This window comes from Doryrhamphus excisus, chromosome 4 (assembly GCF_030265055.1).
Source record: "Doryrhamphus excisus isolate RoL2022-K1 chromosome 4, RoL_Dexc_1.0, whole genome shotgun sequence".
NCBI classification, from domain to species: Eukaryota; Metazoa; Chordata; class Actinopteri; order Syngnathiformes; family Syngnathidae; genus Doryrhamphus; species Doryrhamphus excisus.
The window spans coordinates 5,984,851-6,537,904 of NC_080469.1; the positions used below are offsets into that span (position 1 = coordinate 5,984,851).

Here is a 553,054-nt window from a genome sequence, read left to right on the forward strand (position 1 = left end):
GGATGGTGTTAAGGATAGCTCATCACAACATGTCACTTGTAAGAGTCAAACATATGACCTTATTGTTTTGGGAGGGACATGTCTTCCCCGCCTGGTAACAGGGAGCCATAAAAGTCTCTTGTGTGTTGTGTGGTTGAGGTGATTATGAAGAGATCTATATAAGAATAGAAGGGACAGGACAAATCTTGCTTTATAAACCTTGCTAATGGCGCAGCGGCGCCATTAGGTGGAGGGTGTTATCACTTTGGACAGATGGCACGGGGACCATTTGGATCATGGCGTATCAACTAGTACAGCAACAGTTAAACTGTCACTTCACTTGACGACCATAATCCGTTTGCGTGTATTGCTTTCTTGAGGAAGCACTGAGGAAGGTGCGGCGCGCGTTTAAATGAAAGCAAAGCAGCAGCACAGTGGCACATGTGGTTGGTATGTCTGCCTCGCAGATAGTCGTTTGAATCTCAGCTTGTACTTGTATGTGTGTGTGTGTTGTTTGCAAGTTTTCCCTGTGCTCTAAATTGCCTATACTGAAGGTGTGAATGCCTGGTAATCTATAGCAGGGGTGTCCAAACCTTTTCCATGGGGGCTGCATACTAAAAAAATCACTGAATGTGGGGCCATTTTGATGTTTTTTTTATTTTGTAAACAAAATAAATCCAAAGTTGCGATACATGTTCCAGTACATGGACAGTTCCCTCCCCCCATTTTTATATCTGGCTGCACGGTGGACAAGTGGTTAGTGCGCAGGCCTCACAGTTAGGCCGTGCATGCGTGGGTTTTCTCCGGGTACTCCGGTTTCCTCCCACATTCCAAAAACATGCTAGGTTAATTGGTGACTCCAAGTTGTCCAAAAGTATGAATGTGAGTGTGAATGGTTGTTTGTCTATATGTGCCCTGTGATTGGCTGGCGACCAGTCCAGGGTGTACCCCGCCTCTCGCCCGAAGACAGCTGGGATAGGCTCCAACTCCCCCTGCGATCCTTGTGAGGATAAGCGGTAAAAAATGAATGAATTAATGTTTTTTTCGTCAAGCGCTGAGATTTCACACTTTGTTTGGCAGTCCTTGAATGTCCCATAGGTATGTTGCATCAACATTCAGTGTGGCCTCATAATTTGCGAGGTCAAAAAAAGTAAATTATTAATAACAGGTAAGCAGTATGCATTGTTTATATTTTGCTTGGAGCCTGATAGCCTCTAGTGCTAGCCTAATGACCAGGCTATAAGCTATACCCTGACATCTGTTCATCAATCATCTTACATTATCATTCATTAGTGCTGACTAAGTATATATTATATTAATAGTTTGAGGCATATTCCGAGCTTGTGTCATGAGGGAACAATGACAAGAAGAGAGGAGGATTTGAAGGGGGAGCACTTTTAAGGGCGTAACAATTACTCGGAAGACTTGATCTACTGTCATGTGATTTGTGAAAATTACACTTCCAACCTTCCATCTTGTTTTTTATGGACATGAGCACCAGTGTGTGATACTGACTCAAGACTCCTGAAAATGTAAAAAAAAAAGCTTTTCCAGACTTATTTACCTTACAAAATATGTGCATTTACACTAGTTCTGGAACATGTGCTCATGTGTCCTAAAATGGTCATTTGAAAAGTGATTCATATTTTCCAAGAGCTGCCAATCCATGCCTTTTTGTGCATGTCTAACTGCTTTGATTTATGCCACATTTAGATAATCATGCGCTGAGATTTTGTGGTATCATATGACCCATACTTCAACTTTCTGTCACCTCGACAGTGAATACTTGTCATGGAGGAAGGTGGTGACGGTGCTTGTGATGATGTGTGTGTGTGTGTGTGTGTGTGTGTGTGTGTGTGTGTGTGTGTGTGTGTGTGTGTGTGTGTGTGTGTATGAGCAAGAATGGGAGTGGTGACGTCAACCTGTTGTGCACTTTCATCTCCTGGCAAATGAAACCATTATCCGTGATACAGAGGACAAATGGTTTAGTGGAGCGTTACCACAACGTAGAATTACAGCTCATGAATATCATCCTGGCCAGCATCCAATCTTGGCTCACAAAAATGTCCAACATTAAGCGCTTTACTAATATAACGATGGATTTTCTCCACTGCATAATGGATTGTTGCTGTGAAGACCAACTATCTGCGGTTTGATCAGTGGCATTTGTTTTAGCAGTTTGTCTGATAATAGCTTATCAGTGCTAGCATTTTTTAAACCTTGTGGCCAACACTGCACATCGCCAATGTTTGGGTGATAAGGTCCTGGGTGGGAATCAAACCCTTCCTGTAGCATTAGACCACCTAGGTATATATATATATATATATATATATATATATATATATATATATATATATATATATCAAATCAAATCAACTTTATTTGTAGAGCACTTTTCCTGCAAGGACATGCAACATAAAGTGCTTTACAGAATTAAAAACAATTCAATTCATTCATTTTCTACCGCTTTTCCTCATGAGGGTCGCCAGCCAATCACAGGGCACATATAGACAAACAACCATTCCCACTCACATTCCTACCTATGGACAATTTGGAGTGGCCGATTAACCTAGCATGTTTTTGGAATGTGGGAGGAAACCGGAGTACCCGGAGAAAACCCACGCGTGCACGGGGAGAACATGCAAACTCAGAGGGTGGAATTGAACCCTGGTCTCCTAGCTGTGAAGTCTGCGCGCTAACCACTCGACCGCCGTGCCACCCCAATTCAATTCAATTAAAAAGAAAATTACAAAGAAAGCCCCTACCTCCCACCCTCCATACTAGACACACACACACAATCACACACAGTAGGGAGACATGGCATAGCACTGAGGATCAAGGAAACGCCACCTTTGGGGCCGCCCACACATGTTACCGCAGACCGTGCCATCGGGGGACCACCCGACTTCGACAGACGAGCGGACCCCCACATCAAAGAGAGGAACCCCCAGCCAGCCGTTTGTTCTCCCCGTGCATGTGTGGGTTTTCTCCGGGTACTCCGGTTTCCTCCCACATTCCAAAAACATGCTAGGTTAATTGGCCACTCCAAATTGTCCATAGGTATGAATGTGAGTGTGAATGGTTGTTTGTCTATATGTGCCCTGTGATTGGCTGGCGACCAGTCCAGGGTGTACCCCGCCTCTCGCTCGAAGACAGCTGGGATAGGCTCCAGCACCCCCGCGACCCTCGTGAGGAAAAAGCAGTAGAAAATGAATGAATGAATGAAGATGCCCACTTTATTCATGTGTTACATTCTACACCTACCTCTGATTTCAGATCAACATTTGCAAAAAAAACCCGACACTTGTAATGACAATATTAAATGCATTGTCATTGTTCACTGGTGACGAAAGCTAACAAGCTAAATGCACAATACAGGTTTAGAATAATGGAAAAATAAGCAATGTTTTCATATTCATATTTATATCCATTATTATTTTTCTAAAATGTGTATGCAAATGTTTTGCCCCAAGTGTGTGAACTCTGGTGGCCTCTGGAGGAAGAGATGACGAACAAAAACAGTATGTGTCTTTGTTTGTACCGTCCTCACTGGTTGTTGAGCCCTCTGTTTTGCACCGACAGCGGGTGCTCCTGTTTGTGAGAGGACCGTCTGTGTGACAAAGACTCAATACCCTGCTGGCTCTGTGAATCTGACTTGACAGAGGAGGTGAGCGTGGGGGCACAGACCTGTCAGTCACCATCGTCTACGTGGTGATACCCCCTTCCTTTCAACACGCTTTATATTTATCCGCTGCATCGCATTCATGATGCACGGAAATAGCATGGAGTAAAAATGCAGAAATTTCTTGTATGGTATGCTTTGATGTACTTCAGAGAAATTATCCTGATGCATGATGTCAATCAAAAACTTCCCTAGACTCATTTCTCAGACAATAGGAGACTCATCTGGGCTTTGTTGTCGCCGTGGCTGAATCCAAGATTGGGTATGCTTTGGTGTCAACGTTTTTTTCCTCCAGGGTGTGATGTTGCTAAACGTTTTCAAGATGGAGGACAAGTTTTAAAGACGTGTCTTAGTAACATAAGTAGCACTCAATAATGGGCTACACCCACAACCCTGAGATTAAGAGTTTCATGCTCATCCAGGTGTTAGTGGAGTTTTGGTAACAAATTCTCCCCCAGCAAGGTGTGTGTTGTCGTCCTTACAAAAAAAAAATGCCTACAGGTATGGCCCCACCTCTTTCCCACCAGATCAACTTTCTCAACTTTCTTCAGCACAAGACTGAGACAGACACCTCCTCCAGGCTCAGACACATAATCTGGGCCTATCATGGTCTTTATCAAACAAGATCAATGGCTGCGTTAGGCCTTTCTCCACAGTCCCCACAGGCAGCAGGATGCCTTCACTTGCATTCCTCCGACATCTCTGTTCACGAGTCGTATCATTTGTCTTTTATGGCAACTTGACTTGTGGGTGGGAGGTTGGGATACAGTTGCTTGTGTACATCCAGTATGTATGATGGTTCATCTTAGCTTCAGGATCCTTGCTGAGCTCCTTTTAGCTCCTCCAAGGTTGAAGGCCTTTGTGCAGCATATGGCCTGAGAAGAAAGGAAATGAACAAAGCAGCAGTGAACAGGACTGTAAGGATTGAGAGTGTGGAAAATAATCAATATTAATCGATGCGCATGCACGCGATCGGCTCATTCATTGGGTATGGATGCAATTGACGGGTGAAATCTAGATGCATCGCAATGCGTTTGTTGGTATCAGTAAAATCCGATGCAAGCGCTGATTTATTAATGTTCAACTTCACTCCATATGGTGAAAATTGTTTGTACATATTACTGTTTACGCTGTATATTGTTGGTCATATTTGATGTCATCGATTTATTCTCCACATTATTATTATTATTATTTATTATTTTCCTTCCTTTCTTCCTTTCTTCCTTCCTTCCTTCCTTCCTTGTATTGTATCGCATTGTATCGTGAAGAGGGTGTATTGTATCGCATTGTATCGTGAAGAGGGTGTATTGTATCACATCGTATCATGAAGAGGGTGTATCGCATCGCAACGTATCGTGAAGAGGGTGTATCGCATCGTATCGTGAAGAGGGTGTATCGTATCGCATCGTATTGTGAAGAGGGTGTATTGTATCGAATCGTATCGTGAAGCGGGTGTATTGTATCGCATCATACCATGAAGAGGGTGTATCGCATTGTATCGCCAAAAAATTTCATGTATTGTTAATGTATCGTATCGCTGGCAGTCGAGATGTGTATCGAATCATCCTCAGTGCTGACATTCCCAACCCTAGTAAGGCTATGACTCGCCAAAGTCTTTGTACTCTATTTAATTAAATATGAGCTACGATGAAAAAGCGTTGCAGCAACAATAGCAATTTGGGATAAGTTCCTGCCACCTTTATTTTTGCAGGATGACCAAGGTTTTAGGAAGTGATTGTACATTCTACTTGCATATTTGCAAGGCTCTAATGGATGATTAAATTCAGATTCCAGAAAGAAGAGACCTGTGCTAAGCCAACCTTGTCAAGACAAACACTTTCCTAATTGAATTTCGTGTTCTCCTGTGTGGCCATCAAGCAGTTGGTGGCCTTATGAAATTAATGTTTTAATGCTTTAGAATAATCCATTTATTTGTGCCCTTTGGTCCATCACTGTGTGCTATACTCCAGCTATTTGCCATACACACTGCAATCATGACTCCAAAACAACCTACTGTGTGTGTGTGTGGGTGTGTGGGTGTGTTTGTGTATGTACATGTCTGAGGTGTCGACACCTTTGTGACTCTTGTCTGAAACGCATTCCCTGAAGGTGTTGGGATTTTCCCTGGATTGGAGTAAAACAGATTTGGTCTTTCTTCTTGATTTGTTTTTCCTGTTTCCTGTACAGCCAGGAGGCCAAACCGTGAAAGAAACTGCAGTGAAAACAGACAGAGAGTTCTTTTCAGGCTTCTTGGCCCCGTAATCAGAATGGGATGTGGGTTTAAATCTGAGGAGAACACAGTGGGCGTTAAATTAGGCGGTGACGTGGAGAACCATTAATGATCTTTTAATTCATGATCGTACCTGTCAGACACAGGAAATGTTATGTACTGTATGTTTCTTACATAGACAACTCTTTATAGGTCGGAGGGCATAATGCTTGTACTCACACTTGTAGCCAGTTCCGGTCTACAGGGCTAAGCCTTCTGGGTAATGTAGTACAGTAGAAGATTCAATAAAACTGTCTATTTTTGCCATTGCTCACTCGCAACACAATCCGTGCATGTCTCATACTGTTATTAAAAACATTTTAAAGTATAAAATATATAGATACTCAATACTACTAAATAATCACGTAAGATGATCAATAAACAGAATTATTCATGTTTTCATGATATTTGAACATGCATCAAGTTACAATGGAATATATCACATAATTCAATAACAGTTCCACATGTCCAAAAGGAGTATGAAGAAGCAAAGCTTATAAAATCCTAAACCCCCATCTGGTTCTATTGCATCTGGAACATCTCAGCACCCTGGCTGTGCATGTAAATTCTGTTCATTAAAGTAATGAACAGAAAGGGCAGCCCTGGCGGAGTCCAACCTACTCTAGAAACATGTCTGACTTATTGCCAGCAGCCTGAATTAGAAGGTCCAGTACTCCATATTCCTGGAGTACCCATAGGTTTCATTGAGGAACACAGTCCATAAAACACATGTAGGTTGGGCAAACTCTCATATGACTTCAAGGACTCTGACAAAAGTGAAGAGATGGTCTACAGTTCCACGACCAGGATGAAAACCACACTGCTCCTCCTGAATCCGAAATTCAACTATCGGATGCTCCTCCAGGACCCCTGAATAGACCTTACTTGGAAGGCTGAGAAGTATGATACCACGATAGTTGGGATTCTTAAAAAGGTGGACCAAAGGGTTGTGTCAACCAAGACATCCCCACAGCCTCAAGGGCCTTAAGGAACTCAAAGCGGCTCTCATCTACCCCCTCAACAACCTCAGCCCCAGAGATAAGAAAGCCCACCGTCTAGTCCCAGGGTACTGCTTCATCATTGTAAGACAGGTATATATATATATAGACATATAACTAGATATAGATATAGAGAACATATTAACACCTTATTTCTAAAATCACAAATACTTAAACTTGCTGATATAGTTCATCTTCAAACAGCTAAAATAATGCATCTGGCTAAAAATAACCAATTACCTAAAAATGTCATCCAATACTTCTCTACAAGAGAGGAGAAATATGATCTCAGGGAAGAACTACATTTGAAACACTTATATGCTAGGACTACGTTAAAAAGCCATAGCATTTCAGTATGTGGAATCAAACTATGGAATGGATTGAGTAAGGAACTCAAACAATGCACAACGATGAGCCAATTCAAGAAACAATACAAGCAGTTGATGTTTGCTAAATACAAGGATGAAGAGTCTTGAACCAGTCATGGTGTGCTATATATATCACTATATTGACACTTACTTTGGTACCCATTATGTAATTGGATGGTCATATCACCTCGTACTTCGGTACGAGGTGCATTATTAAAAAAACAAAACAAAACAAACCTTAAACTGTATTATGGAAAGCAGGAAGTGAACAAATGTAACAGTAATAATTACTACTTGCTGTACCCAACTTACAAAAATCTCCTTACAGTCAAGAAACAGCAAACCCTTTGAACCGGCATACAAAAGAAAATAAACCATACAGGAAATAGCTTTCCCTAACTGTACAAGGCAACACCCATCATTTTGGAAGTGACATTTGAATTCCTTGTCTGTGTAAATACGATGTACATTACTGGGTGGCATAACACCAGTTAGTCTTGGGATAATTGCTGGTCCTGTGATTTGCATCAAATCAAAACAATCCTTCAAACTGTTGAGGCCGCTAAACACATTTTCCCCCAGTGTTGTAGTCTAATACTAAATACTTTATTCGGTTGATACATTGGGTTTTTGTTGTGTTTAGTTTTAAACCGTGTTGACTGCTGTGCCTTATGAGGATGATTGGGACAACAGAATCCTTGTGAAGAGAGGATGGTAATGCCTGGTACAGATCTCGACACTGGCATCCTGCTGCTTGGATGGACAGTTTTATGGACATCAGCGCCCTCTGGTGTCCTTACCGGAGTACTGACACTCAAATCAGTATAAAAAAATAATGACATTAATTTCTTACACCATTAATCCTGTTTTGTGTCGCGAGGAAATTTGAGACTTTTAGGCTCAGGACTGATCGATCACCTGTCAATCAATCACAAGGCTGACATGTACAGACCGAAATAGTGAATAATAGTATAAAAAATTGTAAAATTCTGCAAGGTGGCCGAGTGGTTAGCATAGGCCCACAAAATCAGGAACACCCAGTTTTGAAATGTGTCTTGGTGTGGAGTATGCGAGTGATGATTCCGCAGACTTCGGTTTCCTCCCACATTCCAAAAACATGCTAGGTTAATTGGTGACTCCAAATTGTCCATAGGTATGAATGTGAGTGTGAATGGTTGTTTGTCTATATGTGCCCTGTGATTGGCTGGCGACCAGTCCAGGGTGTACCCCGCTTCTCACCCGAAGTCAGCTGGGATAGGCTCCAGCATACCCCCGCAACCCTAAGGAAGGGAGGGAGGAAGGGAGGAAGGGAGGAAGGGAGGAAGGGAGAAGGGAAGGAAGGAAGGAAGGAAGGAAGGAAGGAAGGAAGGAAGGAAGGAAGGAAGGAAGGGAGGGAGGGAGGGAGGGAGGAAGGAAGGAAGGAAGGAGGAAGGAAGGAGGAAGGAAGGAGGAAGGAAAGAAGAAGGAAGAAGGAAGAAGGAAGGAAGGAAGGAAGGAGGAAGGAGGAAGGAGGAAGGAGGAAGGAGGGAGGGAGGGAGGGAGGGAGGGAGGGAGGGAGGAAGGAAGGAAGGACGGTCAGAAGGAAGGAAGGAAGCAAGGAGGAAGGAAGGAAGGAAGGGCGGACGGTCAGAAAGAAGGAAGGAAGGAGGAAGGAAGGAAGGAGGGAGGGAGGGAGGGAGGGAGGACGGACGGTCGGAAGGAAGGAAGGAAGGAAGGAGGAAGGAAGGAAGGAAGGAAGGAAGGAAGCAAGGAGGAAGGAAGGAAGGAAGGAAGGAAGGAAGGAAGGAAGGAGGAAGGAAGGAAGGAAGGAAGGAAGGAAGGAAGGAAGGAAGGAAGGAAGGAAGGAAGGAAGGAAGGAAGGATGGATGGATGGATGGATGGATGGATAGATATGCCTTTATCTGTCCCTCAGTGGGGAAATTTGCACTGCACAGCAGCAAGAGTACAGAGTTAGTTAAGCAGTACAAAATACGCAATATAAAAAAATAAACAATATAAACAACCCAAGTATTAACAAATCAACAATTTTACCCAGAGTTATATACAAATACAGTTTGCAGATAATATGAAATGAGATGAACTATAGATGAAATATATGACCAGTCTACACACTATGAGATTTTGCTAGTGAGTTAATATGAGGCATTATAGAAATACTTCACTAAGAACTTAATATATTGCATTCAGAACCTTAATATTAGATGTGGAGCTTGATCAGATTATTGCACAGTGAATGGAGTCTGGAGTAACTATACTGAATATAAAAACAGAAGTCTATTGGGAGCAGTGCTGGTTGTACAGTCTGACAGCTGCAGGAAGAAAGAACCTGCGATATCTCGCCTATTATGCCACAAAGTCATCAAATTTTAGATTTACATCATTATTTGAATAAGTCCATTTCTGTGGCGGAATGATACAAGAACCATCTTCAATTAAATGCAAATGTCTCTTGGTTTCACTTTGATGCCTTATGTGACCATTAACAATGTTCTGGCATAATTCTGTTTATATATTTATAAACTCTTTTTGGCAGAATTAGTAGAATTAGAATTAGTAGCGTCAATTAAAATGTTTTGCTTTTTGGCTCATAAGCATCCCTAGAATCAAATGATATTACTGCCATGCATATTAATAATGCTACTGTATTTTGCAGATTATAAGTCTCTTTTTTTGTGGTTGGTTGGTCCTGTGACTTACATGTGTTTTTTTTTAACTGATGTTTTTTTTTAACTCGTATCACTCTTGTACCACTAAAAATGTACAATGTAAACATCAACTTATAAAGGCAACCATGAAAGACGCAAATGCCATGATTCAGATAAACAAAATGACATAATTTTAATGTATTGCAGTTTTACTTGCAGATCTTAGCTGTGTGTCTGAGAGTGAGCGTAAATAATTCAGTGTAGTGGTCCTGTCCCAGTGCAAGAAAGCATCCTTTCTCGTCATCTGTCTCAGATCCGGTAAAGCTGCAGAAACACAGGAACCCCTCCTCTGTCCCTCTCCCTCACTCATCCCCTCTCTCTCAACTCTGCCCTCAGAGTTACTTCTGTGCTCGTCGTCTCGCTCTGTGCTCGTCGTCATCTACTCTGCCTTTTTCCTCCTGCTCGGGGAATGATGGAGCTTGGACTGAGATGGCTGAATCTGATCTACTTAGCGGCTCTGTGCCTCTCGCTCTCCCAGCCCGGACACTCAAACACAAAAAAGGCCTCCAAGATACCACGCTGTCCTGCGACCTGCTCGTGTACTAAAGACAGCGCCTTCTGTGTGGACACCAAGGCGATACCAAAAAGCTTCCCCCCTGGGATCATCTCTCTGTGAGTTGATATTGTTGCCAAGAGCATGAACCTGTATGAAGTCATAGTTGTATGCAGATGGATCAATGACGTCAATCCTTGCACAAGCTAAAAACTACAAATTAAAAGATAGAAAACAAGTCATATTAATATTGCCAATGTCATATTTCCATATGGTGAACTTAAAGAGCAGTGATAGCAGCTTGCTTCACTAGATGAGCTTTTTGCCTCTCCTCACTCAGTATAATGAAATGACCTTTAACCCTTGATGCAAAGGGATAATAGACAGGTTGAGATATGTTTCCATTTATATAACGTTGACCCTGCGGGGTGCACAGGAATTTTAAGAGAACAAGCCGACCTCGTTCCAGAAATGTAAAAAAAAATGACGTTACGTGTCCCAGAAAAGACTTAGCCCTCCTTGACATTCAAACTACAAGAACAAAAGAAGACATAGGATGGTTTAACAAGTTTAGAGTCATTATCAAGATTGAAACATTTTACCTTTTAATACAAACAATTATTGTAAGCATACCTAGAATCAAATGATATTACTGCCATGCATATTAATGATGCTACTGTATTTTGCAGACTATAAGTCTCTTTTTTTGTGGTTGGCTGGTCCTGTGACTTATACTCCGGAGCAACTTACATGTGTTTTTACAAAGGTTGTTTATTTGATACACACTATTTACACCTATAATTCTAACAGTCCACCTGAATTTACTTGTCTTATTTTAACTGTACTATACGTATATGATGTGTACAATATGAACTACTGTATGTATGATAAATAATTTACTATTAAAGAATATGTTAACGTCCTTCCTTTTTTACTTTTTACCCGGACAGTACAGTGGATAGATTGACTTGTGTGTGTTTGCCGCTGTGGGTGAAGTATAGTAGTTGTCTGGATGGCTGCATGTGGAAGGTATTTAAACCATCAAAAGTGTGTACTTTAGAATAGTACTTTAAATGCTTGGTCATAGTTTGTGTGACATCACACTTGTAATGTATGCATGTAGAGTTTCGAAATCTAATGTTGCATGAGATCACTTAGATATTTGTATTTTTGTAAAAAAGGATGCATGCTAGGTGAATTGGCGACTCCAAATTGTCCGTAGGTATGAATGTGAGTGTGAATGGTTGTTTGTCTATATGTGCCCTGTGATTGGGGATAAGCAGTATAGAAAATGGATGGATTAAAAAGTAATATATACTTAAAGATAAAACATTTTCCCTTTAAATTGTGCTGTTTTATTCAAGTTGTCCCATCTTTGCTGTTTTTTGGGGGCGGTTGATTATATGTTTCAATAAGGACCTCAAGTAAGGTAAGGATGAGCCAATTCAAGAAACAATACAAGCAGTTGATGTTTGCTATATATATCACTATTTTGAAACTTACTATGGTACTATGGTCATATCACCTCATACTTCGATATGTGACAAAAAAAAATTAAACTATATTAGGAAAGCAGGAAGTGAACAAATGTAACAGTTACTGATTTGTAAAAGTACCAGATGGAGGGGTAGGATTTAATAAGCTTTGCTTCTTCCTACTACTTTTGGACATGTGGAACTGTGAACTGATTATGTGATGCATTCAATTGTAATCTGATGCATGTTCAAATAAAATAAAACCATTACCATTACCAAAATAACAAATCGCGGGCTACACTTTGGACACCTTGACTTATGTTAACATGGTAACTTGTTTGACTGTGCAGGACGATGGTGAATGCAGCATTTACTACAATCCCACAGGGAGCTTTCTCACACCTTCACCTGCTCCAATTCCTGTGAGTGTTTTGACAACGACAAACAATGTTTGTTTATTAAGTCAAATAATGTACAAGTCAAGTTGAACGAATGCACTTGTACTGAATGACTGAAAGGAGTGATGACATAGCAGTAATATAATAGTCGTGTTTCTGTATCAGTGTCATCCCCAACTGACTCCCTCCGTTGTGCTCTGACAAAAGCGTGTTTGTCTGTCACATGCAATCACAAATGTCTGTGTTATCATTGTGTGCAAGTCTGCATTGGTTTGACGTTACTTCTAATTCAATTCATTCGGATATTTGTGGTATTGATCAATGACTTAAATGTGATTGCACTTTATAAAGCTGTACTTGAGTAGACTATATTTCATGGTAGAATTCATTTTCATTTTGTCTACAGGCTCTTGAACTCCAACACATTCACCACCATTTCTGATGGTGCATTTGAGGGTCTATCTCATCTGCAGTACCTGTGAGTAAATGAAGTACTTCAAATTATAGTAGGTCTGTATCCTGTAGTTGATGGGTCATTCTCGAACAATTGTATACAAAGACTGAGGCGACATGTAGAAAAATGTGTAATAGAGCTAAAAAACACAGAGTAGAAAATAACGGAAAGGTGATATAACTAAGGAAAACAAACTCACCATTGGAGGTGGAAACAAGAACACGCATGAAAAATAGATGAAAACATGAAATGCAGCATAGTGCATCTGCTCTAATGTGTTTTTGATTTTTACATTTTGATCTTCTGACTAATATAAGTCATTAAAAACCAACATGACGCGAGGATTCTACAGTAAATCACCAGCAGCATACAATAATAAGTCATTATAAATAATTATAATTATAAATAAATAATTATAAATCTGGGCGGCACGGTTAGCGCACAGACCTCACAGCTAGGAGACCAGGGTTCAATCCCACCCTCGGGCATCTCTGTGTGGAGTTTGCATGTTCTCCCCGTGCATGCGTGGGTTTTCTCTGGGTACTCCGGTTTCCTCCCACATTCCAAAAACATGCTAGGTTAATTGGCGACTCCAAATTGTCCATAGGTATGAATGTGAGTGTGAATGGTTGTTTGTCTATATGTGCCCTGTGATTGGCTGGCGACCAGTCTAGGGTGTACCCCGCCTTACGCCCGAAGACAGCTGGGATAGGCTCCAGCACCCCCCGCGACCCTCGTGAGGAAAAGCGGTAGAAAATGAATGAATGAATGAATGAATAATTATAAATCTGATGATACAGATGCATACAAGTTGATAAAGCTGAATATGCTGATGAAGCTTATTGTTTCCCCCTGCAGCCTGTAGTTTTACTGCCATCAGTATGTTTTTTTTTTGTTTTTTGTTTTTTTTCTTCTTCTTTATTTCGAACATGAAAAACATCCAAAGCACAACAAATCAACCAAAATCAATACAAATAAAAATACCTATGTATATATAAATGTACACATGTTCGAAAGGGACAATGTTGACACTGTTAATGAAATCACATGCAACCACTGGCGACTACAACTGGCTTTGCAGCACTCACACATATAACAATGCATCACCCTGGAAATATTAATTACAAAAATATACTTCTGCATTTCAGATGCTAATTTGGGGAAAACTGAGCGGTTGAATTTGAATCCTAAATACATCATGTTGACAGATTCATAATACTAGCCTCTAAATGCAACCTTTTGTCAAAGCTTTGTAATTTATATGAGTGATTTATTTTTTATTTGTATTGTTTTTTGTTTTTTTTTACCAGATTTATTGAGAATAATGACATCCAGACCCTCTCTCAGTATACTTTCAGAGGACTGAAATCTCTGACTCATTTGTGAGTATTACTTTTGTCTAACAAAAATCAAAATGCATGCACCATTATGTATTATTGACAGTATTTTTTATTTTGTGTATGTTTGCACAGTATACTGGTTGAGCTCTTTATGAGTGGTTATTTCTATAACTTCTCGACTTATTACTATTAAACCACACACATTAAAAAATACATTATAAAGAAACAAATGGACTTTTTCAGATCCCTCTCCAACAACAACCTGCAGCAGCTGCCCAGAGATTTATTTAAGCATCTTGATATCCTTACCGATTTGTAAGTGTCTGTTAACAATGTCATGGATCATTGTAGTACCTTTAAACCAACAGTACTGTAGATTCCATCTTCCATGGCTGCTTTCAGGGACCTCCGAGGAAACTCCCTGCGTTGTGACTGTAAAATCAAGTGGCTGATTGACTGGATAGAAAATACCAACACTTCCGTTCCTTCTATCTACTGTGCAAGCCCGTTTGAATTCCAGGGTCGCAGAGTCCATGATCTTGCCCCACGAGACTTTAACTGCATCAGTGCAGGTTTGAATTCTGTTATTTGAAAAATAACGACATGGCAAAATGTATATTTTGTAATTTGCTCTGATTTTTTGCCACTAGATTTTGCTGTTTATGAAATGTTCCCATTCCACTCCGTGTCAGTGGAGTCTTATGAGTTCAGTGGCGACCACTTTGTAACCTTTGCTCAACCTGATTCGGGTTTCTGCACTCTGTATGTGTGGGATCATGTGGAAATGACCTTTAGGACTTTCCATAACATTACCTGTAAGTCATTGCTGTAAATATGCATCGAGAGTGTTCTTCTATTTTGTGTGTCGTTTTTAAAATAGTCTTTGTTTGCCTTGTGCAGCTCGCTCAGCAGTGTACTGCAAACCAGTGGTGATAAACAATGTGCTGTACATGGTCGTGGCACAACTTTTTGGTGGTTCTCATATCTACAAGTAAGGTTTGCATCAATTATTAGTAGCATGGAAGCAAGTTTGTTATGTACACATTCTCCATATGTATAAAAATACTGCACATTGATGAAGTCAGTCAGTAATTAGGCCATCCATATTTTGCTTATAGCATATATCGGACATACTAGCATTTTAGTTGAATTCAATCCGTAGTGGTATTACATTTTTCTTCCGATTGCAGGTGGGAAGAGGACCCACAGCGTTTTGTGAAGATCCAAGACATTGACACAACTCGCGTGAGGAAGCCCAACTTCGTCGAGACCTTTCAGCTGGATGGTGAATGGTACTTTGTAGTCGCGGACAGCTCCAAGGCCGGTTCAACCAGCATTTACCGTTGGAACAGCAATGGTTTTTACTCCCATCAGTCCCTCCATCCTTGGCATCGCGACACCCACGTAGAGTTCCTCGATGTTGGAGGAAAGGCTCACCTCATCCTTTCCAGTGTCACTCAAACACCGTTGATTTATCAATGGAACCGAGGGCAGAAGCAGTTTGCTTTGTTCTCCCAAATCACAGAGCAAGCTGACGTTCAGATGGTTAAGCACTTTTGGATCAGGAAGGTTCTTTACCTTTGCCTCACTCGCTTCATAGGTGACTCAAAGATCCTCCGCTGGGAAGGGCAACGTTTCATCGAGATTCAGGCCCTTCCCTCTCGCGGCTCAATGGTAGTGTATCCTTTCACAGTGGGACTGCGTCACTATCTCATCCTTGGAAGCGATTTTTCTTTCTCCAGAGTGTACTTATGGGATGATCTCACTCAGCGCTTCCAGCCCTTCCAAGAACTCAACATGAGAGCACCAAGAGCCTTCAGCTTGGTGTCGGTAGACAACAAGGACATTATGTTGGCCGCCAGCTTCAAGGGCAACTCCGTGGCTTATCAGCACCTGCTAGTGGATCTCAGTGCCAAGTAGAAATATGACGGTCAAAAAGACAAGATGACATGTGCCAAAAAATGGTAGGAAAGTTTTTGGAAAATGTATTGTTGATGTTGTAAATGATTAATTTAACATTTTTTTGAGAAAATGTATTTTAGGACTTATCCCTGTGAATCTGAAATAAATCATGTTACAATTAAGTCTCAGTGCCCTGCTATGTGGTTGCTTCTGGATATATAGTATATATATATATATATATCTATATATATATATATATAGTGTGTATATATATATATATATATAGTATATATATATAGTATATAGTGTATATGTATGTATATATATATATGGTATATAGTATATATATATAGTATATAGTGTGTATATATATATATATATATAACACCGTTTCTTTTCTTTTTTCTGACAGGGCATTAAGTAATAATTAAGTAATTGTCATATACGTTTATTTAATATGGTTGTAGTTAGTTAAAGTTACATGTTATCGAATCGATAACAAGTAAATGTTTGTAGTATCGCCCAGCACTAGAGAACTGCGAATATGTATGCGCAAACCTTGCGCAGGTGCGATATTCTAGAGCAGTATTTGTAGTGCGCTTGTTTTGCTCATCGGGTTCTCTGTGTGGGTGGAATCAACATACATGCACATTAGGGCGGTTAGCTCCGCCTTCATCGGCGCGTGCGAGACGGTGTTGCTTTACTACCACAAAACAACAACCCATGTCAACCAACTGTCATGGTAGTTTTTTGTCAGTTTACATTCGAATTACGTTGAATTAATTTATTTTCATGGGTATTATTGCAGCGGCCCGTGTTTGTGTTGTGTTATTCCCCCCAGTTGAACTCTAGCTCGTTTTGAATATGGCTAGCTATCCACGAACAACCGATAGTTAGCTAGCTGAACCGACTGTCACAACACTGTGTACGTTATTTTGATCTCCCTTGGATTTGAGACGCAGGCTCCCAACATGTCGAGCTCCACCGAAGTCACCCTGCCACACGAATGGAACGACGATGAGCGGATGAATTTTCTCTTTTCGGACTTCAAAGAGAACCGCGAGGTGAACACGACGGACTGGGACAGTAAAATGGACTTCTGGACGGGTCTGGTCCTACAAAGCTGTAGAGAACGCCGATCCGTGTGTGTAAATCTGCAGGATCTTAACAAGACCTTCAGGAGGAAAGAAAGATCACCCCTGGGCTTGGCAACTGTCATTCAGTCCTTGTCTAGGTAAATACTACTGTCTAGTATTAGTATTACTATCAGTAGTGTTAGTAGTTTTTGTTAATTTGACATGTTGACATGCATTACACTTAATTTTGGTGGGTGGTAACACACATTGTTAAAATAAACTCCTGCACACTTTTACCCAGATCATCACCAAAAATGTACCAGGTTTAACCACCCCTCTGGATAGTCTAGCAAAATAAGGGCTGGCTTGACTGCAGTATGACTACTTAATGTAGATGTCATTGTCAGAACAATTTCTCTTCATGTAATCCAGATGTGGGAAGCTTCAGAGGGAGTCTGAGTTTGCTGCCAATGTGGATTGTGGCTGGTTGTCTTGGGGTGTTGGCCTTCTACTGGTGAAGCCTTTGAAATGGACCTTCTCCTCTCTACTGGGAAGGAACCGAGTACCTCTGGAGGAGTCTTATGTTGTCATTGAACTGGTGAAGGTACAGTACTAGCAGATTTTGGCTTTCTTAAGTGATGTTTTTTTTTAATACATAATGCCAAGGTGTGCTGTTCTTTCCAGGAGAAAGCAGCTGAAGTCCTCAGGATCTACCAGAGGAGTGAATTTGCAGGGCGCTCCGTCCTGTCATTTCAAGAGTTGTGTACGCTGACCTCCAGTGTGTGCGCTGATGAAAGCACCCTGTGCATGGCTCTCCTGCAGCTGCAGAGGGACAAACAAGTGATGGTCTCCTTGCACGAGGGTGAAAAGGTAAACCATAGGATGTTTTCCAAAGGACTGCAATTTATTTGTGGGGGGGCATGATTGTCTAGTTTGCATAATTGGCCAGGATGCAGTAGGAGACAGGAATAACGTAGTAGACAAGAAGTGAGTAAAAAACGAAAAGAAAAGCACAACAAATATGTCTAAAATTACTAATTAACTTTCTGCTGTTGCTTCTTTGACATTTAAAAAAATGTTGCAAACAAGACCGAGCTGACTATGATTGGTTTGAGGGAGCAATACAAAGTCTCTGTTAGAAAGCCCACAATTTTGACATGTTTGTCTTTGTTATATTACTAATGTTTAGGTCAAGCATTAAGATGTTTCACTTGGATCAGTCTTTGAACGCACCACAATTAGGTGCTATGATGCAAAAGTGAAACTTCTATATTGTATACCTTTCTCCTAAAAAATCCACCAAACGGGAGAAAAACTGCTGTGTTCTTTAACTTGAACACATACAATATACATCTGTACCTTTCTCACTCTAAACCAGTTAATTCCAGGAGGTCCCAGGCATCCCACTCTTTTGAGATTCTCTCAGTTTTAGCTTCCGTAGTCACTAGATTTGTTGCTACTCACTTTTAGAGCAGAGCAAATTGTTCAAATTCCATCCATACTCAACCCGAGCCGCCACAAATAAATGAATATAAGAAACACAGCCATAATTCATCATTCCACAAACCTTCACTCATTCAACACAATAAGAGGCATATTTATTTTCCATGCTCATTTTTTCTTCGTTGTAGATTGTAAAGTTTTGCCAGCCAGGGCAATGTCGTGTTGCCACGGTCAGTGACGTAGAGATTGGCATCTACCAGTTGCAGCGTAGTGAGAAGCTGCTGGAGGCAAGGCTGGAGAAACTGAGCTTGGAGGCTGATAAGTACATCAACTAATATCATTTTCATTTGCTTGAACATGCTGTGTCATGTTTAAATCTGTGAAGTCAATGTATCATATTTTGAACAATCATGTGTAGATAGTATGTTGTGGTCTAGTCTTCAATCAATTTCTTTCTTTGGTTTGCTGTAATACCATGAAACGTCAACATTCACACAATCTCAGAGGGAAATCATAATCCCTTGTTTTTTCTATGTGAACCGTGCTCAGGTCCAAAGAGGAAGCAAGAGTTCTGCTTCGAGAAGGGAAGAAAGTACAGGTGAATGTTGGCGAAAAAACACGTTTTAAAGACAACCACAGAAACCCATTGATTCACATTTTTTATTTGCTGTCCAACAGGCATTGAGGTGTTTGAGAGGGCGGAAAAGAGGAGAAAAGAGAGCAGATGGGTTGTTCTGCCAGCTTGAGTCTATCAGAGGAATCCTGGACAGAATAGCCCAGTCACAGACAGATGAAATGGTAAGTCCTTAGACACTAAAGAATACCAAACAACCTTCGAGGTTGCTTCAGTGCTGGAGGTGTGTCCTGTGTAGGTTTTACAAGCATACCAAGCAGGAGTGACCAGCCTAAGGTTCTCTCTCAAGGACGTGACGGTCGAACGTGCTGAAAGCCTTGTTGATCAAATCCAGGAGGTAAGTGTTAGTTTGAAACGTTTTATTCTGCAGTTATTCAAAGTAATAACAAATGTTCTGTCATTTTAACAGTTATGTGACAAACAAGATGATGTCAACCAAACTATTAGTGGAGCAGTGACCAGTGCAGGTTTGATGACCTTTCTTCACAGTACACTTTCAGACATAAACATCTACCATATTTGACAGTAAAACAGTAAGGCCTGCGGCGTCAGTTAAACACATCTAATCCAGCGGAGGCCATTATTTTCTATGCCACTTATCCTCATTATGGTCGCAGGGATAAGCTGTAGCCTATCCCAGCTGACTTTGAGCGAGAGGTGGGGTACACCTTGGACTGGTCTCCTACATTATTATTATTATTTTTTTTAGATGACGATATAGATGAGTTGGAGGAAGAACTGAAATCGTTATTGGATGAAACCAAGCCGAATCCTGAAGTTCCACCAGAGAACCTGCCAAACGTCCCAAGTGATGGCCTACTGGATTCGCTGCCCGACATCCCTCACAGTGACCTGACTTTTAGCACTAAGCATCTGGAGGAACAGCTGGAGCAACTCACTTTCTAAGATTCAGGTGTGTTTTGCTATTTTCCACCTGTTTTTCATGTGTTGAAGATATCACAACTTAATTATGTCCCATCTGTACAGGGTTCCAACACACGTGTTGCGCATGGCAACCTGGGATTTTTGCATTTTCACCTCCATGTAAGTTGTTAGTTACTTGCAGAAGTATAAGATGTTAGGAAGAAGACAGGTGTAAAATTGTACATGGAAACAGGGCACTTTACGTCCTTTAATCTAAACACTAAATGCCTTTGCTGTGATTGCATGCCAAAGAGGATTTTTTTAAATGAATAACCTTTTCATGAAGCAATATAGCATTATATCTTCATCTGAAGCCTCAAGTCAGAAATCAATATTTATGTATACAATATTCTCTTTGGTATGCCACCACTGGGAATGATTTTAATTTTGTGGTGACATAATAGTCTGTCCTTGAAGTGTATAGTTGTATGTAAATGTTATGTGTTGGGTGTCAAGTGGTCATTTACAGTATATGGATGTACATTTGCCAAATGAATCATATATAAACCACACGCCCAAGAAATCTAAAGAGAGTTTAATTTTCTTTCCTGCAAATAAAATGTATTTTAATGAAATGTAATGTTAGGGGATTATTTGTGCTGAGCACTCACTGCCTGCTCATTGTAGTTTTTGTTGTTTGTAGTTGTTGCAGTTTGTGCATCCACTTAAGATAAATAGCAATGACGGCATACAAAAGTGATCAACACACAGACAGTCATGTGATTTTGGTACATTGAAAAATCCTGTGGACTTGACATTTAAGTCTAAATCAATGATTTTTCTTTGATACTTGTTTCATACGGTGTGTAACAACATGAAGGCTGGTTTAAAGTTTATCAACCTAATAATGTAACAACCAAGCATATGCATAGGTTTGACCACCAGGGGTCATTAATGTGCACCTTAGAGTTAAAAAATATATTTTTACATTTATTTCACTAACACTATTTTTATCCTATTACACCTAAAACGGCTTTCACTCTTCTGGGGGAAAAAAATCTACAAGATATTGATATCGTATTTTCATGCAGTTCTGTTGCTTTACATTGTGAATTGTCAAAGTTGCTGGTTTGCGGCTCTGCTGATCGTTTCGGTGTGATTTGGGAAAGGCATTCATTCATTTTCTACCACTTATCCTCACGAGGGTCGCGGGAGGTGCTGGAGCCTATCCCAGCTGTCTTTGGGCGAGAGGCGGGGTACACCCTGGACTGGTTGCCAGCCAATCACAGGGCACATATAGACAAACAACCATTCACACTCACATTCATACCTATGGACAATTAACCTAGCATGTTTTTGGAATGTGGGATGAAAACTACCCGGAGAGAACATGCAAACTCCTAGCTGTGAGGTCTGCACGCTAACCACTTGCCCCCCGTGCAGGGCAAAGGCATTCAACTCAATTTAATTTAATGATAAATTCAGGGTCATGTGTGAGTTGGAGCCTATCCCAGCTGACTTTGACTTGGTCACCGGTGAATCACAGGACACATGTCATGGACACTCCTATTCACCCTCACGGACAGTCGCATACCTTTGGACTGTTTAGGTTTGAGGAAACCTATACAAGCATAGGGAGGTGCAGGCTTTAAGGGACACATGCAATCCATACACTGAATGACATACGTTATTACAGAAAGGGAGTAGGCAAACAAAAAAAGCATTGCTTTATTGTATGGATTATTGAAGGACAAGTGTTAACGTGAAAAGCAGGATATAAAGTGACAATAATTACCATCTGAGGTGTTGTATTGGCTAATAAATTAAAAAAGCAATCCCTTACAAATGTAGTCTTTATAAAGTACAATTATTATCACAAAATCTTATTGGAGCAGTGCTTTTAAAAATGCCCTTTTTTTTTAAATCCCAAATAACATGGAGATGGTTTTGCTGAAACTTCCATCTATGTTATCTCCCTTCTTTCCCTCCAGAAAGACACCCTTGCATGTACACACACTTAAGTGTGTTGATGACCTCCAGCTTGCATTGAATTGAAGCATAAATACATGTGCTGTTGCCAGTTCAGCAAAGAAAGCTAAAGGATGTCTCTTTCAACTTGATTATGCAACTTACAGTACTGTCATGTTATTAAACTGCTATTGCAAAGCGGGGCGGATGAAAGACATTCAGAAAGTATTAGTTGGAATGTCATCCGAAAGCGGCTGCAGACGCGTCGTTACAGTCAGTTGAAAAGACGATACGTAGAGATATTCTCCATGACTACACTACACAGCGTGTGCGTGTTTGCACCTAGCAGGCACTGATGCAGATATTTGGCTGAGGATTTGTTGAATGCGCCACACAGCACAGTATAATGTGTGTATAATACAACACTTATAAGAAACATTTGGCATGCTTCGCAGTAGTCCTTTTTCAAATGTGCCTGAAGATGAAATAAATGATGTCATTTTCTTTTCACATTGCAGTGTTGCGTATAAAGCAGGCTACACAGTGAGTCGGGCTGCTTTGTGCCCCTTGTTGTATATACGTGTGTGCATTCATGTGCAAGTGAAACAGTTTTAAACTGTCCTGTCGGCTCCGGAACGCTTTCTCACAACCTTTTCTTCGTTCACCTGGTCCACTGCTAGAGTCTCCAGCTCTGCCTGGGGTGGCGCCAAGGGAGGGGTTCCGTGGGGGATGCGGTGGGCCACTCCGACGTGAGCCCTGTGCTGGCGGTCCCGAGCTGGACTGTGACGAGGGCTGGCAGTCGCTCCCAGAGGAGGCACCGGGGGGCGTTCGGATGCAATTGGGGGGATAACAGCAGGTCTTTCACGCACTACCTGCAGCTCGGGAGACTCTTTCCCAGCCTGCAGGAAGGGAGTCGGGTCTGGCATGGCGTCCACAGTGTCTCGCAGGACCACTCGCTTACCGTCAGGGCCGAGGCGGTACACCTCTGTCAACTCGGGGTGAAGGGGCTGGGAGAGGCTCTTCCTCATGCGGCGCCGTGGGGTTTCAGGCTGCCTGTCTTTGGGTGGAGGAGGCGTGGGCTTGAACGACGTGACCGGGCTGACGTTTGGGCTTCCCTCTGAGGAGCTGCCTGCCAGCAGTTTTTTCTTCGTGGCATGTAGCTGTGATGTGAGGTAAGCGATGGTGCTCGCTCTCTGTTCCAACTCCCCTGACAAAACGGCCAGCTTGTGGCTCTTCATCTTCAGCTCCTCCAGGTACTTCTTCTCTCGCTCCTTGATGGTATTTTCCAGAACAAAGATCATTGCGTTCTTCTGCTCCAGATCCCTAAGCAGCTCTGTGTTCTCCTCCTCCTTCTTCTTCAGCTCTGCTTCCAGCTCCTCACACCTCCTTTGCAGCTCCCTGCATCGAACCTCACCGCTGTCTGCATGAGCGACATGAAGCAGGTAAGACAATGAATGTGACAATTTAGCAACACAAAAACACACATACAACTTGGTTTGTTTAATCCAACTCTAGTTTGCAGTTTTGATAACATTTGTTCTGTCAGCAGTGAACATGATGATTGAACCAAACTAACTGCGGCCATTTGGTTGTTATAAGAAAGCCATTTGACCCCTGACGTAAATATACTGCAACTAATATGTAAACGGATGGGACACAAAGTCTTTGGTTATACAACACTCTCTCTTCCGCAAACTCCCGTTGAATACAGTACAGGTGGTCCTTGGGTTATGAGAGGAAATAATTGAGAACCACTGCATTATAGATACAGTAGACATTGCTATGTATACCCAATGCACATTTGTACCACAACAACTTTCATTTAAAGTCTGTAGCCCTCATTAAACTGATTTTCTGGACTTTTTAGCCCGTCCTGCAAAATCTTGTCTATCATAGTAGGAACTAAAAATTGGTTAATTTTGGACTTAACACAAGTTAGAAGGTTTTCTTTATTTTTGTAAAGTTACATCACATCACCTTATGTCTTCCCTGAAGACAAGGTACGCCTCATATTTTGGAATTAGCTGCATGCCTTCTTTGCATGACAATTTGCTTGCTTTGATGTCCCCCTCTGGTAGGGGTGTCCAAAGTAAGACCTGGGGGCCACTTTCAGCTCATTTTTCATTAGTCATCGGTATATTGTAAGAATAAAATCCATGTGTTATTAAAGAGATATATTATTATCTATCCCACTTTCATTGTCACCTATAACAAAGCTAAGATGTGTATGTTTTATTAAGATAGCTTAGCAAATATGGTGATGGTAATGGTTTTATTTCTTTTGAACATGCATCAGATTACAATTGAATGCATCCCATAATCAGTTCACAGTTCCACATGTCCAAAAGGAGTAGGAAGAAGCAAAGCTTATTAAATCCTACCCCTCCATCTGGTACTTTTACAATCAGTAACTGTTACATTTGTTCACTTCCTGCTTTCCTAATATAGTTGAAGTTTTTTTTTAATTTTATTTTTGTCTCGTACCGAAGTACGAGGTGATATGACCATACAATGACATAATGGGTACCATAGTAAGTGTCAATATAGTGATATATATAGCACATCATGACTGGTTCAAGACTCGTCATCCTTGTATTTAGCAAACATCAACTGCTTGCATTGTTTCTTGAATTGGCTCATCGTTGTGCATTGTTTGAGTTCCTTACTCAATTCGTTCCATAGTTTGATTCCACATACTGAAATGCTATGGCTTTTTAATGTAGTCCTAGTATTTAGTTCTTCCCTGAGATCATATTTCTCCTCTCTTCTAGAGAAGTATTGGATGACATTTTTAGCTAATTGGTTATTTTTAGCCTTATGCATTATTTTAGCTGTTTGAAGATTAACTATATCAGTAAGTTTAAATATTTGTAATTTTAGAAATAAGGAGTTAGTATGTTCTCTGTAGGCGGCATTATGAATTATCCTTACTGACCTTTTTTGCAGTGCATTTAGCGAGTGAAGATTGCTTTTATAGTTATTATCCCATATTTCCACACAATAAGTAAGATATGGTAGAACCAGAGAGCAATAAAGAGTGTGGAGCGATTTCTGATTGACATACATAGGATTTCTTGGAGTAGCCAAGTAGATTATCCATATAAGCAAAGTTAACAAACCCATCAAGAGAAAGGAGAACTGTAGTGAAGGCAACCTAAGGTGAATAACATGTCATTATGTAACACATAATAAGTACACTGCTAGAGTACGGTTGCATGTAGACTAAAGTTCAATGTCCAGAAAGCTCCTGGCTCACATTACATCAAGAACATCGCTCTCTGATGACCTTCGCTGCAGCTTATTCAACAGGGCTCGGCCCCACCCAAGTACACTCTTTTGTAGCCATTACTGTTGCTTATATGTCAAATCCTAACCATAAAGTAATAAAGTGTTTTCATTTCAGTGTTTGAATCAGATTTTAAAGTGGAAAAAAAATCTATTTTACTGGAATGATGGGATGGCATCCATGTTTCTGAGTGAAGTGGTTTTCAGGCGAATTAAGAGCAGCATCGCGGTTGCACATTGCAGACTGTGCATTAGAGTTGCGACTGATAATCTCATTTCCTGCACTCTAACCTCTGGTGTCCCACATTGACATGATAGTGCCTCTCTCTACAGTCGGCCTATGTTATAAAGCCTAGAACATGTGGTGGGACGTGACATGTTTCCAGATGAGGCTGTACACAAATAAATATATACAGTACATAAAAAAATTGGAGTGCAGTAACCCTGGCTGTTTGACAACTGTACTGCCAGGCAGTATCAATGCTCAAGTCACATGGTGTCATGGCCATGGCAACGCGGGGGAGGGGTAGTTGGCAATGAACAGACAGATCTAATGAACAATGAGCAGTCCCACAATGCAAATGCTTCTTGGGTGGTGGTGATGTGCCACTGGGATACAGACGCCAGAGACGCCGCTTGCAGTCTTTCAGTCTTAGATACGATACGGCATGTAAACTATTTCATACCAGCAAAAAGAAGTACTGTAAAAGCTTAAATGATGGAAAAAAAATCCCGCCCTAAGAGTGTAGAGATGTAGAAATAGAGGAATGTGCTTACTGATGTTAGCTTACCTGAAGGATCAGAGCTTCGTGCAGTGAGCTCATATGTCAGATCTGTGAAGAAACACATTGACACAACAAATCAGTCCTTGCATCAGGTCACTCTTCATTTAGCAGAATTTAGCATGCAACATCTTAATACGACGGTCTCTCTTTAAAGTAGATCCTTCATCGTCTATTAGCAGTTTGGCATTTATGCCTGGCATATTCACAGATTAAAATTGTAAATAATTAGTGTTTTTCCATGGTAACTTAAATAGAAAGTGCTTTGATGGCACTATCTACAGGAGAAAAAGAACACTGCAGTTATGCATCCAGCAGAGGGTGCTGCCTCAAGCCAATTCACTCAATATTTTCCAGCAAGAAGATGCTTTGACAAGCTGTAGTACTCCATGTTTTGTAAGATCTTAGAATGATCAACTGTGCTGTATCTTTTAATAATGCTACTAATTGGTAAATACTACACATAGCTTAGCATTTGTTGACCTACATTAGATTGGTTGTAGCATCTTTAATGATTACATTTTTCTGTGTGCGATCCTCTGTGGGAAATGTTCAAATATCCGTTTTTTATGGAGATTTAGTATCATGAAAACGGACTGTTAGCAGATACAAGTCAAAACATTTCACACTAATAATCACTATTTTAAATAATATGCATTAATGGTTGGGCAACAACTCAAAAGTTCAGCTTACTGAACTTGATCAACAATCAACTTGCGTCATGTTTTTCATTTTATATCACTCTCACAGGAGACACGTTTGTTCTGGCTTTGGCACGCCTGTACAGTGTGAAAGTGGGCACCTCCAAGACACTACACTGCACATCGGGATTGCAAGAGTACCCGCCAGAGGTAATCGACTTTTGTGATTGCCGTTGAAAGGCATTTATGTCAATCACGTGCTATTCCATGGAAATTGGACAATATTAATTGGAGCATTTTCACACCAGAAACCCTTCCAAAAACACAACCCTCTCATTTATTCAGACTTGGAACTGGCATTGGGCATCTCCAATGGCTGAGTGTTCCATGACACAGAAGCTTGTAATATTACATTACTAGGCAGTTCTTACACTTTTAACACAGTCAAGTCAACCAGATTCCTGTACAGACTGAGTTTCCACTCTTTGTCCTTGATTCTCCATCCGTTTGCAGACATGCCGTGCAATCCCATGGGGCACCCGGGAGGCATGTTGCGACTAAAGGAGATTCCCAAAGGAAGGTGGAAAAGAAGAATCACCTGTGCATTGCTGTTGTAATCGGCGAATCTCTGCATGCAGCCCCTTCAGTGTGTTGGCGTGGTCCTGCTGCAGGAAGAGTAGGTTTTTCTGTGCACTTTGCAGCTGATTCTCCAGCGTAACGTTGGCTGATGCCATGGCTAAAGAGAGAGAAAGAGAGCATAAAAAAAACAAGATGAATGTCAAGAGCAATATAACCATTTCACATGCATATTTTGGGATATGGTGAAAGTCAAACTGAATGCTAACAATCCATTCAATCTTACCTGTGGTGGTATAGCAAATAAATGGATGGATACAATTATAGTTGATTATCAATCTGTTTTAGTTAATCAGAATAATGCTATGAGGTATGGTTGTAACCTAGTGGAGATATTTGCGTATGTAGATGATCTTCCCATAGCTGACATCCCTTAACAGAAGAGAACCTCTGCTAGCTGCAGCAAAGTTGTGTAATCCATTTTGCAAAATCAACAATCAATTAACCAAATTCTGGAAAAAAAAGCCTTTCCCGTCAATAAACACAAACAAAAGAAAAGCCCACTTAAAGAGACCAACATATTTCTTTTCCACCATCAGCCGCATTCACTGGATGTTCATGTCTCCAGAGCCAACCCAGAGAAGCACTCAGCCACAGCGTCATCCACGACACCAGAAAAACACAGCATTTTTATTGATCTCTTTAACAAGTCTCCTGAGAGCAACCGAAGCCTCTCTGTCTGCATACTTTGGGTGTGCTTGATCAAAACATCCCAAAGCCTTGCGTGTAATCTTACGTCGCAATAATCTGAATAACACACACGCCCTTACCGCTACACGTTTTACACATGTCTATACAATAAAGAGAAAAAGGGAATAATATACTAACAAAAAACACAAACAGAAAAAAGTGTATCCATAAAGGCTGAGTAGATCATCCATTATTGATGAGTAATGTGTAGTCCTTCCGGTAAAGGCTGCCAGTGCAAGCACCGCACTCATCCCAGCTCTTTCCTAGAATAGCTTGGATTGATTTCCATTTTTGCAAAGGCATGACCTCAGTCAGCGATAACATGAGTCATGCCATTACATGAAGGTGATCGGACTTAAAGAATTACTGTATATGTAGGACAGCGGCGCTCCAAGGGAATGTAGTGTGGGGATGAATGCAGAAACAGACAACATTTTTCCTGTTCAAAAAGCAACTTGTGTTGAACGTTCCAGATAAGACATAAATAATGGATGAACTGCAGCCGCATAAAATGTTAGCCAGTTGGTACCATCCCAGTCTTGGTACTCCCAGATGCTCCCGCAATGCATGCACATTCGCTCTCATTTAATGTACACACACTTTATTGTAAACATAGTGCTACAGTGTTGTAGGACTGCACACACAAAAATATATCTAATATCTTAGGATTTTCAAAATTTTACTGAATGAGCTGCATCACAAAAAGTGGTCGACACTTCCTCCCCACTCTCCCCCTCCCCCAGTGAGCCTCACTGCCCTGGGTGAGTTAGCTCCAATGCCCTGGCCAATGAGGCTCGCTGGGTAACATTAATCAGCCCATGGGCGAAGTGATGCCATAAACTTTTCTGCGGCCTTGTCTTGGTGACAATCATGAATGTACTGTGGAACGAGAGAGCGTGTCATGTTTTTGACTTGACGTACAAAACATTTCAAGCACGCCGCAAACACTCACTCATCACACGTCACACATCATTTAGAGTCCGACGCAGCCTCGCACACAACAAAAGTTCCTCCTGCACTAAAAATGCTGCATGCTTCCAAATCTGTACTGAGGCAGTACTCATCCCCAAATTTTGCCCACACTTGAAAGTACAGCAAGTTGGGACCGCCGGACGTTTAGCGGCTTCCTGACGGATGATCACATCGCAAGCCTCGAAAAGTCCCCACATCCTGCCAAGTGCTCACCCCCCAGATGCCGTGGCTTTTTAAAGCGCCACGCACGTTTTGCAGGGTGCAAAATTTATATCACGCTCACAAAGACAGGAGGTCCCACACTCAGCAGACATGCTTGTTCTGGAAGCTGCAGCGGGGACAGAGCTAATCGGCGGATGGCATCACTGATATCGGCCGATCCCAATCGGCGGCTGATTAATCAGAGCACCCCTACTTTTTTTGTACTCAATGCATTGCTAACTTGTAATACAATACAGGATTAGACCCTAAATACACCTAAAACATTTATTATATGCATTCTAACAATAACATGTATAAGTACTCACCACTAATGAATGATAATGTAAGATGATTGATGGATTTAGTCAGCTGTATGTAGTAGCGTTGGATCGTGTTATACAGTTGTCCCTCGCCACTTTGTGCCTCGAATTTCACGGCTTCACTCTACGGTTTTACAAAAATATAGAAATTAATAAATCATTTGGTTTTGTGGTCAAATACGGACTATTATTTGTCAAAATTATGCAGATTTAAGCCACTGTTACATATTTGTTGTTCTAAGTCAAGCATTTTCAACCATAAAATGGCTAAATTAACTTAAATACAAATATAAAGCATAAAAACATGGGCTACTGTTGCGGCTGTAACGCACATCAAACTGAGTTGCACAAGTCTTATTGATGTCTTGCATGGCTTATTTACTCTTAGAATGTTCTACTGCAGGGTGATTGAAATTTTTAAGTACTTGTTCTTTATTTTTGAACTAGAATTCTTCCAAGAAATGAACATGAGAGGAAAGTGTATTGCATGGAGTTTTATTTAAGCTTCCATATAGGCGCCAACATTTGCCACCAGTTTTTCAAGCTACCTGGAAACCGCATTAACCGATTTCACAAGGAACTCTTATGGGATGGAAGACATAATTTAACTCGTCTTCACCATACATTTCATTCATAGATTTAATTATAACATAGATTTAATTCCCATACATTATGGAACATACACAGAATTTAAGAAAAATATTACAACAAATGAATAATTTATAATTTTTTATTATATTATCACCCTGTACATTGGGTTATACGCATGTAAAAATGACTATGGGGTATTATTGCATGTCCAGAGGGCTCTAATAATGTTAAAAAAACAGATTATAAACAGGTTTTTCATGCTCAAACTACAAAAACATTAGCTTTGCTGCAATTCACTTATCACGGTTAAGTCTGGAATCAATCAATCATTATTACGTATGGAATTTGATAACTACGATAAATAAGTAATTACTGTATTTATGTTTCACTTTCACTATGCCTCACCCAACTGTGTGTTCAAGGATGGCAGAAACAATGTGCATCCCGCCGTTTGGTAGAAAAATATGATCAGGGAAGCATAAAGGCATAAATATGTATACAAAGTGTGGGCTGGTACATGCATGCTGTACATTTTACCTATATAATCATTCATTTATGAATCATTACTGACTTACAGTGACCACAGATTTTGAAAAACCAATGTAATTGTTGAGATGCTTTGCAGGCAGCCCGAATAAAGGTGGAGTCAATGTAAGATGTCTTAGGTTGTATCATTTAGATTTAGGTTGACTAAAATGTTGTAGATTAAAACAAAATCCATTTAGATCATGACAAACTAAAAGGCATTTTAGTCACAAAACAGCTAAACGAAATCGAAAACTGCTGTGAAAATCAACACCGAGGGACAGATTGGGTTCCATTACATCAAGTGTGCCTCATTGTGTGTGTAAACCAGGGTTTGGATGCTGCGTACTTCGAAGTGTACTTCCAGTTTCAGCACCTGCAATGCGGACAGCACCCAAGCCCACAAGTTGCAGCAGCGGTGCACATCCACAGAAGCGCACCACGGAGACCAGGTCCAAAACCACCAACAACAGCATCTTTACCGGTACTAAACTAAATACCAGCCCTGGTAAACAAAAGGCCTTCTTTGCACAGCTTAACCTACATTTGGAAAGATCGCTTCCTGCTTTTATTTGTCTGAGTTGACAAGGCACCAGCATCGCCTTAAATTATACATTTATATTTTTTTCTTCAATTAATGTTGCATTCAATTTATACCCATCATGAGGATTTAGTCACATACCACCGTGTTTTATTCAGTGATGAAGGGCATTTCTCAGCCATCATCACATCAGTGAAGAGAACGCGCTTGCATGTCAACACCGATCTTTAATACAAGCAACACTGAAATATAATAAGACGACATTATTTTAATAAAACAAGCTTGCCCTTAGAGGAGGGGGGATGCTCTGGTGACGCTTTGATTGTGCTAAGTGTAGCCGGACAGCTAAACGACAATGTAGCCCCGGGTACGTTCTGTCGTGTGCTTACCTTGTGGCTAAAAACAACACGGCCGTGGACAAGTTGACGAGAGACGGTAAAGCTGTCGTGGAACGGACAAAAGCCACAGGCGGCTCACTTTAAGGACGCTGCGCCTCGTCGAGCATGTCTGATGCTGCCAAAAGCTCGACTGGGCGGCTGTGTCAGGTTGCTATCATGTCCCTAAGCGACAAGGCTAAATAAAGTGATGCATCATGGGAAACCAACCGGAATTATCTCCGCGGATGAGAATGGGTCCAATTGGTTCTTCATATTTCTTATTTACTACCCACAACAAACGAATACATACATGGAAGTTAAACCACAAATTATATTGACTTTATTCACTGACCTGATTACGTTTAGCGTCGAGCAGCGTCATTGCCATGGTAACAGACACAGTCACCTGTTCACCAGTGATGACTTGACGTCATCTAGTGGCAGCATTGGATATTGCAAGTGAGCAAGATGGAGGTTTCACTTTCTTCTGACGTTTACTTCATTACATAAGGCGTGTTTTAGTGTCAGCATTACGTTTCTTTATTTGACAGTGCAGGGAAAAATGCACGGACTCGACTAGTTAGGAGCAGCATAATGTCCCGCTCCAGTCTATACATACAATTCTATTTTATGTCATTTTTGTCATCTCCTGTTATTGAAAAACAAAAATATTTGATATCGATCGGATACTGATTGCCAAGTGAAGAATACGTCATGGACAACTGGATTAATAACTTAACAGCAATCCTTCTTTTCCTGTGTCTTGTTTTACCTGGTAACAAGTAAGAGAAGCATTTCAAGTTCAAGAATCTGCACCTATTAATTTATTCTACCCACGGCCCGCCTCCAGGCACGCCCACTATGCTGTGATTGGTCACACTCCCAAGTGCTCAGAAGGACTTCCGTGTTGTGAAGCCAACTTTATAGGAGTTGCTAAACTGTATAGGGGTTGATAATAAACGGTGATTCATCTTTTTAAAATATCTGCTTTTAACAAACAACCTTATGTGTTGGATCCCGAGTCCAATCCAGAAGTAGAGACTGGACAGTCCGACGTTTCTCAAGAAAATAGGTTACTTCAAGACGTCTCTTAATTGGTAAGTAGCTTTAGCATTTTAGCTTTAAGTTTTTGTTTTCATTTATTCCATCCACGGCCCGCCTTTAGGCACGCCTACTATGCTGTGATTGGTCACACTCCCAAGTGCTCAGAAGGACTTCCGTGTTGTGAAGCAAACTTGTGTTGGATCCCGAGTCCAATCTAGAAGTAGAGACTGGGCAGTCCGAAGTTTCTCAAGAATAGGTTACTTAAAGACGTCTCTCAATGGTAAGTAGCTTTAGCATTTTAGCTTTAAGTTTTTGTTTTAATTTATTCCATCCACGGCCCGCCTTCAGGCACGCCCACTTTGCTGTGATTGGTCACACTCCAAAGTGCTCAGAAGGACTTCCGTGTTGTGAAGCCAACTTTAAAGGAGTTGCTTAACTGTATAGGGGTTGGTAATAAACGGCGATTCATCCTTTTAAAATGTCTGCTTTTAACAAATAACCTTATGTGTTGGATCCCGAGTCCAATCCAGAAGTAAATTCTTGAGAATTGAAAATAGGTTACTTCAAGATGTCTCTCAATGGTAAGTAGCTTTAGCATTTTAGCTTCAGCTTGTAATCACTCCCTGTATGAACACTCTATAATGTTACACAGACAAGTGCTTTTTCTCCACGACTTACACAGTTAGGACAGTGATATGTTGTTACGTACGTGCTTGCTTTTCTGACTCTTTTCTGACCAAGTAATGTTGGAAAGGTGTAGGGCTTCAGCAAGTTTGTCAGCTAGTCCAGCTGCATACAGTCCAGTGTGAAATGCCGTTTACAGATTAAAATGCATTTCTTTTGTTGGTAGGGAATCAGGAAGTCCAACCACTTGTGCCTGATGTTTTCCTTGTTAGGAATTGTAAACAAATGTAACTTTCCCTGACAACTAAAGAAACACTTTCTGTGAGACATTGCTAACACTGTAAACAGAGTAGCACAACTTGGGGGAGTGCAAAAAGCGTATCTGGCCTACAGCGCACACCCATATAAGGCCCGCCAATCTGTGACATCACAAATCACCAGCATTAGAACGGCCTCTGAAACCAAGCATTCGGTGTCATCCCAGATTTCTTTCACTTCCAAATGTGTAAACTGGAAGCTTTGGCATCATTTAACATGAGAATACATAAATATTATAACTACATGTATACATGTTCCCTTTAAGTTTCACTTCAGATGATGTCTGGGTCCAATCCAATGTTGCACAAAATAACAGTGATACTATGATCTATATTACCATAATAGTTTTCCAGAAACAGGTATTTTGTGACAGGTTTAGGTCATTGTCTGCAGAGGTGGGGATGGTGTGCATGGTCCTGAGGTCATTGGTGTGCACGTGTGAATGTGTAGATGTGTGTGGATGTGACATAATATTGAATCTACAACCAGTAAGTCACACGCTTAGCCTTTAAAAAAGTAAGACAATAATTAATTTCCCGGTAACTAATTACAGTACATTTATGGAGGAGTATTTCCTTCAGTTCAGTTAGTTTTGGGGGGGAAGTAACTGGTATGGCATCACTTACTTGATGACTGCTTCTAAATAGCTGCTATTGGTACAGTATACATGTATGCTATAATGAAACTAATTGACGGACAGTATGTACACTGATAATATAGGAATCACCAAAAGAAAGTGTCTATACGACTGAAAATAAGATTCTGTTTATGAAGATGTCAAGAAAATGCATTGATTGGTCTGGGTGGAAATAAGCTGACTTGCGGCTTTTTCTATTTTCATTGGAAATATTTTCCTTTTTGTCTAGTCAAAACATTTCAGCTCATTCCTCCATTTCCATTTCCTGTGCGTTTCCTTATCTAACATCTGACCACTGTTGGAGTAGAAGGGATCTTATTATATTGGATGTACTTACCAGTGCCGCTTTACTTAGGTCCACAATGTTTGTACAGTCACAAGCGTTTTTGTGGGTTTATTTGAAAGGAAAATGTATTATTTTTAAATGGTCAGTGGTCTGATCATAAGCCAATGAAATATGCTTTTCACTTGAAGACTAAAGTGAAGCCCACAAACAAGCAGGATGGGAAGCTCGCTGGAAAAGCAATTCCATCGAGGAAACAGACTTTGGTGATGTCCAAGAACATAACAGTAAACTGTATTATAAAACTGGAATTTTTGAAGTGCATATTGGCAGACATACGCAAGTGGCATGTTAGTAACCATGGATTGGTGGTGTGTTACCGGTGGTGTCCAAAGGCAGGGGACTCTAATGACAGAAGATGGTCTCTATAGGTTCTGGATTCTCTTTTTTCTTGAGTTTGAGACCCCTGATTTAGAGTCTCCTATTAACCGAGTATGCCTGTAGAATGGAAGAAGCCGGAGAAACCATCTACATCTAAGTGCCTGTGAGATCTCCAAGGTCTCGGGCTCTGTCTGGTCTAACTGGGTTAGTCATCCTTTAGTTCAAAATTTAATTCCAAATTAAACACAATAGCCACGGCAAACAAAACCAAATACATAATTATTTTCCATCTTGTGTGTCCAGACAAAATAAGAGGATATCATTTCAACCCTGAAGCTTTTCCAGGTTGATAAACTATAGATCAGTGAGATGGAGGGAAAAGTCCCATCAACACACTGTCAGGTCCTTCCGGAATGTGTCATCTTCCTTTGTAGGGGTCAGTGCAAAGCTCTTCTCCCAGCTGGAGAACTCTTTGACTTCAAGCTCTGTGCGCCACACCCCGTCTCAGCTGAGAACATTTGTTTTCCACCAGCGTCTTGTCTTTCATCGACACACCTCAACCATCTTGACACCATCTTGTGTTCCCACATTAGCTGAAGATCACAGGTGCTGTGTCCACAACAGGGACTTGAGGTGGTCGAGTCCTTAGGGCCTCATGGAGGGATTCAGCTGGACTATCCTCTTTCAAAAGAGGGCTGAAGAGGACCACAAAACACCATGGCCCAGCTGCTTGGATGGAAACTCAACACCATCTGCACAGGAAAGCCATGGATTATGACCTCCCCCGTCCGTCCTCAGCCATCTTCAGTGTGGCTGCTGACAAGGATCGCTAATATATGTGCTTATAATTCCATGCGATATTAAAACGTTCTCCTTTCTGCAATTTAGATGAAGAAGAAGTAACCGATACTACACAATGCAGCACATATTGTGCTGTTTAGTGGCAAATGGATTGAGTTTCTTGTCAGGAAATTCCTTCCATGCTGTATTTTCATTGAGGCAAGGGCACAGCTTTGCCTTGAAATTCTATTACGAGTCTACCCCAGTCCTGTGAGTGTGCAATGAAAAGAGCCTTTATCTGCCACTCACTCAAACCTAATACCATGAGTGACACTTTGCCAAAAACAGTTAAAGCGTCTATTAATCAAAGACAAACTGTAAAATATATATACAGTTAAGAGTAGGGTTCGGGTTGGATTGACAAAATAATAATAAATATTCCTTTAACTTTACTGTGCAATTGAAACCAATGAGGCATTAAATCAGTTGATAGTTCCATATGAATAATGGCGCAATGCTGCTTTCCAGGAGCAACACTATGGTTAAACCACCTTGACCAACCAATACTTATTTCCCACACGCTTTTAATATCCTTGAAACCACATCTCTGTAGTGCTCTGACTATTTGCAACAGGATTGGGCATTGAACTGGACTCTACAACTGGACCAGTAAAAGTCATGACTAAAACAAAGGCCCAAGTTTATGAGTGCAACCTGTAGCAAGTTACAGGGGTGTGCAATGAAGAAAATAGCACTCGGCAGGGTTGATTTGCACTGACTCATTTACACAAGCTTGACAGATGAAAATTTGGGAATTGGGGGTTGAGTAAACAAAGCTGCTCCCTCCTTGTTGACCCCGCCTTGCTGCTGAGAGGGCAGCTGGTGAGCTGTCATGGTGCAGTGAAGGGGCCATGAACAGCAACAACATCAGCAGCTTCTGCACTCAGAAGGGGTGACTGGGAGTTTGCATTGACCACCGTTACGGAATCAAGTAAGACTATTTACAAGAATTAGGGGTGTCAAAAATAACTAGTTAAAATGTATTTCAATATTTTCTGTGTGTAATTAATGCATGCATAGTAGGGCAGGCACACCTCTATTATGACGGCAGACGGAAGAACAGTTGAGCATCCTCACACAGTAACAACCAGTCTGATGCTCTTATTACTTCATTCTGACCTGAACACAGCAACAGCAGTACAATTCCAACACCATATACTGTATATATCGCCATCTTACACACGTCTTTAGTCTGTTCATCCTGGGAACAACACTTCCTCATTGTCATTATTGGAATGAAATGCATTCAGGGACACTCAGAACACCACAAAATGGCTTTATAATGTGTGTGTGTGTGTACACATGGTAAGATAAAAAAAAAATCGGATGTTCCGTTTGCTACATTTAAGTATGCTGGAAAATACACTAAAAAGTAAATTTATTTAATTATGTGATGTCTGAATGCAACCCCTCATTGCTCATAATAACACTGTTTAATGTGTGATTCAAATGTTCTGACATAGTTGCAAGTGGTGATGAATCCTTCATTCATTTTCTACCGCTTGTTAGGGTTGTGGGGGGTGCTGGAGCCTATCCCAGCTGTCTTGGGGCGAGAGGCGGGGTACACCCTGGACTGGTCACCAGCCAATCACAGGGCACATATAGACAAACAACCATTCACACTCACATTCATACCTATGGACAATTTGGAGTGGCCAATTAACCTAGCATGTTTTTGGAATGTGGGAGGAAACCAGAGTACCCGGAGAAAACCCACACATGCACATGCAAACTCCACACAGAGATGGCCGAGGGCTGGGAGGTCTGCGCGGTAAACACTCGACCGCATGATCAATTAATTAAAAACGCATTAATCTGATTAAATATTTTAGTCAATTGACAGCCCTACTGTTCATCAGTGCTCTTGTCAAACTTGATCAAAATGTAACCATCCACAGTACACATTTTGGACCAAAAATATGTATATCGAAGCAAATTTTACAGGTTTTGCCTGTGTTAAGCATTTTAAAGCAGGGAAATTGCAAAATCAAACAAAATACATGCATAAGACATTAAGGAGATGCATTCAAAGATGATATGTAGTATTCTACACTGGTCACTTGGTGACAGTAATGATACTTTCACTTACAGGAACATATTTGGAAGTTTTTCTGTGCTCCTATTACAAAATATTTCATATAGAAACTTGGTGGAAATTAATTCACCACGGTCGGGTGTGGAACCAGTTAACCAAGATAAACGAGGTTTAATGTAATGTGTAAAAAATTCAAATTTTAAACATTCATAACGGAAGCAAATGTTGGTTGTGGTGTAAATTAAGGTGCAGATGTGAGCAACTGCATTTGTTCACGTTCCTACAAACCACATCTCCTCCTGGCAGCTCGTGCCCGATAGCTCTCCCATCTCCACAAACTCATGTCTTGGGTTTCTCCAAATATTTTCTAATGCCACTGAAGAATGTTCTAATGTTGTTGAAATAGCAGTACTGTTGCTTTCTTCTTTCACAGGATACTTTATGAAGAGGCTTGACTGAAGTAGAAGTTGTACTTCTCCTTAGTATTTCCCTGTGAGGATTTGCGATGTAGTTTTATTTACATAACGCACACGCTGCGCACAATGAGGGTACGATTGTATAGCAAGCATGACTGTCATGATTTATTTATGTCACTGACAGAAATTATTTGCTACTGTATGAAAATGAAGGAGTGCATTTGGCTAAAAATAAAGCTGCGGTGTCATGGAGAGTTTCTTTGGACGGTCGAGTCAGGTCTGCAGGGCCTCTGTTCTTTTGCCCAGCCAACATATTCCAGTACTTTTCTTACATAAATAAACAGAAACCACCAAGTCTGGCCACACTGTGGAAGGGTTTGAGACTTAATGGCAGTAAACTTTGGCTAAATTTCTTCCTGTATTAAAAAAAGATTGAAAAACAGCATTAACACATACAATATATTCTTTTATAATAACGTAGCCCTTTGAGCCACATGGTGATTGCATTGTGAACTTTTTGGACACATTAAACATTTTGAAATCATCATGACAATATATTTTGAATTAACTAAACCAAACCGAGTTCCTTCCCAGTCATTTGTACTCGCATTTCACTTTTTCATTGAATTTGGAAAAATGTGTTGGAAAGTTTTAATTTATCCCTATCCTACATTTTCAGATTTACTGTAATTTCCGGTGTATAAGCTGCTACTTTTTTTCTCAGCGTATGAACGCTATAGCTTATTTATGTTCTGATCTTATGATATCTCCTTTACTTCAGCATGACTAATAATCATTTAAATACTCTTTCTTTTTATACTCATGGCAAGCTTATCAACCCATTGGAAATGACAGGAGGCCATTACTCAATATTACTCATTACTCAAATTACTCAATCAACAGTCTGAATCACGGTGCCATCTTACAAAGAATGCTAAAGTCATCACACAGCAACTTACCACTCAAAAGTTACCTCAGAAGTACCAATACAAGTTAAAAAAATTAAAAAGCAACTATTTCAATGTTTTGCATAGGAGAACTTAAGGACTTCCATGTGTAACAAGTTATGATGTAGCGATAAACGCTACTTAGTAGGCTATAGTTCCTCATTAAGTGTGTTTTTTTCCGTAAGATCAGTATATCTAAGCCAGCAATGGAATTTTTTTTTTTTTGCTTTCTGAAGAGCTAAAGACCTACCTCATACAGTCATGGTGCCTTTATTCTAACAACTTCACTGATAGTGGTTTTGCTAACAAAACAAAGTTCAAAACACTGGATTCTTCAATATTTTTCCAATGCTATCCAATATTCAGTTCTTCTTTAATTTTTGGTGACAACCAAAGGGGATGTGCCTCTATGCAACTCTGAGCAATGTTGGTTGTAGTGGTGGGGTCTAGAAACGACTCTCGACCCCCTGACCGATTTAGGGAGCATTAGGGGCATTCAAGATCATTTCATCTTTAACCAAAATGAATTAAGCACACAATGGACACACAACTGGATGGGTGCATCAACAATTAAAATGTGTCTATTGATTCAGCAATACCGGCCATCGGCATGAAATCGGGTCCCACGATGTAAAGCACATCCTCCGACTGGTTTTCCACATTCCCACAGTACTCAGCCACCGGAGGCGGAGACGACACATCTGCTGTAGCCGTTAAGACACAGAGCTGATGATTACCGCACGTGAACGCGCTTATTACCGCCGTGAAAATGAAGGGCTACGTCTGCCAACATGGACAACAATGTTTCAGCATGTGCACATGTCATGTTTTGATAGACACAAGGACAGCGTCTGTGGATGTACAGTATGTAACCTGCATAGGTTGATGTTATTTGTATTTACAGGTGGCACTTATTAAATATTTGTCTAATTTATGCTGTAATGAGATGACGACCTGTTGCTCTGGACTGTGTCAGGTGCAGCCTGGTTTATTTATTCTTTTTCTTCTGTGGGGCTAGGGAAACCAAAATTACAACACAGGTCTGTTTGTTCAGTAGCTGTTTGGTCAGGTGAGCCAGCCGTTTTCCTGATAACCCCGCCCTATCCAGTATATTCAACCCTGTTTCTCAGTCTTCCTTCTTATCCCATGAATTAGTTGCTCCAAAATAATAATAAAAAGGTCCCTAATGTACTTGAAGTCATAAACACTTTTAATTAACCACTTTATAAGACGTTCTCTAACCGCAATGACAGGGAATGGCGAGACTGAGCTGTGAGTGCAGCCTTTGGAAAAATCCAGTAGAAATAATAAAATAAAGGTTTATGAGAACAAGTAGATTCATAAGAAGCAAACTGTTGATGACATTTTCCACTCTATATTGAGCCAAGCAGGAAAGTTTAAAAACGCTGTTAAAATCCTGCAAAAATATATAAAAAGAGCAAAGTCTTAGACATTGATAGAAGAGAAATAATGTTTCCTTGAATCCAATTTTTTGAGATTTTTTAAGAACTTGTACTCCGAGTTAAAGCCATTGGATGAGTTTCTTTCTAATACTGTATAAAAAATGTTTGCACCAGTTTCTGAACCAAAGTGCTTATCGGCTGGATTCTCTTGTAATTTGTTTAGGTCAAACCCCAGTAGTTCCCACGCATTACCATCCATGCCAATTTTGAGGGACCTTGTTGAAAGACCCCAGAGATAAATGTGACCCTATCCCACTTTGACCCTATCCAGAACCACAGACTTGACTGTGCTGGTTTTCATCATTTGTAAAGTCTATTCCTGAGTGAGAGTCTGGGATTTTGGCTTTGACCCACTTAGCTTTTTAGTTTTATTCGGCATTGAAATATGCCATCCCACAAATATAAAAAGTATTATTATTTGACTTTTTGCAAAAATGTTTTATTCTTACATAAAATTGTTGTCCATTTGCTGCACAATGTATTTTTGAAAAATCAATGTGCAATACAATTGATTCAAAGATTTTGCCTAAATATTTCAATATTTTAAACATTCGTTCTCTGATTTTTAATGCGTTTGAAGTTGAATACATTAAAGCTGCTCTTTGTCACTGTCTCAAAAAACAGATGTTATGATGGTTGCTATATTCATATTGAACCAGTGAGTACGCTTTTCAAAACGTTTGTTGTGTACCTGTATAATGAGTGTATGTAGAGTGTCGCTTATATGGTCGGACCAGGAAGTGGGTGGGATATGATGCAAGCGTTTTCAAAACCCCTGCAAACAGCAGCTTTAACTTTGGTATGACATTAATATTCATTAGCTTTCAAAGTCTAACTATTGTGCCTTGGAGCCATCTACTGTTCTGTGTCATCCTATGGTAGGATGAAGATATAACCCCTGTTTTAGGGGTAAACCCTAGACTGGTCACCAGTCAATATACAGGGACATATAGACAGCTACTAGAATAACAGTCACACCCATGAACAATTAAGAGTCTATGTTTTGGGGATATTGGAAAGACTGGACAAAAACCCCTGCAAGCAAACGCTTTCTCCTTATTCCAACACAGACTCCATAAAAGTTCTTCAACTGGAATATTTCATTCATCGAGATCTGTGATTTAAGTGTTCCTTTTATTTGTTTTAAAGATTTTTCTCCAGTTTCACGGCTAGAATAAATTACTAGTGCATTGTGGTTTGCTTCCTCTCTTCTATAAGTTCTTCTAGGAACCTTTGGCTCAGAGAAAAATGTTCTGCATTCGTCAGCACGGAGACCTTTGACATAAAATAACACTCTGGTCCTTCTAGACAAGCATGCAATCACACACACCACAGTCCTTTGGCTGCGGTTAAACAACATTTATTGGTGAGTCACACAAACCTATAGGCTGTCAATTATACAACACAAAAAAATACATTGCTGAGGTTTTGGCAATAGTGATGCAGGAAAAGTGTTCCTCTTCTGACAGCAGTTTCCTCAGACTACACTACTACATTCAGTATACACAAATGACCACTACATTACACATGTAGGTTAGACATGTCAGGTCAAATAATATCATTTTTTTCTGATTTGCAGCTGGGTCTGTTGTATAAAACTGAACGTAAGTTATGATACAGAGAATTATTGGAGGATTCACTCGAAAAGGGTGTTGCCGTGGCTGCTTTTTTCTTCTGTATATTTGCACAGGTGCACGCATGATATACTATATCATAAAGCCACTGTGTGACAGAGCACGGATCCACTTGCTTTCGCTGCTGCCACCAACAAATAGTCCTTTGTCACCTTTCCTTAGTGTTACGTCACCCACAATTATAGGGGCCTGATCACCCCCGGTTGGGTCGCCTAGGTGAGGGTGTCTGAAGATCAAAGACCCGAAACACCCAATGACCCTAGGTCCTTCACTGAGGATGTGTCCAAGCCGCACCCTTGAGGTGTTTCATCAATCTAACCTGTCTGGCCTAGCCAGTGACTTCTAGGAAAGACTGGATGACAACCGTGAAAGTATGGTGACAACTGGAGAGCCAGTGGACAGCACGGAGAGACGGCAACCGGGGCAGTGAAGGCTAGCATCCTGAGCTGCAGCTCCCGTGAGGGAGCACCCACACTTTGCTACGGAAAGCCCTAAAGAAAGATACCCCCAGGGGTGCCCGAGAGGGGGGGAGGATGAGCACCCCAAACGGACGGATCTCCCGGCAGCAGACATACGCGACGGATTATCGACTACGACAGCAACCTGTTTTTGCGGCAAGGTCTGTAAGAACCTGAGAGGCCTGAGGATCCACCAGGCCAGGATGGGCTGCACAAGGAGGAAGCAAGTTGAGCAACGCACAGAGCCAGCACCCAGTACTGACTCTGGTGAGACGGAGGAGGAGCAGGAACCGGAGTCACCCCACAGTGTCCAGAACCTCCAAGCTCAACATGCTGCACCAAGCAAACCATCTGAACATCGCCGGGTCTTATGGCCATCCGCAAACAAGGAGACAGAGTGGCGCCAGTTTGACGAGGATGTTGATGCTACTCTAGAGTCATCATGCAGAGGGGAAGTAGACCAACGATTGCAGTTAATGAGCACAGTGATCATCAGCATTGGTGCTGAGAGATTTGGTACCAAACAACCAAAGACTCAGAACATCGCCAGACCAAACCGGCGCGAGACTAAGATGTCACAGCTCAGGAAAGAACTGAAGGCCCTAAGACATCAGTACAAGAGTGCAAGTGAGGAGGAAAGACCAGCCCTGGCAGAACTCAGGGACATCTTGAGGCAGAAGCTCATCTCCCTCCGACGAGCTGAGTGGCACAGGAGAAGGGGCAGAGAAAGGGCACGCAAGCGCACAGCCTTCATAGCTAATCCCTTTGGATTTACCAAGCAGCTGCTGGGGCAAAAACGGAGTGGGACCCTTACTTGCCCAGAAAAAGAGTTAAACCAGCACCTCAGTGACACATACAGTGATAACAGGAGAGAGGAGGATCTGCCCCCCTGCAGAGGAATAACCACACCACCAGAACCCTCCTTCCAGTTCAACAGCAAAGAGCCCTCCTTGGTAGAAGTCAGGAACATCGTCCGAGCAGCACGGACAAGCGCAGCCCCAGGCCCAAGTGGAGTGCCGTATAAAGTGTACAAGCACTGCCCAAGACTCCTGGAGAGGTTGTGGAGGCTCATCAAGGTGGTATGGCGGAGAGGGAAGGTCGCCAAGCAGTGGCGACATGCAGAGGGCGTCTGGATACCAAAGGAGGAAAATGCAAGCAACATCACGCAGTTCCGCACCATCTCCCTGCTCAGCGTGGAGGGCAAAATCTTTTTCAAAATTCTCGCCAACCGGCTAACTGAGTACCTCCTGAGGAATTCTTACATAGACACCACGGTGCAGAAGGGAGGAATTCCAGGCATGCCAGGCTGTTTGGAACACACAGGGGTGGTCACCCAGCTGATCCGGGAGGCAAGAGAAAGCAGAGGAAATCTGGCAGTCCTTTGGCTTGACCTCGCCAATGCCTACGGATCCATTCCACACAAACTGGTAACAACAGCTTTGACAACACACCACGTTCCAGAGAAGATCACTGAACTCATACAGGACTACTACAGCAGCTTCAGTCTGAGGTTCACCTCTGGGACAATAACATCGGCATGGCACCGCCTTGAGAAGGGCATCATCACTGGTTGCACCATATCAGTGACGCTCTTTGCACTGGCGATGAATATGCTTGTCAAGGCAGCAGAAGTGGAGTGTAGGGGCCCCCTGTCCAAATCCGGCATTCGCCAACCTCCGATCCGAGCCTTCATGGACGATCTGACGGTCACAGCAACATCAGTGACAGGGTGCAGGTGGCTTCTCCGGGGACTGGAAAGGAGCATCATTTGGGCGAGGATGATGTTCAAACCAGCCAAGTCCAGGTCCCTGGTCCTGAGGAAGGGGAAAGTTGAGGATAAACACCGCTTCAACTTGAATGGAGTCCCCATTCCATCAGTATCGGAGAAGCCTGTAAAGAGCCTGGGGAAGATCTTCGACAGCACTCTGAAAGACAAGGCAGCGGTGCAGTCAGCCAACGCAGAGTTGAAGACCTGGCTATCAGTAGTGGACAAGTCGGGCCTCCCGGGGAAGTTCAAGGCATGGATATACCAGCATGGTATCCTGCCGAGACTCCTGTGGCCACTACTGATTTATGAAGTCCCAGTATCCATTGTGGAGGGCTTCGAACGCAACATCAGCCAGTACCTGCGCAGGTGGCTAGGCTTGCCAAAGAGTCTAAGCAGCATCGCCCTGTATGGGAATACCAACAAGCTGCAACTCCCCTTTACTGGCCTGACCGAGGAGTTCAAAGTCACAAGAGCCAGAGAGGTGCTGCTGTACAGGGACTCAGCCGACACCAGAGTCTCCTCCGCAGGCATCACGGTCAGAACGGGGAGGAAGTGGCGGGCGCAAGAGGCAGTTGACCAAGCTGAAGCAAGACTAAGGCATGGCGTCTTAGTAGGGTCAGTGGCGGTTGGACGAGCTGGTCTTGGTAGCCACACAAGACCACGCTACGACAAGGCCCAGGGACGAGAGAGACGTCAGATGGTGCAGGGAGAGATCCGTGCAGAGGTGGAAGAGGAACGCCGAACCAGGACAGTGGCCATGCGCCAGCAAGGAGCATGGACCAATTGGGACCAGGCATCGGCACGGAAGATCACCTGGTCAGAACTTTGGAAGTCGGAACCAGCTAGACTCAAGTTCCTGATTCAGGCAGTGTACGATGTGCTCCCAAGTCCATCAAACCTTCATTGCTGGGGGCTAGCAGAAACCCCAGCATGCCCACTGTGCTCGGCATGGGGTTCCCTGGAGCACATCCTGAGCTGCTGCCCGAAAGCCCTGGGAGAGGGGAGATACACGTGGCGCCATGACCAGGTGCTGAAGGCAGTAGCAGACACCATCTGCACCGGGATTCAGCAGAGCAAGCACCAGCCCCCGGTTAGGCAAAACATCACTTTCGTCAGGGCTGGGGAGAAACACCCGGCAGGACATAAAGTCCCGACCGGACTGCTAGCCACAGCCCGTGACTGGAAGTTGCGAGTGGACCTCGGGATGCAACTTAAGTTTCCAGAGCACATAGCCAGGACGTCACTGAGGCCAGACCTGGTCTTAACATCGGACGCCACAAAACAAGCGGTGCTGCTGGAACTTACAGTCCCCTGGGAAGACCGGATGGAGGAGGCCCACGAGCGGAAGAAGGCCAAATACCTGGAGCTGGTGGAGTTGTGCAGAGAGAGTGGCTGGAGGGCCCGCTGTGAGCCAGTAGAAGTGGGCTGCAGAGGCTTTCTAGGGCAGTCGTTGCATCGAACACTCAAGCTCCTTGGCATCAGAGGGCTGCAAGAAAGAAGGGCCACCAAAAACATCAGCGAGGCGGCCGAAAAAGCCTCGAGGTGGCTGTGGATCAAGAGGGGAGACACATGGAGTAGCACGCTGCTTGGACACAAACCGGGGCCTGATCACCCCCGGTTGGGTCGCCTAGGTGAGGGTGTCTGAAGATCAAAGACCCGAAACACCCAATGACCCTAGGTCCTTCACTGAGGATGTGTCCAAGCCGCACCCTTGAGGTGTTTCATCAATCTCACATGCATACTATATGCATATACATGACGAATGAAAGATCCAAATTAACATTTACAGTTACTTTTACCTTCATTTAAGATGTGACTGTTCCCAAAGACACAATGTGGCAGCGAGATCAACAATTACCAACCTCAGGTTTTCAGTCACATCAAAAACCACATCTTCAATGAAGGTAAATAGAACCGTAAATGTTCATTTATCTTTTTAATTCATCACTTATATGCGTTTTGAATTGTTATCTGCATGTCAAACTATAATTGTAAACAACTGCAATCAAGCATTTGCGATAACTTGCAATGAGTCTCTTACAGCACTGTGGAGGAATTTTGCCCCACTCTTTGAATTATCTGCATGTCAAACTATAATTGTTAACAACTGCAATCAAGCGTTTGCGATAACTTGCAATGAGTCTCTTACAGCACTGTGGAGGAATTTTGCCCCACTCTTTGAATTGTTATCTGCATGTCAAACTATTATGTAAACAACTGCAATCAAGCATTTGCGATAACTTGCAATGAGTCTCTCACAGCACTGTGGAGAAATTTTGTCCCACTCTTTGAATTGTTATCTGCATGTCAAACTATAATTGTTAACAACTGCAATCAAGCGTTTGCGATAACTTGCAATGAGTCTCTTACAGCACTGTGGAGGAATTTTGCCCCACTCTTTGAATTGTTATCTGCATGTCAAACTATTATGTAAACAACTGCAATCAAGCGTTTGCGACAACTCGCAATGAATCTCTTACAGCACTGTGGAGGAATTTTTTGCCCCACTCTTTGAATTGTTATCTGCATGTCAAACTATAATTGTAAACAACTGCAATCAAGCGTTTGCGATAACTTGCAATGAGTCTCTTACAGCACTGTGGAGGAATTTTGCCCCACCCTTTGAATTGTTATCTGAATGTCAAACTATAATTGTAAACAACTGCAATCAAGCGTTTGCGATAACTTGCAATGAGTCTCTTACAGCACTGTGGAGGAATTTTGCCCCACTCATCTTTGCAGAATTGTTGTCATTTAGCAACATTGGAGATTTGAAGTCATGACTTTGATAGGCCACATTGTGTTTTTTTCAGCCATTCAGAGGTTGACTGACTGGTGTCCTGCTGCAGAACTCAAGTTGGTTTCAGTTTGAGGTCACAGATAGCCGGACATTGTCCTTCAGGATTTTTTGGTAGAATGCATAATTCATCGTTACATTTATTGCAGCACGTCTTCCAGGTCATGAAGCAGCAAAACAGGCCCAGACAATCACACTACCGCCACCATATTTTACTGTCAATATTATGTTCTTTTTCTGAAATGATGCATTACTTTTACACCAATTGTAATGAAACACACACCTTCCAAAAAGTACACATTTTGTCTTATTATTATTCGTAGTATTTTCCCAAAGGTCTTGGGAATCATCAAGATGTTTTTTCAGACAAAACTAGGATGACATGCAGGCCGTCTTTCTTACAGTGGAGTCATGAACACTGACCTTCACTGAGGCAAGTGAAGCCTACAGTTCTTTGGATGTTGTTGTGGGGTCTTTTGTGACCTCTTGGGTGAGTCGTCACTGCGCTCTTGAGGTCATTTTGAGGTTTTTTTGTGGATAATGGCTCTCACTGTGGTGCGCTGAAGTCCCAAAGATTTAGAAATTGATTTAGTAGAACCTTTATCAGACTGATATGCATGATATGCATTCAGTTGCTGTCAGTGGTCAGTGGTCAGTGGAGTCTACTCATACTCTACATAGAGGTGGTAACTCTGGCAATAGGTTGATACCTGAAATCTTGAGATGGTTGTAGCTGACTAATATTTACATTTGTTTGATGATCTGAAACATTTAAGTGTGGCAAAAATGTCTTTTACACACCACTGTGTATAATACTTTGTTAAAAGGTATTTTGTTTAAATAAAGGTCAAGGTGATGATTCCTGATTTGAATGTAGTTTTCTTGTTGAATGTTGTTTTTGGATTATTTTGTTGGGTATACCCTGCAGTGTAGGATTTCTTGTTGTTATGTCATTACCACACAATAACACCATTGTTGCTGTTGACCTTATAAATGAAGCTTACATGAAGAATTTAACAGCAGGGAGCTTAAAACAGGCAGGTAGAATTAATTAAGGGGGCTGAATCAACAACTGGGGAAAGGGGGTGCATGGTGTAATTATACTGTCTGTTGCTAACTGGGGCATTTAAAAACTGGAGCATCAACTGAGGAACAACATGCTGTGGTCCATCATCCTTGTCAGGCTATGCTTCCCTTACTGACATGTTCCACAGGCAAACGTCCACCACAGTTGGATCTAATCATATTTATTGCGGCTAAGAGCTAAGACATAGTCACAGTGTGCAGTTATGAATAACATTATTGTGCAATTTTTATTGGCAGGTCTTAACAGTTATGGCAAGTGAAGAGGAGAGTTTGGTTTTTGATGTTCAGTAATGAACATCATTTTCTCATCCCCTCATAAAACAAACCATATGATCTGCATACTGCATACATAAGCAGATCACTGGATCCATTCTTGCTCAGCCAGTTGTTTCGGAAATATGCACCACAACCTCAGCTTGACATAAAAAAAGATTGTTTTCTTCAATTCCCTCAGGTGTTTAACTTTCTTGGCTTTTTTCCATCATCTTTCCATCTTTCTGGGAAACAGCAAATGCTTTAATATTTTTCCAGCCTCACGATAATAGATACAATAGGGATGAATGCACCACACGTGAATTATAACAGCTATATGAACGGATGAAGGAGGTTTATGCGTCCACTTGGGACCTTGAAAGCAGATGGAAAACCATCCATACTGACATTCCAAAGCCTGATAGCCCTGGACTAGCTCATTCTTAATCTTTGATTCATAATAAACTGATACAAATGTGAGCAATTACTGTATTTTCTTCAGCAGCACTAAAATGCATTCCCAAGACACATCCACACTGCCACTAGGGGGCTCTTGTCACTGCTGTAATAATAAGTAGACTCTGGAGGCTCCAGTTCTGCCACATAACAACATACATGTGTCTTCTCCTGCTGCAAAACACTTATGCATATTAGACCAGCACAGCACATTATTATTAAATTATATTATTAAAGATAAAACAAATATAGACACCACTATTGCATATTACACTGTCACTATGTTTAACTGTATATGTAATGCTGCAAACCACACTACCCACACCAATTCACAATATATGCACAGGGAAAAGCAGGGTTTTATATACGTAGTTATTATATTATTAATGGTGACGATTAATGCATAAAGCATAAATTGCTATTTTAACAATGCTATAACAAGGGCGTCACTAGGTTCTGAGGACGGGGGGGGAGCTTAGCCCCCTGGAGATGCACAGGATATGAATGAATGTAGTAGACATTAGGAAATCTAAAAAAACAAATAACAAACAAGAATATAACAAGGATAGAACTTTCCCACTTTCTCTACCTTACACCATTAAATAAAGTGAAATGGACAGATTTATGATTATAAATTAATGACAGGTAATGTGAATATTTATTTTAACTCCTATTCTTGGCCTATTATATAAAATTTGTCAGAGAAATAAAATTATCAAATTATTTAAGGGAGCTTTAGAACATTTTAGGGGGACTGAAGCCTTCCTAAAATAGGCCTAATGACGCCACTGGCTATAAATATTTAAACAACATTTTTTTAAACAACATTTTTAGTATATTTATTGGATTAAAATCATAAAATACAAACAAACAGGGCTGCACATCTCACAGCTAGGAGACTTGAGTTTGATTCCAGACTCGGCCATCTCTGTGTGGAGTTTGCACATTCTCCCCGTGCATGCGTGGGTTTCCTCCCACATTCCAAAAACATGCTAGGTTAATTGGCGACTCCAAATTGTCCATAGGTATGAATGTGAGTGTGAATGGTTGTTTGTCTATATGTGCCCTGTGATTGGGGTGTACTCCAGCCTCTCGCTTTCCAGCTGGGATAGGCTCCAGCATCCCCGCGACCCTATTGAGGATAAGCAGTAGAAAAGGAATAAATGAATGAACAAACAAACAGACTAAGAAAATGTAAAAACAAGCAAGCTAGCAACTATTGCAGGACTCTGCCTCACTTAAACCTGAAATGAATGGATGCCTAATTAGTGTATGCAAAAACTAACACTAACACAGTAACACTAAGGGTGTGTGTCAAATTAAATACTTTGGTCAGTCCACTTCCAAATGTATGCCATGTGTGTAACGGATGCTAGCTGGTGCAGCTAAGCAAGAGTACATTGGGAAAAAAACTCACTCCCTGACAAGTCGCACTGAGAGTTCAGGCTTTTGGCTCGATGGCTAGCGCTCTTGACTCTCTTTCTGCTATAAAAGCCTGCTTTTCCCTGTGTATAGGAAGGGCTAGTAGATTGCAAACACTCGATGATTAGTGTAGCTTGGAAGTGTGTGAATTCAGACATTTTATTTTGTCAAAATTACTACTGTGAAAAAAGGTAATTAAAAGACGTGTTGACCCAATTCCTTCATGTATCATCATCATAACGTTTTCAGCCAACTCGTAGCTTTGTTTGATGGACCTTGTGTATTGAGTTGCAGTGCTGCAGCTCTCAGATGCCTGCATTCCATCCTAATGATCTAAATTGAAGCTGTATATTTGATGGCTGCCATGACAGAGGCGGCTTCCCAAACCTGAGAGCTGACTGGGCAGGAAGTCTAATTTGTGCTGGCAGAAGTCGGACCGCCGCTGCAGAACACGGAGCGATACTTTTGGCCTGAGTTGTGGAGCTATTACAGAGCACAACAGCCACTGTCACTCTCTCTCTCTCTCTCCCTCTTTCTGTTCTCTCTGGGCGGGGGCCAAGCATTTTGGATGTGTGCCTGTTTTCATTGCACTGAAAAGCAATAATCTGGCAAACTGGCATGCCTGTCCAAAAAACAAGCGACAGTTGAGCATTAAAGAGGGTTTGGCATGGTTTACGCTCTCAAGTTCGCTCGTTTTAAAATCAAACTGCACGCAGATGGGAATGCAGACCCAGTTTCGAGACAAGTAAAAGGGCAACGTGGGTTGATGGTGCTGAAAAGTGAGTAAGGTGTGTATCAAATGTGGCAGTAAAATCTAAATGCATAACTCGATTAAAAATAAAGTCTCCCATTACAGTTTTCACTTTGAAACTACGCATATCGTCTTTACAATCATGAAATATGAGCCCAAAAATGCGGATAGAAGTGTCTCTTTTAATGGCCTAGTGAACTATATAATGTGGTGTCAGACATTGACTGACTGTGTTGGTGTATTTTGAAGAAAGCTTAAAAAAATGGCACCGCATTGCTTGACTGTGTGTGGTTAGGAGGGTTAAAAACAGCTCAGCAGATGTGGCCTTAGTTCAATGCAAACAGACATAAAGTACATACTGGTTTTAACTCATATTGATTACAATATATATAAGATTTATTTTGAAATCAGGTGCAATCGCCTTGCTCATTGCAGTTAATTGGTTCCAGTAAGTGAATTTCCGCAAAGTAGGATTCATCATTTATAAATTGAATATTTTCATAGTAACATAGAATAATGTTTACAACCTTTTAAATGCTCTCTGTAAATATTAAATAACCAAAAAAATGTCAAATTTGTTGAAATGAAGTATATTTTTGGATTAATCACGGGCCATTTCAACTACAAAACTGATGATTTATTTATGAAAAACTATGACAAAGTGAAGCCAACGAGAGATGAGACTGTACATCTTTTTTTCTGCATGATTGTGTGCAGAGGAAAAGACTTGCTCCAGGCCGTTCCTGGAGTTGCACAGAAAGTGTTCCTTCCTGTCTGCTACAGGATGCGGGCATCCTGTCTGGCTGTAGCAAAGACAGGAGCTCAGCTTCAAAGGAACAGGAAAACGGTCAGGGAAGTAGAGAGGCACACAATCAGTCTTGAAATGATGCAAGCAAGAGACAGATTATACACTCTAACACATTTAGGTCGACATAAGTAACAGCTCTGCGATTAAGGGCAACCGGAGGAGAGCACAATCAATATTTATATAATAATATGACAAAAATATAAAAGCTTTGAAGTAAAATACATATGGGTGAGTCTCCTGAAAGTGGTACCGGGGGGTATATGCTACAACCATATAAAACTATACTGCAAACACATTGAAATAAATAATAGAATAATGGGGAAAAAGAAGGTATTTAGAAGGTCATAAACAGGTTTTCAGGTTCAATCATCACGGCCAGGTCTATTTATCTAATAATATGACTAAAATATAGAAGCTTTGAAGTAAAATACATATGGGTGAGTCTCCTCAAAGTGGTACCGGGGGGGAGGGGTCCTGTCGCGAGACATGATGCTAAAGTGATTTGATGCTACAACCATATAAAACTATACTGTAAACACATTGAAATAAATAATAAGGAAGAATAAGAAAATAAGAAAAATAAGGTATTTAGAAGGTCATGAACAGGTTTTCAGGTTCAATCATCACGGTCGGGTCTCGAAGCAATTAATTGCGATAAACAAGGGACGACTGTAATGTGCCTTATTTCATTGTCTGTTTGAAATCGTAATTAATTAGACAATTATTATAGCAGGGCTGCACGGTGATCGTGTGTATAGCGCGCAGACCTGAGACCCGAGTTCAATTCCACCCTCAGCCATCTCTGTGTGGAGTTTGCATGTTCTCCCGTGCATGCATGGGTTTTCTCCGGGTACTCCGAGTACTCTGGTTTCCTCCCACATTCCAAAAACATGCTAGGTTAATTGGCGACTCCAAATTGTCCATAGGTATGAATGTGAGTGTGAATGGTTGTTTGTCTATATGTGCCCTGTGATTGGCTGTCGACCAGTCCAGGGTGTACCCCGCCTCTCGCGCGACCCTCGTGAGGATAAGCGGTAGAAAATGAATGAATGAATTATTATAGCATAACAACGTTAGTAACAATGTTACTCCAAGCACTGCTTTTTTGTAAAAAGAATAATATGGTGGACCATGACATGATGAGTTAGTCGTCTTGAACATTTTAGACAATTACTGTTGCTAGTTACATAATAATTGTACGCAATAGTAGTGCTAAACTTGTGCACAGACAGATATTCTCTTAATAGTTAGCTATGTTTTATAGATGCTACTTTATGGCTGTCATTCCAAACAAAGGCATCTCTGATAGGCGAATCATGACTTTGAAAATATGTGCAGTTGGCAAAGAGCGACGCACCCTGCTCCGCTGGCATCTGAGTCATGTTCCATCCTGAGCTCAGTGTGCCAACAGCAAGGAGGCTGCACACACAATATGTAGTATGTAGCTTTTAAAGTCATCTATCATTTGATTCTTGCAGGCTCCCTCACATGTAAGGCACATGCTGAGAAAGTCAGTCTAGGAATCAAGTCATTATCACTTAAAAGAAGAAATGTCTTTGCTAGTCTTCACTGTAAATCCCTTTCCCCCCGCGCATGTGTTTGACATTAGCTGTCCTGTGCCCCACATTAGAATAGACATCCTACGATCATTAAAAGGGCCTGAAAGACAGCCTCAGGCACAAGAAAGTATATTTATACATCAGCACGGCCACAACAAGATAATTGGTACTCTTCATGTTAGAGCAGGAAATGCAGCGAAAGCAGACGTGCATATTTTTGTTTTTGTTGTCTTGAGCCAACAAGTGTGTCACACATGATGGACTTTCTATCTCTGTATTGTATTTTTTATTAACAATTGTCCTGAAATGACTTGATGGGACATATGCCAGCCTTGCATATATATACATATAAGTCAAGTGGAAAATAGTGTACATATTTAAACCACACCCACTTCTGGTTTATGCCCCACGCCCAACTAGTACGGATACGATTACAGATAATTTAGACGGCTGAACAGCACGACCACTACCATCCTTTTGTGTCAGGATCCTCTTATCCTCACTAGAGTCGCGGGTGTATGCTGGAGCCTATCCCAGCTGACTGCAGGCGAGAGGCGGGGTACACCCTGGACTGGTGGCCAGCCAATCACAGGGCACATATAGACAAACAACCATTCACACTCTATGGACAATTTGGAGTTGCCAATTAACCTAGCATGTTTTTGGAATGTGGGAAGAAACCGGAGTACCCGGAGAAAAACCATGCATGCACGGGGCATCACAGAGATGGCTGAGGGTGGAATTGAACTCGGGTCTCCTAGCTGTCTCTCCTAGCCTTCCAATTAATTGTATTAATTAATTCTCCAAAGTCTATTACACGACCATTAGCAGTATTTCCTCCATTTGGGGCCCAGATTAAAAAAATAATAATAATAAATAATAAAAAAAACATAATAAATAATTAGGGCTGTCAAAAATAATGAGTTAATGGCGGTAACTAATGTATTTCAATAAAAACATTACAATAAAAATACGGTAAAAATGGCCATATTTCAGACATAGCGAGACATGGTGATTAATCATGATTAATTAATTAAAAAACCGTGATTAAGTTGATTTAAAAGTGTAATCATTTGACAACCCACAACAAAATATCTGAATTTACTAAAATAATAATGTTGACTTTTCAGAGAAGCATTCATTTAACAATATTTTTGCTGTTGTTGACTTTAAAACTGTGCAGCATCATGCATGCACAACATTGTGCAAGTCATCGCAATCGCCTTCTTCAGTCTTTAGAAAAACACTTTTGAGTGTAAAATTGGTTTGCAGATGAGTGAACTTTCTTTGCACAATATCAGCTTTGATATATTGTTGTTTTTGTCAAGCACAGGCTGGGAATTATGCTCCGAGAAAAGTCCTTTAATTGGGACATTAAGACCTTTGATCAAAAACGTCTGTCTGTATCATCTCGTGTTACATGTGGTGACACTGAAAAAACGATTTCTCATTTGATCTGTCAGTGATGGGAGCGAGTATTTGTTGGATTAACTCAATGCTCTCTGTGCCAGAACGTCCTCATAGATTCTGCCTGTCGGGGTGTCAACATGCCCCACAAAAATGTGCTGAGCAGCACCCCGGTCAAGTGTCAATGTGTGTATCACCCGTGTGTGTATTTATCTGAGACAGTGAGTGTGTGTGTGGATGTGTGTGAGAGGAGCTTCGGGTGAGTCAGCTGGAGCAGCATGTGCATGTGAGGAGAAGTAGGAGATGTGAGATGAGGTTCTCATGTTATGGACTGTTTGCTGCTAAATGAGGTCAGGCGCTGATAATCAGTGACTAGTGTGGACGTTCTTACACTTTAAAAACCGGCTAATAGACACAACACAACTCTTAAAGTTAGAATGTTATTGTTGCCATAGCAGCAGGTGCCTTTTAAACTGCAGAACAATAAATCAATGTGATAAAGACATGCCTTTTTGATTATTTTCCATGGCAGTTGTTAGTCTGATTTGGCTTGAGGAACTGGAAGGCAGCACGCCCATTTTAGATGGAAAAAGCAGAAGACTCATTAAAAAGCATGCACTGAAATGTGTTGCCTGGAGAGAGGCTCGCTTGCTCATATCATAACTAAGGCACCAACTGCATATGCTGGAAATGCAACAATGCATGCACGGCTCCTTCAATTTCATATCTCTTACATGCTCAGTGCCACGGTCATGAGCAAATGAGACAGAAGAAGAAAGATTAATGAGTCTGTCCATTCTGGGTTGAAAAAATCTATTTTAACTGTCCACTTTCCTCTTCCTAGAGAGAACCGTGTGTATTGATTCCAAATCATTCGTCTCTCATCACTCATTTCTATGTTTGACAGGCACACGAGTTGCTTAGGACTGGAGTGAGTTTGTCCTGAATATTATTTTTAAGTAAGTTTTTAACGTAAGAAAATACTCTAAAACAGGGGTCTCAAACACGCGGCCCGCGGGCCAAATGTGGCCCGCAGGACACTAGTTTGAGGCCCCCGCCTTGATATGAAAGTTTAATGTTAGTGCAGCCCGCGCAAGTTTGATATGGATGCTGTATGGTATCATGTACCCAGAAAAAAATATTAAGTTTGATTAATGTTCATGTTAAAGGTTAAATAACTGTTAATAGTTATCCTCCCTATCCGTGTGGAAGTGGTAAGTTTTTGGCTATTTAAGTTGAAAGGAAATAACTTGAAGGCTACCGTTTAGGTCGCTAGCTCTCTAGTTTGCGAGTTAGCATGTGTCTCAAGACCCTGCAGTTGCGCAATATGTTGTAAATAAAAAGAGTATAAATGTGACTATAGTCGTGATTTGTCATGTCTACAGGGCTCTAATAATGCTTTGTTCATTTTAATCTGAAAAAAATAATTTGTCTACCCACCAACTATATGTGGTTTCTTAAGTTTTTATTATTTGCCGTTTTATTTTTATTATTATATTTATTTATTTATTACTGATTGATTGATTTTCTTTATTCTTTTGTTTATTTATTTTTCATCTTATTTTGTGTAGAAAAATAAAAAGTAAGATATTTGAGAACAGTGGAATGTTTTATCAGAGCTTTTCTTGTAGAAAATCGAAACCAAAGCAAAGTTTATTAATTTTTCTGTTTTTAATAAATGTTTTTAATAATTTTTTTTTTTTTTTGGAAAACCTGATGCGGCCCAGTCTCACCCAGACCCTAGCTCCAGTGACCCCCAAGTAAATTGAGTTTGAGACCCCTGCTCTAAAATATTATATAGAAAGCCTATTTCACTGATGTTTATCCAATGTAGGCGTGGAATTCCTCAGCAGAATTTTATTTTGAGCAGCTGTTGCAGAGCAGCAGTGGTTCATGTCTACTGGGGATGCCTCTGCAGGCTGAGTGGGCCCACACACAGTGGGGACGAGAAGTGTCATGGCCAGCTTACAATCCAAGCCCCCAATGCCTCCTGGGGATCAGTCACTGTCAGAGTGGGTAGGGGGGATCAGCGCAGGAATCTGTGGAGTCCCGACTTGTCTCCTTATTCTTGAGGTGTGTTAGCATACTCGTGGACCCATAAAGGGGTCAAAAGGCTTTCATTCAAGCAGGTTTTGTAATAAGGGGAAATACGCTAACTGCGGTGAAAGATGCAGGTCCACACAAAGACTGATTCACAGGCCTAGAAACATGTGTGCAACACATGCTGGAGTTTGAACACAACGAGAGCCAAAGGCTAGATGGCCCACAGAGACCAGCTAAACAACCACCACACATTACCTGCACACACACACACACATGCCCATATTGTTCCAAATTCTCATCTACCACAGAAAGAGGATGCATAATGGAATTGCATCATTTTCAAGGTAAAGCTCAATGTTTGTTGGCTTGTGTGTGGTGAGTGATATCCGGTGGAGTGCCAGTGTGTGGACGCGTCAAGGAACACCCAGAGCGCTCAGAGAGCTGATTAGAGCTAATTGCCAATGAAGCACAACAGCTGGAAGTGCATTTCTGCCATTCTAAGACACACACACACACACACACACACACACACACATACATGCAGACAGGACTCCCTGGTTTTCAGGATACTAAAATGAACTCTCTTCACACCGGGCCTGTCATTCCTCTGGACCTGATCTCTTGGCAGGACCACATTTGTGAAGAGGTCTGCTCGCTGGAACTGATATGAGCTCGTCAGGCCTCACACTGCTGCTTTCTTTCAAGTGGTGGGGTTTCCCTGCTTTGCTGGCCCGCAGTTGGAATCCTAAGGATACTTACAGCCAAGAGATAAGGGAGTCAGCGCAGTCGTCCGTATCGTAAATCCTCAAAAGCATGTGCTGTGTGATCATCAGTGATCCTCAGTGATCCTTATCCATCTAAAAATAAACATGTCCTGAGAAGGTGTCAAAGATGTCAGGTAGGCATATTTGTGAGGACAGATTCAACACTCCTCAATAGTTTGTTTGGGCTAATGTCAACAGAAATATACTTTTAGAGAAATAAAAGATATCTTCCGAGGTATGCCACTGAGGGAATACAATCAGACGTAATCCTTTTACCCTGACACTTGACCTTAATAAGGTTCATACCTTAACTTGTGGTTCCCTTGTAGTCCAATAAACTGGCTTATGGTGTGTATTAAGGTGTTATATTAATATTAACTGTTATAACGTCATTAAAAGGTTGTTTGTCTATATGTGCCCTGTGATTGGCTGGCGACCAGTACAGGTTGTACCCCAGGGTGTATGTAAGGTACATAAAAGATAAGGTAACATGGTTTTAAAAAAACTGCTTAAAATGCATAAATATATTTAGAGAATTTAAGAGTAGTAATAGTTCATGTCATACATATAAAATTCAGTTGTAACAGAAAAAAGACACCCTACTATTGTTTTTGTTTGTTTCTAAAATAACCAAATCTCCATTGTTGGCGTTTGGGTGTAATACCGCAACGTCCACTAGGGGGTGCTAGCACCGATGGAGTAGGTGACGAAATGACAGAGGAAGAATAAATCCTGAGGGTGAAAATACGTCAAGTCATCGTGGATTGTCTTCCTTATTCTTTACCACAGGTTAGTACAAAGTAGACATAATTTGTACTAACGGCTGTAAAGAGTTTAGAAAGTTGCTAGAGTAAACAGCTGACTGCAAAATGTTTGTTACAAAATGTGTTGTAGAGCATTTGAACATAAGCGAAATGGCTAATGCTAGCAAGCCTTAATGTACAGTTAATAGCCTGAAGCAGGCTAATTGAAATATGTGAAATGTGTCTGGAAACAAATTGATAATTGTTGATGTAATCATTTCATGACATCTGAAGTGTTGTTATTTTTGAGAGGAAGAATTAATCCTGAGGGTGAATATTCGTCAAGTCATCGTGGATTGTCTTCCTTATTCTGTACCACAGGATTTTCAACGCATACCCCTCTCCAGGTGATGGAGGGGCAACGTGTACCCTGCCTCTCACCCGAAGACACGACCCTCGTGAGGATGAGTGGTAGAAAATGAATGAATGAATGAACGTATGTTATGGACAACACACATAGGTGAATTTTATTGAAGGAAATATTTGAGAGAGACAGGCCTTTTGTATACAAGGAAAAGTTTTAGAGCTTCAAGTTCAGCTAATGAAAATGGGAGCAAAAACAAGTGTTGTGTTTATATATTTTTTAAATGCTATACGTGAGTTTATTCCAGCTGATTTTTAGGAGAAAAGTTCACCAGCGAATCACATAACACATTTACACTCTCACCATCACTGATTGAAATGGATGTCAGCCGAGTTCACCACTACACTATCGGTGACCTAACTGGTAAATAACAATCACATTCCTAAGGATATTTTTGCTTTTCCACACACGCCATCGCTGTTGTTTTTCTCCATTCACATTCTTTCTGCCTCATCTAGTTTTGCTTTTAGTCACCTTCCCTGCATGTCATCCTTCTGGTCTTTCTCGTGCTGACAGGAAGTGCGGCCTCCTCAGCGTTTGGGCCCATCAGCGAGGTGTTTATTGTGTTAGCTACATGGTTTAAGCACCACAGGCAAAGTCAAGGGCATCAGAGCCAGAGAAGGTTCATGGGGAGAGAGAGGAAACAAAGCGAGAGCCGACTGGCTTGTATATTTGTTTAGCGTGAAGCTGCCAACAGTCAATGTGTCGATCAGGGGTGAGAGGAAGGGGCAGGGGGATTGGACTTGGCCTTGACTCGTTTCTCTAATTGTGCCCTGTGAACCCTGTTAACCTGTTTGAGGCTGTTTTTGACAACACATGATGAAAATGGTCTGATTCTTGTTAGCCTTCCTTCAACTAAAAAAAAAAAAAAAAAAAAAAAGCCAAACATTTTTTCCTCGCTAAAATTCTTTCTTTAAATGGCTTCTTCAAAGTACTCGACCATATGTGTGAAAAGTCTGTGAACATGAACAGTGAACATGCTTGCAGATGGCACCTTTCTCTCCTGGCTACTTGGAGGCAGTAGAAGGGAAAGTTAACTACTGAAATGTGTGTTTTTAATTCATTTTCCCTTATTTTAGTGAAAATGTTCCTTATTAGTAAATGCAGATGTTGACAGGACTGGCCTTCTGCTGTGGTCAAAAAGCTGTATGTCCACAAAGTAAGTTTAAAAAATACATAGTAACTTATAAACTTATATAATAAACATTGTGTTTAAAATCAACATCATGCCATTGCCTGAAATGATATCTGCTCAACTCACAAGACGATGCACAAGATTGGTCCCATGAGAACCAGACAAGATATCCACATATTTACAAAACCGGGTCTACAAGAATGAGATGAGATGACATTTGAACTTTACTTTTAAGAAAAGTACACTGAAAAAAAACAGCGATAAAGCTGTGTTTGTGACGTATTCTCTCACGTGTGTCAAACATTTGCAGCATTTCTTCAAACTGGCTTTTCAAAGGAAGCATTTCTTTTGCAACTCTCTATGAATACACACAATTCTGTCCCGTTTCATTTGTATTTAATTTACTTTTCCATTCTAATTATCTATTACTACTACATTAAAGCTGGATGTTTACAGACATGATGTAGGATAGTTGCAAATATTTCAAAAGATTTCATAGCCTCTTTTTAGACCTTGAAAAATAGATATTAAGTTAATGCAAAAAAAAATACTGGTGGAATTGATTGAGAGGATTAAGAAATCATTCTTAGTATCGGAATGAAAAAAACATAAGTAAAAGTTGGTAACTTGTGCTTCAGACGGGAGTCATCAGTCATATTGACAGCTCCTCAGACTATACACGCCTGTGGTATGAAAATGAAATGACATGTATTTGCCGGTCTGCTTCCTGACTACTGCCAAGGTGAGACGGCAACTGTTCGATGCCTAAATAATGTTGCTTGTAACAGGCGCTTTCCCATTTGGGGACTAGGCAACAGTGGTTGTTAACACTCACATACATTTTAATAAAATCACGGTGGGCAATGGGCACAACTTTACAGGATGAATGAAGTAATTATTATAATAACAAGCACCCCCAAAACCACCAGCCAGCAAAGGTACAAGCAGCACTGTGATTATACTTACAGAGGAGGTGAGAGCACTAATATACATTTTTAATTTGTGTTAAATACACACTTTTAACTTCAATTACCTTCATCAAAAACATATGGAGGAGTTGTAAACGTGTGGAAGTTGTTGATTTACGCCACACAGAAAAAGTTTGAAAACAGAGAAACTTCTATAATGTTATGTAAACCAAATCAAAAGTCAATGACTCAAGCAGTTAAAGTTAATTCCCAATGTATGTGGTATTTCATAATGCCAAAAACTGGAACCCAAAGGTGGCCTATAAGAGAATGTAGCCACATTCAGCATGTGCCAAGAAATTATCTGTCTCATTAGGAAAGGAAAAGTGCTTCAGTTGGTGACCAAGTGTAATAAAAACTCCACAACCACCAAACTCCCCCTTGCTTGCAATTTCAGATCAACATTCGCAATAAAAGTGACTGTTGTAATTATTAGATTAAATTAATCACCAGAACCCTGCCCTTCTTTTTTCATCATGCCTCACACACGTATTAAACACAGTGGAAATTTTAAAATGTATACGTACGCTTATCCTCACTGGGGTCGCAGGTATGCTGGAGCCTATCCCAGCTGTCTTCAGGCGAGAAGCGGGGTACACGCTGGACTGGTCGACAGCCAATCACAGGGCTCATATAGACAAACAACCATTCATACTCACATTCATACCAGTGGGACAATTTGGATTCACCAATTAACCTAGCATGTTTTTCCTAGCCTGGATCTTTCCGATATCCTTGTGGCCTACATGCTAACCACTCGACTACCGTGTGGCCCTACATTAAGGGATATTTAAAAAATATTTTTGAACTGTTTCGCATTCGAACAAAGCACAGTTCCATGCCAGATTGTCCAATATTTGTCAACCCTAATATCCAATTTGTCTTTATTGTTTGCTAACCATTAGCACATAACTGAATAATCTTAAACCCTGGCCAATTGCAACAGAGTCAGCATAGTCAGGGCGGAGGCTGCAGAAGTAGGGAGTTTCAGCAAAGAGGAGAAGAAGGCATACATTTATCCAATTTGCAAAATGGAGTACTCTGTTTTAAAAAAAATTGCTATAGTGCCCCACTTTGATCCAATATCATTTAGAAAGCCACTGAAATGAGGATGATATGGCCCCTCCACTTCAGTAGGCTTAGAAGGTATTCTCAGGGGTTGAGTGAGTAGAGGTAACATTTCAACATTGGTAGAAACTTCTTTGAGGAGGATTAAAGTTGCAGTTGTTTTGCTGTTGGTCAGGGCCAAAGCTGGTTAAGCCATGCGTGACTAATCGTGTAGACGTAAACGATGGAAGACCACAAAGGTTGGGCTGCACAAGGGGCTGAAGGCCTGCTTCTCTAAAGGGGAGGAAAATGTCAGGCATGTCATCCGCTGGGCTCTTTGACACTAATCAGGCAAATCTCCCTGAAGAACAGAACTTTAGATGAAACCACAGAATGTCTGGAAGCAGTTGACTCCTAGGGGAAAAGTAAGGTAAGCTAAGGTATCCCGACTGTGCCTGGGCTTAATCTTTACTGTCCAAACGGTTATGAGGAATTACCCCAGATAGAGACACTGATTATTGCAAAGTGATGAATTAGCCTGCGTGAATGGGGAAAAAAGGATTAGAAGAAGACTGATGTGAGCACACAGGATGACTTTGAACCTGTGTGTGTGTGTGTTTATGTGTGTGTTTGTGTGTCCACTAGTTTTAGCCCAGCTGTCCTGCCACTCTGAAACCTCTGTAAATGTTGGCCTTTGGGCCGGCAAAGGAATGCTTTCTTATTCTTGCCCCAGAACCACAATGGAAGTATTAAAGCACTTAAAACATTTCTACAGTAAACCTCGGATATATCGGATTCAATTGTTCCCACTGGTTTTGTCCGATATAAGCAAAATCCGTTATATGCGTATACTGGAAAATGTCCGTTTTACGCATATATCGGATTTATATCCGGTATATGCGTAAATCGGATTTTATCCGTTATAAAAAGGCACTTCCTTGACTATATGTTTCCAATGTACCTGGACGCGCAGGCAACGCTGCAAACGCTGCAAATGACGTCGTATAGCGGCCTGTCACGATTCGGCGAATTGGAGCGCCACGATGCGGCCATCCGATATATGCGAGGGAAATTTAATTTAATGGAAATGCATTGGAACGGGACTGGAGATTTTGTCCGAAATAGGCGAAATCCGTTATAAAAAATCTGATATATGCAATGAATTTTTATTGGAAATGCATTACAGAAAAATCGGCTCTTTTTTATCTGTCCGTTGTGAGCGAATTTCCGATATATCCGAGTCCGATATATCCAAGGTTTACTGTATAATGTTTCCTATAATTCCTAATAATGGCCTATGTTCCTAATTAATGGCCATGGGGGAAATGAGAGACTGCACAGATGAGTCTCTGGGACACAAAGAGGAAAATGATGATTGAATAGGAAGATATGACACTGCTCTTACTATCATATGTTTTACGTAGGATCACAACAAAAACAAAAACTCCTGTGTTCAAAAATAATTTGCACTTCAGCGTGTTTTCAATGATTTGAAAAGCAAACACGAGTGAGTTTCCCTTGTGTTTACTTTCTACAATGGGACATAATATGTCTGTATACTACTTTTGACAGTAATTTTCTCAATCCCAGCAATATGCATGGGAATGATTAAAGGAAAAATATGCACCATGGTGGCCACAGTTAATCTGGCAATCAGTAGAAGGAAAATGCCGGGGAGGTTTTCTTTGACTGCATGGATGTTTTACTGCACCTGGGCTCATCCTGTTCCCTTTGGAAACATGCAGCACAATGTAATCATCTTCATACATGCATGTATGGTGGGCCCTTTCTTTTGGGAATCAAGACCTCCAGACAAGAAATACTTGGAACATTTTCCTACTCTGACAGCCATCATCTATTTAAATGATGTTCCCATACTTTGATTAAATCAGTCTTTCCAGTCTGGGGAAACATTTCAGCAGCATCAGGTAGCAAAGATAAAGTCTCCCTTTTTTAGCCCGGATCTTTTTTTTATTTTTTTGGCCCGGATCTTTAAATATTCCCGCACCATCTGTTTTGAACCTGCTGGAATCAATGTTTGCACAGCTGTCCTGCTTTCTCAATCTTTCTCCATTTCTCAGACACCCACTACAGGGGAACTACATGACAGAAGCCCCCAGGTAGCCAGGCCTCTGCTCTGTAGTGGAAGTCAAGTAAGCAAGCCTCCTCCATGACCACTGCCTGACTCGTCGATCGGATGTCTGCTCTCATGCTTGGACCGGATAATACTTGTTGACAGAGGAAGGTTGTTCTCACCAGGAGCTCCTACGATGTTTTAAAAATATAAAAGCAGCTCAAATTCAAAGAAAAGAAACAACACAGCGAGTTCCATCAGGAGGAGGTATTACGAAATATTGAAATGTGATTATGGAAGTACGAGGGCTGTCGCGAGAGCTCATGTCACTTTTACACTTGTATTACCCAATATTGCCTTCAGCATAAATCCAAGGATATACAGCTGCAAAATCTAAAAGGGTTTCTGTGTGCCGGTTATTGTGTGTAGCTGCTCTATAGGAAACCACAACTCAATACAAAAAACAGCATAATAGGTCCCCTTTAAAATCTCATCTTGTCTCGTTCTTGTGGGCCCAATCACGTGCATTGCCTCATTTTCATGACTTGGGCGTCTCATGGTGCCCCAGAAACTACTAATGTTTTGCTTATGTGTTTATTTCATTTTAGAAAACTCCTACATGCATTTCATGAGATGCAATACAAGAGCCACTTTAAAGGATATATTAAATATACTTTATGAAGATATTGCTCAATTTTGAATGAACCGGTCTTAGGTATTATAACAACATGTTTATTATTGTGGTTGTAGTTTGCAGTGGTGTAGAATTGCTGTCACAAGGTGACCAAAACACAGTAGTACAATTGTACCTCGGTTAACGTCCGCTACAGCTACAGTTAGCGTGTTTTGTTATTTTTTTTTGGTTAACATCCAAAATTTTTGATAAAATTTTTCCTTGGCTTGCGTTCGCCTGTTCTTTACCATGCACAAATGCTGCCCGGTCGCCATCTTGAATTACTCCTCCAGACGAAATACTTGCTGGAAGTAATATGTGCATGTAAAACTATAATTAAAGTATTGTGTTTTTAAGTAACATTTTTGGGTGTCTGGAAAAGATTAATTGGATTTACATTATTTTCTATGGAAAATTTTGTTAGAGTTGGACATTCTGGAATGGATTAATGACGTTAACCAAGACACCACTGTACCTTGGTTTTTGAACGTCCCAGTTTTTTCAATTAAATTTTCAGTTTAAAATATACCTTGAATTGTGTACACCATCTCGTATCGTATGGCCAAACATTGCACCTCATAAACCAGTCAGTTTGCCCATGTATCGTTTTGTAGAGTCAAGTGCCCAAACTAAGACTCAAAGAATGTATACCATAGGTGACTCAGTTTTATCGTGTTAATACTTGCCATGAGTCTAGCTGTGTTCGTAAAATGTCTTGTGTTAATATTTTTGAGTCATTTCAGTCCCCACATATGGGAATCAAACCAGTTTTGATTACACATTGGTTGCTATGTAAAACATGTCCATGTAGCAAAAATACATTCAAAAATTGGTTCTGCTCCGAGTAAAGTTGGCCTTAGTCCTCAGTTTACAATGCTTCATGGTTACGCATGCATACCCATAAATTAATTACAAATTTGGTCTGTCAACACAAGGCTCACTCGAGAAGTAGTTATATTAGAAAAATATGCTATGGGCCTGATTGAGCCAATCCAATCCAGCTGTATTTGTAAAACACTTTGAACACAACCACAGTGGACCCAAGTGCTCTACATAGTAATTTATAAAAAATACATAAAAGTACAAATTATATCTAAAACATGTAATATAAAATGAAAACACATAAGACTTCTGTACTTGAATAACAGCCACATTGTCATTGAGTGGTGATGGTGGGTCCGGCAGACAAACCAGTTGAGAATAATTTGTGTAGCTGACCAATGACTGCATGAGCGGTCACTGAAAAGTCAGCCTTTGACGATTGAGTAACAACAGCAGCGTGATGTGTTCAGTGCCCACCCAGGGACGGTGTGAATGTTAGTGTGAATGGTTGTCTGTCTGTCATGTCTACCAGCCCTAGGTACAGTCTATCCAAAGTCTGCTGGCATAGGCTCTGGCTCCCTGTGATACGGAACAGCATAAGTGGTAGAAAACGGATGTATGAATAAGCTCATTTGGAAAAGAAACTATTTGTTCCTTCAAATGCAAAAACACGAAAATCACTCATTCTTTCCCTGTTACTCATCTGCTGAACGGCGGAATGTTAATGTCAGAGATAAGATATGTGTAGGCACATTTGGATGAGTTTGTCTTGTTGCTTGATAAGAACTTTGGGATATGTAAACACAGTCTCACTCACTGCTTCAACTGAGACTATCCCGAGCACAGCAGTAAAAAAAAAAAAAAAGATTTACATAAGCAATAATTGTCATGTTTCTAAGAGTTTCTCATACATACAGTACCTCTGAGGGTTGGGAAATTGCTCAACTTGTTTACATAAATGAGAAGAACGCACAACCTGAGTCCACATTCACACCCACACAAACCCCATGCCAAATCGAGAAGGTTGCAGTCCCTCCCATAACAATAGTGTATTTTTGGATGGTGCCACCAGTCTCCTGGTTGGTGCAGCTCCAAAGTATTTATAGACAGGTGGTCCTTTTAGAATACGGTTTTACATTTGACATGGCATGTTCCTGTCTTATGCTCTGTACTTGTGAAGTCTCACCATCAGCCAGCAACAGCCTGGTTGGCAGCTGCTTCTTTGCTTTGGCTGCGAGCACAGAAAAGCATGTGTTTGAGAAGAAGGCAGCAGCACTGACAAGGAAGGGTGTGGTAATAAACGTTCAAAATTCAGGCTGGGCTTGGAGTTAAGTTTAGCCCTGTTGAGCCTGGCAACTCCCGGGGAGAATGGAAGGCAAAGCAAGCAGCAGAGGTGGCATAGTGTTGTCATCAAGTCTGTCACCAGTAACGATATATCACACTACCGTATCCCTGTCTCTTTCTCTTGCTGTTTATAACTGGACAATGTGACTAATATTTACCCTACTTGACTGTCTAGACACGCAAAATGAAACGTGTCTCCATGGGAATGCCATAGAAAATAAATGAAGCATTTGAAGTAAACAGTTTTAAGTTCCAAACATCTAACACTGTACATACTGTACATATTAACTCTGAATGCATACACATATTCTATACTACTCTGCCAGTATTATACTCCACAGTCTCCACTTTGCTGAAGCACTGACCTCAATCACCTCTCAAACAAAATACATCCTGACCATGAGACTTGCAGGGACATACAAGAGGACCCTCAGTTTCTATTTTTCTGACTGATTCAGAAACTGCTTCCGCACAGCTTGGTTATGTCACTTGTCACACAGAGCTGAACCTAATTGGTAATGTGCAGTGAAAAAGTGACAGATGTCCCCGATAAAGAAGTAGGTGCAATGGTAATGCCAATATTTGATTCAAAAACAATGTCACGAGATAATGCTTGTAATTTATATGTATATATATACTATATCATACATAATTATTCTTACCTATACCCAGCTCAACAATGGGAATGTTGCTCCAGGTGGTGAAGATGACTTAATGGAAGGCATGCACTGTCTGGACTCGACTTTCCTTGGTATCCATCCCTAAACGTTGTCAATTGGATTTAGATCAGGGAATATACCGGATATGAACTGTAGTGTTTTCCTGTTGAAAAAACCCAGTCATTACCAAACAGACGAGGGCCTTCAGTCATGAGGGATGCCCCCCTGAAAACATCTCCACCTAGCCATCTACCATTTGACACCCCTGCACAATCTTAAACTTCATGATTCCATTGAAGGAATAAGCAGATCATGATAGTGTGAGGGTCACCAGGTGGGATCTCCTTATCATTTTTCTCATCAGAGAATGAAAAACCTTTTGATGGAAGAAGTGTTTGGTGCTCTTGTCCAAATTCCAAATTTCCATCAGGAGTGTATAATTGCATATTTACTGTAATTGATAGCATATTATGACTTATTCTCATGCACTTATTGCCGAGATCTGTGGAGATTCAGGAACAGGTTGGGATAAGTCAGTTTGGAGTGGATTGTAGGGCTGTTATTGAAGCTTTGGGTTGCCACTTTGTCTGAACCAAAAATGAAAGACTGTCATTGAACCAAAGGTTGCACAGTAAAATGACAAACATGCATGGCATTGCACCACAATTGCACAGCTTTCATTACAAACCTTGATAAAATATCTCCAAAAAATGTTCTCTGCTTGGTTGATGATGTTGGTTATTTTTATAAGCACTTTTTTATTTTTTTATACAGCAGAGATTTTTTTTTAAAAAAGCTTCTGAAATATACTTTTAAAGCACACCATGTTGCAAACGTGGCGCAGACCAAAGACAGAACAGCAAAGTACACAATTACAAAAAATATTTAAAATAAAAAAATAAAAAAATAAAATATATATATAAATAATAATATATAATATAAAATAATAAATAGATAATACATAAATAATAAATAAATAAGATAATACATAAATAATAAATAAATAATAATATAAAAATATTTAAAATCATTGTCTTGCTGCTCCTTTCTTTCTCCCGAGAGCCACTGACATCCTGCCAGTTTGTATGTATGAACTTCTAGATGCTGTTATAAGACAATTCATTTTTCAAACTTTTTCCCACCACGAAAATACTGTCATATATTTAGGTTAATATGGTATAACAATAAAGATATTATTAAGACATATGTCTTAAGAATGATATGCATTATTCTTAAAAAACATACATTGGTGAAGGCTTCATTCCTCTTAGAAGCAAATGGTTTGTGAACGAGGGCCAGTTGCTGAGGTTTGTTTCTCAGCCACCAGTGGTGATGACGACTCTGATGAGAGACGTTGGTTCTCAGCATGAATAGCAACAGCAGGGGGTTTATAAAGTGTGAGCTTCTTTTTCTCTCCGTGTTTTCTTTTCAAGCCTCTCCATCACCTTCTTGGTACTCCTGGAGCTCTCTCTCTCTGGCCAGACAGTGTCATTGCATTGGCCTCTGCTTCCTTGTAGGTCCGGTTTGAAACCCAACACTGGCACCAGGAGTCACCTTCCAAATACCCGCAACCACCCCATGGCCTGTAGTGACAAGACTGAGGTGGGACAGGAGGTAATTCCTACAGGCATAACTGCTGTACTGACAGTCCTGGTCTGGTGTCCTTCTACAATATCAGAACCTGTAAGACCAGGAGTACCAGGTACAAGAACATATTACTGTCTTTCTGTTTGATGAGTCCACCGTGATCTGCCATAAACCTGGGTGACCTACTCAGAGAACCCTCCTGATCCCATTCTGAGGTTTCAGTAAGACCATACTGCGGATTCTTGTAATACACGCACCGGAAATCAGAGAAGTGACGAAGGGAACAGGCACGACTGCATCAGGTGATTCTGGAAAAGGAGAAGACACAAATAGAGAGATGATGTGCTTGTGAAGACAGCACACGAGTGACTTGGCCAGTCCTGCTAGTTGAGGCCCTCAGTAAGGTGATTGATAGACATGGTGGGTGTGGTCAGTGCTTGTTGGTCGGGAAGATCCCCTGGACTTTGCAGGTCAGCAGAAATGATACAGAGTCCTTTTCAGACCACCCACATGGGCCTGCCAAAATTATGACCAGAATTTGTATGTTTATAACAATAATCTACAGTATTTCTATCAAAGGTCTTCAATCTGGGCCCTTCGGGTCACTTTCATTGGCCCACCAAACACCACCCAAATGATAATTAAACCATTCTGTTTTGGGAGTTTGTATGTGTTTATGACATTTGCGGCAACTTTCTTTTACATTTGTTTCTAATCTTCATGAATCGATCACATAAACTGGCACAAACAGCAGGGTGTCCCAGACTTCAGCTTAAATTTGGTAAAAAAAAAAAATTATAGTCATCCTTCGCCACATTGCGATTTGAATTTTGAGGTTTTGTTTTATCCTGGGTTTTCAAAAATATACAAATTAATAATAAATAATTACATTTCCTGATTGAATATGTCCCATTAGTAAGAAAAACACATATATACGCATATTGACTACTATTATAGAGACTAGTGTTCGACAAATAGATTTTGACACTTGTGTGCAATCTTTTAGCTTGATTATAAATGTATAATGTATACAAATGTATATATTACCCTGTGCTCTTTCTCTTCATTAAATACAGTAAGCATCTACATAGTTCAGAAATAGTTTTTAATGGTGATTAATCATGATTAACTTGAAAACCCATCTGTGATTAATCAGATTAAAAGTTTGACTCATTGACAGCCCTATTATTTTTCCTAACATTTATTTTCCACTTGGCCTTAAACTACTCAACATGTTTATTTTACCCTAAAACTTTCATCACTTTAAGGAAAATTCCACTTGATTACAACTGGGCCTTTGAGTCATAAAGTCTATCGCGTGTTATTGTACATAGCGGAATAATTGCTCAGGTGGGAACTTGTCTTGCTACAGGGCAACAAGCACAACCTGGCTGTCAAGCAAGCCAGGAGGCAGAAAAAAAACAAAAAAAAAAACTCATACAGCAGCTCATTCATGCAATCAAATGTATTCGAATGTAAAAACCAGCATGCATATGATAGGGTTATTTTTTGCAATTTGATACTAACTGCAAAATGTATATATTTGTTTTCTTTTTACAATCTACATTGTTGCATATATTGTCTCTAAATTAGCTGTGAAGAATGTCCATTGCTAAAAACAGATGTGATACAACTGCCATTTTGAGGTTCTCCTAATGTTACATGGAGTAAACTGCCTTTAATATCAACAATCAGGCAACCTCAAGAGGCTAAATGACACAAAATAAACCACACGTTTGTGTAGTCAGTACACGGATATTCATGTAGTACGCAGCATTGATGGCATATTTACAATCAACCATTAAAACTGACATTCAAAATGTCAAATATCTCAGGCACCAAGGACTATACCATTGCTATCGATTCCAAATGTTGTCATTCTAACAGACGTGCCCAGCACTAACTGTCACAGCTACTAATTTGTTAATCTAAAAATGGTTCAGTCTCCTGATGGATGTGAGACCGGCCTAATACACGTGTCATCAGTATGCCAGTGTTATGTCTACATCCCACCTTTTTAGCTTCAAGTGGCTGAAGAAATCAATGTCTTCAAATAGCATCAACTTTACTCTTCAATGCAAATGTCAACACTCCTCACTCATCCAACTCCCGGAGCCACTGAGAATCAAAGAAAGTGCATTTGCAGACAATGATGCAGCAAAAGAAACCTTCTTTTAAAGCTGTGCCTCGTCGTCCAGCCCTGAGGGGGTGCCACTGTACTCACTGCAATACTCGCCCCCAAATGGTCCCTGATGTAAGCTCACATGAGTACATTCTTCCTGGTAACACAACGCTGAGCAGGAGCCTATTTCCTTGAACCCACCAGGAGTTATAAAAAGAGCAGAGAGCAAGCAAAAGGGCACTGCCCCCCACTCTGAGTCTTTGCTGGCCGCACCAACTCTCACTCATATCCTCACGTTCGCCATCACACTACCTGATGTCACTTTCCAATTGGTACTACAGTATATGTCACAATTTCAATAATACACACATGTATAGTAATAAAACAGGACTCAATACTAGACGAGTAAAACTGATATGTATACAAAAATCATAATGCTGAGTTTTGACTGACACTGTCACTAAACTAATTAACTAAATTAATTTTTATTAATTTTCATTAATTCAATTGCCCCATTACTATTTGTATTAGGAGATCCCACCTGAGATGTTACGGTAGAAAGGACGCTATCATGATCTCGGATGCTTTTTCCTTCAATGGAACAATGGAGCTTTGGGTTGTGCAGGGGCGTCAAACAGAAGATGGCTATGTTGAGATGTTGCAGATGTTGCATCCCTCATGACCGAAGGCTCTCAACTGTTCGGTAATGACTGGGTTTTTCAACAGGACAACACTGTAGTTCACAATACCCGCCTCTCCAATTGAGAGCATTTGGGGTTGGATGGCGAGTTCCTGACAGTGGATATCGTCTGTGATGCCATCTTCATCGCCATGGAAACACTGGCATTAAGCATTCATTCATTCATTTTCTACCGCTTATTCTCATGAGTAAAAAGTCAACATTTTTCTTTGTCATGGTATTGCCCCCCCCCCCGAAAAAATGTGTTTAAAAGCAAAATTATGCATGATGGGATGAGCAACTGAGCTATGCGGTCCTGTGTTGAGTTGTTGAAAACATATAGACAAACAACCATTCACACTCACATTCATACCTATGGACAATTTGGAGTCGCCAATTAACCTAGCATGTTTTTGGAATGTGGGAGGAAACCGGAGTACCCGGAGAAAACCCACGCATGCACGGGGAGAACATGCAAATTCCACATAGAGATGGCCGAGGGTGGGATTTAAACCCTGGTCTCCTAGCTGTGAGGTCTGCGTGCTAACCACTCATCTGCTGTGCAGCCCAACATGCAACATATATGCAACAAATAGACGAGAGCAGCAGTCTGTCCACAACTTCCAACTACTGTTCCCCCCACACCCTCTCACTTCCATGCCCTCTGTGGACACAATGCTTTAAAAGGCTTTCACACTGAGACTGGGGAAGGAAGTCCATACTTTAAAAGTTGTCAAATGTTGTCAGTCTATTTGTACGTTTGGATCCCCATCAAGTGAACGTGTAAACTCTTTAGAACTCCCACAGCACACTGTCAAGTACTTTGACACATAAAAATCCATTTCCATTGTAAAGCAGTGAAAGGAAGCCGATTCTGTGAAATGCCACGTCTTTAACAACAACAAAAAAAAAACTCATGGAAAGCCTTCACAAGGGCCACATTGTTCCTTCAGCCTGTTAAAAGGCACATGGAGAAGTTGGAGGGGGGAATACTGTTCCTGTGTAAGACCTTAAGCAGCTTATGGATAGTTATTTAAGTTATTCTTTCATTCAGGTGCGATATTCACTTTAATTTTATCAACCAATTTGCACCATTAATAAAAAAAAGATTGAAATTTCCGACATGAAATTGACATAACTGCCAAAAAAAGCCAGTGGAAAGAATCCACATGGAAGGTTTGTTTAGCATTAACTGCACATGAATTTCTTACATATTTTCTGCCCCATTCCGGTTCCATGTTAAAGCAACATCCCAGTTAAGTGAATGTCACACATTGCAGCCAAGCGAACAATAAAGAGCTCATGGAAGGTGCACGCAAAGAACTGCAACATTTCAGTCGCTCGTGTGGAAAGCTGCACCACAAGCCTAATGAGCGCAGAAACAGCACTGCTTTTTCTACGGTCTGCTGGTGATGGAGCTCTCATAAAACTCCAGCAAATTAAAGAGCCACCGCTGAGAGTCAAAATAGCCTCTAGCTCAGACTGCTTGATGGACTCTTTTGGAGTTTTGCAGTCTTTAATCTGACTGCTGCAGTAAAAACAAAACCCACCGGAAAATGTGGCATGTGAGGATTGCACATAAATGTCGGAGGTATGAAGTGATTATTTTGTGGGCATTGTACGTTATTTACAAATACTGCAGTTCTCCGCTGTGTTTGCAGTCATAGGGAGAAATATGCAAATGGGAATTATGGAAATTATGTTATAATTTCCAGAACTTATTAGATCAGTTTCCCTATTTAGTCTCTGGTGGGTATGTCCCCTGAGGGTGGTCGCAATAGAGATTATGTTGTTGTTGCCAGGCGTGGCTGGGGAAGACTGCCCTGCATAACAATAGCTTGTTTGCCTGCTTGGTAGAGAAACGTCCCTTTTGTGGCTACACTTTCGATGGAATGAAACAATATTTGGGGGACATATAAGCAGACAATAAGACACCTGTGTCAAACCAACGGTTTGTTGTCCTCAATGGAAATTCCCTTCTTTTATATACAAATTAAATGCTTAGTGCTTTTTTAGTGCATTTGTTTAATGGCTGCTTGGTCTTCCCGATGTAGAAATAATTTACGTGAAACTATAGTACAAAGTCCTACTCCAGACAGAGGAGTCTCATTCCACAGGAAATGTGGCCACTTCCCAGTAGGCAATGAACGGCCTATTGTCATACGGGGCGGCCATTGACCAGCCACGCAAGGTACTATTCCCAAGAGATTCCACATTTAAACTGCCTTTTGAATAAAAGATGGAAAGTCTTCAATAGAAAGAGTCCAGTTGCCTTGATTCAACCTTTGTTGATTACCATGACTTGGAAGACTGAGGATCTACATAGACCCAGAAAAACATAATTAATTATTTCAACCATTAATTAATTATTGTATAATTAAAATAATACATAATATAATATATATTATATAAAATAAAATATATTTTTTATATATATTTAATTTGACCCTGAAGTCCAAATCACAGTAAAGTCACAGTAAAATGATTTTTCAAATGTATTATTTTTCAAATAAAATAAATTCTTTTTTTTCATGAAAAAACATGATTGCTTTTTAAAGTAAGTTTTTATATTATAAAAAATTATAAAAATAATAATATATAAAAATACACAAAAAATATATTTTATTTTATGTTATATATATTATATTATGTATTATTTTTTTAAATTATAAAAATAATATATAAAAATACATATAAAAATTATATTTTATTTTATATTATTCATTCATTCATTTTCTACCGCTTTTTCCTCACGAGGGTCGCGAGGGGTTCTGGAGCCTATCCCAGCTGTCTTCGGGCGAGAAGTGGGGTACACCTCGGATTGGTCGCCAGCCAATCACAGGGCACATATAGACAAACAACCATTCACACTCACATTCATACCTATGGACAATTTGGAGTCACCAATTAACCTAGCATGTTTTTGGAATGTGGGAGGAAACCGAAGTACCCGGGAAAAACCCACACATGCACGGGGAGAACATGCAAACTCCACACAGAGATAGCCAAGGGTGGAATTGAACCCTGGTCTCCTAGCTGTGAGGTCTGCGCGCTAACCACTCGACCCGCCTATTTTATATCATATATATTATATTATGTATTATTTTTATAATTTTGTACAATATAAAAACTTACTTTATAAAAGCAATCATGTTCTTTTCATAAAAAAAATGAATTTATTTTATTTGAAAAATAATACATTTGAAAAAATCATTTTACTGTGATTTGGACTTCAGAGTCAAATTTGGGTACCAAATGAAGAGGTCTGAAGTTTACACCCAACGCAAGCCAGTCTGTGGGCTCAGAAAGGTTTTAGATGGTAGAACCAGAATAAGGAAAGTGTGTTTCCTACAAGCCTGAATCATCGGTATCTCTGTGGGTTGCGGCCAAGTAGTGCACTCCATTTTACCTCAACTGCTTCACAGATTTCCACACAGTCAACTCCTCAGTTATTTGATAATTGATTATGTGACCTTTACAAGAATACATTTGCAATTATTAGAACAGTCTATTGGTGTCACTATAATTCATTCTATGACTGTATGAGTCTTAGCCTTTAGGTAAAACTGTCCCATAATGACAAAAAGGCTCTTTATCATGACAGCTCATCAGAAAATTACAGTCTTTAACCTTACAAGTTCTTCCATGGCATGTTAGCTCTTTGGCATGCAGAGTCTGGCTCAGCAGTCCTGCTGTCATCAGCTCTGCCTCAAAGTAAGCAAGCAGCTATTCTCAGTTCTGCCTGCCCGAATCCCAAAAGAACTCACTGGAGTTACGCATCCACTCATACAATATGTTCAGGTAAGGACCCAAAGAAGCATTTTCTTTGGAGTAGTTCAAGACCTGATTCTAGAACTGATGAAACTAGCTGATGAAGCTTCTCTGTTTACTGCTGGGGAAAAAGCCCAAGGGGTGAGACGTGCCACTCAGTTCACCACCCCCAATCCAAACCATGATGGAGCAAACACAGAAACCACATCAAAGCGGACCCAGCGAGGCCGCAGTGCCCCCGTGTCCCACTTTGTTATTCTGCTGCAAAGGTTAATGACGGTCTTCCTTCAAAGGACTGCCTCTGCCATCTGCTAGGAGTTGGAGACTTCAAGTTGGGAGATTCCTGTCGGGCCAAAATAAAATATAAACACACCAATCAATCATTGCACTGCTAAGTCACCCCCCCCCCCCCCCCCCCCCCCCGTTGTGGTTTGAGGGGGGTAATTGCCAGTTAATGTTTTATTTTTAAAAAGGCACCTGACCGTGAAGCAGAGACTTGACGCTGTCTAATCCACTCTGTTGTACGTTTCATGTGAAGGGTGATGTGAGGGCATGCATCCAACACTTCAATCAAACTCAAAAGCAGCAGGATGACTAAGTGAGAATAATAAGAAGACAAAGGTGTACTAATACAAAACATGATACCGGTTCTTGGTGTCCATTGAAGAGCTGTTTGTGTTTGTGCAACTGAATCCTGAGCGTTTTATGACTGTTTATCATTGACGGAGTCTTGTTAACAGACTGCCGACCTACTAGATGTCAGGAGGAGTATCCACTGCACACAGATGGCTCAAATACCAGTTCAAAAACTTTGACCTCCAAAATATAAGCAGGTCCATCAAAGAGCATGGAATACCAAAACAATCAATGCGTGCTGTTGTAAACAAACAAACACACAAACAAACATCTAACATCTATTTCCCCCTGGCCATCAGACTGCTGAATGCCAAATAAGCCCCTCTACCTGCCCGCACGCACAACCAAAACTTTAAATTATTGTTATTTATTCTAAATTATTTAAATTATTTGTAAAAAAAAATTACTGTTTACGCTGTACATTGTTCATATTTGATGTAATCTATTATTTATTTATTTATTTATTTATTTATTTATTTATTTATTTATTTATTTATTTATTTATTTATTTATTTATTTATTTATTTATTTATTTATTTATTTATTTATTATTATTTATTATTATTATTATTATTTTTTACCCACACAAGAAAGGCCTGCGTCAAAATGGTGTGTGTCCGTTGCAGAGCAGCAAAGTCACACTCTTTCAAGTTTCCAGCTTGTTGTTTTATGTGTCTCGTGTTAAATGGAGCCACATGTCACATCGTCACATATGGAAGAAACATTCAAAAAGCTGAGGGTGTGTTTTTTTGGACACCAGGCTGAGGGTCATCAATACATGAATCCACAACACAAACCAGACAGACGATTTCATGTAGATAAGATGAGGGGAAGTCAGGAATCCTGTTCCAGAAAGAGAGGTAATTCAAACTCAGTCAGTTACTATGGCAACTTACTCTCTGAACCTAACCTGCTCACTGGTAGGTTTTTTCTAACAAACTCTCACTTTGTTCATGTCATGTTTTAATCTGACACCACTTGTTGTTAAATAAAAAAAAAATTCAAAACATCATTTTAGATATAGATATATATTATAAGGGTGCTGCAACCCTGCAGATAGTTTTTGCGATCAGCTTTGAAACGCATATGCATATTTTTTTTAAGGAAATACTGATTGGTGGCTGATTGGAGCATCCCTACAAATTTTAAATTTGCCTTGGATTTCTTGTTTTTTCATACTTAAATGAAAACAACTCCAAATTGTCCATAGGCATGAATGTGAGTGTGAATGGTTGTTTGTCTATATGTGCCCTGTGATTGGCTGGCGACCAGCTCCTGCACCCCTGCAATCCTCGTGAGGAAACACGGTAAAAAATGAATGAATGAATGAAATTAAAACAAAAGTATTATTTAGGTTCTTCATAATTGTACTAGGCTGCATGGTGAACGTGTGGTTTGCGCACAGGCCACACAGCTAGCAAACCCGAGTTCGATATCACCTTCGGCCATCTCTGTGTGGAATTTGCATGTTCTCCCCGTGCATGCGTGGGTTTTCTCCGAGTACTCTGGTTTCCTCCCACATTCCAAAAACATGCTAGGTTAATTAGCGACTCCAAATTGTCCATAGGTATGAATGTGAGTGTGAATGGTTGTTTGTCTATATGTGCCCTGTGATTGGCTGGCGACCAGTCTCACCTGAAGACAGCTGGGATAGGCTCCAGCACCCCCACGACCCTGGTGAGGATAAGCGGTCCAAAATGAATGAATGAATGTTATACTAACAGTTCTACACCATTGAGTCTACCTGGACTACTACTACCTGACAGTGTCAGCCAAAGTAAGTTTTGTTATTAACATATATATCCTTTATTGTTGACATAGCACCATTATATAAGAGATTGTTGAAACATTGTAAAAAACGAATGCACTAATCCAGTACATGTTTTACTTTATACAATGAATATGATGTATACAAGTAGCTACATGTTCTCTGTAGGCAGCTTGTCACTCATCACATTGTCATTTGAATATCCAAGCTGAGCAATACTGTAGTATATGAGAGAGGAAATATCAAGCTTGTTTGTGGAAGAGTGATGCCTTTAAGTACTCTACTTGGATTGTAAATCAATCATCATTATACAGAAGACAAATCCCCACCCTTTCCAGCGAACACGTCAGCTAAACATGTACATCTGATAAGGAAAATAAGTCAGTCTGAGTTGGCAACAAAATATAAGGAATTCTGTGTACATGTAGTTTGGCGTGGTATTCGATTGGAATGCCCTCATCAATCTTTGAACATGTGGGAAAGACAATCGCCACAGAGGATGTAAGTCAGCATGCAGACATGAAAAGCGCTGACTTGTCAGCTGAATAAATGGCAGTGGGAATGTGCCACTGACATAAACATATCATCTGAAAAGAAGAACAAGCACTGATTGAATCTCTCAATCTGTCATTGGGATCCCTGCAGCTACCTTCAGGTTCCAACCTCCATGCAATAATTCACCAGCCAGTACGTCACTTTGGACAGCAAGGTTTGGTACTGAGGGGAAAAGTTACTTTAAAAAATTCAATGATCCACTGTGGCGACTCCGTAATCAGGAAAAAGCTGAAAGAAACAAACAAAATGTAACTTTTCGGAGTGATAAATATATAATAATAGTATAAAGGTAAAGGTGCGGCTTCCTAAAAGCTCCACATGGCCAAATCTTCCCACGTGAGCCGTGCCCTGACTCATGCAGACATGGAGGGTGAATGAGGCATGTAGCAGCTGTGATTTGTGCTGCTGTTGGCTGCTCGTCATGGCGGGTCGCTCGGGGTCAGCGTGGTCGGGTGGGACAGTGGTTTGGAACGTGAGTTCGGTGCACCGCCACACAGCTGAACAGACACAAGTTCCAAAAAAGGACTGAAGCTCATTCTAGGCCCTACTAGGCTGTGTGAAAATATCCTACAGTCGTGTCGACATTTTAGGAACAACAAAGGATGGAGGTATAACCTAATTTCCACAATGTTTTATTTTATATAATTTATTTTACTACTAGCAGCAGATGGCTTCACACGGAATATAAAGTACTACTGAGTGGCCTGAAGTCCAAACGGTTTGTTCTTGATCACAAGTAAGGTGAGTCCATCTGGCTCATATTATAGCAGCAGAAAAAAAAGCAGTGTGTGAATACTGTATGTTTTTCCCCAGTGGATCTCAGGAGCTGTTCTCAGCAGCTGACCCGCTTTCAGGAAAGAACTCACTAAAGGCAAACATATCGTTTACTGGACCACAGTCTGCTTTCAGTCACCAGCCACCAAAATGATCTGAACTCAGCGTGGAAAATGAAGTACTCACAGTACTGGAGCAGTGACGTGTAGTCAGGAGGTTGAGGCATGAAAGTACATTCATTTGCTCAATTTGTACCGCGGGGAGTGCTGGAGCCTATCCCAGCTGTCTTCGGGCGAGAAGTGGGGTACACTCTGGATTGGTCGCCAGCCAATCACAGGCCACATATAGACAAACAACCATTCACACTCACATTCATATGTACTTATGGACAATTAACCTAGCATGTTTTTGGAATGTGGGAGGAAACCGGAGTACCCGGAGAAAACCCACGCATGCACGGGGAGAACATGCAAACTCCACACAGAGATGGCCGAGGGTGGAATTGAACCCGGGTCTCCTAGCTGTGAGGTCTGCGCGCTAACCACACAACTACCGTGCAGCGGCAAAAAACTACATGAACTACATTTCATTCGTAATCTGCCACGAGCATGCCTGAATACTGCACACTGCATTGCACTGAATGAGCTGGAAGGTGCTTTTCACTGCCGTTCTTCCATAGAGAAATCTTGGTTAATGTCTACCCTGGTTAGCATGTTTTTTTTTTGTTGTTGTTTTTTTTCATTTTTATTTGAGCAAATATATGAAACATTACAGTGCATTTCTTACATCAATCAAAATATAACTTTCCATTATTTACATATGTATTCAGCTTTCTGATCACAAGACCAAAAAGGAGTAGGCTGAAGCAAAAGCTTATAAATGCCTACCCCTTTTTGCAAGATATAATCATGTTCATGCCACTGTCTTGTTTTCCCGTTATCATTGTAATATTATTATTGTTATTATCATTTTGGTTTTCCGGTTAACTAAAATGTTTTGTAGAATTATGCCTTAGCTTGCGTTCACCTGTAAAGCTAATTTCTACAGAAAATTGTTCAATTTATGTTAAACATTATTGATGCAAAAATATGCAGGAATTGAGGAAACCCATGTCACAGTCATATATTTATATATGTATATCACACTGTTTGTTTTTATTCATTTTCATCCATTATCATGTTGATGCACATTGAATTGCATTGAGTAGACTGCTGAAAAAGTCAATGCTCGTTCTAATCTTCGGCAACTGTGTTAGACTCCATGTTTATTCAGTCCAACAAGTCATGGCATGAGTGTTGTGGTGGTGTGGCACCACAGACACACTCCATGTATTTGTTGCCTTTCCCAGCGTGTGCTAGCATGTTTATGTGTGCGTGCAGGTTGGGACAGTGGCATATAAACACAACTTGTTTATCTGCAGACGTGTGTGTGTGTGTGTGTGTGTGTGTGTGTGTGAATGAGTCAGTTGTGAAGGCTTAACTCCAGACAGCAGCAGTAGAAAACAAAAGCTACTGTCAGACTTTGATCATTTTGCATCAAGACAAACTTCTATTATTAGTTAATATGCTTATAAACTTATAAACAATCTGCATGGAGACAGTAGGTAATGTTTTTTTTCGCAAAGCTGAGATGCAGTTTGCAGGCTTGCAAAATTTTTTCAGTATGTGTCCCTAAGTGGAAAAGTTTGAGTCTGCAGACTCTGAGAGGAAGAATGAATAATCTGCATCCCATTTTGCATTAAGAGACAATAAAACCTCAGTATACAATTCAAGATACTCAGCCCAGATGCTTAACATGTTTCAAACATATGTCAGGCATCAAACTTGAAGAAAAAAACACTTGGAACTATAGTTTGCATGCATGGAAATCAGTCGAGCCAGATGTGGTTTCTTACCAGCGTGTGTAATTGTGAAAATCTGAGCTTTTGTGAGTGGCTCACATTCTCTTCTCTTCATAGATGAACCTATATCAACCCGTTTATTCTAATGGTATTGCAGTGGTTCAAATATACCAACTGGAAAATCAACCAGCTGTCACATTCTATAAATGTAAAACACATTTTAAGAAAATGTGCAAAAATTGGAACAAGATGGATTTCAACCCTGCTATATCCATCCTTAAATCAATTAACACAGTGCAAAACTCTCGGCAACTCTCGCAGTACAAGATGTACTTAGCTAACTAGCTTGTTATCAAGGAAATAATTGGAGTGTTGCAGGAAAGATTTTTTTTTTTGCATCGTAACTCTGCTCCAAATTCCTGTAAACGGCCATTAAAAGAGAAAGCAATGAAGTGTTTCTCTTGTCAAACATTTATTGTGTAATCAACAAGCACTCACAAGAGGCTTGCCGCCGGAGCGCACCTCCTTAATACGTGTATGCGCACCTCTGTGGAAGCCTACATCCAGCCTTTGCTTATAACAGGCCATTTAGTGATAGTGCTATGGAAACACAGCATGGACACACTCATTTGTTAACACTACCCCCTTCCTGTCAAATATGTAAAGCAGGGATGGTCAAACTGTGGTGCCCGCAGGCCATGAACAGCATATTGTGGAAAAACAAAATACAACTGGAAAATTTAAAGAAAAACGCATAAAGTAACTAAGATATGGGTATACCAAGTGGTTAGTATTTGTGTGGGTTTTCTCCGGGTACCCCGGTTTCCGCCCACATTCCAAAAACATGCTAGGTTACATACAGGCACTCTACCCAAATACACAGCTTTGACGCCCTAATACTCAACATCTGATTTTCTTCTCGTTTATCCCTCCCCTCCTAAAATGATAGGGTCTGTTCTCCTAGACCTGTTCTGCAGACAAAGGTCAGTAAGTGACCTGTATATCTGTAAGCATCATTTGGTGCACGGGACAATAATTGGTGCAAATGAAGCTGGTTACCGGTGCCGAGTGCAGTCTAATACTCTCTGAAAAAAGGACTTTAAGAACAAAAAATGTCTTCTGAGGCCTCTTCTTCTTCAATGGCACATAATTTGTTCATTTGAAATTGATATAAATAAATAAGGAGACTGCAGAAATTCAAGTACCTTGATTCGTAATGATAGCAAGATTCAACTTTGAATACGTGTATATTTGTAAAGAATACTACCGAATATTAGGTTTTTATATTCAGTATAGTAACTCCAGACTCCATTCACTGTGTAATATCTGATCAAGCTCCATGTGTAATAATAAGGCTCTAAGTGCAATATATTAAGTTCTAAGTGAAGTATTTCTATAATGCCTTATATTAACTCACTAGCAAGATAGTGTATAGACTGGTCATATATTTCAACTCATTTCATATTATCTGCAAACTGTATTTGTATATAACTCTGGGTAAAATTGGTGATTTGTTAATACCTGTGTTGTTTATATTGTTTATTTGCTGCTGTGCAATGCAAATTGCCCCACTGAGGTACGAATAAAGGCATATCTTATCTCATCTTATCTCTTTTAAAAAAATCAAGGTTTGAGGAAAACGCCTTTAAAAAAGTGTGCGTTTATACACACAGAGAGGAGCAAGGGGAATTCCTTTAATAACATTCAAACCAAAACAGACATGGGTGGTCCTTGCTTGTCATTATATTGCTGCAGGCGAGGAAGCAAACACAAAGCACCATGGGAAACTGTCCCTCATGGCAGAGTGCTTAAAGGTGCTGTCAGTCTGACAGAAGTCATGAACTTTCAATGAAAATAGGAGTTAAACGTGTGGTGCATCAGTTGGCTGAAGATCAAACAAGCTCATAAAGAAAAGCACTTTTATTACCTGGGGGGGGGTTACTTTATATGGTGACGTGAAATGGGAGAATATCGATGTCTCTACCAGTGGAGAAAACATCAGTTTAATAGTTATTCTGTACCTGTTGTATGTCTGAAGTCGCATCAAACTACCGTACTAAATACATCATAATATCGTGAAGTGAAGAGCAAAATTCCCAATAACAAAAACAGTAATATGGTGACTTTTAGCTTGGACAAATTTCCTTGAAAAAGTCCATACAGTCCTAAATTTACACAACAAACTTTTAATCAATATTAATATTTTGGTACTGGCATGCATAGTACAACATTTTAGGCTGGAGCCTATCCCAGCTGTCAGAGGCGGGGTACACCCTGGACTGGTGGCCAGCCAATCACAGGGCACATATAGACAAACAACCATTCACACTCACATTCATACCTATGGACAATTTGGAGTCGCTAATTAACCTAGCATTTTATTTGGAATGTGGGAGGAAACCAGAGTACCCGGAGAAAACCCACGCACATACTAACCACTTGGTATACCCGTAGTATCTAGTCATCTAAAATTCTCTTAGTTACTTTATGCGTTTTTCTTTCAGTTTTCCAGTTGTATTTTGTTTTTCCACAATATGCTTTCATGGCTTGCGGGCGCCACAGTTTGACCATCCCTGCTTTACATATTTGACAGGAAGGGGGTAGTGTTAACAAATGAGTGTGTCCATGCTGTGTTTCCATAGTACTATCACTAAATGGCCCGTTATAAGCAATGGCTGGATGTAGGCTTCCACAGAGGTGCGCATACACGTATTAAGGAGGTGCGCTCCGGCGGCAAGCCTCTTGTGACTGCTTGTTGATTACACAATAAATGTTTGACAAGAGAAACACTTCATTGCTTTGTCTTTTAATGGCCGTTTACAGGAATTTGGAGCAGAGTTACGATGCAAAAAAAAAAAAAAATCTTTCCTGCAACACTCCAATTATTTCCTTGATAACAAGCTAGTTAGCTAAGTCAGTTAGCTTCATACTCACACCTATGGACATTTTGGAGTTGCCAATTAACCTAGCATGTTTTTGGAATGTGGGAGGAAACCGGAGTACCCGGAGAAAACCCACGCCGAGGGTGGAATTGAACCCTGGTCTCCTAGCTGTGAGGTCTGCGTGCTAACCACTCGTCCGCCGTGCCGCCCTCTATCAAACATATTGAAAAAAATGTTCCTGTTTTTACTAGATTGCTGCGGTTTAATTGCAACCCAAAAGCAAGTCTTGTTTACACTTTAAAAGCACAGCGAATGAGGCAAAGAGCCTTTTCTCTCTACTGTCAAGACAAATGTGCTTGAAGAGAGATGAATGGGACAAGAAACATAAACAATTCTTATCTCTCTGTCCAGGACCCCCACTGTGACCTCTTCCTGTATTCACATTTACTCCTGTGTTGATCCACGCCTACCTGGTGGCCAGCATGGACATTGTTCACTCAAAAAATAACACCAAGAATGGACAAACCTGCACAAAGCAGTGATTCTATCTATAGGCTCAGGACACTCGGGAGACGTAGGTTCGATTCTGTGTGTTCCGTGTGTGGGTTTTCTCCGGGTTTCCTCTCAACTCTAAAGTATTTGTACTTTGACGAACTTTAATGCACAAGATAGACACATGCAATCCAAATAAAAATATATATTTTTTTAACTATAATGATGAAAATGGTAATATTAATGATGATTATAATGATGGTAATAATGATAAAGATTATAACAATAATGATAATGATAATAACAATAATAATATTACAATGACAATAATAACAAGGGAAAACAAGACAGTGGCATGAACATGATTATATCTTTATAAGCATTTATAAGCTTTTGCTTCAGCCTACTCCTTTTGGGCTTGTGATCAGATAGTTGAATACAGATGTAAATAATGGAGAGTTGTATTTTGATTGGTGTGGGAGATGCACTGTGGTGTTTCGTGCATTTGCCCAAATAAATGAAAAAAAATTAAAAAAATTATGGCTACTAGATCAGTAGGTGATGATAAAATATGAAGGATTTTAACTGTTCCTTAAAGGGGAACTGCACATTTTTGGGAATTTTGCCCATCGTTTTCACAATTCTTTTCCTTTTCTGCAACAAATGTATTGGGAAATACCTATTTTAATGCTTAAGCCCCCCCCCTCCCCCAAAAAAAAAACAGCAACCATGTTCCATTGACATAACTGACTTGTATATTAACCAGGCTACAGCTATATTATTATTGTGGAAGCGACGATGAAAAACGATTTTTATCTCTCAGACTAACACGACATATTGTTATCGCTTGTCTCGGAGTGGATACTGGTTTGTTGTTAGCATTTTTTACCCAAGGACTGGAGTGCACGTCTTGTGCTGGAAGACACAGCCATCCCAATGACAGCGGACATTCGTAAGTGTTGTTGCCCTGTTGTTGTTGTTGACAGAACAAGTATAAGTATGTGTATCAATACACCCCGACAATGTTTCAGTAGTGTTTTAAATCATCAAAATATGACAAGATACTGCAAATATTACATAATCAGTGTATGTGTTAATGCATGATCACAGTATGTATATTCAAACAAGCAAAAAAATTTTTAGAGGTTTTTTTTTTAGAAGGCTTCATAGTTGAAATAGGCGTATCCCAATTAACTAGTTTTCTTGTGTTATAATGCACAGTAAATGGATATAAATATGAATGATGGGCATAATAACTTTTGTAATAACTTTTTGTACTTTTATAGTGGGTATCATTTTTTGGTTGTAGCAGTCACTTTCATTAGCTTTGTGCCAATTACGGCTCGTACCAACCGCATCTAACCATGTGATTGACTTGACCGCACACAAAGTGGAATGCTGTGGTTACATATTGACCTAGTCAGATTACAAACACAAGGAAAGAGCCATGCTCTACTATTAATCGGTGCAGCCTCGCATGTCGGTAAATACAGTCAGATATCCTTGCTTACATATTAAACAAAATCAATTTCCATGTTTACCTATTGACTGTTCACACGGAGCTGAGAGGAAGTGAAATGTCAGAGGAAGTGCACGTCAAGAACTGTGTGAATGAGTCCTAAAACTGATTGGTAACTGCAAAATTGATGGTGTCAATACAAGGCGTTAGTATCAGTATTGGATCAATACTAGCATTGTGATACATTTTTCAGTTCTTGCCTTGTGGTTGTGTAAAATATACGGTCTGTGTGTTGTTTTAATAGTTTAACACTGTTGTTATTGTTCTATTTTTATGGGCATGCACTGCAATGCAGGTTAACACTGTTGTTATTGTTCTATTATTATGGGCATGCACTGCAATGCAGGTCCCCCACTGACTGCAGTCAATGGGGGCTCTACATAGCATAGCATGTTCCTCCCATTTAGCTATTATGTCTTAATCTTCCAGATTTTGTGCATGTAATGCGGCCCATGCTAATTGCTAGCATGTTAGCATTTAAGCTAATTTACTCATGTCTAAAGGCAAATGCATACATGGTATTATGCAGGGAGGTTATAGGACAGACTTGGCACTTTGGGGACTTGAGGCTCTCTTGCTAGGTGCTAGCATGATAACCGTTAACATGTTAGCATTGTAGCTAATTTACTCATGTCTAAAGGCAAATACACACATGGTATTATGCAGGGAGGTTATAGGACAGCCTTGGCACTCTTGCTAGGTGTCACCATGCTAACTGCATGTTGGAATTTTGGGTATTTTACTCCTGTTTATACATACACATACACACAGGCCTACGTACATTCACATGTCATGGTGTAGGAATGCTTTTTCTGCACTTTTGGTGCTAGCATGATATCTGTTAGCATGTTAACATTTTAGCTATAGTCGTCACATCTAAAGGCTAGTACAGACATGGTGTGATGCAGGGATATTGTCGGACCTACTTGACGCTTTCGCAATAGAATGCCATCTCGCTAGATGTTAGCATGCTAACAGTTAGCGTGTTTTTTTGCTAAATATGATTTCCAACTGAGGAGAAAGGCATTCCAATATGATCTTTAGGTCCTGACAGTCCGCACATAGTGTATTCTTCCACCGTAATTAGTTCTTGTGCTTAGTTCAACATGAGTCTCACGTTGACTGACAAACATTACGTTTTTTATGATTTTATTCACGGAATGCCTTAAACCAAAGCCTAAAATTAGTACTGTGTTTTATTGTGATGATTATCATGGCCAATAAATTAAAAGCAAAAATAGAAACGTTAAAGTATTGGAGTCTGCAGTACTGGCCCTGTGTTTACTTGCTATAGGATGGTATGGATACTAAAATATGCAGGTTTGGCCAATCCTAGTTTCTTTAAATAAGGTTTTTTAATAAGGCATACATCTCTTAACATACTGTCTTTGCAGTGAGACAGTAAGGAAGAAAATATTCTATGAATCAAACATCTTTGTTACTTGTGACCTTAAACATGTCTGCTCTCTAACTTGATTGAGAAGTATCTTCCATCCATTAAAACCAGATGCAGAGAAGGGATGTGTATTTACCATTCAGCTCTGAGGTTGTGGTATGGATTTGAATCCTGGCAGTGTCGTTCATCACAAACATGTTCACATCATCCAGAATCAGGAGTGTTCATACTTTTTCCAACTTATGGCCGCATTTAAAACAATTGAAAAGTGTGGGTGCCACTGTAATTTAGTTTGCAGGTGCCATTATATTGGATAGTAATGTTCTAATATGTTTACATTTATTTGGAGAGTATATTGAGGGTGGCAAACGGTGCCAGGCTGCACTTTGGACTGATGTGTCCAAACGAGGCTGCAGAGCAGAGTGGTGTGCAGCGACGTGAACGCACAGCAAACAAGTTTCCAGTGTTGACGTGTACATTGTGTGAAAAGCAAAGTGGAGAATGATCACGTATCTGTGAGATGTTGGGAAATATTGCCTGCGAGTCTGAAGAAGAGCGTTGTGTTTGGAAAACCACAGCTGACGTCCCTGGTTGACTCAAAAACAACCTCCCTGCCTGCCACGGCCCCTCTGTGGTTTGTTTACATTGGGAGTCATTACAGCCAGCACATGCACACCTTGAGAAAACACAAGGCGTGCACCTCGCTGTGCACAAAAAATTGGTCACCATGAAACGTTTATATTCATAAAAATAGTTTTATAGTAGTGTCAACACGTGAGTGATCATCCTTTAACTTCCGAGACCCAGAAAAATAAAAGTGAGTGAAAACAATTACACAAGTATAAAATGTATAGGTACAAATATGGCGTACTCAAGCACCACAGAAGTAAGTGCAAAATCCTAACGCTTGATAAAAAAAAAACATTTTCAGTGAAACATAAAGACTAGGGATGCTACAATCAGTGTTTTATGCTGCCAATCATCCATGTCTTCAATTTGGCTGATACCAATCAAATGAATTAATTAGAATTTTTCCATTTATTTATCATGATTTGGTTATTATTTATTATTTATTATTTATTATTTATTATTTATTATTTATTATTTATTATTTATTATTTATTATTTATTATTTATTATTTATTATTTATGATTTATGATTTATGATTTATGATTTATGATTTATTATTTATTATTTATTATTTATTATTTATATATAGGGGGAAATTCAGGACAATTCCATGGTCCCGGTCTACCATAAGGCCCCAAAAATACATAATTGCTAATAAAAATGAATCATTTATGTATTAAAAACGGGAAGGGTGTTCATGGGGCTTAAAACTCATGGCTTTATCATATGTAAAAATAACTTTCATTTATGCAAAACATATTTAACGTACTTTTTCAACATATATCACTGGTTAAATTTACAGAAGACAAGACACCTTCCCTTCATTAAGGACTTTTTGGATAAGAGAGTACATTGGTGGAGCTCTAGCAGGACTTCCGGGTGGGCTCCAAGTGAGATCCATCCATCCATTTTCTATACAGCTTATCCTCACTATGCTGGAGCCTATCCCAGCAGTCTTAGTTTCACACCCGTCTTAGTTACACACATGTTTTTATGCAATATCATCATAATTTTTATGAAGATGCAATTGTAGTAAGTCCTCAAGTTCACCACTGTATGTTAAAAGTTAGTTTACAAAAACTGAAATACACAAACAACACTGAAATACTACCTTAAAAAGCACAATAAGTGGATACAGTAGAAATATATTCTATATCATTGAATAAAACATTATTTTAGAGTGCTGTTAGATATTATTTTTACACTTACAAATTAAGTCTAATATTTCAGTGCATTTTCAGTCTAAAGCGTCGCGAAACTTTTTGCGACACTCACATAGCACAATCAGAGTTGCCCATCAGTTACCTCCGACTGAAGAAAAGATATTGGAAGAGGCAGGAACACAATAGATGCAATGTTTTGACATAAGCTTAACCCCCACTTTGACACAAGCTTGGGCTTGTTAAGGCTGTGCTTGTCCCTTCCAGAGGACAAAAATCCATTACTGGATCTTAGGAGCATAAAGAGGAAAGGTGCATGTCATGGGAGGCACCTATTTTTATGATAAAACCATATATTGAAAAAACAGTGTTCTATTTACACAACTGACCTGTATATTAAGCTATAGCAGTATCGTTATTGTAGCAGTTAGCACGAAAAACTGCACGAACACAACATCTCAGCGTCATTCACAAGGCCTCAAGCCACTGCAAGAGGAGTGGCGGAAGAGTGGATACGTAGCTCTCAATTTTTGCTACAAAGATGCCCGTTTGCTGTCAGCATTTTTTAACCTGACAAGTCTTGTGCTGGAAGACACGGCCATCGCAATGATAGCGGACATTGGAAGTGCTCTTTGTTTTTATGCTACTGTTGTTGACAGAACTATTAATGCACCTAGGAAAGACGTTTCAGTAATGTTTTCAATCATCAAAATGCAGAAAGATACTGTGAGTATTACATGTTATACATGTAAATACGTGTTTATGTTTCACATAAGGATTGTTAATAGTTGGTAAATAACAAAAATAAAAAATTGAATTTTTTTTTTTTTTAATTAAAAAAAGAATGAAGGACTCATGCCGACCCTCTCAATGTGAATAAAGCCAAAATATTATGGAAATAAAGTCATGATTACGAGAAGGAAATTTACAAGAATGAAAGTTGAACTGATTAGAAATATTTTTAAAAAATAAAGAGAATAAAGTCAAAATAAATAGAATAACATGGGAATTTTACAAGAATAAACTTAACTGAAAAAAGTTGAAATGTCATTTTAGTAGCATAGAGTTGTAATACAAAAAAAAGTCGTATTGTTTGCATTTTTTTTTTTTTTTTTAGAAATGATGTTATAATATTAAGAAAGTAGGGCTGCACGGCGGTCAAGTGGTTAGTATGCAGACCTCACAGCTAGGAGACCGGAGTAAAAAGAGAGAAAAAAATAAGAAGAAAAGAGGAATATAAAAAAGGCAAAGAAGAAAAAAAAAAGCAAGAAAAAAAAATAGTTGGTAAATAACAATCAGTATTTCCATCTCACAGTTAGAACCAAAAAGTTATGACATACCATTGGTGTCAAATATTTGTGTTAATTTTGACCAAAAAAGATCAGATATTATTTTGTTAGCTTTGCTACTATATTGACTAGACATGAAGAGAACCAGCATGTTTTGCAGAACCAGACTTTGAGAAACCCTGATTTAGGGTTAAAAAAAAGTGTTAGTGATGCACCGTCAATGTCTTTTCCCCTGCAAGATCCACAGACACACCCACGACACCCTCTGTATCCCAGTGTCTTATGGGTAATCTGTAGCTCAGCTCCACTCTAATTCCCCGAATGCCTGAAGGATCAACATGCTGGTCTTTTTAAGACACACATGATGGCCCCAAAAACACGCCTCACTCACTTCCTGCTGTGGATCCCAAACAAAAACAGAACTCAGCAAATGTGTCATTCGGTGTAGCGTCCACACATGTTATGAGAAGCGAACACACATAACTCACACATGAGCTGCTGGCAATGTTCCTCACCATGGAGAACTGCTGGACCATCACACAATATTTGGATTCTAATTAGTCTTTTGGCAGAGATGATGTTTTACCGAGTATGAAGAGAGAGGCCACACATTCTGTGTGTGTGTGTGCAATTCAGTAAACAGTGGATGCACGGTGTTCCCAACTGGTCCTTAAATACACCATCACAGACTAACACACGTGCTGCCCTTATGAAAAATATCTGTACTAATCCTTTAATAACCCACAGGGAGACTTAATGCTTTCTGGCTGGAAGTAAATTGGCTGTGAGTGTTTTTATACACTTGGTTATCCTAACTTCCCAAATGATGGGATGATGATGTCATGGTAACACTTTTGGATTAGAGCTAGGCGGTGAGCAGATTGAGCCAAATAGCGATCGTACGGATACCAAGAGTAGGAGCCGTATCGGACTCATACTAGTGTGATGAGATTGATATTTTCAATTTCATTTTATTTTCATTATTTTTTATGTTGTTGTTCATTGTTACATTATTTATATTGTTCTATTTACTTTTTTTCTTTCAGGGGTAGCTCTAAACTCAGCATCCTTCTACCAATATATTCACTAGCTCTCCTCTGGACATGTCTGAACCATCTCAGTCTGGCCTCTCTGACTTTATCTCCAAGGCCTCTAACATGTAATGTCCCGATTATGTACTCGTTCCTGATCCTATCCATCCTGGTCACTCCCAATTACCTACCTACCTCCAGTTCTGCTTTGTGTCTTTTCCTCAGTGGCACTGTCTCTAAAACCAAACAACATGGCTGGTCTCACCACAGTTGTGTACCTTTCCTTTCATTTTAGCTGAAACTCTTCCATTACACATCACACCTGACACTTTTCTCCACCTGTTCCATCCTGCCTGCAAGACGGCTGGGATAGACTCCAGCATACCTGCAAGCCTGGTGATGATAAGCTTCATAGAGAATAGATGGACAGGAAGGGAAAGGCAACAGTTGAAAAGCTTATAAAAGGTTACACATTTTGATGTAGTTTTAAACACGTTAATTAAGATTTAACAGTACTATGTACTTTAAAGTGAAGATAAACTATCACTTGCAAGCAAGGGTCTTGCATTCCTAGGCAACAAGGGTTTAAACCAGGGGTCTCAAACTCAATTTACTTGGGGGCCACTGGAGCTAGGGTGTGGGTGAGACTGGGCGGCATCAGGTTTTCCCAAAAAACGCATTTATTAAAAACAGAAAAATGAATAAACTTTGCTTTGGTTTCTACAATAAAAGCTCTGATAAAACATTCCACTGTTCTCAAATATCTTACTTTTTATTTTTCTGCACAAAATAAGATGAAAAATAAATAAACAAATCAAGAATAAAGAAAATCAATCAATCAGTAATAAATAAATATAATAATAATAATAAAACGGCAACTAATAAAAACTTAAGAAACCACATATAGTTGGTGGGTAGACAAATTATTTTTTTGAGATTAAAATGAACAAAGCATTATTAGAGCCCTGTAGACATGACAAAACACGACTATAGTCACATTTATACTCTTTTTATTTACAACATATTGCGCAACTGCAGGGTCTTGAGACACATGCTAACTCGCAAACTAGAGAGCTAGCGACCTAAACGGTAGCCTTCAAGTTATTTCCTTTAAACTTAAATAGCCAAAAACTTACCACTTCCACACGGATAGGGAGGATAACTATTAACAGTTATTTAACCTTTAACATGAACATTAATCAAACGTAATATTTTTTTCTGGGTACATGATACCATACAGCATCCATATCAAACTTGCGCGGGCCGCACTAACATTAAACTTTCATATCAAGGCGGGGGCCTCAAACTAGTGTCCTGCGGGCCGCGTGTTTGAGACCCCTGGTTTAAACAATATGTTTAACATTTCTAAAATATTTGCTTTAGTCAGATTATAAATTATAAAGTCAGATTATAAATCCAATGATATAAAATAGTTTTTAACTATTTGAACCAGAATCATCACAATGATGAGTTTGTAGTCCACGTTATTTTCATTATTACGTAGCAGACCTTTAAATTACGAAACATCGACTTGCGCGCCCTCTATTGGCTCTCTTATGGAGAGCTGGACTCGATCCAAGGATCCACGCACACATCAACACCATCACGCACAGGCAAACGCGTGCGCACACGTTGAGCGTGGCGGTGACGCGCCCAGCAGTGGAGCTTTCATCCTGCGGTGCGTCAGACTCACGTCCACTTCAATGTTGTTGTGCAGGGCTGTGTGACGTTCACTTGATCAACTACAGTATAAAACTCCGGAACTTCATTTATGCAACCCCGGATGAGTTTTTTTTAAACGGGAAAATATCAGCAGGTAAATGTAACTTTCTTTTTATGTTTTTTTATTCTAATTTTGAAAAAGATACATGCATTAATTCCTGTGTTTTTGCAGAAACCGTCTGGAAGTAATCGACCCAGGATTGTTTTAATTTCGACGCTGAAACTTCGACGAAGAAGACAAAAAGTCCTTTTCAGTGCGACTTTTACTGTTAGCGCTTTTTTTTTTTTTTTTTTTTACTCCGCAAAGGGTCCCAGAAATGGTGGGACACCTCCACTTACAAGCGATGGATGAAAGTCTCAAAGGAAAGAACCGGGAAGGGCTGCTTGACAGTCCGGATTCGGGGTTGCCACCCAGCCCCAGTCCGCCTTTCTGCTCCCTGTCTCCGGCTCTCATTGAGCCGCGCTCCGGCAGCTGCACGACGCCTGTGGAGAACCAGCAGGCAGCCTGGAAGAAGGACAGCAGCAAGGAGGGGAAACTGGTAAGATGGAGCTTCATCTTACATTGGAACTGTTTGTTCCATTGTTTTGCTCACATTGAACCGGACTAAAAACGCATCATGGAGAGGATGACACTAGCAAGTTAAATGCCTTGCTTTACTACATCAGATTAACTGGGTTTATGGGGACTCCAAAGTGGGTGTCACAGACCCACCCGCCCCAGTTTGGTCATATATTCGTCCAGTATCAGTTGCAAAAAGTGCAGCCATTATATTACCGCCTTGTGGCCAGTTGTCGTTCCAGTTGGAAGTGGGCCATGTCTGGGGGTCAAGTGTACTTTGTTGCTGTGTGGTCAATCAAAAACAAGTCAACACCGGAATTGAACAAAATATTAGAGGAATTCTGTAAGCCAGGAGTGGCTAAAAAATGATATATTTTCATTCATTTATGTAAATATTACCCCGCCTCTTACCCCAAAGTCAGCTGGGATAGGCTCCAGCATACCCCCACCACTCTAATGAGGCTAAGCGACATAGAAAAAGGATGGATGTATATGCAAATATTACATTATAATGCATCTAATCTGATAAGAATGTTGCAGACGGATCAAGAGGGATGAGTGTTGCCAACCTGGCAACTTTATTAGCATATATAGTGAGCATCCTGCCCCCCTCTAAAATGGGACACAAACTTTATAGACACATCTTCTGGATGCAGAGCAAAGTCCTTGACATTGCATCCTAACATCATCCACACTGAGCCGTCCAATCAGATTGCTGTCATAAGTCCAGTATTGTAGAGATGACTATGATAGGCTGTGATGTAATACCCGTGTAGTAATCTATTGTATTTCTTTGGCATTCTGGTTTAGCTAATTTGAACAAATAATAATCACTTTGCACAAATTTTTGGTATTAATTGATTTGAATGATTTGTTGGGACCAGTCCAGGGTGTACCCTGCCTCTCGTCCAAAAAACAGCTGGGATAGGCTCCAGCATAGCTGCCACATTAGTGAGGATAAACAGTATAGAAAATGGATGGAAGTGACTATCTGAACTATGTTGCCGGAAGAATGCATTTATAGCATATAACAGGAAATTAATGTTGTTTTATTTGAAATTTACATTATTGTTACAATTATTACAAATTTACATTTATAGTAGGCAGTTTATTGAGCTGAATGAAATGAGTCATGTCCAGAACTTTCCTAGTGTACTGTACAGCCTCGTGTGGGATCTGACTGTAGTGGTCAAATAAAACTAAATATATTAATGAAGGGGCTACACGGTGGACGAGTGATTAGCACGCAGGAGACTCGAGTTCGATTCCACCCTCTGGCATCTCTATGTGGAGTTTGCATGTTCTCCCCGTGCATGCGTGGGTTTTCTCCGGGTACTCCGGTTTCCTCCCACATTCCAAAAACATGCTAGGTTAATTGGCGACTCCAAATTGTCCATAGGTATGAATGTGAGTGTGAATGGTTGTTTGTCTATATGTGCCCTGTGATTGGCTGGCCACCAGTCCAGGGTGTACCCCGCTTCTCACCTGAAGACAGCTGTGGTAGGCTCCAGCAGCCCCGCAAACCTCGTGAGGATAAGCAGTAGAGAATGAATGAATGAATATTAATGAAAGTAAAACATGTATAGGCACTGCTGCTAATAAATGAGAATGTAAGATGATGGTGCTTATGGAGCCAAATTTTTGCTCCTCATCACACACACACTTATGGGGCGTTGAAGTCTCAATACTAAACTGTGCTCTTTACTGCCTACATTATCATTCATTCATTTTCAATCCAATCACAGGGCACATATAGACAAACAACCATTCACACTCACATTCATACCTATGGACAATTTGGAGTCGCCAATTAACCTAGCATGTTTTTGGAATGTGGGAGGAAACCGGAGTACCCGGAGAAAACCCACGCATGCACGGGGAGAACATGCAAACTCCACACAGGGGGGGGATTGAACCCTGGTCTCCTAGCTGTGAGGTCTGCACGCTAACCACTCGACCGCCATGCGATCATATATTTATAAATTGTTTGAGATGTTGGACCATTCATTCATTCATTTTCTACCGTTTATCCTCACAAGGGTCAAGGGCATGCTGGAACCTATCCCAGCCATGTAATAGCAGGAATACTGGATCACAAATGTGCGATAATCCACTGTAAATCCTGTGAGGTGTCTTCCTCACATTAGGTTTTTGGTGCACACTTCATATTTTTGCACATTTTCATTATTAGCATTAGCATTATTAGCATTAGCATTATTAGGTGTGATGCAAAAAGGAAAATCATTTCCAGGTTACTCTCATAGTCGGGGGAACGTGTCTGGACCGGTTGAGGTGGCTTTTAAAAGGTCTAATGGGTGCCACACACACAGACCCACTAATCCTTGGGCGGTCTGGACTTGTTGTCGTTTCCGTTTTTTAAGCTCATTCTGTGTCGTTGCTTTTGTAGCTTGTCTGCAGGCTAACGTGTAAAGGCCATTTTCCATCAGTGCCATTAGAGCCTGAGTGCACGTTTGAAGCAGGATGAAGGGGAGCTATATCTATCCCTTCCAATTCTATTTTTGTGTTGTTTTCTATGCCACCTAAGAACAATCCCCTAGCTCTATTTTGAGGTACAGGGTCCCGTTCGAGGCTGTTACATAAGTTTACATGGACAAAATGCTCAGACAGCCTGTCTGTTGTTAAATGGAGGACATGCATCAGACTTTATTTTGTCTCCTACCAAAAAATCCACTGACTGAGGCTTCTTCTAAGAAATGTTTGAGTTGGCTCCGCGTTGTTCTTTCTCAGCAGCAGACTGTTTTCCTAGGCACCAATGTGCTTCCAGGAGGACTTGAGTCTTTGTGTGCAAACCCGGGCCTCCTAACCTCCATTCAAGTGTTTGCATTGCACAAGATGAAATGAAGCGCTCGCACACATTGTAGAAATACCTGGAATGTTCTACTATAATGGCCACGAACATTATGGAAGCATGTTGCACATTGAAGATAGTGAGATGATAGCATAGGTAAGACGAGACCCCCATGCACTGATCTGCTGTGCCCTTGGCCTGCTCGCCAGGTCCTTGTCCTGGCATGTGCACTTAACCGCGTCCAAGCCACAGCATGTGACCGCCTCCCCGGTGTAATGTGAGAGGAGCTGGGGATGGGGCTCACCCAGGCTCACATGCATGGACGGCCATCAATCCTCACTGCAGCATCTGTCTGCTGCCGCTGCACAGGAGCCACGGCTCGGTGATCTAGCGGCTTGGCCCGCAGATTAAAAGTCAGTTAAGACGAGGGCAGACTGATAACCTCTTGTTACGTTTTATTCTCTAGTGGAGCGGGAGCACAAGAGGTTGTGTTAAGAAGCAAGAGTTATCATGACAGGAATTGTTAGAAGTTACAACAACAAGCTACAGACAGTCCTGTTATAATGTGTTTATTATTGAGGGTGAACAGGTAGTGCCAAATGTACCTGGCGGTCCAAATGTGTTTGTGGTGTACATATAAATAACTACCTACTTGAAAGCGGACGTATTATGCTCATCTTTCAGCCCTTTGTATTGCGTTGTGGACTAGATCAGCTACACATGATAACCAGAACAGAGAGCTTCCAGAATCTGCACCTATTCATCTGTATTTGGATTCATTTTAATGTATTCCATGTGTATTTTGGGATGACTAAACGGCTGTAAGCAACCCAATTTCCTGTATGCGTACTCTATAATGCTGACTTATACAAAATAAACAGTTAGGACAGAGTTCCACACAACTAATTAACATTGGAAAGACTTCATACTGGTCCATGTTCACAAAATCGTCCAGTGTGGCATCTTTAGGAATCGTAAACAAATGCTGCTGCGTTCCCGTTGGAGCTATTGCTAGCAACGTAAACAGAAGCAGAGCTTGGAGGAGGGCAGTGTATTGGGCCTACAGCCACGCCCATAAGGAAGGCTGCTCCTCTGACATCACAAAGGACCGAGCGTTTTGAACCAAAAGCGCAAACCTCATTAACTGAAACTTTGGCATCATTTAACAGGAGAATACTACATTTTAACTACTTTTATAGGTCAGAAAAGTTGAAAAAGCATAATTAGCCCCCCAGGTGTAGCCTGCTTCTCAAGTACTATCATTAAAGAGTGTAATAGAGTAACACATAATGTACTGAAATACATTGTAAAAAGTTGTCAGTTTTAACTAACATCCGCATTCAGGGATCATATTGTATATTTTGGAGGGGGCGGCACGGTGGGCGAGTGGTTGGCGTGCAGACCTCACAGCTAGGAGACCGGGGTTCAATTCCACCCTCGGCCATCTCTGTGTGGAGTTTGCATGTTCTTCCCGTGCATGCGTGGGTTTTCTCCGGGTACTCCGGTTTCCTCCCACATTCCAAAAAACCACGCGAGGTCAATTGGCCACTCCAAATTGTCCATAGGTATGAATGTGAGTGTGAATGGTTGTTTGTCTATATGTGCCCTGTGATTGTCTGGCCACCGGTCCAGGGTGTACCCCGCCTCTCGCCCAAAGACAGCTGGGATAGGCTCCAGCACCCCCGCGACCCTTGTCAGGAAAAGCGTTAGAAAATGAATGAATGAATATTTTGGAGGTGACAAAGCTAATTAGTGTAATGTGTAATCGGGCATCATGCTGAATCGGAATGAGCTAAAAATGGCCCACATGCTGCACTTTGAATGGCCCTAATGTAATGGTAAGGCAGCACTGAAAGAGAAAAATGAATAATAAATCTGTTTTCAGCTTCTCAACGTCTCCTTCAGCCTGCTTAGCAGCTGCTCTCAACATGAATGTCTTTATATTGTGTGTAGGTTGAACATCTGCAACACACTAGGAGCCTTTGTCCGTCTCAACTATACAAATGGTTACATTTGGCATGAAAAAGTTGTCTTTTCTTGACATGGTGGGGGTTGCAGTGCTTTTAATTGAAGTTGTTGGCTCTGCTTAAGCCCCCCCACAACCATGCTGGCATTTTTTTTTTATTCTTTGATCACGGGGACACGTTGGCAGGCTGGCCAGGATCTGTGATGTTTGTGACGTCGTGTTTCCTCTTCTCAGCTGCCTTATCTGCTGCTCAACAACACTGGGACGACGGACCCCAGGACTCGCATGTACCCTGTCTTCTATGGCGAGAGCATTGAAGTGGACCCCAAACCGGAGCAGGAAGTCAAGTAGGCATGAATGAAAGTCTTAGTTGTAAAGTGGAATAAAGTGGAACAAGATGCTACTTTGGTTTGTCGTGACTACGATGACACTTTTCCTCCAAGTGAAAACCGTTTTTCCGGTCTTCTAACTGATAAGGCTTGTGCAAAATTCAGAATTTTTTTTACTTTCAATTTAAAGAAATGGAATTTGAACTGGGGCTGCACGGCGGACAAGTGGTTAGCGCGCAGACCTCACAGCTAGGTTCAAGTCCACCCTCGGCCATCTCTGTGTGGAGTTTGGGGGTTTTCTCCGGGTACTCCGGTTTCCTCCCACATTCCAAAAACATGCTAGGTTAATTGACGACTCCAAATTGTCCATAGGTATGAATGTGAGTGTGAATGGTTGTTTGTCTATATGTGCCCTGTGATTGGCTGGCGACCAGTACAGGGTGTACCCCGCCTCTTGCCTGAAGACAGCTGGGATAGGCTCCAGCACCCCCGCAACCTTTGTGAGGATAAGCAGTAGAAAATGAATGAATGAATTTAAACTGAAATTGCTCCCCACAGAATGTACAATTAAATGTAGAATGAACTGGAATTCACAGGAAGTGGAATGAAAGAATTTGTCATGTTTAATAAAAAAACATACTTAACAAACACAAAGTACCCTCCAATTTATTGTATTCTCTGAAGTATTGTTCCACTGTTTTCCATATTTAAGTTATTATATTATATCTAATTATCTGTTTTTTGTAAGAGATGCCTTTATTGTAATTGAAAAATTGCTGTAATTGTACATAAGGTTCACAGTAATATTTCTATGAATTGTATAGTAAGTGTATAATGTAAAGTATGGCCTGCGGACCACAAAAATGGAAAAAAAACACCAGTAATTTCACAATAAAGTCAATATTTAGAGAAAAGTTGCATAGTATGTTAATATTATGAGGACAAAAAAAGTTTAGTAGCATAAAGTTGAAATATCAAATTAACAATATTTTAAGTAGAGGAAAGGTTGCTATGACAATAATGTCAAAATATTGTGGCAATAAAGTCATATTTATGAGGAAAAACAGAAGAAAAAATGTTGCAATGTTTAAATAAACAACATTTACAAGAATTAAGTCAAAATATTAAGAGAATGTGAGGAAAAATGTCCATCCATTTTCTATGCCGCTTATCCTCACGAGGGTTGCGGGGGTGCTGGAGCCTATCCCAGCTGTCTTTGGGTGAGAGGCGGGGCACACCCTATACTGGTCGCCAGCCACTGGTCACAGGGCACATATAGACAAACAACCATTCACACATTCATACCTATGGACAATTTGGAGTGGCTAATTAACCTAGCATGTTTTTGGAATGTGTTTGGAATTTGTAAAACGAACTAATTCATAGAAATGACCCCTATAGGTCTCAAATTTTCTGTCAACGTAATTAAAGAGTAGAACGACGGGTTGTCAACATAAGCGGGTACCACTGTATATGTTTCTCTACTTACGTCTTGCAATGTCGTCCTGCAGGTGTACTTCAGCGGTGCGCTACGACTCTGACAAGCATTACAGAGACCACGTCTACTGCGTCCCCGTCCCCACGGCCATGTCCTACAGCGAGACGGTGGTGGCGGTGCCCAACTGCACCTGGAGAAGATACAAGTCCCAAGTGTACCTGGAGCCGCGGCAAAAGGCCATTAGTTACCAGAGTACCACCATCGTGTACCCCAAAAACACCAAGAACATTTACCGCACCACCCTCTCCTACAAAACCATGGCCGCGCGCCGCTGGTTTGTCTCAAGAGTCCAGCTGGAGTCCAGTGAGGATTCTAGTCCCTGTATCATCTACACAGAGGACCTGTAGGCCGTCCTCCATGCTTTTTTTTTTTTTCCACAACTGGACGTCTAAAAACAGTTTTTCTTCTCACTCTGGAGAAAAAGCTTTTAATTTAACATTTGGAACTTTGTACTGATGCGGTCTTTAAAAGGGAGTTCCTGCACTGCATTGGCTAATGTCTTATTGAATGACACACATGCTCACCTTTGATTCTCGGTCCCCGCAGATTGGATGGACCTCAGTGAAGAGAGTGAGAGTGAATGAAAGGATCTGAGGATTTAATCCTGCGTGTGTTTGTGTTAGTATGGCCTTTGAATAGTTTGGACCAAAATTCTAACAGGTGTGTGAGACCTTTTTTTCCCACAGTAAAATAAAAATCTGGACTGTTTGCAGTTACTGAGGGTAACATTAGGGATGGGATTTGTGATTCTTTATAAAATGTACATATTTGAGTTCAGTACGAAATAAGCCGTGAAAGTTGTATCTCCGCAGTATGGTAATCGAGGGATAAAGAGTATGTTAAAGTAATGTCAAAGGGAAATGGTATGTGTCAAGTTTGAGGGAAATGTTACGTTATTGATGGTCAGTGAAGTGTCCTTGGAGTGATGAAAGAAAAGCTGTTTTGATGTGTTAAAATGTGGTTTGTTTTCCTAACACTTGATTTTTCTTACTGTAAAAATATTGTCCAGTTGTATATGTGGCATTGAGGCACTTCATAATTCTCTTATTTTTGTACGTCAGCCTTTGTTCCTGTTTTGATCTAATTTAAAGATGTATATTCTAAATTAATAAAAAATGTTAATAATTTCCAAGTGTATTGTGGATGTTTTTCCATGTGGTTTTGAAGTGGAGTTTGTGGCGCTATGGATTCATAAGCACTGGAAGCCATTGACAATTTAAGAGTGGATATTTACCGCCCCCTTGTGGTGGGTGATGTAAAATAAAGACTCCCGAGACTACAAATGGCAATAAGCGTTTTATTTAAACATTAAGGCAGTGTCTTATTTATCATTTGTACACTGCTATCAACAAAGCTTGCTGGTGGGCATGTAGAATTTAACCATGTGAATATTTTTTTTTGTATACCAACCTTCAAGCAAGCCACATAAATATTTACATCTATTCAGTTTTATATACAATCCTTGCTATTATACAGTGGGTTATAATAAAAAAAAAAAGAACAATGTTATACTGTTTGTCAACACCGCCCTCCCGCTTTTCCATGTAGGGACCACAGATATTCATGTAAATAAAATTGCTGTTGCACAAAACCGTGAGAGCAAAAGGCATATAGATGCATGTTAAAATTAATTTCAGTATACTTTTTTTTTTTTTAAACAATGTATTAGTCCATCATCAGCTAGATATGGCTTAGTCTGTTTACGGTCACATTCTTAAACTTCATCAGTGGATTAATGATAAACACATGGAGACTGATACACTGTAACAATGGTGGGTGGGTCAGGGGGGGGACGGAGGTAGTCCAATAACAGTCATACATGTACATCACTGTGATAACATGAAATGACGTTATTAAATGACACTTTACTCAGCAAAGTGTCTTTCACACAGACTGACCAAGAAGTGAGGGGGGTGCAGTGATGTAGACTCAGTCATGGGGATACATTAATAACAACTGATGCTGCGGTCTGTGATGTCATGCGTGACACTGTTGAAAGCTTGCACTGAGAAATGCAAAAAAGACAAAAAAAATTACAGAATTTCCAGCAAGGGGAGGGGCCGATAAGAAAAAAAAAATTGTGCGTCACTTGGTAACTTCAGTACTGTGCGTGTAAAATAAATGGCACTTAACACTAAGAATATATTATAATGTACAAAAGCTCCACAGATATAGAAGCTGACACTTAGCTCCTCAGACTGTCACAGAAGCTCCTGGATGGGATCCTGGCAGGCCAGCTGAAGACAACGCAAAAGACTGATGCTCTGATGTGAAGAACCTGCTTGAGTTTATCCTTCACTCACGTGTGATTGTCGCTTCTGTTGTTTGAAATCACCGGTGGCTGGACCGTAAGTAAAATGAGGAGCAGGTGGAGGACACCGGGCCCAAGACTACGCCATTGTGAACAGACCGACATCTAAGTGCTGCATATCCAAAAAGCATTTCAACAAACAGACATTGTTAATATAAAAACAGCAAGAAAGTGTCACTCGTCTCAGTGCCAACATCTCTGTGTGCCTGTCGTCAGCAGGCCTCGGCTGTTCCTATGGACCCTCCCTAATGTTTGATGACATCAGCATTGAACAGCATGTTTACCCTGTAAACCAATGATATGAACCTTCTGCACTGGAACCCTTCCCAACCCCCCAGTATGTCATTGAAGATAAGACAGCACACATATACAGTAACCATTTACCATTCAAATGTACTGCAGACGCTTTCCAATCACAAGACTGGATTGAGTGAATATAAAGAAGAAAAAGAAAAAAAACTTTTTGTCCTGTCCCTTGCATGCACTTATTATGTAGTGGTAGCAGTGCTGATATTGTAGCCAAAAATAAGAAGGTCCTCTTGTTGAGTGGGCTGCTGTGCTCAAGGCAGGTGCACAGTCGAGATGTGGAGCGTCCGCCATCCGACCAAACTATTCCATCCACATGTGAGCACATGACAGCAACGCCCATGTCGATAAGGCCAGTGAGGAGAATGATGGAGTTGTTCAGATAATCCTGGAGTGATGGTGTGGACTGAGTGGAATGGTGTGGAAGGTTTCACTAATGTGCACCTGGGTCTGTGTGTGATTGCACCGTGGGTCACTCGCTGTCAGACAGGGACTCGTACTGAGACATTAGCAGAGGCTTAGGCTCCTCCTCCCAGATGCGGCCTTGTCCCTGACCAGGAACATGGCCTACTGGTTGCCCGGATGAAGGGGATGGAACGGAAACCGTCCCACTGGGGAAACGCATGATCAAGGGATTACAAGGGAAGGGTGTTGGAGTTGAACCTGCAAAAGGGACAGACAATAATGAGGTGTTAAGAGTGTTTGCTGTCATTTCATCTCTAATCCGCTTCAAATGCTGCATACCGGTAGACCCCGGCCCTTGGCGTGCTATGATGTGTCGTGGTTACAAACCCCACTCACTTATAGAAAAACTATTTTGGTCTGTAAACATGAGATCGACTGAAGAACTAGTTAGAGCACTGCAACAATGCTACACCATAACATCACATATTAGTTAACTTTTGCATCGCATTATGTCTCCCATGTCCCTGCGGGCCACATTTGTTTGAGGCCCCCGCCTTGATATGAAAGTTTAATGTTAGTGAAGCCCACGCAAGTTTGATATGGATGCTGTATGGTATCATGTACCCAGAAAAAATTATTACGTTTGATTAATGTTCATGTTAAAGGTTAAATAACTGTTAATAGTTATCCTCCCTATCCGTGTGGAAGTGGTAAGTTTTTAGCTATTTAAGTTTAAAGGAAATAACTTGAAGGCTACCGTTTAGGTCGCTAGCTCTCTAGTTTGCGAGTTAGCATGTGTCTCAAGACCCTGCAGTTGCGCAATATGTTGTAAATAAAAAAAGTATAAATGTGACTATAGTCGTGTTTTGTCATGTCTACAGGGCTCTAATAATGCTTTGTTAATTTTAATCTGAAAAAATTAATTTGTCTACCCACCAACTATATGTGGTTTCTTAAGTTTTTATTATTTGCCGTTTTATTATTATTATATTTATTTATTACTGATTGATTGATTTTCTTTATTCTTGATTTGTTTGTTTATTTTTCATCTTATTTTGTGCAGAAAAATAAAAATTAAGATATTTGAGAACAGTGGAATGTTTTATCAGAGCTTATCTTGTAGAAAATCGGAACCAAAGCACTGAAAAAGTTTGTATATTTTTCTGTTTTTAATAAATGCGTTTTTTTTTTTTGGAAAACCTGATGCGGCCCAGCCTTGCCCAGACCCTAGCTCCAGTGGCCCCCAGGTAAATTGAGTTTGAGACCCATGGCCTAGAGGGGTCCAAAATGGAAAAGTACTGCAAGCATTATATCCTGCCTCTTCCTGCTTTGAATACATAAGCTACACCAACATGCACGTGTTGTCAGCAAATCTTAGATATTTGGCAAAGTTTAGCTGTCAACGGTGTTAGCTGTCAACAACAACATGACCACAGGGATAACAGTAACAAGTTGTATATTTATTTTATTGTTTCTTGTATTTAATTGTTTTATTGCTGTATTTTATATGTCCTTCCTGTGTTCCGTGTACAGTGTGAGTGACTTGGGAATTAATTTATGCAAAAGTTTTGACTTCATCACAATCTAGGAACAGAACTGATTCATAACCAGAGGACCACCTGCAATCGTTATATGTAGTTCGTCGGGTGTGTCGGTACCTGTTGAGGACGGCCGGTCCTCCCAGACTCGGCTGGTCAGGGGAGTTCTTCTGTTACAGTCGCCTTCTGAGTGGACTGAAGACACAGAGGATGGTCGCTCACCGCCCGACAGTCCGGGTCCTGGAGACTTGGCCTTGCGCCCGTTAGAGCGGCTGCTGCCCTTTGAGGGCTTCCCTCCACCTGAATGGAGAAGAAGGTGGAAGTTGAAGCTGTGTGTGACAGCACTTCCAGCTACTGCATAACAGTTTGTGCCAATTCATCTGTAGAGGCTCCTTGTCAGCACCATTTGGGATGCAGGGTCTCTTATTTCTTTTACTGATTACAGGAATGAAATAGAAGAAGCTTTGGTGTATAGTCGTTAAACACAACATCATTTGCATGAAACATGGTTTGCTAGTTGGGGCATGTAAGAGTTAGTGTAACTAACTCGAGAGTCAAACATGGATTTCCACATGCTGGAAGAAGTCATCACCTTGTGAGAAACAGTCCTCAGCACGTCCATCAGCTCCACTCATCGCAATCGGCAGGCTGGAAGCTAGTGGGTTAGCAGCATTGGCTGGAGAGCGTTCCTCAGGTTGATCATCATATTTGCCCATTAAGGCCTTTCGTATAATGGCCTCCAGACCAATGGAGTTCCCAGGTGCCTCTGGTGCTGGGTGGCTGCGAACACTCACAGGTCCTATTAAAAGAGACATATCCTGTTAGGGAGACTTTCAGGTGGTATTAAAAAAAAAAGGGGGAGAGAAAATCCACATGTCAGAAGATGATGGGTTTCACAGAACTGTAGCACTGTGTGATGAAAAGAAAGTTAGCAACAAGGCGAGAGATAGAACACAAGAGATGACAACAACATGATTAATGATTGTCAGGCAAAGGCAGAGTAATAGCAAATTGAAGATTTATACAGAGAGATATTTTTCAAGACCGGTGTGTTATGCGAGAAAGCATAAAAACATCTGCGTTGACGAAGGATTGAGAAGATTTGTGCAACAAATATTGTTTTTGATGGTTTAGTGATGACAAAGAAGGTGAAAAAAATCTCACCTGCAGTTGTTGATGCTGGCATATTGAAGATTTCGGTTCCAGGCTGACCAGCATCTAAAAGCGTGACCAAGGTTTATTTGTTAAAAGTCTGCACACTTTATGAAATCTCAGAGGTCACCTTGTTCTGAAGATGCTAAATGACTTAGAAGACTCACTGAAATCGTTGTCATTTCCAACCACTGTCATCTTTTTGATCATCTCCTGCTTCTTTGATTTTACAATAGCTGAGGTGCTCTCTGTCAGCTTGCTGAAGAAAGCCGGAGGCTGGGAGGCGTTTGGAGGTGAACGGGAACCCATTCTGTGGGAGGAAAAAAGTGCCTGGTCAACAAACCTGAGCCTGCTGGAGGACTGTGGAGATAAACACTCTTGGAAGGAGCTCTGCCAATGAGCTGCAAAAGCTGAAGGAAAACCGAGTAACCATGTAAATTCCCAAGCGTAAAGTCTTTCTCGCATCCAAAACCCACGGGCAGTTTTCACATGCTTCGTTTGAGGACAACAGTGTGGATCAGCCACTAAGACGTCAGATGTGGTTGCCACTGCTTGACAGAAATACAGCAGCATCTCCTAAGTCACCCAACACATTTGTGAAAAATATTTCCTCTAAAATTTCTTAAACATGCTTAAACATGTCACACAATACAGTAAATCTCCCTACTATTCACAGGGATTACATTCTAAGACCCACAGCCAGTTTTTCACATATATTCATCTATTTGTGGTGGAATGCCACAAATTCATTTGGGCCACCACAAACAGATGCCTATTCACTCTCCCTCTTATGGTGGAGTCATGAAAACCGAGCTTAACTGAGGCAAGTGAACACTGCAGTTCTTTGGATGTTTTTGTGGTGTCTTTTGTGACCTCTCTGATGAGTCGTTGCTGCACTCCTGGGGTAATTTTGGTTGCCCGGCCACTGTTCCATGTTTTTGCTATTTGTGGATAATGGCTCTCACTGTGGTTTGCTGGAGGCCCAAAACTACCCTTTGCAGACTAATAGATCTCAATTAATCTCAGTTAAGTTATGCTACAAAGGGGGTTGGGGTTTTTGTCTGTATAGCTCAGCTTTAACTTGTGAGCCTTGTGAGCTTCTATCATGATTTGAGTCTTGGGTCTGTTTTTTTTTCTAATTTATTTCTTTTTCAACCACATAAAGGGTACAAGTCATGGCAAAGTGTTGATGACAACCACAGAACCAGAAATGGAACATGTAAAGTGATGGAGCACTAGGACATACAATATTTGTGCAGAAATCAAAAGCAACATGAGGTCTTACCCCTGTTCCCCTTGTTCATTGGGATAGGACAGGCCCCCCTGCCCCTCAGGCTCAGAATTGGCTCCAGCAGGTGATACTGGTTCAATGCCGTCATTGGAAACGCTAATTGGGGATGTTTTGGGCTGAAGAGGAGACCTGCAGAGCACATACAGATAAGTGGTTACTCATCATCATCATCATCACAGTCTTTTTCACCAACGTCTCACTATCATGGTCTCATGTGTCTATGAAACACTAGTACTGGTAGTCTATTAATACAGACTTCAAAAATAGCAATACAGGCACTCCAGTCAGTTGATAATATTTACTGTTTGGGATCCCGCTGTGTAATTACTCTTACCGGTCTCTGTTACGGTCTCCCCCAAGACTCTCAGGATAGCGGGCCACCTGGGCGGACTCCTGGGAGGTGGGGGGCTGGGAGGCACTGGGAGGACGGGTCAAGTCCAGGATAGGAGAGCCATGGTAACCTTGCTGCTGCTGCTGACTCTGCCTGGTGTAGTCCTTAGTTATCACCTCCTGTTTAATGTAAAAAAAATATTTGTTTGATCGCAAAAATGTTTAGTTTTTGAATTGCCATTTGGAAGTTGGTGCACTTACACTGATGTGCTGAGCGAGGGTGACAACCCTTTGACTGCCTTTCACACAAGGGGAAGGTGGCTGCTGGCCTGGCGACAGCCTCTCCACAGACGGAGGACGGTACAGACCATGTGATTCTATCTTCTGTTGAGCTGTGAGTCAAACACATACAGGTTATTAAAAATGAAATATTCATAATTAAATGACAGTTGTTCCCTACATTAGACCAAAACTGAACTTTGGAAATGAAATTTGACTTTGATTGATGCAATTAAAAAAATTATGCTTGCACTGGATTAGTTCAACCTCCACTGCAGTTGATAATGAAAGAGTATCACTATGTTTTACATGCAGCCGATATTCGGATTGAGGTCAATATTCCGGGTTCTGAAACATTCGGAATAACCTGTTGCATGTGTGATGTGACAAAAACAAAACGAAAAAAATCAAAACAAAACAAAAATACAAAACGTCCCAATGCATGGAAACCTTCCTTTTGATCGGGATATTGCCCCAAGGTTTGGATTGGAAAAGGTGTAACCCAGTGGTAATATTCAGGTCTTTAAAAACTGGAATATGAGCATATTTCGTTTTTTTCAGAAGGGTTACTGGTGTTTACATGGCTGCTAATATTCAAGTTATGATAGGGTTATTTGACTGCATGTATTGTATTAACCATTCTTGCTGCTTGGCCGACAACACTTATTTTGTCATTCTTGTTATCGGCAAGAATTATTGTTATTGTAAGAGTTATTGTTGTTTCTTCCACACACTGACTACTGTATGAATGGAAGAGGAGGATGATGTAAGCTGTGCACAAGGGACAAGAATGATCCCTGAGAGGGCACATTCCGCCAAAGGGACAGGATGTTGCAGTTTGTCTGCCAGTGATGAAAGATGAGACGGTGTTTACCGAACTAATAACTTTTAACAGCCTGCCTTTTTCTCTAGACTTTCCTACTTGTCTGAAGACATAAACAACACCAATATGATGCTGGCATCCATGGTGATTTGCATGTTTATACTACTACCTGCTCAAAAATATAGATTTTATTATATTGCAGCCGGAACTAATCAATGCGCAATAACAGTCATTTTTATTGCTAATGTTGGAGTAGAGAGTGTTCATGAAGGTGAGATGTACTCTCTCTGAGTTGTATACACACAATGTTCTACAAGCTGACCAATCACAGCTCTTACGGTCCCTAAGGTGAGATGTCTTTGGAGGGGCACGTCACGCTCCGCTAAAAGAGTTTGCAGGGGGAAGGGCAAGCCGGTGTAACAGTTGCTGTCGCCTCAAAACAGGTGCATACATCAAGCTTTAGAGACCAAACTTGAAACGGAAAAAGGCGAAATTTAACAAAATGCACACTTGGAGAGCAGAATATTCAAGGGTCAAAATGAAGGCAGAGTACCAAAAATGCATACATGTTGGCAGGTCTGGTATTGTCAAATACAAAGGTCATTGAAACCTACTGTACAGACTCTGAATGGCTGTGTAAAAAGTGCTTACAGTGCTGCAAAAGGACAATAATATGTGAGCCCTACTTATAAGTTAAAACACAAAAATAAATCAAAAAATGCATGGAGGATAAACTGCGAGGAAACTGATCCATAGAGACAAATTGAGCATTTGGTGGTTGTGTGTGTGTGTGTGTGCGTGGGGTTGGTGGGGGGAGGAGCTCAGCATAAATTATGATGCCATAAAAAAGGAGCATGCAAAGATCTGGAGGGCAGGAAGGTGTAGTACCCCGTCTCCCTCTGAAAGGCTGAAAGTCTCCTGATTGACTCACAAGGTGTGACAACAGGAGACAACAGTTTGGTGGTTGGCACAGCTTTCAGCACATCCTTTTACTGTCACTGACTATGATTTAAAGTGATGGCATTTGATTCTAAGGACAAATCTATAGGGCTCTTTAGTCACATGTCGTTGTCTTTTTCCTGATTACCTGTTTACCATGTAAAATATGTTAACCCTTAACTGTAATAAGTACAAAACACATAAGTTGAAGTGACTTAAATATAGCCATTAGCACACATTAAATATTGCTAGATTGTGTTGAAAGTGAGCAGCCAAGAGGGAGGGAGGAGGGGTGCCACGTGTAAATTTTCAATAAATTTTTGACGCGAAGAAAATTAAAACAAATGAAGTGAAGCAATCACTTAATGTGTGATCGGCTATGTCGAGTGGAAATTAGATACCTTAAAGGACACCTGGGATATTGCTCTTCGTCAATGAAAATCAAATGTGTCAAATGTTTCTGTCTTTGTATCAGTTGTTATTCAAACTCCTCATTTCATCTTAGCCAAGTCAGTTGAGTATACATAGGCGAGTGGTCTGTTGTTTCTAGAGGGCACCCTTGGTGGTCTTTAAGTATTTAAACAAAAGAATTGAACAGAAATTACAGCAATTAAAGGAAAAAAAAATTAAATGAATTGGGCTGATTTGATAATGCCAACCACCACAGCGTGCAAGAGGCCACAGACGGACGGGGAGGGTCTGGGTGATAACAGGACCCTAGGATCCACAGCATCTTACCATCAGTGGTGCTGCTGGCAACAAGCGAGCCCGTCTCTGGCATCCCCGTTTCACAAGAAATTTGACGCATAATAATCGCGTTTATGAAGTTGGCCGCAGTCATGGTGGTCTTACCGAGTACTCTGAGCTCTTGTTCCTGAATGGACATCGGTTTGTTTTGAGTCTTTTCCCTACTAGGTGTACCACTCTCTCCACGGCCAGGGGGGTTATCCGACTGGGGAGGCAGCAGGTGTGGTGGCCGGCCTGAAACCGAGGAATAAGGCCCTGGGTATATTCCTCCTTGGCTGGGGCTGGAAAGCTTGGGGTCTGACTTGCTAGACAGCCCGTGCTGGTCTTGGACTTGCTTGGGTAGACCGCCCCTGTTTTTGCCTCCATCACGCTCTTTGGCTATGCTAGAGTCCAAGGCAGGTGCATAGGCCTCAGGGGGCAAACCAGTCCTTTGCAGATGACCATGGTAACCTTGGTAACGGGATGGTCCTGAGGATATGGCTCTGATCAGACCCAAAAAAAAAAAGAGTGCTTGTGAAAATTCTGTCCACCTTTACTACATTCCTGTAGAGAAGAATTAAACATCAGTTTACCGTAAGACAGATGAGCCGGAGTGTTCGGCAGAAAGGCTCTTGCTTCCGGTATTATGGAGGACACTTGGCCTCTGCTGCACATTCTCCTGGGTGCGAGGGGACACTGGGGAATGCTGGTGGCTGTATGGCTGGGAAGAAGGTCTCACACTACTACTACTTGCCAAGCTGTGCTCGGTACCTAAGGCACAAAAATGTAAATCACATTGGGTTCACCTGTATGTCTGTTCCAGATGTGAACCTAAGATCGGCTCCATACCTGGTCGCCAAATGGGGGCATGCTCAACATTTGCGCCACTCTTTTCTCTGTCGCGTTCTCTGTCACGGTCCCTTTCACGGTCTCTCTCTCGTTCTCTCTCCCGATCCCGTTCGCGCTCACGGTCTCTCTCCCGATCTCTGTCTCGATCACGTTCTCGTTCACGTTCTGAGGAGGAGGAAGTGCCTTGCATCTTGCTCATGTGTGAGGAGCCAACTGTGCAGAAAAAGCAGCATTGTAATGTCAACAATTTTATATTTTGTGTTTATTGGTAAAGCTCTCATCATACCGGGTGAGATTGGGGGAGTAGTGTAAGGCCTGCCAGGGAAGGTGTTGCTTCCCCCTGGGATGTAGGTGATGCGATCCATTGGGGAGCTGGTTGTCCCTGCAGAGGGAGGGACCAGGACAGGTAAGTGTGGCACCTGAGATAGATCGATGATTCCTATAGGGAAAAAAAGAGGAGGAGGGTAAAACAAATTCTAATGGTGAATAACCATGTAATTATATTGGATTTTAGCTGGATTAATTTGTGACAACAAGCTACAAATTCCTTATTATTTAAAATACTTGGTGAACAATAAGATAATTAAACCTGTGTGTCAATATGCGTGCTAAATCTGTAAAATCTCTGGAGGAGAATGTTTGTAATACCACATGTAGCACACATTCAGTATCTTATGAACACTTCTCTAGAGCTGCAAGTTCAAGCAGATGATACACCAAGAATGCGTGACATTAAGGCTTTTAATGATGCTTAACATGCATTCTTTCAAAAAAAGACAACTACAACTGATATAATGATAGTGGTCTCACCACGAGGGGCTGCAGAGTAAGGCAGAGGAAGGGGTTGGTCTCGTGGAGTAAGGCCCCTTAGCATGTCTGAGCGCTGGGCAGCCATTGCAGCCGCTGCAGGCCACTGGTGCATTTGCTGAGACGTTATGTAGTCATTGAGCAATGTCTGGCGGTTCTCGAGGGCTGCTGTGTCTGGAAAGCCCCGGATGAGGTAGGGATAGGGATGAGGGTATGCCGGGTTGGGGGCCAGATGGCGAGGCAAGTAATACGCTGTATGGAGGAGAGGAAAATGGAAGGGGTTTAATTTACTTTGAACATGCATACAAGTTGCATTGGAATACATCACATAGTACATTCCACAGTTCTTCTACATGTCCAAAAAGGAGTAGGAAGATACAAAGCTTATTTAATCCTACTGTTTCACATCAATTACGATATATTGGTTTACTTCTTGTACCAAATTTAAATACAAAGGAAACTGATACAGCTGTATAACAATGTTGTGGATCAGGAGTCAAGGTTTCTAATCACTTTAAATAAATAATGAAGTCATGACATAAATACATAAAATGCTCATCATACAGGTCTAAAAATCATAATTTCAACAATTGTGTATTATGCAAAATATTATCATCTCTTTGATGATGGGCAATCCCCCCCTACCTCCTCTGCCAACACACTCAGTTTAATAACAAATAGAACATTTCAACTGTTTTTGCGACTGTACCTGGATCAATGGGGATGCCACGGGACAAAGCTGTAGGATCAAAGGCTAAAGGAATTTGCCGATACACATCAGCTCCAAGGCCCTGCAAAAGACGCTCATAGGTCTGTTGATCAGGAACCCCCGGGAGAGGGGATTTGGTCGCACTCATCTCTCTCGGGGTTGGTGTGGCTTTACGCTCCTGAGGTTCTTTCTTACTGGATCCTGGAGACAAAAAAACAGACTTTATAATTGGTGTTGAACATTTAAAATTGTTATTCAACAAAAAATACGTTTGAGGATATAGCAGAAAATTTTAATATTAATCCATAATCAATACAATCTAACCATAAAAAAGTAAAACCCCCTTTCTCACAGTGTTAAATATAAAAAAAAAATACTACTGCATCTCAGTTTCTTGGATCTTCCTTTCTACCTTGGCCTATGCTCAACTCCTCCATAAGTGTTAACTTACATTGGGCAAAATAAGCATTTGATCGACTTTGATTGACTCTGAATCCTTGCAGGCATTTCAGGATCCCAACCCAATACCTATTTTCCCCAATGTAATTTTTGTGTAATACTTCATAAACACATCGATGAAAATATACCCAGAGAGATAAATGAAAGATAAAAAAACTACAAACTAACCATCATGTTGCCTCTGACTTGACTCCCTGGACAGAGGGGAGCCGCGATGTGACGGCCCAGGGTAAGGGGTCCTTAAAGTGCCTTTGTCCTCGTAGCCAACAGGGCTATGATGGGCCTTGCTTCCCTGTTCTGACCCAAGTGTAAGGGGAGAAGAACGGGATATTGGGCTAGTGGTGCTGACGACTGCACTGGGACGTCCTTTGGGTGCCTCTTCATAGCGTCCCCTCTCAGCCCGCATCTCCAGGTGAGGGGTTGTATTATGGAAGGAACGTGGTGAACTGGCGATGATGGAACGGACATCATGTCGTTTACCTGAGCCAGCAGCCTCCTGTTTCATGGGAGTTCCCTGAAGGAAATAAAACAGGAATATTTAAAACAGGCATTTGAAAAAAGACCAATAAGAATAAGAAAGCATGTTTGTACCGGTGTTATAATGCCCTCCTTGCCAGTCTGTCTGAGTTCCTCTCTTGGAATGAGGTGGATGGAGCGCCCAGCCTCCTTTACTGTGGGCACCATGGCCTCTCTGCCCTTCAGTGGGTCAGTCAGGGAACTGCCTCCACGTGGCGGAGAGCTCTCTCTTTTCATCTGCTTGGCCTCTCTCCTCAGATAGCTGTCCTGAGGGTCCAGATGCCGCGGTATACCTGACACCAGGAGGATATATGATTTGAAAAGCGAATATGTAGCCTGGGCAAAATATCACATTATTGTTCATTCATAAAAGAGCACAGTGATATTAAGCATTAACTAAAATTTGTCTGGACCTGCATGATGGCTTTTCTTGAGAACATGTTCAAATAGTAAAATAAGAGTGAATTGGTGGTTTGAGTTCCTATGTTTACTAATATTTTACCTTGTGAAATTGAGCCACGTATGTGATGAGAATCTTTATAAGGTGTGTGGTGTGGACTGTCCCGGTCATGAGGCATCGCTCGACCAATAAGACCTGAGATACAGGTTGGGGGAAATGCCAAAGTTATTTTTTATTAATACAGTAATTGTGGGGGGGGGGGGGGGGGGGGGGGGGGGGGCAAGATCAGATCTGGCAGCTACCTTCACAGTTGGAAGCAGACAAGGAATCCCTCATAGGCAGACCTCGGGAGATTCCTCCCTCCATGACATCATAAGGACGCTTTAGGCCAAGAATTTCACCAGAGCCTCTACCATCGTCTTTAGATGTTTGAGAAACTGGACCTGCACATTCCAAAGATAAATCACAATGTTATTTTTACATACTTACAACAATAAATCATATCATTTGCACAGCCATTGCTGGGCTTGTGCAAATTGACGAAATGTGACCTGACATACTCACGGTCATATGTGAGGATGTGCCCACTTATTCCCTCATAGACCACATGACCTTTGGATAGTGTGTCATCCCGCTCCCTCTCTGTCCGGCTCGCACTATCCTCTGTGATTAAACGGGTTATGGTTCCCTTATACAGCACGTCAGCCGGTGTCCCCTGCAGCCACAGTGACAAAGCATAAATAACATGAATCCACATGAAGGTACATCAAAAATAAACCCCACATTCTGGGGATTTCGCAGGCCAAGCACAAAGAGCAAGTTCTTGAGCCCCCTTCTGAATAACGTTGCTGGAGGAAGTACATTACGGAACTACAGCCATTCAAAACTTAGGAAGCCCCTCTTTCTAATGGTCACTGACTCATTGCATGAAGATGCTTGATAACCAAAGCAATGCGTCATAAAATTCGTTCATTCTTTTTGAACCCTGTTGATTTTTACACTGGTATCCATAACATTTTTGAAAAACATGAGGCTTAAGAGGACTGATTTGGCATTGTTCAGTTCTGTTCACATGCATCGCATTACCAATATTCCAAATTAAGGTCATATTTCTACAGAGCTTAGTGAACAGATCCACATAGGGATGGGTACACGGTTGTGCTTGAGATCAGGTTTCATGGTTTTTAATTACATCACCCAAGTTATGGATTCAGAGTTCAGGACTTATCAGCTTCCTCATATACTTTACACAGAAATCCATCTATGAAGCAAAGCAAACCATCTGCTGCACGAGAACAGATTATGCACCGCTCACCTTTCCTTTCTAATCTGTCTGCACAGAATGTAGCGTCTTTCAATACTCATTCGCTTTTATGGGCCAGTTGGCTATCATACTGTATTACAGTGGCTAGGTTAGAATTAATGGGACCAGGCAGAGCACACTGTGTACTTGTTGCTAGGGTGACTGGGGTCATCGGGGCTGTGGTTATGTCACAGCAACTGGGAAATCCAGTAGCCACAGCACTGGGTCTGCCTCATAACCTCTTCACTACACTTTCCTGTCCTCCATCCCGAGTACATAGGTGGTTTGTTGGAAAAGTTCCAGGACTTCCAATGTTGATCACATTTTATGATATGAGGGGTATCATCCACTGAGTTCTTGGCACAGGGCCAAATAATCAGACAGGGTTCTCTACAGAGAGATCCTGCAGCATTTGATTCGTTCAGTGCACTCGGAGAAGCGGTGGCAGGACAGCTTATGGCTGCTTCACCATAACAACACGCCTGCTCAAAATGCCTTAAGCATCTGACAGTTTTTGGCAGAGAAGAACATTGCCGCACTCGAGCAACCTCCCTACGCACCCAACCTGGCTCTGTGTGATTTTTTTCGTCTTTCCCCAAGCTCAAGGGAGTCATCAAAGGAAGGATCCAGAAACAATCCTTCCAAGAGTGTATTAAGGTGTGGCAGAGAGGCTGGGAAAGTGTGTTACACTCCGCAGGATACTTCCAAAGGGAAATTACAATTTTTGGATTTGGATTTAACATGTTAAAATCTTTTGTGACACTAGTCCCGGAACTGTCGCACACCATGGAAATCACAACCAACTAACACTAATGCTAATGTTGTTGGTTTTCAAGGCTTTGAAAGGAACGACAGAACAATCCTCCTGTTCATTAGTCTATACGTACAGTATATGTTGATGTCATGGTAATGCTTGTTGTATGTAAACTGTATACTGAATAGAGAACAATTCGAAGGACAACACAACCATTTTCTACGCTTACCTGAGTGATGGAACCCCCTCGGTAAGAGACAGAGGAATCGGGATGCATTCTGGTCCCTGGGATACCCTTAGTGATACTACCACCCTGGACAGCTAGAAAGTAAGGCAAGAAGCAAATACAGAACATCAGCCAAAGTAGAGTATAATTTGCCTTCATTCAATAATAATTATTTTAAATGGGACCTAATATGCTTTTTCCACTTTTCTGACCTATAAATGTTGTATTGTCGTGCTACACAAAGCCCACGTTTCAGATAATGAGGTTTGTTAATTTGGAAGTGAGCACTGGAAAAAGTTTGGGATGGCTCTGAACGCTTCGTTTCAGAGAGTTTTTTTTTCTAACACCAGCTGCCTCTGACGTCAAAGAGAACCGGACTTCCTGATGAGGGTGTGCCAGGATTTCATTCTCCTATCCGACAAAATTAGAAAGTGGGGCTTGGCAGTAGCCCGTAAGTAGTCCGTAACGCTTGAAAGTGTGACCAATCAACAGGTCGTTTTGGACATCCAAGGAAATACAGCTGGAATAGTTGCAGATTCTGGAAGATCTAGAAAGCTTTCTGTGCGGATTATCGTGTGTAGCTGCACTGTAGAAATCCATAACTCGATACAAAAGGGCAGAAAATGTGCATAATCGGTCGCCTTTAAGACAAACAATAGAGAAATGCCCATTGGCTACAAGCATCAGTATTTTATTGTGTATGTTGCATTAAAAAGAATAAAGGAATTGGGTCATTCAAAAAGATAGAAATATAAATGTCTACCACATACCTCTTCCAGTACCATCGTGAGCCGTGCCTTGGGTAGATGGGTTGTCAGCTTGTAAGGAAGAGCTGCGGGGTGATAACTGTTCTTGTTTCACCACAGGGAATGGACCGCCTGTAAAGTATTTGGGAGAATCACCAGAGAGTCATGAAGTCATGAAATTCAAATTTATTGTGGTCCAAAAAGTGGTCAGAGAGATCTGTTTAGACTAGGGGTCTGCAAACGTTACCATCAAGGGCCATTTTGTCTCCTCTTCAAATAAAGAAAAATATTCTGGAGCCGCAAAATATTACACAGCTTACAAACATTTTTTTTTATTGTACCTTTTCCAGTAACAGATTCAACTAACTAAGTGCAGAGGCCGACTTTAAAATAATTTAAACACTATAGGCCTTTTTGAGTCTTTCCTGTATTTGTGTAAAATTAAAACACCACAGCAAACTTTAACCTTAAAAAGCCCATTATAGTTCACATACCTGTAAATCACTGTGGTCTGCATGGCATTGTTTATATCACTTGACTCATCACAGGCAATTGAATATGCTTGCACTGAATTAATCAATCATCAATTTACCTACTGGTGATGTTTGTTGCCATTCTCTTGGTCCTATCCTTGACTGTCATCACAGAGAGATGTATAGTATTTAATTTATTTAGAATAATTTCCTGCTTATGTTTTAATTTGGAGAATAGATGCCCTGATATTTTTATGAACGACTCTTTCATGTATTTTCCATCTGTGAACGACTTCCCCAACCTCACGATCTCTTGTGAAACCATAGCAGCTGTAGTTGAGTTTGGAGCGTTTACCCACTTGTTGAAAGCATGTTTGCTCAGGGTGGAATTGATTAAAACAGACCGGAAATCCAAGGAAATACAGCTGCAGATTCTGGAAGATCTAGAAAGTTTTCTGTGCGAGTTATTGTATGCAGCAGGAGTCCACAATGTAATACAAAAGGCCGAAAAATTTGCACAATAGGTCCCCTTTAAATAAAATCCCCAAGCTCAACGAAGGTAGCCACAACAAGAAGACTCGTATGCGGCTATGTCTGTGGGTAGCTGGCCCCTGGTTTAAACAATCCTTATTTAAGGAGGAGATAACCCAGAGAGCAAAACCAAAACTGAATTAGATTGTCCAAATGTCCTCACCAACTTTCCTCTGATCCATCCAAGACAAGCTCATTTGAGCAGAAGGCATTTTCCCATGTTCGAATCCATGAGCTGGGCTGTGCAACTGTACCGGAGTCCCCTGGAGGAGCATTGATTTAATTGATAGTCTAGTCTGCCATACAATTCCAGAACTTCGACTTATCCTAATTGAATAAATCCTACACTTCAATGCTACCAAATGTGTTCTATTATACCTGTGTAATGGAACCGCCTGGCTTGGTTGAAGAAATAAGAGGGGGTGGTTCTGGCATAATGAGGGGTCTGACGGCTGCTTGCCTGCCACTATCCTGTGGCATACCAGGAAGTCCTGGGTGGCCAGATTGCTGAAACGCTGACAGGCAGAAGAAATTATGTGCCGATGACCGGAAATCACTATGACATGCAGTATAGTACAGTTAAGGGCATGGCAACTGCAATGCAACACAATACCGTGTATACGGCTTATAACACTAACCAAGAGGACTTAAAAGGATTGCCCTTACAGTTAAACTGGAGCAGGTGCTGGTCATGACTGATCTTGGTCATGTCTCGTGGGGACATGGGGAATGGGGACAGAGTTGGTCGACCCAAGTTGGAGGACCTCATGTCGTCTGGACCCAATGTGGGTCTCTTGACCTCACCATGTGAGGAGAAAGCCTGCAACTTGTCTGCAAAGGCAACACAACATATAAGCGATCCAGACCACAAGTTAGACATCAATCATGCATTGTTGTTTTCTGTAAAGATATTTTAAGACTCTCTTTTCTTAACATATAGCGAAGTTGGTGTATTGGAGCTTTTATTATTGGGCTTTGAACGACATGACTGCTCTATGTTACTCACATCCAACAACATCACAGTGATCTAATGTATTGTATCAGCCTATATTCTCTTCTGGGTCAGTGGGGATACCATATCATTTATCAGTTCTCTCTCCACCAGTGTCCCAGAAACACACATTGTACACTAAACACAGCCTCAAGGTCGGAAGCAAACTCTGGAAAATTAGTTCAAACACTATTAAAAACTGCTTAATAAGCCTATTAGATTTATGCCTGCTAATACTGACATCTCTTGCAAATTAGTCTGTCTTACAAAGAAATTCATTCATTTTCATTGTGTTCGGCAAAACACTACACACGGCTCAGCAACATAAAAGGAAAACATGAATTATCCAGTAGGCAATAAAAGAGTGGTGCGTACCATCCTTGTCACCGATGGAGGGGCTGCGTGGGCGGATGCGAGGGCTGCTGCTATGAGGAGCCTCCCTCTCTCTTTCTGTTTGTTGAGTGTAAGGCTGCTGCATGCCTGGCTGGCCTGAAAGTTGCTGCTGCTGCTGTTGTTGTCTGACCTCCTGAGACGACTCCCCATGAGCCATGGTGATCTGCTGCTGATACAGTGCCAGAGCGTGGGGGGGCAGCACAGCCTTGGCACCCCCACTCCGCTGACTGCCTTGGACTGATGCTTCTGGTACCTACACAGAGGATGAGAGAGAATAAAGTGGGTTATGTAATGAAGGCACTTTCGCAAAATATTTATTATATGCCTCCTTTAAATATTTTAAATGTTCTGATAACCATAGTGGTTTATTAATTGTTACACTTACACTTAAGAGTAGACTTTTAAAGCACAGTGCATTTTCCATTTTCTGTAGGGTTAACTGACTAGAAATGCTTACCTGTTTGATATCATGTGACAAGACAAATTTGAAATAGATATCGAGCACAAAAACAGGCAAGGGATTTAACTTTGGACTCACAATAGGCGGTATGGCCGCAGCACGCTGTTTGAGTTGTTTAAGGTCCATGGGCTTCTGCAAAGGGGATGCTATCACTCCATCATGGGCGTAGTTCAATAGGCTTGGACGGGGAGAAGTCATTCTACGAAAATATTAAAGGTTATTAAAAAGTCGAATGAGGAGAATGAGGACACATTTCATCCCAATTTAGTGCAATAGATGGAAAATCACAAATACGCTGAAAGCATTCTAAAAACCAAGTGTTTTCACCTGTTCTTTTCTGTGTTGTCTGTCTCTTCCACTTCATCAGCACTGCAAGTGGCACTGGAGTCACTGTCACCATGGGAGCATGCTTTGGTCCCATGGTCCTTCTTGGAGCTCTTTGGACAGTTTTTGACATCCTCAGTCTCTGCTGAAGAAGGTTTTTTGTCTGTGGCATCAGTGCTTGGTGATGGTTTGTTCTGCCCCTTGTCTGGCTCTCCTGTTTCAGTTTTTATCTCCTGCTTGATGGACACCTCTGCATCTTCTTTTACAGGAGGCTTCACATCCCCAGGCTGCCCTGTGTCTGATCCAGAGGTCTCTTTATCCCCTGCATTGGAGCTGGTCTTCGACTTCGATCCCTCTTCCTTGGCCTTTGTGTCGTCAGCTGAATGTGGTGACGGTAAGCTCTCTGTGTCTGAGCTGTTGTTGGCACCACCTATCAAAATGCAGAGCAAGACACTGGTCAGAGGGAGTCATATTGAATTTCTTCAAATAGTGGCCTCCATTCCAATTAATGACATGTTCTGATGTCCTCCAAGCAGCACACCTCAAACAGACACATACTTAAAAATAAAAATTAAAAAATAACAGGTAGTATACCACTAAATGCCTGTAATTAACATTTAGGGCTGTGTGGTATTTTTAAAGTATGGATATTAATTTTAAACACGATATCAAAAACAAGCACATTGTTCGTATCGATATAGACTGGATTTGATGCAGAGGTCTCATGTTTCAAGATGGCGCCGCTCTAGTGCAAACTAGTTACGGCATCTCCGTATTTTCTGCTGCGTTGTTAGTGTTTAATAGTGCTTTATTTTTTACTTGCGTATTGTTTTTTGTACTATATCAACCCCTTAAGCATGTATACGGCTATGGATGTTTTTACGTTTGCCGCTTGCCACTTGCTCCATTGTTTACACTCTGGAGCACCTACGCTGAGCGATCAGAGATTCCCGCGGAGATACGGAGGAGGAGAGGCTGCATAGTGGGAGTGAACAGCAAAAAAGAAAAATATATCGATATTCAACATAAATATATTGTGATATGTTTTGGTCCATATCGCCTAGCCCTATTTATTAACATTGCTATGAAATCCCATCCACACTTGTAGCTATAGATGTTGACGTACAAAGCCCACACAAGACATGGAATCTGTAAAGCTGAAAGAAAAAGTGCTACTGCAGAAGGGAACAAAAACTGCTAAAAGAAATCATCACAGAACCAAAAGAAGATTATGGAATGGAGTTAACAAAAGAAGCATCTGCTTCTGCAGACAAATAGAGAGCACAAAAAAAGCAGAGTGGAAAAATGAGTCAAGGTTAGCAAGCGCTTGGATAGGAAGCTTTTAATAAAGATTCAGTAAATGGCCATAAAATAATAATATATGTATAAGACAATATAGCATTATTATTTGAGGTTAGTGAGCCGTGTAGATTGCACTGTACCTTCACCATCTTCAGGTGCCTCTTCTTCATTGCCACTTGCCCCTGAGCCCTCAATCTCCTCCTCCTCTGCTGTGAACTGGGCAGTGGCTCCTTCATTTTGAAGTGCTTTGCCCCTGCGTCGAGCCTTTCGTTCCTTCTCCTAGGTTAATTACATAAAAAAAATATCAACATTTAGTGACACACACAAAGTAATAAAGTTACTTGTGATCGCCGAGAAAATGTCACACTTTTCTTGTGCTTACCGATTTCATTTTATGTTGCTGCAAAATTTCATCCAGTTTTTGCCTTTTCTTGTAGTTGAAATAGAAGTTCTTACACTGCGACACCGTTTTTGATCCCACCATCTTGGCAATGGCAGACCAGTTCCTACCATATTGGAGAAGACCTGAAATAAAAAAGATAGTGTTTTCATTGTAATGTAACGTCTGTCACCACTCTAACGGTTGGAAAAAGGTATTTCAAATTTCACTGTAAGCATATTGGACATTTAAATGTATGCATAGCTATACAACTCAAAGCAAAGCACCTTAAAAAATAATTTGCAATGAATTAACAGCGTAACATTTTTAACTCTAAGTGTCAGTCCTTGTATCACGACTGTAGGATAGCATGTGAGCTAAATCCACAGAGTAACAGACAACCTGGCAAGGAGGACTATTGGCAAGCTGCCATTATCTTCCTAAATACACACAACGATAGCATTGGTAAGGGGAGTGGTAACACAGTAGCCGAACTCTCCTTCACTGAGGTCACGCTGTTATATTCTGACTAACTTTGATGTGACCCAATTCCAAGAAACCATGGTCCTTTACCCAGTCAACCACATGATTGTGCCTTACACAAGAGTCGACATGCACCCAGCAGGCCAGAGAATGACACAAAAAAGGTCATGAAATTCACATACTGTGTGTAGGTAGTCGTCAGCATGTTTGTGCAAGAGAGAGCTTAAAGACAGATAGCGTAAAAATGACTGTGGTGGTTCCCCTTCAGAGTGTGCTGTTAGCTAAAAGCAGCTCATTAACAGTGTGTGCTGTAAGAGGCTTAACCTACACCGCCCACTTGTTTCCTGTGCCAGTATGACAGGTCCTGGCAGGGCGGCCTCTCTGAGGGTTGTGGGGGTTGTTATTAACAAGCATGGAGCCAACACTTTGTGGGATAACCTTGTACAAGAGTTCAGAGGTCACTGTATCTCATTATTTAATGGAAGCAGTTTAGACAACAAGCACACAGTTGTATTAAGTTGACCCTGATATCAGCTGAAAAGCACTGGGAAAGTACTATTCACAAGGAGCAGTTGTGATAAAAGCTGGCCCCGACAGCAGTTAACAAGATAGATGATGAGGACAAAAGTCACAAGAGTGTGTGCTAGGGCACACACGATCACAAGAAGAGGACTGCTATAACAGGATTGTACAGGTATGTATATGATGATGCAAAAATCAAGGTCACGCCACTCTTTGTAATTGCTTTGTTATGATCATAAATAATCTTGATGCTATAATATACTATATACTTGATATACTTTATAAAGACGTGCAACAAAAAACCTCTGCCACATGTAAAGCAGTGCATCACATTGCAAGTGCGAGGAGACTCGTAGTATTCGCTTTACCACTGATAATACCAGAGAATATGTTGGTGAGAGACAACCTACATAAGAAAGGACGCCTACTGGAAGACTGTCACCATACACACGCTACAAAAAACTACTTTGCAATGCATTCTAAGTATTATAAAAAATAATTATGTCACTCAGAAGTAAATGTTACTTAATTATGACAAATCTATTACTAGTCTAGTCCTTGTGTGCAACTGCACAAAGCACATTCCCAAGTAGCTGAAGTTGACTCCAAGCCTAAGAGGCAGAGGAAACACGTGGAACAAACACCCAATCAGCAGCAGCAATACTAAAGCAGGTGGTTGCCTCTCAGCCAACCAAGACCCAGGAAGGCTTTAGGCTCCACCCAGAGAAAGTCCAATCAACAGCTGGTGCAGCCAGAACGTGGTTGTCACTGTGTCACATGCCTGCTACTTCAGCCGTCGTCTTGTGGCCCTGCTGGATCACACGATCAGACTGTCTGATCTCTAGGGGGACAGCCGGAATTGTTCTTCAACACCGGGCCTTCCAATCCAGAGCGCAGATAAAAACAACTCAGTTCCTCCACTCTTGCTTCCAGCTGGCTGATATTTGAGCCGGGGTCAGGTTGACATGCTCCAAAACAACACATGCTCCTGGTCGCTCCCAGTCTCTCTCCTATTCCCTGTGCCTCAGTAAGTGCAGCTCCTCTTGTACTGCGCCTCTCCACAATGGCGGTCGTCTAGGAGGACTTCCACAGGAAAGTGGGACTAGGAGGCAGTGCTATGTGCACAGACTCACTCTCTCTCTCGCTCTCTCTCTCTCGCTCACTCACTCACTCACTCACTCACTCCCCTGATCTGATCTCTTCTCTATCTCTCTTTTCCCCCTCCCTCTCTCCGTCTGCCTCTCCCTCCCCCTCCTTCACTCTGCCAGCAGGCACCACCGACCAGTGCACACACTAATGCATGAGTGAGTACACACCAACTCAGGCCCTCACGCTCTCGCTTGCTCTCTCTCTCTCTCTCCTGTTAATACTTTAGCACACAGACACAAACATACTCAGGCAGTCCAAGTGTAAACATAGAGCACACAGAGAGAGGAGGAGAGAAACAATGGAGACTGGGTAGGGATAAAGAAGTGGACAGTAAGCAAAGAGAGACGATGGGGCGGGTGGAGGGGAGGCAACAGAGTTGATGTTGATACCATGAGAAAGCATAAAGGCTTTCACATTTTTCCTGACTGACCTGCTTTTCATCTTGAATGTGACCTCTCTCTCTCCAGTCTATAATAAAACAGAGTAAGGAGAGAGAGCTGAGTGAGGGGGAGGAGACCCCTCACTTGCCAAATCTTCCGCAGCTATTGCCAACTTGGACTTGTGCCATCTCCTGAACCGAGAAGTGGACAGGGAGAGCAGCAAAGACAGCACAACAGTGGAAAAGAAAGATGATATATGGCTTCTACCTGCAGCTCCTTTACGCGGATTGTTCCAGCGAGTATAGCAGGAGCCTTTATACAGGTGCAAAGCCTTGCAGATTAGTGCACTTGCTGTACATAAAGTGCCAGTCAAGAAGTGTGCACATGCTAACACGGAACCTGGGTCAAGAGTTTAAAAAGATCTTTCTTTACAAAACATACAGTATCTTACACGCAAGCCCACCCACAAAGTTAGAGCTATAAAACAACTCTCGTCTGAACTGCAGATCTTTCTGCAGCATGGACACTGAAATTATTGTGGCCAAAACTATCCTTGAAAGCAACAAAGTCAAATGACCTCCGACATAAATGCCATTATTCAGATCTGTTTAGCTAAAGGGGATGAAAACATTAAGTGTGAGGCCAAGTAAGCCTCTTTAAAATGTACACATGTCAAGCACCTGGAAAGGAGAGCACCTTGATGAACTTGTGACTACGCTCCTGGAAGGGAGTGTGAGCTCCTTTTTACAAGTGAGAAGTAGCTGTTAGAAGTGCTGAAAAACTGCAAGACCGGCTCCTCTTCAGCTCTGGCTACTGTCACTGGGGTTCTGTGGTTACATAAGCACTTCATAGAAGTCCTGCATCCACTGAGCTGCCAGGCTAATCCTCTGGGATGGAGCACCCCACTAATCCTGCCATAGGAGAATGGAACTGAAGACATTAACCAGGATTACTACACGGTGCTGTGTTCAAGCCACGGCAGTGCCAGATATTGAAAAATAACCTTTTAGCATACAAATATGCACACATACATAATCTGGACATTGCTGTGGCCACTACACTACACAAGTGGACAGCATTACAAACGCGCCAGGAAGAGGCTCAAGTGTCGTATTCAAGCAGCCGAAAGAGAAAAGGCACTTGATCTACTGTGATTAAAAGGAAGGGCAGACTGAATTATTCACAAGCAGGACTTAAGAGTCACACACAGCCGTGACATTATAAAAACAACACTAAGCCAACAATTAAGATTTTAATCTTTTCCAAAAAATCTGTATTTGTGTTTCATTTAAAATACCTATTCAGCATTTTATCAAGATTAGATATTCAAGCCAGTGTTAAACGTCTATGGGAAATCCCTATCTATAAAATTTGAGAAATTAGAACCCGCTGAAGGTGAGAAGCCCGTTCAATCATCAACTCAGCTTGAGAATCATGTACTGTACTGCGTGCAACAAACACAATCACACAGAGTACAAGTGTGAGGACGTTGGGCACAGAATCAGCGACCTCTGTGAATCAGCCATGGGCGGCTGGGTAATTTTCTGTCCGAGATAATAAACAGGCAGGTTAATGACTGCAGCGTTTGCAGAGGTTAACTGATAAGGGACAGACTTAACAGCCACCTTGATAAGAAGACAGGCTGCCTTGACCCAGAGAAGGGAAATGGCTGTGAAGAGCAGCAGCCCCAGTTCACATTGATACAACCAGACAATTTAGCAGCACGTGTCAATTGCTGCCTCACTAACAGGAAGTCACAGCCCCATCATTTGTCTGGTTTGCTTTTGAAGAAAAAAAAAATACTTGTTGTTTGAGTGACAGCTCTATTATGCACATTAATGTTGCAATGACGTTCGTGGAAAAAAGAAAGGTTCATTGTGTATTACCTTTTTTGGCAGTTTCCATCTCTTCTTCAGTCCAGCGAGAGCTCTCATTCATCTCCAGATTGGCTGTCTCACACAACACACACACACACACGCACGCAGACACACACCCGCGCACACACACGCACAAAAAATAAGAAGGGGGAGGAGGAGGGGTGGGCAGTTGTGACAAAGTCAGTTAGGGAGTGACTGACAAGAGGAAAGAAAAGAGAAATTAGAGAAGAAGAAAAAAACAATATGAGGGGGAAGGGTACTTAGTGCTGCTTGCCAAAGAGGCACTGCTGCCTAGGTCGCTAGGAACTGTTTGTTTTAGATGGAGGAAGCAGGAAATCCAAGGAGAGAAGTCAGTTAATGATTATAGCCATAACAACTGGCTTCTCTCTCTCTGCACTGGGAATAAGCCAGAGTGACGCTGGCCCTGGCCGACACAAAGAGAAGTTGGATCTTGTAGTTTTATGTCCTCTATGTCCTGTCAAGGGCAAACTAGCCAGCTAAGCACTGATCCGAGCACGGGATCAAACAGCAGTGGAGGGAGTTATTGTGGGATTTTGTGTGAATGAACTAACATGCAGCGTGCACACACCCCATCTGATACATAACTTATCAAATAGAAATAATTTTGCAAATAGCACAGCTTGTGCTGTGCAAGGACCCTTGTGGTTTTAGAGTGAATGGGAATTTATATACATGTCTAGCTCAGTAACCTAAGCTAACAACTAACTAGTGTATTCAGTGTCACTTTAGCACAAAACAGGGTATATATAAGCTTGAAGTGAATAACTGAAGCCAAAGAATGCATCAGTGCACTCTGGTGGTATGGGTCAAGAGATCAATTCAAAGAGCATGACCATTTCAGGTCACTGATGATATCATTGCACAGATACTGTATCTGTACCTTTAAATGTGCTGAAATGTGTTTCATACATATTTAGTAAAGAATTTTTTCAAAACATTGATAATAAACATCCTGAACCTGAGTTGTTAATTGTGAATGTACAGTATAAGGTGTTTTCAACTGTTATTTTTGCATGTTCCAAGTAAAATAAATACTTGTGTTGATGTTCAACCACAGGGACTGACCAAGCTCATTGTTGACAGGCGGTGCAGTTGTCTCCTCCACTTCGCTGGTCATAGAGCGGGTGATTCGGCCCTTTCGGCGCCCCTGGCTGTTGGCTGTGCGTCGACCCTTGACAGCCACGGCGGGCTCTTTGTCCTCTGCATCCTCTCCGGAAGTTTCATCTCTATAAATTAAAAAAATTACATTTTCAAATATTGCAACCCTGCACAGGACAAACAATAAGTAATGTATGGATCAATGATATATCACAATGACTGACAGTCTGAACCTTATTGTATTGATTTCAAAGGTGCCTGATAATGGACATATGACATTATAATGTCATATGTAATATGTGACCCTGGATCACTGCATGTGAGAAAAGTCCATCATGTTCCTCACCTTTTTACTGAACCTTTGCGTTCTAAGTTTCAATAACGTCATTCATTCATTTTCTACCACTTATCCTCACAAGGGTCGCGGGGGTGCTGGAGCCTATCCCAGCTGTCGGGCGAGAGGCGGGTACACCCTGGACTGGTCGTCAGCCAATCACAGGGCACATATAGACAAACAACCATTCACACTCACATTCATACCTATGGACAATTTGGAGTCTCAAATTAACCTAGCATGTTTTTGGAACATGGGAGGAAACCGGAGTCTCCAGAGAAAACTCACGCATGCACAGGGAGAACATGCAAACTCCACACAGAGATGCCCAAGGGTGGAATCAAACTCGGGTCTCCTAGTTGTGAGGCCTGCACGCGAACCACTCGTCCGCAGTGCAGCCCTCAATACCGCCATGAACAAAAAAATGATTAACATTATTTTGTTTTCAGCCCTTCTTGGAGCACAATAGATAGGCGTGGGCAAATACAGGCCATTAGCATTAAAGTGCTCATGACAACAAAACACATGTTAATCTTATTTTTGCTGTGGGGGAAAAAACAAACAAATATTGAAACACATATTTCCTGTCTTAGATGTCTGCTGCAATATTAAAATAGAGTGAGTGATATTTACACCAGAAGTAGCCATCCCCAAAGCTGACTGTCCACACCAATTCTACCCTGTTGTTATTATCCAGTTCTGCATGAATTTACGTTGTTAGTTATATATATTTTGTAGATTATGCCCACTCAATGTGTGAAGGCTTTTGCTGAAACACATGGGAAGATCAAACTAAGCTCGCTCACATTTCCAAAAAACACCATTCGCCTCGTCAGATGCGTTGGCAAACTTTGTGGGACAAATGTGTCAATACTGACTCACAGATAGAAACAAAAAGTCAAAAACCCACAGGACCTTGGACCATGGAAAGCGTGACAAGTTGGTAGTAAGTAAATCCACATTTCTTCTGCTAATATTGTCAATAGTAGTTAGCCTAGTGTTGGTGGCTAATGCAGTGCGGATTCATAACTGATGCACTAACTACTACTACTACTGTACTACCACTACACAGCTAATGTGTGATCTGTTGTAGCGTGCAACAATAAATCCAATGGGTCATCTTTGAATGCAGCATTACACCAAATCTTAGAATAATCAAATTGTTACAAAAGACAATAAATGTCTCTCGTCTTCAGCTCTGTGCATTGTGCAAAGAGCAAGCCGAGTTGCGGCTATCACAGTAAAACATAGTAAACAAAGTCAGGTGGTACACAACACAGTGAAATACACTATATCTTACTCATCACAACACAATATTAGTGAACGTTATTAGTGAATGAATGTCGCTTTCTTCGCGTGCATTCATTGCTGTGCTTGTTTGCATACGGTGTCACCCGTAAATATTGTAGACATGAATGGCTGGAAAAACATGGATTTCTAGCCTTTCTTGCACTCGATCATTCAATTTCAGTGAGTAAATCCATATTTTTAATGTAGAAAATAGGATGGGTTTCATTGAATTTTCACTCCTATTTCATAGTTGTTTTTTTTATCTATGACAGCGGTATGACAAAAATGTTTATTAAGTGAGTACAGTACTTTCATTATGTTTTTTTGGTGTCATGAGCACTTTAATGCTATAGACACACAAAACAGCATATTCACAGCAGGTCTTTCAAAAAGCATGTCTAAAGAATGAAAATTCAAGTATCAATGCAAGATTTGGGGCAACCGACTTACAATATAATCATATATAATAATTACAGTATAATCTTGGACCTTTAAGACATATTTTCACCAAGCGCTACAATTCCTTTCAGCTTGCAACTGCACTAAATGCAATGGTAAACCCTTATCTGGCTTATGCATCTACTGCAGAGTGTGTACTTTGGATGACGATAGCTGCATCAACTCCATAAATACTATGACCTCATACAGTGTGACAGAAACTGAAAATGAATGAATAAAGGTGCAGCTTTTGACCAATAAATGGACTGCAAGGTGTTAAGCTATATTCTTTAAGTACCACATAACGGCGGTAGCTACCCAAACAACAGGCTACCAAACACTAAAATGGTCCAGATCAGTTACATTCATCACTGACAATGGAATTGTCATTGGATTTGTCGGAAAATATAAATTAGTGGTCCTGTGGCCCAGGGCTTGCTCCGGGCGGCTGGCTTGCCCGGCTCGGTTGGCCGGTAGTGCGGGGTGGGCGTGTGTGGGGCCCCGATCCTCCCTGCTGCACTGCACCACCTCACATACATGTAGGACTTTGGGGGGTGGCCTGCAACTGGTTTTGCCGGGGGCGAAGGGTTTCCTTGCGGATGCCCTTTTGTCCTCGGCATTCCTCTGGCTGGTCACCCTTCAATTTTAACCGCACCTTAGACACTCAGTTCTGGGGGGGGTCTGGGCAGGCAGGGGACCCACCATTGCTCAGCTTCCTTCCACACACACACACACACATACACATACACCACACACATAGGTCAGCCCTATGGGACAGGCCTATTTTTAATTGCACTATCTACACAATACCATCTTCACACACACAGGTGTAGCGGGCTGGACCGGAGAGCCTACTGCCTACCCCCGCGATTGGCCCGCTGGCTGCTGGGGCTTGGCGGCTCGCTCGGGGTGCCCTGGGCTGCAGGATATTTTGGTCTGGTCTGCCTGGCCTTCCTGGGGGTCCCGCTGGAACCAGCTGACGCCGGGGCTTGCCCTGGTGTCATGGTTGGCGCTACCTCCCTGGATCTGTCCTGGGTCGCGGGCGCCAACGTGCCCTTGGGGGGGGCGTTCACCGGCCTCCAGGCAGTGGGGTCCGCGCTGCTGGTGGCCTGAAGTCTACGGTGGTGGCTTGGGGTTGTTGCGCTGTGGTGGCTGCTGCGGGGACCGGGCTGTGTGTTGGGAGGGGACCTGATCCTGCTCGTGGGTACGGGGGCCGGGGTGGCGTGTGGGGATGGGGAGCATGCTCCTCGGGGTGGGGCCTGCTGGGGGGGCGGTGCTCTTTCGGGCGTTTGGGTGTCTGCTGCCACTGGTCCTATGCTCTGCCGCATCGCTGTCCCTGTCTTTGCCCATCCCCAGTCTTGCCTTAGGGCTCGTCGGGGATGGTTCTCCGGTACGTGGGCGGAGCGCTGCTGGTTCTGGGGGCGGGGGGGGCTGGCCCTCCCGGTGGATGGTGGGGTCCTTCGGGGGCCTTGCGCTGGTCTTAACTCCTCGGCTCTGGTGCGTGGCCTCCCCGTGACTTGGAGCTATGGCTCTCCCTCACGGGGGTGAGCTGCCCGGTGGATGTCGGCCGGCGCAGTGGAGCGCCTCACCACTCGCCTGCTCGCCCCCTCCGCTTGCTCATGTGCGGGCCTCCTCCCCTCGCCCGCTCCTTTGTCTGCCACACTGCAGTAGCCCTGATGCCGTGGTCGAGGGGAGTCTGGGGGTGCTATGCCTTGGCGGTCCGTACCTCCCTGGGCTCGGGGCCTGGTTGTGGGTCTGGGACCCCTGGGTCCCCCACCCTGTGATGCCCCGGACGCCCCACCCGGGGACGTCCACAGCATGTGTGTGTATTGAGTGTATGGGGTGTGCATGTGTCTGAGTTTATTTTATGTATTTATTGTTTTAAATACTTAGATAATTAATGATTAGTTTTATTATAATTATATATATATGTATATATATATGTATATGTGTGGATGTGTATGTGGGTATATGGCCATGTAGATATACGGGGGGGGGGGGGGGGGGGGGGGGGGGGCTCTGCGGGGGTCTGGCGTAGGGTGTTCCATCTCAACCGCCCGGTCCTCCATGGGGCAGTGTGCCCGGGCCTCTTCTGTCCTGGCCGGGGCGGTCCTATGTCGGTGGTCGGGCCTGGGGTTACCTGGGGCGGGCCGGGTTCTGCTTCCTGGGGGTGTGTGGGGGGCGGGAGGCGGTGCCTCCGGCCGTGGACGGGCTCCCTTCCGGCCGGCAGGGGCGCCCCTGTGCCCACGGGTGTGTGGCCTTCGATGCCCTTCTGCCCTAGTAGGGTATGGTCTCCCGCTGGTCTCGGGGGTGCGGCTCTCCTCCGGCCTGCTGGCGCCCTGTTGCCGGTTGGGATTGCTCCTCCATGGCCTCTTGCTGGTCTCTTCGGGGAGTTGCTTCGGGGGCGGGTCTTGGGGAGTCGGCCCTGGCTTTGCCCACACCCACGGGGCCGGAGGATCTCTGGCGGTGGGGGCTTGACCTGGCTGCGCGGGGCGGGGTTTGCTGGGTGGTAGAAGGCAGTCTCTCTCCTTTTGTCATTCTCAGTGACAATTACACATTCACACACTCGCATTCACATACACAACACACCTCCATATGGGCACTCACAGCACATGGGTGCTTCTCTATACAATCTACTCTCTTATCCCTGATGTTTATATAGTATTGGTATGCTATTATTACAGTAATAATGATGTCAAGCAATGAGATTTTAATTACTGTAACTGTATGGTTGCAATTGTGTTTACTATCATGGGTCATGTCCTCATTGTTACTATTGCTATTGGTAAGTTGGACTGCTTCATTCCACTGATATCATCTCCAGTGTGACCCTTAGCCATCATTGACATTTAACTGTTCTGTTTGTCACTGTTGTTGTTTTGGGAATTCTTGTTGCTGCTGTTTTTGTCTCTCCCTCTACTGCCCCCCCCGACCCCACCTTTCTCTTCTCTCTTCTTCTTTTCTGTTCTTCTTCTTGCTCCGGTCCGGTCGTCCCAAATGGCATAACAAAGACATCAAATAACGGCAAATAAAATTTCATGGTACAGGGAAGTTGTAGCCAACACCTTTCCTGACACAGAGCAAATCTGTCTAGCATGTAAGGGCATTTAGATCAACAATACTATCTGCCCCAATGGCTGGACGGGACAAAAAAAAAAAAAAAAAAAAAAAAAAAAAAGGAAAATATAAATTAGTGATGTACATTACAATCAGTTGATGTTTTTGCGATACAATTTTTGACAATGTCGATTTCGTTTTTTGTTACATCAGTCAGAAACATAGAATTTGGATTCCTTTCTATTGTTTCATTCCTTTCCTCCCTTGTCCTTTGTTTCGGAATCCCTTCTTCCAGTTTGGGACCAATATTTACAAAGTAGTACTTTTTATCTGTCTCATCCATATCATCTTTATAGATGTTTCGTACCATTAAATAATTAGGGTAGTCTGTCTTCTTATTACTTTTCCTGATAATACCATTTAGAATGCCCCAGGTTGCTTGAATATTGTTTTTGTGCTCGTCTAATAGTTGGCTGTAATATTCCTTCTTACACGCTCTTAGGATTGTAGTCAACTTATTTTTATAAGTCTTGCTATGTTGTGCTGTGTCATTAGATAAACTCTTAGACGTGGTGCCTGTAAGTCAACATTCGGGGTACGGATGTTTTTTCCAAATATAGGTGAGCCTGAATGTGGTGGACCAACAGCAAGGATTGGGAGGGACGGAGTCATGTCTGAGCATAGACAGGAGGACATATGCTCATCCGCAGCTTCAAGTCTGGGTCATAAATGTATATTACATCTGCGGTATAAAGTACAACTTAAGATTAGATCATACAGTCAGTCCCTACTCAGAGAGATTGGATGTATTTTCAAATGATCGCATCCCTTGCTGTTTGAGAACACAGCACAAACCTACTCACCTACTCAAACACACATGTAATCATTTTACACGGTCACCAGAAAAAAACAGAATACAAGAATACAAACCCCTGAATGCGTTTCAAATCAGGAAAACATCTGTTTTGGTTCATGAAACTAGTTCAAGGTGTGATACAAACCCTGAAATTTTACAGAGATACACGATACGCAGTGACATTAAAAAAAAATATATACTCATATCTCACTCCCTACCCTCCGGTATGAAATTGAAAAAGTGGAAAAACCGAGGTGGTTCCTGCAGAGTCCTACAAGTAGGGGGTACTTCTCTATCTGTAACAAATATTTTTAAATAGTATAGCCGAAAGTTTATTTTTCCTGCTTTTTACAATGATTTGTTGGACTTCTGCTGTCAGTTTACTGCCACTCGTAGATCCCTGGTATTGTGCCTTGTTATGAATGTTAAATCGTCCAGGAAGTACTGTTAAATTATACCTCTGTGCCTGGCCACACTCCGTCCGCACCATTGAATCCCTGAATTTATGCTCTCTTAGCTAATTTAGTAGTTTCACTTACTTCATTCCATCCTCTTTGTCTTCAGCTTCAGTTTTATCCTCATCTCGCTCTCCCTCTGCCTTCTCTTTCTCCTCCTTGTCCTTGTCTTCCTGGCTGTTTCGGTTGACTTGCTGTTGCTGTTGCTGCTGCTGCTGCCCGTGCTACAGATGATGAAATGACAAGGAACAACAAGGCATCCCATTATAAGGATAAATTATAAAGATAAACTTGATTGATGGATACGCAGCACAGGTATTGGAGTCTCTTCTGTGACATATACACATGTGATACTCAAACCGTACACTGGTAGTTTCTAACAACCACAATGAAGACACAGGCCTCCTAACTCGAGTAGCTAACAAATTAAGCAAGTCTTGGTTCTACATTTACTGTTCACTTACATTATGTATTTCCCAATAATGGAACACAATGTCCTTTTGTTAAAGTTTACGTTCAAGCCCATTTAACACGACAAAACGAAATGCATTTCTAATAAACAGGAGTCAATTTATAGCTTTCTCATTAAATTACACCAACGGTATTTCATTGGTAAAACACTAACACACACAAACACTATGCTTTCATTGAAGTGCATACATTTTACTAAACTAAGCAAAGGTAAAACAAAACAGGATGTGAAAGTTCAGAAACCACAGAATTACTGTTCTTCTGTATAACTTTTTTTTTTTTTTTAAGCAAACAGTGCCACTTCCTCACCAGTATCTTGCATGTCTGGGCTTTTTGGGTTAGAGTTCAGTTAAGTACAAACATGTAGTCTGACCACCATGTGATGTATTTGACATTGCTGCCCTCAGGTTAAAGCAACACATTCGTTTAATGATGATATCGCCCCAGTATCTTGAATGTGTGAGACCGACAGAGAGCGAGAGAGAGAGAGCTGACAAGATGAACAAGAGTATTCCTTAATAGATTTGCCAAGTCAACTAAAAGATTACAATAGATTGTTTCCCCTACGTTTCCAGCTGTCAACATTTGCCTTTGTAAATAGGGGAAATGTTTTAGAATGTTTTTTTTTTCTGGGGTAAACAGAGAAAATAGGGGAAATCTTTCATAGAAGTTACAATCCAGGAAAAACTGGGAAACTATTAAAATGGGAGGGTGTCAGGTATGAGAGGACTGGCCTGACCAGGCAAGCATGCAACCACAAAGCAATTATTCCTCCGTGGTTGCATTTGACAAATAACAGAAAGAAATAAAAAGGCCTGTATTGAATTAATCAATTGATGGAGATAGCAGATTAAAAAATGTACGCACACTACCCTGCAGAAACAGAAATGACATGCAGTTGTATAAATAACATTCAGTGAATCACAAATTGCTATTTTGGTTGTTTAATAAAATAAGATAGACACCAGTTCTATCATCAAATATGTCCTTGAAGGGGAACTGCACTTTTTGTGGGAATGATTGAAAATCCTTATGTGAAACATGGACACAAATTTCTTTCCCTTTTCTGTGCATTATAACACAAGAAAACAAGTTAATTTCAGCTAGCTTACAATGCCGATACACCTATTTCGACTATGAAGCCCTCTAAAAAATAAACCTATAACAACATTGCACTGTTTGATATACATGCTGTGATCATGCATTAACACGTACACTGATGATACCATGTAATATTAGTATATAGAATATATACTATGTAATAGAAGTATTTTGATTATTTAAAAATGTGACTGAAACTTTTTTCCTCCGCACATTGATACTAACTTACTTTAACGTTAACGTTAATCGCTAGTCTCAGTGTCAGATCCCCTTTAAATTGCTTCTGTTGTGAGCTTGTGTGAAAATAAAAACTTCCTGGGGGTTGCAGGGCCCTCCCTTAATAGAATGGTTGGGGAATCACACTGATAGACAACTGTTTGTTTTGCACTATTACTTACTATTATTAGAAATACTATTTTTCAACACAACCCTACAATTGTAACAGATTGAGTCATCCTGCAAGACGTCCAAAAGGAAATTAGAGGAAAGGTTAGCATAGGTTGTTGTTGTCAGACTTGTTTCACCAAGTGACAGTGGCATTTTGCCCAGAGCATGAAGACCGCAACCTCAACAAATGTAATCAGTTTAAAGTATTACTGTCATTAAGACAAGACAGCTGACTTGTAAGCATACAGATCATGTGCTCTTTGGACAATCAGTAGACGTTATTAATTAGGAAAAGAATGAAAAGGCACAAAAGTTGACAATACCTGGCTTCTCCCCCGTCTTCTGTAGTTCCTTCGCACTATGTTCTTATAGTTCTCGTTCTTTTTGGTCAAATAATAAAAGAGCACACATTCCGCCACCGTCTGAAAAATGAGAGAAATGTGATTTGCCTGGAAACGTAATTTCCTGAGAAGACTGACAAATGAAGTCAAGGCCCATACCTTTCTTTCTAGAAAGGACGCGATCAGACCAAAGTTTTTAGGGTGCTGAATGAATCTGTAGGAGCAGAAGGGGAAAAAAATACAGTCTGAAAATATTAACAAAAAAACAAACAAAACAAGCACAAAAAGCAATAACTGAATGAAAGATTTATATTGCAGTAATACATCATGTATACAACACAAGTGAGTCTATATTATTTAGCATATAAAAGAAATGAACAGCATGTCATTTGGCTTGCTTCAAATGCCTTTCCCCGTTTGTAAAGAAAAATATTACTCTCTGGCTCCTTTAAATACTATTTTGCTCAGTTAACATTTGGCTAGCGCTGGAAGCTAAAATAACATTATATAAAGCATATTAAGTTTTTTTAACCAACATATATCAATTGAGTTTCAAAGACATATTTATGACAATCCACGGGCTTCGGGCTAACACAGCTCAAGAGTTATAGCGGCTGTAATTTGAAGTTACTGGTTTGACCCTGAGCTCCTTCAAGGACCCAGTTATGTATCCTTGAGCAAGACACTAAAAAGTCCATTTGCTCCTGACGTGATGGTTACCATCTTGCATGGAAGCCTCCACCATCAGTGTATGAATGTGTTAATGAGATGCAAAGCAATACTGTCAAGTGCTTCCCACAAAGGTGCTGCACAAAGTTGCTACATAAATGCAGAGCATTTAAAACCCGGACTATACTGAAAAGTTGACCTTACTTCTCTCTGAAAGTGTCCTTCTCTTGCTCACTCCACATGTTCATGACCTGCCGGTCCTTGTACACCTTCATGGGGTCATCCATCAATCCATTCATGTTGATGAACTTGATGCGTTGCTGTTCGGCATCAAACAGCATTGGAGGGATGACTGCTAGCTGGCGCATTTGCTTCTCTGTGTTCTGACATTCACACATGCCACACACAAGACACAAACACAAAACAACATCCTGGAAATGAGAATGCTGATTTTTGAGAGGGAAACTAAGTCATGAATCGGATGCAACCTTATGGTAGTGTCAAAGTACAAAGGTCATAGAGCAGGAGAGGAAGTGAAGCTTCCTCACTACTCGCAGTAGTCGGAGACACGTTCCACATCAAATGTGAACCCTGCACACTATTTCCATTTCCACTCATTCTGCCACTTGGTAACCTAACTCACAGTATGTGAAATAATGTAGAGAACGGCTCGGCCTTAGTGAATGAAAATGCTTTACATTTTTCTATAGAAGCACGGATTAAGTCAGATGTGCAGTGGTTAAACGCAGTCTACCCTGATCGAGGGCAGTAAGAGAGGAAACACGGCATAGGCTGTCTATTAACATCTGTCATGTTGTGATTAAGGACAGATTTCGACCAGGGAATCCTTTAATCATCTTTATTGTGTGTGTGTGTGTGTGTGGTTTATTTCTTCATAGAATGCACATGGGACAATGAACAACTCTTTATCAGTCTCCTTTCTTCCTCTCAATCACTGCACCGTGCGCTGATGAGGCATCCAAGTGCACTGTGTATTTCTGAGTGTTCTACAATTTTTTGATTTTTTGATTAAGAGGATTTATAATTTCATATGGTAAATATTTATTTGGCATCATTTTGGCACTTTTGAGCAGATTAATGACAAAAAAACAAGGCTTCACCGTACATTTTGGCTTGCTAGAATTGCTAGAATAGGAAACCTTGCTTCTTTCACTCTGTTGTCGGGCTGAGCGATATATTTTTAAAATATCAATATTTGCTCAAGCACAATATAAAACATCAACCATATCAATATAGACTGGATTTGTGGTGTATCTCCAGAGCAGAAGCCCAGAGGCTCTGTAGAAGCTAACAGGCCACCATGTCTGCGGTGGAATAAGCATGAATAAGCAGTAACTCAGTAATATGGTAGTATCCAGAGCATTAAAAAAAAATCATTTTCACCGCCTTAAAACTTGGGACAAACTCCAATATGAGGAATGTGTGTGATGCCTGCCGCACTCCTGCTGCGTTCCTCATGAAAGGAAAAGCGACCTAATCACATTCCATATACTGTATATGGTCCCTGTTGCAACACTGGAAAAAAAGGCTTTAAAAATCTGGTGGAAAGGATGGACTCGCCATGTCTAAGGAAGTTTTGAAATCACAATTATTTAGCACAAGCACTACCACACATGTACAAGGAAGCAAGACAGCTGCTAAGCCTGATGCAGTGGACACGGTGGAATTCATGGCAAAAATAAGGACATGCTTGTGTTAAAAAATACTACTGAGTTGCTGACATTTTAAAATGTCCTCTTAAAACAGGCATTTTTTTCCCATTTTGTTATTGGCCGAGGATTTGGTTCTAATATTGAATATTTATAAAAGAAAGCTTACCTCGTGTTCTGATATTCCGTCAATGATCTCAGAGACCTCATGTTCACTGCGAGCTGCAGAAGAAGTCAATCCACCTCCTCGCTGCCCAACACGGCTACAAAAACAATACAATAAAACATAAAGGGGGTAACCGCACAACTGATGTAACAATTCCACAATCTGTGCTTTAACAGATTTAAAAAAATGTCTGTCTCACCTCTGCATTCGTTCCTGCAACTCTCTTTGCTTACGGATCTCTGGGAACTGTTTCTCGTAGTACTCCCGCACCTTGCTCTCCTTGGCTCGGCGCCGTGGGTTATTTTCAATGCGCTCCACCTTCTTCTCCCAGGCTTCCATCAGTTGGTCATAGCGTTGACAGAACTTCTGTTCCTAAAATGCAACATGGAAAGGATCGTTTTTCAGAATACTGATCTGCACTAAATAAAAAAAAAACTACAAAGCAGTTCAATGCCAAGATCCAAGTTCCCCATCTCTTCTCTTATGGGCATTCTAGGATGTTGACATCATTGTCCATGAATCATTTCTTCACTACATTGGTGGTATGCTTTGGATCATTGTCTTGCAGATACTTCCAGTTGTGGCCGACCTGGAGCCCATCAAGGATCCTGATGTAATCCTCCTTTTTCATGGTTACTTGGAATCTACTGAGGTTCCCTGTGCCGCATGCCACATGTGGGCACTGTATTCTTCAAATTGCATGCTTCTTCTTTGTTCCTCCAGACATATTTAACATCCTTATGGCCAAATAACTCCAACTCTGTCTCATCAGACGGATGGTTGACCAAAAGCTGGGATCTTGCTTCAGATGACCTCTAGCAGATGTTTCTTCTTGAGCAGTGGTGCCCACAACCATCAAGACCTCCTCTGTGCAAGACTCGCTCGATGGTGAAGTCGGGATGGATAGGGTCCTTGCCTGTGATCAAGTGATCCTTGACGAAAATGTGAAGGAATCTACTCAGCCACAACTGGAGGTACCAGTAAGACAATGATACCACCAAGGTTGTAAAGAAATGGTTCAAGGACGATGATGTCAACGTCCGAGAATGGCCAAGTCAGACTCCTGACCTGAATTCAATCTAGACCTTGTGGAGAGACTTGACGGCAGGGTGATGGCTCGGAAACCAACCTGACCCAGCTTGAGGCTTTTGCCAAGGAAGAATGGGCCAAAGCCTTGGCTTGTGGCCACGTATAGCGGTCATATAGCGGTCGTATGAAGCGGTCATAAACAAAGGCTATACTACTATTAAAGAAAGAAATTGGGACCTAGGTTATTAATAAATTGACAAATCCATGAATAAAATACCCCTGATATTAAGAATTTATTAAATTGTGTATTGTTGCTATTCTTTCAATTGTTGGTCACATATAAATAAGCTTGACAAAATGCATTAATTTCATCCCAAAAATAAAACAAATCTCAAATATTAACAAGAGTATGAATAATTTTCAGCAGGTAAGCTAATTCTGTTAACTGGCAGATTTTACATTTTATTTTGAAAAAGCTGTTTTTCCTAAAAAATGTAAAAACTCTGCCTCTGTTCAAACAACATAGCATATTCCATTGATCACTGGCTCAGTTTAATGCCAGCATGGGTCTGAGAAAGAGCAATTCTCTATTTTAGTTTGTGACATAAAGTACCATTAAAAAACACATCTAGGTTGAAGGTATCCAGGGTTTTATTTTAAACGTTTTTTTAAAGAAGCAATTATCCCTCAGGATAATGTAAGTGCAGTGAAATAGATCATACCTTGAACCAAACTTATCTATGTCCACCTTAAAATGGCCGCTCACCACTTTAAGGAACTGCTGACCCAGTTCCACACTAGCTATCCATCACTGGGTGAGTCCCAGCAGACATTCAAAAATATTGAGTTCTCTACACTTACCCACTGCTTACGAGCATGGTTTCTTCTCTTGAAGTATAAGATGAGTTTTTTCCTCATCGCCTGGTTTCTAAGAAGGTTGCAAAACAAACAAACAGGCATTACTGGTTGGTTCGACAGCTTAGAAGAAAAAATATATAATTATAGGTTTTCACACATTTTTCACTTGATTTTTCAGTGCATGTAAACAGTGACTGAATATACACAGTGGTATGAAAACGTTTGATAATTTAAGATTTTCCTTTATAAATCACAATCACATTGTCAGTTAAACATATCATACAGCAGATGAACACAGTGATACATGAGGACTGAAATTAAATTTAGAGGATTTACAGAAAGTGTGCAATAATTATTTGAACAAAAGTAGGCCTAAATTTGGGCACCCTTGTTTTATTGATTTGAATACTTTTAGCACTAATTATTGGAACACGAAATTTGTTTGGTAAGTTCACTGACCCTTGACCTACATACACATGTGAAGCCAATCATGAGAAAGGGTATTTAAGGTGGCCAATTGTGTGTCCTTCTCCTCTTTGCATCTCCTCTGAAGAGCAGCACCATGGTAGCATCACAACAATTGTCAAAGATTGTTCAACATCATGGTTTAGGTGCAGGATAGAGGTCTGGTTCTCGATCAGAGATTTCAGCTGTCAGGTTCCACTCTGAGGAACATAGTTAGGAAATGGAAAACCACAGGCACAGTTCTAGTTAAGGCTCAGAGTGGCAGGTCAAGAACTACTAAATATTGATGTTATTTTTCTGTTGGGTTGCTCAAATTTAGGCACCTGCCTACTTTTGTTTAAATAATTATTGCACACTTTCTGTAAATCCTATAAACTTCATTTAACTTCTCATCTATCACTGTGTTTATCTGCTATATGATATATTCAACTAAAATGGCTGATCCCAACACCCAGTGATGTATAAAGGAATTTTTTTAATCTCTATGCATCTTCAGTGTAGTCAATACACTGTGTATTTCATGTGTATAGGGCAGTATGGGGAGCAAACGTATAAAGGTTGGAAGCGGCCAGCTACAGTTGTTCAAATAAAGGTCAGGGCCAGTAATCTCCTTAGGCAGTCGCTCAGTTTGTCTCTTTCTTTGCTGCAAGACAGAGTTTTATTCCTGACACTTAATCTGTCAGTTGTAAGGTCACATTCTCTTCTGATTAATGTAATCTTATTCTGCATTAGTCACTTCAACTGAGCGCCAGGGTCACATGCAAGGAGAAAAGACTACAAGGAATACTAGTGGTGTGAGTTTTATATCACACCTGCAAGACGACGTGATAAGATTTATTGGCTGAAGGAATAAACACACTGGATAATCTTCCCTCCATTCCCCAACACGTTATCTGCAATATAAACCCAAGTGAAATCCAAACAGTCCTAACCCCGAGCATACATAAACACTGACAAACAGTCCCAGACACCCACACACACACACACACACACACACACAATCTGAGCCAAACCATTGCCGCATCAAAGATAAACACTACGACAATTGAGCTAGATGCTGTGGATTTCTATAAATATAGTGACATACATTACATTTACTTTACAGGCAAATAAATTTGTTACATTGGTCGTCCTCCAACTCCAACATAAGAGCATAAAAATACGGGCCGATACTTATGAAGTTTGATATCATATACTCTAGGTTACCAAAGTGGGGTATACCAATTGTCACAGGTTGTATGTGAATAAAAATGAAAAACAATTAGCGCCTAACACTTACAATTATGAGTGCACCTGAACGCCTCACAGTGCAAGGAGAACGTAGCAAAAAGGAGACAGCGCATAAAGTTGGTTATTGCTTTGTGTGCATCATACGAATAATGATGTACATTTGATGAGTATTTTGTAAATTGAGAGTGTTTAATCTCCAATATTTCAATATATTGGTGTTCCAATCCTTACTGATATTTCAAGTTAAATAAGACAAAAGTGTGCAGGAGTAGGGGTACATTGAATCAAATGGTCAAATGTCTGAAGGGGCATGCAACGGTAAAATGTTCAGGAATCACTACGATAGAGAATATTTACATAATTACTCAGAGGGAAATTGGCAATAATAAAAAGGCTGATAAAAGAGGTATATATAAATGTGATATTTAGCTGCTTTAGTCATCTAAGGCAGATCAGGTATAGGCGCCACTGTTGGCATATGATTGTTGAATCAATGATAAACCATCTTCTGAGTCTATGAGAGGATATTTGATTGGTGCAACTGTTACTCTGTCAGTCAATAATCTTGTATATTCTTACAGATAGTAGCCAGCAGATGGCAGCAATCTCTTATTTCACAACCATACAAATTGAAAAGACTAGGTGTGCCCTGTAAAATATTTTTCCAACTTTTTCCACTTCCCCTACCGATATCGGCCGATATTGATCCGAAATCAACACAAATCATGCATACTATTATTATTTACTTTGTAGAGTGGAATGTTAGGAAAGGCTTGATCAAGTGATATTACTCACAAAAAAAATGGTTCACAATAGCATGTATGAGAAAAACTCACAAAGTTACTTCTTCACGTATCTGAGGTATAAAGTTTTATCCATAATGTACTAGCAGCTTAGCATAATATAGCAAGGTTCGAGGTACTCAGTGAAGTGTTTAAACCTGGGATTACTCAAGACTGACAGATGCTCACGCTTTTCTGTTATAGTTAATGATGTTTTGCCATCCTGTGGGAAATTCCCGTGAGATGCCACTTCATGTGCTTGATGAAGTTGGTTGTATTACAATTCCCCAGTTCTGTGCCACCACAGTAAACTTGTGCATGACAAGGTTTGCACTCAGCTGCAACGTCTTTACTGCCACACGGCTGACATCACTGATGCTCCTTGCTAATTTGTTAGTATGCGAGCAAACACTGTTTGTGATCAAGTGAGCTCTATCTGGTTGGTGCTAGACAGCCAAACCGCGGTGTAGTCTGGAATCAATTGCTTATATTGGAATGCAAATATCAGAGATTTGAGATGGAGGCCGATAAATATATAATATAATAATATAATTCGATTTTTTTTTTTGCTGATACCAGCCCGATATCCGTCATCCCTAGATATCCCTAGAAATGAGTGTCAATCCTGCCAACATTGTAACTATAATTTCAACAACACAATGCAAATAACAGTTAAATAAAGTCCAAGTCACATACCAAAAATTACAGCACAGCCAGCCAAGATTTGGGAGGACCTCATGGAGCCACCATTTCTCAAGCTCAATCATGCTCTTCTGATATTAATCCCTTCCCACTACTTCTGACCTACTCCCACATTCAAATACACACAGTCATGACTCAAACACTACACACAACTGCCAGATTGTTACAATGTCCTTGACAACATGAAAGGGTGTAATCCTATGAAAACAACAGTAGTAACTCAGCACTAGTGGTTTTGTATTAATGTACTTTAATAAGATAATCCAACCCCCAACCCACGGTAGCCACAAATAGATTGGAGCCCTGTGGCAACCATTGGGGAAGGTATATTATTAGGGAAGGTTGTTATGGCACAGACACAAATGTGTTTGATCACATTTCCCACAACACATTCTCTAGCTGTATTTGGCCCCATTCACCGTTGTAAGGTCACTTGTAGGATAGCTGCATAGAAGCATCAGTGAGAGACGGACATTTTCAGAAAATTTCTTTGAATTGTATAACTCCAAACATTGACTTGCAAATTAGAAGTTGAAGTCACAGAGCATCACAATAGCATGTCAACAAATGAAATGCAACTGCCTGATTCACTCCAGCAGAAAGCAAACATAGCAAAGCAAACATAGCAATTCTGCACCAGCAGAACAGCAGCAATGTGTGTTTATATTGTCATTTCTATTTGCCTATGATTAAAAAAAAAACTCTTCTTCTAATAACTTATCTGTTTAACCACTGAGCGACCAGCAGTGGTTTACTTCATCCATACTGGCTCGATCCTTCACCTCATACTGGACAAAGTAACGGGTACGTGGATTTGTTTGTGGAAAACCCGTGAAAAGTGAGTACAGCTGTGGGAAACCAAGTAGCTACTTTGTAGTGAGAAAGAAAAAAAGCACCCAGATTTTCGTAGCTCACATTAGGCTTCTCTGTTTAAGAGAAAACACTTAATTATTTTGTGATTGAGGTCACTGGATTTTGGGTTATTAATAATGCTGCTTGAAGCACTTAGATTTAACTCAAAAGTGAATTTTTAATCTATGTCTGTTGGTATGACCAAACCATGATTATGACTCAATTGCTAAGTAGGAATGGCTTGTTGTAAATATGTGCAGAACATCACATAAAAATAAACATTAAAAAAACGAAAAGGTCTTGGCCAGTCAAAATTCAACAGAGCTCTTGCCATCAATAAAATACTATGTTTTTACATCAATAATATCATACTTTTGTCACGAAAAAAAAAAGTGTGTCAGGATATGAACTTACATTTTGATGTTCTCATGGTACTGCTTGGTATCAGAAGGCTGATTGTATAGTGGCTGAAACAAGAGAGAGAACAATCACACCATATGCTCAGTTCCGTAGCTGCATGTAAACCACAGAGTATCAGGCTCAATCTGCTACCTTGTCATAGATGTACTGTATATGTGAGATTTCATTCATTTGCCAACAGTTCTTTCAACAGCACAATGCTATAAAGATTACATATTGCTGGTAGAAGTAACCTAGTTCATTGTTATTACACCAGACGGAACCAAATGATTAAAGTCACCATGTGTGCTCGACCAGAATAGATAGATGGTTGTATCATTGAATAAACAGTTGATGATAGATGCACGATAAAGTATATGTGTTGGGAAATAATGTTCAGAGTGATACCACTGAATCAGAGTGAGAAATGAGAGTTGTTCTATTTTTAAAATGTGCCATATAAACGATCATCTGCGGAGGTGTAATAGCCTTGTACTTCAATATAGCCATTTTACAACTGCTCGAAGCTTATGCCGGGAAGTCATGGTTCAGTTCAGCTATTATCATCATTCTCCGTTACTCATGCAAAATGGAAAATAAAACCCAAATTGACCAATGAACTAAATATGTATAAAAAGCTATTTAATGTCAAACGCAACTCACCAGTTCTACCCTGGGTCCAAGTCCTTCCAGTATCCTGTGAGCTTCTTCTGCCTTTTTCTGGACCAGAACACAAACAGAAGTACTAGATTAGCCGGCTGCCTGCACCTCTGTCATCACCATGACAACACAGTGAGCACACTCAGTTGAGCGCTTAGACTACACTACAGCCGGCTGGGTGACTGGATGTAACGATAGGGAGATGGATACATTGACTATTATTAGAGCTTTTAGCTCAAGCCGAGACACAGTTCCTTGCCTCAGCCCATCACTCCTCTGACAGGGGAAAAAAAAACCACTCACATCCCCTGAACAGAGAGACAGGTAAGAGAGGATAAGCAGGCAGAGAGAACTAGTGGGAGTTGAAAAAAAGTGGAGAAAGCAAAGGCAGCAGGTGGGGGTGGGTTGTTAAAGGGTGTAAAAGAATACAACTTTATTGTCACACTGTTACAGGAAACTGGCAGCACTAACGATAAAAACAAAAGATTAAAGAAAAAACTAAATTTTTTCCAAGTTGCAAGTCCAAGACCCGCAGGGGTCAGCAAACTGTCATAAGGGGTACTTGCAAAATAATTAAAAACAGCATGACTACATTGTTGTCTGAAAGCCCAACACTCTGAGTTACACAGTACGTTTGAAAGCCTCGCATCATATGGACAACACCTGCCTGGCACAGAGAGTACAGTGCAGAAGAAAGGAGACAGAGAAGGTGTTCATTTTCTGTGTGTTTTTAAGTTCACTGATAATGTGCATATAAGAGTGCTGAATCTTGAAGATTTCACTGAATTACATAAACCACACAAATATGGAAAAAAAATGTTTGGGGACCCTAAAATTTGCAATATTATCCATAATAACTGTATACTATATTATTTTTGGAATAAAATCTGAAAGTCTACTCTTTACTTCCTATTTTCAAGATAGTTTCAAGTGTCCAATGACATTATCGAAAGGAATCCCACTATGACTACAACTCAAAATGTCAGAAATTTCTAATGGACCAATGTAAACATGCCCTGTGTAGTGTTAAAATTTTTCAAGGAAAACTGCACCTTTTTGATCATTTGCAAACCTTATGTGAAACATGAACATCAGAATACAGCAAGATACTGTTATCATGAATGAACTTGTCAAGGCACGATCACAGCATGTATATCAAACGATTAAACGTTGTTAGAGGTTTCATAGTCGAAATAGGTACCTCCCATGATGGGCATTGTTAGCTGGCTCATACAAACTCGTTTTCTCTCATTAGAACGCACAGAAAAGAGAAATAAATGTGTGTTCATGTTTCACGTAAGGATTGTGGATGATGGTAAAATTTAAAAAAAATGGAGCACAAAAATTTGTGCAGTTTCCCTTTAAGTAAACCTATAAATACACAAATACTATACTAGTTGAAAAATGGCTAATATAATTCAGAGATTAAGGAGGAACTAAAGGGAGTTTGGGAGAGAAAGACGGGAGGCCAGAATACATCCTGGCAGGATAAAGGGGAAGTGGAAAGTGTTACAAAGGCCAGCATACTGTATATAATGGAGTAAGCTATGAGTCACTGTTGCAACTCCAGCTTTTCAGATAAGTCTTAAGCAATCTGTAATATCCTGTAGCTGCTTCTACTCATAAGTGCAATGATTTCAGGAAGTGTGGCCGCTAAGGGGCTGTGACTTTTGTAACCACTTCGGAGACTCCTATTATATTATCTATCCATCTATCCATCCATCTATATGTAAATAAATGCTTGATTATCTACAAAATTTAACCAATTGATCGTTCATATGAAAAAAGGGAGAAAAAAATACTCGCATAGGGTGCAAAACCAAGCTGTGCAAAAACAAAACAAAACAAACAAACAAAAACACCTGACCTGTAAAGGCCAGAAAACATGCATCAACATTGTCAAAAAGTTTATATCAGTCATCAGTATCAATTCATCAGATGCATGCAGATGTGCATGCATACGTCCAAAGACAAACACGTTGTTGTACATAATCACACACACTGAATAATGGAGCCCAATTTCTCCCTTTTGGTGTGAAGTAATGCGAGTTTAGGTGGAAAAATTGAATCTCTGGTGTGTATTCCACTGACCCTGTTCTCATCATAGATGATCTGCACCAAGCTGCGGTGCTTGGCCTCGCTGGGTGGTGGGGAAATGGGCCGCTCTGGCTCGTGAGGTTTTGCAGCCTCCTCCTCCAGCTGTTGCTGTAACACACACACACACACCAGAATGACTTAGTTAGCACTTAAAAATGGGGAATATGTATTTTAGAGGAAACATATTTCACTTGGTAGATTAGTGTTTATTACATGAATGCTTCCTCCTAAGTTCTCCAGCAGGAGCAAGGCTAAGTGTAATATCAATGAACTCCCAAGGGTAGTGGTTCCCAAACTTTTTTTTGCAGCGCCCCTCGTTTTAGAGATGAAATTATCTTCATGGAGACAGGAATCTGACCACTTCCGAGCCTCGTGACGTCATAATATCACAAACTTTGGGTCATAATGATGATTTTTCTCATTTACAGTATGCATTTATCTGTAACTATTTTCAGCATTTCAAATAGTAATATCAAAACTGAGCCACATTTGTTTACAATTCCTAAAGACGCCACCATCAGGCATTAAACCATTACCATAAGCTATATTTGCTAACAACATGAAAGCCCAGATGTGACTCATGGATAGGAAATCGCCACAGGTGATTTCGTACATTTCCATTAAATGCATTACGCTGTTATCGGGACCTTCTGTTATCGAGACGTCGATCAACGTCCTTTTTTTCCAAGGGAGCTACAGATGAAAGCCTTATGCATTTTGCGTGTGAATTTCAGACTTGTAGGCAATGTATTTCTGTCTCAGCAGGGGACTACAGATCTATTTTCCTTCGTATCGTCGGCAACAGCTTGGATATGAAGAAGGCAGAAGTTGATGAATTGCGCGCTGACAGAGGGAAATGCCGACGAATTCAGCAGAGACAAAAATATAGGCAGCTAACACTCGTACTGAGTTCGTCAGGCTGTGGATCTTCCACAATCGCAAAGGATAGGGGTGACGTTCGTGACGCCGTTGTTGTCCATCTATAAATAGTTTGCGCACACACACACACGTGCACACAAGTCTATAGTTTACACATGGCACACATCTGTAAATTATTCTATTATTTTATTTACTTTGTGAATCTGTGAATCGATGTACTATTTTTTTAGTCATCAAAATATTTGTTCCTGTGTTTCTGTTGTTTCATAGAAATAAACAACTGTTCAGATGTTGCTCTCTTGTCAGCATGAATACAAACATTATACTTATGGCTCAAAACATGAGTCGTTTGTTTATAGCTTTATTATTTTATAATATTTGTAATAATTATATTAATCGGATAATAAAGATGCAAGTTGCATCTCTCAAATGACACATAATTTAGACATCATAGTTAACTGTCAGAATATAACACAAAATAAACTGAACACATTCAAATTTATTTATTAAATGAATTTTTATCCACAAGGTTTTAGCAAGAATCGTTTGAGTATACTCGTATGTGTTCTCTAGCTTGTCCCTGTGTGTACAACAAACCTTAAATACAAACCTATCAACAAATGTTAAGACTTGAGTAATAAGCTCTTTAAATAGTAGGCTGACCACACCTGTGTGTAAGATCCAAACACCTATGACCGCACAGGTGGACACAGGCTTATTTGCTATTTAAACATGGGGATTAGGGAAACAAAATGACACCTGTGCCTAGTGGACTAATGCATCGTGGGGGCCTGAGCCCACCTTAATGCTGCTCTACCAAACGGAAGGTTGCCCAAAGGAAGACAGAGATGAAGGGAGTGGTTTAGCAGTCCCAAAACCTCAGCCATAATCCTCCTCCCTCGGGTAAACATTATTTATAACTGCAAGTATTTTTAACCTAATTTTCTTTGAAATTAAACGAGAAGGCAGAGGCAGAATAGACTGCAGCTGCTTGGAGGAATGCATTATTAGTATTATCTACAAGAAACAGTAACTTGGCCGCAGAGAAAAGGTTCATGAGGAGTTCAAAGCCACACTACGTAAGTCACATTGGAAAATCAAACATTAATATCGTACACATTTTGCAGTGTCAAATTGGAGCAACTTGATTGGGCTTTAAACCAATGTACACCTGACATTGGATCGATAAATAAATGTGCAAACCTGTTTCTTGCGAAGCTTGCAGATCTGCTGTTCCACCATAGTGATCTCCCTGTCTACGCGGTCCATGTTCTGGATCAGCTCTTCCTTGGAGAAGCGAGCTGGCACCAGATCCAAATCAGGGTCCATGTGGACCGGGCTCACTGGGGAGATTGGCTCCAGCTTCCCCATGGTACTTCCACGATCCTATAAAAAGTGACAGGGTTAGGAAGTTTGTAACAGTGATCATATTCATTGCCATTTTATCTAGTTACAATTATTAAAAAGTCAGAAAGTCAGTCACAAAATGCCATTTGCACCGTACCCAACTAAGGTGTGATTCCCGCTCCTGAACCCGAATGACCTGTGCAAACAGCATTTCTGCTTTGACCAGTTTGATTGTTCCATCACTTGTGCATCTGCATTTTTGTAGATTATTTTAGAATTGTATTTAGAGTTGCTTATTTCTGTTGTGTAAAGTGTCAGCTGTCATTTATAATTTGTAGGAGCAACGATGGCATTAATTAATTGACAGGTCTTTTTAGACACAAATGTTATTTTTGCCCTATGTATTTCTATTATGAAAGGTGGTTATCATTAATAAGAACTGGTTGTTCTGTCATTCAGTGACAAGGCTGTACCAATCGCAATCGTGGGCACAGTAAGTTTGTGTAAAATACAAGCAGCAGGAGAAAAATTGTTTGTACAATTTAAATTCAAAGGGAACATTAAAAGCACTTGGATATAGCCGCAAGGCAGTCCTTTATTCTGTGGTTATCCAGGTATGGGAACTGCGGAGAGCAAAACTCTAGGGAAAGGACCACATAGGTTCAAACATAGTCTGGCAGTGTTCTGTTCTGTCTTCAAGCACGTACATTGTATTCAGACTTTCAGGTGGATTAAAGAGCTGGATCGGTTTGTTGTTTCGAGCACCCCCCAAAACGTAAATGTTATCTGCTGACTATCCAAAGGCACAAAATTCCTGGCATTGGTTTGAAAGTGGTTTTAGAGTATATCCAACCGGTTCCCAGTGTTTCAATTGTTTTGATCAATTTTTCTATTCCCATCCCTACTCACAGTACAATGTAGTCTTTCATAAGAATTTTGGGGCCTTTCTGGGTCTTCTTTTTTCTTTTAATTATCCTTTCCCCGTTTCCCTGTACCCATCTACTCCAACACCCCGCACTGTGTCATATCTCACCCTCTATTTTCTGCACACTTGCCTTGTGCCGCACTTCTCCCGCAATCATTTGGTGCACTTCATGAAGTGATTGCACTTGACAAGACTTATGTAATGAGTTTACAGCCTGCATAGCTCTGAGAGCAATTACTGGCAATGCTAAACATTTCCCTAAAGAGCTCATGAATACATTTTTCTGGTAACTATCCGGTGTCTGGAATACTGCCAAATTATAATTCTACAGTGGAATGCAAGTACAATGTTTTCATCTGCGGTTACATATTCACCCTTGTGAAATCTAGGTCATCTTTATTTATTAATTATTGTTTCACGGCTCCCTTTGTCTTTAAACCTACTACAGTTTACATACTGTATGTCCATGTCAGTGTGGAGTCTCTATGATTTCTCTATGTCTGAGATTACAATCTGTTGTTTTGATGAAGACAACATGACAAAATGAAAAAAATATGAAGATGAAATCTAACATACGAATCCCACCTTGTTTGAGGAACTGAATTAATGGGTTAGAGCAACTCTTCAGTGCTTCACATCACCTGTTTACTTGCAGGTTTTTTTTTTAATACACCTGGGTATAAGCAGAGGCCAAGTTATGCATTTGCTTTTGGTGATGTAGCAACAGGCTATTGTGGCAAACTTAAGAGTTGGTAAGTAGACCTGTGATGATAATGGATATATCGATTTACCAAACGATAAAAAAGATGGTAATTATGAGCCCTTGATAAATGGACATATAAGCGTATCAGTTTTTCTCTGTGCTACGGCTGGATGACAAGAGGGTTCATGCCGGACGTGTATGTGTGAATTGGCTCCATATGAAATGAACACAAAAGCGAGTGATCTTCTCAGCTATTAAGCCTCTTTGTGCCAGTAACAGGGCCACACGAGTGCAAGCAGTTACCAAGCAGACGCGAATATGAATGAAGGCACAAAGGCGATAGTTTAGTGGCTGTGCAGCGCAGCCTTCCTCCCGACAGTCAACACTTACTGAGGGTTTTGATTGGCTGAGTAAATATTAAATGAAACAGTGCACAAAGGTGCATGTTGTGGTCCAGCTTGTCATACACAAGAAGCAGTGATGCACAGTGTTGCATTCAAGCACAGGGTGGATGGCTACCATCTAAACTCACGCAAGTCTTGCAGTCTGTCATATCCATTATTTTACATGGCGTAAATATGACCCACTACACAACCATGTGTGTATTTGGAAGATTTATTGACATGTTTGTTTTTATAAAACAAACAGTGCTTTGCTGTACAGTTATTATAAAAAAGGCTGTAAAACACATGGTTAGATCTCCCATAGTAGTTGGTTAATATTCTGCATTATACATTGGTAGTGTAGTGTCTGTTTTTATCCACCTATTGTGTTGCTGTGTGTGTGTGTGTGTGTAATACCATCTAGTGGCTCAAATACGACATTATACAATGATCTTTGAACAATAATTGAAATGATCGAATATTGGTCTATAATAAATAGCACAATTAGCGACCAGCTAAATTTGTTATTGGGACAGGCCCAGTGGTAGGTTAATTTGAAAATCAAGTCAAAATTGTTTGAGTGATAGAGGCTACTGACCTTAGCAAGATCCTCAGGCCCTCCGAGAGGCAATTGTGGCCGGTGAGATGAGGGTCTCATCAGAGAATCTGGACCTATCTCCAAACGAGGTCGTTTGATCTCTGCAAACTCCATCTCTGATTGGCTGCCAGGGTCTTGTAGGTAGATGTGCTCATAGCGGATATGCTGCTCTTGTCCTCTGTAACAAAAAAATATATATATTATTATTTTAACCATAAGAGAATGTGCTACTTAATCGTGCCTAAATGAATGTACACACATACACAAGGATATGTGCTAGGTCTGTGTAAAATTCGTTGGCTCATATGCGCATTATGTGGTGAGGTATACTGTGATCTTTATCCTCATTTGTTGTGGTTTGCAACAACATGGCAGCGACAATACAACTAATGTTAAACATAAACATAATAATTAGAAACCGTTATGAAATCAAATAAGAAAGAAATCAGGGAGGAAATTAAGTCAATACGAGGCTTATCGCTGACCTAAATGGCTATATGAGCTCAAATAGCATGAGATTATGCACCAAACTGATGCATGAGCACTCAGCATAGAACTAGAAACATTAACAATATTAAAGCTCAACTCTAAGCACAACATTAACATATGTGAACAGGGCAAGGTGACTGGAGAATATATAAAATACACATACACTCAAATCATACACATAAATCTCAATCTGCATCACACAACTATGTACCACCAAAATAGGTGGCCACAACTCCACACATTATTTGTCATTGCACCCAGTCAAGAAACACATTACTGGCTCATACAGCTCAGACAATGCACAAATTAGCCACAGCACCAGGATACCAGCTCTTGTTTGAGCACATTACATAAGTCTCTGTGTTAAGTCCTAATATCGTCGTGCTGATTTTAATTTATCTACCTCCTATAATATTTGGTGAGCACCGTTTGGGAACCTAAGCCATATAACAAAATAGCCCAGTGAAAAATGATACAATTTTTTGGAGCAATGTACAAAACTACACGGACCCCTGATAACGTGATCTCTCCTGGAATGCTAATAATTTCAGTGAACAGGATTACTGTAACATGATCTGGCTGCAATGCCCCATGTTGTCTGAATGTATTCATCTCATACAAAAAGGTACATTGGAGGGAAAAACATCCAACCAGGACCTAAAGTATCCCAGTTAAAGCAGATTAACTTTCAAGCTACTTAGATTTGGGGAAATTGGAATATCCCACAAGTAATACGTCTCTGTTCTGATGGAATGATCATCTCAAGTCTGCCCTACAGTTAGAGGCCAGAATGCCAGTAACTTTGCAGCCAATGTCAAATGGAAGTGGCTTCTGAAGAGCAGAGGGGGAAACAACCATAATTGCTGGTCTAGGCCCATGGTGGCCTGGTGTGTGGTTCTGTCTACATACCAAGAAGCATGAATCCTCGCTGTCTAGTAAGGTGTTAGTGGGGTGTTATAATCAAGAACTGAATCTGCTAAGGCTACAGATTGCAACAGAAGAGATGATTCAGTCCTGGCACTTAAATGTAATTGATTGTGGTGCCACAACAAAATAAAAGCAGCAACACCTTAAAAATTTGTTGTTTTTTTTTTCAACTTAAAAACAATCTTAACAACCATTTGTTGAATGCATAGATATATATGCTCTATTGATACATACATAGCTTATTATTTACGCACATATTGAACACAATTACTTTGTAAACGATTTAAAATATCATGCGTTTAGAGTTGCCAAACGTTTCACTGCACTTCACTTTGACAAACGCACATCGGAATTGCCTGTTTGCACTTGCACGGCACTCGTAGGTGTGAGCTGATAGACATTCACTTTGTTTCTTGAATGAGAAATAGTATTTTCTGACGCAGAGTTGATGGCGTGTTCATTGACGCTTCACATGTAGCGCCAGCATGGTCCAGCGAAGGCGGAGAAAACAGAGCAAACAACAAAACAACCCAAAAAAAATTAGCATGGCTGAAGGCGGAGGAGACAAAGAAATTGTTGGTAAACGTGGAGCTACCTCTGTAATATGGAAGTGGTTTGGTTTCGATAGAGCAGATGTAGTACAGACGTGGAGTAGCCGAGTGACTCAACCATATATTATCCTCACAGTCCACAACAGAACCAGCGACTGGACTTTGAAGTCATCCTGTCTCCAGACAAGGTTTTGTTTTTTGTTTTGTTTGGTGAATACATGGGAAGTGAGTTCAAGGAGTTTCTCCAGGAATGGGACTTACATGAACAGAAACAAGTGTGTGTGTAACTACAGACAGTGGTAATGGTAATGGTAATGGTGATGGTTTTATTTCATTTGAACATGCATCAGATTACATAATCAGTTCACAGTTCCACATGTCCAAAAGGAGTAGGAAGAAGCAAAGCTTATTAAATCCTACCCCTCCATCTGGTACTGTTAGAATTTGTTCACTTCCTGCTTTCCTAATATGGTTTAAGGTTAGTTATTTATTTTACATTTTTTTATCACGTACTGAAGTACGAGGTGATACAATGACATAATGGGTACCATAGTAATTGTCAATATAGTGATATATAAAGCACATCATGACTGGTTCAAGACTCTTCATCCTTATATTTAGCAAACATCAACTGCTTGTATTGACAGTGGATCTAATGTTGTCAAATTATAATTAAGCTACCCTCAACAACTGGCTTGCTTTGGATACCCACTACACAGTGCCATAGGCATGTTTACTTTTAATTCAATTATATGGGTTAAAGTTTGCAACCAGCTTTGAGGCGTATTGCCGCACCAAGCAAGTTGTTGTGTAGCCCTTGGTTACGAAGACGATACGGCAACCGGATCAGCGCGATCTTGTGGCAGAATTATCCGATCTTCAAAAATACAGCAGATAGGACATCCCTATTTCGTACTAGTCACTTAGTACCATTTGACTAAACAGGTCAGGTAACAAAAATACTTTCCGCAATTTTGCCATTCAATTAACAGTGCACTGTTCTCGGTTCATGTTCTGTTGGTTGTTGGAAAAAAAATCCTAGTGGAAAATCCTGTGGGTACATATGTCGAGGAAATAATATAATCTAATTACGGGACGTTATCTATGCTCATCTTGCCTGACTACTACAGTTTTTAGAAAATGGGCACCTGAAATTAATCGGCAGATGGTATAATGCAACTCCCCAAAACACATTTGCCCTGATTCACTCCTATTTTTTCATCTCCATAGATGGCTGGCACTTACATAATCACATCAAACCCGCGCCTACGCCCCCTCCCCCCAGCCCATCTCTGTGTCCCTCTTTTCTTTCTCCCTCTCGTGAGCGTGCAGAATAATCTGATCCCTGGGGAGGATTTGTCTGGAGGATGACAGAATGAGTTGTGTGTAAGGGTGGGGGAGGAGCGAGGGCAAAACAACATAAACACCAACACCCAACAAGTTACATTAGATTTGCGCTGGCTCAGTTCCCATCATGGCAAGAATAGAGATTGTGTGCTGATATCAGCCCATTACTGTGAAAGCACGACAATGTTTGTGTGCCTGCCAATGTCTTTACTACTCCAAAGAGGAACAGCTCCACAACTGCAGTTGGCACAGAGCCTGCTTCCAGAAAAGGCTACAATCAGGATGAATGAAACTGAGACGGTGCAAAGAGAAAGAGACACTTAATGGAGAGGAATACAAATATTACACCAAATAAACCCAGACCATAAAACATTTATGTATATTATGCCTTTGCATGTATGCTTCACGCCTACAGCTGGACATTGCTACATTAAAATTGATTGACAATAAAATGCAGGTCAGGCCGATTCCTCCCACAGAGAGACGGCCACTGTGAAATATGAGAACCAGGGACGTGCAGAGTGAAGGCCATTTGTGGACCGCATTTTCCTGGGCTCAAGAACGGCACATTTTACAAAAAATATATAAAACCTGAAAAAAAGAAAAACGAACATGTAGACTCACAGGGGTAAAAATTTACATTTTGCCCATAACTGACACCAGCAAAATGTACAAAATACACTTGCTGACTGTACGGCCAGACACAGCATTAGTAATGTACTGTAGATGTATATGATGTGATTTCAGCCATGTGATGTGACTGTATGTGTAGCTAGTCATATTATTACCATTACCACCCTTAACTCAGACATACAACGTGCCCGGTCATTAGCGTAATGCAAATGTGCAATATTTCACTGCCTCTGTTACTACCTCAAACATATTTATTTATTTAACAACCCAATACAATACACTCATATGTGACTTTACTCATCTGTATACACCAGTCATTATTTGCACTATGACCCATTTATCATTGCACTGAAGTTAATATATCTGCAATATGTCTGCTCCTGCATATGCTCCTGTGCAATACTATGTGTATATTTTTGATATCTTGTATATATCTTGTTAAATTGTCTTACTTTTGTATACTTTTTTTTAACTTGACTACTGCACTAAAAGGAGAAGCTGTCCAATCTTGTTGTACATCTTGTATAATGACAATAAAGCCATTCCATTATGGATCCGCCGCGGCGCACTGTCATACACTCGGCTTGTGTACTTATCATTTATACCAGTATAAGTCATCATTGCAAGAATCTATATCGGTATACTGGTATATAAAAAAGATCTCCCAGCCCTATTTGTATTTAGTAATACAATTGTGTTATTTAAGAAATGTCACTTTGCTCCTCCATTTTTTCCCATTTAGGAGCACCTGTGCTGCTGGAGAAAAATAGCAGCATGCAGGCACAAATTCTTCCCATGAAATAATGGGAATTTTTGGTACCCCTAGTAATTGTCCCAACCCCGCAAATTAATAAATAAACTGAAAAATCTCCCTCAAATGATAGTATCGGAATCATCAGGATAAAACCCTGAGCCCATTTAAGATCTAACATTTTTCCAGGTCGTTTTACAAGTATTCTGTCACTTTCACGTGTAGCCCGACAGATGGGAAGGGGCACAGTGACAAGCTTTTGCCTGGAGTAAACAAACATTAAGCACAGTGGCTCACCAATGATTACACTGCTGTGGTTTTCTGACCTGTTATTATAGTGAATTTGGAGTATTAGCACAACATAAATTCACCTTGTATTTAGTCCAACAACAAACCAGCCAAATATGGCCACAAAGATGCAGTATACAGTAGATCTCTGCACAATCATGATTCAGCATTTGTAACCCCAGAAATGTGTGTATATTTGGTAAAGAACTTGATTTTTGCCCCCCCACACACACACACAAACACACATCGCCTTCACCCCTAAGTGCAAGATAAGTTTCATACTTTGCACTTTGTTCTTATACAGATGTTTGTGCCACATAGAAATGCAAAGCTTTCTTAATTGTATTATTGCCAGTGTTAATTGACAGTGTGAATTTATTCAAAAGATTAACCTGTCGTAGAGAGTGTCCTCATTTTGGTTCCTGTCCACACAAATATGGATATTTTAATATTTTAATTGGCCTCTGCATACAGAGTTTTTTGCTTTTGAAAACAGAGCTTTTAGAAAACTCCAGCCAGGGTGAAGATCTTCAGTGTATTAGTGTGCTTGCCATTTACAGAAGATGAATTTAGGAAGGATGAACCATACCTCTCACTTCCAGGCTGGAATTCGGAAAGCAAGGAGGGACGGCGGCGATGAGGCTGAGCCAAATGGGAGCTGTAGTCTCTGGCATGATGAGAGTGGTAGTCCACCATTCCCACTTCCTAGAAAAGCAAATGCAACAAATGTTTAATAAATCATAAGGTGTATGAGTAGAGTCAGTCAAGAGAGGGTGCCGTCCTTTCGAGGGGGATTCTGCACAGACTGCAGTCAGTTGTAGCTACCACCCACTAAAATATACTGCCAACACTTGAAAACACAATAAACATGGGAAACAGTCTTGAATATTATATCGAGTCTGTGGTGTATAAAACACAATTTGGTGTCAATTTCCGCAATTTTGCTGCATCCAAAACATTTGGTACTTTGACCAAACTCCAACAAAACATGTATGTGTCACTATGGTAACCAGCATAGTCCGCACACAATGTAACTAAAATTGAACCGCGGAACGCTATGTACAAATGAGCCGACATCTGCGTTGCCACACAATGTGAACTTCAAAATTGATAATTACGAACGCGACACTGATTCAAAGTCAAAAATATGCCGTAATGTTAAGAATAGGGGTTACTTTATTGTAATGGTAATGGTTTAATTTGATTTCCACATGCATCATGTTACAAAGGAATACATAATTAAGTTCACATTTCCACATGTCCAAAAGGGGTAAGAGGAAGCAGATCTTATTTAATCCTACCCCCCATCCTTTCACATCTATCACACATCATTTATTCACTTAAATCACAGAGAATAGCAATCTTTCCTGCATCACTGCGGTATCCAACTGATGACATAGTCAGTTAGCTCTAAGTCAGAGAGTGTAGCTGCACAAGCCGTACAAGCTCAAACATCGTGGAGAGTCAACGCGGGTGTTGCCGATGTGAGCAAAGAAAATTTGTACGATTTGACTTGTAGATTTATAATCAGATGTGTGAAAATGTTACTCTAGTTTTGTTCACTTTGCATGGACTTATTTCAGGAGCAAAATGCCAATGAAAAAGTAGAAAAATGTACTCACGCTCTTATTTTTTTCACTCGCAGTCTAATTTCTCTGCACATGTGTGAGTGAATTAGTCGCAGTGTACAGGCCTGTTAATCCCTTCCATAATTTGATTCCACATACTGAAATGCTGTGGGTTATTAGCGTTGTTCTTGCATACAAGTGTTTCAAGTTTAGTTTTTCTTGAAGAAAAGTACTGTTACATTTGTAGTTAATAGGTCATTGTTACTTTTATGCATTATTTTAGCCTTTTCAAAATGTACTAATCAGCAAATATTTGTGATTTTAGAAATAAATTATCTGCACACGTCATTGCGGATTATCCTCATTGATCGTTTTTGCAGTACATTTAGAGAGTTGAAGATTGCTTTTATAGTTATTACCCCATATCGCTACACAATAATTTCGATATGGTGCAACCAGAGCACAATGAAGAGTATGGAGTGATTTTTGGACAACAAATTTTTATTTATTCAGTATTGAAGTATTCCTTGCCACCTTATGTTGTATATTTTATATAGGAGATTTCCAACAAATGTTTGAATCTATTGTAATATGCTGATTGGTTAGAAAATAACTGGATAATAACGCAATGAGACTAACACAATTTGGTGTAATATCCAGTTATTACTTCTTAATTTTGTTCACATAAACATGGCGACAGCAATAACATACTTTACTACTACTTCCTTCTGAAAAACAAAGATTTTGTCTGTGAACACACAGTTCATATACTGTATGTAACAATGTATGTGTGATACAGCCGACACCTTGCGAGCAAACACAATATCAAGATATAAGTCCAATGACGATAAAACTTTCAGTCCAGTGAACCTCTTTAAAAAGACATGCCTCTAATACAGAAGACATAATCTTGATAATTAGGAGGTGTGGGTGGAAACAGTCCACTGCACAATCACAACACGAACATCAAACAACTAATGAGGAAACCAAGTTATGTGCACAACATTGTGATTTGGAACTTTTGTAAAGTTAACATATCAGGGTAATGCCTTTTGCTAAATGTCAACCAAGAAGGCAGTATTAAAAGTACAATAACCAATAGCAATTTTATTGAAGCTCTGTATGAGAAACCACTAAATGCATTGTGTGGTAGGATGCTTACCGTGTGTGCCCGCTGGAGCTGCAATGGTAAGGCAGCCGGGTTTGGCAGGTGCCGCGTGTCCACAGTCCTCCGGCCCGGTGGCATAGACTGGGGATGAGAGGACATCCTGGCACAGCCTCTTCCTCTACAGATAGGAAGTGTGTGTGGTCCCGGAGCAGATGCGTTGCATTATTGGTCGTTTGTTTTTGCCAGCAAACTATAGGAGGGAAAGAAAGTAATTTAGTATCATCAAATAATAGAGCTCAATGTACCAAAGATAGCAGAAAATCAATCCTTTTCATAAATAAAAAAAGGCTGGTGTAACTGCAGCTGACACACAATTTAATATGAAAGTAATACACGACTTGAGGAGTAGAATGCCTAATAGCATGAGCAGTCATCCACAACAATCAATAAAATCTACTCCTTATGGTGCCAGAAACCCCACATGCTCTCCAACAGTAAAACCATCCACTCTGCCTACCAATCTGACTCCTTACACAAGAACATTTTTGATTAAAAGCTGGCTGTTTTGGCCGTACCTTTACACCTTTGCACTTGTTAATGTCACAGAGCTTTTCAGGATGCCCGCTGACTTCATGCAAGTTGTGTGTGAAATAAGGACAACAGCCAAGTTTCGTTAAAATTTAAACAATCTTATAGAAAAATAGTATATTCTCTTTTTCAAATAAATATAGAAAAAGTTAAATATGTATACTGTTCAATCTTCATTGCAATCATGCTACACTCCCAGCAGTCTCTCTATATCCGGGTTAGCCCAGTTAGCGCTTCCATCTCACGTTCTGCATGACAACAGACTGTAAACATGGTTGATGCCGTCTTTATACAGCAACCTTTATCCCGTCACCGGCACGCAGCAGCCCTCTCATGCAGCCTGCTACCACAGCTTCAAAAAAAATCCTGGGAGAAACCCTGGGTGGTCTACAATAATAAAAAAAAATACAAAAATTTGTTTTATCCACCCATTAAACATTTGGCCTGTCAAAATATTTCCGAGTTGGCTAATCAGATATTATGACAATTAGACAATGACGTCATTATGTAAAGTATCTGTAGACATTTGTTTGTTTTTTTCAGCTTTTTCCTGATTACGAGCAGAGCAGCGGAGCAGTGCTTGGGGGAGGGCAGGAGGCAGCAGAACTTGGGCCACGCCCATATAAGGAAGTTTGTCCTCTGTGATGCAACAAAGAGGCAGTTTTACCACGCCTTCTGAAACTGAGCATTTTTTTAGTCATCCCAAAATTCTTCTAGGGTTCACTTCCAAATGAGCAAACCACATTATCTGAAACTTTGGCATCGTTTAACACAAGAATGCAACATTCTAACTACATTTATAGAAGTAAAAGTGGGGAAAAGCATAATAGGTCCCCTTTAAACTATAGTTACAGTCTTTAAAATGTATTTTTGTTAATATTTTTGGATGAAAGAAAGGCTCTACAAACACAGGCTTGGTGCCATGAGATTGGAAAATACTCAAGGTCTTTGGTTAAGACTGTGCTTGTGCAGTCAACTCAACTGTGGCTTTAAATGTTGTAAAGAAACTACTGTATACTGATATCTGGGATAAGCTGATGTAATAGAATAATGGGATGTGGTAAAAACCTGGAATAACCTGGCTGTTGTTGAAATAGCACATGAGGAGAAACACATGATGTTAATAGAGCATGCTAATATATTAGACAGAAAGCAACAACAGGAGCAAGACAAAAAAAAAAAGAGGGTGAGATTAACCCACCACTGTTTGATGCATGCCCATTCCTCAGACATTCCCCAGAGAAGGACAAAAACCGAGTCTGGAGGACAAAAAACTTGAATCAAGGCAAGGGGGCCAACGCAATAAAAGAGCTCTGACATAAACTCTGAGGCGAATGGGGCCTTCCAGACGAGAGGCTAAACACATGCACTGGCACTGCTACAAACACCCACAGGCACATTGCTGGCTCAAAGCCAACAGTGTGGATGAACTCTGTCACCTCGCTCTCTCACTCTAGCGCACTTTACTTAGGCACTCCTTGGACAGCACTGCAAAGTAGAGAGGGCTTTAGCCTTCAGTAGTGCAAGTCAATACCTCATTGCACCCACCCCCACCCCCACTTGAATGAATGAATTGTGGAATGGCTGAGGAAATTCTAGCAGAGAACACAGGGACTGCTGCTTTCAGGGTTCCAAGGAAAGAAAGGCGCTTCCTTCAACAACAGTGTCTACTCACAGTACTGTACAAAAATATCAGGTCACCTTGAGAGGCTGTAGTGACAAACAAAGCAAGCTGGGTAAAGATAAAGTCCAATTTACACATCATCAATGAGCCGTCGGACCACCGTCCGATATTTGAATCAGAAACATTCCGTCAGTGTGGAACTTTTTCGGAGTGAATGTGAACAACAGACACAAGCCATCTGAAATCTACTTTTAGTCAAAGCTCTGTACCATATTGGCACCAGAACCAAAAAATAACTAGATTACAAGCAACTACAATTTTCTGGCCGATCACTTATCTTTAAAAAGCCTGACCTGCCAATTCTGATTTTGGTCTATACTAGGGTTGGGTGATATTTTTTTATATACACCGGTATAGATTCTTCCAATGATATGAAAATTACTTATACCGGTATAAATGACAATGTCATTTAAATAAATAAATCACAATGTCAGATGAAGATGTGCAGATTCTGAGTGAAAAAAAAAACACAAGAAGAGTGTTTATTTTGAACGCATCTCGACTTAGATGTAAATAGCACGGAACACACTCAGTCCTTCAAATTAAGAATGCCGTTTGCCTCATGTCTGCGTACACAAAACAAGATAGTATGTTCCATATGCAGTTGGAATTGCATGGATGACCTTAATGACAAGCACAGGTATTACAGTTGGTTGAAGATTTAGCAACAATGTGTGCAGAGGCTGACATCCCATTAAAAAAGTTAGCGTGTTTCTTACCAATAAATACATGTGCTTTACATTTTGAGGCAAGTGTATTTCATTATATGGCTTAAGGTTAAGACTCTATTTTTAAATTCTAAAATCGCTTTATATCGTCATATAGTGATACTTCCCAAAAATATTGTGATACACATACATATGTTAAGGTCCATATCGCCCAACTCAAGTCTCTACCATTTTTTAAAATAACTGACAGCAAACAGTTTCAATGTCCCAATCTTATTTTGTGAAAAACAATTGAACAATACCATTGAGCAATACCCGTGACACAATACAAACTTGTTATAAGCAGACATGGGGTAGTTCTCCCAAATAAAAATGACAAGTTTAGATGATTGTTGTCCAAACTATAATACTATATCAGTTCCTTCAGTCTTTTATTTTTCACATTTTAAAAATAAACCAAACAACAGGTGACACCGAAAGCCTGATTTGAGCCTCTTACCAAAAATCAAGTGCACAGCAAAAAGTTGCAGAAACCTGTCCCACTTTGGTCAACGATCCTTGAATCCGTCTAACTTTCCCCCCACACTGCACAAATAAACTACAACTATATTGTATTTTTCCCCTTTTCTTTCGCCTCATATTTGGTCCCAAATGCTGATAGTAGGTAGAAAAACATAAAGGTAAGATCTGCCTCCCAGTCTTAGTTATGGTATGAACACCCTCTTTACATCTATGTTCAGCAGACTTTCGTTAATCCTCCTGGAATGATGGCAAGATCTTAATTCATTTGCGTGATTTGGTTTTTCACAGTAGTGGACAGATGGCCGCAATATTGTAGCATACCGAAAGTATACCTACCGGAGGCGAGTGCGTACGCACTGTACATATTATGTAATGTTCTCCGACTGGTTAATCGTTTCCAGCATATGTACTGTACATATTACGTACTGTTCATGATTGGTTTATCGCTGCCAGCTTATGTACTGTACGCATTACATATTGTTCTCTGATTGGTTTACAGCTGCTATCGTACGTATTACATCCCTGTGTCAGCGGCAGTGCTTACAAAAAGCACAGCATTTTTACAGATTACAGATTATAAGGCGCAACAATGATTTTTTAGAAAATTAAAGGCTTTTAAGTGTGCCCCATAGCCCGGAAAGTATGGTATTATTGTGTATCAGCTGTGTTATGAAAGTCTACCTGCAATCCAAGCTAACAAGTAGAGTAGCAGGAAATAAAACTGAGGCGTGCACTTGTCTTCTGGGCTGACCTAGTTCCTCTTCATGCTACTTAATTATTCAGGAGCTTTGAAATGTTCTTCTGTGTGGAAGCATGCAACCCGAGTGGCTCTGTTTGCCCCTTGTGACAGCAGCTTCACTGTGATTCTATTTAAGCACACGTGTGCACAATGAGCTTGGAATACACACACACACACACACAATAAACATAAGAGTCAATCTTCATTTGATAGGTAGGTAGGTTTTGGGATCCTCTAAAACACAGCTTTAACATGTTATGACAGGAGTGAGCTCCCCAACCTGTAATTACACTGTACTAGTACTCCTACCTTTCACTGTGACATGTCACTGACATTTTCCAGTGCATGTCCCGGACTACCCTGAAACACATGTCCTTTCCTTCATTATGCCCAACAACAAGCAGAAAAGTCAGGCTCATCAAATAACAAATATAACGCTACTGCTACCCACAGCTGTGGCCTACGCACAAATGAGAATAACGTCCTGTAACATTCTGTCATCTGTGTTGCGCAACAGAGTCAAGTGAATCACTTACCAAAGAGCCATTTGTAATCCCTGTTAATGCGGGAGTCTGCATCTCCTAAAAAGGGGTGACTGGTTTTAACTGCAGCTGAAATTCTCAGGCAAGAACATCACAATAGAAAGCTTTGTGTGAAAGATAAATGAAACATTTGGGAACTAAATACCACTGCAATTTGAGTTTCATGTAAAAGTTGTACTTTGGTGAAATCAGCTACCTTCACTCTATCTTTCATTTATAAGGTCTAATGAAAGCTATTCGTATTGCAGAGTATTGCTGAAGTGTTGGGATGACACTTCCTTCAAATGTTTCTGAATAATGAAACAAGATTGTGGTTACGATTAAAAAAAACATTTAAAGGAGAAACATTTAATTTGGGAACACTAAAAATTTATTGGTATTTTTTCTTTTTTTTATGATTTCTTAGGGGAATGTGTATGCGGTTTTGGGTTGTAAAATACTCTGGTAACCATTTTTCAAGCCAAGAGCCGTTTCTTTGGGCCAGCAGAAAAAATAACTAGTTCAAGATTGATCACTCTCTTTGCACCAGCCCTTCTGCTGCCTTGGTAATAGACATTTCGAAGAAAAGGAGGCGAACAGAACAAAATTAGTGTTCAAAACTTTGAACCGCCTTGGTTTGAAAGGGATATATTTGAAATGTCGAATGGCACACAAATTTAAAGTTCGTCTTTATTTACATGAGCAGCATTTTGCTGAGCTGTCATAGAAATATGAAGATAGATATGTTTTTATTATCATCACTGTGACAGTTCTTCCACTGGGCTATCCCAAAAAAGGGAAACTGCTGAAATTCTGCAGATGAAAGTACAGTGGGATTGTGTTCCGTTTTTTTGATTGTGACTTAAGAAATACTAGACAGCTGCCGTTTCTCAGTCGCCGACAACGAAGAAGGCTGGGAGCAGGCTGTACTCCTGGGAGGCAGTTTCATGAAGTGCCTCATAGATCCTCCTTCAGTTTCTGCACTTTATGTTGGGGAATCATAATGTGCGCTGTGGCAAATTGGGCCATTTACCTTTTACAATTGTTTCTTGCGCTGCACTTTGCGGTTTAGTTGTGTGCATTGTGAAATGCTCATCAATGCAATGGACGGAAATAATAAGCTTACTGGATGTGCCTATATACTGTATATATGTCTGAACTGTTGTATTTATTTGCAAGGAATTGTTTCCTGATCCTACATTTCAAAGAACAATTTGAAAAGCTTGCACCTCATAATGTTTTTTCATTCTTGTTAAATTAGAAAAACAAAGACATGACAAATGTAAACAAAACAGTCCATAAAGCAACTGTATTAGACCTGTTTGTCATTTGAGTATCACAGCATCATCAAGATACAAGCTTCGAGAAGACTGATAGAAATGCAGTCTAAATGAATGCACTGATAGAAGGTTGCATGTGCATATACATAGCTAATTTAAGCATGAATGAGCTGCAGACAACTGTTCAACCTGTTTTGGTGTATTGTTTGGTAAATCTACTCACAGTGTGGATATGGGTTACTGGGAAGTAGACATGAATAAACAATGAAAATCAAAAATCCGATATAGGCATTAAATAGAAATTGGGCCTGCAGTGTAAGTTCATAGTGCTTGTATAAAATAATTGTGACTTCAGTTGTGGCCGGTTTATATGCAAATTTTTGCAGATGAGCCAGATAATTGTGCAGCCAACACAGATGATTCATGTTTTTGACAAAATACATACAGCAGGCAAAAAGGGAAAAAATAAGTATGCTTGTTTGACACATCATGCCAGTTAAATCAAATTATATGACAAAAATAAGTGGGGAAAAGTCAAAAGTAAAAACTCACTAACATGTCAGCCGTTGAATTGAGTGTGACCGTTGTGTAACATTATACTGCATAAAAATATCAACATCGGTCTCAGCTCACCCCTTCAAGGACGAGCACCTCACATGCCCACCCCCAACCCCACACAAACCAAGCGGGAAGGGACCGAGGACACACAACAGACCACCCACAACAGCAAAGAACCGGGCACCCAGTCTTACTCGCCCAACCCCCCCAAAAACTCTTTCCGCCAACAGTGCCCACAATGACACCCCCAAACCGCCACACACCATGGACCAGTCATGCACCCCGAGGCAACCACGACCGCCACCAAAGGACCACCGAGCAACCCGGAAAGTATCCACAATTTTTATGTACATTTAAATGAATGGCATATGATAAATGTTTTGGAAAAGAAGTAAGTGGAACAAAATAAAACAATATAACAATTAAACAGCCTGTCAAAAACCAATGATGTAATAAACAGAAAACCACAGCTCTTACTTAAGTTGCTGAGTATAAGGGCGCTTTTTTTTATAAAGGAAACAAAATATACTCGCTTGGTAGCAAAACCACGCTGTGCAAAAATTTAAATGAAAAAAAACCTGACCTGTAAAGGCCAGAGAACATGCATCAATATTTAATAGTCAAAAAGTTTGCCCACAAACAAGTTTTGAATAATTCCCACTTTACCTCAATATGGCAAAACGATCCTTATATGATATGATCATGATGATTATATGATGATTCACATTTCACACTGTTCATTCATTCAATAGCATTTCAACCAGATTACATAACAGCCATCATAAAAACTGCATGTTATCCGACTAGTAAGCATCGAGTTGAGCAACCATTTAAGTTACAATAAAAATATAAGCCAATGACACTACTAGTCATTTAGTCACGCAAATAAAAAAAAGTAAATAAAAAAAAATGATCAGTGCAAGCAAACACCCAAGTAACTTTTCCACCCAACCTACACAAGATAACGGATTCAAATACAATAGGTAGCGATTATGAAAGGTTTATGCATATTACTGCATAGTTGTTTATCCATCCAGAGGACTGCTATCGTGGTATGTAAGTTGCCGTTCCAACGTATACCCGTCACCGTGTTTGGCCGCATTTTCGTCATTTTTTTGTCATTGCCTTGTCACTTTCTCTAACCTCGCCAATCTCCCTGCGTCTTTAAACACTCACTTCCTTCTTCGTCCTTTGTGTGGGCGACACATGCGCGTTGGTGACGTAAACGATTCCTCGAAGTAGGTTTTCAAAATGGAATTGTTTAGTAGTGATGTCATGATATTTGATTAGGAAAAAATCCTCTGCTATATTTTGATTTGTGCTGATATTAGTTGGCTATCGGTATCAGTCCATACTCAAGGCAGGAAATGTGAAAAAAAATTGTGTGGAGACACCCTTCAACATTACAGCTTCTTGTTTCACTTTTAAGCAAGGTATGACTTCTGAATTGAAAGTAAATAATGTGACCTGACAAGGTTCTTCCCAAACATTTCAGTACAAGCTTACAAAATAAACTGTTGACATTTCAACCAGTTGTGTTTTTTTTTTTATCTTAGAATTCACTGCGGGGTATATAATTGGTGGCATGTTTGAATTGAATCAGCAGTGCATAAAAATGATCAACACAGATGAGAAGCAATCATCCCAAACAGCAATCACATCAGGATGTACCGTTAGCAGCTGGCTGAGCACAGTGCTGACTTGTGATCTATTGATGCCATCAACTAAAAACTGTATCATGTTAATGGCACATGAAAACAACTCGAGCCATGTTAATATTAACCTCGAAAACATAAAGCTCATGATGCAACACAATTTTCACTGAACTTTTAGGGATAATTCTTCAGACAGCAAAATGAGGAAGCCATCCTCCTTCTCGTTTCATTGTTTCAATATATGAGCAGAAATTGAACTAGCAGTGTAACAGTCTCCCTGAGGCACTACAGAAAGGGATTATCTCTGTACCGGTTAACCTTCTGGATAAAGCGGAGATGTCGCCTCATTCTTGTTTGCTGACACAACAATCCGCACAAGGAAGGCAAAGTCACTTCATAATACAGAGACAGTCACATAGTATTATAGAGAGTGAAGTATTCTTCATGTCAACAGTCATCTCTAAAGCAGGTGAATAACAACCATAGTTTAATTATTACATATATAAAATGGTGCTAATCTTCCAAGAGCCTGCTCACTGACAGAACCATTAAATAACAACTTAAGGTAAATGCACACAGTTGATGTTCAGTCAATAGCGCTGTAGTCCAATATATTTCATTAGGCCTACATGCACAATTAATCATTAACTCACAATGAATCATATTTTCTGTTACAGTCTGTTTTACTTAAAGATAAGATTAACAGGGCTTGTACACAGGCAATAAAGAAGTGGTATTTAATTATCATCAGCATGCCCGCTACCCTCGTGAGGATACGCGGTATACAAAATGGATGGATGGAATCGCTCCTCCACATGATACATCATAACCACCTAAAAGAAAAAATAATAGAAAAAAAACAATCAAAAATGATCCACAAGTGTCTCCCCTACCATTATATCAGGCCTTGCCCTCTAGCAGCTATATTCATGTACCTAATGACAACATTTCATTTCACTCATTCAATCCCAGCCATTTTTCGAAACCTGTCTGTCTCGGGACTGGCCATTTTTGATGGAAAAAATTATGAGACCACTTTGTTTCTTCAGTTTCTTGTTCATGTTAATGCCTGGTACAACTAAAGGTACATTTGTTTGGACAAATATAACAATGCCAACAAAAATAGCTCATAAGAGTACAATTGTTGGAATTGGAAATACAATGTTTATAGTTATTCATCAAAGAATATAAGCAATTTTGGAAAAATCAAGAAAACCATGGAAGTTGCTAGATATCAAAGTAAATCTTAAATCAAACTCTTAGTTATTTGTGTTATCATTATCTCTGTCTAAACAAATTCTTGTCCAAACAAATTCACTTCTCAACAAAAAAAGGGAGAAAAACAGATGTTTGTGGAAAGATACATTTCAATTATAACTTTCACTTTGACACTAAAATTTCCCCTCAATGCGCAATCTCTTCCATGCCTTTTCACTTACTGGTTGCTGTGCAGCGTGTATTTCTATGTGAAAGTTGCAGTCCGAGTTCTTATAAAAAGGCAGTTCTGCCATCTTGTGGCAGTTTTTCCCGCTTAAAACTGCCCCAAATGTGCTTGTCAACGGCTCTTTTTCACCTCTAGCACAAAAAAAGAAAACGTAAAAGACATAGAAATACATCTTTGGGAGAGAGCAGTCGGGTTGAAAAAAAAGTCTAAATACGTCTTTGGTAGCGAATGAGTTAATGTGATCACTCCCATGCAATTTATAAATCCATCCATCAATTTTCTATGCCGCTTATCCTCACTGGGGTCGAGGGTATGCTGGAGCCTATCCCGGGTGTCTTTAGGTGAGAGGTGGGTACACCCTGGACTGGTCGCCAGCCAATCACAGGGCACATATAGACAAACAACCATTCACACTCACATTTTGGAGTCTCCAATTAACCTAGCATGTTTTTGGAAATTGGGTGTGTGGGGTGAGGGGGGTTTACAGTGCTGACTGTGTGGCCATATGGTAACCCGCAATTTATGACAGCTGAAATAATACAATATATGGAAATAGAAATAAACAGAAATGACACTAATGCTTAAAGTGAGGAAAACTGCAGTAAAACAGGTGGCGTACAGTGAAATGATAACAAGCTAACAGACTGAAGCTCAAATAGAAAACACTGAGTGCAGTGTGCACGGCATACAAACTGTCGTACTACAGTGGTACCTCGGTTCACAACAACAGTAAATACCAAAATAACTGTTTATGTATATAAAAGAAAAAGATTTTGTAAAAGTACATTAACTTCCAAGTGTCATGTCAGGTCATGTTGTACTCATGTGAGCACTGAGATGCAGTGAGATATCAAAATACTACAATGAGACACAGTCAAATGCTTACTTTTTTTCAACAGGATGAAAAAACATGTTGACTGCTTATGGCTGTGCAATTAAAAATAATTACAAACATCCATCATTAGAATTGGGTATTTATGTTGATACAATACCTAGAAAGTGACCCTGAACGGGGAGCGCAGCAACACAATAAATAATTCAGTTTTGGTATGTTATTTATTTTAAATAAATATGTTTCACTTTCGTTTTGTTGTATTCCATGGTTTAAAAATTATGCTTCATTCGTTTTTCAGTACAGATATTTCATGGCAACACCTTTTACAGGTGTAATAATAACACTGTTAAACTGTGATTTATCTTTCCCTAAGGTTTCTATACCATCAGAATCTCATACTTTCCCATGCCTACTTCCAAGATTTTCAAATGGTTTAAAACACACTCCGATAATTGTCATTCATTTGCTCTTCAACTGAATCCTTGTGGCAATAAGGGGAGAAAATAAATAGTGTAGCTATGGATTGATAAGACCAAAGAAATGGTACTGGGAAGCACACACAGTGCCCCTATAAAGGTTCCAGTAACTCTATGGCACTGATTATGTGATAGTAGTTAAATCACATGGGTAAGATGTGTGATCACAGTAAGATGTTTTTCCCATCGTTCAACTGGCCTAGCATCAAACAAACACAGTGACATAATCCAGGAGAACACAACAAGACCTGCCTAATAATTCGGTCAAACTGTTAGATAACGTTGGAAACCACATTCGATGCAGTTATACAGTGCCAAATATGATTACATCAACTACTATCAAGCTGCAATCAACAAACAAACCACACGTTATCACATAGCACACACGACAGACTACACTAAAGTTTCTCCAACCAATGTTTACAAACGAAAACAGGGCGCTTTGTGCAGTGGTGAGCCTGCTAGCAAAGTTAGCCAAACATTACACTGTCACGTCAAAAAAAAGGTGATCGGCATGATTGAAACACGTAGTATCTCGGCTGTATGTTGAGGCATGCTGTGATTTCAGATCAAACAGGAGAATGATGTTTGTGTAATGCTGTAGAAAAAAAGACAGCGTTAGCCAGCAACCACAGCGCTGACAGTTAGCTTAGTCAGTTAGCACTGTTAGCCGCTAGCCAGCTTAGCCTAGCCATGTAGCACGTGTTGGTGATTTATAAAATAATCAACTTTAGCTGACAATCGCTCGCTAACTAATGACGCTGCGGTGACGTTAGAAATCCGATCGACCCGACGCATTCGTGCCTTTAATCGATTCGTAAAACAAGTATGTACTGTTTACATAGTAGCCTAGAAAAGGTCAATACGGCTACATGGGTTTCTACTCCAAAGAATGGCTCCACCGGGTTGTCCAACAACAGAAGAGGCAGACCACCCCCAAACCGACAGAGTGCAATGGAGGCTAACTAACCTTAGCGGCGGAGTAAAAGAACGATCATCCGACGGCGTTGTTTTGTTGACGCTAACGTCCCAATCCTCGTCAACACCGAAGGGTTTCGATTAGAGATCCTCTCACTTCAATGACACCCGTCTCCTGTCATTAAGTCCACACGAAAGAGTAGTTTTCCTTGTCATTTGTTCCGCCGAAGGTTGAGCTATGTCGTGCCTGGTCCAGCACAATGCACTGATCTGCTGCTACTCCCTACGGCCGACACTACAGCATTAGGAGTACAGAACCGCCCCCCCCCTCTCTCTCCCTCTCTCTCTCCCTCTCTCTCTCTCTCTCTCTCTCTCTCTCTCGCTCTGGGCTGAAGGACGCAACACACATCCAAGTGAATGTGATAGTGAATGATAATGATCATGTCCTCAAGTCACATTGCACTCCATTTATATGCTCCCATTCCACTATTGTCATATGTTAAACTACATGTCTACTGACTGACCTAACCATTGTGAAGTCACGACTCCTGACCATTTCTACCCTTAGGTTGCAAATACCTTTTATTTACAATGTACACCATATTATCTATCCATTAAACCCTGTTTATTCATTCATTCATTAATTAATTTTCTACCACTTTTCCTCACGAGGGTCGCGGGGGTGCTGGAGCCTATCCCAGCTAAGGCTGTGTACACCCTGGACTGGTGGCCAGCCAATCACAGGGCACATTTAGACAAACAACCATTCACACTCACATTCATACCTATGGACAATTTGGAGTCGCTATAAACCCTGTTTATGTTATTTTACTCCTGTCTTGACAATTGTTCAACATGGGAATTATTCATTGTTGTATTATTTAATGAAAGTACTGTATTATTGTCATGCATGCTTTACTTCTGTCATCATTACTCCATGACTGATTGATTTAGTCTTTATTTCTGACACGAGTCTTGGGATGATTGCCAGTCAAAGCGGGGCACCACCTCAGATCTTGTCCGATTCTATCAGGGCGAGTTCCAAACACCTGCAACCTCTACTTCGGCCTCCCTCTCCAGCAAGCAAGGAGTTGTGGGGGGGAGCGGCAGTCAAACAGGGACTTGAACATTTCTATTGAGGTAGCAGTGGAAATCAGCAGGTATCAGCAGGTAGGCTATTCCACAGTGTTGGAAACTAAATACAAAAGGCTCTAGAGCCTGCATACTTGTGTGGTTGGGAGATCAAGCTCAGGTATTGACCCACGCGGGATGACCTCTTACATGGTGACTTTCAGTGTCACAATAATATCAAATTTATTTGCATTTATATAGGTTATAGAATTGGTATTTGGCAGCTGTTTGATGCAAGCTTCCAATATACAATCCAAGGAGATTGTGCAAAGTGGTCATCATAACAGGATGACTAAATCAATCAACCAATTTCTTTGGTTCAGAAAAAAGAAAAACATCAACAAAGGTCAGGAGTAATATGGAGAAGGAAAGTGTATCAATGTTAAGATCTATTTTGAAAAGAGCCTTTATGGATGTGAATACGGCACTTGAACACTAGTGTCCTTCATGGCGGAGGAAGTGTTTAAAATAGCGGCATGGGCATGCATAACCCATGTTTGTAATGCTACAAGCTCACTGCTGTTTCGTGATCATGTGAGATAACAAGATGACTGAACAAAATGCTAAACGATTAATTGATTACAACAAACATTAATCATTAACTCCATAAATATGTGCAATAAAACCAGACTTGGCTCCCAACACAAAGGAATTGAGACAGATTGGTTGATTATTATTACAAACTGTGACCTCATCAACATATATCATGGTCCATTCCGCCCACCTGTATATTTACTCTGACAACAGTCTAAAACTGAGGTTCCAAAAGGGGTTAAAACCGCATACATCTGCGCTGTTTGATGCCCACTGAGAAGTACAAGCTGTGAATACAGCAACTTAACATTGAAGGATCGCATTTTAGAGATCAGAGCACCACACGCTGTGTCCATAGTTGGTGACCGTGCTGAAGCCTGGTGCTCTGCTAAATGCTGTGAAACCTCTCGTGTGCTTCATACACTTTTCACAACACCACACACTGCAGGTACTGGCATCTTATAAAAATGCTAAGAGTATTCATTGTATGGTTCTGAATGAAAACTAAATCTGCTGGTGTTGATAACACACACAGTATGCATTTGTAATATCGTGTCCCATGGTATGATGATAACCACCATATAACAAATATAACATAATAGTTACATAATAATTACAACAGTGCATTTCTATACATCAACAAATACATATGTTAGGTCTGAAAGCAGGGGTGTCCAAACATTTTCCACCGAGCACTACCTATTAAAAAACGCTAAGAGCAATCTATTGTATCAATGGATGAATAATACACATAATATCCGTCTGAATGAATAATACACCCCTGATCTAACTAAATTCAGGTTCAATTCACATAGCATAAAAAAATAGTTTTTATTGGGTCCAAGCAATGTGGTGCCTGCCCTGCAATTGGCTGTCGACCAATCCAGAGTGTGCCCTGCCTCTTGCCCAAAGTCAGCTGGGATAGGCTCCAGCATACCCCCACAACCTTAGTGAGGACAAGTGGGATATAAAATGGATGAATGAAAGATGTGGCGACCACAGCTGCCCAGGAGGCCCAATATTCATTCATTCATTCATTCATTTTCTACCGCTTTTTCCTCACGAGGGTCGCGGGGGGTGCTGGAGCCTATCCCAGCTGTCTTCGGGCGAGAGGCGGGGTACACCCTGGACTGGTCGCCAGCCAATCACAGGGCACATATAGACAAACAACCATTCACACTCACATTCATACCTATGGATAATTTGGAGTCGCCAATTAACCTAGCATGTTTTTGGAATGTGGGAGGAAACCGGAGTACCCGGAGAAAACCCACGCATGAGTGCCCCAATTCAGCCAGGAGCTGTCCGCTAACACTTGTGGATTAGTGATATCATATGTAGAAAGCATCCGAGACTTTGTTATGTCATTCCACTCGGACAACACTCGGGCCAGCAATAAGACTATTCGGCATGTAGCTGACAGGCCGTATATCTTGACCTAAATTTCAGTGTGGCAGCCCCATCGTTGATGTCCGATGAGACTGTTTTTCTTCCCAGTGTTTTTCTTTCTGCTCTGTGGTTTGGGAGACCCCCTCTTAACCAGCAGCGCAACCACCCTCTCTTCATCCAGCAATCACAAAGCAGCAAAGGGAAGCGTTTATTTCAGCTGGGCTTCCTGAGCCTGAGCATATGTCAGAGTAATCGGTCCCCTATCACTGCAATGGCCAATTTGTCAGCTCGCTGATAACACACAAATGTTTCTCACTCACCAGTTTGGACGTCAACAGTGTTTGCATTCAGACTAAGCACAAGAACCAACACGATATCCATATATATATGAAAATATTCAACACAGATTCTCATCATTTTGAGCCATACTGAGAAGAACTCAAGAGTATTCAACTAAAGAGACACCGCTGAGCGTTTGAAAGATGCCTATTGGTATGTGCATTGCATACAGTCATTGTAGTGCTGACATGGAAAAAACGCAGGAAATCTCTCTGAACAGAGAAACGGCTGGAGGGAAAATCCTAATCAAAACAGAAGTCTTAAAAGACACGCCGCCATTTGAAGTCTCGCCAATTAATGAGCAATCAGCTCTGATTACACTTCAAAGTCTCATATTCCATAGCATCTTTTGCCATGGTCAAATGAATACATCTGCTACAACATGCTGTATGTGCCAGGCGTTTATTAAAAGTAACCCTACCTGGAACAATATGCAATGTATAATATTGGTTTGATAATGAGCAATATCAAATGATCCTGTACAAAGTCAGGCCTGCCGTGGTCATCAATCACCACAAGACAGGCTCAGTGAATGCAGCATCTCACTGGAAAGTCTAATAACTGCCCGCATTGTTGGAATTCCGGCTTAACTTCCTGAGTCTGTCTGCACCTGGCCAAAAGCCAGCATGAGCTTTTCTCTCATGTTTTCCTTTTCTTTTATCCACATCACAGTGACTACTTCAGACAAAAGAGATAAAAGATAATACAATGGACATTTGTGTTTTTAATCATGTAATAAACTATTAGGGTATTTACTGTGCATACTGTATAAGTTTGTTTGTTTCTTTCGGCTTTTTCCTTACGGAGTTGCCACAGTGGATGTTTTTGGTCCGCATACTGATTTTTGGTTTGAGCCCTTTATATTCCGAATGCCCTTCCTGACGAATACTGATGGTTGCTTACTCGTGGAGATTCAAACCCGAGGCGTCCGCTCCAAAGTCCAGAACACTAACTACGGCGGTCCCGCATACTGTATATATGATGATACAAAAATGCTAAGAGACAAGCATTCACACTAATGCTTTTGCCATTGCAAAATATTTTTATTTAACATCCAGGCTGCCGAATGGTCTTTGCATTGCATACATAACTCAAATGATGAGTACTTGCAAAAGTACAACTAGTGTGATATGGTACGCTATTATTTTTCTCAGCCCAAAACATACATTGAAGAGACACACAGATGTCAGTTTTGTCAAAATTCGGAAAACCCTGTACAGTGGACACCCCCATTCAAGGGGTTCCGTTCTGAGACCACTTGCGTACAGCAAATAAACACGAGTAACTGAGACTCCCTTAAAAATGTCCATATTTGACATACTAGATTCTGGGTTATGTTACCAGACAAGTTACCATCCGTTACATCATACCTGGAAACATTGGTGATTTAAAAGTAAAGACATTGTATGGTTTTTTCTTCCTTTAACATATCCAGAAGGTCAGCCTTCTCCTGCAAGGTCATTACCTTTGTTGGTGCTTAGGTTTCTTGCCAAAATCCTCAGAAGATGCAGGACATTTGAGCAGCATCACAGGGCATAAATGCAACCTTAAAAAACACAAAAACTTCATTTTCTATGCCGCTTATCCTTACTAGGGTTGCAGGTATGCTGGAGCCTACTCCAACTGTCTTTGGAGTAGAGGCGGGGTACACCCTGGACTGGTCGCCAGCCAATCAACACATACAGACAAACAACCATTCACACTCACATTCATACCTATGGACAATTTGGAGTCGCCAATTAACCTAGCATGTTTTTGGAATGTGGGAGGAAAAACCCATGCACGTGTGGGGAGAACATGCATACTCCACACAGAGATGCCCAAGCGGAGATTCAATCCCGATCTCCTGACTGTGTGGCCTACAAGCTAACCACTCATCCACCTCAAGTCAAAACATTAAGAGAAAAAATTCCACTGTAATCTAATGAGAGAAAAATGTAATTTGACTAGAATAACATTCTATTATTATTATGAGGAAAAACAATGTAATGTTAGTAACATAAAGTTGAACTATTAAAGAAAGATTACACATTTTATATTGTTATATTATGAAAAACAACAACAAATAAAGTTGTCATTGAAGAAAATAAGAAAAAAATATAATGCTAAGGTAAACAATGTTATGGGAATAAAGTCCCAACTATGAGAGGAACATTTACAAAAAGAAAGTTTTATATATATATATATATATACATATATATATATATATATATATATACACATATATATATATATATATATATATATATATATATATATATATATACAGTTGTCACTCGCTACATCACAGTTCGAAAATCGCTCCCTCACTCTATCAGCGTTTAAAAAAAATCAATTCATATTATTTCCACTCAATAAACTCAATAAACTAAATACGGTACATCTAGAAATTTATTTATTTGTATTTATTTATTATTATTTTGATTTATTTTATAAATACAACAAAATGCCAGTCATACTACATCAAATTGTCAGGTTTTGGACAGTTACGATACCACAGTGTGGACCTCTGATGGTGCTCACATAGGTCCAAAGAATTCTCAGCTAGTTTGTGTGTATGCTCAGACACTAAAAGGGAGAGGGGACATTGATCACTACAGCGAAATCGACCATCTGTTCGCTTGCGTCCGTACAGTGTGGAGCGGACGTGTTTCAGCAAGATTGTCGTGACATTAATATTCGTCATGAAATGAATACACGCAAGAAAATAAAACACATTCCTGCCATTTGGTTCTAATGGTGAGTACATGTCTGGAGAGTATGATTCACTGCCTGTCTGGTCTAATCCGGTTCTCAGGGCCTTGGAAAAATAAGATGCAGGCACATGATAAGGCATATATTATGCTAGATCTATCAACAGAAGTGAGACTTGTCAAAATAATAGAAGTGTTCGTCATCTGCGATTGCTGCAAATGATGTGATACTTATTCACCTTGTTCAAGCTGAATAAAAATTCCTATTAATGCTGACGTCATACAACAGACAGAAAATACGACATTTGATCTCAAATCATAGATCCTAGTTCCATTAGTCCTCCTTTCAAATAGAAACAGATTAAGGATTCCTTTCTCCCCCCCCCAAGGACAAAAGTGATTCTGGCTGCAGTATCAGGCTAATTGGTGGGGTCAAGAGTCCGGAGGTGACTCGCCTCTGCTCACCCAGCACAAATACGGCTGTACAAGAAGTGCTGTGCAGTGCTGCAAATAAAGTCAGATGCCGAGCCAGCACTAAGTGTTTCACCGCTTCTGAGATCAGCCCAGTCAAGTCCTTTGTTCGTAGCATGATAAGAGGCTCCTTCTCTCAGGTGTGACTCTGGAAAAAATACTGGCACTTCCAGAAAAAGGGAAGAATGTATATGGCTTGTGATAACACGATATATAGTAGGAAACAGAAGAGTAGTGACATTTTAAGGTGGCGCTTGCAAGGGAGGGGGGTTCGGAAGAGTGCAGAACCCCCATAAATAAAGTTAATGAAATGGCAGTTGAGTGTGGAGAGAGGCGGGATGGCTGGTTGGGTCTTACCCACTGTCTGATTTATCCTCAGTGTCCCTGGGAGCACAGCGGGTACATCCATTACCTCTCTTCATCAATAACATCCCACGGACAGGGCCAAAGGCCTACTTTCTACACTGACACCCACCCAAGGGACCGGCTCTGAAGACTCTCTTGGGCGGGGGGAGGGTGAGCAGATGTAATGTAGTCACACATAGAGAGCAAAAATGTCTCAGCTGGGGGATGGGTCACTTTACTTTAAGGGAGCTGCGCAGCTCAACATATAACCCGGTGGTACACTCTCGATGTATGCACCATTATCTTAATATGGATGAGCATGCATTTTTTTCCCACATGTATGTCCTTATTCCTAGTATCTTCTGTGAGTATTATGAATGGATGAATTCTGCTACGGGAAGAAATGAGACAGAAAACGAGACATGTGACACAGATAATGGTCGCTTTAAGTCTTTTGCACCAGAAATGAGGTGAAACATCATAAGGGCTTCATGCATGCGGTTATCAGAGATAAGAATAGAGTGCAGCAGATACTGTAATTGAAGTCATCTTACAGCTCGCCCCGTGCATGTATGTGTGTTTAAGAATGATCTTTCATCCACACCCAAATGTCAGCGTTGGTGTTAAGATGGAGTAAGCCATCCCTCTGGGAAGGAATTTTTTTTGCAGCGTTGCTAAAAGTGTGAAGCTTAAGTCTCTGTTGCTTCAAAAAGATGCACAATCAAATCCTTGTCAGTAACACATCCATATTTTCCACGCATTATTCATTTAATAACATATTACTTGTCAGACTTTGATCCTGTTGAACATCGCACTGAATGTGTAAAATAAAGAATGTATCTTGTCCCAAGATGGAGTGCTTCCTGAAAAACTACATTTGAACTGAATTAGCCCTCATTAATAAAATAGAGAACACCACAAAGCCTGTGATACATTTTGGCAAGTGGTTGATTCTGCAATCAGCAGCGTCTGCTCTAATAGTAAAGAGGCAGTATATGGCAAAGGATGACCTGCTTGTTGCCTTCTGTATGACTTAAATATTATAAAGACATATCAATTAGAGATGCTTAATGTGATACTTTATTTCCAACACTGGTGGTATTAACCGATACCGCGGGGTACACCCTGGACTGGGCGCCAGCCAATCACAGGGCACATATAGACAAACAACCATTCACACTCACATTCATACCTATGGATAATTTGGAGTCGCCAATTAACCTAGCATGTTTTTGGGAGGAAACCGGAGTACCCGGAGAAAACCCACGCATGCACGGGGAGAACATGCAAACTCCACACAGAGATGGCCGAGGGTGGAATTGAACCCTGGTCTCCTAGCTGTGAGGTCTGCACGCTAACCACAAAAAGAAATAACTACGAAAACAACACCACTCAGCCTGAAACTCCCTTTTTCGAGCTTGGTTTTTACAATGTGTTGTTCCATCTGTGTGTTGTCAGGGCATTCAGAGTTTAGTTCCCTTATCAGTCAAACCTTTTGCAGACTGATAAGATGTTAGAGCTCAGTGTGAAACAAAGCAAACACAGGCTTTAGTCCAATACTTACACAAGCCGTCATTTCTGATAATCAAGACAATCTGTAGTCTGTGGCAGCTTAAATGTGCTATCACCGTGCAAACACTGAAATAATATAAACCTAAATTGGTTGGTGAACTATTATCCTACAATTGCCTTTGTAAATATAATATAAATTTGTTCATTTGGAGTTACATGCATCCAGTTGTTGCTGGGAATATTGGCTTGCTGCTCTAGTAAGAAGGAGGAGAGTGAATGTAAACGCTAAAATTGCTGGACACAAAAGTCAAGCATTGCCGTTAAGCTCAATTTCTGAGAAATTGTCACAGAGTCCCAAGGCAGAGGTAGCAATTAAGCCGGTTCCTCTGTGGATCACCAACATCTGTACAAAGCACCAAGGACATCAGCGTGATTATGGCATATCAACCAACATTGTGGTTGGTCACTTTGCAATATCTGCTCAACCCCCATGTGCAATATTAAGGGCTCTAAATGCAATCTACTAAGTTCTATGTGAAGTATTTTCCATAATGCCTCATATTAACTCTCTAACAAGATCTCAGTGTATAGACTAGCCATATATCTCATCTCGTTTCATATTATCTACATACTGTATTGTATATAACTCTGGGAAAAACTGTTGATTTTGTTAATACTTGGGTTGTTTATATTGTTTATTTTTTTATATTGTGTATTTTGTACTGCTTAACTGACTCTGTACTCTTGCTGCTGGGACGAATAAAGGCATATCTTAATCTTAACACACAGACTGTGTTTACATGCAAAATTGGATTCTAATTTGAACCTGACATTATTCGGACGGATAGACTGCCTTGTAAAAAGTATTTTCTGAAGCCAGAATTATTCAGATTAAAAATTAATGTGATCAGTTGCCCCGTGAAAGCAAAAAGCCATATTCCATGAAACGTCAAGAGATGGCTGTGCAGTGTAAGATCCTATTAAATGGATAGACAATTCTGATTTGTAAAGGCCTATTGAAGATGGTTTAACTTGCATAAGGCCTCTTCAGTTTGAAAATTTTAAATGCAGGGATTCCTTATTTGTGGTCATAGGCGACATAAACAGGGACACAAAAATATGAAATGTCTAGACACGTCCAGTTGTCCGGATTCAACCTTTGCACATTATTATGACCTGGATGACTGAGAATATAAAGACACATTGACAATTTACTACATAACGTATTTTCTCGTTTTATGGTTTGATAAATGATAAAAATGTTTGGTATGCCCCATGACAAAAATGGTGCATACTGTCATAAAGGTTAGGATTGAGTTAGTTGTTTCTGTTGACTTTTAATTACTATACAGTATTTTATTTGTGGCTGCACAAAACAGGCTATTCACTGCTATCTACAGCCTTGACAGACAGCACTTTACTGATTGCATAAACACAGTAATGTACAACCTTGGTTGTAGTCTGCAAGCCACCGAATGATATTCTAGTAAACAAATGCTTTTTTTTGTAAGGGTTGCATTCCATGACTACAAATAGAAAAACTCTGCAAGTAACTGAGACGCATAGAAATACATCCATCCATTTTCTGTACCTCTTATACTGACAAGGGTCAAGGGCATGCAGGAGCCAATCACAGGGCACATATACACAAACAACCATTCACACTCACATTCATACCTATGGATAATTTGGAGTCGCCTATTAACCTGGCATGTTTTTGGGAAAAAAACGGAGGAAACCGGAGTACACATAAAAACATGTACTGTATATCAATACTGACAACATAGTACAACATCAGACAGCATCTAAAGCAGGGGTCTCAAACTCAATTTACTTGGGGGCCACTGGAGCTAAGGTCTAGGTTTTCCAAAAAAAACGCATTTATTAAAAATCTTTTTTTTTTAACTTCGCTTTGGTTCCAATTTTCTACAAGAAAAGCTCTGATAAAACATTCCACTGTTCTCAAATATCTTAATTTTTATTTTTCTACACAAAATAAGATGAAAAATAAATAAAGAAATCAAGAATAAAGAAAATCAATCAATCAGTAATAAATAAATAAATATAATAATAATAATAATATTAATAAAGCAAATCATAAAAACTTAAGAAACCACATATAGTTGGTGGGTAGACAAATTAATTTTTTCAGATTAAAATTAACAAAGCATTATTAGAGCCCTGTAGACATGACAAAACACGACTATAGTCACATTTATACTTTTTTTATTTACAACATATTGCGCAACTGCAGGGTCTTGAGACACATGCTAACTTGCAAACTAGAGAGCTAGCTACCTAAACGGTAGCCTTCAAGTTATTTCCTTTAAACTTAAATAGCCAAAAACTTACCACTTCCACACGGATAGGGAGGATAACTATTAACAGTTATTTAACCTTTAACATGAACATTAATGAAACGTAATATTTTTTCTGGGTACATGATACCATACAGCATCCATATTAAACTTGCACGGGCCGCACTAACATTAAACTTTCATATCAAGGCGGGGGCCTAGTGTCCTGCGGGCCACATTTGACCACTGATCTAAAGTATATTCTACTGTAGTACCCTTTTCACTATCACCGCAAAGACACAAAATGGAATGTGCTGCCTTTGAGGAGGGAGATATCTTATTCATATGCTTCTGCCTATCCTTCCTGGCACCAAGGTCAGGTATACAACAGTCCCGGCTGGGAAGAGTGAAAACAAGTCTATCACAACACTGAAGTGTCAGTGTCCTGGAATGTGTCAATAAAGGAATACTGACTCACTCCTGTGAGAAGAAAAGCAACTGTGCATCAATGCAGCATCTAAGCATTCTCTGTGTTCCTATTTCCACTGGATGTCGTCTTCTATCCTCAAGGCGTGGTTGAAAAATTGTTAACATGAATATCATACAGCAAGGATGCAGGCTATTGTGACTAGAATCCATTGTGACAGATAAAGGCAGTCACTGAAAGAAAGAGCACAGTGGTAAGAGACTAACAGGAGAAGAATTTCACTTGAGACTGCCAAAGTGAGTGAGTCACATCCGATCTGAGAGATTCTGGTCAGATGTGGGAGAGTGGGAGTTGTGTGGGCTGTGGAAATATGATCTAGAGGCACACATCCAGCCTGCGAGCATTTTCGTGTGAACGCCAAGAAATGAATCCATCCACCTTGGAAGGTCCTCAAGGTTTTTCACATTGAGGATGTGATGAGTCAGTAACATGGGTCGTTAGGTGTTTATGTCAGTAAAAGAATGGAGACACTCGGGGGTGGTGTAGTGTACCACAGTTTGTACACCCTGATATTTGGGCTCAAATAACATCCCTTAACAACAATCAGTCGCAATTTTTCACTGTACGTCGTTAAATTGGGACTTTAGTACATATAAATAACACTGGCTCACAATCATTACAGTGCTGTTTGTGCACTAACTTCCTTAGCTGTGTGACTGTCCATTCTCCCAGTCCATTCTCCCAGTAAGGAAACAAGACAATAAGAGCTATTGGACTGGGGTATACACATTTTATGTTGTTTGGAGCACAATATTGTCAATTTTGCCTTGCAAAAGGTTTGCCTAATTCAAGTAAGGACTGTACTTTTTGCAGCAGCTTTTCCCAATATAATCTTTAATCATCTCGAATCTCAGTAGAGATTGATGGATATAGGTTTTTGAGGACCGATACTGATACTAATTAGTGAAGGATATTTGGTGCGTAAAAATAGCTTTAAAATGTTGAATCATACAAACACTTAACTGCCTATATCATATTTATCTAAGCCAGGGGTCTCAAACTCAATTTACTTGGGGGCCACTGGAGCTAGGGTCTGGGCGAGACTGGGCCGCATCAGGTTTTCAAAAAACCCCCCCCAAAAAACGCATTTATTAAAAACAGAAAAATGAATAAACTTTGCTTTGGTTTTGATTTTCTACAAGAAAAGCTCTGATAAAACATTCTACTGTTCTCAAATATCTTACTTTTTATTTTTCTGCACAAAATTAGATGAAAAATAAATAAACAAATCAAGAATAAAGAAAATCAATCCATCAGTAATAAATACATAAATAAATATAATAATAATAATAAAAACTTAAGAAACCACATATATTTTGTGGGTAGACAAATTATTTTTTTTCAGATTAAAATTAACAAAGCATTATTAGAGCCCTGTAGACATGACAAAACACGACTATAGTCACATTTATACTTTTTTTATTTACAACATATTGCGCAACTGCAGGGTCTTGAGACACATGCTAACTCGCAAACTAGAGAGCTAGCGACGTAAACGGTAGCCTTCAAGTTATTTCCTTTAAACTTAAATAGCCAAAAACTTACCACTTCCACACGGATAGGGAGGATAACTATTAACAGTTATTTAACCTTTAACATGAACATTAATCAAACGTAATCATTTTTTCTGGGTACATGATACCATACAGCATCCATATCAAACTTGTGCGGGCCGCACGAACATTAAACTTTCATATCAGGGCGGGGGCCTCAAACTAGTGTCCTGCGGGCCACATTTGGCCCGCGGGCCGTGTGTTTGAGACCCCTGATCTAAGCAAACAAATAGAAAACTAGCTCCAGAAGATCATGGAGTTCCGAAACTCAGAAGCATTTCTTAGAAGTTGAATAAAAACTCAAATAAATAGCGACCGGAAATGTTTCTACACTAAATAAAGTAACAATTATATACAACTCATCTTTGTTTGAAGTTCAAATACAACAAAAAGTACAGGGTGTTAACGATCTCGTTAGCAGCAACTCTTGTAAAAACCTATTTCATAGCTCCAGCCTTCATCTCAGCGTATTCTCTGCAACAAAACAAGAGTGAATTTAATTTCTTACTCTCTCTCGCAATCACATACACACAGGCTTCTACAGTCAGGACTGTTTCCACATTGATATCACCAACAGCATTGTTTCAAGTGATCCACAGACAGCTGCTGCCTGCTTTTACTCCGCTCTTAATATTACGTCATTGTAGTTTTTCATGAGAGTCTCATGCAAACACAGTAACACAGTAATGTTATGGTGAGCCTCTACCGTGGTATTCTTCCCTACAATAAAACAAGTCAATTTAGTTATTTTTTTTATTAACATGCTCTCTCTCTCAATCCCAGACAACATTGACAATAATGTCTTCACCTCTGTTTGGGCCCGCTGCCCACATCCTGGGAATGATCAGTACCCAACCAGGTGGCACTAATGTGCCCATTCTACTATGTTTCCTTCCAGGGGTCACGGGGTGCTGGGTGACTAACACACAGGATGTGACCTTTAATCCACTCACTGCTCCGCAGCGCATTAATCATCCCGACCCAGCGTGGAGCTCTGATAATGGTATGTTAATTAATAATGAGCCTTTGACGTGATGTCAGCCTACACCAGGAACTACATGCAACTCGCCAAGTGTAACAAGTGACAGCTAAATGTTTTGTTTTCCAAAAATGAGGTGGCAGTAATCACCTGCAATAGTGGTCATGTGAAATGAAAAATGACTTTTTTTTGTTTGTTGTTTAAAGGGGCCCTATCCTACCCATGTCAGGGGCTTATAGGATAACATTGGATCCCAGTGGGGCACTAAAGTAAGTTTCTTTTAATAAAATACTTCATAAATTTCACGTTGTGTACAGGGTAAATCTGCATTCTTTCCCGATTCCGACACCCAACAAGTTTGACATAGCTGAACTTTCGACAGAAAGAAATGTGAAAAAGTTCTCATACCCATTTGAGAACACATGAAATGTCTGAAACGTAGGCAAGGGCCCCACAAAGCACTATGAAGATGCTGCCTTATATATGTAAACACATGTTCACTATCTTGCAATATGGAACAATCCTGATATCTGCTTTGTACTCATAATTCACGATTCAAAGTAAGAGAATCATAAATGGACCTCTCTTTATAGACTCGACATACTGTATGGATGGAATGTTGAAATAATTATAAAAGGCAAAAAAACTAAACAAAATGAAAATAGTTGAGAGTGTGGCATTCAAAGGTTGGACATCCCTGAAACGTAAGCTATGTAAGCTGTGTAAGAGCTGAATTTTAGCCTTGAAGCTAAAGGTGATTTAGTAGGATTTTATATGAAAATGATGCACTGTAATAAAAATAACACAGAAATTACATAGAAAAAACATAAAAATAACAATATTGTAACCTCAGAACCCGAGCCCACCTAAAAGCAAATGATAGTAAAATATGTAATTAATTAGGAATTAATTGTGATTAATATTTTTAATCACATTAATCAAATCTCTAACTTTATTGTTTCTGTATACGAGATGCCTACTGTACGTATTCATAAAAGCCATTATTATATGTTGGGCTTCTTGTGCTCGCATTGTTGGGGGTAGAACGCAATGGCGAGTGCATGCTGAAGTGGACGTCGACTGTTTGTCATTGTGTTTATGCTTGTCTGGCATCAGTTCATCGGCTACTGTTGTAACTGGAGGGCAAGGAGAGATAAATAGCAATATTCGCAATATTTTGATTCACCACAATAATCTAATATATTTAAAAGAAAATACCTCAAGTTGAGGGTAATTTTTAGATTAATTAGATAAATTAATTACTGATCATAATTACAGTACTCTCTTGTTTTTTTATTTCTTGCTGCACTAGTTATAGCAAATCCTAGTTGTTGAGTATGTCGCAACAGACTGCAAGGCTTTGTACATTACATCATGTAGCTTGCACAGACATACTGACACTTGATGAAAGAAGCCATATCTCATAGTGCTTTACTTTTAGTACAGTTCCTTTGAGAACACATATTTTACAGTGTGGTACCACATCAACTGATGTGCACATTTACTTAGAATATAGTTACGTATGTTGTAGTTTTACTTTTCAGCAAAGATTTGCTTGATACATTTTATTTTTGCCAAGCTGTTTTTGTCCTTCACTGCCTGACAAGCTTTCTCCGTGATTGACGAGGCATGCTTTTGCTGCTGATTGGAGCATGACAGCAACAATTCAACTGCCTTCAGTTGACATTATGTCTCGGTTGAATACCCACTGAGTCGCTCTTTTGTAAAAATGCATCGCTAGATGATTTTCACAGGACACAAAAAGGAGGTGTTGTAATTGTATTTCAATGAAAATGTATTTTGACTCCATTGAGACAGCATGGAATAGTGGACATAAAATAGAATGTGACTCCGATCGTTTATAATCACTTTAAAGAATAAGAAGACGGAACATCCCAAATATTCCTGTGTATAGCACACCAGAGTATAGCACCTCCTGAGTTGGTAGACACACACAGACACAAAAATGTAGAGTAAATATTTGATTTATGTACAGTACGTCAGCTGGAAGCAATCAGGACTCCAAAGTGCTCTGCGTGCCAGATGTGTAAGAGTGGATATACGTATCATTGCTTTGCTGGGCGGCGTCACATGACTCAACATCAGCTCCCACAAAACACTTCTAAAAACCAATATGCAGTGTAATGCCTTCAATACTCACTGCTTGTATGATTATCACGTGAATGTAAGATTCATTCATTCATTCAGTCATTTTCTACCGCTTTTTCGTCACGAGGGTCGCGGGGGGTGCTGGAGCCTATCCCAGCTGTCTTCAGGCGAGAGGCGGGGTACACCCAGGACTGGTCGCCAGCCAATCACAGGGCACATATGTATAGACAAACAACCATTCACACTCACATTCATACCTAGGGACAATTTGGAGTCGTCAATTAATCTAGCATTCTTTTGGAATGTGGGAGGAAACCGGAGTACCCGGAGAACATGCAAACTCCACACAGAGATGGCCGAGGGTGGAATTGAACCCTGGTCTCCTAGCTGTGAGGTCTGAGCGCTAACCATTCAACCGCCGTGCCGCCCTGAATGTAAGCTATTTCCAAAAATGGATAACAACATTAGAATACTAGCTCAACCTTTCGCAGAGGAGGCGAACCAGCTTTTATTGTGATAGAAATGTGAATATTGAGCATTTGTTCTTTGAAAATTGAGGAAATTGTGAAAAATTGAGAGTGTCAGAAATTTAAATTACATTTATTAAATATGCAATCACACTAATGTGCAGGACATTATTATTATATTGTATGTATATTATTATATTATTGTTATAGTATTATTACATTATCAGTGTGGACGCACATGGTACCAATTCAGTGAAAAAAATAGTTCTACTATGACAAATGCTACAACACTAGGGTTGAATAAGTTCTTCCTCCATCGTCTTGTGCACCCCACTTCTTCCTCCCCTTAAGCCCTGTCCAATCTAAGGCAAGAGGCCTCTGGTCCTCAGACCTCATTGCCTCATGACTGTGAGTGTGATTTATGTGTCTTTTCTAGACTCGGTGGGAGCTGGGAATATAGAGCCTCACCCCCCCGACAAAGCTCTCTGAAAATGTGTGTGAGAGGTTTTGGCGGAAGTTCCCCTGAGAGGCAAATAGAATTAAGGAGCCAACTGGAGTCATTGAAACTATGCTTGCACTCCTCAGCTGAGAGGACACACACACACACACCTAAACCTCTCAGTATTTCTCTTCACACAAGTTGCACTGCTCTAAGCATGCTTTTGACCAGTACCATAACCACCCACAGTAACTCTCTGTGTTGTTTCTTTATTTACAGTTCTGGTCCACCCTGAACTGGAGGCCAGTCAATGACACGCACCTCTGGAAAGGCTGAACAGTCAATCGTAGGGGTGTCACCAGATCTTGCAACATTCAAATTTCTTGTTAAAAAAAAGGCCATGAGCAGAGTTAGCTCTTTTGTCAGCCATACCGACTCTTGGTGGGTGGAGGCGGGGCTGATGGCATACATCGAGTGCAGAAGAGTGGAGCATCATTAGGAAAAATTCAATGGAACTTAGTAGAGATTGCAATACTGTATATTGTCATTCATTCATTTTCTATCGCTTATCTATCGGGTGCTGGAGCCTATCCCAGCTATCTTCAGGTGAGAGGCGGACTGTGCCCTGGACTGGTGGCCAGCCAATCACAGGGCACATATAGACAAACAACCATTCACACTCACATTCATACCTATGGACAATTTATTCATTCATTCATTTTCTACCGCTTTTTCCTCACGAGGGTCGCGGGGGGTGCTGGAGCCTATCCCAGCTGTCTTCGGGCGAGAGGCGGGGTACACCCTGGACTGGTCGCCAGCCAATCACAGGGCACATATAGACAAACAACCATTCACACTCACATTCATACCTATGGACAATTTGGAGTGGCCAATTAACCTAGCATGTTTTTGGAATGTGGGAGGAAACCGGAGTACCTGGAGAAAACCCATGCACTCCACACAGAGATGCCCAAGGGTGGAATCCAACTCAGCTCTCCAAGATGTGAGGCCTGTGCGCTAGCCACTCGGTCGCCATGCAGCCCGTATATTGTCATATATTTTTTTTTCTATTTTTCACTGTGATTAAAAGTCATCTTAAAGTCTTGTTTCATCTCGTTCTCGTAGACCCAATCTCCGGTATGGTCTCGTCTCATGACATCCCTTTGTGACAGCCTGCAATTGGTTGGCAATCAGACCAGTGTGAACAGAGACTCAAGCTTACCTGAGACCCTGAAGAAAACAAGCAGTATATAAAATAGACGGATGGATCATACCCGTCTGATACATGATCCTGAATACAGTACTATTCTGGGGTCTGGCAGCCTGGATGTGGCTCACTGACCACCAGTTGACCTTCAGTGATCTCAAGCATAAACATGGAATGATTTGAACCGTCAAACCAAAAAATTCAAACCCAAACAGCAGTTCACAGTAACTTCTTCTAAATCAAGCTGCAGTAGTCTCACTTCAAGTCAAACATGACAGCATTCAGTCTTCCAATTATTTATACTTGAACCATATGTTTCCATGACAATTTGGATTGGAGGTTCCACAGTAGTGATGGGAAACTCCATTCCTTTTATTGACTCAATTTCTTATGACGTTTTAAGTGAACTGGGTTCGTACTGTATGTGTCACACAGCGCATGAACAGGAATTAGTACATGTGCAAAAAATTGGGCCGCAGCACCGGTGAGTTATTAAAAGTTGAGTCTTTATCAAGTACCCATGAATCGATTAAAGTCACGTCTCCGTTGAACACCCGTTCATGCCCACAGGACTCTAATAATGTTAATAACTGTAATTTAGAAAGTCATAAACAGGTTTTCTATGCTCTATATCAGGGGTCTCAAACTCGATTTACTTGGGGGCCACTGGAGCTAGGGTGTGGGTGAGACTGGGCCGCATCAGGTCCCCCCCCCCCAAAAAAAAACGCATTTATTAAAAACAGAAAAATGAATAAACTTTGCTTTGGTTTCGATTTTCTACAAGAAAATCTGTTCTCAAATATCTTATTTTTTATTTTTCTACACAAAATAAGATGAAAAATAAATAAACAAATCAAGAATAAAGAAAATCAATCAGTAATAAATAAATATAATAATAATAATAAAACACCAAATAATAAAAACTTAAGAAACCACATATAGTTGGTGGGTAGACAAATTATTTTTTTCAGATTAAAATTAACAAAGCATTATTAGAGCCCTGTAGACATGACAAAACACGACTATAGTCACATTTATACTCTTTTTATTTACAACATATTGCGCAACTGCAGGGTCATGAGACACATGCTAACTCGCAAACTAGAGCGCTAGCGACCTACACGGTAGCCTCCAAGTTATTTCCTTTAAACTTAAAAAGCCAAAAACTTACCACTTCCACACGGATAGGGAGGATAACTATTAACAGTTATTTAACCTTTAACATGAACATTAATCAAACGTAATAATTTTTTCTGGGTACATGATACCATATAGCATCCATATCAAACATTAAACTTTCATATCAAGGCGGGGGCCTCAAACTAGTGTCCTGCGGGCCTGCGTGTTTGAGACCCCTGCTCTATATGATGGAAATTCATGTATCGCGGTCGGTTCTGGAACCAATTAACTGCAATAAACGAGGGACAACTGTGGCCGCAAGTCTCGTTTTTGATTGTTGCATTACACCCCAAACCACAGTAGTGGTCCTCGATCACTAACAAGTTGCATTATTTTCATATGTCAAACACTAAACCCACAGTTATGCCAATGCAGAGTCGTCAAAAGCTGATTTTGGAAAGCAATAGTATACAATAATTATGTGTGTTGGTCACAAGTTATGATGTGCTATACACATTACAGTACTGTCAGTTGTTTTTACAGGTGCTTTTAAAAATGACTTGTTTTGACAATGTTGTCATCAATTTAAGAAAATGTACAGAAATGTTTTCCATGTATTGATGTGAAACGATCAATGAATAAACACACACGCACGCATACAACACCCCCATGATTAGTCCTCACACATTTATTCCTGCCAGACAACTTGCAGGCTGGAATCCACCAGGACATCTCATGTTGCATATCAACACTTCCATGTGGGCAGAGTGAGCCTTAAGTAGGTTAGAGGAAGGCATGCACACTCCACTTTGGTCTCCAAGCCCTCCAGGCGGTAAACGATTGTGTCAGAGAGGCTGCTACTCGTTATCGACGTGCTTACAGGCTTCAAGTTGCAGGCGGCGCAGCAACTCCTGCAGCTCAGCAGCTGCCTCCCAACAGCCATGGGTGATGGAGAACGTTATGGATCAGTTGTAAGAGCATACCATGCACAGTAACACAGTGTGCAGCACAATGCATCACTATGTATTGATCACCACAACACACAGTGGCATTTACATGCTGTCGTATGTGGGTACAATGATGCTCTGTAATGAATGTTTGCAGCACGGCTGGCTATGTGGCAGTGCTGCATTGTATTTAATTATATTGTCTTTAATAAATCATTTCATTCAATCATGTGTGCTAATGAGCGTGTGATGACAGTACTGTCACTCTGAACTGTAGTTTTCCACCTCATGCCACACACATGCCAAAGATCGATATTTTTTTAGTTTGATATTTTTACATATTGAAATAAGAAAAAAAAATACATAAGTACCATATTTGTATGAAATCTGTATGTACCATACAGATTTTTGTCTTTGCCGTTCTGATCTATTGTTCCCATTTTTACCGGTGGGTTTTTGTTTTAATTTCATTGCTACACTACAAATCATGGGTTGCAAATCCTACCTTAGACACTTCTGGTGTCGCATTTAAATAATTTCAATTCATGCATAGGCCGTGAAAGTAAACAAATGTGTGTTTGTAGTTTAAACCAAGCCTGTCTACTCTATGTGTACTTAATTCACTTTCAAAGGTTAATCATTTGCCTTCCATCTTTAAAACTATTTTACATTTTTTTTATTTTGACACCAGAAGCATTTTTCCGGTGTTTCTCTGACTTGTGTACTACAGAATTCACGTATAAACGCATAAAAAATAGAATTGGAGTCTTTTGCCTTGTGGAAAAACACAATGTGCAAAAACATGACGTGTATCAGACAAAAACACGACGTGCATCAGACAAAAACACGACGTGCATCAGACAAAAACACGACGTGCATCAGACAAAAACACGACGTGCATCAGACAAAAACACGACGTGCATCAGACAAAAACACGACGTGCATCGGACAAAAACCCAACATGCATCAGACAAAAACACAACATGCATCAGACAAAAACACAACATGCATCAGACAAAAACACAACGTGCATCGGACAAAAACACGCCGTGCATCAGACAAAAACACGACGTGCATCGGACAAAAACACGACGTGCATCGGACAAAAACACGACGTGCATCGGACAAAAACACGACGTGCATCGGGCAAAAACACGACGTGCATCAAACAAAATCACGACGTGCATCAGACAAAAACACAAGGTGCATCAGACAAAAACACAACGTGCATCAGACAAAAACACGGCGTGCATCGGACAAAAACACGCCGTCCATCGGACAAAAACACGACGTGCATCGGACAAAAACACGACGTGCATCAGACAAAAACACGACGTGCATAAGACAAAAACACGACTTGCATCAGACGCACGTGTGATGTGGGTGTGTGTGTCAGCTGGTGTGGATTGCCAGCCTGATGAAAATAGGAGCGATTTCAAAGCTGCTAGGCCCGCACGGATCTTACGCATCTGGTGTGAATTTGGGGTAAGAGTGATTATATGTATATGAAGTATTGTCTGTAGCTTCCTTGTACTGTATAAACCACAACCACCTGTTCTGTTTCTTCAAATCCGCCATGTGCATTGTTTTGAGTTTCTTGCTCAATCTGTTGCATTCCATTCATGGCTTAGCTGTCTTGTCTATTGTAAATGACAGTAAAGGTATTTCATCTTCAATCTGAAGCAAACATGGTTCATGTGGACAAATCTCTTCATAAAAATGCCCAGTTCATGTAGTGTAGGTGCAAAGGAAATGCAAACGTGTGGACATGGTGCCGAAAAAAGCTCTTGTCGCTGCAGAGCACCCACAGACAAGACCCTTAAAAGCCAGAAATCTGGCCTGGCTAGACTCATAAAAAATAAGTGATTCTTAATGGTGCAGCAGTAAAACGTACACCTAATACCTAACCTGAAGCATTTTTGACTGTGACCGCATGCCTTTCGTGTAACGTGAAGCAAGTCGTAAGATCGTTTGTCTGAATGTCGCACCCCTGTGGCCCGTTGGAAGGGTTGGGTGGGTTTTGAGGATGAGGTTCAACCTGAATAACAACTCTAAAGAATGAGGTCCTCTGTGCAACACACACATTCTTTGTTGCACTTCAGGAGTGTGCGATTGGAGAAAGTAGGCGAAGGTGTAAATAAGCACCCTCACATCCAGTGTGATATTTACACAGTGGGGTCGACGTGGGGGGATGGGTGGCATGTGCGAAGCAACGCCACATGATCCATGTTTCATGCACCTGAGTCGTCGGACTGGAGGCCCCCACATTGCATATGTGTGACATTGAATTCCACTATCTCACACAAACAAGAGCTTCATCCAACACACATGTCTTCCATTACAGTATGACCATTCCAGGCGTTGCCCGGAATGCCGTGAAAAGAAATAGCTATCATGTACCAGGCACACAGAGAAAAGTGAACAAAGTAACTGATGTGTCCAACAGTTATGTCTGTGTACAGCAAATAGAAGAAAAAGGAATGTACAAATGTTTCATGTCAAGTGAGTACATGTACATGTCAGCAATGCTCATGGGTATGTTGGTGGTATGTTGGTTCTGTTCATTTCTTTAGGAATGCACAGTAGAAAAATATTTTGAGTATACAGTACAGTGGCCATCATTCATGGCCATACAGATTTACAGATTTGTAGTAAAATATATTATATATTTCATATTTTGTATATTTTATATACATAAATAAGATATTTAATTTTGTTTCTCATTCAAAGTTAGTAATAATTTATCAACACAATCCAACTTTATTGACACAATTACCAGAACAATGAAAATCAGTTTGGCATCTCTCAAAATTAGGAAAATAAACAAACAAAAACACACAACTACTTGCAAATTGGGTTTACGTCCATATTTTGCGACACAGTAAATGGTGTAAATAAATATGTGATACGTCATTTATTTGTGTTTCACTGATAATGTTTTGGGGCGGCACGGCGGTCTCGTGGTTAGCGCGGAGACCTCACAGCTTGGAGACCAGGGTTCAATTCCACCCACGGCCATCTCTGTGTGGAGTTTGCATGTTCTCCCCGTGCATGCGTGGGTTTTCTCCAGGTACTTCGGTTTCCTCCCACATTCCAAAAACATGCTAGGTTAATTGGCCACTCCAAATTGTCCATAGGTATGAATGTGAGTGTGAATGGTTGTTTGTCGAAATGTGCCCGATGATTGGCTGGCGACCAGTCCAGGGTGTACCCCGCCTCTCGCCCGAAGACAGCTGGGATAGGCTCCAGCACCCCCCGCGACCCTCGTGAGGAAAAAGCGGTAGAAAATGAATGAATGAATATTTGACCTCGTAGCAGGCAACAAAGCTTTTTTTTTTTTTACCCTGAACATGAAGCATGAGCCATTCAAAATCCAATGCTGCTAATCCCAGCTTTCATCCAGCCTGCAGTGTCATGGGCTCAAGTATGCAACACACTGTAGCGAACATGAAGGGACAAGGAAGAGGCGAGAGAGACTATGCAGCGCCATCGGTGGGGGCGGATCAGGACAAGATCAATGGGTGTGACGAGGAGTGCAGGAGGCAGCAGGAGCCTCCAAGTAGGCCAATAAATATCATTCTAGTGAGACAGCTGCCGCCTCCCCCTTAGCCTCCTCTGCCCCGTCCCTCCTCTCGAGCCCCAAGGCCCTGCCGACTGGGCCCCTTTAGATTAGCGGCCTGCATGTGGGGGGTGGGATGGAACACCCTGGTGCACAATACACCTCTCATACGGGATCCTCACTCACCTCCTGCCTCCATTTGTTGGACATTCATCTTTCAACATGTGTGTGAGTTTGTTTAGGGGGTGGGGACGCCGTAGATGTGGGGGTAGCACAGACTTGCAAGAAGCTGTGAGGAGAATGTGTGTGTACGACGGATCCTCTGTGGGGTTTTTTATTTATATCTTCACCCCTTCGACAAACCCTCCCTCTGAAACACCACTTTATATTCTGTCAGGCCACTAAGCTGCTGGCTTAAATATTAGCCACTTTGGCTTTGACTCCATGGCTGCTTCAGAAGAAGATGCATTCTTTCTTACAGTCTGTGGCAACAACAGCTGTCTGACTGCCTACGCATAATGTCAACTGTGATGTTTATTAGCATATATGGATGATCCACTCTTACATCTCTTCCCTCTGCATAGTGTAACATAAGTCAGTCCAACAGCTCTACAAGGAATGTATGTACTATTAAAGCTTTGCTGACATTGTCAGAAAGGATGTTTTTTTTTAACTGTATTTAATTGTATTGCACTGTATATTACAGGGGTGTCCAAAATGCAGCCCCGGACCAACTTGCAGCCTGTGTCTGTCCAAATATTAAGAGAAAAAATTTGCAATCTAATGAGAAAAATATGTAATTGTACTAGCAAAGAGTTCTAACTTCTTACTAACCAACTTCTGCTTGTTATCATATGTGTAATAGATATGACCCTTACATTCATTTTCATTTTTCAGTATGTGGAGCTTGGTGGAAAATGTTTAGACACCTGTGGTTATTAAATGGTATATCCAAGATATAACACATCCACGTCCATCCGTACAGGGAGAATCTAACCAAGATCAGTAAAATCTCCAAACGGTGTGGCCAACCTGCTAACCACTATATCACCATGCGGCCCAAAATGAGCAGTGTTATTTTTTTTCCAGTAATGGGTAATCTAATAAGTTACCTTCTCAATGTTACCTCAATAACATCCATACATCCATTTTCCATGCCGCTTATCCTCACTCAGCTGACTTCGATGTGACGTTGGGAGTTTAAGAGTTGAGTTTCAGCTTGGTGTGGGTTACGGCCCGTAATGTATTAGGAATTACTGTGCCTGTATTGCCCATATGTACTGTATGTAATTCAAACCTGCAAGAAAAGCCTGTTGTTCTGGCGATTAAGTCGTGTGTCTCACCAAACATTACAGTAAAATTACTAACACCTATTGTCCATTGAGAATAGAACACTACATATAATTGCATTTGCATAATTTCCATGCCTTATACCTTGTATTTGTACTTGCATTTTTTGTATTTTAGTTAAATATGTATATTGTGTGACTAATGACAGACTGTATTCAACCACGAAACAGCATTATTTATTAATTAACATATTTTTAAGTGGTGAGAGACTGTAATTACGTTCCCTGGTACCTAATTACATTTATGAAGGATGTTCATTGAGTTACTTTTTGGAGCCGATAATGAATTATACTTATACCTATAACTAATTACTTTCTGAAAGTTATTTGCCCAACATGAAAACGAGACATACACTGCGTGCACACATTGACACAAAGAAGTAGTACAAGACAGCTATAAAAAGTTTCCTGACACGAAAAACTACTTTATGATGATACAAGGGTATGAGGGTATACTTCAATACATCTATCAATCATATAGTCACATTTTATATACACAAGGGGACAACAAATGGACAATCAACCATCTACCATCCACTCTGCTCTTACTTCTGATAATTTGAAGCTAATTCAAACTTCTTGGAGGGTCTGAGGATGAAGTTCAAATCAAAGTTTAGTTTGGCTGCTATAACTAAATATCAATACATTAAATCCATAAAGAAACATCTATTGATCAGCTGTTGCAGTGATACTGGAATTTCCAATACTGCAGGTGACAATTGTGATGGTATGCATGATTGAGCCTCAGCACAGTCTTGTAAGAACAATGGTGAAGCATATAGGCAGTGGGTAGTCGTGTCTTTCGTGTCATAACATATACATGTGTGAATGTGTAGGCAGGAGTTACGTTCGCATTACCCAGCAAATAGTAAAAGGGTTACGATGTCACCTTTCTGACAGATTTTGTATTTAAAAGCAGCGAAAGCAGCACTTTGAAATTGTGCCAGCCAACCGGAGTCCACCTGACACGTCTGCACGTTTTTTGAGCTGAGTTCACAAGACTCACTTGATTTACATTGAGGTACTGAACCTTTTTTTCCCCACCCAAAACTGAAAACTCAATAAAACACCTCACAGCAGTGCAAGTTTCAACACTCTCATGCTGACATTTCTGTGTATGAACACTGAAGAACTGTATTTCTCAGCCAGCGCCACCATGAAATACAGTTCATCATTCAATTTCAGCAACAATGTCAAATATGTGTTGATCTATCCAGACGGCATGATGTATTACACACGTAGCAAGGAATGAAGACAAAAATAGATCCCATTTCACTTTCCACCAGTATCACTTTCACTGCTGTATGGAAATGTACTTGAAAGTATTACAATAGTGAAAAATGCAGCTTTGGTTCCCTCCAGTCAAATATATCCCTGCGGTGCGTTTACTCTCAAACAGTCTTTAAGAACCAGCTGCTGCTTTGCATCCAGTCTCCCACTCATTATTTCTGCAAGCACATGTGCTAAGGTCCATTTCCATGATGGAAAACACAGATGAAGTTTGGATGTGTATATTTATCCATCCCAAAAAAATAGTCCTGTGTGTGTTTCTAAAAGGAAAAGATGTGTCACGCAAGGCAGTGCAGATGCTTCAAGCGTTCACACCCCCTCAAACATGACGCCCTGGAAATCATTTGTTTATCTTCATCCACAATTACTTACAATTACACGCTACCTCCCTGCAAAACCTGAAATATCATATTTTTACCACGCCAAAAGGTACAGTAATGCTTTCCCAGCATTGCTTTGTGCATCTGTCAGATTGAATTAAATGACGTTTATTCACATTCAAGGCAAACAGGTTTGTCTTTTGAGAGTGGAGAGTACAAAAGTGAAGCAAATCATGCATCATACAACACTTTTGTGTTTGTTCTCATTCTAAAATGTTTTCCACGTACACAAATGGCCTATTGCTCTCAAATATTGTTCACAAATCTATTCTTCACAACTCACAGGTGTTTAACACAGGCATTATTATTGAACAGATGTGCCTAAGGCTGGCCATAATAAAAGGCCACTCCAAAAATGTGTCCAAAATTTTATGACACAACGCAATGATTGAGGGTTGAGGGAGTGTGCAGCAGACATGCCGACTGAAGGAAGAAGACTTTTGCGAACTCTGACATGAAAGCACATTTTGTTATTTTCAACAAGCAGCGATTACTGCCATAGTTCCCTTTCCCCATCTCAAAGCAGTCACAGGCAATTTTGTGACATAAAAAAACAACAAATAAAAGCCATAAAAGAAAGTTCATTTGTAGTTCGTAGTTCATAGTTGTTTTGTTTTTCATGTTTTCTACTCACGTGTGCCAATTATGCACATTTGACAATTACATCATTTTATCATTCCCACTCCTGCAACCCACCGCCGACACAAATACATTACTGTCCTGTGGGACATACTGTATAATATACTGCTGCACATACTTTTTTATATATAGTTTCCAGATGAATCCTCATGGGATGATGTTCTATGCAACTCATCAATCTTTATGGTCCCATGAGGGAATCTAAATGTACTGTTGGAGGAAAGGGACATGAATAAGGGCCTGAACATGTAAGTGGGATGGCAGGAAGTTTATATTGTATGTGTGATGTTTATGTTTGGTTTATGTTTGGTCTACCAAGGGCTGAATACAGAAAAATATACTTAACTCATTCAAAACCTATGATGTATTTATACTTTGTTATAAACTCCAACATCTGATCTCAACAGCATATTTGTGTATTTTTCAGTTTTTTTGTGTGATAGCCTAAAAGAGGTAATGATGCAACTCCCCACTAATGGATTTGCCTTTAGAGCAATCGTAAGGCATAAAAATGGCCACTAGGTGGCAGACGTGCATTGGATGAGATCTCAGCAGAGATCATGTGGATGGTAGAAACATACATGACAGGAAGGAGGATGTGAGAGAGCAAGGAGGAATGTAGCGTGCAGACGCAAAAAGCTGGTTTTCGCCCTTTTCTAGTTGGGAGCTGATATTTTCTGGAAACTTACCTATGTTCTACTGCTCATTAATAAAGAACAGAAAACGGTAGAGACAAACCGCGCAAGTTTGATATGGATGCTGTATGGTATCATGTACCCAGAAAAAATGATTACGTTTGATTAATGTTCATGTTAAAGGTTAAATAACTGTTAATAGTTATCCTCCCTATCCGTGTGGAAGTGGTAAATTTTTGGCTATTTAAGTTTAAAGGAAATAACTTGAAGGCTACCGTTTAGGTTGCTAGCTCTCTAGTTTGCGAGTTAGCATGTGTGTCAAGACCCTGCAGTTGCGCAATATGTTGTAAATAAAAAGAGTATAAATGTGACTATAGTCATGTTTTGTCATGTCTACAGGGCTTTAATAATGCTTTGTTAATTTTAATCTGAAAAAAATAATTTGTCTACCCACCAACTATATGTGGTTTCTTAAGTTTTTATTATTTGCCGTTTTATTATTATTATTATATTTATTTATTACTGATTGATTGATTTTCTTTATTCTTGATTTGTTTATTTATTTTTCATCTTATTTTGTGCAGAAAAATAAAAAGTAAGATATTTGAGAACAGTGGAATGTTTTATCAGAGCTTTTCTTGTAGAAAATTGGAACCAAAGCGAAGTTTTTTAAATTTTTTTGTTTTTAATAAATGCGTTTTTTTTGTTGAAAACCTGATGCGGCCCAGTCTCACCCAGACCCGAGCTCCAGTGGCCCCCAAGTAAATTGAGTTTGAGACCCCTGGCCTAACATGTGCGGACAGTTGATGCTGTTACTGGAGAGATGGCCTGGTATGCACTTGTTCAGTTGTTTATCTCCAAGAAGAATAATGTATTAATAATAATTATGGTTCACAGTCAGTCCTTTGCTCAGTAAAGGAAGACTGCCTGCAATTTCGGAAGTAACATAGTACACACGCAGGCAGAGAAGGAGAGAGATTCACTTAAAAAGTGTAGGCGGGATTAGTGGGATATTTACACTGTGCTGAATGACACTTGCTATCACGGTGATGAGGGAAGTGGAACGTGGCAGCTCTCCTTTTGCATTCTGAGTATTTACCTGTGACACACTCCTCCATTGCACTTCTGTCAAATGGCGCAGCAGAACTGTGACTCATCATCATGTTGAATTACTGTATAGTCTGTCCGACACTGGCTTCAGCAACCTGCTCTTACAACACAATAGCTGACATGCACGTTTGACGTTCCTCGTTTATCACGATTAAACCAAAGCTTGTGGTCAAGATTGTATCAAAATAGATGTTGCACATCTATACATGCAAAACAATAGTATTTTATATGTATTTATAACCGGCAAAACATGCTGGGAGCCAGCTAATTTTATGTCTGAACTCAAAATACAAAATGATTATTTCTGATTCATTATATTTTGCTTTCTATCTTAAATCAATGTGCTTATCTTAAGCAAAATGTACTAAAATATGAAAGTTATGAAGCTTAAATTAAGCAAAAGTGGTATTTAAATAAATATTGTGTTTAGTTCAAATGTTTTAACTGTGTATTAACCAATGAATGTTGTATTTTGGTGTGTCTTCTATTCTGTTTACTTGCTTTATTCAACTCCATTCTTCTGTAAAGTGTCTGAGTATTTTGAAAAGCGCTATACAAATAAAATGTATTATTATTATTATTATTATAAAGGCTGTTGGCAAAAATTACATCAGACAAACACGGTTAAATAACATTTGCGTCCAGATTAGGGAGCAGAATCATCAGTCATCACAAGCCCATTAAACACGGACCCTGCCAGCCATGGGTTTTGCACTGAAGTGGGTCATAGGTGGTTGTCATGGTAACCTTTCAGCCTCTAAAGTAGTATCAGCATCGTCGGCAGGCAGGAAAGCCCCCATTGGAAATGTTGGACCATCATCATCATTAAGATCATAGAGCTCCTTCCTACCTGGATAAGACATCCCTACCCATCCCCCACCCCGCCCTCTCCATCCCCAACCCCCATAGCGTGCTTACCTCTTCTCTGCATCTGTTGCCTTCAGCGATGTGTGTTTCTAAGGCAACATGTTGTCGTGTCAACTCGCATAATGACAACATCAGCCCTGTTTCCAGCAGCTGTCAATCAGCCTTTTGTTTGCAGCCCCCTTGCAAAAGCACAGAACAGCCGTCATTGTGACAGACTATAAACATCCCAAAACATACATGAGACACATCTTCTGCAATGAAAGCATCACAATCACTTTTACTGCCTGAAGCTCAGTCTGTGATCCATGTTTGCTGGTGGAAACTGACAGTTTCATATAAGGTTAATGACAGGAAAGAGAAGGACGTTTACGCAAGTCTTTCCATCCTTCCTGCGGGCCTTCCAAAGCACACACGTCCACAGAGTGGGAGGTGTGATGCTGGTGATATGTATGAAATGTGCTCTCCATAATCACCACGTGGCACCTCCAATGCTACGAGGTCTGCCAGCTGTTCCACTGTACAGCTCTTCTCATATCTGGTTAGCATATTGTATCTTCTACAAATGGAACCTGGTTATAATTTAGAGCTAGGGGTGTCACACGACACCCAAATCACAAGATGAGACAATGCATGGGATTAGGTCCATGACAACGAGACAAGATTTTAACTTGTTTTTAGTTAAAGTAGAATAAAAAAATATTGACTGGAACGGACGCAAAACAGTTATACCACAAAACAATGTTTTGAAATATTTTTGGCTTCTTCTTCTTTGTTGATGGCTTGTATTTCATTAATTTTCTACCGTCTATCTTCGGCCGAGAGGCGGGGTACACCCTGGACTGGTGGCCAGCCAATCACAAGGCACACATAGACAAACAACCATTCACACTCACATTCATACCTATGGACAATTTGGAGTCGCCAGTTAACCTAGCATGTTTTTGGAATGTGGGAGGAAACCGCAGTACCCGTGGAAAACCCACACATGCATGGGGAGAACATGCAAACTCCACACAGAGATCGCCGAGTGTGGAATTGAACCCGGGTCTCCTAGCTGTGAGGTCTGCACGCTAACCACACGACCACCATGCAGCCGTGGCTTGCATTTAATTATCCAAAAAATGCATGATGCAAGAAACTCTAAACCCACACCTTTACTTGCTAAAAATAGCGACCGTGTCAACACAGAACTCTTCCATGTATGAGGTGTGTTACAAAACAGAACCGGTGAATGTTAGCACCGAGCTAAATGCTAAAAAATCTAAAGTAACATTTGATCAAATGGAGAATTACTGCTTGGGCATCAACAATAGCTAGCAGCTGTTTGATGAAAAAAATAGCCACACGTCACTTGCTGACGCTGTGAACACCAAGGTCAGGTGCATTGCAAGGTGTGCTTCCAATTATGACCTGCACACTGCCACTTCCATATTACTTCATTATTGTCCATAGTAGCCATATCATAGTTAACAGCCTTGATTGGCTTCTGGCAGCCCCTCTTGGGCTGCATTAGTGTTATTTTAGTTTATTTACTTAAATCAAATAATTAAAATTATTTGGCTCTCTGGACAGTAGCAGCTCTGGCTTGAATGACAACCTGCGTGGACCTAAGGTGTGCCGCCCACGACCCCCACTCTCCATCGACACCAATTCTCACCAAGTAACGTCGGCTTATTTGATCAAATATATTCCATATTGTGGCGTATAAAAGGCTCCATACCTATATTTTGGGACAGTTTCTCCTCTAAATTGTGCACCTGATGGCTTTTACTTTTTCTTGATGACACAAATTAACGACGCTTTCATGATCTTCCACGTCACCCAACTAGCAGTTAAGGCTAACCGACTCATATTGTGACTCACAATATCCTTTATTGGACATTTTATTCGTTAAATAACATGTTCCCGACTCTTGGTCGCCGATATTATTAATGTATTAACAATGAAATACGTTTTATTTTCGAGCAATTAGTTTTGTAATTATTTTTCTTACCTTGTAATTAACCTGAGAGGTGATGACCAGCTGCGTCCACCCCCCTCACTACGCATTTGGTTTGATCCACATCACGGAGGTTTGATGACGCCTGTCGAGGACATCATTAAATGTACTGACTCGATGAGGATGTGGTGAGGTGCTTCTGTAAGTATGACATAGCAAAGTGTGTTTCCCCAGATTTTGGTGAAATTGGGTGATACATTTTTTTTAGTTTAATTGTGATGTCAGGATTAATTTGGCTCAAGTTTGTGATTGTGTGGTCCAGACTTCAACTGCATTATTGGAGGCGTCCTTAACACATTAGCATCAGAAGATTTGGAAGAAAAATTAACTCGAATAAATACGACATAACGCAAGGACTGGCATGTTGAATGCACATATTTTATACAGTATTGCTATAAATCTTATCAATGAGATGGTAATAATTGGGGAATCACAGATACTGTGTGTAGATAGTAGCCCAGGCCAATGGACCCAGCAGCTCTGACCATCTGTTTATATGCGGGCATCCTCTTCCAGCTCACCTCCCATGTCTCAGTCGTTTAGTGGGAAGTGTGACCCGGATACTGAGTGCTTGAGTGTGTGCATCGTGGAGCAGATGGAAAATTTCAATGAGCTGGAAAATCCACATCAGTAGGCCTTCCCGGCAGAGCATAGAGGAAGTTAGTGCAACAGCGCCCCCATATGGACATGTCTTACTCAAACACGTAGACAGTAATCATAACTACAATCTTAAGAGTACGATGGGGCAAAACCTTGCCGTAAGACAAAATAACGCCGACAGGTTTGGTGGTTTTTCGACAGAAAATGCGGCTTAAGTTTATTTTTAAGGTTACTGAACTATATTTTCCCTGCTGTCAGTTTGGAGTAACCACAGTAGTTTCACTCCAAAACAGCAGGGAGCGCACAAGAGCAAACATCCATTACTACTGTACTGTGCGTAAAAACTCCACAAGACTTCCTGGCACTTACAAGGGATTTAATGGAAAAAAAAGCAATACTTCCAAAAACGATGTGTTTGTGTATAAAAACAAATCACTTTATTACAATTAGGCTGAAAACAACCCCAATGAAAACACGACTACTTTACAAGTACAAATGTTTTTTTTTTTTCCTCTGATATTTACATTTTTTTCTTGGACATCAATTAAAAAAAACCAGAAAACCCAAAATACTAACAAATGTTTACAGTGTGTTTGTTGGAATTAAAAACAAGCAAATGACTAAAGTATATGAACATGCACTACACTCCATTCATGACGTAAAGACAACAAAGGAAGTTGACATGCAAGGGACTATTTGAGTATACACATTGGATGGACAGCTCACAATCAATACACCTCAGGATTCTGCTTGGTTCTCTTGCGTGATGTTAGGGGCGATTGAGGGATTCATATTTAGTTTCTGTCTTTTAACATTCAACATTTCGACAAATAAATTACAAACCCACTGTTGTGGACTTCCTGTCAAGATGATGTTGCAGCATTGGAATAATTATGCTGTAGATGGTGGGATTAGAGGGAAAGAGGAGTTTGTGTTGACGGTTGTTGCCGTTGGGATCCAAAAGAACAGTACAGTACAATCAGAATGTACAAAAACAATAACGTGCACGTTTGTACTGCAGGAAAACACTTAATTTAATTCAGTCCAACGAGTGTGTCTCTATCCTAACTACTCCCCCCACTGGGCTTGGCGGGGGCTTTGGTTCTTATGCCTCCCTGTCGAGCTTGACCTTTGCTGGGCTGCTGTGGCTGAACAGGCTGCGGTGCCGGGGACTCGGCAGCCACGGAAGTTGCAAGTTGCTGGGCTGGGCTGTGGGGGGGTGGCGTCTGGATCTGGGGAGAGGAGGCAGCAGTCACCACCTGCTGCTGGATGATCTTCTGCTGGACAACCTGAACCGTCGTGGTCCCGGCCGGAATCATCTGCACCTGAGCAGGAGCCGATGTGGCGGTTTGGGTCAGGGTCACTGTCTGAGGCTGCGTTTGGATCTGATTTGAAGGGGGAAGGTGAGGGTGAGGGATGGGGGGTGGGGACTAACATGTTCACTGTGATTCTTTCCACTGCATTGTGGTGTTTTTACAAAGTAATGTAATAAAATATTCACTAGGCTGGTCATAAGATTAAAAAAAAAAAAAAGCAATCAATTTGATCATTTTATATTGACGTGCATGTGTGTTTGTTTTCCTCCTCTCCCTCCCAACCGTCCTGTCAATCATTTCTTGTTAATTATGTAGTTTTTTATTTTAGAATGTTAAATACTCTTGAGAAATTCAAGTATTGCTTTTAATAAGGTGTGCTCGCATTATTATGTAATATATTATTACATGGAAAAAATGGTCAATACAGTTTATAATAATTTTTAAGACAATTATTTTCCAGCAAAATTTGTTATCATGACAGGCCAAACATTCACTAATGTAGACCACACCTTTCAGTTTATAACACAGACATGAGCTTAAACGAAGGTCCTACCTGCTGCGGCGAAGACACAATTTGCTGAATGTTAGCCACAGTGGGCTGTTGCTGCACTATTTGGGGGAGCTTTGCCACCTGACAAGAATAATGAACACTCAAAAACTGCCTGAAGCTATTCAGACATTTTTATTCAAATGACGTACCTGGATTTGTTGAGCTCCTGTAGGCTTCTGCGTCTGGGCAATGGACGTGGTGAAAAACTGGGGCTTGATCCCTGCTTGGAGTTGGGTTGCGGTAGCGTAGGTGACCTTCTGCTGCGGCTGGGTGGCCTGGGCTGCCTGCACTGTAACCTGCTGGGTGCCAATCTGAGGACATTGTGCGAAGAAAGCCAACTCGTATAACCACACATTGACCCCAATTTAAGTCAATCTTGAGATGACTTCATTTTGTCTGATTGTCTTTTTCAGGACAACTTTTTGGAAAAATACAACAAAAATCAAATCTTTCATTTTAATCTTTGATATGTGTGAAATGACAGACACATTAGAATAAAAAAATGTATAATTTGATCAATCTGCTTCATTGATCAACATTATTATTAAATTAGCATCATAATTTGCCTCCAATGTTTGTTACATATTTTGAGTGGTTCTGCACTGTAGCTGCATGTCTACCACTCGCTACCGTGTGTGTGTGTGTGTGTGTGTGTGTGTGTGTGTGTGTGTGACCTACAGAAGAAATTTTGCTTATTGCATGTATAACTCACTAGGCCCAGAATATAAGACCAACTTTTGTAAAGTGGAAAAAATACCATCTCCTATCTGGGTCAGTACATTATTGATGAAAAATGAGTATTTTCTAACTTTACCTTCTGCTGCACTGTGGCCTGTCCTTGTTGTGATTGTCCTGCCTTCTGCTGGGCTGCAGCCTGAACGGCCGCTTGCTGCTGCTGCTTCTTCATCTGAAGCAGCTGTTGCACTTGCATCTGGGGGAAGGACGGGGTGAGCACAGGACCACCTGACAAAGAGAGGACAAAATGATGATTTTCAAATTGGGACAATACAAGCACGTAAGATTACTGGAGTTTAAGCAATTTTGAAAGACGCTTTAGTAACACACCTGCTTTCTGGGCCTGGCCAATAGCAACACTAATCCCAGCTACAGTGACAGGCAGTGTGGTGACACCAGAGACTACGGGAGGCTTGGTGAGGGTCACCTGAGCAGTTTGTCCTGCCTGTGCCTGAATCTGGCCTTGGGTGGGAACTCGGGTCTGCAACAAGACATAGAATATACCAAATTAAAGTTAAAGGTTAAATTAAGGTTGGAATAATCCGGATGTTAAACAGCAAAAGTGTGTAAATTGCATACAATTATTGTGTGTAACATTTGAGTCATACCAGTCTGGCCACTGTGGTCCCCGTCAAGACAGTTCCAGGTCTCGCCGCTGCCACAGCTGCTAGCTGAGGATTAGCTTGGGCCGCTTGTGCTGGCTGCACTTGGGCTGCCTGCTGGGCTCCTGTCGTCTGTTGGCCCTGAGCTGCTGCTGCGGCCACTGCTGCAGCTACCTGCTGATGCTGCTGCTGCAGCTGCAACTTGTGTTTGTGCATCTTCAGCAACTCCTGTAAACACAAATCATACTGATTATCAACGCTGTATTTTATAACACGTCATAGCCATCCATCCATCTCCTTCCACTTATCCAGTCTCGGTCACGAGGACAGCAATCTCAATAGGGAAGTCCCGACCTCTCAGTCTCCGGCCATCTCTGAAAGACATCCTTCCGGAATGCCCAAGGTCTGGCCTGGGGCCTCCTCCTGGCTGGGCCTGCCCAGAACACCTCTCACCAAGGAAGTGTCCAGGAGGCACCCAGACTAGATGCCCGAGCCACCTCAACTGACTCCTCAATGTGAAGGAGCAGTGGCTCTACTCTGAGCTCCTCCTGGATGACCAAGTTCCTCAGGCTCTCTCTCAGGGTGCATCCAGACCTGAGTCAAGTTGGCCCCCCACTTCACTCAAAACTCGTCAAATCGTTTTAGTTCTAAGTTTGTGCTGTTGCAATGAACGTTTGTGCTGCTTTTGTTGAGTTATTAACGATTTAAGGTTTGGCCTATTACATAACCCCCCCAAACATTCTCGGAGTTACGTAATAGGCCAAAACCTAAATCGTTAATAACTGAAAAACAAATGCGGCACAAACGTTCATTTTAACTGCACAAAACAGCACAAACGTAGCACAAAAAATGACGCTATTTGACCAGTTTTGAGTGAGGTGGGGTGCCAACATCACTCAGGTTGAATCCAGCCACCCTACGGAGGAAACTAATTTTGGCTGCTTGGTGTTCCAGTCACAACCCAAAGCTCATGACCATAGGTGAGGGTGGGAACATAGCTCAACCAGTAAATTGAGAGTTTGGCCTTCTGGCTCAGCTCTCTTAACATGCCCATCGATATCATGCTCCAGTCTTCCCTCACTCGTCAAGCAAGACCCTGAGATACTTGAACTCTTCCACCAAGAGAGTCAGGAGAGTCATGTCAAAGCAAGCTTATCAAAAGCATTTTTTAGGTTACCTGGTTAGCATCTGTGTTAAGGTGTTAGTTTTTACCTGGGGTTTGCTTACAGCTTTGATCTGAGGAGAAGCAGCCTGCTGCTGCTGCTGTTGCTGCTGCTGTTGCAGCTGTTGCTGCCGAAGCATCTGTAGGTGGGCTGGGGTGAGTGTTTTGCCTTGTGCCAGCTGCATACCTGTAGCTTGACAGAATATAGCACATTCAGATCAGTGAAAGAACAGAATACTCATCAAATAAATGGCATAGTACTTCATTACCTTGCGTGACTTGAGTGACAAGTGGGCGAGTCTGGGCTTGGACTGGGTTCAGAGTGGTTGAAACAACCGCCGATGCCGTTACTGGGGTAACGGCTCGAACGCCCTGCCCTGTAGCTATGGCGACCACTTCAGCAGGAGCAGCAGCAGCTGTAACTGCTCGCTGTTGAGCATGGACCACCTGTGCTCCAGCAGCCGGACCAGCAGGCTGATGGAACAACAGATGATGCTTGTTAAAATCACTTTAGTCTACCAGGTGTCTGCATGCTGTTTAGTGACAGTTATGTGTGTCATGATTCCTCTTTGCCAGGGGGTGGATAAGCTAAGTGACAAATGAACATGACTCACAGACAGGGTGCCTGGTATAACTGGAGATGCCAGACGTTTGTTGGCCTGGAAGGGACTTGGAGGAACTCCAGCAACTGTGTTGACAATCACATTCCCCCCTACAGAGGCTGTTGGAGCAGACAAAGGGAAATAAATCAATGAGAGGAAAGGCAAAAGTACTTTAATGTGGACCACATGTGTCTACGCACCAGCCTGGATGGTTGTGCCCACAGTGGCATTTTTGATGGCTCCAGCCTGAAAAACATGAGCCGTGTGTGAAGACAGCTGTGTGTTTTGGATGGCAAAATGTGGAAGATGGTTTGATTCTCACCAGAACAGCTGCATTAGGAACAGTGGTGGCTCCAGCCACTGCAGCAGCCTGAGGTACCTGAGCCTGAGCTTGGGCAACAGCAGGGGTCTGAGACTGGTTAGCTGCAGTTTGGGCCTGGGGAGCTCCAGCCTGCTGCTGCTGTGCCAACTGCTGAGCCTTTTGCTGCTCCGCCAAGGCCTGTGCACAAACACAGCCATAGTCTTATACATTGACACAGTACTAGTAGGACACAGAACATTTAACATTTATATCAATGAAATTAGGTTACACAGTAGCTGCTTTGGCATTGATGGACCAGTAAGCATTGGAGGGCACAATTAATGCAAATCAAGAAAATATACTAAATTGCCCAACATTACCCTCACAATTACCTTTTTCTCTTTGGCAATCCTCTCAGCACGTTGAGAGGCCACCTGGATTGGAGGTAGGGGCTTGTCGTAGCTTATCCCACTGTACAAAGCGGACAGTTATTAGATTTGTCTTCGGTCTTGTTTTTACATTACAACACAAATACAATGTGAACTGTACCTTTCTGCCAGCACAGAGGCATGTTTGGGATTCTTCTGGAATGGATTCATGCCCAGCCTGTAAGAGGTGCAAGTTTGAAGACATTTAAAAATGACAAAAACTTTCTTGGACTATTGATAGACAAAGTAGTAAATTTATCAAATTCAGTATTTGAAAAACTTGTTTACCTACAGTATAAGAATTTAATCACAGACTCAACAAAAATGTAATCCCCCCCAATCAATCAACATGTTTTTTTACTACACTCTTTTGATACTCACAGTGGCTTGATTGGTGGGCTCCTCTTACTGGCTATAATTTTCATGAGCTCAAAGCGGCTGTTGTATAGCTGAATCTGAGTGGCATTGTCATCTTGTGTGTAGATCTGACAGGTCCTTAGAGGACGGCTATTCTTAGACTGTATGAACAAAAACATGACACAAAGTCAAGTGAACAGTGAGACCAATAATTCAAGAGTGAAAAAAAACCTTAAAACAAAATAAGCATATTTAACAACAAGAGTAGGGTATTGTACCTTGTAAATGCTCTTTGTTTTCTTCTTGGTGTTTGCTTCATACATCAACTAAGAAGGGTTTAAGGCATTTGTTAGAAAATGAAAAAGGTAATTTACAGGTTGACAGCAAATAACAGAAGCATTACTACCTTGCCCTCTTCTCTGGGAATGATGACATTCTCATAGCGGTTGCGACACTGCTTGGGAGAGCGGTAGATGCGGCTGCAAGAGTTCACCACATCACTCACCAGATCCCAATTGGGAGTGTGAGCAGGAGATACAATTGTCAGATTCAGGGGCAGCTCCAGCAGTTGTTTTACAGCCTGTAAGAAAAACAATTGCTCTTATAGTGATACAAGTATGATATAGATCAAATGTGTTTTGATGAAGTTAATTCATGTTCTAATACAGATGGGTCATGGGAGAGCTTAGTGGCATGAGTACCTGAAGCAGAGCCCAGTCTTCACTGATGAGCCACTCTGGGTTGTCCTGACCAACCTCCATAGCGGGTTTAACCAGCGAGGGAAGAGGTTTGGCAAAGGGTGCCTGCTGCTTGAGGGAGAAGTTCTTTTTCTGGTCCTTTCCTTCTCGGCGAACCTTGAGCATGCTGGCCTTTTCGAAAAGGGAGCGTGGAGGAATTACCGTTTCCCCATGGCCCTTTTTCTTCTTCCTGGCTGCTGCTGGAACGATATTGGGGAAAGGTGCACTGTCTGTTACATCTGTGAAGTTGTCACTACTTTATTTCATGTGTAGTACAAGCTACAGTATGTCAACAAGTTACTAAAAGCAGCAGTGACAGTCACAATTACCAGAGGGGTCCAGTTTGAGTCTCTTGTGCTCCTTGCGGATGTAGATAGGAGGCAGTTTGGACTCAGGAATGGGGTTTGTGTCATACATCAGACACATTACAGAGTCTATGTAAATGTCATTGTCATCTTGTGGTGGTGTGGGTGGTGTCCAAACCTATTTTGTGAAATTATAAATAAAAATTAATGTCCAATTTATACATAAAAAATCCAGTGTGCAGAATTTGCTCAAATATATATATATAAATCTCTTACTGGCATGATTTCTGTATGCCCATCCTCAGCATCAAATACGTACTCCTAGACATAGACATATGCTCTTGTTGGACAACCGTGTTAAACTACATTACAGATTGCAAACAATTATCTCATGTTGACCACCCACCATGTTGTACGCATCCTCTCTGGTGTAGGTAAAAAGCTCTTCATCTCCCTCAAACATCTGCTGCTCTTGCTGCTCCTCTTTCAGTTTCTGCAGCTGCTTCAGTTCCCAGCCTCTCTTAGAGCACTCCAGTCGCTCCTGAGTATAAACACAATTGAGTCAATAATATCAGCACTGACATCAACATGACAGCCACATCAATTTGCTCGGGTGTCACAAGACAGCCGACTCACAATACGATATATGAAATTGGGTCCACGGCAACGAGATGACGAGATATTTCAACATGTTTAAGTACAATAAAAAACAGGACAGGACAAAAAATTTGTCACAAAGTCACAAAGCCATGTCAGAGGTGGTGTTTTAAATGTTTGTTGTCCCACTAAGTGAAACTAAACTATATTATTCTCAACATTTTTTGAGACAAAAAACACATAATACATAATAACTCCTATCAATTAGTCAAAGATTATATGATTATATACAGACCAAAATACCTTAAGGTTTAGTTTATTTATTTATTTACCTTTAAATGTATTTACACGTTTATTGTTGTTGTTGGATACAATACCTTGAGCATTGTTTCATCTTCGCTGATGTGGAGGTACTCCAGGTAGTGTAGGGCATACCTTTCAATTGGTGTAAGCTGTTTGAAGAACACAAAAATAAAAATTCACTACAAATCAATTTCCTAGTCTCTTGTTTCAATGACAAAAAAAAAAAACAAGGTACCTGTTCCATAACTGCATTGAGCTCCTCAATCTCACCAGGCTCATCTTTAGCCAGGCTCTCTGACTCCATATCAGGACGCTTTATTTCTTCCTGCTCCATTTTCTCGTCTTCTGTTTCTGGTGAATCATCCAAATTGATGCTATGGAGAGCTTGGATGTAAGGCCTAGCCACTTTTGGAGATATGGCCTCAGAGGCTGAAGGCTCCTGGTGAAGGACCACAAACTCCTCCACTTTTTCTCCCGAGCCTGCCTCCACCTCAAACAAATCCTGGATTGTCCGCTAGAATTACACCACACAAAAAGGTTCTGTTACAATATGTAAGATGATGGGTATGGTTTTTTTGCCTTGTGTAATGACTTGGGTGGAGAGCAGAGACAAAACTACAAAATGGATTTGGGCAGTTCTCCTGATACTCAAGAACAAAATAAGGATGAGTTGATCTTACTTGTGTGAGGAAAGCCAGAGTGTAGTCATTGCCCTGTGCAGCCACCTCTCTGATCAAGTCCTTGGTTCCATTCTTCAATAGTTTCTCTTCAATTGAGTTGCCACTCTCCAGTCTGGGCAAAGAAACATCCGTAAGAAAACGTGCAACTTTTTCAGCTAATGAATTCAGAAAAACAAATATATCGCCATTTGATGTAGCATGTTCTTTCCCCATTTGTGTCCTTCTTTTCGGACAAAATGTGGAGATCGAAACTTTTTGTTGGACAGAAATGACAAAACAGAAACTAGTACTCTCATACTAATATCACCTGTATATGTGTATATCCTTGGAGCGTCCGATTTTGTCACACCATTCCTGGGTGCGAGCATCCATGCTGGGATTTAAGTCTGTGTCATAGAAGATGATGGCGTCTGCATCAAATACAGTTCCAACTGCAGCGCAGCAGTGATTTGTCAGGATGCTGCAGAAAATCTGCCTGTTCCTGTTAAAGGTCTTTATAGTCTCCTAAAACGAGAACATAAAATGTATTTTACAATTTCACAAAACCCACAACCTCACCATGTAGCATTACAGAAACATGAAAGAAAGGCAGAGTGTGACGTCAATGTCTTATTATGTGCAACTTTTCGGGTCCATATAAAAAGGACAAAACCCAGTAGGGAAGGATAATATGGCATGCCTGGAAAGCCAGAACTCTGCACCGACACCGGTATGTTCTGGTTCTGATGTCATGAGGATCAAAATTACTACAACAACGATACGGAATACATGCTTCACAAGAGAAGCTTGCCCAGCACACCAACCTCAGTTTTTGACGGTTTTATTTACCTGTCGTTCATCTGGAGTGTAGCTTTCATCCACCCGCATGTAGGTGAGTTGCCTATAATCAAGGAATGCCTCCAGGATATCAAGCATCTTCACCATCTGAGTGAAGATGAGGACACGCCGATTGTCTGACCTAAGCTTCTGCAGCAGAATGGCCAGAGCTTCTAGTTTGCCTTTGATTAAAAAAAAGAAAATATCCAGAGTTAATTTTGTTTTCAGAATTTTTTTTTCCCCACTTAGAAAAAGTGCACAGCATCAGAATTAAGAATAATTTTGCAGAGGTAGTAAGATGTAGGTAGAGAATCCAGCTAACCTGAGTCAATCTGCATGAGCTGAAGGTCAAGGGAGTAGCAGTCATTCCCAGTCACCAAGTGGTGCATTTCAGCAGTATGGGGAGCAAAAGATTCCTGCAGCTGACGATGGAGTAACTTTTGTTCAATGGTGTAGGGGACCGGAGGATTGGCTGCATACAAGTTAGGAGGCGGGGCTACAGCCGGAGGCACCGCGCATACCAGCCTAGAAAGGAGTAGGTTTTCTCAGAGTTGGAAAAGTATGACCACTAAACACAAAGTTCCTTTCGTTAGAATGATTTAATCTCGTACGATAATGGTAGAAATAGTTGGTGGGTATGCCTCTAATATAAAATATTGAATTATTAGCTGATCCCGTCCAATAGAGAGCAACTGCAGTAAGTACCTTTTCACAAGGCTGTTGGTAGCTTGCAAGCGGTCCTCAGTAGATAGCAGGGTAGACTGTAGTGTAGAGGTGGTTGCCACAAAGGTTTTCTGGGCCCTGATGCAGCTCTCTCTACCCACCCACATCCATCCTCCGGCAGTCAAAGCAGAGTGACCGGGTTCTGAGCTCACAGTACACGCCTGTAATAAGTCTGAACCATACAAAACTCTGCGGCTGCAGCGTCGCTCATTTGCTTCAAAAAGGAGGCTCAAACGCCGCTTTGCTTGCAGACTCTTCTCTTCTGACGACTCCTGATAATCAAGGCCACAATAAGTTGAGAATCCTTACTAAGTTTTTTGTCTTAAAATATTGTGAATATCATGTGAATTCTTAAAGCTAAATATTGAATTTCATGTACTAACCTGCAGGGCAGCAGAAGTGAGCTTGGTAGGGCCTACTGTAGCATTTGTAGTCAAACCTAATCCAAACATACATTGTGAGCTGAAGGACACATTCTATCTAGGAAGTTACATGCATAAAATCTGTTTTATAGGACAAGATGTATGATATGAAATGGTAATGGATGAGTCACCTTGTTGGACTGTTGGCAGAGCAGGATGAGGTGTGCTGGGTGAAGCTGAGGCATTGGCGTTAGGGACAGCTTGTGCCATGGTTTGCATTATCATTGACCCTTGGGGCCTAATGATTTGTTGCCCAGGAGTTGACACAATTTGCAGAATGTTTCCTAAAACCACCATATATAAAGAATTACAAAGGGTGCTCTTTCAAAATCTTTCATTTAAAAAATAATTTATAGTACTATTACAGGAAAAGGGCTCAACCAGGAATTCCGAACATGAACAAAGGCTGTAGCGGGTGCAAATATGACCTTTAACGGCTAAAAGTTACTGAGAACATCAGTTAGTGATGACTGTGTGTGAGTTACACTGTTAATAAGTTGAAGTCATCTTACCCCATATACCTTTAGATACAACAACAGGTCAGCAAGCAACAAACATGTAATAGGGCACATATAGTATTACCAAATATACCTTGTAGTTGCAAGGGCTGTCCAGTGGTGAGCTGGCGAAGCTGGCTGGGGGACAGAGTGAATTTGTTGCCCTGAAATTGTAGAGTGACAGGAGTCTCTGGCTGGGAGATCCGATTTGGATTCCCAGCTATGTTGGCAAGCTGGGCAATTTTCACTGCATCCCCCCCTGTAATTAAAAGGCAGAGGATAAGCACATACTTAAAAACATACACATAAAAACATTTCAGCCTTATTTAGCATGAAAGTAGCATACAGTGGTATAAAAAAGTTTGGCCGCCCCTGGTGATTTTCAAGATTTTCCTTTATAAATGACAGGTTGTTTAGATCAGCAATTTCAGTATACAGTCATATGTTCAATTAGATTATCTTGTGGTTTGTTAAAGGGGACCTATTATACTATCCAATGAATGTTGTTACAATGTTGTATACTCGTGTTAAATGGATTCAAATCAATAAAACAAGTTCATGCACCTGCCTACTTTTGTTTAAATAATTATTGCACACTTTGTGTAAATCATAAACTACATTTCCCGTCTCATACATCACTGTGTTAGTCTGCTATATGATATGTTTAACTGAAATTGCTGATCTAAACAACCTGTGATTTATCATGGGAAATGTGTTTTTTAAAATAAACTATCAAATTCAAGTGACTTGGACTGGCGGGAATACTTTGGGAATGTTAAAGCTGTGTATATCCTACTGATATATTTGGATAATCAGGTCCAATGATACCATACCTTGAGAAGCTGCTGCACTCGCTGCAGTTGTAATAGGCGACTTTCCCCTGGCCTGGGCTGATTGGCTGGAGGTGGAGACCGAGTTGGTGGTAGCAGAAGAGCTTGTTGGAGGACTTGGACTTGTTGCACTTGTGAAGGTGACAAGGCGACCTTCTGGCTTTGTCCCATACTGCACCGGTTGGAACAATCTAATAAGGACAGACATTGCAACATTATATCTGTTGAACTATCTGCTTTAGATTCGAAAAAATGAAGCCTTTGAAACCTTGTGGGTTTTATTGGGCATGGCTTGGGACGTGGTGGTGGTTCTGGACCGCTGTAGATCTCCTCTATAAGCTGCTGAGTGATCTTTAATTTGGGGACTGCCTCTTCAGTCTGATACCGAGTCAGTCGATTCTCATTATTGATCAAATCAAACAGGGACACATTTGTATCCTGACAAGATAAGGTCAAGGACAACAGAAACAATAATAAAGTCAATGTGATATATCAAGGGATATGTTTTATGAGAATTAATGTATAAATAAACAAAAGAGCATACCTTGCTTGAGGCATTCTGCAGTGCTCCCAGTACAAGTGATGGGCTATTGTATCGCAGAGGAGAGCAGAAGTAGGAGCTGCTTGTCTCTCGAGGGGCAACCAAGTCAGGGTGGTTACACACACGCTGCAACTGCATCAACACCTGAAGCACGCTGACAAAATGGCCAGTCTTCAATGCCTCTTGAGCACTAAAACACAACCAAAGAAAGACACACTTTTATTAACATGCATAGTCTTTGTAACTGGTTGCCCCGCTATACTGGTGGCTATAAGCCCAACTGGTGTTGATAGCGTACAGAACACAGAGAGATTTGTTTTTTTGGCTGTCGATAAGGTCTGTGTTGTTTAATCTCGCCACATTCAGTTCTGTGAGAGGCTCAAAGTGTCATAAATTTAAAACCCCTGATATAATATACACGCATTAATCAATGCATCTGTAATTATCAGAGTGTGTAAGTGAGTTGTATGGAACAAAAATATATATTTTCTTCACCCTGGTTGAGTGAGGATATCCTCATAAAGGCTCTTCTGCCTACTGGAAAGGCGGCACTTCAGGATGTGTTCATACTTCTTTGGCAACTGCTTTTCCACCTCCCTTTTGGAACGTCTCAAAATGAAAGGCTGAATCATCTATGGGGAAGATTAAATGGATTTTGTGTTACATAAATTGACAAGTTTGACCGATTTATTTGCGGAGGCAGTAGCCTGACAAATACCCACTCTGTGCAGGCGAATGACAAGTTTGTGGCAGTAGTCCTGATTCTGGTCTGTGCCTGCCTTAACAGGAAAGTCAGAGTAGGGCCTGGTGATTCCTGGCATGAGGAAGTGGATCATAGTCCACAGCTCCTTGAGGGTATTTTGAAGTGGAGTATTGATGAGGAGGATCCGCTGTTCACTGCAGATTGATGTTTTAAAAAAAAAATGAATTACTAAGAACACCATGCCTCACTAAAATGTTATTTAGCGATTGTGAAAGAATATTCATTTTATTGCTGTATTAATCTAACCTTCTAAGAGCAAAGATTGTTTCCCAGTGTTTTTCAGTCATATTTTTGATGAGCTGCACCTCATCTAGAATCAAGTGTCTCCACTTTTGCTTCACAAAGTGGTTGTGGTCCTTCATCAACAGTTTGTATGATGTTACACATACATGGAAGCTGTTCGTTTCCCTCCACCTCTGTAGATCAAACCATATATCAAGATACTTCCTTTCTACATGGCTTTCGGAAGTGATGTTGACAACATATTTTTTGGTCATGCAAAAACACCAACCGTTCTCAGAAATTTGCGCTCCTTCTTGGTTCCCAAATAGAGGAGAATTTTAAGGCCAGGACACCAGCGCTTGAACTCAACCTCCCAATTCAACAATTTAGATGTCCTAACCACAATGAGGTGAGGTCCCCAGACACCTGTTGGAAAAAAAAGAATAACATTTATACCGTTCAATATTAAAGACAATAACATATTACATTAATAATGTCAACATGCACATACCCTCTTGACCGGCTAGGTGAGCCATGTACGCAATGGTCTGTACAGTCTTGCCAAGTCCCGTCTCATCAGCAAGAATACCATTGAGGTGCTTTTTGTGTAACTTTACCAGCCAGTCAACACCAATTTGCTGATATTCCCTCAGTGAGCCATGCAGTAGAAAGGGTGCAGCAGAGCGGGTCTATTAAAATAAAATAAAGTTGTAATGAAATTGTTGGGTTTTTTTAAATCAAGGGTGAATGCTTTGCATTTCTGTGGGTCTTACTGATGAAGTGGTCTTGAAAGGACCCTTGGGCAGAAGGGTCTCTGTTGTAGCAGCCACTTCAGATATGTCTCTAGCAGATCGGCCATCAGAATTACAAGAAGAGCCCGCATCGGGACCAAGATACTGGTCCACAATGAGCAGAGAGTCTATCAGCACTGCCTCAGGCGAACTGCTCACATGACAGGGAGTTCCTGAAAATTAGAAAGCAATCTCATTTACAAAACACAAAATAAAAAAATAACAGACCAACATTTGTGAAGTTGCATGTCAAAATAATGCATTTTATTTTCAGAGAACACGGGCACCTTCAGTCTCTTCTTCGTCATCTTGGTCACTTTGAGGACTAGAGTGAGGCCACATGAAGCCATCAGCATAGGCACCAGCATATTGCTTCTTCAAAGCATCCAGAGGCAACTCAGCTAAGACGGAACAAAACAAAAACAAGTAAATCGCACAGTGCTTTGATGACATATTAGCAAGAAAAGATTAAGCATCATCATTTACATTCTTTGAAATACAAATTAATTGTTGCACAAAAAAAATTACAGTTCAAAACCCAACATTCATTTGTACATGGAACTGTATAATAATCCTAAATAATCTCCCATGAACAGTTCGTAAACAAAGTAATTTAATACGAAAAGGTTTAGGCCAAAAAAGAAAAACAAAGCAGCATAGTGAGTAATACCATCTTTGGCAAGTTCGGCCAACTCAGCTTTGTAATCCGCTTCCCCCTCCATAACCTCCTGTTCCGCTATCGTGCTCTCTTCATCTAGAATACACAAAAAACTCACACTCGCATACATGAACAGACTTTTTTTTTAATGCCGGGTAATGACCGCTATGCTATTTGGAACTGTATTATTTCACATTGAACTTGATTGTTTCAGGCATACCAGTTTTATCACTTAACGATGAACTTAATTTTCTTTTTCTGGATGGAATGGGAACCTCCTAAAAAAGAAAAAAAAACGGTATGACATCAGACATGCTTTTATATTATATATATGACTGAATACAGGGCATACCTCATTGCCACCTCCCTCTCCTACTGAATGACCTGGTATAATAAGATGAAAATATTAAAGTGAAAATTATGTTATTTTATAGTACAGAAAATGTCCAAACTTGAACCTTACCTTTGATTGAGGCTTTTTGCAAGCTAAGTGCACGAATCCTTTTTTCACTAATTTCAAAGTGAAGTTTAATTTCCACAACCTGGCCAGAAAAATCATGGGTGCTGGTTAAATTATGAAACATGACACTAATATAATGGTATGATCGGGCACTGTTCCTCGACATTATAAACCAGTTTTCTATATATGTGGAAGTTTAAGCATCATCAGTAGCATTATCTAATGTCATTATTTTGTACAAAGCAACGTTTTCACACTATCAACATCAACTAATCGCTTTCATGAATACAATTTCAGCAAACACACCTGTTCGATGTTAGACCAGAAAAAATCCACCTCTCTGGCAATTGTGCTGGCAATGTGGCGAAGATGAAGCTCTTTGTCCTTCTTTGATCTCTCTTCACTTTTCTTCTGCTCTTGATGGTAACGGGCACAAGTTCGAACAAGCTGAAATAAAATCATCGGGCGTTTTGACTTGAAATAGAGTTCTACCGAGATTCAGCAAATTTGTTACTTTTGTTTTTAATATTTCATTTTCAAAAATATTCCATCTTATACCTTCTTTGCTGCAGCCTCTTTCCACCTCCTCTCCTGGGCAAAATCAGCTGCCATCCATTGCATCTCCTCCAGGAGGTAGTCCCAATGGGATTTTGGACGAGAGGCTTCTGCAAGTTTGGGGAGCCTACTGGCTGACCACTGTCCGTCCTTTCTCAGCTCTGAGATGCGTTGATGCACTTGATTTTCCTGAGGATATGAGGCAAGACAAAAGTTCTGTTTTCTCAGATATATTCATGAAGTTTCAAAACATATACAATATTTGCATTAACCATCATTTACCACTTTAGCTTGTTCCACTTGCTTATCTTGAGAAGTCTCCTGCGATGACTGCATGGTCGCACTTTGACCAAAGCCACTCATTTTGATTCCAGAGATTCCATTAGTACCAGTCAGTTTGGACTGTGTGCTTGTATTTGTATTGGATCCAAGAGGGCGCAGAGGACTTGTCGGTTGTGATGTTGGAACAGAGTTAGAAGTCGAGAGGGAAGCAGGAGACATGGAGGTGACTGGCATCGAGTTGGTCAAAATTCTTTGAACTGGTAGGGTTGCCTCAGCAGCAGGACGACCAAGAACCACCGTCTGTGCAAAAGGAATCAAAGGAATCAAACAATGCAATCCAATTTAACGTAAATGCAAATTGTCTGGAAATGGTTTCAGTCAGACGGACTGCTTGTCCTGACTGTAGCATTGCCTGGGTTTGCTGCTGCTGGGGAGGCAACTGGATATGAAGACCTGGTTGCATCTGCTGCTGGAGCTGTGCCTGGAGTTGTGTGTGGGAATTGACTGAAGCCATGATTGTGCTACCAGTCTGGACTTTCACCTGCGCTTGGAGCTGACTTCCAGGTTGGACTGTACTTTCCACAATCTGAGCCTGCTGCGGCAGTGTGACTGGCAAGCCAGCCATTGGGAGGGCACCTTGTGGCAACCTGCCTGGCAGCTGAGGGGGTGGAGTATGTAGGCTTGCTGCATTCTGCACTGGCGGTCCTTTGGATGGATCATATTGTTGTTGGTTTTGCTTCTGTCCGGCAATCTGGACTGCTTGCGGAGTAGGCGGCATCCCGCCTGTACACATAGAAAGCAAATTATAGAACATAGAAAGGTTTTTTTTTTTTTAAATACATTCTGTAGTCTGTCTTTTATTTGCCATTAGTTGTGTGGTAGCTTCCCCTGTATTCAAGATACTAAAATTAAGTACAACAATTATATATATATATATATATAAATAAATAAACATTTTTTAGGTGTTTGAATATCAGCAATTAGAGCTCCTGAGAAATGCGCCTAATGAAATAGGTGAACTTGATTCAACAGAAGTGTAATACTTCCTGATGATCAGAGCAGAAACTTATACGGAAAAATGATTACAGAAGAAATGGAAATTAATGTGGTCATCTACATGTCTCTCAAACAAAACACTATATTGGTTAATGCAAAATCAAAACATTGCATTTCATGTTAAATATGGCTCAAACGTCAAAAACACACATGCGCTGAGATTTTGACAGATTAAAATAATTTTAAAGAAAGGAAAAGTGGGAAAAAAGAGACAGGGAGAAGAGAGACAAAATCAAAATACAAAGCAGACACACAATAACACTATGTTTAGCATGCATGAAAGCAATGTCATTGTAGCAGTAATCAAGGCATCTCAATGCCTCAAACAGCAGCAAAGCACAGAGGTGAGCAAAAGGACAAACATGGGGTCTTGCCGACAGCAGGTCTGAGCGGAGCTGTGCACACTAAAGCAGCGCCTGCCTTACCTCCCTGCACGTCACACCACCAACACCTGGCCCTGACACACCCACACCGTCACAATCGCAAAAACCTGTGCGGTGAACACAACTGCTCCACATGATTCCCCTCCTACTTAGACTGAGGGAAAGAAGCCAAGTCAGAACAAAATGTCATGAAATAACATGAATGGAAGTCAACTCAATGTGACCATGAGATGCAAAAAGACACTTGAAGTATCGGAATGGTGACTGAAAATCCTGTTGATGGTGCAATGGGCGACCGGAGAGTGAAAGACTCGATTAAAAAAATGTCAATGGGGATTGAAAAAGAAGCATGACAAATGGAGTCAACGTGAGGTATCGCAAGCAAAACCCACAAGAATCACTTTCTGTGATTCGACTCCAGTAGATGTTTTTTTTTTAATCCATCATCACAGGACGGTCAGTCAAAACACAGGTGACTACTAATGGAAAGAAACTACAGAAGAAATGGATAACGAAGAATGGTAAAAAAAAGAAAGAAAATCATAAGACAAGGCATCTTCCCAGTGTGTGACTACTCTTCTTCAGACTTGGATAATCTTCTTCCCCTTTTGATCCTGACAGAGAAAGATGGTGCTGGTAAGGCTAAGATTGAATTGCCTGAAGACTGCTGAGAACTGCAGCATATGAAGATCGGATTATTGATGTAGCTTGGCGTTTGTCACAGATGAACGTTTTGGCTCAGATATTTAGGTCTTCTTAATGTGAAGAAGGAGTACCGTCCAGCAGCATGAGAAGAAAGGAGAGCCTGGTTGTAGCACTCCTACCTTGCGCAGTTGGCATAAGCTGCTGGAGTGGCACGCCAGGTGATCCTAAAGGAGCTACACCAGGATGCTGGAAAATCAGCCCATGGCGACCAACGTCAATCCGGGATCTTTTAGCCTGATCTGGGATTTAAAACACACAATACCCTCATAACGGAAAAAAAGTACTCTGCACAGGGCAATGACCTTCTGAAGACCTTACAGGCCACCTCTCCTTCCTTGAGTTAAGACTTCAACATAGAGCGCTAGTAGAGGATGCCAAATATCTAAAAGCAGAAGCAATTAGAGGGAGAAAAGAAAAAGAACAAAAAACAAAGCAAACGGGGAGGAAAAAAGCAACATAAGAGAAACGGGAGTTGTTGATCCTCGCCCTACCTGCTTGCACCATAGCCTGCTGCCTCTTAAAGGCATCCATGTCTCCTGGGTTGGCAAGAGTGCCAGAAGCTGGCCCTTGATGTCCCTGTCACACAGGAAATTAAGATTTGTCCTCTTGATGCAGAGAATGAATTGACGACTGTGTTTCCGACAAAGATTGCATCTATTACCTGAAACTGCTGCGGGGTGGAGAAAGCTGCAGAAACATTGGGTGGAAGCTGTGTCGCTATGGCAACAGGTGTCACTGCTTGACCGTCCTTTCCTGTGACAACTTTTACCTGGGGGAAAAAAAAAAGCAAGAGTGGCCCTATTCATTGAAGGAAGTCACTGAAGCACTTCAAAAAAACATTTACAGTTGAACATACACACTAAATGATGACTAAATGCAATACCTCATCGTTAATGACCTCCGACTGTTCCTCTTCTTCATCTTCATCTTCAAGGTCCAAGTCAATCTGTCTTAAATAGGTATATAATGGAACACATGGTTTCTTTTTAAAGGCCAAGTAGTCCATCATGTTTCCTTGGAGATGCTGCAGAAAGAATAGTTCAATGTGATATTCTTTGAACACCTCCTTTAAACTATCCATCTTCTTGCTATGGTGCTCTAAGCACTGTTTCCGTAGTTGGCTGATTTCTGGAGTAGGAGCAGCAATCTCTTCTAACCTCCTGGGAACTTGTTTTTTAACAGTGCCTACTGCAGTGTTGGTGGATGCAAGAGGATTGTTGGTGTTTCCTTGGGATGGACTGTTGAAGGAAGGGCTGGAAGGTGGAATGGAGGAAGGTATACTAAAAGATGCTGTGGTCGATGATGTCGTTCCGACTCCTGCAACAACACCCTGTGGCGGCTTCTCAAATATCACAGGGCGTGCAAGCTGTCCTTGTATGATGCTGCTGATCTGTGGAGGTAGGTTCGAAGTGGTAATGTGGCCCGGGCTGCCCAAAGTGGGCAGAGCAGCACCGGTAGCCACGGGACTTTGAGGTCCAAGGTGGTGAATGGTGCCTCCCGTCTGTGAGTGAGGCTGAGAAAGACGACGTTCCCGAACAGAGCCAGGTGCTCCTGGAGAAGACAACTGTATTTGGCTAGGTGTGCCAGGTGCAATCTGGGCCAGCCCTGTCCCATCCTGGTACACAAAATGCCCACTTCCCGATGGACTGCCTAAACCGATTTGCCGCACTAACATGCCAGCCTCAACAAATCGTGTTGGACTCTGTCCACACACACCAAGTGCAGGGGCCCCTTGTCTTGTGACACCTTGCAGTGGGACTGGGCTATGCTGGGTGGGACTTTGGGGCTGCATGGTTTGGGGCAAAGGGGATGTAACCTGGATGTAGGAAGAAGGAGTATGCTCAAACCTCCATTGTGGTGTAGTGTGCTGGAAGCCAGGTGATGCTGGGTTTTGGAGGGGGAGTGGGGTTAGGGTGATCTGTTGGTTGCCAGTCACCATCTGTCCCACATTTTGTAAAGTGATGTTCATGTTCTGACCGGTGACTGGGCTGCGACTCATGATTATCTGATAATTGGGAGACTGAGGTGCTGATGGGCTGGCAGTGGTAGAAAAAGTGGTTACGGGAGACTGAGGGTGGGTAAGTGTAGTTTGTTGTTGTTGTTGTTGTTGTGAAGCCGCCATGGTCGTTTGCTGCTGATCCTCGACTTCCGATCCACTGGCAGACTTAGATCGTTGAAGTTGCCGTTGAATGTTCTGTGACCCGCTTCCATGGTGCATTGCGTGACACTGTTACAATGTCCACCTCAATCTGTACAGACAAACGGAAGGACTTACTCAAAAATGTACACCACACACAGCATCCTGCTAGCTGATCAGGTTTGCGCTAACTTGGCTCCAAAAACACTGACTGACCAATGTAAAGAAATGCTTTACAGCAACAGCCAGACTCCAGTATCTAGAAATATAATGTAATAGCTTTTATTTGAAAAACAAGGGCATTACATATCATACTTTCAAAAACAGACGCATGCACTCCCTCTTCAGCACTGATGTAATACATTAACATATGGAAATTTGTAATCGCGCCGATTATGAATCGTTTTACAATGAGGGAAATCTTTATTATCGCCGTACATATTCTTAGTAAGTAAAAATAATAATAGTAAAATGTAATGAACTACATATAATGATTTCAGGGTTGTGACAATTTCTCTGTCAGAACGTTTACGGTGTCTGCAATGATAAATAACGACATCGCTCAGGGGCGTAACATTAGCGACAGCAACCAAGTGCAAGTGCATTGTTACTGCAATTAATATAAGTATAAAGCTACCAACTTTGGTGGTGTAAGTTGCAAGACATTAAACCCAAACTACCTATAATGCATTGCTCTAGCTAATACAACGCTGTTTCTCCGTTTCACCCAAAACAATAACCATTGCTCGTCGCACGCGTGCTAGTCAATGCTAACGGCATTAGCTTGTTATTGCTAAAAGGCCAGCATTTACGAATAACACATTTAAACAAATGCACGATATTACTTACAGCATACAGGGCGTCTTGCGTCGTTTAATCATTCCTAAGTCATTTTACAATATGATAAATGCCTTAACAAAGGGCACAATGCTAACATGTCAATATTGCTAGCGGATGTTCAATGTTGGAAGCTAATTTCATTGAGCAACATGGCGGCCAACGAGACCTATGGCTTAACCCGGATGTTATTCCATCCTACAGGAAAGTGACGGCAATGTATTGTTGTTGTTCTGTTTAAATTAGAATCTTTAACGCACAAGTAAAAACAATAACCGTATTTGCTTGCGATGAACACATTTCACATGTATCAATGCAGTCTTTTTTCAAATTGTTGTAGATTTAGTTGGCAGTTTCAACACCGTGGATGTTTCATTGCACTGTACTACAACAACATACGGAAAAAAATTTATAGGACACTGGAGTGGATTTTAAAAGCGGTTTCAATAATAAATATTTATTTTCATAACAATGTAATTACTATGCTTCAACAACATGCTTTCGCAACACTGACCATCATAAAATCTGTAGAAAATGCAAATGAAACACGGGAAGAAAATTACATGTCAATGTTTCTAGCAAAATATCTTCACATACAATGTATACAACCTTCAAGTGAAAGCAGTGTACATTTTTTTAAGCAATGTACACTCACACACACAAACAAAACATGTGCCATGCAGTAAATACAATGCAGTTGAGTCACAAAAGTATCAGAAGAAAGTATCAAAAAATCAGTTGAGTCACAAAAGTAACATTTGCATGAAGTTAAGTCTCCTAAATTTAATCATACATAATTACGTGTGAACGCAATTTGAGTTTTCAGTGAAGACAGAAGGCACATATACTGTATAGTCTTTGGTCATTTCATTCTGTGTCTTTTTACTCAATTTGTCACTTAACAGTTCAGTAAACATCACATATACTAACCTTTGTTTCAAGTACAACTTATGTTTTGGGCGATTCTATGTGCCAAACATTAACTAACAACACAGTGAACTTTGGTAATGAAAACAAATATAGATCAAAACATCAAACAGTCATAACAAAAATCTCACTTCAAGATCATGCCCAAGGAAGTCCAGTCTTCTTTGTGCATATAAGAAATTTCAACCGTTTACTGGACTATGTGCTCGGAGTAGGCGCTCAAGTGTTTATTCCCTTGAGGAATATAAAAGTGCTAGTGTATATCAACAGTCTTGGAGGCTCTACCTTCACATTCTATATCATTACAAGGAAGTCAATGAGGAATGACAACACATTTTCTCTGAAGGCAGAAGCACGACTCTTGGACTGTTAGATTTGCAGAGCAGAGAGGCGACGTTCAATACATTGCTTGCCTGGGAAAACAGAGATGGAGAATTTAACATTCATATTTTGATGGAAGCGAAAAGCCCTCTGTGTTTTCACATACATTTTTCTATCCTGTGAATATCTTTTTGATCTGTGACGAATCGAGACAGACCCTCCAACAGCAAGAGAGCTTTATGGTAGCGCTGTACTATTCCTGTACCGCAGTGGAACATCTCATCTAAAGCTGCAGACTGTACCTGAATGCAAGTAGAAAACACATAAGGTTGAGATAAGGATGTGGAGCGAGTAACATACTTTTTGAGACCGACGGTGGAGCCTACCATCTGCACAGAGTGGCAATAGATGAGCTTCTCTGCTGTGAGTCCATTGAAGCGATCCATAAGCTTTTGCTTGTCCAACAGGAAAGTCTGTAACCGATTGCTGAGGGAGCGACAGCATGTAACACAGCCCTTGTACAACTCATTCAGCTTCTTAATCACTGCATTCATGAGAGATAGAATACACACACAAACATCAATATTGTTATACTGACCCATTGTCTAATATTCTCACCAGGCTACAAATAAATAAATGCTTAACATATTATAAATCATATATTTCCTTTTTGAGAAGTTTACACTATCAACTACCTTCTTTGACTGCTGATGAAGGAAGCAGTCGACCTTGCTGGATATGTTCTTTAGATCCGTGCAGAGCTGTCGACAAACACTCCACTGCCTTCATGTACAACACTAACTGTTCTGCGTAGCTGGAACAAAACAAAACCACAAGGCATTCTCAAAGATTTGTCAGAAGTCTTGAGTGCTGGGGAAATCTTACAAATCACACTGTAGTACATACCTCCATTCTCGACTTAAGAGGCTGATCTGATCTGTCACCAAACTGTGTTCTAGAAAAGAAACTTCGAGGCAGCTGACAGGATCCAGCGCCGTCGCGTCTTTTGAAGAAGCCAATTCCATGATACAGTGCACAAAAGCCAGTGTGAACTGAAGGTCACTCAGGGCATCTGTATGGGCCTGCTGTGAAAAAAATACAAATACATGAATCACAGTGAATACTCAACGTTGTCAAGTATTATGTTGATATGGAAGTCTGCTCCATACTTCGTACCTCCATTAGTGTATCTTCTGGAAGCTCAGGAGGATAAAAGAACAGACTGTGTGGAGTAGCATCCATAGATTCAGTGTCACTGGTTGGACGACTTCTTTGATGACAAGTATTTAATAGCCATTGTGATGTAACATAGCTGGGTGAACCTGCATTAAAAAAAAACAAACACACACACACAACTGAGCTCCAGACAGAAAACAGCTTAGGGGCACTTGGAAAATTTGGCAAATGTAAATGAATCATGAGCAAATATTTGAAGTTTAATAATACATGTTATCAACACCTAATACTGTATGGCAATGGTGCATCTAAAATTGTGGTCATCAAAAATATCCATGTCAAAATGTGATTGTTTTCTTTTTAGGGCATAAACATCAGCACAACCCCCTATAAGCCAGTCAAAGTCACTCCAAAATACCTGTTAGCATCCTTGGTAGCATAATATCAGGAGAGGTTCCGCTGGCTGGGGAACCCATGGTGAAAACAGGAGTTGGTGGGCTAGCTGACAGAGGAAGACCTGTATGACAGCCACTAGGCGGCGCTGTGGGTTTGAAAGAAGTAGGGTTTATATGACAGGGTTCTATTACATGTTACTGTTTAGATAATCAAATGGCTGTCTGTGCCTATAAAGATAAAATATTGTTTTAATGTACCTGCAATGTCCATGCTGCTTTCACAGTAGAGGCTCTCATTACTTCTCTGTTCAAGAAGTTGAGCTCCAAATGCAGCTTTCAGCAGCATGTCCGACAGTCTGCTGATGCTCTGTGATCTGACCATTCAGAGCACAGCAAGATTAACATTTAATAATTGGCTTATCTTTTACCTGTTCTTACTACTGGCACAATAACAACTTGTTCTGACCTTTTAAATGGCCCCTTTCTGTTGGTGGGTTTCCTGCTGTAGTTGGTGTGGGTAGCAGCAGTCAGGCGAGGACTATGTAGGTCTGACATTGTCCTGCATGAATTTCCCTGTTTGTGAAGAACAAAAGTTAAGACAAGGAGTTGTGGTCTCCTATAGAGCAGCTACACACAATAACTGGCACAGAAAACTTTTTACATTTTGCAGAATCTGCACCTATTCCAGCTGTATGTCCCTTGATTTGTGCTTCCTGCCAAAACCGCATCTGGGCATGCCCACTCTGTGATTGGTCACACACCCAAAGTGCTTCCTAATATGAACCATATAAGGAAGTCCACCTCTCTGTGACATAACAAAGGTGCAGTTTTACCACGCCTTTTTCAAACTGAGCGTTTTGACCCATCCAGAACTTCTTTCAGGGCTCACTTCTAAATGCGCAAACCTCATTATCTGAAACTTTGGCATCGTTTAACGGGAGTATACAACATTCAAACTACATTTATAGGTCAGAAATATGGAAAAAGCAGAATAGGTCCCCTAGGTTGTCTCATGTCCCTGCAGAGATCCCACAGCCTGCTTGTAAAAGTTGAGCAATGTGGTGTAAACAAAGAATAATGGGAGTGTAAAGGTGACTACTGATTGTTATTTCATGTATACAGGCCTCTAAAAAGTGTTACAAAAAACATATTTAGAAGGTCATGAAAATGTTTTCTATGCCAGGTCAGGTCTGAAAACTAATGATCTGCAATAAATGAGAGAATACTGTACTGTATAATCTACACAATGTCCTTTTGGGCCTTTAAGCTATTTAATTCTGCTATGGTTATCATTGTATATTATTATAAATACATTTCATTTCCCTGATGGGAGTAATATGTGATATAATGAATGAAGAGTCTGACCTTATGGCAGAGACTTTCCCTCTTATCAGGTGACTCTGTGGGGCATCCAGTTCTTGTACTGAGGGGTAGGGTCTGCTCTGAAGTCTTTGGTGTAGTTCCCACTATATTGCAGAACATTATAGGGATGAACCAGTAGCAAATAATTGTGGCATTCATACACACTTGTTTGAATAATAATCAAAAATCACCAAAACAGAATGAAAAGAGCCTAGGCATGATGAAAGGATCATGTCAAGAGTATGGAAATGCCTACCAAGGGGAGAATACTGCTGTGCCTGGGATCCTCTACTAGTTGGCCTTGAGGAGTAGAGGGCACAGCATGAATCAGGAGAGGCATGTCTTTCACGTGGTGAAGAACTTTCGTTGTAGCCAGCATAACACAGCCGAACCCTGGACAATATGTGGAACAGACACACAGAGAAGAAGTAGTAGTAGTGGGGAGGATCAATTTCTGGTGAAATTACACAGCGGAGTGGTTCTACTTACCCAGTGGAGCCATTTGATCCTGTAGGTTGGAGGTTCTGCTCCAGACGCTGGTAGTTTTGGATCTGAGTTGGGACGGGAATAGGCTCTGAATGGCTGCCAGCACGCAAAGCAGACTTGCTACATGGATGAAAGGGCAAGACAGAAATATGATGAAATATTCAAGCCCCAAGTTGTGTTTTTCCATTTGTGTTCATTTTGTGTTTATGGTGAATGACAAATGATCAGTGACATGTAAAATAACAACACTTTCCTCAAACGCTTTTAATTCAGTATCAGCGTGATGTTTTCATGCAATGATGGATAAATCTTTATTGGCTTCCATTGCATGTTTACTTCTGACATATGATTGTTGCCTTTTTATCTACAAATGTGCAATACCAGGGCACGCATTCTACTGCCAGGTTATGTTTTCACAAATCACATAACACACAACTTTTTGTGCATATGCAAGGTATATAGATGATAGAGACCCCTGGTTTCCAATTGCAGAGTCTACATGTGGTAATCCGATCCTTAAACAGTCAAACATGATCAAATTCAAAAACTAGTTTCAACTGAATTCATGCAATAATTTGTTGTTTTTGTTTTTAAAATGTAATACATCAACGGTAACAGTGCCAAAAGAACAGAAAGCAAATATATATATATATTTTTTAAACAAAATCAAACGTGACTTATTTGGTTTGTTATAGCTATTGGGTAGAAATAGAAATAATAAACTTTGCCATGGCCTACTTTTTGTGTATTACCGAAATTGCTATACTCTTTCTGACTTCAACCCATCAGAATGCAGATGAAGGCTTGATTGCTCTTACCCAGCAGGCTTGGAACGACCCTGCAGCAAGGGAGAGGATGGAGGTGTTCTACCCATAGCTCCAAGACCTCTCTCAGCAATCAATGAGCATCTGATGTGAGAATAAGAACAACATTTCTAAGCATATATTCAATGATAAAAAGAATATTGCTCACTAAGAGGGGGAGAAACACAGCAAAAGTTGGATAGAACGTGTTTAATGTGAACGTACTTAATGTGAGTACCGTCCGGAAAAAACGAAGAGAGCCAAAGAAACAAGGTCATAAGATTATTGTTTTTCTTTTTATTATCAATTTTAATACACATTGGTAATTATAAAAGTCACCTCCCTATTAAAACGAGATTGTCTCTGGAGTTAAGTAAAAATGTCAATATTTAAAATAGTGACAAGAATACAGCAACTTCAAATGTCCGACTCACCCACTGTACAGCAGGCAACTCTCAATGGGTGACCCGACTTCTGCCTCACATGTATACTCACCTGTAAAGCATGGACGCAAACAATTAAAACATAAAGGCAATTTGTTTTACAATTGATTAGTTAGTGACTACATGAAAAGGTGAGTGTAAGATCTTACAGTGTGACTCGGGATGAACCATTACATAGTCTTCTGTGTAAGATGAATTGTTCCTGCCGTCTTGATTGGCTATTTCTTTCAAATGGAAGCCAACTGTGTTCTGCACAGGAGAATTTGTCAACCTGGTCTGAAGGTTATGATGCCTCTCTCCATTTGAAAGCTGAAAAATTGTTTAATTCAGTAAAATGAATTTCATTTTTTAAGACCATTTTTGAAAGTAGATATTTGTCAAGGAAGAGCGGACTACCCACTTGAGGAGAGGCTGAATGGGATGTAGAGGAGCTGCTAGAGGAACTTGCTGTGTCAGAACTGGGATAGAAGCATAGTGGAGCTGGAGAGCCTGTCCAAAAACAAGTAAATGTGTGCCTTAGGATGGTGAATACAGCATCCAAATTTGCATTAAACCAAACTAGAGCAACTACATACACTTCCTTGCAGCTGAGCCTGTCTCCAAGAAAGAATGGTGGAAAAACTCATCTGAAAATGCAAATACACAATCATAATTGCAGCATGAACAAGCCCACAGACAGCAAAGATTTTGGTATTCAATTATTGCATCTCCAGAAAATTGAATACCAGAATTATAAAAGATTGTGATTTTTAAAATGAAAAAGGCAAATTTACCAAAGCTGATCCGATCCTTGTGGTTTCTCTGAAGAAGTCCCAACAGTAGCTGCCTTAGGTTACTTGAAGTTTCCTTTGGGATGCTGAAGAAATACATTTTTTTGATTTACATTACAAAACACCACTAATTGTATATGAGAGAAAACATGAACTGATTATTGGCCCATCGATAGATGTTGAAACACACAAAACCACTATTGTGTTTATTCTGAATGTAATGTGTCCAAAAGCATCAAAGCTTTGTCTCATTTGTCATTCTATGCTGCAGTGTGTTCACAGCACGCGATCAAGGACAACATATTTAGGCCAAATCTGTTTCTGAACACCCAAGTGAACTGTAAAATACAGTATTCCAATTTCTATCTAGTCTACAGCTTCAGAACAAAACAACTGGGCATTAAGATCAGTGACTAGCAAGCTGTGTGTTTATGTCTCGGTGGAACTTTGTGGGTCACGTGGAAAATCATTGCAGTGCAGACAAGGAGATGGCTGCTCAGAGCAAGTTATATATAGATCCCCCTCCCCCTAACCCCCTAAAGGAAACAACAAACTATGCCTTCTCATGCACAAACATGCCCTTATCACTGGCTTTATCACAGCAGTGGATAAGCAAGCCTGAAAGCCACATAAAATGACCTTGTGCAAGATGTCAAAAAACGCACAATTCCAATTTAAGACAGAAGCAGTAGTAGTAAGTACCTTTGGTCGACAGATATAGCAGACACTATCTGCTCGCCTTTGTTTATAAAGACATTATAATGGGAATGTCGATAAATGTAGCTTGTTGTTCTAAGTCTGTACAGTAGATGTCATCGTAACTGTACTTTTTGACACACCTGGGACTAGTCTGCCAGGGAATACGTAGCAGGAGGAATCAGTGTTGGCAAATTAGCATTTTTTTGCCATATTTAGTGAGTATTCGGACTCTAGATTGTGTTTAAAATAAAAAGCAACTACCGACAAATCTAGGGACTTTTTCTGGTCTAATTGGACACTTTTGGAGACTAAGAGGAAAGCATGTCTTGCTCTTCTCAACAAGCAGCGAGTCCTGCTATGGGCAGGCGGCACCATCTTGCTTGTGACAGAGTAAAGTTTGTTTAGATGTTTAAAAACATTTGATGTGCTGTTCCCGGTTTTGCTCACTTTTTGTCTCTCCTGCAGGGTTCCTAAAAATTACATGCACGTGCGCAATGGCCAATTTTGCAAATTAGACGACGTCATCTCATCCCCCTGCCCCATCTGCATGCAGTCCTATTGAAAACACTGAAACCACAGTATTTCATCTTATTGCTAAAAGTGCATGTGTGCATGTACAGTAGATAGCTTGTGCAAAGGTGCACCAACCTTGGTACGAGGGTCCTGTTACATTCATAGAAGAGGCGGAGCTCCTGCGGTGTGTTCGCCTATACAAAATTACATTTAAAAGGGAAAGGTATTATACATAAACACTCCAAATCCTGGTTGTATGCAAAACTGCATAATTTTATATTTTAATTTACAGTTCAATTTCTGTGAAAGTCTCTGTGAATGGTTAAGGCTGTTAACTAAAAAAAAACTACATTGCATTTAAACAAGAAGAATTTACTAATCCATTGATCTGCCAAAACTAAAATCTCCATTGTCAAGCCTTTAGAACAGGAGTTGGCAAACTGCGGCCCACCAAGCGTTTCAGTATTTCTTTTAACATACAAACTGGCAACATGACTTCCAAGTCGTATGTGTCAAGTCAAACCCTTGTCCAAAATAATTTAGATAAGGCAGACAGGAAAAAAATAAATACAAAGATAAATAAAAATAAAAAATACTTTTCATAGCCCTCAGTAAGGAAATAATAAATTTTCGTTGTAACTAGCACGTTATTTTACTAAATTAAACACGGGAGATCAGGTGGGGAAAATCTAAACCGGAAGTGGGAATCAGTTTTAAGCGCACCTGGGCGTCTGCATTAGGGCACTTCCTTTCTCAGCAGGTAAGGCTGCAGACAAGTGGTGTCTTATTTACTTATTATAACAACAAAACTGTAAAATTAAATTACATAGTTTGATGTGGTCTGACGTTTAAAGTCCTCCTGACAAACAGCTGATAGATAAAATTAGACAAATAATTCAAGGAAAATTATAAGCATAAAATAGTGTGTGTGTGTGTATTTAATATATGTTCTGGCCCCCCGGACAATTTTGTTAACTTAATGCGGCCCACAAGTCAAAATATTTGCCCACCCCTGCTCTAGAAGAATGACCTCCTTAATTACAGAATGTTACTTCCCCAACTGACAATACATGGTAGTGAAATGTGCTTCAAAATCAACCCATAAATAAAAGTGGAGGCAATCTAGAAAGCATTTCATCCGAGCAGCCAAAGTAATAAGCAGGGTTGTGTAACAGTATTTACTCAAGGTTCTGAGAAATGGCTCACGGCCACTTGTTCACCCCCCACCCCACCCTGTAAACAAGGATCTTTCCGAATGATCATTCAATATTTTCCACATAGCAGAGACCAGGGAGGGTGTCAGCCAGCTGCTCAGTCATAGCTCGTGTTTCTATGCTTCGAAAAACATGCATCATGTTCGGTTTTGCGTTGACAATAAGGAGAACAGCACTTCTAGGAACCTAGCACCTCTAAAAGCAGATTCACGAGGGCTTATGTAATGAGAGACCTTTGCAAACACTTTTTCAAATAAATGTACGTAGGAGAGTGACGTTAACATGTTTGTACATGCTGACGTGCATGTTTTTTAGATTACTCACATGAAATGGGGCCTTTCCAGTGAGACACTGGTAGATTATGGTACCTATGCTCCACAGATCAGCTTTGGCATCATAATTCTGGGACATGATGACCTCAGGAGCCTGTGCCCAGACAATTTAGAAGCTGAGTGTCATTACAACACTATAGCACAGGTAATATGAAGAAACCTTCAAACTCACCATGTACATAGGAGAGCCACACAATGTTGCTGCCATCGTGTTTGTCTGAAGATGACGTGCAAAGCCGAAGTCAGCTGCAGGAGGTGAGAGAATTTGAGGGATTATCAGTGCATTGCACTCTGTGTGTGCATGTGCTGTGTTTCATGTTTCATCCCATGTTTTGGGAGGACAGAAGTGCGTCGGCCTATGTAAATCTGCTGAGTGAAGCCTTTACCTATCTTAACGCAGGTGTTGATGGAACTAGACCTCCTTCCCATTGGGTGGCACAGCAAAATGTTCTGGGGTTTCAGGTCTCTGTGAAGAATGCCTTTGCTTTGCAGAACCTTCATGGCCTGAGCAATCTGCTGGAAGAACACTCGGATTGTGTCCTCACTTAACGTCCCCTTAGCTGAGGGAAAAACATTTTTTGAATGAATTTCCTGGGGTGCTAGTAAACATGCTGGAATGGATCATGAACCTACACTAAGTTCAGGACTGAGAATGTTTAACAGCTACTCTACATTTACCCAATGTATTGATGCCGTAAACACATCAGGACTGTACTTTGTGGAAGAGAATTTTGTTTACAATGGCTCCTCATTTGGATATTATTGCAAAGGCTGCTGTGTTTTTCCATTAGAGGACAAGGATAAGTGTGTGACAGATGGGTGAGGTCATGTGGGTGCTCTGTGAGCCAATGTGCTTCTGTGGCGTGCTGCAAATAGCTGGCTGTGGCTCCTGGCAGGGACACAAAACAGTCAAGTCTACAAAATAAGAGACAGCGACAGAATGACACCAGCACTTTACCTCAGCATTTGAACAACGACACTGACGGCCTAGATTTAGTCAATGAAAAACTCAGCAGCAGCATCATCATACTTGTTTGAAACCCGAGTCAGGGAACCTTTTTAGTAAGAAATGTTGATCTGTGGTGCAATCACATACTGCAGTACTTTCAGGTCAAAGGCAAGAATAATTACAGCCAGTCTTTTTATGGTTTCTAATAAACATTACATTACAAGCCAATTCTTATGGTTAACTTTAATCTTGGTCAGGGATATTAGTGATAATTTGCTTAAGAACTTGTGGGAACATTTAATCTGCAACCCTCAAACCACGGAAAACAGCAAAGCCTCTTAAAAGCCACAATGACCTGCTGACGTTGGAGCAAGCTGCTCCAAACTCCTTCCACAACACAACCAATCTTGTGTCATGTACTGAGAATGACCAAGCGGTGATACAAGCTATATTAAGGTACTTACAGTGAAGATACTCAGCCAGGTCACCTCCATTGCAGTACTGTCAAGATAAGGCAAGTCATCAGGAACAACATTTTCTTCCAAAATATGTAAAAGTACATTCTTGCAAGTTGTAACATACTGTACCTCCATTACTAGATACACACATCCTCCTATTTCCTGAGGACAAAAACAAATAAAGAGTTAAATTTGTAAGACAAATGCACAAAATCCATTTTAGAATGATAAATCAGTGTTTCCCATACATTTAGTCATTTGTGACAGATCGCCACAAACACAATTGGACCGCCACAGATAGATTTTTTTCACAGATTTGGCACTGAACACTAAACATTACAATTGGACGCTTTTTTTTAAAATAAATCTCAGAATGGTGTTTGGATACAATTAGGCAAATTAGATGATCATCTAATCCTACCCAAGCAAAGCCACAGATGGATTGCAGCTCTGTGGGAAACACTATAAATATCTAATTGTTGATTTTATTCTGACATCAAAAAAGAGGCCAACAATATCACAAACAGGGCCTGAAATAACACAATTTTGAACCAACAGGTGTCTGAAATCCAACACAGAAAAAGTCACACATGAGGTGAAGTCAAAAGATGGAGTACTACAAAGGTGCCAAGTATATGGTGTCTATCCTTTTTGACAGATATATATATATATATATATATATACACACACACACAGGCACACACGCACAGTATATATCGTCCATGTAAGAGGTTAACAGGTGAGCACTGTCCAGAAAAGTCTCTTGACCTAGAGTCTCATTGTATAATCTCAAGGCATGTCAGTGTGCATCTGGTGTGAGCTGATACTTTATAAGCCATTGTTTAACTAGCTACACCCTGCCACCTGTCACAAAAGAGAGGTTCGCTCGCACAATTCTGGTTGTCTAGGAAAGTGTAAAGCCATTCATTCACACAAACTCACAGGTGGGCAAATTATTTATGTCCTATATCCCAGCTTTGAAGGACGGACTTTTATGTGTGTGGAAGGTATACTGTACAATGTAAACAAAATGATTACAAATTAAGCTGTTAGATGTTTGAAAGAGCCCCAAACAATACATACATATACAATACATATCCATATCTATATATTGACCGTGCATGTGTGGGTTTTGTCCGGGTACTCCGGTTTCCTCCCACATTCCAAAAACATGCTAGGTTAATTGGTGACTCCAAATTGTCCATAGGTATGAATGTGAGTGTGAATGGTTGTTTGTCTATATGTGCCCTGTGATTGGCTGGCCACCAGTCCAGGGTGTACCCCACGCTTTGCAAAGTGTTCGAAGAGGTATTGAGCTGAAAAACAAAATATATAATAAAAATAAAATACCCACCTGACAGTCCAATAGTCTGACTATATTCTTGTGTTTGAGTTCCTGGAGAAATGTAAAAAAAAAAAGTTTAATTATCTGAAAAACCTATTGTGAGTCATTTCTTTTATGGATATGAACCCAATCAACCATATACACATTCAGGTGCAGTTCCTACAAGATTACTAGTGAGATCATGGACACAAACAGCAATGATGCAAAGTCATTTTTATGCCATGTGCCAAACAGATGGTTCTGATGCCATCCCAATATTGACAGTGGTGTTCAGTATATAGAGCTTTTTTTAACAAACTAAAAATCAAAGGAACACACCCACATCCTTTGATTTGACACCCCAGTCATGGGGGTAGTACTTGCACATCATTTGAAGATTGCTATGATATGCTGTCATGCATTAACTATGCTGGAATGCATACACTGCCTCCAAAGAGACTACAGTTCTTACCTTTAGTATCTTTATTTCTTTTCCAAGTAGAGAATGGGATTTGGACAGATTTTTCTTGTTGATGCACTTGACAGCCACTTCCCACTCATGTTTCTTGACAAAGATATAACATTTTAGATGCAATGCATCAAACACACACATGTTAATGTCACTGATGTACAAAGTACCTCCTTATGTCGTCCTTTGAACACAACTGCAAAGGCACCGTGACCAATCAGGTCTTTCCTGCTGAACTCAAACCTCCCAACAGACTCCATGAGGAACCTTGAGCAAGTATCCAAGCAGGTCCTGGAAGCTCGGTCAATCACCACCGAGTGAGATATACGTACTAATTACAAAGCCTCCTCTGATGGTGGGGGATCCCATTTTAATGGACGCTGGTAGTGTCTTCGCATGGAACAAGCATTGTTTTTTTTTTACCACAACGTCGACGGCGCTCGTACAAAGTTGTCAGTGGACAAAAAGTTACCACGTGCGACAGGATGTCAACAATCACGAACCACCGAGGAGTGTATTTAATCTTTCAAAATTGCTCAGCTGCTTGTCGACCACATACACATAAGCTATAGAACCGCGTTACAACCGTCAAAAGTCTGTAATCAGTAGGAGCTCATTTATTAACTTGTGTCCTCCTCACCTTTTATCGCTCGGGTTCCCTGTTGTCATTCACGTTGCCATTGGGCATGCGCGAACCCAGTAGCAGCTGTCTGACGGCGGTGCCTTCAATGACACCTTGTAAATTATTTATTCAAGTGCATCTATGGTAAACAACATAATACAGGGGTATGTTTAGTTGAACTGTTACACATTCTAAAACTACAATAAAAAAAAACAGCAAAAACGACGGAGTTGAATTGTTGATACTAGTAATTATTTGTTTGTCACCTATCATACAAGATACAGGCTGTTTTCTGTTAACTTCTTAGAATATCGTCCAAATTAAAGAATATCAAAACGCCCTACATCCTTGGATTTTTACAATAGTATAAAGTGACAGTATCAGGTGACAGTTACCCGTACCACAAACATTTAAAAAGGAGCAACCACTCATATCCCTAATGTTCTTTGACAAGTGCAAATGCTGGAGCCTCAATAATAAGTTTATTTCAATAACCCTTCATCCAGGGGTCAATTAAAATGTCTATGACAAAACTGAACACATTTAAATATGTCACACCTGCAGGAGGTTATGATGTAAACTTGTTTTCGCAGAGACGTTGTGCAACTGCACTGACACCATGTGTTTCAGGCATTTGTCCCCAGGGATTCAACTGCTCATAATCAATCACAAACAAAACATTAGTATCATAGAAACCACCAACTTTGTTGTGTGTTTTAGCTGTCTCTATGTTTCCATATCAACTACAATGAGTCTTAGACACTCACATTCAAAAAAGTCACCTAAGGCTCACATGGGAACACTTCCAGATTTGTAATTTTTTTTTTGACAGGTTAAAAACAAAATTGCTTACACACTGTGCCGGATTAATATAGTTGCATCCAGATGGGAACATATCACTTAGAAGAGTGAAAACTGTTTAAAATCTATTCCAGTCTTGTACCCCTAAACCCCCTACTCCTGCATATTTAAAAAACATAAACATGTATATCTTAATTAATTCAAAATATTGAACATAATTAATTGTTTGATTATTTTATAGTAATTAATAGTAATTTATAGTAATTCCAGGGCTTGTTTTTTGTTGGCCCTCTATAATAATTAACTATATTATTAGATAATGAACACATTTGCTTTGTCACAACTCAAAGCTAAGATGTACATGTTTGGTTCCTGATCATGTTTTTCCATTAAGCATTGGGATTCCGCATTGTTCAGTTGACCTTGAACACACCATAATTGTGTGTCATGTGGCTCTGTGACCATGATTTCATCTGCTCCTCAGTCACTTTACATCATTCATTCCTATGCATGATATACTTTAAATGTGTTTAATAAATATGAGGCATATTTGGAGCTAAGGCCGCACAGTGACCAAGTGGTTGGCATGTAGGCCACACAGTCAGGAAATCGGGAAGACTTGCGTTTGAATCTGTGTGGAGTTTGCATGTTCTCCCCGTGCATGCGTGGGATTCTCCGGGTACTCCGATTTCCTCCTTGAGTCCAAAAACATGCTAGGTTAATTGGCGAATCCAAACTGGTATGAATATGTATAAATGTGAGTGTTAATGGTTGTTTGTCTATATGTGCCCTGCAATGTTGTGTCACGAGGGAACAATGGCAATTGAAGAGAGAAGAGTCACACAACATTCACTTTTATAGGCAATAGTAGCAAGGTTAGGGGAGCAAGCCATGTGTCAAAAATATATATTTTTAGGGGTGTTTGAATTATGTGTGGATTTTCTCCATTGCTGGTGGTGCAGCGGGGATCTACTGTATTGAGCTACTGTATTGAACTACTCTGGGAATGGTTTTTGCATCTTTAATACACAAAATGGTTCAGTTTTTCGATCTGCAAACCCCAGAGGAAAAAGGTGTCTCAGGTAAACTTGATTACAAAATAGGTAATTGTCTCATAGACAGTTTATTAAACATGATTGGAAGCACAAACCATAGTACCATAAGAGCTAATGTGAACCAATACATGTGTTGAAATACTGCAATATTTAACTTAAAAACATGAAATGTGAGTGCACAGAGCCTTACAGTAAATCCTGTTTTTCTGAATCCTGTTTGTACAGTGTTAGATCAATGACACACAGATGTCATCACACTTCATTCTCACAGTCATCAACAAAAAGACATCTTAATTACGTTCTTCTGTTTGTTGATAGAACATATTCACTTCAATGTACAAAAGGTAAGAAATGTAGCTTAAGAAATACACCATAAAACTTCACAGAACTGTGTTCAAAACACACAATTATTTGCTATCCTTAAGAGAACATACCAACACTGCATCTCGCCAAGGGATGAGGTTTGTGAAAACAAAAGAATGCACACAACACGCACAAACAGAATCACTGTTAAACATAGCAGAAGACATCAAACACATCGAATCCAAAAATAAATACATCACATCAGAATAACATTGCCCAATTTACTACTTCATTAGGGTGTCTTATTTTGCAGTTTACTGCACTGGACACCTGGAAAAACGGTGAATCAACTGTACATGAAAATTTTGATTAATGGAGATGTTGAGTCTGCAGTGAGTGCAGGAGAGCAGGCAAAACGAGCATACATTGGTGGATGCTGATGCACACATTGTTGAAACGTACACCAAAGGAATGATGTCATTTCCAAGCTAATACGCTTATTAGCAGTGAAGAAACTTCAAATTAAATAAACCAAATGCTGTGAACAAACGCTACAGACCAATCTAGACACTTATCAGCATCTTAGTCTGACATGGAATGATGCCATTACACTTTCTGTGACCTCAGAACTCTCTACCCGAACTTGGGAATCTCAACCTGCTATATATATAAGGCACAGTTGGAGTCTGTTTGTCTTTAAAGATGGAGCCATGTGTCACCTCATTTGACATCCCTTTATTCCAGAATTACCATGATAAAAAGTGTGGAAATTATCTGGCTAATGTCTGGCCAAATTCTACACGTGCGTCTACACTGCTGAGAGGTCAATACGATTGGCGGAGTTGGTGCTTTTGTCCCACGTGTTCATCTTAGTGGGGGATACACCCTCCTTGTTTCCATTCATCTACAACATAGGAGAGCGGGAGAGTATTTAGCTCAGGCAGTTAACAGTTGCACAGCTCAGCAATACAAGAGCTCACAATGTCAGAGTTGAAGGGCTTCACGTTGATGTTTCGCATGGAGCTGCTGGTGAGGGTCCACACTTTTGTCTTGTGTTTGAAAGCAGCTCTGACCTACAGAGAGTTGAAACAAGGCTTAAACAAAAGAAAACACATAAACGACACACATTCTACATGCTGAGATGCTTACCTCTGAGTTAAGAAGGCAATGGAAAAGGAAGACAAAAAAACCCTAAAGGAAAAAGAACATCAACTTTAGGAGTGTTTTCACCAGCAAGACTTTCGGAAAATCGGGATGATCCTACCTGCAAGGAGTTAAAAACGGCAAAGATGTAAAGGAACGGCAGGGAGTGTGTGTTGACGGCTAAAACGCCAAAGATCCAGGAAATGCCAAGTATGGGGAGGAGGACTGCCACGGCCTTTGCAGTGAGCCTTAAGAGACGAACCACAGTATTTATTGCAACAAAAAAAGGCAACTGTTTGCTAAACCACGCCAAAACAACATAAGCAAACTCAACTACTCTCACACCAACACACACACGGTCATGACTCATGTCACGCTTGCGGCTTCACAGAGCGTAGGAAATCACAAAACTCTTAACTTAACTTAACTGCCTGGTCGTTACAGTACCCTTGAGCATATCTAAGAATCTGCTCTTATGAAAGTGACAGTAATAAGTTCTCCGCTTCATTAAATTGGACCTACTGTGCTCATTTTTCAGGCCTTTGTATTGAGTTGTGGACTCCTATAGAGCAGCTTCACGCAACCTGCACAGAAAGCTTTCTAGATCTTCCAGAATCTGCACCTATTCCAGCTGTATTTCCTTGGCCTGTTGGTTTGTTTTAATTTGTTCCACGCAAAGCCCGCCTCCGGGCACACCCACTCCGCCGTGGTTGGTCACATGGTGAAATCTTCACAGTGCCGCAGAGTGGGGGAGAGCAGGCCTACAGCTTGTATTCGGGAACGCCCATATAAGGAAGCCCGGCTCACTGTGACATCACAGGGAGCCAGTGTGAAAAAACTATCTGAAACCGAGTGTTCAGACCATCCCAAACTTTTTTCTTTTTAACACATTCATTCATTCATTCATTTTCTACTGCTTTTCCTCACGAGGGTCGCGGGGGGTTGCTGGAGCCTATCCCAGCTGTCTTCGGGCGAGAGGCGGGGTACACCCTTGACTGGTCGCCAGCCAATCACAGGGCACATATAGACAAACAACCGTTCACACTCACATTCATACCTATGGACAATTTGGAGTCACCAATTAACCTAGCATGTTTTTGGAATGTGGGAGGAAACCGGAGTACCCGGAGAAAACCCACGCATGCACAGGGAGAACATGCAAACTCCACACAGAGAGGGTGGACTTGAACCCTGATCTCCTAGCTGTGAGGTCTGCGCGCTAACCACTCGACCGCCGTGCCGCCCGTTTTTAACACATTTATAGCATAATAGGTCCCCTCAAAATTATTTTATTGAGTCTTCTTACTGCTGTCCTTCATGTGTTCTGTATAAGTGTGAGTGACTCAAATGTTCATCTAGGTGCCAACACATCGTAGAAATGGAACTCGTTTGCAACCCGAGGACCACCAACCTGACTCTCGGTCTGAGTCAGGGTCTGATGGAGAAAACAGACTCACTTGACTGCATTTGCATCCCCATGAACTTTGTAATTCTCTCCACTGATGCGAGATATTATTCTGGTCACGGATATCAAAATGCCAATGTTTACCTAGTAATGAGAAAAGAAAGTACAGAAAAGCACATCTGGATGTAGCTGAAAATGAAATCATGTTGAGTTGATGACAAATGTAAATAAATGAATGTAATTTTCTGACCACAATGACACACAGTGCTGGTGCCACAAATGCCCAGATGGCTCCATTCTTCAGGGACAGCCAGCAGCTGACAACACAGACATGATATGTTAATTATTATTCCAGTGGAAAACAATTGACTGCGTCAACTGTAATTTCATAGGTGATGATGCAATGCCTCCAAGCTCCAATGGTGTAAATTTGATGAATAACACATTCAAGGTCATTCATTTTTCAGTCCAACAAGCAGATTACACTTACTTGTCAACTGCACCATAACTGTCCAAAGCTGATGTCATGGACACCACACAGATCACCAGGGGAGAGCCTAATTGAATACAAATAAAAAATATGCATTCAACTGTTGCAAAATGATGCGTGGCATTGAAAATGTATCAAATTATATAATGTTTTAACAGGAAAGTAATTAAAAGAAAGTTCAGAAAACCAATACTGCTGGAGCCTATCCCAGCTGTCTTTGGGCGAGAGGCGGGGTACACCCTGGACTGGTCGCCAGCCAATCACAGGGCACATATAGACAAACAACCAATCACACTCACATTCATACCTATGGACAATTTGGAGTCGCCAATTAACCTAGCATGTTTTTGGAATGTGGGAGGAAACCGGAGTACCCGGAGAAAACCCACACATGCACGGGGAGAACATGCAAACTCCACACAGAGATGGCCGAGGGTGGAATTGAACCCTCGTCTCCTAGCTGTGAGGTCTGCGCGCTAACCACTAGACCGCCGTGCCGCCCCTATATTTATTAATGCATCCTAATTTTCCAGCTGTATTTTACTACTATTTTTATCCCCCGGAAAAAAAGCTGTATTAATTTGAAACTGCTTTTTAACTGCAAAATGAGAAGGCCAGAAACCATTTCCACGTTTTTAATGCTGGTGAGCTTTACCAGAAAACACAATGACACAATAAGCGCAAAACCGATGCAATCTGATCATGAATAACCTGTCACTGTGACACTGTTCCATGTTATGTCATCTGTGATATTGCCCAACACAGTACTGTATGGTACGCTACTCATTTGTCAAGGTCAAAGGTTCCTTGTACAGTACACCGCATTCAAACCATCAGCACAAAGAGTGAGATAAACAGAATGGAGCTACACTCAAATCCACTTACTGAATTTGCACTGTGGGGATACAGTATACATGCAACCGGTATGCCAATCACAAACCAGTATAATTTAAATTTGGCCACATTAAACAATTCACTCTAGGGTTGCCTAAAGGAAGTAATAAAAAAAGGATAATTTTTCCACTAATGGGTTCAGCATGTGAAGGCAGGGCTTTGCATTCTTGAAGCCAGGGATGGTATAGTCTTTTTTTAGAATCTGGTTTGCAATTGTTACTCTGGAATGTGATTCAAAGCAGATGGTTATTGCTTTTTTTTATACAAACAATATATAATCACACCAATGATATCTAAAACAGTGAAATCACAAGGACAATGGGTCATAGGTGCGTTAGAGTGTAGGCCCCAGGAATTATCAAGGAATACTGTAATACTTTAATAATCTACTGTACCGTATGGGCTAGTGGTAATGATTAAGCATCAACCGATGGGCACACTTACCCCAACCAATGCCATAGTAGTAGACATGTTTACTGCCCTCTGAACCAAACACCTTGACAACCATGCTGTAGAGGTGGAGGCCCTCCACAAGCATCCAAGCGAATGCGCTCAGAAAGAAGAAGTGAAGCAGAACAGCCATAATCTTACAAGGCAGCTGGCACAAGGAATAGAAATATAATCAGTCAAAAAGTGAATCTCCATCATTAATGTTGCTGTCAGTTGCTACAGTTAGTTAGACCTCACCGTGCCCGGGTCAAAGCTGGCACTGATGAGCAGCAAGATCTCAGCCACCAAGATGGCAAAAGAGAGGTTGGCATGGATGTGGTAACGCTGGTTTCGGATGGTACTAACAGACCTGAAGAAACGCATGGAAAGTACATAAAGCACACCATAAAATGTGTTTATGAGTGCTCTTCTTGTTAGGTTGCTTGCAAAATTGACCTTCATTGTGCAAAACATTGTACACATTCACTTGATTGTGCATGTATCTCTTTATCTCGCAAGGAAAGACACTTGTTAACTTAAAGCAGAGTTTAAATGAACTCTGTATACTTCACAAACAACAATAGAACTGTGTAATTATTCATAAGCAAAACAATAATAAAAATAAACCAAAAACCTGTATGTTCACAACTGTAAACAACTGACTTTATTACCAGGTAGTTAACTCATGTGACTCAAACCAACTGATTACAAGCAGGGTGTTTTGCATAACACAATTTAAGAGATATTTTGGGGGAAAAAGTGTATAGAATGTTGATAAATTGGTTATTAACAGCAGTGGTAATTGATACTTACGACAGAACTGCAAAGGTAACAAGAGTGATGGCCAAACAGAAGATGGAAATGGAGCAGCCGACATAGCCAATGGTTGACAGTGCCACCCGGTGGCCAGTGGTGAGCTATGAACAGAGACAAACCACAAAAGCATCAGTGCCTATATTGCAAAGACACAATACTGTATGTTTGTAAAAGTTTGAGTGATTAAATGTTTTATTGAGTAACATTTTTTATGTATTCCTAAAGACAATATATCTGTGTAGTTCTCAGCCTTCAATTATATTGACGACTCTTCACCTTTAATCCAAAATGGTTCTTCAGTTCTAAATTTTAATAGTGGAGTATCCCTATTTATGCCTCAGGTGGTCGTGTGCCCTAGAGGTGGTCATAGTAGAGTTGTGGCTCTTACTCGGTGTGGCTGTTGAATGACCCTCCTGCATAAGAACCGGTCATATGTCTGCCTGTGGTAAAACAGCTTGTTTGTGACCATGCTTACCTGTGGAATGAGACAATCTTTGGGGCAGATATGTTAGGGCATTGTAATAAGCAGGGAATAAGGGATGGTGCAAATTGCCCACTTTCAAATTTGACAAGATGGCTTCTTTATAGATGGTTTCTTTCCCTATCTATAATTTGGACATTGTTTCTTGAGAGCAATGTCCCTTCTTTTTGAGACGCAAATATCCTGCTGACTCTGGTCCCAAAGAAACTGCCCTCCTATATGTTGTGCCATGTACAGTAACAGTGAATGTAGAGGAGTCTAGATTGGACTGCAAAGTTTGACACTGACCGAGAAAAGGACTAGAAATAAGACAGGCACTCTCTAAACACAGGAGGAGTTTGCACCCTTACTTTGTGATTTGAATTCTGTTTTTCTGCTGCCATCTGCTGTCTTGTTCCAGTTCTGCAGAGACCTCTGTTCTCCAGCCCTCCTATCAAGCAAAGCTTTCGCTAATCTGTAATCAAACCCTTCCTAGGCCATGCTGACTTTTTTGTCAAAGCCAGATTTCTGCCTAACCTCGCCAGTGTAGTGCACACTTCGTTTTCCCCTGCCATTTAGCGGTCCTGTGACCGCAGTTCAGTCTCTGTGCTTCCTTCCCACAACTATCTTAACCTGCCGTTTCAGACACCTTCAGACATACCTTGCCCAATGTGAACTCCATTTCAAACTCCAAGCTGCCTCATTCCGCTCCGAGGAAAGTGGCTTTTGTCATATCCCACCTCTGGCTAACCTCGCCAGCATAGTGCACGGCCCGTTTTCTCCTGCCATTTTGCTAATAATGCTAGTGAACTTTTATTCCTTGCTGACCACCTATATTCAGTAATTTGGGAGCTATCTTTTGTTGTACTATGTTTTTCCTCCTTTGTGAGCACATTTTGTCATAATAAATTTTTTCACCATCTTGCCTTTGTTTCTGCTCTGGTGTCCACAACACGTGGCACCTGTGTCAGCCCTTGTAACAATTGTGTGCTTATAACAATGTTCAAAGAAGTCTAACCCAAATATTGTTTCATTTTAAGGGAAAGTGGCAACTAAGCTGTTTTTCCACCAGGCAGGTGAGATACTATTGTTATGCAGGACCGATGTTCACACGTGCACTGCAATAATGTATCTCACAAGTTAAAAAAGTACACAATAAGCCAGCCAATAAGACTGACATCATTGTACTTCTTCAGTCATACATTGGTGCATGTGCTCGTGCAAAGATGTTTATTTTGGAGTCAATGCTATTTTAAGAGCTTGGGTTTGATTCTCTATTAACTGTCTTCACATGTGCCTTGTCATTACGAGAGTAGAGCAGTCTTAGACAGCCTCAGAAAGGATATGTGGTACATTCCCTTGCAGCTGAGGCATGAGGCAGACCACTAATTACAGACTGGCTCAGGGAAAAGAATAGCATCAAATAGACTTGTGCATTTAAATACAGCACTGCACCACTGAGCGCTTCTCTATTTAAAAAATGCCTGCACGGTTGCTGACCACAGTCCAGTGGCACATTGTAACATTCCCTACATGCAGGTAATGTAAAGAAAGCAAGCTGATTGGGAGTTTCTGAATGACAAAACAGGATTAGGATGGTTTACCATATATTTCAGAAGGAAAGTTTGTGTATTCGTCCTCTTGAGGGACTGTGGTCTTTGAGGGCTGTACCACTGACCCTTGTAGTGACCCAAAGAACCACATTCAATCATCGTTTACTCTGTATAAAACCAGCAGTCAAACCATTACAGTGATCACTGGTCATTGGTCTACTTATTATAGACCTTCTCTGAACAGTGGGGCAACATTTTGAGTTTTTGGATTACGGCTAAACTACAATTAGCTCAGCAGAAGCACAAACACTTTTGAAGACATGGACAAAGTAGAGGAAAAAGATGTGCATACGTTTACTCTGAAAATATATTTTTTTGAGTACTCTGTAGAGCAAGTAAAGACCTGCAAAGTCTGCATGGATGACTGTATCAATATGCTTCAACACTCCTGCCAGCAACACTGTCTGCTGGTGATTTGCAACTAATACAGTGCTTACTTTGTCTATTGTTTCGTACTCTGGCGGCCTGTCATCTAGTGTCAGTCAAACAGGACACCTACATGTCCCGTCTCACTCTGAGGCATTTTGCATATCAGATAGCAAAACACTTCGAACAAGGAATACATTTGGTTCCAGTTAGACTGAACCCAAACTGATTTTTTGGCTATTGATGCACTCGCAACGTTTACATATTATTGCCTAATTAGGTTAAAATTGCTAATGTGCAACAGATTTGTATTAGTGTCAGCTCTCTCAGTTGAGTCATGTTTCTAGCAGGCACAATCGTGTAGGTCTAGTCTTCTTCCAAGGCATCGCTCTGCATCCAGAAACATATCTTCACTATAGTTTGCTTTGGTCTCCATCATAGTATCCAGATTTCAAATAACATATATTTTTGTACTTGTAAAAGGGATGGTGTATTATAAGGATTGAATGCTAGATCTGTCGCACCTATGATAATATAAAGTGCACACTGTCCATCAACTAAAAAAATAAAAATAAAAGAAGCATTCCTGTTTAAATGTTTCTACTGTAATTTCTTATTGACTAATAATAAACGCAACCTATTATGGTAAATCAATGTGTGAAAATAATAACATACCTTTAAAGGAACCACTTGCATTAGGATGGCAAAGTTAGTGAGGTGGTTGCACAAACACACAGAGTAGGTCATGTTTCCACCTGAGCGCACACAACCTTGATTGGACCATACGCCCTCCTTGGAACTGAAAAGTAGGATAGTTGATTGTTATTTTCAAAGGAAAAGTTTTTTTTTTTTTTTGGCTTTGAGCTTTTTTTTCCAGTCAGGGGTCGCCACAGTAAGTCAAATGCATATTTGATTCCTGACGCAACCCTTGGGACGGGCACTAGGCCTCTCAAATGGCTGGGTGTTCCCTGGCCAAGCATCAAAACAGCATTGTGTACCATTATGCCACTAGAGAAAAAAATGCATAAAACTAAACTAATGTAAAAGTGTGTTTTTTAACTGCTCATATTAAGGCTGTCGAAAACATTGTGCCCTTCTTTCCTGTTGCTCTCTCATTTAAATAACGTAAAAAAATCCAAAAAAATTTTCCGGAAACTTCCCTTATTTCCAAATGCAAATTTTCACAGGTATGCTCGTCACACATTTTACAAATAAAATTAACCAAAAAATAAACCCAGGAAAAATGGAAACAATAGAGCAAAAAGGCACAATGTAAACAGAAAAACGGAACCAGATTGGAGACGGAACCATCTGTACTCAACAGTTGTATGAGGACATTGGGGAGCCAGATGAGGAAGAATATTAATCCTCCTAAAATCGACTCTTTAGTGAAACAAGTTGCACTCTCTAAAGCATGCTGTGGTTTTCACATTCACTGTGGCGCAGTCATGTCCAAGTGGTTAAAAACTGTGGCATGTGATCATTAGTTTGATGGTTTGATTCTTCCCGTCTGTATTCCCCAAACTGGAAAACTGCCCACTGCGTCAGTATGTCTTTGCTTGCAAGCAAGGAGGAAAAAATGTGTAATGCATGTAAAATGCATGACACTTACTTCGTCTTAGACTCCAGTTAATCTAGCTTTATACGCCTATACAATATACCTATACCATTCTTTACCAGAATACCATAAGACTTATAAAGAATCAACAAGTTACTATGTGATTTTAATCAATCAACCCAATCACGAGGGATGTTGCACAGCCACCAACCCACCTATAGTCCAGGAATGCGCAGTAGATGAAGACTTTATTGCTCTGATTCATCACTTGCTCCTGCTGTTCATCACTCTGAAAAAGAGGACATAAATTTAACAAATATCACTCCTTCTGCTCTACTCCTTCTAATCATTAGGCTCACAGGTTAGATGTCGCCTCTCCTACAATTAACCTAACATGCATGTTTGTGGGATGAGAGAGGACCTGTAGGAGACCCACATAAACACCAGAAGACTGTTCACAGAGATTCTATGACCAGCAGATGCTTAGACTTCAATTTCCACTAGTGGGATACCAAGGCATTGCCAAACTGTAAGACCTGTCCTTCAAGCCTGTCCTAGGTCTACTTTTGACTACTACCAGGGTTGGCACCAGGAATTCTGGGCTCCATGAAAAAAAAACGACATTGTCCTGTCCCAGGCCCTTGAAAAAGGCAATTGAGGATCCCTGCTTTAAACCTGGGGTCCTATTTACGTAGATCACAAGCTTTTATCAGGTACGGCTGCACGGTGGTCGAGTGGTTAGCGCACAGACCTCACAGCGAGGAGACCAGGGTTCAATTTCACCCTCGGTCATCTCTGTGTGGAGTTTACATTTTCTCTGGGTACTCCGGTTTCCTCCCACATTCCAAAAACATGCTAGGTTAATTGGTGACTTCAAATTGTCCATAGATATGAATGTGAGTGTGAATGGTTGTTTGTCTATATGTGCCCTGTGATTGGCTGGCGACCAGTCCAGGGTGTACCCCAGAGTCAGCTGGGATAGGCTCCAGCACCCACGCGACCCTCGTGAGGAAAAGCGGTAGAAAATGAATGAATGCAACAGGTATTAAAACAATTTTGACTGTACATACTATTTTCCATATTTATAGTGGGAGTTGGATCTTTGGGACTTTGTCAGGACTTAGTCAGTTTAAAAGTAACACTTAGGCTGAAAAAAGAGGGGGCAGCCCTACTGTCGACCTTAATGGCACTTTGAAAATCTGTACATAAAGACACATAACGTTTGTCCAATGATGTAATTATTACCGGAACAAGGTTTTGTTCCTTGGATGAAAACATTCCTTTGTTGAAGGTGCACTTATGCACCGAAAGATTGCTCATTTCTTCTTATTCCCTCGGCCTTGATTCTCAGACTCAATACATTTATGAGTAGATGAGCTGTGTCTGCTCTATTTCCTTTTGGAAAAAATGCGAATAAGAGTGTAATAGACAGACTGTTTCCTGGCCGATGGGTTCAGTGATTCATATTACGATGAATAGCACAACACTTTGACTTCATTGTCTGTCGCTCTCATTCTGTCTGTTTCGCACTTACAAAAACGTTGGTCATTGATCATGACACTCCTGATGACTGCATGGAGGGATATTCATGCGGCCTATGAAACCCACAAGAGCAACATAAATGCAGCCAGTCATCACAGCCAGCTTAGAGGAGCGCAAGCATATGTGCGCTCTTGCAGACTTTTTTCTACTCCCACTTCTTGCGTGGTATGTATAAAATTACACTAAAGGGACGCAGACTGTAATTGGCACTCTGAAAGCTTCACTTTATAGTGTCATATTTGCTTTCCATAATTGCAGTGCAATAAGGAAGACTAATTAAGCACTGAATATAAACCTTGCTTTGTGGGAATCGGTCCATAATGATCAAACCCTTGGCATGCACCGTACAAAATGGTGACATCATAAAAGAAACACTCAATGACTTAGAGAGGTGTCGAATCACCATGAGCTGCCTGAGCTGTTTCAGTGGGTCAGGTCTAACTTCCCTTAGACTCTTGTGGGGGAGTGTACTGGAATGTTGGCAGTTTGTTGGATTTTGGTTAGTAAGTAGGATTACACACAAATTACATGGTTTTCTATTAAAGGGGACCTATTGTGCTTTTTCCACTTTTGTGACCTATAAATGTAGTTAGAATGTTGTATTCTCGTGTTAAATGATGCCAAAGTTTCAGATAATGAGGTTTTTACATTTGGAAGTGAGCCCTGAAAGACGTTTGGGATGACTCTGAACTAGGAATGTTCCAATCAGGGATTTATATTACCGATATTCCGATAATCTATGAGTGAAATGGTCGATACCAATACCAATACTGATTCCATACTGAATGAATGTTAATATGTACTACTGGCTATATTAGTGTTTTTTTTTTCTTGTGAGCGCTACTTTGACAATACTTTGACTCATTTTTGTAACACTTATTTTCATAGCTTATTTCAAGCCAAACAAAGCCAATATTAAGATATGCCTTTATTCGTCCCTCAGTGGGGAAATCTGTAGTAACAATATGCTTGTTTTACCAGATCATGAACAAAATGCTGGTATCAAATCGACTAAAAGTGCTACATAGTGTCCGCATACTCCCAAATCCATACTGAGGCGATACTCATCCCCACACTTACAAGTACAGCGGGTTGGAACTGGGGCTTCAGCGGCTGCCTGAGGGATGATCACATCGCGAGCCTCAAAAACTCACCACACCCTACCAAGTACCCCGAAAGCGCCATATCGGTGAAACATTTGGGTGCAAAACATTTATCACTCTCACAAAGACAGGAAGTCCCAAACACGCAGACATGCTTGTTCTGGAGCTGATCAGCGTTATAAAGTATGGCCGATATCGATACCACACTTTTCACTGATATCGGCTGATACTCATCAATTGGGACACCCAATTTTTTCTAAAACCGACTGTAGGTCTGCCCAAAATTCATTTTGTGTTGAAATGGGCCATGGGTAAAAAAAGACCATTTTTAGGTTCAGATAATTCCATGTTTTGGTCAACATTGCAGCGTCTCTGTTCCTAAATCAAGGACACCAAAACTAAAAGAAGAAATGAATTTAATTAAACAATTTAAAATGGTAATCTTATATGTACTGGTAGGTTGTATATATTTTCAGTGAGTTAATAGGAAAATATGCTTGGTCTGGATAATTGAGTGATTTTTGTGTATTTTTTTCTCATCCTTGTCAAACCATTGTTTATCCTGTGGTGTTCAATTTCCTGTTTATTTATTTTACCAATTCATTTGTTGGCTGAAGATCGGCTAACTTTGTTCCTCCCCGTGATTGATTCCTTGTGCATTTTTGTTCAATTTCCCGTTCTCATCAACGGTCAGCTTCTCAGTTCCTGTAGGTCTGCTGTTAATTTAGTCCCCACTCCACACATTGTGACAATTCATATGTATTTTCATTGTTTTCATATCAAAAGAGTTTCCCCTTCTTTAATTGATCACAGCATGTGGGAAATACTGCTTGGCCATGTTTCCTCTCTTGTAACCCCCCAGCAACTTCTCTGTTTGTGGTAGATCCACAATGTGGTTTCAAGTTGATATCTGAGCAGAGCTGGAGGAGACCGAAAGTCACTGGTGAGTGTTACAATGTGCGAGGAGATCTGGCCAAGCCCACCACTTTGTTCCCGGGTGTCCTATAAGGCCTCAGCATTTCCCAGCCAAGAGTGCAGCTGGTGCTCCAATTCTTTATTAACAACAGAAGGTGAGCAAACACCACCGTGGAAATTCCTCCGAGCCTCATAAAACAAGAGAGCAAAAGAAAAAGAGATTGGACAATAACAAGAGACGGGATAATAAAAGAGTAGATTGGTGGATTGAGGGTGATTATTCTGAATAAAAAGATTGTCAAATACAGTGCTATCCATTATGGTGATGACTCTAATATGCTTGTATTAGCGTTGTACTGGCACTGTGTGAAGATGGCTATGGGCCTGACGGGTAAATCATACAGCAGCCCGCCACAGATATACTACCTGTTCACTCTTGTTCAAACACATTATAATGGGACTGTCTGTGCAGCTTGTCTCTATACCTCCATATAATAGATGGTATCGCGACTCTACTTCCCATCGCATGGAATATAGAATAGGAATATGAAGCCTATTGAAAGCTGAACCATCAACACCCGGTTAGACCGCAAGACACAGAAAAGACAAAGATCAAGAGTCGAGACAAACAAGTGATTCAGCGACACACACACATTTTCAACTTCCTTGTTTGGATGACTGTTTGTGTGAGTTGTACTTGTACATCAAATACACATCTGAATTCAATTCATTTTTTTAGCACACGGACAGTGACAGTATATTTTCACTGTTGGTCTCAATTTAGACGCAACACAGAAAATCCCACAGGGACTCTTTGAAGTGAATGATGAGAGTCGTCTCTTTGAAGTGTACAAGCCGTCAGTCGTTTTTTTTTGTTAGAGCTACAATTGAAATCACTGGTTGTATAATATTTGGTTGTGTTGTGTAAATTTTGGTTGATGTTGTGTTGTTTCATTATAAATTGTTGGAGATTTAAAAATAATACATACAACTAGAAAATTCCTGCGGAAATTTTGATGGACATGCAACCCGCCGATATATGTATGTTTGTGTATATATATATATATATAGCAAGCTTCACCTAGCGAGCTTCAAGTACCAAAAGTGTCAAGGCAGTCCTATAACGTCCCTGGATAATGCCATGTGTGTATTTTTCTTTAAACACGAGTAAATTAGCTAAAATGCTAACATGCTACTAGTTAGCATGGTAGCATCTAACCAGAAAGCACTAAGTCCCAAAAGCGTTAAGGCAGTCCCATAGTGTCCCTACATCATGCCATGTGTGTATTTGCCTTTAGACATGAGAAAATTAGCTAAAATGCGAACATCATAATGGTCATCATGCTAGCACCTAGCAAGAAAGTTTTAAGTACCGAAAGTGCCAAGGTTGTCCTATAATCACCTTGCTTTATGCCATGTGTGTATTTGCGTTTAGATATGAGTAACTTAGCGTAAAAGCTAACATCCTAGCAATTAGCATGCCGCTTTGTAACTGTCAGTGGGGGCTTGCATTGCAGTGCATGCCCATAATTAGATTGGACCTTTTTTGTCTGAGTGAAATTAGTCTTTCTTTTTTTTTCTAATTATTTTTGTGTTGGAAACTGTTCCACGTTGTGCATACAAATAAAACAATTTAAACAATAAATGTTATAGATAATTGTATTTTTACAATTATTTCAGTAAGAAGTCTACCTGAAATGTCTACCATTGTATAGGAGAAGACCAGCAAAGGTGTGATATTACATTTTGAACAAAATTACATTTGCTCCAATGACTCTGATAAGGCAACAATTGGTGTGTGTTTTGACATTCCATTTGTATGACGGTCAGGCTATGATAGAAAAGCATGATGGTGATGTGAGTTGTGACCCCGATGGAGAGCAGATCACAGACTTGCAACAAGTTTTTGCAGTTACGAGTTGGCTTTAAACCAACACACAGGGCACGGCCTTCCAATGTTAACGCATGCAGCGAGGCACAACTGGTCCAGAGTGAGGTCATTGTGTCAGGGGACACGCAATAAGACACGCAGCTGTGGTCTCCATTCAGTCTGAGAGGTGGACGCTGAAAACGAGAAGTGTTGATAGGTATGTGGAGTGTTGAGGAAAATCGGGAAAAATGACGTTTCTACGATGAAGAGATCAGGGGTTGGCAACCTACGTATAGTAACAAAAGAACCATTTTGGCCACTAATGAAAAATTGTCTGGTGCCGCAAACCGTAACAGCTTTTAAACCTTTAAAAGTTTAAAAGCCTTTCCTCTTTTCTGACCTCAAAGCCTCCAAGTGTTGTTACAATGTTGTATTGTTGTGTTAAACGATGCCAACGCATCAGATAATGACGTTTGACGTGCAGGAAGTGAGCCCTGAAAGTAATAATATTGATATTTAAGCATGATATCGGGGCGGCACGGCGGTCTAGTGGTTAGCACGCAGACCTCACAGCTAGGAGACTAGGGTTCAATTCCACCCTTGGCCATCTCTGTGTTGCGTTTGCATGTTCTCCCCGTGCATGCGTGGGTTTTCTCCGGGTACTCCGGTTTCCTCCCACATTCCAAAAACATGCTAGGTTAATTTGTGACGCCAAATTGTCCATAGGTATGAATGTGAGTGTGAATGGTTGTTTGTCTATATGTGCCCTGTGATTGGTTGGCGACCAGTCCAGGGTGTACCCCGCCTCACGCCCGAAGACATAGACATGGGATAGGCTCCAGCACCCCCCGCGAGGAAAAGCGGTAGAAAATGAATGAATGAATTTAAGAATGATATCAAAACTAACCATGTCACCGATATCAATATAGACTGAATTTGTGCTGTATCTCCCTCATGCATGCATGCAGGAGGAATGAGGGGCGGAGCAGAAGCCTGGAGGCTCAGTTGAAGCTAACAGGCTAGCGTGTCTGCAGCGGAAGAAGTCAACCCCAAAATGAGTATAATAATTTTAGCATTAGAACAGCAGAAGTGAGCGTGTAACGGATACCAACTAGTGGGTTTATAATAGTATTTTGTCTACCTCACTACGACTACAATACAGACACCACCAAGGTTCGTGGTATGGTCTCGGTCTCGGCTTTTACTTTGGCTGCAACCAACAAACACGGCAAATGTTTTTGTCATTTCTTGTAGAGCTAAAATTGTATGAATAGATGATTTTCCATGAATGAATTCATGTGTTTAACTCCCACAGGCAGTGTAATATTTCCTGGCTTTCAAGCCTAGTCTGAACACTGCATATTGGCCGAAATAGAATCATTGTGAGCCTTGGCAGAGTGGTTTGAGAGCATGGAACATATGGAATCATGCAACCTCATCTCACAGATATGCTTGAATTGGCCACAGCTTCAATACATAGCATAATAAGGTGGTGGTAAGGCATGTTAACATTATTACCAATAATGCAGTTGTGTTTATATAGGTGGGCACAGGCAGGCAGGGTTGACAGTTTTACTGTTTTGGACATGGTAATGTAAAATAGGGATGTGTTATGACACATGAGTATTGTAAAGGTTAAGTTTGGCCATGGTTTTGTTAGACTGCTGTAAGTAAGCATTATCATCTTTGGTCCTATGTTTGGACATGACACATCAAACTACCTTCCAGTGACTGACTCTGTGCATTTGAAATTATATTTCAGTCATTTAATATTTTCAAAATGAATGCATGTGATGTTATGGTAATACTTTTTTGATGATGAATAAATGACCGCTGTTACAAATGTTAATATTTTTTCCTTGCAGGAAAAAAAAACCTGCCAATCACTGTCAAGCAAGTTTCAAGGGAATGACGACTTTCTGTGGTTTTGAAACCCAGCTTCAAGTCTCTAATGGAAACATGAGGACTTTATTAGCTTTAATTTGAATTGGTGCTTCAGTATTGGTTTCTTTGTCCTTCAATATTTTATCAATGCCGGCACAAGGGAAATTATAACGCTTATCTTGAATGCCCTGTTTAGACTCCAAGATGATAATCATCAAGTAGACTTTTTCTACTAGAAACAGTTATTTTGTGACAGGTGCTGGTTGTCTAAAGAAAGACTGTAAATTAACATAATCTGTCTGTAGTGTCCCAACTCTAGAGTAATCAATATTCATTCTTCACAGGCATTGAGTCACCAACATTTGGGTGCTTTGTTTGCGCACTCGACTGATAAACGAGGCATGTTTGTGACATATTTTAGTCGAAAACAGAATCCGATGAAAACAGGGCATATGAAAACCGAGGTTCCACTGTGCTTTGTTTGAAAAGACGAACCATTTTTATTCATGATGTTCATGATGCTGTTTATCGCAATGATACCCTGCAAACTGAGCTGCAAGATTGAGCACCTGACAGGGCTAACGTCACAGGCCACGCACTCATGCAACCAAAGACACACAACGTATTCGCACTCACACCTCCAACTCATCCAACGACTTCACCGATATATTCACCCCTCCAGTGCGGGCATGACAGGGACCACGACTTGCGCCGTAATTGGCTGCAGGTAGCTGTGGCTGGTGACTGGCCGCACTGGGAACCGTTTCACCTTCGAATAAAGGCTTGTTTGTCATCGGTATTGTGCAAGATCTCAGCGTACTTCACAAGCATAAAATGTTTCATCTGAGAGGTTCCAGTTGGACTACACATTCAGTGGCATAAAGGTCAATTTTCCTCTTTTTCACCCGTCATCATTTGGTGACACCATCTTGGTACTTTTTATGAGGTTACCAAACTCATTGACGGTTTTATACACCTGTAATGTCAGGTTCCTTCTTAAAATCTGTTTTTAATTTCCCCTCATTTTTTAACTCATTCATCTTTTTAGCCCTTGCTGCTGCTTTAAGGGAGAAGACATGGAGGAGGTGTCAGTGATTTTACCCAAGTATTAATGTTTAACTACAGACCCCAATGCCTCCCATTCTTCCTTTTCCCTTCTGGACCCTCCACCCTCCATCTGAATAAGTCAGATAGTGCTAATAAATCTCTGACGGTGCCAGGTTCTAATCAACAAGAAGCTGAGTGGCGTGAGAAAGCATTTGGGCCTCCAGGAGTCTTGATAACATTTTCTCTGGGAACCTAACTTGATTAGCCTAATGCCATGCAATGCATGACTGACCCTTATGGGAATGGCATGACCTCACCATGCTGGTACAGTAACATCAATCAAGAATACAAGGTCACCACCTGTAGACGATACCTGCCATGACACAAGGTTGCCGACACTATCAGTCCATGTTAGCGTGTTTAGTCTTGCCATGAATCTGATAAGGAAAACTAATGATAATGTGGGATAAAAACTCGACCGAAACTGTAACCACAGCAACCAGGACCGACTGACACATCTCTGCCTTCGACGCGTTTATTCTCCCTGCTTGGTTTTAATGAAATTGCCGGGTGCGTGTCAACTCCCCTAGCGATAAACAGAGAGGTCAGCTGCAAATCACACATTCTAAGCTTCAGTACTGGTGCCATGAGAAGACATCTTTGAAATGGAACTTGTGCAGACAATAAAGAGCAACGTAAACAGTGACGTGAAAGGTCTACCACAAACTGTGAGGGCGTAGGGTGGACATTCATCAGCTGCCAGATACATTTGTACTCCAAAAATAGTTGCATTTTTACTAAATCAGGTCTGCATAGGAGAGCGGCAAGAGAAAAAAAAACCCTGATACTCTCTGGGCCAATTCACAGCCAAAAATGAATACCAAATTGCAGATCAGCTCCTATATAAATAACCATTTGGACATTCCAGCATGTTAATAATGGTGATAATAATAGTGATACATGATTCAAATAAGAGCACGTGAACATCTCGAGCTTTCCTAAAATAACAATATTAAGGCTTCTTCCACGGTGTGTGCTCAAACAAACATAGTCATCATCGTTACAGGAATCATGCCAGAAAATTGCAGCATAAACATTTATTTCACCAAGGAAAATAATGCTAAACAAAGCTGCATGGTTTCCATTTACTCGCCCACAAGAGAGAATAACTCCTGACAATAAATCACTAGAAAATGAAATGACTGCCTTTTTTATGCAGAGTGACGTCACAGGGTCTAAGGCCACTGACTGTAGCTAAATGAGAAGAATAGCACGGTAATTTACTGGCACAAAGGATAGAACATTGATTTATGATCCCCACTTTTCACGAGGGTTACGCCTGAGACCAGCAGCAAATGGCGAAAAAACCACAAGTAATTGACACACCCAGAAAAATATCTATTTTTGTCACACGGCTCAAGTCCCCCCTCCCTCTAAACCTTCTGGCTTGATTTTGATGTTCTCCTTTGATTTTGCATCAACATTTGCACAACATTTACACAAAAGTGATTGTTGTAATTATTACAGAGCCCTCCCCTCCCCATTCTCTTCAATATGCCTCACACCCTTATTAAAATAATAAAAAATTATAAAATGTATTGGTTCTCAACACTATTGAATGATATTGTAGATTGTCAAAGAACAAATGGAATTAGAGTTTAGAACACCTATCACCAAATGGCGGACCCAGTGACGGCCCTTTGCAGACCCGGTACCAATTAAAGTGAATGGGAAGGAAATATAACAACATATAATCATGCTCACGGACAGTTTGATGGCATGATTGCTTCAGGTATTACATAAATAATAGTTTGACTGTACAAATGTACAAAGCTATGGCTCTATTCAAATATTTGCGGCATAAGAAATGGATGGATGGTTCCAATAAACAATTTCATTGGCTCATTATGAGTGACGCCTCCGCACTTGCTGTCATTTATTTTCTTTTAAATGCAATTTAGGTGCCAATGTAAGTGTTTTAGATTCAATTACTTTCTGTCATCCCCCCACTGGGAACAGAAATATGAGAATTTCTGCTTTTATTTTTTTTACTGTATGTCTACCGGCCTACTATGCTATTTGAATTTACTTCGTACATACTTATATTTTGTCTTATGTCGACCACTCGACATTCATTGCAGCCTGGTCATCCTGGAAGGGGGATCCCGCCCCTTCTGTGGTCCCTTCTCAAGGTTCCTTTTTTTCTTTTCCTCAAATGGGTTTTGAGTTTTTTCTTGCCCGGATGGGAGTTCAGGTCAGGGGATGTCATCCATTGTCGTCTATTGCCTGCTTGTAAAGCCCTCTGAGGCTCTTTTGTGATTATGGGCTATATAAATAAACTTGGCTTGACTACAGACTGAACTCCAAACTGAAACTATCAAAATGCAACAAAATGAACAGCAGTGAACATACAAGTCTATTCAAATCGCATAATGAGTATGAAAAAGGTCTGCACTAATAATGAAAATCCTTCCGGCGTAGCTCAGTTAGTAGAGTACCCGGTTCCTAATCGGGAGAGTGTGAGTTCAACTCCAGCATTAAGATCACATACCAAGCCACTTTATGTCTCGTACTACAAATAAAATTAGATTAGTCACACTGCTACATCTTTGACAGAATATAATCCACAGTATATCCCACCTTTTGCTCAAAGCCTACAGTAAAAGTTGTAGAGTAGACTACCATCAGCCCCGAAGTCATATTAGCATTATCGGTTCTGAAGCCATGTGCTTCCTGATGGAGGTGAGACAGCCCAGTGAAAACCAGTAAAGTTTTTGCTCTTTGTATCACAAGTACTCAGCTACTATAGTCATTGGTCGACACTCATCTCTCACAAATAGGAACACCCAAAATAGAGCTGCTAGATTTCAAACAAGGAGACCCATCTACTGTAACCTCAGACAAATCATAGCCCTGTGATAAGGTGGGTGTCCCACACCCTACTACCGTTTCTGCCAACTGGAAAATCTAAGCACACTATTTTCCCAGTAGGACTGGCTCACCCAAGCTTAATGGAACATCAACACATGAGTCAACTATGAGGAAACCTGGACAGATTGTGTGTTTGTGTAAGTGGATTCTCACCAAAACATGGGTCAGAACAATCTTGATGAGAGGTGCTCCGGAGAGGTTGACCGACAGGGCTGGTGAAGGCTCCACATTCAGAGAGATCAAGCAGCTTGCAAACTGGATTTTATGATCCTTGAACTCAGCAGCTTCGTTAATCCTAAAAAGACAGAATGACGAGTCATTAAAATAACAGCAGGAGCAACACTCCTGTCTTCGTAAAGATGAGGTTTAATGGATGCCAGATAGTGTGGCAGTTCAATGGTACGCAAAGGTTGAGAGTTTTGGCTTTTGGACGACTGGCGAGCATGCTCGAGTCTTATTCGGTGGGGATGGGTGGTCATGGTTCGAGCCCAGTCAGCCGCTCACTTTCAACCCTACTATAGACAAGCAATATAGATAATTGGATGGATGTTCTAGCGTGGGGGGAACAAAATGATCATAGATATGTCACATACGGTAAAACATCAACGTCACTGTGACAAGCTGTCCCCTGGGATGAGACAAGGTTTGGATTGGTGTAATGGAGCAGTAGTGCTAATAGCAGGGTGTATCAGTCAGTGGAGCGCAAGTGGTGAGATGAAAGATAGGCGAGGGGACAGATAAGACCCTGACTCCCGGCTTCAGCCCTTCAGGAAACACAGGCGCCTTAGAGTCAGTGGACCTGTTCCCCCGCCGCTTTCCCCACACACAGGAAGTATGAAGAAGAAAGCTTGGAATGACTAGAATAAACGTGACCAAATTAGTAGAGTGATGCCATGTTACCTGGTCTCAACAGGCCTGATTTCTTTGTAGTAGCTGTGCATGTTGTGGTAGAAGAGGCCAACAATGGTGGTTTGAGCTGAGAGGAAAGACAGAAATGGGACACCGTTGAGTGTACAAGGCCCGAGTCAGGAATGTAAAGCAGTGATGCTAAAACACGCAAAAAGAAGAGAAGTTAATTAACATTGCTTTGCTGCCGCGTGCTGGCACCGGCCTCCAAATAGAACACTGCAATAGTCACACGCTGGTGAAAAGGAGGGGGTCTCCAAGCCATGTGGTTGTTGGGAAATCTTATGAAACTGTACATGACTTCATCAGCCGAGCAGGGGGTCTAATCTGACCAATCACCCAGTGTGGTCCCACCTCAATGCTGCAAGATAAACAATGGAACTGGAGGAAGTTCTTAATTATCCTGTTCCTCTTTTCAAAGGCCGTTGACCTTTTTCTGCTATGAGTTCACATTCATAGAATAAAACGTTCAGCAGATTTATAATAATAATAATAATACATTTTATTTGTATAGCGCTTTTCAAAATACTCAAAGACACTTTACAGAAGAGTGAAGTTGAATAAAGCAAGTAAACAGAATAGAAGACACACCAAAATACAACATTCATTGGTTTATACACAGTTAAAACATGAGTAAAAGCGGGGCACGAGAATATTGTTTTAAACATTACAAAATTGTCATTGTGGGTCAAGTAATGCATGTAGTGGCCAAGGGGAGACAGGGGAAAGTGACCTGCACATAAAAGGCAACATGCTTAAATGCACAACCTAATAGCTGCTCTAAATTTCTCATTCTTTTTAATGACAGAGGAAAGTGGAGAAAATGTGCTGTCTCTCATTCTTGCTGTTCTGAATGAAAGAGTAATTGCTAGCCTTAAAGTCAGCGCTGGATTTCCACATTGCACCATAAAGCCACACAAAAGCTCCCAAGGCCGTCCTTGACACTCTAAGCTATAGCATGTCAGTCGTTTTAAATCTTAACTAAGTAATTCAGAGGTAAATAACATCAGTGAAGGGCTGAGGCCAAAGCACATTCCCTTGGCTGCAACTTTGATACACAAGATAGCTTTGCAACTCACATTGCATGGTGAAAGCCTCCACGGGTACGGAGATGTAGTTCTTTCCCTGTGTTGGGAAGCGGTAATGTTGCAAGTTGTAGTTCTGTGGCAATTTCATCAAAAGATAATCTGTGGGGGTCATAGTTGATGAAACAACACATGAGGCAAAAATCCACAATAGCATGGTGGGAATCATGATGTGGAGAAACAAGTAGTGTGAAACATAATATTATGCCAAAGATAAAAACTAACAGTTTTTATTACCTCGCCTTTGAAAATCAACGACACGATGACTTAATCATGTTACCACAAAAATATACAAATAGTGAGTCATTTTTTTTTTGGGAGGCTCACACGGTACCGACCTGCAACAAACGATGTCCCTCCCAGAGAGATGAGAGAGTTTGGGCTGGGCTCCAAGTTAGCCACCATGCGGCCCATTACTCGGTCCACTGTTTCGATCAAACCACTGACCACAGGACCGGACTGCTGCATCAACAAAGTTCAGAAACTTCATTTTACAAACATCATTTTACAACCGCTTCTCATGATGTTCAGCATCGCTTCATGTCACTGCATTAAAAAATGGCGTATTTTCTGTATTGGATTTTCTGTGTCTTATCTTATGTGGTATTCAGATACAATTCTGGGTGCTCCAGACTGATTTTGCGTATGTTTTACTTGATTTCAGATTAGATAAAAAATATTTATAAATACATTAAAAAAAAACCACAAAAAGGTGTCATATCAAAAGAGAAAAAAATCATATGAATAATGTGCCTAAAACTGAGAGGCAAGCTGTTTTTTTGTTTTTAAAAGGGGACCTATTATGCTCATTTTTGGCCCTTTGTATTGAGTTGTGAGCAGCTACACACAATAAGCCATACAGTAAGCTTTCTAGATCTTCCAGAATATGCAACTACCCCAGCTGTATTTCCTTGGTTTTCCAAAATGTTTTTTTCATTTATTCCTGAACCAAACTTTCAAATTTTTGTCGATATACAGTGGGGCAAAAAAGTATTTAGTCAGCCACCAATTGTGCAAGTTCTCCCACTTAAAAAGATGAGAGAGGCCTGTAATTTTCATCATAGGTACGCTTCAACTATGAGAGACAAAATGAGAAAAAAAAATCCAGATAATCATATTGTTTGATTTTTAAAGAATTTATTTGCAAATCATGGTGGAAAATAAGTATTTGGTCAAAAACAAAAGTTCATCTCAATACTTTGTGATATACCCTTTGTTGGCAATGACAGAGATCAAACGTTTTCTGTAACTCTTCACAAGATTTTCACACACTGTTGTAGGTATTTTGGCCCATTCCTCCATGCAGATCGCCTCTAGAGCAGTGATGTTTAGGGGCTGTCGCTGGGCAACACGGATTTTCAACTCCCTCCAAAGATTTTCTATGGGGTTGAGATCTGGAGACTGGCTAGGCCACTCCAGGACCTTGAAATGCTTCTTATGAAGCCACTCCTTCGTTGCCCGGGCGGTGTGTTTGGGATCGTTGTCATGCTGAAAGACCCAGCCACGTTTCATCTTCAGTGCCCTTGCTGATGGAAGAAGGTTTTCATTCAGAATCTCACGATACATGGCCCCATTCATTCTCCCATTTACACGGATCAGTTGTCCTGGTCCCTTTGCAGAAAAACAGCCCCAGAGCATGATGTTTCCACCCCCATGCTTCACAGTAGGTGTGGTGTTGTTTGGATGCAACTCAGCATTCTTTCTCCTCCAAACACGACGAGTTGAGTTGATACCAAAAAGTTCTATTTTGGTTTCATCTGACCATATTACATTCTCCCAATCCTCTTCTGGATCATCCAAATGCTCTCTAGCAAACTTCAGACGGGCTTGGACATGTACTGGCTTCAGCAGGGGGACACGTCTGGCACTGCAGGATTTGAGTCCCTGGCGGCGGAGTGTGTTACTTATGGTAGCCTTCGTTAATATGGTCCCAGCTCTCTGCAGGTCTTTCACTAGGTCCCCCCGTGTGGTTCTGGGATTTTTGCTCACCGTTCTTGTTATCATTTTGACCCCACGGGGTGAGATCTTGCGTGGAGCCCCAGATCGAGGGAGATTATCGGTGGTCTTGTAGGTCTTCCATTTTCTCACAATTGCTCCCACAGTTGATTTCTTCACACCAAGCTGCTTAACTATTGCAGATTCAGTCTTCCCAGCCTGGTGCAGGTCTACAATTTTGTTTCTGATGTCCTTTGACAGCTCTTTGGTCTTGGCCATAGTGGAGTTTGGAGTGTGACTGTCTGAGGTTGTGGACAGGTGTCTTTTATACTGATAACCAGTTCAAACAGGTGCCATCAATACAGGTAACGAGTGGAGGACAGAGGAGCTTCTTAAAGAAGAACTTACAGGTCTGTGAGAGCCACAAATCTTGCTTGTTTGTAGGTGACCAAATACTTATTTTCCACCATGATTTGCAAATAAATTCTTTAAAAATCAAACAATGTGATTATCTGGATTTTTTTTTCTCATTTTGTCTCTCATAGTTGAAGCGTACCTATGATGAAAATTACAGGCCTCTCTCATCTTTTTAAGTGGGAGAACTTGCACAATTGGTGGCTGACTAAATACTTTTTTGCCCCACTGTAGGCATTGATAATAAATTAATAAACCATTTGGAGAGCTATTTGAAAAGTGGTTAGGAGCTACTGGTAGCTCATGATCTACTGGTTGAAGACCCCTGACTTAGACCCCTGACTTACAGTGTATGAACTCAAAGAGTGGTAATGTCGGTCCGTGTTTATTGAGTGCAGACAATCTTGGATTCGGTAGTGGAAATGTGTTAATTACACGTTTTTTGCGGTACTACTCGTGTTTAAAAAACTTTGGTAGACCGACCGATTGTGGTGGTAAAAGGCTATCATCTGTATGCTTGTAAGCACACTCTATAATGCTACACAGACAACCACTGACACTGATAAAACTGTTACTTAGTGCTTGCAATTCTGACTCTTCAGAACACGACCAAATGGCATCAGGCTTCATCAACAGTTTGGCAAGTTAGCGTTCCCTAAAACATTAAAGACTCACTGTGATGTCACAGTGAGCTAGTGTTAGAATAAACTCTCTGAAACCGAGCGTTCAGAGCCGTCCAAAACTTCTTTCAAGGCTCACTACGCAATATGCAAACCTCATTAACTGAAACTTTGGCGTCGTTTAAGACAAGAATACAACATTCTAACAACATTTATAGGTCAGAAAACTGGAAAAAGCATAATACATAGAATCTCTTAGCAATACCACATCCTTTGATTCATCATTATGTGGCCCTGGTGGAAAAGGTTTAGACTAAGCACTAAAGCATGACCGTTTCTCACAGTGTATGGCCAAGGTAAGGGAATTTACTGAATACCATATCTTTTGCAATCTACTATGTGAACATCTGTTTCAGCTTGCAGAAACTAAAACAAGCAGTTTATTTTGAACACTCAATGTTCTAAAACCGCACACTTTTCTCTGGCAGTATTGTTTTTGGATATGAAGCCAAGTTTGAGCCAGGACTTATACCACAGGATGCCACACATCTACGTTTTCCTTGCAAATATTTCTCAAGGAAGCACTATTTTTTGTACAAAAATAGGTAAAATATTGTCCGAAATGAATCTGTTAGGTGATGTCATGTTTGAACAGTGTGAACTAATTTACCTCTGGTAACCCAGGAGAGGACAGGACTTCTTCCACATTTTTGAGGAACGCCTGGGTGGAATGAAACTAACATCAAGGAACTGTTGCAACACTTGTTCTCGGTTGGACAATGGTCTGTGTATCTGTGTGTGTGTTTGAGACCTGCGTGAGGTTGTTGGCTGTGTAGTGAGGAATGGTCCTATTGGGCAGAGCTTTGAGAAAACCCAAAACTGGCATTGACTCTGAATCCTGGGGTCTTTGGACCTCATCGTGGACACTGCTGTCAACAGGAGGACTCACTTCAGTGGTTCTCTGAGGAAACAACAGGTATTACGTTTACAATCACAAGGATGTTACCAAGGAGTGCCGATACACACAGAATAGATAAAGCATTAGGGGAATAGAGATTGAGCATATGTCTTATTCAGCCTGGGACATGAAGAGAACCATTATTTTAGTGGTGTTGAGTTGCAGGGCACATATAGACAAACAACCAATCACACTCACATTCATACCTATGGACAATTTGGCCATTAACCTAGCATGTTTTTGGAATGCGGGAGGAAGCTGGAGTACCCGGAAAAAACCCACGCATGCACGGGGAGAAAATGCAAACTCCATACAGAGATAGTTGAAGGTGGAATCGAACTCGAACTCGGGTCTCCTAGCTGTGTCGCCTGCGCGCTAACCACTCATAGGTCATCATGTTGTGTGTAAATGCTTTTCTTTCAAAATCTAACTTTAAAATATATTTCATGAACATCTGATGTTATTGTTCAAGGTGGATAAACTTACCACTGTTGTTGTCGCAAAAGGCAGTTCTTTGATAACACTTGGTGTCGTGGCAAACTCTATAGCATGACCTGAAACAACATGACTGTATTCATTGTAGGGCTACAAAAGTTAATTGATGAATAGATCATTAATCAATTATCAAATTAATCAAAAAATATTGTGAATTCAAATTAAAAAAATTTGATATAAAAATTTAAATACTATGTATTTGTTTGTTTGGTCTGTCTAATTACTCAATTAATCGAACTACTAAGTTTCAGATTTGATTAATTGTTACGTCTGCTTTGTTGGACCTCCCCATACTATCTATATTTAAATTGATTTTTGTCAGGCAGCAATGTACAATACGAGACTCTAATCCAGTCATGAAAGAAAGTTTGCAACCTTCACAACAGCTGGTTAATAAACTGAACGTTGAATGCCTAAATATGGATGATTAGTCTGAGGCATTCCTGCATGTTCTCCTCGAGTTCAGTGTAGCATTTTACACGTCTGCTCTGGGGAAGTACAATATTTTTCAGTAACCATAACAGTCAGACTCTTTGAGTAATGGTTTGTGGAATATATCATGTTTTTGCTAACAGCATTACAGAATAACAATGGCAGGCTCCACTTTGCATATTGGGCCAAACCGAGGTTCGAGCAATGACAGCCCTTCAGCACATACACACAATAAAAGCTGATGTAAAGCTGGAAATGGCATTTCGATTTTAAACATTAGTCATATATGTAATTTCTTAAAATTGTATTTGTCTATTCTATTGGAAAGAGGTACATACTGTGAGAACACCAAGAGCTACCACATGTAGATAAAATTAGATGCACTTTTTTAAAGCGTTTCTAAGGCAGAACTATGTGCATTTTCGCACTCATCGTAAAAATAAACTGTGTTCCATTGGCAGAGCATAATGGTATATTTATAAATAGTTATTGTTATGTATCAATGCAAAGGGTGGCATGCAGAAAGGACGGACATTTAAAAGTTGAAAGGTTAATGTCCTTACCCATAGCAGCACTGTAGTAGAGAAAGATCTCACTGGGCAAAAGAGCTCTTTCCCATATGACAAACTCATCAAAGGCTCCTGTTACATAGTGACCATAGGCCCTGTCATTACCAGTTCCAATGACAAGATCAGAATAGGGGTCACCGTAGTTTTCGGAAACGCCACCACTTTCATCACCAGCAGTAAAAGTGCCGTTGATATAAACCTTCAGACCTGCCGTTTTTTTCCATGTGAAGAGAATATGAGTCCAGTAAGGTCCTGAGAGAGAGAAAAACGACAAGAAGAAGTATCATTCCTTCATAGAATTAGCGATAAAAAACATTATTACTAAAGCAAGAAACCCAGGGGTTAAGAGATTGGTTAAACCAGGGGTCTCAAACACGCGGCCCGCGGGCCAAATGTGGCCCGCAGGACACTAGTTTGAGGCCCCCGCCTTGATATGAAAGTTTAATGGTATGGTATCATGTATCCAGAAAAAATTATTACGTTTGATTAATGTTCATGTTAAAGGTTAAATAACTGTTAATAGTTAACCTCCCTATCCGTGTGGAAGTGGTAAGTTTTTGGCTATTTAAGTTTAAAGGAAATAACTTTTAGGCTACCGTTTAGGTTGCTAGCTCTCTAGTTTGCGAGTTAGCATGTGTCTCAAGACCCTGCAGTTGCTCAATATGTTGTAAATAAAAAGAGTATAAATGTGACTATAGTCGTGTTTTGTCATGTCTACAGGGCTCTAATAATGCTTTGTTCATTTTAATCTGAAAAAAATAATTTGTCTACCCACCAACTATATGTGGTTTCTTAAGTTTTTATTATTTGCCGTTTTATTATTATTATTATATTTATTTATTACTGATTGATTGATTTTCTTTATTCTTGATTTGTTTATTTATTTTGGGTTTCTTAAGTTTTTATTATTTGCAGTTTTATTATTATTATTATATTTATTTATTACTGATTGATTGATTTTCTTTATTCTTGATTTGTTTATTTATTTTTAATCTTATTTTGTGCAAAAAAATAAAAATTAAGATATTTGAGAACAGTGGAATGTTTTATCAGAGCTTTTATTGTAGAAAATCGGGAACCAAAGCACTGAAAAAGTTTGTATATTTTTCCGTTTTTAATAAATGCGTTTTTTTTTTTGTTTTTTTTTGGAAAACCTGATGCGGCCCAGCCTTGCCCAGACCCTAGCTCCAGTGGCCCCCAGGTAAATTGAGTCTGAGACCCCTGGGTTAAACAGTTCCATTGCTAATAGAGTTGTGACATACGTCAGTATTACTGATTCTGGAGGTTCTGGACAGATTAAATTGACATGACAACACGTAGAGGCTGAAATCTGATTGAAGAAAAAACAATGTAACAAACACATAAACTACTGGAAGCGGTGCAGCCGTGAGACATATTGTACTACTAAATGACTGCTAAATGAAAGATGAACAATAGACTGTTAGTTGGACTGTAATAGTTGTCCAATGACAACAATAGAGTCTCAATGGAGACCATGAGCTGTCTGAAAAAGATCTCAAGCAAAACAACCTAAGAAGGTTGAAATTGAAACCCTGTGTGTCAGTGCTGACCAATTTCTCATATGCAAACTGTCACCTTTTAACATGTATACGCCATCTTAACCGGATTCATCAGAGGTCAGATGAAGATTATTGTGTACTTTCAAGTCCTTTCCATTAGATAACAAGTTCTGTACTGAAACGTCCACATGTCCACAATGGATGAGATCCAGATGAGCACAGATCTTCTGTAAGCCCAACGCTCAATTCAAAATTGAATTATGGTCGTGATGGAGCATAAAACAAAGGATGACACACGTTATCTGAGATCAGTGAGAACAAAACTTCTCAAAACTAAATGTCAGTATTGTTTTATGTCATTTTGTCAAAACACGTTACTGAATCGCTCGTAACTGATTTAATGCGACCGATCGTTTTGTAACCTTTATGGTTTGCTCACTGTTTAGACATTTGCTGTCTACAGTTAGGCTATTGAGCATGTCTTTTTATAATGATGATAATTCTATGATGCATTTACGAAAGTCAGTCTTGATTTGTTAAATCAAATATCAATGTGAATGCAATAACAAAACAGTCAAACCGATTTGTGATACCTGGAACTCTAATATTGGCTTTCCATCTGTGGTTGTTGCCTCGAGTGTAGAACTCCACGTATCCTCCAAGGGGGTTTGTGTAGACAGAGAAGCCATTAGAGATGACTTTCCCTCCAGATGCTACAGCAAAACGAGATTCTGCTTCATGATTTTTCCAAAAAAACGAAAAAGTAATTCCTGTAAAAACACACACATACAAAAGAGATGACACAAATACAGAAGCAATTTCATTAAGAATCTTATGTCCTTCCAAGATGTGTAAGATCAATGTATGTAAGTAGTACTCACCATTGGGGCCACACAGAGTGGGGTCACTAATGCAAGAGTTCTGGTAGCTTCCAAAGTGGAGGAAAGTACCGCCGTTATCTCCATTCAGGAAAATACCCTTGTTGACCATTCCCTCAACAATATCTGCAGCAAAAATGGTGTTTAGGATTTAATGTGAGTGATCTGCCCTTGTGACAGAGCAATAAATGTTCCACTGCGCCAAATCATTACAATGTTGCTAATTAGAACACTTTAATGACAATGCATCCCAGATTTGGATTTGACTGTTCATATAACCATTTTTCATAATACTTGGATTCTGTTTCCTTGCTAGAGATGCTTTACCAGTCCTTCACTGCAGACATTGACATATGTGTGGGTCTCGCTGCCATTGACGAATATTCAATGACTAGTGGTGTAATGTCTTTGTCTGAAAAAAGTCCAGAGTTGGTTTCTAAGTATGTTTCCAGGGTCATTATTCATTTGCACTGTGAAGAGCCGCCCAACCAGTTTATGTTGTAGTACTTGCTATTGAGCAGCCATGACACTGCCAACATTGTGTTTGACGCAGGATGCTTCAGATCATAACTTGTTCCTTTGCTTCTCCATTTGGAACAACCCATTTGACTTAAGGTGGGGCATTGAGTTTTGAGCATCAATGGGAATCAGGACTAACATTACGTTACACTTTTTTATTTCGACTCCAAGTTCTAATTCTCATTAGAATAGCAAAAACCAACAAAGAAGAAGGCTTGGGCAAAAAGTTTGGCTTAACTTCATAAAAACAGAGCGCTGAGCTCAGTGCAAATTTGAAACACAATGATATCATGCAGACGGTGCACGACCAACATGACTCAACAACTCTGCATTGATGGTGTAGAAGTGTCCCGTCTTTGATGTGTTATGACTTCCTCTAAGCTGTCAGAATCAGGGAAGTCAAACAATAAATGAGGTCTGTTTCATGTCAATGTAACCGAGGGTTTCAGGATGCCCGCTGATGTGGAAGTTGTAAATAACTCCCTCATTTCCCCTGCTAGTCTTGTTTAGCAACGGTCAAGACTCCTTCTCAACCCGAACAGCACGCTTCCGGACTCCACAATAAGAGCACTGAAGGCTACATCCTGTTTAAAAAAAATAAGAGCTTACACCAACTTTGAGACAGCTAACATTGTACTTTTCATAGACAAATATTTTCCAAGTTGTGTGATTGATATTCTGCACCCAGGTTGGTGAATGTTTAATGTTTTATGTGGAAATGTTTTTTCATGAGTTTTTCAAAAGTAAACAACTTTTTTCGAAAGTGTGCCCCTGATAACACGTTTATATCATTAAAATTCTTGGAGAAGTTCAGACAGTTCATCCAGAAAAGAACTCTGGTTAGCGCCCTCACATAAACCATCAAAACTTTCATCATCCTACCTCTAAGAATCATTAGGAACCAGAATCAAAACCGAAACAGAATTGCTCAAATTCACATGATGCACAATCCTAATTTTGATACACGCTGTCCTTGATTTGATCTGTCCAGAGAATCTTACTGCAGAACACGGACGGTCCTGTAGCAGTTTAATCTGCCTCAGAACACGAACGCTATCAGTATGTTACACCTTGTTGCAAACCCTCTATATTTACTTTCATCAAAGTGTTTATTGATTGTAGATTTTGACGATGACATGCCTACCCTCTACAGAAGACTGTATTCTTGAATTGTGTTGATGATGTGGTTGCACGTCCTACAGACAAGCAGCAAGTGAAGGTGGCTGTAAAAACCTGGTAAAGCACCTCCAGAGGGGACACTCAAAATTTGCTAAGGCTTATGGGCTCCAGCGTTCAGAGAGCTTTGGCCACAAAACAACATTCTATTAAATCTGAAGGTAAATCCTTCAAACTGTCATCTGACTACTTAATGAGCACAAGTGCACAAAGTGGGCTGTGTGAATCATAAAGGTGTGTGCAGAACAACGGAGGGCAGTGGGTGAATGAAGTGAAATTCACAAAAGGCTGATTCTCACCTACTGTTGCAGAAATGTTAGTGTAGGCAGAGTCATTGGTATACACATAGGAAGTGTTATGGGAGGAAGGGAGCACAGTATGGTTGTGGATTCTGAGAGCTGGACAAAGACAATGGAGAGACAGTGATGTGATTAACTTCTATACAGTATGGACACATAACAAGAGGAGACAGTCAGAGACAAAAGACGATGGGAGGGACGTGGTGTTGCTGGTATGAGACAGAGTGATGCTGAGTTGAGTGACAGCTCTTTTTACTCCTCAACTGAGGAATTTCCTAAACAAGTGAGTGACTTCACACATCATGCTCAAGTCTATACCTGATCCCGCTACAACATCATCTCTTTAATAATCCTCGGTGGTTGTAAGGCAATGTAAATGCATTTAATAAAACGTTGGTATTATTGTCATAATCATAGCATTTTCAAGTGGATGACTTGTCTAGAGTACAGTAGATCCCTGCTATTTGGAGACTCGCAGATTGAGATGCCTATAAAAAGGTCTATTTTGACACTCGTCAAACCAAAATATCTCCCTCACTCACGGTACAACGAAAAAATAACACAACAAGGAACTGCACCGCTGGTATCAACACACACTAATATACACGCAAAACATTACTATTTTATACAAATGTATAACCTAAAAAAAGCATGCTGGGTAACTTCATCTTCGTGTTGCGCATGTGGGCTTCCCAGCATGCCTTGCGGGTTATCAAATAGTATGAAATAGTATTGTTTTGCATGCATGTTAGTGTGTAAGCATCTCTAGTCCACGTGTTACATTACATTGTCTGTTATTTTTTGTTGCAAGTGAGTAAGCTCCAGCTGAATCACTGCATATAAAACCTCAAGCTGGTTTAAATATATTTTTTAGTTATGTATATATTACAATGACCTAATCGTGTGTGTATTTTTTCAATTTTTTAAATAAAAAGTCACAAATATGCAGGGATCCACCATATAACTTGTATAAAATAAATGGTAATTCCAATAGAATTTAAGAGCTTTGTTCACATCAGCTCATTTAAAAAGCATGATGACCGTGGTGAAGAATAGACCAAAGCCATGCAGACACGGAACAGAAAAGAACACTTTTGGTGTGCCAATTTACAGTTTGCTCAAGGACACACATACTTATATTACTTCCGTTAACATAACCTGGTCTGTTTCCAATCTGGTCCCACAGCCCGTGGATCCCATCCACAGCATCCAGAGGCCAATAATGTGAGGCTGTGGACAACACTTGCAAGCCTGGAAGGGACAGTTGGATTAACAAGAATTGGCAGAATTGTTTTTGCATAATTTTCTCAACTGTTTGGATTTTCAGGTGATTAAAAACTGACATTAACAGAGAGAAAGGCTAACGTTGATAATAATTTATAATTTGTCAATGTAAAGCACTTTTGCCTCATGCAAAGCTGCAATTCTACCTGGATGCTTGAGAGGATGCACCGCTTCAGCACAAACCTGGAAAGAAAGCAAACTGACTTATACTGACTGACTGTACACGTCTACATATTGTTTTCATTGAAATGTAATACACTTTCTTACCTTGATACATGAAACAAAGGCTGTTAATAGATTAACTCTCAAGGAAAGCTCCATGTTTTTTTTTATGGAACAACTTGAGTATATAACAAAAAAAAAAAAACTTAAATCCACGCGAAAAAATTGCTCCTCATTATTCCAAGAAACTTTAGATGAGCCTAGTTAGATTTAATTGAATTGAAGAAAATTGTCGTCTCATTGTAAAAAACTGAAGCTCAATTTGAAATAAAAAGTTTAAAATCCGTGGGGTATTCCTGTATGCATACGGAGGTCCTTCTGAAGTAGTGAAGAGTTGAGATGAGACTGGAATGTTAGACTGAACGATGCAAGGGAAAACCTCATTTTTTGGATCTTGTAAGGAGGGGCATTTGAGCTGTGAGTAGATGACTCAAAGGCAATACGTTAAAAAATTATTTCCACAAACTTCAAACAATACAATGTATAAAAATCTAAATTTAAAAGCAATCGTATCGGAAACATTGGCCACGAATTTGTTATAGGAAATATACAAAACATACGTGGGATCACCCGCCTCTAATATCAGGGCTAACAGTGACATCGCGTGGCCATCCATGAGTAGTGCAGCATGTATTATTTAGCTCACCATCTCCTGTGACTGACCAGCGGTGCGTAAACGCTTAATATCTTAGCATCTTCTTACACACTTGGGAAGAAAAAATAACCATGTAAACATTTTGTATATATAATTTTGAGCTTTTCAACCAGGGTTGGATTGTTTTCATCCCGAGAGAGCTGTAGGGGGAGGAACGTAAAGAGGTGTTTACCAGGAAGAGTTGGTGACGATCTGTGTGTGAGAGCCACCATCAAGAGCCGGAAAAACATACTTGGGTCTTTCATTGCTGCTTTTTTTTCAGTTTTGTTCTTTTACACGATTAACGGCGAAAATCTGCCACACATGGAGCCTCACCAGATGTGTATGGTATTAGAATAAAGTGCTTTTGAGACTCGATGATCATTGTGATGAAGGATCGACTTCCTGAGCTGACTGCTGTAAGTCACTTTATTCATTTCATTGCTAGTTTGATTGGACTATTTTGTTGACATTAATTCTTCTATTATATTTTAGATTTATCATGATTGCTCTAATTGTTTACACTAATTGTTACACTGTTACATTTTTATTTTTGTTTAATTATATTTTATTTTTAGTAGTTGGCCTTGAACATTGCATAAACCATACCATAAATGTGTCATTACAGAGCAGAACACCGCTGGAGGAAGATGTTGCAGTCTCTGTAGACCGAGATGGCTTCATGGAGGGTTTTTTCAGGAGGGTCAGTACTCCTGTAATTCAACAAGTGGCTACAAGTCCTAAATGTTTCTGTTATATGCAGGTGGAGGAAGTTAGAGGACTCATTGATAAGATTTCCCATCAAGTAGAAGAGGTGATGAAGATGCACAGCATGATCTTGTCTGCACCCCACTCAGATGAAAGTAAGTTTGTTACAGGGACTTTATACTCTTTTTATTGACAATTGTCAGGCTGCCGATTGACATTTGTGGAAGTATACAGCATGATTTATGGGAATTATTTAGTAACATTATATCTTAGGCTGCACGGTTGGCAAGTGGTTTGCGTGCAGACCTCACAGCTAGGAGACCCGGGTTCAATTCCTCCCTCGGCCATCTCTGTGTGGAGTTTCCATGTTCTCCCAGTGCATGTGTGGGTTTTCTCCGGTTTCCTCCCACATTCCAAAAACATGCTAGGTTAATTGGTCACTCCAAATTGTCCATAGGTATGAATGTGAGTGTGAATGGTTGTTTGTCTATATGTGCCCTGTGATTGGCTGGCAACCAGTCCAGGGTGTACCCCGCCTCTCGCCCGAAGACAGCTGGGATAGGCTCCAACATCCCCCGCAACCCTTGTTAGAAAATTAATGAATTATATTTTATTAATAAGTCATTCATTTTATTTTTACAATATGCCAAGGTCCTATAAAAAACAAGTTGTGGAAAATGGCCCACAGGCCACACTTTTAACACCCCCGGAGTAGGAAGAAGCAATTTATTTAATCTTAACCCTTTTCCATGACTCAGCAGTTAATGCTAGATGATAACATTTAACATGTACCAAGTAGCTTACTCAGTAATAACAGAATAAATAAATGAATACATAAGAAAATAGTAAAAAATGACAGAAACATGGCATAGTAATACATAACTACACAATATAAGATAAGATTAGCAATCATGATAAATCATGGGACCTATTATGCTTTTTCCACTTTTCTGACCTATAAATGTAGTTAAAATGTGAGCCCTAAAAGAAGTTTGGGATGGCTCAAAACGTTCTGTTTCAAAAGGTGTAGTTAAACTGCTAATATAATTTCCTTATATTGTATTTAAACTCTCTGCTCTTCCCCAAGCTCTCCTTCTCTGTTTACTTGTGTTTTACTTCTGCTTAGGCAGAAGTTATTGTATTTGGTGATTCCCAGTAAGAGAAAAATATTTTCATCGTGTCACATGTCAGTAATTGTGCAATTGTTACTTTTTTATGACTGCATTAGCTTTGTGGAAAAGGTAACAGATCTGGTTGCCTAAAATCAACTACTTCCACTTCCTTTACGAACTGCATCACAGTGACAAAGACTCGTGTTTCACTCATTCATGGGTACTCAACGAAGTTTCACTGAGTACACACGGGTACTCGACGAAGACTCAGGTTTCACTCACTCATGGGTTGACGAATACTCAAGTATCACCAACTCCAAAATCAAGATTCCCATCACAAGTGGATACGCACATTATGCCACAAATTTACCATAAATAAATAATAATAATTTTCAGCCCAATTAATTGAAATCTCGTACAGCACAATAAAGGTTTGCGGCATAGTGGTTGGGAATCACCATTATACGTAAGTTTACTTCACCTGCTGTCTTTTGTATCCTTTCTATGTGCAGGAACAAAGGATCAACTCAATGCGCTGACCAATGACATCAAAGGCAACGCCAACGTGGTGCGGACAAAATTAAAATGTGAGTCAAACTATGATGCATTGCCACAGTCATTCACTGGTCACATGTATTGCACTCATCATGAATGTGTTACTGTCAAAATGAAGCCATCGAGCAAAGCATGCCTAAAGACGACGCAGTTAACAGAGCCACTGTTGACTTCAGGATCCAGAAAACACAGGTGGCGATATAATATTACACTTGCACCTTACATATTCCATACATGGTTTAAGAGCCTAAGAGAAACATCAGGAGATAAATAGTGGCTGCATAAAATGAACATAAAACAGGATTCTCTGAAAAGGAAACTTTCATCCCATGTCCTTGGCTTTTCATTCATCCCTAGCACACCGTGCTGTCCAGGAAGTTTGTGGAAGTAATGACCCAGTACAATGAGACACAAGTTTCCTTTCGGGAGAGAAGCAAAGGGCGGATCCAGAGACAACTGGAGATAAGTAAGCGACAAATGAAAATCCTCCGACTTTTGGTGAGACTTTGTGTAATGTTCAGATGAATTGCTTATATTTTTTAAACTCATTCGCTTAGTTGTGTGATTATTAGGAAACTAACGACTATAGACACATTTATACTGTTTTTATTTACAACATATTGCGCAACTGCAGGGTCTTGAGACACATGCTAACTCGCAAACTAGAGAGCTAGCGACCTAAACGGTAGCCTTCAAGTTATTTCCTTTAAACTTAAATAGCCAAAAACTTACCACTTCTACACGGATAGGGAGGATAACTATTAACAGTTATTTAACCTTTAACATGAACATTAATCAAACGTAATATTTTTTTCTGGGTACATGATACCATACAGCATCCATATCAAACTTGCGCGGGCCGCACTAACATTAAACTTTCATATCAAGGCGGGGGCCTCAAACTAGTGTCCTGCGGGCCACATTTGGCCCGCGGCCCGCGTGTTTGAGACCCCTGCTATAAAATATGTTTTCTGTCAATATTTTTGGGTGTGTAGAACGGATTCATTGGATTATGGGAAAAATTTATTTGGGTGTCGTACGTTTTGGAATGCGCAAAACCGAGTATCTATTAGATATACAATCCTATCTACTGTATGTGTTCATCATAAAGTATTTAATTTGCCTTGACATCTCACTGAAATACTGGAAATGCTAAATGTCTGCTCCAAGTATGGCTATTACCGGCCTGACAGACTGAAATAATACATTTCCCCCAGTGCAAAGCAGAATGCCCCAATTTAAAATGACTGTGACAAAAGTGTGTATTAGATGTATGGTATTTTCCCATTAAGACCAAACAATAGTGAAAAATAGGTCTGCTCCCACAGGCCCTGCGGCCAAACTTAATGAGAGGCTTTGCACTGTAGATGGATGAGCGTGATACTGGAGACGCTGCGCTGTGCCTGTGTTGCTGGGGCAACGGCTAGAGGGCTGGGTGGTTTGTGTAACAGTAGGTCACCTGTCTTTGACACACTGTAGTCATGGAGCCACAACAATAAATTATATCACATGACTTTATTGTCGGATATTCGTGATGAGTTGTATGTTAATGAGGTATGAAATGGGGGGGGGGGGTGTTTTGCTGAGTTAGATACAATCTCTCTTGGGGAAAAGGCTTTACAAAAGGTGTGTGACTCTTAGCATGCACCTGCCTCTCCAGGGAGGGAGGGTGTGATCAACAGGAAGGATGGCTTCGGGAAAAGAAATCTTTCTGTTTATAGTCTCAGCAGCTGTTTCTCTATTTGTTACGCTGAGTCACCTTGCTATCTCTTCTGTTATACTGCAAGATGACCCTGATCACCTGAGTTTGGCTTTCAACGGAATCATGCAAGTTTGTTTTCCCGTATCATGATTTTGTAGCAATATAACAAATCACAACAGTTGCAGCTTGCAGAAGCTTTCATTTTCCATATAGCATCTCCACACCAGCAGACTAAGTAAGCTGTTGTCCCGGGAATAAACAGATTGCATGTGTTTAATGTTTTAGCCCCACCCATCCAAAAGGGTTTGTGCCAAACCTTGCATATACAAGCAATCAATAAATAAGCAAATAAATGGAATTAAAAGTAAATAACCGATATTTTGTGTGCATCAGAAACGTGTTGATCTCTTTATTTTGAAATGATTTTAGCTGGAAGAGTGACAACTAATGAAGAACTGGAAGACATGCTTGAAAGTGGAATTCCATCCATCTTCACATCTGAAGTAAGCCTTCCTAACCTCTATTTCCAAAATGTCTGTGTTTAAGAGGAAACCTTACTTATTTACTGCTCTTTTTAGATAATTTCTGACTCTCAGATTACACGTCAGGCGGTAGATGAGATAGAGTCCCGACATCAGGATATCATACGGCTGGAATCAAGCATAAGAGAGTTACATGCAATGTTCATGGACATGGCAATGCTGGTTGAAACTCAGGTAACCACTAAATTCTAAATTTTTTTTTTACCTGTTTTTGTGGGTTTGCATGGCTAAATGTATATGGCTAAATTTTTCTCAAAGTTATGCTTGAGATGTATCTTCAAGTCAGGTTTAAACCTCAAACCTTACTATATTATGACTAGCCCTCACTACATTGAAAACTATATCCCAGATATTTGAAGCAAACTGGTCCATTTTTCTCATAACTACAGTTGCTGGTTATTGTACTGTTTGAGCAATATCTCTTGATCAAGCTTTATCTATCATTCCACACTAGAAAATAAATAATTCAAATATATACAATGCCCTATGTATCTGTAAGATGTGGAGAAGAACAGACCTTCTTCCTACTCCTTTTCCATTTGAAATGTGCAAATGTAAACGTGATGTTTGTCATTTTAACCTGCTAAGCATGCCTGAAATAAATAAATCTATTGCCGTTACATTTGTCTTCCAGGGTGAAATGGTCAACAACATTGAGAACAATGTTTCCAATGCAGCTGAATACATTTTTCGGGCTAAAGAAGAAACCAAAAAAGCAGTGCGATACCAGAAAAAGTCCCGTAGGGTAAACGTTACTCTATTATTACATTGAATGGTCACAACATTGGGTACACTTGCACCATATATAAAGAGTTGGATCAAAAAGTTATAATGCTATGGTTGTATGAATAATATTTAACTTTAACAATATTTAACTATTATGACTATATTCATCTCTGTGTGGAGTTTGCATGTTCCCCTGCGTGCGTGGGTTTTCTCCGGGTACTCCCACATTCCAAAAACATGCTAAGTTAATTGGCGACTCCAAATGTGTCCATAGGTATGAATGTGAGTGTGAATGGTTGTTTGTGTCATATGGTGCAGGTGTTCCTAATCTTTACTAAGGCAGTTATGCAGGATATGAGATATCATTTTACTACCTAATGTATTTATTTTATATATTTCACATTTGGTTGAACGTCAAATAACAATGCATTCTATACTTGGCAGAAATATATCATCCTTGCCTTTGCTCTGCTGATCCTGCTTGCTGTCATTGCTTTGATTGTTGGCTTATCCGTTGGTTTAACCAAACCTCCTGCTTGAGAACTACTACGATAACCGCATGAGGTAACACCATCCACACCCCATCCATTTTTTTAAGATTCCTCAGTTGTTTCCCCCTAATTCCAGTTACTTAAATCTTCTCTTTTTGACAGAAGATGCTCTGCCTTGCTGTGTGTGCGTGGAGCTGCAGGTGTCCTCATTTTACTCATTGCGCCTTCGGGTGAAGGATTACATAGGTCACAACCCCGGAGTAATCTCTTGTTCCTGTAGTGATAAAGCTTCCAATAGCTTCATCACACTACACTCATCATAACATCATTGCAGGGAGAAACAGAATGAATGATAAGATGTTCGGCCTGTCACCATAACAATAATTTCTAGGAAAATTATCATCTAGAAAAGTGTAGAGTGAAGATCCCCAACACTCATGCCATTCAACTTCAAGACAATATACAACAATTGTAAGTGATGTGTGCCAGACTGTACATTAATGTCCTGCTGACTGTAAGACAACCAGGAAGCCAACACTTAAAACTAAATGCTCCATATGCTCTCCTGATATTTTTGTATATGAATTATTTATGTAAAACCATGTAAACTGAATGGAAGTACTATATCTCAGGACATCATTTGATAGCTATTTTAAATTAAGGTTTTGTGTAATATTTTCCACTTGTGATTGAACATTATCATATTCATTAAACCACCACTTTAATATCTTATCTACAATAAATTATACAATGAGCCTTCACTGTCCTTTTTTTGTCTTTCTATTCCTGTTCAGCAGTTTAGTCACATAGTGTGAGTGAACAGGTGAGTCTGGCATACTCCAATTGCATTGTAAATTTATTGTTAGGCACACCAAACTTGGGCTTTCTGTAGTGCTGCATGGGTCAGATAGTCAGCTGGTGCAGGAATAGTAGGGGTGGAGTTTTGGGAACCGATTGAAGAACCTTGGGACTGGATATGGAGCCTAGTTGGAGAACCTAGGCATGGACAGGTAGAGAGAATAGAGGGCGAGGCATACCAGCAGCCTTCTGTATAGTTATTACTCATATGGTTACTGTCATTAATGGAGATAACAGTAATCTATGCTGGGGCAGGAAGCATACCCGCGTGAAGACCTGGGTTCTGAATCTCTGTGTGGAGTTTGCATGTTCTCCCTGTGCATGCGTGGGTTTTCTCCAGGTACTTCGGTTTCCTCCCACATTCCAAAAACATGCTAGGTTAATTGGCGACTCCAAATTGTCCAAAGGTATGAATGTGAGTGTGAATGGTTGTTTGTCTATATGTGCCCTGTGATTGGCTGGCGACCAGTCCAGGGTGTTCACACCTCTTGCCAGAAGTCAGTTGGGTTAGGCACCAGCATACCCCCACAACCCCAATGAGGAAAATGGATGGAGGGTAATACTGTCATGATCTGCACTTGTTTTGGTCTGCTGCCCCCTGTTGTCTCTGTTCTGTCCTGCAGCAGACTCCTGCCTTGTTCTCCTGGTCTGCACACCTTCATATACCGTTCCACTTCCATTGTTCCCCTATCAGATTGTTTGCCTTGTCATGCCTCGTCCTGCCCACACCTTGCAGACTTCATCTTTGCTCCTTTCCTTGCTCTCTCTGCCTACTGTCTGTAAATAGTTGAGCAACAATTATTTGCTTATACTTATTTGCTATACTGCCACCCAGCGTAACAAATACAGTACAATAACAAATACAGTACAATACTTATATATAATAAGAAATAATTATATATAAGGCTGACAAAAATTATGCCTTCACGGTGGTAAATAATTAATGAATTAATGACGTAATTTTTTTGTGCGTAATTAACACATACCCACTAGAGCAAGCACCCTCGTGTCATGCAGTCCCACAAAGCCTGACACGGTTTTATAACTTCATTCTGACCTGAACACACACACAGCAGTACAATTCCAACAACGTATACTGTATGTACAGTATATCCAACCCACATGTCTCTATTCCTTCATCCTGTAGTTCTCATTCTCATTTCAAGAACGCGAGATGCGTTCAGCGACACCTCAAACATCACAAAAATGGCTTAAAATTTTAATAAACAGGGAGATAATGAAAAACATTAATTGGATGTTCTAAGTCTTAAGGATTGAAGTACCGCTACTCGTTCTGAGTCGCAGGAGGGGCCATCCTGGAGGATTAATATGTTTGTCCTAAAAGACAACGTACGGTGAGTGTAACAACGGTGGTGAAAACACTGTTATGGTGGCGGGGTTGTAAAAAACAAACAAACCCTCGTTTTTCCAGTATGCCTTTATCTCTAACCACTTTCAAAAACTACGCGTTAATTCAGATGGTCAATTTGCTACATTTAAGTCTGCTGGAAATGACACTGAAAAAATTACATTTACCTTAAATTACGTAATGTCTGTGAACCCCTCACTGCTCATAACACCATGTAAAATGTGATTCAAATGTTCTACTACTATTAAAGTGTGTTAGACTAGTGTAAGACAAATAGAGTGTGTGGCTTATTTTAGCTTGACTGACATTCAGTTCATTTGGAGCTCTTAATACATACCAATATATATCATCATTTATCTTTCTATTCATTCAATACAGTAAAAATTGGCATATTTCAGACAGTTTCTAATGTTGATTAATCATGATTAATTCGTAAAAAATCTGCAATTAATCTAAATTTTAAATGTAATCATTTGACAAATTTAATATGGAAATCAGAGTATTCTGCTTGTAACATGATGCAGACTGCAGTAAACACAATGGTTTAATATTTAAAGCAACGTAACGTTTAATTTAGCTTTTACCTTTCATGTGTTTTCTTTGCCAGCTGTGCAGTCTTTGCTGTCTGTGTGTACCAACAATAATCCAACATCCCTTTATTATGTAACTCTCCTGGATACAGATATTTATAATCTGAAGTTATGACATCATCCTGCTATCCGGCACATCCCGACCATGACAAGCATTTGGGGCGGCATGCAAACTAGCCTGTCATGGTAGGTTGTTACTTATAACCAGCAGATAATAGCGTGATTCATACTAGGCTTCATTTTTACTTCCTTCCTTGTCATTCCAAGGGAACAATGGGATGTCAGAAGACTTGCAGGGTGGAGAAACTCCTGAAACAGTGTCAGAGGGAGGGTGTTGTGAGCCTGAGACAAAGGTTACCTCCAGCAAAGAGGAGCATTCGGATGAAAGGCACAGACAAGGTGAGGCCAGCGTGCTGTTAAGCTGTGTCTGAATGACATTTTAATTCATCCATGTCTGGGCTGGACATGAGCTGCACTTGTTGGTGCCTGCAGCCGTAATCTGACCTCATCCTGCAATCCCTGCTTCAACTCTCATTATTCACTCATGCAACGTTGTGCTATTCAGTTGTTATTATTTATTCATTCAGCTAAACATACATATGTTTTTTTATTTGCTTGCAGTACAATACATTTCTTAGCTACTGCATGTCACTGAATCTTGTCGGTATAAAGTAAATTTTGAACAGCAATGAATAGGATCCATCTAGGACTCCTTGCAGTATGTCAGATACTTCTTAGACCCAATTATTTATTTAGTTTTATAAACTGTAAAACATTTGTGTTCTTACCTTTTTACTTGTATTTGAAGTATACATGCAATCATGCCTTCTCTTGGAAAGTTTGCTTCTTTGTTGCAAAAGTCTGATCATCAGTGAGTATCGATCACTCTTGTTGACCACTTTGCTTGTTAGCTTTCTTCGTCACAAGTGAAAAATGCCAATTAAAGAGGGACGGGGCGTTTTAATGGAGCAGAACTAATCAGTGTGTTACAACAGTCACTTTTATTGCAAATGTTGATCTGAAATCTGATTAGTTTGTGAAGGCTTGACTGGAATGCCCTCTGAATGGGTGGCATGCACATGAGAAATTAATAATTATGCAAATTAGTAGATCCCCTGCTGTATTTTGGGTTCATTCCAAATGGTGAAAAACAGCAAATAATATCAACTGTAAGTATTGAGTACACAACATCACGCTTTATCATAGCATGTTCCTGCAGGAAACTGTTGAGTGAATTGACTTTTGACAGTACACTTTACTGGATTCATAGCTGCAGCACTCGTCCCTGCAGACCATCAAAACACTTTCTATTTACTTACCCTAAAAAACCCTAAAAAAACGTACCCTAAAAAATCAATCTACTGTAGTGGTGTGTATGTCTGTGACTATGTATATGCATGCGTCTGTACTTGAAGCTGCTTCAGGGTTAGTATGGGTGGAAAGGTTGTGTGAGGACAAAAGTTTGCTGCTGTGGTTATGACCGCTTTGGCCACTAATGAAACCTCTTCTATGGCTTGTAAAACCAGGAAGACTTATGCCCCTACTGTGGATCTGAGAGCATGGATAGTTTACATTTTCAGTGAGGACAGTGTACAATATAACATAAATACGTTGTGACGTGTAGTTGAGTTAAGTTTTTGTTCAGGATGTTCTGTATTTTTCTCAAAGCACCGCATTCAGTACGACATGCAGTTTTCCTGACTTTATATCACCAGCAAAATCACCCGAAACAAGCAGACAAAAAAAACACTGTCCGTGACTGATGCACGATGGTGCCCGCTGTCTTGAAAAAAATGTGCTGTGTAGTTATGAAACAAGTTTAAGATTGCAGGGTGCATTTTTCCAACTGACTTTATATCACCAGCAAAACCACCCGAAACAAGCAGACAAAAAACACTGTCCGTGACTGATGCACGATGGTGCTCGCTGTCTTGAAAAAAATGTGCCGTGTAGTTATGAAACAAGTATAAGATTGCAAGGTGCATTTTTCCAACTGACTTTATATCACCAGCAAAACCACCCGAAACAAGCAGACAAAAAAACACTGGCCATGACTGATGCACGATGGTGCTCCCTGTCTTGAAAAAAATGTGCTGTGTAGTTATGAAACAAGTTTAAGATTGCAAGGTGCATTTTTCCAACTGACTTTATGTCACCAGCAAAACCACCCGAAACAAGTAGACAAAAAAACTGTCAAGTGACTGATGCACGATCGTGCCCGCTGTCTTGAAAAAAATACACCATGTAGTTATGAAACAAGTTCAAGATTGCAAGGTGCATACTGCAACATATTGACAGTTAAATGTAGAAACACTCATTTCTATCATGGAATTTATGATGCAAAGCTAAGCCATCAAACAATTATCATTATTTTTTTTTACATAACTAGCTGCTGCAAGTGAACAATTAACTTTTGCTATAGATCTCAGCATCTTACCGCTGAGTTACTTTATCTGTAATCAGAATAATAAAGATGAAAGTTGCATCTCCGTGTGTAGTTTGGAATGCCGCGGGGAAGCAAGAGTGAATCAGGATGGGAGCTTAATGTCAGCTGACTGCTGTCATATGACATCGACAAAGTGACATTTACGGGATCGACCCAAACTACCTTGGCTATCTACCGGTAGCTCACGATTGAGGTAATGAGCAGCCCTGCTGTACAGTATATAGATATCCGACATTATATTGTCAAATTAACATGCACGGGAGCATGTTAAATACAAAAGTGTATAATATTTTATAAGATGGATGAGAAAGCAGATTGCCACACAGTGCATGTCGACCAAGAGGAGAAGAATCAAAATTTACCATCACTATTGTGATTGTAATATGCTATGGATTAGAACTACACCAATTACCCAATATGGTAGGCAAAATAAGAGTAAATAAGCCATTTAAGCCATAAATAAGACTTGTGTGTGTTGCTATTGTCACGTTCGGGCATGGTCGTGTAGTGTAGCGACCCCAGGATGCAGAGATGAGGACCCAATTGCAGGTTAAAATGTATTTAATGCAAATGCTATGCAGCAGAACAACTCACTAGCATGTCCAACAGAAAAACGACAATGACCCAACAATCAAAGGAGCGCGCACCTGAACTAAATAATAAATCACTGAAAATGGGAAACAGGTGCAGGAGATAATGCAAAGCAATGGAAAACAGAACAAAGCAACACAGGAAGTGAATACAAAATAAGGGCATGAACCAGGAACTAAGACAGGAAAGGAAACTAAAACGGTGTAACGCCCACAATTGTGACAGCTATAAATGTGTTCCCTACGGGAGAAGACTAAGTGGCGGATAGGAAGTGGCCCCGGGCGTTCAGAGTTGAGTTTCAGCTTGCCGTTATTACAGCTGCAACTGCAGCCCATTTTTTAAATTAGGGATTTTATTCATGTTCCAGATAATGCCTGTTGTTAAATCATTTTTATGCTTGAAAATGCTTAATTTAGGCACATTCATTTAAGCACATTTGCTTAAATGTGTACATTTAATAGTAGTAGGCCATATACAACCAGGAAACATGATTTATTAATTCATATTTGTATTTAATATACCAATGAAAAACTGTGCTACAGTGAAGCTGCAAAGACAAAGTGGTGAAGGACAGCTCCACTATAAAAATGCTGTAGATGATCTTATATTGTAAAATGAAGATTCATGGGGGGCACGCACCAAAAACACAAACATGACCTGGATTGTATACTTTACATCTTGTAACATATAAGCTGCTTCATGTGAAGCTCCACAGAGGTAAATGTCAAAACAGTTCACACCTCCAAACGTGCCGCTGTCAGTGTGGTTGATGCAGGCAAGCCTGCAGGTCCTCTGTTGCCCTTGTACATCCTTTTGACAGCTGTCTGAAAAGGTTTGGCTGCATGCAGACATGGTGGGCATTATTTAAAAAAAAAACGGCATAGTTTAAATAATAGTAACACAAGACCAAAAACAGCAAAATAGTATACTTATATGCAGGATATATTCAATATACTTTTGTAGTGTACATGTATATACTGTATTTAGTAGGGATATAAATCTCTATGTGATAAATGATTTGATTCAAATCTAGATACACAGTGCTCGCATACATGGAGCGAGGTTGCTAATCGTCGTTTCCCACAGCTATCAACTCCTTTTTTTTTCAAAAAAAAAACAAAACGCATTTATTAAAAACAGAAAAATATACAAACTTTTTCAGTGCTTTGGTTCCGATTTTCTACAATAAAAGCTCTGATAAAACATTCCACTGTTCTCAAATATCTTAATTTTTATTTTTCTGCACAAAATAAGATTAAAAATAAATAAACAAATCAAGAATAAAGAAAATCAATCAATCAGTAATAAATAAATATAATAATAATAATAAAACGGCAAATAATAAAAACTTAAGAAACCACACATAGTTGGTGGGTAGACAAATTATTTTTTTCAGATTAAAATGAACAAAGCATTATTAGAGCCCTGTAGACATGACAAAACACGACTATAGTCACATTTATACTTTTTTTATTTACAACATATTGCGCAACTGCAGGGTCTTGAAACACTCAAGAAACTCGTAAACTAGAGAGCTAGCGACCTAAACGGTAGCCTTCAAGTTATTTCCTTTAAACTTAAATAGCCAAAAACTTACCACTTCCACACGGATAGGGAGGATAACTATTAACAGTTATTTAACCTTTAACATGAACATTAATCAAACGTAATAATTGTTTCTGGGTACATGATACCATACAGCATCCATATCAAACTTGTGCGGGCCGCACTAACATTAAACTTTCATATCAAGGCGGGGGCCTCAAACTAGTGTCCTGCGGGCCACATTTGGCCGCGGGCGGCGTGTTTGAGACCCCTGCTTTAAAGGGTCCATTCATTCTTGGCCACTTTTCTCTGCTTGTCCTATTCAGGTTCATATCTGACGCCCACAATGATAGCCAGTTAATCAGGGCACATATAGACAAACAAGCATTCACATTTATGGACAATATTAAGTTTCCAATTAACTTGACATGCATGTTTTTGGAAGGTAGTGTACCTGGAGAAAAAAAAACATGCAAGCACAGAGAGAACATGCAAACTCCACAGCTAATAACTGGCCTTTGGGAGAAAAAAAAGCCTTTTGGCAAAGTCATGCCTTTCAAAAGTTACTCATGTTACTGTAACCTCAGAATTAGGTTAATTGAATGTGACATTGTACAAACTACAAGATGCTGACTTCTACAGTATGCTGCTATGCTTGATGTTCCGACCTGATGTTCACGTTGGAGAATTGTCATTGGTGGTGCGTCTTATTTGTCTGTCTCGATGAATCTCAGATAATCACTGAGGGTTTAAAAAGCAGCTTTAACTGCAAACATCAGGAATGACCCCTACTTTGCCCGTCCCCCTCTCTACCAGCGAGCAGAGGACACTTGACATCAAGCCTGTGTGTTGTTGTGGTGCATCCACTGATAAACGGCCACTGTATGATATAAACTAGATTGCTAAGAGGGTCCCAGGGTAGGGGGAGGGAAGGGTTCCTGGTTGCTAGGCATCCACACTAAGGAAAGCATATCTCTTTTGGGCCACTCTTCCTTGCTTTTTCCCATAAGAGTGCAATACTCTTTTCAGCCACGGAGGGCAGCTGTGGTGCACTGCTCTACTCCACATTGCCCCCACACACACACAAAAAAAGAATAGTCCAAATAATCCCCCTTAATACCCTTCTGCACTTGCATTTCCTGATATGTGATTGGATGGTTTCAACTGTTTGTAATAGCTGATTGGTTTGTCCCACCGTTGCTGATCTCCTATGGACCCTCTGTGGCATGATGACTCCTTGACAAGGCCAGACGTGGGTCCCCGTGTAACCTTTCAATGAAAATCTGCAAGTGCTGCAAGAAAACAAGAACAAACCTCACACAACCTTGCTTATGTCAATAACGGCTGCTCATGAGTGTCAGTTATGTCAACATTGAGTGCAATAGAAAGAGAGTGTATTGATAGATATATTGACAATATTGTATGTGGCTGCTGAGAATAAAACTGAGAATGACCAATTGTGATGAAGCAAGATGAAAGACATCCTGGTGATGGAGTGCTGCTCAGTGCTGCTGCGCACTGCCCTGCCTCTGCACCCCTGCGTGTTTGACTCTGTGTGACTAAATGTGTGTGAGAGACGGAGAAAGCGAGAGTGAGAGAGAGAGAGAGAGGGGGAAAAAAGGGGGCGTGTTGATGTGTGTGCTCTGCTGCACAGCCATGCTAGTGTGAGCTGAATGATGCTTGCTGGCTGACTCGCTTCTTCTCCTCTTCATCTCTCTCTCTCTATCGCTCTCCCTCTCTCTCACTCTCTGCACTGCCTGGCTGTGCTTCTTACTGCCGTGCACTGATGAACCATTTTATGCTACAGAGCTGCCATACACAACATCTTGCTGCTTGTTTCTCTGCCCTTGGAGCCCAGTGGGAAACACCTGCCATGGCACTGGTCCTTTAAGTGATGCTGCAAAGGTAGGCACCGTCTACTGTCTTGCTGTCAAGCTGTGTGTTTTTTCGTAATCATTTTCCCTTGCTTTGCTGCAGAATTGCTGAGCTGCTGCTTGGGGGATAAAGATGCTGTGACTGTCAGACTCTTAGATCTCTAGGATGATTGGTATTGCTCCTCTGCCTCTATAGTATATCAGCGTGTCTTAAAAGACGTGTCAGTCTGTTAGTTTTATCTGCATGGAGGTTTGCTGAAGAAGCGCCAGAGGACATTGCATATCATTTGCATACAGTAGGTATTCGGATCGTGCCTGTTTGTGTGCCTTCCTTCATATTCGAAGTATTGCGATGCATTGGGTTGAAATTAATACTCACTAGCGTGTGCAGAATGATTTTTTGGCTATATAACATTTTTGGGTTAACGTTCGCTGTGCTTGAGACCGCCTTGCCTGCCAAGAGCCACTCTCTCTAAAGTGTAAGGAGAAGTTGCATTAATGAATTGGAGATATACATTCTCATTCTGATCAGCAGTATCATTGGTGTATCCCAGTAGAATATGACTAAATCCAGACATTTCTGATTTCTCTTGTTCGTGGGTCACATAAGGGTGTCCTTGAGTGTTTTGCGTGGATTATAATGCCTTTCTTTAGATTGGACATATGCATTACAGAGAAATGTGTTTCTGAATGTTGTGTCATTAGATTTGTGCACAATCAGCAGTTTGCCTCTAGATATAAAAACCCCAGGTGGCAGCCAAGAAAGGAGCTGGGTAATAAAGAGACACAATTTACCCTTAGATAATATTGTTTGTGTGCATGGTTATGCTGGTATGGGTGCTTCTACCGTCACTTGTATGAAGAGCTTCCTGAATTTGGGACACATACCTTTTAAATATGAGCGTGCAAGCTGATCACAAGCTCCCATTCATACTGTAGCTCCTCCTGCCCACCTTGACAAACACGCATGCTCATTCATCATCTCTGAGGTTGTCCCTGAACTGCCACATCTTCACTATGTGAAAGGGACAGACTTGTATTCATATTTCTAACTTTCACTGTGAAATGACTTGAATGAGGTGCTTTAGATGTGAAATGTTAAGAAAGAACATTAAAGAAGGAAGAATACATTGCCAGTGTCATGAATCAAATCCACAATGCTGGGGCAAGTGTTTTTTTCTTTCTAGTACCATTAGTGCCAAAAGGTTTGAGTCCCAACAGTTTTGAATTTTGGTACTATGTGACATGAACCCACTTGGTTTCACACGTTCTTTTCATTCTATTGCTTATCCTCACGAGGGTTGCAGGGGTGCTGGAGACTATCCCAGCTGTCGCCAGCCAATCACAGAGCACATACAGAAAAACAACCATTCACACTCACATTCATACCTATGGACAATTTGGAGTCGGCAATTAACCTAGCATGTTTTTGGAATGTGGGGCCGTGCAGCCCGCCCAAATTATTTTTAATTTTATATCAAATGTATTTCACCACACACCTGAAATTTGTAATGGCTATGTACTGTATGTGTTTTGTATGTATCACTTGTTATCGGCCCTAACCATGTATGACATTAGCTTTGTGCTGCAAGGCTTATAACTAAACATGCACCAAATGATCGACCGATTAATCAGCATTTTCCTTAATTTCAGGATCTTATCTATCCACCAAGCAAAGGCTAAAGTCAGTGGAAGCAAAGAGCCTGCTGTTCTTATGAACAGTGAAAAACAACAAAGCCACTACAGTCATCCCCCGTTTACCACGGTTAATTTGTTCCACATGTGAGTGTGAATGGTTGTTTGTCTATATGTGCCCTGTGATTGGCTGGCGACCAGTCCAGGGTGTACCCCACCTCTCGCCTGAAGACAGCTGGGATAGGCTCCAGCACCCCCGCGATCCTCGTGAGGAAAAAGCGGTATAAAATGAATGAATGAATGAATTTGTTCCACACCCAACCGTGGTTAGTAAATTTGAGTCAATAGTAATAAATGGAATATTGAGGCAAGTGAGGCCTGCAGTTCTTTGGATGTTGTTGTGGGGTCTTTTGTGACCTCTTGGGTATGTTGTTACTGTGCTCTCCATTTGTGGATAACGGCTCGCACTGTGGCTTTATAACCTATTCCAGATTGATAGATCTTAGAAGTTGGTTAGTTAGGTATGGATGTTTTCCCCCCTCCCTTAATACTAAAACGTTTAATTTAAAAAAATTATTTTGTGTTGAGCTGTGTGTCATTGACTAATTCACTATTTTTTTTTTTTATGAACTGGAACATTTCATTGTGACAAACATGCAAGTAAATCCCTTTTTCACACCACTGTATATCTTGATCTTTTCAATATTTTTTTAAACTAATAATCCTGCATAATCAACGATGAAACAGCGGTCATTTCCTAGAAGGGAATCCGCACCTATTCCAGCTGTATCTCCTTGGATTTCCAAAACGGTCTGTTTTAATTTATTCCAACCCCAGAGTCCTGAGGACTTCCAGACTACTGCCGAACCACACTTTCTAATTATGTTGATATTAATTTTGAGTTGACGATAAATGAATAAACCCTTTGGAAAGCTACTTGAAAAGTGGTTAGGGGCTACTGGTAGCTCATGATCTACTGGTTGGAGACCCCTGACCTTGTATGAACTCTGCGTTTATTGAGTGGAGCCAACTTGACACTATATGGGTCTTATAAATTTGGTTATTAAATGTTTTCTTCGAGACTACCCATGTTTAAAATAACTTGAGTAGATCCACTGATTGTGGTGGAAAAGGCTATTAGCAACTCCAGACATTGATGAGCTTTTAATTTGCATGCATTCAGGTAAGACGCTTCTTATTGCATATCACAGAATCTATGCTATGCACAGACAACCGCTTAATTACACAAAATAAACACAGTTACAACTCTGTGTAATTAAATTGTTACTTCCACTTCGGACCCTTCATGACCAAGTGACATTGGTACGACATCGGCCTTCAACAACAGTTTGGCGGATAGTCCAGTTTGGTCCATGTTCCCAAACAGTCCCATATTTTCCTCTGCTAGTCAGGAATCTGCAAGTCCGACCACTTCTGCCTGATGTTTGCTTCTTCAAACCTGCAAAGAAATTCCTGGAAGCTATTAGCGTTAGACGGTAAAACACGGAGGGCAAACCCACAGCTTGTACCCCGGAACGCCCATATAAGGTAGTCCGGCTCACTGTGATGTGACAGATAAATATATAAATATATACTACGGATAAATATAATTTTTTTCTGTTAGCTGCTTCAATAACAATATCGCTGTAGCTTGGTTAATACATAAGTCAGTTATGTAAATGGAACACTGTTTTTTCTGGCTTTCAAAATATGTAGGTCCCATGATGTCCATTGTGTGTTAGTTTGTTTTCTCTGACTAGAACACACAGAAAAAGGAAAGAAATGTGTTCATATTTCATATAAAGATAATGGGCAAACTTCCAAAAAAGTGCAGTTTTCCTTTACTAGGTTGTGTAAATATGCTATCACATGCTGGTAAGATGTAATCTTTATTTGTTGAAGCTGTGAAAGCAAGGTGTATACATGATAGTAGTCAAGGTCACATTCTGCTAGTATGTACATAATTCCTATTCTCACTGCAAATGTTGTAATACTACGTGGCTATGCAAAAGAATACATTATGACCTCCCTAGCAGAAAGAGAATGGCTGAACATGGCGGCTCGGTGGATGTTACAGCTTTGAGTGTGTATGGGTGGTGGCTGAGTGTGGACCTAAGTGACTGAAGCTCGTTCGTAGTAGCAGCTGGAACATTGCTGCTGCTGGCGTCTGAATGTGGCCTGGATAAAGCACGTGACCCGCAGTGTGAGGCTTTAGTGATATGAACAGCAGGGCTGGCGTGCGCTGTTACATAACACTATCTTCGCTGTGAAATGGCTCCAGAGATGGCCTCTGTAAGGCTCCGTGACAGCAGAGTGAAAGTGCATTATCATCGTTAGCAGCTACGTCACTTGGACAGATTGTTGGACTGTCCTGTGCATGACAAAGCAAGCAAGGCTTTACCACTCTCTGTTGTGTCCTTAGGCTATTTCCATGTTGTGTGTTGTTTGCACTTTCTAACCCTCTGCACTCTATCCTCTCAAACATGATTTTTTTTTCATGTTAACAGTTTATAACCCGACATACATCTGCATGTTTGTTTACACTAAGCACGTTTGCACGCTTGCTCAATCACTCCTCAAGCGCAAATATAGTGTAAGTTGATCTGATGTGCCAGGTGTTGTCATGTCTGCAGTCAGTCTGATATGCAGGATAGACCGGTTGATGGCTGTGCCAGAGGTCACCTCAGGGATCTGAATGCATTCATAATTGATTGTTCCTGGAGTTGATTAGGCTTGTTTACTCCCACAGATGGACAACGCTAATCGAAGAGTCCATGGGTGTGTGAGAGTGATACTAAAATTGTACTTGCTTAACTATGCCAGGCAGATTTAAAGATATGGTTTACAGTTCCTTATGTTGAAATATCTATTTTCGAGTTCATCCCCACTGGTGTTGGATTTGTTTTAGATCTGGGTTGCAACCCAAGCTTCAGAGCACAGTCAAGAATTTTCCTTCCTTTAAGGATGGAGAGTTCCATCCTGACGTATGTTCTGGCTGCAAAAATGGGGAAAACCAGAGAAACGCACATGGCCCGTACAGATTTTCAAAAACGCAGACAGCACAGAAAGCCCTTTAAAGACTTTATTTTCTGCGTGCACGCAGGAAAACCTTGCACGCAGCCAGGTCGCAAAGGCAGGGCATAGGAGGAGTGCGTAACACTTATGTGTGTCGCAAATTTAAAATGACATTGTGTACATTGCCAAGCCATGGCGGCGGCTCCTCTTTCTGCTGTACACTCTGGTTCTCTCGGTCACGATAGTCACAGGTGCCGTAGAAAGCCAGTAAGCCCATCTTGCAGTCAAAGTAAGTGGAATGCAAGAGCCTCATATGCTGCCCACGCATGTTCCCCACTGAGTGACGTGTGAGTCACAGTGGCCAAGTGATTAGAATGTAGGCCACACAGTCAGGACATTGGGAATACCTGGGTTCGATTCTCCGCTTGGCATCTTTTTGTGGAGTTTGCATGTTCTCCTCATGCGTGCATGGTTTTTTTTCGAGTACTCCGGTTTCCTCCCACATTCCAAAAACATGCATATTAGGTTAAGGTTAAGTGGTGACTCCAAATTGTCCATAGGTATGAATGAGAGTGTGAATGGTTGTTTGTCTATATGTGCCCTGTGATTGGCTGGCGACCAGTCCAGGGTGTACCCTGCCTCTTGGCCGAAGTCTGCTGGGATAGACTCCAGCAACCCTAGTGAGGATAAGCGCCATAAAAATGGTTGGATGTTTGGATCAGCAATTAGACAGCATAGACAAGTGAAGCCAATCATGACAAAGCCTCAAAACAACAGTGAAATGACCTGAACGCAACACATCATGGTCTCTTCAGCCTCGAATATTTGCTCGAATATTTTTGTTAACACCTGAGTGGGGAAAATGCACGTCTTTGTAATGAGTTTAAAAAATCCAACTTTGTGTGAGACCATGAATGCATTATGGCTGAGATCTGACAGGTGATTGGATAAGCACGAGGATGAGCAGGATGCTATTAGGTAAACATGGAGGGAAAAAAGTAATACTTCCCCACAGCTAATTGACATTTCTAAAAAAATTAATTAGAGATAATTTAAAAAAACAGCATCATGGGAACTTGTTTGCGTCACAGTAAACATATCAGGTAAGTTTACAGTAATTGACACATACATTTATGTAAGTTTATCTCCAATTCTAGCAAGAGTACTGTCTTTTCTTATCTGAACTACTTTGACACCCCTAAATTTACTCCAAATTTCAATTTGAGATATTTGGCTCTGCAACGCATTTCTTCAGGCGTCAGGTAGTGCGTTTTAACCAAGATGATAGCATGATAACATTGCACTTCTATTTGTTCAACTCTCGCTTTACAGGTTAGAAGACCTTGTTTTTGCAGCTCCAGGCTATTTTTCTTTAGTGGGCAAGGAGGTAAAATGGCTCTTTTCATAGTAAAGGTTGCCGACCCCTGATGTAGTTGAATCATTGAAATGTAAATCAATTCATTGATGCTGTGAATGACTTTTTACACTAAAATTATATACATTTTAATTTTGATTTTCTTTTCCGAGAGTGTATCAGTTATCTCAGTGAGGTTGACTGCTAATTTCTGAAAATGACATGATTTCTCCCAGGAGTGCAAACTGGGGATGATTATTTTGTCCGCATCAAAAAACAATTACTTTTCAAGGATTTGCTTTTGCAATGAAGAGCTTATCTTCACAAGTTCACCACCGCCTCAATGTACGTCTTTTTTTTTGAACTGACGTCCTAATTTTTGTGCAGTTTGACTCCTTCTGTTCTTTACTCCCTCAGCCACACCTACGGCTGGCTCACTCAATCCACTATGTTGTAATAGAAACAATACCCGCAGCATCCTCTGATATCATTGGCTTTGTTGAATGTTTGTCTGAGGTTCACCCTTCACACCGCCTGTTGGAGGTTAATTCCACTCTTTGATCGCACATTATTGGCAGGCAGGGCTCCGCACATTGGAACAGGGCAGGTAGAACAAGGCAAACTTGCAGCACCAGACACTTTTAACATTGGCGATGATTAATTGAAAGCTAATGTGCTTAGAGTTGATGAAACGTGTTTATGAGGGGGTGTAATTGATGCTAATGTCCTGATAAAGTGGAATGTTACTGTGGATTAACAGTGAAAAGCTGGGATCTACTGTTCTGTGTGTGGCGGCTGCTGTCATTCCTTTTGCAGTGATTTATCATGGTTAACTGCGTGATGGTGCATGCTACATTGTTCTATGTTAGAGGTCTCGGTGGGGTTTGTCAAGCCTGATGTCCAATCCGCTGCCTCCATGCTGAGCCTTCGCTGGCCAGGGGTGCAGGGTAATTGCATGAAGGGTCTGTAACAAGGTGGATTAAATTAGCTTTTCTCTGACTAAAATGAATTAAATAGGCAGTCAAGACTCCTGAACTGATTTATTATATTTGTTCTGCCAAATAGGGTATATCACAACATACAGTTCTCTCCAGGGAAATGTGTGAGACTATAACCCATAACTGAAGAATGGAATAATTACAAGGGTTGCAAAGGGGTGCTTTCAATTCCAGAAGCTTTCCATACTGAAAAAAAAATTGTATGCATTGCTAACATTACCGGGCAGAGTTCACAGACAATGTAACTCGAGGACGACTGTATGCAAATGAGCTGATGGCAGCATTGACTTACAATGTGAACTTCAGGGTATTTGCATGTTATTTGTCCAGTCTTTTCATCAAAATTCAGACATGAAAGTGGCATTGATTTAATATGGTGCAGTGTCCATGATACACGTTACTATATGATTTTCTACTGATCTATTTTTTTCTAATCAATACACATTGGGGAACTATTGTTTGCGGGCGATCTACTGGGCATGGACGGTGACAAGCTTTGTCCAGATGTCTGTTTGTGTTAAGGGGGTTACAGCACTGCCTTCTGCAATAAGAAACAAAAACTAATTGCTCATTGGCCTCGGGTTGGAGACATACAGCTGGGGACTTTCAGCTAAAAATAGCATTGCTCGTTCTGAAAAATGGCGGACACATGCAGTGCGGTGGATTCCTGAATATTCACGATGCAGCATTTGCAATCCATTCATTCATTCATTCATTTTCTACCGCTTTTTTCTCACGAGGGTTGCGGGGGTGCTGGAGCCTATCCCAGCTGTCTTCAGGCGAGAGGCGGGGTACACCCTGGACTGGTCGCCAGCCAATCACAGGGCACATATAGACAAACAACCATTCACACTCACATTCATACCTATGGACAATTTGGAGTCGCCAATTAACCTAGCATGTTTTTGGAATGTGGGAGGAAACCGGAGTACTCGGAGAAAACCCACACATGCACGGGGAGAACATGCAAACTCCACACAGAGAATGGTAGATGGTGCTTTCAATGACCGTCAAAAAAGGAAATTCATTCAAAAACTGTGGGATTTCTAATTAATAGCAACAGTATTTATTTATATAATAATATTTATTTACTGTAATATAATTAATTTTTCTACCGCTTTTTCCTCACGAGGGTTGCGGGGATTGCTAGAGCCTATCCCAGCTGTCTTCGGGCGAGAGGCAGGGTACACTCTGGACTGGTCGCCAGCCAATCACAGGGCACATATAGACAAACAACCATTTACATCCACATTTACTGTAATATAATGATAAATTAATAAATTAATTTCATGACTATTGCCTTGTGTTGTGTTTTAGGTATTTTCATTTGTACATTTCATGAAGGAAAGATGCATTGAGGCAAATCTATAATAATAATCCTTTCTGAATGTTCCTAAATAGGCTTTTTTACTCACAAACATTGAGAACGTAAAACCAGTATGTTGCCCGAGGACACAATGACAGTGAACGAGGATCCAATCGCCAACCTTCTGATTCTTGGTTGACCTGCTCTTCCTCCTGAGTGACTGCCGCTGCAGTACAATAGTAGTGATGTCATCAGCGGAGACAGACAGAGAATGACCCGGATAAGGTTACCAGCATGACTACAATGTTGACAATAAACACACACGCAAAGTCCATCATTGTCTTATCCATGCTATAACAGCCAAAGGGATCTATTGTGGTCAACACGTGACATGGACAAAAATGTCATTTTCTGGGTATGACCTCGTACATCATGAAAGAGAACAAATGGGGTCAACTTCTCCTGCTTCGGCTTCCTCCATCTGAGCATGTGGCGCTGGAAATATCACATGGTAGCATCTAAACAAGTGTGTCGCCCAATAGTTTCCATGTGTGCGCTATCAAGGCTTTAGCTCCATGCAGAGAGGCTCACTGTACTTGAATCATGTTACAGCTCTCCCACTATGGCATAAAGGCAGCATCTGGTTCCACATGATTGGTGCTTTGAATAATTGAAGGGTTGCCTTGTTATTATACTAACCTGGTAATAATAAAGTAAGTATATCGGCATTGGTACATTCATACGTGGTTCAGTATTGGGGTAGAATGTTGCTATTCATCGTGGTTTTAGTTTTAAAACTGTTATGCACAGATGAACGTGCATGATAAATGTGACAATTGTTGCTTTTACATGCTGAACGTGAAGACATCAGTGAAGGACTGTGCTTCAGTGTGGCTGTTTGTTGTTTTTCCACTCAGACCACCTGCTGGTTCCCAGCAGCCGTTCTCCTACTCTCCTACACACTGAGTACAAGGCGATTTTGATCATCAGTGAGCTATGCAGCAGCAGTGTACTGTTATTGCATTTGACCATAGGCAAGACAAAACATGCCCAGTGATGTAATAAAATATACGTTGCCACAGGGATAAGCAGCTAATTAATACAGGTCTGGCTTTCTGAGAAAATACAAATAGAAAATTCATTTATTCATATCTCCTTTCTGTTTGAATTTTCAGCTAAGAAATGAGGTGTTGCCACTACCGCTCCCCAGTGTGCCGCCTTTGGACAACCTTTGTCTTCTAGAGAACGGCAGCACAGCCCTGAGACCCAACCCTGAGACCCTGAGCAGCCAGAGGCTAAAACAGAGGTTACTGGTGAGTTCAAATTATGAAAGGTCTACGCACGCTTGTTGATGTTGGGCTGGACTGGATAAGTCATTATTATTAGCTCGCAGCTAACATATATCCTCTTTTACTGATGTTACTAATCCAAACAGCAACACCAAAACACTTGTAAACATTCTCCCAAAAGAAATAGATGTCGTAAGCAAGTTCTTTATGTGGTATTAAAAACATTTTCTGCGGTTTTCAGTGTTCTCCGTGCATTATTAATGCATGTTTATGTTTATCTCCATCTGTATGCCTTTGTTCTAGTCAGCATTTCTCCATAATAATATTTTTTATTTAGTTTTGACATGTCCTATATATGGTAATGGTAATGGTTTTATTTCATTTGAACATGCATCAGATTACAATTGAATGCATCACATAATCAGTTCACAGTTCCACATGTCCAAAAGGAGTAGGAAGAAGCAAAGCTTATTAAATCCTACCCCTCCATCTGGTACTTTTACAATCAGTAACTGTTACATTTGTTCACTTCCTGCTTTCCATAATACAGTTTTTTAATAATGCATCTTTACAAAGCACAATTATTTATTATACAAAAAACATGAGAACAAATATAATGCTGTTTAGTTTTACTGTTGTATTAGTATAAATAAAGGCTTTTGCAATTTAATACACATAATGCATGAGACTCTCTCACTATATCTTTTTCAAAAAGTATTAATCATCAGTATTCAGTATTAGTATTATCGTGGTCGGGTGTGGAACCAATTAACTGCAATAAACCAGGAACGACCGTACACTTTTATTGATGATATTTAATTTTGCTATGGCTTTAAATGGGTTTGTTTGAAAGTTTATTCACATTCACTACAGGCGTTGATTAAAAAGATCTCAGCTTGAATCTTGGTTCTGTCTATTTGGAGTCATTATTGGGATGGACAGGACTCAATAGTCTCTTGGTCTGTCATGATCAGCGAAGATTCCAGATAAGAATACTAATTTGAACCTTTGTACATTATATTAGTAGTGACCTCTATGCTCCTTTTTTGGGAGAGAAGGACACAAACTGTATTATCAATGACAAGAAAATAGACATGTTTACGTAGCAGTGATTGAATTATTTACAATTATTACCCCCCCCTCAATTCGGTGTACTGACACACTATACAGCTCTCTAAAAAGAACATGTCCTTGTCCTCATCAGACCATTTGTAATTCTCTTGGGTTTCTGTGCTTCAATATGAATGAGCAGCATCGATTAGATCCCAGTGATGCTTGCAAAATGGTGTGTGTGTTTGTCTCCTTGTGTTCTCATGTTGTAACGACATATAAACCTGGTTGCACAGTCACATTCCCAAAACAAAAAACAAATTACAATAATGGACATTATTACATGAGGTTATACTAAGAATGACTAGTCTCGTCTGAAATGATGGAAACAGAACAGTGTTGTTTGCCCTTATAACCACGGATGACACCATTTTTATGAATGGGATCGACAAAGGCATTACCACTTCTATCTATCTATAGTATAGTAATATTAACTGTGTATGTTTTCTATATAACACCATCATAAATGAAGTAAACCTTTTTGCATTTTGGTGCACCAGCTGTGGTGTGGGTACGGGTGTGAGCTTAGTGCCACTGACTGTGACTGTTGGCGGAGATGAAGCTGGTGAGAGTTGTATTTATAAGTTGCCCACCTGCTTGTGACATGACTATGTGATGATTGGCTTGTCAACGTTTTGCTCTGCACCTGTGGTCATGTGTCAGTGCTTTCAACGTGAATTATAACATACAAATAGAACAACAGGATAATGGATTAATTTGTATGCAAGAGGCATTTCCAATGCACAGCAGCATTAATCCGAGTGATTTGCACAATGAAGTAGTTCCAAGAAAATCTACACCGTGGTACCTGTGGTCATTGCTGAGAAACTAGTGTTTTTGATCCCGTCATGCATCTCACTGTGCTATTCAGCTGGTTGTAAACTACTCAGTCAGCAGGGAAATGGGCTGCTCAGAACAGCAGTATTGAGGAGGGGGTGGATGGGTTGGAGGTGATGTTATTAGTTCCCTGAAGTGGAAAAACAGATGATTATGGATCCTGAAAAATTGGCGTACTGTCTGTAATTACCAATACTGCATGGTCCTATGTTACTGGAGGGCTGAGTGCCGGGGTAATGAAAAACTGACGGAGCATGAAGCTCTTCTTCAGCAAGCACCATTAGCCTGCAGCTCTGTTGTTCTATGATGGAGATGCAATCATCAAAATGCAGACATACCCCTTGGTAAAGGTCTCCCTCCAGACAGCTGTCTGCAGCCTTTACATTAAGGCTATCCACTATGTACACATAGTACAGTATATACAGTATATACAGTACCTCTGGTATGGTTGACTTTACTGAGATTGCTTTCTTCTTAGGGTTACCTGCAGATACAGCATTGGTTTTGCATGTCTGTTCCTGTAAGTACTCAATTAATTCTGAAATGTCACATTTATTTGTTATATTGGCCAACGAGTGTTCGTCATTGTTACGTGTCACTCACTGAGTTGCACTGAAAAATGTCACACATAAAACGGGCATGTCCTGATCTTCAGGATCCAGATCAGCTGCCGATCCACTGCATATTGAGGATGGGATGATATCTGTCACAAGATTAGGCCAATCCGGTTGCCGTATAACATTGGTAACTCTAGGCCACACTTCAATATTGTAGGTGTGTTAATGCACCTCAAAGCTGGTTGCCATTAGACTCCCACCACCCGCAAGAAGAAGAAAACGTAACATGCAGCCATGATAGTTAGATACGTATGTACTTGTTTCACATTGGACATATTTGGGTTGTCTATCCTAGGGGCCGTTAACAAATTACTATTGCGGTGAGGAGAGTTTGGTAAAAAAAATGTATTAATGTATACAACAGGGGAGCAGGTGACCAAGTTATAGAAGAAGGAAGGACACATGGGCTCATCTAGACTTACAGCAAAGTGGACTTAAATGTGTATAAGACAAGAAAATACTGGAAGAATGTCGAATGCGGGGAGTCATAACATTCAAACTACTAAGATAGTATGTTGGCTTGTCATAAGAGCTCACTTCTGGTCATGTGACGGCGACGAGTCGATGGCATCATCGTTTTAAAAAAAGCAACAGATTTTCTAGTCCTCTGTAAACTGTTTTAAAAAAAAAGTGCCCATGCCTCCATCCCTCCAACCGGCACAAGTAAGAGAGGAGATAAGGCGTGAGAGGGTTTAACACCGCCGATTGTAATCTTAACCAAATGAACGCCTCTCATTGCTATTAAATGCACAGGGCCCTCTGGACTGCACATCAGAGGCCACAGTTCAGGTCACGACATGGACCACCTCACGGGAGACATGTAATCTTTTCCTGTGTCATGAATAGGAGTCAACAATGAATGAATGATATGCCTTTATTCAGAAATTTGCATGAAGGGGGGGGGGGGGGGGGAGAAGGGGGGGACAACACGAGGAGAGGGGAGGGGAAAAAACAACAACTCCAAACTAGACTCTTAGATGAAGGAGTACAGTGTGGGACTGTTAAAAAACCTCGGCATACAAATCGGCAGGTAAAAGACTGAGGTAGAAGAATTAAGTGACAATTACATTAAACACAGCAGCAGGCTAATTCAGGCATTGTGCTTGTGATCCACTCAAGTCCACACTAATACATCCCAAAGATTCCCAGTGGGGTTCAGGTCTGGTCAATCCATGTGGGAAAATGATGTCTCTCTGAAGCACCTCTCTCACAATTTAACAAAATCAATTCAATAAAATGACAAATTGACGAATCATTCAATATATTCAGGTAGTCAGCTGACCTCATTCTTTGGGCACATACCGCTGCTGGATTTAGTCGACCTGACCAACCCTATATCTATTTGCTCGGTTAACTGCAGATGGTGACCTTTGTTTTGATGAATCGATGGATATATCGATCCACAGCAGTGGTCAAGATCACATTCATGGAAGTAATCAGCATCCACTGTTGGTAATCATTTTACATAATAAGTCATAATGTGCACATGCAGAGCTGAATCAACATATCTTTGGTGTCACAAATATTTAAGAAGTCTATAAGGGGTTGAAATGTCAATTTCAAATGGAATACATTTTCAAGTAGAGAATATTAACTGCAATAATTTAATGGGAGATATTCAGTATTGTCATTGTAGGCTTCTCTTTTCTTCTTGTGCTTTTATTGAAGATGTGTCCACTTATCCCTCGGCCTCTTGAACGTCTCATAGCATCTCCATGATGTCAAAGGGGCAAGACTTAAAAAGGGATGTGAACATATCCTCCCCGGTTGACTCCTGCCCTCATAACTATTCATGACTGCGAGCCGGTTGATGGTGGAGCCTGCAGGTTTACTTGGACCACACTGAGTTTGATGGTGGCGTGAATCATCACACAGCGACGTGTTTTACTGATGATCATAAATATGAGCCTGCCAGACAGGAAAAATCTGTCATTCTCAGTCTAAAAAGTGTCTAGACAGTGTCAGACTTTTAATGTCGCTCTGAACAAACACAACTTGAGTTAACTTGATCTCATCTCCTCTTATTCACACTGCCATAATTGCCCAGATTAATAATTTATTCCGTCTTATTAATATTCACAGACGCAGAGGATGTGTAGTTTTCACACAAGGGTTTTTCATCTACAGTATATCTTGCTTAAAAAGGTTTGCTCTCTTTGTGAACAGCTGACACTTTATATCCTGCACCACATTGTGTCGTTTTTCTTCTCATCCATTACCACACACTGCTAATATGGATGGCAATTACATTTCTATGTTTGGGCCATCATCCCACTTCATCTATTGATGTGGGAGGCCCCTGTACTGTGGGGGATAACCTCATGTTTACAGCACTTGTAATGAAATTAAAACCGCGTGGTGCCCACACTACAGGCTTCCACTGATCCACTAATTTAATTGCCCCTCTTTATTAATGCTGCAGACCGACCCAGGGATTCCACACACTATTCACACAGCAGAGCTTTTTTGATTATCCAAAGCACTGTTTGTCTTCCAGACACCTGGCTCCATCATTACTGTGTAAACAACCCTTCAGGAGGGAGATTTATGAAACACGTGATTCATCCAGGTTCGTTGCTGGAGGTTTTAATAACTGTTCTATTAAAAAAAAAAAAAAAAAAGTGTAAAAGTGTAAGCGCATCGCACTAGATGCCTGGTGACCATGAAAAATACAACCTTATGTTAAAGATGCCAACACTGCATCCTTGCTTCCACCACTTTGTAGTCTTTCTCTATCCCATCTATTAAAGGCTGTTGAGGAGCTACAATCCTCGGGGGAACTCTGTGAAAGTCTGATGCAATGAAACACTAGTGTGGAATTTTTGACTGCATCACTGTGGCAGGTCTTTGATAGATCAGATAGTACTGCTTCTTTTACACTGCTCCAAAAAAATAAAGGCAACACTTAAACAACACGATGTAACTCCAAGTCTGTCACACTTCTGTGAAATCAAACTGTCCACTGAGGAAGCAACACAGACTGACAATCAATTTCACATGCAGTTGTGCAAATGGTATAGACAACATGTGGACACCAGCAGACGCATAATAATAATAATAATAATAATAATAATAATAATAATAATAATAATAATAATAATAATAATAATAATAATAATAATAATAATAATAATAATAATAATAATAATAATAATAATAATAATAATAATAATAATAATAATAATAATAATAATAATAATAATAATAACTATTATTATAATTATATTATTATTATTATCTTACAATAATAATAACAATAATTATTATAATAATAACAATAATAATTATTATTATTATTGTTATTGTTATAAATTGATAATAATAATAATAATTAATAATAATAATAATTATTATTATTATTATATTATTATTATTATCTTACAATAATAATAACAATAATTATTATTATTGTTATTGTTATTGTTAATAATTGATAATAATAATAATAATAATAATAATAATAATAAAATAAATAAATAAATAAATACATAAATAAATAAATAAATAAAACAGAAAATAAATGAACAGTAAGGTACTACAGTTTGAAAATTGGAAAAATATGCCTCTAATTTTGAGTCATGCAGTCAAGCAGTTTGTTGTCCTTTTTGTGACATGACTAGGAGGAATAAACACAGGAATAAACAACAAAAATACTGCATCTAATGTACTGTAAGTACATCTATAGAGAGTATCCATAGTAAATCCAACAAATACCCTAACAAAACATTCCCAGTAATTAGTGACAAAATAGAAAAGTGTGCAAAAAAAAAGATATGAATGGAATCTGAGCAAAACACCTTGAAAGGACATTCTGAGACAGATGAAAAGTACAATACAGCTTGACATGTTTAGCTATAAAAAAAAAACAAGGCCACCCTGCTAACTAGAATTCCCAGAGAGGAGTGTCGGGGAATTAAACCATGAACAATGCCATCCTCAAGGGCAGAAGAAAACCCTCCCCGTGGGACCGAGCAGGCTGAGGTTACTGAATGGCTCACAACAGGGCTGAGACTGTCGAACTTTGCCATTGTTGAATCAGAGGTCAAAACAACTCGCCTCAGAGGTGGAAGTAATCCAGTTACATTCAGAGCTAATGTTACTGTTGGCAGCATGAAAACATATGTATACAATATATATGACTGATTTGGCTTTTTGAATATATACTGAGGAATTTGATAACTAGTAAGACGTAAGGATTTCCTGTATCGCATCGTCCTTGTAGATTGAAGAGTGCTGTCGCCTCCTGGCTATTAAAGATTTCTTTATTATGCTGAAAAACACATACACATTTTTGTGCTGTCACAATTCATGTCAGTATAATTTTTAACATTAGTTGTTTCAAAAAGTACAGATTTTAGGGTGTTTTGTAGGAGACTAATACAGTTAAACATTGCTTTTTGTATGCTCCAGTTTTGGTAGTATTCAGTTTTGAGAAAAATATTGCTCAAATATGTCAAGGTTTTTGTTATTGTATGCCAAACAGTGTGCCTAATAAACTAGTTGAGTGCCCAAATAAAGCATCCATGCATTGGTGACTTTGAAGAAAGAATAGTAGTTTTCTCTTAGAATTGGGACACTATTTTCAGATTCCAGCTAATGACTCCTTAAATCATCTTTATTAGATGTGGGTATGTGGTTCATTTCTTCGTAGAACACATACTGAATGATGAACCACTTGCATCTGTCACCTTTTTACTTCCTAACAAGCACAGTGTACTGTTGATGATGCGTTCAAGCGCACTTTGTATTCCCGGGTTTTTGATGAATTGGTGCGCTTTTTTTTTAATTAATAAATACAGAAAAAGTTAAAAGTGCCAGAATTTAAAAAAGTAAGAATGTAGTGTCTGCAACAGTAGGATTGTATTGCAAATGTATGAATCTTTTACTCCCCAAGCAGAACAAATCAAGCAGAACTAGTCGGAATGAAACATTTTCAAAGCTAGGGCTTCTTGGGTGGCAGCATCTCTGTCCGGTACAAGTCGGCAACCGGTGGTGGAATTCCTCACCTTGGCCTCTTTTTTCCTTGGCGTTTGATGTGACTAAGTCGACGCTTCAATGTTGATTGACATTTTGGCGGCAGCTGTCCACCAAAATGTGTGATTATGTGGCGTTATGATGGCATTTGAAGCGCATTTCAGCTTATTATTATTTTAAAGGGGAGCTATTATGCTAATTTGTTTTTGCTAATATAAATCGATCATTTGTATTGAGTTGTGTACTCTTATAGAGCAGCTACTCACAATAACCCGTAAAGCTTTTTAGATCTTCCAGAATATATACCTGTTCAAGCTATATTTCCTTGGATTTGTGCTTCCCACCAATACGGTCTTTTTTAATTTATTCCACCCACGCCCACTCTGCTGTGATTGGTCACCTGCCCACTTTGTCAGAGGTGCTGTTGGTGCGATGGAGCTTTGACCTGGCTTGCCAGTTTTGTTTTTCCCTTGTATGCAATCAGAATGTTTGGCATGCTGTTGGAATACCATAAGAATATTTAGAATGAGTGCAGTTAGAATCCCTTTTGAAGTTTTTCTACTTTGAATACACCTCAAAAGTTTTTAGCATGAGCAAAAGATTTGGGTCAGGCAGAAGAGCGGGGCCTGAATATTTGGAATGCACTCAGGATACAGTCAGAATTTTTTTAATGCACGTCGAACACATCTGGGCAAATGTTGTCCACATGGCTGTGATAGGATAGCTGATGTTTGACTGATTACACCGCAAGCCTCAAACTCACCATACAAATGCCGGATTAAAATAAAGCTTTTTAATGTACCCGATATATAGTTTTTGTGGCATGTGTTGGCCGTTAAGTTCACACGGTAGACATGATTGTTTTGTTTTGCTGTGGGCTGAAATAGTACAAGCCAGAGGTGATTGGCTTTTGTGATCGTTGTTGAAAGGCATTTTTGGCATATGCCGATCATGTGATTTTTCACAGAAGTCGGCCAATTCTGATCGGTGGCTATTCGATCACAGCATCTCTATGTAATTTTCTTTGTTTTCTCCATTTAAACTCTAATTATTCTTTGTAAAATTATATTTTTAAAATTGAGGTTCCACTGTTAATGCAATTAAAAATAAGTATGTTATAATGCTTAACTCAAAGGTACTAAATTGTAATAGTACCCGGTCGTTCTCATGATAGATTAAACAGCAGTGGAGGTTTGTAAGGCTCATCTGATAGATTTACCATAGGTTTGCAGAATCACATGTCTTTTGACCCAATTTAGTACTTACACGATACAATGGGACTAAGTCATCTGGTGCCCATGTGAAGGATTTCAGAGCAAAATTTTTGCCAACTTCCAGAATCTGTAGCCACCGCATCGGGCTTATTAACATTTCAATGTGCTACGGGGCCCTCTTTGCCGCCTTCCACAATGAACGTGCCCTTTTAATAATGTAACCCATTTTAACTCGATCGTAAAGTGTTCATCTGACTTTCATAAGCCGGTTAGCAAAGTGACAAATTCATTTGGTGTTAGGAGAATCGCTTTGGCAGTTCTTTAGCTCTTCATATCACATTGTCTTCCCTGATGGATAGATGATAAATAGATACTTTATTCATCTGGAAGATAAATTCACATGTCTACCTTTTCAGCAGAATGGGGTAAATGGGAGACTGTCTTTGAAACATACTGTAGGTTGTGTCATGATGGGGGAGCTTTAGATTGGTCTTCTGGTAACTGATAGTGCTCCACTGAACACTCCCCTTCTCCTCTGCTTCATCTATAATGTACACGACTCACACAGAGCCAGGCCCTGAAAATCCAGCTTGTTCTTAGGCCATGTGACTGCTTCTATAATCCATTTATGTCGGATGAGCTCTCATTGTTTTTACACTCTGATACACTGTGTGGTTCACTTAAATTAGTCAGACTAACACAGGGTCAGGGCAGCCTGAATGGTGACGCTATTGGCAAATTTTCACCGGGTGCGTTTCACTCATATCCTCAGGTACGCTTGGAGTAATGTGACCTTCATTGGGAGATTAAAATATTGTAGCAGCCGTACATTGATTTTTGGACAGGGCGTTAGTATTTATTGACTCGGTCAGTGAATAAATATTGATACACTTCTTCCTAGAGGGAGTCTTTTGGACACTGTTGAGCCGCTGTTAGAAACTTTATGGTATTTATCTCATACTGTATTTATTATTTTTTTACTTGGTCTATTTTTATTCTGCAAGCCCTTATAGTTAAATATACTTAATAAACTTAATAAATATACTATATTTGCTATACTATATTTGTATTATTGCTACCCTGTGGGCCGCACGGTGGTTAGTATGTGTGGTTAGTATGTAGGCTAAACAGTCAGAGACCTGGGTTGTATTCTCCGCTTGGCATGTCTGTGTGGAGTTTGCATGTTCTAGCCGTGTGTGCATGGGTTTTCTCCGGGTATTCCGGTTTCCTCCCACATTCCAAAAACATTTTAGGTTAATTGGCGACTCCAAATTGTCCCTAGGTATGAATAAGAATGATTGTCTATATGTGCCCTGCGATTGGCTCGCGACCAGTCCAGGGTGTACCCTGCCGCTCGGACAGCTGGGATAGGCTCCAGCATACCCCTGCCACCCTAGTGAGGATAAGGGGAATAGAAAATGGATGGATGGATAGATGCTCCCCTGTTTTATGTTGCACAACTACACTGCAAAAAATTCTCTATATTCTATTCTGTATATACAGTGGTGTGAAAAAGTGTTTAAAAAATTTAAGATTAGACAATAACAACAGATGAACGGAAAATGTAGTTTTTAAATGAAACTTTTTATTATCAAGGGAGAAAAAAGGTAGCCATGTGCGAAAAACTTAACTGAGATTAAGTGAGATCTCTCAGTCTCGCTCAGTCTGGAAAAGTTTATAAAGTTTATAAAGCTTTGGAACTCCAGTGAACCACACTGAGAGACACTATCCACAAATGGTGAAAACATGGAACAGTTTAGAACCTTCCCAGGTCTGGCCAGCCAACCACAATTACCCCAAGAGCGCAGCAACGACTCATCTAAGAGGTCACAAAAGGCCACAACAACATCCAAAGAACTGTAGGCCTCTTTTGCCTCAGTTAAGGTCAGTGTTCATGACTCTACCATAAGAAAGACACTGGGCAAAAACAGCATACATGGCAGAGTTCCAAGATAAAAAACACTGCTGAACAAAAACAAAACATTACGGCTCCTCTCAATTTTGCCAGAAAACATTCTGATAATCCGAAGACTTTTGTGATCTTTGGTGTGTCCCGTTACTTCTGGTATCAAAGTAATGCTACAAGAACATCAGTATAATATGGTGGTGGTAGTGTGATGGTCTGGGGCTGTTTTGCTGCTTCAGAATGACTTGTTGTGATAAATGGAACCATGAATTCTGCTGTCCACCAAAAAAAAATCTAAATTTCATATTCAAATAATATGAAATTATTATTAATTATATAAGAGTTTACCAAAAGGTCAGTGTGACAATACAGATCAGAACACATGATTCATTCATAATTCTGTTCATGGATTCGATAGCATTTTAATCAGACTATGTTGTGTTAATTATATATAGTCCACGTTCTACAACTGGCACACGAATACAGATAATGACAAAATGTACTCGTTTTATACTCATATCCGTCAAAAATGCATTATCCGTAATGCATACTCAATTATGAGTATCTTGCTCATCCCTACTACTGAGGTCCAATACCATTGTGACCATTGCGGAAAACCAGGACAAAATAAAAAACGCCTACTGTCATAGTAAATATTGCTTTTGTGGTGCAAATGGTACCATCTATGACTTGTAGACTTTAAAATGTACTACCGGCTGAGAATTTATTTAAATCAAATGGCTAGAAGTACAGCAATACATCCACTGAGGCCTAACGGTGCCCTTTAATTCAATCAATAAAGCACGCAGACCTTCTTAATCCTTATTATAGCTCACAGCAACAGCCTACTTTACATGGCAACAAAGCCGATGGAAGACTCGGTTTGTCAGTTTTTTTTTTCTCTCAAGAAAAACTGATTATTCTTTGGACAATGTCAAAAAATCTTACAATGACCTGAGTAGAGTACCTGAATCAGTTCTGAGTACTGAGTTCCACTCAGTTCTGAAATCATTTTATATGTTTGCCTAATTATTTGTCATCAGCTTGTTGTTCAAACTTTTGTGTGGTAAATCAGGAGGTGGGCGATCGTGTTCAGTGTAGTAGGCGTTAATTACATTGCTGCCTGGATGGAAGTAAAGGCCAACAGTAGCTGATAGGGATTCTCATCGAGACAGAGGAGCTGACTGATAATCTGACCGCTCACCCATGCAGCAGAGTTGGGATAAGCTTGCTTACGATGCTTGGATTCTATGGCTGTGTTTTGTCCATTGCTTCTGTATTTTGCTCCTGAGTTTGTTGTTGTCTTTTCACTCGACTTGTGACTTAGTACATTTGAGATGTTGGGCTTTGTGTGAGCTTTTGTTCTTAAGACGTGGGATGACTCTCACTGCTGAGATTATTTTGGAGTTCACCAGGGGAAGCTTTTCTTTCTGGGTCATTTGCTTAGATGCATCTCTCCTCACATCACTATTTTTAAATGAGCCTCAGCTATTTTAAGCCTGTGAAATTAGTGCCACCTCAGAATCTCCCCTCTATATCAAAGTCGCTGAAGTGCCAACGCTAGCAAAATCATGGAAGAACAACAACAAACCCTTTTTTAGTATATTTTATAGCAACTCCACTTGTGAATACAATCTCTTTTTATACAAAGATTGGTAAGTCTACATGCCAATCATGATACATCATAAAAATCGTCATGATAATACACCAAAACAATGTTTTTTGGCAACTCACAATTGTTCTAAAATATATATATACTGTATTTTCCAGACTATAAATTGCTTTGGAGTATAAATCGCAGAGGGCACAATGAAGAAGAATAAACATTAGGGATGAGTCGGATAATTGTTATAAATTAGTATCCATTATGGATAATGCATTTGTGCCGGATACAAGTATGAAACAAGTCCATTTAGTCATTATCTGTATTTGTGTTAAAAGAAAATGTTCATTATGTATTCACTCTTCATGCTCTGTGATGGTCTAGTCACACACAGTGGCAAGGTGGAATTGAGAAGTTTAAAATGGCTCACCGTTTGTCAAAATGCCTCCACTTTATTCATTTTTCTTCAGCTCGCCTCTATTTTGGTTTACTTGGTAGACTTGTTCCGTAACATGCGCTGCAGACCAGCATTGACTGTCCATAACATTCAGTAAACTTGATGCTGCACAACGGCGGCATCAAGCATTCTGCATGTATGGCTAAAATATTATTAAATATTACACCCATCTCTACACATCGCAGGATGCAGCATGCAATCCTAAACTTGCTTCATAAAATGCTGTGTTTTTAACAAGACAGTGTGCACGATCGTGCATCAGTCACTGAAGGTGTTTTTTTCCCCAGTCTGCTTGCTTGCTGGTGATATAAAGTCAGTTGGAAAACTGCTTGTAGCACTGTACATGGTGCTTTTTAGAAAAATACAGTCAACAAGGCGGACAAATTATTTCCCTTTTTGCCATGTTTGCAGGAATCACCAACTTCACACAGGTAATTAAAAATAACTAAGGAATAAAGTGTCAAGGATCACTTACACCCATAATAAACACACATATAGCAACTTCTGATCAATCCATGTCAATTTCAGATTTAAAATAATGTGCAGATTTAAGCCCCGCCGAAACCACATCCACTTTCGGTTTATGACCCGCCCACTTGGGATTACAGATAATTTAGATGGGTGAACACATACAGATCGTGGTGTACTCACTCATCCCTAATAAACATATATACGTAAGTCCCACTGGACTGTAAATCACATATTGACTATAGTCTGAAAAACATTACATAACTACTTTATACTATATTATTTTGTTTTGGGGGGCATTTATGTTCAATTTTTCTCGGTTTTCTTTATAAGTTCAGTACCTGTTTATTTGGTACAAGAATAGTCGAAGTAACAGATACTGTCACACAGCCTAGAACACCCTCTTGTGGCTGTCAGTGTGGGAAAAAAATATAAGTTGCTCCAGAGTATAAGTTGCACGGCCAACCAACCAATGAAAAAAATACAGTGACAATAAAAAAAATTATAATGCATGTTTACTTAAATGTCGGCCTATTTTTCTATTTTTTACCATGATTCATTCATTCATTCATTTTCTACCGCTTATCCTCACTAGGGTCACGGGGGGTGCTGGATAATCTTGTTAAAGGTCATGAAAGTACAGTCATAAACTCATAAAGCTCATAAACACATTGTAATCCTGGCTGTTAAAACAGCTTGTTGTTGGACATCTCTGTGTGGAGTTTGCATGTTCTCCCCGTGCATGCGTGGGTTTTCTCCGGGTACTCCGGTTTCCTCCCACATTCCAAAAACATGCTAGGTTAATTGGCGACTCCAAATTGTACATAGGTATGAATGTGAGTGTGAATGGTTGTTTGTCTATATGTGACAGTCTCTACAACCTTGGAGTCGCTCAGCTCATGAAGGTCTGATTCCCCCAACCCTTGTTCTCTGTTGTTCTTTATGAAGCTTTGATCAACAGGAGTCCTCTTTGAACTTCTTCTCCTGGCTGGTTTCTCGTGAAGGAGCATCCTACCTTGGTCCCATTTGGTCTGCTTTCCCATGGGAAAGTGTATTGCATTGTGGTTCCGTCCTCTGAGAGCGATGTATTCTACATGTAGTCACTCAAACAATTATGTTTTCTCTGTGATGTCGTACCTTTATTAGCACTTCATTGTAATGGGTGCCTCAAGTGAAGTGGACCTACAACTTGCAAACATTGTCATTGTTAGATATGTGTCCTACTGAAAGCCTTTCAGAAAAAGAATGTGCAACAAACCAACAAGTATCAACAAACCTGATTGTTCTTATGCATTCATTTGACCTCACAGACCCAATTCCTTGCCCTAAAGTGGATATAAACAAAGGCTTTCAGGAAGATACATATACACTGTTTACATATGAGCCATATTATATTTACTGTATACATACTGTATATGCCATACAGTATGGTATGCCATTAGCATGCAAGTATATGATCACTATATCCTTTCTTGGTGTATTATTGGGAGAGTGGCGCTTTGCACGCAGTAATTTAATCAGGGGGCTCGGGTAGCTTCGTGGTCTAGAGGATCCGGTTGCAGACTTGTACGGCTGTTTGTGTAGTCCGTAAGGTCTGTCCATATGTGGCCACATTGACTCGCATCACGACAAACCTTTCAAGATCCGCAGGTTCTACATGTCTGGATATGAGGGAACTTGTCTTTCAGTCTTGCACCGTCTCTGTGTGGGAGAAGGTAAACGGGTTGCTTGGTTTGCTCAGTAATTTCAATGTTTGACACGCCTTCTTTGGTAAATTATGTTTTCTGCTGCCTTTGCGGTCTCGTGAATGTCTTTTTTGAAATGAGAACATTCATTCTTCTCTGGTGATGGACTGTTACAACAATTGGTTTAAAAAAAAAAAAACATTGGTGAGCATGAATAGATCACGCAGAAGCAGTTTGATTTAGGTAAGGTTAGAGATGGGCAACAGAGGGAGCAGGCTAGTGTGTGTTAATGCAGAGGTTTGCAGCTGGGTGTGACAAGTCTAACGCTAGGAAGTGGCTGGCTTGTGCTGACTGGATGAAGAATGTATGTGGAGTACAAACAGGAAGGAGGGGGCCATGTTGAGCATGACGCCTCATACATTCTCCAGTGGATATGGGTCAGGACTGTTTCTTCTACCACAGTTATGCCTTTGCAATGCCTAATTTGTATTTCTTCTGTAAATATGAAATGATATCAACTCAAAGGCCCCAATTTAAATAATTGATAAGTTGATAAATTGATTATTAAAATTTGCGTGGTGATTGTTGATAAAATTTTGAGCAATGAGGCAAAATGGCACTACTTGGCTGCAACTGCTGTTGAATATGGGTACAGAACCATTAAAATAATACAGCCACCTATCCATTTTGTTATGCCGCTTGTTCTCATTAGGGTCACAGGTGAGCTGGAATGGCTTCAAGGGAGAGGTAGCGTAACGCTCATATTTCAGGATGAACGTTAAATGCAATATGACCTTTAAAGTTAATAATTTGACCTTTTCTAAACATTTGAATACACTTGTCCAACTGCTAAATGTTTCAGTACTTTTTGCCTCCATAAGTGCATCAATAAATATCATTTGCCAATTAGAATTGGTATTTAAACAGTCCAACTCCTGAAGATGTTTACATTTTCACAGCATTGGACCAAGACAAAACCTTTTTTTTTTTAGCTTTTCTGACCTATGAATGTAGGTTTGCATATTTGGAAGTGAGCCCTAAAATAAGTTTGGGATGGCCCAAAACGCTCGGTTTGAAAAGGCGTGGTAAAATAATAATAATAATTTTATTTCAAAGCGCCTTTCAGGACACCCAAGGTCGCTGTACAGAAGATATAAAAACACAAATATAAAACACAAGATAAAAGAGAACATACAATAAATAAGGGGGTTGGGGGTACCATGTGAAGCAGTTAGAGAGAATAAGCAAGTTTGAAAATAACTGTTAATGCACATGTTTGGAAAATTTAACGTTTTGTACTTTGAGGCGAAATAAAACTGTTGTTATTGTTGGCTGAAAGGACACGTTTAGTGTTAAAAGCAGTGATATATAAACAACCAAACCATACCTATCAAAGAGTTGCGAGGTTTAAGTTTTTTGCAGTGTTTGTACTGGTATTTGTGTACATGAAGTACTGTAGCTATGTATTGTGGTTATTGAGGGTAGTTTGTGAAAGCCCTAAATGGCAGGAATGTTCATTCATTCATTCATTTTCTACCGCTTATCCTCACGAGGGTCGCGGGGGGTGCTGGAGCCCATCCCAGGCAGGGTCCACCTTGGACTAGTCGCCAGCCAATCACAGGGCACATATAGACAAGCAACCATTCACACTCACATTCATACCTATGGACAATTTAGAGTCGCCAATTAACCTAGCATGTTTTTGGAATGTGGGAGGAAACCGGAGTACCCGCAGAAAACCAACACATGCACGGGGAGAACATGCAAACTCCACACAGAGATGGCCGAGGGTGGAATTGAACCCTGGTCTCCTAGCTAACCACTCGACAGGAATGTCTGTTTGCTAACCAAATCTTCCAGTTTTACTGTAAGAATGTGTTTAATGTTTAGTTAGCAAATTGTTGGGCTTTTTTTGTGTCGCTAAATATGTTGAGTTATTAGCATTGCAGATAGATGAGCACAATAAAGTGCCAATTATTCAAACAATATTAAATTGGTCCAATACAGTCATGACTGATGCCACAATCATATTTTATGCTGGGAGAAATTGTGCTGACTGGGTGTTACATAACATTTTCATTACATATTTTTACAACGCCTCTGTGTCCTTGTGCTGCTGTGTTTTTTTTTCCCAATCAGAATTGAACCCTAAAAACATATTTAAAGGCAGTGTGTGTAGTATTTTCTTGCTGCATTGCTGCCATAAGCCCACCACTTAAAGAATGCCTCTCCCTTTTTTTCCCCTCCATGTGCGATGATGACTCACACTCCAGCACAGCTTGCAGAAATCTCCTCTCATGCACAGAAGAGAAGGAGCAAGAGGGAGGAAGAGATGCATTATTTTATGTTGCTCCCAAATACATAATACCTGTTTATGTTTTCTACTCTACCTGCTCTGTCTGTGCCTCTTTGCCGGGTTATATAAATACTCATCAGTATTCCCAAAAAGCATTGCTAAACCCTTGAGCATGTTATTTTGCATTGGGTTGGGGCTGCGATTCTCTGGAGTGCATTTGCATACCAATTTGAGGTCATGTTTTTTTTTTGGGGGGGGGGGGGGGGGTGTGTATCAGATGATTAGACATTTAAAACATGGCACCCTCTGATAACTTGGTGCCATTTATAAGTTTTCTTCATGATTGTGTCACTGCTGGCTGGCATCCATTGAGGGGGCTAACGCCGTGTGACATTTGCAGTGATGCCGAAGTTCGGCCTGCAGTGCCGTAGGGCCGCTGCCCTCGGGCTTTCACTTCTCTGGAAATAGAAAAAGAGCAAAGAGTGCAAAGCGTGATCAATGGCCATGTATGTGTAGAAGAACAACAACAAGCCTGTCTGCCGCCATCTCCCGTCATACGGCCCCACGGGCCAAGCATTACATAATAAATCTGCAAAGTTGCTCATGCAGATTCTTAATTGCTTTAATTCAGTTAATGTGTGTGTGACTGCAGCTGTGTGTGTGACACATACACACAAACACACACACACACATGACAGGTGGGATATGTCATTGTGTGATTTGATTCAGACAAGTGGATCGTATTCACCTCAGTTCTCTAGATTGCCTACAAAGGGATGGTTGATCTGTCTCTATGGTGCTAGTCTGGATTTGACTGGCACTCTGCTTTTTTTTTTTCTTTTAAGAACACGCTATTTTTAGCACACTGTGTCAAAACATGGCTGCATCATTCTGTGCATGCATGTGCGCATTGAAATAGCTTTGCCTTCCCCACAAGGCCTGAGTGGGCTCTTCAGCTTCATGTGCTTAAGCCCTGTTTGCTTTACTTTGCTCTGAATATATGCAGAGCCATTACGCAATGCTGTACATCAGCTGAGGGGCCACCGGGGCCAGAATGTCAGCCAGTTTACCAATCACTCTTTCTCTCATCTCACCACCTCTCTTCACCATCTTATTCTGTTTAGCCTTGATCCATCTTTCGTATCTTTTTAAAGCAGAAAACACGGTGCCCCGATTTGTGTGCATAGCAAATAGCTGCAGTGGCGTTTTAGGCAGTCAGTAAATGTGTGCGTGTGTTGCTGTTGGCGTGCAGTGTGGTTCTCTCTGTTTGCTGGAGTGTGAAGGCAGGTCAGTGGAGGCCAGTGCAAGAAGAGACGATGATCTGCCCTTAGTTGTCAGTAGAGCAGCGGTGTGAGTAGAAGCTTGGATTGCACCAAGTTACCAAGTCTCTGTGGGATTTTCTATGCTTGGTCGGCTCTACATATCCAAGGATGTTATTATTCTTAGATGATACTGTTAAAGTGTGACAAGCCCATCATCAAAATAAGCTATGAGAAATCTACTTCGCAGGCACTGAGGCGAATTTTAGTTTTTTTTTTAACTACTGCCACCTCTGTATGTATGTTTATGCAATATAGGGAGTTGGTGTATATTATGTAAGTGCAGGAAAAAGCAACAGAGCTATTTTGCAATTAATACTTTGACATCTTTTTTACTGACGTTAAGAGCCTTCACTTCATCATTATTATTCACTGTAACAAATGGAATACTTGGTGACTGGCATTATCGCATGATCCACCGTGACTTTCTGGGTTTTAAGAATTAAATATCACATGAGAGGTAGTAGTCGGGGTATAGTCAAACCTCAGGTTTGGTATGCCCCAGGCATTCATTCATTCATTTTCTACCGCTTTGTACCGGCGGGGTACACCCTGGACTGGTCGCCAGCCAATCACAGGGCACATATAGACAAACAACCATTCACACTCACATTCCTTTTGTTTTGCAGTGGTTTTTGCAGTGTTTGTACTGGTATTTGTGTACATGAAGTACTGTAGCTACGTATTGTGGTTATTGAGGGTAGTTTGTGAAAGCCCTAAATGGCAGGAATGTTCATTCATTCATTCATTTTCTACCGCCCATCCCAGGCAGGGTCCACCTTGGACTGGTCGCCAGTCAATCACAGGGCACATATAGACAAACAACCATTCACACTCACATTCATACCTATGGACAATTTGGAGTGGCCAATTAACCTAGCATGTTTTTGGAATGTGGGAGGAAACCGGAGTACCTGGAAAAAAACCCACGCACGCACGGGGAGAACATGCAAACTCCACACAGAGATGGCTGAGGGTGGATTTGAACTTGGGTCTCCTAGCTGTGAGGCCTGCGTGCTAACCACTCGACCGCCTTGCAGCCCTTATTTAATAATATAAAATAAAAATAGCAAGAATTAAATACAAACCTGATCAACAGTAAAATACGGTGGTGGTAGTGGGTCTCCTAGCTGTGAAGCCTGCCAACCAACCACTAGTTCGCCATGCAGTCTGGCATGAAACAGATAACATTTATTGACTTCCCTGATTCTGACTGCTTTGAGGAGGTTTGGCATAGCCCATCAAAGACAAGGTACTGGGTTATTTCTGTACCATGAATTTTATGAACATGAATCATCTTGGATGTACACCCTCCTTTGCATGATATTAATGTCTTACAATTGTTGCAGATTGGAACGAATTACTGATGAAAACCAAGGTTCCACTGTGCTCTAAGGCATTTGGTCACTTTCTGGGACTAATAAAGGCATATCTTATAAGTCCCATAGCTATAGTACAAGCGAGTATCTTAATTTTCTATACCTCTTATCCTGTTCATGACGTGAAAAGGCACCCTGGAATAATCAAATGAATCTCAGTGTGTATATAAGAAGGTAACCACTGAATTATCACAAGTGATCATTAAATGACTGAAGAGTCAGCTCTTCCTAACACCATTTACAGCAATTCTGCAGCTACTTGCTTTTTAAATGACTGCTTTTGTAGTGCTGAGTGCAGTTCAACATTAAGCCCAGTGTTCCCACTGAAAGAGTAATGAGTTTGCAAGCTTGTTTTTGCATGGAAGGTAGACTATTGCAATGGTTATTCAAGTATTGTATGTACTGTATAGTATATTGTATTTATAATAGCAGAGCTGTCACATTCATTTCTGCTGTTGAACAAGATAAGACATTAAACCCAAATGAAGGCCAGGGAAAGCCCAAACTATTATCTATTTCTCATTTACTGACCATTGTGTGATTGTAAATATGTTTTCTATACTGGACTCCAGAGTTGATTCAAAACATTTTTTTTTATCAATTTGACCTTATTTTACAACCTTGACTTCATTTTTACCATCACGTAATCTTTTAATCTTAGGACAATGACCTCTCACACTAAATCATACAGGACCAACTTTTTGTGTAATCCTTGTTACAGACAGATAAGTCGGATTAAAAAACAAAACCACCTTGGTAGGTGTCATCGATGCTTGTAGAAACTGATATGATAAACTGAGATACATCATGTAAAAGTCCCTTAACATTGTATTTGTCTGCAATGCAAATGGAGTAGTAGTTGAATGAGGTTGTACTCCATTTACTTTTGCTTGGGAAGCTCCAATCCCTTATGGAAAAAATATATATTGCAGTATATTGGCAAATATAATGCAATGTATTAGGAAATATATTTCCATATATGGGATCTTGTGTTTATATTTTCCAATATATTGCAACATATGCATAGATCATATATATGTATATATTGATACGTATAAAAAATATCTTGCGATCAAGACCAAAAAAGGACTATATTTTTACATATATAAAATTGCATATAATTTGGGATATATAAACTCATATATTATATATTTGGATTTAATATATTTCAATATATTGAAAGCGGCAATAATTTGTATATTCTGCAATATATTGCCATATATTACATGAATACATAATATATTGTATAATATATGTACAAAAATATATTATTCCGTGTATTTATAATATATAATGTATTGGAAAATCTAATGGAAAAATAATATATTGTAATATAATGTGCCCCGCCCCGCTTTTACTCATGTTTTGACTGTGTATTAACCAATGAATGTTGTATTTTGGTGTGTCTTCTATTCTGTTTACTTGCTTTATTCAACTTCATTCTTCTGTAAAGTGTCTTTGAGTATTTTGAAAAGCGCTATACAAATAAAATGTATTATTATTATTATTATTATACAATATATTTAAAGTAATATATTGATAAATATATTTTCTTTTCGTAAGGAATGGCTGAATGTAGAGGAGAGCAGCAGCATGTACCACTACTAGTCACTGCCTGGGATGAAAATAGCTTTTAAAATAAGGTTTGTCTTCTTGTGTGGTGTGTTTTATTTCTTCTTTATCTTTATTTGAGGCTTTATTGCTCTACTGAAAAATATACTGAACCCATAAAGTGCCCAGGGCACTTGTTAGTGTGCAGCCCCCCCTCACTCTTCTCTTTAATACATGTGGAAAAATGTTTTCCTAATCTGTGGTAGGACAAAGGATGTCTTCTTAATTGAAAGACTCTGAAGTTTTCTTTCCAACACTGAAGAAGAAACTCGAGAAGCAAACTTTCCATTAAAAATCCCTTTCTTGTTTTCATTTGAAGCCTCGTGTGATGTTGTTGCACCTTCATTGACAGCTGGAGGACAGCTGCTGTTTACTTTTTCCATTGCCGGTCTCTCTGCTGTCAAGTGGAGGGCTGCTAGTTGATATGAGGGCTCTGACTCCACAATATCTATTTACACTTTGTGTTGGCAGGGAATTTTATTCAAAGGTGTTATGGGTGAAGACCTCCAAGGTGTTTTAAGGTGTTTTTTACCTGGTTGTTTTGGCTACCTAACCATCAACAGGGTTGTGTTTCATCCACAGCTCAATATCAATCTGCTTTTTCAAGTATTAGTCAGTTAGTTAGTATCTGTTTCTGCAATCAAACCCACCAATCCCTTCATGATAGTATAGTGTAGTGTATAAACAACACCCAGCTGTACTACAAAGACCACGGATAGCACATATCAATGGCCTCTGGTGCCTGCCTCGTGACCAGTTCTAAGTCAATAACCGTCACGTTTATTGGCTGTTTCTCTTGCCCACAACCACTTTATTTTCTGGTGTGAGGTCAGCATCGGCGATTCACAAATGACCTCAAATGGGACATTGAGCTGGCCAGTCAATAGATAACAGGAATCAACTGAATTTTTCTCAGCATTGCAGAATTCCAAAGTGATTCCCTCTGGAATCCTTTAGTACAGGGGTCTCAAACTCAATTTACTTGGGGGGCACTGGAGCTCGGGTCTGGGTGAGACTGTGCCGCATTAGGTTTTCCAAAAACATCAAAAAAAACGCATTTATTAAAAACAAAAAAATTTAAAAAACGTCGCTTTGGTTCCAATTTTCTCCAAGAAAAGCTCTGATAAAACATTCCACTGTTCTCAAATATCTTACTTTTTATTTTTCTACACAAAATAAGATGAAAAGTAAATAAACAAATCAAGAATAAAGAAAATCAATCAATCAGTAATAAATAAATATAATAACAATAATAAAACGGCAAATAATAAAAACTTAAGAAACCACATATAGTTGGTGGGTAGACAAATTATTTTTTTTCAGATTAAAATTAACAAAGCATTATTAGAGCCCTGTAGACATGACAAAACACGACTATAGTCACATTTATACTCTTATTTACAACATATTGCGCAACTGCAGGATCTTGAGACACATGCTAACTCGCAAACTAGAGAGCTAGCGACCTAAACGGTAGCCTTCAAGTTATTTCCTTTAAACTTAAATAGCCAAAAACTTACCACTTCCACACGGATAGGGAGGATCACTATTAACAGTTATTTAACCTTTAACATGAACATTAATCAAAGGTAATAATTTTTTCTGGGTACATGATACCATACAGCATCCATATCAAACTTGCGCGGGCCGCACGAACATTAAACTTTCATATCAAGGCGGGGGTCTCAAACTAGTGTCCTGCGGGCCATATTTGGCCCGCGGGCCGCGTGTTTGAGACCCCTGTTTTAGTAGGAAAAGGATGATAATAATGGAGAAACATTTAAATTAACCCCCACAGAGCATAGATATTTCAGCCCATCCATCTACTTTCGGTACTCCCGTATCCTGTTCGAGGTCACATGGAAGTTGTAGCTCCTCTGCTATGGAACCAACTCCCCTAGTCAATCACACTCTCCCAGTTTAAGAGTCAAATCAAAACTCATCTCTGTTTTTTATTTTTGTATTTATTATGTATTTTTTTATGTACTTTTTATTGTTATCTTTACATCTCAACCCAATCGGTCGAGACAGACGGCTGTCCCCCAGAGCCTGGGTTCTATCCAAGGTTCCCGGAGATAGTTTTTTTTTTCTTGCCTCCGCCGCCAAGTTCTTGCTCATGTGGTGTTTCAGTTGGATCTCTGCTGTCACTTATAACCTTTGTGTGTAAAGTGCCATGAGATAACTGCCATTGTGATTTGACGCTATGTAAATAAAGTTGAATTGAATTATAGTTAAACAAGTGCCAAATGTAATAAACTTATGTGCCACTCTATAAATGATGCAAATACAATTTATGCTTCAAAAATATACTTGAAAAACAGCTCTCATATTTAAAGTTACAGTTTTGCATGTGATTAGTTGTAAAAAGCACCGAAATTGAGTAACATTTTAAATAGTACTATTCGTGAAACACATTTTTGCAAAGATATATGAGTTCATAATGTCACCAGCATTGGCGGTTTACTTTGCAAGTTGAGAGTTTCTGTTTCAAGCATTTTATGTTGAAAGAGGTTATCTTATTTTTGATTGATTCAAACTAACAGTGTGTTGGTAAAACAACTCACACAATATGTTGTTCCTGGAGGGATTATTTCCATTTGTATTATTTCCTATGGGAAAAAAAAAATCATTTTTCCAAATGCCGCTTGACCAGTGTCCTTCATTTGACTGGATAGGTTCCACTGTATCTGCGAACACTTGTGGGATTTTGGCGCATGGTCTGTAAATTGGCAGCTATTTCCTGTTGTGAGTGTGCCAAAGTCCTGTGGGATGAAAGCTTTACTCTTTATCTCCTCCAGGGCACCACCTGGCTCCCCTTATGAGCCCTATAGGATCTATTTAATCACGTGTGAATGAAACTCTGTGTATTTGTATTTTTCCCCAAGCACAAGAGAGAGTGGTGCTTTTTATGATTCACACAATCAAATGCATGTTTTGACGATGGACTGATGGACTGTTTATAGCGGTACTGCAGCTCCGTACTTGTTTTTCTGTAGCATGAACATACAGCTGTCCTCCCCCAAGCTGACAACAGCTCTTGGCGTGTGTTGACAATCGAGCGAAAGGGAGCCTTGGTGTCCACGCTCATGTTTAGAAATGCAAAGCTAAGGTGCGCTCACTATATTGGGTTCGCCATCTGGAGAGCACAATAATTGGTCACCAGCTGTTGAAGTACACCTAATCAATGGAAAGGTAATGGAGAACTGCCAACACCTGCATCCAGTTGCTCCCCCATCCCCCCCCTGCAGGACGCAGAGACATACTGTGAGTCTGTGGTACTGGCACAACATCAAAGTGGGAGATGGGCCACCTTAGCTGATGACAGCACTCGAGAGTGTTCGCTGGGTGTGGGAAGATGGGAAATTAGCAGGCAGCAGTGTAGAATTAGAGTAAGGTCTCATCATCATACTGCTCGCAAGGGAGAGAAAAACCTACTGTCTTCAGCCGACATGTCACATGTCTACACTGACATGCTTAAAGATGCTAATCCAGTTGCTGGACCATTTTCCCAAATTACATGTAGTTGTAATTATTATTATTTAACAAGAAACCACTTCCACACTAGTTTAGACCACTGTGCCTCCCTACCTACCTTATCATTATTGATCTTAACATTTCATAAGTCAGCAATTTTACATCATCATAACAAATAGGACAGTTTGTAAAATTGTTTGTAATAATCAGCTTAAGTCGGCTACTTTGCTATTAATTCATTCGATTGTATTCCGTCACATGTGGCTCAACCACTTGCTCAATAGTCTGACCTATGGAATGTGCTCATTTATTATTCATTAATCATGTGTCACTTTCCATTAACCTTTTCATAATGACTGCAAAATATAATTGAATCATTTGTAGAACAATTTACTGAAAATAGCTCTCCCTAAACTCTGTGTGATATTCTTCTGTTGCCTATGTTTCCATGTAGTTTGTTACATAAAAATCCATTATAAAGACTTATTGTTTTTCATTAGAATCACAATGGGTGTATTGTATCTCCAGTGTATTCATCTTCATCTAAGCCTGTAAAGAGATTTGTTTTCATGCTGCAAAAGTCAAGTCTAATTATTCATGTGTTCTAATCTATCAATCGATCATAATGCAATGGAACCTAGGTTAGCGTATTCATTCGTTCCAGAAGGTCCAAATCAACTCTCTACTCCAAGGCTAACCAAGGCAGTTTTCTCCAAATAATACATTTCAAATTCATCTGTTATAGTAAGCAAAAACTTATGACACACAACACAATTCTTAAAATTATAGTTATACATACGGATGCACGGCGAGCGAGTGGCTACCGCGCAGGCCACATGGCTAGAGCCGAGTTCAATTCCACTCTTGGCCATCCCTGTGTGGAGTTTGCATGTTCTCCCCGTGCATGTGTGGGTTTCCTCCCATATTCCAAAAACATGCTAGGTTAATTGACGACTCCAAATTGTCCATAGGTATGAATGTGAGTGTGAATGGTTGTTTGTCTATATGTGCCCTGTGATTGGCTGGCGACCAGTCCAGGGTGTACCCCGCCTCTCGCCCAAAGACATCTGGGATAGGCTCCAGCCCTCCCCACAAACTTCGTGAGGATAAGCGGTAGAAAATGAATGAATGAATTAACTGCGCTGCGCCAGACTGCGCCGCGCCAGACTGCGCCGCGCCAGACTGCACCTGGTCTACGAAATTTGCCTTTATTGTCCAGGGAGTCAGTAGTCCCATTTAATACCCATAAAGAAATAACTTCCCACCAACGCACAGGCGTTCTGTCCTCAGAGCAGTTACTGTTAAGTCAGATGACTTTTATCCAGACATCAGTCGTCATAAAAGCTTGCAGAGGCAAGAGAGAGTTTTACAACAACTGGACTTTAGTGTTCTGTCTGGGGGGGGATGAAGATTACCCAGTGAACTTAATGACCATCTGCAGAAGCTTGGCTGGAGAATCCAGCTGAGGGTGAGTAATCTTGTCTCTGTGTGGGCAGCCGTGCAACACTGGTCCCCTAGCATTTGCTTGGCTGCACAAGTAATCATCAACGTTTCTCAGAGGACCTTCTGTCAGCAAAATGGTTATATGCATCCTCAAAAATAAACAGATTAATAAAGCTGTTTATTTTCCCATCTTACACAAGTGTGATGGCCATCTCCAAATGAAGTGACATTGATCTCTATTGATCCTTACTAGGATCTTCTCTTCTATGTATTTTTTGAAATTGTTACTCATGGATGAAATGGAAATTCCATGGTTGTGCTACTTCTTTTTCACACACTTTGAACCTTGCCGCTTAAACCTTGCCTGTGGCTAAAAGAACTACAGTAGCCATGATGCAATAAATTACAGAAGCATAAATTATGCGGCGATCATATTTTGATCTGACAACAGCTTCTGCTTGGACTTTTTGGACTGCTTGGACTGCTTGGACTGCTTGGACTGCTTGGACTGCTTGGACTGCTTGGACCGCGGCAGCTGTTGAACTCAGAGAATAAAAAACAAGTGTCATGTCTCTGCCGAGTGACAATACGAACACCAACTCTAGGTAGCATTGCAAGGTTTAAAGTCTTTCTTTCAGTGTAAATACCCCATATTACAACATTGACACATTGACACAGCTTCCTGATTTGTCATACTGAAATGTTTCAGATCATCAAACAGATTTAAATATCAGTCAGTGACCAACTGAACACAAAATGCAGTTTTTTTATTATAAAAAGTTGTATTATTAAGGAAGAAAAAACCTAAATCTACATGGCCTTGTGTAGAAAAAGGGATTTCCTCCTAAACCTAATGACTGGTTGGGCCACCCTTAGTGGTAACAACTGCAATCAAGCAGTATTATTAATTTGCAATGCATCTCTTACAGAGATTTTCCTCCCTTTGCAGTGTTGCCAGTTCTAGAGGCTTTTGATGATGGCAAAGTTCCTCCGACTTGATCGCTATGTCCTTATATCCTTTTTTCGAGCGTCTTTTGCCTCCTCTGCATGCATTCTTCAGTCATAAGACATCAGTAGGCAAGTCATGTGTTGGGTGTCCCTAAAAGGTCAGACCCCGCTGATAGTGGCAGTGGGTAGAGAGAAAGACAAGGGAATAAAATACAAGGATATATAGACAAGGATACTCATCTTCCTGCTGCTGGAGGATATTTAATATGCTTGAGTCTTGCACCCATGACAGAATGCTGCATTGCTGGACAGTAAATCCTACCTCAAACCCATTTGTCATTTAGTCTCTTTACATTTATGTGTATCTCACCGCCTTTATGCATCCCATATCATCATGAATCTGTTTGCTGTCTTTACACTGTTATTTCGTTCTTCTCGTAGGGATGCGGGTGCATGTGTTAACATCTGAATTTGTTGACCACTGGAAGTTAGGTTTACATCCAGCAACATGCAGTTAGAGATGTGCATTTATTTATGTATAGCCTCCAGTCTACAGTCTTTGATACAATGTAGGTGGGTCTAGGTAAAGGTCTGGATAGGTTGGAATTATCCCAAGGATTCTCCAGTTATATGTTAATATAGAAAATCCCATGAAATATGTCTGGCTATATTTCTGCAGTGATTCTAACAGGAGTGGAATCTATTTGTGGTGGCGGGTTGCATGGAAAGGGCTTAGGTGAAGCATGAATGTCAAATTTGATTAAAAACATGATAAGCAAAACAAAATGTTTAAAAGTACAAATTAACTTTCTTCTGTTGTTTCCTTTCTGCACTTTTTATGTCGCAAATAAAACTGAGCCGCCTGTGAGGGTTTCTAAAGGAAAGCAATACATATTTTTATGTCAGGGTCGGGGCCTCACGGTGACGAAGTGTCTAGCATGTTGGCCACACAGTAAGGAGATCGGGAAGATCTGGGTTCGATTCTTCGATTGGGCATATCTGTGTCATCTTTGCATGTCCTCTCTGTGCATGCGAGAGTTTTCTCTGGGTATTCCGGTTTCCTCCCACATCCCAAAAACATGCAAGTCACCCGAAGTCAACTGGGATAGGCTCCCATACCTCCCATACCTCTGCGACCCTAGTGAGGATAAGCAGCATAGAAAATGGTAAGATGGATGGATGTCAGAGTCGCTCAGTGTTTTTATTAGATTTGTTGCTATTTGCTTTATTGAAGAGTATCTACAAAGGTCTGGTTACTTGCTAAATATAGCGACAAAGTTGCTAAATTGGCAACACTGATCCCTTCTGCTCCTCCTTATTATCTGGCAGACCAGGTATGTTATGTTTTTTTTGAGCGAGGGCGAACAGGTAGTGCCAAATCTATTTGTGGCATTCCAATTTTTTTTTTTCAAACACTGCTCTAAAATGTCATTAGATTATATATTTTTATATAAAGCTTTCTCTGGAGTCAGGGGCACTGAATGTGAAACCTTTGCAGGTGATGACAGAGGCCGGTTCTCTTTTTGTAAATGTTTTTGTTCATTATCCATGTTACCATGTCCACACACACACACATATAGACACTGAAGCATTAGTGGAGTGCGAGCATCTGTGCCTGCACACCCACATCTAAGCTGCAGGGGTTATGTAACTTACATTTCAAATGATTTGAGACCACAAGTGACTGTTGACTTGACTACTGTGTCTGGCCCAGCAGTGTTTGCTGTGTAGTCAGCAGTTAAACGTGACTGAAGACCGAGCAGAGCTGGGTGTTGGTGAGTAACAGAGGGGAATCCTCTATTGAAGACCCTGTCGACAGACTGCCAACTCAGCACTCTGATACTCTCCTTAATGGTCTCATACATGACATCTCAGCTGAGTTGAAACAGCACACACATCGCGTGTCTGCCAGGATTAGCCTACAGTATCATCATTAGATTAGAAGTTAAGACTTTAAAACCCAACCAGCAGCAAGTGGATCAATATCGGCATTTGAGATCTGTATTATACAGTGTCTGCCATTTTCACAAAAAGACCATGAATATAGGAATGGGTACCAATTGCAGTACTTTTGTAGGCACTTTACAGAACACTGATTCATGTGAAATCAAAAAATACCCTGTTTCGCCCACTAATTTATGTACATTGTGCATGTGTACCAGCATGTAAGTTACAAGTCGACATGATCTCTCTTATAATAAAACATAATTGATATTATTCACAATGCAATTTGAAATTCAATTCAATATGACAATAAAGATAAAAATCAATTGTTGTGTACATAACCTGAGTACCGATACAATACTTATGTACTGAGATTTTCCAGGAGACCATGTTTTTGGGATAGAAAAGCCGTCCTGAGTTAATTAGTTATTGTTGCAATATACTATACAAATTTAATTTTGATAAAATGTTGCTGTCCATTGAAATTAAAATATAGCTTCAGCAGCAGCAGAAACTAACTTGCATTTGTGTTGTTGTCTTGCAAACATTTAGGGTAGCTCTCCATGGTGCTGAACACTGACTGCGATAAGTGAATAAGTGGGAGGTTGGTAAGGTCAGTGGAGACAATAAAATGGTTCTTTGCAACTCTGGACTAGACATTACAGAGAGCTGTAGAACACAAAGGTTCTTCTTCATCAATCTTTCTTCTAATTTTATGTCAATTGTCTACCACTAGCAGCGTGCGTCAGTGACTATAGGTGTAAATGTAAAAGTATAAATAGTTGTTTGTCCACTGTACTGTATGTGTGCCACTGTTGACCAGTGTAGGGTGCACTCCACATCTGAATAAAAGTCAGTTGCAACTTATGGGATACGTGGTAGAATATGTAAATAGTTATTATTATTATTATTATTATTATTATTTATTATTTACCTCAGTAACCCATTATATAGGACCCATATGCCAGCAGTCCCACAGTTCACTATTTACATTCCGATAATCATTATTATTATTATTTTGTCCTGGGCCATTTGGGAAGATATATGTTTAGATTTAGTTTTCTTGCTAATTTCAGGACTCAGCAGTCAAGTCAGAAATGCTAAACTGTGCCTCTGTGTGTAAGAGACTACAGCATGTCCTTTGTGCACCTTATTTGCATTAGCGCCAGCTTGATCCAGCTTAAGGAGGTGGTCTTCCTCATCCATCTTCATCTGCTGTGCATCTAACGCCTCCTCACTTATGCGGTAGCTCATTACTCACAATGGCAGCCATTTGAATCTTTCATCAGAGGGAATTTTAATTGCACATTGGCAAATGTGTTCCAAACAAATGTGTTTCCAAAAGGCTGAGAGCTGTGTGTTTGTGGACACATTTGTGAGTAAAAGATTCATTGTGCACGTTTGTATGATGCTGCTGCCGTCTGGTTGTGGAAAATGTTCATTTTAGAAGCCAGCCCACATGGGAGATGACAAGCTGTCTGTGGAGGCCCTGTGTAATTCTCTGTCATTTAGATTCAATATAATTGTGCCTTGTAGTGTACACATGGGTACGTTTTGATTAGATTGTGTTGCTTTAGCTGTTTAAAACCCCATTGAGTTGTTGGAACATCTGTCAGCATAACAATCTTGTTTCGTATTTATTTAAGTGTAATACAGGGTAACAGAGGTGATTCATATTCTCTCATCTCCAAAAATCTCTAAAAGGTCCATTAACACAAACTGTGTTTTTGCCCTATAATGCATTCGTTCATTCACTTTCTACTTTCCCAGCTGATTGGGACAAGAGGTGGGGTTCATCCTGGACTGTCCTCCAGTCACTCACTGAGCATATACTGGACCTCACAGGCCCAAACTTTACAAACGAGCTCTGTTTCTACAACGCATTATAAGTTGATTTTTAGTGTAAGTTGGAAGTTATAGCTAAATTACACCTACGTTAAAGCTTTTTGGGGAATTTTGCCCATCATTCACGGTCCTTATGTGAAAAAGTTCATTTGAGCTAGCTTACAATGCTGTCATTGGGATACACCTATTTTGACTATGAAGCACTGTAAAAAAATTGTTTAATAACAAAAGGTGACTCCACAGAGAGGAAAAAGCAAAAATACAAAAGGTAGTGTCGTATTAAAAAAAAAAGTTTTACTGTTGTTTCATTAATCAAGTGACATGTACCAATAGCATTAGCATAATACAGTTATAGATTTTAAAGAAGAGGGACACAGAGGATAACAATATTACTATGTGATATTACAAGAGGATAATGTTATATAATAGAGTGTTTCATAGAAGTGTTGGAGAGAGTTAATATCATTTTTAGAATTTTTTTCAGAGGTGTTTTGTGATTCAGTAATCATATACGTAAATCAGTCCGTCTCAAAATAAATAGAGTACAGTTATTGAATAAAATGACCAACTGTTTAAGTGAGTCAAAGATCATGCAAAATAATCATAAGACCTAGACCGACCTACTTTGATCAAAGACTGTATCAGAGACTGTAGACTGGAGGCTGTACATAAAAAAATATCATAAGTTCATATCAGCAGTGTTAAGCAAGACAGCCTTGGGAGGAGGTACTGTTTGTACTGTTCAAGGCATCGCATCAGCAGAGATGCCAGCTTATCACCTTGTTTGCGTCATGATGATTATGAAGAGAATTATCTTTGGACACACGGGCAGCAATCAGTCTGGTAAAACAAGCAGAACGAAGGGATGGATGAGATGCAAACTCTTTCAAATATATGATAACTTCCATGAATATTAACAGTGTCCTTTCCATGGTGCATCATAAACTGACATTTACACTCACATTCACACCTGTTGTCACAAACGGGAGTTATCATTTTATATGTGTGCATTAGGGATGTCCGATATTGGCTGATAATAGCATAAAAAGGAGATATCAGATCATATCGGTACTATTTTTTTTCTTCCTATTAGTGATATCGCTGCCTGAGTGAGACCTCATCAAAGTGCACCGTGCTCCACAGAGGAACAAGCCTCTGTATTATTTGCCTTTGCCTTTGGTTTGCAAATATTCCATTTGAAATGACTGTGTTACATTTTGCTCATTGTGTGTAATGTGGCTCTTAAGTAGTAGCCGTGACAAATGAGAAATGGGTACCCTTGCACACAATTTCCAGAGACTGCAAAGCAGCTGCAAAAACAGGAAGTTGTAAAATGTACTAGAAGTGCAATGTGTTCATTAAACAATATTAGTGTGAGGGTAGAGCTGTTGTCTCTATCAGTATTGGTTATTATCACATACTACAGTATTATTTGGCCCTGTACCCTAGAAACCGCCCATGAATGATACGGGAAAAGGCCGAAATGATACTGTGTCAAAGCCCAGGGCCGTGATACTGATATAATATAGAGCTTAACCATGTCCAGTATCAGCCCCCGTAGCTGTCCACTCAGAGCGCGCTGCTCTGGTATCGTGCCCGTGAAACAACCAATCAGAGGACAGCGCACGAGCGTGAACACACACTATAAATATTGCTAGTGCTTCTCCAGTCACCAAAAAACCCAAACTTGATTAAAGGAACTTTAATTGTCAGACATTGATAAGATAAGACTGTTGATAAAATATTATTGTTGAAATATTTTTGCATTTACTGTGTTTACACTGTTTAGATATAATACATGTAATAAACTCGACCTTCAGTCTCGGGCTGATACTGACACTTGGGGGCATGATACCTGGCCTGATACCAGACAAACCATGTGATGTATTGGTAACACACTGCTGACAATATCTAATCTGATATCGGTATGAAAGCCAATATTGACCATCTTTAGTGCGTCTGGATGCACATACACATTGGCCCTTATGACAGATGATTGCTGGAAGAATCAACCGTGCATGCAGCACGTTTCCCGAAATGAAATTCCACGAGATTAGAGAACAGTAAACGGTTAAACTTCATATGTGCTGCTCGCCTTGATCTCTGCCCTCATTGCTTCCTGCCGTTCCGAGGGCAAAATAGATTGTGTTTTCCATTAGGTGCTATATCAAGTGCTATGATATGCATTATGGATCTTATTTCTGTGTCACTTAGGGACCATGGCACCATGCTAGTGTGTGTGAGTGTTGCATGTGTGTGTGTCATGGAGCAGGAATGAACATTTGTGATTAAAACATCCTGCCACCTGAGAGAAAAAGCATAAGTTGCTGTCAAAGATAAGTCATAAGTCATTCATATCAAAGTGAGGCAGACTTTGTTTTGTAAAGAGTTGAATATCATTTCACAGAAATTCATTCTAAAGCTTAATGGAATGGAATCCAAAGGAGTCAGTTGGGAATTTTAGGTTACACTTTCTGTGGCTTAATGTCTTGTGACAGGATCACACATCAGGCCAACATACTGTACACGTGATGGAAAGTATTTTTATTAAATTTTGAATGTTATCAGTGTGAAAGAAAGCGTTTAGTTGCCAAACCCAATAGTAGGCTGCAAAGAAGGTTTTTCTTTCAGAATTTTGCTCTAGGGATCCTTTTATTAACTAATTTTCTGGCAATACTGCATTACCAAATTCTCTCCGGAACCTTCTGTTCTTGACTGATCAGAAGCCATGTGATGTTTTCTTTTCTCTCCTTCTAGGAGACCGAGATCAGTGCCAAGAGAAGGGAGTGTGAATCACTTGAGGCGGAGGTGAAGAAAAAAAATCAAACATGTCAGACTTTGGTAAGTTTTTGAAGAACACACCTTGGCTTCTGAGTGAAAAAAAAACGCAGGCAAAAATTGATTCAGGGTCTTAAATTTCCACTTTGATAAAATGAGTTTCCATCTCCTGTAATGATAGCTTGATTCTCAGGAGGTGATGACAGAAATTGACAAATGTTAGCAATTAACTGAAGAGTATGTGATGTTGTGACTCATCCACGCTGTATGCACGTGCTTCGCTCAGACTGTGGCTTCGCTGCTTTAAGTGATACGTATATGGAAATATATGGTCACTGTTTCTTTTATTGATAAAAACACAAACAAACAATATGAAATAGACACAATCAATCAATCCAATCCAGAATGAAAGGGAGCAGAAAGAAGACAAATTGTATCTGCACTGGGATACTCGTATGCAAGGGCACCACTGTATCAATGACAATAAAAAAATACATCCAGTCCTCAATTCTTTAGTTTCTCCATCTGAGTTCATCAAAAAAATGTACTCCAGTGACAATTGAACAATTGAACTCAGCAAGTCTCGTTGAGAGAGCCATCTGCCACAGCTTTGAAGTTAACCTTGCAATTCAAAATATTTCAAAATAATTCAAAATTTCCTTCTCCATTTCGGCTGAATATTTGAGCTACGAGACTCAAACAGAACGTGAGCATGTTAATTGCACTCCAAAAAAGAGTGTCTTTAAAGGGAATCTCTGTTATCGTTATTTACACCTTAACTTTAACAGCCCTAAAAAAATACAATATATTAAAAAATACACTATCTCTGTTGGAAAGACCATAATTTTCCCTGTTTTTCCTCGTTTTCCATTATTTTCCAGATATGTTAGGTTAATTGGCGACTCCAAATTGTCCATAGGTATGAATGTGAGTGTGAATGGTTGTTTGTCTATACTATGTGCCCTGTGATTGGCTGGCAACCAGTCCAGGGTGTACCCCACTTCTCGCTCAAAGACAGCTGGGATAGGCTCCAGCATACCCGCGACCCTCATGGGGATAAGCGGAAAATAAAATGGATGTTCCTTTATTGTACCAGATATTGCGAGGAGCTTCTCATTAGTTAAACAACAATATTGAAGGACACATCCTGTGGTCGTAGAAAAAATATGAATCTGTTTCAGATGGGTGAAATTGTGAATTAGAAATGAAAGCAACTGAAATAAATGTTGTGACATTGCAAAAGCTTGGGGAAACCATGCCACCGTAGTGTAAATGTGTGCCATAATCAAAGCTAAAGTCAAATGTATGATCTACTACTGTCCAGGATTAATAATGAGAACTTGCGGCCATGTTCCTTCTACTGACCAATGTCACCATGTACATATGTCACTGTGAAGGCGTAATGCTCTCAAACAGGGGATGTTGCCTTCGCTTTGGAACTATCGACATGGCTTTTCTCCACTGCACTGTGTATGTTTACAGGGTAGAGTCCTGACTATATTGTGAGGTTGTTACACTTCATGTCCCTCACTTAAGGGAACTCCGGTATTGCATCAAATGTTGTGGTGGTGTATAAAAAAGTCACCATTTTACAGCTAGTGTTTATATTCGTTGGCTAATAGTCATGGATTTAAACAGTCATAGATACATATTTAACTGCATATTTGGATGTTAATTTTGTACAGGTTTATCTCTGGAGTGTCTGCTGAGTGGTATAACATCCTTCAATTTCACCTGCAATGGGAATTTTCTGTTTTCATTCTATTGGCTTAGTTTGATAGCTTTTCCCTCTTGAACGCTGTGCAGTTTTTATTGCGAGAGATACTACTGTGATTAGGGTTTCCAACCACAACATAAACTTAATATGATCTTAGGGGTTCCACCTCTGCTGTTATGGAGGTCCCACTAGGTACATTAAAAACTCAGTTGTTTTTATTCTAAGACAGAATGTGACGAACTGCTGCGTGAATGTGCCAGTACTGAACATTAAATCAAAATGTTGAATTGTTTACACATGTACGGGTCCACATACAGTGATTTGGCTGTTACATGTTGAAAAAAGCCTTTACATGAATGTAAGTTTTGTTTAATTTGTGCAAGCACAAAGTAGCATGGCTGACCTGGAGGGAAGATGTTGCAATGAATAGGAAAGGAGCTGGGGATGTTCAGCAGTCATTTAGATAACGCCGTATGAATTCATCTCCTCATGTTCTCAAGCCCTCTTCTTTAGATGAGCTTTTTGTATGTGGTTCTCTGCCATAAATAAACACTCCATTAGGAGTCTTTTCCTTACAGCGCTCCTCAAATTCCCAGCCCTGAGCTGCACTTCCCCTCCCACCCATTGTCAGCCCACTGAGGCCAGGCGTCGCTCCCCAAAGGACAAACTGTCCCCAGATGGCATGTAGAAATGGCAGGTTGTTTTCCACAGCACTTATCTCCTCCTACACAGAGCCTTGAGTAGTTTCACACTAATACAAACCAAACCAGTGAACACGACTGAAAGCATGTCAAGGTGACAGTAAAATACCTTCATCTTTAGTCCAAGGTGAAGTGTGGCTTATCTTCCTCTCCTTTTGTCTCCCTCTCTATCCTTTTTTGTACAATGTTGTAAATTGTGTATGAAGCTGTGACACTGACCTGAAGAGTTACCTGTTATCTCCTGTTGCCTGTAGGACACTGGCATACATGGGAAATAGTATTTTCTGATGACATCAAAATTGATAATATGATACTTAATGACTTTAATTTGTGGCATTTTCCTTTTGCATTTGTTTTATGGTGATTGTGTGTTTTTAGATGACGATGCTGTGTCGGTGGTCGGTGGTGTGGCAACTTTTAGGGATGCACCTTTTTTTAAGCCCATACCGCGTCCCTCCATCTCACTGTACCCTCTGCACGTCTTAGCACTATGGGGAGCAGCGCTTTCAGCCGCTCTGCTCCCCAACTCTGGAACTCATTGCCACCAGACCTCCGTAACTCAGCCACCCTTCCCATCTTCAAATCTAAACTCAAAACTCATCTGTTCAAACTTGCCTATTCTCTTTAACTGCTTCACATGGTCCCCCCTCCCCCTATTTATTGTATGTTCTTATTTATTGTATGTTGTCTTTTATCTTGTATTTTATATTGGCATTTTTTATCTTCTGTACAGCGACCTTGGGTGTCCTGAAAGGCGCTTTTAAATAAAGTGTATTATTATTATACCGAAAAGACAGGAAGCAGAACTGGAGGTAGCAAAGATGAGGATGCTGAGGTTCTCATTGGGAGTGACCAGGATGGATAGGATCAGGAATGAGTACATCAGAGGGACATTACATGTTAGAGGCCTTGAAGATAAAGTCAGAGAGGCCAGACTGAGATATATTCGACTTTTTAAGACATTCTAAAACAAAGTAAACAAATGCATTTAATAGCACTAGTATGAATAAATGACTAATTTCATTTCCAAGTACTGATGCCATGTCTGTTCATATAGGTTCAGTTACTGCTTGTACACATCATCTGTGTGACAGTAAACACAACCAATGCCATCTGGCACCTCCACCCTCCGGAGAATTAAGTGTGCATCTCCAGACCATCAGCTGAGCTGTTACTATGGCAACCGGCATCAGCTTTGCTCGTGTCACTTTAATATGTACGGTATCAGTGCTAATCAAAGATCAATACGGAGGCAGACGGCTGAGAAGAGTCAAGTCGAGGGATCGTTTCTGTCTTGTCACATTGAGCTTGCTCGCTGGTGTTAGTGGCCTGTTGGCTTCTTCCTCTTCGCTTCCATGGCAAGCTGTTTGCAAACACAACGCCTACTGTTAAAAGTGTGATTGACAGTGCTTGTATATCAGCCTCACGCCATGCATTACAGGATAGCAACACATGCATTATTGTCTTAAATGGCTTCTGTCTCAAGACTGGCTGTTCTGCATATTTTGTAACATTTGGTTTTGCATTATTGATTGTTCATTTACTTTGTATTGTAAATAGGACCTGAAGCGTTTCTCACACATTCTCATACAATTTGGATCACCACAAATAGATTTGCAGCTACCTTTTTGAAATAATAGATTTAGATTTGGTGCTACCTATTGCCATGCTCATAAACACATAATAATGGGACTGTCTGTGCAGTTAAAACAGTAGATTACATTGTCACTCTGCTTCTTAACAAATCTCATATGCACTTGGTCAGCCAGAGAATAAGAAGATGTTGCAGGATGGATCAGTGTTGCAAGCTTAATGACTGTCGCAATATTTAATAAGTATTGGGAACCCTGTAGATTGTGTCTTTCAAAAACGAGCAACTTTTTCTCATCTTATTGAAGACTGTTGGAGATTCTACCATGAAAGACCATATCGCTCTTCTCAACGGGCAACGGGTTCTGCTATGGCATCAATCGCGGCCAGTTATGCAAATTCGATAATCACACGAACCCACGTCTCTACAAGTTCAGTGTGAAGACCGATTCAGGTCATATAAATAAAGACAAAAAGTACATTTCTAATAAATAGATTGTGTACATGTATTGACAGAGGTTGCTAAAAGTGCATACAGTGAAGAGGGAGAGAGTGGAATGTTTGCTTTATTGGTCTGTCAAATGGCACCGCTGATTCATCCGTCAGTCTGGTGGACATTAAGCACACATCTGTGGTCCACCAGGCTGAGTCAGGCCATGTCTAGACATAACCCACACTTGTCTCTGCAACTAGGAGAAAACTATATCAATCGTCTCCAATCCCACCTTGATTATTCATACAATGTCATTATTTTGACCATAAAATTCAATACATGGCACAATGTATGTTGGTTGAGCGGTTCAATGCAGTGTTTTATGCATGGTTAGAAGTTTGCATTGAAGGGTAAAGAAACAGCTCGATGACAGCTTCCATACATAGTAATGTTTGTCCTTCCGAGTATACTCCTGGAGCTATAGCTAGCAGGGGGTGTTAAAGTGTTAAATTAAATTAAGGAAATGCAGATCTCTGATGCAAGTGTGAGTAACTACATAATATTATCCTAGGGCATGTTTTTAGTCATGCCAGCTTGTCCTTGACAGTTGATGCTAAGCATAAACATGCTCACATATGATTATTATTTGTGCTTAATATATGCTCTTTGAAACATCCATCCATTCATCATTCTCTATGCCGCTTATCCTCACTAGGGTCGCAGGGGTATACTGGAGCCTATCCCAGCTGACTTTGGGGGATAGGCTGATCATTTTGGTCACTGCACAATGACAAACACAACATGCACATAATAGAGTGCAGTACAAAACACTGAGCAGTCTACCAAGAGAGTAATACGGGCTATATCTCTAATAACATCCTGGGTCTGAGATCAGTGCGCCGCCCTTTAGTCTAAACATCATTGTTGTCATGCCTCTTTATGCCTAGGAGAATGAGCTTCAAGATTTTCTCCAAGAGAACACACACTTAAGCCTCCAGTTTTTCAACAGCAGCCACAAATCATCTGAATATGAGAGGGTAAGAGACGACAACCAAGACGTACACTTGCTGTCATACCAGATATTAAATGAACCAGTGTTGAATTTGTATACATAGGGGAGGCTATCTTGTATAGCTCCTTGGATAACCCCACAAACGGAAGCAAAGCGGGATATTTGTCTAACTTGAATAATTCCAATTTAACATTAGCATAAAGAATTAAAGGGGACCTATTATGCAACGTTTTCCACCCTTTGTGTTGAGTTCTGGACTCATGAATCTGCACCTAATACAGCTGTATTTCTTTGGATTTTGTTCTTGTTTTTACTTATTCCACCCACAGCCTGCCTCCAGGCACGCCCACTACGCTGCTACGCTGTGGTTGGTCACACTCCCTGTATTGACCACTACATGTTTTTTGCAGGACTACCAGTGTTTAAAAACTTAGACCCACTGATTGTGGTGGGAAATGGCTATTAGCAACTCCAGACTCAGTGAGCTTGTAATTTGCACTCCACTCCCTGTATGCACACTGTATAATGCTACACAGACAACCACTTATGTTGCATTACTTACACAAAATAAACACAGTTAGGACCAAACTGATACACTTTTGACTTCATACAAAGAGAGTACAAAAACATATCTTTTTTCATGTTTTTTATTATTAAATTGACCAGAGAGTGCTCCGGCGTCTGTGACATCTGTGGCACCAGGAAAACAAAAGTTAGAACCTGAACGCATTATTTCCATCTTGCTGTACGGCCGACGCAGACTGATGTGATCATGTTTAACATCAGGTGGTGTGTGTGTGTGTGTGTGTGTGAAAGTTATGTAAATGGTCTGCTTTCTCTTAGCTGTGAATAAAGCAGGACAGCACAGTAACCTCGAACCGTTGTTGCTGTAGGAATCATTTAGAGTTCATGAGTACACGTGGATTTATGTGATACTCCTTGGTCATAACTTGAGTTTAATAAGTACATCTATGATTCAATCTCACAATAGTCTCATGTTTGTCAGACAGTTGTGTGTTCAGGCTCACCTGCTGGCTTATATTTGCTTGACATTGCCAACTCCTTGGACCAATTAGTCATTCATGGCTGCTAGTCATTGCACCTTGTTGCCCTTTGAGGTTCTTGAGAGGAGATAGTAGGGATGTAAATCTCATTCAATTCGAATACACAGATATACAGGTTACGATACAGTTTAAAAACAATATTTAAAAAAACCCCAGAGCAATCAATTCGATTTGATTCTGTGTACAAACGATACAATTCGATACGGTTTGATTCAATTACATTCTTCAGTTAATGTTGATGTAGACATTATTCTTACATTATAAAATAAATCTCCCAATTATATCAAAGTGTCAATTTTGCCTACAGTCAAGCATGGTGGTGTAGAACCCCTTGGTCTGGAAACCGGACTGCATAGCAGTTATTTTCAGAGTATAGCGTGCCTATATTTTTAAGTTGTACACTGGCTACTTGTAAGTGAATTGTCCCTTGATAATGAAATAGTCGTGGAAATGTGAGGAGTGTACTTTTGTGAGATACTATATAAGCAAAGATTGTACAAACATGTACACTGGGCCATCCGTCCATTCTCTCTTCAGCTGAGTTAAGGTGAAAGGCAGGATATGACCATACAGTATACACACCTACGGCCCATTCATGAATGCTTTTGGACCTTGGTACAAAACTGGAGTACCCAAAGCTAATCCACACAAGCACGGGCAGAACATTCATTCATTCATTTTCTACAGCTTATCCTCATGAAGGTCACAGGCGTGTTGGAGCCTATCCCAGGTGTATTCGGGCAATAAGCGGGGTACACCCTGAACTGGTTGCCAGTCAATCACAGGGCATATATAGACAAACAACCATTCACACTCACATTCATACCAATGGACAATTTGGGGTCACCAGTAAACAAGATGTGTTTTCTGCAAAAAGAGACCATATTTTTTGACCAAAAATCCTCAAATTTGAGGGACTGTGAATACTGAATTGGTAATGGTAATGGTAATGGTTTTATTTCATTTGATTTCATTATTACAATTGAGTGCATCACATAATCAGTTCACAGTTCCACATGTCCAAAAGAAGTAGGAAGAAACAAATCTTTAAAATCCTACGCCTCCATCTGGTACTTTTACAATCAGTAACTGTTACATTTGTTAACTTCCTGCTTTCCTAATATAGTTTTTTTTTTATTGGATTTTTGTCACGTACCGAAGTACAAGGTGATATGACCATACAATGACATAATCGGTACCATAATAACTGTAGTAATAGTAAAGCACCATATATACATACAGTTATATATACTGTATAAATGTGAATATTTGTCATGGTAGTTCAACATCACAGGTCAAAAAATGTTGTCCATTTAGCACCGTGTGACCCCAAAGTAAAATGCATCCCGATAAAGCACTGTGGCTTTGACCACAAATTAAATTGACAAAAACAATGTTGTCAAACATTTTTTGCTTGTTCTGTGTGCACAGGTGAAGACTGAATATGCCCAACTCGAAGATACACTCGGTGCTGTGACGCAGGAGAGAGATTTAGCTCTGTGGGAGAGAAACCAGCTCCAAGGCAAACTGGAGAACCTAGAGCAGGTGCTCAAGGTGAGTAAAACAGCTCCATGTGTACTAACTAGTACATCTTCCCCAGGACAATTTACCTCAATATGCTTCGCTGCATCCTTTTGGTTGTCTTCCGCTATACCCGTCTAATTTCCCTGACGTGTCTGTTGCCTTCTAGTGTCGTGTGGGAAGGTCTGGCCAGGAGCAGTGAAAGAGTAGAAGCTTGGAGCTTGAGCCTCCTATTCTGATATTTTATGGTTTCCTCACTTTCCCTTAATTGCCTCCTACCCCTGCTAGAATTGAAAGGTAAAATTGCTCTGTCCATCCAAGAAGCAGTGCTGTTTTGTCCACCACAGTGGCTGTGCTGATCTTCTTCATTGTTAGTGGGTTGCTTACAAGCATACAAATGCTCACCTTAGACCACCCCTTAGTGGAATGTGATTGATGCATGAGATGGAACAAAATTGTGAGACCGCCATAACGATACTGTCACCTGGATATCCACCAACCCACATTATCCTTGAGCTTCCACCGGCACGCACATTGGCTTCTGTCACGTTGCTGTCACAAAAATTCACTCTGGGGTATGAATGGATGACACAGGGATATTGAACACCATTCACCCTTTTGTATTGGAGCTTTGGATGAACACAGACAATTAGGACATTGTGGAATTTTCTCACCGTTTTAACTACTGTATGTGCTGATGGTGCAAATAATGAGACTTCTGACAGGCATTATGTTACATAAAAGGGCAGCAAATCTGGCTTGATTTTTTGTTGTCATCATATGCACCTTAGTGCAAATATTGATCCGATTTCTGCTGCTGATTACTTCTTATGGACTGTTGTCACAAAGTGGTTGCTGTGACAAACAGTGAAGGTGTGAATGCTGAGAGATGAGCATTCACCCTAATACTGTTGGACGCTGAAAATTAGTTATAATGTCTGCTGAGACATCAATGCATCAAAACTGAATCCATCCATTTTCCATTTTGGCTATCCTGTTCTGGGTTACAGGGATCCTGGACTTGAAAGGTGTACTATCACACAGTAATTCCATCTATACCAGGGGTCGGGAACCTTTTTGGCTATGAGAGCCATGAAGGCCAGATATTTTAAAATGTGTATCTGTGAGAGCCATATTCATTTTTTAAACATTTAATGCAATAAAATGTGTGCATTTTTATGTAAGACCAACAGTTTTAGATATAATGGGCTCTAATTATGTAGACCAGGCACACTACCCCACGCCAATGGGGTGTGGCCAGCACACTTTCGTGAGCAGCGCAGTGTCCAATAATAAATCAAATACTTGCTGCCATTAATGCAACTTCTGCTGCTGCATAGTTTTGCACCGTACTCCGTATATTTAATTATTTTGGTCATCTTCGTCAGAAGGCTTGCTTCTGCAGCTTTAGCTATTTGACTAAAAGAGGAAAGTTTACATTTACATGTTGACATCTCAATGACCGAGGTAGACTACCGCATTACCCAGTAATAATCAAGTTTTGGTGTTTGACCTGGAAAATATCATCAGGAAAGATGGATATGGTCGGCCGTATTGCAGTAGAAAATAGATGGACGAATTAAAATGCATAAGAAAGTTTTGATTTTTAATATTATTTTTAACAGTGATTTCTGTGATGTTTACTTTAAAACGTTAGCAAGAATACATTTTTATTGTGGTAAGAAATGCTTGAGAGCCAGATAGTGTAATCAAAAGAGCCCTACCTGGCATGTTGATTAAACAGCAATACACAAATAGTTTTTGAAGACAAGACATAATTAGTATGGACACATTAGTAGATAAAAAAAAATGTAGTACATACATGATATTCACTGGGACAAAAAAGAGCTCAGAATTAACTGCATTGCGTGTTGGTTTTATAAACAAAATGTCGCTGTAGTAAAAGTCACATTTGGAGTCTGAAAATGAAAAGATAGGCAAAGCATGTGAAGAAAGATGCAAAGAAAGTCGAACGCTCTGTCATCGATTGGCGTAGCCTGTGTCAAACTGTCAGACGGAAACCATTGAGGCTTTACAGACCGCAATGTTGATTCTTGCTGCAATACAGGACCCAAGTGTGTCCCTTTATTGGCAACCTTATGTAGACCGACCACAGTAGACATGCACATTCATGTCATGTTTGCGTTGTCATGACATGAATTGTCATGTTGCCGTTTTTTGTGATTGCTTTGAAAGGCATTTATCGCCATATGCCAATTACGTGTTTTTTACAGAAATCTGCAATGTCAACATTAGCCCATGTCTTTGGCCTGTGTTGCATTTACAGTACATATGACCTCAAGTGAACCAAACTGCAGCAGATTACACCTGCAAGAAAATTGAGACCTATCTCTTGAGCGGTCAAGGTATCAAGGTTGGCTCTAATGAACCGTACGAGTAGAGTAAACGCACCCATATTGTTGGTAAACAAACCAAACATAACAAGTGTGAACACACCCGAAATATACTCCTCTACTACTGAATCAAATTTACAATACAGTTGAATGGACAAATACTGATATTTATTTTATGGTATTTTTTTGTATTTTACATTATGACACCATGTGCCTCTCCTCCCTGAATATGGTGACAAGGTTGCTAAGTAGGCAGACTAGGTGCATTATAATGTGTTTATAAGCCAAGGCGAACTGGTAGCGTCAAATCTATTTGTGGCAGACTGCAACAAATAAATGACGGTATGGTGATGGTAACACTGCTATTACTTTTATTATTTTGGCACATCAGCATCTCTCAGTATGCACACAAAAGTAATGAGGGAATCACAGTAGTCTTGTTTATGTTGCTTTGTTCGTTAAGGATGTAATTAGGTCAGTATATTGTTAAGCAGCCTCTGTGTGGGTGCACTCATGCGCATGTAGCCCATGTATGGAGTTGAATGCGTGGTGAAAGACTTGAGATGAACTTTGCTTTGGATCTTAGCACCACTAACATTAGCCATCTTTATGCCCTCCCCCCCACCACCACCTTGCCCCTCCCTCCCTGGTTCTCCAACCTCTCATCCCTTGCGGACAGCATATGCGTGAGGCTGCAGAGCGGAGGCAGCAGCTCGAGTTGGAGCATGAACAGGCCTTGGCTGTACTCAATGCAAAGCAGCAGGAGATTGACCTGCTTCAGAAGGTAAGATAAGTCAGGTTAATGTTAAAAGCAGCGGAGGTGTAGTTGTTTGCTGAGTCAGCATTAGCGATGGGGTTGAACAAGCTTTAAGGCGATGTTACATTCCAATAAAACTGTCTGCTGAAAGAGTAAGCTCAGTTGGCATCTCTCCCAAAATGTCATCCCTGCCACTATACTTGAGCGGTCCACAGTGACCCCACCCCTCAGATGACTTCCTCCCACCTTCTCCTGTGTGCTACTTTTCAGGAGCACTCCTCTTGTTGGTTACAAACGAGCAAATCAAGCACCCAAATTGCAAAGTGGTTATGACACCTTTTTCAGCCCTGCTTATACAAAAGTGCTGGCCAAGGCCGTTTTGGTTCTTGGCCTTTCTTTTCTGTGCACTGGAGCTGACTTTAATGTCAAAGCGAGTCAAGCAAAGGCGGAGATTGTTGATAGTGTGAACGTGATAGGAATTGTCACAAGGTCTTTCTGCGTGCAGCTCAGTGTTGTTGTAGTGTTGCTCTGACTTCACAGTGGGCCACTCGCAGGCAGCCTTTTCCCTCATTAGCAGAAGCTCATTACTGCCTTATCTGCCAACTGATGTTCTGTATTCTCCTAAATTAATTGCCTGCAAAGTAGATTTATGAAAGTGTTAAGTCAACGGATGCTTGCATATTTTCTCTCAACAGACGTTCCCACTTCTTAAAAGAAGCACTTTTTTTCTTCTGCTACATTTCTTTGTTGTCAGATGTTTGAAAATATCCTAACCATCACCTTAGGTGCCTGCAACACCTTCCAAAACAATTCCACTTTTGTTTTGGAATCATTTTTGCTGACAAATGTCCTCCTTTGAGGCTTTCAGAGCCAGATGAACATGTTTACAGCTTTCGTGCTCCAAGTCAGCAAATTATAGAGGCACACATAACACCTCAGACTTATAAATAAAATGAAACATTCAAGCTATCATCTGGTTGCCAGTTCTGTCTCACATGCATAAAGATGCATCTGATATGTGAGAAAGATCATTGGATACAGCAGGAATTCTCATATCGAAACAATCTTGTCTTCAAATAAGTGTCTTGACAAGTGTGCATCAGGGTCCACTTCATCACTTTAAAAGTAAATGACTCCAAGTTTGAAAACTAGAAAATGGTGTGTGATGGTTCCCTAGCTGGTAGACTGAAACTCATTGGATGTGAGGTCCTGTAGTCATCCATCCATCCATCCATTTTCTATGCCATTTATCCTTATTAGGGTTGCAGGGGTTTGCTGGAGCCTATCCCAGCTGACTTCAGGGGAGAAGGCGGTGTATACACTGGACTGGTCTCCAGCCAATTACAGGGCACATATAGACAAACAACCATTCACACTCACATTCATACCTATGGACAATTTGGAGTCGCCAATTAACCTAGCATGTTTTTGGAATGTGGGAGGAAACCGGAGTACCCGGAGAAAACCCACACATGCATGTGGAGAACATGCAAGCGGAGAATCGAACTCAGATCTGTCTTGTCGTCAAGCTGTTTCAAATACAATGGAACCTCAGTTAGTGTTTTTGTGTTTTTCAGTTAATGTTTTGTACAGTTTGCCTTGGTTTGCGGACATTTTCCGGCTCGTCTTGTTGTATTATAATTAATACACCATTATTCATGTATTTTTATCACAAAACATCCTTGTTAGCAGCTTGCTAATACACAGAAACAGAAACAGGCATTCATGGCATGACAAGAGTCCACACCACTGTTTTTCTTTTCAGTGTGATGCTAATAAATATTTGCAAGGTTTTTTTTTCGTGTTAACAAAGTGTTTAAAGTGTTTGAAATGATACCATCTGATCTGAAGCATTGCCTCTGTCTTTCCCAGGCTCAGGTTGAGGCTAAAAAGGAACATGAAGGCGCTGTTCATCTGTTAGAGGTGAGCATCTGGACTGAGGGGCAGGGCTTTTGCATGTGTAGTTTTCTAAAATGACAATAGTAGGAAAAGTAGGACATTTGTCACATAATACTCAGCTACCAAATACAGTGGTATAAATAGTCACACGTGTTCATGAGTTTGTGGGTTTTAGAAGTTTTTCATCAAGATTTGTTTGCATGAGTATAAACAATTGAGGGTACTTTTAATGGTGGCTTTTCTGTGAAAATGAGCATAAGTGATGATATCTTTTCTACATCTCTTTTTACTCTATTGGTGTTGATGCTTAGAACCACTTGGACAGCATGCAGGTATTTCATTATTGCTTTTATATTGATGTACTTGATGTTGTGTATGGTATGGTATGGTTTATTTGTTTTAGACGAACTACATGAAGGAATATCATGTGGTTTGAACACGTCTGAAAAGGAGTAGGAAGAAGCAGATTTTATTTATTACGTACTTCTCCATATGTATTATTGATAATACTTATATTTATAGATATTTTGTTATTTATATTGTTATTTGCTCACTTAAATAAATAGAGAACTAATTTATGAATGAAAAATAAAAGTAAGTAAATAAAAGTAAAAGTAAATCAAAAATAAATTGTCAAGTCCAGAAAAAAAAGGATATTGTGGCTTGGATGAAAATACTTTAAAAAATATGTTTTTTAATGATTTTTTTAGGTTTGGTTTTCCAAGATATCCAAAAGTCTGGCATAGCAGTCTCACCACCCTGGTTTCCACTTCCCATCAAAGCATGCTCTCACACAGAGGCTGAAATATGACTGACAGGTTCGGCTAGACATCTCTCTGCCTTGATCACAGAGAAATATTCATCCCCACTTGCTGAATAATCAATGAAAAGGTTGTACAAATAAAATAAACATTCAAAGTATGCATGTTAAAAAAATGTCTGGCTGACAATTCGGTACACCTGAGCTCCAAGAAAAGATACAATGAGAAAAAAATTAAACAAAAACAATAGCCAGTTTTGATTGACACTGTCAGATGGCACTCATTTAACAATATCATTATTGTTGTAGTTTTCAGCTAGATAATGTAACCATTATTTATTGTTATATAATATGTATACGTAGCTGAAAACCATAAAGAAGCATCATCAAGTAGAGTGCTGACTAGTATTCACATGCATGAACTTGCGTTCCAGTTCATTTTATGACATAACAGTATTGCTCAGTTGTGCACTTGTGATGGATGATCATTGCTTGTATGAGATGTCACCCAGCATCTGTTCTACAGTGTTCACTTGCCACACAGTTACCAAGCTGCATGTTGATGTGACGTATCGATTTGTGCATGGAACACTTGGTGTACACAAGCATTGACCTACTGTGGTAGTGATACTGTGTGGTAAATACAAATTCCAGGGTGGAAACACCTCTGCTCCAGACTGTTTTTATTTTCATATTGTGAAGTTGGCAAATCTTCAGGTGAGAAAATGAGCCTTTTGCCCCTGGAATTGTAGTTACAGTAAAGCCTGTTTGCTGTTTGGTTTAATTAATGCTCCTCATTTAGTCCAAGTTTAGATGCTGGACTCGAGGGTTGTTTTGTTTTTGGATTGACTTTCATCAAATTTGTGTATGTGTACTACAGCATCCATTAATCATGCACATGTCTCCTAACTGTTCATATTTTGTTTCCTTTTTTCCCCTTTATCACTCCCTCACCACCTTTTTCCATCTCTCCTCTTATCAACTCTTTGCCCTCACCGCCATCAGGCCAAAGTCCGTGAGCTGGAGGAGAAATGTCGGAATCAGAGCGAGCAGTTCAACCTCCTGTCCAAAGAGCTGGAGAAGTTTCGTTTGCAGGCGGGGAAGTTTGACATCCTCAGCACTGAACCTCTGACAGTGTGTGAATCTCCTGGTTCTCCAAACAAATCTCTGTCCCAGCTCCTCAATGGATTGGCGCCCCCCGTAGGAAAAGGTGGGACTCAGCTGATGATGGAACAATATATGCATTATATATTAAACATGTTCAGTTTGGTTTTATTTCTTTTCATAGAAGCAAGTGACACATGACACCACCGAAGTAGCTTCAACTAGCATGCTAAGCTAATACAGGCTAAACATTTGTTCACCTCACCGGAATTTTCATTCGACAAAACCCAAACCCAAAGAGAGCAGCGATGAATAATACACCATCTCACTTAAATAGGAATCCTTCAAGATTATGAAGACTCGAACAAACGTGTTGGAACAACTTTTTTTAAACATTAGTTGGTTTCCTCAACGTCTGCTGTGATGTGTCATTCGCGAACGAATTGGCTCTATGAACTGACTCTTTGAAATGAACGACAGAAGCCGGTTCGTGTCGTCCGACTTTTTTCTTTGTCTTTTTCTGTTAAATGTGAATATCAATAGTCAAGATGTGAGGCAGCATTGCTGTGTCCACACTGAGTGGGGGAAGAGCGATGATGTGGAGCTATTAGAGACAATTTGTTGGTGAAGTATTTGCATGAAGCTATGTAATGTATTTTGACCAAATATGTCTATTGAGATGGGTTTTTGTTTTTATATTATATTTGTTGCTGTTCATTGAGATTTATAATAATAAACATTTAATATCAGGTATTTTTACATTGGGAATTTTACATAACACACATAATTTGGTGATAAATTACTTTAAGATAACATAAAGTAAGTTAGTTCTTAATTGTAGTTAATATCAACATTTCATCTTTTTCTCTTCTGCCTGCATTATTTCCATTATTTTTGGTATTTTTTATTTTTATTTTGTTTCTACAATGTGCTGCAAGTCACTAAAAAAACATGTGTGTGATCTAATAATAGTTTATATTGCTGTTTGCTACATGTGTGGTATGTTTTTTATTCAGATCTGCTCCGTATGATAAGAGCTATAATGATATGATTTGTTCGATCCACAGGCAATGAGGCTCCAACAAGCAGATCTTTGATATCAGAGTTCATTCGGCCGCTCCAGATCAGTGGAGACAAACCGGAGCTCCTCTCTGTCAAGCCAACATTCCTCAGTCACGGCCGAGGCAGCAGGACGCTCCTCTCTGAGGTGTGTGATGCAGCTCCATACATTAAAACATGATCTGTAATCAATTATATTAAGTATATTGATTACATACAGTACTTTAACTGACTTCATTTTTTTTTATTAGGGCTGCCAATCAATTAAAATATTTAATCATGATTAATTCAATTTTATACAAAATTAACTTGGAATTAATTGCATTTAATTGCAGATAGACATAAGTTTTTATCTTTAATATGACAACTTTTGTAATGTTTCTAATACCCATGATTCATGATGCATGATTTTGTCAACATGAAGTGACTTTGCAAATAAACACTGAATTTATGATCCTGTCAAAAAAATGTTTGTGCATTCTTTCTCTTCTCCAGATGGACAAAGAGCTCGGTTCCACCCCTAGAGCTAAACCAAGGTTTACCGGAAAAGTTCGCCTGTGTATGGCTCGCTACAGGTACCGACTGTATCTATAATGATCACAGAAAATGAATATCACAAATGACATTAACAAATCCCTGAACCTAACCTTAGCAAAGCAGATTATAGCTAAAATGTCATCATTCCTTCTGATGGAGAGCTTTGTTCATACTAGAATGCAAGGTTTGGCTCACCATCAATTTTGATAATAACATGTCTAACATTTAACTTGCTGTTTTCCTGATTCTTATGATGATTGTGTTTTTTGTGTTACAGTTACAATCCTTATGATGGGCCAAATGAGCATCCTGAAGCAGAGCTCCCCCTGGTGGCAGGAAAGTACCTCTACATTTACGGGACCATGGACGAGGATGGCTTTTATGAAGGTCTGATGCCTCATATAGTCTCCTCTTCTAAAATGCTTGCTAGATTGCCAACCATTTTTTCCCATTTTGCATTTCAGGAGAGCTACTAGATGGCCAGCGGGGGCTCGTCCCTTCTAATTTTGTGGATTTTATACAAGAAGAGGAGAAGGCCTCCGCCCAACACAGGGATTCAGTAGCTAAAGAACCTGGCAACCTCAACCACAGTAGCCTGGGATCTCAGAGACTGGGGGTAGGCAGGGGGATCGGGACATGTTTAAGCAGCCTGCTGCCCGACAGTAAACAAGGCTGTCTGAGCAGCAGCAGCTTGGGCATGGACCTCCTGGGCTCCTCCAGCAACGGGACAGGAACCTTAGATGTCAATATCGACGAGGTCGGTGAAGACATTGTGCCTTATCCTCGCCGCATCAACCTGATTAAACAACTGGCCAAGAGCATCATCATTGGCTGGGATCCCCCTGTGGTTCCACCGGGCTGGGGCTCCATCAGTGGCTACAATGTTTTGGTGGATAAGGAGGTACGGATGAGCGTTCCCTACGGGGGCAGGACTAAGTCCCTCATTGAGAAACTCAACTTAGCCACCAACACTTACCGCATCTCAGTGCAGAGTGTCACTGAGCGAGGATTGTCAGATGAGCTCCGGTGTACAATGCTGGTGGGCAAAGATGTGGTGGTGGCTCCTTACTACGTACGGGTGGATAACATCACACAGGGCTCTGCTGAGCTCTCCTGGATGCCCAGCAACAGCAACTACAGTCACACACTCTTCCTCAATGGCGCTGAGTACGACATGATCAAGGCTGGGGGCTACAAATATAAATTCTTCAACCTGAAGGCCATGACAGTTTACAAAGTGAAAGTTGTGGCACAGACACATCAGGTGCCTTGGCAGCTTCTAACCGAGCAGAGGGAAAAAAGGGAAATCTCTGTGGAGTTCTGCACTCAACCTGCAGGTCAGCCTATGAAACGGACAGTGAATATACCGTAGTAATTCTTAAAGGGGACCTATTATGCTCATTTTCAGCCCTTTGTATTGAGTTGTGGACTCCTATAGAGCAGCTACACACAATAACCCGTACAGAAAGCTTTCTAGATCTTCCAGAATCTCCATCTATTCCGGTTTTGTTTCAATGGATTTCCTTCTTCCTGCCAAAATTGTCTCATTCATTCATTCATTCATTTTCTAGCGCTTATCCTCACAAGGGTCTCGTGGGTGCTAGAGCCTATCCCGGTTGTCTTCGCGCGAGAGGCGGGGTACACCCTGGACTGGTGGCCAGCCAATCACAGGGCACATATACGTAGACAAACAACCGTTCACTCTCACATTCATACCTATGGACAATTTGGAGTCGCCAATTAACCCAGCATGTTTTTGGAATGTGGGAAAAAAACGGAGTACCTGGAGAAAACCCACGCATGCACGGGGAGAACATGCAAACTCCACACAGAGATGGACCGAGATGGCCGTGCAGCCCAAAACTGTCTCTTTTAATTTATTCCAACCATGACCCACCTCTATCGTGATTGGTCACACTCCCAAGCGCTCCCGAGTTTTTCCGGGCAGCTGCCGAACCCCAATAAACCCTTTGGAGAGCTACTTGAAAAGTGGTTAGGAGCTACTGGTAGCTCATGAGTTCCTGGTGGGAGATCCCTGACATACTTTGTATGCACTCAAAGAGTGGTAACTATGGGTTCAACAGAATTCACGGTTCAGTTCAGTTCGACACGATTGTGTTACGGTTCGATCCTTCTTGATACAGAACATAGTAGGTCCCCTTTAACTAATCACGAGTACAGTGTTACTAGGAGTGAAGTGTTTACATTGTACTGTCCTGAGGGATTTATTGTTATGTGTTCATGTCTCCCCTGTAATCTACCTGTGTATGTTTCCCGAGAAGCAAGTTCAAAACTGTTCAAAAGTACTTTGCACCTGAAAGCTTCCCTCGGCCAAGTAATGGTCAGTGGGCGGAGCCGAACCACATGGCGGGTGGCCCGGTGGTTGGGGACCCCTGGATTATACTATACAAGTGCACGAGTGGGATGTGAGATGTATTTATTTCAAAGGAGTATGGGCATTTAATTTCTATGGATATGATTTAGCAGGTTTTTAAATGCTCTACAATCATCATACAAAGAGAAAAGAGGGTCACCAGGGGACAAATAAGGAAGGCATTGTATGAAAAGTAATGCCAAGCTTTTTCTGTTGGCATCTGATTAGAAAACCTGCTGGGAGTTCATTAAGTGAGCCATTCATTGAACATTTTAATTAGAGACATCGGAAATAGTCTCAGTATCTAGTGGATGACTGTCATTAAAGAGGACAGTCTGGGTGAACTGAGTTAGACTTTGTAACTCAGCATGTGTTCCTCCAACAAGTAACTGGAATCATTTTTAGCACTGGTGCGTTAAAAAAAATAAGATTTGTCAATATAGCCTCTGGTTCTGTGCCATAAATTCACTGCCTGTTATTTAGCTGCACTGAATAATTCATTCAATATGCAATTGTGTTTGGTCCCTGACAAGAATAGTTTAAATATCAGAAGTAGGAATAGAATCTTAGAACCGGTGTAGCTGCCGGTCCAATACTGTGCTTTGGCTGGTTTTGTTTCATATACGTAGACACGCACTGGTAAGTGCATCCATCTAATCACTGTGTGCTGTGTATGTGAAGAGATGCTCCATGGAGCACTGACAATACCAAACCAACAACATTGTGATTGTGGTCATTGATTTCTCTCAAGCATGGCATGGATGGATTAGGGAACAAAGGGAACCCCCCCTTCATGCAGATTCGCTACAGATGTTTTCCACCAAGTGAATCTTTATTTTCAAAGAATATTTATTTTTCCTGTTTGTTCTACCCAGGACCCCCCCACCCTCCACAGGAGGTTCAGGTCCAGTGTGGTCAGACGCCCGGTGTTCTGCAGGTCAGATGGAAGCCCCCTCCTCTGACGTCTGCTGGAACCTCCAATGGTGCCAATGTAATAGGCTACGCTGTATGCACAAAAGGACAAAAGGTACCAAATATTTTCATTCTTGTATGTCAAGGCTGAATTACTCTGTAAAGCCCATTTATCATGTGGCGGAACAAACTACTGATGATATCCAGCTAAAGCTAAAGCATGGTACATATGTGAAGATAAGCTGACCAATTTCAAGCATAATTCCCCCTATTGACAAGCGTCAAAAGAGATAAATCATTCTGGTCTGTCAATACTGTTGCAAGAATAGTACATTCCACTCATACATATATGTTGGAATGTTTACACACTGTACATAAAGGAGGTCAAAATTACTTTCTCATATTCATTACAAAGTACCCGGTTATTGGTTTGTAAACTTTGCAGTGGCTATAAGGTATATGGACGTTTCCCCATCAATTTCGCACACAAGTATGGCAAGACGTTTCCCCGTCAGACAACAAGACAGAAAATTAGTAGTCATTACTGACGCGTGTATGTACATTCATAAATAGTATGCATAAATATTTACAATGTTTTTTTCTCGTCTTGTGTTCATGACGTCGCCATCTAGTGCCATGGAAAAATAGGTCCTACAATGTCACTTCAGTTTAGCCGTGAAAGGTTAATAATAACAATAAAAGCATGTTCTACTATGTTGAAGTGACTTGATAAACGTTATAGTGTTATGTCACTTTTTTCAGTGCACTTGATTTACATCACAGTCTCGGAACAGAATTTGTTCGTAACTCGAGGACCACTCGTATATGAAATATATACTACTGTGAGATGAATTCACTGAGAAATTGACTCTCTGGTTGTTTTGTCCAGATAGCAGAGGTCTTGTACCCCACAGCAGACTATGTGACGGTGGAGTTAAACAGGATCCAATGTCTGGAGGCCAGGGAGGTCATTGTAAGGACGTTATCAACACAAGGAGAGTCCCAGGACTCACCTGTGGCGGTCATCCCGCATAATCTTTTGGGCTCGCCTCGCGTCTCTCTCCGAACCACAGGGCCTCCTCACACTTTGCCCCATGCTCCGACCCATCCAATTCTCTCCCAAACGCACCCTCCTTATCCATCCACGTATCCCCCAAATCACCCTCAGCCGCAGGTGCAGCCTATTCCTCGAGCCCAACCCCATACACTGCCCCACTCACAGCCGCACTCACAGCCCGTCTGTCACCAACCCCCTCACCCCCAGCCTCAGTTCCAGCGCCAGCCTGTGCCCAAGTCCAAACCACTCCTAAGTGCCAGAGAGACAGATACCAAAGAGCACGAGGCCAGCATGCGGCCAGGCGCGCCCTGGGAACGCTCCCCATCCCCTTTGCCTATGATGCACGGCGCCAATCTGGAGCCACCGCCCTTCCAACCACGGCGATCGCCCTCTCCTCAGAGGATCCTGCCGCAGCCTCAGGGAGTCCCCATTCCCAATACCATCGCTAAGGCCATGGCCCGGGAAGCTGCACAGAGAGTGTTTGCTGAAAGCAACAGGGTATGAGAAGAACGTATAAATGCAAAACAATTATTGGTTGAATGGTTGAAGAAGAGAAACCAAATAGGGAAATGTTAAGACTAATTCACATGACTTTAGTATCCTCTTCATACTAAATAAAATGTATTTCTCAGGTGGAGAAGAGGAACATCTTCAGCGAGCGGGGAAACGCACTGCATCCACTTAACTCTGATGAGGAGGAAGATGGCTATGATTCTCCTCATGCAAGAAGAAGAGGGGCTTCTGTGGATGAATTCCTTAGAGGTTCTGAATTGGGAAGACAGGTATTATTGTTTAGGGTGCACTCACCCAAGGCAGTGCTTGGGCTTGCTTGACACCTAAAGTGCACATTCTTTGATGAGTGTGAATGCACCACGCTCAAGTACAGTACACTTTGGTGAGCTTGAGCATGGTATACCTGGTACGGTCATGTATACCACGTATACCACGCTGAAGCACAGAGTGGAAGAAGTATTAGAATTTACATTATTTGAATTTAATATATAATATCATTTAATATATAATTTACATTATAATGCTGCATGGAGAGTTATGACTATAGATTTTCCCCACTCCAGGGATTTTAATTTATTATTATACGTACTTAAATGCAAGCACCGGTTTCTTTGTAGCAACAGAAAGCTTAACTCGCACATGTTGATTGGGGAAAAACATTTACGATTATGCTCCTCTGCTTGTTTCTGCTTAGCACCACCACCACCAACACCACCACCACTACAGCCACAGTGAGGAGTACTACACAGAGAGTAGCCGCGGGTCAGACTTGTCTGATATCATGGAGGAGGACGAGGAAGATCTTTATTCCGAGATGCAATTGGAAGAGGGCCGCAGGCGGAGCATCAACTCTCACAACTCGCTAAAGGTACCTAGTGCACACCTTAAATCTGTAGTGACACGGGGGAGGACAGAATGGTTTGACGAAGGGAGAGTGTAAATAAACGGAGATGGTCATCGTCACCTTTTCAGGTTTTTTTTTTTTTTTTTTACAACCAGGCCCACTGGCTTTGCCTGGCTAAATGCTAATGCCTTGTTTTTATTTTTTTTCGATGAATTTTCCAAACCTGCTCACCTCCCCCTCCAGCACTGCTTAATGCACTCAAGTATGACCTTATGGGAATGGCTGTGTGTACTTTAATAAGCTGTACAGCATGCCAGACTGGAGTCTGTATACTAAAACAAGGTCCATTTCTGGTTTGCATTGCATTTTTGTTGTGCTATTAAGCAAGATGATATCAAATGTACAGTTTCAGAGGGTCATGGCGTATCAAGTGCACTTGGGAATCTCATTTAAGTGAGCACTTAAATGGAAATTTTCACTTCTGTTTGTGTCTGTCATGTCCAAATGTTGATTTTTTTCTTTATATTACTGACAGTGTAGATGTTATAAATACAGGCCTGTCTTCATTTGTTCTGTGTGCCGTCAAAGTGAAAAATTAGGGTGCCGGACTCTGTTATCACAAATCAGAAAGTGTTCTATATTTACACTCCAAAATGTATAATGCCGTGACCTACCTATAGACCTATACCTATTCATCTGTGTATTTACTTTGCATTTAATTTCCATCACTGTTTTATCATTGCCATCTACTTGTGTATAACTGTTGCAGATTACCTACACATTTTTTGTATGTAAATGACAATACAAATTGCAATTTGAGGTAGGGTGAGGTAGTTTTTTGTTGTCTGTTGCAGCATAAATGGAATGTTTATAAAATGTTGCAAATGTAAGTGTAAGTGTGTGTATGTAAAGTGGCTCTCTCCGACTCCCTCATCTTATCATTAGTTTCTGTCTTGTTATGAAATGTTATGTATCCCTAAACCATTTTTTGCACTTCATTTTTCTTTGCGTACTTTATAATTTTCCTGAGCAAAATTCCCTTTACCCTCAATTAACCTTTGTGTCCACACCGAGTTTGTCAGCTTTTGCTCCATCTTTTCACAGATTCCTGTTCAAAGCATGTCATTTCTTCTTCACGGAATGAGACTGCATGTGTTGCTACATTGCCACAAATAACTAATTATGTCTTTATTTTGTCTTTTCCCCCCATTTGTTCTATTCACACAATGTGTATTTCCTGCCTGTGTTAAAACCTTCAAAAACGTGTCAACTCCCCTTCCAAAACGCGAAACCGAACCTTGTGAACTGAACTGTGAAAACATATGGAACTTTGCCTTGTGGAGGCGTACTACAAGCGGCAGGATCTAGCTGAGGAAAGAGACTGCTGGGACCTCCATAGGGAGGTAGTGAAACACAAGTCGCTCCGTAGCAAGCGGCTCCACAGCATCCCTGAGGTGGAGGAGGAGTCAGACGCTGTGGACAACATGGGCCAGCGTCTGTGCTTCGAGGACGGTGGTCGGCCGGGAACGCCACACACTCAGCGGAGACCGTATCCCCATGACAGTCACAAGCACAATCACATCACCGCCAGTAAGAACCTCCGCCACCTGCAGCGCCAGCGCTCTTCGCCTCGATTTGCTGACATCCGCTACTACTACAACCCAGACGACCGTATTCTGGGACGACCCAACCGTCAGAACACCAAGAGTCCTGATAGTGGTTTGGACTGTGGCAGCGAGGAAGAAGGTTCCCTGGGCAGAGGTCATCGAGGGTACTACACTTACGGAACTCCCATGCGGGGACCTGTGCGCGTCATCCACTGTGAAGGCCCAGTAGAGAGGCGAGCCCTCGCCATGGGTCGTAAGAGAACTCTGACACGCCAATGCAGTGTTCAGGAGGAGTTTGCTGACATGCCAATGACCTCTACGAAGTCAGTTCACACAGGTGACTTTAGAAACAGAGAACACTTTGGGCCACGGAACTACTCCCGGGAGGGTGCCCTGAGTGAGGGCAGGCTGAACGAACTGGACAGGGTCTATTACAGTCCTCACAGGGAGGCTAGAGCCCACTCTTTGTCCAGACTCCACTGGGACCAGGCGCTGGTGTGTGACTCACGCTTTCTGCTGTACTTTACAATCAGCAAGCTGCAGCCATTTTTCTTTTTTGAATGTCATCTTTTTTTTTTCTTTTTCTTTCTTTTGAGTTGATGTTTGCGTTTTGTGGTTACATTTCATGTTCGGTCTTGTTTTGTGAACATTACTTTGCTTGTTCTATGACTGACAGGTGTTTTCTTTTTTTTTATACAGCCAAACTTTGATTTACCTAAAGGCCATTTTAAAAGGTTCTGACTTGTCATGTCTTTAAGGAAAATTGCCCGATTATAATGACAGCACTAGCAAAACTTCTGTTGTTTATGTTTTCCATCTTCACCTGGCAAACACTCAACAAAAATGTTTTTGCTCCCAAATTTCATGAACCGAAGGATCTAAAACTTTTTCTATGTAGCTCACTCGAATATTATCCCCAAATTTGTCTAAATCAATGTCATCCACCTCGCACATGTGACACATCAAGACAGCATGTCTTTATTATTGTACAGGTGTGCCTTGGGTTGGTCACCATTTGCCTCAAATTTGCTCAATGGGTGGGATGTCCGGTCAGTATGCTAGCCATGCAAGAACTGGGATATTTCAGCTTTCAGGAATCACGTACAGGTCCCTGTAACATGGGGCCATTCATTGTCATGCTGCAACATCTGGTAACAACAGCCCCATGATCTCTATGCATTCAAAATACCATCATTATAACCACTTGTGATCAACATTTTTATTGATGGCATTTTAATGAATGCACAGAGATACCGTGACGAGACCAATTATTGTGTCATTCAGCCACAACCACCACCTGATCATGCAAGGCCCCATTTTGCAAGGATCTGTACACAAGTCTTGCATGGCCAGCATACTAACTGGACATGTCACCCATTGAGAATGTCGGGTATGCTCTGGATCGACATATAAAGCATATGAGGAAAATGTGGTCACATGCAACCAACCCCCACCTCTTGCGTTTATGTTTTTGTTGAGTGTTATTGTTGCACTAGCACCATGTGCTTGGAGCATTTCACGTCTCGTGTTACATAACACACACAATAAGGGCATATCCATCCCTTCCCGTCCTGTAGTTACTGATTAAGTCCCTCCATATTAACACTTTACACAAAACATCAAGTTTTATTGTCATTTGTTACATGTTAATTATTGTGGTAGCGATCCTCCTGCTGAACCACAAATTAAGTCTGTTACTGCAAGTTTTTTTTTTTTTACTAATATGCTTTAATATTTTGTTTCCTCTTATCATGACATGCACAGAACAAAGCAAACTAAACAAATGGTCTTTAGCTGAACATGTGGCCCTACTAACCCCAATCCATGGTGCTGTGTTGGGGGTTGATTTCTTTGTTTTCCTATAATTTAGCCTTCGTAAGGACAAATGCAAGCAACCATTTGCTCTTATGGCTTTTTAGTTGTTTTGAAAGAATGTTTTTGGGGGGATTCTTTTTGTTTTGAATACAATTTTTCTCATATTGTGGGTTTATTGTTTTAACAGTTTGTTTTTTCTCACTTAAAGATCATCGGAAACTCACCATCACATGGAAATGCTGACCGTCTGGACCATTCAGGGCGGAGGCCAGTTCACATAGGCACCCCCCCTCAGCGACGGCCCATCCCCTCCATTGGTTAGTGAGGTCGCCAAGTGAGGAGACATCTCATCCCCACCCAGAGGGCTACTGATGTCTGTTGCGATCAATACCATGTCTTTCCCTTTCCCATGTGAGCCGAGCCGTACATCCCCTCCATAGCGCTTTAACCACCACGTAGTCCCTTTATGTCGGGTGTCTGCACACCTTGTAGATGTCCATCGTCCATCAAGCTGGACCAGCCAAATGTTCATGTGCAGTTTTGCAGGAAGGATATGCCCTTAAGCCCTTAAGCATTTACATACGTATCTCCACATCCTACCCGCAATAGTGTAAGCATTGCTGTTTTACATGACTCAAAAGTGAGTCCTGTTGCCTTGTGTCACCTCTTCCCCACACATCAGGGCGACTTCATCATCTTATTGTTCCGGCATGGTTGAGTGGAGCTATGTGTGCGTGTGAGAGCGTCTGGGGAATCTCTGACCATAATGTTGTGATTGGTGTCTTCTGTAGAGATCACCATGGACAGTAACAGTGAGGGGAGTGAGGGGAACCTCTCACCCGTCAAGGAGGATGTTTACTATGGCAGTGTAGCTCGGCGAAGGATATGGCCATCTTTGTCCTCAGAGGATCAATATGGTATGTGGCGCAGCTTCTCTCCAAGATGACCTTCATTTCAACTTGACAATGCCAGAAAAAGGCCTAGCACCACAGTGCTATCATGGCTGTCTGTGGTCTTCTGCTGGACAGACAGCTGATTTATCCATCTAACTTAGCGCAATTGATTAACCAGACAGGGAAAGACTTGAAAGATGGAACACTTAACTTTTCCCATTTCTGGAGAATGAAGAGCCTTCCCTGTCTTTATCCCTGTTATCCCAAACACACCAACCCTCCCACTCCTCCTGTTCACTTTTCATTCTATTTCCAATACCACTCAAAGCCTTCTTTCACAAAGCAGTACAGTCCGGTTGAGTTGACTGCATTAAGCAATTTTTGGTGTTTTTATTGTCACAAGTTGAAACATGTCCCAAAGTAACTAACCTTAACTGACAGAGACTCTTCGCAGGATGGATCAATGTCTTTTAACAATACAGCGTCCATGACCATTTCATATTTAGGTATGTATGTTATACTCTGATGCTGCTATGAAGTTACACAATGCTAGCAGATTAGCTCACTCCTTCAAACTGTACCATAGCGCATTCAACTGAACTGTACCGCTTTGTGTAAAAATGGCCTCAGCCCGCCCTGCCTTTCCTTATCTACACCTAAGTCGAATCACTCTACTCCCTCGTTTTTGGACCAGGTGCCCTTTTTCACTCTTTATTCTGCATGGGCTCTGTTTTTTAATTTTAGTTTTAGTGGAACCTCTATGGTCTGACACAATTCATAGTGAGCTGTGACTTTGTTTGATTTGAAAATATCTTTCCATGGCAATTAATTGTCATGACCATAAAACCTTTACTGTACTTTTACAGGCAACTTTTTAACTTATCATACATGTGTAAAAATCACTGTTAATACTAAAACATTGCAAACATTTTTAACTCAATTATCACACAGTTAATGGTAAAATATAAACCAGATTAATTGATACATCCATTAAAATATGTGTTTTTGACACAATAAAGGCGAGCAATAGAGAAAGTGTTTCTCCAAGATGCGTCTACATAAACCGCACTGCTCGCTGTAAAGTTTTAATGCTGGATTTACCGTCAAAGCTAACTTTTGTGTCACACAGCACATAGTTATGGTGCGTTCAAGGACACCGAACAAAGTGTGACATGTCAACGTTTACCAAAAAGTATTATCAGTTAAGCATAAAGACAAAAATGTGAAAATGGTGGGCTTTCTAACAGCGGTGCATGTATGCTGTTTACATGTATTTTTTAAATTTTCGAAAAAAAAAAAAATAATTAGGACCAAATATCTGCAAATTTGCTAATATGAATGCGGAATTGCAAATCTGTGGAGATCCACTGTGCATATGACTTTCGGTAAATATTCTTTTTCATCTATTTGTTGAGGCTGGTCTTCCTTTTTTGTTGAAATAAAGTGACCAAAGCAGAAAAAACAATGGCTCAGCATCACGCTTGTTGATGTTGATGTTGTTCATCCTTGTGAGGTTATCAATGAAAGCGGTTCTGATGCTGACATTGTGGACCACTCTAAAATATTTACTTTATAGAACATTTTTGGACAATCTCAGGGACATTTGACTTTAGAGGTTCCACTGCCTTTAAAGGGAAATACTCCCGTAACCAGTTATGGTGTTCATGCATTGTTGGGAAGAGTCACTCATTGATTCTGCTGCCATCAAGGTCATTCTCACCAACAGCGATTTTTGCATTTCATTAGCTGGCGCAATATATGTGACTGACGACTGACTGATTATTGTGATTTACTATTCTGCCATCCAAACATTAAACATGGTGATCCACGAGAAGCATGAAGAACTGATATCAGGTTCATCCCTTCCCCCCTCTCGCTGTCCCTGATATCTATCACTGGGGATGGTTTTTCTCCTTCTGGAAGGGGTGTCTGCTGCCCTTTTAGCTTCCTATTGTTTGCATATGCGTGAGAAGCATGATGACATTACCCCCATTGGATGTAGGAATGCTCGTGTCATTATTTCCAACCCCAGCAAAGCATGCTTTTGACTGGGTCTCTGTTAGATATAAGGCAGTGAAACAGCAATGAACAATCGTGCTGTGCTTCTTGTTTTCGCCTCATACTGCACATCATTGGGTTTTTCCTTCACCCAGAAGCTGCTTGACATGTCCTGTGATGTCATTCCCACTGCTAAGCATGCGTGAACAAAGAACAAAATTACAGCATTTGGAGTTATTTTCCAATTCCGATGGATTTCAAATTGTAAGTGTAAGAGCATTGGATTCTTTTTTCACACATGCATTTCACCGCCCTCCCCCCCCGTCAGCTCTAACGAACAGACATCTTCTGCTCTCATTGCCTCTACAGCCAGCGTGGCTGTTTAAGGCCGGTAGTAGCAGCAGAGGCCTCCTCTCTGTTTCAGACAGCTATGGCGGACGCAGGCATGGGCGAGGACGCCGCTCTCCGGATTACTTTGAGGAATCGGAGCCAGAGGAGGTGACCCGTGTCTTTGTGGCTCTTTTTGACTACGACCCCCTGTCCATGTCTCCAAACCCTGATGCCGCTGATGAGGAGCTGCCTTTCAAGGAGGGCCAGATCATCAAGGTATTACGCTACTGATATCTACAGTATATAATATAGTATACAGTACATACATGAATAGTTGTCCCTTGTTTATCACACTTAATTCATTCCAGACCCAACCGCTCTGCGGAGGAAGAGTCCTTAGTTTTTTTGTAGTTGAAGCACAGCAAACCTTCTAAATAGTTTTAAACAATGTTAGAGCTTACCTTACCTTGCCTATATATCCAGACGGGTACATACAGATCTGATCAAAATCTTAAGACCAGTTAAAAAATTGCAAGAATATGTATTTTGAACATTTGGACCTTAATGAGATTTGAAGTAGAGCTATAATATGCAAATACAGGAAATGGGAGTGAGACAAAAAACATTTAGAATAAATAAATTGAAATAGGTTGTTTTTACCTGATCAAAAGTTTAAGACCACAGGCTTTAAAAGACAAAATCTGCTCAAAATTCTCGTTTTCTGTCAGGCATTCACACGGTCATTCTCCCCTGATGGCTAAAAGCTAAGAAGCTTTCTCTTCTTGAATGTGGTTGGATCATCAAGCTGCATAAGCAAGGGTCATTCTACCTTTTTGGAAAGATCCCGGAATAGCATTACAGAATAAAAAAGTCAAGTGGTAGACCCCAAAAAATTACACCTATACTGAGCTGGAGGATCTGATTGGCACAGGTCGGTCTTCGACCTAAATGAAGACCCTTACTGATGCCGACTACAGCACAATAACCATCACCATGTCTCCTTCAACGCCACAAAACTACCTATTTAGACTTTGCCAGTGAGCATCAAACATGGGACATTGAATATTATATTTATGATGCTTTGCTGGTCTGTATGGATTACATTAACACGGAATGGAAGAGCAAAGTGATATTGCCTGTATAATAGGGACTTAATGCCATTTAGATGATATACCACTGATGTTGGTGGTATGTGTGCTCTACCTTAATCACTAATTGGAAAATATTATTACTAAATATAGAACCTCAATGTGCATCTTTGATGAAGTAGTGGTGAAGTGGTCTTCCCCTAACATGCCCTCATCCCTTTAGGTCTTTGGCAATAAAGACACGGATGGTTTCTACAGAGCAGAAATCAGAGAACGAGTGGGTCTGATCCCTTGTAACATGGTCTCTGAGATCCAAACCGAGGATGACAACATGATGGGGCAACTCCTCAAACAGGGCTTTCTGCCACTTAACACTCCTGTGGAGAAGTTAGGTGAGGAAGTCTGACATCATCTTTGGACGAGTTAACTGCTTTATTCTCTGCTGCTAACTCTTTTCCCTTTTCCTTTTGCTCTACTCTTCACACCTATTTCTGATTTTTCTGCTTTCCTATGAAGTGAACTGCGACCGTTTCAAAGATGGACGAGTAATAAATCGCAGATCAAGAAAGTCCAAGCGAGGTCTGTGTCCTGTCCGACTTTCTGTTTGCTTCACTTTTAAAACTTTTAAAACTACCGGATACTACAGTATTTTTTCATACAGTGGAATAACAAACACAATCATTTGACGCCTAATTTGTTCGAATTGAGAATAACAGTTTACAGTAAATCCCTACTTTTTGCAAGGGTTACGATGCCGGACCACCAGAAAATGGCTAAAAACCACAAATAATCGATACGTCCATAAAATTGTCTATTTTTGACACCTGGCTCACCGCCCTCCATAATTCTCCTGCTAGCTCAGATTTTCGTTGAACATTTACAATAAAATAAAGTGTACTTATTAGATTAGATTCAACTCATGAAGCCTCCTCTTCTCTCTTCAACCGCCATTGTTCACTCTCTGCAAAATCCATGTTTGAACCCTAAATACGTATGCATCACACACATACTAACTGCATTGCTTGTGTGTTTTAAAAACAAAAGGTGACTGTGGTAAAAAGCCACATTGTGAGTCCAAAGACGAGAAGCTAGCTAGATAGCTGCCACTGACAGCTAATATAAGCGTGTACACAAAGTTGCAAGATAATTGGAATGGCAATACATTTGATAAGAGGGTGATCAAACATGGTGGCATCGATAGGCGTATTATAGCTGTGTCAAGCTGTCTAACTGAATCCATGAGGTTTTACAGACTAGTTTTGATTCTCATGGTAATACAGGACAAAGTACATCCATTGTCGGATCAATACGGGTGTCGGCAATCGACAATCTCTAATGACATAAGTCATGGGCGATTTCATTTTCTGATTTGCTAGCTAATAGGATTCAAACAAGAAAGGATATTTTCTGATTTAAAAAAAAATACTACAGATGGACTGACGCTTTGTATTAATAACATGACAAGATGTGAGACACATTCTACGTTCACCAGAATTAACGCAACCAGAGATGATATAATGGTGTAAATTCTCGAAAAACCAAAAAACGCTAACCCAAGCGGATACTGGTGGAATCACAAAAAAATCCAGAAAAAACCCAAAGCCTTTTACTTTACAAATTTTGACGCCTGGATTTCTGTGTGGAATATTCTACTTTCAAGGTTTCAAAGTATTTTCTTTCTCTTTACACATTCTTCAATAAATATGATGTTTTTTTAAATTGTATGTAAAATTAAAATACTACTGGTTTTAGTATTTTTAATTGTCTTGTGGTGATTGTCAACAATAGTATTTGTATGATTTATTACTCCTTTTGTAAAGCTTTGAAACCCATTAAAAAAAAAAAAACTTTTCCCATTCACAGAGAGGAATAGGCGGAGTGGGCGTCAGCATCCAATGTCAACCCGCAGAATGGTGGCTCTTTATGACTACGACCCAAGAGAGAGTTCCCCTAACATTGACGTAGAGGTACTGTCCACCAACACAGTTCATTTAATGTCAATGTCGCTGGCATCACGTCTTTCAAATGTTTCAAAGACATTTTTTGGTATAACATTTCATGACCCAGTTACAGGAGGTCCTCGGGTTATGAAGGAGTTCCTTTCTTTGACCGTGATGTAAGTCAAGTTTTAGTGTAAGTCATAACTTATGCAGAACACATATAAAATGCTGTGATAAGATTAAATTCAACAATTAAATGAAAGAGTAATAAAAAGAAAATAACTCCTTACGTGCACGGAATCCATGACCCCATTCAATTATCTTAATCCTTAATGATGGTCGCGGTAGAGTGCCTATAATGTAGATGTATTGATTTAAGAAAAAAAAATCGGGACAATGCATACGTATTAACTCATTCAATCTTCAATAATTTTTTGAAAAAAAAAACGTTTTGACTGATCTTTCATGGCACGCAGAATAATGTTTTCTATGGCTATATAAAGATGGAACTTAGCAAAAGAAAGATTGGACTCCTGTCTTTCACCAGAAAAAAAAGTTTGTTTCCCATTTCTTTACTAATCAGCACTAAGTTTCGGGAAAATATCAGTTCCCAACAAAAATGCTTTTTCTAAAAAGATACAATTCAAGCATAACTTTCACTTTGACACAAATTTGTTGCTTTTGTGACAGCTCAAATATCTAAACACAACACAAAAAAGGGTTGTGTTAAATCACAGTAATAATGTATATGCAAATATAGCATATATCAACAATTTCTAATTTTCACATTTAGAACTAAATGTGAATGTGTTAAAATTTCCCTGTACTCCACCACACTCCTCCTCTGACTTCTCACTTGCTGTCAAGTGTGTTTTCATATGCAAAAGATCCATGCCGAGCTTTGATGAGATGCACTTCTGCCACCTTGTGGTCGTTTTCATGACTTGAAACTGCTCTAAAAGTGACATCCATTAGTGTGCACTGGCATCATCATCGCTTTTTAAAAAAAAAAACACGTTGTAAAAGCGTATTAATACGAGTTAATCAACATTTTCATGTAAATATGCAAGATTAAATAGGCAGTCTTGATTGCTGTTGTGTGCTTTTTGCTTCCCTGGTGATGGCTTTCCTTTTCTTTCACACACTCCTAAACTAATAAGCAATGTTATTCTTCCTTTTGGAGTTCTAGTTCTGGAGTGAGTGTTTTTACGGACCAAATTTACGTTATAGATGAAGTATGGCAGTGCCTTTGTAGCCACAGAACGTCGTAAACCGAGGACCACCTGTACGTTGACTTAGATGAGCTTGTCTGACTATTTTATTATTTTTTTTTTAATGAATCCAATGCAAATGTGAAAATGTGTATTAAACTTGTATTAAATTGCTACAAATGCATGAAATTCAATATCATATTGATTATATTACAGGTAAAATCCTAACCCCCTAACAAATACAAGGTTATATTAAAAAAAATCTTAATTGTGAGGTAATTACAGATGATATTACAGAAGGTTGCTTTTAGCTAATTTTCACAAGTCCATCTGGGAAATAGGATAGAGCAGATAAAAAAAAAGATCTAATGGTCCTGAACCAATCCAGCTTAAACTGGTGCCCCTCATTTGTCATGCCATCCCAACTGTGTCGGTCTGAAGACTGGCAAGATGGATTTGTGAAATAACTAAAAACTATATTGTCTGTTGTCCATCTGCCATTAGAGAGGTTAGAGTCAAAGTTGCACCAATTGAAAGGGACTTTCCATTGCTGTTATGTTGGTTTTTACTTACTCTCACCTTTCTATTGCCACTCCCACCGACACAGTATGAGGGCAACAGACTAGATGACGAGGTGAGTGAGGGTGAGGCGGATGCATTGCTGTCTGCTCTGTGTGTGTTTTTTCCTCCCCTAATTGTTGGCATCAAAAAGGAGGCGGTGACGTTCTAAGCTCTGGGACCGAGTCTGGGTGGTAACAATTGCCTGAGCTAGCATCTCCCCTCCTCAGTTTGGTCTTTGTGTCTGCGACTGCTGTACTTACACGACGCACTGTACTTTGTTTGTCCCGGGGGATCCCATAGGAGAGATGTGCCTGATGTTTTGCCAGTATGATGTTTTCACAATTACTACAGCCAAAGTCACATTGGTGTCCATTAATGTGATGCATCACAATAATTTGGAAAAGGACACATCCTTTTACTAGACTTGATGTTTTTGTTTTATTTTTGGACATATGAAAATATAACTAAAACACACAAAGTTTTATCTATGTTGCTTTTGTCTGACAGGCTGAACTGACTTTCTGTGCTGGGGATGTCATCACAGTTTTCGGGGAAATTGATGAAGATGGGTTTTATTATGTAAGTAATGTAATTCTGAATTACCAGCAACTTTGTTTGTTTTAATGCCACTGTTAGATATAATCATTTCACCTTTAGATTCAGTCTTGCATTTTCAGTCCAATACCTTCTCATAGAAGGGCTTTTTGATACACACACTCACACAGCACAACTAGAGTTGCATAACACTCACAGATAACCCATGGTTATCAATTTCCGGCCACACATGTTTAAGTTTCACTTTCCTGAGGGGTGCAGTAACTGCTATATACATTCTGGTCTCTTACACAAGAAGTAACATACAGGTACGTCGCGTCTAATCATTAATTTTCAAAGGAACCTGCGTGATTATTGTAAATCCAGGTGAGTAGTCCAGGTACACGTGAAAACCGTGCATTTAATTTTATCATGCACAAGATGGCTTGTGAATCACAACACAATCTCAGAAAGTTGAAAAATTGCAAAATTTAAACAGATATTTATGTAAATTTATTGTCGATATTAACAAGATCCGATACTGGCAAGAGTACTCGATTAACTCAAATTTGTTTCTTCTGAACTTCTTTTCTACCCCAAAATTCCCTGCAAACCTGGCAGTCAATCAAAACCATGCAAGATTCGGATGTGAGCGTGTCGCTGCACATTTCTTCAGGCGTCAAGTAGTGAGGTTTAACCCAGAAAATACTGTTATACCCCTAGTTGGCATCCGTTACACATGCACTACACTTTTATTGTTGTATTCTGCTATAGGAACTGCTAAATTTACAATAGATTCTAACTTTTAAAAGTTTAAGATGTTTTGCAGCTCTAGACAATTTTTCTTTTTTTTTAGTTTCCTGTGGTACTATTTAAGTAGGAAATCAACCAGTGACTGATGCACGATCGTGCCCGCCGTCTTGAAAAAAAAAAATGCACCATGTTCGTTATGAAAGAAGTTTAAAATTACAAGGTTCATACATATTGAGAGGAGTGTGATATTTTAGCACGCTTATGTCAGCCATGGATGCAGAATGCTTGATGCCGCTCGTGTGCTCCTGTGAAAGTGTACCTAGTGTTGTGGCCAGTCAATGCAGGGTGCTGTGTATTGCTAACTGAAAATAAAGAGAATTCTCAAATTGTAGGTACTGAATACATAAAAGTGAATACATGAGCGTTTTCTTTAAACACAAATACGGATACTGGCGAAATGTACTCATTTTATACTCATATCCAACTCATCCCTACTACATGTAGTTAGCCTCTAATACATTTGTTCCACATGTAAGAATGTTTTTCAAAGCAGAGTTGTAAGATTTTAAGGCCTCTTACTAGCCCGGGATAGCCATAGCCTCTGAAACGCACACCAGGCCATGGGCTTGAGAGCTCTTCAAGTTTATTTTACCAGACAGTCCAACAGCCCCCCCCAACAATTCACCCAGCCCCTTTTACCCGTGAAGGGCCAACCATAACTTCCCAATAAGAGGGTGAGGCAATTTATCTAAAAGGTACCATATTTACACTTACAACACCTTTATTTTATGTTACAAAAGCCTTTCAATATTACCACACTTAAGTTTCACTTTCTGTATACATTTTAAGCACGAGATTATATTTAACTACATTTACCCAACAACTACCCAGTTAACGGCCCCCTTCTCCAGGTGACAGTTGGGAGAGTCCAATCAAGGTGATCACCCTCTGGCCTGCACTCACATGGGCGTGCCCCGACCAATCACCTCAAAGAAAGGAGAAACTGATGAGAAATTAGAAACAAAACCAATTACTTCTACATGAAAAACTAACTAACTAAAGTGGCAATGAAACAACCTAAATGGCAAACAAATATAATTAAAGTGCTAACCAGAATGTGTATATGTAAATAACAAAAGCCAACTATATACACAAATAGAAAACACCTGATCAGTGAGGGATGATTGGCAGCTCCCTCACAAGAGTGGTGATAAAGGACAAACTAAGAAGCCAAATTGGTACCGCTTCCACACGGAATGGGAGAAATTTTTTTTTTCCACTTTCATTTCGGTTGAGATAATGTAAGGTAATGTTTAATCAATGTCACTAATATCGCTGATGCCTCGTGACCAGAATACTACATATTGTATTTCAATATTTGATTAATAATAGGCCACAGTAACCCACAAAACAACAAGAACATATTATTAATCACACAGGGGGGCAAAAATCAAAGCCTACTTTATGTTGTGGGTTGAACTGGACATGGATAAAAAAAAAAAAAAACATCATCACAAAAACATCACAATAAGTGAGCTGTGTAAACTGGAAGAGTTTGTATCTGTGGAATGGGCAGATTATGCATTTCCCAGCATGCTTCACTGTAGTTAAAATCATCACTTTTTATTGTTTTATGCCTTTTTAACAAGGCAACTTTCTATCCTTTTCAGGGTGAGCTCAACGGACACAATGGACTTGTTCCTTCCAACTTTCTAGAAGAAGTGCCTGATGATGTCGAGGTTTTTCTCACTGACTCACCATCTCGATACCCCCAGGACACTCCCACACGGATAAAGACCAAAAGGGTACATGCTCCTTCCCTGTACTAGCAGTACTCATTTTACTTTCTACTTTCTTGTTTCGTATGTGTGTGTGCGTGTCATTGGTCAAAGTGATTGAACATTTTGACTCATGGTGTAAATAAATAGTGAAAATAAAACTTTTAAGACTAATACTTGACAGAACTACTTTTATTTTTATGTTTATGGGGAAAGCTTTGCAATATGTAATACTGTATGGATATACTATTTATAAAGCATTTTCAGTGGAAGTATAAGCTTTGTATTTGTTCTGTCATGTCTGGAAAAGCTCATTTAACACTTTTTTTGTGTTTAAACTTTCTAATGGAGTTGATGTGGTAAAAAAAATAAAAAGCATCATGTAGTGTGTAGGCCAGCATGTTTGCAACATTCACACGCATGCATTTCTCAGCATTTTCTAACAAGATAGTCATTTTCTATTTGCTGCTCAATGCCTTCTTTGTATATTGCTGTCTTGTAAAGTACCACGTTACTGTTTTGGAAAATGTGGTTATTTTTCTGTTCAAATTCAAATTCAAATGAATTCAAAAAAATATATTTTTCTGTGTTCTAACTTGACATTTTCATTGAAATGCTGTCACCATCTATATACATTTTTTTTTATTTCTTTTCCTCACCTGCTTGGCAAAACAGAAGAAGAGTGTTCATTTCACACCTTAAAGGCTCTGTTTCAGTCACGTAAGTGAGCAACTGAGGATACCAAGATTACGCTCCCCTCGTCTAATGCAGATGACATGGGTACCCTTAGTTTCTGGTATGCAACATGTACACTACATGACATTATTTAATGCTGCTATACCTTTAGACGGTGCAGGGGATGTTCTTGGGTTTCAGAAAAAAGTGGCCACATGTTTTTTTGACTGTGCTTTGCTAGATGAGTCAATGCATTAGACAGGACGTGTGGTATCTTCAGTTGTTTCTCCTCCGAGTGTTGTACATGACAATGTCTGTCTCCTTAAAAGTCTCCTACTGTAACCCATGCTAAGCTAAAAGGCAATTTTGCACACTCCCTGCCAATCTGATATCCAAACACAAACTAAAATCACACACATAAGTACAGTATATTCATGATGTACATTACAAACCAAGAGGAGTTTATCAACCGAAATGCCTACCTTTCTCACGGTGCCACCAAAAATAACAATACAATGCAGCTGTACCACATGGACTATGCTGGTATCTAAATAGATGCTTACACACATGCAAAACAAAACTATTTTACACAAATTTACAACCTCCAAGGTATGCTGGGAAAGACCAAGCACACACTTTCCCCATGAGCAAGTTACCCAGCATGACTTGCAGGTTATTAGTATAAAATGTTGTTTTGTATGTATATTAGAGTGTAAGCGTCAGTCTGCGTGGTGCAATTACATCTACACTCTTGATCAACTATTAAGTCCAGTTGGAAAAGTGCAAGAATTCATATTTTGCACTGTTGGATCTTAAGGAGGTTCTTGAAAGCCAAAAAAATGTGAATTCAATGTCATTTTCTGTCACGTATTTACACTGCCATGATGTCTTGGTGGCAAAAATAACATTTTTGATCTGCATAAGCAAGGCTTCTCACAGCGCTCCATTCATGCTAAGGTTGGACACAAGAAGACAAGTCATTAGAAACTTCTTAAAAGATCCTGAGGGTTATGGAACAAAAGGTCAAGTGGTAGACCCAAAGAAATGTCACTGACCCTGAACCAGAGGATCCGATTGGCTATCCGTGAAGACATGGAACAATCCTTGCCCCAAATGCAGGTTGTTACTGGTGCTGAATGCAGTTCGATAACCATCAGTTGACATCTGCGAGAGATTTTAACAAAAAAAAAACATCTTCAAATGCCGCATCTCCAATGCCACAAAATTGCCTGTTTGAAATTGCATGAGCACCAAACATGGGACAATGAAAGGTGGAAGAAAGTTTTTTTTTCTCAAAGGAGGAAAAAATGGCTTCCAATGTTACTGGCTTGACAAGGAGATGCCATCTGTTTTCCACATGGCACAGTGGAGGAGGCGCCAGCATGATCTGTGCTTTTTCCTTCAATGGAACAATGGTGTTTCAGGTTGTGCAGGGGCATCAAACAGCAGCTGTCTATGTGGAGATCATGACCGCTTAATCCATTTATTTAATGTTTTGCTCCCATTTCCTCTTTTTGCATTTTGAAGCTCAGTTTAAGATCCAACCGTGCAAAAATGTAAATTCTTGCAAAATTTTGATCAGGTGCTTATTATCCTTGATGACACTGTGAGTGATGGAGGCGTTTGATGATTTTGATAGTTGGTATGTGGTTCAAGGGTCAAAATACACATGTTGCCAGATGGTCTGAGCACACCTAAAAGTGGAGATCTATTATGCTGAAAAATAGAACCATGCAGAAGGCCACATTCATACATTTTGTATACATTTTAGCTTTGTGTTATTGGTGACAAAGCAAATCAGTTCAGTCTCACTAATAATGAATTGATATTATTTTTACCATATGCCTAGGGCCAGTAAAAAATTTAACTGTGGACAAAATGGCCCTGGGCGGCACTTTGGACACTGTTAGCCTGTACAAATGTGTAACAGTGGAGTTTTTTTACAGTCTATTATAGAAGACAAACTATTTTGTACATCTTATCCAGTTCAGGATCATTTGGGAACAGGGCCTATCCCAGCTGACTGTGGGTTTAAGGCAGATTACACTCCAGACTGGTCAGTCAATCACGTTACATGTCAAAAAATCACAAGTCCGGAATAAACATGCCGAGTAAAAATAAGTGATAGTGCTTTGTCGCGGTTCTACACTATGTGGACAGAAGTATTGGGGCAGTCTCTAGGAAGACATGTTTGTGGGAAATGTGTTTTTCCACTCAATCAAGAGGAGCATCTTTGCTGTTGAACCAAAAAGTGTTTGAACATGTTGAGTTCAGGGCTCTTCCACCCGTTCAAGCATGTATAAATGGACCTTGCTTTGTCATGCTGAAACAGAAAAGGCCCCCCTTAAGAGGTGTGTCTGAATACTTTTGTCCACCGAGTGTATATTAGACAATGAGGTACCAAACCTGTATGTCTTCCTAAAGTGCAATTTGGGGCCTTTTAGCTTACGATTACAGACAAGGAGTTTTGACCAATCATTTCTCTGTAACCCAGTTGTATTTCCAGTCTCTATAGAACAATCTAAGACGTGAATGTGCTTTGTCCCTCTTGTCCCCCAAATGCAAATGTATTTGTGGAAAGGGCTGCCATTATTGGGATATGTTTTCCTATGTGGAGGTGGAAGTTAGTTGATGCTTTACCTGTGTTGTTGCAGCTTCAATCAGAAACAGGACAAACAGGCTGGGCGGGTAGGGCATCAGAGTGCTTCTAGAAAGCTGATGGTGTGACGGATAGATGGATTTTTAACACCCTCAACTGTCCCCTACGGATCTCCCGTTAGGTTCCATGGGATCATTTGGGTCCGTCCAGAAGAGCAGGCTCCCCCCCAGTGCATCCACACGTCATGCAGCACCATCGGGACCCCACTGGACATGCACGCCTACAAACAGTCAAAGGAACGTCACTACGAAGAGAAGAAACAGTTGCTCGACGCTGTTAAAACCTTCAGTGACATGTCCTCAAAGTGGACCTCCTCCATGATAGAATCTTTCTATTCAATATTGCATCTCATTACTGCACACAAGTTCCTTTTACCTCAGATATATGTTGCACATTAGTACCTGCCCTCCTGTCCATCCATTTTCTATACCGCGTATCCATCCATTTTCTATACCGCGTATCCTCACGAGGGTCGAGAGGCGGGGTACAACCTGGACTGGTCGCCAGCCAACTAGCCCTCCTGTCTAGCTTAAGTCACTTAAGTGGAATGTGGTGAGCTTTTACACAGTATGGCCAACATGCTGTGCATAGCATGTTCCCATCAAAACAAGCACACAGGGTTATCTGTCACTGCTTGAAGCCAACATCTTATAGGTCAAACCTCCATGTACTTGCCTTATTACACAATAGCCCCCTTTTCACTGTTGCTGTTCTGTGTAAACGACCGACACAGAAGCATCAGTGATATCAGAGTCAGGCAAGTGTGAGCATAACTTATCCTGCCCTTGAAAGCAGTTGTTTTATAGTGGCATTGTCATGCATACAATTATCTGACTACAGGATGCCATGTTACAAATTTTGCAGCGTCTGGATGAAAGGATGTTTCTTTTGTAAAAGCAGTGGTCACATATGCATCTCATTTGTATTTTGTCTTACATGCTACAACTATCATTGTCTAACACCAGCGTCCCAGATGCAAAAAACACCAGTATACATCCCACCTTGAAGAGGAGTGGTTATGTAGGTATTAAGAGTAGACCTGGAGGTTTGACAGTGTAGCCCACCTACCTCTAAGCAGCCCCTCTCATCAAACTCTCATCTACTTCATTGGAAAGGTCAGTCAGATAATGACGGTGCAGGTTACAAGTACTGTAAATCTATACATAGCCACAGCTCCTTATACTGTATGTAGTGAATGTATGATCAATTGAAAGCAAATGTATTTAGCGGTCCCAACCCCCCCCCCCCCCAATCATGCATCAAAACTGTGTTCTACACTTGCATCCACGTAAAACTGCCAAAATAGGAAAAATATGTATGCAACACATTATGGAAAAACACTTTCTGTCCAGCCATATTCACATACCCCATAACGTATGTTTTCCTTACTCCACATTTCTTCCTGTCAATTTGAGTGACTGGTCTTTTGTAATTTTGTCCATTTGTAAATTGTTTATAAATGTTTATACTTGATTTTCAAAATGCCTTTTTTGTACATTCACTTTATAATCAAGCAGTACAAGTATTCCCCATGGTGTCTTGAAGACCTTTTTGTTTGCAACGTGTGCTAGCTTTATTATAAGAATACTCAGCCTATATTGATGGATACAAACTACCGTGTGGGTGTGCATGTGCAATCTTTTTTTTAAAAACAAGATAAATAAATTTAATATTTTGTAATATTTGCATGTCTCATTGACTTAACTTCAAGTATGACACTGGTTTGAAATCCTTTACTGAAACTTTGGAACAAACTCTTTAAACAATGTTCATTTTTCACACCCATTAACTATACCACCTGTCCTCTTAAGGGTCAAGGGTAAGCTTCAGGCCAGAGGTGGCATACACACTGGACTGGTGGCGGGCAACAGCATTTAAAAAAAACAAACCAAAACAAAAAACTACAGTCATTGCTGCAGCTGTACCTAATAGGTACAATGGTAACAAGGTAATGTCAGAATGACAGAATTCAATTCTTATTTTCTTCAAATTCCTCAAAAAAACAAATGTTCTTAGCCAGCTACAAATCGTTCTGCATTAGTACTATACTGGTACTACCTCTGTTTGCCGTAAATAGAACTGTATCGCTGTTGGAAAATGATGGTACAAAACACTGAGCAACATAAATCAATGTCAAGGCCTGACATAAACCAGGTCAAAGAACCAATCGTGGTAAACAGCCTCTCTTCTACAAATAGAAGAGGAGGTTATCCAGCTCCATGTTGGGCTCCCTGTGGAGGCTTTGACCCACAAGGAAGGCCAACTTGTGAGCATACTGGCAGGGGGCAGGTACTGCAATGATCCCCTGAAAAACAATATAAAAAAAACAGTGAAAAACAGTGAGACATGTACCATAGTTTCCGGCGTATAAGCTGCTACTTTTGAACTGTGCAGCTTATACAAAAGTCCTGCTAATATGTGCCTAAAAACTACATTCCCCCGTGATGCTTGGTTTGTTCATGTTCCAATCACCTGACATCGCCTATACTTCAGAACTATTACTCATAGCTTAAATCTGTATACTGGATAACGCCATTACCAAATCATCATAAGGGCATAGAAAAGTACACTAAACTATCAAAACACGCCACCAAGTTTTATATCAAACACAATAATATACAAAATGCTGCATAGTTTTCTTGTAGCTGAATAAAAGTACCCGTCTGTCCATGGACACACAGCATTAACGCATTAATGCATTATTTAACATTAATGCAGTTTTCCTGGTCAGTGTGGGAGGCTTCTCCCAGCCAATGCTATGGTTCTCCCCACCTCCGTGGACAGGCAGCATAAGGTATCAGTCATTAATGCACCTTGCGCAGCCATACCAGGCGACTTCTCCCGCTGGTTCTCATGATCACGATAGCTGTAGGTGCCATAAGAAGCCACAACACCCATCTTGCAATCAATGTGAATGGACTGCACCATCCTCGTAAGATGCCCACACATGTATGTCCCGGGTTGAATGAAACATATGACCGCCTTCCATGAAGCGTGTAGTAACACTTAAAACACTTGTTTTGCACAGTTTAATGCATTTTGCACTTTTGGGGAAAACGTTAAATTAAAAGTTTATGCAAAGTTTGTGTGTAACATCTTTCTATGCCCTTTATCTCACTTTATGACGTGCACTCGTGCCGCTTGTACACCAGTGCGCCTCATTTAAGAACAGATCTGGTTTTCCCTCCTAATTTCATGGGTGTGGCTTGTACACTGGAAATTACCGTAAAGGATTTCAGGAGTGAATAGGACTGTTTACTAACATTTCAGCTAAATATTGTTGCACAAGTGACTTGCCTGCCAGTTGTAGTACATGTGGCAAAGCTTGTAGGTGAGCCTCTGCATGTGATCAGGCTTTAGTCCGCTGCTGTCATACACAACATTGTAGTGGGTTGGAGACACGCTTCCAAAGTTGACAGCCTGGCTCACAATGTAGAAGTCATACCTGGCAAAATGTACAATTGTCTCTTAGTGTATGTTCTGTATATAAAACACTCAAACTGATGGGAGATAGTGTTGCAACATATTGTTAATTCAACAATGTATTACCACCCTAATAACGTTTATTTCCCCCCACAAAACAAACACTTTTACCATATAAAATTAGACTTTCCTTGAACAGAGAAAAGACAACTGGTGTAAAAACAGGGTACCATTCTGGACGGGTAACTTTTGAGTCGATAATAGTCCCTGGAGGTGGGTTGCAGATCTTTCCATTGGAGTGCTCAAAGAACCTGCAGCTGATGCGCTTCTTCACCACCACCACACTCAGTTTGGGCCTACACCAATTGAGAGGCTGAGAGTAGATGTGCAATTGACACGGAGGTTGTAAGGTCAGGTCAAGGAACACTTACATGTAGTCTTGTCCCATGGACTTGATGGAGTCGATGATCTGAGCGATCTCATAGTTGACCAGGCTGTGTAGCTGGCCGTCTCCCACTCCATCACGATACACAATGATACGAGATGGAAGGCATCTGTTGAATTTGTAGTAGTCTTTGAGTGCTCCTGCAGATGACAATGTTCGGTATTAGCAGTAGGAATCTACAGAAAGTAATCCAAAAAAAGGAATAATTTCATGAACTTGCCAGCAAAGGCCATCTTCAGCCCATCCATAATTTCCTGCCCTCTGTTTTGCAGTTTGACCTTTGAGTACCACCTCAACAGGTAAAAAAAAAAGTTAACCTTTAAAGTCAACAAGGCACATCTTCAAGTAGGACAAGCAGAGTGGTCCTTGTGATGGTCCCAAACCTGCTCATGTTCTGATTGAGGCTGGCCACCAGTGCACCAATGGACCTTTTCCCAGCAATTGTATCATGGTAGCAATCAATGCCCACAATCATCAGCTGCTTGAGCTGCACAGAAAAACATTACTGGATTAAGTCTACTACGGTTCTGGCAATCAGCATTTTTTTTATTATACTTCACAACAATATGTGCCAAATACATTTTTACTTCATTGAAGCCTTTGGGCAACAATATTAAGTACCTGCTGTGTATTCCCCATCGGGGGCGGCCTTACTTACAGGGATTTCCACACTCCACAGTTCTCCTCCAATTTTGCAGGCCATCTGCAGTGCAATCTTGGTAGCAATAGTCATGAGGGCCTGAGGTCGGCCGAGGGTGCGGGCCACAACACACTGGCTGGGGGTGGGGCAATCTACACAAAGGTATTTCTTAATGCTGTCGTATTTGTCCTTCCTGTTGCTGCTAAGGATCACCACCACCTAAGGAAATACAACGTTAAGATACAACGTTAATAATTAGGACTACAACAAGCAAATGAACAGGTGAGATGCAAATACAGCTCCTTTGCTATATTCATTTCAAAACTGCCCCTTCGGGGTGTCAAGAGGGGCGGACTTCCTTATATGGTTCACAGTAGGAAGCAAGTTAGGAGGCGTGTGACCAATCACAGCGGAGTGGGAATGCGCGAGGCAGGCCGTGGGTGGAATAAATTAAACGACCGTTTTGGCAGGAAGCACAAATCAAAGGAAAAACAGCTGGAATAGGTGCAGTTTCTGCAAAATGTAAAAAGTTTTACATACGGGTAATCGTGTGTAGCTGCTCAATATAGGACCACAACTCAATCAATACAAAGGGTCGAAAAATGAGCATAATGGGTCCCCTATAGTAGTAGTTGAGAGGATGTTCATTTCATATAGGATCAATGTGCGCCGACACATGCAGAGTGAACCTTATTCTCATCAAGCCAGTGTACCACAGACAGATGGAGCGGAGGCGCATACACTTTCCCTTGGTCAATTCATCAAGGGATCACAATTACAGACCTGTTATATTTTTAATTCTCCTATAAATCGATATATCCATTATCATGACAGGGCAAGACTGGAAATCTAAAAAACCCAACCAATCACAACGTTTATGGTCCACGATGCCCCAGTGTGAGGTTAGATTTTATTCTGGAGGTGCGCATCACGTTAGACACAGGTTTGCGGAAGAAGACGCGAGCTGAAGGGTAATCCAGGCTACAGACTGAATCCGAAATTGAAACCGTCAAAATGCGCCAAAATTAGTACCTGGAGAATAGCAAAGCGTACAGGTATATGAAAAGGACAAAATGCACACATTATTGCCAAATGACTTCTAACTACATGAAAAAATTGCAACCAACCATCTGTATGTCATTTCCAACATTTTGCTGCAAGGTTCGCAGCAGAGACTCTTGGTGATCTTCATACTCAATCCTGGTGAAGACATCCCAATAATATAGTTCCCTAGTTAATGAGATGCAATGCAACTGGCATGCTTAAAGAAAACAAAAAAAAGACACTCACATGACAGCTTTTTTTAACAAGATCCTAAGTGGTGGTGTGACTTTGTGCAGGGTCTGCAGGAGGCTCTGAGCTTCTTTGGTGTTCCGTCTTGTGTAAAGCAGCAGCCAGTTTTGCAGTGGTGGAGAAGAGATCACAGGCAACCCACGCATCTCTTTCGCCCAGTCAGCTGTGCGGGAGTTATAGCTATACTAAAAGGGTACAAGCATCAGTATGTTTATAAGCAAACAATATTCAGTAACGTAACACTTTAGTACTTTTACCGATCTAGATTCCTGGAAAATCCTCTCTGGTGGGAGAACTCTGCCAGTCAGGTTTAGGAGCTGCTTATCAAAGCTGAGTCCCCATTTCGCCAACTCTTCCTGTGCTTCAGCATCCCTGCAAAGTCACACAACCTTTTGACTACCTGCAAAATCTAATGGTCTAACACTGGTTATGTGTGGCTAAAATTTATATTTACTTACTTGACAGGCAGTTGGGCGTGATCTGTGATCCATGTGGATCAGCCAGTCACATGGATATAATTTAGAAAATTCAGGGTAAATACAAGTGTCCACCTACCCATTTATTGTAGCTGAAAATCCGAGGAGGCGTGCTACCCTCTGTTCCGGGAACAGCTTGGTATGTGTATTCAGATCCTTCATTATGGTGTAATCTGCACGCATCCTGTCTGTCAGGCCTGATACATACATACATAAATACATTGTTTTTCCTACCAATGTATATAATGTCTGTCAAAAAGCAAATCAGAGTATCAGGTTCTACATAATGCAAGTCAGAACCTGTAAGGTAGCACAGCTCTGGAATGAGCATAGCTGGTCCAGCAGGAGGTTGTCCAGTACGAACCCGCTTCACATTGCTGACCAGCAGCACTTGGTTGCCATCTGCGATTTCAATCCCATATTGCTGCAACACAATTCAGGAGTATAGTAAAGGAACCATACTATAGTCTTGAGAGTTTTTTTGAATGACCCAGTTATAGTTTATGACCAAATCACTACAACAGCGTCTCTACAGATTTCAAAAAGTCAAATGTAAAATACCATAAAGAATACAATTTACAAACCATTTCACATGCATCCTGGAAAAAAGCACAAGATGAAGGAAAACAAGAGGCCCGCAACACACGCACATTACTTTGCCGTGCACGATAATTTAAATAACACCTTTCAAAATCGCATTTGAAATTTTATTAGACTTCAAAAGAATGCTACACATTTTAAAGACCTTAAATTGGAATTATTGAATGTTAGACCTTTTAAGACTCCATATACCCTGTAAAAGCATCTCATCCAGACATTGCTTTTACTTAACTTACATTTTACTGAGGAAGGCAAATTAGCCTTTGTTTACGTATATTGCTGTATTATTGTGTATAATTGAAAGAATGTTATGTAACAAGACTTGTTGAAGTCCTCATAATGCTGTGGAGAACCACTCAGCAACAGATCTGTTATGGTGCATGGAGTTATGAGTCGTCCTCTCCAGAATTAAACACTTTTGGTCCACCTATAATTATTATGCAACACCATTGTTGATGTTTAAAACGGACTAAAATCGATAGCTTGTGGTCCCAAGCCAATAGAAGAAAAGTAGTAGAAGAAAGAAGTAGAAAAGTAATAGTGAAACCAACATTTTTGTAGTAGTTCTTGAAGGAGATGTCTGTGTCCCCTCTGGTGAAAGTGTTGTTGGGGGTCTGATCCCAAGCAATGTCATCAATCCTGTAGGTTTTGTTGTTGTACCTGATAACCGGACACAGAAAGAAAGAAAAAATTAAACAATTCACTAGCTTAATTATTTGAGCAGACTTTCATATTTATAATGCCCACAGTAATGGGTCAAATGTGCTTCTTACTTAGTGAGAACGATGAGTCCAACAAGCTCCTTGGAACAGATATCAGTGAACGAATGAGGTCCACACTTCTGCCTCAGGTTGACCATAAAGTCAAGAACCGTCTCACTACGCAGCACCTTGTGGCTCACGTCTGTACAAAGCATGATAGATGACTCGTACTGCAAAATGGCTGTGGTATATCCAGGCCATATGGTCAGTCTGGAAAAATGATGTCATTTGTAAAAATTAGAAAACGATATGTTCTTGTCGTGAATCAACTTCTCGTTTAATACTTTGCAGTTAGTCACAGTGATTTCCTTTTTGTCTTCATACTGCCAGTTGTAAGTCGTAGTGATTTTTTCAATATAGCGCTGCATACAACTCAGATTTCTCAGACACATTTTAATAACCCAAAAAGAAGCATCTTGAGGAAAATGTGGTAGATATCTCGAAATATTAAACATATATTGATATTTCATTTTTAAAGCAAAATTATATACCTGTGATTTGGAAGGTTGAGTGGATCTTTGGCATTGTAGTAGTTGCGTCCGATCTGTTGCATGCCAAGAATTCTCAAAATCCTGTAGAAGAAATGAATACCACTTAATTGGCTCAAAGCTGTATATAATAAATAGTAATGGCCTATGTTCACACTGCAGGTCAATTCAGATTTTTTTTTATATATTTCACGGGTATCTGATTTTGTCATGACAGTGTGAACAGCACAATTGCAATTCTGTCAAAGAGAGGACACTGAACAAATACAAGATATACAAAATACTACAATTATAACACAACACTACATATGGAAAAAACAAAGCTGACCTTCTGAATATGATGTTGTAAAACTGCAGACACACTGGTGATGTTGGTGGCAGTTCATTTGTCAAGGTGACAGTTATCTGAACTTCCTCCCCATTTCTTGTCTTAGTGTTAAACACAGTCTCCTGAACACAAGACAGACATTTGGGCAAGCATACATAGCACACAGTAGATGGGTTCAATAAATATTGCATGTTTTAGGCTAACAGTACCTTGTGTTGAAGTCTGAGAGGCAGAAACAGAATTGCTCCATCAAAGCAGTGAGCTGAGCCCAGGGCTTGCTCATGCTGAAATAGAAGGGCTGATCGAAGGCGACGAGACTCCATAGGTGGTTTGAAGTCCACATGGTACTGGTACAGAAGCCATTGAGGGCGGGAGAGGATGCGAAAGAAGTTGGATGACAGCTGAATAGAGGAGCCACTTGTTCCTGAAATAGTCAATATATTTATAGTATATTTAATTATTAAAGGGTAACTGACATGATTTATCGATGTTGCTGATGTTGATGCTTGATATTGTTTGTAATTATGTTCTACGTTGTTTGTTTGTTTGTTTTTTTTTAAAGCTGCGGTCTTTAAGTAAATGAATATATACAGTACGTGTGTTTAAAACTTGAGAAAATTGTGACAGACCAGACTTTGACTCTTTGACATGCTCCATTGTCTGCCTGGTGTAAACCCCAACATCATGGAAATCTCTTCGACGTCCACCTCTTTCTCCCAGTTTCACCTGATGAAATCCTGCTGAGATCTCTTGCGCAGCTAGAAAACATGAACACAAAAATACTGATACGCAATTGACTAACTTCACAGACTCAGTAATATGTTGAAAGTAAACACACACACACACACCCTGTAACAGAGTATGGCTCAGACTATTTAACGCTAGCTCAATTACGACTATAGCATTAAAAGGAATCAAAGCACATCTTTGTGATACAATGTACCTGCTTCAGCAAAAGGCACTGGGCCACTTTTCTGCCTCCCTCGCCCAACCAGCTCACCCTCCGCTTGTGGTGCAGCCTTTGGTGCAGGCTCTCTAGCCTGAGCCTTCCAAGTGCAATGAAAATGGTAAAACGTAAAATATGTCAGAATGAGCAATGGAAAACACTGATGAAGAAATACATACTGTTTGCTTTATGTTATCACAATGCTGAGACATTATCAAAAAATGTTTGTGTCTTAACTAGAGCCTGACCGATATGGGACTTCTGGGGCCGATGCGATAATATTTGCGACTGAAAACGCCAACATCCAATAGTAATTTTGAATAGGCTTGGGCGATATGTGGGTGACGAAATAGGTGTATCCCAATGACAACATTGTAAGCCAGCTCAAATCAACTTGTTTTCTTGTGTTGTAAGGCACAGAAAAAAGAAAGTAATGTGTTCATGTTTCACAAATGTGAATGATGGGCAAAATTCCAAAAAGGTACGATGACTTATTGCCACCTCCATTCACAGTTTTGCTTCAAATTAATGTGCTTTGTTCTTGCAGGTACTCGAAGATGTGCTCAGTACTGTGCTGTACTTGGGTTCCCACTGGCCTATATTTGTTCCTTGGTCCATTTGCTTGCTTACACTAGTGTGCATGCGATTGAGCAATGCCCTGGCCCACCTAGTCCAATCATGCCAAAGGAGGAGTGTGATCCAAATTTGCACATGGTCAGAGCACTCACATGAGCCATATGCGCCTGACTTTAGTGTTAAACGGGGCCAACTGGCCAAGTGAGAGCACACCTGAAACAATATTTGAGCAATGGTCAATTTTACTGGGATTTCAGCTAATCAGGGTTATACCTTTGTTTTTGTACAATTACTTCCCAGTCCCTAATACAACTGTAATGTATTTTTTAATCGCTATTGTACCACTAGATGGCGCCCACACCCAACAGTGGCACTCAGTTTGCTGGACTTGCTGATAAATTACTTTTCAGATACATCTGATTTAATGTTTGATGTGATGTGATGTAATATGATTGTGGTTTTAAAGTCATTAATTTTTTCATTACCAAACTTATTTAGTACACCAATTGCACTTTGCTGTGTACTTATTTTAAAGGGTGCATTGACACTATTTGACATTTATTCTGGACAAAAAATGTCCCTTTTTTCCACATATAAACGCTGGCAGGTATGCTCTTTATTACAGTGAAGAGGCAGATGGATTTATTATTGTACCTGACTACAGCAATGCATGTTCATGTTAAGTGTTCATCTTAAATGTTCTTACTGCTCCAGGTGCAGCTGGCTCCTGGCCACGAGCTCTGCCTCTTGATCTTGCACGTGCCCGACTGGTCATTCTCCCTCAAAATCGCTCAACAGCGTCAAAAATGTCCTTTTATTGGAAAAATCACATTAACCACACAAGACAACTTCGGAGTTCATTGCACACGTTTGACAAACGTCAGGCAGTGAGAAACGATTAACATAAAATATAATTACCGCTCGGCTAGGCCTAGGCTAAAGTTCAGTTGTACAAGTGCACTGTGGGCATTAGCTTAATGCATTAGCTTAATGCATTAAGCTAATGCCTTGCACGTGCGGACTATGTTAACCCTTGTCTTATTAAATGGTGTAATACTAATATATTCAAATCACAACCAAAATTAAACATATTACATACGCGCAACGTTATATAGATATATATGCAACAGTTTTGGCACTATCCACACTATATTCTAGCCATTGATTGGCTACTACCTATTTTCGTTGAAGCCTTGCTAGAACTACAAATTAACAATCATTAAATCGCTGATGTTCAAAGTATGTATATATATATACACTTGGATTGGAATACTCACTCGACGTGGGGGGAAAAGCTATTTTACCGAAGAGCTAACTTCACAGCAATCACTTCCCAAGATGTGTTAACGCATCTGACTCAATTGCTAAATTGGCCTCATCACTCGGAAAATCCTTGCGCATTGCAACAGCTCAGATAGCAGTTCAACCGATTAAAGGAAGCTTAATTTACACATACAAAGTCAGTTGTTTGAAATAAGATAACATATTTTTTTTGGTGAAAAACAAGAACAAACTACTAGTTAATAGTTGTCAAGAACTTATTTTTTTAGCGCAGTGATATATTCATGTACTGATAGAGGTGGGTACTAAATTTGCAGTCTGAGTTTTTGCCACCTGGGGGCAGCACAGACCGCCTCCGAGGAGTCACAGGCTCAACACATTTATTGACGTAATAAAAGTAATTTAAGTTTTAATTTGAATGGAATAACGGAAAAAGTCAGAAAAAAAGTCTCTGCTGAATCAGTTTTACTTTTTTCACAGAAGACAACCAAGCCGTTTGTATGTGTGCTACATATTTCCTTCCTATTTCAAATTATATTCCTTCTGATTTATTGTTCATCCAATTCTATTCTGTTTAATATATTTTTAATGCATAGCCTCTAACATACCCCAGCGACCCTAATGAGGATAAGCGGCATAAAAAATGAATGGATGGATATTTTTAAATACATTTTGTAAAATCTAATACCAGTTTGAGAGTCTTTTTTCCTTCCCATAACAGGAGAAGGGGAAATTAAATTAGCTTAAAATTAAATTAGCTGAACGTAAATTTAATAAAGTGGCCCTTTTGGCCTGGGTGGGGTGAAGAAAAATGTATTTTCCTTCCAACAATACACTACAGTACAGTAATTCCTCACCACTTCGTGGTTTGAATAATGCACATGCATCTTGATTCCTATTATTAGATTTTAAAATGCACATTTAAATCCATTTAATGTATATTTACCCTAATTAAGCATTTTCAAGGATAAAATTGCTAAATTATCTTTAATACGAATATAAGGCATTCAGAAGACGCATTCAAGAACATTGTAATGATATACTGGTCACTAAGTGACAGTAATGTTACTGTAATGCCACCTTGACACTTAACGCCTCCCATTGTCACGCTATTTGCCACGGTAATGCATGTCTTCACATGGTTTGTCACAAGGAAGATCTAGGCTACAGAAATTATAGTACTTTACAATTCCAAGTTAACTTATTCATGAAAATGAAACACGTTTTCACATGCACCGCCCGTATTGTTCGTAAATAGGTTGCTTTGCTTTAATGACTCATTTACGTGTGACTCATGGAGATTGTGTGTGCAGAAAATTTTTAACATTTAAAAAATTGCATTGGGCTGCACATTGAAGAGTAGTCAGCACGCAGACCACAGTTTGCATGTTTTCTCCTGGTACTCCAGCTTCGTCCCACATTCCAAAAACATGCTAGGTTAATTGGCGACTCCAAATTGTCCATAGGTATGAATGTGAGTGTTAATGGTTGTTTGTTTATATGTGCCCCGTGATTGGCTGGCGACCAGTCGAGGGTGTACCCCGCGTCTTGCCCGAAGATAGCTGGGGTAGGCTCAAGCATACCGGCGACATTCATGAAGATAAACAGTCTACAAAATGAATGAATGAAATGATAACATCAATGTTGTAAGTGTTGCCCCTCCACAACCTGGAGGGGTTGTATGCCTTGAAAATCCTGTGGTACAGAATAAGGAAGACAATCCACGATGACTTGACGTATTTTCACCCTCAGGATTTATTCTTTCTCTGTCGTTTTTCCAGCTACTCTATACCACCATCGCTGCTAGCACCCTCTAGTGGACTTTGCGGTATTGCACCCAAACGCCAACAATAGAGATTTACATATAAAAAAAATAGTAGGGTGTCTTTTTTTCTTTTACAACTAAATTTTATATGTATGACATGAACTATTACTACTCTTAAATTCTCTAAACATATTTATGCATTTTAAACAGTTTTTTTAAACCAGGTTTCCTTATCTTTTATGTACCTTATATAAGCTCAACTTCACACAAGGCTTACTGTTGCTATGACATTGTTAATGTCACTTTCTTCACTACCCTTTAGTTCAACTAACATTTTTCCTGCTTTGGGAAAAATCTCCACCAAATTTGGATCATTAATTAGTGCCAAATGTCTGGAGGCAGCTACTGCATCTGTTGATGCAACATATTTCATCCACATCAGACAGTTGTCAGGGCCGATGGTCGACAAGCCAGTCAACACTTCTCATTGCTTTTTACAACCAATGACCATTATATGACTTTCACTGATCCATAAAATCACCATCAAGAAGCTTTTAACAGGTTCCAAGGACCTCCGCTTATTTTTGAATAAAATATAAACAAGGGGAAATATCAAACCCATTAATCTTTCATTAAGCATGCTAGATAAAAAAGAATCGCTTAAAGTATCTTTCATTACCATCAGTGCAAGTGCAGAAGCCCCCTGCTAACATCAAAGGCGTCTGAAAGAAACAGAGCGGAGAGCGTCGGTTAGCTGAATTTGGCTAGGAACCAGCTTGCAGTTATCCTTTAATATCCACTGACTTGTGATGACACTGAAGAGGAAATACAACTGATCTATAGAAGAAGCAAACACTCAGTTATCTGGCAGAATTCATTGTGGCCAGGAAAGGTCAGAGGTCAATCTTGGCCTAAAATGAGTTAGACTCCTATTATGCACCACTGTAACATTTTAATGAATTGATTCAAGGGAGAGGTCGATAGGCTCTGAAAGAAGCACAAACGATGCTGTTAATGACACCCTGTTTATTCTCCATTAACTATGTCACTGCAAACTGAAAGCACTAAACAGCCTGCCAGCCATGCCAAGTAGGTTAATGACATGCACTGGATTAAGGTTTTAGCATTGCAATGCACTGGTGCAACACTGTCAAACTAATCTAGCAAAGAAATAACCCTCTTGTGATTCAGTGTATTGTCCTGACCCTCTCCCTGCGCTTAACACCGTCAAGATACAATGATGCATTCATCTCTGTCTCAAGTACATGACTGAAGAAGCCTACAATTGACTTCAAAATCCCAGTATCACATGAGTTAGTCATGGTTCATACACTGAATTAAACATGGCAAAATGAGCTTCCTTTTATCTGCAGCCAAAGTGCTAAATCTGACCACTGCAACCGATATTCGCCCACTTCAAAATCCTCTCTTTGATAGGAGTAGAAGCTTCAAATGTACCCATTTGCCCTCATTTTTGGAAAGACGGATGAATGTTTGCAGCTGTCAAGTCTTTCTTTTTGATACCTGAAAAACTGCCAATGACATGTTTCAGGTTATTCTTTTATGTTATCTTTTACTCTGTTTTTCATTTTGACTTTGAATTATTTCTTTAATGAATGATTCTCGGAGAATAGCTTGTGTGAAAAGTTGTCAGGCGTGACAGCTAAAATGAAATGAAAGGTATACGAAACTCTGGTGACACAAGCAATGTTGTTTGGTCTAAAGACATGGAAAAAACAGGAAGCAGAACTTGAGGTAGCAGAGATGAGGATGCTGAGGTTCTCATTGGGAGTGACCAGGATGGATAGGATCAGGAATGAATACATCAGAGGGACATTACATGTTAGAGGCCTTGGAGATAAAGTCAGAGAGGTCAGACTGAGATGGTGCGGACATGTCCAGAGGAGAGATAGTGAATATATTGGGAGAAGGATGCTGCGTTTAGAGCTGCCAGGTAGGAGGCGTAGACCAAAAAGGAGGTTTATAGATGTAGTGAAGGAGGGCATGAGGGTAGTTGGTGTGAGAGACACAGATACAGAAGACACGGTTGGATGGAGGCGATTTATTTGCTGTGGCGACCCCTGAAAGGAAAAACCGAAAGAGAAAGAAGAAGAAGACTGAGCAACAGCGAGTGCCGTTGACAGGTCTGCCCCACCCAAAGACAGTCACAAGTTGGCAGGAACCAGTCAGCTTCCGCAGGGGTGGATCTGTCAAACGCAATTTTTTCTTAATCCTCTGTTGACCTGGATTAAAGAGGAGGTGTGTTTATATTTTATTCTTAGTCTATTGCTACTCTTTATTAGTCAAGTGAAGTGGATTAGTTTACAATTCTTCGTGTAAAAAGTAACTGATAAGCCTACTGTATTGCTATCTTCTGAGTTGTTATTATATATACTCACCAATATAACAAGGTGTTTACTTACTCACTTTTTTGTCTCTCCTTGGATTTTTTTTCTACAGTATTTTACATATCCAAATGAGATGCAAATTAGACAATGATACCATCTAGCAACTTCTAGGACAATACGTACTTTTTTACTGAATAGTTGGCAACCGTGGCTGGAGCCTATCCCAGCTGACTTCTTGGAAGAGGTGGGGTACACCCTGGACTGGTCGCCAGCCAATCACAGGGCATATATAGACAAACAACCATTCACACTCACATTCATACCTATGGACAATTTGGAGTCGCCAATTAACCTAGCATGTTTTTGGACTGTGGGAGGAAAAACCCACGCAACATGCAAATTCCACACAGAGATGCCCAAACAGAGATTTGAACCGAGGGCTTCTGGCTATACGGACTGTGTGGCCAACATTCTAACCACTTGTGCACCATGTGGCCATTGACAATAACATTCGTGTAATAATTTGTGGGACAATAAACATGTCAAAATGCACCTGTATTGTTTTGGTTATTCAGTTAAATAAAAAATTTCTCCAGGTACTCCGGTTTCCTCCCACATTCCAAAAACATGCTAGGTTAATTGGCCACTCCAAATTGTCCATAGGTATGAATGTGAGGGTGAATGGTTGTTTGTCTATATGTGCCCTGTGATTGGCTGGCGACCAGTCCAGGGTGTACCCCGCCTCTCGCCCAAAGACAGCTGGGATAGGCTCCAGCAACCCCCGCAACCCTCATGAGGGAAAAGCGGTAGCAAATGAATGAGTTAAATTAAAAAGTCTATTTGTCTCTGTCATATACTATACTGTATATTTCCAGTGTACTTTTCTTAAATATAATATACATACATACATATCTATAACATCAATATTTGGATCCATTCACCCACCTCTGAGACTATTTTATTCCACATGTCACTTTGGCATGCTTGATTGGCTGTGAATGCATTTCCATGCGGACCTTTTTTTTTTTTTTTTAAACATCTGTTGTGGAGGCTGATTTGTTTGACAGTTAAAATGTGTTGCGTTATACTCCCAGATGTGACAGATGTGCTTGTTGCTTGTGTGGGTCTCATCTTTACTGGTGTGGGGTGATATTTTTGGAAAAGCATGGATGAAAGCCTGGGATCGTGTGGCTAATGAGATACTGAGGCAGTGGGAATGATGGTTCTAATAACTACCCAGGACTGATCTAAAGGGGGCGATTGGTGAAGATCATGCTGAGTGTCCTAAGTTGGGAGTTCACACCGATGCCAGTCCTGCTGTGCCTGCCTGCCTTTGATGCTCACTCCCCTCTGTTTTATTCCCACATTGTGCTTTTTAGATTCTCTGCTACCAACACGTCGCTGCACCTTTGTTCAAAGCCAGTTCTTTGGACGAGGAGAAGCATTGCCATTGTGATTTAATGTGATGCAAAAAAGCATGTGCCATTTGTGGAAAGAAAACTGAACATATTCTAATGTGTGCTGACTCACTGGCAAAGGGGAGATAGAAAGAGAAATTTAAAAAATCTAGCAAAACTAAACAACTAAGCAGTTGCTAAAAATAGAAAAAGAATGTTTGGGAAGGTAGAATTCTACTGTAGAATGTATTAGATGAGCTATGAATCCTGTGTCTCCGAGGCTTTTCTCAGCAGGAGGGTGTTGCTATGTGTGGGCTCTGTGTTCTGCTGAATCCCAGCTGTGGACCAAGGCTTGTTGACTTTGCAGAGATCACATGGCATCCTCATTGAGGCTGCCTATATGGGGTTCGCCCTCTCCAGGACACTGACTTGACCCTCTGCCTCCTGCAAGAAAAGGTCAGAGCTGGCTAATGTTTGAACTCACTAAGCATATTTAAAAACACAACATTTGACGCTGTAACCCCCCTCCACCCTTTAAAAAAAATTAAATACAAATGTATTATATTATATTATACATTCATTTATTCATTTTCTACTGCTTTTTCCTCACAAGGGTCGCGGGGGTGCTGGAGCCTATCCCAGCTGTCTTCGGGCGAGAGGCGTGGTACACACTGGACTGGTCGCCAGCCAATCACAGGGCACATATAGACAAACTATTCACACTCACATTCATACCTATGGATAATTTGGAGTCGCCAGTTAACCTAGCATGTTTTTGGAAAGTGGGAGGAAACCGGAGTACCCGGAGAAAACCCACGCATGCACGGGGAGAACATGCAAACTCCACACAGAGATGGCAGAGGGCGGATATATTATATTATATTATATAAATGCTGAAAAATAAGCTATAAATATTATACACAATGCAAATAGAAGGGAAAAATATGTTTTTCCAGTGCACAAATCCTTCAAGTACAACACTTCCCAGGTCCCCTTCGCCCCACCTCCACAAACTTTAACTTTTTCCAACTGCAGAAAGGTGCTTATTTCACAAGCTTAAGATCCCCTTAAAGTGCATTTGACTTAAAGGGGAACTGCACTTTTTTTTTTTAGTTTTGCCCATCATACACAATCCTTAAGTGGTAAACACATGTTTATTTTCCTTTTCTGTACATTCTAACGCCAGAAAATCAGATAATACGAGCAGGTTAACAATGCATGTCATTTTCGACTACAAAGCCCTCTAAAAAAAAAACCTCTACCAGTGTTTTATTATTTTATATATAGGCTGTGGTCATGCAAGGGCAAGTACATTGATGATAACATTTATTTTGATGATTTTAAACATTACCAAAACTTCTTTCCTAGGCGCATTGAGTTCACATCACCTAGATCCTGTCTACACACTGTGCTCATACTGAGCATTCACTTTGGTCTTTGGTGCTGTATTACTGCACTTTCCTTGACTTTGTGGGGGGAAACTACACAAGCTCAGGGAAAACCCACTGTCCAAATTCTAAACAGAAATGCATATTTAAACCCACAACCTTCATTCTTTGAGCAAACAGTACTCACCACTGGACCATAGTGCTGCCCGTAATTATATGGTATAATGTGCAACCAAGAAAAAACAAACTTGCCTCATTTTAACTGGATCTTCTTCAATCTCTTCTATTGGTTCATGTATTCTGAAGATATGCTATATCAACATGAAGTCAAGGCGCTAACACTAAACAGCACTGACCTTAGTCCAAGTCTGGGCAACATTGCCTTAGGGCAGACAAGCACACCAAAGTGATGCAAAAGAGCCAACATCAACAAGAGGTGGTGGTGGTTTCTTCACATAGACTTGTGTGGGCCAAAAATTGCCCTTGAGCACAAAGCAAAGACTCCAACCTCTGGTAACCTCACTTGGAAGAAAAATTCTAAACAGGCAAGTTACAAGCTGCCATACTTAGTAATATTCACTCAAAGAAGAACTCAAGAGAAGGAGGATTGTGAATACCTACATTGCAATTTCAGTACAGGGGCACCTCGGCTTTCATTATGAATTTGTTCTAAAAGGTTTATCAATATAAATGATGAATGGAATGGACAAAAGGATGTTAACCATCATTTGGTATTTTCATTAGTTATTTCGCGCTTGAATACAAGTGTTTTTCACCTTCTTTATTGCTGGCAACATTCTTTGGTCCCATGGCGGTTTATTTACACATTGCAGTGAGTACAGTGAGTGACCAACCTGTAAGGCGCATTATTTGAGCACAGAATTCAGTGAAATGAGTGCAGTATTGTACAATAACCAAGGTAGAACTGCCAGAACTTACCAAAAGTTAAATCATACGAAAACAAAAATCAAAAGAAAACTGGGACATTCGAAGACCAGAAATGTAAAATACATTAAAAAGTTCAAATACGGGAAATTATTGAAATGGGTGGGTGACAAAAATGGGCAAAACAATTACTTTTTCCGGGGGAAAACAAAAAGGTTGATAAGTGTGTGACTGACACGTGTTCAAACCCCGATCACACAAACAGATTGTTTTTTAGTGTGAGCAACCAAAAGATTAGTCTTTTAGGTCAGATTAGGTCAGTTGGTGCAAATATTTGTGAGGGAGTATAATATCGCTCTGTATCAGGACCCACTTTTGCCCCCGGGGGTATACGCTTTTCTGTACCTCTGTCTCCTTGTCCTGCCTCTTTGTGATTTATGCCTAGTCTGTAATTACAGTGCCAATGGCAGCAGCCTTCACACTCATGGTGGGTGAGACACCAATGTGCTCTACCACCTGAAAGCAGCTCATCGCCAGCTCATTTTCTAAATGCAGTCGGAATTTTCCCCTGCAGCCTATTCTTCTTGAAAATTGCACAAGAAACCTTTTTTTTTTTGTAAAAACGAGACACTAAACAGAACTATTGTTAATCAAAAACCAAAGTTGACTTAAACAACAATGTCTTCTGAGTATGAACCACAATCATTTCTGATGAATCTTGTTAACATATCAAGTAATGAAACCAAAACACTTTGGTTTTTGTCCACAGTCATAAATGGTGCACCTGGCAATTATTAAAGCATTAAAGCTCCAGAACAAGAATAGTTATGTGTTTTGGGACACAAAGCTCTTTCCTATTGTGAGCCTGCTCCTTTGGCCATGTTTTAAGTCATCACAAGGACGTGCATTTCCCCCACTTAGGTGCTAAAAAAATATTCGAGCATTGCAATGGGAGCCACAACAAAGAGGCTGGAGAGCCAAATGTGGCTCTGGAGCTGCGGGTTGCTGACCCCTGGTCTAGGGAGAGGCGGTCGCTGTATGTGACCGGCCAATCACAGAGCGTGAAGAGTGAATATATATATATAATGAGCATTTTTTTAAAAACATGAATAATGACAAAATGTACTAGTTTCATACTCGTATCTGGCAAAAATGCATTATCCGCTTACTTTAATAACCATGACACGGCAACTATTATCACCTGTTTGTGCCCCGGTTTGTCATGCAGATGATTAGGTGAGAGCATTTAAACTGTAGCCTGCATTGGCCATGTTAACACCGTGTTCCTTGTTTTAGCGTTTGTAAATATTAGTGTGTGCATCAGTGTGCATCTTGTTGGAGAGCGGGGCTGTGCCCCTTGCCTACTTCTCTTTTCTGGTAAGTCGCTGTTAGTGCCTTTCATTACTAAATCATATTGGTCTCTTATCTGAGGTGTATTTTCACTATAGCGGGACCCGCTGCACCTCCTGCTTTGGCTGGGCACCTCACTCCCAGGCAACCGATTGCTGGCCACGGTTGGCGTGAACCCTCCCACAGCTGCTGGTTCTGGTTCTTGTGGTAAATATTAACCGTAAATACTAGTTTGATTTATTATATTTTTAATTATCATGCATGATGTGTTTGGTTTGTTTTTTTCAGCTAACCCATTTATATTTCCATCTTGAGAATGTTTTTAGAAAACCTGTGTCTGCCATGTGCAGGGTCCTCAGCCTACCCTACGTGACATTGTTAGCAACATTGGCTACACGATTCCCCGCAGCTCCCTCATCATGCCACACTTGGAAGCGTCTTGGTGAATCCCTGTTCGGAACTGAACAGGGAAAGAATCTGCCTACATGAGTGTGACAAAATACTGCTGGGCTGATTTGCTCACCATGGCAACCGTGCAGGGAAAGGGGGCTGAAGGGCCAGGGGACCAACTGGGTTTTACGGCATGGGCACAATACAGCGAGGCACAGCTGTCTTAACCTCATTGACACCACTGTTGTTTGCAGGTCAAATGCTTGAATATCAATGAACTGACTCGGTGCCTCTTGCAGTGGTCCTCAAAAGTGTCTGAGTCACATATAAAAAGTTCTCGCTGTCCTATCTGACCCCTCCTGACATGCATTCAGCCTTTTGCGACTTTTAGATCCAACAAGCCAGATTGAACAAAGTTAAACACTTCATCAGCACATGTGTGTTCTTGCTTCCAGTTTGAAGTCAGCTTTAGTTCCTTTCTTGTTCGGCAGTGGGTTGACTATACCAAATTGGGGTCCTTGTAGGCCAGAAGCAATGTCTGATGTTGCCAGGGGTCACAAATTAAAGCTGCAATGTACAAAAAAACAGACAACTTCTACCCTTTTGATTTGAATACCAAATAAATATCATTGTGGTTTATAGATTGAATTGTTTGGTCATAGAACCTTGGTTCCAAGGCTTGACTTTAACCAAAAGCCCTGATTCTAACCAAAACGGGCATTATTAAAAATAAAATTGTGTAAATCCAATCAATGTTATTAAAGTTTCACAAGCAGAAAATAATTAAAAACACATATGAATGAAGCGCTGCACGGCGGATGAGTGGATAGCACATTTCAGTCCCACCCTTGACCATCTCTGTGTAACCATTTAAAGTTATTTTTGGCTGCACGGCGCAGAGTGGTCAATGCGTAGGCCATACAGCTAGGAGACCTGAGTTCAATTCCACTCTCAGCAATCTGTGTGGAGTTTGCATGTTCTCCCCATGCATACGTGGGTTTTCTCCTTCAGGTCATCCAACTCAAGTATTTAAAACTTCCTGGTATCTTGGCCATTTTGTTCAGTGAACTTGCAAAATTTCTCTCAAGCAGTTGTTTTAGGGGATTACGTGTATTTTTGACATTTGCAGCATTTTTCTTTTACATGATGGCCTAGTGGCTAGCATCTTAGCATAGTTCGATTCTTCATTGGCACAGCTCTGTGTGGAATTTGAATGATCTGCCCAAGTGTGTGTCTTCCTTCCTCATTGCAAAAATATGCTCAAAATACTCAAAAACGTCCACAGGTGTGTATGTGATTGTGAGTGATTGTTTAGATGTGTCCCGCAATTGGCTGGCGACCAGTCCAGGGTGTAGATTTAGGTCAGCGTGGACGGGCTCCAGTATGCCTCCGGCCCTGGTGCGGACAAGCTGTGTGGAAAAATTGATAAATGGATGTGGTTGTAGCTATTTTACTATGCACCATTTCACCCTTTCATTGTTTGTATGTTTTTTTTATTTTGATTCTAGCTGTATTTCTTTAGTTTTCCACAATGGTCTGTTTTAATTTATTTCACCCACGGCACGACCACTTTGCTGTGATTGTCCCGAGGACTTCTGAACTACTGCCGAGCACCACTAAATAATTCTGTTGGTATAAGAGTTGCTAATAAATTAATAAGCTCGCTTGAAAAGTAGTTAGGAGTGACTGATAGCTCATAATCGACTGGTTGGAGACCCCGACCTACCGTGTATGAACAATCTTGGCACAACATCGTTGGTGGAAATGTGGTTATTACACATTTTTTTGAAGGACTACCTATGTACCTATGCCCCCGCACCTTTAGATTTTTCAGTATGCGGTTGTCGGTGGAAATATTTTGACATCACTGTTGTGTTATTGCGTTATTCATGTGATGTTTGAATACTAGAAAAAAGAACAACAAAGTCTGTTTCGTCAAAATTATTTATCTGAATCACAGGATAAGAGTTAAATTGTAAATGGGGGTGGTAAATGAAAAAAAATGTACATAACATCTGCCAAAAACAATAAAAACGTTGTGGTACGAATTCTCAAGACAGAAGATGGTCATGAAATGAGCTTTCAGGTGAAAAAACAATCCAATCCTAAACCACATAATAGATTAATGAATCTCGCTGTCTGGGAATACGTTGCCTCCACCCATCAGTGGTTTCGTCGCTTGATCAAATGCTAATGTACTTCGTGTTTGTCAGAACATTTTGCTGTCTTTGTCTGCTTTCTGTTCTTCCTTGCTTTCTTTGAAGAGCACAATAAGAGAAACATGGCATTGTTTCCATTTCATTTTTTTCATTCACGCTCATTTAAAAGTGCCGCACACTCAAAAGACTATATAGTGAGCAATCATTTGTAAACAACTTGTGGATGCATAGTATGCCTTCTTATGTAGAACACACTAAAACAGAGTCAGCCTCAACTATGTAGTGGTGTTTTTGTCAATTAAAAGACAAGGAAAACATTCAATCATTTTCTACCGCTTATCCTCACGAGGGTGCTGGAGCCTATCCCAGCTGTCTTTGGGCGAGAGGCCGGGGACACCCTGGACTGGTTGCCAGCCAATCACAGGGCACATATAGACAAACAACCATTCACACTCACATTCATACCTATGGACAATTTGGAGTCGCCAATTAACCTAGCATGTTTTTGGAATGTGGGAGGAAACCGGAGTACTTGGAGAAAACCCATGCATGCATGGGGAGAACCAAAGAAAACATTTCACTTGGAATAATAAACATTTTAAAGCCTTTAAATCATTGGACAAATTGGGATGTCGTACTACCTTCATAGATTGATTCTTTAAGCACTCTACTATGTGCCTCAATGGCTAGATACTACATGGGTCCTTTTACTGCAACCATCGATTATCAGGACCAGACAATTTGACCATATGTTATGTTATGTTATGTTTCCGCTCCCAAGTAGAACACAAACTGGTGAAATAAAGGTTGCTAAGGGGGAAACTAAACTAAACTGCATGTAAAACAAAACTGGGTCTTGGGTTTGAAAAGGTAGCAGGGGAATATTAATTCTTCCTGCCGCCCAATAAGTCTATCAAAATGATAGAACAAACAAAAAAACCCAGTCAAAGAAAAGAGTGGAAATCAGTGGACCAGGGGAAAGTCAAAACACAAAATCCCACACAGCACAGTTTATTCTCACTAAATACTATGAGAGTCAACTGAGGGTATTGACTCTCACACACTCAAAAAAAAAAAAAAAAAAACTGGCAGGAAATGCTCTTTATATACCCACCCAGCCCTGCTGATTACTCAGACCTTCAGCTGGGAGTGGACACCACAGGTGCTTCCACTTGCTCCTAACGAACAAGATGATTCTTGTGGGAAAAAGAAAAAACAAAACTCATAACATCTGCCACTGGTGTCTACAAGGCCAATATCCTTTAGCCATGCACTTGTATGAATACTCAAAGGATCACATGCCGTGGTATCAGATACACTTCCAAATCCAGCAGTAAAGTCAGTCTGCGCCTCAACAGCTCCTCAGTGCTTATTCCAAATTACTTCCAGTCCTGTGGCTGTTGTAAGCAAGCTCGGAACAATCTTGGAATGTTGTATGCAAAGACATGTAATGTCTGCCTGACAATTCATATTTACGTTTTATGTTTTTATGAAAAAAACTGGAATGAAAGAAAATGCACAGACGTCTCAAAGCCTGAAATATGAGCAGGAAATCCATTAGCCGCCTGACAAACAACATAAGTGCTGCAACATGGCTTTTCAAACGCTACTACCAAGTAAGTGGATTCTGAGAGATACAGTAGCTGATTAGAGAGCTGTGTCCTGCAAGTGGTACATTCTTTCCATGGTCAAAACCGGTCGGTTATTTTTTTGTATTATATGTTGCATGTTGGGCTGCACAGACGTTGAATGGTTAGCACGCAGGCCACACAGTTAGATGACACGAGTTCAATTCCACCCTCGGCCATCTCCGTGTGGAGTTTGCATGTTCTCCCCGTGCGTTTTCTCCGGTTTCATCCCACATTCCAAAAACACGCTAGGTTAATTGGTGACTCCAAATTGAATCTGAGTGCGAATGATTGTTTGTCTATATGTGCCTTGTGATTGGCTAAAGACAGCTGGGATAGGCTCCAGCACCCCCGCGACCCTCGTGAGGATAAGCGGTAGAAAATGAGTGAATGAATGAATGACAAATAAAAGGGATAATTTGGCAGCGAGATCCCCTCTGACAACTGCTTTTTTTTGCTGTGAGTTACTGTACTTCATCAATTGTTTCTCACTTTTATCAAAATGTGGACACTTTCAAACAGAGACCTGCGGCATAACTGTGTTTGTTAGCAAAGAACTACAGTCAACCGCTGAAGGCATCACAGACAGGAACTGACATCCGATTCCTGTTCCCATGTATTAGCTATTAGCTATGAGCTATTATGTATATACGATGTTCCACTGTGCTTTAACTATCTAAATTGTATGAGTTGATACTGTGCCCGTGGGTTCCCGTGAGTGGAACCTGACAGCTGAAATCTCTCCTAGCGTTTTGTATCCTTCCCCTAGACCATGATGTTAACAATCTTTACTTTCAGGTCATTTAACAGTTGTTTTGAGCAACATTACCAGGGGTGCCCAAACTTTTTCATACCACTGTATATTGTTAATGTAATACAGTGGATCATGGAAATGGGAACGTCAACGCCAAGCTTGCAGGAGCGTTTGGAAGGGGAATGAGCATTGTGTCCAAAAAAAAAATTATGGGACACGGATGGGGGGTAATATTAAATAAACTTTGCTTCTTCCTACTCTTTTTCGACATGTGGACCTGTGAACAGAATTATGTGATGCATTCCTTTGTAACTTGAAAATAATAAAAGGAAACCATTATCATTACATGTAATGATCAGCTTGCTTTATCACTGTCCATTGCCTGGCTTGAATGTCAAATGTCTGCATCCTATTTATTCTGGCGACATGTTGTCTCCAAGTTTATATGACAAGTCTATTGTGTCATTTCCTTTCATGTGATCTCCCTCTGTGGCGTCACTCTTTGTTTAGTTTGCTGAACGTGTGTTTGAACTACAGGCACTTTCTCTCAGCAGCAGGATCCGCCATCATTCTCTCCTCCTGTGCATCCTCCCCAAGTTTCTATCATTGTCTGTTTACTCACATGATCAAAACTATATCACATTTTGTACACATGTAGACATGTCTTTTGTGCTTACTTTGCCACCATCAATTCTGTCACTGCCTGGCTGTCACGTGCACAGCATACACACTTTTTCATGCAATTACACACATCATTTGTGTTTATTGTACAATAAATAAGACAAAAGGCAAAATTTTGGTCAAAAACCAAATCATAGGCATTCAAAAATCAAGGTTTGAATGTGAAAGCCAAGAAAAATAATACTAAAGTAATTCCGGGTTTATGGTGGTTAATTGGTTCTGGACCTGACCATGATAAGTTAATTTCCACCGTGTAGGATTCCTTCTTTAGACATGGAATATTTTCATAGTTATTGCATAGAAAACCTGTTTACAACCTTCTAAATACTGATTTTAACATATATGTAAAGTCCTCTAGACTATAATCACCTTTACATATGTATTACCCAATATTTTTGTTTGTTTCATTCGGCCTTTTCCTGATTATGGAGTTGCCACAGCAGAACTTTTTGATCCGCATGCAAATATACTGTAGTACATAGACTTGTGGGGGCATGCTGGAGCCTATCCCAGCTGACTTTGGGCGAGAGACAGGATACACCCTGGACTGGTCGCTAGTAGACAAATAAACATTCACATTCACATTCATACCTATGGACAATTTAGAGTTGCCAATGAACCTGACTGTAATAGAAAAAAGCGTCAAAGGGGCAGTATTTGTAAAATGTATGTAATTTCTTAGCACATCTTTACCCGCATTGGATTGAATTGTGAGTCCTATGAATTAAAATGGGCTGAATGTTGATGCCCCCACCCCCCCCAACAAAAAAAATGGACACCCCAGTGTGCTGCACATCACTGGTTACGGATGAAAATGGATGTTCTGCTTACACTAGAAGAGACAGTCATCTTATGGGCTACAAAAGGGCATCTTCAGGCTAGTAGCAGGAGTTGCCGCCTGACTGATGTTTTATTCAGCCTGACTAACTGTTCCTCGGAGGAAGTGCGTCGCTGCCCTGCTTGTATGCAGGGGGAGGGTATGTTTGCGCAGGTCTTCATCAGTTAACACTAATCTGCCTGATCTCCACCTCAAAGTCACTCGCTTTTCCACATGTAAATAAACATATTCAGTCGTCTTTCAAACCAAAGCCACTATCAAACACTTGTTTGATCAGCAGAGGGCCTGCAAAGGAGTTCATTACGCATTTGAAAAAGTGTCCTGCCCCCACCCCCGCACAACCACAGCTCATTGTTGCTAGTTTTTATGTAATTACTCTCACCTTTAGGAGTGGCTGAGCAGCTGCACAGCACAGCACAATGTGTTTTGATGTCTCTGGGAGTTAGTAGTTGCTGCTGCTGTGCATTGAGAATGTATACAGTTGTTGTGTTACCCTTGATTCTTTGCTACTTTGCTACACAGATCAGTTCTGAACATGAAGGCCACCCACACATCCTTGAACCATAATCCTCTGAAATCTGGATTTGTGCACCAGAAGAACTTGAGGGATGATAGGATGCTTTCATTGCATTCTTTGATAACTCTTTGGGTCTGTGGAACTTGCTGCTCTCTATGTAAAGTTTTTTGTTGCTTTTGAATAACCACCTTTCTCTAAGTTACAAATATTTCTTCAACGAGAAAACAAACCGTTTCATTTGTCGTGATGTGCAAACTTTTCTTCCGTCTCTGGTAAAGCCGAAGGAGAAATAACTTTCTGATTTATATTGCGTTCAGCTGTCTTTGAAGACAAACAAGTGCCAAGAACCAGTACGGGTCGAGCGCATTAGCAACACATATGCTCAAAGAAGGCACCCTCCCACCCCCAAGCACTAGTCAGATTCCTTTGTGTGTATGTCTGCACGTCATGTATGAGTCTATGACATTGAGAGACTCGGAAAAGCTTTGCAAAAACAGACAGGCCCGAACTGGTAAACAGGTGCTGCTGTAGCAGCTGAGGATGAGGACATGGGGCGTTTCCACTAGGCCTGATCAAAGGGAAGCGCCCTCAACCGCCAGTCATCCCGGCTGCTTGATTCATGCCACTTTGTCAGAGACTTTATGGTTGCTTGCAACAGGAGCAGACAAAGTCAGTTTACACAATGTCCTCCACAACCTCACATACACCCTCAACACAGAGGGGCATGGGGAAGATGTGTGAAGTTAATCTTTTCCACTCATGGTGTGAACTGATACTCCATTGTGCAATTTGTTGTTCAAAGAGGTGAGAAGGTGGAAAACTTGTCTGAATTAATTCATGTAATTAAAGCCTATCTTTGATGTTGTTTCAACAATGTTAATCACAGGCAGAAGATCCTTTTTGTCAACACATCATAAGCCAATGCCGATTTTGCACGGCATGGCGGCAGGAAGTGAGGTTGGTGCACAAATAATGACCAACAGTAGTCGTGTTGTGGAACGGTGCTGAAAAACATGCATTGTTCTTATAAAACAAGAACTAGGGAGAAAAAAAAAACTGCGACACACATACTGTGCCACCCCCTACCCCTGAAAAAAATGAAAAAAAAACCTTTCTCAACAGCAATACTTTGCCTTTGCTCTGAGCGGAATTTCTTCTCTTTGAAGAGAGAAGAAAAGTGAAGCCTGCATGGCTGAAGAAACCCTGGAGGGGGGCGCTAACTGTCACTTATATTTACAGCCTTCCCAGACACCTTGGGGGCTCTTATCCAGGTGGCCTCTGCTGAAGCTCTCAGAAGAGCTCACACCTTTTTTTCCCCCACAAGTTATAGTATCAATAGGCACTGCTGTACTTTGATTCAGTCAAACAGAGCTTGTGAGTCATGTGTGTTTGGACTGTAAAAACAGGTTGGGTTGATGCTGGAACTTGAATGCCCTCAGGAATAAAAAGCATTATGAGGCTTCTGCAACTCTAACACAAAATATGTACCTTGATTGTCAAACTCAAATAGATTTTTCACTAAGGCAGAAAGAGGCATTCACATTGTGAGGCTTAATTTTAGACGTGATAGACTTAAGATTTAAAATCGAAAGATATATCAATTCAAAATACTTACATGAAGATACAGATACTTGCACCCTAAAAATGTTTTATTTATTAAATGTGTTTTACATATCATGCTTCACAAAACAGAGAAATTATTCAACTCCGGACCAGATGTGTCTTTAGAAATGTCACCATGCCTTGCTGATAAAGAAGAGATGACAGATATTTTATATTTTTGGGTTTGCAGCAATCCTCTCTTCAAAGTGAACCCCTTCCAACTGTCTAATCCTGTCCTGAATGAGAGCTGGATTATCGAACAAACCCCTCCATTGATTCGCACCGATGCAGGAGAGAGGAAGGCAGGAACGGGCTGAAATTAAGTTATGTATGTGCTGCATCTTAAGTGGGGAATCATACAAAAGAATGTGCAAGCATTGGTGAAAATGAAAATGAAAATGATAATCGCATTATTATCCTCATGAAACTCAAACGTTTACTAAAAGCGACCACAAAGACAGTTAATTAAGGTGCTGTTTTTTGCACATCTCCACCTCTCCCTTTCATTACAAAGAGTTATAATAATAAAAAAGACTATTACTTTTAATGATTCAACCATTTTGGCAATTATTAATTGCATGCAGTGTGTAATGCAAATTAAATGTTTATCTAATAGCAACGTTACATTCAAATGAACACACAATGTGTTAGTGAACACATATTTAACATCTCATTTCGACTCACTCCCACAACATTGCCAAATACATTAAAGCTTAGTTATTATAAGCAATAATGGAAGTTGGCACTGTCAGAGGTATTAAAAAACTGTTTTGTATTGGAGTCATTGCAATGTGAGATAATGATACGTATGTAGATGAGTAAGGCAACTGAATATTCATAAATACATTTTAGTATGATGCAACATAGTCCTAGGCTACTGGAAACTACAACCATAACAATACACACTATTACATTTGTGTGGTTGCAGTTAACCTGAGACATTTTCCACATTGGATGTTATTATGACATTTTTGATTTTTTTTACTAAAGCTTTTTTTTTGAATGACATGGCAACATAGTAAGAGACATTATTTAAATTGCTAAGATGAGTTCAGCCAATAGAGGCCGGGAAATGAAGTGCTGCAATAACAAAAACAAGCTGGGCGCTGCTATGCGAGGATGCAGACACTCGAGCAGAGATGAATAACAATCCCATCAACTTAAAACTAGAACGTTTTATTAATTTTTCTATAAAATCTGCAGTTTTAGAAACACATACAAACATTTCCTTGTGCTATAAAACAGCAACTGAAAACTCAACAATGCTTAAAAACAACTTTTCAATACTGAGTGCTAGATTAATTTACAGCATGGATTTGCCTCACAAAAGGGCAGTTCAGAAGGTCTGGGGCGCTTTTCAACAGCTGTTCTCACTCCAGTTCAAACATATATGACACTGCCTGTCCCCATTTCCATTAAAAAGCCTCCAAATGTAAACACTCATCTCTCTGACCATTTGCCTCCATTGTCTCTGGGGTCTTTTCTTTGTCTGTAATCTGCCACTAACGGTACAAGTGTCTTTGTCACGTGGAAGCAACACATCTATTGCACATTATTCAAGTAACCCCATGGCACATCTCAATGGGTTATTCCACTGTGTTTTTCCACATAATTGAAACAATACAGTTGTTCTCCACCAAGTTCCTCAGTAGGATAACTGAATCCAGAAGTAGCAAACAAAAGGCAGCTCTTGTTGCATGAGATGTTGCATTCAATTATTGCATTCAATGCAACTTGCATAAATAAAACATTTTTTATGGCACTCTGAATTAAATGTCATAAGTAAGGGCTTCATCAGTGTTTTATGGGGTTGAAGAGAGCCAGCTCATACGCAAGTGGGAGGGGGCCGTGTGGGTTCATACTTGGCGTGCCCTTTGAGAGACGGGTGAGGTTTAATGTAAGACTGGCTGCTGGTGAAAACACTACTCGCCTTCCTCCTCGTTCTCTTCTTTAGTTTCCTGCTGAAGACATTCTGCCACGACTGCAGGGTCTTGGAGGTCCAGATCCACATGCCACTGGTGATGCCAACCACCAGCAGCATGAAGATCTTCACCATGAAGACCTCAACGGCAGGGATGGACGTCTTCATAAGGCACTCCGACTCCGGTCCACTGCTATCCTTACACTTCGCCTCCACTGCCAGCATGTGCCAGTAGTCCATGTTGAGACGCTCGTAGAAATAGCAAGCAATAACACAGGTGGCGGGGACGGTGTAGAGCACAGAAAAGACCCCGATGCGAACCATCAACTTCTCCAGTTTGTCTGTGTTCTCCCCTTCTGTTTTCATGATCTTCCTAATATTGAAAAGGGCCACAAAACCAGACAGGAGAAAAGACGTGCCTGTGATAAGGTAGCAGGAGAGCGGAATGAGCACAAAGCCGGTTAGAGCTTTGACGTCCATGCTGCCAACATAGCAAACACCTGTCAGCTCATCTCCCGCCACCTTCCTCATCACCAGGATCATGATGGTCTTCACAGCTGGGATGGCCCATGCCGCGAGGTGGAAGTAGCTGCTGTTGGCCTCGATGGCCTCATGACCCCACTTCTTCCCAGCAGCCAGAAACCACGTTAGAGTGAGGATGACCCACCAGAGGGAGCTTGCCATGCCAAAATAATACAGGATGAGGAACACAATAGTGCAGCCCGTACTCTCCAGACCCTCCTGGATGACATACTGGACTCCGTTGTCTCTGTCACAGGCGATTCCGTCAGTGCCCACAAAAAGTCGGATGAGGTAACCCACAGAGTAAACACAGTAGGACATGGAGAGGAATATGATGGGCCTCTCTGGGTATTTGAAGCGCTGGGGGTCGATGAGAAACGTGAGCACGGTGAAGGCGCTGGAGACAAAGCACAGGATGGACCAGATCGCAATCCACACTAAGGAGAACTGCTTGTCTCCTTGACTCCAGTACACATCCACTCTGGGGTGACATTTGGGGGCGCACGATTCGCTTTTGTCAACAAAGTGGAACTTCCCAGGGTTGCTGCACGTCTGCTTGATACTGATGTCCTTTAGCTGCAGCTCCTGTCCACTCAGGGGGCGTTGCAGTCTAAAATCCGGCGGCTGGGTGTGCGACACTTTGGGAGGCTCATCTGAGCCATTGTTGGGTGCTTCCATGCAGAGGTTGTTGGGGTCATTTTTGGTGGGCAGCCGAGAGCAGTCCAGGGAGTCCGGCCAGGGGAAGTTAAACTGCTCCAAAATGGGTAAACACTTAACTTTGACCTGCTCGCACATTACTCTGCAAGCAGGTATGGGGTTGGACACCTGCTCGGTGCACATGGGGGCGTATAGCGAACAAAGAAAAAATTTAAGATGACTGTGGCATCCAAACTGGATCAGCGTTGCAAACTCCTGCAGTTTCATGGCTGCTTCTATTTGGTCGTCGTGTCCCATAAGATTTGGCATGCGGGTCATATTGTAGCCGATGTCCTTACACAAGGGGATGCTGATGTGTTGACATTTCCCTTCTCCCGGCCAGTCTGGGTCAATGGAGCTTATAGCCGAGCCCTCGCTGATGCACAGTACTAACAGCGTGTACAGCATAAAGCTCATGGTAGCGGTTGAATACATCTTTACTTCCTGAGTTCTATAAAAATAAAAAAGTGTCCATCATAGATTTAACTTAAAGTATTTCATGAGAGTGGTTCAACTTACAGAGCTTTTTGTCCCAATAGCATCATGTCCTCGACACTTTTAATGAAAACACGAATCCCACAGTGCTCCACAATTTATTTGCAGGAGTTCAGCAGGGAGAGTTTATTCCAGTCCATGCTTTCCAGAAGCGGCAGCGCGCAGTGTTGCGTCTTCAACAAGATTCAAACGTGTGCCAAATTAAAAATCCCACATGAAACGAGTCGTCAGAATCTCAAGTCAGCCATCCTCTCATTGCATGAGACTTTTCCAGAGTGCGTGGTGTTTCAGCGGCGTGCTCCCCGTCCCGGTGCAAGAAGTTAAGAGAAGCCTCACTCACTAGAACACGCCTCCCCCCCGGTTCACATATAATCAAGTCCCCACCAAATAATAGTAACGCTCCTCGAAGGCGCGCTTGTTGATGCGTTTGGTGGCAGCGCTCGTCTGAGCTGCTCCGAGCAGCCTGATCGGTCCGGGTCCAACCTGCCAAAAGATCCGCCTTCAAAGACACCTACTTAGCATAAGAAAGATGACACTGACATGCCGATTGTTCAGTGCTGCATTTTAAACCAAAGCGTCAGCTTCACTCCGAGCACAGCGTGGACACATTTGATGGGGATGCGAAAACATTACGCAATATATGGCTCCATCGCTTAACCACAACTTCTCTTGCAACTGGGTTTCACATTTTAGATGAGGCAGAGGGGGGATTTCGCCTTTTAAGTTCAGTTTGTTCATTGAAATGTAATATACTCTCACCGGACAATTTATTAGGTACACTTGTATCAACGTATCAACGTTTACAAACGTAATAATACTCCGTTTTAATGAATGTATTAATTTATCCATCCATTTTTATCATTGTGGTGTGGTTTTATGTAGGTGTTCTGTAGATATTTGGGACACTTCTCAGTATAGTAGAATACTTACAGCAAACTATAACCACAATAATAAACAAATTGTTACAATAATACATTTCTCTGTGGCCAATACATATAATGATATATTTTACAGTGAGTTTTTGTACATTTGAATTTATGCTTTTTGAACCCCGCATCCCCAGGGTTGTCCAAACTGCATTTCGAGGGCCATTTGCGTCCCTGCCATATTTGTTTTGGACATGCTTAACAAGTGATGTTAAGGAACATTAAACAAATTTGAACAGCAATTCAATGAAAACTTTCTGTGTTTAATTGACTAAATAAAGAGAAATGAATGGGGAATGTGTTGCAGTGGATAGTAGGATTATGCAATAATGATGATGATAATAAACATTCTAAATCTGTAATGAGGCACCATAATTTCACCTTAAATAATACACACATCGTACATTTAAAGGAAATCCAACCATATGCTAGATATACACACACACACATATATATAAGACCATATATATATATATATATATATATATATATATATATATATATATATATATATATATATATATATATATATATATATATATATATATATATATATATATATATATATATATATATACACAGGTTTTTTTTTATGAATTCCTAGGTGAAGACCTGATGGTTTCAAACTGAGAAGATTCTGTTCTCCAGAGGCATTCATCAACTTCCAACAGACTTAATAAACCCTGAAAACAGCTAAAGTGCCCACGTTTTGCCAAATGATTTGTTCAAAATGTAAGTTATCAGTCGTTTTATTTTGACAGTGATACAGTACAACGCCTCTTTAAAATTTAGCTGTCACGGGGTCAGTTTGATCTCCCCAACTCTTTTAGAACTAGAGTAATACCTTCCAGTCATTCCATGTCTTTGTCAATGATGGAAGTAATACCACAAAATATATAAATGTGATCCATGGTAAAAGTGCTGGTTTGTAGAATGAAATAATTGCTGCCTTTTTAACACAAACCAATTCATGCTGGGATGTGGGGCGAGATAGGAACAGCAGTTGCAAATCTTACAACTGATGTCAAATTATTAGTACACATCATAGCTTTGCCCAGCTCCATTAAGAGGTAGTGTTGCTTGTGCAAGTCCAGCCTGGCATGTCAGGTTTAGGATCCAACACGCCTTATGCTTTGTGCGTGTTTATGAGAGATTCTCCAGACTTCACTCATGTTACGTTGTAAAAAAGTCTGCAGTCTAAAGATTTATCCTCTGACCAGCTGATGGTCTTCATCAGCTATGAAATGCTTATCACATGTAGCAGCAAAGCATTATGTGAATGTTTCTCTAAAGTGCTTTAAGAGGCACATTGGTGCCAGAAACCTGTGCCCTAAATGTTTTGTGTATCCGTGTATATCTAACTGATGGCATTTCAGCTGTTAGAGCTCAGTGTGGTGAGCAGCAACATGAATATGGGGTATGTGTACATGTGTGAACACAATGCACACTGCTATGCAGAACATGTGCTGCACAGATCCCTCTCATCCAGCTGTTGGTGTTTGATGAGGGTTGGTCACAACTTGAGTTATGATGATCAACATATGTACAATCTAACAAAAAACATGACAGGAAATGTGTATTAAAAATATTCTTTTAAACTGCAGAGAGGCAGAAAGGCTTCCACCACTACAAATTTCACCCAAAATCCTTCTTACACAGTTTCAAAATGTTTGTTAAATTGTTTTATACATCTTGTAGGTTTTTTTCTACTTTTTTAGTTTTTCTGTATAATAAATCACTTTTCTAATATTGTTCTTACAGACATTTTTCCTTTGTCATCCACAGCTGATTTCTGTTCTTTTGCTTATTAGACACTTCTATCAATGGACAGTGCTTACAGTAGAACTCCATGTAAATATTTACAAAGTATTCATATGCTTCATCTACATAATTTTCACTGTACACACACTCCTGTGTGGAGCTAGACTATCCGCCAAAGTGATGCTGAAGCCCGATGCCTTTCCAAGGTTACTTGGTCAGAGTCAAAAGTGCAAGCTGCAAGTAACAATGTAATTTATTAGTGTCCTAACAGTGTTTATTTAATGTAAGGAAGCAGTTACTTACAATAAGCAGTGTAGCATTATAGTGTGTGCATACAGTGGATCAACTCAACTAAACACGGGTAGGCCAGGAAGAATGTATAATGACCACATTTCGACTACTGATGTGTCAGAATTACTGCATGTAGTAAACGCTGACCTTCGTTACCAATCTTTGAGTTTATACACGGCATCTCTAGCTAGTAGCTCATGAGCTACCAGTAGCTCCAAACCACTTTTCAAGTATTATCATTTATCATTTATTATTAGCTCCTATACCAACATAATTTGACAAAGTGGGGTTCGGGAGTAGTCCGAAAGTCCTCCGGAGAGCTTGGGAGTGGGACCAATCACAGCGGAGATGGAGATGTCCAACAGCGGGGTGGAAAAAAATTGGGAAATTCAAGAAAAAAATGCAGCTGGAATAGGTGCAGATTCTGGAAGATCTAGAAAGCTTCCTGTGCGGGTTATTGTATGGAGCTGCTCTATCGGCGTCCATATGTCAATACAAAGGGCCGTAAATTAGCATAACAGCTCACCTTTAAATGCATAGATACTTTTCTCTGTGTGTAGTCTTTGAAAAGTCCTTTTGTCTAACATCTTTCTCTTTTCATAGTGTTCATTGTAAATTGTAAACACTAACAATTGCCATAGGCAACAGCATAAGCCATATACTGCATATCCTTTGTCATCACTCAAGGACAACATCTTTATTACGCGGCTGTTTGTAGAAGTAAAATGACAGCTTTAATGTGTAAAATGGTCATTGATGTTAATATGATTAATACTGACAAGGAAGTCCTTTTCCTTGTCATCTGTCTTTCACACAAGTGCATGTGGCGTAGTCTGCAATACTCTCAGTGCAGCTGACAAGATAGCATTGCCAAACCGATTAATAAGACATGATCCTTTTGTTTGTTCTAATGAACCATCTTCATAGTTTTTTGCGCCTGTCTTTTCCCCTGCATGACGGTTGCACTGGCCATGATGGTATCGCTTTGAAAATGTAGAAGTTTGGAGTTAAAATTTGTGGTATTTGCGGCGAGTCTTATTTGTTGACACAACCGACTCTCCTATAGATCATTCTACCTCGTACATGTTCAACACACACACGATCAGAAACGTTATCTCATCAGCAGAACCACAACCGTGTTTGGAAGCAGCCCAGCTCCATCTCTAAGAAATCAGTAACTGTGAGATAATTCTGTAACTAATAAATTGAAAGGGGGTGTGCTTTGATGGCTGAAGCTGAAAAGATATACTTTTTTTGTGTGTGTGGGATTTGCGATCTGTGATTCTATGGAGCTTGCTGGCTCCCCTGCTGCTAGGCTCTGGCTGGAAGCTGGCCCCCCTCTGGCTAATGTTATGGAGAATCGGAGGAATTTTATGGCTGTCTTTTCCTTTAGACCCCTTTTTTCTTTTGTTCCCCTTTGAAGAATGACTTTAGACATTTTATTTACATATTTAACCATGGATGAAAGAAACGACGCGACAGGAAGCAAAGCGCCTCGGGTTTGGAAGGGAATTTTGATCAATAAAATGAGCTGATGCTGATACATTTGGGTTATGCTTTGATTTTGACTCATATCAAAAATTACACTGTGATAATGACACTTTGCAAGCTGACCCCACTATAAAGGAAATTATTTTCCGTCTATGCCATCACTGTATCTAATAATACAAATATATAATAATATTGCAGTATTTCCCATAGCCTCTGTTTGATGACTCCTCGGTTCCAACATGTGCGGTATGCTATAGGAGGGATGGGGGACGTTTTGGACATGTTTGCTATTGTTGGCGGCATTGAAAGGGCATGTTGATTAAACGTACGGGTGGGGTAGGGCTGTAATCTTCTTAAGCAAGGCCCTCCTCTTCTCTTTCAGAGGGCACAATGAGAAGAAACAACACACTCAGCTGGAGGTGAGACTATTTGTTCATATGTCCCGCGCTTTGTCCAAAGATCCTGTTTTCCCTCCTGATCGCACACATTCAGCATTTAGCTCGGGATGATCCTCCTTTATCAACATAATCGGTTATTCTCTCCCTTAGAGCCACTCAACTACAGTATATGTAAGTAGGCCCAGATGATAGGCTCAGAAGTGTTTATTTTTCAGTTTGTTTTCTCTCATCATACCTGTCAAACCTTTCATTTTCCACAGGAAACTAGCATATTTTATTTTCTTGTTGTCTCCATGAATAATTTCCCGTCTTATAACTTTAATAAACAAAAAAAAGCCCTCTCCTGCTCTGGCAGAGCTGCACAGTTTCCGGCACACTCTGCAAGACTCCAGCAACAACAATGTAACATATTCATAACACAGTTAAATAACACAGTTGGAATTGAGGTCATATTGGTATCGGTTTGTGTGTCGATAACGATATTGGCACACAAGCGATGACGTGCTACACACAGCAACAAGCTCGCTAGCTCAATATGGAATTATTTTTGTGTTTGGATTGAATATGTGGTGTGGGCTTCTTGTCCCACTGTACACTACGGTTCTCCTGGTCACAATAGCCAGTACAAACATTGCAATCAAAGGGAGTGGGCTGCACAAGGCCCGTACAATACCCACACATGTCGGAATGGCACTCACGATTTATGGAGTGACAGCAGGGATGACCAATCACACATTAGCAAAAATCTTCTGAGTGTGATAGAGTGTGGGTAGTCTAAAGGGAACCAGGTGTCATTTTTTTGCTTGGTCCTAGTGCTTTTGGACAATAAAAAAGGACAGGCCGCACGGTGTACGAGTGGTGCACAGCGAGGAGACTTGGGTTAGATTCTCCGCTAGAGCATCTCTGCGTGGAGTTTGCATGTTCTCCCCGTGCATGCGTGGGTTTTCTCCGGGTACTCTGGTTTCCGCCCACATTCCAAAAACATGCTAGGTTAATTGGTGACTCCAAATTGTCCATAGGTATGAATGTGAGTGTGAATGGTTGTTTGTCTATATGTGCACTGTGATTGGCTGGCGACCAGTCCAGGGTGTACCTTGCCTCTTGCCCGAAGACAGATGGGATAGGCTCCAGCATACCCTTCCTTTAATCGCAGGGGATTTTTTTCATGGCTTTCGTTCAGACAAAATGTGTCAAATAAATATGGGACATTCCATTGCCAATATCAGTATTAGATGATATCAGTAACGGGAATGAAGTTTCCGTCGCACTCCTACAGTGGGTCATTCCTTAAACTGTATTACGGAAAGCAGGAAGTGAACAAATGTAACAGTTACTGATTGTAAAAGTACCAGATGGAGGGGTAGGATTTAATAAGCTTTGCTTCTTCCTACTCCTTTTGGACATGTGGAACTGTGAACTGATTATGTGATGCATTCAATTGTAATCTGATGCATGTTCAAATGAAATAAAACCATTACCATTACCATTTAACAGGCTGCTGGCAATGCCTGAGCAACAGCATTGGTTTTGTTAGCTTTTGTTTTCCCTTGTGTGCCCCACTGTCCGTTTTTTGGTTTTATTTTAGTTAGGGCTTTAGTTGTGTATGTGTTTTTTTTTAAATTTAGGGGTAACAGTGAGGCAACGGTTTGGGCCTGTTCACCTCACTGTCCTTCCAACTCTGGTAACTTAAACTTCCTGCCAACTGTGTCCTTTTTAAATATGTTGTGACTCACCAAGCCCTTCTTTTAAAATAGTTTTTACCCCACACTTTGTATTTTTCTATCCTGTTTTAACAGGAGCTCCAGTTTTAGTATGTGATTCGATGTTTTTCATAAAGTCATATGAATCAGGTGATTAAATATTGAAGAGGCCTCAGAGCCTCATCAAAGCCCGCAGTATTCATGCTCATATGTTTTAAATAGTTCAATAAAGTAAGTTATTAATGAGAGCTAATTTGTCTCTCAGTTGTTTTTCCTCGCTTGGCCAATCTGCTTTGTTTCAGACGGTTACATCACAGCCATCAATGGAAGCTTCAACCTCTGACCTCATTCATTGTGTCGTGTGCTTATTAAGAGGAAGTGGCAGAGTTATTGTAACCTTGGAATGTTTATAGAGTAGATTAGTGTAATTATGGTGACGGTGGGCCATGATAAAACTGAGAGGCGGTCTGCCAATAAAGCCTATTTCAATGGGTTTTGTTTGTTATGAAGCCCAATAATGTCTTTCATGGGATGGTCATTTAACAACAAAATGAAGACAGGGTGACATTTAGCAGGGGTGGGAATTGATTTGAGTTACGTTAAGAATAGCACATCAGGGCGAGTGTTGGTTGACTCTTGGACAGAGTTAGATGTCACAAGAGAGTGATAACGTTAACACATGAAGAAGAAGGAAAAAAGTTATAAAGGATGAAAGATTTCTAGTGCCTGCTTCGGTGAAGTACGCTGATGGCAATATTATTACCCAAGGTCTTTGTGGGGGCACTTGAGTGTGAATTGCTAATCAGGAAGGCCTTCACTGGTTTAATCCCTCTTTGAGTGGCCAGCCGGAATCAGCGCGTCAGGGGAGACTCCCCACTGCTTCTGGCTCTGGAGGCGCCATTCAATCACACGGCCCTCCTGTCCCATTCCCACAGTCCCCTCTCACTCAGTGGCGGAGCCATGCATGTGCGCACACACATGTTCATGCACACACACAACACACACACTCACGCATATCCTGCTCTATCCAAATTAGATTAGACCCTTCCCTTTCTCCCCAGCAAGGCGCTGGTCTTTTCTCTGCCTGGTCATTTATCCTTCTCCTTTGTCTCGGCTTTATAAAAGAGAAACAAATTCCCAAACACCTCCTCTTTTAAGAATTCACTGTTTTGGAAAATGATGAAGCAAGGGTGTCTTTAGTGGGCCTAAGGTGATGCTATAATATCATCATCCCTTTGGTGTGTCACCTCTAATGATGTGTGGATGAGAGAGGCGGGGGGGCAACACTGTGCCTGCATGGAGAACAATGCCAGCTGTGCGTCATGTCAGCCAGTTAGTACTCATCAACTGAGCCGCTTCTGACAGCAGCACTGAGGATCTCTTTATTGGGCTAGCGTTGCCCAACTTTTGCTCTCACAGGCCATAGATCATCCCAAGTCTTGTAGTATCAGTTATTTTGATTCCCTCGATCTTTTATTCTTTGCAAACCTGTAATGGACACTGACACATATGGACAGAATCAAGGCCTCAACTGAAAGGGTCTTTTGTACAAGCCCTGTTGGAAGATCACTCCCACCTCCCTTTGCTTCTATGTGCAGCCAAGCTATCCCAAAAGCAGCAAATTGAGATCAAAGCAAAATTAAAGCTGACTCGTTCAAAGCAAGATAAAAATGTGTGAGCCTGCAGCAATATTTTCTCTATTGATTTCCTCCTTAGCTTGCACTCACTGGGACTGTGTTGGCTGTGCTGTGTTGAGCGCCAGCACAGAGACTCTGAGGCTGCTGCGGGGAGAGAGGAAATAGCTATCGATAGAGACGGAAAAAACATTGTCATAATGAACAGGAACTGACAAATTTCCCACTGCAGCAGCTGAGATGGAAGTGATTTGCTCGTAATTTATTGCTATTAAACTGGGGGGGGGGGGAAACAAGACCATCAACTGTAAGGATTTCATATTGACATATGCTATTTGGATAGAGTCCATGGGATCACAACAACAGCTAAAGAACAATGTCAAAACCCACCATACACAAATCCCAGCGGAGGCACAGAACCGGGATGTTCCATACAACAAATTGATATCAACACGCCGGTATTGGACGATACTTAAGGCTGCAATATTAGCAATGTACCACAAGTGGAAAAGTTTCATCGGTGCACCCATAATTGCTTCAAATTACATTTGAAGCCAAAAAAGTATAAAAACACCACCAGCAAATGTTATTATGTGGTTTAAAATAATGCTCTATATTTTTCACAAATCTGAATTAAACTGCATAATTTTATTTTGATGGCTGTCACTCACAGCTGGTATTTATGTAGGGTGACCACCTGCAACAATCTGGGAATTTGAAATGCAATTGTGCATGATGTCTCCAATTTTATGAGACTTCGACTCCACAAATGGGGCTGCACGGCGCGCGAGTGGTTAGCACACTGACCTCACAGCTAGGAGACCAGTGTCATGGTCGGGTTTGATTGCTTTAAGGTTCGACCCCAGGATCCAGAGAGCAGGACCAATTGCAGGTAAATAATATTTATTGCGTGCAATAATAGCAGTAGCAGGAAAAAGCAACTCAGGGATTGACTGACAAACAATAATGATCCCACGCAGGGAGAAGCACACACCTGAACTAAATAGACAGCACAAATTAGGGACAGGTGTGGGACATAAGGACAACCAAGGCAGACACGGGAAAACAGGAAGTCCAATACATAATAAGAGTGTCCAAAAAGGAAACCAAAGCTCAGACAGGGAACATAGCCAAACGGTCACCTGGGAACCCACACAAGACGTGGCAACCAGGGTTCAATTCCACCCTCGGTCATCTCTGTGTGAAGTTTGCATGTTCTCCCCATGCATGCATGTTTTTTTTCCGGGTACTCCGGTTTCCTCCCACATTCCAAAAACATGCTAGGTTAATTGCGACTCCAAATTATCCATTGGTATGAATGTTAGTGTGAATGGTTGTTTGTCTATATGTGCCCTGTTTTTTCTTTGGCTTTTTGCGGAAACACAATTCAAAGAGCCACCCAAATGATGGTGTTAATTACCCTAAAGCTGGTCAATTTAGTGGAACAATGAAAAACAACACATTTTCATCACTTTCTAAAAAAAAAACAGACTGAAGATGACATGAGTCCTGGGAAAACAGGATGTTTAGTCACCATATGTTCACATATGATACATGTCCGTGGTTCACACAGTCTGATTTACAGTACATTCATTTTGTTTTCCTATTTGTAAGTACCATTTCAACAGTACATATTTGGCACTAGTTTGGACAATATGTCAACGATATCCAACCCTAATCAACAGGCATGGGAACGGTATTGGATTGTGGTTCTTTTGTGGGTTGTCATTGTCTTTTTCAGGTGAATGGAGCTCATTTTCAAGGAACCACATGCAGAGCATATCTCTCTGAAGTTTATTTACATTTATTTGCGGAGTATTATCCACGGGTATTTCTATGGCCGTTTTGATTTGCTTTCATGCCTCACAAAGACCCGGCACAGATCTGTTTTCTCACTGCCGCAACGCGGAATGCAGCATATTGGAAAGTTGTCAGCCTTAAAAAGAGACAGCTTCATGCGGAGTGTGTTACTAACGATAACGCAGCAAACAAAATTGTCTACTCTGTAGTTAAATTTAGACAGTTATGGATGATTTATGATGCCTCTTTCTCCAGGATGTCTGCAACGTGTTAGGGGATGAGTGAAGGCGCAGGATTTAGCTCTGCATTTGAGGTCCTGGGTGGGATTGACGAGCCTCACAGTGTAACCTGAACATGTGTAAAGACAAGATGGAAGAGACATAGTCTGCAGACACCGCAGATCATCAGTTTTGGTCTTTCTGATGTAATTTTCCTCACGCTGGATCTTTGCACAGTCTTGCACATCAATCTTTATCCACAGAAGCCGGGATGTCAGACAGCTGAACAGAAATCTCAAATGTCTGTCAGCTGACACTGGGGGCCAAGACAACTGACAAAAATGAACTTTCTTTGTTTTCAGACTCTGGAATACATTCCAGTGTGAGGTTGCACATCCATCCTTCTCTCTTTACCATGTTGTTGTGGGGTGTAACACCTGGGTGAGCTAAAAGGAACCTAAATCACGCTGAGGAAAATGCCTTTTAATCTTTTTCAGATATTGTTTCATTGCTGTAAGCGCTTTCGCCTCATCTTTGCGGCTTCCTGCTCAGACAGGGAGATCACTGTATCTGCACGCATTCCTTGGGTTCAAATATCAAAACAGTACTAAATAACATGTCATTCCATTCATGTGTGCGAACAGACATTACTGCAGGATCAAGGATGTGGGCCATTTTTGAAGAAAAGATTACTTCTAATGATAAGCCACCTTAGGTGTATAATAAGAAAAAGGTCAACTATGAGTCATATTTGAGTGTAAAATAAAATATGCAATAAAATATCCATATCCAACAGGAAGCACAATCTTATGCTGAACGATACAGCTATTCTACCAATCGGCATCCCAATGAGAGTGTACATTGTAAGTAACTGTTTTGTGTGTATATTTCACTATAGCCTGATCTGACTACCACACAGCAACATGAGTCTCTGCCTGGGGCGAGGTGGCGTCTTACCTTGTTGACAGAAGTAGAAAAGTGCAAAGATGTTTTGGTAATATTTTAAATCATCAAAATAAGGGAATACACTGTATTACATGTTATCATCAATGTACTTGTTCATGCATGATCACAGCATGGATAAAAAAGATAATGGTAATGGTTTTATTTCATTTGGACATGCGTCAGATTACAATTGAGTGCATCACATAATCAGTTCACAGTTCCACATGTCCAAAAGGAGTAGGAAGAAGCAAAGCTTATTAAATCCTACCCATCCATCTGGTACATTTGTTCACTTCCTGCAATGATTAAACATTGTTAAAGTTTTTTTTTAGAGGGCTTCATAGCCGAAATAGGTGATACCCAATGACATGCATTGTCAGCTAGCTCATATTAACTCGTTTTCTGGCAAATCATAGTTGGAGATGCAATTAATCTTGATTTTGATCTTGACACAGCCTGAAAACAAGCATTTGTATTTCAAATGTTTATTCATTATTTTTCATGCGTAAGCGTGTGAGAATGAAAAATCTGTTAAAGGCATTTTTGAATGCTCTCCCATAAATTAACAACACATGTTTTAGTTCTGCAAATAATATATTATAATAATAATAATAATTTATAATATTTGGCTGTGTCATTGGTAATTTGTTGTGTTTTCCTGATGTGTTTTTTTCTGCATTCTTTCTTTTATAGTTTGATGTGTCACATGGTTCCGTCTGCATGTCTGTTTCGTATATATTACATAGTTTTCACACAGTGATCCATTCCCGTCTGCATGCAACTATTTCCTAATCCGCCACACTGTGGACAGGACCACAGTCAAAGCCCCAGAGGGAAGAGGGCTGAAAGAAAACACTAAGTTGTGAAAGATAGCGGGTCTACATGTGTCTCTCCAGACTGGAAGACACATGCACGGTTGTGACGGAACATCCTTTTTCTAATCATAGCTTTGGGTCAGTTACAGATGGACACAGGCTTCAGTCATCAGATCACATCCAGTTTAGACAGCTTAGCGCAGACGTCAACAGCTTCTGACATCCAATACAGCAGTGATGACATCATCCCTTTGGTCTTCCTCTGCAGGCAAATGACTTTTTTTCTGACGTCTCTTCATCTGCAAGAGATGATTCCATCTACCATTTCTGACTCAACTTGTCTCGACACACCGCCCACGCCATCATTAGTGTGTGGTGGCCACACAACCTTGAACTTCATTGATTCAGTGTTGCGGGCACAGATGGTACAGGCTGGTAGGGATGGTACAGACACATTCATTCATTTTCTACCGCTTATCTTCACAAGGGTCGCGGGGGTGCTGGAGCCTATCCCAGCTGTCTTTACACCCTGGACTGGTCGCCAGCCAATCACAGGGCACATATAGACAAACAACCATTCACACTCACATTCATACCTATGGACAATTTGGAGTCGCCAATTAACCTAGCATGTTTTTGGAATGTGGGAAGAAACCGGAGTACCCGGAGAAAACCCACGCATGCACGGGGAGAACATGCAAACTCCACACAGAGATGGCCGAGGGTGGAACTGAACCCTGGTCTCCTAGCTGTGAGGTCTGCGTGAGTTCAGACATAGATACCCACAAACAAAGAAATGCACAGTAATCCCTACACGTGTGGACTCAGTATTTTACTTTTAGACTTTTGTACACTTCTTTGATATAAATGACACAAATTACTATGTTTCCAGGGTAGGCTTTCATTCACTTTAAAATAATTATTTCATTTCAACCTAACCTTGAAATCAGATGTAATGAGTTCTCGATCCCTGAACCTGAACAAGATAAGCATTAGAACAGGGATGAGTGGATATTCATGTGGTTAGGGTAGACCAACAGGATGACGGCCTTCCATAGTGAATGGGTAGCTTATATTTGTGATTTGTGTGGTGCCAAATACCGGTATTTCATCTCTCCCTACTGGCATCTAATAAATCAAAACATTAAACGGATTAATCAAGATCTCACTGAATATCAAGGGACATACTTCAATTGATGGGGCAAACAATAAATGGCATCCTGTTTATTTGAAGTGATTATACTGGGTTTGTTCCCATCTGCCTCGTGGGAGGAAGCGGTGTCCTTGGTACAGATGCTGTTTGTCAGAAGGCTGAATGGCGTGGCAGCAACCAGCCAGCATGCAACGGAGATGATTCGAGCAAACTGAAATAGAACAATGGCTCCTTCAATGCTGTGTGTTCACAGGGCACACTTGTGTAGTTTCTACCATTTTTCCATAGGCTTTACAGTCATGTTTCTATAGCATAAAGCACTGCATGCACATTTGTGATATTTTGGTACTTTTTGCTTTGAAGTGTGTCTAACGAGGCTTCTGCATCGCCTCAAACATTATAAGGTTTGATGATACAAACAAATTTCTTCAGTTTGAGCCTGCATTTCAATGTACAATATGTACATATACAGAAGCAGCATCTCAGTCAGTTATCACTAAACTGGGTCATGCATTTTAAACCTCCAACTTTTTTTGGTTTTATTGTAAACATGATTGAATTCAAGCCTCATTACAAATACCACCCGGGGGAATACAGTACTTGTCAATGACAATATTGTATTGTTTTTGCTGTCACTTTCAGTTTGGTTTATGATCCCAGATGTTGACAAAAGGATGCAATCCCTTTGCTGATGTAAAGAAACCTAGCAAAAAATTACACAAATACTTCCACATGTCTGTGCCAACGTGTTTTGCTTTCACTCTCCCAAATCACAAGTTTATTGCTTGGACTGTCTCCTCTTCCTGTGGACTTAATAGATCGTTAATAGGACTGAAAATGGATAAACACAGTGTGATCGTACACTGTATAGGTGCAAAACAACACAGCTGTTAACACTGTCAAAGGTAAGTTTATTCAGCTATATGTGTATGTGTGTATCCTTGAAACTTTATTCTTTAATCATTTATATATATTATAATTATTTCATATTTATGAGCTGTTTGAAGTTGGTGATTCATGCAAACATGGCAATAAACATAATAATCAGCCTTGCTGACTGTATTTTTCTCAAAAGCTGTTCAGTACTACAAGCAGTTTTCCAACTGACTTTAGCCACCACCTGAAACAAGCAGACAAAAAAAACAATTGTGCCCGCTGTCTTGAAAAAAAATGGTCCGTGTCGTTATCAAAGTTTGATGTTATCAAAGACCCCCCCCCCCAAAAAAAAAAAAAAGATTCCAAGGTGCGTACTGCAACATATTGAGAGGGGAGGGGAGTAATATCTCATGTATGGCTCATGTCAGCCATACACACACTCTTGTTCCTGTGCAAGTGTACGTAATGTTGTGGCTCGTTATACTGTATCTATTCAGTTATTGAGTGCCCGGCAAATATGCATTATCCATAATGGATACTCGTTACAAACGAGTATCTGATAAGATCAGGAACCAAGTACCCATTTTGTTGAGCATACTTGGACTTGGCTGCAGCTTGTAAACCCTGCTCTAATATCCCCTCCAACGTCTGCTCGTCCGTATTGTGATTCTTTGGGCCACCCTGGTGAATGAATCAGTTCGATGCATGTTCAGGGAGGAAGCAGTATATCGCTTCAACAGCTTCTTTACCACCAATCAACAGTGATAAAAAAGTATAGAGGGAGCCAGAGGCGACAGTGCAAGTAGGGCTCCTCTGTAATTACAACGTGGTCCTAAAAAGCAAATACCAAGCCCTAGCAACCTCAGCCGGGAGACAGAGAGAAAAGGGGGTATAGTGCAGAGGAGGGGTAGAAAAAAAAACAGACAAGGAGAGTTAAGAAGCGCCACAGAGAGCGACCCCGCAATGACCCCCAGCTCTTCAACAATCGTCTCCTGCCAGCTGGAGCCAGGGTTAGGAGCGAGAGCGAGGGGCCGGGCGGGATCCCCTCCGATTTATGACTGACTATAAGGCCTCTGAAAGAAACCCAATCACCCAGGATTCCTGCGCAGCATGACTCTGGCTGGAGAGAATAGATAGCCCAGGCAAGTGTGGGACTGGGGGCTTTCTGCAGCGGAGCAATGGCTCATATACAGGCACTGACTGACACAGAGGGAGACCGCCGAGGGGAGGGCCAGTGGGCATTGGCTCTATTATGTACAGCTCTTGGCATTGAGCATGATATCATTACACTGTGCCGACATCAGATGACTGCCCAAACTCATCGTCTGAACTCCTTTTGTTTGACATATTTCACAACGTGGAATTACATGCACCCGGCTAATTGCTCTATCTGTCTAATTAGTAGAAATGCAATGGTTATTACATTTCAACCTGCTATCGTTGTCGAGTGGGAAAGAGAGAAGCAGGCTGAGAGTAGGGCATGAAAAGAAAGGGAGAAGGCAGCTGTCTTTTAAAGCGGGGTAAGCCGCGCTCCGAGCTACCCCGCTGATCCATTAGCATATCTGAATGATCCTGTTCCTGCATAGCCACCGCCACGCTGCAAGGTGGCACATCTGAAGAAGGCGCCCTTTGAATGAGCTTGCAAGCTGGGGGAACTCTTATTTTTCAACCCGTTTGAAAAGCTGGAGACAACTTGATATTTGAGAAGCCAACAAAAATAAAAGTGTGGGGAAAAGGGGAAGAAAGTTTTATATTTTGAGGAGGACCGAGTTTTACAAGCTTTTTGAAGCTGGATACTTAATAATTCACTTGATGCTACAAGCAGCAGTAAGGCAGTATGGAAGCGTACTTGCGCGCAACAACAGCTTTCATTGCCTGTGCATTCTCAAAAGGAAAGTGTGTCACAACCTCTAAATCCGGTGGCAGAATAATAAAAAAAGCAGCTTCAAAAGCAAAGTTCAGGCAAATAATATATTAATTGTATGTATGTGTGTGTGTGTGTGTGTGTGTGTGTGTGTTTGTGTGTGAAAGTTGGAGCATTTTGGAGAGACTTTTTTTTACTTGCAAAAGAAATGCTATTTACAGGTTGTTTCAAAGTGTAAATATGCTGCACTGACACTGTGCAACTTGTAAACAATTATCAGCAAATAGCTTTTAAACTGGTTTGGTTGCATACCTTGTTTTTTGTTTTTTTTTCTGAGACACACCCAAATCCACTAGTCATATATCTACAAGTAAAACTGAACTTTTGCATTTTGATCCTCATTCTATTGGGTAAATGTGTCAGAGCTGTGGTTTCTTTTTTTTAAGATCAGCCTTGAAGTTGGTCTCCCTTCAGCCACAAAGCAGGCTTCTATTGACTGGTTCCAAGCAGCGTATTGATGGTTCCATAATTTGGGCACAGGAACACAAAAAGGCTAACCCCTGCTGGGCTCAGCACGACAGCCCAGTCAGCAGGGAGGCATGCATTTATTAGCCTGGGAGAGGAGCTCCTGCAGAATTAAAGCATATTCACCCACCCATTGATCTCTGTCATGAAAACAATACTCGCCTCCATCTTTGGCAGCGTGCTAGGCACTGCACGTCTGAGGTAATACGGGGGCCATAGAAAACGTGATGGCTCACACTCACAAGCTCCAAGTTAACTATTTGGAAAGTGAGAGGAACTGGATTTAAAAAAAAACAAACGCATCCTCAACCATATTTAATTATCAACCCCCCTTTCCAATTGCATGATGCCATGGGATGACGTCTTATGTAGTTGTGTGCTTCCGGGGATCATAAACTGGCTGTGACATGTTGAATGTTGTTATACAATTTGTTCATTTGCAGGAGGCGGATCTTCCTCCCCTTCTGTGCATAGCTGTCTAATGGGTCACGGCTTGGCCTCTCGCAGCTCACTGAACTTGCTTTCGACTTTTGGCTCTGGTGGTCATGGTCATATGAGAGTTGCATTGCGCGGTTGCATGGCTTCTGGCTCTAAAATAAATCTTATCTGCTTGACCAGTGGTCAAGGGTGATATGTTGGACACGATAAAGGGGGAATTAGAGCAGTATGTTCGACCATCTTAAGCTTTAATCCACTGATAATAATCTTCATCAAGTCTAAAAAAAAATACCAGCGGTCACAAGGCAGAAGCATCTCTTGCATGATTTGCGGCACGGGGGAAGGAAGGAAAAGCACTACAGCATCCAACGAAATAAAGTAATCTATGTTATAGGTCAATGGCAAATTGCTCACCCAGTTGTGACCTACATACTGTATACCTGTCAGTCTGAGCAGTGGTTCTACAATTCCTGGCAAAGAACAGTATAAAAACATTTCATTCATTATAAGTAGCGGGAAGCGCAATCACATGGGACTATACAACATGTCCAGTTTTTGCTTGTGCACGAGAAAGTCTTCTTTGTGACCTCTATGGCCATAGTGTGAACTTGTAAAATATTGGCAAAAAATGTACTGTATATATCATCATCTCTGTATATCTCCTTATCACAATGTCATACAATTATCATTTGCCACAATTTTCACTCTCACGGTTTTTCAAAAATATATTAAGTAATAAATCACACTGATTCGTGGTTTAATTATTCATCAAAAATATGCATAGTTAAGTAATATCTATTACTAAATGACAAATACAAATATAAATGATTCTACACTGATCACTAGGTGTCAGTATTATTACTAGAATGTTCGGGAAACACAAGCACCAAACTTGCACCAAATTTTATTGCAGGTTTGAATTAATAATGTCACTTCCTGTGCGGCCCCCATTCTGCTTCCTGAGAACCAGAACATTACAGCAACATACAAAAGCACAAACCTATGTCTTAAAATGCTGATTTTCTCTTATTATGTCATGTTATTATTTCTGTTATTACATCATGTCCACTATGTTGGGCAATAAAAGTGCAAAGGAGTGTTATTTGATGTTAGAGGGTTCTAATAATGTTTAACAACATATTTAGAAGGTCGGAAACAGATATTTCCATGCTCTACCTTCAAAAAGTTTTCATTCATAAATAAGGAATCATAGAGGATAAGCGGCATAGAAAATAGATGGATGGATGGATACTTTGCAGAAATTCACTTATAACAGTTGGATGTATTAACACAAAGGATTACAGCAATTCTTTGCTGTTACGTTTTTGGATAGTGTGGCAGAGTTTGAACATTGTACAGCCCTGTATGCTGGAGGTATGCTATCCCAGCTGACTTTGCATTGTGGACTGGTTGCCAGCCAATCACAGGGCACGTATAGATAATCATTTTCTCTCACATTCACACCTATGGACAATTTGGAGTTACCAATTAACCCAACATGCATATTTTTACAATGTGGGAGGAAACCAAAGAACACGGAGAAAACGCACAGAACATGAGAACATGAAAATTCCACACAGAGATGCCCTAACGGAGTTTGGAACCTGGAGCTTACCGATCTCCTGGCTGTGTGGTCAACATGCTAACTAGGCCACCATGCGGCCCACCTACAGTATAGTATTCCCACAATGTTATGGAAATCAATGCTGCTGCAATGCTTTTTGCATAATTCTGTTTCATAACTGTACTTTAACATACTGTACAAACAATACCCAGTGGTGTAGCATCAAATTCTGGAGGGCTCAAAATGTATTCCAAATGCCCTCCCTCCTTAGAGGACATAAATGCAACACTTATACGGAAAAGACAATTATATAGTTTTCCCAAAACATATTGAGACATGCTTTCAGATGTTTGCACTCTAAAAAACCTTTATAACGCAGACAAAAACCTACATTGAAAGTAGTTTTGTGTAAACAGCCCAAAAGTGTCAGGAATGTAGTTGAGAGAGTGCGGTAACGATTATTGTATTTCACTTGAGCATGCATGTGTACAGACAGGCTTGACTGTTGACCTGAGGAACTTGCAGTGCTTTGATGGTGCCCTAAAAGGCCAGAGTCAAAGAGTGGGAGGGGGTGGGGGGTGTCTGGACAGTCTGGACAGCTCCTAACACACAGGCCACAGTGTCAACACAAGACACAATAAGACAGTGAATGTCACACTTCACACATAGTTGAAAGGAGCGATGCGTCTCATTATGCCACCTAGAGCTTCTTTTGTCAAGTTGGGTTTGATGTGTGGAGGGAAAAGGGTTCAGGAAGATGCCGCGGCCTGGTATGAGGCCTGCCGCTGCCACCTTTGAAGTCACTATCGGGACAAGGTCTTTCATATTTACAGAAAAGAGAAAACTCAAGGGATGGCCATGATTGGCACACTGTTGTTGGCGCAATAAATGGCTTGAGCTAATCATCGTTTGTACCCGCCCTGTTCATCAACCCACATGCAGCCCCGGGGGCTTTAAAAGTGCTTTGCATGCACTTTTTCGGGCTCCTTTAACATGAAATTTCCTTTAATCTATTCTTACAAAAAAGCCATTCAAACATCTTACATAAATTATGCTCTCAGCATTAGAATCAAAGGCATGCGCCATCCCTCCTCGCGCTCTCTGTGAACTTTTTGATGGACAGTTATCAAGGCTTGCAATATGGGGCTCAAGAGTGTGTATTGTAATTCCAAAGACGACTTTGAAACTTGACGGCATCACTCTGCTACATGGGAGGAAAAAAAAACTTAGAATCCACCATCAAAGTTTTTACGGAAGAAAACTACTTTCAAAAATGTGATCCTACAAAAATACAATTCTAGCGTCACAGTAGGACAAAATCTATGTATTGATTGCGGTAGATTAAAAAAAACACTTAAAAAGATTAAGTATAAGACATCTCTGACCTTTCATACATGGTACTATTTCAACAAATGTAATATTTATTATTTTGTGACTGGCTGCACGGTGGTCGTGTGGTTAGCGAGCAGATCTCACAGCTAGGAGACCAGGGTTCAATTCCACCCTCGGCCATCTCTGTGTGGAGTTTGCATGTTCTCCCCGTGCATGCGTGACTTTTCTCCGGGCACTCCGGTTTCCGCCCACATTCCAAAAACATGCTAGGTTAATTGGCGACTCCAAATTGTCCATAGGTATGAATGTGAGTGTGAATGGTTGTTTGTGATTGGCTGGCGACCAACCCCGCGACCATCGTGAGGATAAGCGGTAGAAAATGAATGAATTAATTTTGTGACTGATAAGTAGCATCAACAGTTGTGTATTTTGTTTTTAGCCCCCCCCCCACCCACCCACCAAGTACTCCTCCGTGTGTTGACACGCAACCATATTTCATAGATGTTGTGCCACCCCCTCCTTTGTCACATCAATCCTTCTAATATTAAGTTGTCATTGAAGATTACATTGTGTAAATGGTAAAATGGCATTTCGGCACACTTGTGCTTACTCAAAGGTGAAGTCTGATTTATATGTTTTGTGTTAAATCAACAACTAATGCGATGCTGTGTGGAGTGCACAGCTGTGTGTACCTACATCTATCAGACCTAAATGATCCTACTCACTTTCAGTTGCATTGTTTGAGGTTTAGGCAGAAATTGCAGTGAATGGAGCAGCTTAGAAACCACACCATCAACAAGTTTACAAGAAATGTAAATACTCAGAGCGGCATTGAGATCTCTTGCAGCTGTTTACACCAGACAATGCAGTTCAGTTCAGTGCAAGGTTGTTAAAGGGGACCGATTATGCTTTTTCCACTTTTCTGACTTATAAATGTAGTTAGAATATTGTATTGTCATGTTAAACAATGCCAAAATTTCAGATAATGAGGTTTGCGCATTTGAAAGTGAGCCCTGAAAGAAGTCTGGAATGGCTCAAAACGCTCAACTTTCAAAAGGCGTGGTAAAACTGCCCCTTTGTGATGTCACAGAGGGAGTATTTCCTTATTTGGTTCATAGTTAGGAAGCACTTTGGGTGTGTGACCAATCATAGCAGTGTGGGCGGGCCATGGGTGGAATAAATTAAAACAGGCAGGAAGCACAAATCAAAGGAAATAAAGCTGGAATAGGTGCAGATACTACAAAATCTAAAATGTTTTCTGTGATGGTTATGTGTAGCTGCTCAGTAGGAGACCACAACTCAATACAAATGGTCGAAAAATTTGCATAATAGGTCCCCTTTAAAACACTACAGAAACTTCTTGTCTGGGTGCATTGATACACATACTTATGCTAGTTCTGTCAACAACAGCGGCGACAACACTTATGATGTCCGCTCTCCTTGGCATGGCAAACGAGCATCTTGTTGAGTCTTGGTAGCGAAATTGAGAGCTAGGTATCCACTCTTAGGTCTGTGAATGACTCTGAGGCGAGCTCTCAACCAGGCATCCTGTTTGTTAGCTAGTTAGTATTGATGCGCAGAGGAAAGAAGTTTCAGTAGTGTTTTAAATCATCAAAATACTGCAAGATACGACAGTTATTACATGTTATCATCAAGGTACATGCTAATGCATGATCACAGCATGTATATCAAATGCAACATAATTAGAGGTTGTTTTCATAGTCAAAATAAGTGTATCCCAATGACAGCAATGTAAGAAAGCTCAAATTAACTTGTTTTCTTGTGTTATAATGCACAGAAACGGGAACAAAATATGTATTTATGCTTCACATAAGGCGAAAAGAGAGCTGAGCCGGAAGGCAAAGCTCTCAATTTACCGGCCGATCTATGTTCCCACACTCACCTATGGTCATGAGCTTTGGGTCGTGACCGAAAGAATGAGCGGCTGAAATGAGTTTCAACCGTAGGGTGGCTGGACTCACCCGAAGAAATAGGGTGAGGAGCTCAGTCATCCGGGAGGAGCTCAGAGTAGAGCCGCTTTTCCTTCACACCGAGGGGAGCCAGTTGAGGTGGCTCAATGATCTAGTCCGGATGCCTCCTGTACACCTACCTGGTGAGGTGTTCCGGTATATAAGTCCGGGCTTTCCTCCTGAGACTGCTGCCCCTGCGACCCGGACCTGAATAAGCGAAGGAGAATAGATAGATGGACTTCACATAAAGATTGTGAATGATGGGCAAAATTCCCCCAAAAGGTGAAGTTCCGCTTTAATGGTTTAAAAATAATAATTGGAAATGCCTGGTGGTCCAGATTAAGATGCTTGGTGGGCCTGGTGTGGCTCACAGGCCACAGTTTGCACAACCCTGCTGTACACCTGCTGAAGAAAATAATGTTCTCTAAGCCAACCAATCACAGCCTTTACGGTTAGCAAAAGTTAGATTTTTTTGGGAGGTCCATACCATGCTACGCCAGAAGGTTTTCAGGGTAGGAGCTGGCTGATGTAACTTATGCTGGTGTCTCCTCACAGGAGCACAGTTCAAATTCCATAGCCCGAAATTGAAAATGAAACAGGCGAAATACAACAAAATAGTGTATTCAAGGGTACAAAATGCATACATTTTGGCAGGTCTGTGTTTGTCATCTAATAGTGAGGCACAGCAACAAAAGGGATACAATAAAAGGAACACAAAAGCAATTTTTTGTAATTAATGTTAACATGCCAAACCCCGCCCCCCCCCAAAAAAAACAACCGTCAATAAAATATTTAAAGATGACATCGACTAATTCTGTTATTTTTGTCCTATTATAACATTTTTGCTGATATAATATGAAACAGTCACTAATTCTTTACTTTAAACACGTTATATGGTAATGCTAATGGGAATTATTTAGTTTTTTCGAATATGGTTACAATTATGTAACATGTCAGAAAAGCAGAGCTTATTTGTGCGTCACAGCAATCACTACTAATTTGTTCACTTCCTGGTGAACATGTGCCAATTTACACAGTTTACATAGTTGTGTAATAATAAATCTAATACAGTATCTGATTTTACAATAATTCATATCATATTGCGTTATAATTCAAACAGATATTTTAATGTCAATCTAATTTGTCTTTTTAAAATATTTCTATTTAGGCATTACATTTTTTTTGCCATTCCCTTGTGGTCCTGGAACGTAACCCCTGCAAAAAACAGGGATCTACTATAAATAAATAGGCAAGTGAAAGTGACAGAATATTTTTTTTAGGAATACATAAGGAAATGATATGTTATAAATATACCTTAATTGGATACAATACGTAATACATGTAATAAGAATCGGTATGATCAGTATTGATATAACAGTGGACACTGTGGTTCAGCGTTCTTTTTTTAATCATTTGTATACATGTTTGTTACTTGAAATGGCACATATTAATCCATTGTGTGATACAAACATTGTATGCATTTGATGTGGTGCCAATTGTTTCACACAGGGCATAATACAGAGGAGGTCATGGCTGAGGACTCCTTTGGTAAACAAAAAAGCGAGAGCATGAAAGTGTGTGTTTGACAGGGCCTGTGTAAACAGACGCTGTTCATATCTTTGTTCAAATAAGTGTGGAAAAGCAAAGTCGGGGAGGACACAAAAGGCAAAGGGGGCGGGTGAAAACAAAGTCTGGTATCTGATAATGAACAAGGTCAAGTGTGCACTGAATGGCTCAGTTGGGTCTGAGAGGGATAAGGCCAAACCTGCTGACAAGGTGTGTGTAGAAGAGGGGAATGGAAGGTCAGGTAAAGCTCTGAAGATTCAGGTAAAGCTCTCCATGCACACTGCTGTCTATTTATAGCTTATTAGTACCACCTGCTGGAAAAAAGGAACCATAGCAGTTCCCATTTCAGCTGTCAAGCCTGGGGTGTCCAAACTTTTTCCAGCAAGGGCCCCCCTATTGAAAAATCAAAAGTGGGGCCACTTTGATATTTTACATTTTGTAAGCCAGCTCATGTAGATATGCTTTGAAGTGATATGTATATGTGTATATATATATATATATATATATATATATATATATATATATATATATATATATATATATATATATATATATATTAAAAAAACAGCATGCATTTCAGCTTTCTACAACAGGTGAAAAAGTGTATTATTTGTATTATTGTTATTCCTTCATTACACTTTTTTGGAGATGGATGTTGTGGTTTCTTATAATGACAACTGTAGAAAATAATGTATTTTATTATTTATTGTATTTCAACTTTAATTGTAATTAATTTTATTTTTTATTTATGTTTTTTTGCATTTTTACAAATATGTTAAGGTTTTTTTCTCATAATTGTGCAACTTTATTCTTGTTTAAATTACTGATGGATTTTTTTGCCATTTTTTCTTTTTTTAATTGTATTTTTACAATGTGCCACAAGGCAGCCAACAGCCATAGACTGTAATTAGCCATTCATTCATTTTTTGAGGGTCATGGGAGTGCTGGAGCCTATCCCAGCTGACTTCAGGAGAGAGGCGGGGTACACCCTCGACTGGTCGCCAGCCAATCACAGTGCACATATAGACAAACAACCATTCATACTCACATTCATACCTATGGGCAATTTGGAGTCACCAATTAACCTAGCATGTTTTTGGAATTTGTGGAATGTGGGAGGAAACCGGAGTACCCAGAGAAAACTCACACATGCACAGGGAGAACATGTAAACTCCACACAGAGATGGCCGATGGTGGAATTGAACTCCGGTCTCCTAGCTGTGTGGCATGCGCTAACCACTCGTCCGCCGTGCAGCCCCTCTTGAAAAACATGTTGTCAGTAAATAAAATTACGTTTTCCGCAGCGGAATCCCCAACAGGAACAACTGCAAGAATCATTTGTATTTTTCTGGCTAGCATTTCTTGTGTTTCTGGCAAAGTGAACTTTAAAAAGGCCCTGAGCTCCTCGTCTGATGCTGAGCATGACATTTCGTATGATTTCAAACGGCTGCAAATAAAGTGTGAAAGGGCGACAGGCTCACAGCTTACTCTCACAGAGCATAAAGGATAGGATTAGTTGAAGGCTATCTCTGATGTGTCACTCATCTTCTGGGAGAGGGGGGGGGGCACAAGATAAAACATCTTTTGGTGGACCGGCAAAGACAAAGAGGAGAAAGAAAGATATGCTTCAATAGATATCTGATACAAGTGATCCAAATACTCACCTCAATCGTCAGCAAGAACTCTGATCTCATGCCTGAGAGAAAGGGATAAAAACCCTATGGGGAGTTTCTAGGCCTCAGCCAGATACTGTGAGGTGGGCGGGGTCAGCGGGCAATGCTTTGACCAAAGCAAACCTTGAAGATGTGAGAGGCTGTTATGTTTCACCGAACACAGTCAGGCTCTGGTGAGCACTATGAGAAAACTCTAGGAGAGAAAGCACTGAAGTCAGCAAGATGTAAGCCTGGTCTGTTGTACCGAGTTGGCGTGCCTGCTCTTACGTGGAAAGAGCGGCCAGGGAACAACGTTTTATTAGCTGCTCATACGAACACGGAAACACAGAGGAGATGAGATCGAACTAAAAATCGAACTAAACATTGTGATGCCAAATTATGGATGACAGCAAAATATGAAAGAAGAATACAGGAAAAGTTAGATGTGAATTGACAACACCAATAAAGATCTCAACAGCTACAGAATACAATATGATGACCCAAGCACCAATAAGTCCAAAATTGTTTTTCACGATATTAACGACGAATTTGTGGACCCAACCAAATATAAAGAAATAACGTCCATAATAAAGAAATACTGCCCATACTTGTTGAATTCCTTGCAAGTGTGGGCCACCGGATTGGTAGAAATATTGACTTGTAACAGCCCATTCATTCATTCATTAATTTTCTACCACTTATCCTCACAAGGGTCGCGGGGGATGCTGGAGCCTATCCCAGCTGTCTTCAGGTGAGAGGTGGTGTACACCCTGGACTGGTCGCCAGCCAATCACAGGGCACATATAGACAAACAACCATTCACACTCACATTCATACCTATGGACAATTTGGAGTCGCAAATTAACCTAGCGTGTTTTTGGAATGTGGGAAAACCCACGCATGCACGGGGGAGAACATGCAAACGTGATGGCCGATAGTGGAATTGAACTCCAGTCTCCTAGCTGTGAGGTCTGCACGCTAACCACTTGTCCGCCGTGCAGCCCCAACAGCCCAATCATTTGTTCAAAACATTGCGTTGTGTATTCCTATGATGGGAAAAAAAAGTTGCACTTCAAATGACTCATCTTTCATGAAATACTGTAGGAACACTACTTTGATCGCCCACACACAAGACACCAAAAGCTTCAATGCTAAGTTTTTTTCAACCCCTTTCATTAGTGCAAAAACACTTGATGCATGTTTCATTAAGGGTCCTTTTGTGCTCCTAAAGATATATGGCTTGTATATTTCACATTCTCATTTCTGAATCATTTACAAGTATGCATGTTGGCCAGCATGCAGAGGATAAATTGATGTAGGGACAACAAAGCACAGCACAGGGTGCAAAATGGGGACGCGCCACGCCAATTAAGTGTACAATAGAACCACACACACTTTATTATTATTATATATTATTTATTATTTAATGTTGTGTTTTTGAGTTAGTATGCTGGTCTGGAGGACCAGCAGAGACCAAAAGCTAGCGGGAGCACCCTGCTGGAAAAACCAGCATAGATCAGCAACCAGCATGACCAGCCCAAAAACACAAAGTAAGCTGGTCTATGCCAGTCACGCTGGTAGCTGGCCTATATGCTGGTTTTTCCAGCAGGATGCTCCTGCTAGCTTTTGACAAGAATAGACATACTATGCTGGTAAGACCAGCAAGATGCTGGTATACTGTTTGGATACTGCCGGCGATTGGATGCTGGTGACCAACCTGTGAAACTGTAATAGTTGTAATAGTCACCGGGGTGGGATGCTGAATGATGAAAAAATATTGCAATGTTTTCCTTATGTCATGTTAGATACCAACTACTAGATTGAAGAAAAGATAAGATAAGATAAGATATGCCTTTATTCGTCCCTCAGTGGGGAAATTTGCATTGCACAGCAGCAAGAGTACAGAATCAGTTAAGCAGTACAAAATACACAATATAGAAAAATAAACAATATAAACAACCCAAGTATTAACAAAATCAACAGTTTTTCCCAGAGTTATATACAATACAGTATGCAGATAATATGAAACGAGATGAAATATATGACCAGTCTAACTAAGTTTTAATAACATTAAGTTATCCAACATTAATAAATACATATAACAAATACATTAAGAATGATGATAATTAAACAAAGAGCAATAAGCTACCATTAAAGTAAAATCAATAATTTACTGACATGTATTTAGTTTCCAGTAACCTGCTCACATTCTGACTCAAAGTTGTTTTTTTGTTTGTTTGTTGATGTAACCCTTAACCTTTAGTAATCCACGTTCAAGGGGTCTACAGTGGAAGGACTGCAAGCCAGGCATCAACATTTTTGCATCTTTAGTGGCGGGGGGCGGGGGGGTTGGGGCTGAATATGTCAGACACTGTAATTAATGTCAGTATTTATTTTCACCCAGCTGTCTTCGGGCGAGAGGCGGGGTACACCCTGGACTGGTCGCCAGCCAATCACAGGGCACATATAGACAAACAACCATTCACACTCACATTCATACCTATGGACAATTTGGAGTCAATCCCATATCTCCACACAATAATTCATATATGGTAAAACCAGAGAACAGTGTGTAGTTAGGTCAAATGGAAAGTATGACTAAATGAACACAACAGGCCCATGATGGTAATAAAACAAATAAAATGTGATGTTGCCATCTAGTGGTGCTATATATATTTTACCATCATTTCCATAGGTTTGTGCAAACACAGCAGGTACTGCATAATCATTTTTTTTTGATTCAATCAAACAGTAATATTTCAAATCGTTTAATCTAACAAGATGTGTGCACGCCAAAACCAAGCAGATGGTAGTTCGCTTCCAGACTGGCATTCTCAGGTCAGAGATAGAACATGAAGTCTTTGCCAGTGCCTATGCTCTGGGAGGATTAATCAGCTGTAGCACAGGCCTTGATGGGGGAGGATTTGGGCGAAAGAGAGACGAGCGTAGGGAACATGGATCACTCTTCTCTATCAATAAGACGCATCTCCTTCCCTCTTGGTACCTCCACCTGATTGACCTGCTGATACGCTGTCTGTATTCCATCACAGTGTGGAAATAAATCACATGGAATTAGAGGAAGGTACTGTACATGCACAGAATGTGCTCCACCACTCAGCTTCATCCTTTTGCAATGAAGGAAATTTTACTATTATATTAATGTCTCCAAAGAGTCAATGAGTACAGTTGTAGCTATATTGCAAAGCTTGTAGAAGCATACAAATAAAGTGTAGTTATGAGGATGTCATAAAGATTTATGCTTTACAGGCTACTGCTGCCTTCACAGCCCTTTTTATTTCATGTGCAATTCACTTACAGTAATATTTTCTTCTTTAAGCTGCCTTTTGTGAAGCTCCTCTCGGTGTAGCACTCTCAGTTCAGTTCAATGAAAAATTGGTTCCTATGCAGATAAAAATCAAGTGGTCCATCAAAGCAAGTGATTGCTATTGAAGTTGAGCTCCCAATACAACAAGAGTGAAAGGGAAGTTACTGCAAAAATCAAAGCCAAGGCAAAAAGGTTATATTTACTTACAGTAAATCTGAAGCTGGTACTACTATAGAGTAACACTGGATGACAATAATTGTGGGAATGTGGAGAGTCGAGCATCCACATGATTGTTTTATGCAACCAAGAAATTAGAATACACGCCACGTGCTGCACAGGAATGCATGGTGCTGGGTGGAAGAATATCGTGTGTGCCTGGATTGAAGAAGACTAACATTGTTTTTTAGTCAACGTTTTTGGACTAGGGTGATATATGTATGTATGTTCGCTAAAGAAAATGAAAGTGAAAATAAACATTGTCAAGGTTGTTGACTGTTGCATAATGATTATTGAATGATAATGAACGCTCATGCACTTATGTGCTGTTACTGGAAGGAGAAGAGAAGGTTATCCTTGCAGATTAGCTTGTAAAAGTAAGGAGTTGTTCATTCATTCATTCATTTTCTACCACTTATTCTCACGAGGGTCGTGGCCATGCTGGAGCCTATCCCAGCTGTCTTCGGGCGAGAGGCGAGGTACACCCTGGACTGGTTGCCAGCCAATCACAGGGCACATATAGACAAACAACCATTCACACTCACATTCATACCTATGGACAATTTGGAGACGGCAATTAACCTAGTATGTTTTTGGAATGTGGGAGGAAACCGGAGAAAACCCACACACACGGGGAGAACATGCAAATGCCCTTATTTATTTAATCTTTTTAAAATTTATCTTTAATGTATTCTGTGTGACTGACTTTGTCGTGGCTCAACGTGAGGAGGCGGACTCAAATGCAGAGCTGGCATACAATATTTGAGCAGGGGTTGGTACACACAGGCAATGGTATCCAAAAATGGTGAGCAGAAGAAGGGGTCGATAAACAGGCAGGACATGACATGGGAGTACAACCAATTTGCATCTAACAGGAGGAACCAGAGGTTGTGTGTTCTCCTCTAAATGAGGATAAGTTGTAACTTTTGAGCCATTTTGGTTGAGCTACAAGCTCAAGGAGTGTTGGTGGTTCTACTCAATTTTGTGGTACTTTTGCTTTTTTATGTTTGCATTTCATTTTATGGTCTCGACACAACACAGAGACAAAAGTATTTGGTTTGCTGGAGAGTTGAATATCACAGTTGAGATGACTGGATTTCTCATAAAAAGTGTGCTGAGGTGCACACACTGAGGGACATGTATGGATGAACTATGAGAACTCACCCTAATGTTCCCATGCAGGCTGAATAAGCTTTAGAACACTAGATGGCAGCATAACAGTACTTCCTGCCCCTAACCCCCTGCTAGACTATTTAGAACATGATTATTTGTATGACATAACATGATTACACGTGTGTCATATCTGTCCATTCACCTGCACTGTTAGGTTAGACTCCTCCGTCATCCCCTGTAAGAAGAAAAATCTAATATCACGGCTGACTAACTGCTCAGCCTGCACGTCATGCTGTTGTGAGCTTGCTTGAAAGAAATATGCATAAATCAAAGTTGTGTTCTGAAATTCATTTATTGGTCGTTAACAAAACCAGACTCAGGAGATGTTGGACTTGTGGAACAAGAATATTCCTGTTAATCCTCTGGACCTGATCACCGGGTAATTCCTCGAACTCATCCCTATCAGTAAAGAGGAATTAAGGCGGAAAAAGAGATGTTTACAGTATGCATCACTTCTTAAAATGCTCTCTGGAAAACATTTTTTTCAACTTTTATCACTGAGGAGCAGCCAGTACATCGTGAGCACATGCAAAATCATTCATACATCAAATTCCGTGTCCAAAGGGAGACCATGTGTTGTCTATATTATAGTACATCATGTAGTGTATCTGTAAGGGCTTCCCATCAGGATTCCTTCCATCAGGTTGCTTGTGCCTCCTGGAGCACACGGGTGAGAAGCTTATCATCTGTCTCCTGATTTCATGCCTTGTGGAGGTAAATCAGGATGGAGCCGTCATTGACACACCTACGCTGCTGTACAGGAAACATTCAGCCAGAGCAGTAAAGTGAAGCTAAAGGGTATGCACTGTATCCCCGCATACTCAGGATTCACGGCCTGCAAATTTGGACATCCATGTTTATATGTGTTTATGTTTCACTTTTTTGTCAAGTGTTGACATTTCACACTTTGGTGAAAAATGAAACATACTTATGTAACCATGACTCAGAGTCCTTCTGTTCTGTTCATCTTACATATTCTTCATATTAATTAGTGGTGGGTATCCATAGATTTTGTACTTCAAAATGTGTTTAATAAGTGTGTGAGGCATATGGAAGAGAGAAAGGAGGGTTCTAGAGCTGAAACTAATATAATTACAAGTCACTTTTATTGCAACTGTTGATCTGAAATCGGAGGAGAACGTCAATGTCAGGCTAGAATGTATGGTCATATCACCTCGTACTTCGGTACATGACAAAAATAAAAATACAAAATAAAAAAAATCATAATATAAAAAAAACTTTAACTATATTAGGAAAGCAGGAAGTGAACAAATATAACAGTTACTGATTGTAAAAGTACCAGATGGAGGGGTAGGATTTAATGAGCTTTGCTTCTTCCTACTCCTTTTGGACATGTGGAACTGTGAACTGATTATGTGATGCATTCAATTGTAATCCGATGCATGTTCAAATGAAATAAAACCATTACCATTACCAATGCGGGTTTGGAGGGGGAAGAGTGAGGTATGTGTCAAAAATAGACATTTTAAACTTTAAATGACCCCTTTAATTCATTTTCTATGCCACTTTCCCTGGCAACAAATAAAGTTTTATTAATTGAATTGCTTGCATTTTTATGTGTGTATCACTTACTCGCAGTTTTCCACCATTTTCCGGTGCAACACAGGCACCTGCTATACTCTACTGAACTTATATTCAAAGGAATGTTCAGTCATGGTTGCCTCACCTACAAAAAATGTAACCTTCAGGAGAAGGAGAGCAGGCCGCCTCCAACCTAAAATATGACATGAGATAACTTAGCCAATATGAGCAGCTAATGATGCAGAAAGGAGCTGGAGAAGACAGTCACTAACATCTCTGCACCATGTTTTCTTGTGCAAGATAAGATTCACATACCGTGTGATCGTTTGACCAATCCAGCACTATTTTTGTCATCGGACATTATGGTGAAGAAGCAGCCATGTTTTGTGTTTTTTCTCATTCACTGGGGAAATATCTTTGTGCTGCTTGGGTTTAAACAGAAAAGCAGTTTTACTCCTGGTGAGAAGATTGCTCTTATGTTTTATTGAACGTTGCCCTGAGCACCTCTCATCCTTGACAGTCTGATTCCAGCGTGACCTTAATGTTTAACCAATGGGGTGTTACAATTCACTCACAGTGACCCCTCCATCAACCTCACAAGCCTCATAGGTCCTTTGAGTGGCCTTTATGGGTCACACTGGCAGTTGATTCATATCTTTGGTGCCCGTCTTAACTGTCCTTGCACTTACGGTACATAACTTCATATCATTGCCCTTTGATTCCCTCTCCAGACAAGGACAGACGCTACATGCTACATGCTAACACTGTGCTGTTTTATGAAATACATTTTTTTCAATGCATTTCAATGCACTCATTGTCTGACCTGCAAATTTGCACACTGATACAAATATGTTGCCACATACAGTATTCAGTACAATGCTTGAAATACATAGAGATTATGCATGCTGCAACGTCCAAATAGGAAACCCAACTTTGTTGTATATTATTAATATAGGAATAAGTGATACATAATAAAGATTAATGTGGGAAGTAAAACATATAATCTGTAAAACTGCAATGCTTAATTCAGGTCTACTGCATCATTGATTCTCCCCTCCAGACAATTCAAATGAAAATTAACGAGATCATAAATAAAATATGATCATTGTGGGGAAACAATGTACCTTGAAAGATTATTTCATACACATTTCCAGAACCCACAATCTCTCGGTGTCGAAGCATCCTCAATTATTTGTCTCACAGAAGTTTTCCTCATTAGAGCAAAAAAAGAAATACCAGGATGGAAATGATTTCAGGTTCTAGTGAGAAACTGTTTTTAATGTTCAAACCAAAAGCGACTTTTTCTATCTGCAGGTTTTCTTTCAGAAGGCAGCAAGACGACACACAGAGGTGACATCAGATTTTCCTCCTGTTTTGCCTCCCTTCTGTGAGGAAGAAAAGAAGTGAAACGCATTGAAAACTTACTTTGAAAAGTGGAAAAGTGTGATGTTTTCTTCTGAGTAAATACATTTTCTACTGCACAGATGCTCTGAACCATTCGCAACTTAGCAGGCATATGACAAAAGTCAAACACATCGCATCGGGCTACTTTATTTCATTTGAAATTCAAACAATTAGACTTGCTTCATGTATTTTCTTTTCTGTTTGTCAAGACATGTAAACATCAATTCAATTCCCAGTCAAGCATGAGTACCAATTTATGTGAAGTGACTGCTCTCACCCTGTTAAGAGTGTGAGATGCTGTCATGTGGGGCGCTCTAGTCTGAGTCCTGCCTCTGCCTCTGCCTCGGTGAGTCTGATGTCTCTGTTGTAGTGGTGGGATTACCCCTGGGATTAGAAGGATACTGGCAGCACACATCGATGGGCCAGAGATGACAGTTCCCATCATGTTGTTTCCCGCTTCAACCCTTGCTCCTCCTTGGTCTTAAAGCGGCACAAACAGCAGATTACATGCATACCACAGCAGGGAAAGAAGCACACAGTGGAGATTAGGCTAACTCTTGTTCAACCCGTTTTAGCGTAGTCACCCTAAACATGGTGGAGTGCTTCTCGTGGCTCAGTTAGGAGAATGCAGTATTTGGAATATGCATCTATCCATTTTCTATATCGCTTATTCTCACGAGGGTCGCGGGTATGCTGGAGCCTATCCCAGCTGTCTTCAGGTGAGAGGAGGGGTACACCCTGGACTGGTCGCCAGCCAATCACGGGGCACATATAGACAAACAACCATTCACACTCACTAATTATTGGAAACATAAACCACTGTTGAAAACATGCTGAAAACATGCTAGTTTGTAAGAAGTTAACAAAATCTATCAATCTATCTCTCTCTCTCTCTACATATATATATATATATATATATATATATATATATATATATATATATATATATATATATATGCTTGCAGAGCATATTAGCCCATTAGGCAATATACGTAGACGCTAAGGGCGACGTAGCCTCTAGAAGGTGCCAAAAATCAGGGAAAAAAATTCACCTTCAATATACAGTCGTCAATATTTAGCATGGTTTGTTGGTTCCAGACCCAATCGCAGTGAATTTTCATGAAGTAGGATTCAATATTAATAAATGGAATTTATTAATATACCAATTAATTTCCAAATAGAGTGAGGGAGTCACAATGTCCCGACAGTTCAAACATCACATCATCACTGTATTGTGACTAAAGACTAAATGAACCAACTAACAAATATAAGGCATTAAAGACATTGATATACACTGGTCACTTGGTCAAGTCAAGTCAAGTTTATTTATATAGCCCTTAATCACAAAAGAGCCTCAAAGGGCTTAACAAGCAGGCAACAGTAGAAGACAGACAATAGACGACAAACGACATCCCCTGATCTGAACCCCCATCAGGGCAACTTGGTATCACTGGTAACACATTCACAAGACTTGATTGCCAGAACAACAACTTTTATTGCAGGTTTTAATTATCTCACCAGAGGGACAACAGTAATAACATCCATTCACACACGCTATGCTGGTAAATGTGAGTAAAATGTTAAAAAAATGTTAATGTTAAAAAAAAAGGAATTCTAAAAAAATTATAACGGAAAAAACTGAATTTGTGAAATAATAAAACTGATTTCATATGACCCTACACAGGCTAACTGGAGACCGTCTCTAAAGGTGTGAATGTGAGTGACATTCCGCCTCCTGAATTGAATTATCTGCGTTTCTGCAGGCGTTTGTGCATTCACACTGGAGCTTGTTGAAGTGCACCTACACCCATGTGGTAGGAAAAAGGTTTTGCAGTGCAGTATTGCAAGAACAAAGATCTCCTGAGGACACATTTATTATACATCTATTATATTGGTGGATAGCCACCCTGTTCCCTGTCGCAGCCTTGAACATGCAAAAAGATCAGACTTGTGTGTGTTTAGAGCCAGCTATGTTTGTTCAGTCCTCTGCGTTTCAACTTTAAACCTTTCCAGACTTGCCATTAATGTTTCGGGAGCCGCCTGCAGTGGCTGCTATAATAGAAAAACCTCCAGTCGCCTGCCGCCTGTGAAGGACGCACAAACCATTTTCTCTGTGCAGATAATAAGTGGAATGCTTCCTGCATATCAAAACATGTCTATCACTGTTATATCCATTGAAGAACACAGGACACTCGAAAAGAGTGAGAAAGGAGCCTTTGTGATGTAAGCTGAGAACTCATTATTCATCTGGGTTTGAGGAAGATATACTTTTTCAAAGTTTAGTGGGTGAAAAAGAACAAGCAGAGCTTCGTGCAGGTGGAATCTCTAATTGTATCGTGCAGATTCAGGTTGTGCGTAGTGTTTGTGTTTGATCTGCAAATTTAGTGGGTGTAGTTTAACTTGTCAAACGATATTCTATTCTTATTGTATTCACTCTCTTTATTCTCATTTCTTATTTTATTCGGCCGTGTGGTATGTTGTCTTCCTTAGCGTCTTCTATGTAGAGCTTCTCGTCATGTTGCAATACCTGGATGGTTTGTGGTGAGCAGATTGGTTGCAGCCAATGCCAGGTGCCACTATTAAATATTCAAGTAATGCTTTAGAGCCAATTAAACAGCCCTGGGAGATTTAAAAGCAACACAGACATCAATGAATCCACTTAGAACACTTATTAGCACAAAACGTCTGCAAGCTCTCTGAACTTTGAACACAACTTTCAGGCTATTTAAGACACGGCTAACCTCATAATTAGAGCAGCTGGTGGTATTTTTACACTGAACTATCTGTGAGGCACCAATCCCTCAGGTAGACGGCATAACACACAAACACTGACATTTTCTGTTCATTATGAAACAATAATAGCTTACAAGCTTGTGTACAGATCATTAGAATGGCTGGTGATGTCATATTTACCCAGCTATACATAGTTTGGGGGGCTGAGTTATAACATAACTCATAGACCAATACAGAATATATATAGCCATTGGATTGTTTGACAATACAACATAACGTTGACAAGAAAGGGCCCAAAAAGCTGTCTGATACGGGCTTTCTTCCAACTCGACACCCCATTCCATCAATCACCTATGCAAGTCGTAGTTGTTAAGTAAATTGGGTTAGGGTACAGCCCCTGCTGTTATCCTTTACGGCATAACCTGTACAGAAAATGAATGAATTGGAAAGAAAGAAAACACCCTGCACCTTGTGTTGAAGCGTCTGGGCACTGCTTCCTTACAATTATATCATCTTGTTAGAGAGAGGGTTCTTCCTTACATCTTTAACCATGCTCAGAGGTGTCACTGGGGTTTAAGCACAGGGGAGGGTCAGTCCCCAGGAGATGTATATGTAAGATTGCCAATCATTTCTTGAAAAATTTAATTGTCTCGCAGTCCTCCCTAGTGACTTTGCATTTCAAACTTCATGGCTTCATTCTATAACGTTTTTATTAAAATATATTCATAAATTAGCACTGTTTCATGGTTTAATTATTGGTCAAAGATTGTACATATTCTTGGGCTAAATTAAGAATGTTCAAATATAATAATGACTAAATTAATGAAAATACAAATATGAGGCATGCAGAAGACATATTTAAAGATGTCATACGTAGTATTGGGCCGCACAGTGGACAAGTGGTTAGCGCACAGGCCACACACTCAGGGAAGATTCTCTATATGTGGAGTTTGCATGTTCTCCCCGTGCATGTGTGGGTTTTCTCCGGGTACTCCGGTTTCCTCCCACATTCTAAAAACATGCTAGGTTAATTGGCGACTCCAAATGACCATACATATGAATGTGAGTGTGAATGGTTGTTTGTCTATATGTGCCCTGTGATTGGCTGGCGACCAGTCCAGGGTGTACCCCGCCTCTCGCCCGAAGTCAACTGGGATAGGCTTGGTCACTCTGTGTCAGTAATGACACTCTATGTCACTGTAGTGACTGTAGTGTAATGTATTGTTTGGGCAGAGCTGCTGTTTAGAGTGGAGTCCATAGAGCACAGTGATGTTCAGCATACTGGATTAGAACTAAGAATGTCCGATAACCGATACGCTGATATTGTCCAACTCTCAATTTCCGATACCGTTATGTATAACATGACATATCTTAGGTGGTGGACTTAACACATACATATGTGTTGTGAAGCTAATTGATAGGGCATCAGCAATTACATAGTCACCATGGCTGTAAACAACATTGTACAGCATTATAAAACATCTGATAAATACTTACCATTAGGCTTAGGCTGCGACATTTGTTTTAAAAAAAATTAACAGCATTTCTGCCTTACAGTCTGGGGGTTCTGCATTCAAATCTTGACTCAGATATCCCTGTGTGAATTTACCTTATCATTATCTTTAAAAAATGCATTTTAGGCTATTTGGAGACTCAATATTTAACTGTCAATAGGTGTAAATGATTGTCTGTCTACATGTGCCCTGTGATTGGTGAACAGTCCAGAGTCACATGTGACACCCTGAATAGGATCAGTGGTAGAACATGAATGAATGCATAAAACAATAAGAAGAATTTCAGGGGTTGCCAGGCTAAAAATCGATCAATTATCTTCGACAATGACAAACTAAAGTACATTGCATATACGACTGGATGATGATACAGAACAAGACAAGCACTTCAGTCAAACGCAAAAAATGTATATTCTACTGTAGCACGGAAACATATATTGCATATATATGTATATTTTATTGCACTGACTTGCTGAATTACTTTTGTGGAGAATGACAATGAGGGCATCAGTGTATTGTTTGTAGCTAAATGCACTTAAGCAGACATTACCCCCATGTATCTAACAGAAGGATGATGTACGTTGAAAAAACACATTCCCTTCCTTGTGGCACTCAGATTCGTCACCAGTTTATGGCTGCTCTTCCTACCCTAACATATCTCCAGTGAGACATCCATCTTTGTCAACACGCCAACATGCATTTTTGTGAGCCTTGTTTTTTCATCCTTTTAACTGTTCATAAGATAGAAATCAGATTCTTTTTCTTCTCCGCTATCTACCTCATGGTAAATGATTGAGGAAGCGTGACTTTCCTGGTAAGTGATTGACCTCATGTGCTTCATGTGGTAACCAAAATAGCTTTAATGAAGATTTACAGATGACACCATCAGGCATTCTTATTTGCATACAGTAGCAAGGGAAAACATCAGTGCTTACCGCTATTACAGTGAGAAGAATATCATGCAATATGCATTATAGGAAAAGTATGTTGGGACTGAAAAGGATACTATGGAGTTGGTCCCTCATTGGCAGCTGGAACATTTCCACTCCCAAGGAATGACTTTCTATAAGATGTTAGAGTGTGTTTGAGGGAATTTCTGTTTTTTGTTCATCCGAAGTCAGTGCACTCATAATCTCTGATCTTCATCTTCATCCCAAAGATGCTTGATGAGCTTGGGGTCAGGGCTGTCAGGTTCTTCCACACCAGACTCATTCAAGTCTGCCAAAAGACAATCTGTACAGTCCAACTGCCATCGATTTAATGTGCCCTGAGAATAAAATGACCTGGATGAATGTGAATATTCACGGGCATATTATCTTGTCTTAGGCAAAATAAGGTCCGTCTAGGGCCCAAACGATTACTCCATTAATCCAAAGTTTCAGATTAATTGACTAAGAGAATTATTGTTACGTGCAGCCCTTGCAAGTAAATAAAAAAATGATGGAATTGTTTCTGAATAGGTATTGGGCTGCACAGCGGACAAGTGGTTACCGCACAGGCCACACAGCTGGGAGACTTGAGTTCAATTCCACCCTCGGCCATCTATGTGCAGTTTGCATGTTCTCCCCGTGCATGCGTGGGTTTTCTCCGGGTACTCCAGTTTCCCCCCACATTCCAAAAACATGCTAGGTTAATTGGCAACTCCAAATTGTCCATAGGTATGAATGTGAGTGTGAATGGTTGTTTTTCTATATGTGCTCTGTGATTGGCTGGTTCTCACCCGAAGACAGCTGTGACCCGCGACCCTCGTGAGGTTAAGCGGTAGAAAATGAATGAATGAATATATATGCTATTATATCACTGTATAATTTCCAGGAGAGACAATAGGTAATGTGTAGGTAATAGGTAATAGGCATGTAGGTAATGTAGCTCATACAAAGGGTGGGAGGAGGATAATTGCAGAGGGCTGGGTATTGAACTTGTGCTCTCACACAATCATCTCAGCTCCCCAAGCAAGCGCCTTAGAAAAACAGATTGATCCTTTTTTTTAAGGTATTCATAATTTATACAGTATTTTCAAAAACAGAACAGTGGTAATAGTCTTAGAAACATGAATGTTTTTCTATTTTCCATGCTTATTTTGGGGGTAAATCAAAGCTTCCCATAGTTTCAATGCTGTTTATTCAGGTAACAAGAAATATGAGTGGACCCTCAGCAGCATTACAGCACATTGGTGCAACCTGAGCACACTGCTTGTCACAGTGCTGCAGTGGGAGGGAGGAGCCCACATAGGCACTGTATGCTGATACTGTATGCTGGTCAGTGGTTACAGGAATTAACCAGTTGCATATTCCACTACAAGTCTGGTTTGTTGTATTCCTGAACTCCACCATTTCAGTAATTTCAGAAAAACTGCTTGATCCTTTACAAGTTTCATCTACATGAAGAACTACTTGGATTGGGACAGAGATGTTAGTTTCCTGGTGATGAAACAGGCTAAAAGGTAAACCAATTTATTTTATGATGCAACCACATGTAAGAACAATCAGTAACTTCTAACTTTTTGACTTATGAGCTCTTCTTAGCCATGAGAGGGCACTAAATCCCACCGGATGCTCTAAATGGGATCCCATTGGATTCATAAATCATTTTTATGGTTCTATGTAAAACAGAAACATCTTGTTAGTCAAGTCTGAATTTGGAATGAAAGGTTTTTGATGCGGTAAGAATAGGGCAATATTTAAATAAAATAATGATTCAATTATATACGCTCCATAAAATAACTAGTATAGTGTGATTTGAATTATGAATTTAATTATAATATTGTTATATTATTATTTTTATTTTTTTATTTTTTTTATTTTTTATTGATATGTGCCCTGTGATTGGCTGGCCACCAGTCCAGGGTATACGTCGCCTCTCGCCCGAAGACAGCTGGGATAGGCTCCAGCACCCCTCGCGACCCTCGTGAGGATGAGCAGTAGAAAATGGATGAATGAATGTTAAAATTGTTCAAATAAAAAAACAACAGCTTGTATACAATGTATACGTACAATGTACAGTGACATGTGTCCTCTGGAGGATGCAGTGGGCAGCCATCATGTCTCGCACCCAGAGGACCAGGTCTGGGTCATAGGTCAGCATCTTGGGTTAGTGAAGCATGTATGAGCGACCCTGGGGACAATGTGGGTGAAGTGTTTTGCCCAGAGATACAGCAGCAGTGATGGTAATAGGGGAAGAGGGAGTCACACCAGGAACCCTGCAGTTACTGGACTACCCCAATTTTAAAACTCTGTAATTGCTGATACATGTAAAAGGAGTAGGATTAATGCTCTGCGCCTTCCTACTTCTTTTCGGACATGTTAAATTGTGCAAATGTGAACATGTAACGCTCCTTAAATTGTAATGGTAATGGTTTTATTTCATTTGAACATGCATCAGATTACAATTGAATGCATCACATAATAAGTTCACAGTTCCACATTTCCAAAAGGAGTAGGAAGAAGCAAAGCTTATTAAATCCTACTGAAGGTATTTGCTCAATTTTGCTAGCTAAAGATAAACGCAAACACATAGTCTCACAAATACAAAGGATACTTTGGATATGAGGAATACACGCACCCACACACAAAAAAGAGGACTAACGTGACATCTGACAGTTAAGGTGGAAACATCGAGTATGCATATGACAGCTTGCTTTGCAACAAAGGAAAAGCAGAATGTTCCAGATGCCCTGATGCCCCTGCAAAGGTAAAGACACCAAGGAAAGATGCCTTGGTGCCTCTGTGAAGGAAAGAAACGAAAGGAGAAACACCATGAAAGCGGTTCAAGCAAGGGAAGTAGCGAAAGCTGATTGGTCCAGGACCCCAGCCTCAAGACTCCAGCCCTGAGTGTATAAAAGACCGGGCAGGGAAAGGAAGGGTACTTTTTGCAGCTGTGCTGTAATAAGACCTGCTTACTTATAGGCATACAGGGACTGCAGATAAGCCCGGACGTCTGTATTAGGTATTGTCAGGAATAAATAATCTGGTTCTCATTCTATAATTTGGTTCTTTAAGATTCCCTTATCCTCTAATCGAAATCCACTTAGAGTCCTCAAGGGGAGGATTTCTACACCACCCCTCCATCATTAAAGGGGACCTATAATGTTTTTTCCACTGTAGAAACGCTAAAAAACTACTTACAATTGAGGGACGTCTTGAAGTAACCTCTTTTCTTGAGAAACCTGGGACTGTCCAGTCTGTACCCAAAGAAATACAGCGGAATAGGTACAGATTCTGGAAAAGCTAGACAGCTCTCTGTGTTTGTTATCGTAGCTGTTCTGTACGAGTCCACAATTCAAAACAAAAGGCCAAAAAATGAGAATAATATGTCTCCTTAAATAAACCATCACATACCATTACAGTACTACACATGGGTCCAAACTTTTTTCCACTCAAGGCCACGTATAAATGTTAGGTTCATACTGGGATGGTGGGCTGAAATTGAAAATACAGACACTTTTGGTGGACAGAAGACAATAATTTATTTTGACTTAGAGATTGTCAATAGATAGAAAACAATAAAAGAATCTTAATTTGAATTTTGACAACTTTGAAGAGAGTCAGTGCTCTGAGCCGGCCTTGATGCTGCCATCAAAGGAATGAGAAACAGTGGAGATGATGCCACAGCAGGGCGGATCCTTTAAGGAAAAGATATTGTGGAGGGGTGTTTTTTTTGGGGGGGGGGGGGGGGGGGGTCCTTGACATAAAGACAAAGTTTGTTATTAGTTATTTTGTAATTGTAATTTCAGCCTTTTCACTTTACATTGTGTTTGTTGCTCTATTTTATCATGTTGTAGTTTTCTCTCATCAAATTTTCCATTGCATTACAATCCTACTATTATATTGAATGTCAAAATTAAGCATTCTTACAATATATTTATAAATATTTATAATATTTGTCATTTTATACCGCTCTCGTAGATGATCTTAATGTAATTCTGAAAAAGTAACACGTTTAAATATTTAAATTATCGTGTTCCAAGTCAGTGAGCGGAGAAGGTATAATGAGGCTGCGAAGCGCTTCATTACCAAGTCTTGCATGAGAAGAAAATGCGTAACGTTTGGCTCTCCAGTCAAGCCACGCAGGGTTAATCCTACCAGCTGCGCAGTGGCCGTGCTTTCCCGGGCGGATGAACAGTGACAGATGATGACTTTAGTGCCCTGAGCTTTGAGCTCAAGACACTCACAGTGATCCGCTAACAGCTCCTCAGAGTCCCAGTCGCGTCTGCAGACGGGAAGAATCTACTCAATCTGGAGGACGTGTGGAGATATTTGGCTTCGAGGTTTTAATATTCGTCGAAAAGCCACCTCTGTTTATTTTTATTTTTATTTTTTTTACAGGAGTTGCTCTTTATGATCAAACACATCAACACGCGTAACTTTTACGCACGCTTGCGCAAACATCGACGCTTCTACAACAGGTGTGATCACAGTCAGTGCAGACATAGATGAAGACGCACGCTTTTTAGTCTGCTGAAGCTGGAGGGCTTGGAAGTTGTCCTGAAGAGACAGACCTGCGCCGGGTGCAAAGATGAGCTTTTCCTGCCCCAGCTGGAGGATCTTACACCTGATACTTGCCACCATTGTAGCAGTGGTCCCTCAAGGTAAGTGGCACACATATTTCACTGCAACCAGTTTAAACACATAACATGCAATTACTTCTACTTGAAGATCTTACTAAAAAAAAAGGCAATTGCGAGGTTCTTTAGTTGAGGGAGAGGAAGTCATGCCATGCAAGCGGTAAATTAGATTTCTCTATCGGTATAAATAATAGATACACGTCCTCATTTGTGACACAAACTTACATCTCTCTCCACAGTGATACAGCATTCCTTACACATGTCACACCGTCAGGAGCTACTGGCATTATGAAACATTCAGCAGCAAATAAGTAAAGCATGTATTGCAATAAATCCATGCCTAATGCATCATGCAAAGGGAGGTCCTGTACAATATTACTCTCTCATGTATAATAGATGCTACATATAGAGTAATGTACTCCCTCTTCGCATACATACACTGGAACCACTGGTAAGTACACAATATTAATATCTTGCTTTCATAAGAAACCCTAAACACATGTAAAATAAAAAATGCAAACATGGCTTCCGACTGTGATAATGAATGGTATAAGTGATTTTTCCCCCTGCCTAAATCATCTTTAATAATATTATCGGACACAAAAATCTTTTCCAACCACTGTGCATTTTAAAGCCTATAGCTTTGTCCACCCCTTCCCTTTTGTTTATCTTCTCCAGCCCCTCACTTTGCAGCCTCCACTACATCATCTTTGATGGTTTTTATACAGCAACCGTGTTTGCCTGTGCAAAGATATACAAAGATGGCCAAATGGCGTTTGGTCATTCAAGAGGATGCTACTTGTACTGGTGTAATTTTCTTTCTGTAAGAAGGCTTTTTTTACAAGCCCAACCACTCTCATCACAGCATTTATAATTCATACAACAACAAATCAAGAGTAATTAACGTATCTTTATTTTCTTTAAAGTCTGAGATATTTCTCAGTTATACTACATTACTTTACCAATGTGTCTATTATTGTGGTGTCCTGCAGTGAACTGAAATGCAAATGGTTGTACAGTATAATGCAGTGTAGTTATTCATCATACAATAGGCATACAAGTGATCCTGTATGTGGTTCCGAGACTGTGATGCAAGTATCGCTAAATTAACTCCTCAGCCATGCATACTCTACACAGAACACATGCATGACATATAAAATACAGTAATAAGATTAAATACAAGAGCCAAATGAAACAGTAGCCAGTGGCTGGACCCCAAAGAGACAACAAAGATGACAAAGAAAAACTAGTATATTGATTCTGGACTTCTAGCCAAAGCACTACCAACCATTCTATCCCAATAATAATAAGACCGCACAGTTTAATAATCACTGTCACTTTCGTAGGAGCAGATCATTGAGTATGTTCAAGGATACATCATTAAACTTAATGATGGTTGCAACAGTCTAATGACTGAGAGCAACAGCGGAGCCAATAATAATGGGTGCTTTTCCTCTCTCGGGATCTTTTCACTTCCATGGCTTTCCTTTTCCTTGCCGCACTACCACCAGAAGGGCCTGACTTATGCTTGGGAAACACATAATGAAGTGAAAAACGTACATCAATAAGTGATGTTATCCACTCCGTCTAGCTGTAAGGCACACACAGTAATCATCTGCGTGCGTGAGACGAGGCACACATTGCATCCTTGCAATGCGCAGCAGGTATTCATTTGCTGCGTGCGCTCCAACTAGTTCTCAAGTGAGTCAAGTGTCTACAGACCAAAATTAAATTTTTAATTAATTTAATTAATTTAACACAGAACACCACAACATGAGGACAATGTACTGTAGGTAAACTAATACATCCCCATCAGTGTCAGTCAAAACTAAGACTTGTTTAAAAGGCACAATGTTGTGTGTACAAAGACACTATATAAAGACACTGTATGTCTAATAAAATGATGATAAACAGCTAGATAATGCAAGTGTTTTTTATCCAATAGTAAGCAAATGTCTTCCAAACAAATGACAGCTTGAAGGAGACATTGTTTATCATTCTATTAGCGCTGAAGAGCAAAGATCCATATTGTCATCAGTGGTTCTATTGGGAGTCAATTGACGAGTGTCAGCTGTTGGCTACATATGGAAAAAACCATTAAGGCTCATTAGAATTCAAGGTTTTGCATTTCAACAGAATAATTGCCTTGAACATTGCTTAAAAAGGCTGACTTAAAACAAGAAAGCTGAAATGTAATTTTTATATAGATTTCTCACTGCAGGGGAAATTGTCCTCAAAGATAGTCTATGCTGTTTGTACTAAAACTGATGATGCAGAACATTACAGTATTGCCAACTGCACTGTGAGAATTCAACCTTGAGTAAACTTTCCTCTTTTCCTGGATTCCATGATTACTTTTCATTTCCATTTTAATTCAAGAGATTTACACTTGCATAGGAGTGACATTGCTTAATACAAACGCATTCTCAAACATACACATCTGAGTGAGGAGATCTTTACCTGAGGCTCAGTGTCTGCTCACTTTTACAGACTGCATGTGATTTCATGGGATTTGGGATCAGTTCAAGACAGGTTTAAGTTTCACGATTTCAACCCTGGGGGTGGGGATTTTATGTTGTGAAAAACAGGAAAGATGGCTTTCAGAGGCTGTTGGAACTTCTGCATGGCAACCCTGATGCTTTCTGACTCATCCGAGGAAAAAATAGGAAGCTTCTGGTCTTCTAAAAATGACAAGATATGAAAGACCATAACAGCTGGGGAAATAGACTGGCAGAATGCAACATTGCATAGTACATGGTAAACAAATATGCTCATTTGGATTGTGAAAAGGAGGTGAAGATGCGCGTGCAGGCAGGATGGTACGGGTGGAGAAAACTTTGTGGTGTCATGTGTGATGGAAGAGTTTCAGCTGAAATGAAAGTCAAGGTATACAAAACTGTGGTGAGACCAGCCATGTTGTTTGGCCGAGAGACATTGCCACTGAGGCAAAGACAGGAAGCAGAACTGGAGGCAGCAGAGATGAGGATGCTGAGGTTCTCTTTGGGAGTGACCAGGATGGATAGGATCAGGAATGAGTACATCAGAGGGACATTACATGTTTGAGACCTTGGAGATAAAGTCAGAGAGGCCAGGCTGAGATGGTTCAGACATGTCCAGAGGAGAGATCATGAATATATTGGTAGAAAGATGCTGCGTTTAGAGCAGGTATGAGGTGTAGAGGAAGGCCAAAGAGGAGGTTTATGGATGTATTGAAGGAGGACATGAGGGTAGTTGGTGTTGGATGGAGGAGATTGATTTGCTGTGGTGACCCCCGAAGGGAAAAGCTGAAACCGAAAGAAGAAACAAATATGCTCATTTGCATCTAATCTTTGGATGGACTTTGTCAATGTTGTAGTTTTCATGGATTTACAAATTTCAAACTCCTGAGAAGGACATGTACTGGCTCTAAAAAGGCGAGGTTGCATGTTAAGTACCTTGTTGCGCTGCATTGTCGCTCCAGGAGATGGTGATCCAGTTTATATTCCTCTGGACAGATATGCTGCCAGCTCCGGTATTAAACTGCACATCTGTCACTGTGGGCCTTGTTGGGCCGAGTCAGGACAACCTTGTTCCCAGCTCCATTCACTGGCTCCTTATACTTTGTCAACAACACTGCAAGGTGAAAAGAGAGGGCAGGGCAGTGTGGGCGAGCCATTGTGTTTCTTAAAGGCTTCTGGGTTTGTCAGGAGGCTGACACATAGAGTACTGTCATGTCCCGTGAACTGTCAGATGTCATTGTAGTCTTTTTAGATGAGTCCACATGTAAACCAGAGGAGGCCGTGACAGGCAAACCACTTAAATGTCAACTTCCTCGGAGGGGCATGATGACTGATTTTGACACAGAAAAGCTTTGAGCTTTCATTCACGCTTTCTTCGTTCAGGGGCAGGCATCTCACTAATGCATCTTGCACAACATTTTGACTTGTGATACAGTTGGATGCAGCGCGATTATGATTTGTTTGGGTGTGGGTTGCTTCTAATGCTGTTTTGCAAATCCTTAGTGCAGCTTTGTTCATTTTACGATAATCTGCTGAGTAAACACCACTGTTTTTGTCCTTAATTCACTAAGTAAACAAATTAGCCACCAGATAAACTGAGCACTCTGTGGTCAACTGCTTTAATCTTCGGAATAGATGTATGGTGGTAGGGTACGCTTAAGCACTTAATACAGATCATACATCGGCTCATACATTTACATCACTGGTGTATTTTTGCTCAAACGGTTGGCATCATATAAACAATCCCATGTTATCCGTACTTGGATCTGTATTTATCAAGGACAGCATATAATCATAGGCCTCTAAAGTTTTGCCCATAAAAGTGTTTCATTTTTGATACAGACCCCCCCCCCCCGATGTTGACGTTGTGCTCCGATTTTGGATCATTTGCAACAAAAGTGACAGTTTAATTAGACAAAATTAGATGAATGCATTAATTCAATCGCCATTGTTCACTTGTGATGGAAGCAAACATCCCAGAGTGCAAGGTAACATTGAAACAATGTTGATTGTTGTTTATTTTCCATCAGAATCAGAAGGAACGGTTGAGATTGAAATTTCAATGCAAAACATACGTTGAAGCAACCTGGGAACGACCCTTGCCGTCCACCCCCAAATGGATTTAGATCAGGGGAACACACAGGATGGCCCAAAAGAGTGACGTTGTTCATCTGGAAGAAGTCATTGTGAACTGCAGCGTTGTCCTGTTGGAAAAAAAACAGTCATTACCACACAGACGAGGGGTGCCTCTGTAACATCTCCACATAACTTGTGACCATCTGACGCCCCTGCACAAACTGAATATCCATTGACGTGATATCTTTGGGGTTTCTACCACTGTACTTTGTGTACTGTACTTTTTTGTACGTTCCATAGCCCTTTTGCAGCTCAACAATCCAAGGGAAAAGCTTTTCGCCTTTGCCATTAAGAGGTTATGACAGTGTGATTACTTGTCAAGAGGAGAGATAGTGAATATATTGGTAGAAGGATGCTGCGTTTAGAGCTGCCAGGTAGGAGGCGTAGTGAATGGATGTATGGATGTAGTGAAGGAGGACATGAGAGTAGTTGGTGTGGGAGAGACACTGGTTATTTGCAATAAATTGCTTCCTCTTTTTTGGGATCCAACAGTCATCCAACAGTGCAAAATGTACATTTTTGCAGTAATCTTAAAATTTTAATCAGGGGTGTATTAACTTGTGTAACCTCACTAGCACCTCGCTCACCTATTTATTTATTTATTTATTTTACAAAAATGTGTTAATTTGATTGGTTGCAACTGCTGAATCACGAATATGCAGTGGCCCACTGTATTTTCTATTTCCCACGGAGCTACCCAAACTATTGTACTGTATATGTGATGTGGTGCAGTTGCTCATCGAAATATAGCATTATTAGCATTATGATTATTACCTACCATGTTTTTTTCATCAGTGTGGGTATAATTGTTGATAGAGAGACTGATCAAAGTCCTCACGTTGGTGATCCAAGTGTTTAAAACAATAAATTGGCTGTGTGTGCGTAGGGTCACATGCTGTAATTTCTAACCAGATGTCCTGTGGATCTATCTGGAAAACAAAAAAGTGAAAAAGTCCTATTTAACATTCAAGTACATATCGCTCCAATTTTATCAGATGTGGTTGTAATTTATGTGATTATCTTGGATCTTCAATTTCGGTGTCTTGGATAGGGATGAAATTCTGGATCCACATTAATGTGTACTTCACTTTTTATATTATAAAGATCTGAGCCTGTGCACATCTCTGTGAATGATATGTAGTTTACCAGCTCAGTTGTGTTAGTGTTCCTATTCACATGTGAGCTTTGAGTGCACACGGTGATGCTGCATGTTTTTGATCTCCTGGCTATTCACAGCCCATTGACTGAATCTGAAAAGCCATTTTAATCCCTCTTTTTGATGGTTAACTTCATATCTGTGCCAGATGTATCAGATCCCACCTTCCACCAGCCCCCAACCCCAACGGCCCCTCCCCAACAGACACACACACATACACAGCGCAAGCAGATCATCTGTGTGTGTGTGTGAGAGGAAACTAGGGCATCAGAGAGGAACTATGGAAAATGGCAGGCAAACAAGATCACTTAACCGGTACATAGAGATGAAGTAAACATACACTTTGATAGAAGTTTTATCATGATTATTGCCATACATTTTATTGAACACTTTCCGTGTTAAATGCTGCTCCATTCACCCAAACAAAAGGTTTTGCTGTTGTTTTGGTTAATGTTATTTTTGTAGTATTATTTTTATGCAATACTTGGATCCTCATTTGAGGCAATAACTAACTACACTGACGAGGTTTCATTTCTTAGGTCAAGACGTGTGACATATCCTTCTGGATCTTAATGGTGTAACTGCTTTTGTTCATTTTCCAGACTTGAACACACAGGACCTAACTGATGACAAGAGCCCAGTGCCTTCCTCTGTCTTCTTGCCGGTCAATTATGAGGTTCGGGATGCTGACTACCTTTTCTTAAAGGAAGCAGGGCAGGACTTCATGAGGAATTTCAGCATGCAGAGTCACACGCAGTCCTTTGTTATTATGAGAGCAAGCCGCCAGCCGGCTGTCAACGCAAGCTATGGCCCCATGTCCACAGAACAGCTTGTGCCTCTGGATCTGGTCCAGCCTGTGCGACTCTTTAATGCCCCAGATGTCTTCACCTTCAACTGGAAGATCCAGGCCTTTGTGCTGACGCCTCGGGTTTTCTCCACCAAACCTAAAGTGCGTGTGCTCTTCTATGTGGCGGGCAGGGACTGGGCCAGGGAGGACAGCGCAGTGGATGAATTACCATGTGTGACCGTCTATGCCTTCTGGCAAACCCAAGAGGTGAGGGGTTCCTGTGCCATGGGAGGAGAGAGGGGAACATGCATGGCTGAACTACTACCTTTGCCTGGTTGGTTTGCTCAGGGTTCCGAAAGCACCAGCAGGGAGAGACAAGACCCATCAGCAGGGAACCTTGTAGAGCTCTACTACCAAGCACAGCCCAAAGTCAGTGGGAAGTGTAACATGCTGGAAGGGAGTCGATGGGGAAGCTCACAACAACAGCAAGCGGAATATGTTCCTGTCACTCCCATGCAGAGGATTGGCAGCGTCCGTCTCGTGCAGATCCCTAAAGGAATGGCCACGCTCTCTCGACTCAAACTTGGCAATTCCATTGTCATACGGACATCTTCCAAACCACTGAAGAAGAATGACATGTCCACCTTCTACATCCTCATGGCCAACTCTGTTGAGCTGAATAACTTCACTCTCAGGTAAGACTGGAGTTTCTGTTCCTTTGCACTGATGATCCTGGTGATGTCACCCAGAGCCCAGGAGTTTTACACACTGTAACTACAATTCAATTCAATGGGACCTCATTTATAAGTCTCATAGAATACACTAAAACAATAGGAGATTGGAGGAAATTAAATTATTTGTTGCAAAATTAAATAAATTTCCTTCCTGTAATATGGGAAATAATTCAGGCTAAACTGCTGTAGTGAATGAGTGTGCACGTTCTGATTATATTAAGGGCTCACACGTCATATTCCTTAAGACTGACATGAAATGTCATTATTACTCTTGTGTGAAACGGTTTGCTGTAACTCTATGGCGAATAGCTTAACGTTAACCTGATATTTGGATATGGGGATATGCGCCTTAGTTTGTCGGATGAGAGGCTCTTTGAAAATGGGTAACATTGCATACAATCTCAATATTTGCTCTATTTCAACTTTGAGGGTAGAAGTTTGTGTATACATATGTACATCAAGTATCAAGTAGCACCGGTGAGATGTGTGCTGTTGTAGAATTTTGCATCCTGTAGCTGGCTTTATTCATCCTGTATCCTGGTTTAAGTGTTAATTTCAACTGTCTTTGCAGTTGTCAAAGTAATGTTTAATTAAGTACATTTTTGTTAACGTGAATATCATAACCTAATGGGTTGCAAATGTCATTGTTTAATCGCTTGTACTGTAAACATTGACACAATATGTTGCAGTGTAAAACATTGTACTGATGTGAAATATTCCTTCATATGCCCTGTGATTGGCTGGCAACCGGTCCAGGGTGTACCCCACCTCTCGCCTGGGATAGGCTCCAGCATACCCCGCCAACCCTAGTGAGGATAAGCGGTATAGAAAATTGATGGATGGGATGCATATAGAAGAGATTTACTCAATTTACATCAGGTCTCCTGCACGCATGAGCAGTAGCACTAAGTGGCAGACCTCAATGAAGGCACACGTGCCGCCATTCTGCTGTTGTCATCATTGTTGGCCTCACAATCAGGAGATCATGGGTTTTTATCTCTGTTGGGACATCTCTCTGTGCATGTTCTCCCCATCCGTGTGCGTGTTTACACCTGCTTCCTCCCACATTCCAAAAATATGCATGCTGTGACATTTTTAAGCCAGTGATTACATTGTGTTTTTTTGTTATTTACAGATACACTATATACTAGAGGTGTAACGATTCATCGATACTCGATGCATGGATAATGAGCCTGCATCCTATGATCCAACTACATTGATCTATGTCCAGCAGAGTGTGGCTTGTGGTTTTTTGTTTCCTTTGCTCTCTTCTAATTTGGCTGATGAAATAGTCAGTTGGAAAACTTGGCTTGTAGTAAGCGGTGTTTGTGAGAAAAATACAGTGGCTGAAAGATTGTTTCCCTGTTTGCCATCACTGGGTGTTTGCATGAATCACCAACTGCTCACAGATAATTTAAAATAATAATTAACTACCCAGAGGTTGCATAGTGGTGGTGTTTGTGCATAACTCAATATACCATGGCTGACCCCTCTGCCCTCAAGAGGACACTAGGGTGGAGACGGGCTTGCTTCAGTAAGAGCTTGATCATGGCATATTGGTGACCTTTATGTCTCTCTAATCCTGTCAAATTCCCCCCTCCCCCTCCTTTGGTTGCAGCCAAGTAGTGCTCTCATTAGCTGTAAGCGTTCAAGTCATACAACCTGCTGTGTGTTCTGAGGTCTCTATTTTCAGGAGTGTTTCAAATATCTGGCAGTTGCTTTACATCACTCCATGCTGAAAATAATATAATCAGGGTATAATGGCGGACCAACTAAGAAAGAAAGACATTATTTTTACAGGTATTTACTGGATAAAACATTTCGGGATTTACAATATTCATGCATGTTTTTGGAACATAAAACATGTGCGATGACAATAAAGGGAGTCTATCTGTATGCTAACCACTCGGCTGCCATGCAGCCAAAAAGTTATCATTTTTATACAATTTATCATTCATATTGCAAATCCCGGCTGATTAGTTAGCGCTCAGGCCACACAGCTAGGAGAGCCGAGTTCGATTCCACCCTCAGCCATCTCTGTGTGGAGTTTGCATGTTCTCCCACGTGGGTTTTCTCCGGGTGCTTCAGTTTCCTCCCACATTCCAAAAACATGCTAGGTTAATTGATGACTCCAAATTGTCCATAGGTATGAATGTGAGTGTGAATGGTTGTTTGTCTATATGTGCCCTGTGATTGGCTGGCGACCAGTCCAGGGTGTACCCCGCCTCTCTCCCGAAGACAGCTGGGATAGGCTCCAGCACCCCCGTCACCCTCGTGAGGATAAACGGTAGTAAATGAATGAATGAATTAAATAATAACCGTTCTTTCTGAGAAAGCTCTTTGTCTTTTGTGCTGCACTGTAAACAAATACCCACCCTGCTTTGCAACGAAGCCTAGTCTGTGTGGAGCTGCTTTGACGCAGACCCAATGATTACCATAATGACCCGTATATCACTTGAGTCTGTAGCTTCAGAAACCATTGCAATCATTTCCACAGTTCAACATGTAGTTTATAAAAAACAACATTGTAAATTCTATTGCCAGCTACAGCTGGGATGTTAAAAATAATTTGACTGGCTGGAAACTGGAGTACCTGGAGAAAACACATACACGCACAGGTAGGACATGCGAAACACAGATATGCTCAAGAAGAGATTCAAACCCAGATTTCCCCGTGTGGCCAACATGCTAACCACTCGGCCACGATCTGGCCCAAATCTGACAAATCTGTTCAGGTTAGTCTTGTTTATACACGGCCTTTTTTGATTTGACATTTTTAGGTTGATTTGTAGATATTGCTCATGGAAATATTTTTTTGCAATTGGAAATCACATCTGACCATCACAAAATGCTATATTTTAGACTTAAGGTCCCACACCCGAAAAGGTGACATGATGCAACTTAAATTCAAAGCTGCGTCTTGAACCCTGACTGTCATGATCATTCACAGCAGGATGCCTTTTATTATGCTCACTAACCACACTAACTCGATAAGATGGTTCTATTATCATTCAGGACACTAGCTGCTCTAGAGTGAAGTGAATAATGGTCTGTCAGGTGGTGTGAAATGAATTTTATGTTTCAATTAGTGATTTGCGTTGTGTGTACAATACATTTGGGTTATGTAAGGTTTGATGTCACAAAAGGGTGGCTGTCTTTGCTCGTCAGTGGGTTCAGCGAAACGGATCTAAGAATGGTCTCCAAATGAAGGTCATAAAACATCCAGTTGTAGAGACAACTGGTCGGGTAGAGATGTAAAAAAGGTTTGGCTTAACTCTATTGTTCGAGTCCTCTCAGTTAATCGAAAAAAAAAAACAATCAATAGCTTCTCAGAGATAAATCATTTCTGAGTTACCACCACTTCTTGTGATCACACGCTTCAGTAGATGTGAGGAGATGAGTGCACAAGAGGCTATTATTGAATGATTTATACGTATGCACCTGCACTGACATCCATACACCCAGTCAGTCACTGTATTCAATTGGGCAGTCAAAGTGAGTCGCAAGTTTTCAGGTTGTTGTTTCAGTATTTCCCACATGACTGCATCTGTGGTGAAGGGTCCCAGGGAGGGAAGTAGATATTGAATTTTCTGAATTTGCCAGCATGCATGTGTATCTTCGTTTTTCCAAAAATTATTTTCAGTTTATCAAAGTTACTCACTGCCTGCTCTTCTGACTTTGCCACCAAGTTTCCGCTCATCTGCTGACAATTAAAGTCTTGTACCTGCAATTGGGTCCCTGCCCCTGCATCCTGAGGTCATTCCAACACCCCAATGTGACACTATTTTTTTAAGTCCTGGTATGCTTCTCTCAATAGCCACAGTCAATGTATTGTCTCTATCCATCTATCTTCTAAGCCGCTTATCCTCACTCGGGTTGAAGGGGGTATCCCAGCTGACTTCTTTGGGAAAACTCCTGGACTGGTCATCATTCAGTCGCAAGGTGTTATCATACTTAAGGTTTTACTTAACACAGTATAGGACATCGGTGTGCTATTGTAGTATATTGGCATAACATTGTGTCAATGATCTTTTCAAACAGGAAGCCTAATCATTTCTCTATGCCACAAATGTGGCTTTTACAACCATTTTAGTGCTGTGGTGACTGCCATCTGGCAGCTGTGCTGGAATGAATTGCTTCCCAACTCCCTAAACCGCTCCATAAGTACGATAAGCACGTTGCTGATAGCTGGCCATCACACTGGTTACATTTTGGAAATTTGCCTGCATAAATGATTGCATCTGTTCCTGGCTGCCTTGTGTTGCCCTGCAGTGATGCATTCACAAAACCAGAGATGAGGACCACAAATAATTTATGTACATCTGAGAAGTAATTATAAACCCTGTGTAGCGTCTTGAAATGAGCCTCTGTGACTAAATACTTTTACAGCGTTTATTTAAAAAATATTTGCTTGGGATTCTATATTCTGTATTTCATAAATGTCACATAAAGCAAAAATAATTATCATTGTAAAACTACACAACTGAGATAACATTAACTAATTGGTACAGCAATGTAGATCAGCAGGATGGCATGGATTCCCTGGTCATATGAGTCCTTTTGGCTCAGTCGAAACTGCCCTACAAATGGCTAATAAACTACACTTTTTGGGGAATTTTGCAAATCATGCACAATTTTTTTTCTTTTGTGTGCATTATAAATATTGAAAAACCGCTAGCATGAGGCAGCTAATAGTGCGTTTACTGGCGATTCACGTATTCCGGCTATAAAGCCCAGTATTAAAAAGAACTCTGTTATTAAAAAGAACAATGTTTTATAATTTTATATACATACTGTGACCATGTATAAACAGGGCCATTCATAACATGTAATAGTCATGTACAGTGTCCACTCTCACAGAGATGCTGACTGATGGAATGGCTGTATCTTGCAGCACACGACTAATGGTCCTCATTTAGCAGTTCATTTCAGGAGAGTCCTCAGGTAAAGAATGCTGACAGCAAACAAGCATCTTGCTGAGTTTTCTCAGTGATGTTGTCAAGTCTAAGGTGAGAACCAGTATCCAATGCCACAGGTTGTCTGGATGTAGTTAGTAGGGTGTGAAATCTCTGATTTGACCAACTTTTTGGTTTATCGCCACAATCTTCGTTACCTCTCAGTAGTGGCCTGTGATGCTGTGTGTGAAGAGCTGTGTCACTGCACCAAAAAAGTAGTTATTTGGTGTTAGCTCATACAAAATATAATAATAATGTCACTGTATCTTGGTTTATACATCATTTAATTGTTGGGTTCATTGAGGGTTTTTTGATGGCTTTTAGGCCAAATATTTGAATCCCCATATTTGCATTGTTACCTGCCTTTTCCCTCTCACACAGAAAATGGATAGACTTCAGTTCATGTGTCACATAAGGATTATTTTCATCGCTCACAGCTCTGTATTAAATATAAAATACATGTAACAAAGAATGTCAAATTGTATCGTTGGGGGTTGACATGAGTTTGTCTGTACATGAGCTAGCATTAAAAAGAACTAGGCATGGGCCTGGTTCAAGGTTTACCAACGTATGAAAAAGTCACAGTTTGAAAATCGCTGGAATTGCCAGTCACTTTGTGTGGTATCAGAGTAAGTGGAGTTCCAGTGCCGCCGCTATGTGGAAATAATCATGTCCTATGTAATTCCTCGCAGTTGGAACTCGGCTTTGATGTGCTGAAACTGCGAACATGGGCTGTGTTTCCAAACCTGAGCTCCTTTGAACATTAGGGTTCAATATTAAAATATTTTTATATTTAGAGCATAGAATTTTAAGATTTTCTAAACACAGCTTCTAACATTATTAGAGCCTCGTAGACATGAAATAACACACCTTTGCACTTCTATTATTCTTTGTTTACGGGATCATTGCAGGGACACACTGATACATAGTAGCTAGCTAGTTAGCCTCTCCAGTTAGCCTCTCCAAGTATGACTTATTGTAAAGTTAGTGACTCAAACAGAGTAGGGAGGAAGGACAAAGAAGCCAAATAAGAACCAAAAATGTACCAGTTACCGTGACACATTTAGACTTACTCCATTTACAACAGCTTTTCTTGTATGCGGCCATGACGTTACCATGGTTGTCAGTGGACACAGTACTCATGTCAAACGTGGAGATGTGATTGAGCATAAAACGTTTCCTCTCCTCTGAACCAAAAGCAACAACCAGATAGCAACAACTAAAGTTGTGATGTGCATATTCACCACTTTGAAATAATAATGTAACATTACATGTTTATTTATTTATTTTAACTAAGAAAATATGTATGGTCATGTGACATGAGTTGCATTTTATTAATTCATTAATTCATTCATTTTCTACCGCTTTTTCCTCACGGGGGGTGCTGGAGCCTATCCCAGCTGTCTTCGGGCGAGTGGCGGGGTACACCATGGACTGGTCGCCAGCCAATCACAGGGCACATATAGACAAACAACCATTCACACTCACATTCATACCTATGGACAATTTGGAGTCGCTAATTAACCTAGCATGTTTTTGGAATGTGGGAGGAAACCGGAGTACCGGGAGAAAACCCACGCATGCACGGGGAGAACATGCAAACTCCACACAGAGATGGCCAAGGGAGGAATTGAACTGGCGTCTCCTAGCTGTGAGGTCTGTACGCAAACCACTGGGCTCTAGATTTACTTTATTGTGGTTTTATTTAGTTGAATTATATAGATTTATTATTAGAATTATTATACATTTTATTCATTTGGAAATAATTCAGTTATTTTATTCAACAATAGTTTTTTTTAAAGATATTTCTAAATATTTCTATTTAAAAGCTGTAATTCTAATACTGTAAAACTGATATTTTTGCCGTCGGAATCTCATACCGACCCACTTCTATAGTGAATGCACTCTGCAGAGTGAATAAACAGCTCTCAGTGGAACATACATGGCTTGGTATGGATGGTAAAAGTCTTACATGGGTATGTTTCATCCTGACATACAGTAACTTGCTGCCAGTAGTTAGTCAAGTCTGACATCTGTCTGTTCCGTGAAATAAGAGCACTCTGCAAGTCAGAATCTCTGTCATTCATGGTCTGTCATGTATTCTTTGTATACTGTCTGATGTAATGGCCTGAGCTTGATGTAAAGTTGTGCAGTACAATTCTACTACATGCTGTAGTGTGTCTATGTTGTCATACCATCAGTAGTCAAGAACAACATTCTGTGTAATGTTCTTTAAGTGTGTTTGCAAGCCAGTCTGAGTGTGCTCATGCAATATGTCTAAATATTAATGGGATAAAGAATATATAGAAGGTGAAACAAGTTGCCACTCATGCCTTCCCTGTTCAGAAGTGAGATGGATGGCAGGTTCAGCACCTGAGAGCTGTTTTTCCTCACACACTGTCAGCTTTTGTCTCAACGGCCATCCATCTTTCCTGCCCCGGTGCCTCCTCCTGCCTTCTGCCTCCTCGGGGCCCACTAACCACGGCTATGGACACTGGCTCCAACTCCACACTACTCATAAAAAAAAGTCCTCATATCACATGGGATTTTATTCCTCTCAGGGAACGGGAAAAGTGAGGAAAAAGGGGGGCGGATAAGTCTTCTTGTTGCTGTCACTTTTTATTAGTTAAACCGTGTTCCTTTTGGCTTAATACACATGGGTGTGTCAGCTATCCAGCTTGGCTTTCTTTTTGCTGCATTGTGTGTTGCATCCCTTGATATATAACAATATTTTCTACATAACATTCCAGATCCAAGTATATTGTGTCAAAGAGTGAGAGACCTAGGCTGTTTCCTAGCTGACCTGCAGAAAACCAGGGCACGCAACTGGAAAAAGGCTACCAGTAATATGATTTGAGGGAGGGGGTCAGAGCATTAGAACAAGAATCCTCACAGGCACATAACATGTACACCCCACACAATGCTGTACATTGCCTCTTCTTACATTCTGGTCAAAAGCTATAAAGCCTTCCATTAATACTGTGTAGATTTCTCTAGACACCTTTAGCCAAGATTGAGTGTTTGGCCTCTTGGGCACCCACTGGCTTAACAACAGCTAGCAAAGTCACAGTAGAAAACACAGTACACAGAAGCTTGCTTTACTTTACCGAACCACACTATTACTGTCATGTATATAAGTAAATTAACCCCTTCCACTGCGCACAGAAAAGAGCAGTAATTGTACAAGAATAAAGATAAAATATGAAGAGCAAAGCCATAATATTAGGGGGAAAATGCATGAAGTTGAGAAATTAAAAAGAAACTGAAAAATTAAAGTAAGCAAAATATAACCCTAACCCTAACCTTAATAAGAGAACCTAACAAAACTAACAAGAAAATCACATTTTGAACAATTAAGCTGGGAAAATAATGATAATCAAATAATAATCAATAATGAAATCAAAATATTATAAGAATAAACTCATAATATGAGAGAAAAATGTACAAGAAAGTAAAAAAAAAACATTCAAACACATTTGAACTAATAATTTCCATTTTCCATGCTGCTTATCCTCATAGGCTCTTTTTAGAGAACCAGCTCCTTTGGGTCCGCTCCCTAAAAACAGCTGGCTATTTAGGCTCCCAAACGGCTTCTCAGCTATTTTAGTTGCTTAAGGTGATTTCTTATCAAAATATGTGTTAAATAATTTTTGCATATAAAAATGTTATCTCAAATGTTTAGTATTTATGATTTTTATAATAATCTAAGTATGATCAACAAAAACACAGACCCATCTCAATTAGACAAAGATGTCCAATCAGTAAATACCGTATTTTCTGCACGAAAAGTTGCTCCGGAGTATAAGTTGCACAAAGCCAAAAATGCACAATTAGGTAGAAAAAAACATACATAAGTCGCACTGGAGTATAAGTCGCATTTTTTTGCAGATAATTTATTTTAACTGCTTGACCAAAACAGACATAACGTCCTCTTGGAAGGCAAGTTCTAACAATAAAAGAATTGAGAACAGGCTGAATAGGTGTAAGATATGCTAACACAATGGTTATTCAGCTACACAAAAAATAAACATGAACAGAAAAGGTGTCCAGTGTTTATGTAAAAAAAAAATGAAAAAAAGTGTGACTTATAGTCCGGAAAATACGGTATTAGTATACATTGTCAAGTATTTACAGTGAAAACGCAAAATCAATAAAAACTTTACGCAATCAAATATAAATGAAAATATGCAAAAAACGAAAAGAGCATTTAGATCAGTTTTTTTCTCGTCTTTAATGCAGCTATAACAGAAAAAAAAGACAAGAAAAAAACACCACAGCTTGTTTACTTCAAAGAACCATCTCCCGCTATTCACTTCAAAGAGACAATTTTGTTCCCTAACAACCCATCGCGAGTCGCCATTCTGTACAGTGCCACGAACATACTGTACTATTTCACAATAAGCAATGATGATGATAAGCCAACGTTTCTTTGCTAACACTTAAAAAAGGGAACCAGAATACAACTGATGTACAGTAGATTAAAATAGTGTGTGACAAAAAAAAAAAAACATTCTCTGTCATGACAAATGTTTATGTAGTACTTGTTGCTCTGTAGACTTATGTTGTTGGCCTTGCAATTTGGGTCAAAAACTCTTTGTGTCTTTTGCTCTCATCACTGCAACAACAATTTTCATCCTGTTGGCTGACCCCTGATCTGCTTAACAATTATTGGAAGAGAACACCAATACATCAAGGCGAGCCAGCAGTGGTGTGTTACAAAAGGGAAGCTACAGCCCTCGCTTTTCTAGTTGGGTGCAAACACGGAGGGTCATTTCACAGAGTGTGATTTGAAAGCAGAAGCCTACATGCCAAGACTGCTTGCCACTTGAGACCTCTTTTAGAGTGCAGTAAAGCTGAATATGCAGATGGTGTCACACAAACACGCACATGTTCACAGAAACCTCATCAGGTCATGATAAATTTTTAAAATTGAGACATAATGCTTTTGTTGTAACAGAGCTCTTTGATTCTTTTTATTGGACTTATATTTATACATACAGTATCAGCCACATTATTATTATCTCACAGATTCAGACATAAACCATGCAGCTTGACATGCAGGTGGGAATTAAGAAGAATTACTCTACTTTTGGAGGGAATGGTACTGTATCTTTTTGGGAATGGTGTCACACATGTGAGCTTTATTTGGGGCGCTGTTAACATATAGATTATTTGTGTTGCTACAAACAATTGTTTTTTGCATTCTTCCCGTTTTGCATTTGTTGACTGTAAATTGTTTTAATAGAGCATTTCTTGTTGCAAGCTGCTTAGCTGCAAAAACAGCTTAATGTATATTACATGAATCAGTACAAACCAACTAATGGGCAGGAAGGGACATTTTTCTGTGTGCAGAGTTAACCTACAGTGGATCCTCCGTTAGCATCATTAATCCATTCCAGAAAGAACCAGGTATGTTTCTCAAACCCAAAACATACAAGTTCTGGGCGCCCAAAAATGTGGGGACCTATTATGCTCATTTTTCAGCCCTTTGTATTGAGGTGTGGACTCCGATAGAGCAGCTACACACAATAACCAGCACATAAAGTGTTCTAGTACTTCCAGAATCTACACCTATTCAGCTGTATATCTTGGATTTTGTGGTTCCCGCAAAAACAGTCTGTTTTAATGTAATCCACCCATGGCCCGCCTCCAGGCATGCCACTGTGCTGTGATTGGTCTGTGTGTAAAAAAAACCTGGTTAGAGCCCCTAATTGTGGTGGGAAAAGGCTATTAGCAACCCCACATCCTCTATGCGAGACAGACAAGCGATTTTGCTCAACCATCCATTTTCCTTATTTCATGAATTAATTCCTGTTTCTCATCTTCTTTGTTAAAGCGTGTTAGTGACATGGCAGTGGAGATCATCCTTGCAGACCAACATAATATTTGAAATACATGTTTAATAATAGTCATCACAATATTTATTCATTTACATGTTAAACACTAAAAACATTGCCAAATTATCATCTGAACTTGTCCATATTTTTATACTATGTTTACTGTATGTGCTCATGCTTTTCCTCCATGATTGCTCTAAAGACAGTACAGTCATAAAAGGTGACACATAGAATTTCCCAATAAAATATGTACCTGATGTACACAAACACAAATTATGACTTCATCTTGTTCCATTTATGTACATCATATGAAGTGTTATGTCTATACAAATCACTGCAGTAAGATCAAAATTAACCTTTCCACACCGCCAAAAGATTTAAGACTTTAAATCAAAAGGCTGCGCACATCAAACTGTCTGCTTGCACAAATAAATCAATGCTTACGACCGAAAAAAACAAATCAATACTTCAATACACAGGCTTCTCTCCGCTTTGCACTGTAATGTTGACATTTTTTAAGGGCTGGATGGAAGCGTGCAAAAATGTTGGGATATGATGGGCCATGAAGGATGGTCTGAATGCACACTTTCATTTAATGAAGAAGGAGGACACATTTAGAGGCCACATTTGGAGGAGTCTTGGCAGACTTTCTAATTTGGACAGCCCACAATTGCGGACTAGTAGGCTGCAGACCCCAGACTTAGACATAGCCATTGATTTAGGTTTCCATTTTGCTCAGACAACATTGACATTTTGTGATAAATATATGCTGCACTTTGTAAATAACACAACATTGTACCAGCGAGGCAAACTAGTTGTCTGTTAGTCAAGTTGATATCCACCTGTGCTATGGAAAGTGTGATCATCCAACTTGCAATTGGCCACCTTAAATACCCGTTCTCATGATTGGCTTCACCTGTGTATGTAGGTCAAGGGTCAGTGAGCTTACCAAACAAATTTTGGGTTTTCACTTCAATAAAACAGATGCCCAAATTTAGGCACCTGCCTACTTTTGTTGAAATTATTGCACCCTTTCTGTAAATCCTATAAACTTCAAATTTCTGATCCCAACAATGATTTATAAAGGGAAATTTTGAAAATGATCAGGAGTGCCCAAACGTTTATGCTAACACGTATTTATTTTTGACTGAGATGAATTTTCTGAGAAAAAAAATATAAAATTTTTTTTTTACAAAAATTTTAGCAAATTTGCAGGAAATGCTGAATCGCTACAGTCTGGACATCCATTGGAAAGTCAAAATTGTCATTTACCATTGCCATAAATTTCATTGATTAAGGAGTAGAGACATTTTTATTTATCACATGTTTGACCTTTCCATTTTTTTTTGTTTTTCACAGAGCTACAGTAGAGAATGGTGTGACCTTTCGCACAGCAACACCGAGTAACTCTTTGCTGTGGGACATCACACTGGATACTGGTGCAGATGGAGCCATTGCTGTTATTTGTCAGAAGAAGGCTCCCATACCTGGGCAAAGGTAAGTGTCTATTTCTTCACATAAGCTGTGGAATAAAAAAAAAAAAAACAGTCCACTTGTACACCCTAACAAGAGCTTAGCACAATAGCATGCCAGGAGGATATCTAATTTGCTTGTAAGGCACACATTAGCTGCAGGTGCTAATGAAAAGCCACAAATTGCTTTAAAATAAGACTAATGCATATTAAAAGTGGCCCCATACAACGTTTTCATGCCCAACACTGCAACATTTCACAGTAATCCCTCGTTTATTGTTGTCAATTGGTTTCAGACGTTACATTTTTGTGACATTTTGTGGGTATTTATAAATGGAATATTGCTTCAGAGTTCTGTATACAGTCTCAACAGTAATAGAGATGATTCGAACCTGCAACAAAGGCCTGTTGTTCCAGCGATCAAGTCTGGTGCTTGTGTGTCATCAAATACTAATAGTAATAGTACTATTACTGACACCTAGCGACCAGTGTAGAATACATGGTAAACATTGTAAACGAGTATCCATTACAGATAATAAATTTTTGCGAACATAAAGCGAATACAACTCCTTATTATCCATAATCATGACTATATAAAATCCTCTTTATGTATTCACCCTTCACACGCTGTATGTAATTGGCATCAGATGCATACCGGAATGTGGAAGACGCAGGGGAAGCCAACATCCAGCCTTTGCTTATAGCGGGGATCATTTAGTGATAGTGCTACGAAAAATAGCACGGACACACTCATTTGTTGACACTCCGAACGTCCCTGTGAAATAGTAAAGCAGGGATGTGAATATCCATTACAGATAATACATTTTTGCAAACATAAAGCGAATACAACTCCTTATTATCCATAATCATGACTATGTAAAATTCTCTTTATGTATTCACCCTTTACACGCTGTATGTAATTGGCATCAGATGCATACTGGAGTGTGGAAGACGCTAGGGAAGCCAACATCCAACCTTTGCTTATAGCGGAGATCATTTAGTGATAGTGCTACGAAAAACAGCACGGACACACTCATTTGTTGTCACTCACAACCTCCCTGTGAAATAGTAAAGCAGGGATGTCCAAAATGCAGTGGGCCATTTGTGGACCACATTTTTATGGGCCTGTGAATGAAACATTGCAGAAACTAAATATAAAATGATAAATATAAAATGAAACTGGAAAAATAAAACAAAAGGCATAAAGTAACAAAGAAAAGTTGTCTTACAGTCTTACAGATCACTTATACACATACACAGTACACATATAGCTGAATAATAAATATAGCAACTTCTGATCAATCCATGTCAATTTTAGATGTAAAATAATATACTAATTTAAGAGTATATTATTTTTATTACGGTTTATCCCAAGCCCATTCTGAGTACGGATATGGATCCAGATAATTTCAAAGGGTGAACAGATATACTGTAGATACAGTAGCGGTGTACTCGCACATGCCAAGAATACATTGCAACGTCTCTGAATGAGTCTTCTGAATGCCTTGTCTATCTAGATTGGAATGCTTATTTAGGAAAAATATATATACAATTTGATTATTTTTTACTAATCATAGGTTAAATTCAAACATAATACTGCATGATCTGTTAATTAATAAATTTGGAAAAAAGATTATATCTTGAAGCTGCAGAATTCGGAGCACAAAGTGGTGAGGGATTACTGTATATCAATAATGATATAACATTATTTGCTCCTTTCTTGTCACAGGAATAGATTTGTATGCATGTACTTTCTGTCACGATGCGGGAGTTAGCCCCCACGACAGTTTTCCTTTCATGCCCTTATTTTGTACTCACTTCCTGTGTTACTCTGTTCCGTTTTCTGTTGCTTTGCATTTACTATCCCTCGCACCTGTTTCCCATTTGAGTAATGTCTATTTAGTTCAGGTGTGTGCCCCTTTGCTTGTTGGATCATTGTCATTGTTATGTTTGTAAATGCCAGTCGTCTTGCTGCATTGTGCTAACCATTAAAAGATTTTTTTACCTGCATTTGGGTCCTCATCGCTGCATCCTGGGGTCGCGACACTACGCCGACAAACCAAACCGTGACACTTTCCTTAATATAGCCACCAACACTGTCGGCTCCTTTGAAGGACTAAATTAAATTGCCCACAACATGACTCGCATTCTGTAATACTGCTGGTGCTTTTCATTCAAACCTTTAAACACTCATGGCTTTTAAAAGCATTTTTGATTGGTTGCCAGAGCCAGCAGCGTCTGTCAAAGATTGAAAATAAAACTGAATGAAGTGAAACTTTGCACAAAAGTTAAAATCTGAGTGTTAGAACAAATGAAAAAGCAATTATAATTCCGGTGTAGAATGAGATACTAGCAGGCATTCAGAATTGTTCATCTCAGATGTCCTTGTTTCAGTTGAGTGCCGTCTTACTTCCCTGAACAATGATTTCATTAAATATTTAATCAAAAACACACAGCTCATGAAGAAAAATTAGCTTTTTGGGTGGAATATTTTTCTTACCATGTTTCCTAATATATTCAGAGTTTGGCTAAAATTTGGCACAGCTACATTCTGGAACGTTGAGGATCTGTTGCTGTACAGTGGACACATATTTTATTCAGGCAAGCTCAGTCAGGCTTATTGAAGGCTATTCTCCCAAAAGAGATCCATTGAGATTCAACTCAAACTGCACGATTAATTCAGCCTCGGAGAAATGCTTTCCAAAGTGAAGCTCTAATCTGTGCATGAATCGTTGGCATTGTAAGGGAACAGATAAGTGTGCAGAAAGCCAACTTTGAAAAGAATATGAGAAGGCCAAGTGGCATTATATATCATAAACGTGTTATTGCTGATCTGACATACGATTTCAGGTCACACTAATAATGGATTCAGCATAATTTACTAGGGACATTTACTCACAATCCAATTACTTGGATTGACCTCAATAAGTTGTTTTGCCCATTCGGCATGGATAATAACATTGTTTATCACAACTTCTTTATGGGTTAGCATATTTTGTCATTACAACTAATCCCTTTTAAAATGTCAGGAAACCAGCAGAACCCCCCACAGAGTCCATCCACACTCACATTAGGAATTTCTTTGACTTTCTGTCTTTACGGCTTTAGTGAGCTTTTAATGCATTTGCTTTCATCCCGGGTCATAGTGTTTTGTGCGTATTAATTAGGATCGCTACTCACAAACAAGATGCTGTGGCTGGGTTGCAGGTAGTGTAGTCCCATCTGTAGTATCTATAGGATCTGTGTTAATGCATACTTAAGGGATATACCGTATGCATGTTTATGTCAAGTCAAGAGTTTCCTGTTTTGATACTTCATTATCTTTTAATCCTCCGTCTTACCACAATATGGTGTGATTATTCAATGATAGCAGTGTTTTTGTAATACACAGCTTTACGTTTCCTGTTGTGTGTGGACGTTATTTAGCATATGTTTAACATGATCGTGTGCGCAGTGGGAGTCATTGTAGTGATTTGCACAAATAAAGTAGGAAAGTTTTGACTCAGGGTGACATTTGGAGAAACTATGCGTTTCAACTGGCCTGGGAACGCCTCGTTATCCGCTGGAAGGAGCTGGACAAAAAGCAATATTTTGCTTTTCTGTACAATATTTTACCTGTGCACTATTTTCCATCACCTACTTGTGCAATAACACACACACACTATTTATTCTATTCTATTGTTTATGCTGTTTATTCTGTTTTTTTACATTCTGTTTTTATGTATTATTATTTATTCTGTTTCTATTTATTTCTATTTATTTTCCACTCTACTCATTAGTTAGATCTTGTTTATTTATTTTATTTTTTTTACTCTTTTTAGTCTCTAGCGTAATCTGGTAGCCAAGCAACGACAATTCTTTGCCAAACTTCACTGCTGTGATTTTTGTGCAATGACAATAAAAGTAAGTCTAAGTCTCTTAAGTCTAAGGTCTGTGCTTTACTCAGTGACATTGTAGTTACAGTATAATAGTCATGATTACATTGCATAAACAACATAACATGGTTGTTATGCTCCGGCTGGGAGAAACACGAACATACTGCATGGAGTTGGAACAGCCAGCTACCCAGACATCTCATGGTCATGTACTTGTGAGAGAGGCTGAACAGGTGGTGCCAAATCTAAAAAAAATTAATAATTGAAAATAAAAAATAATAGTGCCAAATCTATCTGTGGCGGTACAAATGTATTAGTGGTGGTCTGCTATAAATGAATGAATGTATGGGAAACACTGATTGTAGATTCTTTTTTTACTCCAATTACTTATCAAATCTAATTGTGTTTATTGCACCTCAGACTCAGAGACACTCGTCTGGAGGTGCTTCAGATGGATTTTGTGGTTGATGAACTGAGCGGTCCTATGGACAGTCGGGTGATCATATGGAAGTTGGAGCTCCCATCTAAAAATACTGCCAAGACAGAAGGAGCTATGACGATCTACACCACTCAGAAAGACTTTATAGGCCTGGCCCCTCTCATAATGGTGAGTAGCAACTTCCATGTTGAATCTAATAGGAACCAGCATTGATGTGACTGACAACAATGTTTGCTATAATTCCACAACTGGGAATGCATTCCTTTGAGCGTGAAAATATAAAATGCACTTTGCTCTGATCATTCCTGTCTGGTTTGGATTCTGAATAGGCTTTGGACTGTTTAGCAAATGGGTTCTATTTTAAGCAAAGAATGACCTTGTGTTGTTGACTGTCAGCTCGCTGTTGTCTTTCTTCTGTGTTCACGCGTACAATAACGTGGTCATCCTCCTTCATGTGCTTCTATTTTAGCGCTGAGCCTCTTTATCATGCTACCTCTATAACCAATCCACATAATCTGCTCTACTTACCAAACAGCATTACATTTGCACCACTTTGAGTGACAGCACCGCGTATGGTTTCTTTGTCAACCGGGCCAGCGACAATTGGTGGTGGGTGACGTTCACAGGGCTGTCTGGTGAATTTGCACTGTAATAATGTTGATGGGCCCCAAGTTATGAATATGTGCCATCCCTATTTGTGAATTTGACATGGTTCATCTCTATTAGGATTAGAGATCGACCTGAGGCAAAGGACCAAATATGAGATTTGATGGTGCGACAGGATGCTGGCTCTGACTTTGCTCCTGTTCTGTGAACTCCCCGCAAGAGTTGCTGCTCAGTACTATAAAAACACTAGAAAAAGCCAAAAGTCACACATATGCATAAGCAGGCAAAGGGGAAAAAATGAAGACAAGTTACTTCTGCCTCATTTAGACCAGTTTTACAGTTGAGAGACATGCATCCATCTGCTTTCTTCTGTCCTCTGGGTGAATTTAACTGATCATTCACTACACCCCAGCGCTCTCATACATACACACACACACGGCACACAATTACTTCAACTTCATTTTACACAGCGTGATTTAACACAGCAAAGACACACATCCATCTGCTTCAATCTGGTTATTCATGGATGCACACAAGCATATGCGGCATGAATATATTTAGTCAGACTGAGATATTAATAAGAGCATTTAACTCAAAGTGTGCACTCTTAATCGGATATTGATATTCCCTGGAAACCACAATGACATGTTCTGAGAAATAATAAAGACCGAATGAATTTAGAAGTACTGAATTTTTCACACCATAAGGTGCAACGGATTATAAGGCACAGTCTCAATTACGGGGTCTGTTTCTTTACTTAACCCATACATAAGGCGCACCGTATTATTAGGCACATGCTAAAACATGCGGTCTACAAATAAAACGACAATGGAAACAAAACAGTGAGTATGGGTGAATACACTCGCCATATTTATTATTTAAATTCTGTATTGTTCTCTGATTGGTTTGTCGCTGCCAGAATATGTATTATGTAACAGGAAATGGTCCGTGGTCAAAATATTATTTCCTGTACGTGTATTTTTCACACTATAAGGCACACTTAAATGCCTTTAATTTTCGCAAAAATCAACATTGTCCCTTATAATCCGATGCGCCTTATGTGTGCATTGAGTTCCGTCTGTAAAAATGTTGTGCTACTTTGGTAAGCGCTCCACTTGATTGACTGTCGGACCATTTCCCACTGACACAGGGACGTAATACGTACACTGGCAGCGATAAACCAATCAGAGAACTGTACATACAGTACAGTACGTACACTTAACTTGCAAAATAACATTGCGGCGTCTCTCCACTACTGTGAAAAACCAAGTAAAGCAAATTAATTCGGAGCTTGCCATCATTCCAGGAGGAATAACGAAATAACTTCAAAGTGACGTTGCAAGTGGCGTGAGAGTGATGGATAAAAGAGTGGGAACATGGAGGCAGCGAAGGGCGAGTTATGCCACCATATGTGAATGGATTGTGGATGCTTGGGCTAAGGTATCTGTTTTAACTGTTATCCGAGCTTTGGTGAAAAGCCAGCATCATTGCTTAACAGCCACCTGACAACGAGACTCTGACAATGATGAGAAGGAACCCGGCATGTTTGATGGTAAAATTGCCCAGCTGTTCCATTCAGATACAGAAGATGAGGACTTTGATAGATTTGTGGGAGAATATTAATTAAAAATATGGGGAATGTGGGGAATGTATTGTTAAATAGTAGAATAAAGTTCAATTAAACTTACTGTTTTGCTTCTGTTGGCTTTTTTTTGTAGAACGGCATAATTGAGACTGCACCTTATAATCTGGTAAATATGGTATTTTTCATATAAGGAATCCACTTATACCAGTCGAGTCTGGAACCAATTCACTGTGAAAAATGAGCAATTATTGTTATTAAGTGGTCCACTTCATATAATAATTTTTTTTTTTGCAAACCACTACAACTATTGCGATATTTGGTGGAGGTGTCAGATCAAAGATGGCTGAATAAACAAGCAATGCTGGTAGTAGTCCATCCGCAGCTTTATCAATATCATAAGATTCAAGATTCAAAAGCGTAAAACACAATTTAACAGATAACCGAGAGAGTGCAAAAGAACCCAGGCAAAATGTATGCAATATTTTCGCCAAAAAGTGAATCATACGCATAATTCTTGTATTCTTGTCTTGAATGCTCCACTCTTCCATACCTTCTTTAATATTTGAAATAAGTCAACATGTACTTCCTGTATTGGTTGCAGGACACTGAGATCCTGAACACAGCAGTCCTGACTGGAACGACAATAATGGTGCCTGTAAGGATTGTTGCTGTGGAAGAGGATGGCATGGTTACTGATGTCTCTGAATACACAGACTGCAGCTCCACTGATGAAGATGTTCTCAAGGTAGGATTCACTCAGATAAACACTATTTAGATGACTTAGATTACTGTTCAATTACCTGATAAAGGAAAATATTCCACAAGGGAGAGGTTGGTTTTATATGTGAGAGAAAGGACAACCGTAGACAAATATGTCCTACCAAAGTCACCTCTTCCCTGCATCTCTTTTCCACTCAGTAAAACACACTGTTATTTGGGCTTCCACGGCATCACCCATCAATCTCCTCCGCAATGAACAGCCGCTGCGCTAAATCGCTCAGCACAAATTACCTCGCAGTCTGCCGCGCTGCTCTCATCCTATGACTTTTCCTTTTTATCCCGTGAACCTGAGCACGACTGCCTGCCAAAAGCAGGCTTTGTTAACTAATGAAATTGAAAGCCAAGGCCCTGACCTGTGAGGCCAAAGCATGTGTACAAAGTGATGTTGTAAAAGGAATAAAGACGTACAATAGACTCCATCCTACAACACACATTTTCCCTTTCAAAGCAGTCTGCATTAATCGAATAAATATTGTACGATGTCATGATCACTTGACTGACGATGAGTTTTGTCAGGTCAAAGACTTGATAAGACGACGATTATGTGTTGATGTAAAGGGACAGACAGGCTGTGCACTGAATGATCCTACATGTATCATTGTTCTAAGCCTAATGTGTCTCTGAGTGTAATAGCTGGCCAGACAGCAGCCCCGGTCAATAATATTCCCTTTAATCTTCTTATTCTGACAGCTAGATATCTTTTTGGTTCCGGAGTGTCTGAAGACTAACTTCAATATGGGAAGGATTTTGATAGAATGGACGACTCGGAGCATATAGAACAATAACAACAACTTGTCACTGAGTTTTCTTTTTAATTGCAGATTAGTTACAATCAGTACATTTTATAAGGGCTTTTTGAGATGGCCATTCATTGATTCATTTTCTACCGCTTTTCCTCACGAGGGTCGCGGGGGTGCTGGAGCCTATCCCAGCTGTCTTCGGGCGAGAGGCGGGGTACACCCTGGACTGGTCGCCAGCCAATGACAGGGCACATATAGACAAACAACCATTCACACTCACATTCATACCTATGGATGATTTGGAGTCGCCAATTAACCTAGCATGTTGTTGGAATGTGGGAGGAAACCGGAGTACCCGGAGAAAACCCACACATGCACGGGGAGAACATGCAAACTCCACACAGAGATGGCCGAGGGTGGAATTGAACCCTGGTCTATTCACAAAACAATGTAAGATTGTTTTAACAATCATTGGTGAATCAGGATCGTTGTTTTTGTCAGGTCAGAACTGAACCAAAGGACACTTTTGTCAAATGTCATCTTGGTTGATTTGTCACGATGTGTGCAATTTATGAAGCATGAATGGAATTTCCCCTTTTTTTGAACTTTACTTTGTGTAATAAAACATTCTTCATATATTTGTATTTGCACAGAAAACCACAGATAAATGTCAGTGAAGTATGCCTTTTAGCGTGTGTTTATTCTCTCATGGAAATAAAATCCAATTGAAAACAAAATGCTATTTTGACACTAAAAGACACACTGGGTGCTATTATTGTCGACAGAATGAGATTGTGACTAAGAAGAGTAGGCGGCTGCCACATTAAAATGTATCCCATTTCAGATGATGTCTTGAAGTGTTGTTTGAACGTGGCTCATGGAAGTTCAGCTTAAAGCTTTTGCATGATGTTCTCATTAAAAAGAAGAAATGCGCAAAGTGTTTCAGAATACGGATGAATGGATGACTGCATTGGCAATGAGTTAAAATATGAAAACGCCATACAGCATGAAAGATTTAAAAATAACTGAATTCTCGGCCATTGTTTCATACTTGCATGAGGAATATTCTATCACAGCCACACTGTAAATGTGCCTTTTGGGCTGAATTCATGCATGAGATTATTTGTTTTGGAAGTCAAGCCATTTCAGGATGACACATCGTGATGCGGTCATTTCAAAGCTTGAGCTCTGGACACGGACACGGACGTAGGACGATTCTAAAACACACTGATGATCCTCTCAAAAATAGCATATGCACGTGGCAGCACATCCTCTAGCCAAGTGTTGGGATTCGTGCAAAGGAGAGCGAGATTTGCTATTTGTATTCCTCCTTAGGCTATCAGTCAAAGTCACATTATTTTTTTTTCACTCTTGTGTGCATTTCCAGAGGCTTGTAACTGAATTTAAATGCAGCGTTATAATTATTCATTTTGTTGTGAGTGGCGGATGTTGAGAGGACGAAGGAAAAGCTGGTGATTCATTTAGTCTTAAAAAGGTCCATGAGATATTTCTGCAGTTGCTTAAACTTGCCAAGGTCACTTTTCAAATTATCATGTAATGAATGCACTTGGCTGTGAAGGACTGATGTTAAGCGCTGCACCGCATGATATTTTGATTAACATAAAATTGCAATGCCGCGTCTTCGTAAAGCTTTGGACCGGTGATCATCACAATAGTTTATTGCAGCTAGCTGACATCACTATGGTAACACATGCAGTGTGAAACTACCGCAAGGACGTTTTGTCGTGGTGAGAATTGCCCATTTGTTATAACAGTGACATTTACGAGACTATTTTTGTCGCTGGTTAAATGACTAACATTTCCCTTATTGACAGCCTAATGCCGACTGTGGATGCGGTTAGTTTACACAAATGTATTTGGATGAAATTAAAATGATAAGATATCCCCATTTCTCTTCAGGTGTCAGACAGGTGCGACTACATTTTTGTTAATGGCATGGAGACAAAGGGCAAAGTCAAGATGGTGGTGAACTTCACCTGCAGCTACCTCAGTGCTCAGCTCGAGCTGAATGTGTGGATGCCCCAACTCCCCCTCCAGATAGAGGTGTCGGACAAAGAGCTGAGCCAAATCAGAAGTTGGAGGGTGCCGGTATTCACGTCCAACAGGTGGGTCACACATTTGTCAAATTAAAATTGACCTTTTTTGCTTTCCAGACAGTAATTCTCCAACCATTTGAATAATTTGTTTTTGATAACGTTACATAACACACTCCAATATCTCTGAGATCCAATCAAACAGAAGGAGTGTTGCGGGATGAGAGTCTATGAGTCAAATGCTTGACAGGTGGCCCTGCATGTGTGTGTTTCTGCTCATATCTCAGATCTGGCTGGTCCAGCGAAGTCGATGAGAAGAAGGGAAGGGGTTGTACATTGCAGTTTCAACACGCCTTGGTGCGTGTCCTAACCCATTTTGTGGCCGATCAAGCAGATCCTCGGGACCCAAAGGCTTATTTCCTGGGGTCTGACTGGCAGGTGGATGTAACAAGACTGGTTCGATACTTTATGATGGTGGAGGACCCTCGTGTGGCAAGGCTAGAGGCAGGGAGGATTCTAACAGGCCGAGACATTGGGACCACCGCCATCCAGGTAAACAAGGACCCAGTAAAAAAATCACCATGCTGACAAGGAGAGGGGCTAATGCATTTGTAACCCCTATTCTCTTTAGTTGGCACATTTGGTCTACACACACAATGTTGCATTTGAGACAGCTGGGAAATCAGAAATATCTCACTTCAAGTCTGGAAGATACAACTTTAACAAAAACAGAATGTCAAATGTAAACAAAGACATGGCTGATGACCGCAATAAAGTACTATTTGCTTTATTTGTGGGTCAAGAATTTGACTCGTGTAAATATACTCGCATACCTTTTGAAAGTATACACGCGTCAACACGAAACTGAACAGTCGGTAGTTTACAGAACTAGGACTGTGCCCATATACTCCACTTCCAAACACTCTTTTACAGAGATATACACACGCATAAACCCTTCCGTACACAAGTAAGTTGAATGAGCTTCTCCAGGAATGGGACTTAGATGAGAAGAAACAAGTTTTGTAACTTTTATTTATTTTTCTCGGCTTTTTCCTACTAACAGTGAATGTAATGTAATGTGAAAGCAGCTGCCTTAAACAATTGGAATAGACTGACTTGCTTTGGACACTCTATGTGGTGATATAGATAAGGTTACTTTTAATTAAATTATTTGGGTTATTGGGGTAAGGTTTGTAGCTTTTTTTTAAATTATATCGTCATATGCTGACATATATGTGATATATGCTGAGGTCCATATCACCCGGCCCTATTTCACACACACTTTTATCCCACTTTTCTTCGTCACACGATTTAAATGGCATCAAAGTATGACATCGCAGGTCTTCCAACATGCGATTTTAATTGTGTCATCTTTGACAAACAGCAGTTCAAGAACACACAAGTAAACCGCTCATAAATTGCCTCGCGAAATTGCCTTCACTGCCATCTCATTGACCGCTGTGTGTGTGTTCACTCATTTCCGTCTTTGTCACATTGACACAAGACCCTCACATAGCTGTTCTTGGCGATGCCTGCTGGTCACTCACAACTTGTATTTTATTTCGCAATTCAAAGCAAAAAATCAGCAGAGAGGTGGCTGGTCTCTGGCATTTGAACCATCCACGCCAAAGTCCAGAACGCTAACCACTACACCACGGCGGGCTCAATGTACCTATTACCATGGTGGTCTATATGGTCAGAGTATGTGTACAAAACCATAAAATGCATGTCCCATGACATGCATTAGTTACCTGTCTCTTCTTTAGCTGTATCTTTAGAATGCACAGTGTTCACGTCTTTCATTGCGGATGATGGACAAAATTCCCCAAAAAGTGTAGTTTTTCTTTAACATCTGCAGCTAGCGACATTGATGAAGTCAGGGTGCATTAATTTGCCCCAATATGAGAAATGTTCCAATTTGCTTTACAGCAGCATTCCTGTTTTCTTGAATGCAGCACAAGACCCTGGGTAGTTGTGTCTGATAAATGTAGTCTTCCGTTTGAGACATCATGGTCTCCTGATTGTCTCGTCTATGCACAAAAATATATATATATATATATATAATGCACGATACAAGAGCATTGGTGGATCCAACATTTTTAAATAATACAAATTGTAGGCTTTTTTTTAAATAGAGATATTAAAATGAATGGGTCAACCAAAGTGTCACCTTATGGGTTTTTTTCCCCTTCATGCAGTTTTTACAGAATAGTGATAAGCTAAAGTCAGTCAAAGTGTGGAGCGACATTCGTGGGCCTGAACCAGCTGTCAAAGGGGCTTATGCAAATGGAATTAAAAGGGGACGCTGGGAGCAGCAAGGACCACGGAAGGTCAATTACAAAGTTGGGACAGCTCATGCCAAATGGTACAGTAGTAGTGGCTTAATACGAGGAAGGGGCGAGTCTTGCTTCCCAAGACCGATACAGAAAACCAGCTATTAATAAAATAATAATAATAAATAACTGTAGTATGTGCACACCTGGAGGCAGGAACGATTCAAAGTTGGTTTTGACAAATTGTACCTGTACTTGTCATCATTTATAATTAATTTGGTTAGTATCATGAAAATGACCGTCTTAAAATCCACTATTTTTCACTAGGTCCTTCTGTCAAGCTGATTACAGCATTTTAAAGTGGAACCTCAGTAATCTATTCTCTGCTCACATCTAAGCTGGTCATTGAACTCTTCCTTGACAGGTGTTTTCTCCACTGTCTGACAAAACGTTGGCAAGAACATTCATAAAAGTCATAGATGAAAAAGTGACTATCACCGAACTGGGGGTCCAGATGGTTGCAGGTCTCGCAATGACCCTGCAGCTCAGCACAGGAAGCAACAGGGCCATTCTGGCAACCACAACAACACAGGAAGTTCTACAGTTACCCAAACAGGTAAGCAATCAATCAAGGTTATGGATGGAGTTGTTTCAAAACACAATGGTAACTGTTAACTCTCCCATTAGGAAGCTACGATCAGTACATGGGTGCAGTTCAGCGACGGCAGCCAGACGCCTCTTGACATTTATAATCCAGCCTTTTACCAAGTCATGGTGACATCTCTGGATCAGGGGGTGGTGTCAGTGCGGGGCACACCTCCATCTGTGGTGGCAGAACGAGAGGGCGAAGGAGCTCTGGTCCGAGTGGAAATGTCCATCTGTGAGGTCTGTCAGAAGCCCGGACGTAGAAGCACTGTCGCTGTCGGCAACGGCAGCCTGAAGGTCAAATTTCAGGAGAAAGGTCGATGGCTAGACAGCACCACCAAACGTTCGGACAGCAGCACAGTCGAGAATAAGAACAACAGCGCTGACTTCAGAAACGACGGGGAGGAGATGGAGAGTGACAGGAAGCCATCACAGGGTCCTTCGGAGAGAGACACCAGAGACCAGAGCTCTTTGGCAAAGATCACAACGACGATCAAATCGACAGAATGGACTTTCATGACCAGTGGCAGCCTCGGCGGTGTGGGGAAACCAAGCAATTCAGAAAACAGCCCCACCAGTGGGGTCAATGTCAGTATGATGAGCAGCCCTGGTGATAGCAGCAAAACATATGGTTCTGATAATATGATATTGGATAGTGTTCGCTTTACAAGTACTGTGAACGGTCCTGGTAATCTGGTCAACTCCAACAACTTTCCCACAAAAGTTGGCACACCCGGACAGGAGACGGTGGAGGTGGAGATTAGTGGAGAGGAAGACATGTTGGCAAACAGACCTCTTACAGACTTGGAGATTGGTATGTATGCTCTGTTGGGGGTCTTTTGCTTGGCTATTATGGTATTTCTTGTAAACTGTGTATCATACGTTGTTAAGTTCAGACATAAGAAATCTCCGTCACATAGCCAGGAGCCCACTGGTCACAGGCATGATTGGGTTTGGCTCGGAACGGATGCTGAGCTGGTAATGAACGTGCCTGGAAGTCCAATTCAACAGGACTCTCAGACCGCGACCACTGTAATAGACATCGGGCCTGATAAAACGACTTCACTGTCCAGAAGGCCCAGTTGTCTAGCATCAGTCACAGACTCTCCCGTTAGCTGTGTGGGTTCCTTCAGGAGCAAAGCAATGCCAACCCAGTCTCTCCACTCGCCCACCAGCCAGAGGAAGAGAGTCCACTTCACCACATTTTCCACGCTGGAGCGCCAGCATGTACCGCATCTCCCACAGGGGGAGAACGGCCATGGAATCCACTGGGTTGGGAAGGAAGACTGTTGTGAGGAGGGACCCCAAGTGCCCACTGATCAAACCTGATCAGACCTCACGTTGCAGAAACTGCGGCTTTGAACACCTCAATGCCTTTGGTGACTCAAACTGTCACACTCATGGGATGTTAAAAAAAAAACAAAACACAACCCTCTTATTACATGCCAAGGCCTTTTAGCTGAACAAGTACTGTATGATACTGTTAATACCTGTGAGGAATTCCTATGAAGAAATAACATGCCCTTTACATAATGTTAAAAGCCACACAATTATATGTTGCATGTGGGTTTTCTATTTTGCACTTGCAAAACATGTGAGACATTTAAGAGCGTATAAAACGGAGAACCTACTTGGACTTCAAAAATGCATTAATATGGTAATAATCACATTGTGTGTTTTTTTTCTTTTTAAACAAGATCCTTTTCTTGTAAGTTCATATTTCATTTCATTCTTTTTTTTACATTAAACCCACTACAAATTTGCTACTCGACTTGCTTTTGGGTTGATTTTCTGCCTAATATATGATTGGCCTTGAACATAATTGTTTATTTTTGTGTACATTATATGTCTGGTGAGTTTTGTTAAGTGGTTATATCACATGGTATAGTTTACCGGTACATTCATTCATCATCAGCATGAATGTCATATTCATTTGGGGTCCTTTATCTTTGTTTATGGTGGATTGATGACGCAAAGTTCAGTGATTGAACACAAATAATGGTGTTTACGTTTGAATTTATGTTGAATTGTTTCTTAATTTACACAAGGTCAAAATTGTATATGTATACATACACCCCCAAAAATAACGGTTAAATTTCCGTTAAGACGGGGGCTCTGAAATGGATATAAGTTTTAACCTACTTTAATCTAAGTCAAACCAATCAAATGTCATCTTTTTAAACATTAATACACACAACTACTGTATGGACCCAACGTGCATTTAAGATGACCATATTTTATTAAATAAACAAGGAGCAAAATAACTGCCTTCATACAAATAATGCATACGTTAAATTTTTTATGTTTTATTTCACTAAACAGGACCACAAAATCAAATATTTCACCCAAATAAAACAAACGTCAAAATACTTTAAAATAAAAAAGTCAAACGTTGGTTGTGTATTACATATTTTTCTTCATTCAGTAATTATATACTGTATATTTTGTAATTGTTGACTAGAACTTTAAGTTCGATACTTTAGGTATACAGTTCCTTTGTTTATATACAGTATCTCCGGTGGCTGTAGTGGTTTTACTGAGTACCTTTTAGTGGACATCAGCAAGCTTTTGGAATAATTCCAACTGGATATTTGACTACTCTTCTTGGCAGAATTGTTCATTTAAATTAGTTTGTTTCCTGGCACGGACCCTGCTTTAAAAGGAGCCTATTATGTTCATTTTCCGTCCCTTTGTATTGAGTTGAGGATAGGTCATTCCGAAATATAAATGTTATCCATTCCAAAACCAGTTTTGATATGCATTTTGTATGATTGTCCTTTTTGAGACACCCAATGTATCTACTGTATGCTTTGTGCAGCGCATCAGTACCAGTTGCACCAAAACAGCATAGTTCTACCACTGACATCCTTGGCAGTCAGCACAGTTTTCTTAGGCTTGAAAGCTTTGCCTTGACTGAATTACATTTACAACAACAAATAAACTTAATTCTAATTGTCCATCACTTGATCAAATTAAAATAATTGTAATATTTTATCTCGGCTAGTGTCTCTCAAAGTCTAGACAGTGTAATAATTACATCCGGACCAGCCTCCAGTCTTTTATCTTGTCGCTAGGACTACTTGTTCAACTTATCACACATCATTCTTCCATCACATGTTCTGACAAACTGACAGGTAAGTCCTAATGAGACTTGAGTGTAATGAGTCGTCATTTAATGAAGATGAAGAAACATTTACGTTTTAGATCCACACTGGTGGCATCGCGCCTTGAGTATGCGTGATTTACAGATGTGTTGATCCCCACTATGCTGTCAGTGTGCAGCGGGAGATGACAATGCGCTGATGGCTTCTGAATGCTTTGGGGGCGGGACTCTCAGCAGCTGCTGCTGCTCAGAACAAAAACTGCAGCTCAGTGCGTGCTTTCACTTTTAAGTCCTCAAATACCAGAACAAGAGTTACCAGATTTGGTGCTAATTTTTGAGAAAATATGTCAAGAGGGTTGGAATGGCCAAGTTGGCAACACTGCACCTCTAGCCAAACCACTGAACATTTAAACCCACACCACTCCGAATTAAATGATTTTACCTGTCCTTATGTCACTATGTACAACACATTGTGTCATTTTAATTCATTACAAGCTTTAACATTTATGGTTCTTCATTTATGGGTCTTCTTCCAGGCCTTGGAAATGTGGTGACACTTGAAAATGTTTGGACTGATACACTTGGAACGTGTAGTTTGTTTGGAAGGGGCTCCAAAAGACTTTCTGAACTTGTGTAAATGCAATTGTCCTTGGATAAATGGATAAACGGTCAGGGTTCTTTGGTCTAAAACAAAATCACATGAAACCTGGGGCGTTCGAAAACTGAAGTTTGACCCTGTGTAAATTAGACAAAATCCCAAATTAATTTGAACCTGTTTGTAAAAATTAAGATGCAAGTTTTATAATCATTCCTGCATGGAATAAGATCAACTGTTTTGAAAATGACTATGACCTTCATGCTGCATATAAATCTAGACGCCAACTGCCATATTTATTTTTACATTTGCAAAAGAAAGAAATTCCATATATTGTGTATCACTGGTGTGTACTGTATATATTTTTACAGTTGTGTGTTTCTAAGCAGATGTTGCTCCGTGCACTGTGAAACAGAATCCTTGTGACCTTTCAAACAACATTTCTGTTGCACTACATCAATAAACATAAGGTAGTTACACGGAGTGGAAACAAGAGACAAAAGAAGCCTGATAAATTCATGTTTATTGAACCTGAAATAAATAGTACATGTTCAAATGCATAAATATATTTCGGTGAAAAAGAAGCATTTTCCCATTTTATTGCATCAATCATCCCTTTAGGAGAAAGCACCGATAAAAAAGTACATGTTTACAGCAAGGTATTGTATAAAATACAGTACAGTTTATTGTATTAAAAACATACTGACTCATGTCCAAAAAATCCCAACTATAGTGTTTAAATATATCTAGAAAAATATCTTGGCTCACATGATTCTCAGTAGTGACAGGAAACTCAATGACTTTTACTAAGTTGAGGTGATGTGAATCAAATGTGCAGAAATTTGAACATGCGCATTTTAATTTAGACAGCATAAGAAGCAGTGAGTACGTGGACGAGCTAACAAGTACCCGTGAGTCCCGATCAAGTAAAAAAACGACTCATCGTCATCAATATTTTGTCAAGCCAAAGTGTCGAAGGATCACCATTAGGGTTGGGCGATATTTTTTATATACCGGTATAGAGTCTTCAAATCGTAAGAAAATTACTTATACCGATATAAATGATAAACGGAAGCAAATATGAATGAAATGCTGTCATTCACTCATTATAAACACTAAACCACCTCCTCCCAAACTCAACAGGATGAAAGGGTGATAAACACGGAATTAATTGAAGCTGGCGATATCGGCTTAGTTTATTGGAGTGCAAGTCGGGCTGGATGACAATCTTCACCGCTTTAATGTAAGGAGTCTTTCATAATGCCTAATTTAGACTTGCAAGTTATGGGTGAAGACGGGAAGCACGTTCATGCTTGTGCCCAACTCCTCGGACAGACATTCTTCCAGCCTTCTAAATAAAAGCGCTGTTTGACGTCTTAACTCCGTAAATAAGGTATTAAGCTCCGGAGTATACGTCGCACAAGTCACATTTTTTTGCGGGTAATTTATTTTTACAAACTATTTTACCAAAGCAGACATTACTTCATCTTGGAAGGCAAGTTCTAACATTAATGAAGGAATAGAGAACAGGCTGAATTAGGTGTACGATATGCTAACACATATGGTGTTAGAAAAGAAAAGGTGTCCAGTGTTTATGTAACATAACAGTTTTAAGTACAGTAACTGTTTAGTTTTCTTCATGGCAGGAAGAGTAGCCTTCGCTTTACGCCAGTCCCTAACTTTGCAATGTCTACTGTTTAAATATTGAATTGTTAAGGAGTAGGAGATATCAGTGTGATAGTCTAGCGTGCCCTCTTGTAGCTGTCTGTGAAATTCTATATATATATATATATATATATATATATATATATATATATATATATATATATATATATATATATATATATATATATATATATATTTTATTTCTTTTCATTAATAAGTCCCTCTGGAGTGTAAGTCGCAGGAACAGCCAAACTATGAAAAAAAAGTGCGACTTATAGTCTGGAAAATACAGTATATATATATATATATATATATATATATATATATATATATATATATATATATATATATATATATATATATATATATATTTTTTTTTTTTTTAAATACTGAATTTGAATTTCATATTGTTTTATACAACCCCAAAATATTGTGATATAAGTCCATATCGCCCAACCCTAATCACCATTTTGACCAAACAGAAATACAAACGTTTATACCCGAAAAAGGCAGACAAAATAAAAGTCAATAGACTCCAGGGAGTCGTGCCAATGGAAAACACCAATAAAAGCCCAAAACATAATAAAGTAAATACCCGTGTTTGTGCCAAAGTAAACAAAGGAGCTGACAGATGTGGCCCTAGTGCAGCATGTCCACCAGCCTCTGGTAAGTTTCTCTCTCCTGGTTCAAGCTGTGATGCTTTACCACGTAGACTTTTCCATTCCTTATCACTCTCGCTCTCAGCTCATGATCTGACAACAGCCTCTGAGACTGATGCACAAATTCCTGGCAGGGATAGAGGCAAAATAAATCTCATTTACTGCCAAACGCCACTTGAAGCCTGCCACCGAAGTTGCCTGAAGAGGGATTTTTTTTTTTTTTTTTAGCAGAAAGCCACATTACAAGACATAAGAGACGAATACAGATAAAGCATTTGCATTGATATGTAAATACTTCAAAGGGATGGAGATATTTTTTGCTTCAGGTCCAAATATGTCCAATGGACCTTTTCAGTTTGTCCTACATTAGCTGCCACTTCATTAGATTTTATTTAGAACAGGAAAAAAAAACCCACCAGTGTTTAAGATCATTACCCACCATATGTCACAGAGCTGCTGGGTGGGGGTGATGCTAAAGACTAGACCAATTAAAAATGATCAATACTCAGTGAAGACCGAAAAGTAACTCCAGCTTGCTGGCTTCGATTACATCAGATGAGCCCTGCCATCCTGGGGATGTTGGGATCACAATTTTATACTGCCGATACGATCCTGATACCGATACCAATCAATTACAAGTATCAGCCGATGTCGATACCGTCCTTTTTCACTGATATCGGCCGATATCGGCCGACTGAACTGTGGCTGCACCAATGTCCTACTGCCACTAAATCTTCCGAGCTTGAGTGCACATGGCTCAAGCTTTTAACTTGTGTTATTGTATTACATACAAATCACACTGCGGTTTATTTATCTGGATTACACAAAATAAATGTTCAAACATTTATACTGAAATGCTGAACACTGTTTTCATGGATAATGTTCACACACTCCTGTTCAAAAATTTTAACCGTTTAAAAAACTGCATGAACTTTCACTTTGTACTGTTGGATCTTAAGGAGGTTAAGCGAAGCTTCAATATGCAAAAAGAAGAATTTGGGACTGAAATTTGGCCACACAGTCAGGAGATCAGGAAGACCTAGGTTCGATTCCCCGCTCCGGCATCTCTGTGTGGAGTTTGCATGTTCTCCCCGTGCATGTGTGGCTTTTCTCCGGGTACTGCGGTTACCTCCCACATTCCAAAAACATGCTAGGTTAATTGGCGACTCCAAATTGTCCATAGGTGTGAATGTGAGTGTGAATGGTTGTTTGTCTTTATGTGCCCAATCCAGGGTGTACCCGCACCCTGCCCAAAGTCAGCTGGGATAGGCTCCAGCATAACCGTAACCCTAGTGAGGATAGTGGCATAGAAAATAGATGGATGGAACTGAAAAAAAAGAGTTAGCAATTTATTGCAAACAACAAAGTGAAATAGGCTGTTCATCAGCTGATCAAAAGTTGAAGACCACATTAAAATACAACATTTGGGGCAAAAATGTAATGTCAGGTATTCACATTGTCATGATCTTTTGATGGCAAAGGCGAACTAAAGTTGTTTTAGATTGCAGTCCAATAACAATCAGAGAGCATCTTCAAGAGAAGGGTTTTAAGAAAACACCTAAATACTTACGGAACAAAGAAATCGCAACTGAGATTTTTTGGCAAAGGGGCATGATGATCTGAGGTACTTTTTCCTTCAATGGAACATTGAAGCTTAATGTTGTGTGGGGCCTCAAACGGCACATTCTATTTTAACTACGGTTTTAAACTTTTGATCAACCTATTTCAGTTTAACGGTTGTTTGCAATAAATGGCTTACTAAAATGTTTTGCCGCAGTTCCATTCCTTCTTTTTGCATATTTTTATGAGTTTTCCAAAAACAACCGACTGTGCCATAAACAGAAACAACCCCCTTAGCACGGAAACAACACATAGAAATGCCACGCTTCATTTAATAACCTTTTCATTGTATTAGAATATAAATATAGGTCCAACTGGGAGGGTCTTTTGCTGAAAAGCAGAACATGATACAGAACATGATTTATGTCGCCTGGTAATACCAGGTCAGATTAGGGCATCCTAAATCTCCTCTGTCATATGGTAAATACAATAGAGATAACCTGAGCTTTGGCTTCCTGTTATTCCATATAAATCTTACAAAGAATTTTTCAATCCAGATATTGAATCTGTTGGAGGTGGCAGAGGTACGTGCTGTAAGAGACATAAGAGCTTTGGTAGCATGTCCATCTTTAATATATTGATTCTACCAATTATTGATGTTGGTAATTACATCTTTTTTTCATTGAAGGAGTGAAATTAGCATCGGCAACTTGATCGTATTTGGGTAGGATTTGAATCCCAAGATATTCCAAAAATGTTTGACTATAATAAATTGCACATTTCTATTATCTTGATTGAGTAACCAATTAGAACATGTACTATTATTGGAAATTGTTCCAAAAGTACCTCTTAGCAGAAGCAAAGCCAATGAAAGCAAATGATCCTGACAAATTGGAGTCGGAGGTCTCCAGCCAGTAGTTCATGAGCTGTCAGTAGCTCCTATACACTTTTCAATTAGCTCTCTTCATTTAAGCAGACCGTTTTGGTGGGAAGCACAAATGCAAGGACATGCAGCTGGAATAGGTGCAGATTCTGGAAGATCTAAAAAAAAAAAAAAGACATGTTCCAGACATCGATGACCACAGTGGTTCTCTCCATACAGCGTGTCCGACATTAACGCACCTTTCCCGGCGGATATTTCACGTTCATGTTCACAAAAAACAGTCTCGTGTGAAATGCCATTGACAGCTGAAAGTATTGTTCTCTTGCTGGAAACCACCAACTCCAATAACGTCTGCCTGAGCTTGCCTCATAAACAGAGAAGCAGAGCTTGGGGGAGACAACGGTTCTGTTGCCTGTCATCTCGGACGATCTTGAGGAAAACTTGTATTTCCGCTACTGTTACAAAGGCTCCTGTGCAGCTTCACAGGATGTGTCACAGGCATGAAGTGCATAGTTCATTTGTGGTCAATTGTAATTTAAAGGATTTGTAGTAATTAGCAGCAGAGGGACGTGACGCGCGTCTTCCTACATGGCGGCCATAAACGGAAGTCTTCTTTTTGCATTTTGAAGCTCTACTTAGACCGTCCTTAAGATCCAATGGGCAAGATGGCAACATGGAATCAGTGTTGTTAGCTGCAGTATTTACCTGAGGGGAAGAGTATAGCAGACCAGTGACCTCATGTTGCACCACAGCTGTATTTCCTGGGATGTCCCTGGCCAACACAGGTAGCCCTAGATCCATGGCCTGTCGGAACACACAGGATTAAACCATGCAGGATGTCTTTTAACTGGTAGCTTGTCTGTGTGACATATGTGACATGTTCATCACATGTACAATTGGGGCCCCTAGCCAAACTAGGGCCTTAAGAATTTTATACAAAAAATCTACATCACAGACAGGGGTGCTGGAAATTTTGGGCCTCAAGAAAAAAATATAAACTCACATAAGGCCACCCTTGTCACCCACCACACCTCAAGGCCCCAACATACCGATTGAAAGCTATTTTAATACTATTTAATGGGATAGGCTCCAGCATACCCCCATGACCCTAATTAGGATAAGCAGCATAAAAAATGGATGGATGGATGGATGGTGTTATCTATAAAGTGACATGCACTTTGTCCAGGTTATACAAGAAATAGACTGATATAGTCATGGGATTGACCCTGAGCTCTATGTGGAACAATAAAAGCTGATTTATTGATTCATTTATTTGTTCGTCTGCCATAAAGGTTTCGGTGAATGCGGTAATATTCCTGCAAGATATACCGTGTCATGTGACAGTGAATGTTTATTTAACGAGGGACTCCTCCTAGAATAATTACAATAATTTGATTATCATAGCTTCTTGTTATAGTTCATTTTCAGAATTAAGAATCTGTGTCTGCTAATGCTTTCTAGCAGGTTGTTGAGAAAAACACGTTAACATATTAACCCAACCTTAAGCCTACAGTGGATTGTCTTAATCAAGAGTGTTTAAAAGAGATTATATGGATTTGCACATTTTGCTTGCTCAGAAATAAAACTGGAGTCATAAACATGAACAACTGTGACTTATTAAACAATGAATATATTTAGTGCAATATCACAAATGACATATTTGATCTTGCATTTGGTGTGAAAAGGCTTCAATACTTTCATCAGGTGATTTGTTGCCAAATTAATCATGAGGCCTGAAGATGTTTACCTCCAAGATAGCTGCTGACATGCCCTCTGAGATGGAACTGTTGACCACAGCAAAGCACCTTTTCATGGCAGCGTGAAGCTCCGGCTGGCTCCTCTCCCGAGCCAAGAAGACCCCTGCTGTTCTGCAGAAGCAGTGACAAAGCTCAGTTCTGGCGTGACTCAGGGCTCACAAAGGCGTGAATGATCGTGAGCAGCAGCGACAAGCTCGGGGCAAGGAACACGGCTGCACAACATGTGACATGCACACTGAGTTCAGGTAAAGTCCTAACCAGAGTGGGTAACCGTGGTTGTGGTGAAAGCCCATGGCAAAAACTGAACAGATCTACCCAGACTACCAAGTGGGAGAAGATGAAAAAAGCCATATGAAATTTGCACTTCACATTTCTAAGGGATAACTGTATGTGCCAATTGCTGTATAGAGTCTAACATTTTGGGGGGGAAGAAATCTCAGGCAGCTTCCCAAAATGCAAGTTCTTTGAAGTGTGCAACTGGCAATGAAAACTGAATAAGCACTTACCTCCTAACAACAGCTTCGACAGCATCACTCAGCACAGGATCAATCTGGGAGACAGACAAGCATTCATGATAATTAAGAAAACAGGGAGGACCAACTACACAATGGCACGCTTAATGATTTGTACCGAGAGCAAATCATTTTCTGAAAATCCTGTATTTTTCAGAGATTGGGGTCAGGGCAGGGTGGATGGCCGATCTGATTAATTGCAATGTGGGATTTGTGTGCATTAGCTTACCCTAACAAAAAGTCACTGCATATCAATTTAGGTCAAAGATGTCGACAAGCAAGCTGCTACTTTGTCATTATATTGTACAGCACATGAAATTAGAAAATAGAAACACAAGTGCATTCATATTTAAGAATGCATTTAAGCATGGTACTATAAACTGGTAGATAAGTGAAACCAGAAGGAGATGAATAAATAAATAATATTTTATACACATATTCTCAACAGAAAAGGCAATGCTTAAAACAGTTGTGCTGGGACCGATGAGTTATATGTGTCATGACAAATTGACCTGAATTTTTCTCATGTGGATTTGTGACATCAGCTTGAGCAATTCATGTCTCATCCAGTCACGAGTCTCTATTTTTAGATTCCACATTTACCTCATTAATGCATGTTGACAATGTTTATATTGACTTAACTGTGAGAGCCCAAAAATATTGTTGGACAATAATACACCCATCCTTCCATTAGGGTTGCAGCTATGCTGGAGCCTATCCAAGCTGACTTTGGGTGAAAGGCGGTGTACACCCTGTACTGGTGGCCAGCCAATCACAGGGCACATATAGACAAACAACCATTCACACTCACATTCATAATCATACATGTTTTTGGAATGCGGGAGGAAACCGGAGTACCCGGAGAAAACCAATGCACAGGGAAAACATGCAAACTCTACACAGATATCCAAGCGTGGAATCGAACCCAGGTCTTCACGCTCTCCTGATGCTTACATGCTAACAATTTGTCCATCGCACAGCCCAAAATGAATACACTTGAATGTTTATGTTTATGCAAAAATACATTAATCGTGATTCAGTAGTGTTGGGATAAATCATCCCTGCTTCAACTGAATTGTTTTATTTATCGTTAACAAAAACAAAGCCCAGTGGAGAATGTTGAAAGAGTGGATAAGCCCTCAGCCATTTCTAATACTGTTGTTTTGGAGAGAAATAAAGTGGAACAAACCATGACAAAAACACTATGCACCGGTGTCACATCAAAGCAGTAAGGAAGGAGATGAAGACACACATTGTTCAATTGAAAGTGAATTATTAAAGGGGGAAGCTGCTGTTGGCCAATGAGGCACTTGTGTAATCTGTTTTGGAAAACTGCCTAAATATAATAAATCAAGGTTAATCCATTTACAGTTTGAGTTGAAGGAATGAGACCGTGGACAGAAGCAAGAGGGTGACCAACACGGAAACAGGCAATTTATGTCATGTGCCATGTGTCATGTGTCAGTGCATGTGCAGATCAAGGCTCAACCATGTGCATTAAAAAGACACAAAGCTCTACTGTATACACGACTAGTTAGGCAAGTGCTTATCTGAAATATGCAGTAAGCAGATGTCAGTTTGACACAAAAGCAAACAGGAAAGGCACTACAGCTGATGACTCTCAGCCTGTTTGGAGAAAATGCATGCTCAGTGCTGACTGCAATTGCAGCTAAATAGTTAAAGCGCTATCTCTACTCTGTCCAATTAGCAGCTGCTTGAAGCTCCAGGGTCTGTTTCACTAGTAGTAAATGTATATAGAGTGAAGATGCAGCGAGAAAGAAACACCTGGCGTATGTTGGAGTCAGAGAGGACAAACAAACAACGAAACATTTAAGGCTGTTTACTTACCCTTGGACCAATTATAATAAGAACATGCTGGGGATTCTCACTGTGCCACTCTGAAAGACACACAATAGGCAATTTAGGAGATGGGCTGAAGAACCAACAGCACCTACATCTTTACTTGTGTTGCATTTTCAGCAATTTGAGCTCACAGATATACATCGTTTTTTATATAATATTTATTAACAATGTAGTGCTGTGGGTGGGACACTACTTGTAGACTTGGTGCTACCTGTTTGCCCTGGCTCATAAACACATTATGACTCACTGGGGCTGACAGATAAGAAGATGAAGCCAAGGGGATCAATGTTTGTTGAGATGTGCTCTCGTTTGGTTAGTTATTTGGCCTCAATGATTTGTGTTCATGTTGTCATGGCAACAAGTTATCGTGTGACCTCTAATCATAGTGGTCTGCATGTGTGGTAGAAAATAAATAAGGTGCGCCCGTGGGTGCAGGTGTTTCCACAAAAAGTGTTATGTGTTGTAGTTTATGTCACATTAAATATTGAGCAAGAAGAGTGTTGCCAAATTAGCGATTAACCAGACCCTGTATATTCTTTCCTGAGCAAAATTTTAAGACCAGTTGAAAAATTGCAAGAATTTACATTTTGCATGAGGTTGTAAGTAGAGCTCCAAAATACAAAATGAAGAATACAATTTAACAACCATCAAAAGCTTAAGATGACAGCCTTGAAAACGGTGGATTCAATCAACACAATCATCTCTCGGGTATTCACTCCGTCATGATCTCTTGATAGCAAAAAATCTTTTTCTCTTTGAGTGCATTGTTACTAGCATGACAAGGGGTTCCCACATGAGATGTTTTCCACACCGCACAGTGGAAGGGGCACCATTATGAAATGTGGTGCTTTTTCCTTTAAAGGAATAATAGAGCAAATTGAAAACATTTGGGTATGGATGACAAGTCAAAAATCTGTTCAGTTCCAGACAGTTGATGCCCTCCATGAGGTCATCATCAGCACCCGGCACAACATTCCCACTAGCCTCCTGGTAACACTGGCATGCCCAAACCATTTTTTTAGGTGATTAACAAGAATGGTGCAGCTACTCATTAATGAGTCCTATTTTGAAAATTGTATTTCTATTTTAGGGTGTTTTGGTTGTTTAGCGTCTTGAAACTTTTGAAAAGCTGATAAGCAGCCCATTTCAGTTTAATGGTTGTTTGCAATGGAGTACTTCCTCAAAAATATTCACGCCTCATACTTATTTTTTCTTTTTGTATTTTGAAGACAGCAACAATAAAATCCATTTAGCTTTAAAAATCTTTTGTCAAGTTCCAAAAATAAAAGCAAGTGTTTAAATGTGCAATGCACCTGAAAAACTCTCCACAATATACAGAGGGTCCTTGATTCTTCTGATGCCGCAGATCAACAGGAAAACATGGAGCCGTTCCACATGTTCACCACTTATACCTGGAGAGAGGCCAGACATGAAGGAAAAACAGCACTAAAATAACAAAACACTGCATAATGAACATCCCAAGTACATTGGCAGGTAATGAAAGTGATACATCACCCAAGGTCATGAAGGAAATGAGATGGCAGTGACTAATGTGTGCGCACAATTCCCTGATCAGAGTTGTAATGCTCAGCAGGGAAATTGGGAGGCACTGAAAGCCTGTGGCCTAATAAATGTAAGACATAACTACCTGGCTAGAGCATTTGTTGGCAAAGAAATAATGATGTCAAATTGTTTGAAGGAACACGACTGAGTCAGCTCATGGCCCAATTCACCTGATGGTGGATACAATTCTGAGATTATTTGGAGATTGGCAGAACAGTGACATCGATGATACTGTTCAGCATCTGACTTTCAGCATGCATAAATCATATACCAAATCTGGATTATTATCACACCCACGCATACAACAGCACCAGATACTCATACCTGACATCCGCTACTTGGGCATGTCTATGTTCATTCTTTCACAGTTAGAAGTAAGGTAAAGGTACAGATAAAGTTTTGCGGCTTTGCAAGCTACACTGGCAATGAACAGTTTCCCTTTGGCAATGAACAGTTTACCAAGCATAATGCTTACCATGTTTGACCTAGAAGAACTATTCAGCTACATCTTTGCAAAAGATAACAGTGTGGTCAATTCTGTTGTTTTGACATAGATTGAAAACATTGGGTGAGAGCAACATTGCAGCTTATATACCTCTTTTGTGTTGAAAATCCGCATGGCGTGGGGGGCGAATGATAGGTTCAGTCTTTCAGTGGAGCAGGACAGTAATGTCACTGAAACTGCTCCTCTGTCGGGAGATGCTGTGCATTGGATGATGCTGTCTGTCCATCATGTAAAAGAGCCTCCTGAGTTTCCTTTGCTCTGTCACAGATTTCCAGCTCAGTGCCAGTACCTTCCTCACCAGTTTGTCAAGAGGTGTACATACAGGAGGGCTCAAGCTATCACAGTCTGGTAGAAGATCTGTAGCAGCTTCTTGCATATGTTGAAGGAGGCCAGCCTTCTGATGAAGTACAGATGGCTCTGCCCTTTCCTGCACAGAGCACGTTGGCAGTGCAGTCTAGTTTATCATCCAGATGCACTCCCAGGTAGTTACAGGTGTGAACCACCTCCACACGGTCACCTTTAAACAGGCTGCAGTGTGTGAAATGATCCATGCCACCGTTGCTAGGAAACAGGCCAAACACACCTCATTTCTGGGGACTTCTGCGGACCGTTCTGCCCACTTTCCACCAATTTGTGCTTTGAGCCTGGGAGAATGAAACTCTGGACCGACTATATGCTAATTCAAAGCATGCATACAGTGCCACTGCCTTGCCCTACCACGGACGACCAGATCACAACCTAGTGATACTAACAACTCAGTATGTTCCTACTGTAAGGAGGCAGCCTGTCTCCACTGTGAAAGTTAGAAGGTGGAGCCAGGAGGCCAGCCAAGCTCTACGGGATTGCTTTGAAACCACCAACTGGGATGTGCACTGTCAGCCTCATGGATCTGACATTGACAGCATCACTGGACTGCATCACAGAATATATCAACTTCTGTGAAAACTCTGACATCCCCGCAAGAACTGTACGTTCTTATCCGAACATCAAGCCCTGGATCACCAGCCACCTGAACGATATGCTGAATAAGAACAAGCAGGACCTTTGATCTGGAGATAAGGACAAGTTAAAGAGGATACAGTGGCAGCTTAATGTCAAGATTAGGGAGTGTAAAAATGCCTGCAGGAGGAAGCTGGAGGCCAATCTCCAGCAGAACAACACTCTGGCCGTGTAGAAGGGCATGAAGATGATCACTGGCTTCAACATCAAGGCCAAACAGTCGGATGGGGGTCCAAACAGAGCCAACCAGCTGAATATGTTCTTCAATAGATTCAGTGCTTGGCTCCTTGCTGACCCTTCCCCTACCACTCTTGTCTTCACACTCCCCCAGATGAGCAATCCACAAATCACCACTGACACCTTCCCATCCCCCTACTTCCAACTGATGAAACCAGCCTCATGAGTGTTGCCCCTTTTCCACTGCAACTGGTTCAGAGCTTTGATGCTTTGATTTTCCATTGTCCTGATTCCACAATCGGTTCAAATTTTGGGGTCTTTTTTGGTTAAACTCAGGCTCCAAAAGCTTGCTCGGCTGAGTGGGTGAACCGTTTGCATGATGAAGTGGACGGGCTCATCTAAAGAAAGTTAGCTAATTATGTCTATTGTTTTTACATTGCATTGCAACTCTCACAATGGGAAACAATTTGTCTCTTGTCCATTTGAAGGTGTGCCAAAAAAATGTGTGTAAAGGACCCTGCCAATGCTGTAATGCATTAGGAGGCGAGATGGCTGCAGCCAGTTTTTTCCGGTCCTTTGAACTTCTAAATTAGACCGCACGGTGGACAAGTGGTTAGCATGTAGGCCACACAGTCAGGAGATCGGGAAGACCTGGGTTAAATTATCCGCTTCTGTGTGGTTTCTTTTACAGTGCAGTAGTACAGTACAGTGTAGCCATTGTACTTTTGTTCATCAAGTCTTCTATGAACCGTAGATAGTGATACTGTGACTCCTAATATCAGGTTTTTGCTGATGTCACTAAAGTTGCTTTGGGGTCTGACAGGTGTGTGTTATTGCTCAGGTGCTTCCAATTATATTACTCAATCAATAAATAGTACTGAATGCCTACACTCCGTTTTGGATTGGGTAGGATAGGCTTCCCCTGTGTAGACTGCTTTTAGAGAGAACAAAAAAACACTGTTATGTCTGTGGGTGAAAATCCAGGGGCAATGCGCTGTCTCATGTGCTCTGAAACTGGAGCACCCAGTATGAAAAAGCTGCGAGAGTATTTACAGCATAGCAACGTTCAAATGACTCTTCACTAAGGATAGGATGGATATTGGAACTAAACAACATCTCTGACGGGAGTGGTCTGCTGCAGAGATCTTACCCAAAGGTAAAGTACTGTTGTAGATTTTCTGAGTGTAGTAAGGCAGTGGTTCTCAATTACTTTCTGTCATGCCCACACTGGGGGACAAAACAAAAATAATTACAAATACTATTGAGAAACTCCTATTTATTTGTCTGTACTGAACTCAAAACTGACACCAGCAAAATGAAATAAAATAGAGAGTAGTGAAGTACACAAGCGTATTTAAATTGCATGCTGAGTATGACAAATTCAGACATGTCAGGTCTGCACTCTGGACCTTTGCTGTGAAAAAAATGCATAAACGGACCCTACTCTATTTTAATTGGAGACCCCTGTTCTAAAGGTGTGAATCTGCTGCAGTGTATGCAGTTAAAATATATGTCAACACATAGTATAACTAAAAGCTTGCTTTATTAGTCTGTTAATAAAATCTGCCTGTGAATAAAAGCAAATAGTACCTCGCACTGATACTGTAAACATCCACAAAAGCAAATGCTGAGAGTTCCATGACAGGCAAGAGAAATCCCCTGCTGCCAGTTAAGTCCAGATCAGGAGGCCAAGGCAGATCTTTAATGCTATTAAAGGGTCTCTAAAAGTGACAGCGTGGAGTCTGGGCATTGACCCTGATCCTCAGAGCCTATTGTCAACAAAGCCACTAATTCTCCTAGATGTCTTCAGCAATCTTGCATTGATTAAAAGCATGACAAAGCAAACCAGCTCAGATACACACCCAAGTCCTGACATTAAAAGAAGACATGGGGAAAAGATGGAAGACAGCTGTAATTTTGCAAAATGAGCAAAAAAAGGAGCAAGGGAGCCACTAAGGGTAAAATACTTCTCCTCCCACCCCCTCTATGAATAAACAAGCTTTTTTTTTGTTTGTCATCATTCAAATGAGAAATGTGGACATAGTTTGATCTGAAATACGGGAGAGGCCATTTATGCAAGTTCATCGACATCTCTCCTTGAATACACACCATTGTTTGCAAGAACAAAATAATGACACCATGTGTCACAGTCACAGCGTGAGAGACACGTTGGCACTGTGGCAATAAGAGGCAGTGGCTGTCATCAGACAATATACTGTATAATTTATTGCAGACAACCACTGACAACCGAGTTAGCAAACGATGCCCAGATCAGATGAAAGGTTTGTTTGCACTCTTTGCTTTTATTATAAGGACAGACTGATTACAAAGTATAGGCCAGACTTGAATAAAGACAGAGATCATTTTCTTCAATCAGTCACTTTGAAAAACTATACACTGTGAATCCTGAAAGATGAAACACACCAGTCGTACAGTACTTTCAGTCAGGTAGGAATGCTCCACGTATTTATTTGTTAGGAGCAAGGGATGACTGAGCAACTAAATCAATCCAAAGAGAGATCTGAGGCGAACACATAAGGTATAGAGAGTGTATGCACTGCTGGTTAAACATTGTGTGCAGAGACCAACTACACCTATACAGCTTTGTACCAATTTATTTATGTCACAGAGGATGCCTTATCCTGTAAAAAGCAACAGGCCACCCACTGACAAATAAAGAGCAAGGCTTAAATTCTCATTCAGTAGTGTCCAAATAAGTGCAGTTATCATTTTAGAAGCACAGTTGTAGCAATTATATATATTTATATATTCTGATACTTCTGATACTTAACCAAGCTTGAAGCTCAAAATAAAGCCTAATTATGGTACCTTTTTGCAACACGTCAGGGAAAAAGAACACTTATGTTGTGGGTCAGATTTCAAGAATAACTAATGGAGAAGAGTCTGTGGGCAATTAGTATGACTTTCACCAGTTGTGAAATGTGGTGACAAATGGCCTAAGGCTGGAGAGCTATTAATCAAGCATTGCTCTCTATACACGGCACCAAGGTACTCGAGTGGACCCCATCTTGCAGAGTCCAAGTTCATGAAGTAAAAAAGATACACAGTAAAAATACACCATTTGAATTGTTGTTAGAAAAAGTACTGCAACAAAGCAACATATTGTAGTTTGCATACCGTTATGATGCACTATGATACTACAATATTAAAGGTTTCATGATTGGGGAAAATTGATTTAATTTACCATGGATCTTTTCTTGGTGGAAACTCTGCTTCTATTATTTCTACCCAAAATTATATAAGAAGTGGAAGTTAGGAAAGACAGATGTTGACTAAAAATGCAATTTAGACCTCACAAACACCAACTAATGTTTTTTTACACACACAGGTGTTTTTTTTTTATTTTAAACCCCACAGCTCTCCCACTGAGCACATGTATTTATTTGCACTAACTGTCTAACTGTTTTGTATTCATACTAGCCCAATTGTAACCCGGGGCTTGGGATGTTGAGTATACCGAGATCGAATGGGCCGTATTACATGCCTCCATTGCTGATGCAGTCGAAGCTGCGGCTGCAAGGTAGTTGGTGCCAGTCATGGCGGAAGGATAAAAGATATACACAGTCAGATGGTGGAAGGAATACTTGGAGGACCTTGTCAATCCCGCCTTCCATAGAAGAAGCAGAGGTTGAGGACACCAACACGGACAGTTCCATCATCATGGTTGCGGTATCTGGGGTAAAAGGTATCCCCAGTGGCAAAGCTCCGTGGGTGGACGAGTTTCGCCCTTAATTCCTCAAGACTCAGGATGTTGAGGGACTGTTTTAGCTCACACGTCTCTTCAATATTTTTGAATGGAAGTCATGAACTGTACCTCTGGATTGGCAGACCAGGGTGGTGCTCCCCCTCTTCTAGAAGGGTGACCAGAGGGTGTGTTCCAACTACAGGGGATCACAGTCCTCAGCCTCCCTGGGAAAGTCTATTCCAGTGTGCTGGAGAGGCTACAGTAGGTGCAATGTGGTTTTCGTGGACCATCGTGGTGAAGAGAGAGCTGAGCCAGAAGGCAGAGCTCTCAATTTAATAGTGAATCTATGTTCCCACCCTCATCTACATGTCATGACCTTTGGATCGTGACCACAAAACAAGATTGCGGATACAAGCGGCTGACATGAGTTTCTTCCGTAGGGATGGCTGGACTCACCCTGAAAGATAGGGAGGGGCTCAGAGTAGAGCCGCTGCTCCATCACATCGAGAGAAGCCAGTTGAGGTGGTTTGGGCGTCTAGTCTGGATGCCTCTCAGACACCAGCCGGGAGAAGGCAGACCTACGACACGCTAGAGGGATTATGACTCACAGCTGGCCTGGGAAAGCCTTCCCTACTGAAACTGCTGCCCCCATGACCGGACAAGCAGAGGAAAATGGATGGATGGATGGATGGACCTGGGATGTGACATGTGTGACATCAAATAGCTACTGTTGTGAGTTGTGAGTGTAGCAGTGGGGAGCAAAGTGCCAGTGACTGCCGTCAGATGTGGTTGACAGGTGTACTACAATTTTTGTTCAACAATGGTAGCAACAGTGGTACCTGAACTTTGTAAGAATTCAGTCCAGTCGAAATCCTCTGCAACTTGTGTCTCAATACCTTTAAAATAAATGCAAATAAAGACCAATATAAATTTCAGAAATCCTGATGACTCACTGGTTCAGCCAAGAAAAAAAGAAGACAATTTTAGGAGACAGGGCTGAGACAGAAGCTTGTTAGAAAGACGTTTAGGTGCAAAGCTACTTATGGGCCCTGTACATTCTGGACAAAAAAAAGAGATAGAAGAGAGATCACCAATTGCAAAGAGAGGTATCACTTCTCTCTTGTGGACACCAATGGTGAAGGACAGAGAGGACTTTCTGGATTGGTCACAAGAGAGAAGTTGTGACAACCTCCATGAGCTTATGGCATAATGTCACAACTAAGTAAGGGGGTGTTAACATGGAGAGGAGAACATAGAAAGCAGTCTGAAATGTCATGTACTGACCAAATGAACACCTCACATTTTTAACGCCATCCTTAATGACGCTTGCTAATGCATAAAGACAAAAAATATTTTACTGGTCTGAGAAATGCATGTAGTCGGCCCACAATTATTTTAATATATGCAAACAAAAAGCTCCTGGCAGGAAAAGATAAAAAAACTAAACAAAACATGAGGAAGTGCTTTGGATTGTCATACATAGCCAATAGTAAGAGCAAATATAACTCTGCGTCTGTGAAAGCTTAACAGGGGAGAAATGTGAATGTGATTGCTTTGGTGAGTCAGTCATGTCTTCCTGTAGAGCTTACCTTGAGGCTGGACAAATATTTTGCTGCTTTGGGAATGCTAGTGGGTGGTGGAGGAGAATGACATGAGGTTAAAAGATGTTTTTTTAGTCAATTGTGCATTTACATACCGTACCATAACTGTGCAGAAAAAATGTTTATACACTAAGTCACGCTATCATATATGTGTAAAATGATGGAGAGGACATTTATCTTGACGTGACTACATTTTAAACTAAATTAAATCTTCTACGATAAACTTCTCAGCAAGGTAGTTAATTTGATTTGTAGAAATTCCAATTATCTTAAGAATGGATGGAAAGGAAATTGACGTGTTGTCACACCGGATCCGCTCATGTTGCATTTTACACTGTAAAAGGTGTGTGTCCTGTCAGCCAAATGCCAGAACTAAATGACAAAGATAAAGCATGCCACCCACCTCGATATGCAGTTTATTGCTAGAGTGTAATCTGAAAATAAAACACTGCAATATTGTTTTAATGTCAGGCAACCTATGTTGGTGTAGTAAAAGCCCTTCAGTTATTTTTATTGAAGTAGTCAAGTGTTGGTTGATGCGTCATAAATGCAAAAAAAAATAAATAAAAGGTAGCTTGCTCTCACAACGTAATTGCTTGGAGTGCACTAAATAAGAAGCGTAAAGATCTACATTTAATCGATATCGAAGTACCATCTCTTGCGTTTGTAGTAGTTACATATTTATGCTGTGAATGTAAGAAGTTGCAAATAAGTTAAGACATATGGCACATGGTCCACAGAAAAGCCATGAAAGCAGTTATTTTGCAGTTAAAATTCTAAATATTGCAGACATAATAGAAAAAAGGAAAAAAAGTAAAGCCATACCAAAAATAACATGGCCTCCTGCTTCAGTTTGTCCGTAAATGCAGCTGCAAACCTGTTAAAAACATACACTTTAATGTAACCCTTACAGAAGCCATTTCAGTAAAAAATAAATATTTGCCTTAAATTGTAAGACCAACACCCTGCAATTTCATGCGGTCTGAGGAACTGAATAATAGGATTGAGTTGTTCTGCTTTGCGAACAATGTGCTTACAGCACAAAATTCATAACCATTCCTAATTAGAGTGCCAGATTCAGACCAAACGTCACAATATTTAACTATTAACTATTTATTCACATAGCTCATGATATCTTTGTTTTGAAGGATATTTTATGTACATGGTAATAACAAGAAAGCAAAGAATATCAAGGAGTCATTGGCGTGTGTTTTATGTATGAAATGTAGCAGTGGCTGTGAAATTCAGTAGGACCTTGGTTAGCTTCATTAATCATTTCCAGAAGGTCTGAATCTAACCGAAAAGTACTCTAACCAAATCAGTTTTTCCCATGAAAAACAATGCAAAAACCATCCGTTCCAGAAGGTCAAATGTGTTTGATACATCAGAGCACTTATTTTGTATTGCCTTTCTTCCTGTTTTCCCTGCTCGCTAAATTCGAGGAGTTGAGTGCTGGCAGCAGCACCAGCATTTCCCATTTGCAGTCTGGCTGTATCTTCACCTCACCTCTGCTAGTTTGGCGGTGTTGGAACTTATTCTGACATTATGTAAAAACATTTTCCGAAATATCCATTCATTCATTTTCTACCGCTTTTCCTTATTTAGTTCAGCCAGTGGTGTCTCCTTCTTTGGGGCAATGCATGCTTGTTAAGGTCTTGTGCCATCTGTGTGTGTTTTGGTTCCATGGTTCTGCTAGTTTCCTTTTTTCTGCTCTACTGAGCAGATTATTTTTTTCTCTCAAGTAAGATGTCTGTGGTCAACCCAACCCATGCTCAACACTATTTAAAGCAGGGTCATTGTTGCTTCCCTAAGAAATGTAAGACTTAGACTTAGGTTCTGTATCTCCCCACAGCATAAGATATGCAACATGCAATTTTTTGGAGTACGTACCAGTTATACATTCTATGCATTTTTGAAATGTATTTTTACAATGTAGTATAGTTTTCTGAAATGGAATCCCTTGGGTAAAAAAGTACATTTGTACTTGTTTTTTTTTTTTTTTAACAGTTTTCTTTACACTTCATGGCCACCGTGGTAATGGGCTGAATAGTAAATGTTTGTACGCGAGACTGTGAGCAAGGGATTACAGGGATTCAGATGATTTAAGTCTTAAGACCTGCGTGTCCACGCTTTTTTTTAAATGCCCCTTAGATCTGTGGAACAGATGCCCTCTTGCCTGTTTTCATCTTAACAAAATCAAGAGTACAGAGGTTTTTGTACTTTGGAGATGTACATAAACATATAGTTCAGTAAATTTAAATCACTATTAAATATGAAAGACAATGCTTTCTCTAAATTAACTTACAAAGCAAAAAAAAACACTTTTAATGCTCCTCGCACCTCGCACAAGTTGAACACAATGCTGTCCATGATGAGTGACTTCTTCGTTTTTTTATTTTAAAGGGGCGCTATTAAACTCATTTTTCGGCCCTTTGTATTGAGTTGTGGTCTCATATAGAGCAGCTACACACAATAACCAACACAGAAAATATTTTAGATTTTGCAGAATCTGCACCGATTCCAGCTGTATTTCCTTTGATTTGTGCTTCCAAAATGATCTGTTTTAATTTATTCCACCTCAGGGTATGCCCACACCGATGTGATTGGTCACATGCCCAAAGTGCTTCCTAACTATGAACCATATAAGGAACCATATGCAGGCTCACTTCAGTGGACAGTGCAATTCACCGGTTTCGAATGAATTACGTGATTCGCTCAGCTGTGGTGTGGTTTCCTGTTTTGGGTTCGAGGCAAGCAAGAAAAAGTAATTTCATGATCTCAATAATGACCGACAACCGACCGTCTGCCCCACTGTGACATCACAAAGGATAAGTTTTACCACACCTTTTCAAACAGAGCATTTTGAGCCATCCAAACTTTTTAGGGCTCACTTCCAAATGCGCAAACCAGATTATCTGAAACTTTGGCATAGTTTAACACGAGGATACAACATTCTAACTACATTTATAGGTCAGAAAAGTGGAAAAAAGGATAACAGGTCCCCTTTAACAAAATTTTGGATCACATAAAGTGGTGTGAAAAAGCTTGTGAAACCAACATGGTTTCTGCAGCAGGATAATATTCAAAACCACACCTGCAAGTTCACCTCTGAATGGCTGAAGAAAAACAAGATTAATACTGAGTGGCCTATTCCTGATCTGAATCCTATTGAGAAGCTGTAGCATGACCTTACAGAGGCGGTTCATATTGGAAAACACTCCGATGTGGGTGAATTACAAAAATCTGGCAAAGATGAGTGGCTCAAAATTTCTCCATAGCTTTGTAAGAGACTCATTGCAAATCATAGCAAACATTTGACTGCAGTTGTTGCTGCTATGGGTGGACCAACCTCTTAATAGGTTAGGCCATGTAGTATTTTCCTCATTGTGTTAAATATTTAAATTTATTTGATGATGTTATGCAAAAAAAAAACAGGAAGTGGGCAAATGCTTTTTCACACCACTGTATAATGTACATTTGTTGTATAATTTCCTTGCTGAAAGTGTTGCCATCTTAAAATGTTGAATTGCACAAATCTTGCACAATCATAGTGTTAGAAGATTTGATTGAATCATCAAATCCTGCATTCAGTTAGCTAAATAATGACGTGAAAACATCACCTTGCTTTAAGTAGAACTTTCTCCATAACCACACGCTTCTTCTCAACTTTCACATCCTCATTGATGTCTGTTCCACCAAAGATAACGCCAAAGGGTACTTGAATGTCTGTTGTGAAAATTATGCATAATGACATTTGTTGAAGCAGATGTCGGACAGGTAACACGTTTTAATTTTGTGACTTTTGTATGAGATGACATGAACGATTGAAAGAGGAACATGCATTTTACCTAGGAGGAGTCTGCCTGCTTTGAAAAGATGAATGGCAAGTGCACCATCAAATTCAAGATTTTTTGACAGCAGGTTAGCCACATCAGATGATGACTGGAATTCTTCTGCATGGCGGAGCACACAAGTGTGTCCTGCTGATTCAATGTAGGACCTGTAAATATAGAGACTATGATATACATATATGGACAATGCATTGGATTTTTTATTAGACTACTATTCTATACAGCGGGGAAAATAAGTATTGAACACGTCAACATTTCTCTCAAAAAACATATTTCTAATCGAGCTATTGACATGAAATTGTCACCAGATGTTGGCATCAACCCAAGTAATGCACACATACAAAGAAATCCAAACATTTATGTCCATAAATTAAGTTATGTGTAATAAAGTGAAATGGCACAGGGAATAAGTATTGAACACGCGTACTGAAATTTATTTAATACTTAGTGCAAAAACCTTTGTTGGTGATTACAGCCTCAAGACGCCTCCTGTATGGAGAAACCAGTCGAATACATTGCTCAGGTGTGATTTTGGCCCATTCATCCACACAAACTGCCTTCAAATCTTCAAGGTTCCGGGGGTCTCTTCTGTGAACCCGGATCTTCAGTTCTTTCCAAAGATTTTCAATTGGATTCAAGTCTGGTGATTGACTGGGCCATTCTAGCAGCTTTATTTTCTTTTTCTTCAACCAGTTGGTTGGGATCGTTGTCTTGCTGAAAGATCCACCCTCTTTTCATCTTCAGCAGCCTGGCAGATGACAGCAGATTCTGATCCAGAATGTCTCGATACTTTTCTCCAGTCATTATTCCTTCAATGATATGAAGTCTACCAGTACCACATGCTGAAAAACAGCCCCACGCCATGATGCTCCCACCTCCAAACTTGACTGTTGGTATGGTGTTTTGGGGGTGATGTGCAGTGCCATTTTTCCTCCAAACATGTTGTGTCTTATGACATCCGAAGAGTTCAATTTTGGTCTCATCTGACCAGAGTATGTTCTCCCAGAATGTCATGGGTTTATCCAAATGTTGTGTCGCAAACTCCAAACGAGCTTCAACATGCTTCCTCTTCAAAAATGGAGTCTTGCGTGGTGTGCGTGCATGGAGGCCATGGCGGTTGAGTGCATTACTTATTGTTTTCTTTGAAACAACGGTACCTGCTGATTCCAGGTCTTTCTGAAGCTCTCCACGAGTGGTCCTGGGCTGTTGGAGAACCCTTCTGATGATTGTTTTGACTCCTCTGTCTGAAATCTTGCGAGGAGCACCTGGCCGTGGCTGGTTTATGGTAATGCCGTGTTCTTTCCACTTCCGGATGATGGCCCCAATGGTACTCACTGGAACTTTCAGAAGTTTAGAAATGCGCCTGTAACCAATGCCTTCAGTGTGTTTTGCAACAATAAGGCTGCGTAGGTCTTTGGACAGCTCTTTGCTTTTACCCATCATGCAATGCTTCTTGTCTAACACCTTGCTGGTGAGAAACCTTTTTAAAAGGCATTAATCAGGACTAAACGGGCTGATATTACTTTGCACTAATAGGGGACAGGTTAACCTTCTAAATACTGACAAACTCCAGCTGCTTTCTTGGCTTTCCAGACCTTTTTACCCCTCCTTTTCTTCATGTGTTCAATACTTATTCCCTGTGCCATTTCACTTTATTACACATAACTTAATTTATGAACATAAATGTTTGGATTTCTTTGTATGTGTGCATTACTTGGGTTGATGCCGACATCTGGTGAAAATTTCATGTCAATAGCTTGATTAGAAATATGTTTTTTGAGAGAAATGTTGACGTGTTCAATACTTATTTTCCCCGCTGTATATGCATAAACATATCTTGATTTGCATGCAACATGCAATCAAATTTCTCACTATTTTTTTTGTTTGTTACTTATCGAGCTGCACAAACAATGCCATTTTACTTCAGGACAACACTTCCGGTCCCCCACTGAGCCTCTTCAGCAAGGGTGAGTTGGCTCCACTGCATTTGTTCTACCCACTGTTGCCCAACACCAAAGGAGGTGTGATCAAATTCATTGACTTTATCTTTGATTTGTCTTCATTACATGCATGAATGTACTGTGGAGTGAGTGAGTGTGTCTTGGGGTTGATGGATTAGTTCCAGTCTTTCTATTCATTTACAGTGTTGTGAAAAAGTTTGGGCACCCCTGATCATTTTCAAGATTTTCCTTTATAAACCATTGGTTGTTCGGATCAGCAATTTCAATGAAATATATCATATAGCAGACGAACACAGTGATATTTGAGAAGTGAAATGAAGTTCATACGATTGACAGAAAGTGTGCAATAGTAGGCAGGTGCATACATTTGGGCACCCTTGGTTTGATGGTTTGATAAGCTCATTGACCCTTGACCTACATACACAGGTGAAGCCAATCATGAGAACAGGTATTTAAGGTGGCCAGTTGCAAGTTGTTCTCCTCTTTGCATCACCTGTGAAGAGTAGCAACATGGTAGCCACAAAACAACTGTGAAATGACCTGAAAACAAAGATTGTTCAACATCATAGATTAGGCCAGGGGTTGGCAACCTTTACTATCAAAAGAGCCATTTTACCGCCACACTCACTAAAGGAAAATATGCCTCAAGTGCAAAGTTCATCTTGTTTGGCAAGATCGGTAGTTATTGAAGTTGACTAAATATGAACACAGTACATTATGTTTTAATTAACCAAAGAGTGGGCAGTTCAACCACTACTTACTTATCTTGATTAAGTGGCTATGGCCATTGCTCTTTTTCTGTATTGAAAGGGAGAAATTAAAGGCAAGTTCTTGTCCTGTTCATTTGACCTGGAAATATGCTTTTGCACTGCTGAATTTGATTCTGTATTTAATTTTCTGTGACTATGTTGGAACACAAGATGGGTGTTGGACAATATCACAACCAGATTGTTTCTTTTCTGTGATTACTGGTGTTAAATGCATCTGATTTTTGAATGTTGTCTAGAATTTAAATTGGAGTAAATTCTGCAATAAAACAATAGAGTGCACTTTCGTGGTTGGAGTTTAAGGGTCACTAAACCCGATTCATCAACTTTGGTTAAATGTTATGTTATATTGTATATTGTGTTCTACATTGTTTTGTTTTGAAAGCAAACGCTAAATTTGTGAGCAAACGGTAAATTTGCAAAAGTTTCATTTATAGTTTATGGCACCACTCATGACAAACTAGCTCGCAGCTCAAGGGTCGAGGACCGCCCTATCTTGACAGACAGCCAATCGGATCCTCCAGCTCAGTGCAGGTCTAATGTTTTGCGGGTCTACCACTTGACTTTTTTTATTCCGTAATGCTCGGGATCTATGACTGTCTTACTGCATCCAACCTCAGCAGGAATGGTATGCTGCGAGAGCCCTTGCTTATGCAGCTCGACGATCATTGAAGAACAGAACGCTTCTTAGTTTTAGTCATCAGGAGGGCGTTACCATGTGAATGACTGACAGAAAATGCTTTTATGCTTTTATAGCCTGTGGTCTTAAACTTTTGATCAGGTGAAAAAAACTTATTTCTGTTTTTTTTTTTTTTTTTCATCACAAGTTCAGAATGTTTTTTGTCACACTCCCCCTTCTTTCTTTTGCATATTGTAGCTCTACTGCAAGGGGGCCTATTGTGCTCATTTTTCGACCGTTATTGACACGTATTGAGTTGTGGTCTCCTATAGCAGCTCCACACAATAACCTGCACAGAAAACTTTAGATTTTGCAGAATATGCATCTACTGGAGCTTTGCTTCCTTTGATATGTGCTTCCTGCCAAAATGGTCTGTTTTAATTTATTCCTCCCACGGCCAGCATGCCCGCTCCGCTGTGATTGGTCACATGCCCAAAGTGCTTCCTAACTATGAACCACATAGATGTCCGCCCCTCTGTGACATGATGAAGGCACAATTTTACCACGCCTTTTGAGCCATCCCAAACCTCTTTCAGGGCTCACTTCCAAATGCCAAAACCTAATTATCTGAAACTTTGGCATCATTTAACAGGCGAATACAACATTCTAACTACATTTATAGGTCAGAAAAGTGGGGGAAGCATAATAGGTGCCCTTTAAAACCTCATTAAGATGCAAATATTCAAAATGCATATTCTAGCAATTTTTCAACTGGTCTTAAGATTTTGGTCTGGTCTGTATACATATTCCATCAAAAAGGCTATGACAACACCTTTATGCTCATTAAGAAGACGATTAAAATTAATAATTGAACGGTAAGCAACTCTAGAGTAATTAACACTTACCATCCTGTTTTGAAGACAACAAATCTTCATCTTCATGTCTTAGCCCATGTTCTGCAAGTTTTCCATTTCATCTTCAAATGTTTCTTCCTCATCCAAAACGTTGCTCAAATCTTCACTAAAATCACTGTAAACACCGCTATGTTTTTTTTTTTTTTTTACCTGAGTGACAGCAGAGCGACAGCTAGTTCGTTACGGGGGTGCCTGAACTATAAATGTAATTTTGGGGAATTTACTGTTTGCTTTCAGAAATCAAACAATGTAGAACATAATTACAAACAATATATAATATATATAGAACATATTCAAGTTTTGAAATATTTCACGTTTGAAGCCACTTATATATACAGTAAACATTGCTTCAGATGATGCAGTCTGCTCTTTGTGTGCGTGTGTATATATAACTTCTCTGTTCTGCTTCACTGCTAATGCAGGCTCACTTCAGTGGACAGTGCAATTCACCGGTTTCGAATGAATTACCTGATTCGCTCAGCTGTGGTGTGGTTTCCTGTTTTGGGTTCGAGGCAAGCAAGAAAAAGTAATTTCATGATCTCAATAATGACCGACTACCGACCGACTAAATGTTCATAGACGTTAGTGCATGTAAAAACCCTACAGCCGTAACATGCTAACGTAGCAGGCTAGCAAGGCTGACCCAACGTTTCCTGGGTTTCCTAAAGAGGAGGTACCTGCCTTACTTGACACTACAGTACAGTACTTTTCACTTGTATTGTTCACATGTCCGTCTACCATATAATTCCGTGGAAACACGCAACATTGAACGCAGCCGAATGTTGGCGTAATGTTTTTTTTTACGACAGAATTATTTTTGAAACAAACTCTGGAGCCAGCACACACAGCTGAACTGCTTGTAATTGTTTATCACGCCGCTGTATATTGCGAGTGTTACATGAAACACCATGAAAATGCCGACGTGCCACTTCCTCATTTTTGCTGCAACGTCATATGAGACTGAACAGAGTTACAAATAACCAGGACGCAGTATTAGTTCCCAGCAAAACTAGCAGTTGACTTGTAGATCGGTTGTGGAGTCACACGCAAATGCATCCAACGGTTTGTTGACTGTGCTGTGTGTCACGGGGTTGTGATGTGAGACTTTTGGACGACTTCCAGTTCTCAGTTGACAAAGTACACATTTGAAGGGTATAAGCAACATAACCGTTAATGGAGGCAATCCACCACTTGGACGTCTGACAAACGGTAATGTATAGCAAAACTCACACGGAACTACAGTTGTGCTAAGTTAGCATAACCTTCAAACTAAGTTGACAACTCTTTCGTGGTAGTATTAACGTGATATGACGATGTCGAGTCTTTTTCTCAGCCGGACTTTCGTTTCAGATGTGTTCAAGTTATCTTTTACTCTGTCCTAATAGACAATACTAAATTGGAAAATCATCATTAACCCCTGTTGTATTTCGGCGTTTTTCAGGACTGGACTGTGAGGGATCTATCAATAGATCAAAATCTGTAAATTATGGCAATCACCAAGGATGCCAACGAGAGCACCCCCCTTTTGGACTCAGGTTCTGGAACTGTGAGACCATCACCCCCATCTGTTTTCCAGGGAAGAAGACTAGCATGTGCTGCTGTCTTGCTGGCTGAATCATTGGAAAGGATTGCATTCTATGGCATCACATCCAACCTTGTTCTCTTTTTAAATAGCAGCCCCTTTTTTTGGGAGGGCACACAAGCCAGCCAGGCTCCTCTGATGTTCATGGGAGTGACTTACCTGATATCCCCATTTGGAGGCTGGTTGGCAGATGCATACCTTGGAAAGTTTTGGACTATAGCCTCAAGTTTGATTTTATACTTTATTGGTATTTTACTTTTCCCATTCATTTCACATGAAAACACAAGGGTAGATCTATGTGGAGAAGAGGCAGCGTTTCCGGTACAGCCTGCTGAGTGTCTGAGTACTAACAGTACCCCTCCAAGCAACATCACTTGTCCTATCCGTGCACCATATTGTGGCCCTGTCGTCTACAGTGGACTTTTTTTAATTGCATTGGGTGTGGGGACTGTCAAGTCAAACATCACTCCATTTGGTGCAGACCAGGTAATTATGAAAAGTATTGCACTGAGATGTCAATTGCATTAAATTAGAAGTGCACGTACCAATCTCATTGGAATGTCCGCAAATGTGATATGTCTTTTGATATGGGCCTGTATAATTGGGAATGCGGCGTGACATAATGGAGTCAGACATATGACGTCTACAGTACTTTTATCCTTACCATGAGGCATCACTTAGACAGATCCCTTTTGCAATGCCCATTTAATTGCATTAGATACTCGGCACACAAACACAGCCATGAATAAATGGCACTGCTTCACATAATAAGAAGCGAAACATGTCCGCTATATTGATGAGAAAATGTCTTATTACTCCAAAAATGCATAAAATCAGTTAAAACGGTAGTCAATTTTAACAGCAGTGTTTTGAAAGATAATCCCACCAGCAATAGGAAAAACCTGGGGCTGGTATGGCTTGATACAATTTCTTCTCAGCAGACTATGCTCATCATGTTTTTTCATGTTTGTGTCAGTGCTTTTGATCATGTTCGAACACAGCTTCAAATGGAGCCCTCATATTGCAAGGAAACAAAAATATAAACATAGAAACGAATAGATCTTTCATTCTACAAAAATCAAGACAGAAATATACCAACCAGTTAGATTAGGCAAGCCTTTGTGTTAAACTGATGGTTCAGGGCAACATTGGTGTGGTGTTATTTCAGAATTGTTTCATTGATTTTATTTTTTGAAACTTATGCATGGAACTTATTTCAGTGCAGTAGGAAAATGTAACATTTGCAAGCGTTGCTATTGCCAGCTGAAAGTCGTTGTAATCACAAACAAAATGTAATCACAAGTTGTGACACTCGGATCAATTTAGAATGAATGAATGATCAATATTATTAACACTAATCCTCACCTCCACCATTAATTATTGGCCACAGCATACTAAGTGTTACATACCAGTGTACAAGTAAACAGTATGAAGATAACACATGGATAATTAACAGATAAACTACCAAACAAGGGTCAATGTTGTGTAGTTGTTGACTCACCTGACTTCCATGCGGGCAGCTTGGGTTCAGTTGCCATCTAGTGAATAATGTGACCTGTGGTTGACTGGCGGCCAGTCCAAGGTTTATTCGACATTTCATGCAAAGTTACATGTAATAGGCTTCAAGTCTTTGTAACCTTTAACAACAAGTGGTAGAACATAGATGGATAAATGGACAACCAACTCTATAAAATTCTGTTCTTTTGTGAAGGTAATTAATTTCTTAATGTTTAACTATCAGATAATTACAATACAATGGTCACTTGGCACTTGTGCGATTTGAGTACATTTCGGAAAGTATGAAATACACAATACACATGTATAGGCGCTCCGTGGCAGTCAGTATCATATCTCCCCAGAAGTTAATTGGGACTGAGTTGCACTTTATTTTTCCCCACATATGAGACACATCCACTTTATCAAATGTAGATAAAATCTATTTCCTCCTCAGGATAACTGCAATCCCTCAGTGCTGTCATAAGGCTATTATTTCTTTGCGTATTGAATTTTTGTTGCTGTTTATGCTTTCACCCTGAGTTTCTAAATGAATTCTACATTCCAAAGATAAAAAGAAGCCAACACTTATTACGCAGCTGTTGTTTTTAATAGTACAGTCATCCCTTGCCACATAGTGGTTTTAATTTCACAGCTTAACTCTTATCACGGTTTTTTCCAAAATAAATTATTCAATCATGCCATTTTGTGGTTGAATACAGCCCATTATTAGTTTAAAATATACATATTTAAGAAAATTGTGTGTATTTCTTGCCTCAATTAATAATTTTTAAGCATAAAATTGGCTAAATGAACCAAAAGAGGCACAATAGTAATAACACGGGCTAGTGTTGTGGCCGTAACCCATGCCAAGCTAAAACTCAACTGATGTCATTGTTTTCCGTACATTCGGAACACTATTATTGCAACATACACAAGTTTATTTATGATTTAAGCGGCTTATTTTCTTTGATTATATCTACGATATTGGGTAATTTGAGTGTACATGTAACTCCTACTTTGTGAAAATGTATTTATCACAGCTGGGCCTGGAACCAATTAACCTTGATGAAAGCGGATGTAATTTGATTTAATTGATTAATTTAATTACTTTAATGCATTCTGTGAAATCAGATATACTGACATAAACGAGCCATCAGATGCACTTGCACCGTCCGATATTTTGAATGAAACAGAAACATATCAGTGATCTGTAGATTCTTCTGGGTGAGACAGATAAACCACAGGCCACCTGCAATCTGTCTTTATTTAGAATGCTATATCTGATCTATACAAAAGGCGCAACAGAAAGAGTCACAGAGACACTTCTGTTTTTTTTGAAAGTTTATTGAGAAACTGGAACAGATTACTTGTTGACGTAAAGAGGCTGACTACAACTATCTATTACCAATATGCTGCAAACATATCCCACCTCCTTCCTGCTTTGCACAGACAATCTATGTATATGTTCTTATAAAGCAGTAATGGTAACATGCTTGTACATGGCGTTCTTATGTGTAATTTTGAGCAAGTTGCAAACAGTCACTTTAAGCTACGCCAACAACAGCACACAATTCCAAAATCATAACTTGCAAACTCTTTAGTGAACACTGTCCTGTGCAAGAAATACAGCACACGGCGTGCTTGTTATCCACCAATCACATGCCATTGTCACAATATGGTACTTGTGAGGTGCCTTGACTGACTGAAACACCAACAATGTGACTTATTGTTTTGTGGGAACTGCAATTTAAAGTATTGTGATGTAATATACACATTTTACAATGAAAATGATGGGTTTCTGTCCAATAGGTTAAAGACAAAGGACCAGAGGCCACACGCAGATTCTTCAACTGGTTCTACTGGTGCATCAATTTGGGAGCCATCCTGTCACTGGGGGGTGTGGCCTACATTCAGCAGAATATCAGCTTTGTGCTTGGCTACATCATTCCGACTGTGTGCCTTGGGATTTCCTTCCTTGTGTTTCTCCTGGGCCGCACAGTCTTCATCACCAAGCCTGCTGATGGCAGTGCTTTCACGGATATGTTCAAGATACTGAGCTTCACTTGTTGCTCCTCAAAACCCGTGGATCCTAACTTGCTTCGGTGAGACGTAATCCTCAAGTAGTTATTAACAACATGCATGGCTGACTCATATTTTGGTGTATTGCAATATATTTGTGGTGGTGAGTTGATTGGGGGGGATGGTGCCATCATCCAGTTAATGGAAGTTTCCTTTAATGGCAGCAATTTCTTTGACGCGTGATTGATGTGCGCTCCTCCTGTTTGACCCTCGGCCACACCGTAGTTTGATTGAAGCACGGTAACTCTAGCCACAAGCTGGAACAAATATTGAGCAGAAATGGAGAAAGAAAAGCATATTTAGATAGTTTAGATAGATTTTTACATCTCGCTGATGATTTTTAGCATTGAACTGCCAGTTAAATTGGAGTTCCCGCTGCTATTGATGGGCTGTCACTGTGATGACCGTGGCTGGAGTCCAGTGTCAGTGCATTTGCGATTTACCATCAAACTACCACAGTTATGCACACTAGCGCTCAAAGTCATCAAATCTTACCTTTATGCATTCCCACAAATATGAGGTGAAATAAAAAGGGGAAAATACATCCATACATCCCTCTGTGCATTGGAGAACGGTTGATGGTGCGTTCAATAACCGCCAAAAAAGTAGTGACAAATCACAACTCACATTAAACATTCAAAAACTGGTGGATTTCTAATTAATAGTTACAGTATTTTAATAATATTTACTGTAATAATTATAAATTTTTATGTATGTGTTTCAAAAGAGAAATGAAATGACATAGAGTTTGCAATTTTGTAGGTCAGGAGGGGGATTGTTAGTGTTTGTATCCACCACGATTGAGCCATCTGTTGGGGAAATACTCCCCCACATGAGCATTCCTTCTCACGATAACAACGTTAATTCACATGAGCCCGTGTCTCACACACACAACCACACAAGTGTGCTTAACCAAGCTAACCCCTGTTATCTTTCATTCACGTTCTGTAAGAGGAGATTCCATCAACCATCCTTCTCCTCATGGGAACAACGTTCGTTCACATTATGTACTTTCCCATGAGATTCTGTATTATTCTCTACTCTAGACAGAGACTGCAGAATTGGTCTGATTGGTCAGATGTTGAGTGCTGTCAATCATTCCGCGGTCAGATAACATGTCTTGTCTGCCTCACGGTAGCATATACGTATATGCACATCCATTGCACATATGCACTGCCGTGCAAATGCTTCCCCTTACGCAAAATGTGGCTCCCCTCGGAAGATGAGGCCCGATGGACAGCGCGTGTTCTGCATTTAGGGAGGGGTGTCCCTGCTTGAATGTTTCCTTGTCATCTTGACATTCTCGCTTCACTTCTCATTTGAAAGCAAGCTATCCATCAATTTGTTAGTAAAAATGTAATACTCAAATTTATGGGCTATTGTGTAGCAATATGAGGTTATAGTCATATTTAAATTCATATAGTGTATATTGACAGTTGTAAGTGGCCCTCTGAGGGCAACCATAACCGCGATGAGGTCCTCATTGAAACCGAGTTTGACACTCCTGGTGTAAACCCTTTGTCTTATATCCTCATATCCTCTTATATCATTTGATCCCCCTCTATACTGGTTCAATTGATATCCTGTAGTAGTATGTTATTTCAAGGTGCTTCCACTTGACGAGCTCAAAACTGTCCACAAACCTGACACTCTATATTTAAGGTGGCCCAATTATACTGCCTTTCAAGACTGCCTTATTAAAATAGTTTCTCCAGAGATGAGGATTATAGGCTTTATAGTATAATGTTTCTTTCGTATCTCTAGAAGTGCTGTTATTTAAGGGTACGTAAGATGTTCTCCAAAAGACAGAATAAGCTTCTCACTTGATGAGTTGGTATAGCTTAAATCATAGTTAATTATTTTGGTCATTTCATGCTGCCAGTCCCATTTAAGACCTAATTTCAATACTTTTTGGGTTTCTTTCAGAAGCAGTAAATCAACCATATTGGATGGTGCCAAAGTGACCTATGGAGGAAAATTTTCAGAAGAAAAAGTAGAGGAAGTGAAATCCCTGGTGAAAATCCTACCTGTTTTCTTAGCCCTTATTCCATACTGGACGGTGTATTTTCAGGTAAATCATCTCTGAGTTTATGAGATATGTTTCATGCCATTACATCCAAAAAGCTATAAGCAGGTGCCGACATAAGTATGGGTTATAACTAGGGGTGCTCAGATCGATCGGCTACAGATCGGTATCGGCCAATATTAGTGAAAAAGGCTGGTATCGATATCAGCCAATACTTGCTTTATGCAAGTAAATGCCGATCCCTCCGCTGATCCTCTTCACCGATCAGCTTGTGCTTGGGACTTTCTGTCTTTGTGAGAGCTATATAACTTTTAGAATTTGCAAAACATGTCTCAAAAACAACACTAAAAAATGTCTCACCTGGGTGGCGTTTTAAAAAACTTTAGATTGATGCGACATTTGGGGCCAAACACTTGCCAATGGGATCATCCGTCAGGCAGCGAATATAAAGCCCCCGTCCCAACCCGCTGTACTTGCGAATGTGGGCAAAAATAAGGCAAAAAAAGTCTCTTCTCAGTACAGATTTGGGATGATGCAGACACTATGTAGCACTTTTAGTGCAGGAGGAACTTCTGTTGTGTGCGGGGCTGTGTCGGATTGTGGATGATGTGTGACGTGAGACGAGTGAGCGTTTGCACCGCACTTGAAACGGACATTGTTCACACTGATGCTCCCTCTTCTCCGGGCACAGAAGAGGCTGCATCTGCGCTTCAGGAGGCAGTGGATACCTGCTTTTCATTCAGGTTTTCAATTAATAATGTGAGAAGCCTAGAAATAAATGCATACAAAAGGTGAGTTGTGGTTATCAGCATTTTGTTCATGTTCTGGTAAAACAAGCGTTTTAGCATTGTTTGGATTGAAATAAGATGCAAATAATCACACAAATGAGTCGGCCATTTTCATTTTGTAAAAGTAGCTCTCACAAGAAAAAACCTTGGTGACCCCTAATATAGCCAGTAGTACATTTAAACATTTACACTGCATGGAGTATGTGATCGGTGTTGGTATCAGTATTGGCCGATTTCACTAATGTATTATCGGTATCAGCTGCATAAAATCCTGATCAGAAAATCACTAGTTATAACAATGAATGGCAACTTAACATGATGTTTTTAGTACTACAGTGATAATCTCCTTATTGTGTTGCAGATGCAGACAACATACATTCTGCAAGGGCTTCATCTTAAAATTCCTGATGCTGCTGCGAATAGTACGACTGACACCCACAAGGTAATTAAGAAATTGATTGACTGTATTTTCTTTTAATTAATTTATCCAAACGTGTATTTGTTTATTCCTTATGCCTATTGTAAGTAGAACATGAGGAACATTGTTTACTGTTATGAGCAACCAGTGGTTGTTTTGTAAATATCACTTCATTGGGATTGCGTGTGCATGTTTGGGATGTTTCCTGTGATTTCCAAGGGTCCATGAACACAGGAGGGACATGATGCACCTATGTGCACCATGTCTAGAAAGCTAGCTCAGCACCAGTATTAGTTTTTGCTAGTTTGAGCCTGCTCTCCACATCTCCAGCCTTTATGTGCATGCTGTTGCTGTTCATGAATTTAGGGGGTTAAATGGGGGCTAAATGGAAGGTAGTTTGTTGAATGTGTTGGATGGGCACTTCCAAGCCATGTGCTTGTCATTTTCTGCTAACTGGGCTCACTAACTGACTGGTATGTTTGCTTTCACTTGTGTTACATTGTGTTACATTGACTGAATATATGTACTGTGCAGGAATTTATTGTGTCATGTTAGTGCTATTTGGCTGCTTTAATTAATTATTTCTAATTGCATCTGTTCCTATTGTTTAGACCAGGGGTCGGCAACCTTTACTATGAAAAGAGCCATTTCACCCACTTGCCCACTAAAGAAAAATAGCCTGGAGCCGCAAAACGTTGTATGTTTAAAACAACATTGGAGGGGAAAAAAAAGACGAGTTGGAGTACTCTTGCTAGTACTGGAGATAAACTTTTGTTTTTAAATGAGCTCTAATTTATTTTTTAGAATCGTCAAATAACTCATTGATAATAATTAATAACTCAAATAACTCAAAGTATTACTCATTTCCCTTCATGTTAACCTGTCAGAGAGAACTGGATAGCATCCTGTCTGCTCATTCAGTCACCAGTCAGAACTCAGTCAGGATGCATTCATGGTCTCACACAAAGTTGGATTTTTGTAAACTCATAACAAAGACGTGCATTTTCACCACACGGGTGCTAAAAAATATTAAAGCATTGCAAAGGGAGCCGCAACAAAGAGGCTGGAGAGCCACATGCGGCTCTGGAGCCGCGGGTTGCTGACCCCTGGTTTAGACCATGCATTACCCCTCTGGACACATACACCTTTTTGGACAAATCTACACTCTTCTGGACAAACATTTATTGTTAAACGGGACCTATTGCGCTTTTTCCACTTTTCGGACCTATACATGTAGTTAGAATGTTTAATTCTCGTGTTAAACCATGCCAAAGTTTGGAAGTGAGCTCTGAAACAAGTTTGGGATGGCTCAAAATGCTCTGTGTCAGACGGCATTGCAAAACTGTTCCTTTGTGATGTCACACATCACTTCCTTATGGCCGTGGCTGTAGGCAGATACACTCTGCCCTCCCTCAAGCTCTGCTTCCCCCGCCCTCACCCAAGCTCTGTTTCTCTGTTTACGTTGCAAGCAATGGCTCGTAAGGGGAAGCCACTTTAGTTACAATCAGGCACAAGTGGTTGGAGGATTTGTCAACGACATTTCACACTGGACTGACAAACTGCTGCTGAAACCAGACACCTTTCCAACGTTCCTTTATTATTGTATTATTTTTTTATTATATAGTATACATATTAAAATAATTTTCTCAATCAATCGATCACCTTAAGTGTAGTGTTGTCTGCAAAAAGTAGGTCTGAACTAGATTGTTTACATGTGAAACTAAGGCAGTCAGTCACTGACACAGTGACAGTGGTAGGTAACAGCTGGAGGCTGTGGCAAAGGTTGGTAATGCCTTGGAGATTAAACCAGAACTTTACTTAACACACTAATACCTTGCAGATTAGCAACCTGTCTGTGTTGGAACACAACAGCGCCTCCATCTGATGGCCCCTGATTAGTTTACCTAGTACTGTAAACATGTGGTCCACTCTGTAGGCTGTGTTGTTACAGGTTATAATCATTACTGATGCTAAATATTGTGCAGAAAATTGTACAATATTTAGCACAAAAGTTTATTTAACAAAAAACATGATATCTTTCATTTTCTCTGATTGTTTTGGAATGAGCCTATCTGGTAATTTTTTTTCATCCACATATTTTATGCTTTATTTCAAGAATCTCTTGAATCTTAACCTTGAAACGGAAAATTTAATTGTTGCCTATCTTTAAGCTTCTCCACACCAGAAAGGAAATGAGATTACATGCTGCGATGTTTTTACTTCCTCACTTCACACAACTGACCAAAATACTTTTTTTTCAAGGTGACAGGGCACACTAAAAATATTAACTTGTTCTGATACATTACATTTTAAAGAGGAACCTATTATGCTTTTTCCACTTTTCTGACCAATAAATGTTGTTGGAATGTTGTGTTCTCATGTTAAATGATGCCAAAGTTTCCGATAATGAGGTTTGCACATTTGGAAGTGAGCCCTAAAAGAAGTTTGGAATGGGTCAAAATGCTTCTCTTCAAAAAGTGTGGTAAAATCGCCCTTTTGTGATGTCACAGATGGGCTTTGTACTTACTTGTACGTACATTATGTTTGTAATGCAATCTGTATTTTGCAGTACACGCTGTGCTACGTGTACTGTATACAGGGTGCCAGTGGGTTCCTAAGTATGGAATTTGATTTCATAAATGGAAAATGCAAACTTGAGTATGGAAGAATATTCATGTTTCCAAGATTGTTAACACTCTGGTGTTTTCTAAAAGATAAAATAATGAAAAACAATGGCACTTGCAAGGACAGCTAAGATGTTTGTGTGAGAGCACACATTAGGCGACACATCCCGGGAAACATTTGTGATTGACAAGATGAAGAGCTCAGCTCTTGTCCAACCTGTTCAATTAACATTAACAAGAATCTGAAGCTTAGCAGTCTACCCACACCTTCATGAATACATATGCATGCGTATGATGGGGGCAGTTTGTCACTTATTTTAACCTTCTACAGCAGATAAAATGCACTTTCAGCCATGTACAGACTGTTAGTAGGTACAGTGTGATTTTAAACCGCACATTGCTACAATTTAGGAAGTTAGATATGGAATATATGTAGAGTTTTTTTTTTAAAGACTCACCATTAGTTTACCACACAATATTTGTCCTCTCGTTTAAATGATCTGCTAGCATATAGATAGATCTGAGATAGAGACAAGGATATTAAGTAAAACAGACATTCCAGTACGAGCTGGCTACTGTTTACTGTTTACAGCTCTAGTTGTTTTTGTCAAAATTGGAAAAGAAGGATTGTTAAATGTCTTGCTCCAATTCTTATGGTTTGCCTCTTGTACTTGAAAATTCTTGTACTCCCCCTTCAATCTCCAGTCAAACACTACCTAATATCAATTTGCTTTTCCTTTTTCCAAATGTTTAATCAAATTTTGATTTGTCATAATGTTCCCTCTTCCTAGAAATCATTGACATACTGCAAAATAGATAAGGAGCTCTGTGCTCCACCATAGATGTGAAACTAACACTTTTGCTATTGCAGCAGACCTTTTTGGGGGGAAGAAAATCTATTTGGAAATGACAAATTATAAATCCTACTGTGACATACCCAAATATGCTAAACCAGAGCTATACCAGGGTATCAAATGGCATTTGCAATTTGACAACATCTTAAGGGATTTGCGGGTGTCTTTGCTCATACAAAGAATACACAATTGTAGATTAGCTTTTCTTAAAAACATATTAGAATTTCTGATTGAGAAGACTAAAATTAATTATTTTCTTCCGTCACATTTTATTGAAATTGAGTTGATGAGTTTAATTTTATTTTTCAGTTACATTTAACTTTCACCACCTGGGGGTGCCAAAGTAATAGCAAGTCAAAAGTGCAGACAGACAGAAACACACACACATACACACACATACACACACATACACACATATTCAACTGTGTTACAATTTGCAGACATTCTCCATATTGTTCACGCTTTATTGCTTTTTGTACAGTTTTATCTCATCTCTTTCCTATGAATCCCCTAGATGACGTTCCACTTCCCTGCAGCATGGCTCACCATGTTTGATGCGGTGCTCATCCTGATGCTGATTCCTCTTAAGGACAAAGTGGTGGACCCTATTCTGAAACGCCGTGGCCTGCTGCCCTCTTCTCTGAAGAGGATTGCAGTGGGGATGTTCTTTGTCATGTGGTCGGCTGTGGCAGCGGGTGAGTACCCGGTCATGTCCTCTGTGCACTGCCTTTTAAATTGGCCAGACAAACAAGGACAGGACAAAGTCAGGGATCTTTTGTCATGTATTCAAGGTAACAGACAACGTGGCCTTGACAAACAGGGTGATGCCCTGGGTGTGTTTTTCTTTGCGCTGAAGCTGGGACATCTCATTGTTTTGATCTGAAAGACTGCACCAAAGCCTCTGAATCATTTTTTATTTCATCCTGAGGAGGCCAGCCTTATGGGGCAGCAGTAGCATTTATACAGTACAACACAGTAGATGCCCGCTATGAGCTGGGTTTACGGTGCAATGCATATTCTCTCTTCAATTGCCACTGTTGTTTTGAAACACAATCCAGGCATTCGCGCTTAATATGGCTCACAAACTTATCCACTCAAAGTATACAATGTACCAGTACTCACCACTAATGAATGATAATGTAAGATGATGGGATTTCAGTCACAGTGTAGCCTTTAGCTTAGCTGCGTCAACATAATCCACACTATTTGCCTGTTGTAATTCCACGAACAACTGACGATAATATATTAACTCATGTTGACCTTGGGGTAAGTTTTAAGGCCGGACGTAGTGTCAAAATTTGTGCTTCATCCACTTGCATCAATGGTGCGTTTAAGGACTGCTGAACAAAGTGTGAAATCCCAACACTTAATAAAAAGTATATTAGTGAAGCATACATAAAGACACAAACATGTACAAAATTGTGGGCTTTCCAAGATCGGTCCATGTCTGTTGCACATTTTATTAGGTATTTATAACTTGTGGTGGCGATGTTTCTCTTTTTAAAGAAAAAAATATAGTAAAAGTATTGAATGCTGAATCACTAGTATGCAGGGATACATGCACTTATCTATGATGCTCGAAAGAGATAAGGTCATAATAGACAGAAAGCAAATTCCTCTGAATTAAGAGACAGAAAAAAATCCCATAGACACACAACAGCTTGTGTAATATGACTGTTATAACTACAAAGGGGAAACCAACTCTATTTTCTTTCCTTTTCACTTCCTCTTGGCAGAGGGGCCAATAAATGCCTTTGTCTAATCTGTACATTCTGCAGTGTACCCAATATCAAACAAATGGTCCAGCTTTTACGTAAACCACTTCTGCGGCCAACAAAAAAATATTAAATGCCACGATTTTCTGTCATGTCCCTCCAACAAAATTGGATACATTAATGACTGTATGACAGTTTCTGTCATAATTAAGCGGGAACAGAAATAAATATGTGTTCATGTTTCACATAAGGAATGATGGGAAAAATTCCAAAAAAGTGCAGGTCCCCTTTAAATAAAGTTCCATCACCTTCATTCTTATCACATCTTTTGGGAGAATAACATTAAGTTTTCCAGCAGGTTTTATATATAATATACTTACTTTGTGTGGAGGGAGCACAATCACAGATCATTGAGCACCCACCAAGAGGTGCATCTCCTACGAAAATGGCAACTCCTTCACAAACTGTTGTGATACGGTGCCACTCTGAACAATCTCATTGAATGCATGTTACTTATATGTGGTGATGCTATCACATCATTGGTTTATATTGCTTTAATTTTATTGCCAAATAAGTCAAATATTTTAGATATTTGCTCATATGAGCAAGCCCCAGATTTTTCAAATTGAGTGACTATCCTGTCTGTGAGCCAAGTGTCAAGTAACATATTGTTACTGTGATATTGTGTCACATTCTGCAGAGAGCTTCATTTGTGATGAAACTCTTAATTACTGAGTACTTGTGAAGACAGGATATTCAACTAACATTTTCAAAAATTGATTTGTGTTGTTGTGGAAGTTGTGGAATCCTATAGAGCAGCTACACACAATAACCAGCACAGGAAGTTTTCTAGATCTTCCAGAATCTGCACCTATTCTAGTTTTAGTTTTTAGAATTTAGTTGGTTAGTCACACCCCTAGTGCTCAGAAGCACTTCGGTGTTGTGCCAATTGTTGCCGATACCAACTTAATAGGAGTTTGGTTGACCTCTTATGTAATAAACTGGAATAACTCAAAAACGAAGGTAGCACAAACATTAATCTTAACTGGACAAAACAGTACAAACATAGCACTAAAAAGTAGACTGTCGGTTTCATTCTGATCATGTTAGATCATGTTTTTGTTAACACAAAAAAGAAAGCAGCACAAACATTAATTTTAACTTCATAAAACAACACGAACCTACCAATAAAAAAACGATTATTGAGTATTTTTGTTTTAACTGTTTTGATTTCATTCCAAGCATGTGGGAGACTTAGTGACCTTTGGTTGACCTAATAATAAATTGTAATAACTCAAAAACAAAAGCAGCACAAACATTCATTTTAACTGCACAAAACCGCACAAACAGAACTAAAGAAAATATTTTGATTAGAGTTTTGAGTGAGGTAGAGGCAAACTTCAAATATTTTGCTAATAATTGGTTATATTCAACTATGAAAAAATATGATTTATTATTTAATATATTTTCGAAAAAAATTGTGAAGAGTGAAGCCACGAAAGTCAAGCAACACAGTGGTGAGGGACGACTGAATATGTAGTACTCTGTTATACATGTTGAAAGGCCATTCAGGTAGTTGCTTTTTCACACCAATTCTTGGGGAAATTCTTTGCTTTCATTCCAAGCAAAATGAATTCTGAATATTGCAGCATGTAATTCCTTGGAGTGAAAAGAAAGGGTCACGATGATGCAGTGGTGTGGGCATTGGTCACAGAACAGTGAGTTTACACACAACCAGTTTGACCTGGATTCTGTCTGTCTGTTTGAACATTTAATGATATTTTTTACACTTACAGTATGTGCTACTTGCTTCCCAATAACAGTATTTAAGCAGTGTCTATCACACACATTTAAAAATTTCAGCATGAATTCAGCCATGAATTATTGGCACAGCCTTGAATGCTGTTTATCAGCAGTGTCACTTGTGCTTTTCATCGAGGTTATCCACAGGACATGAGCAGATAACCTCAAAGGCTAAAGTCTTGTCATCCTGAGAACAGATAAACAATAGAAGATGTTAACTTTGCTGGAGAATATGCAGCACGTTGAACCTTCGGCCTCCAACTCTGCGTCCCCAACATTGACATTGTTCATCCTCATGTGGAAGGACTGTGCAGGAATTTTTCATGATGAAATTGGTACGGCACAATTTCACAAGATTTCATGGGCTTTGCTCTTAGGCATGGCAGGCTGAGTTAGATCTTCTAAACAGTACAAAGAGGCTAGCAAAACATGCTGTCATGCAGAGAACCATTGATTACTGATACAATTTTGTGTTTGTGTCCAAATGTTAGGCACGCACTCAGGGAGGCTGAAGAAAGCAGGGCTGACGTGACGTGACGTTCCTTGAGTACTTTTTTTAGTACATGGATAAAATTCTTTAAAATTAAATGTGTGTTGTAATCTGCTTTGGTTTGGTTGGAGCTCATTTACTTTTAGGTGTCCAAGACTAGAGATCATGTTGGGCTGTGTGATGTTTAGTAATAAGTGTGTAAGCAGCGCTGTGTGTTTGTAGTGAAGGACTTAGTGTAGGCAGCCTAGTGGCCTCATGGTCTGAGATGGACAGCGGGTATTATTGCATAGTCGGATTACAAGGCTACAACTGCTCTCAAGTGCAGCATTAAGTGTAGTTATGATATGAGACTGCCTCTGGCTGTTATCTGGAAATGCTGTTGGACTGCACGATAATAGCTATCAAATAAAGCTTAAAGAACATAATGGTGGTTGATGACATCTACTCGGGTCTTTTCATAGAAGAGTGCCATAAATATCTGCCATAATATGGAAACATACAGTTTGTCTTTATTTAGTAGCCGGGAATGATCAAAAAAGCTCAATCATGAAGTTGGCTGTCATTGAGTCCACACGTTTTAGAGTTTGTTTGCTGGTTATGCACCTCAGATGATTTAAAAAAAATGGTGTCACATTCACTCTATAATATATTACCTTATATTAACTTTTTAATCAGGATGATCAGATTTGTTGATATTAATGTTGTTTGTAGTATGCTCATCACTCATATTTGCTCTGATTAATGTTTTTTTGTCTGTCCTTCAGGTATTTTGGAAACCAAACGCCTGGAGATTGTCAGAACAAATGGTCCCATTGACCAGGTGCTTGGCAACGTTATCTACTATGCAGCCGATTTACCCATTTGGTGGCAAGTGCCTCAATACGTGCTGATAGGAATCAGCGAAATATTTGCCAGCATTGCAGGTACATTACTGTTGTTTTGACTTGTGGGATAATTTCCAGTAGATATAATGAATTAGTAACTACAAGTCTAATTCACCTTTCCACTGAGTTACAAGCTGTATTCTTGAATACAATTGACAAATATAGTCAACAACAACAACGATTGCAGTGACAATAACAGAACAACAAAAACACATCAGCAAATGCCTATGATGGCTATTAAAGACCAAAATGGAGAGGACAAAGTAATATCAACAGCCACAGTGATACAACAAGCAACCCATAGCCAGCCCCCAAAGACCCAGACCCTTCCCTAGACAGACTGAAAACAAACATAAACAGTTAGTGGTTTGGCCCCCAACATATTAGAAAAAAGGCAAAAATGTTTATCACTGTTTTTCAATGGCAATGCTCCAAATGCAGCGTTTAAAATTCTATAATTCCCTAAAATTTGAGAGACTATAATCACGGTCTGTTATTTTCTGAGCTCAAGGAAATAAATTGACAGAGGTGTGACATTCAGTATGTTTAGTCAAAGTAAATAGTTCCTTTTAGTCTTCTTCCATTAGAATAGATCTATTGAAAGCCATTGCCATCAAATGCCAATGTCATTTTGTGAAGAAAAAAAACCTGTTGCTTCTGTAAGAAAAACATAGCGTTCATGTCTTACTTGTACTCTCTTGTCTTTGAAATTGTTTGATTCATTTGTGTAAGTGTGAACATAAGTCCCACATCATGTTAATAATGTGACAATGTGTCTGTCGTTCCCTTTGTTGTGCAAAACATTCACAATTATTTTTTTAGTTCTGTACAATTTGCGTAATGCTATGAATGCTATTGAAAATGAAATGTTAACTTCACAAGTACATGTGCCATTTTAAACGTCTAGAAAAGTTTATCTTGTTTACCTTTTTCCATGCTTTTTGTACCCTTTTTTCCCCAGAACATAGGTATCTATGAGGAAACTGTTCAGCACATTAACTTGTGCTGTATCCTGTGAGGAAAGTCTTAAAAAGCAAACTTACTTAACCACAGTTCTCTAATCTCCCCAGACAGATGGAGCTATCGGGCCTTATTTGAAAAATCACGTTTGAGGTGCCCTGAAATTATCAATGTCAGCTCGCAGGCAGACAGCTGTGGTGGTGGAAAATAAGACTTTTTTTTCTTCTGTCTCTCATTTTCTTAGTTCTTTTAACTTCTTCCATGACAGCAAACAGCGTGATATGTGTTGAAACATATTGGTCCTTAAGACCAGACTATAGAAGAGTATATCCTAGAGTGATATCGACAGTGTGTTCTCCGTTCATAAAAATGTATTAACTAGGGATGCTCTGATCAAAGGGCCACCGTTCAATATTGTCCGATTTCTATGAAAAAAACATGTTATAAGCGTATGCCGATAAACGCCTTTAAAAGCCGACCCCAAAGACCGATCAGTGTGCAAGCAGCAAATCTTGCATGTCTGCTGTGTCACATAGGGTTGCCAAGAAAATGACATGTCTCGTATTGAGCTTGACACTGGTTTGATCACTCCCTGACCAAACCTATTGCAGTTCGACTATTGAATCTTTGTTTATATGCTTTGCCTGTCTGTTACTGGCTGTAAAGTTATTCACCTAGCTTTGGGTTTTTGGTCTCCAAATGTGACTTTTTACCACACATTTGGTTGTCAAACTGCTATTGTGTTTCAGTGAAGCGGATCGCTGTTTGCAGTCATAAGTAAAACAGAAATAGTTGACAGCTTTAATAAAGATGAAAGTTGGGCGCCTCTGCGACCTGGATTCAGGATTAATGCTCCTTTAAATGCAGCAGGACTTATTTCTATGCAATAAAGAAATGTATTTGTATTAATTTATTTTGGGTTCCTAGGAATTGTGCCCCTGACCAATACCACTAAAATCTACAGTTAATCCATGTGATCGGTATCAGATGGTCTCTCATGGATGATAAGAATAGGCAGCATAAAACCCTGATCGGAGCATCCCTAGTATTAACAAATATAGCTGGCAACCAGAAATGACAAAAAGGCCAAAAACGATGCCACTTTAATGTCGTAACAATTCTAGCTCAACATCCTATTGGACCACTGCTGGTTGCAACAAAGTAGTGTTGCAACCAGCAGTTGCCATTTATTTTACCCATTCGTACTACCTACCTACTAATGCATCCATCCAGCCAACCAACCAATTCACTAGCCTACTGTATTTATTTTTACTTATTAAATAAATGTTTGTTCTATCTCTATGTTGCAGGACTGGAGTTTGCCTACTCCGCTGCCCCCAAGTCGATGCAGAGTGCTATCATGGGGCTCTTCTTCTTTTTCTCTGGGATTGGCTCCTTTGTCGGTTCTGGTTTGTTGGCTATCGTGTCCCTTAAGGAGATTGGTTGGATGTCATCTCACAAAGACTTCGGTAAGGGATGTAGCAGACATACAACAGTCATAATTTGACCTTGGGTAGGTTTGAAGTCTTAAATATGACAAACAGAGCTGTAATTGTTGTATATTCACAGTGGTGTGAAAAAACGTTTGCCCTCACCCTGATGTTGTATTTCTTTTGCATTTTTGTCAAACTAAAATGTTGCATAGCACCAAACAAATTTAAACATTAGCCAATGACAACACATACATAGAACTGTACTTGTGGTCGTTCCTCATCTCCATTTCTCCAGCTCCATCTCTGAGCTTGGTTTTGTATCCTTCCCCTAGACCACATGTGTCAAACTCGGGCCCGAGGGGCCAAATCTGTCCCGCTATGCAATTTGATCTGGCCCGCGAAACAGTTTGGAAAATAGAATTGAGTTGGCCCACCTCACGGACCTTATCAAACAAAGTAGTTTGAGTCATATGAGTAAGTTAGTGATACTTCCGGTATAAACTAGTCTGCCGTTTTGGTTTTAAATAAATATTGTATATGTCGCACGAAATTCACAACCATTCTTAATTAGGGTAAGAGATTCAGACCAAAAGTCAAAATAATTTAACAACACATTACTAAAAACAACCTTGACACCCCTTCCCTAAACCATGATGTTGAACAATCTTTGCTTTCAGGTCATTTGACAGTTTATTGGCCACCTTAAATACTTTTCCTCATGATTGGCTTCAATAATGTATGCAGGTCAAGGGTCAATTGGCTTACGAAACAAATTTTGCGTTCCAATAATTAGTGCTAAAGGTACTCAAATCAATACAACAAGGGTGCCCAAATGTATGCACCCGCCTACTTTTGTTTAAATAATTATTGCAGACCTTCTATAAATCCTATAAACTTAATTTCACTTCTCATCTATCAGTGTGTTTGTCTGCTATATGATATATTTAATTGAAATTGCTGATCAATTGCTGAACCAGTGATTTATAAAGGAAAATCTTGAAAATGACCAGGGGTGCCCAAACCTTTTCATACCACTGTAGATGGCATTTCTACTGAGAGAATGCTTCTGAGCCAGATGCACATTTTTTGAGCATCAAACCGTAATAGCTCATTAATACAGTGCACAACTGGTATGGAAATATATTTGATGTTGTTAGCACAGGAAAAGATGGGTTGCACACTCCATAAATCCATCAGTTTCTCATCTTAGCTTCACCTCAGGGCCATTTAAAGTTGCACCAGATTGCCTTTAGACATCTTTTGTTAGCCAAAACACCTCATTTAAAAGGTGAGATTAATAAATGGAACAAAACATCCTCCTGGCCACAGATAAAAGACACATGGCACAAAGGCTAGGTATTACATAAGTCAGGAATCACTCAGTTTGTTTTGTGGCTGTTTTTCACGGTGTGTTGGATGTTAGAGTCCTCCAAGTCTAGCTCTCGAGGTGGAAAAGATTCAACTCATTTCCATGGCCTCAGGCAAAATAGTGTTCCGTAAACAGCTTCCTTGCTGAACTGGGCTGAATTCTACTAAGTTGAACTGGCCCAAAGATAGATGAGCAACATTAATCACAGGCTGGGGGTCTGATTACACCTCCCTGCTCGTCTTAAGTAAAGCTGTCCCTGAAGCATTAGCACAGAGATGGAACTGCTAGTCCGGCATCACACGGCTTGATGCTGTCACTCTGTCTCCATCTGCTCATCACAAATGTAAGCCAGGAGTGTCGCATTAATAGTTTGATATTTTGAGTTTGAGTCTTGATACAGCGTTGCCATCTGGTTGGGAAAGTTCAAGGCTGTAATTCCATGATTGATGTGTTTGGCAGGAATTTTTACAGAGATGCCCATAAACACTCATTTGGCAGACCATTTAGGATTTTGATGACATGAAAATGGATGGATTGATGTATTAAACTGTAGTTCAGAGATATTTGTTCATGAAGCATTAGCAACAAAGACACTTGCACAAATATATGAAACCATACAAGTTACATTTTAAAAGTAAAACACAAAATATTCACATACACAGAAATAACACAACTTTGTTAACAGAAGAAGAAACTCCGACTTCCTTGACGTTGGCATGTCTTATTGTTTGCAAAACAAGTTACCGTTGTAATAATTGGATTCAGCTCCAGAAAACTCCTCCAAATCTCATCAATATGCCCCATACACTTATTAAACTTATTCTAAATTAGAAAATGCATTCCACTAACATATGTTAATGTAAGATGATTGACGAACAGACTGAATCGGAGTGACAATATATAGAAGTGCAAAATGCAAAAAAGGGAAGCATAAAGACAAAAAAAAAAACTATTTACCGTGGTATATGTATGCTGTACATTTACTTCTTGAGGGAAAGTTTTTGAGGGAGTCTAACTCCCAAACATTTCACAACACAGCATTTGGGTTGAAAAAAAACAAGTGTACTGCAAGTGTTCACTTACGGAGCAGTCATCGCTTGACCGAGCTGTGAGAAAATGGCTTTTATTTCAACCATGTCTGGTTTCAATCTTTTCATTCACTATGAGCATGTAAAAAAATGAGTCAATCTTCTTATCCACTCCATATTGTTTTGCCATGTGCCTTGGATGTCAATTCACGTATTGCTCTTTTTATCTGATATCCGTAAAGGGCTGGAAAAACTCCCTTGTGCCCTCCAGTATAATGCTGTTTTACTCTCGGTTGAGATCCACTTTTCTATTCTGCTATCACAGACAGGGCTTTTGTTTCTTGAAATGTCATTGTCCGCATTTCATTTTAACCCTTTTATGTGGGTAAATTTAATTCAAAATTAGCTCTTTTGTGGGCTATTCTTGTCCCAGGATGGCCTTTTGTTCGTCCAGTGTGCAAGTTCTCTGCAATCTCATGTCAGATGTCTACGACTGTTTAAGACATCCAGAACAAGATGACATTCGCACATCCAGAAGCACTTTTTGGGTCGCATTGAGTAAAATGTCAGTGTTTTAATGGAGGCCTTTCATGTTATAATGGACTAAGTTCACATGGGCTGTATTGTGTTAAGAATGTAACTTAAAGGCGACCTATTATGCTCATTTTTGTATTGAGTTTCGGACTCCTGTAGAGAGGCTACAGACGATAAGCCGCAAAGAGAAGTTTCTACATCTTCCAGAATCTGCACCTAGTCCAACGTTGATCAGTTCCGACGTTGATCATTAACCTTTATGAGCAAGTAATGCGTTTCCCCTCAAATTTCATTCTGCAACTCTGTGTGGTATTGGATCCATTGCAGCATTCAAATATTTGCTGGTGGTATTGCTGGATTTTCAAATTTGAAATTGATTCTGACCCATTTCATCTGAATTCAAAAGCTCGAGTAAATTTTTCTGCATATATTGTATCTGTGTAATCAGTCTTGTCATTTACTTACTTGATTATGTAAACAACATACTCGTACAGAGGTCCCAGACAGCAATTAGAAATTAGAAAGCAATGTCTTAAAACACTTCCTGAACCTGACGGGTTCACATATACCCCCTTCCTTCCAAAGATGTGGGCTTCATAAATGTTTTTGACAGTAAGCCAGCTGTAAGTGGCCTTCCATATTTGTGAAAGCCTCTGGCACCCTCCTGGGCACAAGTAGGGGTGTTCAAAGACTGAAACCCTAACTCTTCATGTATAATTAAATTTGAACTTGAAAAATTAAAACCTTTTAAAGACTTGACTATTTCCAAGGCCATTTCATTAATTGGAACTTCCTTTAAAAGAATGTAAAGTGAGTCAAATGGGGATTTATGATATATACAGTTTGTGTAGTCAAATAAGCAGCCCCATATTGTCTTGTATTGCATCAACTGTAAATTCAACAGGTTTCATGAATGTGGATGCCGAATAATGTTAAAGAAAAAAATGTTTAATTTAGCTAGACACAGGGTTGAAATTATTGGTACCCTTTTGATTTGTTTCTTTCAGCTTTTTTCCTGATTAAGGAGTCGCCACAGCGGATCTTTTGATCCGCATACTGATTTTGGTATGAGCACTTTATATTCCGGATGCCCTTCCTGACGAATACCAATGATGCTTACCCTAATGCCAAAGGAAAAAAACACAAGAATCACTGAAATACAGTCGGTGGTTAATTGGTTCATAGATCTGTCCCGATAAAAACATTTATTGACAATGTTGTCAATATTATTGACAACAAATTCTGAGACCATTTTTCACAATGATGTGACATTAATGTGTTCAAGAGCAATAAACTTTAATTTCTTAAGCATATTTAACATTGACTAAATAATTAACATTGGGTATTATTCCTTAACAGGAAGGCTTAACATATGGCGGACAACACAGTCTGTCAGCGTGCACAATTTCTTGCTATTTACTTTGCTGAGCAAACGCCTCAGTAATCGTTGCCTTTTGGGTGAAGGCTCCACTATACTTATTTTCCCCAGTTGGGAAATGTGGACAGGATGGTTGTTTGAGATATACTATCCTTTGTTATCACTATTTTCCAGGAAATGCCACATACCGGTTTGTCGGTTTTCATGCGCTGAACTTGGTGATTTTCTGAAATATTCCCACACTGGGGCTGCGGCATTTGGCTTCATCACGATGCTAACTTGGCCTCTGTGTATCAATTCACTAGCAGCCCCGCCTCTACCTACTTGGACTAAGAGGGTGAATGGCTGAGAGGACAGTTCACTCTATCCATTCACTCCCATGTAACACCAACAGATGCACCCAGACAGATGGCCCTTGTCATCCAACTTGTGTGCTAAAGAGAAAGGAGAGGAAAACGACGACGCATAAACATGTCGATTTTTCTGCAAAATGGCAAAATTATCGACTTTGTTTTTATTTATTGTTCAATTGATCAATTTATTATCGTGACATGCCTTAATAATACCTCTATAGCAATCTTTACACACTATCATTCTTTGTTTACACCCCATTGCACAGGCTACGGCACCACGGCAGCAACATAAGAGACAGCCGCCGCTCATGGCATATAGCAACTAGTTAGCCCCCATTTTTTAAAAATGTAAACGTAAAAAGGGTTTCAGATGGAGTGAGGAAGAAGGACATGTACAAATGTAATTGATGTGCATGGGGGGTGTAGGATTGCCTCGCATAGTAATTCTATGGAATGACATCACAGGCATCTGCCAGCTCTGTTTTTCAAGATCAAATATTTCACGCTGTATTCTGTAAAAGGCCCGCTGCGCAACACATCAACAGAAGCATCAGTTCTGTGTGCTGTATGCTGTCATCACAGTTCGTTATTCCTCTGAAATTGTAATTATCAACAAGGATGCCCAAACAACACAGAGACTGTAAAATAACCTTGTGCAAGCACGTTGCTGTGTTGTTGTGATCTGCACTACTGTGCTCAACTGATCATGCAAAGCTTGGAGGATGTCATGTTTCAAATGAGATAATCCTGTACTTTGATCAGCAACATAAGATGCCCTGTTAAATCATGTACAAGAACATCAAGGTTTTTGTGTTAGCACAGAATATGTTACACCATCGCCAGTATTAGCGGAAGTGCTACCACTGTGCCTAAATTCCAACCTTATGAGATATACATCGGGATATACAGAAGTCATTTTGACATACTAGTATAACAGTAAATTGTAAAATAGTAACAATTAAGTAAGAAAAAATAATAAAGAGCTGTGGTTCCCAAACTTTATACAGTTGTGTCGCCCTTCAGACATTTGATCTGCAGCTGAGCTTCCCTGTGTTCTGGATCGCAGGAGGGGACATCCTAGAGGATTCATATGTTTCTCCTTAAAGTCAACATACAGTGCGTGTAGCAAACATGGTCAAAACACCGCTATGGTGTCCATTTTCAAGATACAACCTTTTGAAATAGTAATATTAAAACTGAATATTTTCTTGGAAAAAACATACTTATTTATGATACACGCATTCAGAGCCAAGAGGCATTCAAATGCACTCGTAATTGTAGGTGCTAATTGTTTTTCATTTTTCCCCACATACCCCCTGTGACAATTGGTGTGTACCCCTGGGGGTGCTGACTGAGAATTTCTCTCTCGTTTATCTCTACTGTATTCTCACACAGTTGGCGATTACTTGCAGCAGCAGCAGCAGGAATTAAATATTAATGTTGTTTATTGTTCTTTATTTTATAGTTGTTAATTTAGTGTGTTTAGATTTTGTTTCCTCCCAGAATGCCACCTGCAAGTTGCCTTTTTTTGCAGTTCATTTGTCATGTCCCCATCGTATCTGATTGACGACTGGTCTAGATTGGACTACAGCAGTGGTTTTCAATTATTTTCTGTCATGCCCCTCCGAAAAGGCAGAAATGTTTTCACGTTCCTCCGATTTTAAATACTAGAAAATTTGATCATATCATTTATCCATACTGTAAAGACTGAACTGGAAATAAAGAAAATGCAACAAAATGGAGGGAATACAAGCATATTCAAGAGTCAAATTGCATATTGAGAATTATGAATTTGTACATGTTGGCAGGTCTGCACTAACATTAAAAGCCTCTGTGCATCACCCTTAACAGTTTACCCCCACCCCTGGGAACCCGCCCCACTATTTGAGAATCACTGGACTACCATGCTTAGCTACTACAGCTATTTTTTTTAACAAAATGTGGTGGAAATGCAAAGTTTGCAAAGTGCACATACCAGCTCATTGTATTTTCCACTGAATGTTTTCCATTTTTTTATTGATTTAGCTACTGCTACTGATAAGTGATCAGAAACCTGCCCATTGTGCTTTGGACAAAAACATAGACATAAATTATAGATGAACCAATAATAGGTGAGGAGTCAGGCAGATTCATTGAGTCTGACGATAAAATTGTAATGAGCTTTAAAATGTGCGATCCTTGCTGACTCTGCAGAGGAGTCATTTATCATGCATCTGCTGCATGCATCACTGACATGCATCAGTTGGCACACAGGCATACATACCTGACGATTCAGTAAACTCATTGAACTGAGTCAACAGCAAGAAGATGATCTGACTGAATAACCAATAATTCATTTATCATGCTGCAAGAGATCAAATATGCCAATAGCATTACAGTCGTCTCACAGCACATTCTAGTTCAATCACACCTTCACTTTATCATGTTTTTATTTTCAAAAATATATTAATTAATTATGCTGTCCGGCATGGTCCAGACCAGCATAATTTCCATGCTGGTCTATGCTGTTTTTTTCAGCAGGATTAGTGGGGGATAATTTATAAATACGTGAGAATACAGGTAAAATGTAAGGAAATACCCGTGCCTGTTAGACATTTATGCCTTTATGCATCAGTGATAATGCTTCTTTGTCAAGCATTGAGAATTAGCATTTTGTTAGGCGGTCTTTGAACACACCATAAATGCAAAAAAAAAAATTGCCGTTGGAAGCATGAGCTTCAACACTCAAGCTTGCATCAAAACATGCAGGGACGTGAACAAGAGTTAAAATATGATTCAGGTAATCAATGTAGATTATGTAGACGTGGCTTAGAGACAGGCCATCTCTACCCTGCTAGCCTTTAGCACTAGCTCGACAACCAGGCTAATGGCTACACAGTGACTCCGACCGACTCCACCATTTTCATTAATTTTTGTTTTACTTCATCATTCATTAGTAAGTTTGTGTCAAAAATAGACATTTTATCAGTTAGTCGTTTTTGTTTTTTGACATTCACCAGAATGTAACTACCGCAAGATGCTGTGATCCAAGAGATTTAAACCAGTCAGTGCAGACTGTGTAAACCAGGCTGCTGTACACCCCATTGCTTAACATATAGGGCTCTATTTTCATAGACCAGGAAATTTTAATATAACAATGTATATATAATAATATATATAATTTTCATGTCACAAAATTAATGTAACCAGCATTATATTAATCTTTTAGTTTAGTTTAAGTTTGTTTATTATCAGTTGTCTAATGGGTCACTTTCTCTGTGCTGCGTGTTGGCTCATTTGCATACTATCACTGATTTACTGAGGGGAGGAAACAGAGAGGCGATCTGGGCTATGATGTAGCATGCGGGCACAGCCACGCAGATGAGCAATGAGTGGAGCGGTCTTGTGCTTTTTCTGGTTTTTTAGAGTTTTCACTTCTAAAATGTTGATTTGGGGGGACAAGCCATTTATTTAGGGGGGTCATTCCCCCTGGCTCCAGTCGGCATCATACTTTCAGCTGCCGTCAGGTTGAGTTCCCATTATGTGTGACATCTTTGATCTGACATCAGATGTGATGGGACACGAATTCACAACCACTGCGCTTCGCCTGCACAGCTGGCAATCTTTCAACGCACCTTGGTCATGGTGTTATATTATATATATATTTATTATATATTATATTATGTATTATGTATATATTATGTATTATATAATATTTTCACTGCGCCAAGTTGATAATGTTGGCTGCGCTGGACGAATTTACCACTGCGTGGGGGGTTCCACACCCCGCCACCCTGCCCCACCTTGCCCTGCACTACAAAATTAGAACCCATAATGTATGCACACTTCACAAATCAATGAGTCATCGTTGAGATAATAAGCATCATCTTGGGGTCATCATAAATTGGGCTTGTGCAATTAAACGACACTCTTGTCCATTTCCCACAGCCATTCTGCCCATCATGATGGTGAATAGGCCGCAGTTGCCTACATATCTAATTAAAATCAAGTCTGCTTCTCTTCTTCTCTGGTTGTATTTACTGTGACAGCTCCACTTGGAGAAGCTAATAGGAGCTTTCTGAAGAAGACAGCACATCGCTCCAGGGCCTTTTCATTTATCGTACATTGACAATAATGTAAGATAGCATAATATTCATAATATTCTATACACAAACTAAACATATGTTCTTCAATATTCTAAGGATGGCTACAGTCATGTAGCTTGTCTGATACCCTGCCAATTTTGTGTCCGTGTGAGACATCAATTAATAAAATTAAACTCATTATTCATGAGCTTTTCTGTACTTGTGGAAAGCCCAGTAAATTCAAAGGAATTTGCATTTGTGTTGAGTTTGATGTGTGACAAAGGCAGAGGCTTCAGGGTACGTTTAAATGACAACAACAAAGTTTGTGTTGAATGATAAGGGTAAACAAAGCACCAGTGCATTGGTCTACCAGCAGTGTTGGACAGTCTTATAATTACGAGTACTTTCCGGAAAAAAAGTAATTGAATTAGTGACAGAATTACTCCATCAATGCAATTACCAGAGAAAGTAATTAATGTTACGTTTTTGAAACCACATGTACATTGAGAGCTTACCATTAATTCCAAGTTTGACGTCCATGGATGGACCTCTCGTGGGTGCGATTGGTAGAGAATGAGGAAGTGTTGAGAGGGTGTGGAGAGTAAAGATGGCGTTCCAGTTGGAAGTATATGATGTTAGAACTGAGCAATGTCAACTGTCACGTTCTTTTGGACTGAAGCCAGGTTATACTTGCAAAATGCTGAGAAGATCATTGAGCATGCTTTGTCAACTCAACTCCACTACATTTTTATTAGTTTTATTTCACACTTCAATTATTTACAGGTGCTTCGTCCCAACAGTCAAGAATCACTGAGATGTTTGGTCAAAAAAGTAAATACAAACAGACAACTAGTGATTTGGATGTCTCATGACATTCCTAGTAATTGGATTACCCGTTACTAGAAAACAATAACGGTGTTAATGATACCTTGTACAATACCTCAGTTCCATATATTGCTTATGTAATTAGCAGTTTAGTTTGTAGCCTCCAATTCCGATTGGAAAAAAAACATTCTTTTTAATAGCAATCAAATCACAGCTCACTTTGATGTGTATGCTCTCGTCCTTGATGTTTCAGCACCAAAGTGGGAGGTCAACTGTCTCTGTTTTTAGATTGTTGTATTGCAGCGTGCTGGGAAATAACACGCCGACTGCTGAATTTGTTCTCCTCTTTGTCATTCCATGACACTACAAACGTGAATGTTATCCGTCAGAAACAAACAGGCGTGTGGTCATTCACCTTCGTTTGTGGTATTCTTTAACACAAGTAGCGTCTGAATAGGCCAAGACGGCCTCTTTTGTTGTGGAACACTTCCATGTGTCATTTTGTCACTCCGCCACTCACAGTAAAGTATTTGAGGTGTAGAATAATAACAGTCTTTTATTTCTTCCTCTGGTTTCAGGAAACATCAACGACTGCTCACTCCACTACTACTTCTTTCTCCTAGCGGGGATTCAGGGTGTCACCCTCCTCATCTTCCTTATCGTCTCTGTCAAGTATGACAAGCAAAGGGGCAGAGCGGGAAGCCAAAGGCAAAGACACATCTCATCCTGACCCTGACATGACCTGTATGGCTCACATCTTACCTGTCTGTTTCCTATGGAGCCACTCCAAAGAGTATATAAATAGGTACTTATCATCAAATGAATGAAGGTTCTATTAGAATTTAAATAGGGGTTCTTTTTCTCTCTGCGAATGGCTTTATAAAGCTGTGTGGCTGGAAAAGCCCCACTGAAAGATGGACCTAATGCAGGAGCTCCATCATGTCTGTTTACTCTTTTGCCTTCATTTGCACTAGGCCTGCGATGGTGCCAGGAGATTATATCTACATGTTTTTAATGTTGATTAGAAGTTCTTGATACTTGCTGTTTTTCTAACCACTTTTATCGCCAAACACGAAGCCGCATTCACGTTTTAAATTATTTCTCTTTTTTTTTTTCCCTGTGATATACTGAACGATGCTGGGGTGTCATTTAATTGCAATAAGGACAGTCTGAGAGCAACAACCTCCACTCCAATGAAGCCTTAATGTATTGTTTTGTTTTGTTTTTAGCTATAAACAAATTCTTAAGCTAACTGGAATTGCAATCATATACAGCAATATATACAGATACATCTCAATAAATTACAATATGGTGTGGACTGTAATCAAATTAATGACAGTTAATCACCATTTATTATATGTGAAAAATGTGAAAAATGTAAATAACAAGACACAATTATATATATATTTGTATGTATTAATAGCTCCAAATAAACTGAACATTAAAATCAAGTTAAAAGATACCACGTATGACATGAAAATGTGCTTGCTTAATGCTAGTCTCTCAAATAGCAGGACATTTTAATCACACTTAACTGCATTATTATGAGCCATTAAGGGCTGTGTTCAAAGACACCACGCAATATAAGTTGAATTCACATGTTTTGAGTGTAGATGTATTTTCTGGGGCTTCCGAGCATACTCAAATGCAGCAAACTGTACTTCCGCAGTAAGTGTTACGTTAATGACAGATATGAATATTCACTTACTGTTTTCTTTCTGTTTACGTAGACTACGCATACACACGCATAATAAACACGTTATGATCTCGGACTGTGAGGCAATGAGGACGTGTCACTCTCAGAACGAGCTGACGAGACAATTTTGTGAGTTAGAAATACATATATGGTGTTGGAATTGCACTGATGTGTTCAAGTAAGAATAAAAATTATTATTAAATTTAATTATTATTAAAGAGCAGCCGAATCTGTCTGCCATCATGATAGAGATGTGGCTTGACATGATGCAATACGTGCCTAATGACTGTAATTATTTAAATGTGATTAATGAAATAAAACAGTTAACACTGTTAACACGCTTTTTTTGACAGCCCTAATTACACTGAAAGAAATATAATGACATTTACTTTAAAAAAAAAAGCCAGGTTAAAATCATGACACAACAAATTAATGAAAATACTGAAAAATAATAATGAATGATAAATAACACCAAATACGAGGTATTTTAACTTTTACTTTGGGCGCTCGTGAGTGCCTTGGACATCACGGTATAAACTTACATGGAGTAAATTTTACTTTGTACTTTGTTTTACTTTGTATTCTACTGAAGTAAATGTTCCTAACATATGATTATTCAATGTAAATAACAAAAACAATATACAAAATGTACTATTTAATACTAAGTAAACACAATATTAATATTACAAATGATTTTGAAATAAATACATTAACCACAGTTTTTTCACATCGTTTACAGATATAACTCAAGTAGCATTTACTCTGACAAAAAAAAATCAGTGTAACATGTATGTAATTTTTTACCTTTTTTTTATTTTATGAACTACTGAATTTAGATTTTGTTTATTAGTATTAATCTATAATCATCAATATTAATGATGAAGTAAGAAATGCATTATTGAAATATTTAACGTGAATCTATACAAGTCACAGTGCCCCTCTACAGAACTACTGCAACAGTGAGGTCAATTCCTTTATTTTTGCTGTTTGGCGTCAAGACCCAACAGCACCATAGACAGCTCCCATCTTGTGGTCATCTATAAATGCAGTCTACACATGCAAAACCTATCCTTCCCAATCTGATATCGCTCATATTCATCTTTTCATGCCAAATGTTTTCAGTCCACAGCAAAAATAAGGAATTTACCCGACTGTAATAATGGACTAATACTTTTGGAGGCACTGTAGCTTTAAATTTAATTTAAAAATACATTGTAAATAGTCTTGCATTCTCTCCCACAAATCCAAAAGTTTTTGAAGTTTTATTTATTAGATTCCTCTGTGCTGTTTTAGTGGTGGATTTTTAAGAAAATCTGTTGATGTGTGATTCTTCCAACTCCCAAATAAAATAGTCACATAAAACCTCTCACATCTGTATTTACATGATGGTATGAATGAGTTGCCTTTGTAACACTGTATCAAACAAGTGTTTCATTGCATTTATAATGTTCTTGGAAAGTTTTGTAAAGTTTTATTTGGTATTTGTTTTTTGAGAACCAGTTTGCGAACATTAAAATATTTTTGAAGTCAGTCGTGCTTTTGGTCTTTTCCAAATACAGTACGAGCTGCAATGCTGACAATTACACTTAAGATGTGACTTGGTTTATACTGAACCAACATTTTACTCAAGCAACATTTTACTTGTTTCTCGTTTCTCAAAGTAAAAATATGAGAATAAAGTCATGGTACAGAATCAGAATCAGAAAAGGGTTTATTGCCAGGTATGATCAAACACATACTAGGAATTTCTTTTGGTGTGGTAGGTGCAGACACATCTATTAAAAAAAGAATGAAAAATACAAAATATACAGAATAACCGTATAAATATATGTACAGTATAAATATATGTACAGTGTTCCCTCGCTACATATTTTCTTTACTTTATCACTATTTACTTTAGTATTTACTTTACTTTATCACTACATATTTCTTTAACAGCATATGAGCACACATTGTGTTCTGTGTCCTTGTGGTGTATAGAACAATCGATGCTCTGTTGTATGTGGCTGTTGTTGTATTCACAGTACTACTTTTACCAGTGGAATGTGTTATATACAGTGAAGAAAATAAGTATTTGAACACCCTGCTATTTTGCTATTTCTCCCACTTAGAAATCATGGAGGGGTCTGAAATTTTCATCGTAGGTGCATGTCCACTGTGAGAGAGATAAACTAAAAAGAAAAATCCAGAAATCACAATGCATGATTTTTTAACAATTTATTTGTGTGATACAGCTGCAAATAAGTATTTGAACACCTGTGTATCATCTAGAATTCTGACCCTGAAAGACCTGTTAGTCTGCCCATTAGAAGTCCACCTGCACTCCATGTATCATCCTGAATCAGATGCACCTGTTTGAGGTCGTTAGCTGCATAAAGACACCTGTCCACCCCATACAATCAGTAAGACTTTAACTTGTAACATGGCGAAGACCAAAGAGCTGTCCAAAGACACCAGAGACAAAATTGTACACCTCCACAAGGCTGGAAAGGGCTACGGAGCAATTACCAAGCAGCTTGGTGAAAAAAGGTCCACTGTTGGAGCTATCATTAGAAAATGGAAGAAGCTAAACATGACGGTCAATCTCAATCGGAGTGGAGCCCCATGCAAGATATCACCTCGTGGGGTCTCAATGATTCTAAGAAAGGTGAGGAATCAGCCCAGAACTACACGACAGGACTTGGTCAATGACCTGAAAAGAGCTGGGACCACCGTTTCCAAGGTTACTGTAGGTAATACACTAAGACGTCATGATGTGAAATCATGCATGGCACGAAAGGTTCCCCTGCTTAAACCAGCACATGTCAAGGCCCGTCTTAAGTTTGCATATGACCATTTGGATGATACAGAGGAGTCATGGGAGAAAGTTTTATGGTCAGATGAGACCAAAATAGAACTTTTTGGTCATAATTCCAATAAGCGTGTTTGGAGGAAGAAGAATGAAGAGTACAATCCGAAGAACACCATCCCTACTGTGAAGCATGGGGGTGGTAGCATCATGCTTTGGGGGTGTTTTTCTGCACATGGGACAGGACGAGTGCACTGCATTAAAGAGAGGATGACTGGGGCCGTGTATTGTGAGATTTTGGGGAACAACCTCCTTCCCTCTGTCAGAGCATTGAAGATGGGTCGTGGCTGGGTCTTCCAACACGACAACGACCCGAAGCACACAGCCAGGAAAACCAAGGAGTGGCTCCGTAAGAAGCATATCAAGGTTCTAGCATGGCCCAGCCAGTCTCCAGACCTGAACCCAATCGAAAATCTTTGGAGGGAGCTCAAACTCCGTGTTTCTCAGCGACAGCCCAGAAACCTGACTGATCTAGAGAAGATCTGTGTGGAGGAGTGGGCCAAGATCCCTCCTGCAGTGTGTGCAAACCTGGTGAAAAACTACAGGAAACGTTTGACCTCTGTAATAGCAAACAAAGGCTACTGTACCAAATATTAACATTCATTTTCTCAGGTGTTCAAATACTTATTTGCAGCTGTATCACACAAATAAATTGTTAAAAAATCATGCATTGTGATTTCTGGATTTTTCTTTTTAGTTTATCTCTCTCACAGTGGACATGCACCTACGATGAAAATTTCAGACCCCTCCATGATTTCTAAGTGGGAGAAATAGCAAAATAGCAGGGTGTTCAAATACTTATTTTCTTCACTGTATGCATGTTGGAGATGTGTGCGGCTCCACTTTGTCTCAGTATGTGTTTACGTGCCTGTACGAGCATGTTAGGAACCTCCAGTAGACAATAACTAAGGGAGAACTTGCCCAATGTCTTCTGCGTCCTTGGTAACTGCCAATAAACAACAGAAGAAGAAAAAGAAGCAGCTAACCGGCTGAATGAAGGAGTAGGATGAGGAGGTGCACAATGGCAGGAGCAATATATTTTAACTAGGATCGAAAAACTCTACAGCTGAACAGTGCTGAGGAATAAATATGCCTGAGTTACTTAATTTATTGTGCTCATCCTAGTAGAAAACATGAGTTGTGGATACCAGCATTTTGTTCATGTTCTGGTAAAACAAGCATATTGACTTTGTTTGGCTTGAAATAAGATATGAAAATAAAGCTCATACCGCTACTCATACAAACATGAGTAGCTCTTGGCAGTTTTCATTTTGTAAAAGTAGATCTCACCACAAAAAACCTTGGTGACCCCTAATATACGTAGCTGGTATAAACATTTACTGTCACGCCCTGTGTGGGTTCCCAAGTGACAGTTTGAGTTTGAGTTTCCTGTCTGGGCTTTGGTTCCTGTTCTGGACTCTTATTTTGTATTTAACTTCCTGTTTTGCCCTGTCTTCCTTCGTTGCCATAGTCACCCACACCTGTCCCTAATTTCTGTGTGTATTTAGTTCAGGTGTGTGCTTCTGCCTGTGTGGGATCATTGTTGTTTGTCCGTCTGCTACATGGGTTGCTTTCTTCCTGCTGCTGCTATTATTGCATGCAATAAATATTATTTTACATGCATTTGGTCCTGCTCTCTGCATCCTGGGGTCGCACCGTAAAGCTCTCGAGACCGACCCTGACATTTACACTGCATGCATGTGATTGGTATCGGCCGATTTCACTCGTTGATTATCGGATTGGTATGAGTTGCATAAAATCCTGATCGGAACATCCCTCGTGTAACGTGTGTATCGATGGGTTTTACAGACTTTAAACATAAATAATAATTGTAAACAGATGAAGTTGGCTACTTCAGTGGATTCACTGATTGCGTGTTATTTTTTGAAACTATCCTCCGCAATAAACAAGGAAACACTCGATTATGTGAAAAATTGTACAAGAAGAAAGTTGAAATATTTTTGTGAGTGATTAATTAATTAACATTTATTTAATCTTTTATCTCTTTATTTGAATGGTGGTCTTTGTGCCCTGATTAACTGTTGATCAGTGCAGGATGTAACATTTGTCCAAGGTTAACCAGGATATGTTCCAACTCACCTGTGACCTTGAACAGGATAAGTGGGAGAAAATAGCCATCACACTGATTGCACCTAAACACATTTTATTATATTATATTCTAACATGAAACGAGTAGATGCTGCTGACGACGTTCCTTCTACTAATTGAGGGATTAGGCGGTATCAGCAGCATGATAATTAAGATAAACTACTTTAGATTAAATGTTTATGAATAAAGTCGAGCAGACGTGCTGTATCTTTTATGTGTGCTAATCACTCAGGTTTACATAGACCTAATTATCTGATCAGAGCTGCCGTTGTTCATCTGCACCCTGAAGGCTTTTCTGTGTTGGAGAAAAGACAGCAAGGGGCAAATGTATTGTATCCTATGAATGAAAAATATGTTCTTTTTGTGCTTTAAAGAGTGTTCGGACTCAGCAGTATGACACAATTTGACGGAATTTACAGACAATTGCAATGTTTACAGCCTTAGAACAAGCTGAGCCCCTTCCTGATGGGGTATGGCAAAAAAATTCAGATTCTTTGTTCTTCACTTTTTATACAAGAGGCAACGCTGCAGCTCGTAGGTTCGGGTTCAAAGGATTGACAGAGGCAAACTGCTCAATGTTCACAATGTATATGTATACAGTATGCATACATTTTGCAGAATACATGTTTTATAAACCTGAATCTTCTTTATATCAATTTAATAATCTGTTTTAGCAGTTGTAGTATTTGTGCGTTTTCCCCGTTATCTTAGACAGGTATAAGGTTGCATCGATGCGTATCGGCTATTTTTCCAATCCCCAGTTCAGATTCAGGAAGGAAGCGCCACTCGGATGCTGTGTAATAGTATGCATTCATGTGGAACGTTATTTTTCAGTCCTTGAGGTTTCGAGCAGGAATGGACTGGAGCTTGGTTTTTCCATACAAGAGTAGAGCTATCAAGATAAATATTCCCCACCACACATATTGAATTTGTGCTAGGTGAATCTTGGTAGCCTTCTGACCTTCTGTTGTGTTCCAACAGGCGGAAAATACGTCGCTTCATGCTCAAGCCTCTCAGCTGCAAGAAGGTTTTAGACAGCTATTGTGATTTTGTCTTTGTTTTTTCTGAGCCAGACTTCATGTATCTTTAATAGTAAGAACAGGCTTGTGTTCTAACCAGTCAGCAGGGACATTTTGCTGCTCCCTAAAGTGTCTTTATAGTAGGCCGGGAATGCTGTTTTCAGCAGTCATGATGATTGGACACCATATGATTTTCAGATTTCCACACACTTAATCATGTTTTATTCATGTGGGGTCATTTTCCCCATAAATTTCATCTAGCTTTTGCAGCTGGTATGTTCGAAGCAAAACAGAAGGTGTTGATGCTTTCCACGCTAATAAACACTCATGATGGGGTGGACACGAAAGGTAACGATTGTTATCGGATTTCCAAAGTTCCTGTACTTCATCATTTATCAGTAATATCAGAAACAAATATTGGACAATGTTCCCGTCAGAGTTTGATGTCTTTTTTTTTTTTCAATATTGAATTACCTATTAAGAAATGACCAACCTTAATACAATATTCGGTTTATCATCACTATGTCTCAATATCAAATATACAGACATACTGTAGAATTGTATAGTATAGTATAGTATAATATAATATAGTATAGTATATAGAATAGTAACTTGTCATTGTGATTCTAACTGTTTCTAGTTTCATTCATTCATTCATTTTTTACCACTTTTCCTCACGAGGGTGGCGGGGGCGGAGTGCTGGAGCCTATCCCAGCTGTCTTCGGGCCAATCACAGGGCACATATAGACAAACAACCATTCACACTCACATTCATACCTATGGACAATTTGGAGTCGCCAATTAACCTAGCATGTTTTTGGAATGTGGGAGGAAACCGGAGTACCCGGAGAAAACCCACGCATGCACGGGGAGAACATGCAAACTCCACACAGAGATGGCCGAGAGTGGAATTGAACCCTGGTCTCCTAGCTGTGAGGTCTGCGCGCTAACCACTCAACCGCCGTTCTGCCGGTTTCAAGTTTCTCACAGGAAAAATTATATTTACCCATATTTAAATTTAGTATAATCTATAGTCAGTGTAATTCAATATAAAGTATTATTAGGTATAGCATGCATGTATTTTTGGTGACAGTATTGTTTTTCAAAGTGGAGGCGCTATAATGAATTATTCTTTTGATACTATTCATTATGTATTTTAATGGTATTTTAATTGTCTTAATCATTTCTGTATTCAAGAATATTACTCAGATTTTAGTGCACCGCATTTTCACATTGAATTGGTTTGACTGGTTGTTCTCAGCAGTAGAAATATTAAATATTGCAAAATTGAAAATGTACTGTAGTGCCACTCCAGCATCGAAGAATTGACTAGTTTTCATGCTTGATGGATGAATACTTGCCGCTGATGTCCGATGTTTTGCAGTCACCGTGCCCCAGCGTGACAGCAGCCAGTAATGACACCAGCCTTAGCAGAGGATGCCAGTGCTGGTGGGTCTTTCTCTGCCAACATTTGTCTTCACTACTGGTTTGCTGAACAGCGGCGGTGCACTTTGTGTGCATGTTCGTCACTTTGACCTGGCTGTATCACATCAACCTCTGTGAGGGAGCTGCACATCTGTAACAGTCAGAACAAAAAGGACATATTCTTTGAAACAAGAGGCTCCAAAAGGGGAATGAGGCCTAGTGTGTATAGATAGACGGTTATCAAAAGTTGACATTTTCAGTTTTATTTCCAGTCGTTCATGCAGGCACTGCACATCCACACAAATAAAATGTGTTACAGATGCTTTGTCTGTTTAGTAAATCTCTATTTGAGCCCAAACAGCATAAATCCATGTTGTTCCATTTGGCGGTGTTCCCCATGGCCCACAGCATTCGGTCTGTTGTGTATTTGGAGTCAATCTCTTATTCTTTTGAGTGGATAGAGCTCACTGACGCAGTCTCAAAAATACACTATTCAACCTTCTGTTTTAGGACATATCATTGTGACCCAATTCTGTAATTTTTACTTCTCGTCAGTCAAACTCTAGTTCATTGATGAGTTGTGAAAACAGTAATTGAAGTTAAATGATGACCAGCAATCAGTCAACCAAGACTATCCACAGCAGGAGTGGGCAAGCCTCTTGACCAGGCCACATGGGGGACCAGGCTGTATACATTATATCATTTAGGACATGGAATGAAATATGAAATACTGTGAAATAACCCTCATGCTGACCAACAAGAGAAACGTGTTATGTGGTTTGTGCATGTGACCATTTTTGGTTCCCTTGGATTGGACACACAAGTACTTTTCTATGCGTTCTGACCTTTAGTACGTACACAAACACGCATGTTCAGGCCGCTGGTTGGCAAAATAGCACTTGACAGCAAATGTGCATTCATGTGGATGGAGATCTTTTTTTTAAAATACCACTGTGTTTTTTTTTCATCTCTGTATGAGTGGACTTTAGGTTACGATATGGCTTGTTGGACCCCCTGACAATGAAACACAAGTTATATCCACCAGTGTGGATATAATCATAATTGAAAAGCGATGTAACAAAAGGTGATAACGACTGAAAGGTCACAGTGACTAAATTAAGGTTGAATCCCAATCCTACCCCTTCGTTTTATCCCTTAAAACCAAGGACCCGGGGAAGAAGCCACTCAGAAATGGAACACCACTTCATTCTCATTACATCATCACCCTTCACCGCTTGCTGGCTGTGACATAGGTACAGTAGATTAGATAATCGTTCATCAGTCATTCATTCAGGGTAGCTATTTGGATTGGGAATTAGAATTCAGCCCAGTCATTGGCTACTTCACATATTACGAATTGTTGGTTGTCCTATAATTGGCTGGCTAGCAAGGTAAGGCAAGTTTGTAATTCAAATTACTTTACAGAAAAAGAAGGGTAGAATCATTCCTTAAAGTGTCACAAATCATTCCATAAAAAAAAGAAATAAAAAAAAAGTGCATATAAAATATTTCAAGTTGACAAATGCACATTTGAATAGAAGTGTTTTCAGGTTGGATTTGAACATTTCCAAAGCTGAGGATTGTTGCATATCTTCTGGAAGATTCTTCCAGATTTTGGCAACATAAAACTGAAACGCAGCCTCACCCTGTTTAGTCCTGACTCTGGGCGCCAGCAGGAGATCATTACTGAAGCTCAGAGCTCAAGATGGTTTGTGAAGCTATAACATGTCAGAGATGTACTTTGGTGCAAGATTTATGAAAAGACATACACAAGCACAGCTGGCAGGAAGCCACTACCGGACTAATATGGTCATATTTCCTGGTTCTAGTCAGGACTCGAGCAGCAGCATTCTGGATGTACTGGAGCTGTTTTACAGTTTGTTTTGTGAGTCCAGTGAGAAGCCTCTTGGAGACAAAGGCATGGATTAGTCTTTCTAAATCTGGCTTAGCCAGTATTCCCTTGATTTTGACGATGTTTCTTTAGGTGGTTAAAAGCTTATGATGTTATTGATTTAATGTGGGTGTTAAAGTTCAAATCATCATTCCACCACATTTGTAAATACACATTGTACCAGGACTGGCTGTGTTTAGGACCGGGCTTCAGAGAAGCTAAGATTTGCAGTGACTAGCACTGAGCTCTGGACAAGCGACACCTCGGCAAGCCACCATCTGCGGCAAACACCGAGCCAAGGAGTGGCGACATCCATGCATATCAGATTTGGTCTTTGTCTCAGCTCACTTTGTGGAAAAAATGTTGGTATATATGTATAATATATATTGATATTCAACATAAATACATCAGGATATGAGTTTTGGTCCATATCGCTTCGCCCTACTTTGCACTTAGAATTGGGATTAAGCCAAAGACACCTAAGTACAAATAAAAAGGTGGGTAAAGCCACATCAGAAAAAGATGTTGACGGTTAAAAGGTGACACAAAGCATGATGCATACATGCTGGACTCAAATAAAGATTAGCGAAAGCAGATATGCACACAAGGTATAATGTAAAAACAATGACAATTCAACCAAAGTTTCTTTTCTACTTTATTATCAGGATCTTAAAACCCCCACGGCCAGCTGCAGAAGTGCTGAACTCCATTTTAAATTTACGGATGACATAATAATATTAGGAATCCATTATGAGCTGTAGCCAGGAACCAGCACATTACTGTAATCATATGAACCAGTGAAGAACACGCAGTGTGCAGCACTGTTTGATAGAATGCTGTTGATTGCCAGCAGCTCCATTTGGAAAGTGAATAAGTTGAAATTCCAGGCCGACCTTGTCATCGCTTCTTCTTTCTACAAGTTTGTCCATACATTGAAGCTACTGTGATATTGAAATGACTGTGGAGGAAACAACATAAATCAGGGAGTGAATCATTTGGTACATGCCAAAAAAAAAAAAAAAACACCACAGGGAGAACCACCAAGCATTAGTGAGAACTTGTTGTACTCACATCATTAATTTCATTAAAAGCCTATTTAAGATGCAAGCCTTTGGGGAGATCCTGTTCTCTTTTCTACCATGGAAGTCAAGACTGACCAAAACGGGATAATTATTTATTCCGTGCCACATGTCTTAATGTAGAACCCAAGGGGGTAAAAATGTTAGGATGCTTTATTCTTACCTGAAGATGAACCCACTGGTCTGGAATCGTGGTGCTTTAATTGCAGCCGTCCCCCCATCCATCATGCCTCCTGTGGCCGACACTTAAATCCTTCCAGACCCCGCAGGGGCGCTCCTTGCCCTTTACAGTCTGCAGTCTGAGCATAGCAGCCACTGCCCCAACACATTGCATATTCTCCTTATGGACTCTGTTTCAGGGTAACCTGAAATCCTCCCGGTCACATCATGCACACACCAAGATACAATACAGGATGGAACGTAGACAAACTATTACTTTCCGGTCCATGCGTATGCATTTGTATGCATTTGTCATCAACCTACATAGTCAACAGAGACCCTCTCTTAGCAATAGCAATACCTC

At 40.4% G+C, this 553,054-nt stretch overlaps 16 protein-coding genes and 2 long non-coding RNA genes across 70 annotated transcripts; 9 read left to right on the top strand and 9 right to left on the bottom strand.

The window, feature by feature from the left end:
* Positions 1-10,306: 10,306 nt before the first annotated feature.
* Positions 10,307-16,225, top strand: lgi3 (leucine-rich repeat LGI family, member 3). The gene is made up of 9 exons (XM_058070516.1): positions 10,307-10,613; positions 12,320-12,391; positions 12,774-12,845; positions 14,132-14,203; positions 14,405-14,476; positions 14,564-14,733; positions 14,812-14,976; positions 15,062-15,152; positions 15,352-16,225. Exons 1-9 carry the CDS (start codon positions 10,411-10,413, stop codon positions 16,079-16,081), a joined length of 1,647 nt encoding a protein of 548 aa, XP_057926499.1. The 5' UTR covers positions 10,307-10,410; the 3' UTR covers positions 16,082-16,225.
* Positions 16,226-16,728: 503 nt separating this feature from the next.
* Positions 16,729-22,558, top strand: chmp7 (charged multivesicular body protein 7). Its single transcript, XM_058070733.1, has 10 exons — positions 16,729-17,297; positions 17,572-17,743; positions 17,824-18,009; positions 18,771-18,904; positions 19,132-19,180; positions 19,261-19,380; positions 19,455-19,553; positions 19,626-19,683; positions 19,926-20,129; positions 20,204-22,558. The coding sequence occupies exons 1-9, from the start codon at positions 17,035-17,037 to the stop codon at positions 20,120-20,122; spliced, it is 1,278 nt and encodes a 425-aa protein (XP_057926716.1). The 5' UTR covers positions 16,729-17,034; the 3' UTR covers positions 20,123-20,129; positions 20,204-22,558.
* ccdc92 (coiled-coil domain containing 92) lies at positions 21,785-31,791 on the bottom strand. Its single transcript, XM_058070734.1, has 4 exons — positions 31,622-31,791; positions 27,355-27,492; positions 26,125-26,166; positions 21,785-23,468 (listed from the first exon to the last, which is right to left on the bottom strand). The coding sequence occupies exons 2-4, from the start codon at positions 27,488-27,490 to the stop codon at positions 22,660-22,662; spliced, it is 987 nt and encodes a 328-aa protein (XP_057926717.1). The 5' UTR covers positions 27,491-27,492; positions 31,622-31,791; the 3' UTR covers positions 21,785-22,659.
* A 677-nt stretch (positions 31,792-32,468) lies between these two features.
* On the top strand, positions 32,469-39,551 carry LOC131128146 (uncharacterized). The gene is made up of 3 exons (XR_009129597.1): positions 32,469-32,706; positions 32,775-32,933; positions 35,490-39,551. It is a non-coding gene; the product is annotated as an uncharacterized LOC131128146 (long non-coding RNA).
* Positions 39,552-42,604: 3,053 nt separating this feature from the next.
* Positions 42,605-46,254, top strand: LOC131127746 (uncharacterized). The gene is made up of 2 exons (XM_058069946.1): positions 42,605-42,657; positions 42,721-46,254. The coding sequence occupies exons 1-2, from the start codon at positions 42,605-42,607 to the stop codon at positions 46,100-46,102; spliced, it is 3,435 nt and encodes a 1,144-aa protein (XP_057925929.1). The 3' UTR covers positions 46,103-46,254.
* Positions 46,255-93,469: 47,215 nt separating this feature from the next.
* Positions 93,470-101,951, top strand: rflna (refilin A). The gene is made up of 4 exons (XM_058071595.1): positions 93,470-93,639; positions 93,718-94,084; positions 99,114-99,226; positions 100,720-101,951. Exons 2-4 carry the CDS (start codon positions 93,863-93,865, stop codon positions 101,051-101,053), a joined length of 669 nt encoding a protein of 222 aa, XP_057927578.1. The 5' UTR covers positions 93,470-93,639; positions 93,718-93,862; the 3' UTR covers positions 101,054-101,951.
* A 36-nt stretch (positions 101,952-101,987) lies between these two features.
* On the bottom strand, positions 101,988-204,315 carry ncor2 (nuclear receptor corepressor 2). Of its 5 annotated transcripts, XM_058071588.1 has the most exons (47): positions 204,220-204,315; positions 202,551-202,678; positions 160,819-161,014; positions 158,678-158,793; positions 153,103-153,280; positions 150,350-150,532; positions 148,262-148,375; positions 146,174-146,230; positions 145,526-145,578; positions 141,084-141,150; positions 139,393-139,565; positions 139,197-139,290; positions 137,562-137,740; positions 136,848-136,902; positions 136,671-136,769; positions 134,473-134,612; positions 127,926-128,086; positions 126,849-126,911; positions 122,432-122,574; positions 122,190-122,328; positions 120,751-121,177; positions 120,502-120,622; positions 119,946-120,216; positions 119,246-119,410; positions 118,958-119,094; positions 118,743-118,842; positions 117,600-117,707; positions 116,833-116,924; positions 115,111-115,261; positions 114,849-114,989; positions 114,649-114,741; positions 114,222-114,439; positions 113,799-114,144; positions 113,172-113,372; positions 112,466-112,714; positions 111,942-112,094; positions 111,656-111,868; positions 111,400-111,577; positions 110,819-111,309; positions 108,301-108,431; positions 108,044-108,219; positions 107,704-107,838; positions 106,586-106,728; positions 106,431-106,484; positions 105,859-106,065; positions 105,387-105,566; positions 101,988-103,986 (listed from the first exon to the last, which is right to left on the bottom strand). In XM_058071588.1, the coding sequence occupies exons 3-47, from the start codon at positions 160,921-160,923 to the stop codon at positions 103,796-103,798; spliced, it is 7,191 nt and encodes a 2,396-aa protein (XP_057927571.1). In that variant the 5' UTR covers positions 160,924-161,014; positions 202,551-202,678; positions 204,220-204,315; the 3' UTR covers positions 101,988-103,795. The 5 variants fall into 5 exon arrangements, with proteins under 5 accessions (XP_057927571.1, XP_057927573.1, XP_057927575.1 ...); XM_058071590.1 differs by lacking the exons at positions 202,551-202,678; positions 204,220-204,315 and adding an exon at positions 172,705-172,959 and having other exon boundaries at positions 111,942-112,037; XM_058071592.1 differs by lacking the exons at positions 202,551-202,678; positions 204,220-204,315 and adding an exon at positions 172,705-172,959 and having other exon boundaries at positions 110,933-111,309.
* A 1,692-nt stretch (positions 204,316-206,007) lies between these two features.
* On the bottom strand, positions 206,008-226,640 carry ep400 (E1A binding protein p400). 8 transcript variants are annotated; one of them, XM_058071583.1, is made up of 53 exons: positions 226,464-226,640; positions 224,361-225,726; positions 224,139-224,246; positions 223,969-224,053; positions 221,746-222,116; positions 221,334-221,633; positions 221,055-221,240; positions 220,803-220,943; positions 220,500-220,578; positions 220,389-220,420; positions 220,257-220,314; positions 220,049-220,132; positions 219,666-219,779; positions 219,361-219,551; positions 219,099-219,276; positions 218,877-219,013; positions 218,612-218,781; positions 218,325-218,499; positions 218,098-218,234; positions 217,606-217,792; positions 217,330-217,499; positions 217,065-217,252; positions 216,326-216,490; positions 215,866-216,018; positions 215,696-215,751; positions 215,295-215,584; positions 214,912-215,114; positions 214,602-214,771; positions 214,081-214,277; positions 213,774-213,885; positions 213,329-213,607; positions 213,168-213,242; positions 212,600-212,734; positions 212,470-212,514; positions 212,218-212,371; positions 211,853-212,088; positions 211,558-211,731; positions 211,430-211,477; positions 211,176-211,312; positions 210,916-210,972; positions 210,759-210,837; positions 210,388-210,564; positions 210,266-210,311; positions 210,078-210,184; positions 209,733-209,937; positions 209,514-209,656; positions 208,308-208,529; positions 208,030-208,180; positions 207,779-207,927; positions 207,114-207,275; positions 206,968-207,045; positions 206,424-206,483; positions 206,008-206,330 (listed from the first exon to the last, which is right to left on the bottom strand). In XM_058071583.1, exons 2-53 carry the CDS (start codon positions 225,693-225,695, stop codon positions 206,163-206,165), a joined length of 8,859 nt encoding a protein of 2,952 aa, XP_057927566.1. In that variant the 5' UTR covers positions 225,696-225,726; positions 226,464-226,640; the 3' UTR covers positions 206,008-206,162. The 8 variants fall into 8 exon arrangements, with proteins under 8 accessions (XP_057927566.1, XP_057927567.1, XP_057927563.1 ...); XM_058071584.1 differs by having other exon boundaries at positions 206,008-206,483; positions 221,875-222,116; XM_058071580.1 differs by having other exon boundaries at positions 206,008-206,483; positions 211,853-212,085.
* A 243-nt stretch (positions 226,641-226,883) lies between these two features.
* ulk1a (unc-51 like autophagy activating kinase 1a) lies at positions 226,884-239,777 on the bottom strand. 2 transcript variants are annotated; one of them, XM_058071594.1, is made up of 27 exons: positions 239,263-239,777; positions 239,096-239,188; positions 238,654-238,695; positions 237,429-237,461; positions 237,306-237,342; positions 236,279-236,452; positions 236,065-236,138; positions 235,885-235,986; positions 234,482-234,540; positions 233,138-233,220; positions 232,940-232,990; positions 232,765-232,853; positions 232,514-232,673; positions 232,356-232,416; positions 231,937-232,026; positions 231,122-231,238; positions 230,889-231,025; positions 230,636-230,736; positions 229,737-229,843; positions 229,529-229,644; positions 229,294-229,416; positions 228,876-229,021; positions 228,606-228,781; positions 228,395-228,513; positions 228,086-228,243; positions 227,866-228,001; positions 226,884-227,791 (listed from the first exon to the last, which is right to left on the bottom strand). In XM_058071594.1, the coding sequence occupies exons 1-27, from the start codon at positions 239,350-239,352 to the stop codon at positions 227,748-227,750; spliced, it is 2,718 nt and encodes a 905-aa protein (XP_057927577.1). In that variant the 5' UTR covers positions 239,353-239,777; the 3' UTR covers positions 226,884-227,747. The 2 variants fall into 2 exon arrangements, with proteins under 2 accessions (XP_057927577.1, XP_057927576.1); XM_058071593.1 differs by having other exon boundaries at positions 228,606-228,784.
* A 1,761-nt stretch (positions 239,778-241,538) lies between these two features.
* adgrd1 (adhesion G protein-coupled receptor D1) lies at positions 241,539-276,015 on the bottom strand. Of its 3 annotated transcripts, XM_058070939.1 has the most exons (26): positions 275,697-276,015; positions 275,576-275,612; positions 275,280-275,396; positions 274,146-274,244; positions 272,155-272,277; positions 271,867-272,043; positions 269,748-270,005; positions 268,744-268,811; positions 268,111-268,260; positions 267,970-268,020; positions 264,669-264,792; positions 264,325-264,432; positions 263,240-263,315; positions 262,493-262,634; positions 251,263-251,336; positions 250,165-250,288; positions 247,048-247,151; positions 246,493-246,604; positions 246,250-246,403; positions 244,912-244,978; positions 244,672-244,738; positions 244,474-244,565; positions 243,138-243,264; positions 243,023-243,064; positions 242,854-242,946; positions 241,539-242,777 (listed from the first exon to the last, which is right to left on the bottom strand). In XM_058070939.1, the coding sequence occupies exons 1-26, from the start codon at positions 275,748-275,750 to the stop codon at positions 242,682-242,684; spliced, it is 2,736 nt and encodes a 911-aa protein (XP_057926922.1). In that variant the 5' UTR covers positions 275,751-276,015; the 3' UTR covers positions 241,539-242,681. The 3 variants fall into 3 exon arrangements, with proteins under 3 accessions (XP_057926922.1, XP_057926924.1, XP_057926923.1); XM_058070941.1 differs by lacking the exon at positions 274,146-274,244 and having other exon boundaries at positions 275,304-275,396; positions 275,697-276,014; XM_058070940.1 differs by lacking the exon at positions 274,146-274,244 and having other exon boundaries at positions 241,540-242,777; positions 275,697-276,014.
* A 289-nt stretch (positions 276,016-276,304) lies between these two features.
* On the top strand, positions 276,305-282,892 carry stx2b (syntaxin 2b). Of its 2 annotated transcripts, XM_058071991.1 has the most exons (12): positions 276,305-276,500; positions 276,569-276,704; positions 276,914-276,988; positions 277,049-277,148; positions 278,618-278,692; positions 278,779-278,852; positions 279,018-279,126; positions 280,792-280,865; positions 280,941-281,078; positions 281,539-281,649; positions 282,075-282,194; positions 282,284-282,892. In XM_058071991.1, exons 2-11 carry the CDS (start codon positions 276,663-276,665, stop codon positions 282,168-282,170), a joined length of 894 nt encoding a protein of 297 aa, XP_057927974.1. In that variant the 5' UTR covers positions 276,305-276,500; positions 276,569-276,662; the 3' UTR covers positions 282,171-282,194; positions 282,284-282,892. The 2 variants fall into 2 exon arrangements, with proteins under 2 accessions (XP_057927974.1, XP_057927975.1); XM_058071992.1 differs by having other exon boundaries at positions 276,305-276,704; positions 282,287-282,892.
* Positions 282,893-284,032: 1,140 nt separating this feature from the next.
* rimbp2b (RIMS binding protein 2b) lies at positions 284,033-378,370 on the top strand. Of its 32 annotated transcripts, XR_009129693.1 has the most exons (33): positions 284,036-284,334; positions 285,031-285,124; positions 285,206-285,337; positions 291,328-291,425; positions 300,878-301,015; positions 334,879-334,962; positions 340,288-340,377; positions 342,848-342,970; positions 345,971-346,075; positions 347,921-347,971; positions 348,259-348,279; positions 349,713-349,917; positions 350,879-351,018; positions 351,366-351,445; positions 351,685-351,794; positions 351,872-352,744; positions 354,657-354,808; positions 355,583-356,248; positions 356,383-356,532; positions 356,958-357,131; positions 358,451-359,209; positions 360,738-360,846; positions 361,321-361,446; positions 363,845-364,026; positions 365,062-365,230; positions 365,355-365,417; positions 366,702-366,805; positions 368,597-368,623; positions 369,058-369,129; positions 371,508-371,642; positions 372,291-372,335; positions 374,945-374,978; positions 375,071-375,190. XR_009129693.1 is itself a non-coding variant. In XM_058071969.1 (32 exons), exons 3-31 carry the CDS (start codon positions 285,217-285,219, stop codon positions 372,315-372,317), a joined length of 5,154 nt encoding a protein of 1,717 aa, XP_057927952.1. In that variant the 5' UTR covers positions 284,036-284,334; positions 285,031-285,124; positions 285,206-285,216; the 3' UTR covers positions 372,318-372,335; positions 374,945-375,219. The 32 variants fall into 32 exon arrangements, 28 of the variants coding, with proteins under 28 accessions (XP_057927948.1, XP_057927950.1, XP_057927963.1 ...); XM_058071969.1 differs by having other exon boundaries at positions 374,945-375,219; XR_009129692.1 differs by having other exon boundaries at positions 284,037-284,334; positions 372,291-374,978; positions 375,071-375,198.
* On the bottom strand, positions 376,152-386,364 carry piwil1 (piwi-like RNA-mediated gene silencing 1). The gene is made up of 21 exons (XM_058071990.1): positions 386,203-386,364; positions 385,632-385,736; positions 384,347-384,449; positions 384,033-384,161; positions 383,613-383,827; positions 383,404-383,525; positions 383,079-383,159; positions 382,600-382,797; positions 382,378-382,486; positions 381,527-381,650; positions 381,306-381,423; positions 381,008-381,122; positions 380,748-380,935; positions 380,585-380,657; positions 379,476-379,676; positions 379,201-379,304; positions 379,038-379,108; positions 378,804-378,957; positions 378,603-378,728; positions 378,247-378,394; positions 376,152-377,254 (listed from the first exon to the last, which is right to left on the bottom strand). Exons 2-21 carry the CDS (start codon positions 385,698-385,700, stop codon positions 377,138-377,140), a joined length of 2,565 nt encoding a protein of 854 aa, XP_057927973.1. The 5' UTR covers positions 385,701-385,736; positions 386,203-386,364; the 3' UTR covers positions 376,152-377,137.
* A 4,805-nt stretch (positions 386,365-391,169) lies between these two features.
* On the bottom strand, positions 391,170-432,544 carry LOC131128470 (uncharacterized). The gene is made up of 3 exons (XR_009129642.1): positions 432,474-432,544; positions 429,256-429,450; positions 391,170-392,160 (listed from the first exon to the last, which is right to left on the bottom strand). It is a non-coding gene; the product is annotated as an uncharacterized LOC131128470 (long non-coding RNA).
* fzd10 (frizzled class receptor 10) lies at positions 404,599-408,543 on the bottom strand. Its single transcript, XM_058071355.1, has 2 exons — positions 407,567-408,543; positions 404,599-407,498 (listed from the first exon to the last, which is right to left on the bottom strand). The coding sequence occupies exons 1-2, from the start codon at positions 407,590-407,592 to the stop codon at positions 405,734-405,736; spliced, it is 1,791 nt and encodes a 596-aa protein (XP_057927338.1). The 5' UTR covers positions 407,593-408,543; the 3' UTR covers positions 404,599-405,733.
* Positions 432,545-449,879: 17,335 nt separating the features above from the next.
* Positions 449,880-486,756, top strand: LOC131127571 (transmembrane protein 132D). The gene is made up of 9 exons (XM_058069590.1): positions 449,880-449,952; positions 456,321-457,200; positions 469,391-469,528; positions 473,799-473,985; positions 476,610-476,753; positions 479,449-479,654; positions 479,870-480,134; positions 482,280-482,471; positions 482,543-486,756. The coding sequence occupies exons 1-9, from the start codon at positions 449,880-449,882 to the stop codon at positions 483,827-483,829; spliced, it is 3,372 nt and encodes a 1,123-aa protein (XP_057925573.1). The 3' UTR covers positions 483,830-486,756.
* Positions 486,757-488,258: 1,502 nt separating this feature from the next.
* glt1d1 (glycosyltransferase 1 domain containing 1) lies at positions 488,259-512,685 on the bottom strand. Of its 4 annotated transcripts, none has more exons than XM_058069595.1 (12): positions 512,229-512,682; positions 507,497-507,648; positions 507,269-507,374; positions 504,474-504,525; positions 503,637-503,673; positions 502,887-502,943; positions 496,411-496,509; positions 495,083-495,132; positions 493,229-493,272; positions 492,713-492,833; positions 491,671-491,769; positions 488,259-488,649 (listed from the first exon to the last, which is right to left on the bottom strand). In XM_058069595.1, the coding sequence occupies exons 1-12, from the start codon at positions 512,294-512,296 to the stop codon at positions 488,503-488,505; spliced, it is 1,032 nt and encodes a 343-aa protein (XP_057925578.1). In that variant the 5' UTR covers positions 512,297-512,682; the 3' UTR covers positions 488,259-488,502. The 4 variants fall into 4 exon arrangements, with proteins under 4 accessions (XP_057925578.1, XP_057925581.1, XP_057925582.1 ...); XM_058069598.1 differs by having other exon boundaries at positions 488,509-488,649; positions 492,713-492,828; positions 512,229-512,684; XM_058069599.1 differs by lacking the exon at positions 488,259-488,649 and adding an exon at positions 488,657-491,123 and having other exon boundaries at positions 492,713-492,828; positions 512,229-512,685.
* On the top strand, positions 512,148-543,678 carry slc15a4 (solute carrier family 15 member 4). Of its 4 annotated transcripts, none has more exons than XM_058069592.1 (9): positions 512,148-512,286; positions 513,202-513,828; positions 516,649-516,941; positions 518,845-518,989; positions 520,094-520,174; positions 524,143-524,323; positions 528,401-528,559; positions 530,791-530,949; positions 541,043-543,678. In XM_058069592.1, the coding sequence occupies exons 2-9, from the start codon at positions 513,247-513,249 to the stop codon at positions 541,192-541,194; spliced, it is 1,752 nt and encodes a 583-aa protein (XP_057925575.1). In that variant the 5' UTR covers positions 512,148-512,286; positions 513,202-513,246; the 3' UTR covers positions 541,195-543,678. The 4 variants fall into 4 exon arrangements, with proteins under 4 accessions (XP_057925575.1, XP_057925576.1, XP_057925577.1 ...); XM_058069593.1 differs by having other exon boundaries at positions 512,200-512,433; XM_058069594.1 differs by lacking the exon at positions 512,148-512,286 and adding an exon at positions 512,497-512,969 and having other exon boundaries at positions 518,848-518,989.
* The last annotated feature ends 9,376 nt before the right edge of the window (positions 543,679-553,054 follow it).

Coding starts and splice junctions, on each gene's coding strand:
- lgi3 (XM_058070516.1), top strand. CDS start 10,411: ATGATGGAGCTTGGACTGAGATGGCTGAATCTGATCTACTTAGCGGCT. Junction 14,477..14,563: donor CTTGATATCCTTACCGATTT/GTAAGTGTCTGT, acceptor GGCTGCTTTCAG/GGACCTCCGAGGAAACTCCC. Junction 14,734..14,811: donor CTTTAACTGCATCAGTGCAG/GTTTGAATTCTG, acceptor TTTTGCCACTAG/ATTTTGCTGTTTATGAAATG.
- chmp7 (XM_058070733.1), top strand. CDS start 17,035: ATGTCGAGCTCCACCGAAGTCACCCTGCCACACGAATGGAACGACGAT. Junction 17,298..17,571: donor GTCATTCAGTCCTTGTCTAG/GTAAATACTACT, acceptor CATGTAATCCAG/ATGTGGGAAGCTTCAGAGGG. Junction 19,181..19,260: donor GAGAAGGGAAGAAAGTACAG/GTGAATGTTGGC, acceptor GCTGTCCAACAG/GCATTGAGGTGTTTGAGAGG.
- ccdc92 (XM_058070734.1), bottom strand. CDS start 27,490: ATGGCATCAGCCAACGTTACGCTGGAGAATCAGCTGCAAAGTGCACAG. Junction 26,167..27,354: donor ATTACAACAGCAATGCACAG/GTGATTCTTCTT, acceptor GTTTCTTCACAG/ATCTGACATATGAGCTCACT. Junction 23,469..26,124: donor ACGAAGCTCTGATCCTTCAG/GTAAGCTAACAT, acceptor TCGCTCATGCAG/ACAGCGGTGAGGTTCGATGC.
- LOC131127746 (XM_058069946.1), top strand. CDS start 42,605: ATGGTGACAACTGGAGAGCCAGTGGACAGCACGGAGAGACGGCAACCG. Junction 42,658..42,720: donor GAGAGACGGCAACCGGGGCA/GTGAAGGCTAGC, acceptor TGCTACGGAAAG/CCCTAAAGAAAGATACCCCC.
- rflna (XM_058071595.1), top strand. CDS start 93,863: ATGGTGGGACACCTCCACTTACAAGCGATGGATGAAAGTCTCAAAGGA. Junction 94,085..99,113: donor GCAGCAAGGAGGGGAAACTG/GTAAGATGGAGC, acceptor TCCTCTTCTCAG/CTGCCTTATCTGCTGCTCAA. Junction 99,227..100,719: donor AAACCGGAGCAGGAAGTCAA/GTAGGCATGAAT, acceptor GTCGTCCTGCAG/GTGTACTTCAGCGGTGCGCT.
- ncor2 (XM_058071588.1), bottom strand. CDS start 160,923: ATGTCCTCTCATCCCCAGTCTATGCCACCGGGCCGGAGGACTGTGGAC. Junction 150,533..153,102: donor GGCCTGAGGATCTTGCTAAG/GTCAGTAGCCTC, acceptor CACTTTTTATAG/GATCGTGGAAGTACCATGGG. Junction 114,145..114,221: donor AGGAGGGCATTATAACACCG/GTACAAACATGC, acceptor TATTTCCTTCAG/GGAACTCCCATGAAACAGGA.
- ep400 (XM_058071579.1), bottom strand. CDS start 225,695: ATGCACCATGGAAGCGGGTCACAGAACATTCAACGGCAACTTCAACGA. Junction 219,552..219,665: donor TGACGAAGAAGAGACTGAAG/GTGCCCGTGTTC, acceptor TCTAATTTTCAG/GAACTCCCTGTCATGTGAGC. Junction 216,019..216,325: donor ACAGCCCTTGCAACTACAAG/GTATATTTGGTA, acceptor TGGTGGTTTTAG/GAAACATTCTGCAAATTGTG.
- ulk1a (XM_058071593.1), bottom strand. CDS start 239,352: ATGGAGTCTGTTGGGAGGTTTGAGTTCAGCAGGAAAGACCTGATTGGT. Junction 230,737..230,888: donor ACAGCAGTATTCTCCCCTTG/GTAGGCATTTCC, acceptor TCTGCAATATAG/TGGGAACTACACCAAAGACT. Junction 229,645..229,736: donor AGAAAGGGGCCATTTAAAAG/GTCAGAACAAGT, acceptor CTGAATGGTCAG/ATCACAGAGCATCAGCAGAC.
- adgrd1 (XM_058070939.1), bottom strand. CDS start 275,750: ATGGAGCTTTCCTTGAGAGTTAATCTATTAACAGCCTTTGTTTCATGT. Junction 268,812..269,747: donor CTACTACAGTGCTGCTATGG/GTAAGGACATTA, acceptor ATGTTGTTTCAG/GTCATGCTATAGAGTTTGCC. Junction 242,778..242,853: donor AGCCCTTCAACTCTGACATT/GTGAGCTCTTGT, acceptor CCTATGTTGTAG/ATGAATGGAAACAAGGAGGG.
- stx2b (XM_058071992.1), top strand. CDS start 276,663: ATGATCATTGTGATGAAGGATCGACTTCCTGAGCTGACTGCT. Junction 277,149..278,617: donor TGCACCCCACTCAGATGAAA/GTAAGTTTGTTA, acceptor TTCTATGTGCAG/GAACAAAGGATCAACTCAAT. Junction 281,079..281,538: donor CAATGCTGGTTGAAACTCAG/GTAACCACTAAA, acceptor TTTGTCTTCCAG/GGTGAAATGGTCAACAACAT.
- rimbp2b (XM_058071959.1), top strand. CDS start 285,217: ATGTCAGAAGACTTGCAGGGTGGAGAAACTCCTGAAACAGTGTCAGAG. Junction 334,963..340,287: donor ATCAAACATGTCAGACTTTG/GTAAGTTTTTGA, acceptor CTTTATGCCTAG/GAGAATGAGCTTCAAGATTT. Junction 361,447..363,844: donor GTCCTCAGAGGATCAATATG/GTATGTGGCGCA, acceptor TCTCTGTTTCAG/ACAGCTATGGCGGACGCAGG.
- piwil1 (XM_058071990.1), bottom strand. CDS start 385,700: ATGACCAGTCGGGCACGTGCAAGATCAAGAGGCAGAGCTCGTGGCCAG. Junction 381,651..382,377: donor TCAAGAACTACTACAAAAAT/GTTGGTTTCACT, acceptor ATTGTGTTGCAG/CAATATGGGATTGAAATCGC. Junction 380,658..380,747: donor TTGTTAAAAAAAGCTGTCAT/GTGAGTGTCTTT, acceptor TGTCTTCACCAG/GATTGAGTATGAAGATCACC.
- fzd10 (XM_058071355.1), bottom strand. CDS start 407,592: ATGATGCTATTGGGACAAAAAGCTCT. Junction 407,499..407,566: donor CTATTGGGACAAAAAGCTCT/GTAAGTTGAACC, acceptor TTATTTTTATAG/AACTCAGGAAGTAAAGATGT.
- LOC131127571 (XM_058069590.1), top strand. CDS start 449,880: ATGAGCTTTTCCTGCCCCAGCTGGAGGATCTTACACCTGATACTTGCC. Junction 449,953..456,320: donor TGTAGCAGTGGTCCCTCAAG/GTAAGTGGCACA, acceptor TTCATTTTCCAG/ACTTGAACACACAGGACCTA. Junction 476,754..479,448: donor CTGATGAAGATGTTCTCAAG/GTAGGATTCACT, acceptor ATTTCTCTTCAG/GTGTCAGACAGGTGCGACTA.
- glt1d1 (XM_058069595.1), bottom strand. CDS start 512,296: ATGAAATTACTTTTTCTTGCTTGCCTCGAACCCAAAACAGGAAACCAC. Junction 502,944..503,636: donor AATATTTGTCCAGCCTCAAG/GTAAGCTCTACA, acceptor TTTATTTTAAAG/GTATTGAGACACAAGTTGCA. Junction 493,273..495,082: donor TTATTATAATTGGTCCAAGG/GTAAGTAAACAG, acceptor TCTGTCTCCCAG/ATTGATCCTGTGCTGAGTGA.
- slc15a4 (XM_058069592.1), top strand. CDS start 513,247: ATGGCAATCACCAAGGATGCCAACGAGAGCACCCCCCTTTTGGACTCA. Junction 513,829..516,648: donor CTCCATTTGGTGCAGACCAG/GTAATTATGAAA, acceptor TCTGTCCAATAG/GTTAAAGACAAAGGACCAGA. Junction 530,950..541,042: donor GTCATCTCACAAAGACTTCG/GTAAGGGATGTA, acceptor CTCTGGTTTCAG/GAAACATCAACGACTGCTCA.